The following is a 482,500-nucleotide window of genomic DNA, read 5'->3' as shown; positions in this document are numbered from 1 at the left end:
TAGATGACCCCTGGGAGCCCCCTTCACATGCATTACGGGCTGCCTGGGAGGTCAATGGCCATCTTCCAGGAGTGCTTTAGTTTGTTTACATTGGAGGTCCGTCTAGATGACCCTTGGGAACCCTCTTCACATGAATGAGAGGCTGCCTGGGAGGTCAATGGCCATCTTCTAGGAGTGCTTTAGTCTATTCATAATGGTGGCCAGTCTAGATGACCCTTGGGTGCCCCCTTCACGTGCATTACGGGCTGCCTTGGAGCTCAATGGCCATCTTCAAGGAGTGCTTTAGTTTGTTTACATTGGAGGTCAGTCTAGATGCCCCTGGGGAGCCCCCTTCACGTGCATTATGGGCTGCCTGGGAGGTCAGTGGTCATCTTCCAGGCAGGAGTGCTTTAGTCTATTTCTAATGGAGGTCAGTCCAGATGACCTTTGGAGGTCCCTCTTCTATAGTAGATATTGGGAAATGGAGATCAGTCTAGATGACCCTTGGGAGCCCCCTTCACATGCATGAGAGGCTGCCTGGGAGGTCAATGGCCATCTTCCAGGAGCGTTTTAGTCCATTTACAATGGAGTTCGGTCTAGATGACCCTTGGGGTCTACTAGATAATCTACTAGAGACAGAAGAGGGAACCCCAAGGGTCATCTAGACTGACCTCCATTATAAATAGACTGATGAGATCAGTCTAGATGACCCTTGGGAGCCCCCTTCACGTGCATTACAGGCTGCCTGGGAGATGAGTGGCCATCTTCTAGGAGTGCTTTGATTTGTTTACATTGCAGGTTCGTCCAGATGACCCTTGGGAACCCCCTTCAAGTGCATTACGGGCTGCCTGGGAGGTCAGTGGCCATCTTCTAGGAGTGCTTTAGTTTGTTTACCTTGGAGGTCAGTCTAGATGAACCTTGGGAGCCCCTTTCATGTGGATTACAGGCTTAATTGGAGGTCAATGGCCATCTTCCAAGAGCCATTTATTATGGTCAGTCTAGATGACCCTTGGGGGTCCCCTCAAGTGGATTATGTGCTGCCTTGGAGGTGCCATCTTTTCCAAGAGTGCTTCAGTTTGTTTACATTGGAGGTCAGTCTAGATGACCCTTGGGAACCCCCTTCACGTGCATTACGGGCTGCCTTGGAGCTCAATGGTAATCTTCCAGGAGCGCTTTAGTCCATTTCATAAATGTCGGTCAGTCTAGATGACCTTTGGTGGTCCCTCCTCTATAGTAGATATTGGGGAATGGAGATTGGTCTAGATGACCCTTGGGGTCTACTAGATAATCTACTAGAGACAGAAGAGGGAACCCCAAGGGTCATCTAGACGGACCTCCATTATAGATAGACTAACGAGATCAGTCTAGATGACCCTTGGGAGCCCCCTTCACGTGCATTATGGGCTGCCTGGGAGGTCAATGGCCATCTTCCAAGAGCGCTTTAGTCCATTTATTATGAAGATCAGTCTAGATGACCTTTTGGGGTCCCTCCTGTATAGTAGATATTGGGGAATGAAGGTTGGTCTAGATGACCTTTGGTGGTCCCTCCTCCATCTCTATTGGATTATGGGCTGCCTTGGAGGTCAATAGACTCTTCTTCCTTTAGTTCGTTTACATTGTTTACATTGGAGGTCAGTCTAGATGACCTTTGGGGGTATCCCCAAAATGATAATGGAAGAGATGGAAGAGGAGAAAGAAAGAGAAGAAGGTGAAGAGAAGGAAGACTTGCCTCCTGCATGATGGGGTCCAGGGGGTCCTTGGTCTGCAGGACGCAGGGCTGGACGAAGAATCCCACGGAGTCGTCGCACTGTCCGCCAGCCAGGACAGAGATGTTTGGCGAGGTCTTGGCGTGGTCCAGCCACTTCCGGATGCGCTCAAAAGCCTGCCGGGCGGACAGAGAAGGAGGAGAGCGACTCAATTCGAGGCGGGGACAAGCCCACTCCGGATGGGAAGCGTCCCAAACGTCCTTAGCGTTCGTCCCGAAGCGAGACCGGGATTAAGCCAGACTTCAAAGCGGGTCGGAGGGAAGAAGAGCCACGTTATCGGGATTGGCAGGCGCCGAGGAGGCTTAAGAAGAAGAAGAAGAAGGGAGACTGCGCGTGTGGGATGAGCCAGCCCTCCATCCACGCAGCAGGGAGCCTTCCACGAAGGAGGGGAAGAAGAAGGATGAGAAGGAGGAGGAGAAGAAAAAGGGGAAAGGCGGAAAGAAGGAGGAAGAGAAGGACGAGGAGGAGAAGAAAAAGGGGAAGAGGAGGGATGCAGGAGGAAGGGGAAGGAGAAGAGGAAGAAGGGGAAGATGGAAGGGGGTGGAATAGAGGAAGGAGAATAAAAAGGAGAAGAAATAGGGGAAAGGGAGAGACACAGAGGAGGAAGGAGGAGAGGAAGAAGAGAAAGAAGAGGAATAGGAGGAAAAGAGGGTGAAACGGAGGAATGCAGGAGAAGGAAGGAGAAGAAGATGAAGAGAGAGGGGGAAAAGGGAGAGGCAGAGGAAGAACAGAAGGAGGAAGGAAAAGAGGAAGGGAATGAGAGGAGGAAGAGGAGAAAGGAAAGAGGAGTGAGATGAAGGAATAGAGAAGGAGGCAGGAGAAGAAGAGGAAGAGAAAGAGAGAAAAGAGAGAGAGAGACAGGAGGAAGAAGGAGAAGAAGAGAAAGAAGAGGAAAAGGAGGAAAAGAGGGTGAACCGGAGGAATGTAGGAGAACGAAAGAGAAGATGAAGAAAGAAGGAAAAGAGGGAGAGGCGGAAGAAGAAGAGGATGGAGAACAGGAAGAGAATGAGAGGAAGAAGAGAAAGTGAAGGAGGGATGGAGGAGGAGGAGGAAGGAAAAGAAGAAGGAGAGGACAAATAGGACGAGGAGGTAGGAAGAGAAGGAGGAAGAAGTGGACGAGGAGGAAGAGGAAAAAAAGAGGAGTGAGATGAAGGAATAGAGAAGGAGGCAGGAGAAGAAGAAAGAGAAAAGGGAGAGAGACAGGGGGAAGAAGGAGAAGAAGAAGAGAAAGAAAAGGAAAAGGAGGAGGAAAAGAGGGTGAAACGGAGGAATGTAGGAGAACGAAGGAGAAGAAGATGAAGAGAGAGGGAAAAGAGGTAGAGGCGGAAGAAGAGGCAGAGGAAGGAGAAGAGGAAGAGAATGAGAGGAAGGAGAGATGGAGGAGAAGGAAGGAAAAGAAGGAAAGGAAGAAGAGAAAGAAGAGGAAAAGGAGGAGGAAAAGGAGGAGGAAAAGAGGGTGAAACTGAGGAATGTAGAAGAAGGAAGGAGAAGAAGATGAAGAGAGAAGAATAGAGGGAGAGCCAGAAGAAGAAGAGGAAGAGGATGAGAGGAAGAAGAGAAAGAGAAGGAGGCACGGAGGAGGAGGAAGGAAAAGAAGAAGGAGAGGAAGAATAGGACGAGGAGGGAGGAGAAGAAGAGAAAGAGGAAAAGGAGGAGGAAAAGAGAGTGAGATGGGGAATGCAGGAGAAGGAAGAAGATGAAGAGAGAAGGAAAGAGGGAGAGGCAGAGGAAGGAGAGGAAGAGGAAGGAGAACAGGAAGAGAATGAGAGGAAGGAGAGAAAGAGAAGGAGGGATGGAGGAGGAGGAGGAAGGAAAAGAAGAAGGAAAGGACGAATAGGACGAGGAGGAAGGAAGAGAAGGAGGAAGAAGAGGAAGAGGAGGAAGAGGAAGGAAAGAGGAGTGAGATGGAGGAATAGGGAAGGAGGCAGGAGAAGAAGAGGAAGAGAAAGAGGGAAGAGGGAGAAAGGAGGAAGAAGGAGAAGAAGAAGGAGAGGAAGGAGAGGAAAAGGAGGAGGAAAAGAGGGTGAAACGGAGGAATGTAGGAGAACGAAGGAGAAGAAGATGAAGAGAGAAGAAAAGAGGGAGAGGCAGAGGAAGAAGAGGAAGAGGATGAGAGAAAAAGAGAAAGAGAAGGAGGAACAGAGGATGGGAAGGAAAAGAAGGAGAGGAAGAATAGGACGAGGAGGAAGGAAGAGAAGGAGGAAGAAGAGGAAGAGGAAGGAAAGAGGAGTGAGATGGAGGAATAGGGAAGGAGGCAGGAGAAGAAGAGGAAGAGAAAGAGGGAAAAGGGAGAAAGGAGGAAGAAGAAGGAGAAGAAGGAGAGGAAGGAGAGGAAAAGGAGGAGGAAAAGAGGGTGAAACGGAGGAATGTAGGAGAACGAAGGAGAAGAAGATGAAGAGAGAAGAAAAGAGGGAGAGGCAGAGGAAGAAAAGGAAGAGGATGAGAGAAGAAGAGAAAGAGAAGGAGGAACAGAGGAGGGGAAGGAAAAGAAGGAGAGGAAGAATAGGATGAGGAAGAAGGAAGAGAAGGAGGAAGAAGAGGAAGAGGAGGAAATGGAAGGAAAGAAGAGTGAGATGGAGGAATAGAGGGTGAAACGGAGGAATGTAGGAGAACGAAGGAGAAGAAGATGAAGAGAGAAGAAAAGAGGGAGAGGCAGAGGAAGAAGAGGAAGAGGATGAGAGAAGAAGAGAAAGAGAAGGAGGAACAGAGGAGGGGAAGGAAAAGAAGGAGAGGAAGAATAGGACGAGGAAGAAGGAAGAGAAGGAGGAAGAAGAGGAAGAGGAGGAAATGGAAGGAAAGAAGAGTGAGATGGAGGAATAGAGAAGGAGGCAGGAGAAGAAGAGGAAGAGAAAGAGGGAAAAGGGAGAGAGACAGAGGAGGAAGAAGAAGGAGGAAGAAGAGAAAGAAAAGGAAATGGAGGAAAAGAGGGTGAGATGGAGGAGGGAAAAGACAAAGGAAGAGGAGGAGGAAGGATGAGAAGAAGGAGGAAGAAGGAGAGGAAGAAGAGGAAGAAGAGCAAGAGAAGGAGGGGAAGGGGGGGGAGAAAGGAGAACAAGATCTGGCGGGTAATGAGTGAGGCTCATTATTACCTTGTGGTCAATGACTGCCGAGAAGAAGGTCCCAAAGTCTTCCGTTGGCTGGAAAGAAAGAAGAGAAGAAAGAAAGAGAAACAAATTGGCGACCACACAAATTGGCGACCACGAAGGGACCCTAGGGAGCCATACACACAAATTGGCAACCACATAAATATAAGGATAACAATTGAAAAACATAATAATAAACAATATATTATAATATAATAATATATAAAATAATGAAATAATATATAATATAATAATATATAATATTAATAATGTATAATAATATATAATGATAATATATAGAATAATATGTAATATGTAAAAATTACAGAATAATAACCTATAAAAGTAGCATAGAATATAACAATAATAATATATATTATAATACTATATATAATACTAATAATACAGAATAATAACCAAATTATATAAAATAAAATATATAACAATAATAATAAATAATATTAGATTAGTATATAATAATAATATAGAATAACCGAATAACATACAATAATATAAAATATATAACAAGAGTAATAGATAATATTATAATACTATATATAGTAATAATATAGAGTAATAATATAGAATAATATGCAATAATTACAGAATAATATCATATAATAATATAAATATATAGCAACAATAATAGATAATATTATACTATATAATAATATTATAATTATTATACTATATAATACAATTATAATTATAATATAGAATAATAACCAAATAATAACATACAATAATATAAAATATATAATAATAATAATATATAATAATAGTATATAATAATAATATAGAATAATATGCAATAATTACCAAATAATAACATATAATAATAATTTAAATGTATAGCAACAATAATACAAAATAATATACTATATATAAAATAATAATATAGAATAATGATATGGAATAATTACAGAATAATAATATATTATAATAATATTATTAAATATATAACAACAATAATAGATAATATTATAATACTATATAATAACAATAATATAGAATAATTACAGAACAATAGCACATAGTAATATAAAATATATAATAATAATAATAATTAATATAATACTATATAATAACAATAATATAGAATAATAATATAGAATAATTACAGAATAAAAACACATAATAATAATATAAAATATATTATAATAATAATTGATAATATAATACTATATAATAACAATAATAATATAGAATAATTTCAGAATAACATATTATTAAATATATAACAATAATAATAGATAATAATATTATAATACTATATAATAACAACAATAATATAGAATAATATAGAATAATTACAGAATAACACATAATAATAATAATAATAATAATAAATATATAACAATAATAACAAATAATATAATACTATATAATAACAATAATAATATAGAATAATAATATAGAATAATTACAGAATAATAACACATAATAATAATATAAAATATATAACAACAATAATAGATAATATAATACTATATAATAACAATAATAATATAGAATAATTACAGAATAATAACACATAATAATATTATTAAATATATAACCATAATAATAGATAATATTATAATACTATATAATAATATATAATAATAATAAATAATAATTACAGAATAACACATAGTAATATTAAACATATAACAACAATAATAAATAATAATATTATAATACTATATAATAACAATAATAATCTAGAGTAATAATATAGAATAATTACAGAATAACGCATAATAATAATAACTATATAACAATAATAAGAGATAATATTATAATACTATATAATAATAATAATAATAATATAGAATATCGGTTATATTGATTTGTTTTAAAGCTGCTTTGAGAGAAAAGTAAGAAGGTAAAGGTTTCCCAGGAGTATTTAATGCATTTTAAATATTTTTAATATACGTCTTTATATATATTAAAGCACTGAGCTGCTGAGCTTGTTGATCGAAAGGTCGCAGGTTCGATTCCGGGGAGCGGCGTGAGCTTCCGCCGTCAGCCCTAGCTTCTGCCAACCTAGCAGTTCGAAAACATGCAAATATGAGTAGATCAATAGGTACCGCTCCGGCGGGAAGGTAAGGGCGCTCCATGCAGTCATGCTGGCCACATGACCTTGGAGGTGTCTACGGACAACGCTGGCTCTTCGGCTTAGAAATGGAGATGAGCACCACACCCCGGAGTCAGACATGACTGGACTTACCTTTACCTTAAAGGTTTCCCCTTGACACTGGGTGTAGTCGTGTCTGACTCTGGGGGTTGGTGCTCATTTCCGTTTCTGGGCTGAGGAGCCGGCGTTGTCCTTGGACACCTACTGGGTCATGTGGCCGGCATGACTGCATGGATCGCCGTTACTATCCCTACTGATCTACTCACATTTGTACGTTTTTGAACTGCTGGGGCTAGCAGCGGAGGCTCATCCCGCTTCCCGGATCTGAACCACCAACCTTTCGGTCAGTAAGTTCAGCAGCTCAGCAGTTTAACCCACTGCCACCAGTGGGCCAGACTGGTGGCGCAGTGGGTTAAACCCCTGTGCTGGCAGGACTGAAGACCGACAGGTCGCAGGTTCAAATCCGGGGAGAGGCGGAGGAGCTCCCTCTATCAGCTCCAGCTCCTCGTGCGGGGACATGAGAGAAGCCTCCCAAGGATGATAAAAAAAGACATCAAATCATCCGGGCGTCCCCTGGGCAACGTCCTTGCAGACGGCCAATTCTCTCACACCAGAAGCGACTTGCAGTTTCTCAAGTCGCTCCTGACACGACAAAATATATATATATATAGAATATTAATGAATTTCTTTGGAGGCGCACTCACGTCTCCGACGCGGATCTTGGGGTGCTCCTCGAGGAGTCCGTCCTTGATGCGCGGCCAGAGGGACTCCGGGGCGTAGAGGCGGGAGCAGGCCGAGCACTTCTGGCCCCCGAACTCAAAGGCCGAGCGCAGCGTCCCGCTGACCACGCTGGACACGTCCGCCGACGCGTGCACAAAGTGGAAGTTCTTCCCGCCGCACTCTAATGGAGAAGGACACACAGAGAGGAAGGAAAGGAGCAAGGAAGGAAATCCTGCGGGGGTCCCCAAAGGCCATCTAGTCCAACCCCCTCTAGATCCCTCTGACTAGGGCTCACCTCCGGCCAGGCGGGGAAAAGTCCGGTACCGGTCAAGGTTTTCGGACACCTGCTTCCAAAGGCGCTTGAAGGTCCTGCGGAGAGAAGGAAGAAGGTCCAAAAAGCCCGTCTGCAATGGACCCCAAAACATTGGCCATGTTGGGGGACTTCCGCAAGATATACAGGGTTAGTCAAAATGAATAGGCCAATAAGAAAATTAATTGTATATCTTATTGGCCTATTCATTTTGACTAACCCTGTATAATATTACTATTATCAATAGTATTATTATCAATAGTATTACTAATATCAATTATATTTCTTCTATTTATTATAACAGAATTATAATATATATAAAATATAATAATACTAAAATGTAATAATAATATAATAAATATAAAATATAATTATAAATATGTAATAAAATATATTAATTATATTTATCATAATAATCATCATATAATAAAATATAATAAAATAATATATACAATATAATAATCAAATAATATATTTATTGTTTATAATAATAAAATATAAAATAAATATAAAATATAGTAATATAATAAAATAATATACTATATTAATTATATTTATTATAATCATCATATAATATAATATAATATATACATACAATCATCAAATAATATATTTATTATGTTTATAATAATACTAATAAAATATAACAAAATAAGAAATATAAAAATAGTAATATAATAAAATAAAATACTATATTAATTATATTTATTATAATAATCATATAATATAATATATAAAAATATATAATAAAATATAATAAAATATATACAATATAATAATCAAATAATATATTTATTATGTTTATAATAATACTAATAAAATATAACAAAATAAGAAATATAAAAATAGTAATATAATAAAATAAAATACTATATTAATTATATTTATTATAATCATCATATAATATAACATATAAAAATATATACATACAATCATCAAATAATATATTTATTATTTTTATAATAATACTAATATAATATAACAAAATAAATATAAAAATAGCAATATAATAAAATATAATCAAATAATATATATATACATACAATATTATAATCAAATAATATATTTATTATGTATATAACAATACTAATAAAATATAACAAATTAATAAATATAGAAATAGTAATATAATAAAATAATATAGACATACAACATAATAATCAAATAATCAAATAAGATAAATAATATTACTATTATCCCAAAACCATGCAATAAATTGTATTTATTCTATTAAAATAGTATTATAATATATGTAAAATATAATAATAATAAAATAATAAATATAAAATATAATCATACATATATAATATATTTATTATAATAATAATACAGGGTTAGTCAAAATGCATAGGCCAATAAGCTATTCAATTGAATGGCTTATTGGCCTATGCATTTTGACTAACCCTGTATAATAAAATATAATCATTTATATAGACAATATAATAATCAAATATAACAATCTAATAATAAAGTAATATATTTATTATATTTATAATGATATAATACTAATAAAATAATAAATATAAAATGTAATAATGAAATATAATAAAATATAATAATCAAATAATATATTTATTATATTCATAATATAATACTAATAAAATATAATGAAATAATAAATATAATAATGAAATATAATTAAATATAATAATCAAATAGTATATTTATTATATTCATAATAATATAGTATTAATAAAATATAACAAAATGATAAATATAAATTATATTAATAAAATATAATAAAATAATAAATATAATAATGAAATATAATAAAATATAATAAACATATAGTATAATATATTTATTCATAATAATGATATAATACTAATAAAATAAAATAATGTATAAGATATCGTAATATATAATCAAATAATATGGTATGTATTATATGTATAATAATATGATAAATTATAACAAAATAATAAATATAAAATATAATAATCAAATATGTTTATTATATTCATAATATAATACTAATAAAATATAACAAAATAAAAAATATAAATTATATTAATAATATATAACAAAATAATAAATATAATAATGAAATATAATAAAATATAATAACCAAATTGTATAATATATTTATTATATTCATAATAATAATATAATACTAATAAAATAAAATAGTATATAAAATATCGTAATAATATATAATAAAATAAAATAATATACTATTTTTATAATAGTATAATACTAATAAAATATAATGAAATAATGAATATAATATACTATATTATTTTATTATTATATTTTATTATATATTATTACGATATTTTATATACTATTTTATTTTATTAGTATTATATTATTATTATGAATATAATAAATATACAACTTGGTTATTATATTTTATTATATTTCATTATTATATTTATTATTTTGTTATATATTATTAATATAATTTATATTTTTTATTTTGTTATATTTTATTAGTATTATATTATAATACTATATTATAATAATATATAATAAAATATAATAAAATAATATACTATTTTTATAACAGTATAATACTAATAAAATATAATGAAATAATGAATATAATCTACTATATTATTTTATTATTCTATTTTATTATATATTATTACAATATTTTATTTCATTTTATTAGTATTATATTATTATTATGAATATAATAAAGCTAATATATGTTATTATACATTATATTTATAATAGTATAATAATAAAATATAATGAAATAATAAAGATAATATATAATAACATATAATATTGTCTCTATTATATTCATAATAATACAATAGTAATAAAATGGAATAAAATAATAAATATAAAATGTAATAAAAATATTATAAAATATAATAATCTAACAATATAATGTTATATTTATTGTAATAATATTTTCCAAAATGTGCCTTCTTTTCTGACTTATGGAGAAGAGCATTTGCCCTTCAGCATAATGGCCCAAAAAGGTAGGAACGTGTTTGGCTGCGTCAGCGAGAAAGTCGGCGTCTCAGCGGGGCTGCTGCTGCGCATTAAGCATGCGATGGCAACGGCGCTTCTGCCTCTTCTTCTTCTTCCTCCTCCTGTTCTTCTTCGCCTCCGTTTCCCAAGAAGCCGGGCGATTAAAAATGCGCCGAGTTGGGCCTTTCTTTCCGCTCCGGTGCGCCAAAGGCAGGCGGGAAGCCCATCAAGGAGCGCACGGCACCGCATTAGCATTTTGATTGTTTCGAGAGAGTTGGTCACACTCCAAAATCGAGAAGGAGGAGGAAGAGAAAGAAGAGGAGGAGGAGGAAGAAGAAGAAGGAAGGAGAATGAAGAAGAAGAGGAAGAAAGAAATAGGAAGAAAGAGGAAGAAGGCAGAGGAGAAGAAGAAAAGAAATAGAAGAAGGGAATAGAAAAAAAGGAGGATGAGAAAGAAGAATAAGAAAGAAGTAAGAAGGAGGAGGAGAAAGAAGAGGAAGAAAGGAATTAAAAGAAGGAGGAGGAAGAAGAAGAAAGGAGCAGGAAAAGGAAGAAGAGGAAGAAAGGAATAGCAGAAGAAAGAAGAAGGTAAAAAAGAGGGGGGAAAGGAGGAGAAAGAAGAGAAGAAAGAAGAAGAAAGGAGGAAGAAAAGAAAAAGGAGGAAGGAGGGGAAGAAGAGGAGGAGGAGGAAGAAAAAGGAGCAGGAAAAGGAAGAAGAAAGGAATAGAAGGAGAAGAAGAAGAACAAAGGAAGAGGAAGAAAGAAAAAAGAGTAAGAAGGAGGAGAAGCAGAAGAGGAAGAGGAGGAAGAAAGGAGCAAGAAAAGGAAGAAGAGGAAGAAAGAAATAAAAGGAGAAGAAAGACAAACAAAGGAAGAGGAAGAAAGTAAAAGAAGAAGAGTAAGAAGGAGGAGAAGCAGTAGAAAAAATAAGGAAAAGAATAGGAAGGTAAAAAAAAGAAGGAGGAGAAAGAAGAAAGAAGAAAGGAGGAAGAAAAGTAGAAGAAAGAAGAGGAAGAAAGGAACAGAAGGAGAAGAAAGAAGAACAATGGAAGAGGAAGAAAGAAAAAGAAGAGGAAGAAGGAGAAAAAGTAGAAGAAAAAGAATAGAAAGGTAAAAAAGAAAGGAGGGGGAGGAGAAAGAAGAGAAGAAGAAAGAAGAAAGTTGTAAGAAAAGAAAAAGGAGGAAGAAAGAAGAAGGAAGAGGAAAAAGAAGAGGAAGAAAGGAATTAAAAGAAGGAGGAGGAGGAAGGAGGGGAAGAAGAAGAGAACGAGGAAAAAGAAAAGAGCAGGAAAAGAAAGAAGGGGAAGAAAGGAATAGGAGAAGAAAGACAAACAAAGGAAGAGGAAGAAAGAAAAAGAAGAGTAAGGAGGAGAAGTAGAAAAAAGAAGAAGGGAAAGAATAGGAAGGTAAAAAAGAGAAAGAAGGAGGAGAAAGAAGAGGAGAAGAAAAAAGAACAAAGTAAGAGGAAGAAAGAAAAGAAGAAGAGTAAGAAGGAGGAGAAGTAGAAGAAAAAGAAGGAAAAGAATAGGAAGGTAAAAAGTGGAAGAAAAAGGAGGAAGAAAGAAAGAGGAAGAAAGGAATTAGAAGGAGGAGGAGGAGGAAGGAGGGGAAGAAGAAGAAGAAGAAGAAGAAGAAGAAGAAAGGAGCAGGAAAAGGAAGTAGAGGAAGAAAGGAATAGAAGAAGAAAGAAGAAGGACAAAGGAAGAGGAAGGAAGAAAGAAAAGAAGGATGATAAACAGAAGAAAGAAGAATAGGAAGGTAAAAAGAGAAAGAAGGAGGAGGAGAAAGAAGAGAAGAAAGAAGAAGAAAGGAGGAAGAAAGGAGAAAGAAGAGGAAAAAGAAGAGGAAGAAAGGAGGGGGAGGAGAAAGAAGAACGGAAAAGGATAAGGGGGAAGGAGGAGAAGAAAGAAGAAGAAAGGAGGAAAAAGGAGAAGTCACTCACGGGACGCTTCCGGTGAAGTTGATGCCGCAGAGGTGCTCCGAGGCCGTGACAGTGTCGCCAAAGACGGGGCCATCCGACGGGACGAACTGGATCACGTCGGGAGGAAGTCCCGCCTCCAGTAGCACGCGGTACACGGCCGCACTCGACAGGATCGCCGTGTCGCTGGGCTTCCATAACACCACGTTCCCCTGAAAACAGGGGAGAATATGATGATGATGATGATGATATTCCATGTCATATAGTGACCACTTGTATATCACCATTATCATATATATTATTATTATACTAAATATACTAAATATAACATTAAATATAAGTATTATACTAAATAAATATAATACTATATTAATACTAAATATAATAAATATTAAATATTATATTTATTATTATATTTAGTATTACTATTATATTTAGTATTATTATATTTATTATTATTATATTTAGTATATTTATTATATTTAGTATTATTGTTATTATATTTAGCATTATCAATACTGTATTTTTATATTTATTATTATTATATTTAGTATTACTGTTATATTTGGCATTATTATATTTAATATTATTATTGTTATATTTATTATATTTAGTATTGTTATTATATTTAGTATTATCAATACTGTATTTTTATATTTATTATTATATTTAACATTATTGTTATATTTATTATTATTATTTTAGTATATTTATTAGATTTAATGTTATTGTTATTATATTTAGTATTATCAATACTATATCATTATATTTATTATTATTATATTTAATATTTTTTATTATTATATTTAGTATATTTATTATGTTTAGTATTATTGTTATTATATTTAGTATTATCAATATTGTATTTTTATTATTATATTTAATATTATTGTTATATTTATTATTATTATTTTAGTATATTTCTTATATTTAGTATTAATGTTATAGTTGGCATTATTTTACATTTATTATTATTATTATATTTATTATATTTAGTATTGTTATTATATTTATCAATTCTGTATTTTATATGTATTATTGTTATATTTATTATTATTATTTTAGTATATTTCTTATATTTAGTTATTGTTATTATATTTAGTATTAATACTATATTATTATATTTATTATTATATTTAATATTATTGTTTTTAATTATTATTATATTTAGTATATTTATTATGTTTAGTATTATTGTTATTATATTTAGTATTATCAATACTGTATTATTATATTTAGTATACTTGTTATATTTAGTATTATTATATTTAGTATTATCAATACTATATTATTATATTTAATATTATTGTTTAATATTATTATATTTAATATATTTATTATGTTTAGTATTATTGTTATTATATTAAGTATTATCAATACTGTATTTTTATATTTATTATTATATTTAATATTATTGTTTTTAATTATTATTATATTTAGTATATTTATTATGTTTAGTGTTGTTATTATATTTAGTATTATCAATACTGTATTTCTATATTTATTATTACTATTATATTTAGTATATTTGTTATATTTAGTATTATTGTTATATTTAGTATTATCAATACTGTACTATTAAATTTATTATTATTATATTAAATATTATTATTGTTACTTTTATTATTATCATCATATCCCATGGGGATATTGGGGATCATGAGCCCCCAGTGACGCAGTGGGTTAAGCCCCTGTGCCGGAAGTACTGAAGACTGACAGATCACATTTTTTAATCTGGGGAGAGACGGATGAGCTCCCTCTATCAGCTCCAGCTCCTCATACGGGGACATGAGAGAAGCCTCCCACAAGGATGATAAAAACATCAAATCATCCGGGCGTCCCCTGGGCAACGTCCTTGCAGACGGCCAATTCTCTCACACCAGAAGCGACTTGCAGTTTCTCAAACACGAAAAAAAAATTGGGGATCATTCACAGCTGTGATTCTACATCAAGGCATTGAGTTCTGGGACCATTAGAAATGCATTTGTGCCAAATCCTCTGAACTTTGCAGAAACTTTCCTAATTTCTCCTGGGGTTTTTCCGCCCCAGCGGTGGGCTAACGGCTCCCTGGGAAGAGGCTTTTTGGGGGGAATGAATGGGCTGCGTACCATCAAAGCGGGGGCCCCTGCCAGGTTCCCCCCAATGGCAGTGAAGTTGAAGGGAGACACGGCCGCCACGAAGCCCTAAAGCAGCGGAGAGAAATGGCACGTTTAGCAGCCCGAAAGGCATAACTGTAAATTAGTATCATACACACACACACACACACACACACACCACACCACACCACACCACACACACACCACACACACACACACACACACACACACACATATCTTTCCATATTTCAAACCTCGGCTTTGAAAGCAGAAAAGGACACACTATAACGTGAAAATAATAATCCAAATAATATCTGAAAATCATATTAGAAATAATATGACGTGAAAATAATAAACTAAATAATATGCAAAAATAATAATCCAAATAATATGTGAAAATAATAAAATGTAAACATAATTGAAATATGTGAAAATATAATGTGAAAATAATAATTATAATAATATAATACTAATCAAAATAATATGATATGAATATAATATGTGCGAATAATAGCCGAAATAATATGAAATAAAAATAACAAAATAAGAGTAGAAATAATATAATGTGAAAATAATAATCAAAATAATACATGAAAAATAATAATCCAAAAATAATATGATAAATTAAATAATATGAGAAAATAATAAACTAAATAATATGATGAGAAAATAATAAATTAAATAATATGCAAAAATAATTGAAAAAATGTGAAAATAATAGTCCAAATAATATGATGTGAAAATAATACACTAAATAAAATGCAAAAATAATAACACAATAATAAACTAAATAATCTAATGTGGAAATAATTAAAATACATGAAAATAATAATGAAAATAATATCATAATAATCCAAAAAATATGATGTGATAATAATAAATTAAATAATATGCAAAAATTGAAAGATATGTGAAATTAATAATCCAAATAATGTGATGTGAAAATAATAAACTAAATAATATGCAAAGATAATCCAAATAATAATTGAAATAATATAATGTGAAAATAATTAAAATAAGTGAATAATTATAATAATATCATAATAATCCAAATAATATGATGTGAAAATAAGAAACTAAATAATATGTGAGAATAATAATCCAAATAATATGATGTGAAAATAATAATCCAAATAATATGTGAAAATAATAGAAATAATATAATGTGAAAATAATAATTTAAATAATATAATAATAATAATGATGACCCAAATAATAAATGGATATAATACATGCAAATAATAACCAAAATAATATGAAGTAAATAATATGTTATGGGGCGCCCACGTGGCCCCTTACCTCCAGGCCCCGGTAGACCATGCGGTTGGTGCTGGGGGCCACGCTGAGGGGCTGCTCCCCTTCCAACTCTAAGGCATATTTGGCGTTGAAGCGGAAGAAGTCGATCAGTTCGGCCGCGGCATCGATCTCCGCCTGGATGACCGTCTTCCCCTGTAGGTAGGAAGGCAGAGGGTGGACTAGATGATCTTTGGGGACCCCTTCCAATTTGGGGGTTGGACTAGATGACCTTTGGGGACCCCCTTCCAATTTGGGGCTGGACTAGATGACCTCTGGGGATCCCCTTCCAATCTGGGGATGGACTAGATGACCTTTGGGGGTCCCTTTCCAATTTGGGGCTGGACTAGATGACCTTTGGGGTCCCCCTTCCAATTTGGGGCTGGACTATATGACCTTTGGGGGCCCCCTTCCAATTTGGGGCTGGACTAGATGACCTTTGGGGGTCTCCTTCCAATTTGGGGGTTGGACTAAATGACCTTTGGGGTCTCCTTCCAGTTTGGGGGTTGGACTAGATGACCTTTGAGGGTCTACTTCCAATTTGGGGCTGGACTAGATGACCTTTGGGGGTCTCCTTCCAATTTGGGGGTTGGACTAGATGACCTTTGGGGGTCTCCTTCCAATTTGGGGATGGACTAGATGACCTTTGGGGTCCCCGTTGCAATTTGGGGCTAGACTAGATGACCTTTGGGGATCACCTTCCAATTTGGGGCTGGACTAGATGACCTTTGGGGTCCCCCTTCCAATTTGGGACTGGACTAGATGACCTTTGGGTGACGCTTCCAATTTGGGGCTGGACTAGATGACCTTTGGGGACCCCTTCCAATTTGGGGGTTGGACTAGATGACCTTTGGGGACCCCCTCCCAATTTGGGGCTGGACTAGATGACCTCTGGGGATCCCCTTCCAATCTGGGGACGGACTAGATGACCTCTGGGGATCCCCTTCCAATCTGGGGACGGACTAGATGACCTTTGGGGGTCCCTTTCCAATTTGGGGATGGACTAGATGACCTTTGGGGTCCCCCTTCCAATTTGGGGCTGGACTATATGACCTTTGGGGGTCTCCTTCCAATTTGGGGATGGACTAGATGACCTTTGGGGGTCTCCTTCCAATTTGGGGCTGGACTACATGACCTTTGGGGGGCCCCTTCCAATTTGGGGCTGGACTAGATGACCTTTGGGGGTCTCCTTCCAATTTGGGGATGGACTAGATGACCTTTGGGGTCCCCGTTGCAATTTGGGGCTAGACTAGATGACCTTTGGGGACCACCTTCCAATTTGGGGCTGGACTAGATGACCTTTGGGGTCCCCCTTCCAATTTGGGGCTGGACTAGATGACCCCTTCCAATTTGGCGGTTGGACTAGATGACCTTTGGGGTCCCCCTTCCAATTTGGGGCTGGACCATATGACCTTTGGGGGCCTCACCTGCCCGAGCATGGTCTTGGCCAGGAGTTCCATCCTTCGGGGTCCACTCAGGAGGTCGGCGGCCTTGAAGAAGACCTGTGCGCGGTCCTGGGGGGGACGCAGGTCCCAGTCCCGCCGGGCGGCCAGAGCAGCCTGGATGGCCCTGTCCAGCAGCGCCTGTTTCGGGAAAGGAAAATGAGACCAAGAACTAGAACTCCCAAAGTGGGGGTGAGGGCCCAGCTCGGGGCCGAGAGAGACTCACCTGGTCCGCGTAGCAGTACTTGGCCACCTTGTGAGCGTGGTTGAAAGGCTGCGGAGAGAGGACACCAAAAATATCGGTATTGATATAGCCTTGGAAGGGAATTACATTATTCGTGGACCTGGGGAACTCACCGAGACTTGATACCGAACGTCCTTGGTCCAGACCTCCTCACCCCCGACGACACAAGGGATGGCTTCCGTTCGGCCTTTCAGGTCCGCCAAAGCCTAAGGATAGGAAACGATAGAAGGGAGATTCAGGCCAGGAGCAAGATGGCCATCTGTTGGGAGGGATCGGATGGTGCCAAATGGGGTGTGACTAGATGGCTCTTGGGGTTCCCCTCCAAATCTAGGATATTATTATCATTATATTCATGTAATATTATAGTATAGATTGTATATTATATATTATATTGTATTATATTATATTATATTATATTATATTATATTATATTATATTATATTATATTATATTATATTATATTATATTATATTATATTATAGCTTGGATGGCCGTCTGTTGGGAGGGATCAGATTATCATTATATTAATGTAATATTATAGTATTATAGTATAGATCATATATTATATTATATTATATTATATTATATTATATTATATTATATTATATCTTGGGTGGCCATCTTTTGGGAGGGATCGGATTGTGTCTTCCTTTATGGCAAATGAACTTGGATGGTCCTTGAAGTTCCCTTCCAATTCTAAGATATTATTATTATTATTATTATTATTATTATTATTATTATGGTAATATCATATAATATATATTATAGCATTATAGTATAGATAGTGTAATAGTATTAATTATTATATATCTATTATATTACACTAGACCTTGGATGGCCATCCAATATACTATATTATATTATATTAATTATATTATATTGTATTTATTATATTATATTGTATTTATTATATTATATTGTATTATATTATATTGATTATATTATATTACATTACAGCTTGGATGGCCATCCAATATATTATATTATATTATATTAGACCTTGGATGGCCCTCCAATATATTGTATTAATTATATTATATTATATTATATTATATTATATTATATTATATTACAGCTTGGATGGCCATCCAATATATTATATTATATTATATTATATCATATTATATTATATTAGACCTTGGATGGCCATCCAAAATATTGTATTAATTATATTATATTATATTACAGCTTGGATGACCATCCAATATATTGTATTAATTATATTATATTATATTATAGCTTGGATGGCCATCCAATATATATTATATTATATTATATTATATTATATTATATTATATTATATTATATTATATTATATTATATTATATTATATTACATTACATTACATTACATTATAGCTTGGATGGTCATCCAATATATCCTATCCTATCCTATCATATCATATGATATTATAGCTTGGGTGGCAATACAATATATTATTTTACATCATGTTACGTTATGTTATGTTATAATAGCTTAGATGGCCATCCAATATATTGTATTAATCATATTATATTATATTACATTATTATAGCTTGGATGGCCAACCACTATATTTTTATATATTTTATTCTATTCTATTTTATTTGAGCTTGGATGGCCCTCTGTCGGGAGGGATTGGATGGTGCTTTCCTTTAAGGCAGACTGGATGGCCCTTGGGGTTCCCTTCCAACGCTAGCATTCTATGCTTCTATGATGATGATGATGGATTATGGATGGCCCTCTGTCGGGAAGGATCGGGTGTTGCCTCGCTATGTTCCGCAAGGGAGGTCCGTACCTTCTGCAGAGCGTCTCTCTCGGGGCTTCCGCGCGCAAAGCCCAAAACGGGCTCGTTGGCCACCTCGACGGCGGCAGAACGGTGTTGCCATCGCAGCCTGGAAGGGAAACAGAGCATCACGATGCCTGCCGGACTCCCATCCAAAGGCCATCCCTTACCAACCCTGCTTAGCATCCAAGACCCATTGGGGTTTCAGAGGCCTTGTATTTCCCAGTCCTTCCTCTTTACAACAATAATACAGTAAGACCCTGTTATTATTGTTATTATTATTAGTAGTAGTAGTATTATTATTATTAATATTATACAGGAAGTTGTATGATTAATGTTGTCATCTTCGCTGTTATGGGTGAGTGTAACTGTAGTTAGAGAGGCGCCGCTGAAGCGAGCGTTTGCTTTCCCGAAGGCCTTTTTATGGTCGGCTCTCTCTCTCTATCTCGGTCTGATAAGAAGCCGGCCTGAACTTTCATTACTTCTGATTGCATGGCTGGGACTCATTTGGCTGATAAGGGCCGATAAGGCAGATCGTTAGGGGAAGTCCATTAGGAGTTAATTCCCCCCAAAGAGATAGGGCTACCTGGAAACAGTACACACATACGTACATATCGAAGAACAGTGAACCCAATTGGAATTTTATAAATGTCTTTTAATGGTTTCAATAATAATAATAATAATAATAATAATAATAATAATAATAATAATAATGTTTCTATTATTATTATTATTATTGGTTTCAATAATAATAATAATAATAATAATGGTTTCAATAATAATAATAATAATAATAATAATAATGGTTTCAATAATAATAATAATGGTTTCAATTATTATTATTATTATTATTAATGGTTTCAATAATAATAATAATAATAATGGTTTCAATAATAATAATAATAATAATGGTTTCAATAATAATAATAATAATAATAATAATGGTTTCAATAATAATAATAATAATAATAATGGTTTCAATAATAATAATAATAATAGTTTCAATAATAATAATAATAATGGTTTCAATTATTATTATTATTATTATTATTATTATTATTATTAATGGTTTCAATAATAATAATAATAATAATGGTTTCAATAATAATAATAATAATAATAAATGGTTTCAATACTAATAGTAATAAATGGTTTGAATAATAATAATTATTAATGGATTCAATAAGAATAATAATAAATAATAAATGGTTTCAATAATAAAATAATACATGGTTTGAATAATAATAATAATAATAATAATAATAATAATAAATGGTTTGAATAATAATAATAATAATAGATGGTTTCAATACTAATAGTAATAAATGGTTTGAATATTAATAATAATGATTTCAATAATAATAACAATACATGGTTAGACTAATAATAATAATAAATACTTTCAATAATAAAAAATAATAAATGGTTTGAATAACAATAATAATAATAAATGGTTTCAATACTAATAATAATAAATGGTTTCAATAACAATAATGGTTTCAATAATAATAATTCGTGGTTCCAATAATAATAATAAATGGTTTCAATAATAATAATAATAATAATAATAATAATAATAATAAATGTTTTCAATAATAATAATAATACAGGGTTTCAATAATAATCATAATTAATGGTTTCAATAATAAGTCCAGTCGTATCCAACTCTGGGAATCTGGTGCTCGTCTTGAATTCTAAGCCGAAGAGCCGGCACTGTCCTTAGACACCTCCAAGGTCATGTGGCCTGCATGGAGCGCCGTTACCGTTATTTATTGATCTACCCACATTTGCGTGTTTTTGAACGGCTCGGTTGGCAGGAGCTGGGGCCAACAGCGGGAGCTCACCCCACTCCCTGGATTCGAACCGCCAACTTTTCGGTCAGCAAGTTCAGCGGCTCAGTGGTATGTGCCACCTGGGGGTCCATACAGCATAAAATAACAAGCTTTAGATATTATTATTATTATTATTATTATTATTATTATTATTATTAATAATAATAATAATAATAAGGGTTTAAATTGCATAATAATAATGGAAATAAAATAAATGGAAAAATCCAGCATCTCTGTTGAAAGCAAACCGGACGCAACGGCGCTTCCAAGCAGGTCAACTTCCCACCAAAAGTTTTGCAAAGTTGGGCAAAACTTTCCGCTGCGCGACCGCATTCCAAGCACGACTCTCTTTCTCTCTCTCTCTCGCCTACATTTCCGACCCGGAGAGAAATCCGCATTCTCAAAAAGTTTTTGTTTCTTTCCTCCCAAAGGATTTGGAACTAATCCAGAGAAGCAAGAAGGCGGTTTGGGGAAATTCCAGAGAGCCGGGTTCGAATCCCCTTTGGAGTCGTCACACTGTCTCAGCCTCGGAGCGAGACGCTTTGGGTTCAGCCACGCCTGGAGACTCCGAGGTCACCATAATATAATGCTAAATATAATAATGTGATTTAAATATACTAATAATATAATCATAAATAAAATAATAATACAAATACTAAATCTAATAATAATAATATAATAATACAAATACTAAATCTAATAATAATAATATAATAATACAAACACTAAATAATATTATAATAATACAAATACTAAATCTAATAATACTGTAATACAAACACTAAATGTAATAATAAAAATAATAATGCAAACACTAAATAATATTATAATAATACAAATACTAAATGTAATACCAAATATAAAAATACAAATATTAAATATAATATAATAATACAAATACTAAATCTAATAATATAATAATACAAATACTAAATGTAATACCAAATATAATAATACAAGTACTAAATCTAATAATAATATAATAATACAAGTACTAAATCTAATATAATAATAATACAAACACTAAATAATATAATAATAGAAATACTAAATCTAATAATAATAATAATATAATAACACAAATACTAAATAATATAATAATAGAAATACTAAATCTAATAATAATAATATAATAATACAAACACTAAATAATATAATAATAGAAATACTAAATCTAATAATAATAATAATATAATAACACAAATACTAAATCTAATAATAATAATATAATAATACAAATACTAAATCTAATAATAATATAATAATAGAAATACTAAATCTAATAATAATAATATAATAATACAAATACTGAATCTAATAATAATAATATAATAATACAAATACTAAATCTAATAATAATATAATAATAGAAATACTAAATCTAATAATAATATAATAATACAAATACTGAATCTAATAATAATAATATAATAATAGAAATACTAAATCTAATAATAATATAATAGAAATACTAAATCTAATAATAATAATAATATAACACAAATACTAAATAATATAATAATAGAAATACTAAATCTAATAATAATAATAATAATAATTCAAACACTAATATAATAATAGAAATACTAAATCTAATAATAATATAATAATACAAATACAAATACTAAACCTAATAATAATAATAATAATACAAACACTAATATAATAATACAAATACTAAATCTAATAATAATATAACAATACAAATACAAATACTAAATCTAATAATACTACAAATACTAAATCTAATAATCATATAGCACAAACACTAAATTTGATATAATGATAATACTAAATATAATTATAATAGTATTTTTGTAATGTAAAATTAGTATGTATTGCAATATAAAACTATATATACACACACATACATATATAATATATATTTATATATAATATATAATTTACAAATTGTGTATGTGTGTGTATGTATATATATATATATATATATATATATATATATATATAGCTATGTATATATTGTAATATAAAATTAATTGCATAATTTGGCAGAGTGGATCCTTGGCAGAGTGGATCCCAGAGTGGATCCCTCTCGATTTCCTTCTGCAAGCTGATATCTCTCTCTCAATCATATATATATATTGTAATATAAAATTAATTGCATAAATCAATTTGGCAGAGTGGATCCTTGGCAGAGTGGATCCCAGAGTGGATCCCTCTCGATTTCCTTCTGCAAGCTGAGATATATATATATAATTTGTCAGAGTGGATCCTTGGCAGAGTGGATCCCAGAGTGGATCCCTCTCGATTTCCTTCTGCAAGCTGAGATATATATATATAATTTGTCAGAGTGGATCCTTGGCAGAGTGGATCCCAGAGTGGATCCCTCTCGATTTCCTTCTGCAAGCTGATATCTCTCTCTCAATCATATATATATATTGTAATATAAAATTAATTGCATAAATCAATTTGGCAGAGTGGATCCTTGGCAGAGTGGATCCCAGAGTGGATCCCTCTCGATTTCCTTCTGCAAGCTGAGATATATATATATAATTTGTCAGAGTGGATCCTTGGCAGAGTGGATCCCAGAGTGGATCCCTCTCGATTTCCTTCTGCAAGCTGAGATATATATATATAATTTGTCAGAGTGGATCCTTGGCAGAGTGGATCCCAGAGTGGATCCCTCTCGATTTCCTTCTGCAAGCTGAGATATATATATATATATATATATATATATATATATATATATATATATATCAGCTTGCAGAAGGAAATCGAGAGGGATCCACTCTGGGATCCACTCTGCCAAGGATCCACTCTGACAAATTATGCAATTAATTTTATATTACAATATATATATGATTGAGAGAGAGAGAGAGATATCAGCTTGCAGAAGGAAATCGAGAGGGATCCACTCTGGGATCCACTCTGCCTGCCAAGGGATCTCCTCCTCTCTGCAAAGTCTCTGGGCAAGGAAGGGCCAGGCTGCTCACCCCACTTTGGGGAGACTCCTCCGCAGGAAAGGCTGCCACATTCTTCCTCTTCTTTGCTTTCCTTTCCTTGGAGTTGCTCTAAAAGGAAACCTGCAAAAGCACGCCTCTCCCTCTGAACTTGGGACGTACCATCTCGCAGGGAAAAAAAGGGGGGAAAGAGAATCATTTCCTTTTGCAGCCTACTAATTATATAATAATAGACTAAATATACTAAACATAATATATAATTCTAAATATAATAATATATATAATAATAATATAAAATACTACATATAATAATATATAATTCTAAATATAATAATATATATAATAATAATATAAAATACTACATATAATAATAATATATAATTCTAAATATAATAATATATAATAATATATAATAGTAAATATAATAATAATATATAATAATAATATATAAAACTAAATATAATAATATATAATAATTATAATATAAAATACTAAATATAATAATATATAATAATAATAATATAATGCTAAATATAATAATATATAATAATAATAATATATAATAGTAAATATAATAATATATAATACTAATATATAATAGTAAATATAATAATATATAATAATAATATATAATAGTAAATATAATAATATATTACTAATATATAATACTAAATATATATAATAATATATAATAATATATAATAGTAAATATAACAATATATAATAATAATATATAATACTAAATGTAATAATATATAATAATAATATATAATACTAAATATAATAATATATAATAATATATAATGCTAAATATAATAATATGTTCATTCGTTCAGTCGTTCAGACTAAATATAATAATTCGTTCAGACTAAATAATATGTAATAATAATATATAATACTAAATTTAATAATATATAATAATAATAATATATAATACTAATACTAACTATAATAATATATACTAATAATAATATATAATACTAAATATAATAATATATAGTAATAATATAATACTAAATATAATATTATATAATAATATATAATAATAATACTAATTCTAAATATAATAATATATAATAATTATAATAATATATAATACTAAATATAATAATATATAATAATAATATAATACTAGATATAATAATATATAATAATATATAATAATAATATTTAATTCTAAATATAATAATATATAATAATAATATAATATAATAATAATATATATAATAATAATAATATTTAATTCTAAATATAATAATATATAATAATTATATATAATACTATAATTTGGCAATAATACAAATAGTAAATATTATAATAATAGACTAAATATACTGATAAGATAACAATATATATATAATATAATATAACAATAAATATAATAATATATAATAGTATAATATTGTAATACAAATAGTAAATAATACAATAATAGACTAAATATACTGATAATATAACATTAAATATACTATATAATAATATAATAATATATAATACTATAATATATAATATAATAATAAATATAATAGTATAATATGGTAATAATATAAATACTAAATATTATAATAGACTAAATATACTGATAATATAACAATAAATTGAATAATATATAATATAATAATATATAATGCTATGATATATAATATAATCAATATAAATATAATAATATATAAAAATACAATAATATAATAAACATAATATAATAGTAGAATATGGTAATAATAAAAATAGTAAATATTATAATATATAAACTATATTATAATAATATAGTAATAGTACAGATAGTAAATATAATAATAGACTAAATATACTGATAATACAATAAATATATTTAATACAATAATATAATACCCTAATTCAAATATTATAATAATAGACTGAAATACTAATAATATAATATAATGATATCTATCTATCTATCTATCTATCTATCTATCTATCTATCTATCTATCTATCTATCTATCTATCTATCTATCTATCTATCTAGTCTTCCAGACTCCCCCCAAAATAGGGCGCCACTTGGTCTCGCCCTCGTTGCTTCTTCCAGGGAAGGGGCGGGACCTGCCTCAGCCAATGGACGCGCTCCTCGCCCCTGCTCCCGTCCAATCAGACGCCGCCTCCTGCCCTGGCGCGCCAAGGGAAGGCATTTAAAGAGACAGGCTCCTTTTAAGCCCCTGCCTAGCAGAATGCCAGAGAATGCAGGAATGGAGCCCTCCTCCCAGGAAAACCAGGGCCAGCTTACCAAGAATCCTGGTTGAGAGAGAGGCAATGGGGGGCAGAAGCTGGCAGAGCTTGGCCCACCCCTCCCCTCCATTTTTGTCCTTGGCAGGATTTGAATTCCCTCTTTTGTGGTTTCAACCATCCCTTTGCAAAAGAGATGAAGCCACTGGGAGGACGGTGACCGATATATGCAGATGACACCCAACTCTATGCCCCCTTCCCACCAAAAGATAAAGGAAAAAAAATTGGAGGACAGTGACCTATATATGCAGATGACACCCAACTCTATGCCCCCTTCCCACCAAAAGCCAAAGAAAAAAATTGGAGGACGGTGACCTATATATGCAGATGACACCCAACCCTACGCCCCCTTCCCATCAAAGCGAAGGAAAAAAATTGGAGGACAGTGACCTATATATGCAGATGACACCCAACTCTATGCCCCCTTCCCACCAAAAGACAAGGAAAAAATTGAATCTGAATCCAGACAAGATGGAGGTAGTTCTGGTCATTCGCAGGGCAGGTCAGGGTATCTTCCAAAATTTTGGAGGACAGTGACCTGTATATGCAGATGACACCCAACTCTACGCCTCCTTCCCACCAAAAGCCAAGGAAAAAAATTGGAGGATGGTGACCTATATATGCAGGTGACACCCAACCCTACGCCTCCTTCCCACCAAAAGCAAAGGAAAATTTTGAATCTGAATCCAGACAAGATGGAGGTGCTTCTGGTCATTCGCAGGACAGATCAGGGTATCATCCAGAATTTTGGAGGACAGTGACCTATATATGCAGATGACACCCAACTCTACGCCTCCTTCCCACCAAAGGCCAAAGAAAACAATTGGAGGACGTATATATGCAGATGACACCCAATTCTATGCCTCCTTCCCACCAAAAGCCAAGGGGAAAAAAATTGAAACTGAATCCAGACAAGATGGAGGTGCTTTTGGTCATTGGTAGGGCAGATCAGGGTATCATCCAGAGTTTTGGAGGACAGTGACTTATATATGCAGATGACACCCAACCCTACGCCTCCTTCCCACCAAAAGCCAAGGAAAACAAATTGAAACTGAATCCAGACAAGATGGAGGTGCTTTTGGGCATTCTCAGGCCAGATCAGGGTATCATCCAGAATTTTGGAGGACGGTGACCTATATATGCAGATGACACCCAACCCTACGCCTCCTTCTCACCAAAAGCCAAGGAAAACAAATTGAAACTGAATCCAGACAAGATGGAGGTCCTCCTGGTCATTGGTAGGGCAGATCAGGGTATCACCCAGAATTTTGGAGGACGGTGACCTATATATGCAGATGACACCCAACTCTACACCTCCTTCCCACCAAAAGCCAAAGAAAAAAAATCGAGGATAGTGACCTATATCACGCTATATCAGGGTATATATCAGATCAGGGTATCATCCGCAATTTTGGAGGATGGTGATTTATATATGCAGATGACACCCAACTCTATGCCTCCTTCCCACCAAAAGCAAAGGGAAACAAATTAAAACTGGATCCAGACAAGATGGAGGTCCTCCTGATCATTTGTAGGGCAGATCAGGGTATCCTCCAGAGTTTCTGAGGATGGTGACACATATATGCAGATGACACCCAACTCCGTTACTTGTTCCCACCTGATGCCAAGGATGTCATCCCAATCTTGAACTAGTGCCTGTTGGTTAGGGTGGACTGGATGAGAATGAGCAAATTGAAGACAGAGAAGATGGAAGTACTTCTGCTCCCTTGCAAGGCAAGATCAGAGTGTCATCCTGAAATTTGGAGGACGGTGACACATATATGCAGATGACACCCAACTCTACTACTCTTTTCCACCAAAAGTCAAGGAAACAGGCCAGACTCTATTGGTTCAATATTACCCACCATGTTTAACATCTACATGAAGCCATTGAGTTTTGGAGTATATGCAGATGACACCCAACTCGATTAAGTACTTCTGCTCCCTCGCAAGGCAACATCAGAGTGTCATCCTGAAATTTGGAGGACGGTGACACATATATGCAGATGACACCCAACTCTACTACTCTTTTGCACCAAAAGTCAAGGAAACAGCCCAGACTCTACTGGTTCAGTATTGCCCACCATGTTGTTTAACATCTACATGAAGCCATTGAGTTTTGGAGTATATGCAGATGACACCCAACTCGATTAAGTACTTCTGCTCCCTTGCAAGGCAACATCAGAGTGTCATCCTGAAATTTGGAGGACGGTGACACATATATGCAGATGACACCCAACTCTACTACTCTTTTACACCAAAAGTCAAGGAAACAGGCCAGACTCTACTGGTTCAATATTACCCACCATGTTGTTTAACATCTACATGAGTTTTGGAGCATATGCAGATGACACCCAACTCGATTACTTGTTTCCATCTGAGGCCAACTGCAAGTCGCTTCTGGTGTGGGAGAATTGGTCGTACGCAAAGATGTTGCCCAGGGATGTTTCAGTGTTTTACCATCCTCGTGGGAGACTTCTCTCATGTCCCGACATGGCGAGCTGGAGCTGACAGAGGGAGCTCATCAGCGCTAAGATCTTTTTTATGGAATACGACAACATCAGAGTTCTTTGGACGGTTTTTATTAGGCTTCGCTTCCAAACATGCACCCACAAAGCCGGCCCCGTTCTTTTTTCCCCCCTTTTTATTCCCTTCCATACGAACGCCCCGTTTCTTTTCCCGCCCAACACCATTATTTTCCCCCCCGCTTCGATAAAACCCCGCCGGGAAACCCGTCCCTCCCTTGTTTTGTTTTTTCTCAGTGTGTTTACTTTCTTGTAAAAAGTGTCAATATGACACCGCGGCAGGAATAAACAAAGTATGTACAAGCTTTGCGGGGATCTGCCCCGCGAAAGAAAGAGGTCGGGCGCACAACGGGACCCCGATTACGGCCGGAGCAGCTTCGACGGGAAAACGGACCGTGTACAAAAAGCCCGCAAAGCAAAACCAACCCTGCGCCTGTTTCCCTTTTTGTACAAAACCCAGGGAACCCCCGTCTCCCAAAACGTCGAAAGGCATAAATACGGGATTATATTAAAAATAATAATAAAAAAGGACACCAACCACCATCTACTTTGATTCCTACGCCGAGAACGGCCTTCTACAGGGAAACAACCTCCATCCCTACGCACTAAATATATAAATAGAGGAGGAACCTACCGAAATTCCAACCGGAATTTCCCCTTTCACCCTTATTAACATGCTGGCCTCTCAAAGCAAATACTCGGACCATGCAAGGAATGGGAACGCGATCCCTCCGTTTCCCGAGAAACCGGGACTGAACGTGAACCTTTTTGCTTCGTTTTTCGCCTCGAAAAGGAACAAACGGAAGAAGAAGGGTCAGCAACAATGGACGGGAGCCTCAAGCACGGGCGCGGGCAAACTTGGGCCCTCCGGGTGTTTTGGACTTCAACTCACACGATTCCTAACTAGGAACTAGAACCGTGCGTCAACGTGTTTTGGCATCTGAACAGGGACTCTGAAACCGCTCGGAAACCATTTGGAAACTACTCGGAAACTGATTGGAAACCGCTCGGAAACCTCTCAGAAACTGCCGGGAAACCGCTCAGAAACTGTTTGGAAACCACTCAGAAACTGTTTGGAAACCACTCAGAAACTGTTTGGAAACCACTCAGAAACTGTTTGGAAACCTCTCAGAAACTGCTGGGAAACCTCTCAGAAACTGCTGGGAAACTGTTCAGAAACTGCTGGGAAACCTCTCAGAAACTGCTGGGAAACCTCTCAGAAACTGCTGGGAAACCGTTCAGAAACTGCTGGGAAACCTCTCAGAAACCTCTCAGAAACTGTTGGGAAACCTCTCAGAAACTGCTGGGAAACCTCTCAGAAATTGCTGGGAAACCTCTCAGAAACTGCTGGGAAACCTCTCAGAAACTGTTGGGAAACCTCTCAGAAACTGCTGGGAAACCTCTCAGAAACTGTTGGGAAACCTCTCGGAAACTGTTGGGAAACCTCTCAGAAACTGCTGGGAAACCTCTCAGAAACTGCTGGGAAACCTCTCAGAAACTGTTGGGAAACCTCTCAGAAACTGTTGGGAAACCTCTCAGAAACTGCTGGGAAACCTCTCAGAAACCTCTCAGAAACTGTTGGGAAACCTCTCAGAAACTGCTGGGAAACCTCTCAGAAACTGTTCAGAAACCTCTCAGAAACTGTTCGGAAACCACTCAGAAACTACTCGGAACCCCCTCAGAAACTGCTCAGAAACCCCTCAGAAACTGCTCAGAAACTGTCCGGAAACCTCTCAGAAACTGTTAGGAAACCACTCAGAAACTGCTCGGAAACTGCTTGGAAACTGTTCAGAAACTACTCGGAAACTGTTTGGAAACCGCTCAGAAACCAATCGGAAACTGTTCGGAAACCGCTCAGAAACCGTTCAGAAACTGCTCGGAAAACCACTCAGAAACCGTTCGGAAACTGCTCGGAAACCGGAAACCGCTCAAAAACCGTTCGGAAACCGCTCAGAAACTGTTAGGAAATCACTCAGAAACACCTGGAGGGAGGGCCCAAGTTGGCCCATGCCTGCTTTAAAAGGAACCACCGAGCAGTTTCCGAGTCCCTATTTGGGCGCCAAAACATGCTGACGCACGGTTCTTGGGTCCCTGTTGTGGGAGTTGGGAGTCCCGGAGGGACGAGGTTTGCCCACTGGATATGGCGTTTGCTTGATGTGGAAAATGGGAGGCCTCCCATGGACTAACCCCAAAAGACGGCCCAGAAACAGCAAAGCAAGGCGTCAAGGAGGAGTCCAAGCCAGCGACCCTTGGAAAGCCTTTTGGATGGGAGAGAAGCGGGTCAGAAGCAATGGACTTTTAAGTCGTCAGGGTTCAATGCCTTTGCTGAGAGGACGCTTTTCTCCCAAGGGAAAGAGGGACAAGGTCCCGACGCTCGGGGCTTAAACATTAAGGTCCTCTCTCTGCAGGATCCGGTTAAAGATCAGCCCAAAGGAGGGACAAGAACTGTGGGAATGGGAAAGATCACCGAGGACATCGGAAAAAACATTGGATGGAGTATCGAGAATATTTACGACTATATTTCCCATTTCGGTGCTGAAGTCAGGTTCCCATGAGCCTTTACGGCTAGATTTGGAACGAGGCTGCGGCAACGTTCTTCGTAGCGCTTGCTTGTTTGCAAACATTGGCCCAAAAGACCTTAAGAGTACCAAGAAAAAATTCTTATGGCGACTTTTCTGCAATTTCTGATATAAGCCAGAGAGAAAGCTTGGAATCCAAGGAAGGAATCCATGTTTGCCTTCACATCAGAGAATATATGCCAGAAAATTGAGGGGAAGGGAGTAAGAATATTTGCAAAAAATGAGAGAAAACATTAAAGAAAATTTAGAAAATTGAAAAGACAGAAAAGTGAGGATACTTACAAGAAAATAGAGAGTATTTGGAAGAAAAACTGGAAAGAAAAGTGAGAATATTTGCAAGACAAGTGAGAAAACTAGAAAGAAAATTGGAAAAAAATGGAGGATACTTGCAAGAAAATAAAAAAAAAATGCTTGCAAGAAAAATGAGAAAGAAATTTGAGAATATCTGCAAAAAAATTGGGAAGTTTGGAACGAAACACCAAAAAGAAAAATTGAGAATATTACAAAGAAAATTACAGAGGTTATTCGCGACAAAATTTGAGAAAATCTGAAAGAAAATTTGCCAAGAAAATTGAGCAGATTGGGAATACTTGCTAGAAAATAAAAGAATATTTGCAAGAAAACTGGAAAAGAAGATCGGAAAGTAGATTGGGAATAGTCACATGAAAACGGAGAACATTTGCAAAAAAACCCAGAAAGGTGGGAAAATTTGCCAAAAAGAAAAAAAAAACCAGAAAGAAAGGTGGGAAAATTTGCAAAAAAATTGGAAAGAAAAGTGGGAAAATTTGCAAAAAAAATAAACAGAAAGAAAAGAGAAAATTTGCAAAAACAAAACTGGAAAAAGTGAGAAAGTTTGCAAAAAAAAACCCCCGGAAAGTGAGAAAATTTGCACCCAAAAAACAGAAAGAAACGTGAGAAAATTTGCACCAAAAAAACGGAAAGAAAAGTGAGAAAATTTGCAAAAAAATAAATAAAATAAACGGAAAGAAAAGTGAGAAAATTTGCCAAAAAAAAAAAAAACGGAAAGGGAGAAAATATGCAAAACAAAAACCTGAAAATATTCTCTGTTCTCTTCAAATACTCTCATTTTTTTCCATTTTTTTGGCAAACATTCTCAATTTTCTCATATGTATCCTCAATTTTTCCCAGTTTTCTCAAACTGGAATAAAACTGGGAGGAAATTGGAAAATATTTGCGAGAAAATGGAGAAATACCGAGCCATCTCTGCATGCTGTAAATGTGAGCCACGGGATGCCCCCAAAGTTGTGCAACTCTCCCGTTGTAGTTTGTATATATTTGTGTCGAAAAGGAAGGAAGTAGCTGGAAGCGAAGGATCTGCAGGAAGCAAAAGGGTTGCCAAAGGCCTCCTGTGCAAAGCAACAGAGACCACGAAGGAGAAATAAGGCCAGCTCTATTCTTCCCCTTCCCCCTTCTTTGTTTGCATAGTAATTTTTTAATAAACAGACCTCCCCCCAACTGCCCCCTTGCACCCCGACATTTACTTTGTTGTGTTTCCTTGCTTTGCCAACCAAGCTTTTGAGGATTTCTGTACAGAAAAGGAACGCCGGGTACAAAACATCCCCGTAAAACGGCCACGGATCGAGAGGCGGGACCCACCCCGGAGAAGAAGGGCTGCCAATGTTTACATTCTCCCCGACCCCAATATTGATCATCATTGCTTTTCAAAATATGGACGGAGGCCACTCTGTCGAGTCCGTAAGTCTCTCAGGAACGAAAAAATTCATTATTATTGTATATAGAAAAAGCACAATTGTTTTTTTTGTCTCTTTTCTTCCGGTGGAGCTTGGGGCAAAGGCACAATGATCCTCCAAGAACGTTAACGTTTTGTCCTCCGTCGAATGGCAGAGCGATTCCGCGTCTCTTTTTTGTCATCCGCGACTCCGTCGGCTTCCTCTTTTGCGCTTTTTCTGTTTTCTCTCTCCTTTTTTTTTTTCCTTTTCTGCCTTCCTTTTCCCCCTTGGTCGTTCATCAGCTGACCATGGGCTCCACGTCTGCTTCCCGGTCGAACTCGTCTTGGATCTCGTCCGTGTTTCCTGAGTCGCTGCTGGCCACCGAACTGGGCGACGGGGTGTTTCTGCGCAGAATGGAGAAAACAATTACAATAATGATAACAACGCCAACAATTTATTTATTTCTATCTTGCTTTTCTCCTGGATCGGATCAAAAACCAGTGAACAGGTAAACAGGGTTGCTGTGAGTTTTCTGGGCTGTTCTGGCCGTTTTCCAGAAGCATTCTCTCCTGACATTTTGCCCACATCTATGGCAGGCACCCCCAGAGGTTGTGAGGTCTGTTGGAAACAAGGCAAGTGGACTGTATATATATATATTGCTATGGCCCAGTGTGTGTATATTAATGTGTGTATATATATTTGTGTATATTAATGTGTGTATATATTTGTGTATATGTGGTTTTGCACATGTATTGTAATGTATTTTTTATTTCTTGGCTTTTTAAGTCCCTTGCGCTGTGTTTTTCAACGTTTTTATGAGTGATGGTCACTTGTTGGCCTGATAAGTGCATTGTGTCCAAATTGGGTGTTTTTGAGTTATGTTAATCCCACAAACGAACATTACATTATTATTTATAAAATTATAATTATTTATATTGATATTATTATATTATAATTATTTACATTATAGTATTATTATAATATATTATTATTATTATATTTATTTATAATCATATTATATATTTATATTTATATTATTCTATATCTGTGGAAAGATGCCCAGGTTTGGAGAAAGAACTCTTGTCTGTTGGAGACAAGTGTGAATGTTGCCATTGGCCAGCTTGGTTAGCACTGAATGACCTTGCAGCTTCAAAGCCTGGCTGCTTCCTGTCTCGGGGAATCCTTTGTTGGGAGACCCTTGATTGCTTCCTGACTGGAATTCCCCTGTTTTCTGAGTTTTGCTCTTTATTTACTGTCCTGATTTTGGAGTTTTGTGTTCACTGTCATGGTTTCCTCCTTTCTGTTGACATTATCCCCGCCCACTCTCCCCTTGAGAGTATATATAGCCAGTGGGAGGGGCTACTGCCTCAGTTCCTTTCATCCGCCTCTATCGCAGCAGCTAGGAATTTTATTATTGCAGGACACAGTAATGCCGGACCATTCTCAGAACCACCTTGTCAGGTTACACACATGCCACGTCCCTATGAACCCTGACAAGGTGGTTCTGAGAATGGTCGGATATTTCTGTGTCCTCCAATAATAAAATTCCTAGCTGCTGCAAAAGCGGCGGATGAAAGGAACTGAGGCAGTAGTCCCTCCCACTGGCTATATATGAGGCAGTAGCCCCTCCCACTTTTAGGAGGTAGCCCCGCCCACTCTCCCCTTGAGAGTATATATATAAGTTATATATTAGGGCTGGGCGGTTTCGTTTCGTAATTTCGTAATTCGTTAAAAATTCGTTATTTTTTTTTATAACGAAGCGATATTGAACCATTCAGGAGCAACTAAAAAACGAAACGAATTTTTCCAATTCGTTTCGTAATTCTTTCGTAATTGTTTCGTTATTGATTCGTTATTATTTCCGCATGTCTGGTGCAAGTTTTAGGGTTGCTGTTTGTTTTCTCAGTGAAAAAAAAATATAATTATCACACCAACAGTCAACAACAAAGGGAGAGGGAAGCTTCAGAAGTTTTTTTAGCGTATTGCGCGATCGCGGCCGCCATTAACGAATCGATTCGTAATTGTTTCGTAATTGTTTTATTATTTCCGAAATTTCGTAAATATCGGACTTTTTTAAAGGAAAATTTCGGAATTCTTTTAAATAACGAAATGCAAAAAACCCCTAAAAACGAATCGAGTTTAGAAACAAATTTTTCCGTGTTTGGACAGCCCTATTTTATATATATATATATATATATATATATATATATATATATATATATGTGTGTGTGTGTGTGTGTGTGTGTGTGTGTGTGTTTTCTAGAAGATTCCAAACTGTCTGCGCAGGCGCAGGAAATATGTGCGATTCACAGGGACCATGATGGGGAAATAATAATGATAATAACATACCTTTCGGCCGAGCCTTTGATGAGGCGCCGGCAGGTCTCCATCTGGACATCGAGGCCCCGCTTCATGCTGCACATCTCCATGTATTCGTGGAGGTGGCGGTTCATGTCGCTCTTGGCCGTCGCCAGCTCCAGCTGCACCAAAACCAGGGGGAGAAAGACAGTCAGAGGGGGGAATCCTCTCGATTAAGAGGGGACCCTTGGACAGCAAGGTGGTTCAATGGAGTCTCATGCCATCCCCGGGCAGGGCTGGGGAATCCTTGGCCTACACCTCCTCCCAACCTTTCCCCCGTTGGCAAGCGTTTGGGACTTGAAATCCCAGATAAATAGAGGACCAAATGTCTGCCCTCTCTCAGGTTCCTCTGCCTTTCCCTCTCTGCTCACCTCAATCTGCCCGATGGTTTCCTGGTATTCTTTGTCTCTTGTCTTGAAGAAGGACTCAGTTTCATGGATCAGGTTGCCCAGGTTCTCCTCTTGCTGAAAGGGAGGGAAAGAGAACGCGCAATTGGAGGAGGAGGAGGAGGAGTGTGTCTTGAGACACACCATCAGGCACAGGGGATCCCCCCAAAGAAGTCCCATATCCCCATGTTGACTTGAGTCTAATGCACCATCGAATCCATTTGCAAAATCCTGAAACCCACTGTTATATTTATATTACTATTAATAAAAAATATAGATTATAGATTATTTATATTAATATTATTATATTATATGTAATATAATATTACATATAATATAATATTAATATAATATATATCATTGTTTGAGTCCAGAGTGATCTCTGGATGTAGGTGAACTCCAACTCCAAAACCAAAGGGCACTGTCCACCAAACCCTTCTAGTATTTTCTAATGGTCATGGGAGTTCTGTGTGCCAAGTTGGGTTCAATTCCATCATTGGTGGAATTCAGAATACTCTTTGATTGTAGGTGAACTACAATCTCAACGGTCAAGGTCTATATTCCCCAAACTCCACCAGCGTTCACATTTTGGCATATTGAGTATTTGTGCCAAATTTGGTCCAGATCCATCATTGTTTGAGTCCACAGTGCTCTCTGGATGTAGGTGAACTACAACTCCAAAACTCAAGGTCAATGCCCACCAAACCCTTCTAGTATTTTCTGATGGTCATGGGAGAACTGTGTGCCAAGTTTGGTTCAATTCCATCCTTTGTGGAATTCAGAATGCTCTTTGATTGTAGGTGAACTATAAATCCAGCAACTACAACTCCCAAATGACAAAATCATCCCCCCCCCCCATCCCACCAGTATTCAAATTTGGGCGTATAGGTTGAGAAACACTGGAATAGAGTGAAGACCACCCTTCGTAAACAGGTCCATGTTGCATCGGGACGAATATTCAAGCCCTGATTAGCAGAGCGGAGAGTCTTCCTTGAAGAGGCCTAACGAGAGCGAGGGAGCTGCCTGGAGTCAACGAGCCTCCGTTCCTGATCTCCGCCGACAAGGCAAATCTACCCTTTTCCTTGTGTAATTTTCAGTTAGAAGGGACTTAAGCCTCTTAAAACCGCCGGAGTGACAGCTCGCTAGGCCTCAAGCGCATAATGCGCCACTGTAATGCCGCACTTCTCTCTCTCTCCCTTATAGATACAGAGGGCTGTATGCAAATCGTCTCTCACTAATGCCAGTCCCGTAATCTCTCGCCATTTCGGGGAAAAAGTCCCATAATCTTTCGCCATTTCAGGCAACGCTAACCTTGCGGTGCTGGCGAAACATTTCCTTCCTGTCGCCATGCGCACACACCTAGGTCAAGGCTTTTGTGACCCCACGAAACATGCACAAACCACCCAACTTTGTGTCTCAAAACACTCAGAAGGTGAAAGCGTAACACAAGAGGGGCACATCCGTTCAACACAATATTCCAAAAGTTGTTGATGATGATAATAATAATGAGGATATGAATAATGAGTATATAGTGCTTGTAGTAAGAATACGACGACGACTACTACTACTACTACTACTACTAATAATAATAATAATAATAATAATATGATGATGATGGTGATCATCATATTAATCAAAAAGATAATATAATTCAAAAAGAATTCAAAAAGATAATATAACAACAACGACAACAATGACGACAACAGGGTGTTGGGAATGTGTGGGACGGGTGGGTGGAGAGTCACCCTAAAGACTTCTTTTTCCCCTCCCCTCCTCAAAATAATTCTAAAAGATAATTACGACGTGGAGCTATCCTACCCTGGGCTTCCTTAAAAAAGCCCTCTCTTTTCTCTTTGCGTATTATTATTAATGGTAGTAATCGCAGCAAACAAAAATAAAAGCCTTGTTCTCAGAAAATGACTACCGCCTATTTACCTCTCCTCTAGAATAGAAACAACTTTAAGGAAACATTAAACCCATAGCAGAAAGGTATGAGGGGGGAAAGGGCACCAAATCAAGAGAAAAGAGAGGGCTTTTTTAAGGAAGCCCAGGGAGATAGTGCCAGGTCGATCGCTCTTTCTACCCTGGGAAGTGGGAAGCCTCCTTAAATGCCTTCGAAAGCTGTGTGCAGGGAGAGAGCACACACTTGTAGTGCCTGTCTCCTCTAGAGTAGAAACAGCTGTAACGAAACACTAAACCCAGTCTCCTCTACAGACAGAAGGGAAACAATTGCAGAAAGAGTAGTGTCTTAACTCTGATGCTTTTAATCCAGGTCTTAAGGAAGGATATAAGAACAAACAATGCCTAAAACGATGAGAAGGAGAGCCTAGAAAGTCCCACCCCCCTATAGGGTGCTTCCTTAACTCCACTGCTGAAACCCAGGCTCCCTTGAAGAGAAGGAAAGGAAAGGGTCCCAGGAACGCCAGCTGGTCAGATCTAGCCGTATTTTTTGGCAAAACACCAAAAACGGCTATCCGGATTCCCGTTCGTTTTCGGGAGAGCGCAAAAACAGATACTGGAATCCGGCCAGCAGAAATGGATCAGGATTCAGCCGAAATGCACAAGCCTAAGTGGTGCCTCGAAGGGTCCGGGCCCATGCCTCACCTCTCCTCCTTGGAGCTCAATGCTGGGGTTGCAGTTCGTGAAGTCCTCCCAGAGCAGAAGCGTGTCCTCGTTCTCCTCCCACGTCAGGCTGTCGCAGTCGTCATCAAAGTCAAAGGTCTCCCGCCTGGAGGAAAGAGAGGAGATTGCGTTACCTTGGAGCGGGGTGGACGTTACATTCACCCATTTACTAGAAGTGTGCATTTTTGCGTTTGCCTCGTAATTCGTATCAAACTCGTCAAATTTTGTACTTACGAGGCGATACCCGACACGCGAGCATGGCCCACGCCAAAAATTTACGAATCGAAACTGACTCCAAACTGATCCCCAGTTTTGTAATGACTTATTAATAACTTTTTAATGGATTGCATGGCCTGAACGTTTACATTTAAAACCGAAGGTTCCACCGCTTCCCTCCAGGTGGCGCTGTGCATTAAGCCAAAGAGGAAGAAGAAAAAAGGACAGAATGGAGAATGAGAGAAAGAAGGGAGGGAGGGAGGGAGGGAGGGAAAAAAGTGGCCCTCCTGAAATAGCCACATGAAATATGACAGGTATGGGCAAATCAAGGTCCGGGGGCCAGATGCAGCCCCTTGGGCACTCCTCTCCCACACATTCCTATCCTTTCTTTCTTCCCTTCCTCTTTCTCCCTCCTTCCTTCCCTTCCACCCTTTCATTCTTCCCTCCCTTTTGTCTTTCCTTCCTTCTCTTTCCTTCCTCCTTACCTCCCTCTTTCTCTTTCCTTCACTTCCTTCTTTTCGTCTTTTGTTCCTTGCCTCTTTCCTCCCTCCTTCCCTTCCCTTTTGTCTTTCCTTCCTTCTCTCTTTCCTACCTCCTTACCTCCCTTTTTCTCTTTCCATCCTTCACTTCCTCCTTTTCGTCCTTTGTTCCTTCTCTCTTTCCTCCCTCCTTCCCTTCCTTTTGGTCATTTCTTCCTCCTCTCTTTCCTTCCTCCTTCCCATCCTTCCCTTCTGCCCTTCCCTCCCTTTTGTCTTTCCTTCCTTTCTCTCTTTTCATCCTTCACTTCCACCTTTTCGTCCTTTGTTCCTTGCCTCTTTCCTCCCTCCTTCCCTTCCCTTTTGTCTTTCCTTCCTTCTCTCTTTCCTTCCTCCCTCCCTCCATTCCCTACCACCCCTTCGTCCTGCCTTCCTTCTCTCTTTCCTTCCTCCTTCCCATCCTTCCCTTCCGCCCTTCCCTCCCTTTTGTCTTTGCTTCCTTCTCTCTTTTCTTCCTCCTTCCATCCCTCCCTCCTCTTCCTCCTTCCATCCTTCCCTTCCTCCTTTTTGTCCTTCCTTCTTCTTCCTTCCTTTTCTTCTGTCTTTCCGTTCTTCTCTCTTTCCTTTTTCCTTCAGTTCCTTCCTTCTCTTTTTCCTTCCTCCTTCCCTTTCTTCCATCCTTTTTTCCTTTTCTTTTGTCCTTCCTTCCCTCTTCCTTCCCTCTCTCCCTCTTTCTCCTTCTTTCCTTCTCTTTCCCTCCCTCCCTTCCACCCTTTTGTTCTTCCCTCCCCTTTGTCTTTCCTTCCTTCTCTCTTTCCTTCCTCCTTACTTCCCTCTTGCTCTTTCCATCCTTCACTTCCACCTTTTCGTCCTTTGTTGTTTGCCTCTTTCCTCCCTCCTTCCCTTCCCTTTTGTCTTTCCTTCCTTCTCTTTCCTCCCTCCCTCCATTCCCTTCCACCCTTTCGTCCTGCCTTCCTTCTTGCTTTCCTTCCTCCTTCCCATCCTTCCCTTCCACCCTTTCCGTCCTTCTCTCTTTCCTTTTTCCTTCCCTTTCTTCCTTCTTTTTCCTTCCTCCTTCCCTTCCATCCTTTTTTTCCTTTTCTTTTGTCCTTCCTTCCCTCTTCCTTCCCTCTCTCCCTCTTTTTCCTTCTATCATTCTTTCTTTCTCTCTTTCCCTTCCTTCCTTCTTTCCGTCACCGGGAAGGTCCTCCTAGCAGGGAGTCCTAGTGTGTGGCCCCCAAGTTAGAAAGTTTGCCCAGGCCTGAAATATCACTATATTTATAATATATATATATATATAGAGAGAGAGAGAGAGAGAGAGAGAGAGAGTAATATATGATATATAATATTAATAATTATTTATGATATTTAACATTAATATATTTATAATAATATATATTATATATTATATGTATAAAAATATAATATTATATATATGATATATAATATTAAGATATTTATAATATATATAGAGAGAGAAATATATGATATATAATATTAATAATTATTTATGATATTTAATATTAATATATTTATTATATATATATAATATATATATAATAAATATATTAATATTAAATATCATAAATATCAAATAATATTTGATATTTATTTGATATTAATATTAATATCAATATTAATAATATTTGATATTTATTTGATATTAATATTAAATATCATAAATATCAAAAATATTATAAATATATTAATAATATATTTATAATATTTTTACTGAGGCATTGATGACCACGTTGTTTTGTCTTGTATTGTCTGTCGTGTATGTTGTGTTTTAACTAATTGTTATTGTTATATAAATTGCATTGTAAACCGCATTGAGTCGCCGAGTTAGGCTGAAAAATGTGGTATAAAAATAAAGCAAATAAATAAATAAATAAATAATATTAATATTTATTTATGATATTTAATATTAATATAATATATATATATAATGATATATAATATTAATAATTATTTATATATAATATTAATATCTTTATAATAATATATATTATATTATATATATAACAAATATATTAGGTTCTTGTGGGTTTTTTCGGGCTATAGAGCCATGTTCTAGAGGCATTTCTCTGGATGCTTGCCATAGATGCAGGCGAAATGTCAGGAGAAATGCCTCTAGAACATGGCCCTATAGCCCGAAAAAACCCACAAGAACCTAGTGATTCCAGCCATGAAAGCCTTCGACAATACAACAAATATATTAATATTATATATATGGTATTTAATATATGATATATAATATTAATAATTACAATAATGTTGTAATATAATATATTAAACGTTTTATATTATTATTATTATTGTTCTGACTGCCGTGACTTGAGGCCCAGACTCACAACGGAAGGCATTCTTGCCCCCTGAGCTCATTTCCTTCCCTGCAGACGGGGCAGGAAGTCGGGGTCAATGCTCGATACGGCTTGACCGCGCAATGAATAGGGCCGAGACTTGGCCGGACGCCCCACGGAGGCAGCAGCAACAGCAGCGTGGGAGCGCACAGGAAGCCTGGCTAACGTTGCATAGCCATGCTGTATCTCTGCAGCAAGTGGGAAGGATGCATGACACATCGGTGGCTCACTCCCAATGCAAGCTGATGACATCACTGACTATGATGTACTCAGCATTCCTCTGGCTCTCTCTCAGGAAGGTGGTCTTGCCTGCATTATTATTATTATTATTATTATTATTATTATTAATACCCCACTGCTTCACCAGGGGAAGAATATAGGACTTAGTGGTATAGTACAATATAATAATGTATAATACTAACATTGTGCTATGCTAATAACATATAATATTAATAATAATATAAGAAAATTATATATTATTATTATTATTATTATATATTATTATACCTATGGTCTTATTTCATAATATATTTTATTACACTATTAATAGTATATATTATATATTATTATTATATTACACTACCTATGGTTTTATTTCATAATATATTATATTCATTATTAATATAGTATAATAATTATTATATATTACTATACTTATGGCCTTATTTCATAATATATTTTATTACACTAATAATATATATTATTTTTATGTATATTACTATACTTATGGTCTTATTTCATAATATATTATATTATATTATTAATAGTATATATTATATAGTATTATTATATTATTATACCTATGTTATTATTTCATAATATATATTACATTCTTAATATATTATATTATATTATATTATATTATATTATAATTATTATATATTACTATACCTATGGTCTTATTTCACAATATATTATATTACATTATTAATATTACATATTATAATATTATTATTAGTTATTATAAACCTATGGTCTAATTTCATAATATATTAAATTACAACAGCAGCTGTTCCCTGCCACGTGTTGCTGTGGCCCAGTCTGCATATATGTGCTTTGTGTGTTTATCTGTGTGTGTATATATATTTGTGTATATGTGTTTATATTTGTGTTTGTGTGAATATATATATATGTGTGTGTATGTGTGTATATATATGTATGGGGGGTTGCACATGCGTAATAATATATTTTTTATTTTTTAGTTTTTTAAGTGTGTATGTGTGTGTATATATATGTATGGGGGGGGGGTTGTGCATGCGTCGTAATGTATTTTTTATTTTTTGGTTTTTTAAGTGTGTGTGTGTATGTGCGTATGTATATATATGTACGAGGGGTTGCGCATGCGTCGTAATGTATTTTTAATTTTTTTGGTTTTTTAAGTGTGTGTGTGTGTATATATATATGTACGAGGGGTTGCGCATGCGTCGTAATGTATTTTTAATTTTTTTGGTTTTTTAAGTGTGTGTGTGTGTGTATATATATGTACGAGGGGTTGCGCATGCGTCGTAATGTATTTTTTATTTTTTGGTTTTTTAAGTGTGTGTGTGTGTGTGTATATATATGTACGAGGGGTTGCGCATACGTCGTAATGTATTTTTAATTTTTTTGGTTTTTTAAGTGTGTGTGTGTGTGTGTATATATATATGTACGAGGGGTTGCGCATGCGTCGTAATGTATTTTTTATTTTTTGGTTTTTTAAGTGTGTGTGTGTGTATGTGTGTGTGTATATATATATGTATGGGGGGTTGCGCATGCATCATAATGTATTTTTTTATCTTTTGATTTTTTAAGTGTGTGTGTGTGTATATATATATATGTATGGGGGGGTTGCACATGCGTCGTAATGTATTTTTTCTTTTTTGGTTTTTTAAGTGTGTATGTGTATATATATATATATGTGTGTGTGTGTGTGTGTGTGTATGGGGGTTGCGCATGCGTCGTAATGTATTTTTTTCTTTTTTGGTATTTTAAGTCTCTTCCGCTGTGATTTTATGAGTGATGGTCATTATTGTGAGGTGTTATTGTGTCCAAATTTGGTTCTAAACTTGTTTTGTATCTAGGGGGCGCCCGCGTTTCTAATCTGAAAGGATTTCCAAAATTTCAGATTTCAAATTTTCGATATTTACAAAATTTCGTAAATATACAAATTGATTTGTTAATGGCGGACGCGATTGCGCAATACGCGAAAAAAAAACCTAAAAAAAATAACTTTCGTAATTATTTTTCAAAAATAATTACGAAAAATGGGGAAATTGTTTCGATTCTTCATTACTCCTCACACTATTCCTGCATGGCTCGATATTGGATCAAAGCTAATTTAAATATGAATTCATAACGACTTTAGAAACTAACGAACACGATCCACCAAGCCTAATGTGTATGCGTGTGTGTGTATTCGCTATGGGTGGCATAGGGAGTGGATTTCCCTTCCGAAGATTGTTTGTAACTTCTGCCCAATGCCAACGTCGGGACATTGGATGGAAGCCACGGCCTCTCTCTTGCTTTGATGCCTTTCTTTCAGCTCAATTTGGGCCAAATTTCAACACAAGAGATCCGGGCGCGAGGTCGATGCCGCGGGCCACCCACTCTGCCCGCACGGAAACGGGAACCATCCAAAGCAAGCAAATCTAGCGGAGGCCCGTTTGGTCTGTGCCCACTCTGCTCGCACGGAAAGTGCAAATTTAGCGGAGGCCCGTTTGGTCTGCGGAGCTTGGCAGCACTCTTGCCCGAGAACCCCATCCCGGTCTCCCGTTCCCCGAAGACTCACAGCTGATTGAACATCCTCTTCATCTCGTCGGTGATGTTGAGCGAGGCGACTTCCTCGTCCGAGAAGCGGGCGTTGTCGGCGGCGGCGTCCCGCTCGGAGAGGTCGTCGTCCGAGAGGAGCTTCCGCTCCTTCTTCTTGGAGGCCACCTTGGGGTCAGAACAAGGGGGGTTTAGGCTGGAAAGGGTTCAAGGGGGGGGTCCCACCTGGATGTCACAAAGAGGGGGGAGATGGGGGAGCAAACTGGGATTGGCACAAACCATCAAAAGCAAGCGTTGGGCGCTTTGAGGCTGGGAGATGCCGCCGGGACTACAGCCGGCCATGCGAAGGATAGGAGACACAAGCAGCTAGGGGCAACAAGCTCTTGGCTTTCCTGGCTTAGAACCACATGAAATCGTGCCGTCTCCCTGAAACTCTGGGATGAAACTACAAAGCTAGGGACAACAAGCTCTTGGCTTTATGGCTTAGAACCACATGAAATCGTGCCGTCTCCCTGAAACTCTGGGATGAAACTACAAAAGCTAAGGACAGCAAGCTCTTGGCTTTACTGGCTTAGAACCACATGAAATCGTGCCGTCTCCCTGAAACTCTGGGATGAAACTACAAAAGTTAGGGACAACAAGCTCTTAGCTTTACTGGTTTAGAACCACATGAAATCATGCCGTCTCCCTGAAACTCTGGGATGAAACTACAAAAGCTAAGGACAGCAAGCTCTTGGCTTTACTGGCTTAGAACCACATGAAATCGTGCCGTCTCCCTGAAACTCTGGGATGAAACTACAAAAGCTAAGGACAGCAAGCTCTTGGCTTTACTGGCTTAGAACCACATGAAATCGTGCCGTCTCCCTGAAACTCTGGGATGAAGCTACAAAAGCTAGGGGCAACAAGCTCTTGGCCTTATTGGTTTAGAACCACATGAAATCGTGCCGTCTCCCTGAAACTCTGGGATGAAACTACAAAAGCTAAGGACAGCAAGCTCTTGGCCTTACTGGTTTAGAACCACATGAAATCGTGCCGTCTCCCTGAAACTCTGGGATGAAACTACAAAAGCTAAGGACAACAAGCTCTTGGCTTTACTGGCTTAGAACCACATGAAATCGTGCCGTCTCCCTGAAACTCTGGGATGAAACTACAAAAGCTAAGGACAGCAAGCTCTTGGCTTTACTGGTTTAGAACCACATGAAATCGTGCCGTCTCCCTGAAACTCTGGGATGAAACTACAAAAGCTAAGGACAGCAAGCTCTTGGCTTTACTGGCTTAGAACCACATGAAATCGTGCCGTCTCCCTGAAACTCTGGGGTGAAACTACAAAAGCTAGGGACAACAAGGTCTTGGCTTTACTGGCTTAGAACCACATGAAATCGTGCCGTCTCCCTGAAACTCTGGGGTGAAACTACAAAAGCTAGGGACAACAAGGTCTTGGCTTTACTGGCTTAGAACCACATGAAATCGTGCCGTCTCCCTGAAACTCTGGGGTGAAACTACAAAAGCTAGGGACAACAAGGTCTTGGCTTTACTGGCTTAGAACCACATGAAATCGTGCCGTCTCCCTGAAACTCTGGGGTGAAACTACAAAAGCTAGGGACAACAAGGTCTTGGCTTTCCTGGCTTAGAACCACATGAAATCGTGCCGTCTCCCTGAAACTCTGGGATGAAACTACAAAAGCTAAGGACAACAAGCTCTTGGCTTTACTGGTTTAGAACCACATGAAATCGTGCCGTCTCCCTGAAACTCTGGGATGAAACTACAAAAGCTAAGGACAGCAAGCTCTTGGCTTTACTGGCTTAGAACCACATGAAATCGTGCCGTCTCCCTGAAACTCTGGGATGAAACTACAAAAGCTAAGGACAGCAAGCTCTTGGCTTTACTGGTTTAGAACCACATGAAATCGTGCCGTCTCCCTGAAACTCTGGGATGAAACTACAAAAGCTAAGGACAGCAAGCTCTTGGCTTTACTGGCTTAGAACCACATGAAATCGTGCCGTCTCCCTGAAACTCTGGGGTGAAACTACAAAAGCTAGGGACAACAAGGTCTTGGCTTTACTGGCTTAGAACCACATGAAATCGTGCCGTCTCCCTGAAACTCTGGGGTGAAACTACAAAAGCTAGGGACAACAAGGTCTTGGCTTTACTGGCTTAGAACCACATGAAATCGTGCCGTCTCCCTGAAACTCTGGGGTGAAACTACAAAAGCTAGGGACAACAAGGTCTTGGCTTTACTGGCTTAGAACCACATGAAATCGTGCCGTCTCCCTGAAACTCTGGGGTGAAACTACAAAAGCTAGGGACAACAAGGTCTTGGCTTTCCTGGCTTAGAACCACATGAAATCGTGCCGTCTCCCTGAAACTCTGGGATGAAACTACAAAAGCTAAGGACAACAAGCTCTTGGCTTTACTGGTTTAGAACCACATGAAATCGTGCCGTCTCCCTGAAACTCTGGGATGAAACTACAAAAGCTAAGGACAGCAAGCTCTTGGCTTTACTGGCTTAGAACCACATGAAATCGTGCCGTCTCCCTGAAACTCTGGGATGAAACTACAAAGCTAGGGACAACAAGCTCTTGGCTTTACTGGTTTAGAACCACATGAAATCGTGCCGTCTCCCTGAAACTCTGGGATGAAACTACAAAAGCTAAGGACAACAAGGTCTTGGCTTTACTGGTTTAGAACCACATGAAATCGTGCCGTCTCCCTGAAACTCTGGGATGAAACTACAAAAGCTAAGGACAGCAAGCTCTTGGCTTTACTGGCTTAGAACCACATGAAATCGTGCCGTCTCCCTGAAACTCTGGGATGAAACTACAAAAGCTAAGGACAGCAAGCTCTTGGCTTTACTGGTTTAGAACCACATGAAATCGTGCCGTCTCCCTGAAACTCTGGGATGAAACTACAAAAGCTAAGGACAGCAAGCTCTTGGCTGTACTGGCTTAGAACCACATGAAATCGTGCCGTCTCCCTGAAACTCTGGGATGAAACTACAAAAGCTAGGGACAACAAGCTCTTGGCTTTACTGGCTTAAAACCACATGAAATCGTGCCGTCTCCCTGAAACTCTGGAATGAAACTACAAATGGTAAGACAACTTAGGCCGATACGTCCAACCTGCGGCCCTTCTGGTGTTTTGGACTTCGATTCCCCAAATTCCTGGCCATTCAGCAAGCTGGAGCTGGAGTCCCAAACACACCAAGGGCCGCAAGTTGGACACCTCGGCCTAAGTTGTCTTACCGTTTGTAGTTTCATCCCGGAGACTCGTTTAGTTTCAGGGAGACGGCACGATTTCATGTGGTTCTACGCCACTGACCTCCTGACTCCTTGAACGTCATCCTGGCCTATCGATGGAAGGAGATTTGAGCAGCAGCGGTCTCCTCAATGTCGGTTACATTTTACCTCACTGTTCCCCAAATCAGAGATCTGGAGGATTCGAACCAAATGGGCCCTGATGATACTCTGGTGAAATCACCATCATCATGTTTATTTATATGGGCTGCAGTGACACAATGGGTTAAACCCTTGTGCTGCTGAACTGCTGACCTGGAGGTTGGCAGTTTGAATCCGCGAGACGGGGTAAGCTCCTGCCGTTACCCTAGCTCCTGCCTACCTAGTAGTTCGAAAACAATGTGAGCGGATCAATAGATAGTGACACAATGGGTCAAACCCTTGTGCTACTAAACTGCTGACCTAGAAGTTGGCAGTTCGAATCCGCAGGACGGGGTAAGCTCCTGCCGTTACCCTAACTCCTGCCTACCTAGTAGTTCGAAAACAATGTGAGCGGATCAATAGATAGTGACACAATGGGTCACTTGTGCTACTGAACTGCTGACCTAGAAGTTGGTAGTTCGAATCCACAGGACGGGGAAATTCCTGCTATTACCCTACCTCCTTGCCTACCTAGTAGTTTGAAAACAATGTGAGCGGATCAATAGATAGTGACACAATGGGTCAAACCCTTGTGCTACTGAACTGCTGACCTAGAAGTTGGCAGTTTGAATCCGCAGGACAGGATAAGCTCCTGCCGTTAACCTAGCTCCTGCCTACCTAGTAGTTCGAAAACAATGTGAGCGGATCAATAGATAGTGACACAATGGGTCAAACCCTTCTGGTACTGAACTGCTGACCTAGAAGTTGGCAGTTTGAATCCGCAGGACGGGATAAGCTCCTGCCGTTACCCTAGCTCCTGCCTACCTAGTAGTTCGAAAACAATGTGAGCGGATCAATAGATAGTGACACAATGGGTCAAACCCTTGTGCTACTGAACTGCTGACCTAGAAGTTGGTAGTTCGAATCCAGAGGACGGGATAAGCTCCTGCCGTTACTCTAGCTCCTGCCTACCTAGTAGTTCAAAAACAATGTGAGCGGATCAATAGGTACAGGTACTAAAAGCCACCCATGAGGACATGCCAACAATTTGACAACAGACAACAGGCTCCTCGGCATGGAAAATGAGCACCTCCCCATAGTTGGAAGTTGAGCAAAGTCTCCAGATGCCGGAGATGAAAAGGGGGAAGCCTTTGCCTCTGTCTGTGTAATGTCTGTCCTTGTTGTTGATTATATGTGTTCTGTAATCCGCTCAGGGAGATAGACTCGCACTCAACGAGCGGACATCCTGAAACTGGAAATCCAAAACAGCGGTTTTCCCTTTCTCTCTATCTCCGTATTCCCTTCCCTAACACAGGACCGGACGGAGGGGGACCTAATCACCTGGAAGATCTTGGAAACGTCTTCGGAGTTGCGCTGCTGCGCTACATCGCACAGCTTGGCTGTGATATCGATTCGCCGGCAGATGTCCATGTCCACCTTCATGGCTTTCTCTTGGATCTTTGTGTCCAGGTCTGTCATGGGCTGCGGGAAGGACAGCAGGGGGTTATCTCCCATTCATACAGTCGGAGCAGGAAGAGGAGAAGAGGGAAAGGAGAAGAGATACCCGACAGTATCCCCGTCAAGGCTTTCCGGGGACAGGTGCTCACATCCCTGCAAGCCGAGGGATCGGGACAGAACGACCGCTCGAGAAACTGCCAATCCAAAGTCTCATGCCAATCATAATCCTATCACCAGGACTGTGGTGCCCCTGGCTGGGAGTCAGCTGCATTAAGATCACTACTGACTGAAATGTCATGAATTCGAAGCCAGCCCAGGTCGGAGTGAGCTTCCAACCAATTTGTGTAGCTTGCTGTTGACCTTTGCAGTCCCACTGTCAAGTAGGAAATTTAAGTACCACTTACGCGGGGAGGCAAATTTAACTAATTTACGAGGCCATAAAAATCTGGATGTGATAGAATACTATGAGACCTATCATCAAAAAGAAGTAGACGCCGAGAAGGCATTTGACAATTTGAATTGGGATTTTATGAAAACACTATTCAAAGAAATAGGTATCAGTCACCACTTTATGAATGCCATAGAAGCAATCTACAGCAGTCAAACAGCCACTATTTGGATCAACGGCCAACCATCAGAAGAAATAAGCATCAACAAAGGCACAAAAATCTCCAGGAAGTATGCAAAGAATGAGGAAGTACTTCATCAGTGTCACAAATGGACAGTGAAGTGATAGCTCCCCTGGTGGCCAGAAGCTGGAATGTTAAATGGCCTCTGTCTCTGTCTATGTATGTTGCGTGTCTATGGCACTGAATGTTTGCCATGTATATGTACATTGTAATCCGCCCCGAGTCCCCTGCGGGGTGAGAAGGGCGGGATATAAATACTGTAAATAAATAAACAAATAATAAATAAATTATCCTGTCTGTAAAAGACCTGAGAAGAGTTACAAACTAGGTTGAGTCAACCTTTACTAATAATATAATATAGTATATTGTATATACATAGAATATTTATAATACAGGGTTAGTCAAAATGCATAGGCCAATAAGCCATTCAATTGAATGGCTTATTGGCCTATGCATTTTGACTAACCCTGTATTATAATGTAATACAATATAATACTAGTAATAATAATTCAATATTATAATTATATATTTACGCGCGTGTAGGCCGCGCGGGGCTGCTCCCCCCTTGGCAGGCTCACGCTGCCTATCGGGCTCGATATATATTTACATTACGTGTAATATTACTAATAATATTACAATATAATTGTATAGTGCAATATAGTAATATATACTGATATTGTACTATGCTAATAATATAATATATTGTATGAAAATATATATTGTAAGCCGCTCTGAGTCCCCTTCGGGGTGAGAAGGGCGGCACATAAATGCTGTAAATAAATAAATAAATAAACCTTCTCATCAGTGGTAAATATCCACCAGCATTCGTGCAAGGCCATTAGGTTTCTCAGTTGTTAAACTGATATACCTAGATATGTCTTTGAACTGTCAGGGACAAAGATATGCCAGCACACAAACAACATACATATATAGAGAGCAGAGTTTCAGAAGAGTTCTTTCAGTTGCCCAAGGAACCTCTACTCTCCCTTCAAAACATATTGGTTTATATCAGGGGTCCTCAAACTACGACCCGCGGGCCACTTCCGGCCCACCAAGGGCACTTATCCGGCCCGTGGAGGAGGAGCGCCCCCCCCCCCACAGTGCCGTGAGCCAGTCAAGGGCAGCAGCTCCGCATGGCCTACTCGCGCGTAAAGCACCTCGCAAGGTGCTTTACGTGTGAGTAGGCCGCGTGGGGCTACTCCTCCCTTGGCAGGCTCACGCTGCCCATCGAGCCCGATGGGCAGTGTGAGCCAGCCAAGGGCAGCTGCTCTGCGTGGCCTACTCACACGTAAAGCACCTCGCGAGGTGCTTTACGCGCGTGTAGGCCGCGCGGGGCTGTTCCTCCCTTGGCAGGCTCCCTTGGAGGCTGCCCCGGCGCTCCATGCAGTCATGCCGGCCACATGACCTTGGAGGTGTCTACGGACAACGCCGGCTCTTCAACTTAGAACTGCAGATGAGCACCACACCCCAGAGTCAGACACGACTGGACTTCATGTCAGAGGAAAACCTTTAACTAGGAAAATTGTGGAAGATCCAGGGTGGGAGGAAAGAACTCTTGCCTGTCGGAGGTAGGTATGAATGTTTCAATTGGCCACCTTGATTACCATATCATAGCGTGACAGTTTTTAGGGAGAATCCTTTGTTGAGAGGTGGTTAGCTGGCCCTGATTGTTTCTTGTCTGGAGTTCCCCTGTGTTTGAGTGTTGTTCTTTATTTACAGTTATAATACAGGGTTAGTCAAAATGCATAGGCCAATAAGCCATTCAATCGAATGGCTTATTGGCCTATGCATTTTGACTAACCCTGTATACAGTTTTTGTAATACTGGTAGCCAGATTTTGTTCAGACTAGAAATAGGAAGATTTCCCCTTCTCTGCTCCTGGAATTACTGCCTAAAGAGGGCTAGAAATAACCCCATCTAAGGGCCCTTCCACACAGCAAAATAAGATATGTGCAATGCGCATAGGGATTTTTTAATTGATTTTTTTTTAAAAAAAACTATAGTCCGGCTGGCCCTCCAACGGTCTGAGGGACAGTGAACTGGCCCCTGGTTTAAAAAGTTTGAGGACCCCTGGTTTATATCCTGCTCTCAAGAGACCCAAAATAAGCAGACTTCGTCAAATGTAACATAGTTGGTTTACTCACAAACTTCATGTATTCGGCCTATATAGGTACATTGCTTATCAGTCCAGTTACAGATAGGATTTGAAGGACTTTGTGTAGGTAACACAGGACATCTTTCTCATAATCAACAGTCCATAGTCTAAAGCAGTGGTCCCCAACCTTGTTTTGATCAAGACCACCAAGAAGGGGGAGGACGACGGAAAGAAATGGATAGAAAAGAGAAGGAGAAAGGAAGGGAAAGAGGGAAAGACAGAGAAGCGAAGGGGAAGAAAGAAGGGAAGAGAAAGACGGAAGGATATAAAAAGGAGAAGAGGAGAAAGGGAGAGAAAAAAAGAGGGAGAAAGAGAGAAAAGAAAAAGAAAGGGATAGAACACCTCGTAATCTAAGGCCCTGCTCTCGCTCCCATCAACTAGCGGGGACGAGAGACACGGCCTTCTCAGCTGTGGCCCCCCGCCTATGGAACACACTCCCAAATGAGGTAAGATCCACTTCCTCCCTCCTAGCTTTTAGAAAAAAATAATAATCATGGTTCTGGGGCCAGGCCTTCGGACAGTAGATGTATGTAGCATTTTAGAGCAGTGTTTCTCAATTTGGATGTCGGGACCCCTTTGGGGGTCGCGAGGGGCTGCAAAGGGGTCGCCAAAGACCATAAGAAAACATTGTATTTTCTGTATTGTCGAAGGCTTTCATGGCTGGAATCACTAGGTTCTTGTGGGTTTTTTCGGGCTATAGGACCATGTTCTAGAGGCATTTCTCCTGATGTTTCGCCTGCATCTATGGCAAGCATCCTCAGAGGTGTGAGGTCTGTTGGAAGTAGGACAATGGGTTTATATATCTGTGGAATGGCTGGGGTGGGGCAAGGAGCTCTTCTCTGCTGCAGTTAGGTGTGAATGTTTAGCTGATCACCTTCATTAGCATTTGAAGGCCTACCTGAGCCTGGGAAAATCTGTTGCTGGGAGGTGTTAATCTGTGCCTGGTTTTTTCCTCTCTGCTGTTTAGCTGTTGTTTAGCTGACTACTTCAACCAGAGAAGTCAGCCATAGCAGAGCACCTGATGAACCAGCCTGGACACAGCATATTATTTGAGAACACAGAAATGCTGGACCACACCAACAACCACCATGTCAGACTACACAGAGAAGCCATTGAAAATCCACAAGCATGTGGACAATTTCAACAGAAAGGAGGAGACCATGAAAATGAACAATATCTGGCTACCAGTATTAAAAAAACTCTAAAATCACAACAGCAAAACAACAAAGAGGAAAAAACCAGGCACAGATTAACACCTCCCAGCAACAGATTTTCCCAGGCTCAGGCAGGCCTTCAAATGCTAATGAAGGTGATCAGCTAAACATTCACACCTAACTGCAGCAGGGAAGAGCTCTTTGCCCCACCCCAGCCATTCCACAGATATATAAACCCATTGTCCTAATTCCAACAGACCTCTGAGGATGCTTGCCATAGATGCAGGCGAAACGTCAGGAGAAATGCCTCTAGAACATGGCTCTATAGCCCGAAAAAACCCACAAGAACCTATTGTATTTTCTGTTGGTCATGGGGGTTCTGTGTGGGAAGTTTGGTCCAATTCTATCGTTGGAGAGGTTCGGAATGTTATTTCATTGTGGGTGAACTATAAATCCCTCTCAAATGTTAAGGTCTATTTTCCTCAAACTCTTCCAGTGTTCACACTTTGGCATATTAAGTATTTGTATCAAGTTTGGTCCAGATCCACCAATGTTTGAGTCCACAGTGCTCTCTGGATGTAGGTGAACTACAACTCCTAAACTCAAAGTCAATGCCCACCAAACCCTCCCAGTATTTTCTCTTGGTCATGGGAGTTCGGTGTGCCAAGTTTGGTTCAATTTCATCATTGGTGGAGTTCAGAATGCTCTTTGATTGTAGGTGAACTATAAATCCCAGCAACTACAGCTCCCAAATGACAAAATCAATCCCTTCCCAACCCATATATTGGGTATTTGGGATTTGAAAATACATCCTGCCTATAAGATATTTACATTATGATTCATAACAGTAGCAAAATTACAGTTATGAAGTAGCAACGAGTCTCCCTAGGGGTGAGAAAGGCGGTATATAAATACTGTAAATAATAATAATAATAATAATAATAATAATAGTAATAATAATAATAGTAATAATAATAGTAATAATAATAATAATAGTAATAATAATAATAGTAATAATAATAATAGTAATAATAATAATAATAGTAATAATAATAATAATAATAATAGTAATAATAATAATAATAGTAATAATAATAATAATAATAGTAATAATAGTAATAATAATAATAATAGTAATAATAATAATAGTAATAATAATAGTAATAATAATAATAATAGTAATAATAATAATAGTAATAATAGTAATAATAATAATAATAATAATAGTAATAATAAAATAATAGTAATAATAATAATAATAATAGTAATAATAATAATAGTAATAATAATAATAATAGTAATAATAATAATAATAGTAATAATAATAATAATAATAATAGTAATAATAATAGTAATAGTAATAATAATAATAATAGTAATAATAATAATAGTAATAATAATAATAATAATAATAGTAATAATAAAAATAATAATAATAGTAATAATAATAATAATAGAAAAAGAGAGGGGAGAAAGAGCGAAAAAGAAAAATAGAGGGACCCCTGTCAAAGGGTCGTTTGACCCCCAAAGTGGTCGCGACCCACCGGTTGAGATCCGCTGCTTTAAAGACACAAGACAAAAATCCCCTTCCGGATTGGTGGTCTGCCCCGTGTATTCCTTCCAGGGGTGCAGCAAGGCTAGCTGGTGAGAAAAGCATTGTGGGATGGTGGAAAGCGGCCATTGAATGCATCGACACAGACCAAACAGGGAGCAGGAGGCAGGAGGGAATGGGCCCGATGCATTGGGTCGCTGGACCAGGCAGCCGCCAGACTTTCTGCAAAGCAGCGCTCGCTGGCATCGCGACGTTTTCATTCAGGAAGCTGTGGAGATGGCTTTGAAAGAGAAGATCGTGACACGTGTGGGGTACTTACGTCACTCATCAGGCCCTTGAAGACCACCAGCTCCGCTTTGAGCCTCTCGATCTTCTCGTTGAGCTCCTCCTGGAGAGCTTCGGCCTCCTGCGCTTCCTACGGAGGGAGAACGGCAACGAAAAGGTTGGAATGGGGCTGAGACAGGAATGGGATGGAGATCATCTGGGAATGTATCGGAGTCTCCTCCTATGGATGGATGGGCATCTGTCGGGAGGGATCGAATGGTGCCTGAATGATAGAAAGGGTCGGACTGTATGACTTTTGTGAGCTCCGTTGTAACCACATTGGAATATAGAGTGCCAGGTAATGCATTGGAGTCTTCTCATATGGAGGTTTTCCAAGCAGAGGCTATCTGTCAGGAGGGATCGAATGGTGCCTGAATGACAGAAAGGGGTCAGACTCTATGTCTTTTGCAGGTTCCTTTGCAAACACATTGGAATATAGACTGCCAGGGAATGCATTGAAGTCTCCTCATATGGAGGTTTTCCAAGCAGAGGCTATCTGTCAGGAGGGATCGAATGGTGCCTGAATGACAGAAAGGGGTCAGACTCTATGTCTTTTGCAGGTTCCTTTGCAAACACATTGTAATATAGACTGCCAGGGAATGCATTGAAGTCTCCTCATATGGAGGTTTTCCAAGCAGAGGCTATCTGTCGGGAGGGATCGAATGGTGCCTGAATTACAGAAACGGGTCAGATTGTATGACTTTTGTGAGCTCCGTTGCAACAGCATTGGATTATGGTGTGCCAGGGAATGCACTGGAGTCTCCTCATATGGAGGTTTTCCAAGCAGAGGCTGGGTGGACATCTGTCGGGAAGGATCGAAGAGTGTGTGAGTGGTAGAAAGAGGTCAGTCTAGATGACCTTTGGGAGTGGCTTTCCTTTTTAATGGATTGTAGTCTCCTTCTTTGGATATTTTGAAACAGAGGCTGGAGGGCCAAGGAATGCATTGGAGTCTCCTCATATGGAGGTTTTCCAAGCAGAGGCTGGGTGGACATCTGTCAGGAGGGATCGAATGGTGTCTGAACAATAAAAAGGCTATATGACTTTTGTGGGTTCCTTTGCCAGTTTCAATGGCATTGGAATATAGACTACGGAGGTTTACAAGCAAAGGCTGGATGGACATCTGTCGGGAAGGATCGAAAAGTGTGTGAGTGGTAGAAAGAGGTCAGTCTAGATAACCTTTGGGAGTGCCTTTCCTTTTTAATGGAATGTAGTCTCCTTCTTTGGATATTTTGAAACAGAGGCTGGGGGGCCATCTGTCAGGAGACATCAAATGGTGCCTGAGTGATAGAAAGAAGTCAGTTTAGATGAACTTTTTTAGTGGAACTTTTTGGGAGTCTCCTTCTTGGGTTATTTTGAAGCAGAGGCTGGATGGCCGTCTGTCAGGAGAGATTGAGTGGTGCCTGTGATATAGAAAGAGGTCAGTCTAGATGACCTTTAGGAGCACCTTCTTTAGTGGAACTTCTCGGGAGTCTCCTCTAGTTATTTTGAAACAGGTTGGGTGGCCATTTGTCAGGAGAGATCAAATGGTGTCGAAAGATATCAGTCTAGATCACCTTTAGTGGAATTTTTTGGGTGCCTCCTTCTTTGGTTATTTTGAAACAGAGACTGGATGGCCATCTGTCGGGAGGTCACAGAGACTCTGTGAGAAATCCTTGAAATACAGGCAATGTCAAAGGCATGACTTCATGGCTTGTGGATCTTAATTAAAGTGTTCTGTACTGAAAGGTTCAGAACAGGCAACACTGCATTATAGTGAACACCTTGGGTCTCGTTCCACGTAAAGGTCTATACTTATGTTTTTTGGGGAAGTTCTGTGCTCATGTTCATGGATTCATGCTTTGGAAGAAGTCCCTGTGTTCCTGGTTATGGATTAATGCCTATGTTTTGTTTCCTGGGTTTTTCATGTACCCATAGTACTTCTGGACTCTTGTGTGACACAAAGGTGAATCCATACCGGAGTATGGGGGAATGTGTCCCTGTTGGTTCTCCTGGATCTCTCAGCAGCTTTTGATACCTTTGACCATGGTATCCATCTGGGTTGTCTCACCAGGATGGGACTGGGAAGCCCTGTCTTACAGTGGCTCCGCTCCTTCCTGGAGGGCCATACCCAAGTTTTCTAGAAGATTCTAGAAGATTCAAACTGTTGATTCAAGTGCTGGGGGGACTCCTGTTCGGACCCCCGGCCATTAAACTGTGGGGTTCCTCAGGGTTCCATTTTGTCCCCCATCATGCTGTTTAATATAGACATGAAACCGGTGGGAGAGTCCATCCAGAGTTTTGGAGAAATATAGGTTGCTTACCTGTAACCATAGTTCCCCGAGTGGTCACTTGTGAATTCGCACATATGGTATTTCCTGCGCCTGCGCAAACAGTTTGGAATCTTCTAGACACTTTTAGGCGGTAGCCCCGCCCACTCTCCTGAGAGTATATATAGCCAGTGGGAATCTTTCTCTCATTTCTCTTCATCTTTGACTAGCGTTTCTGGACTGTGTGAGTACTTACTATTTTATTTTACTTTAATTGCGAACTGTCTGCACAGGCGCAGGAAATACCATATGTGCGATTCACAGGGACCACGATGGGGAACGGTGACACAGATATGCAGATGACATCCAGCTCTATACTCATTCCCACCTAAAACCGAGGAAGCTGTCCTGACTCTAAACCAATTCCTGTCATCAGTAATGAACGGGATGAAGGCAAAAACACTGAAACTTGGTCCAGACAAGACAGAGGTGCTCCTGGTCGGTTGGAAGGTAGATCAGGGAATAGGGTCTTAGTTTGAGGACCCCTAGTCTAAAGAGCTACAGCGAGGTTGCTTACTGCGGCTGGTTGTAGTTCTTTCGACCCCCCAGTTGCAGCAGCTCCATCGGCCAACCCTAACCCGAGCACAATTCAAAAAACTTGTGATGACCTTTGAAGCCCTAGAACAGTGTTTCTCAACCTGGGGGTCGGGGTCGCAATGGGGTGTCAGAGGGGTCACCAAAGACCACCAGAAAACAGTATTTTCTGTTGGTCATGGGGTTCTGTGTGGAAACTTTCGCCCAACCCTATAGTTGGTGGGGTTCAGAATGCTCTTGGATTGTACGTGAACTATAAATCCCAGCAACCGAAACTCCCAAATGTCAAGGTCTATTTTCCACAGATTCCACCAGTATTCACATTTGGACATATTGAGTATTCGTGCCAAGTTTGGTCCAGATCTATCACTGCCCAGTTTGGTCCAGATCTATCCCATCCTGGCGAGACAACCCAGATGAATACCATGGTCAAAGGTATCAAAAGTTGCTGAGATCCAGGAGAACCAACAGGGACACATTCCCCCGTACTCTGGTATGGATTCACCTTTGTGTCACACAAGAGTCCAGAAGTACTATGGGTACATGAAAAACCCAGGAAACAAAACATAGGCATAAATCCATAACCAGGAACACAGGGACTTCTTCCAAATCATGAATCCATGAACATGAACACAGAACTTCCCCAAAAAACTTAAGTGTAGACTTGTACGTGGAACGAGACCCAAGGTGTTCACGATAACGTAGCGTTGCCTGTTCTGACCCTTTCAATACACAACACTTTAGTTAAGATCCACAAGCCATGAAGTCATGCCTTCGACATCGCCTCTATTTCAAGAGTCTCTGTGACCTCCCGACAGATGGCCACAATGGTCTCTGGATGTAGGTGAACTACAACTCCCAAACTCAAGGCCAATGCCCATCAGACCCTTCCAGTATTTTCTGTTAGTCATGGGAGTTCTGTGTGCCAAGTTTGGAATTGTATTAAGGGGTCGCGGCATTAGGAAGGTTGAGAAACACAGCCCTAGAAGGTTCAGGTCGAGGCTATTTGGTTGACGGCCTCCCCTTGTACAAACCTCGGGCTCCGAGATCTTCAGGAGAGTCAAACTTACTACAGGTGAGACTCAAGCTTACCTCTTGCAGCGTCTCCACCATGGACTCCAAACTCATCCGCTTGGCCAGCTCCTCCTCCCATCTAGAAAAACAGAAGGATAGGAATGACGATTCGTTGGCAGAGAAAAAGTAGGAGCAGATAACCCAGAAAAGCTTGGACTACATGACGCTATCTCGAGCAAACGTCAACCCGCCAGGTGTTTTGGACTTCAATAACGTGGGTATCCTGATGATCCCTTGTTTGCCTTGCCTGCTAGAGCAGTGTTTCTCAACCTGGGGGTCGGGACCCCTAGAGGGGTCACGAGGGGGTGTCAGAGGGGTCGCCAAAGATCATCTGAAAACACAGTATTTTCTGTTGGTCATGGGGTTTCCGTGTGGGAACTTTGGTCCAATTCTGTCATTGGTGGGGTTCAGAATGCTCTTCGATTGTAGGTGAACTATAAATCCCAGTAACTACAACTCACAAGTGTCAATGTTTATCTTCCCCAAACTCCACCAGTGTCCACATTTGGGTATATTCAGTATCTGTGCCAAGTTTGGTCCAGAGCCATCCTTGTTTGAGGCCACAGTGCTCTCTGGATGGAGGTGAACCACAACTCCCAAACTCAAGGTCAATGCCCACCAAGGCCTTCCAGAATTTTCTGTTGGTCATGGGATTTCTGTGTGCCAAGACTGGTTCAATTCCATCGTTGGTGGAGTTCAGAAGGCTCTTTGTAGGTGAACTATAAATCCCAGTAACTACAACTCACAAGTGTCAATGTTTATCTTCCCCAAACTCCACCAGTGTCCACATTTGGGTATATTCAGTATCTGTGCCAAGTTTGGTCCAGAGCCATCCTTGTTTGAGGCCACAGTGCTCTCTGGATGGAGGTGAACCACAACTCCCAAACTCAAGGTCAATGCCCACCAAGGCCTTCCAGAATTTTCTGTTGGTCATGGGATTTCTGTGTGCCAAGACTGGTTCAATTCCATCGTTGGTGGAGTTCAGAAGGCTCTTTGTAGGTGAACTATAAATCCCAGCAACTACAACTCCCAAATGACAAAATCAATCCCCCCAACCCCACCAGTATTCAAACTTGGGTGTATTGAGTATTTGTGCCAAATTTGGTCCAGTAAATGAAAATACATCAGATATTTACATTACAATTCATATCAGTAGCAAAATGACAGTTATGAAGTAGCAATGAAAATGACTTTATGGTTGGGGGTCACCACAACATGAGGAACTCTACTAAGGGGTCGTGGCAATAGGAAGGTTGAGAACCACTGTGCTAGAGCACACCTTCCAAAATCGAGAGCTGCAAATATCCCTCATCCAAGAGGCTTCTGTGTGGACTTAAGGATGAAAACAACACAAGGTTATGGACCCGGTTGCAGGTTTTTATGGGACTTTTGCCGTCTTTCGCAAGGAATTGCAGACTTCAGCAGAAAAGGGTCCAAGGAGAGATTATTTTGGACCGTGCTTTTGATTGGCAGCCTTTTACAGGGCCTGGAATCCATTGGAGGCATCCACCCCACGTTTTTAGACTTCAACTCTAGTGACCCTCCTGAGTTGAGGTCGGTGGCCAAAGAAGTATTTATGTTCTTGCAGACTCTCCCACCTTCTAATCCAGAGAAACACAGGTGAAATACAGGGTTAGTCAAAATGAATAGGCCAATAAGAAAATTAATTGTACCCGAATGTATGTTTACTGTAACCAAACCACAGCTACGTAGCGACAGATAAACTATCAAAGTTTTTTTTGAGCAACACACATGTACGTTAATGCCGCTAGGCGTCGCTAGGAGTCGCTGTTTTCAAAATGGTGGAATCAGGCAAAGAGAAGGCGTTTTGTGTGATGACATTTGCTAAAACAATGTCAGTAATTACGGTCCAGCGAGAATTTCGAGCCAAGTATGGCAAGGAACCACCTCATCGACACTCCATTGCGAGGTGGGTAAAGCAATTTGAGGAGACGGGCTGCTTATGCAAGGGTAAAACCACAGGACCACCGCGTGTCTCCGAAGACACAGTGGAATCCATTCGTGCATCCTTTCAACGAAGTCCCCAGAAGTCGACAAATCGTGTTTCCATGGAATTGAACGTTCCGCAAAAAACTGTGTGGCGCGTGTTACGCAAACGTTTGCAGTTCAAGCCGTATAAATTGCAAATGGTGCAGGCTTTGAAAAAAGGTGACTATTCGAAACGACACGATTTTTGCGAATCAATGCAGCGAAGACTAGAGGAGGAAGGCTTTGCCAACAGACTGGTCTTCAGTGACGAGGCAACGTTTCACCTGTGCGGGAAGGTCAATAGGCATAATCTCCGCTTTTGGGGATCTGAAAATCCTCATGCCGTATTGGAACATGTAAGGGATTCGCCGAAGGTAAACGTTTTCTGTGCAATAACCAACCGTCACGTGTTTGGCCCATTCTTTTTCGCGGAGAAAACCGTAACAGGCATAGTGTACGCTGACATGTTGTCTGAATGGTTGATGCCACAGTTAGAAGAGAAAGTGCCCGATTTCGTATTCCAACAGGACGGTGCCCCTCCGCATTGGCACAACAGTGTACGCGAGTACCTCAACGAACACCTTCCCAGACGTTGGATTGGCCGTGCTGGGGTGACTGATCTTCCATTCCTCCTGTGGCCCCCCAGGTCCCCCGACCTCACACCATGCGACTTTTCTCTCTGGGGGTATGTGAAAGACACTGTGTTCCGACCTCCATTACCGCTGACCTTGGACGACTTAAAACAGCGCATATGTGCTGCATTCGATGCCATTACGTCGGATGTGCTGCAACGGATGTGGAATGAACTGGACTATCGCTTGGACGTCTGCCGTGTCACACGGGGCGCCCATATCGAACATCTCTGAAGGTGAGACAAAACTTTGATAATTTATCTGTCGATACGTAGCTGTAGTTTGGTTACAATAAACATACATTCGTCTAAAATTAATTTTCTTATTGGCCTATTCATTTTGACTAACCCTGTACACCTTCTTAGCCTTGCCACAAAAGAAACACTATTCCCCAGCCTTGCATAAATGAATATATACTCCACTTGATCATTCTGGCCACTGCCAGAAGGGACAGAAAGTTTCAACTATGCTGACGATCCTGCCATCACCGCCCAAACAGGGAGTTTGGAGATGGTTGCAAAGAAGCTCTCCAAAGCTTTAGGTGCTTTTACTGCCTATGACAGCTTGCTCCATCAATGTTTAACATCTACACAAATGGCCAGCCACTGCCAGCCAAGACAGAGAGTTTCATCTATGCTGACGACCGTGCCATCACTGCTCAAGTAGAGAGCTTTGAAATAATTCCACACCAACTGAGGGAGTAATGAACACTGGGATGTCTGTGGTGGAAGAAATACATCAAATCTAGGATGGAATTGTCCCCGAATGAAACAGTCTTTGGTGATGGGCAGTGTAGTGTTGTGGAGGACATTGGCAAAACTCTTGGACATGTTCATGCAAATTCCACATCAATGGAGATAGTCAGGAACACTGGGATATCTGTGGTGGAAGGAAACACATCAAATCTAGGATGGAATTGTCCCCAATGAAAGCATTCCTTGGCAGTGAGGTGTTTGTGGAGGACATTACATGTTCATGCAAATTCCACACCAATGGAGAAAGTCAGGAACACTGGGATGTCTGGTGGAAGAAACACATCACATCTAGGATGGAATTGTCCCCGAATGAAAGCATTCCTTGGCAATGTGGTAGTTATGGAGGACATTGGCAGGACTCTGGGACATGTTCATGCAAATTCCACACCAATGGAGATAGTCAGGAACACTGGGATGTCTGGTGGAAGAAACACATTAAATCTAGGATGGAATTGTCCCCGAATGAAAGCATTCCTTGGTGGTGGGCAGTGTAGTGTTGTGGAGGACATTGGCAAAACTCTTGGACATGTTCATGCAAATTCCACACCAATGGAGAGAGTAAGGAACACTGGGATGTCTGGTGGAAGAAACACATTAAATCTAGGATGGAATTGTCCCCGAATGAAAGCATTCCTTGGTGGTGGGCAGTGTAGTGTTGTGGAGGACATTGGCAAAACTCTTGGACATGTTCATGCAAATTCCACACCAGTGGAGAGAGTCAGGAACACTGGGGTGTCTGGTGGAAGAAACACATCACATCTAGGATGGAATTGTCCCCGAATGAAAGCATTCCTTGGCAATGTGGTAGTTATGGAGGACATTGGCAGGACTCTGGGACATGTTAATGCAAATTCCACACCAATGGAGAGAGTCAGGAACACTGGGATGTCTGGTGGAAGAAACACATCACATCTAGGATGGAATTGTCCCTGAATGAAAGCATTCCTTGGCAGTGTGGTGTATGTGAAGGACATTGGCAGGACTCTGGGACATGTTAATGCAAATTCCACACCAGTGGAGAGATCCAGGAACACTGGGATGCCTGGTGGAAGAAACACATCACATCTAGGATGGAATTGTCCCCGAATGAAAGCATTCCTTGGCAGTGTGGTGTATGTGAAGGACATTGGCAGGACTCTGGGACATGTTAATGCAAATTCCACACCAGTGGAGAGATCCAGGAACACTGGGATGTCTGGTGGAAGAAACACATCAAATCTAGGATGGAATTGTCCCCGAATGAAAGCATTCCTTTGCAATGTGGTAGTTGTGGAGGACATTGGCAGGGCTCTGGGACATGTTCATGTAAATTCCACATCAGTGGAGAGAGTAAGGAACACTGGGATGTCTGGTGGAAGAAACACATCAAATCTAGGATGGAATTGTCCCCAATGAAAGCATTCCTTGGCAGTGTGGTGGTTGTGGAGGACACTGGCAGGGCTCTGGGACATGTTCATGCAAGGTCATTGGAGGGAGGGCTTTGGAGTCTCCTGAGTGGTGGGAGCTTGCCTGTTTAAGTGGACACCCCAGCCACTTTATTATGCATCTATCTATCTATCTATCTATCTATCTATCTATCTATCTATCTATCAATATGTGGCTGGGATGTGCAGCTAATACAATAAGAAGGAAGAAGAGGAACCAAACAAAGAGACGTGAGGATGCCTCTGTTTACTTTGCATCCCTCGCCAAGAGGGCTGCCGAGGATGTGAGATGTCCTATAGCAACGCTTGACTTTGAAGCAGCCCTGCTGGGAGAAAGAGAGATGCTGAGGCAGCGGTTTGGCCACGGCATCGCCTTCCTTTCCCTCCTGGCACAAAGGAAAGAGGGAAAAGATGGGCTGGGAAGGGAGGCCTGCCAAGAAAAGGGGCCCAAGGCGGGCCCTCCGTCTTGCTGCGGCAGGCAGCTGCTTTCTCCAACCTTCTTGGCTCGGACCTTCATTCCCACCAAGGCGGGAGAGGAGAGCGCCGCCGGAGCACAGAAAACGCTGCCAAAGCAGGCTTTACGGACAGGAAAAGCAAAAAGCCATTAGCAGCAGAGTGGCCGACCACTGGGATTACACTGTGTCACACCATTTCGGTTCCTGGGTTAGACATGCCATTTCCTGGTTGGTTCGATCACAAAAACATGGGGAAAGTTTATTAAACTTTTGCTTCTGCAGGAGGAACATCCTGCTCTTACACAGATTCGAATATCTGCATTTTCCGGCCAGAACCGGAATATTCCCACGACTGAAAATCTCATATTTTTAGCACTTTGTAGCACTTCCTCCCGCGTCATTATATTATATTACTAGCTTGGGGACCTGGGTAATTTGAGAAAGTGGGTCATGGGGGCTCTGTGTGTCAAGTTTGGTCTTTATCGGTCATTGGATGAGGTTCGCAGTCGTCTCAGGAAGTGAGTGAAGGTACTGCAAATCCCATCATCCATGGCCCACCCCCCTTAGAACTGCACCAGGATGTAGAGTGGGTCATGAGTACTCTGTGTGTCAAGTTTGGTCTTTATTGGTCATTGGATAGGTTCGCAGTTGTCTCAGGAAGGGAGTGAAGGTACTGCAAATCCCATCATCCATGGCCCACCCCCCTTAGAACTGCACCAGGATGTAGAGTGGGTCATGAGTACTCTGTGTGTCAAGTTTGGTCTTTATCAGTCATTGGATGAGGTTTGCAGTTGTCTCAGGAAGCGAGTGAAGGTACTGCAAATCCCATCATCCATGGTTCACCCCCCCTTAAAACTGCACCCACGCATGATGGATCCAGACCAAGATTGGTGCACAGACTCTCCTTGTGGTGGACTTTCAGGTCCTGGTGCACTTTGGTACACCATGGGGTGGGGGGTCATGTGCGTCAAGCTTGGTCCAGGTCCATCATGCGTGGGGGTTGCAGTGGTCTCTGGAAGTGAGTGAAGGTACTGTATATCCCATCATCCATGGCCCATCCTCTACCAAAGTGCGCCAGGACTTAAAAGTCCACCATGGGGTGGGGTGGGGGTCATGTGCGTCAAGCTTGGTCCAGGTCCATCATGCGTTGCGGTTGCAGTGGTCTCTGGAAGTGAGTGAAGGTACTGTATATCCCATCATCCATGGTCCATCCTCCACCAAAATGCACCAGGACTTGAAAGTTCACCATGGGGTGGGGTGGGGGGTCATGTGCATCAAGCTTGATCCAGGTCCATCATGCGTGGGGGTTGCAGTGGTCTCTGGAAGTGAGTGAAAGTACTGTATATCCCATCATCCAGGGTCCATCCTCCACCAAAGTGCACCAGGACTTGAAAGTCCACCATGGGGTGGGGTGGGGGGTCATGTGCATCAAGCTTGATCCAGGTCCATCATGCGTGGGGGTTGCAGTGGTCTCTGGAAGTGAGTGAAAGTACTGTATATCCCATCATCCAGGGTCCATCCTCCACCAAAGTGCACCAGGACTTGAAAGTCCACCATGGGGTGGGTGGGGGGTCATGTGCGTCAAGCTTGGTCCAGGTCCATCATGCGTTGGGGTTGCAGTGGTCTCTGGAAGTGAGTGAAGGTACTGTATATCAATCATCCAGGGTCCATCCTCCACCAAAGTGCACCAGGACTTGAAAGTCCACCATGGGGTGGGGGTCATGTGCGTCAAGCTTGGTCCAGGTCCATCATGCGTTGGGGTTGCAGTGGTCTCTGGAAGTGAGTGAAGGTACTGTATATCCCATCATCCAGGTCCATCCTCCACCAAAGTGCACCAGGAGTTGAAAGTCCACCATGGGGTGGGTGGGGGGTCATGTGCGTCAAGCTTGGTCCAGGTCCATCATGCGTGGGTGTCGCAGTGGTCTCTGGAAGTGAGTGAAGGTACTGCAAATCCCATCATTCATGGTCTGTCATCCCCCCAAACTGTGCCAGAATACTGTATAAAGTGGGTCATGGGTGCTCTGTGTCTCATCAAGTTTGGTCTTGATCTGAGGAGCAAAAAATCCCGGAAGCCGACAGTAGGTCCGCACAACCAGATTTTTTGCTCTTTGTGGAAAACCCGCAATTTGGTGCTGCCCAGAAGCGCCCTAAGAAACTTCTCCAAAACCAGGATACATCTTAAAATCAGGGGTGGTTTTACATACATAAATACATACATACATATACCCATCTTACACTAGATTCCTCTCGCACAGGGCAAATGTTCCGAAGTGTTTTGGCAACCGGCAAACCTTTGTCTGCTCATTGTTATAGTGACGGGAAACGGACGGGCCGAGGCAAGCAAGCCATCCCATGCGCAGCCCTGCATTCCAACCCTCTCCCGTCACGACGACCTTCAACGGCATGAGTCTTCTCCTAAAATTGCTTCGAAGGAGGAAAGGAAGGCAGGGCATCTGTGCGGACACTTCCCAGAAGTCACAGAACAGTTACACATCACTCAACTAAGCCAGAGGATTGATGGAAGCCCGGTTGACTCTCCCGGTGAGTCAGAGGCGGAGCTCTGCCTTCCAGAGAAAGCCCAACGCATTTTTGAGAGTCTACGTCAATGTTTACCTGGATCTGGATGATCCCGAAACCTTCCCTTCCCTTTGAACTAGTCTGAACCGTCCTTTGTTTGGACTAGACGGTGACAGTAGCGGATTCCCGTGTCGGGTGGGGACGCCCCGCCTTTGGCAATCCCAATGGCTTAATCGTTTGTTGTTTTTTGAGCAGGTGAGTAGTGTTAATTGAATTTGGACGGGCGGATGATACCCTTTCAAGACCAAACGTCCCAAAGCTTACGTCAGCTGTACCACTCTTTGCCGATTCCTCAGAACGTAGGACAACTCCTTTGGATTCTGTGAAAACCATGGGCCCATCCGGACAGTACCGTTGTCCCAGGAACTTCCACAGCAAACAAGAGGGTGGTCAGACGCCATATTATTATTATTATTATTATTATTATTGACACAAAAGCACAGTGTGTCACAGCAAACGAGATCTATCTGCTGGATTTCGTATCACAAAATCACAAGTCGAACACTTCCCAAGCGTCTAGGACTGTGTGATATATTATTATTATTATTATTATTATTATTGACACAAAAGCACAGTATGTCACAGCAAACGAGATCTATCTGCTGGATTTCGTATCACAAAATCACAAGTCGAACACTTCCCAAGTGTCTGGGACTGTGTGATGTATTATTATTATTATTATTATTCTTGACACAAAAGCACCGTATGTCACAGCAAACGAGATCTATCTGCTGGATTTCGTATCACAAAATCACAAGTCAAACACTTCCCAAGTGTCTAGGACTGTGTGATGTATTATTATTATTATTATTCTTGACACAAAAGCACCGTATGTCACAGCAAACGAGATCTATCTGCTGGATTTCGTATCACAAAATCACAAGTCGAACACTTCCCAAGCGTCTAGGACTGTGTGATATATTATTATTATTATTATTATTGACACAAAAGCACAGTATGTCACAGCAAACGAGATCTATCTGCTGGATTTCGTATCACAAAATCACAAGTCGAACACTTCCCAAGTGTCTAGGACTGTGTGATATATTATTATTATTATTATTATTATTATTATTATTATTTTACTGATACAAAAGCACCGTATGTCACAGCAAACGAGATCTATCTGCTGGATTTCGTATCACAAAATCACAAGTCGAACACTTCCCAAGCATCTAGGACTGTGTGATATATTATTATTATTATTATTATTATTATTATTATTGACACAAAAGCAGAGTATGTCACAGCAAACGAGATCTATATGCTGGATTTCGTATCACAAAATCACAAGTCGAACACTTCCCAAGTGTCTAGGACTGTGTGATGTATTATTATTATTATTATTATTATTATTATTGACACAAAAGCAGAGTATGTCACAGCAAACGAGATCTATTTGCTGGATTTCATATCACAAAATCACAAGTCAAACACTTCCCAAGTGTCTAGGACTGTGTGATATATTATTATTATTATTATTATTATTATTATTATTATTATTATTTTACTGATACAAAAGCACAGTATGTCACAGCAAACGAGATCTATCTGCTGGATTTCGTATCACAAAATCACAAGTCGAACACTTCCCAAGTGTCTAGGACTGTGTGATGTATTATTATTATTATTATTATTATTATTATTATTATTATTCTTGACACAAAAGCACAGTATGTCACAGCAAACGAGATCTATCTGCTGGATTTCGTATCACAAAATCACAAGTCAAACACTTCCCAAGTGTCTAGGACTGTGTGATTTTATTATTATTATTATTATTATTATTATTATTATTATTATTATTATTTTGAGGAAAGAGCTTCCAAAAACATTTTCTCTGTAATAGAAAGAGCTACAGAACATGTGGAAGAGAAGAAAGGGAAGGGAGAAGGGAAGGAGGAGGGAAAGGGGGAAGGGAAAGTAAGGAAAGGGAAAAAGAAGAGGGAAGGAAAAGGTTAAGGAAGAAGAGAAAGGAGAAGAAAGAAGGTAAGGAAGAAATGAAGGGAGAAGGGAAAGGAGAAGGGAAGGAAGAACAGAAAGGAGAAGGGAAAGAAGAACGGAAGAAGGAAGAAGGGAAAAGAGAAGTGAAGGAAGAAAGGAAATGAGAAGGGAAGGAAGAAGGGAAAGGAGAAGGAAAGGAAGAACAGAAAGAAGAACGGAAGAAGTGAAAGAAGGGAAAGGAAAAATGAAGGAAAATGGGAAAGGAGAAGTGAAGGAAGAAGGGAAAGGAGAAGGGAAGGACGAAGGGAAATATGAAGGGAAAGGAGAAGGGAAGAAAGAAGGGAAATGAGAAGGGAAGGAAGAACAGAATGGAGAACAGAAAGAAGAACAGAAGAAGTGAAAGAAGGGAAAGGAAAATGAAGGAAGAAGGAAAATGAGAAGCAAAAGAAGAAGGGAAGTGTTGAGGGAAAGGAGAAGGGAAGAAAGAAGAGAAGAAAGAAGGGAAAAGAAGTGAAAGGAGAAGAAGGCAAAGGAGAAGGGAAAGGAGAAGGGAAGAAGGCAAAGGAGAAGGGAAAGGAGAAAGGAAGAAAGAAGGGAAGAGAGAAGGGGAAATTAGTGAAAGGAGAAGAAGCCAAAGGAGAAGGGAAAGGAGAAGGGAAGAAGGAAGAAGGGAAAGGAGAAGGGAAGAAAGAAGGGAAGAGAAAAGGGAAGGAGAAACAGAAAGGAGAACAGAAAGACGAACGGGAGAAGTGAAAGAAGGGAAAGGAAAAATGAAGGAAGAAGGGAAAGGAGAAGGGAAGAAATGAAAAGGGAAATGTGAAGGGAAAGGAGAAGGGAAGGAAGAAATGAAGGAAGAAGGAAAGAAAGAGAAGGAAGAAGGGAAAGGAGAAGGAGAAGGGAAGGAAGAACAGAAAGGAGAACAGAAGAAGTGAAAGAAGGGAAAGGAAAAATGAAGGAAGAAAGGAAAGGAGAACTGAAGGAAGAAGGGAAATGTGAACGGAAAGGAGAAGGGAAGAAAGAAGGGAAAGGAGAAGAAAGCAAATGAGAAAGGAAAGGAGAAAGGAAGGAAGGAGGATAAGGAGAAAGGAAGGAAGAACAGAAAGGAGAATGGAAAGAAGAATGGAAGAAGTGAAAGAAAAGAGGAAAAGTGAAGGAAGAAGGGAAAGGAGAAGGGAAGGAAGAAGGGAAATGTGAAGGGAAAGGAGAAGTGAAGGAAGACGGGAAAGAAGAAGAGAGGGGAGAGAAAGGGGGAAAGGATGAAGGGAAAGAGAAAGGGGAAAGAGGAAGGAGAAAAGGAAAGAAGGGAAAGAGGAAGGGGACAGACTGACACAAGGTTGGACTATGTGACCTCCAGCAGAGACCTCTTAAGCCACCGACCATGAACCACCAGACCACCTCATGGGGGACCCCACACTTCCTCTCCACTACCATGGGGACACTCCTGAGTTTCCCGAGTGGGATCCACCGTCCCAGTCTAGGACTTCTGAGAAGAACATCGTTTGTTGTTTTCCACGCAAGCATCCCTCCAGTGAAAAGCCCCCTGGGCGTCAGGTGCCACGTACAAGGAGCCCCACCCGGGGCGGGCCCTTCCCGAGTCACGGGCCGGAGACACGTTTCCCCGCTTGCCGCCCCACGGCAGCAGCCCTGCTGGCCCTATCTACCTCTCTGCCGATCCTCTGACGCCAATGCTCTTCCTTGAGGTGTGCCCACCCCGCAGGGTGCGGCCCGCTGTGTGCCAACATTGGCCACATGCTCTGACACAGCGCTTTGATGTTACTCATGCGCCGGTCGGTCTGTAGAAACATGTCCATTAACACCTCTCCCAAAGCCGCTTTTGCCTTAAATACCTTTGAGCACGGCACACACAAAGCCAGGGAAGCCCGGACGTGTCTCAACTATGAGATCCTGACAAATAGCATCCACAGCATGGGAAACATTTCTTGCAGAGACCCTCAACCGGCACAGAACGGGAAATACTGTCGTATCTCTCTCTGTACACACACACACTAGCCAAACCGAAATGTGGTCCAGGCCCATCATTCGTGGGGATCCAAAGAAGGATCCAAAGCCATCATCCATGGTCCATCCTCCACCGAAGTGCACCAGGACCTGAAAATCCATCATGGGGAGGGGGGGGGGGTGTCTGTGTGCCAAGGTTGGTCCAGGTCCGTCATGCGTGGGGGCTGCAGTGGTCTCTGGAAGTGAGTGAAGGTACTGTATATCCCATCATCCATGGTCTATCCTACACCAAAGTGCACCAGGACCTGAAAGACCACCATGAGGGGGAGTCTGTGCACCAATCTTGGTCTGGGTCCGTCATGCATGGGGGTTGCTGTGGTCTCTGGAAGTGAGTGAAGGTACTGTATATCCCATCCATGGTCCATCCTCCACCAAAGTGCACCAGAACCTGAAAGTCCACCATGAGTGGCAGTCTGTGCGCCAATCTTGCTCTGGGTCTGTCATGCTTGGCGGTTGCAGTGGTCTCTGGAAGTGAGTGAAAGTTCTGTATATCCCATCATCCGTGGTCCATCCTACACCAAAGTGCACCAGGACCTGAAAGTCCACCATGAGGGGGAGCCTGTGCACCAATCTTGGTCTGGGTCCGTCATGCATTGGGGTTGGAGTGGTCTCTGGAAGTGAGTGAAGGTACTGTATATCCCATCATTTATGGTCCATCCTCCACCAAAGTGCACCAGAACCTGAAAGTCCACCATGAGTGGCAGTCTGTGCGCCAATCTTGCTCTGGGTCTGTCATGCTTGGGGGTTGCAGTGGTATCTGGAAGTGAGTGAAGTTACTGTATGTCCCATCATTCATGGTCCATCCTCCACCAAAGTGCACCAGGATCTGAAAGTCCACCACGAGGGGGAGTCTGTACACCAATCTTGGTCTGGCTCCGTCATGCATGGGGGTTGCAGTGGTCTCTGGAAGTGAGTGAAAGTACTGTATATCCCATCATCCGTGGTCCATCCTACACCAAAATGCACCAGGACCTGAAAGTCCAGCATGAGGGGCTGTCTGTGCGCCAATCTTGATCTGGGTCCATCATGCGTGAGGGTTGCAGTGGTCTTTGGAAGTGAGTGAAGGTACTGCAAATCCCATCATTCATGGTCTGTCCTCCCCCCAAACTGCACCAGAATATAAAGTGGGTCATGGGTGCTCTGTGTGTCATCAAGTTGGGTCTTGATCCGCCATTGGAGTGGTTCGCACTGGTCTCAGGAATTGAGTGAAGGCACTACAAGTCCCATCATCAATTGAAGCGAATTAAAACACGTACGTATCGAAACACAATCAAAATGTCAAGTCAACTGACTGACTATTTTTTGAGTTCTGCGATCGCAAACATATGCAGGCTGTGTTGTGTGTGTGTGTGTGTGTATATATATGTGGATTTGTTTCCGGGCTCTGGCAACAGCTGTATTCTATATCTGCAGAAAATGGGGAATCAGCCACGGTTGGCTTCTTCCTGTGGCCTGTGGTCACAGAGACAACCTGAAATTATCCCGTCATTTGACAGATGGCAATCGGAGCGTCTTATTTCTCTCAAGCCTTTGACGGTGCAGAAATCATGCCCGCCCGCCATTGTGTTGGCCTCCTCCCATCTCCTCCACCCAACGACGGTGACCTTTGAGGTGTCCTAATCCGAGTATTAATTACACAAGGTGGCTTTTAAGATAATTACAAGGCGGAGACGCCTGTTTACTCCGTCAGCCGTTGCGTCTGGGGCTCCCGTTGAAGCACCAAATTAAATGGCGAGGGAAAGGCGATGCTTTTGTTTTAGTGGCAACGCTCGATTCCATTAAGATCTGGCTCGAACGCAAGCAACCGTCTGATGGAGCAAAAATCCTCGCAGCTGGGAAACAGCGTTGCTGTCGTTTTCCCCATCCGACGGGGATGCATCCTTACGCCCGAGCAGGCCTTTGCTCCATCTCGCCCAGTAGGGTTGTGCATAATTTTTTTTTAATTCGTATTTTGGAACAATTTCTTAAAAACGATATTAGAAACATGGAGAAATGGTGAGGATTGAAGAATGAAAACACTCCACTAATTTTCATTAAGATTCTGTAACATTCGGATGCCTCCCAAGGTTGCTTTCATTTTCACTACAGTAGAGTCTCGCTTATCCGACATAAACAGACCGGCGGAACATCAGTTAAATGAAAATGTCGGATAACACAGAACATCCTGCTGTTACCCGTCCAACACAGTGCTAGACACCTAGAATACCAACAAGGGGAACTCAAAGAGTTAAGGCAAGGCAACGCCTCAGGTTTAGAGGGGAAGAGAAGCGTGGAAATCAGAGGGAAGGAGGGAGGACGTTTCCGCTTCCAGTCCTGTCTCTTTTCCCCCTTTCCTCCCTCCTCCTCCTCGTCTTACCCTTTTCACTTATTGGGAATAGAGAGAGAGTTGGGGAGTGTTTCTTTAAGTGAAGGGGAAATGCTGGAGGAAAAAGCAGGCCTCAGGTAAGAGGAAAATGGGGGTGTCGGATAAGATGGAAGTCGGATAGGCAAAGGTCGGATAAGCGAGATTCTACTTTATTGGGAATGGAGAAAGAGATGGGGAGCGGTCTTTTAATTGAAAGGGGAAACGCTGAAGGAAAAGGGGGTGTCGGATAAGACGGAAGTCGGATAAGTGAAGGTTGGATAAGCAAGACTCTACTGTATTGGGAATGGAGAGAGACTTGGGGAACGGTCTTTTCATTGAAGGGGAAATGCTGGAGGAAAAAGCAGGCATCGGATAAGACGGGAAGTCAGATAAGCGAAGGTCGGATAAGCAAGAATCTACTGTATTGGGAATGGAGAATGAGTTGGGGAGCGGTCCTTTCATTGAAGGGGAAATGCTGGAGGAAAAGGCGTCGTCGGATAAGACAGAAGTCGGATAAGGAAAGGTTGGATAAGTGAGACTCTACTGAATTGGGAACGGGGAGTTGGGGAATGGTCCTTTCATTGAAGGGGAAATGCTGGAGGAAAAGGGGGGCATCGGATAAGATGGAAGTCGGATAAGCGAGACTCTATTGGGAATGGAGAGAGAGTTGGGGAGCGGTCCTTTCATTGAAGGGGAAACGCTGGAGGAAAAGGGAGCATCGGATAAGACGGAAGTCGGATAAGCGCAAATCAGATAAGCAACTCTACTGTACTTGGAGATGCTCCACCATCTCCTCCTCTTGATAGATCTCATTCTCAATATTACCCTGCCAAGCGAGTCCTATATCTGGTACTTCTTGAAGAAAATTTGGATATAATAATTCAGTCTTATGTAATAACTAAGAATTGGCTTCCAACTATGATATAATATTCCTAGATTTAGCTGCTGGTGACTGGGTAGTCCCTCCGTTCTACACAGCAACTGTTCTCCCTAATTCCGCCCAGAAATGGAAATACGATTTCTCCTAAAGGAGGGAAGGGTTAGGGAGAGATTTCACGGGCATGGTACGCACACATCCAAACAATGCTAATGCCTCGGAGGTGAGCAAGTACCTTGTAAGCGCTGGAACGCGAGGAGCGGTAATTACGCGCGCCTCGAGGGGGGAAAATCCCAACAACAACTTGCTGTTGGATCCACAATAAACAAGAAAGTCAAAGCTGTCTCTGTTTCCAAGTTTTGTAAGAGCAAAACTCCTCGCTGCTGAAGTTTACAGAAGCTCGGAAACAGAACCGTCAGGCGCACGCCGAGGTTGTGGTTCTTGGCTGCGTTTCCCCCGGTTCTGCTTTGAAATCGAATAGGGACACACCCCACAATAACGCTCCGGTGCAGGATTTGCAATTCATTACTGCCTGTTGCCGTCCTATTTGTATGCACGTTGTGCTCCAGCTACCTTAAGAGAGGCAGCTTTGCAAAGCAAACAACCCAAAGGAACAGTTCTGGGTTGATTTCTGCAACTCGGAAGTCGGACTGAGATGTCGGAGGAGGCCTCGGAAGGGCGAATCGCCCCAAGAGCACGCTACAAATGGCATACATGTTTTCCCAAACATTGCAAGCGAGGCAACGGCAATGCTCCCTATCATGAGTTCACTCCAAGAGTTGCCAAGAGGGAACACAACGTATGCATCCAAAACTCCTTCCTGACGTCGTCCGCTGAAGGGCAAACTAGCCCGCCGCTTCCAAACTGGGAGGAAAGCCACCCAAAGCCTTTGTTCTGCCTGGCCTCCACCTTCAATGGAGTGGAACCAAACCCTGAAGGGAACAGAGAAGAGCAACAGAGGAGAGCGGCTCCACGGCGGCTGCTTGTCTGGGGGAACTGTTCTGAAACCACATCCTGTCACAGAACTTGGTTATTGTGGGTGGCTACTACCAGTAAGTCATGATTTGCGGAGGGAGGAGAGAAGGGAACAGTTGAAGGAAGGACTAAATGGACTTTAGGAACATCTTTTCACCCAGCACCATACCAGAGTCCAATAGTATCTTACTACAGCACTTTATTTACAAAAGGATGTACAAAAGGGGGAAATGGCATTTAGTAAAAAGGAGAAGATGCTATAAAATAGAAGTATACAAAGTTCAGTCGTCCAAAACAGCAAAGTACATGGAATTCAAGAAGTCAAGATCATAGGGACAGGAACTTTTCCAAGGTAAACACAGGAGACTTAAATCGTGAGCTTGAGAGATGAAAGGGGGACTTGAATCTATGGCAATGTTGTCTGCCCTGAAGATACCAGGTAAACAACACTTAATTTAAGCTCAGGCCCCATGAAGAAGACATGACGTCATGCATTTGACACCTGGGTCTCAATGACTTCTTTCAGAGTCTTTCTGAATGCCGAATTAATCTATCCTTCACTCCCTCCATGCAGAGGTCTAATCTGATATCATGGGAAAACTCCCAATCTTCTGCTGAAGAGAAACAGATTTTTCCCCCGGTTGCTAAGGAATGAGCATTGGAATCCCAACCTTCTTCTGTCTGAACTGCAACTGCCGGCACTTCTCTCTGATCTAACGTCTGCAATTCACTCTGGTCACATACTGTCTCCTCGGTGAGAAACCCAACATATGTAGAGGTTGCTCAACCTTCTCATGCACAAGAAAGAGCAGGATTGAAGTCCAAAATTATGGATTTTGATGTGAACCATGGACAAGGTGGGGTTCATTCTACCAAAAACAGAAAGCACCATTAATAATAATAATAATAATAATAATAATAATAATAATAAATCTTTATTTATCGGTGCTTTTTAAAAAATCCTTATGGGATGGACATGGGACATGATTTACATAAATGACCAGCCACTGCCAGAAGGGACAAATAGTTTCATTTATGCTGATGATCATGCCATGACCGCTCAAGCAGGGAGCTTTGAAATGGTTGAACAGAAGCTTTAGGCGCTCTTACTGTCTATTATAGGGAAAACCAGCTTGCTCCATCAATGTTTAACATTTACAGAAATGATCAGCCACTGCTAGGACAGAGAGTTTCACCTATGCTGATACTGAGGCCTATGAACACTGAGGGCTCTCTCAGACTGACAATTTCACCCACACTGAGGCAAACTAACATTGAGGCCTTCTCATACTGAGGCCTACTAACACACTGAGACGAAATAACATTGAGGCCTACTAACACTGAGGCCTTCTCATACTGAGCCCTACTAACACACTGAGGTGAACTAACATTGAGGCCTACTAGCACTGAGGCCTACTAACACACTGAGGCGAAATAACATTGAGGCCTAGTAACACTGAGGTCTTCTCATACTGAGGCCTACTAACACACTGAGGCGAACTAACATTGAGGCCTACTAGCACTGAGGCCTTCTCATACTGAAGCCTACTAACACACTGAGGCGAAATAACATTGAGGCCTAGTAACACTGAGGTCTTCTCATACTGAGGCCTACTAACACACTGAGGCGAACTAACATTGAGGCCTACTAGCACTGAGGCCTTCTCATACTGAAGCCTACTAACACACTGAGGCGAAATAACATTGAGGCCTACTAACACTGAGGCCTACTAACACACTGAGGCGAACTAACATTGAGGCCTACTAGCACTGAGGCCTTCTCATACTGAGGCCTACTAACACACTGAGGCAAACTAACATTGAGGCCTACTAACACTGAGGCCTTCTCATACTATGGCCTACTAACACACTGAGGCGAACTAACATTGAGGCCTACTAACACTGAGGCCTTCTCATACTGAGGCCTCCTAACACACTGAGGCGAACTAACATTGAGGCCTACTAGCACTGAGGCCTTCTCATACTGAGGCCTACTAACACACTGAGGTGAACTAACATTGAGGCCTACTAACACTGAGGCCTTCTCAGACTGAGGCCGACTAACACACTGAGGCAAACTAACACTGAAGTTTGTTTGTGGTTTTTTGATACATTATAACTGTAGTCTCAATTAGTTTCTGACATGATAAATCAATTTCATTGATTTCCATTTGTTTTTTAACTAAAGGGATTGATATATCTTGGTGGTCCGTGACAGTAACGTGCGCCCTTGCCCACCACTGCAAAGCATCAGTAACTAAATTGAGCCGATATCCTGAAACCTAAGACTATGCACAAGTCTGGCATCGTGTGCCAACTCTATATGGGTATGGTCAAAACAAGTGACGTCAGACCACAACGAATGCAAATGTTGCAGGGGGTTCTCCTTCCTACCGCCGATATGGGCAATGTCTGCTCCAAAAGAGAGACACAGAGAGAGAGAATCGCTTTGCAAAGCGAATGTCAACAGCTTTCATACGATCCAAGTCCTCCTGGAAAAAACAATTAGCAGCAAAGCTTATGAACCCTCTGCGGTGGAGAAAGAAAAGAAAAAGAAAGCCATTCTTTGGCTTTTCTGTAGCAAACCGGAGTTATTATAACTGGAGGTAAAAAACAGGATTCTTTTGGCTTCCCTTTTTTGAAAGAGGTAATTATTTTGGCAATCTGCAGAGCAGAGGATTAAGCTTGCTGAAAAGAGCTCCGGGGCGCAAGATAATTAAATACAGCACTCATGTTTTAAAGAGCATTTCCTCGCCAGAGCAATATCTATATCGCCACATTGTAAACTACCTGTCAGACGAGCGGCATTACATTAATACGCAAATGTCTGCGGAATGTTAAGCAACGTTTCAATATGTTAGAAAGAAAGTCCGATAAGAGATGGGAGCGCGCCGTGCGCAGCTTTGGCCATTTCAAAGAAGTGGGTTCCTTCCGCGCGACGTGGAAAGAAGAAACATTCCGGGCTGAGGGTAAACAAACCCTGAAACTAAAGGCACACCTACATCTACATCGCTGGGTTGGTGCAGTCTGGCATCACTGTCACTCCTATGGTTCAATACTATGGATTCACGGAGCTGTAGTCGCCAGGCTTTAGCACAGCAGGTTAATCACCAACTGCAGGAAATCTTGCCAACTGAAAGCTTGACAGTTTGAAACTCAGGTCAGGGTGAGCTCCTACCCTTCAGCCCAGCTTCTACCTACCTAGCAGTTTTGAAAACAGAAATGTGAGTAGATAAATAGGTACCGCTTAAGCAGGGAGGTATTTAAGGGAGCCATAAAGAAATACAGTAGAGTCTCGCTTATCCAACCTTCGCTTATCCGACGCCCCCTTTTCCCCTTCGATGAAAGGACAGCTCCTCAAGTCTCTCTCCATTCCCAATATAGTAGTCTCGCTTATCCAACCTTCGCTTATCCGACTTCCGCTTTATCCGACATTCCGTCTTATCCAACACCCCCTTTTCCTCCAGCGTTTCCCCTTCAATGAAAGGACCGGTCCCTAACTCTCTCTCCATTCCCAATTCAATAGAGTCTCATTTATCCAACCTTCGCTTACCCGGCTTCTGCTTTATCTGACATTCCGTCTTATCCGACAGGCCCCCTTTTCCTCCAGCGTTTCCCCTTCAATGAAAAGACTGCTCCCCAACTCTCTCTCCATTCCCAATATAGTAGAGTCTCGTTTATCCGACTTCCACTTTATCCGACATTCAGTCTTATCCAACGCTTCCCTTTTCCTCCAGCGTTTCGCCTTCAATGAAAGGAGGGCTCCCCAAGTCTCTCTCCATTCCAATACAGCAGAATCTTGCTTATCCGACCTTCGCTTATCCAACCTTCCGTCTTATCCAACCTTCCATCTTATCCGACGCACCCTTTTCCTCCAGCGTTTCCCCTTCAATGAAAGGAGCGCTCCCCAAGTCTCTCTCCATTCCAATACAGTAGAGTCTTGCTTATCCGACCTTCCATCTTATCCAAACTTCCGTCTTATCCAATGCACCCTTTTCCTCCAGTGTTTCCCCTTCAATTAAAGGACTGCTCCCCAACTCTCTCTCCATTCCCAATACAGTAGAGTCTCACTTATCCAACCTTTGCTTATCCGACTTTCACTTTATCCGACATTGTCTTACCCGGCGCCCCCTTTTCCTCCAGCGTTTCCCCTTCAATGAAAAGACTGCTCCCCAACTCTCTCTCCATTCCCAATATAATAGAGTCTCGCTTATCCGACCTTCGCTTATCCAATCTTCTGTCTTATCTGACACCCCCCCTTTCCTCCAATTTTCCCCTTCGATGAAAGGAGTGCTCCCCAACTCATTCTCCATTCCCAATATAGTAGAGTCTCACTTATCCGACCATCGTTTATCCGACATTCCATCTTATCTGACACCCCCTTTTCCTCCAGCGTTTCCCCTTCAATGAAAGGAGTGATCCCCAACTCTCACTCCATTCCCAATACAGTAGAATCTCGCTTAGCCGATCTTCGCATTTTGCCTTGGCTTGTATGATGCGAATAGAGTTTTTTTCACAATCACACAGATACGGAACAAATTCGTAACTTGGGGTCTGTCTGTATATGGAAAGACTTTGCTGAGAATCTCTGGGTATAAAGGGATTGGGAAGAGATAGCTCTTTGTTAGCCGTTAACGTTGTATTTGGGCCTCTTGTCAAACCTACAGAGCCTCTCTTGCTCGTAACTTGGCGACTCTCTGTACAGAGGAAGGGCTCACCTGGCTATCAATGTTAACTCCAACATGGTTTTGTCTCGGCATGTATGATGAGAATAGAGTTCTTTCACAATCATACAAATACTGAACAAAGCTTATAACGCAAGAGAAAAAAAGAAACGGGCTAAAGCTAAACCTCCTCCCAGCTTTGGCGTTACATCCATCATAGAATCATAGAATCAAAGAGTTGGAAGAGACCTCCTGGGCCATCCAGTCCAACCCCATTCTGCCAAGAAGCAGGAATATTGCATTCAAATCACCCCTGACAGATGGCCATCCAGCCTCTGTTTAAAAGCTTCCAAAGAAGGAGCCTCCACCACACTCCGGGGCAGAGAGTTCCACTGCTGAACAGCTCTCACAGTCAGGAAGTTCTTCCTCGTGTTCAGATGGAAATGGGAGCCTTGCAAAGGCACAAGGGTAAAACATCGAAATAAGATCAAACACTGAAAGCACTGCAGCCATTTTGAATGCAGAGGAATTTGCTGGCAGACACCATGACCTCATTCCCTTGTTTTTGGGGAGACTTTCCCAGGTCAGGAGTCGGCATCCTCCATAAATCACAAGGGAAAGCCAAGCAAAGGGAGAGCGGGAATAAATCAAGGGAGAGGAGGGAAAGAAAGGGGGAGGGAAGCCATTTGTGTATACTCTTCTTGGAAACGAAGCAACCCCGATGAGAATGGAGCCAAAAGGAGTTAGCTAGTTAAGATTTACAACACAACTGCTGCCACACAGTAGATAAAGAGAAGAAAGACAGGCATGTGTGATATACGTACCAGAAACCCTCAAGCAATTCCTTCCTTCCCAGAGATCTTTCAATACAAACAAGGCTTAGAAGTCGGTATCCATCTTTTCATTCATGCGACAGAAGGGACAGCTGGAACGGCATTGTACCACCAATGATTCGCATATGTTTTGAACATTGGGTTGGAAAGGCAGAGAAAGAGGAATGGGAGCTAGGCCCGAAGAAACAACACTCTCTGGTTTTGATATTCAGCGTGATCACAAAAGACTCCAGCTGACAAGATGTCAAAACCAGAAAGAGGTCTCAATACTTGTGTTGTATGTCAGCCTGTGATTGTGTCTGATGTTCACACTGATGCTCATAATGGGAGTGTTCCTGATGGGACTGGGGATGAGCTAAAATCAGAAGAGAGGACTCAAGATTCACAAGGCCACATTCCTGAGAGAGGCCTCTCACCGCTTTTCTCAGAGCAACTGTCTGAAAATGATGCTAAGACTGATTTGCCAGTGTAAGGAGGCCACCAATTTGTAAAGATGGCACCCAGTTTGTAACGATGCCACCAATTTGTAACGGTTTGTAAAGGAGCCACCACTTTGTAAGGACTTATTAAATTGATAACACAACTAATAGCTTGTAACGTTGATTTGGTCTTTCTTCAATGTTTAGCGTGGCTTAACTTGAAAGTATTTGTAACAGAGACTTGGCTTTAGAAGAAACTGTAACAAGTTTATTGAAGTATAGAAGAAGCTTGATGGTTTCAATGTTTCTTGACTCTTAGAGGCACATATCTTCAGAGGTTACATTTATAACATTTCATAAACCAACTCTTAAGAGGACTATTCCTTCCACTAAACAGATTTCAAACTTATTTTCCTTCAAAATGTGTTTCTTTCTTTAACAGATTACTTCAGGTACGAGCTTATCTTTTCCTTATGTTATTTCTGTTGCAGTAAAGATTCTTATTAGGGTTCTCTCTCCCTTTTACTCATACACTGACTAATAATATAAACAAGTCAACTCAACCTATCTTAAACTACACAGGCTAAAAGTCAAAACCTTCCCGATTCTCAACACAGTAGAATCAGCTTTTCCCTGTAGTTCGCTGACTACAGACTACCTTACTGGTTCTCAACACACAACAGAACCAGCCTTCTCTGTAGTTCGCTGACTACAGACTGTTTTAAAATGGCTGCCCTGCCAAGTGGCCCCTTTTCCCATGGCAACCCAGCTCAGAGTGAGCTAAGCTTGCTACAATTCCCGCAGTTATGTTATTCTATATACTTACCCTTTTAAACACCTGTTTATTATTATACGTAACTGTAGATTAAAATTCACACTTCACCACAGCCAGGTACTGGAGTTAATGAGGGAGAAGATAGTGAAACCTTGGACAGAAAGCCAAGTTTTAGTAAACAAAGGCAGAACTTTCCAACAGTCTGGCTACAGCAAGAGAGAGATAACAAATCTTTATCTGGTAGGAAGGTCAAGAAAAATGCTTTCCTTTCAGTTTTGGAATCTGGAAAGTGTGTATAATGATTCATGGGAGACAGTCGCCTCAGTTGAGTCAACAGTGTTGTTTTATCATGGTTTTGCTTTCAAGTGCTCTGAGTTTCATGTACCAAATTTTTGCCAAGCTTAAGTTTTGCCTATGGGATTTTCCTGCTATTTTGTTTCATGCTATTTTTTACTGCTTTGCCTACATATATTCTACAATAAACTGCTTACTGATTTTACCAAGCTGGTGTTTTAAGGTCAGAGGGGTTCCTACTCTGGTGTACAACAACTTCAACACAATCTTGAGCTCAATTTGGACACGGAATGGATCCCTCCATGTCTTGCGTAGCAGTTGAAATGCACCGAAGCAATACAATGAGCCTGGTTTCCTAACCACGTTGCAAAATTAGATTAGACTTAATTACAGGGAAGCGTTAAGCCTGAGTTTAATTTGTTTTAATTACAACTACCAGGTGGAGATGTTATTGGAAAACTTCAATAGTTTTCTTCCCCCCAGGAATACGCGCTGTAACTGTGAAGGACGATGACGTCCAGGAATGAGAAGGTTTCTATCAACGCCGATCTGTAATGAAGGGAAGAGTCATGCATTCAGCCCCGGGCCCTCAAATGGACACAACCTGCTTTGTCTCTCTCAAACCGAAAAGAAAGACAACCTTTCACACATGTGAAAGGCCGACTTCCTTCCGAAATGAATCACCCAGCCCAGGGGGAAACGAAGGAAAGTTGCACAGAAGCAAGGACAAGGCCAAAACCGCTGGCAGTGTCCCCACGCAGCCTAAGATGTAAAGCAGCTGCTCTGCTTCGGTCTTATTTTGGCTGCAAGGCACACCAGCGCTCCGGCTTCTCCGTTTTCTGTCTATTTCAGCCTATGATTACGCATAATGAGGAGCCAGAAATATCTGGGCCAAGGTTTCTATTTTGACCAAAGTCTCAGGATCCTCTTTGAAAGGGGGTGGATTGAAGAGCCGGTTTGACCTCAGGGACAAAAGCAGGGCTCCCTTGAAGATCGGGGAGCAAAACATTCAAGGGACAGAAAGAAAGGGAGAAAGAGGGGAGAATGGGAGCAGGGGAGGGAGGAGGAAAGGGAAGAGGAGGAAGGGAAGAAGAGGAAGGGAAGAATTGGAGGAAGGAGAAGAGGGGAGCAGGGAAGAAAGGGAGGAAGAAAGGGGAGAAGGGAAGGAGCAGGGAGGAGGCAAAGACAAGGAGGAGGGGAGGAGGGGCGGAAGGAGAGAATAAGAGAGAAAGGGAGAACGGGATAGGAGAAGGGGAGAAAAGGAAAAGGAGAGGAAAGTGAGAAAGGCAGGAAGGAGAAGAGGGGATCAGGGGAGGAAGGAAGAAAGGAGAGAAAGGGGAGAAGGAAAGAAGGGGAGGAGGGAAGAATAACAGAGAAAGAAAGTGAGAAGGGGATAGGAGAAGAGGAGAAAGGGAGGAAGTGGAGAAAGGCAGGAAGGGGAAGAAAGCAGGGAAGAAAGGGAGGGAGGAAGAAAGGTGAGAAGGAAAGAAGGGGAGGAGAGGGGAGGAGGCAAAGATAAGGAGGAAGGAGAGAATAAGGAAGTGAGAAGGGGATAGGAGAAGGGGAGAGAGGGAGAAGGGGAGGAAAGTGAGAAAGGCAGGAAGGAGAAGAGGGGATCAGGGGAGGAAGGAAGAAAGGAGAGAAACAGTGAAGGAAAGAAGGGGCAGGAGGCAAAGATATGCAGGAAGGGGAGGAGAGCAGAATAAGAGAGAGAGAGAAAGTGAGAAGGTGATAGGAGAAGGGGAGAAAGAGAGAAGGAGAGGAAGTGGAGAAAGGCAGGAAGGGGAAGAGGGGAGCAGGGAAGAAAGGGAGGAAGAAAGGGGAGAAGAAGGGAAGGAGGGGGAAGAGGCAAAGATAAGGAGGAAGGGGAGGAAAGAGAGAATAAGAGAGAAAATGAGAAGGAGATAGGAGCAGGGGAGAAAGAGAGAAGGGAAGGAAGGGGAAGAGGGGAGCAGGGGAGAAAGCAAAGGGTGAAAGAGGAGAGAAGAGAGGAAGAAATGGGAGAAAGGGAGAAAGGGGAGGAAGAGGAGAATAAGAGAGAGGGAGAAAGAGAGAAAAGGATGGAAGAAGGAGAGAAGGGAAGAAAGGGAGAACGAAAAAAGGGAGAAGGGGATGTGGGGAGGAAGGGGAGGGAACAAGGGGAGGAATGAGAGAAGGAGAGAAAAAGGGGAGAGAGGAAGGGGAGAAAGGGAGGAAAGAAGTGGAGAAGAGCAGGAAGGCGGAGGAAGGAAAGGAAGGAAGGAAGGGGACAAGAGGAGGAGAGGAGAAGGGGTGGGAGGAGGGGAGAAAGGGGAGGAGGAGGAGAAAGGGGAGAAAGTGAGAATAAGAGAAAGAGAGAAAGGAAAAGGGGAGAAAGGAAGGAGCAAGGGAAGGAACGGAGGGAGGGAGCAAGGAAGGAAAGGAAAGAATGAAGGAAGGAGGGTGCCAAATTAAACCATGGCTTTTTGAAGTGACTACATCTCTTTAATGTTTTTTTCCCTTTGGGTCCACAGAGACAACCTTCACTGTAAAAAAAACACGCCAAGGATTATGGTCTGTGTCTAGTCTTCCCATGTTCCTTTGGAAAGCCTTGGTGGGCACTCCGGGAGCATATCGGTAGCACAGGCTGACATCATAAGCAAGGATATCTTTGCAACTGCCAATACCGGAAGATAAGCCCGAGAATGTCAGATAAGGAGGAAAACGGGAGAAAGTTCCACTGAAACAGGGAGGAGATCAGAAGCAATTCTCCGGAATAGCTCTCTTTATTGCCAGGTCGTTGTTTATCTTTGAATGAGCCCGGCTCCCCCTTTGCAACCTCACTTGTGGTGGGAACAAAGCAAGCAAAGGCAGCCATCCCTCTAGATGACAATTAAATAACTGAGAACAACCAAAAAAGAGAAACCTTCTCTATGAATTTCTAGGTCCTCCGGCATGACTCTATCGTGGACTTCATGGAAAACAGGCCACCAAATTCTACAAATCCTAGCATTAAAATAAACAGTTTTGTTTTCATAGAGCGTCTTCTTACACCAAAGTTACACATGAGCTTTTTACACACAGCAGCCTTCACACTGGAGCTTCCTCTCACACTGAGGTGTTCTCATACTGAGGCCTACAAACACTGAGGGTTCTCTCAGACTGCCACTTTCACCCACACTGAGACAAACTAACATTGAGGCCTTCTCATACTAACACACTGAGGCAAACTAACATTGAGGCCTACCAACACTGAAGTCTACAAACACAGAGCTCTCTGAGTGACACTTTCACCCACACTGAGGCAAACTAACACAAGGGCCTTCTCATACTGAGGCCTACAAACACTGAGGGCTCTCTCAGACTGACACTTTCACCCACACTGAGGCAAACTAACACTGAGGCCTTCTCATACTGAGGTCTACTAACACTGAAATCTATTAACACTGAGGGCTCTCTCAGACTGACACTTTCACCCACACTGAGGCAAACTAACACTGAGGCCTTCCCATACTGAGGCCTATGAATACTGAGGGCTCTCTCGGACTGACACTTTCACCAACACTGAGGCAAACTATCACTGAGGCCTGCCCATACTGAGGCCTACTAACACTAAGATCTACTAACACTGAGGGCTCTTTCAGACTGACACTTTCACCCATACTGAGGGAAACTAACACCGTACTTCCCATACTGAGGCCTACTAACACTGAGATCTAGTAAAACTAAGAGCTCTCTCAGACTGCCACTTTCACCCACACTGAGGTAAACTAACACTGAGGCCTTCCCATACTGAGGCCTATGAATACTGAAGGCTCTTTCAGACAGACACTTTCACCCATACTGAGGGAAACTAACACCGTACTTCCCATACTGAGGCCTACTAACACTGAGATCTACTAACACTGAGGGCTCTCTCAGGCTGCCACTTTCTCCCACACTGAGGCAAACTAACACTGAGGCCTACGAACACTGAGATCTACTAACACCGAGGGCTCTCTCAGACTGACACTTTCACCCACACTGAGGCAAACTAACACTGAGGCCTTCCCATACTGAGGCCTACGAACACTGAGGGCTCTTTCAGACTGACACTTTCACCCACACTGAGGCAAACTAACACTGAGGCCTTCTCATACTGAGGCCTACGAACACTGATGGCTCTCTCAAACTGACACTTTCACCCACACTGAGGCAAACTAACACTGAGGATGGTTTGTGGTTGTTCTGTACATTATAACTGCATTCTCAATTTGCTTATGACATGATAAACAACTAAATGACAGTCTCTTGCATCACAACACACTGTGTCAAAACACATGCCAGTCTGTTCTTATTTCTGTTGCAATGAGACGTTTCTTGCTTCGATATTTTTAGAAAAACCCCCCAACAAGGGCTACCCGGTGACGGGCAGGGAGCCGCTCAACCCAAATCCCAGTCAGGAAAGAGTTATAACTTTGCTGGAATTCCTTCCCAGATCCAGAATCATTTGTTTTTGATTGGCCTCCGCCGGGAGAACATTTGCATCTTGTTAAGGGTGATATTTTAACTTAAGAGTTGATTTAGACATTCCTCCCAGATTGCTTTTAAGCACATTTTTATTAAGTTCCTTATTTTGGGAAAACACGGCGCTTGTTAGCTTTGTCACGCTTTCCCTTTGGCAGCGATAACCTTTCCCCCCGTCCCCAGCTGGAGCAAATTTGGAGTAAGCCGGCTCCTCAACTGGACTTTATTAATCTGCCAAATCAAAGGGCAACCTGAGGAAAAGCAATTATTTCCAGCTCAACTGTTATTAACAAGTTAGTTTCTCCTCCGACGGTCGCAAGGAAGGGCCCGCCCGCCCGAGAAAACACTCAACGTCTGGGCCAATTAAACGCAATTCTGGAACCATAATATACAAATCCACTCAAGCGCTGGAACGAAAGCGCCAGACAGAGAGAGCCATCAATGGGCGCTCGGCAGAAACGGGGAGAAAGCCGCGCAAGAAATGCGACTACAGAACACTCAATAAGGGATTTTCACTAACTAAGCAGACTTTAAACCGGCCACACAGAGGCTTAATTCAAACCACACACCGGGCCCGGACGGTAAAATTGGTCGACGTCACAAAAGATGGGGATCGGAGCAGGCTTCGACACACGTCACCTTCGTCTTTACTTGTACCCCACCTTTTTCTCTTGAGCACTATTGACATTTAGGAGTTGTAGTTTTGGGGATTTATAGTTCACCTACAACCAAAGACCATTCTTAACCCCACCAACAATAGAACTTGTCCAAATTTCCCACACAAAACCCTCATGCCATGAAGGGACTGGCTGGCACGAGCCTCCCTCCAGCCTTGCATGCTCTCCCTCTGCCATGTGCTCTCCCCTCCCCGCTTGTAGTCTCAGAAACAGCCCTCCCCTTGGCTGAGAGGCTGGCCAATCATAGCTGCCATGTGTCGAGCACGCCTGCTCTCCCCTCCCCACTTGGAGTCTCAGAAACATCCCTCCCCACGGCTGAGAGGCTGGCCAATCATAGCTCTCATGCGCCGAGCATGCCTGCTCTCCTCTTCGCACTTGGAGTCTCAGAAACAGCTCTCCCCTGACTGAGAGGCCAGCCAATCATAGCTGCCATGGGCCTTGGACACCTGCTCTCCCCTCCCCACTTGGAGTCTCAGAAACATCGCTCCCCTTGGCTGAGAGTCCGGCCAATCATAGATGCCATGTGCCAAGCATGCCTGCTCTCCTGTCCCCACTTGGGAGTCTCAGAAACATCCCTCCCCTTGGCTGAGAGGCCGGCCAATCATAGCTGTCATGCGCCGAGCATGCCTGCTCTCCCCTCCCCATTTGGAGTCTCAGAAACATCCATCCCCTTGGCTGAGAGGCTGGCCAATCATAGCTGCTATGTGCCGAGCACGCCTGCTCTCCCCTCCCCGCTTGGAGTCTCAGAAACAGCCCTCCCCTTGGCTGAGAGTCCGGCCAATCATAGATGCCATGTGCCAAGCATGCCTGCTCTCCCCTCCCCACTTGGAGTCTCAGAAACATCCCTCCCCTTGGCTGAGAGGCCGGCCAATCATAGCTGCCATGCACCGAGCACACCTGCTCTCCCCTCCCCACTTGGAGTCTCAGAAACAACCCTGCCCTTGGCTGAAAGGCCAGCCAATAATAGCTGTCATGCGCCAAGCATGCCTGCTCTCCCCTCCCCATCTGTAGCCTCAGAAACATCCCTCCCTTGGCTGAGAGGTTGGCCAACCATAGATTCCATGTGCCAAGCACACCTGCTCTCCTCTCTGCACTTGGGAGTCTCAGAAACAGCTCTCTCTTTGCTGAGAGGCCAGTCAATCATAGCTGCCATGCACCGAGCACGCCTGCTTTCCCATCCCCGCTTGGAGTCTCAGAAACAGCCCTCCCCTTGGCTGAGAGGCTGGCCAATCATACCTGCCATGTGCCAAGCATGCCTGCTCTCCTCTCTGCACTTGTAGTCTCAGAAACAGCCCTCCCCTTGGCTGAGAGGCTGGCCAATCATAGCTGCCATGTGCCAAGCATGCCTGCTCTCCCCTCCCCACTTGGAGTCTCAGAAACATCCCTTCCCTTGGCTGAGAGGCCAGCCAATCATAGCTGCCATGGGCCTTGGACACCTGCTCCCCCCTCCCCACTTGGAGTCTCAGAAACAGCCCTACCCTTGGCTGAGAGGCTGGCCAATCATAGCTGCCATGTGCCAAGCACGCCTGCTCTCCCCTCCCCACTTGGCGTCTCAGAAACAGCCCTACCCTTGGCTGAGAGGCTGGCCAATAAAAGCTGCCATGCACCTTGCACACGTGCTCTCCCATCCCCACTTGGAGCCTCAGAAATATCCCTCCCTTGGCTGAGAGGTCGGCCAACCATAGACTCCATGTGCCAAGCACACCTGCGCTCCAATCTGCACTTGGGAGTCTCAGAAACAGCTCTCTCTTTGCTGAGAGGCCAGTCAATCATAGCTGCCATGCACCAAGCACGCCTGCTCTCCCATCCCCGCTTGGAGTCTCAGAAACAGCCCTCCCCTTGGCTGAGAGGCCGGCCAATCATAGCTGTCCTGCGCCGAGCACGCCTGCTCTCCCCTCCCAATTTGGAGCCTCAGAAACAGCCCTCCCCTTGGCTGAGAGGCTGGTTAATCACAGCTGCCATGTGCCTCGCACACCTGCTCTCCCCTCCCCACTTGGAGTCTCAGAAACAGTCCTCCCCTTGGCTGAGAGGCTGGCCAATCATAGATGCCATGTGCCAAGCACGCCTGCTCTCCTCTGCACTTGGAGTGTCAGAAACAGCCCTCCCCTTGGCTGAGAGGGTGACCAATTATAGCTGCCATGTGCCGAGCATGCCGAGCACGCCTGCTCTCCCCTCCCCACTCAGAAAGAGATAACTCTTTGGTAGCAGTTGAAGTCATATTTGGGGCTCTTGTTAAACCCACAGAACCATTCTTGCTCGTAACTTGGGGTCGGGAAGAGACAGCTCTTTGGTAGCAGTTAATGTCGTATTTGGGCCTCTTGTTAAACCTACAGAACGAATCTTGTTTGTAACTTGGGGACTGTCTGTATCTGGAAAGACTTGCGTACAATCTCTGGGTAAAAAGGGGTCAGGAAGAGATAGCTCTTTAGTAGCAGTTCACGTCATATTTGGGGGTCCTGTTAAACCCACAGAACCTCTCTTGCTCGTAACTTGGGGTCAGGAAGAGATAACTCTTTGTTAAGAGTTAACGTCGTATTTGGGCCTCTTGTCAAACCTACAGGACTTCTCTTGCTCGTAACTCGGGGTCGGGAAGAGATAACTCTTTGTCAGGAGTTAACGTCGTATTTGGGCCTCTCGTAAAACCTACAGAACCTCTCTTGGTCGTAACTCGGGGTCGGGAAGAGATAGCTCTTTGGTAGCAGTTATGGTCGTATTTGGGCCTCTTGTTAAACCCACAGAACCTCTTTTGCTCATAACTTGGGGTCGGGAAGAGACAGCTCTTTGGTAGCAGTTAACGTCATATTTGGGGCTCTTGTTAAACCCACAAAACGTCACTTGCTCGTAACTTGCCGTCAGGAAGAGACAGCTCTTTGGTAGAAGTTAACGTCATATTTGGGGCTCTTGTTAAACCCACAGAACCTCTCTTGCTCGTAACTTGGTGTCGGGAAGAGATAACTGTTAGCAGTTAACGTCATATTTGGGGCTCTTGTTAAACCCACAGAACCTCTTTTGCTCGTAACTTGGAGTCGGGAAGAGATAACTCTTTGTTAGCAGTTAACATCATATTTGGGGCTCTTGTTAAACCCACAGAACCTCTCTTGCTCGTAACTTGGCGTCAGGAGGAGACAGCTCTTTGGTAGCAGTTAACGTCATATTTGGGGCTCTTGTTAAACCCACAGAACCTCTCTTGCTCGTAACTTGGTGTCGGGAAGAGATAGCGCTTTGGTAGCAGTTAGCGTCGTATTTGGGGCTCTTGTTAAACCCACAAAACGTCACTTGCTCGTAACTTGGCATCAAGAAGAGACAGCTCTTTGGTAGCAGTTAATGTTGTATTTGGGCCTCTTGTTAAACCCACAGAACCTCTCTTGTTCATAACTTGGGGACTGTCTGTACACCATGGGACCAAATGAATGTCAAAGACACAGAACAGAAGCAAGAAAAAAGAACTTTCATGCTTGAAGCTTCCTCGAAATCATGCCAGAAAGTGCTTCGGAAACCTCCATGTGATCTGATTTAATTACATCCTTGTCTTCTGACCGCTCAGCCTGCCAGAATTCCCGAGGGGATGTACGAGAAGAGGGAAACAACGCTCGACAAAACGAACAAACCGGTTTAAACGAGCCTGGGAATCCAACCTGAGCCTTGAAGGCTTCCAATGTGGCCATTACAAATGCGGGTCTCCAAAGAGCGCGTTTAGAAACGTATGACGGGCAATGTTAATTACCCGTTCCGAAAAACGCTCGGCATGATATGATTTTCCTCCCAGCGGTAGGCAAAAAAAAAAAGCTCATTGAGGCAGGAATTCCACCAAAAAAGAAAGGCTGGGTTTCCAGAAGCCTCTTCTCTCCCTGCCAGGGTCTTTGTGTTCTGCCGTGAACAGACTTGTATGAGGAGGCTAATGAAGCCTTGGCAAGACACATCTGTGAACAGGCCGCTTCAAAAAAGAGCCACGCGGAATTCGGGTTGACGCATCCAAGCGATTGCACTTCCCGGAGAAGAAAGAAAGAAGAGTTTAGAACTTTCCTCCCTTTTACAAAAACGGAGTGATCCCTGCATACTTCCATGTCGCAACTTCTCAGGCATCGTGTTTTCAGGACCACCAAGCGCTGAAATACATCTGACACTAATCTACGGAAACCATAATGAACCCTTTGCGTTATTCACAGTGGCATTCACTTGGAGGGTAAAAGAGAAGAGTTTTAAGCCTCCCACAAAATAAACCACTTCAGAGTAAAGGATGTAAACAGCGAGAAAAACACTACCCTCTGTTACAAACAGTGAGGAAGCGAACGAGCAGTGCCAGCTGTCAGTAGCTCATCAACCAGTGTTGTGGTGAAGGTTAGATATGAGTGTCCTCATTTGGTTTCCCGTCAAGTGCGAAGTTCGCACTGTACGAGGGATATCTGGGAGAGAACGAGCTGTGCCAGTCGTCAGTAGCTCATCAACCAGTGTTGTGGTGAAGTTGAGAGATGAGTGTCCTCATTCGGTTTCCTGTCAAGTGCAAAGTTCGCACTGTACGAGGGATATCTGGGAGGGAATGAGGGAACGAGCAGTGCCAGTCGTCAGTAGCTCATCAACCGGTGTTGTGGTGAAGGTTAGAGATGAGTGTCCTCATTTGGTTTCCCGTCAAGTGCGAAGTTCGCACTGTACGAGGGATATCTGGGAGGGAACGAGCTGTGCCAGTCGTCAGTAGCTCATCAACCAGTGTTGTGGTGAAGTTGAGAGATGAGTGTCCTCATTCGGTTTCCCTTCAAGTGTGAAGTTCACACTGTACGAGGGATATCTGGGAGAAAACGAGGGAACGAGCAGTGCCAGTCATCAGTAGCTCATCAACCGGTGTTGTGGTGAAGGTTAGAGATGAGTGTCCTCATTCGGTTTCCCTTCAAGTGCAAATTTTGTGCTATACGAGAGATATCTGGGAGGGAATGAGCAGTGCCGGTTGTCAGTAGCTCATCAACTGGTGTGGTGGTGGTTAGAGATGAGCATCCTCATTCAGTTTCCCGCCAAGTGCAAAGTTCGTGCTGTACGAGAGATATCCAGAAAGTAAGGTTACAACATACGTTGCTCTTGCGGAGAATTTTCACAGGGGAAGTTGGTATCACTGTCCTGTAGCTGGAAGCCAGTGGAAGTGAACGAGCAGTGCCAGTCGTCAGAAGCTCATTGACTGGTGTTGTGGTGAAGGTTAGAAATGAGTGTCCTCATTCAGTTTCCTGCCAAGTGAAAAGTTCGCGCTGTACGAGGTATATCCGGAAAGTAAGGTTACAAGGCATATTACTCTCGTGGGGTAAGTTGGTCTCACTGCCGTGTAGCTGGAAGCCAGTGGATGCGAACGAGCAGTGCCAGCTGTCAGTAGCTCATCGACTGGTGTTGTGGTGAAGGTTAGAAATAAGCGTCCACATTCAGTTTCCTGCCAAGTGGAAAGTTCGCGCGTACGAGGTATATCCGGAAAGTAAGGTTACAAGGCACGTTGCTCTCGCGGGGAATTTTTGCAGGGGGAATTTGTAGTTCACCTACACCCAAAGAGCACTGTGGACTCAAACAATGATGGATCTAGACCCAACTTGGCATGGATGCTCAATATGCCCAAATGTGAACACTGATGACCTTGAGATTTGGGAGTTGTAGTTGCTGGGATTTATAGTACTTACTTAGGCGATCCCTCGTTGGACGAGTAAGATGGTCTTCCTTGATGACTATTTTTGTGGGTTTGTAGGTGGCTGTGGAGCCTAATTCTTGACCCGCATCTTCTCCCACAGTGAAGGCATTGGTTTCCAGGTGGAAGGTGGTCCCGGTCGGGGTTGGCTTGACACGCCTTCCTCTTGGCACGTTTCTCTCTTTCACCCTCCACTCGTGCCTCCTCGAATTCTGCAGCACTGCTGGTCACAGCTGACCTCCAGCTGGAGTGCTCAGGGGCCAGGGCTTCCCAGTTCTCAGTGTCTATGCCAGAGATGTTAAGGTTGGCTTTGAGCCCATCTTTCACTCTCTTTTCCTGTCCACCAACGTTCCATTTTCCGTTCTTAAGTTCAGAGTAGAGCAACTGCTTTGGGAGACGGTGGTCAGGCATCCAGACAACGTGGCCGGCCCAGCAGAGTTGATGGCAGAGGACCATCGCTTCAATGCTGGTGGTCTTTGCTTCTTCCAGCATGCTGACGTTTGTCCGCTTGTCTTCCCAAGATATTTGCAGGATTTTCCGGAGGCAGCGCTGATGGAATCGTTCCAGGAGTTGCATGTGATGCCTGTAGACAGTCCACGTTTCACAGAGTTAGGAGGACAATAGCTTTGTAAGCAAGCACCTTGGTATCCCTACGAATGTCCCGGTCCTCAAACACTCTCTGCTTCATTCGGGAAAATGTTGCACTCGCAGAGCTCAGGCGGTGTTGTATTTCGGTGTCGATGTTGACTTTGGGAGTTGTAGTGTCGATGCTGACTTTGGGAGTTGTAGTTGCTGGGATTTATAGTACACCTACAATCAAAGAGCATTCTGAACTCCACCAATGATGGAATTGGGGCAAACTTAGCACACAGGGCTCCCATGACTAACAGAAAAAACTGGAAGGGTTTGGTGGGGATTGACCTTGAGTTTGGGATTTATAGTTCACCTACAATCAAAGAGCATTCCGAACCCTACCAACGACAAAATTGGGCCAAGTTTCCCATACAGAATCACCATGCCTTGAAGGGACTCGCTGGAACGAGCCTCCCTCCAGCCTCACATGCTCTCCCTTGCCCAGGTTGCCATGCGCCGAGCAAACCTGAGCTCCCCTCCCCTCTTGGACTCTCAGAAACAGCCCTCCCCTTGGGTGAGAGACCGGCCAATCACAGCAGAGGAGGTCCTTTGGTGGTAGGATTCACCCTCTGTTTCCAAAAAGGAAGAGAAGGGCAGGCGGAGAGATCTTCAGCTTCAGAAAACAGCTTCAGATCTGGATGCCACTCTTCCGCTGCAGTGCTTGCAGGCCAAATACTGCACCACTGAGCTCATTCGCGGGAGACAGAGAGCAGACTCTTCCGACACCGAATGTGAAAACACGGAGCAGAAAAGCAACATATGGACGCCCTTGTGAACAGGACATTCAATGCCTCGCCACTAAATGCTCCTGGACGGCAAACGTGTCTGGATTTCCCAGCAAAGAGGACAGATGGCGTTTGCAAAGCTTCGCCTCTCCTCCCGTTCAATTCCACCTTGAAATCTTAATGTTATGATGAATCACCCAAATCCTCCGACATTTTGCACAAGGCGGAAGATACCTTGGCATTCCAAATCATCCATGTCTTCCCACTCGCTCTCCTTCTCTCAATCCCAAGCCCCCCACAAGCTCCAGGCTTTGACTCTCCATATTGTTCCCAGGCACGCCAGGAGCACCACAGGATGTAAGCTTTCCCCCATCAGCTCCGGATCATCCCGCACGCCCCCCGCGAAGCCACACAATCCGATTGAGGAGACCAGTCAAGGCCCGCACTTGCATAAATCCGCCCGAATTGATTAACCTGCTGTTTCGACAGCTCAGCATTAATTCCTGCTCAATACAGCATCACGTCTTTTGCAGCAAAAGGGACAAGGCTGCAAAGTCAAAGGCAGTCAGCAGAAGCGATGCAACTCACAAGAAGGTAGACATGTTGTATGTCAGCCTGTGATTGTGTCTGATGTTCAAGATGGGGATGATGTTCCTGAGAGTGAGCCTGGGCCTGAGTTAAACTCAGAGGAGAGCCCCAAGCTGTTTTAAGAATATTCCCAAGGCCACATTCCTGGGAGAGGCCCTTCGCAGTCTTTCTCAGAGCAACTGTCTGAAGATGATTTGCAAGCTGCAGGAATCTGACCGTGGGAATTTACAGGAGAAGCACTCTGTTCGGGCTTTTCAACAAAGCCAGGACTTGAATGCTCAGGCCCAGGCAAACCATCATTCCCACTGACATCAGACACAGGCCCACGAAAACCATCATTCCCATTGATGTGTTTCCTCCACCACAGACATCCCAGTTTTCCTTTCTCTCTCCACTGGTGAATTTGCATGAACGTGCCCAAGAGTCCTGCCAATGTCCTCCACCAACATCACACTGCCCACTCCCAAGGAATGCTTTCATTTGGGGACAATTCCATCCCAGATTTGATATGTTTCCTCCACCACAGGCATCCCAGTTTTCCTTTCTCTCTCCACTGGTGAATTTGCATGAACATGCCCAAGAGTCCTGCCAATGTCCTCCACCAACAACATACTGCCCGTCACCCAAGGAATGCTTTCATTTGGGGACAATTCCATCCTAGATTTGATATGTTTCCTCCACCACAGGCATCCTAGTGTTCCTGACTCTCTCCATTGCTGTGGAATTTGCATGAACTGTCCAAGAGTCCTGCCAATGCCCTCCACCAACATCATACTGCCCGTCACCCAAGGAATGCTTTCATTTGGGGACAATTCCATCCTAGATTTGATGTGGCATTGGGGATGAGGGCTTGCCTGGGCCTGAGTTAGGCTCAGACGAGAGGCCTAAGCTGTTTTAAGAATATTCCCAAGGCCACATTCCTGGGAGAGGCCCTCTGCAGTCTTTCTCAGAGCAACTGTCTGAAGATGATTTGCCAGCTGCAGGAATCTGACCTTGAGAATCTACAGGAGAAGCACTCCATTCATTAGAAAACTCGGGCCTTTCAACAAGGCTAGGACTTGAATGCTCAGACCCAAGCAAACCATCATTTCCATTGACATCAGATACAGGCCAACAAAAGCCATCATTCCCATTGACATCAGATACAGGCCCACGGAAACCATCATTCCCACTGACATCAGATACAGGCCCACGAAAACCATCATTCCCATTGACATCAGACACAGGCCCACAAAAACCATCATTCCCATTGACATCAGATACAGGCCCACGAAAACCATCATTCCCATTGACATCAGATACAGGCCCACGAAAACCATCATTCCCATTGACATCAGATACAGGCCCACAAAAACCATAATTCCCATTGACATCAGATACAGGCCAACGAAAACCATCATTCCCATTGACATCAGATACAGGCCCACGAAAACCATCATTCCCATTGACATCAGATACAGGCACACGAAAACCATCATTCCCATTGACATCAGATACAGGCCCACGAAAACCATCATTCCCATTGACATCAGATACAGGCCCACGAAAACCATCATTCCAATTGACATCAGACACAGGCCCACGAAAACCATCATTCCCATTGACATCAGATACATGCCCACGAAAACCATCATTCCCACTGACATCAGATACAGGCCCACGAAATCCATCATTCCCATTCACATCAGACACAGGCCCACGAAAACCATCATTCCCATTGACATCAGATACAGGCCCACGAAAACCATCATTCCCATTGACATCAGATACAGGCCCACGAAAACCATCATTCCCATTGACATCACACACAGGCCCACGAAAACCATCATTCCCATTGACATCAGATACATGCCCACGAAAACCATCATTCCCACTGACATCAGACACAGGCCCACGAAAACCATCATTCCCATTGACATCAGATACATGCCCACGAAAATCATTCCCACTGACATCAGATACAGGCCCATGAAAACCATCATTCCCATTGACATCAGATACATGCCCACGAAAACCATCATTCCCACTGACATCAGATACAGGCCCACGAAAACCATCATTCCCATTGACATCAGATACATGCCCACGAAAACCATCATTCCCACTGACATCAGATACAGGCCCACGAAAACCATCATTCCCATTGACATCAGATACATGCCCACGAAAACCATCATTCCCACTGACATCAGACACAGGCCCATGAAAACCATCATTCCCATTGACATCAGATACATGCCCACGAAAACCATCATTCCCACTGACATCAGACACAGGCCCATGAAAACCATCATTCCCATTGACATCAGATACATGCCCACGAAAACCATCATTCCCACTGACATCAGATACAGGCCCACGAAAACCATCATTCCCATTGACATCAGACACAGGCCCACGAAAACCATCATTCCCACTGACATCAGATACAGGCCCACGAAAACCATCATTCCCACTGACATCAGATACAGGCCCACGAAAACCATCATTCTCATTGACATCAGATACATGCCCACGAAAATCATTCCCACTGACATCAGACACAACCACTCTAACAACCTGACCACCCCAGCAACCACCACGTCAGACTACACAGAGAAGCCATTGAAATTCACAAGAAGCACGTGGACAATTTCAACACAACGGAGGAAAAGGAACAAACTCTGACTCCCAGTATTGAAAAACTTTAAAACCAAGACAGTAAGTAAAGAGCAACAGGTAGCAATCAGGGCTAGCTAATCACCGCCCAACAAAGGATTCCCCAGGCAGGTCTTCAAGCTGCAAGGCTTTACAATGCTAACCAATAATAATAATAATAATAATAATAATAATAATAATAATCCTTTATTTGTACCACGCTACCATCTCCCGAAGTACTCAGTGCGGCTTACACAAGGCCGACCCCCCCCCCAAAAAAACCAATAATACAGCAAAATAAAGCAAAAACAAGCAATAACATTAACAACACGCAATTAACAACAATTGCCGGGCCAAATGTAATAATTAAATTTGAAATTAAAAGTGCTGAACCAAGGTGATTAATTGCAACATTCCCACTTGCCCTCAACAGAGAAGAGCTCTTCCTCCCACCCTGGACCTTCCACAGATATATAAACCTCCTTGCTTTATTTCCAGCAGACCTCACAATCTGCCATGGATGTGGGCGAAATGTCAGGAGGGAATGCTGCTGGAACGTGGACATCGCAACAAACCCAGTGATCCCGACCATGAAAGCCTTTGACAACGCATCTTTCTTCATACTAATTACGGATGTTCCGTTCCTGGAAAATCCAGGAAAATCCGTGAAGTAGGAACGCTCTGCCCTACTTCGTGGTGGCCTCCTCCTCGCCACCTCCTCTGCTTCCCGCCCCATTTTCGTCAGGTTGGCAAGGAAGGAAGGGGGAGCAGCTAGACCAGTGGTTCTCAACCTTCCTAATGCCGTGACCCCTTAATACAGTCCCTCGTGTTATGGTGACCCCCAACCATAACATTGTTTTTGTTGCTACTTCATAATAGTAATTTTACCACTGTTGTAAATCATAATGTAAATATTAGATATGCAAGATGTATTTTCATTCACTGGACCAAACTGGGCACAAATACCCAATGCACTCACATGTAAATGCTAGTGGGGTTGGGGGAGGATTGATTTTGTAATTTGGGAGTTGTAGTTGCTGGGATTTATAGTTCACATATAACCAAAGAGCATTCTGAACTCCACCAGTGATGGATTTGAACCTAATTTGCCACATAGAACTCCCATGACCAACGGAAAACCCTGGAAGGTCAGTTCTTGTGGGTTTTTTTCGGGCTATATGGCCATGTTCTAGAGGCATTTCTCCTGACGTTTTGCCTGCATCTATGGCAAGCATCCTCAGAGGTCACCTCTGAGGATGCTTGCCATAGATGCAGGCAAAATGTCAGGAGAAATGCCTCTAGAACATGGCCATATAGCCCGAAAAAACCCCACAAGAACTCAGTGATTCCAGCCATGAAAGCCTTCGACAAAACCCTGGAAGAGTTTGGTGGGTATTGACCTTGAGTTTGGGAGTTGTAGTTCACCTATATCCAGAGAGCACTGTGGACTCACGCAATGGTGGATCTGGACCAAACTTGGCATAAATACTCAATATGTGCAAATGTGAACACTGGTGGAGCCTGGGGAAAATAGACCTTGACTTTTGGGAGTTGTAGTTGCTGGGATTTATAGTTCATTATAATCAAAGAACATTCTGAACTCCACCGACGATAGATTTGGCTCAAACTTCTCACATGGAATCCCCATGACCATCAGAAAATACTGTGTTTTCTGATGGTCTTTGGCGACCCCTCTGACACCCCTTTGCGACCCCCTCAGGGGTCCCGACCCCCAGGTTGAGAAACACTGAGCTAGACAGTGTTCCCTCGCTGCTCCCCGCGAAACAGCGAGTCCGCAATAAATGAACCGCGAAGTAGCGAGGGAACACTGTATTCCTATTTACTAATTACATTAAATTGTCCCCTTCGCTGTGACGGATTGCAGAACCCCTCCAGTAAGTGGGCTTTTCGCTCCGGGATTTCACACTGCAATGTGCTCCTGAATAAGAAATGCACAGCATCACCTTGCCGTGAGATCATCCCAGACGCTGGGCACTTGAGGACAGAGACATACGGAATGAAAGCTGGTGCAGCTCCTTATCCCGGACGCAACCCCATAATTATCCTGCATTTATGCCTTTCTCCTCCAGCCTGGCTCAATATCCCCTTGCGGGTTGCACATGCTTATTTAATGACCACCCCCTCCATTCTCTCCAGTCTATACTTCACTCACTTCCTCTCTGCAATCCTATCCTTCCTCCCATTGATTCCTTTCCTTCCTTGCCCTTCCCCACTCACTCCCGGGAGCCATCTTTTCCTCCAAGCATTCCTCTCCACTTTCCACATTTCGTTCATTCCATTCCTCGAATGTGTTTATATGTGCCTTCAAGCTGCTCGTTTGATGTATAGGCCTCCCATGATATCCGTGGGGTCTTATTAGGCAAGGGAAGGGGGACAAGGAGCTGGTTGAATGTATCTAAACACATAATAAAACATAATAAGACATCCCAGTGTTCCTGACTCTCTCCAATGGTGTGGAATTTGCATGAACGTGCCCAAGAATCCTGCCAATGTTCTCCACCAACATCACACTGCCCACTCCCAAGGAATACTTTCATTTGGGGACAATTCCATCCTACATTTGATGTTTTTCCTCCACCTCTGACACCCCAGTGTTCCTGACTCTCCCCATTGGTGTAAAATTTATTAACTGCATCTCTATACTGCTTTTCTCACCCCTGGCGGGACTCAAAGCGGTTTAGAACATAATAAATGGCAAATTCAATGCCTCAACATATATACAAAAATATCACATATCCAAATCAATAACATATAACTGTAGAAAATAACCATTAAAACTATAAACACATCAAGCATATTACATATTATTGCTGCATGATATTTGCATGAACATGCCCAAGAGTCCTGCCAATGCCCTCCACCAACACCACACTGCCCACCACCCAAGGAATGCTTTCATTTGGGGACAATTCCATTCCAGATTTGATATTTTTCCTCCACCACAGACATCACAGTGTTCCTGACTCTCTCCATTAGTGTGGAATTTGCATGAACGTGCCCAAGAGTCCTGCCAATGTTCTCCACCAACACTATACTGCCCACCACCAAAGTGAAGGTTTTCATACGGGGACAATTCCATCCCAGATTTGATGTGATTCCTCCACCACAGACATCCCAGTGTTCCTGACACTCTCAATTGGTGTGGAATTTGCATGAACGTGCCCAAGAGTCCTGGTTGAATGTATCTAAACACATAATAAAAAGGAAAATATAAATATGTATGAGTGCATGTGGATGGGGGGGTTCACTTAGATACACGCTCCCACCACTCAGGAGACGCCAAAGGCCCACCCTCCAATGACATTGCAGGTCATAGTGAGCACTATGAACATGTCCAAGAGCCCTGCCAATGCCCTCCACCGACAACATACTGCCCACCACCCAAGGGATCCTAGATTTGATGAGTTTCCTCCACCACAGACATCACAGTGTTCCTGACTCTCTCCATTGGTGTGGAGTTTGCATGAACATGTTCAAGAGTCCTGCCAATGCCCTCCACCGACAACATACTGCCTACCACCCAACAGATCCTAGATTTGATGAGTTTCCTCCACCACAGACATCATAGTGTTCCTGACTCTCTCCATTGGTGTGGAGTTTGCATGAACATGTTCAAGAGCCCTGCCAATGCCCTCCACCAACACCATACTGCCCACCACCCAAGGGATCCTAGATTTGATGAGTTTCCTCCACCACAGTGTTCCTGACTCTCTCCATTGGTGTGGAATTTGCGCAAACATGTCCAAGAGTCCTGCCAATGTCCTCCACCAACATCACAATGCCCACTCCCAAGGAATGTTTTCATTTGGGGACAATTCTGTCCTAGATTAGATATGTTTCCTCCACCACAGACATCCCAGTGTTCCTGGCTCTCTCAGTTTATGTGGAATTTGCCTGACCCCCGCCCACTGCTTCTCCCTTAACCCTTTCCTATGGCAAACAGAGGGATTGATCAGCAACTAAATATACTAGAGAGGTTTGGGGAGAATTCACCATGAATTAGAGGAGTTGTAAGTCCTGGGATGCATAGTTCACCTGAAATCTAAGAACTGCACTCTGAACCCCACCAATGATGGAACTGGGGCTAACTTGGCGCACAGAATCCCTATGACCAACTAAACATACTGGAGGTCTTTGGAGGGATTCAGGGGAGTTGTAGTTCACCTACACCCAGAGGGCACTATGAAGCCAAGCAATGATGGATCTGGGCCAAACTTGGCACACATACCCGATGTGCCCAAATTTTAATACTGGTGGGTTCTGGGGGGAATTGGCCTGGACTTTTTGGAGCTGTGGGTATTGGGATATATAGTTCACCTCCAATTAATGAACAACCTGAACTCCACCAAAGATAGAATGGGACCAAACTTGGCACACAGAGGCCCCATGACCAGCAAAGCATACTGGAGTTCTTTGGGCAAAATTCACCTTGATTTGGGGGAGTTGTAGTTCACCTACATGCAAAGAGAGCACTGTGACCCCAAATAATGATGGATTTGGACCAAACTCGGCACACATGCCTGATATGCAAAATTTGATTACTGGAAAAGTTTGGGGGGGGGGGGGGGACTGGGCTTCCTTCCTGGGAGTTGTAGTTCACTCACAACCAAAGGAATGCTGACCTCCACCAATGATGGACCTGGACCAAACTTGGCACACAGAACCCCAATGACGAACTCAACCTACTGGAGGGGTTGGAGTGGGAGTTGTAGTTTACCCTGCAGCCAGAGCACACTGAAGGGTCGACTCTTAAAGGGGCCGCACCCCCTCCTTTCGAAATGGCCTCTCCCACCCCTCCATCGTATTCCCATTCCCAATGGAGTGTCCCATCACCAAAGGGTGACTCCCCCCATTCCAATTCCAAATGGTCTCATCCTCCCACCTTCCCCTTTACCATAGACTCCCAATGAGGCTCTGCACCCCAATATTCCTATTCCCAACGGCTCCCCCCATTCCCTATGTTAATGGACCCGTCCTCCCAATAGGGTTCGCTTTCCCTTACGCTGTGGGTTTGTCCCATCCCTCTGCACCCCAATATTCCTACTCCCCCCCTTCTAATTCCCAAATGGACTCATCCTCTGCATCTTCCCCTTTATCATAGACTCCCAACAGGGGTCGGTTCTTAAAGGGGCCGCATCCCAATTCCCATTGGCTCGTCCCATCCCTCTGCACCCCCCCCCCACATATTCCTATTCCCACCCCAAGGGGTGGCTCCCCCCATTCCCTATTCCCAATGGACTCGTCCTCCCCATCTTCCCTATTAGAATAGACTCCTAAGAGGGGTCGGCCCTTAAAGGGGCCACGTCCCAATTCCCATTATTTAGTTATTTATTTACTATATTTGTATATTGCCTTTCTCAGCCCATTGGCTTGTCCTATCCCTCTGCACCCCAATATTCCTATTCCCAGTGGCTCCCCAATGTCAATGGACCCACCCGCCTTCCCAATGACACCCCATATTCCCGTTCCTCTGCACACCCGCACACAGAGGCTGGCTCTTAAAGGGGCCACATCCAAATTCCCATCCCTTGGCACCCCTATATTCCCATTCCCAATGGAGCATCCCATACAAAGGGCTGTCTCCCCCCATTCCAATTCCCAAATGGACTCGTCCTCTGCATCTTCCCCTTTACCATAGACTCCCAAGAGGGGTTGACTCTTAAAGGGGCCACATCCCACTTTCCATTGGTTCTTGCCACCCCTCTGCACCCCAATATTTATATTCCCAATGGATCCTTCCATCCCAAGGGGTGGTTCCCCCCATTACCTATCCTAATGGAGCACTCCTACGTTCCCATTGGCTCGTCCCATCCCTCTGCACCCAAATATTCCTATACCCAATAAAATAGGAATATTTGGCTCCCCCCTTTCCTTATTCCCAATGGACTCATCCTCCCCATCTTCTCCTTTATCATAGACTCCTAAGAGGGGCCGGCTCTTAAAGGGGCCATATCCCAATTTCCACGGAGTGTCCCATGCCAAGGGGTGCCTCCCCCCCCTTTCTAATCACCAAATGGACTCATCCTCTGCATCTTTCCCTTTACCATGGGCTTCCAACAGGGGGTTGACTCTTAAAGGGGCCGAATCCCAATGGGTTGCGCAATACGTCTGCACCCTAATATTCCCAATCCCAAGGGGCGGCTCCCCCCATTCCAATTCCAAATGGGCTCTTCCTCCCCATCTTCTCCTTTACCACAGAGTCCCAATAGGGGTTGACTCTTAAAGGGGCCGTACCCCAATTCCCATTGGATTGTCCCATCCCTCTGCACCCCCATATTCCTATTCCCCCCATCCCCTATGTCAATGGACCCGGCCTCCCAATAGGGGTCACCTTCCCCCTTCCCAATGACACCCCCATATTCCCATTCCTCTGCACACCCACACACACCCATTGCCAATCAGACTTCCAATGGGGGTCGGCTCTTAAAGGGGCCACACCTCCCTGCATTATAATATTATTATTATTATTATTATTATTATTATTATTATTATTATTATGACAAAGTTTGTAAAGGCAGAGTGACTTCTTAAAGGGCGTGCACCCCAAGTTTGGCAACAGAGGGATGCTTCTTAAAGGGCATGCACCCCAAGTTTGTAAACAGAGGGCTGCTTCTTAAAGGGCCTGCACCCCAAGTTTGTCAACAGAGGAGCGATTCTTAAAGGGCCTGCACCCCAAGTTTGTCAACAGAGGAGTGCTTCTTAAAGGGCCTGCACCCCAAGTTTGTCAACAGAGGGGTGCTTCTTAAAGGGCCTGCACCCCAAGTTTGTCAACAGAGGAGTGCTTCTTAAAGGGCCTGCACCCCAAGTTTGTCAACAGAGGGGTGCTTCTTAAAGGGCCTGCACCCCAAGTTTGTCAACACAAGGCTACTTCTTAAAGGAGGATAGTGTCTAGATCTAGGGAAGTCATGCCACCCCTCTATTCTGCTCTGGTTAGACCACACCTGGAATATTGTGTCCAATTCTGGGCACAACAATTGAAGAGAGATGTTGACAAGGTGGGATGTGTCCAGCGGAGGGCGACTCAAATGATCAAGGGTCTGGAGAAAAAGCCCTATGAGGAGCGGCTTAAGGAGCTGGGCATGTTTAGCCTGAAGAAGAGAAGGCTGAGAGGAGATATGATAGCCATGTATAAATATGTGAGAGGAAGCCACAGGGAGGAGGGAGCAAGCTTGTTTTCTGCTTCCCTGGAGACTAGGACACGGAACTATGGCTTCAAACTACAAGAGAGGAGATTCCATCTGAACACGAGTAAGAACTTCCTGACTGTGAGAGCTGTTCAGCAGTGGAACTCTCTGCCCTGTTGTGTGGTGGAGGCTTCTTCTTTGGGAGCTTTTAAACAGAGGCTGGATGGCCATCTGTCAGGGGTGCTTTGAATGCAATATTCCTGCTTCTTGGCAGAATGGGGTTGGACTAGATGACCCATGAGGTCTCTTCCAACTAACTCTATGATTCTATGAAAGGGCCCGCACCCCAAGATTGTAAACAGAGGACCACTTCTTAAACGACCCGCACCACAAGTGTGTAAACAGAAGGGTGCTTCTTAAAGGGCCTGCACCCCAAGTTCGTAAACACAGAGCCACTTCTTAAATGGCCTGCATCCCAAGTTTGTCAACAGAGGGTCTCTTCTTAAAGGGCCCGCACCCCAAGTTTGTCAACAGAGGGTCTCTTCTTAAAGGGCCCGCACCCCAAGTTTGTCAATAGAGGGTCTCTTCTTAAAGGGCCCGCACCCCAAGTTTGTCAATAGAGGGTCTCTTCTTAAAGGGCCCGCACCCCAAGTTTGTCAATAGAGAGTCTCTTCTTAAAGGGCCCGCACCCCAAGTTTGTCAATAGAGGGTCTCTTCTTAAAGGGCCCGCACCCCAAGTTTGTCAACAGAGGGTCTCTTCTTAAAGGGCCCGCACCCCAAGTTTGTCAACAGAGGGTCTCTTCTTAAAGGGCCCGCACCCCAAGTTTGTCAATAGAGGGTCTCTTCTTAAAGGGCCCGCATCCCAAGTTTGTCAACACAGGGCTACTTCTTAAAGGGTCCACACCCCAACTTTGTCAACAGAGGGGTGCTTTTTAAAGGGCCCGCACCCCAAGTTTGTCAACAGAGGGTCTCTTCTTAAAGGGCCCGCACCCCAAGTTTGTCAACAGAGGGTCTCTTCTTAAAGGGCCCGCACCCCAAGTTTGTCAACAGAGGGTCTCTTCTTAAAGGGCCCGCATCCCAAGTTTGTCAACACAGGGCTACTTCTTAAAGGGTCCACACCCCAACTTTGTCAACAGAGGGGTGCTTTTTAAAGGGCCCGCACCCCAAGTTTGTCAACACAGGGCCACTTCTTAAAGGGCCTGCACCCCAAGTTTGTCAACATAGCGTCTCTTCTTAAAGGGCCCGCACCCCAATTTTGTTAACAGAGGACCACTTCTTAAAAGGCTTGCACCCCAATTTTGTCAACATAGGGGTGCTTCTTAAAAGGCTTGTCAACACAGAGACACTTCTTAAAGGGCCCGCACCCCAAGTTTGTCAACATAGCGGCTCTTCTTTAAGGGCCCGCACCCCAATTTTGTCAACACAGGGCCAGTTCTTAAAGGGCCCGCACTCTATTTCCTCACCTCCTCTTGTAGTCGTCCCTCTCTCTCTTGACTTTGCCGAGGACGTTGTAGAGGGCGCGGATCTCGGGCGTGATGGTGTCGATCTGGACGCCAACCCCGTCCGGGTGGAGCCAGGACACGCCGGGCCCTTGCAGCGTCTCCCCGGAGCGGCGGACCTGCCTGTGGTAGCTCCAGATGGTGCCCGGGAGCCTCGAGGAGGAGGAAGAAGAGGGCGGCGGGTGGGAGTGGGAGTGGGGCAGCGAGGGGGAAGGCAGGCTGGGCGGGAGGGGCGCCGGGGAGGCCGGCTGGGGCTCGGTCTGGACGGCCTGGTGCCGGGGGAAGCGCCGGTAGCGCAGCCGCCTCTCGCCCAAGTCCTGCGCCGCCGCCAGCTGCTTCTCCAGCAGCCGGTTCCGCCTCTCCAGCTCGTGCACCTTCGCCAGGAAGCAGCGGAAGCGCACATTGAGGCCTTTCAGCAGGTACAGGTTGGAGCCCAGGTCGTTCCGGAGCGCCGAGGTGGTCGCCCCGTCCTCCGCCTCGGCCACGCCGCCGCCTCGTCCCGCGTGGAGCATCCTCAGGCCTTCCTCCAGCGCCTCAGGCCCATCCTGTGGGAAACCCACACTCTCACACAGCAAGAGATGCTTCCCCCTCGGCGGCCGGCGGCAGAATGAAGCCGCTTCCGCTGCGAAGGCGGATGTTGTCTCTCTCGCGCGAAGGGGCGGGGTTTGTACAAGCCGCGCCCCTCCTGAAAGGCTGCGCCGTCCGTCCGTCAAAGGAGGGGGCGTGGCTTAGCAAAACCACGCCTCCTTCTCCTCTCACTTCAAAGGCGAGGGGCGGGGCTTCTCAAAACCACGCCTCCTGCTTCTTCCTCTCACTTCAAAGGCAAAACCACGCCTCCTTCTCCTTCCTCTCGCTTCAAAGGCGAGAGGCGGGGCTTCGCAAAACCACGCCTCCTTCTGCTGGAAAGGATGCAAAGGCGAGGGGCGGGGCTTTTAGAAACCACGCCCCTAAAAGGAGGGTATTGACATTCAAATGAAAGGATGCGCGCTCTCTCTCCAATCAAAGGAGAGGGGCGGGGATTCTTAGAAACCACGCCTCCTCGTGAGGGAAAGGCTGCTCCCGCTCTTCAAAGGAGAGGGGCGGGGCTTCTTCAAAACCACGCCCCTCCCTGGAAAGGAGGATGCTCTTCATGCAAAGGAGAGGGGCGGGGCTTCGCAAAACCACGCCTTCTTCTCCTTTCCTCTCACTTCAAAGGCGAGGGGCGGGGCTTCGCAAAAACTTCAAAAGCGAGGGGCGGGGCTTCGCAAAACCACGCCTCCTTCTCACTTCAAAGGAGAGGGGCGGGGCTTCTCAAAGCCACGCCTCCTTCCTTTAACTTCAAAGGAGAGGGGCGGGGCTTCGCAAAACCACGCCTCCTTCTCCTTCCTCTAACTTCAAAGGCGGGGGCGGGGCTTCGCAAAACCACGCCTCCTTCTCCTTCCTCTCACTTCAAAGGCAGGGGCGGGGCTTCGCAAAACCACGCCTCCTTCTCCTTCCTCTCACTTCAAAGGCGGGGGCGGGGCTTCGCAAAACCACGCCTCCTTCTCCATCCTCTCACTTCAAAGGCGAGGGGCGGGGCTTTTTAGAAACCACGCCCCCCAAAGAAGGTTATTTAGTTACATTCAAATAGAAACCACGCCCCCTAGAAAGGCTGTGCCCGCTCTTCAAAGGAGAGGGGCGGGACTTCTTCAAAACCACGCCCCTTCTGGAAAGGAGGATGCTCTTCATTCACAGGAGAGAGGCGGGGCTTCGCAAAACCACGCCTTCTTCTCCTTTCCTCTCACTTCAAAGGCGAGGGGCGGGGCTTCGCAAAACCACGCCTCCTCCTTCCTCTAACTTCAAAGGCGGGGGCGGGGCTTCGCAAAACCACGCCTCCTCCTTCCTCTAACTTCAAAGGAGAGGGGCGGGGCTTCGCAAAACCACGCCTCCTTCTCGTCCTCTCACTTCAAAGGCTAGGGGCGGGGCTTTTTAGAAACCACGCCCCCCAAAGAAGGGTATTTACATTCAAATGAAACCACGCCTCCTAGAAAGGCTGTGCCCGCTCTTCAAAGGAGAGGGGCGGGGCTTCTTCAAAACCACGCCCCTCCTGGAAAGGAGGATGCTCTTCATTCAAACGAGAGAGGCGGGGCTTCTTAGAAACCACGCCCCCTGGAAAGGAAGAGGGTGTTTCCATTCAAATGAAAGGGGCGGGGCGTACTAAAACCACGCCCCTGGAAAGGAAGATGCTCTTCATTTAAAGGAGAGGGGCGGGGCTTCTTATAAACCACGCCCCCTCTAAAGGCGGTATTATTTCCATTCAAATAAAAGGGGCGGGGCGTATGAAAACCACGCCCCTTCGAAAGCCGGATGCTCTCTTTCTCCATTCAAAGAAAAGGGCGGGGCTTTCCCTTTCCCTTCTTTCCTTCCTCTCCTCTCCTCTCCTTTCCTGCCTCTCTTCCTCTCCTTCTCCTTTCCCTTCTTTCCTTTCTATTTCCTTGCTCTCCTTCTTTCTTTCCTGTTTCCTTCCCTTTCCCTTCCTCTTCCCACTGTTCCTGTCCTTCCTTCCTTCCTTGTTCTTCCATCTCTTTGTTCCCTTGCTTTTCTTCCTTCTTTCTTTCCTTCCTCTTCTTTCTCCTCTCCTTTCCCTTCCTTCCTTCTTGTCCTTCCTTTCCTTGCCCTCCTTCTCTCCTTCCTGTTTCTTTTCTTCCCTTTTCCCTTCATTCCCTCTTCCCATTGTTCCTGTCTTTCTTTCTTTCCTTCTTCTTTGTTCCCTTTCTTTTCCTTCCTTCCTACCGTCTTTCTTTCTTTCCTTCCTCTTCTTCCCCCTCTCCTTTCCCTTCCTTCCTTCCTTCCGCAATTTCTTTCCTTCTAACACTCTCTCCCTCTCCTTCTCCTCTCCTTGCCTTCTTTCTTTCTTCCCTCCTTTATTCCTACTGTCTTTCTTTCCTTTCTCTCCTTCTTCTTTCCCTTCCTTCCTTCTTTCCCTTCCTTCCGTCTTTATTTTGTTTCCTTCCCTTTCCCTTCCTGCCCTCCCTTCTTTCCTGTTTCCTTTCCTTCCCTCTTCTTTCCCTCCCTGCCTCCCTCCCTTCTTTTCCTTCCTTTCCTTTCCTTCCTGCCTCTCTCCCTCTCCTTCCCCTTCCTTCTTATCCTTTCTCTTTCCTTACTCTCCTTCTCTCTTTCCTGTTTCCTTTCTCTTCCCTTTTCTTTCGCTCCCTGCCTCCCTCCCTTCTTTTCCTTCCTCTCCTTTCCTTCTTCCTTCTCTTCCTCTCCTTCCCCTTTCTTCTTTCCTTGTTGTCCTTTCTTTTTCCTGTTTCCTTTCCTTTCTCTCCCTGCCTCCCTCCCTTCTTTTCCTTCCTTCCTTCCCTTCCTCCCTCTCCTTCCCCTTCCTTCTTTCCTTCTTGTCCTTTCTCTTTCCTTACTCTCCTTCTCTCTTTCCTGTTTCCTTTTTCTTCCCTTTTCTTTCGCTCCCTGCCTCCCTCCCTTCTTTTCCTTCCTTCCTTTCCTTCCTCTCCTTTCCTTCCTCCTTCTCTTCCTCTCCTTCCCCTTTCTTCTTTCCTTGTTGTCCTTTCTTTTTCCTGTTTCCTTTCCTTTCTCTCCCTGCCTCCCTCCCTTCTTTTCCTTCCTTCCTTCCCTTCCTCCCTCTCCTTCCCCTTCCTTCTTTCCTTCTTGTCCTTTCTCTTTCCTTACACTTCTTCTCTCTTTCCTGTTTCCTTTCTCTTCCCTTTTCTTTCGCTCCCTGCCTCCCTCCCTTCTTTTCCTTCCTCTCCTTTCCTTCCTCCTTCTCTTCCTCTCCTTCCCCTTTCTTCTTTCCTTGTTGTCCTTTCTTTTTCCTGTTTCCTTTCTCTCCCTGCCTCCCTCCCTTCTTTTCCTTCCTTCCTTCCCTTCCTCCTTCTCCTTCCCCTTCCTTCTTTCCTTCTTGTCCTTTCTCTTTCCTTACACTTCTTCTCTCTTTCCTGTTTCCTTTCTCTTCCCTTTCCTTTCGCTCCCTGCCTCCCTCCCTTCTTTTCCTTCCTTCCTTTCCTTCCTCTCCTTTCCTTCCTCCTTCTCTTCCTCTCCTTCCCCTTTCTTCTTTCCTTGTTGTCCTTTCTTTTTCCTGTTTCCTTTCCTTTCTCTCCCTGCCTCCCTCCCTTCTTTTCCTTCCTTCCTTCCCTTCCTCCCTCTCCTTCCCCTTCCTTCTTTCCTTCTTGTCCTTTCTCTTTCCTTACTCTCCTTCTCTCTTTCCTGTTTCCTTTCTCTTCCCTTTTCTTTCACTCCCTGCCTCCCTCCCTTCTTTTCCTTCCTCTCCTTTCCTTCCTCCTTCTCTTCCTCTCCTTCCCCTTTCTTCTTTCCTTGTTGTCCTTTCTTTTTCCTGTTTCCTTTCCTTTCTCTCCCTGCCTCCCTCCCTTCTTTTCCTTCCTTCCTTCCCTTCCTCCCTCTCCTTCCCCTTCCTTCTTTCCTTCTTGTCCTTTCTCTTTCCTTACTCTCCTTCTCTCTTTCCTGTTTCCTTTCTCTTCCCTTTTCTTTCGCTCCCTGCCTCCCTCCCTTCTTTTCCTTCCTCTCCTTTCCTTCCTCCTTCTCTTCCTCTCCTTCCCCTTTCTTCTTTCCTTGTTGTCCTTTCTTTTTCCTGTTTCCTTTCCTTTCTCTCCCTGCCTCCCTCCCTTCTTTTCCTTCCTTCCTTCCTTCCCTTCCTCCCTCTCCTTCCCCTTCCTTCTTTCCTTCTTGTCCTTTCTCTTTCCTTACTCTCCTTCTCTCTTTCCTGTTTCCTTTCTCTTCCCTTTTCTTTCACTCCCTGCCTCCCTCCCTTCTTTTCCTTCCTCTCCTTTCCTTCCTCCTTCTCTTCCTCTCCTTCCCCTTTCTTCTTTCCTTGTTGTCCTTTCTTTTTCCTGTTTCCTTTCCTTTCTCTCCCTGCCTCCCTCCCTTCTTTTCCTTCCTTCCTTCCTTCCCTTCCTCCCTCTCCTTCCCCTTCCTTCTTTCCTTCTTGTCCTTTCTCTTTCCTTACTCTCCTTCTCTCTTTCCTGTTTCCTTTCTCTTCCCTTTTCTTTCACTCCCTGCCTCCCTCCCTTCTTTTCCTTCCTCTCCTTTCCTTCCTCCTTCTCTTCCTCTCCTTCCCCTTTCTTCTTTCCTTGTTGTCCTTTCTTTTTCCTGTTTCCTTTCCTTTCTCTCCCTGCCTCCCTCCCTTCTTTTCCTTCCTTCCTTCCTTCCCTTCCTCCCTCTCCTTCCCCTTCCTTCTTTCCTTCTTGTCCTTTCTCTTTCCTTACTCTCCTTCTCTCTTTCCTGTTTCCTTTCTCTTCCCTTTTCTTTCGCTCCCTGCCTCCCTCCCTTCTTTTCCTTCCTCTCCTTTCCTTCCTCCTTCTCTTCCTCTCCTTCCCCTTTCTTCTTTCCTTGTTGTCCTTTCTTTTTCCTGTTTCCTTTCCTTTCTCTCCCTGCCTCCCTCCCTTCTTTTCCTTCCTTCCTTCCTTCCCTTCCTCCCTCTCCTTCCCCTTCCTTCTTTCCTTCTTGTCCTTTCTCTTTCCTTACTCTCCTTCTCTCTTTCCTGTTTCCTTTCTCTTCCCTTTTCTTTCACTCCCTGCCTCCCTCCCTTCTTTTCCTTCCTCTCCTTTCCTTCCTCCTTCTCTTCCTCTCCTTCTCCTTCCTTCTTTCCTTCTTGTCCTTTCTCTTTCCTTCTTCTCTTTCCTGTTTCCTTTCCTTTCTCTCCCTGCCTCCCTCCTTTTCCTTCCTTCCTTCCTTCCTTCCCCTTCCTTCTTTCCTTCTTGTCCTTTCTCTTTCCTTCTTTCCGGTTTCCTTTCTCTCCCTGCCTCCCTCCTTTTCCTTCCTTCCTTCCTTCCTTCCTTCCTTCCTTCCTTCCTCTTCCTTCTTTCCTTCTTGTCCTTTCTCTTTCCTTCTTCTCTTTCCTGTTTCCTTTCCTTTCTCTCCCTGCCTCCCTCCTTTTCCTTCCTTCCTTCCTTCCTTCCTTCCCCTTCCTTCTTTCCTTCTTGTCCTTTCTCTTTCCTTCTTCTCTTTCCTGTTTCCTTTCCTTTCTCTCCCTGCCTCCCTCCTTTTACTTCCTTCCTTCCTTCCCCTTCCTTCTTTCCTTCTTGTCCTTTCTCTTTCCTTCTTTCCTGTTTCCTTTCTCTCCCTGCCTCCCTCCTTTTCCTTCCTTTCCTTCCTCCCTTTCTTCCTCTCCTTCCCCTTCCTTCTTTCCTTCTTGTCCTTTCTCTTTCCTTACTCTCCTTCTCTCTTTCCTGTTTCCTTCCCTTCCCTTTTCTTTCGCTCCCTCCCTTCTTTTCCTTCCTTCCTTTCTTCCTCCCTCTCTCCCTCTCCTTCTCCTTCCTTCTTATCCTTTCTCTTTCCTTACTTTCCTTCTCTCTTTCCTGTTTCCTTTCCTTTTCTTTCTTTCCTTGCCTCCCTCCCTTCTTTTCCTTCCTTCCTTCTTGCGATGCCCTTGCCCGCCTCCCTTTGCCCCACAACAAGCAGGTGTGTCGATTACTCTGCAGTCTTGGTCCCTCCTTGCCACCTTGACACCCTTTGTTATGAACCCGCACAATGGCTTGGCACAAGGACAGGGTTTCCCAACCGCGCATTGCCACAACGCCCTGTGTCTTGAGTCGGCCATTAAGGGCCATTTGCTTTGCCAAAAGTCCTGACTCAGGCAGAGATGCTTTAGCGATAGCATCGAAACACCTTCCTGCATTCCAGAGTGACAAGGACGTGTCAACGTGAGCCCTTCCTATGCAGGTTTCAACACCTTTTCTTAGTTTCCAAAGTCTCTATCACTAAGTGAATGGCCATCTGTCAGGAGGGCTTTGATTGTGCATCTATATATATATAAATGCTCTGTGCATAATGAGTTCCTTAAAAACAAAAGAACCAATGAAGGAAATCACACAAAATTCAGCAACAAAACGTCTCACAACACAAGGAGTGACCATCACTTAAAAAATTATGATTTTGTCATTTGGGAGTTGTAGTTGCTGGGATTTATAGTTCACCTACAATCAAAGAGCATTCTGAACTCCATCAAGGCGGGAACTGAATCAAACTTGGCACACAGAACTCCCATGACCGACAGACAACACTAGAAGGGTTTGGTGGGCATTGACATTGAGTTTGGGAGTTGTAGTTCACCTACATCCAGAGAGCACTTGGACTCAAACAATGATGGACGTGGACCAAACTTGGCACAAGCACACAATACGCCCAAATATGAACACAGATGGAGTTTGGGGGAAATAGACCTTGACATTTGGGAGTTGTAGTTATTGGGATTTATAGTTCACCTACAATCAAAGAGCATTCTGAACTCCATCAAGGCGGGAACTGAATCAAACTTGGCACACAGAACTCCCATGACCGACAGACAACACTAGAAGGGTTTGGTGGGCATTGACCTTGAGTTTGGGAGTTATAGTCCACCTACATCCAGAGAGCACTTGGACTCAAACAATGATGGATCTGGACCAAACTTGGCACAAGCACTCAATACGCCCAAATATGAACACAGATGGAGTTTGGGGGAAATAGACCTTGACATTTGAGAGTTGTAGTCACTGGGATTTATAGTTCACCTACAATCAAACAGCATTCCGAACCCCACAAACGAAAGAATTGGGGCAAACTTCCCACACTGAACCCCCATGACCAGCAAAAAATACTCAAGGCCATCCAGTCCAACTCCCTTCACCAGGGTGAGAAAACGTAAACAAAGCCCTCCTGACAGAGAGCCATCCACCCATAGATATAGATATATATGATTCACACACAGAGAGATATAGTATCATAGATTTGAAAGGGACCCCTAAAGAAGGACAATTATATGTCGCATGTTCCAGGGTGGGCAAACCAGACACTCTCCACATCAACACTGACAAAGAAACAACAAGGAATACTGTTTACCCACAAGCATCAAGACATTACATATATTAGAAACCAGGACTTGATTTTCCAGATCACCAGACTGGGCCACAGCAACGCGTGGCAGGGGACAGCTAGTTTTCCTATATAACAGGAGGCTGGACTAGATGGCTTTTGGGGGTCTCTTCCAAATCGATTATTCTGTGGCTGGACCAGGATCCGAACCCACACCCAATCCTCAAAGCAACACACAATGATGATGTTGGGAACACGTTGGCTTTCCTTTCCCCGTTCTGCAAACACATGAAACAAGCCCATGCGGCTCCCTTGGCACCGACGAGCCCGACTTTAAGCCTCTCTGGAAGGGTGTGTTAAAACAAATCTCCAGTCCTCACTTGCGAGAAAAGCCCAACGAAGCCGAGGTCTTAATTACTTATTTGCCGGGATCAAAGGGAGGCCTTTGGAAGCGGCCCAGAGAAGTCCAAACACAAGGTGTGGAGACAGAAGGGAACATAATATCCCACAACAAGGTCGAGCCACAGGTCTGAAGGCAATTACGGTTGAGTTCGAATCGGAGAAAATAGCTCAGGTTGCATTGCAGCAGGTGGTCAGTGGTTTGCTCTTCTCCGCACTCGCATGTCGAGGATTCCACTTTGTGGCCCCATTTCTGAAGTGGTGCCAGAGCGCAGTCTGTTCAGCGCCTTCCAAGTCGCCCACTCTTCTGTCTGCCCAGGCGGGAGTCTCTCATTTGGTATCAGCCATTGATTGAGGTGCTGCCACTTTTGGACTCTCGCTTGCTGAGGTGTTCCAGCAAGTGTCTCTATAGATCTGTCACTCCTTCCCACCTGCTACTAAGGAGGCTGTCGAGGTCCTGAACCGGTGCCTGGCCGCTGTAACGGTCTGGATGAGGGCGAACAAACTGAAACTAAATCCAGACAAGACAGAGGTACTCCTGGTCAGTCGCAAGGCCGAACGGGGTATAGGGTTACAGCCTGTGCTGGACGGGGTCGCACTCCCCTTGAAGGCGCAGGTTCGCAGTCTGTGTGTGACCCTGGACTCATCGTTGAGCCTGGATCCCCAGGTTTCAGCGGTGACCAGGGGAGCATTTGCACAGCTTAGGCTCGTGCGCCAGCTGCGCCCGTATCTCGGGAAGTCTGACTTGGCCACGGTGGTACACGCTCTTGTCACATCCCGCCTTGACTACTGCAACGCTCTCTACGTGGGGCTGCCCTTGAAGACGGCCCGGAAGCTTCAGCTGGTCCAGCGTGCGGCAGCCATGTTACTAACTGGAGCGGGTAGCAGGGAGCACACAACGCCCTTGTTGTCCCAGCTCCACTGGCTGCCGATTTGCTACCGGACCCAATTCAAGGTGCTGGTCTTGGCCTACAAAGCCCTAAACGGTTCCGGCCCAAAATACCTTTCTGACCGCATCTTGGCCTACGAGCCCACGAGGACCTTGAGATCGTCTGGGGAGGCCCTTCTCTCGATCCCGCCTGCCTCACAGGCATGGCTGGCGGGGACGAGGGAGAGGGCCTTCTCGGTGGTGGCCCCCCGGCTGTGGAACACTCTCCCGGCACACATCAGACAGGCGCCCTCCCTCATGTCCTTCCGAAAAAGCCTTAAGACATGGCTGTTCGAGAGGGCATTTAATTAAGTGCTAAGCAACAACATTACGGTAATGAGAACTGGAATGGTATAAGGAAGATGAGACTGGCTATGATTCTACTAAGAGACGAAGCGGATTTTTATGTAGTTTGTATTTGTTGTATAGTCATATGTTGTTGATACTGGCCTCTGTAACTGTCTTTTTATGTGTACTGTACACCGCCATGAGTTGCCCGTAAGGGCTGAGAATGGCGGTCAATAAGTGCATCTAATAATAATAATAATAAATAATAATAATATTTCTTGATTTAAGTCGTTGACGTGCTGGCTGATACCCAAACAGGGGATGAGCTGGAGATGTCTCTGCCTTGGTCCTTTCACTATTGGCTGCCACTTCCCGACGGATGTCAGGTGGTGCAATACCGGCTAAGCAGTGTAATTTCTCCAGTGGTGTAGGGCGCAGACACCCCGTGATAATGCGGCATGTCTCATTAAGAGCCACATCCACTGTTTTAGTGTGGTGAGATGTGTTCTACACTGGGCATGCGTACTCAGCAGCAGAGTAGCACAGCGCAAGGGTGGATGTCTTCACTGTATCTGGTTGTGATCCCCAGGTTGTGCTAGTCAGCTTTTGTATGATGTTGTTTCTAGCGCCCACTTTTTGCTTGATGTTCAGGCAGTGCTTCTTGTAGGTAAGAGCACGGTCCATGGTGACTCCCAGGTATTTGGGTGCGCTGCAATGCTCCAGTGGGATTCCTTCCCAGGTAATAATCCTCAGAGCTCAGGATGCTTGTCTGTTCTTAAGATGAAAGGCGCATGTCTGTGTTTTAGATGGGTTGGGGATCAGTTGGTTTTCCCTGTAGTAGGCAGTGAGAGCACCTAGAGCTTCAGAGAGCTTCTGTTCAGCCATCTCAAAACTCCCTGTTTGAGTGGTGATGGCACGATCATCAGCATAGATGAAACTCTCTGTCCCTTCTGGCAGTGGCTGGTCATTTGTGTAGATGTTGAACATGGATGGAGCAAGCACGCTCCTCTGAGGCAGGCCGTTCTTCTGTTTCCGCCATCTGCTTCTCTGGCCCTGGAACTCAACAAAGAAGCTCCTGTTTTGTAGCAGGTTTCCTATGAGGCGGGTGAGGTGGTCGTCCTTTGTGATACTATACATTTTTCTCAGGAGAGATCGAATCACCCCGCAGAGTGATTCGATCAAATAAACCTGTTGAACGATCTCCTTGCTTCCAGCGTTCGATTGGATTAAAGGACTCTGGATGTTTTGGGGCCATTAGTGGAATAAAGGGACATAGCAGCACATCTTTTAAATCTATATCTATATCTACCAATCAATCATCAATATTATACAGGGTTAGTCAAAATGTATAGGCCAATAAGCCATTCAATTGAATGGCTTATTGGCCTATGCATTTTGACTAACCCTGTATAATATAGGTGGAGTCTATATGTCGTCGACCATGTTTTTCTGGCTGGGGTTCCGACTTTGGTCCAGGTCCATCATTCAGGGGGGTCACGAAACTTGGGACACAGACCACTCATGATACAATTTACATCCTGGTGTGGATTAGTGGATGATGGATCCTGGATGACGGGATTTGTAGTACCTCCACCCAATTCGGCTCTCACAGATCACTGTGACCCCCACGAATGATGGACCTGGACCAAACTTGGGACACAGACCACTCATGATACAATTTACATTCTGGTGTGGATTAGTGGAGGATGGATCCTGGATGACGGGATTTGTAGTACCTCCACCCAATTCGGCTCTCACAGGTCACTGTGACCCCCACGAATGATGGACCTGGACCAAACTTGGGATGCAGACCACTCATGATACAATTTACATTCTGGTGTGGATTGGGGGAGGATGGATCCTGCATGATGGGATTTGTAGTACCTCCACCCAATTCGGCTCTCACAGATCACTGTGACCCCCACAAATGACGGACCTGGACCAAACTTGGGATGCAGACCACTCATGATACAATTTACATTCTGGTGTGGATTTGGGGAGGATGGATCCTGGATGATGAGATTTGTAGTACCTCCACCCAATTCGGCTCTCACAGGTCACTGTGACCCCCACAAATGATGGACCTGGACCAAACTTGGGATGCAGACCACTCATGATACAGTTTACATTCTGGTGTGGATTGGGGGAGGATGGATCCTGGATGATGGGATTTGTAGTACCTCCGCCCAATTCAGCTCTCACAGATCATTGTGACCCCCACAAATGATGGACCTGGACCAACTTGCGACACAAACCACTCATGATACAATTTATATTCTGGTGTGGATTGGGGGAGGATGGATCCTGGATGACGGGATTTGTAGTACCTCTACCCAATTCTGCTCTCACAGATCACTGTGACCCCCACGAATGACGGACCTGGACCAAACTTGGGACACAGACCCCTCATGACACAATTTACATTCTGGCTTGGATTGGGGGAGGATGGATGACGGAATTTGTAGTACCTCCACCCAATTTGGCTCTCACAAATCACTGTGACCCCCATGAATGACAGACTTGGACCAAACTTGGGACACAGACCCCTCATGACACAATTTACATTCTGTGTGTGGATTGAGGGACGATGGATCCTGGATGATGGGATTTGCAGTACCTTCACCCACATCCAGAGACTACTGCTAACCCCATCAGCCATGGATCTGGACCAGACTTGACAGATTCCCCATAACTCACTTTACATCCTGGTGTAGATTGGATGAGGATGTACCATGGACGCTGGGATTTGCAGACTTGACAGATTCCCCATAACTCACTGTACATCTTGGTGTAGATTGGATGAGGATGTACCATGGACGATGGGATTTGTAGTACCTTCACCCACTTCTGCAGACCACTCCGACCCCCATGAATGATGGACTGGGACCAAACTTGGCACACAGAGACCTTAGGACCCACTTTACATCCTGGTGAGGATTGGGGAAGGATGGACCCTGGAAGATGGGATTTGCAGTACCTCCACCCACATCTAGAGACTACTGCAAACGCCACTGGCCATGGATCTGCAGCCATTTCTAATGGGTCCATTCATAACATCCAAAAAGAAAAAATAACCTGGGCATCGCTGGGTACCCAAGCTAATAATAATAATAATAATAATAATAATAATAATAATAATAATAGAAAGCAAAGCCACTATACCAACGTCACATAGGTAGAACATTTCCAATTTATTCCAATATAACAGAGCACAGTCATGGAAACCAAAGCTTGGCTATGGAAAGCCACTAACGTTGGGTGAATCGCACTCTCTCGGCCTCAAAAGCAAACCCTCTGGAGGAATACAGCCATCAAAGCCTGATTGCAGCCTCTTTCGCAGGTTTCCCATCAGAAGGCCATCGACGGAATCCGACTTGAAAAGAGTTTAGGAACCCAAATTAAAGGGGGAAAAGCTTCAGGGAACGGCCCGCAAGAGGAAATCCCAGAACGAGGAGAAGGCTTCAACTTGCCTTATCCGCTGGGCATCTTGGCACCAGAGAAGGGATGAGAGAGAGACCTATAAACGGCTTTTACGATGTTCCCTTTTGGCAGGAAAATGGGGAACTTCAGGGACAGAGCCTCCCCAAGTGATAAAACCTCTTGTATATCTTTTACGAGAGAGACGGCGATGAGGAGATGTTCTGAACAGAAGGCAACCCAGATGGCACTGCTTTGCCAAGACCAAAATGGCAGGCTGAGTCTGGTGTTTCAATGCTGAACCAAACCATAAACTATAAACCATAGCAAAAAACAGTGTAGATGCAATGTAAGTATCTACTGGTTTGTGGAAGCTTCCTATGATTATTATCATCTGTTGTGGTTCAGCCAGAAGCTGAAGATGAGGGGATTGTTCAGTTGGAGATTATGGGGAACGATAGGCTTTCCAGTGTGGGAAAGCCCATCATGGGTCTGTGTCTGGTCCGAGAGAAATGGCCTTAGAGCAGGGAGATTTATATATATATATAGAGAGAGAGTTTTTATACCCCGGTCTTCTCAACCTCTGAGGACGGACTCAGGCCGGCTAACAACATAAGATTCAACACAATAAGAAAAACAATATAAATCATTAATATAAAAACATTAAAATACAATTATACAATTCATAAGGTTACAGCAAACATCGGTTCGTCCAAAAGAATCACAAATTCATCGCCATCCGCCAAAAAGGTCAACAGTTATTGACTCAGTCATCACTCTGCGAATGCAGTATCCCAAAGCCATGTTTTTACCAGCTTTCTAAACGTCAGGAGGGAGGAGGCAGATCTAATCTCCATTGGAAGGGAGTTCCAAAGGCGAGGGGCCACCACCGAAAAGGCCCTGTCCCTCGTCCCCACCAAATGCGATTGCGAAGGCTGTGGGACCGAGAGCAAGGCCTCTCCAGAAGATCTTAACAACCTTGATGGTTCATAGGAGAGAATCTGTTCAGACAGGTAAATAGAGCCAGAGCCGTTTAGGGATTTATAGGTCAACACCAGGACTTTGAATTGTGCTTGGAAGCTGATTGGCAGCCAGTGGAGCTGGCGCAACAGAGGAGTCGTATGCTCCTTGTACACCGCTCCCGTTAGCAATCTGGCTGCCGCTCGTTGTACTAGTTGTAGCTTCCGGGCAGTCTTCAGAGGCAACCCCATGTAGAGAGCGTTGCAGTAGTCTAAACGGGATGTAACCAGAGCGTGGACCACCGTGGCCAAGTCAGACTTCCCAAGGTACGGGCGCAGCTGGCGCACAAGCTTTAGTTGTGCAAATGCTCCCCTGACCACCGCTGAAACCTGGGGTTCCAGGCTCAGCGATGAGTCCAGGATCATACCCAAACTGCGAACCTGCGTCTTCGGGGGGAGTGCGACCCCATCCAACACAGGCTGTAACCCTATGCCCTGCTCGGCCTTTCGACTGACCAGGAGGACCTCTGTCTTGTCTGGATTCAGTTTCAATCTGTTGTCCCTCATCCAGTCCGTTACAGCGGCCAAGCACCGGTTCAGGACTTGAACAGCCTCCTTGGTAGCAGGTGGAAAGGAGTAACAGAGTTGGACATCATCTGCGTACAGATGACACCGAACCCCCAACGGCTTCATGTATATGCGGATGATCTCTCCCAACGGCTTCATGTATATGTTAAACAACATAGGGGACAGCACTGAGCCCTGCGGGACCCCACAAGACAATGGCCGAGGAGTCGAGCAGGAGTCCCCTAGTGACACCTTCTGGGAGCGACCCTCGAGGAAGGACCGGAGCTACTGCAAAGCAGTACCCCCAAGGCTCATTCCCGCGAGGCGTCCCAGAAGGATACCGTGGTCAACGGTATCGAAGGCCGAAGAGAGCTCCAGCAGAACCAACAGGGACACACTCCCCCTGTCCAGTTCCCGGCGAAGATCATCCACCAAGGCTGTCTCAGTACCATGTCCCGACTTAAAGCCAGACTGCACTGAATCCAGATAATCAGTGTCTACCAAGAAATCCTGGACTTGCGAGGCCACCACACCTTCCAGGACTTTGCTCAAATAGGGGACATTGGAAACTGGCCAATAGTTGACGAATTGAGTGGGGTCCAGTGATGGTTTTTTCAACAGCGGTTTTATAACAGCTTGTTTTAGGCTGGCTGGAATGATGCCTTCCCGAAGGGAGGCATTAACCACCACCTTTACCCACTCTGCCAATCCCCCTCTGGCTTCCTTTACCAGCCAGGATGGGCAGGGGTCTAAGATACATGTGATTGGCCTCGCTTCCCCAAGAATCCTGTCGACTTGATGGAGATGGAGATGCTTTGGCACTGGAAGATAGGAAAGATCTTTCTCCTGGTCGTTCCTTGGCAACGAAAGATAAGGAGCCGGAAGGGAAAGATCTTTCCCCTGAGAAAGCACTCAATAGGAGTCTGAGACTCGATCTCTGGGAGGAGAGAGTCAGATTATGGAGGTCACAGAGACTCCGTGAGAAATCCTTGAAATAATAATAATAATAATAATAATAATAATTTATTTATGAAACAGACCAGATGTCAAAGGCATGACTTCATGGCTTGTGGGCATTAAATTAAAGTGTCGTTTACTGAAAGGGTCAGAACAGGCAACACTGCATTGCAGTGTACACTTTGGGTCTTGTCCTTTTTCCACATTCAAGTCTATGCCTAAAATCTTTAGGAAAGTCTTGTTCTCATGTTCATTGATTCGTGTTTTCGAAGACATTTCTATGTTCCTGGTTATGGGTTTATGTCACTTTGTTTCTGCCAGACATTATCATTTTGCCTCGTCCATTCGGCCCGCCCATTCTGTTCGATTTTATCGTGTGTTAACTTGCGTTATTTATTTTATTTTGCTGCTGTACCTATTTTATTCTTATGTAATTTTGTTGTATTTTATTTTGCTGTATTGTACTTTTGGGCTTGGCCTTTTGTTAGCCACCCCGAGTCCCCTTTGACTGATAAAGATTATTATTATTATTATTATTATTATTATTATTATTATTAATCTGCTATAGCACGTTTTGTGATAGTTTTGCAATGAATACCTTGTCATTGAGACCCAACCCTGCTATAGCACAATATATCCTGCTATTGCACATTTTGTGATAGTTTTGCAATGAATACCTCGTCCTTGAGTCCCAACCCTGCTATAGCACAATATATCCTGCTATTGCACATTTTGTGATAGTTTTGCAATCAATACCTCGTCCTTGAGTCCCAACCCTGCTATAGCACAATATATCCTGCTATTGCACATTTTGTGATAGTTTTACAATGAATACCTCGTCCTTGAGTCCCAACCCCGCTATAGCACAATATATCTGCTATTGCACATTTTGTGATAGTTTTGCAATCAATACCTCGTCCTTGAGTCCCAACCCTGCTATAGCAGAATATATCCTGCTATTGCACATTTTGTGATAGCTTTGCAATCAATACCTCGTCCTTGAGTCCCAACCCTGCTATAGCACAATATATCCTGCTATTGTACATTTTGTGATAGTTTTGCAATCAATACCTCGTCCTTGAGTCCCAACCCTGCTATAGCACAATATATCCTGCTATTGCACATTTTGTGATAGTTTTGCAATCAATACCTCGTCCTTGAGTCCCAACCCTGCTATAGCAGAATATATCCTGCTATTGCACATTTTGTGATAGTTTTGCAATGAATATCTCGTCCTTGAGTCCCAACCCTGCTATAGCACAATATATCCTGCTATTGCACATTTTGTGATAGTTTTACAATGAATACTTCGTCCTTGAGTCCCAAGCCTGCTATAGCACAATATATCTGCTATTGCACATTTTGTGATAGCTTTGCAATCAATACCTCGTCCTTGAGTCCCAACCCTGCTATAGCACAATATATATTGCTATTGCACATTTTGTGATAGTTTTGCAATGAATACCTCGTCTTTGAGTCCCAACCCTGCTATAGCACAATATATCCTGCTATTGCACATTTTGTGATAGTTTTGCAATGAATCTCCCATGATCGAGTCTCAACCCGGTAACAAGAAGCATTGAATAAAGCCGGAGACGCGTTGTCGGAGAGGAGCCGAGCCTTTCCCCTCCCTTGACCACAAAGGCTGGCACAAACAAAGCCTCGTTCACACGCTTCTGAAGGTAAATACAGGTGAGCAACACCTGTTTGGCCTCCCCTCCAGGGCTCTTTTCTGCCAGGCAAGCAGAATGGTGGAAGGAGCTGTTCTCACATCTCAAGGCGGGGAACTCGTTTGGCAAACGGAGCCAACATCAGCATCTTTCTAACCCAAAGCTGGGCAAACCTCAGAGGCTGTTTCCTCCTCAGTGTGTATCTAAAGTCATCTGCGGTCACAATGACCTCGAGGGTGTCCTCATCGCACTTGGGCACAAGCACCGGTTTCACAAGCCTTTCGGGTCAACACCACTTGATAGGGCTTGAGTTGTGGCCTTCCTTGAGGCTGAGAGAGTGCAACCAGCCCAGTGGGTGGCAAAAACAAAGCCTCTTCAAAACACAGATGGTTGGATGGCCATCTCTTGAGGATGCTTTGATTGTGCTCTTCCTGCATGAAGGTAGAAGGGGGTTAGAGTAGATAGAATCATAGAGTTGGAAGAGACCTCATGGGCCATCCAGTCCAACCCCCTGCTAAGAAGCAGAAATATTGCATTCAAATCACCCCTGACAGATGGCCATCCAGCCTCTGTTTAAAAGCTTCCAAAGAAGGAGCCTCCACCACACTCCGGGGCAGAGAGTTCCACTGCTGAACGGCTCTCACAGTCAGGAAGTTCTTCCTCACGTTCAGATGGAATCTCCTCTCTTGTAGTTTGAAGCCACTGCTCCATTGCATCCTAGTCTCCAGGGAAGCAGAAAACAAGCTTGCTCCCTCCTCCTTGTGGCTTCCTCTCACATATTTATACATGTCTATCATATCCCCTCTCAGCCTTCTCTTCTTCAGGCTAAACATGCCCAGCTCCTTAAGCTGCTCCTCATAGGGCTTGTTCTCCAGACCCTTGATCATTTTAGTAACCCTTCTCTGGACACATTCCAGCTTCTCAACATCTCTCTTCAATTGTGGTGCCCAGAATTGGACACAATATTCCAGGTGTGGTCTAACCAGAGCAGAATAGAGGGGTAGCATGACTTCCTTAGATCTAGACACTATGCTCCTATTAATGCAGGCCAAAATCCCATTGGCTTTTTTTGCCGCCACATCACATTGTTGGCTCATGTTTAACTTGTTGTCCATGAGGACTCCAAGATCTTTTTCACACGTACTGCTCTCGAGCCAGGCATCGTCCCCCATTCTGTATCTTTGCATTTCGTTTTTCCTACCAAAGTGGAGTATCTTGCATTTGTCACTGTTGAACTTCATTTTGTTAGTTTTGGCCAATCATCTCTCTAATCTGTCAAGATCGTTTTGAATTCTGCTCCTGTCCTCTGGACTATTGGCTATCCCTCCCAATTTGGTGTCGTCTGCAAACTTGATGATCCTGCCTTCTAGCCCTTCATCTAAGTCATTAATAAAGATGTTGAACAGGACGGAACCCTGCGGCACTCCACTTGTCACTTCTTTCCAAGATGAAGAGGAAGCATTAGTGAGCACCCTCTGGGTTCGTCCACTTAACCAATTCCAGATCCACCTCACCGTAGTTTTGCCTAGCCCACATTGGACTAGTTTCCTTGCCAGAAGGTCATGGGGGACCTTGTCAAAGAAGGCCTTCCTGAAATCCAGGTACGCTCCATCCACGGCATTCCCCGCATCTACCCAGCTTGTAACTCTATCGAAAAAAGAGATCCGATGAGTCTGGCATGACTTGTTTTTGATCAATCCATGTTGACTATTAGCGATGACTGCATTAGTTTCTAAGTGTTTGCAGACCACTTCCTTAACAATCTTTTCCAGAATCTTGCCTGGTATCGACGTAGATGGCCTATGCAATCTATTTGGATTTGAACCCAATGCCTCCTCTTTGAAATATCCGAAAAAATGCCTTCACGGCAAAAGGAATGAGTTTGCAATACGATTTTCCTTTTCTATATCGACTTGACGAGGCCCAGGACAGGGCTAGACTCAACATTGATCTCCATTAACGAACAAGCTCGCAAAACCTTCCATTCGAACTCTCGCCTTGACGACAGGAAGTGGCTTCTTCCCTCTGACTCTCCCGGTTTTCCACGAAACCACCCAGAAATCCCGGCCGGGCAGGTCTGTATGTGTGGGCCATAGGAAGACGAGGCCCAACAAGCCTGCAGAACGCTCCACAAAACGTGACCCAAAAAGATGCTTCCAGGCCTCGATACGGGCCAAGACACGCGGGACGAGGAGAGGCAGCCGCCTCGCTCTTTGGGAAAGTCGCCGCTTCGAAGTTGTGAAAGATCTCTTCCTTCTAGTTGTCGGCGGTGCGGCAAAAACCTCAAAAAGGCCACCTTGCAATCCCACACAAACCCTGTAAATACTAATTAAAGCCTCGCAACCCTGATTTTGTTTACAGCCCCGTTTTTTGAAGGACAAGCAATCCCCAAGTTACGAGCAAGGTTTGTTCTTAAGTTGAATTTGTTTGTAAGTCGAAATAGGTACATTTTTAAAGGGTAACTCCAGCTGTCCTTATGTACGTGTGGATGTATGTACAGGAAATACCATATGTGCAATTTTACAGAGACCACAATGAAGAAAAAATTCACAGAACCTTTGGAGAGCATAGTGCCCTGGTGCAGAAGATTTCACCTCACTTTCTCTCCTTGTGACAACTGGATTTTGGGAAATGTGACTTGTTGGGATGTAGGGAAATGATTTCCATCTTTCCTTCTTTTTCCCCCTTCTTTTTCCCCTTCCTTCCTTCCCTCCCTTTTTTCTTTCCTTCTCTCCTTCCTTCCCCCCTTTTTCTTTTCCTTCTCCTTTCTCTCCTTTCTTCTCTACCTCTTATCTTCTTTCACTCTTTGTTTCCAACTTTCTTTCTCTCTTTCCTTCTTTCTTCCCTTCCTTCCTTCCCTCTTTAATTTCCTTCTCTCCTTCCTTTCTACACTACCTCTTTCCTTCCTTCTTTCACTTTGCTTCCATCTTTCCTTCTTTCTTTCCCTCTTTCTTTCTTTCCCCTCTCCTTTTTCTTCTCTCCTTCCTTCCTTCGCTACCTTTCCTTCCTTCCTTTTTTCTTTTCCTTCTCCTTTCTTCCTTCTCTACCTCTTTCCTTCCTTCCTTCACTTTTTGCTTTCACCCTTCCTTTTCACTTTCCTTCTTTCCTTCCCTATTTTTGCTGCCTCTTTCCTTCGCTCCATTTTTTCTTTTCTTCTCTCCTTCCTTCGCTACCTCCTTCCTTTCCCCTTTTCTTTTCCTTCTCCTTTCTCTCCTTTCTTCCTTCTCTACCTCTTTCCTTCCTTCTTTTGCTCTTTGCTTCCATCTTTCATTCTCTTTCCCTCTTTCTTTCTCTTTCTTTCTCCCCTTCCTTCCCTCCCTTTTTCTTTCCTTCTCTGCTTCCATTGCTACCTCTTTCCTTCCTTCCCCCTTTTTCTTTTCCTTCTCCTTTCTCTCCTTTCTTCCTTCTCTACCTCTTTCCTTCCTTCCTTCACTTTTTGCTTTCACCCTCCTTCTCACTTTCCTTCTTTCCTTCCCTATTTTTGCTGCCTCTTTCCTTCGCTCCATTTTTTCTTTTCTTCTCTCCTTCCTTCGCTACCTCCTTCCTTTCCCCTTTTCTTTTCCTTCTCCTTTCTCTCCTTTCTTCCTTCTCTACCTCTTTCCTTCCTTCTTTTGCTCTTTGCTTCCATCTTTCATTCTCTTTCCCTCTTTCTTTCTCCCCTTCCTTCCCTCCCTTTTTCTTTCCTTCTCTCTTTGCTTCCATTGCTACCTCTTTCCTTCCTTCCCCTTTTCTTTTCCTTCTCCTTTCTCTCCTTTCTTCCTTCTCTAACTCTTTCCTTCTTTCACTCTTTGCCTCCATCTTTCCTTTTCTCTTTCCTTCTTTCTTTCCCTCTTTCTTTCTCCTCTTCCTTCCCTTTTTTCCTGTATCGTCATTTAGCTTTTTGTCATGTAGCTTTTGGGGTTTTTAAGTAATTTCCACTGTTTTTTTGGGGGGGGGGGGGGTTATGAGTGATGGTCACTTGTTGGTCTATTAGGGGTATAGTGTCCAAATTTTGTGTCAATTCATCCAACGTTTTTTGAGTTATGTTAATCCCACAAACGAACATTACCTTTTTATTTATATAGATGGTCACTCGTCGGCCTAAGAGGTGTCTTGTGTCCAAATTTGGTCTCAATTCTTCCAGTGGTTTTTGAGTTATGTTAATCCCACAAACAAACATTACATTTTTATGTATATAGTTATTATCATCAGAATGTTCTTAAGTTGAATCTGTATGTAAGTCAGAGCAGGGATAAAGGTTCAGCCGAGACCCCTTTCCCCCATGATAATAACTCCTCCAGGATGGGATTTCCCTTCCGAGGGGGAGATACATCTCACTTCTTGTTGTCTTGGCCTTGTTCTTAACTAGGACTCGTTAAGTTGGATGTTTGTATCGCGAGGAATGCCAAATTCGGACAGAGGAGAGGCCTCCATGAGGCTCGTTGTTCAATGCCATTCCTTGGCCTTTTTCAAGAAAGGAGCCGCAAGGTCTAGGCTGATTTGTCACCAAGTCAAAGGCAACGTTTGCCAGGATTGCAGAATACGGCAGCCCTGGCATCCAGATGGCCCAAAAGACAAAGAGGGAGAAAATCACGAGAAAAACAAGCCAACTCCGTAGTTTGTCCCTTGCGGTTTCAATGGGAAGATGTGTGCCGAAAGCAACCATGTTTCTATTAAGACTCCTGGGTTAAGCTTGGAAATCTCCGCAGTCGAGACCAACAGAACCAAAGCAGAACTATGCCCGACTCCGGGTATCAGCTCGTGAAGGTACGCGTCTTTTAGATCTAGTGTCAGGCTCCTGAATCAGGAGGGCCTCGTGTGGAAGAAAGAAAGCCATATGCTTTGCCAAGCCACATCAAAGGACATTTCAGGAGGCGAGGGATGCTCCAGGCCCTCACGTTTCAGCCCGGCTCCAAGTTCCTGGAAGAAGGAGAACATCCTCAGGCACAAGAACAAGGGTTACGGGAGAGCAAAAAGGACCCATGTGCAGTAGTTAGGCCTCAAAGCCATGGGTTGGAAGAGCCGTGTGGATTCCTCTGGTGAAGTCAGATCAATGCCACATGTGGAAGATGGGTGTCAGGGACTGAAGGGAGCCAGCGTAGATAGGTAGGCCTTGGTCTTCAGAACGAGGCCTTGGTCTTCAGAACGAGGTGGGAATTGCCCAAAGGATAGGACTTCGCATACGGCTCAAAAGAGATTTCACTTCAACTCTGCCTATCCTCATTCCTCCGCTTTGATTCTGGAAATCTCTCCCCAATCCACTTGTCTTCCCAGCTCTTTCCTTTCCCATCAATCTCTCCACACTCTCCTTTCCTTCCTTTCCTTTCTCTTCAATCTCCACAATCCTCTTCTCTCCTACCTTTTCTTTCCACTCACTCTCTGGAATGGTATTCTCTCCTCCTACCTTTCCTTTCCCTTCAGTCTCTACACAATCCTCTTCTCCATATCTTTCCCTTCCCTTCAAACTTTCCACAATTCTCTTCTTCTACCTTTCCTTTCAATCTCTCCACTAACCTCTTCTCTCCTACCTTTAAACTCTCCACAATCCTCTTCTCTACCTTTCCTTTCTTTTCAATCTCTTCACTAATAACCTCTACCTTACCTTTCCCTTCAATCTCTCCTCAATCCTCTTCTCTACCTTTCCTTTCAATCTCTCCACAATCCTCTTCTCTCCTACCTTTCCTTTCCCTTAATCTCTCCACAATCCTCTTCTCTCCTACCTTTCCTTTCCCTTAATCTCTCCACAATCCTCTTCTCTCCTACCTTTTCTTTCCCTTCAATCTCTCCTACCTTTCCTTTCCTTTCAATCTCTCCACAATCCTTTTCTCTCTTGCCTTTCCTATCTCTTGTCTCTCCACAATCCTCTTCTCTCCTACATTTAATCTCTCCACAATCCTCTTCTATCCTACCTTTCCTTTCCCTTCAATCTCTCCTCAATGCTCTTCTCTCCTACCTTTCCTTTCAATCTCTCCACAATCCTCTTCTCTCCTACCTTTCCTTTCCCTTAATCTCTCCACAATCCTCTTCTCTCCTACCTTTAATCTCTCTACAATCCTCTTCTATCCTACCTTTCCTTTCCCTTCAATCTCTCCACAATCCTCTACTATCCTACCTTTCCCTTCCCTTCATCTCTCCATTAACCTCTTCTCTCCTATCTTTCCTATCCCATGTCTCTCCACAGTCCTCTTCTCTCCTACCTTTCATTTCTCTCTGTAATCCTAATCTCTGTCCATGTTTTTCCTTTCTGCTCAATCTCTCCACAATCCTCTTCTCTCCTTTCCCCCCATTCAATCTCTTGCAATCCTAATCTCTCCCCCATCTCTTGCTTTTCCCTGCAATCCCCTTCCCTCCGTTTCCCTTCAATCTCCCTACAGTCCTCGTCTTCCTTTCCCTTTCCTTCAATCTCTCCACAACCCTCTTGCCCCCAATATCTTTCCTTTCCTCCTAATCTCCCTGCAATTCCTTTCCTTCAACCCAGGGCAGGTAATCGCTTGCCTGGAAAGCGTTCTGGACTATAACTACCACCATCCACAGCTGTCCTAACCCAAAACTATCTGGCGGGTGACCTATTCTTGTCGCCTGGGGCCTCCTTCGTGCTTGACGTCGCTCCATAAAACATGAACAAAGGCTGCTGACGGCAGAAGAAAAGTATAAGGGAGTGTAAGAGGTTCAAAGCGACCTCCTCCAGCCAAGATGAAGTCACTTTGGCGGCCTTCCTACTACACCGTATCGTAATCCCAAACATACAAGACGGGCCAGATTCTGCAGGAGATTTCTTATCAGGTTCAAGGAACCTCCCAAGGGAGCAGCCGGGCATCAAGGAAGGGCACCTCCGCCTCTCTCTAATCGGTCCGCGCCCAAAGCGGCCCCATTACGAGACCTGGCATCTCCCAAACCCGAAAGCCCGGGTCCTATTTGGAAAACACACCCGTCAAGCTCTGTACTATTCCGCTCGCCCTTGCCAAGCGGAGGACTCCCGTTGAAGCCAACTAGGCCGGAGAGGAGAGAGACAAACAAAGTATTGTGAGTGCCGGGAAAGTAGGTCGACGTGGGGCACAAAACAAAACAAAGGGCTCCGGAGGGTGTTCCTTGCCAAGGAGAGGGGCTCGAAGGAGACGTGACGCCAAGGAAAGCGCTCACCTGGGGAAATGTGAATACATATCGTATTTAAGGAGATGCCGTGTGGCGATCAATGGCTAACTCTGAGTATTAGAGACAACCAGAACATGCAACGTTGATACCGGCCAATCCTTCATTGGCGGCCTGTGTCATACTGGTTTGAGACCAAATACCAACTCAATACTGCAAAGGAAGCAAAGACAAGAAAACATGGAGAGGAAAACTCCATTATTGGAATTATATACTTAAGACTTTCCTTCGCACTTGGGGTAAGATGAACAATGCAAAACGAGGAAAGCAACACATCAATTTCGGGCCTGTTTTGAAATGTGCCGTTTCTGCCTTGAAAGTGTTTCCTGTTTCATTGCACGGCCCTGACTTTGAAAGAAGTTGGCCTGACTTTGGAAGCACTCTTTGGATTCTTACGGATGTGGAAGCCCACAAGTCAATCATAATCTTGACTCTTAGCAGCAAACACAACTTGTTCCCCTCCCACGTCATTAATTCTGTGCAATAGTGGAGACCTCATGGATGCTTATCTCCACATTTTGATTCAACTCACCCAGAGGAGAGCTTCTCCATCTTGGGCCTGTTCTGAGCCAAGCAAGGAGTGCATTACACTATGTAACCTTTCAAAAATGTTCTCTTCCTGATTTGAAAGCTTTATTTCTTATTTAACTGTGTGCCTCTCGCTTTGAAAGAAGTTAGCCTGTCTTTGGAAGCACTCTTATGAATGTGGAAGCCTGCAAGTCTTTGGGATCTTGACTTTCATAATCTTGGCTCTAGCAGCAAAGACGACTTGTTCCCCTACCACGTCATTAATTCCGTGCAGTTGTGGAGACCTCATGGATGCTTATCTCCACATTTTGATTCAACCCACCCAAAGGACAGCTTCTCCATCTTGGGGCTGTTCTGAGCCAAGCAAGGAGTGCATTACACTATGTAACCTTTCAAAAATGTTCTCTTCCTGGTTTGAAAGCATTATTTCCTATTTAATGGTGTCCCCCTCGCTTTGAAAGAAGTTGGCCTGTCTTTGGAAGCACTCTTACGAATGTGGAAGCCTGCAAGTCTTTGGGATATTGACTTTCATAATCTTGGCTCTAGCAGCAAAGACCACTTGTTCCCCTCCCACGTCATTAATTCCGTGCAGTTGTGGAGACCTCATGGATGCTTATCTCCACATTTTGATTCAACCCACCCAAAGGACAGCTTCTCCATCTTGGGCCTGTTCTGAGCCAAGCAAGGAGTGCATTACACTATGTAACCTTTCAAAAATGTTCTCTTCCTGGTTTGAAAGCATTATTTCCTATTTAATGGTGTCCCCCTCGCTTTGAAAGAAGTTGGCCTGTCTTTGGAAGCACTCTTACGAATGTGGAAGCCTGCAAGTCTTTGGGATCTTGACTTTCATAATCTTGGCTCTAGCAGCAAAGACGACTTGTTCCCCTCCCACGTCATTAATTCCGTGCAGTTGTGGAGACCTCATGGATGCTTATCTCCACATTTTGATTCAACCCACCCAAAGGACAGCTTCTCCATCTTGGGGCTGTTCTGAGCCAAGCAAGGAGTGCATTACACTATGTAACCTTTCAAAAATGTTCTCTTCCTGGTTTGAAAGCATTATTTCCTATTTAATGGTGTCCCCCTCGCTTTGAAAGAAGTTGGCCTGTCTTTGGAAGCACTCTTACGAATATGGAAGCCTGCAAGTCTTTGGGATATTGACTTTCATAATCTTGGCTCTAGCAGCAAAGAACACTTGTTCCCCTACCATGTCATTAATGCTGTGCAGTCGTGGAGACCTCATGGATGCTTATCTCCACGTTTTGATTCAACCCACCCAGAGGAGAGCTTCTCCAACTTGGCCCTGTTTTGAGCCAAGCAAGGAGCGCATTATGAATCTCGGAATGAACAAGAATCGTACCAACCTCCTCCTGAACTGGTCGCAAAACTCTGTTGTTTCCATTGTATTTAACTTATTTATTGACAGGGAAAATGGCCACACGGGAAAACAGGGCAGTCAACCTGGCTCTGGGGTGGGAGGGGTGGGCTGAGACTCCAGAGAGGAGGGAAGCCCAACGTCAAGAACTCGGAAGGGGAGAAGAAGGGGGAAAGGAAGGAAGGGAGGAAGAAAGTAACAGCAACGCTCGCTCCTCAGCAGGAGACAGAAGGAGTCAGATGGGAACGAAGCTTGTCTCAGGTCTCTCCGGCTCAAGGGATGGAGTTGAAGAGGTCCCTGAGGAAGCCCTCGGGGTCACTGATGTCCGACAGCAGACCTGAAAGGAGAGGAGAAGAAGGCGGCTCAGTCGGGCCTGGAAGTATGGTCGGAAAGCCCCTTCCTTTGCTTCCCAGATGGAAGGCCTTCCGCTCGTCCCCAACAGGGAGAACAGAGCCGCCTGCATCACGTTATGCTCCAAATGTCTTGCAAAATAACATGTTCTTCTTTACATCTTTCAAAGAAAATTATAGTCAAAGCTAGCCTTGAATAATGTGATGGACCAGTAAAGAAAACCAGCCATAAGGAAAAGGAAAGAGGAGGAGAAGGGAACAAGGGGGAGGAGAAGAAGGAGAAGAGGAAGCGGAAGGGGAAGGAAAAAATGGAGAAAAGGAGGGGAGGAGGAGGAGAAGGAGAAAATGGAGGAGGAGGAGAAAGAAAAGATAAGGAGAAAAAGAAGAAGAAAGAGAAGGAGGAAGAGGAGGAGGAGAAAATGGGAGGAAGAGAAAGAAAAGGAGAAGAAAGAGAAGAAGAAAGAGTAGGAGGAGGAGAGAATTAGAAGAATGAGAAGGAAAATGAGAAGGAAGAGAAGGAGGAGGAGGAGAATGAAGAGAAGGAGAAGGGGAAGGAGGAAAAGGAGAAGGAGGAGAAAAATGAGAATAGGAAGAAGAAGGAGAAAAAGAAGGAGAAGGAGAAAAGGAGGAGAGGAGGAGGGGGAGGAGAAATTGGAGGAGGAGAAGAAAGAAAAGGAGAAGAAGAAAGAGAAGAAGAAAGAGAAGGAAAATGAGAAGGAAGAGAAGGAGGACGAGGAGAAGAGAAGAACGAAGAGAAGGAGAAGGGGAAGGAGGAAAAGGAGAAGGAGGAGAAAGAGAAGGAGAAGAAAAATGAGAAGGGGAAGGAGAAAGAGAAGAAGGAGAAGAGGAGGAGGAGAAAAAATGAGAAGGGGAAGAAGAAAGAGAAGAAGAGGAGGAGACGTAGGAAAAGAGGAGGAGAAAAATGGGAAGGAGAAAGAGAAGAAGGAGAAAGAAAGAAGAGGAGGAGGAGAAGGAGAAGGGGAGGAGCAACAGCAGCAACCGCTGGAAGGAGCCTATCCTCACTCACCGGCCACGTCCAGAAATTCGGAGAAGGTCTCGACGGGCATGAACTCCTCCTGGAAGGTCTTGAGGGCCTTGTCGGCCGCCTCGTGGATGGGCATGTCGCTGTGGCGGATGTACTCGGCCAGCGAGTAGGACCAGCCCCCCTCCGTGTTGCTCGTAGGCACCTTCTGGAAGGAGAAGCGTCTTGGGGATCAGGGCCCGCTGGGAAGCGTTGGCTACGAGGGCTAAGAGGAATCCCCTCTTCCTCCCTGAATCCCCCTGCGCACTTACTTTGAACATGTTGTAGATGAGGTCCACCAGGGCCCAGAAGAGGAGGCCGGAGCGGTAGGCCGAGTAGTCCTTCACCGCTTTATCGGTCAGCCTGGAAGAAGAGGGGGGAGAGATGGAAAATTGAGCCTCGCAGGGTGCTGTTAATGGCTTCCTTTTGCTGCTGATGAATAGCCGGAGGGCAAGGACCACCCCCAGGAGGACATCAATAATCCAGAGGGAAAAAGAGAGGAACCAGCCAAGAACGCATCAGAAGAGAAGAAAGCTGGTTTCCAGGCCTGAGTGGAGATTCGAACCCCGAACTTGCATTCCACAAACTCTCTGTGACCCCCGTTTTCGTGGTCCTAGAGCCCCCAGAGCCTCTTCCCAACTCTCTTGTCTTGGACCCTCTGAGGAAGAGCGGGCCCACCTGCTGGCTCCGGCCGGGGAAGCCACCCTGGCCTGGGCAACCACCAGTAGGCGTTTGAGGACGTCGATGCGGATGGCCTTCCACCGCTCGGGCGGGAGGACGTGGAGGGCCAGGAGGGTGTGGTAGTGGGGGCCGTCCACCTCAAAGGCACTCTCCACCCACTTCTCCTTCGGCTGCTCCAGGAAGCTCTGCAGGCTCTTCTCTTCGCGGGAGGTGGCACGCGTCCTGCAAGAGCCAAGGCAAGACAGGGAAAAAACGTTGGTCAAAAATATTAAGAATTAACTGGGTATCTTTGATTACAAAAGTGGGAGTCAAGCACTGAAAGAGTGAGTAGGCCAAAGCCTGTTAATCAGTGGGCCAAAGATAGTGTTGTCCTGAGGAGTGTGAGGTAAACCTCAGTGTGAGAGAAGCCTTGTGTGAAAAAGCTCCAGTGTGAGAGAAACCTCATGTGAGAAGGCTCCAGTGTGAGAGAAGCTTCGTGTGAAAAAGCTCCATGGTGAGAAGCTTCGTGTGAAAAAGCTCCATGGTGAGAAGCCTCATGTGAGAAAGCTCCATTGCAAGAGAAGCCTCGTGTGAGAAAGCTCCATTGCAAGAGAAGCCTCGTGTGAGAAAGCTCCAGTGTGAGAGAAGTCTCGTGTGAGAAGGCTCCAGTGTGAGAGAAACCTCATGTGAGAAAGCTCCATTGCGAGAGAAGCCTCATGTGAGAAAACTCCAGTATGTGAGAAGCCTCATGTGAGAAAGCGCCAGTGTGAGAGAAGCCTCATGTGAGAAGGCTCCAGTGTGAGAGAAGCCTTGTGTGAGACGGCTCCAGGGTGAGAGAAGCCTCATGTGAAAAACCTCCAGTGTGAGAGAAGCCTCGTGTGAGAAAGCTCCAGTATGTGAGAATCCTCATGTGAGAAAGCTCCAGCGTGAGAGAAGCCTCATGTGAGAAACCTCCAGTGTGAGAGAAGCCTCATGTGAGAAGACTCCAGGGTGAGAGAAGCCTTGTGTGAGAAAGCTCCAGTGTGAGATGGCTCCAGGGTGAGAGAAGCCTCATGTGAGAAACCTCCAGTGTGAGAGAAGCCTCACGTGAGAAGACTCCAGGGTGAGAGAAGCCTTGTGTGAGAAAGCTCCAGTGTGAGAAAAGCGTCGTGTGAGACGGCTCCAGGGTGAGAGAAGCCTCATGTGAGAAGCCTCCAGTGTGAGAGAAGCCTCATGTGAGAAAGCTCCAGTGTGAGAGAAGCCTCATGTGAGAAAGCTCCAGTGTGAGAGAAGCCTCGTGTGAGAAGGCTCCAGTGTGAAGGCTGCTGCGTGTAAAGCTACTGTGTATTTGTTTAACCCACTCCTGGAAGAATTACACACAAGTAACTCCAGCCACACACACGCTCGCACACACACAAGTAGCGCCATCCATCCATATATATATGGTTCCTCCACACAACTGCTACATTGTGATAAAGTAAAGAGTGTGTGATACTGACGTGTTGAGGACGTAAAGCACGGTGTGGATGATGTAGGGGATGAGGTGGATGTTGCTCTCCCGCCCGCCGCCCCCGGTGTCCACGCTGAAGGACTGCTCCATGGCGAAGCGGAGGAAGAGCAGCTTGGTGTCGTGGATGTTGAGCTGGTAGGTGGGCTCCCGCTGCCCGGTGCATTCCTGCAGGTAGGTGTTGTGCCTAAAGATAGAGGGAAATCAGGGGAGTCACATACACACTGCTTTTATTGCCAGCACGGGCAAACTTCGGCCCTCCGGGTGTTTTGGACACCAACTCCCACAATTCCTAACAGCCTACCGGCTGTTAGGAATTGTGGGAGTTGAAGTCCAAAACATCCGGAGGGCCAAAGTTTGCCCACGGCTGCTACAAACCCAAAGAAACAGCAGCTAGTTGTGGTGTCATCTACGTCCCGCATTACACTATGAATATGACATCTACGAACCGCATTACACTATGAATATGTCATCTACGTACCAGATTACACTATGTAACACAATTTGTGTTCCTGGGTTATCAATGTCATTTCCTAATGGGGTCGATCATAAAAACATAGGGGAAGTTTGTGAAATTTCAAATGCTTTGCTTTGGCAGGAAGGACATTATCCCGCTCTAGCGTATTTTGCTCCAGTTTTTCGATGACGGTGTAGACTCGAGATAGTTTGTTATGATATTTACTTTATCTCTCAAAGCGGCTTCTCTCCCATCCCAAAGAGCTGATGGCAACACACGACATCTTCCGGTCGCCAAAGCTCTCCTCTGGGTGGGATGGATCAAAATAAGTGAAGATAAGCCAACATGACAAGTCCACAATTGCATGGAATTAATGACGTGGTAGGGGAACAAGCCGTGTTTGCTGCAAGAGTGAGATTAGGAAAGTCAAGATCCAAAAGTCTGCTCTTGACCGCCATGTTTGTCAGCATTCCAAAGACAGGCCAACGGCTTCGATCTTTCCGAGTATCACAGAATACTATACGGGAATAGGATCTGATAACAAGAGGGGGAATATAGCAGTGGAGTCGATGGTGCCCGGGAAGGCCGCGGACTCACCTGGCTAAGCAGGTAGCGAAGGCTGACTCCGGGACGTGGGGGCCCCAAACGGGCAGGAGGCCATTGCACTTGGTGTTGGCGTTCTGCAAGGCCGCGCTCTCCCACTCCTCACGACCACGAGCCAATCTGCAAAAAGGGGGGGAAATAGGGCCACATCCACCCGTCAACGGGACCCCCCACAACGGCAATCCCTCAACCCACTTCTGCATCCAAAAAAGAGTAATAATAATAACAATAAAAAAATTATTTATACCCCACCCTTTGAAACCAGTCTTTGGGCCGCCACTTCGGACACAAACGAGCATTTTAGAAATTGCACAAACCGGCATTTATTTATTTATTTATGGCATTTCTATGCCACCCTTTTCACCCCGAAGGGGACCCAGAGCGGCTTACAAGATATATTTTCATACAATATATTATATTATTAGCATAGTACAATAACAGTATTATATATTACTATATTGCACTATACCATTATATTGTAATATTATTAGTAATATTACATGTAATGTAAATATATAATTATAATATTGTATTAGTATTACTAGTATTATATTGTATTACATTATAATTTATAAACATTATATGTAAATACAAGATACTATATTATATTATTAGTAAAGACAAGATGGAACTGTCTTCTGCAGTTTATTTATTTATTATTTATTTACGACACTTATATGCTGCCATTCTCACCCCGAAGGGGACCAAGAGCAGCTTACAAGATATATAAATAAATAAATAGATATATAAATAAATACATACAATAAGTTATATTATTAGCATAGCACAATATCAGTATTATTTATTTATTTACGAGATTTATATGGCGCCCTTCTCGCCTCGAAGGCGACTCAGAACGGCTTATAAGTAAAAAGTAAGTACAATATATTATATTATTACCATAGCACAATATTAATATTATTTATTGCATTATACTGTAATATTAGTAATATTACATTTAATATAAAATATATAATTATAATATATTATTATTATTAGTAGCATTATATTGTATTACATTATATAAAACTATTATATATTATTACTAGCCATCCCCTGCCACACGTTGCTGTGGCCCATTCTGTGTATATGTATTTTGTGTGTATATATATGTGTTTGCATATATATGTGGTTTTGCGCCGGGATTGTAATGTATTTTTTGCTTTTTTTTTTGGCTTTTTAAGTCCCTTCTGCTGCATTTTCCAGTGTTTTTATGAATGATGGTCACTTGTTGGCCTGATCGGTGTCTTGATTCCAAATTTGGTGTCAATTCATCCAGTGGTTTTGAGTTATGTTAATCCCACAAACATTACATTTTTATTTACATAGATATTGTACTGTACCATTATATTGTAATATTATTAGTAATATTACATGTAATATAAAATATATAATTATATCATATTATTAGTACTAGTATTATATTGTATTATATTATAATATTATAAATACTATATACATATACATGTAATATAAAATATATAACTATAATATCATATTAGTAGTAGTATTATATTGTATTACATTCTAATATTATAAATATTATATATATATATATATATATACATGTAAAATATATAATTATAATATCATATTATTAGTACTAGTATTATATTGTATTACATTCTAATATTATAAATATTATAAATATATGTAATATAAAATATATAATTATAATATCATATTAGTAGTAGTAGTATTATATTGTATTACATTCTAATATAAATATTATATATATATATATATATATATATATATATATATACACACACACACATGTAATATAAAATATATAATTATGTTTGTTGTTGTTCATTCGTTCAGTCGTCTCCGACCCTTCGTGACCTCATGGACCAGCCCACGCCAGAGCTCCCTGTCGGCCGTTACCACCCCCAGCTCCCTCAAGGTCAATCCAGTCACTTCAAGGATGCCATCCATCCATCTTGTCCTTGGTCGGCCCCTCTTCCTTTTGCCTTCCACTTTCCCCAGCATAATTGTATAATTATAATATTATTATTAGTAGTATTATTTTGTATTACATTCTAATATTATAAATACTATATATACATGTAATATAAAATATATAATTATAATATCATATTATTAGTACTAGTATTATATTGCATTACATTCTAATATTATAAATATTATATATATACACACACATGTAATATAAAATATATAATTATTATATATTATTAGTACTAGTATTATATTGTATTACATTATAATATTATAAATATTATATATATAATTTTATTTTAGTTGAAAACATTTATATTCCGCCCTTCTCACCCCGAAGGGGACTCAGGGCGGAGCACAGCATATCTACGGCAAACATCCAATGCTGTGACACAAATTCATATACACATACATAAACATTAAAACATTTATCTCAAAGTTAAAATACACCATTTGAAACCGTCCTAGTCATCAGCGTCAAATCTAATTGGCCTGCGAATAATATATAATACATAAATAATATATGCTAATAATATAATGTAATATATCTACAATATATTACATTATATTATTAGCATAATATACAATTTACTGCTATACTAGCTTGTGTACGCAGCATTGCCCAGGTTATTTGAAAATGTCCATTTTTAATTGTCCAAAATGCATAAGGTTGTGGGTGAACGACAACTCCCATCATGCCAGGTTCACCCCCCTGAAACGCCATCAGTACTTAAAGTTATATTAAGCAAGTTTGCTCTAGATGCAGTTGAGTTATGCACAAAGTGTTCAGCAATTCCAAAAAAGGCTCGATCTTTCAAGTAGGGATTCGGACCCAAACAAAACAGTCCCTGATTCTGAAATGGGTTTAAGACCCCACTGGCTGTTAATAAGCACTCATGAAATCGTATCATTTCCCATGAATTTTCTCTATCTTGCCCACGTAATTGTTCTGACCTATGAACCACAGGACCCTCCCTTTCTTTGGCTGGTCTTACCGGACGGCCGCCAAGTGGCAGTCGTAGTGGACGATGTTGAAGTGGGAGACGGTGCTGTAGCCCTGCTGCTTCCGAGGCTTGTTCTCAAACTCTTCGAGGGCCACCCGCTTCGTGAAGGTGTAGATGCCCAGCACCTTCGTTGGCTGGAGTGAGGAACACAAGCTGGAGTTATGGGAGGCCCCCCAAGCTTACAAGAACAACCTAAAAATTAGCCGGACGTCCTCCAGACAATGCGAGACTCCGATTCCCATCACGCCTCGGATAACGAAGACTTGGCGCATACATACCTGGAACTTGTATCCTTCTCGGCAGATGCAGCAGGTCAGGCCCGGCTCCTCGATCAGCTCCTCCATCTGCTTCAAGAGTGCCGTCTTGGTCACCACTTGCCCCTTCTCGTTCGTCTGAAAGACCCGGAAGAGCGAGAACAGCGACGAGGGATGAAGAGTTAAAACTCCCACAACAAAACCCAGAATGCAGTCCCACGTGGACCTGTTCCGAGTCTCCCAGGAACGGAGAAGGCAGGATAGTCTAACAGTCCGAGTCAGCGCAAAAGGAGAAGACCAAATAGCGTACGTATGTACGTCAAGGCAGTCCGGATCAAAAAAAAAAAGCTAAGCTAGTCAGAGTGAAGGTTCTCATGTGCTGCTTAGGCGGCGGATGAAGAGAACTGGAGGCAGTAGCCCCTCCCACTGGCTATATGTACTCTCAAGGGAAGAGTGGGCGGGGCTACTGCCAAAAAGACGGAGATCCTATGGCTGGGTCAACTGGGCAGTGGGGATATCCAGCTGCCTACCCTGGATGGCAAGGCGCTATGCCCGTCATCGTTGGTCAAGAGTCTGGGAGTCCTTTTGGACCCTCTGCTGACGATGGAGGCCCAGGTCTCCGCCGTTAGCAGAACCGCTTTTTTTCATCTGCAGAAGGCTAGACGGCTGGCCCCCTCCCTGTCCAGGGACGACCTAGCTATGGTGATCCAGGCTACGGTCATCTCAAGACTGGACTACTGTAACGCCCTCTACATTGGCCTTCCTCTGTCGGTGATCCGGAAGCTCAAGTTGGTACAAAACGCAGCTGCTCGGCTTCTTGCGGGAATTCCGATGAGATGCCACATAACCCCAATCTTACTACAGCTGCATTGGTTACCAATTGAGCACCGGATCACTTTCAAAGTGATGGTACTCACCTTTAAGGCCTTGCATGGTCTGGGGCCGATGTACCTCACCCCCTACCAACCTCAGAGATCCCTCCGTTCTGAGGACCAAATCTATTGGAAATTCCCAGTGTCAAGACCTTGCATCTAAAAGCAACCAGACGCAGAGCCTTCACAGCAGTGGCACCATCACTCTGGAATAGTCTGCCACCCGAAGTCCATGCCTTGCGGGACTTATCAGCTTTCCGCAGGGCTTGTAAGACATACCTGTTTCGACAGGCCTTTGATTTTTGATATTGCTGTTTTTAAATTGTGTTAGATTTTAGCCATTCTTGTAAGCCGCTCCGAGCCCCATAAATAAAATTAAAATGTTTAATAATCTGTCTAGAAGGTTCCGAAGCTGTTCTGGGCAGGCGCAGGAATTACCAAATGTGCGATTCACAGGGACCATGGTGGGGAACTATCGATATCAACAAAGATCCCTACTTCATAAAAATACGACAGAAGGCCTTCTTCTCACTAAAATGGGTTCTGTCGTATTTTCTTCTCACTAAAATGGGTTCTGACCATTACTGGTCGTTGTTTTTGCTGCTCTGTCATTAGCAGGATTCCTAAAACCAACCTGTCTACACTGTAGGATTGAACAATAATGGTAATAATAACAATAACACTTTATTTCTAGACTGCCCTCTCTTCCCACAGGGACTCCTATAGGTCCTATAATAATTTTCTTCGGTCAGCACCTTAATCACTCTGACTTGGACACCACCTCAGCCCTTTTTACTTTTAATGTTTTGAGTGTTTTTCTATCATTAGATCTAGTAGTAAACATGTTCTAAATGTTTGATTTATATATTTAAATGTCTAAGTTTGTGATTTTTGAGTTGTTCTATAAGTACACCTGATGTTGTTTATTTTATTGTTTATAATTTGATTTGTTTACTAGGTTCTTGTGGGGTTTTTCGGGCTATATGGCCATGTTCTAGAGCAGTGTTTCTCAACCTGGGGGTCGGGACCCCTGAGGGGGTCGCGAGGGGGTGTCAGAGGGGTCGCCAAAGACCATAAGAAAACACAGTATTTTCTGATGGTTATAGGGATTCCATGTGGGAAGTTTGAGCCAATTCTATTGTTGGTGGAGTCCAAAATTCAAGGTCAATGCCTATCAAACCTTTCCAGTATTTACTGTTGGTCATAGGAGTTCTGTGTGCCACGACTGGTTCAATTCAGTCATTGGTGGAGTTCAGAATGCTCTTTGATTGTAATGAAATATAAATCCCAGCAACTACAACTCCCAAATGTCAAGATCTATTTTCCCCAGACTCCACCAGTGTTCACATTTGGGCATATTGAGTATTCATGCCAAGTTTGGTCCAGATCCATCATTGCATGAATCTGGATATAGGTGAACTACAACTCCCAGACTCAAGGTCAATGCCCATCAAACCCTTCCAGTGTCCTTCATTGGTCATAGGAGCCAAGTTTGGTTCAAATCTATCACTGGTGGAGTCCAGAATGCTCTTTGATTATAAGTGAACTATAAATCCCAGCAACTACAACTCCCAAATTACAAAATTAATACTCCCCAACCCCACTAGCATTCACATTTGGGTGTATTGGGTATTTGTGCCCAGTTTGGTCCAGTGAATGAAAATGCATCCTGCATATCAGATATTTACATTATGATTTATAACAGTAGTAGAATGACTATTATGAAGTAGCAATGGAAACAATATTATGGTTGGGGGTCACCACAACATGAGGGACTGTATTAAGGGGTCACGCCATTAGGAAGGTTGAGAAACACTGTTCTAGAGGCATTTTCTCCTGACATTTCGCCTGCACCTATGGCAAGCATCCTCAGAGGTAGTGAGGACCTCACTACCTCTGAGGATGCTTGCCATAGGTGCAGGCGAAATGTCAGGAGAAAATGCCTCTAGAACATGGCCATACAGCCCAAAAAACCCCACAAGAACCTAGCGATTCCAGCCATGAAAGCCTTCGACAATACTTTGATTTGTTTGTTATGTTATGCTGGCATTGAATGTTTGCTAGTTTTCTGTTGTAAACCGCCTTGAGTCCCCTCGGGGAGATAGGACGGTATAGAAATAAAGTGTATTATTATTATTATTATTATTATTATTATTATTATTATTATTACTGGACTATGCAATTGGACAAACAGCCTGGACCCAAACCGGATGAAGAGTTAAAACCCCGAATGCGGTCCCACTTGGACCCGTTCCGAGTCTCCCAGGACTCAAAAAGAGAAACCATAGATATCAACAAGGATCCGTATTTTATGAAAAATCTCCCTACCGTCATGCCCAGCGTGCCCAGGGCCTTCTGCCGCATTGCCATGGCCATGCGCTTCTTCTCTGCTCGCGTCTCCCTCCGGGCCGCGTCGATCTTCTTGTTGACGTCGGGGTGTTCCCGCAAGGCTTCCAGCAGGTTCTCGGCCAGCGTCCCGATCCCCTCGTCGCTGGAGACTTGCTCCAGCTTGTGCAGGTTAGTGATGGAGTCCGTCCCGATCAGCACCTACAGAAAGGCCCAAAAGGAATCCATGGTTGCCGAAAGCAATCCCAGGGCAGTTTTGCATCCAACATAGAGGCCATTCCCCCGGGTGAGGGCTCCTCCTCCCACAGACTTCATAGGTCAGAAAATTTACGGAGGAAAGAGATAGAGAAAATTCATGGGAAACGGCATGATTTCATGAGTGCTTATTAACAGCCAGTTGTTTACCTTATTTATTGTTTATTTATTTACAGTATTTATATGCCACCTTTCTCACCCCTGGGTGAGAACTATTTACACATAAATAATGGCAAAATTCAGTGCCTTACATTGGGCGCCAATACGATGCCAATACAAACAATGACAATAGTAAAACCACAAACAATGACAATACAGACAATGACAATAGTAAAACCACAATTGAATTTTGCCATTATTTACACATAGATAATAGCAAAATTCAATGCCTTACACTGGGCGCCGATACGATGCCAATACAAACAATGACAATAGTAAAACCACAATTAAACACAAATCACAATTAAAACAATAAAACAGTCTCGTCAGTCGAATCGCCATTCCAGTCAATGTCCCTCTAAAATGCTACATACACCTACTTGTTGAAAGCCTGGTTTAGTTTTTTTCTAAAAGCCAGGAAGAAGGGAGCAGATCTTACCTCATTTGGGAGTGTGTTCCACAGGTGGGGGGCCACAGCCAAGAAGGCCCTGTCTCTCGTCCCCGCCAAACGCATTTGTGCTGTTTACGGGAGCGAGAGCAGGGCCTCCCCGGATGATCTTAGATTACGAGGTGGGTTAGTTCAGTTAAAGTTTAACTAGTTAAAGTTAGTTCAGGCAACATTGGCTTTCGAGTAAGAAGCTAGGCCAGAGTTCTCTAGTCACTGTGTCAAGTCAAGTCTTGGTTTTGGATTCAAGTATCCTGGATAATTTCTATATTCTTGTTCTATGATTCCTGCCAAGTTTTATTAAGTAGACCTTTTACTTATAGATTTATTATTTATTTATTTACAATGTTTATATTCCACCCTTCTCACCTCGCACGGGACTCAGGGCGGATTACAATGTACGTATACATGGCAAACATTCAATGCCATAGACACACAACATATATAGACAGACTCAGAGGCCATTTAACATTCCAACTTCTGACCACCAGGGGAGTCCATTTGTGACACTGATGAAGTACTTCCTCATTCTTTGCATACTTCCTGGAGATTTTTATGGTCTCATAAATTAGTTAAATTTCCCTCCCCGTATAAGCGGTACCTAAATTTCCTACTTGACAGATGCAACTGTCTTTCGGGTTGCAAAGGTCGACAGCAAGCTACACAAATTGGTCGGAAGATCACTCCGACCTGGCTGGCTTCGAACTCATGACCTTTCGGTCAGTAGTGATCTTAATGCAGCTGAGGGAAAAGTCTTAAAGAAACTGGTGGTCAACAAACTATAACCACGACAAAATAAAAAATGAAATTAAAGTAAAATAAAAATAAAATAGTAAAAATTCACAGTCCAGAAACGCTAGTCAAAGATGAAGAAAAATGAGAGAAAGATTCCTAGCTGCTGTAATGGCGGCGGATGAAAGGATCTGAGGCAGTAGCCCCTCCCACTGGCTATATATACTCTCAGGAGAGTAGGCGGGGCTACCGCCTAAAAGTGTCTTAATAAGTTTTCTAGCAGATTCCGAACTGTCTGCGCAGGTACAGGAAATACCATATGTGCGATTCACAGGCACCACAATGGGGAACTTTCGGTCAGCAGTGCTCTTAATGCAGCTGACTCCCAGTCAGCTGCGCCACAGTCTCGGTGCTGAACTTTTGATTTTTGGCTATTCCTGGACTCTGTTACCTTTGGATTTTTATGTGACACACTAGTTGCTATCCACCACTGGGCCTTCCCCTAAACCAATAGGAGCTGTGAATGGTTTCGGCAAAGATTTTACTTGGGAACGAAAGAAGCCGGGTAATGCTCACCTGGGTGGCCGGATGCTGCGTGGCGAGGCCTCGGAGGAGGCGGAGGATGAACGGAAGTGCCGGCCGAGATAGGAACTTCTTCCAGACATCAGCATCCAGGCTGTAGAGAGAGAGAGAGAGAGAGAGAGAGATGAAAGGATCTGAGGCAGTAGCCCCTCCCACTGGCTATATACTCTATGGGGAGAGAGGGCGTGGCCACCGCCTAAAAGTGCCTGATAGGTTTTCTAGAAGATTCCGAACTGTCTGCACAGGCACAGGAAATACCATATATGCCAGTGTTTCTCAACCTGGAGGTCAGGACCCCTGAGGGGGTCGCGAAGGGGTGTCAGAGGGGTCGCCAAAGACCATCAGAAAACACAAAATTTTCTGATGGTCATGGGGATTCCATGTGGGAAATTTGAGCCAATTCTATCGTTGGTGGACTTCAGAACGTTATTTGATTGTAGGTGAACTATAAATCCCAGCAACTACAACTCCCAAAAGTCAAGGTCTATTTTCCCCAAGCTCCACCAAGTGTTCACATTTGCACATATTGAGTATTTGTGCCAAGTTTGGTCCAGATCCACCATTGCACGAGTCCACAGTGCTCTCTGGATATAGGTGAACTACAACTCCCAAACCCACCAAACCTTTCCAGTGTTTCCCCTTGGTCATGGGAGTTCTGTGTGGCAAATAAAGTTCAAATCCATCGCTGGTGGAGTTCAGAATGCTCTTTGATTCTAGGTGAACTATAAATCCCAGCAACTACAACTCCCAAATTACAAAATCAATCCTCCCCCAATGCCAGTAGCATTTACATGTGGTTGCATTGGGTATTTGTGCCCAGGTTGGTCCAGTGAATGAAAATATTTATTTATTTATTTATTTATTTATTTATTTGCTTTATTTCTATACCGCGTTTCTCAACCTATAATAGGTGACTCAATGCGGTTTACACAATATTAATTACCACAACAATAACAATTAAAACACAGCATACCCAATAGCAAACACACAAACATTCATACAATGCCTCGATCGCAAACAAGATCCAGTCTCATATCCTTATGCCGTTCCTATGTTCAGTTTACCGTCATTCTGTGTACAATTGCGCTGATTAGCCAAACGCTTGCTCAAAAAGCCAGGTTTTGAGCTTCTTCCTAAATGCCAGCAACGAAGGGGCCTGTCTGATGTCGTTTGGTAGGGCATTCCATAACCGAGGGGCCACCACCGAGAAGGCCCTGTCTCTCGTTCCCGCCAGCCGTGCCTGTGACGCAGGCGGAACCGAGAGCAGGGCCTCCCCGGACGATCTTAATGTCCGTGTCGGTTCATAGGAGGAGATGCGTTCGGAGAGGTAGGTGGGGCCGGAACCGTTTAGGGCTTTGTAGGCTAATGCCAGCACCTTGAATTGTGCCCGGTAGGGAATTGGCAGCCAGTGGAGCTGGCTCAACAGATATCTGATATTTACATTATGATTTATAACAGTAGTAAAAAGACTGTTATGAATATTATGGTTGGGGGTCAGCACCACATGAGGGATTGTATTAAGGGGTCACGGCATTAGGAAGGTTGAGAACCACTGATATATGCAATTCACAGTTGACCACAATGGGAAACCCGAAGTCTTTGGGGGAAGGCCTTCTCTTATTAAACAACCGACAATCTGAAAAGTCCCCACGTTGGGATGGAACCTGTTGTTTTGCTTTCGCGACTCACTTCTTGGCGCTGGGGATGTGCTTCTTCATGTAGTCGAGGGCGTTCTGGGTGATGCCCCTCTGCAGGATGAGGTCCTTCAGCAGGTGCCCGTTGCTGTTGTTCTTGATGCCGGCGGCAATCTTGCAGAAGCAGTCCAGGAAGACCTTGTCATCCCCACTGTGCTCCTCGTCATACCTTGGAGAGAAGAAGGAGGAGAAGAACAGGCCTAAGAGCGGCTCTGAGGGCTCTGTCGTCGGCCGTACCACTCTCTCGGCCCCGGGAGCCAATCCCTTACTTGTCAAAGCAGCAGTAGGGCCGGAAGCGGTCCACCAGCGTCTGCATCTTCTCCGTCTCGCCGAAGGAGAGGTAGGGGATGATGCGCAGGAGGCCCTGCAGGACGCTGGGGTTGGAGCGCACAAAGGTGCTGTTGATCTGGTCCAGGAGCATCACCAGCTGGTCCTTGTCGCCCGTCAGGAGAAGGTTGCCCTGCAGACAAAGGGGAATGTCGCACACAAGGTCAGGAACACCTTTCCACACAGCATTAAACAGAGTCTAGTAGTGGCTAACGGCAGAAGTTTATTTACAAATTAATTGGGTATTTTTTTATTACAAAAGCGTCTGTCAAGCACAAAAAGAGTAGGCCGAAGCCTGTTAGAATCAGTGGGCTGAAGCTAGCATCGTCCTGAGGAGTGTGAGATAAACCTCTGTGTGAGAGAAGCCTCGTGTGAGAAAGCTCCATTGTGAAGGCTGCTGTGTGTAAAGCGACTGTGTTTCTATAACACAAACAAAGTTCTTTATACTTCCTTCGTTACTTCCATACTGGGCTTCTTTCTAATGCACATTAACAGCTTCGCTCTCACAGAGCCTCCTCTCACAAACAAAGTTACACAGTAGCTTTTTACTCACAGCTTTACACAGAAGGCCTTCAACCTGGGGCTTCTCTCACTGAAGCTTCTCATGACTGGCCTTCTCACACTCTAAGGCCTTCTCAGAGACTAAGGTCTACTTCACACTGAAGCTTCTCTTGAAGACTAAGGCCTACCTCACACTGAAGCTTCTCTCACAGACTAAGGCCTACTTCACACTGAAGCTTCTCTCACAGACTAAGGTCTACTTCACACTGTGAGGCCTTCTCTCACAGACTAAGGCCTACCTCATACTGAAGCTTCTCTCACAGACTAAGGTCTCCTTCACACTGAAGCTTCTCTCAGAGACTAAGGCTTACCTCACACTGTGAGACCTTCTCTCACAGACTAAGGCCTACCTCACACTGAAGCTTCTCTCACAGACTAAGGTCTATTTCACACTGAAGCTTCTCTTGGAGACTAAGGCTTACCTCACACTGTGAGGCCTTCTCTCACAGACTAAGGCCTACTTCACACTGAAGCTTCTCTCGGAGATGAAGGCCTACTTTACACTGTGAGGCCTTCTCTCACAGACTAAGGCTTACTTCACACTGAAGCTTCTCTCACAGACTAAGGCCTACCTCACATTGTGAGGCCTTCTCTCACAGACAAAGGCTTACTTCACATTGAAGCTTCTCTTACAGACTAAGGCCTACCTCACATTGTGAGGCCTTCTCTCACAGACTAAGGCCTACCTCACCCTGGGAGGACTTTTCACAGACTGAGACCTTTCTCCCACTGAGGATTACCTCAGACTGAGGGATATTAGGCTACAGGCTTTTGCCGAGTCAATGCATCCATTTAACCCTTTCAGTGCTTGACTCACATTTTTGTAGTTAAAATATCTAGTTAATTTTTAACATTTCTGACATTTCAACCTTTCCTTAGCCCTAATCACGGGGCAACTCCCTATCTTCTGAAGGCTGAGAAACCTGGACAGGCCCATTCTATGTCAACCCTGACCTGTCTCTGTGATCTACTGCCTACCTTTCTGTCTGTGTTTCAACCTGAGGAACGGACACAGACTCTGAATCAGAATCCCCAACACTCCCAACACGGAAGTAACGACAACCCGGCGAGGTTGCACCCCAGTCTCCCCTCCCAATCCAGCTTGCATCAAGACACACTCAAAGGCAGGTTCTGTAAGGCTTCGGAAAGTGGCTCTATGAATCCGTCTGCGGAACTGAAGCTGCGGCCGCCATTAAAAACCTCTTGGGGTCAGACCTGCCTTGACCCCAGACGTTCATCTACGCTGACGATCCTGCCATCACCACCCAAGTAAAGTAAGCTTTGAAATAGTTGAACAGAAACTCACCAAAGCTTGAGGTTCTCTTACTGCCTATTACAGGGAAAACCAGCTTGTACCATCAGTGTTTAACATTGACACAAATGACCAGCCACCACCAGGAGGGGCAGTGAGTTTCATCTATGCTGATGATCGTGCCATCACCGCCCAAGCAGGGAGCTTTGAAATGGTTGAACAGAAACTCTCTGAAGCTTTAGGTGCTCTTACTGCCTATTACAGCTTGCACCATCAGTGTTTAACATTTACACAAACGACCAGCCACTGACAGTTTCATCTATGCTGACAATCACGCCATCAAGTAGTAGGACCAAGGCAGTGACATCTCCAGCCCATCCTCTGTTTGAATATCAGCCAGCATGCCAATGATTTAAATCAAGAAATAGATTCCTAATATCTGCAGATACTCGTAGGAACACCTCAGCAAGCAAGAGTCCAAAAGTGGCAGGCGAAAACTCAGAACCTCAAATTAAAAGGGACTCAGAGGAGTTCCTGTCCTCCTTTGTGCAAAGGGAAGTTTCAGGATTGCATTCAAAATGTCGGTGGGATGAAGCAACCCAATTACGAGGAGAGAGGACACGGAACTGGCTTTGAAAGAGGCTCAAAGTCTGAAGCAATGCCGAGGCCATCTCTCTCTTGGCTATTGATGCTCCTTGAAGAGCAATCGAGGAGGGGAACATAATAATAACATCAGGAAAGCGAACGGCTGCAATCTGAATGCAACCACGCTGCTGCGGACAATGAGAGGCACCCCTCAAAGGTGAAGCCAAAGGTGAAGGCCCTCAAGTGGTGCTCCCAGGTCCCTCTCACCTTGTCTTCGCTGAGCGGCTCTGCGTTGGACTCGTCTAGGATGATCTCCATGATGCTGAGGACCTGCTCGGCCACCGCCGCCCCGCCGCTGTCCTTGCTCTCTTGCTCGGCCACCAAGGCCTGCAGGAAGGAAGGGATGATGGTCTGGCTGGTGCTTCTGCCTCCCTTCCCTTTCCAGGCTCAGAATCCCCCACATGAAGGAAGGATCTGACTGCTCTCCGTCATAGAACGAAGCCAGAAGCACCCGTCCATCCCCATGAGGCCCCTTAAGGCAGTGTTTCTCAACCTTCCTAATGCTGCGACCCCTTAGTACACTTCCTCATGTTGTGGTGACCCCCAACCATAAAATTATTTTTGTTGCTACAGAGTAAACAACCAATATCAATAAAAACATGTATCAGATTACAGTTTCACAGGCCCTAGAGTTATTCGCAAAGCCATGGCAAAAGCATTCCATTTCCCTTGGGAAACCTCTCTCTGACCCCTCTTCTCTCTCAATCTTTTGGATCGCCTCTTCCCTATTTCCAGGTGGCGATGTTGATTTCCCCAACGTGGTCCCTGTGAATCACACATATGGTATTTACGGCACCTGCGCAAACAGTTCTTCTAGAAAACTTATTAGACCCGCAACCTTCCGAATGCTGTGACCCCTTAATATAGTTCCTCATGTTGTGGTGACCCCCAACCATAAAATTACTTTCATTACTACTTCATAACTGTAATTTTGCTATTGTTATGAATCGTAATGTAAATATCTGATCTGCAGGATGTATTTTCATTCATAGGACCAAATTTGGCACAAATACCCTATACGCCCAAATCTGAATACTGGTGGGATGGAGGGGGGTTGACTTTCTCATTTGGGAGTTGTATTTGCTGGGATTTATAGTTCACTTACATTCAAAGAGCATTCTGAATTCCACCAATGATGGAACTGAACCCAACTTGGCACACAGAACTCCCACGACCAACAGAAAATACTAGAAGGGTTTGGTGGGCATTGACCTTGAGTTTGGGAGTTGTAGTTCACCTACATCCAGAGAGCACTGTGGACTCAAACAATGATGAATCTGGACCAAACTTGGCACGAATACTCAATATGCCCAAATGTGAACACTGGTGGAGTTTGGGGAAAATAGACCTTGACTTTTGAGAGTTATAGTTACTGGGATTTATAGTTCACCTACAATCAAAGAGTATTCTGAACTCCACCAATGATAGAATTGTGCCAAACCTCCCACACAGAACCCCCATGTGGGCTACAGCAACACGTGGCAGGGGACGGCTAGTTAAATATAAAATCAGATTGTTGTTGTTCATTCGTTCAGTCGTCTCCGACTCTTCGTGACCTCATGGACCAGCCCACGCCAGAGCTCCCTGTCGGTCGTTACCACCCCCAGCTCCCTCAAGGTCAGTCCAAAATCAGATTGAACAACCAATATCAATAAAAACATGTATCAGATTATAGTTTCACAGGCCCTCTATTTATTCACAAAGCCATGGCAAAAGCATTCCGTTTCCCTTGGGAAACCTCTCCCTGACCCCAATAGAATTGGGCCAAACTTCCCACTTAGAAACCCCATGATCAACAGAAATTATGGTGGGTTGTTGTAGGTTTTTCAGGCTGCATGGCCATGTTCTAGAAGCATTCTTTCCTGATGTTTTCCCTGCATCTGTGGCAGGCCATCTTCAGAGGCCCTCACAACCTCTAAGGATGCCTGCCGTAGATGCAGGCGAAATGTCAGGAGAGAATGCTTCTAGAACATGGCCAGAAAACCTACAACAACCCAGTGATTCCGACCATGAAAGCCTTCGACAATACTGTGTTTTCTGATGGTCTCTGGCGACCCCCCAGAGGTCCAGACCCCCAGGTTGAGAAACACTGCCTTAAGGGTTTGTTTTGTAATTCAATTCTATTTTCCTGTAACGATAATAATTACCAGGTTGAGGGTCCCCAGCATGACATTGAGGGTGTTCATCTCCAGCTTGACCAGCTGCTGGCGGTTGATCTTGACTTTAACACAATAGCTGAAGAGCTTCAGGAGGACCTGCATAAAAATAATAACAACAACAACCAATCTCAATCTGACCTCAAGGCCCTTCCTACATTTTTTTTGGTTGTACAATGATTAGTATTAACTTTATTCACACCCTGCCTTTCTTCCCATTGGGGACTCAAAGCCGCTAACAACCACACCATCAAACACAAAAAAGGAACAATAAAAGCAATAATAATAATAATAATAATAATAATAATAATAATATCCCTTTTGTGGCATGCAGGAAAAGCACAATCAAAGGAAGGATGGAGAAGGAAAGGAATGGAGGGAGGGAAGGAAGGGAGAAAAAGGAAAGAAGGAAAGAGAAGGAAGGGAGGGAAGGAAGGAAGGAAGGGAGGGGAAGGGAGGGACAAAAGAAGGAAGGAAAGAGAAAGAAGGGAGGAAGAAAGGGAGGGAGGGAGGGAAGGGAGGAAGGGGAAGGGAGGGACGAAAGAAGGGAAGAAGGAGAAAGAAGGAAAGGAATGAAGGGAGGGAAGAGAAGGGAGGAAGAGAGGGAGGGAGGGAGGAAGAAGAAGGAAGGGAGGAAGAGAGGAAGGGGGGAGGGAAGGGAGGGAGGGAGAGGAAGGAAGGAAGGAAGAGAGGGAGAAGAAGGAAGGAAAGAGAAGGAAGAAAAGGAAGGGAGGGAGGGAGAAGGGAGGAAGAGAGAGGGGAGGAAGAGAGGAAGAGAGGAAGGGAAAGGAGGGAGGGAGAAGAAGGAAGGAAAGAGAAGGAAGGGAAGAAAGGAAGGAAGGAAGGGAAGGGAGGGAGAAAGGAAGGAACGGAGAAAGAAGGGAAGGAAGGAAGGAAGGAAGGAAGGAAGAGAGGGAGTAGAAGGAAGGAAGGAAAGAGAAGGAAGGGAAGGAAGGGAGGAGAATGAAGGAAAAGGAGGGAGGGAGAAGGGAGGAAGAGAGGGAGGGAGGAAGGAAGAAAGAAGAAAGGAAGGAAAGGAGGGAGGGAGAAGAAGGAAGGAAGGAAAGTGAAGGAAAGAAAGGAAGGAAGGAAGGGAAAGGGAGGGAGAGAGGAAGGAAAGAGAAGGAAGGGAAGGAAGGAAGGAGAATAAAGGAAAGTAAGGACGGAAGGGCAGAAGAGAAAAAGAGAAAGGGAATGCGCAACCAGCCGAGCAGTGCCTCCTTCCCCACTGCCGTGCACAGACCCCAGATGGTGCTTCGTGGAACCCTAAGGGCTCCAGGGAGCAGTTTGAGAACCACTGCCCTAACCCAATCCCTCTAGAACTCGACGTCTCCCAAGACCCCAGAGGCTTAGGAGGGCTCCTCAAAGGAAGGTCTTCCTCTGGATCCCCCCGGCCAGAGAGTCGGAGCCTGCGAGGGGCCGCTCACCGTCAGGAGGTGCCGCCCTTGCTTGAAGTCCTTGATGCCGGAGAGGCGGTTCAGCATGCAGCCCAGGCCGCTGCACTGGGCCATGACGCCGGCCATCTTGTAGACCTCCTCCTCGTCCTCCTCCTCGTCTGCGGAGAAGAGAGAGGCTGACAGGGGGAGAGAGAGGCGGCCGCCTCAAGAAGCCACTGCGCCAAATGATACCGGCGATGGGGAATCGGCCCCAGGGTGGGCCGGTCCCTCTCACTCGCTGAGAATGCCCATATCTCCAGACCTTTGGGACGACAGCTCCCAGAATCCCCTGCCTCCCCCCAAAAGGAGAACCGACCATCGTACCTGTTGTGGAGTCCAGCGACTCGATGAACTCCTCTGTCGCGTCCCCCAGCAGCCCGCGCATGCGGTAGATGATCCTCATTGGCTCTCCCTGAAACAAAGGGAGGAAGAGTCAAGAAGAGAGAGGAGACTCAAATGTTAGGAAACATTACTTAAGGATTTCATAGCTCCCTTTCCACTGCTTTTTTTGGGAAATTGGGTGAAAAAGGCGTTCCGCAGCTAGAGGTCAACACTTGTTGTCATTACTATTATTATTATTATTATTATTATTATTATTATTCAGATTTCCTCCCATAAAAGAGACTCAAATGTTAGGGAACATTACTTAAGGATTTCATGGCTCCCTTTCTACTGCTTTTTTGGGAAATGGGTGAAAAAGGCGTTCCACAGCTAGAGGTCAACAGTTGTTGTCGTTACTATTATTACTATAATTATTATTCAGATTTCCTCCCATAAAAGAGACTCAAATGTTAGGAAACATTACTTAAGGATTTCATGGCTCCCTTTCTACTGCGTTTTGGGAAATGGGTGAAAAAGGCGTTCCACAGCTACGGGTCAACAGTTGTTGTAATTACTATTATTATTATTATTATTATTATTCAGATTTCCTCCCATAAAAGAGACTCAAATGTTAGGAAACATTACTTAAGGATTTCATACTCCCTTTCTACTGCGTTTTGGGAAATGGGTAATAAAGGCGTTCCATATCTAGAGGTCAACAGTTGTTGTTGTTATATTATTATTATTATTATTATTATTCAGATTTCCTCCCATAAAAGAGACTCAAATGTTAGGAAACATTACTTAAGGATTTCATGGCTCCCTTTCTACTGCATTTTGGGAAATGGGTGATAAAGGCGTTTCACAGCTAGAGGTCAACACTTGTTGTCATTACTATTATTATTATTATTATTATTCAGATTTCCTCCCATAAAAGAGACTCAAATGTTAGGGAACATTACTTGAGGATTTCATACTCCCTTTCTACTGCATTTTGGGAAATGGGTGATAAAGGCGTTCCACAGCTAGAGGTCAACACTTCTTGTTGTTGTTGTTGTTGTTGTTATTATTATTATTCAGATTTCTTCCCATAAAAAAGACTCAAATGTTAGGAAACATTACTTAAGGATTTCATGGCTCCCTTTCTACTGCGTTTTGGGAAATGGGTGATAAAGGCGTTCCATAGCTAGAGGTCAACAGTTGTTGTTGTTGTTGTTGTTGTTGTTATTATTATTATTATTATTATTATTATTATTATTCAGATTTCCTCCCATATAAAAAAGACTCAAATGTTAGGGAACATTACTTGAGGATTTCATACTCCCTTTCTACTGCGTTTTGGGAAATGGGTAATAAAGGCGTTCCATATCTAGAGGTCAACATTTGTTGTTGTTACCATTATTATTATTATTATTATTATTATTATTATTATTCAGATTTCCTCCTATAAAAGAGACTCAAATGTTAGGGAACATTACTTAAGGATTTCATGGCTCCCTTTCTACTGCGTTTTGGGAAATGGGTGATAAAGGCGTTCCATAGCTAGAGGTCAACAGTTGTTGTTGTTGTTGTTGTTGTTGTTATTATTATTCAGATTTCCTCCCAAAAAAGAGACTCAAATGTTAGTGAACATTACTTAAGGGTGTATATGTATACATTCATTTATCTCTCCAAAAATAAGTGTTATTTTGGGTAGAATTAGGAAGCAAACCAAACGACTTTGGAGAAGATCTTCTGAAAACGACGACGTGGGAGATTGAGGAAGGAAAAAGAGGAGGAAGAAATGCAAAACGCCGGGGGACATCGTTGACGGAAAGAAAGCAAAGAGAAGAAAGGGACGTTTTGGAGAAGCACGGAATTAAATATCTGACGTCTCTGAGGAGCGAGTGCCAAACTTTGGGTATTATCCGCAGGGATGAATCTGTCTCTCCGCCTTGTCGTCGCCGGAGTTCAAAAGGAATCCGCGGAGAAAGCAGGAGGAGATTAAGGCTCCGAATGGCCTGACAGGCCTTGAATGGGGGGCTTTCCATACTCGGAAAAACATTTGGACGTTAAACGTTGAATTTGAAAGGAAACCTGAACTCTCTCCGCTTGGGATGTTAGACGATCAACTCGACAGGAAATGCGGAAGGTGATTGCTGTATATGACAACGGCAGCCAGAATGATCTCTGCTCAACGCAATTTATACTATCACAAAGGAGTACCACCTCACCTGCTTCATAGGAAACCTGCTACAAAACAGGAGCTTTTTTGTTGAGTTCCAGAGCCAGAGAAGAAGGTGGCGAAGACAACAATCTGCCTCAGGGGAGAATGCGTACTCCATCAATATTTAACATTTACACAAATGACCAGCCATTGCCAAAAGAGACAGAGAGTTTGATCTATGCTGACGATCGTGCCATCACCACCCAAGCAGGGAGCTTTGAAATGCTTGAATAGATGCTCTCTGAAGCTTTAGCTGCTCTTCCTGCCTACTACAGGGATAACCAGCTTGCTCCATTAAGGTGTAATATTTACACAAATGACCAGCCATTGTCAAAAGGGACAGAGAGTTTGATCTATGCTGACGATCATGCCATCACCACCCAAGCAGGGAGCTTTGAAATGCTTGAATAGATGCTCTCTGAAGCTTTAGGTGCCCTTACTGCCTACTACAGGGAAAACCAGCTTGCTCCATTAAGGTGTAACATTTACACAAGTGACCAGCCATTGTCAAAAGGGACAGAGAGTTTGATCTATGCTGACGATCGTGCCATCACCGCCCAAGCAGGGAGCTTTGAAATGCTTGAATAGATGCTCTCTGAAGCTTTAGGTGCCCTTACTGCCTACTACAGGGAAAACCAGCTTGCTCCATTAAGGTGTAACATTTACACAAGTGACCAGCCATTGTCAAAAGGGACAGAGAGTTTGATCTATGCTGACGATTGTGTCATCACCACCCAACAGGGAGCTTTGAAATAGTTGAATAGAAGCTCTCTGAAGCTTTAGGTGCCCTTATTGCCTATTACAGGGGAAACTAGCTTGCCAGCTTTTGCCAAAAGGGACAGAGAGTTGCTTCTATGCTGACGATCGTGCCATCACCACCCAAGCAGGGAGCTTTGAAATGCTTGAATAGATGCTCTCTGAAGCTTTAGCTGCTCTTCCTGCCTACTACAGGGAAAACCAGCTTGCTCTATCAAGGTGTAACATTTACACAAATGACCAGCCATTGCCAAAAGGGACAGAGAGTTTGATCTATGCTGACGATCATGCCATCACCACCCAAGCAGGGAGCTTTGAAATGCTTGAATAGATGCTCTCTGAAGCTTTAGCTGCTCTTCCTGCCTACTACAGGGAAAACCAGCTTGCTCCATTAAGGTGTAATATTTACACAAACGACCAGCCATTGCCAAAAGTGACAGAGAGTTTGATCTATGCTGACGATCGTGCCATCACCACCCAAGCAGGGAGCTTTGAAATGCTTGAATAGATGCTCTCTGAAACTTTAAGTGCCCTTACTGCCTACTACAGGGAAAACCAGCTTGCTCCATTAAGGTGTAACATTTACACAAATGACCAGCCATTGCCAAAAGGGACAGAGAGTTTGATCTATGATGACGATCGTGCCATCACCACCCAAGCAGGGAGCTTTGAAATGCTTGAATAGATGCTCTCTGAAGCTTTAGGTGCCCTTACTGCCTATTACAGGGAAAACTAGCTTGCTCCACCAAGGTGTAACATTTACACAAATGACCAGCCATTGCCAAAAGGGACAGGGAGTTTGATCTATGATGACGATCGTGCCATCGCCACCCAAGCAGGGAGCTTTGAAATTGTTGAATAGAAGCTCCTTGAAGCTTTAGGTGCCCTTACTGCCTACTACAGGGAAAACCAGCTTGCTCCATTAAGGTGTAACATTTACACAAGTGACCAGCCATTGTCAAAAGGGACAGAGAGTTTGATCTATGCTGATGATTGTGTCATCACCACCCAACAGGGAGCTTTGAAATAGTTGAATAGAAGCTCTCTGAAGCTTTAGGTGCCCTTACTGCCTATTACAGGGGAAACTAGCTTGCCAGCTTTTGCCAAAAGGGACAGAGAGTTGCTTCTATGCTGACGATCGTGCCATCACCACCCAAGAAGGGAGCTTTGAAATGGTTAAACAGAAGCTCTCTGAAGCTTTAGCCGCTCTTCCTGCCTACTACAGGGAAAAACAGCTTGCTCCATTAAGGTGTAACATTTACACAAACGACCAGCCATTGTCAAAAGGGAGAGTTTGATCTATGCTGACGATCGTGCCATCACCACCCAAGCAGGGAGCTTTGAAATGCTGGAATAGATGCTCTCTGAAGCTTTAGGTGCCCTTACTGCCTACTACAGGGAAAACCAGCTTGCTCCACCAAGGTGTAACATTTACACAAATGACCAGCCATTGCCAAAAGGAACAGAGAGTTAGACCTATGCTGACGATTGTACCATCACCACCCAAGCAGGGAGCTTTGAAATGCTGGAATAGATGCTCTCTGAAGCTTTAGGTGCCCTTACTGCAGCTTGTTCCATCAAGGTGTAACTTTTACACAAATGACCAGCCATTGCCAAAAGGGACAGAGAGTTTGATCTATGCTGATGATCGTGCCATCACCACCCAAGCAAGGAGCTTTGAAATGCTTGAATAAATGCTCTCTGAAGCTTTAGCTGCTCTTCCTGCCTATTACAGGGAAAACCAGCTTGCCTGCTTTTGCCAAAAGGGACAGAGAGTTGCTTCTATGCTGACGATCGTGCCATCACCACCCAAGCAGGGAGCTTTGAAATGCTTGAATAGATGCTCTCTGAAGCTTTAAGTGCCCTTACTGCCTACTACAGGGAAAACCAGCTTGCTCCATTAAGGTGTAACATTTACACAAATGACCAGCCATTGCCAAAAGGGGCAGGGAGTTTGACCTATGCTGACGATTGTGCCATCACCACCCAAGCAAGGAGCTTTGAAATGCTTGAATAGATGCTCTCTGAAGCTTTAGGTGCCCTTACTGCCTACTACAGGGAAGCCCAGCTTGCTCCATCAAGGTGTAACATTTACACAAGTGACCAGCCATTGCCAAACGGGACAGAGAGTTTGATCTGTGCTGACGATTGTGCCATCACCACCCAAGCAGGGAGCTTTGAAATGCTTGAATAGATGCTCTCTGAAGCTTTAGCTGCTCTTTCTGCCTACTACAGGGAAAGCCAGCTTGCTCCACCAAGGTGTAACATTTACACAAATGACCAGCCATTGCCAAAAGGGACAGAAAGTTTGATCTATGCTGACGATTGTGCCATCACCACCCAAGCAGGGAGCTTTGAAATGCTTGAATAGATGCTCTCTGAAGCTTTAGCTGCTCTTTCTGCCTACTACAGGGAAAACCAGCTTGCTCCACCAAGGTGTAATATTTACACAAATGACCAGCCATTGCCAAAAGGGACAGAAAGTTTGATCTATGCTGACGATCATGCCATCACCACCCAAGCAGGTAGCTTTGAAATGGTTGAATAGATGCTCTCTGAAGCTTAAGGTGCCCTTACTGCCTATTACAGGGAAAACCAACTTGCTCCATCAAGGTGTAACATTTACACAAATGACCAGCCATTGTCAAAAGGGACAGAGAGGTTGATCTATGCTGATGATCGTGCCATCACCACCCAAGCAGGGAACTTTGAAATGGTTGAATAGTAGCTCTCTGAAGCCTATTACAGGGGAAACCAGCTTGCTCCACATTGGCCATAGAATCACATTGGCCTTTTCTGCCGCTGCATCAAACTCTGTGACTCATGTTCGGCTTGGGGCCTAGTAAAGCTCCGAGATCCCTTTCACATGCTATATCTGTATACAATGTTCCCTCACTTATTACAAGTGTCATGATGCAGACCCACCCGCAAAAAGTGAAAATCCGTGAAGTAGGGACACTTTATATGTACAGTGTTCCCTCTCTTATCACAAATGCTACATTCGAGGCCTACCCGTGAAAAGTGAGAATTCGCGAAGTAGGGGTGCTATATATGTACAGTGTTCCCTCACTTATCGCAAATGTTAAGTTCCAGGCTACCTGCGAAAAGAGAAAATTCGCGAAGTAGGGAGTCTAATATATTTAGTGTTCCCTCTCTTATCGCAAATGTTATGTTCCAGGCCCACCCGCGAAAAGTGAAAATCCGCAAAGTAGGGACGCTGTATATGTACAGTGTTCCCTCTCATTGCAAATGTTGCGTTCCAGGCCCACCCGCAAAAAGTGAAAATCCGCGAAGTAGGGATGCTATATATGTAGTGTTCCCTCGCTTATCACGAGTGTTACGATGCAGGCCTACCCGCAAAAAGTGAAAATCTGTGAGGTAGGGACGCTATATATGTACAGTGTTCCCTCTCTTATCGTGAATGTTACGTTCCAGGACGACCCGTGAAAAGTGAACATCTGTGAAGTAGGGACGCTATATATGTACAGTGTTCCCTCTCTTATTGCGGGTGTTACGATCCAGGCCCACCCGTGAAAAGTGAAAATCCGCAAAGCAGGGATGCTATATATGTACAGTGTTCCCTCACTTATCACGAGTGTTACGTTCCAGGCCCACCCACGAAAAGTGAAAATCCGCAAAGTAGGGACGCTATGTATGTACAGTGTTCCCTCTCATTGCGAATGTTGCGTTTCAGGCCCACCCGTGAAAAGTGAAAATCCGCAAAGTAGGGACGCTATATATGTACAGTGTTCCCTCTCTTATTGCGGGTGTTACAATCCAGGCCCACCCACGAAAAGTGAAAATCCGCAAAGTAGGGATGCTATATATGTACAGTGTTCCCTCTCATCGCAAACGTTACGTTCCAGGCCCACCTGCGAAAAGTGAAAATCCGCGAAGTAGGGACGCTATATATGTACAGTGTTCCCTCTCTTATTGCAGGTGTTACGATCCAGGCCCACCCGCAAAAAGTGAAAATCCATGAAGTAGGGATGCTATATACGTACAGTGTTCCCTCACTTATCACGAGTCTTACGATCCAGTCCCACCCGCAAAAAGTGAAAATCTGTGAAGTAGGGATGCTATCTATGTACAGTGTTCCCTCACTTATCACGAGTGTTACGTTCCAGGCCCACCCGCGAAAAGTGAAAATCCGTGAAGTAGGGATGCTATATATGTACAGTGTTCCCTCACTTATCACAAGTGTTACGATCCAGGCCCACCCGTGAAAAGTGAAAATCTGCAAAGTAGGGATGCTATATATGTACAGTGTTCCCTCACTTATCACAAGTGTTACGATCCAGGCCCACCCGTGAAAAGTGAAAATCCGCAAAGTAGGGATGCTATATATGTACAGTGTTCCCTCTCTTATTGCGGGTGTTACGATCCAGGCCCGCCCGTGAAAAGTGAAAATCCGCAAAGCAGGGATGCTATATATGTACAGTGTTCCCTCACTTATCACGAGTGTTACGTTCCAGGCCCACCCACGAAAAGTGAAAATCCGCAAAGTAGGGACGCTATATATGTACAGTGTTCCCTCTCATTGCAAATGTTGCGTTTCAGGCCCACCCGTGAAAAGTGAAAATCCGCAAAGTAGGGATGCTATATATGTACAGTGTTCCCTCTCTTATTGCGGGTGTTACAATCCAGGCCCACCCACGAAAAGTGAACATCCGCAAAGTAGGGATGCTATATATGTACAGTGTTCCCTCTCATCGCAAACGTTACGTTCCAGGCCCACCTGCGAAAAGTGAAAATCCGCGAAGTAGGGACGCTATATATGTACAGTGTTCCCTCACTTATCACGAGTCTTACGATCCAGTCCCACCCGCAAAAAGTGAAAATCTGTGAAGTAGGGATGCTATCTATGTACAGTGTTCCCTCACTTATCACGAGTGTTACGATCCAGGACACCCGTGAAAAGTGAAAATCCGCAAAGTAGGGATGCTATATATGTACAGTGTTCCCTCACTTATCACGAGTGTTACGTTCCAGGCCCACCCGCGAAAAGTGAAAATCCGTGAAGTAGGGATGCTATATATGTACAGTGTTGCCTCACTTTTCACGAGTGTTATGATCCAGGCTCACTCGCGAAAAGTGAAAATCCGCGAAGTAGGGATGCTATATAAGTACAGTGTTCCCTCTCTTATGGCAAATGTTACGATCCAGGCCCACCCGCGAAAAGTGAAAATCCACAAAGTAGGGATGCTATATATGTACAGTGTTCCCTCACATATCACGAGTGTTACGATCCAGGACACCCGTGAAAAGTGAAAATCCGCAAAGTAGGGATGCTATATATGTACAGTGTTCCCTCACTTATCACGAGTGTTACGTTCCAGACCCACCCACTAAAAGTGAAAATCCGCAAAGTAGGGATGCTATATATGTACAGTGTTCCCTCACTTTTCACGAGTGTTACAATCCAGGCTCACTCGCAAAAAGTGAATATCCGCAAAGTAGGGATGCTATATAAGTACAGTGTTCCCTCACTTTTCACGAGTGTTACAATCCAGGCTCACTCGCAAAAAGTGAAAATCCGCAAAGTAGGGATGCTATATAAGTACAGTGTTCCCTCTTTTATCGCAAATGTTACGATCCAGGCCCACCCGCGAAAAGTGGACATCCGCGAAGTAGGGATGCTATATATGTATATCGTATTCCGAGGGTGAGGCAGAAACGAAGAGAGATATAAAGGCACTAGCTACTTCTACTTTGTTTTGCAATCTCTCTTGATTGGCTGCCTCTCTCCCGAGGGGACGGGTGAACCCCCCCTCCACACTCCATTGTTGCCAGGACGCCGTTCTGGGCAACGGTGGCCATTCAAAAAACCGCGAAACAGCGAGTCCGCGAAAAGCAAACCGCAAAGTATACTGTATATACTTCTACAGAATCGCGTTGGCCTTTTTGGCTGCCGCATGACACTCTCGACTCTCATTCATTCGTTAAGACTCCTAAATCCTTCCTGAGCAGGGCGAGGATCCCACCATTGGGAACCACAACGTCTCTCGTTGCTTCAATCCGCTTTGTCTTTCCGCAATGGCCCCCCGCGGCGCCGATGGCAGGGTGCGCATGTGTTTTTCGGCGCCTCCTTTGAGCCGACCGGGCCCCGAGGGCTTCCCCCGCATCCCCTGCTGACGTTAAGCGCCGCTGATGCCACATTGAGGGCTTAGCCGAAGACGGCGGCATCTTGACAGCCACCGGCTTCTTTTCCTTCTCCCAAAGCGGGGATTTCCCCCCTGGCCCTCCATTCTTCTGCGCTCCGCGTCCGGGGCTTTCAAGCGGCGATTAGGACGGGAACTTCGGGGAGAAGCGGCGCCCGACGCGGCCTCTCCCCGCGGAGAAAGCGGCATCTTTCCGCTGAGCCGCTCTCCTAATTCCCTGTTTTGGGTTGGAAAGCTTATTAAGCTGTCACTCTTCCCTCTCCCGCTTTCTTCCCGCCGGTGGGAGATTTGCCTCCTTCTCCCTCTTTAAAATGCCAATCTCCCGCGTGCGTTTCTCCTTCTCCAAAATGATCATAATAGATCCTGCCTATCCCGCTCGCAAAGTTCGGAAATCGGAAATATTCGGGAGGGAAAGTCACATAGACATCCCTTGTGTAGTGTGGAGCGCTAGCCGCCGAGTCCCCGCAGAGAAAAAGGTAGGTCATAAATAATATAGCTAAATAATAAAATTAATAACAATAAATAAATATTAATAAATAATTAAATAACTAAATAATAAAATAAATAATAATAATAATGTATTAATAAGAAATTAAATAATAACTAAAAAAACCTAAAAAATTAAAATAAAAGTAATAAAATGCACTAATAAATAATTAAATAACTAAATAATAAAATAAATAATAATAATAATGCATTAATAAGAAATTAAATAATAACTAAAAATAACTAAAAAATTAAAATAAAAGTAATAAAATGCACTAATAAATAATTAAATAACTAAATAAAATAAATAATAATAATGCATAAATAAATAATAATGCATTAATAAGAAATTAAATAACAAAATAAAATAAATAATAATAATAATGCATTAATAAATAATAATAATGCATTAATAAGAAATTAAATAATAACTAAAAATAACTAAAAAATTAAAATAAAAGTAATAGAATGCAGTAATAAATAATTAAATAACTAAATAATAAAATAAATAATAATAATAATGCATTAATAAATAATAATAATGCAATAAGAAATTAAATAATAACTAAAAAATAACTAAAAAATTAATATAAAAGTAATAGAATGCAGTAATAAATAATTAAATAACTAAATAATAAAATAAATAATAATAATAATGCATTAATAAATAATAATAATGCATTAATAAGAAATTAAATAATAACTAAAAAAATAACTAAAAAATTAAAATAAAGTAATAAAATGCACTAATAAATAATTAAATAACTAAATAACAAAATAAATAATAATAATAATGCATTAATAAATAATAATAATGCATTAATAAGAAATTAAAAATAACTAAAAAAAACTAAAAAATTAAAATAAAAGTAATAAAATGCACTAATAAATAATTAAATAACTAAATAATACAATAAATAATAATAACTAAATAACTAAACAATAAAATAAATAATAAAAATAAATAAAAATAAATAATAAAATAATAAAATACATAACAATAAATAAATACTAATAAATAATTAAATAACAAAATAATAAAATAAATAAAAATAAAAATAATGCACTAATAAATAATTAAATAACTATAACTAAATAAATTGAAAATGTAGGTCGTAAAGAAAAATAAAAAAATAAAAAATAATGCATTAATAAGTAATTAAATAATAACTAAATAATAACTAAAAAAATAAAAATAAAAATAATTAAAAACGCACTCATAAATAATTAACTAAATAAATAATAAAATAAATAACAATAAATAATAATAATAAATAATTAAATAGCTAAATAATAAAACAAATAATAATAATATAAATAACTCATTAGTAAATAATTAAATAACTAAATAAATAATGTAGTTTGTAAATAAAAATAAAATTAAATAATAATGCATTAATAAGTCATTAAACAATAACTAAAAAATAACTAAAAAAATAAAATAATGCATCAATAAATAATTAAATAACTAACTAAATAAATAGATATTGGGGAATGGAGGTCGGTCTAGATGACCTTTGGGGGTCCATCTTCTATCGTAGATATTGGGGAATGGAGGTCGGCCTAGATGACTAATAAAAAAATAATGCATTAATAAATAATTAAATAACTAAATAATAAAATAAATAGTAATAATAAATAATGCATTAATAAATAATTAAATAACTAATAATAATAATAATAATAATAATAATAATAAATAATGCCAGAAGGGACGGAGAGTTCCATCTATGCTGACGATCGTGCCATCACCACTCAAGCAGGGAGCTTTGAGATGTTAGAACAGAATCTCTCCAGAGCTTTAGGTCCTCTTACTGCATATTTCAGGGAATACCAGCTTGCTCCATCAATGTTTAACATTGACACAAATGACCAGCCACCACCAGGAGGGACAGAGAGTTTCATCTATGCTGACGATCCTGCCATCACCGCCCAAGCAGAGAGCTTTGAAATGGTTGAACAGAAGCTCTCTGAAGCTTTATGTGCTCTTACTGCCTATTACAGCTTGCACCATCAATGCTTAACATTTACACAAATGACCAGCCACTGCCAGAAGGGACAGAGAGTTTCATCTATGCTGACGATCATGCCATCACCGCTCAAGGAGTAAGCTTTAAAATAATTGAACAGAAGCTCGCACTTCCAAATACCTGGGAGTCACTCTGAGTTACAAGAAGCACTGCTTGACTATCAAGCAAAAAGTGGGTCATACGAAATCTGACTGGCACAACTTGGGAATCACAACCAGACACAGCGAAGACACCTCCCCTTGCGCTTTGCTACTCTGCTGTTGAGTACGCACACCCAGTGTGGAGCACATCCCACCTTGTTAAAACAGTGGGTGTGGCTCTTAATGAGACATGCGGCATTCTAAGATCTGCAGATACTCGTAGGAACACCTCAGCAAGCAAGAGTCCAAAAGTGGCAGGCGAAAACCCAGAACCTCAAATTAAAAGGGGAATAAACCCTCTGATCGCATTCGAAACGTCGGCGGGATGAAGCAACCCAATTACGAGGAGAGAAGACACGGAATTGGCTCTGAAAAAGGCTCAAAGCAATGCCGAGGCCTCGGGAGGCCGGCGAAAGGGATCCCGTGACGTCGGCATCCCATGACGCCCGGCATTGAGAGGCGACGGAGCGGAAAGCGCTGACAATAGCCAGCCGGGTGCCAGGGAGCGCGTCACCGGCATCGTCAGCATCGTCGTAGCCGTGCTCTTACCTCGTTGGTGGGGCACCAGACCTTCTTGTAGACTTCGGCCACGGGGAGGTCGAGGCTGATGATCTTGTTGTTCACCAGGAGCTGGAACAGCGGGGAGAGAGGGTGAGTGCCGTGCGAAAAGACGAGCCAAAGCAAAACAAGAGCTCGGAGCGTACTCGCTCGTTCGGGACCAAAGGGCCAAAAGGGCACGAAACCACCTCCCGCTGAGCCGCGTGTTTGGAAACCTCCCGTTATGCGTCACGGACACCGCGATGGCTTCAAGGCAATGGAAAATTACAACTCCCAGAATCCCCTTCCAATGCGGGAGAGGTAGTACTCGTCGACGTGGAAATTCAGGAAGGGAGCGTCAAACTCAAGGACCTTCCAGGAGACAAATCAACTACCGAAGACCACAGGTTGGCTTCCGGGTTGAAAATAAACACCTCCCAATCAGAAGGTGCCTCCAGGCAACAGAGGCCAGGCTACTTCTATGCAGAGACCCTCCCTGATTGACTTTGCAAGCTTCGTGGCTACTCATTGCTAATTAAGCTTGCTCACTGCAAGTGTGAGTGTTGCAATTGACACCTCCCAAACAGAGGGTGCCTCCAGGCAACAGTGGCCAGGCTACTTCTATGCAGAGACCCTCCCTGATTGACTTTGAAAACTTCATGGCTACTCATTACTAATTAAGCTTACTCACTGCAAGTGTGAGTGTTGCAATTGACACCTCCCAAACAGAGGGTGCCTCCAGGCAACAGTGGCCAGGCTACTTCTATGCAGAGACCCTCCCTGATTGTCTTTGTAAACTTCCTGATTGACTTTGCAAACTTCATGGCTACTCATTGCTAATTAAGCTTGCTCACTGCAAGTGTGAGTGTTGCAATTGACACCTCCCAAACAGAGGGTGCCTCCAGGCAACAGTGGCCAGGCTACTTCTATGCAGAGACCCTCCCTGATTGTCTTTCTAAACTCCCTGATTGACGTTGCAAACTTCATGGCTACTCATTACTAATTAAGCTTGCTCACTGCAAGTGTGAGCGTTGCAATTGACATCTCCGAAACAGAGGGTGCCTCCAGGCTACCTCTATGCAGAGACCCTCCCTGATTGACTTTGCAAGCTTCGTGGCTACTCATTGCTAATTAAGCTTGCTCACTGCAAGTGTGAGCGTTGCAATTGAAACCTCCCAAACAGAGGGTGCCTCCAGGCTACCTCTATGCAGAGACCCTCCCTGATTGAATTTGCAAACTTCATGGCTACTCATTGCTTATTAAGCTTGCTCACTGCAAGTGTGAGCGTTGCAATTGATACCTCCTAAACAGAGGGTGCCTCCAAGCAAAAACAGCCGGGCTACCTCCATGCAGGGACCCCCCCTGATTGAGTTTGCAACTCCAAGACGATACTCAATGCTAATCAAGTTCACTCACTGCAAGTCTGAATGTTGCAAATGACACCTCCAAAACAGAGGGTGCCTGAGGCCACAGAGGTCAAACTACCTCTATGCAAAGACCCTCCCTGACTGACTTTGACTCTATGCAGAGGCCCTTCCTGATTGACTTTGACTCTGCAGAGACCCTTCCTAATTGACTTTGCAGCTTCGTGGCTACTCAATGCTAATCAAGCTTGCTCACTGCAAGTGTGAATGTGGCAGTTAACATCTCCCAAACAGAAGATGCCTCCAGGCCACAGAGGCCAGGCTACCTCTATGCAGAGACCCTCCCTGATTGACTTTGCAGCTGCAAGACGATACTCAATGCTAATCAAGTTCACTCATTGCAAGTGTGAGCGTTGCAATTGACACCTCCCAATTAGAGGGTGCCTCCAGGCAACAGAGGCCAGGCTACCTCTATGCAGAGACCCTCCCTGATTGACTTTGCAAACTTCATGGCTACTCATTGCTAATCAAGATTGCTCACTGCAAGTGTGAATGTGGCAATTAATACCTCGCAAATAGAGGGTGTCTCCAGGCAAAAACAGCCAGGCTACCTCCCTGATTGAGTCTATGCAGTGATTCTCCCTGATTGATTTTGACTCTATGTAGAGATCCTCCCTGATTGACTCTGTAGCTTCATGGCTACTCAATGCTAATCAAGCTTGCTCACTGCAAGTGTGAATGTGGCAATTAACACCTCCCAAACACAAGGTGCCTCCAGGCAACAGAGGCCAGGCTACCTCTATGCAGAGACCCTCCCTGATTGACATTGCTGCTGCAAGACAATACTCAATGCTAATCAAGTTCACTCACTGCAAGTCTGAATGTTGCAATTGACACCTCTGAAACAGAGGGTGCCTCCAGGCAACAACTGCCAGGCTACCTATTTATGCAGATACCCTTCCTGATTGACTTTCTAAGCTTCGTGGCTCCTCAATGCCGTTCCAGCTCGCTCATCGCCACATTCAGGGTTCTTTCTCCTGCCCTGGACATTATTCCACAAATACATAAACACTCCACTTGGTTCGCTGTCAACAGAACCTCTGCAGATGCCATTAGCCACAAATGCAGGTGAAATGTCAGGAGAGAATGCTGCTAGAACACATTGGAAATACAGCCTGAAAACCACACAACATGCCACTGATTCCAACAGGGAAAGCCTTCAGCAATACAATAATAATAATAATAATAATAATAATAATAATAATAGGAATGAGGGGGTGCTGACCTCCATGCCACTGTCGTCCTCGAGCAGGGCCACCAGGTCGCAGTCCTGGCAGATCTTGTTCTTGATGTCACGCATGAGGGGCCCGATCCCGGGCTCGTTGCTGCTGTAGGGGTTCCCGGGCATGCGGCCCTGGAGGAAGTCCTCCTGCTGGGGGTCCTTCTCCAGCGTCACAAAGAACTCCGTCACCTCGTTCTCCTCCTGAAAGGGTCAAGGGGTCATTTAGTCTGACCCCCTCTTTCTATCATTCGATCCCTCCCGTCACAATCAAAACCACCAAAGCAGACTCTCCAGAAGTTCCACTAAAGAAGGTCATCTAGGCTGACCTCTTTCTATCACGGGCACCATTCGATCGCTACCGACAGATGGCCACCCAGCCTCGGTTTCCAAATATCCAAAGGAGACTAAAAAAGAAAGGTCATCTAGACTGACCTCTTTCTATCACTCACACGCCATTCGATCCTTCCCAACCGATGGCCACCCAGCCGCCATTTCAAAATCACCAAAGGTCCTCCCAAAGGTCATCTAGACTGACCTCTTTCTATCACTCACACGCCATTCGATCCTTCCCGACAGAGGGCCACCCAGCCACCATTTCAAAATCACCAAAGGACCTCCCAAAGGTCATCTAGACTGACCTCTTTCTATCAGTCACACACCACTCGTTCCTTCCCAACAGATGGCCACCCAGCCGCCATTTCAAAATCACCAAAGGTCATCTAAACTGCCCTATTTCTATCACTCCCATGCCATTCGATCCTTCCCAATAGATGGCCAGCCAGCCGCCATTTCAAAATCACCAAAAGCCCTCCCAAAGGTAATCTAGACCGACCTCTTTCTATCACTCCCATGCCATTCGATCCTTCCCAACAGATGGCCACCCAGCCGCCATTTCAAAATCACCAAAGGTCATCTAGACTGACCTCTTTCTATCACTCACACACCATTCGATCCTTCCCAATAGATGGCCACCCAGCCGCCATTTCAAAATCACCAAAGGTCATCTAGACTGACCTCTTTCTATCACTCACACGCCATTCGATCCTTCCCGACAGAGGGCCACCCAGCCGCCATTTCAAAATCACCAAAGGTCATCTAGACTGACTTCTTACTATCACTCACACACCATTCGATCCTTCCCAATAGATGGCCACCCAGCTGCCATTTCAAAATCACCAAAAGCCCTCCCAAAGGTCATCTAGACTGACCTCTTTCTATCACTTACACACTATTTGATCCTTCCCAACAGATGGCCACCCAACCGCCATTTCAAAATCACCCAAGGAGACACCCAAGAAGTTCCACTAAAAAAAGGCCATCCAGACTGACCCTTCCCGACAGATGGCCATCCAATCTCTCTTTCAAAATAGCCAAAGATGGAGGCACCCCAAAAATATGCCACTGGAGGTCATCTAGACTGACCTCTTTCAATATCACAGACACCATTTGATCTCTCCCGACAGATGGCCATCCAGCCTGTTTCAAAATAACGAGAGGAGACTCCCGAGAAGTTCCACTAAAGAAGGTGCTCCTAAAGGTCAACTAGACTGACCTCTTTCTATACCGCAAGCACCATTCAATCCCTCCTGACAGACGGCCCTCCTGCCTCCGTTTCAAAAATATCCAAAGGAGGAGACTACAATCCACTAAAAAAGAAAGGCACTCCCAAAGATAATTTAGACCGACCTCTTTCTACCACTCACACACCCTTCAATCCCTCCTGACAGACGTTCATCCAGCCTCTGCTTGAAAACCTCCATAGGAGGAGACCCCAGTGCATTCCCTGGCAGTCTGTATCCCAACGCCATTGCAACAGAGCCCACAAAAGTCATATATAGCCTGACACTTTTCTATTATTCAGACACCATTCGATCCCTCCCGACAGATGTCCATCCAGCCTCCGTTTGAAAACGTCCATATGAGGAGACTTGCTTTCCCTGGAAGTCTAAATTCCTATATGATTGCAACAGAGCTCACAAAAGTCACATAGTCTGATCCCTTTCTGTCATTCAGACACCATTCAATCCCTCCTGATAGATGTCCATCCAGCCTCTACTTGACAACATCCATGGGAGGAGACTCCAATACATTCCCTGGCAATATATATTCCAATGCGACCGCAACGGAGCCTGCAAAAGTCATACAGTCTGACCTCTTCTGTCACTGAGGCACCATTTGATCCCTCCTGATAGATGTCCATTCAGCCTCTGTTTGAAAACCTCCATAAGGGAAAACTCCGATGCATTCCCTGGCAATCTCTATTCCAATGTGATTGCAACAGAGCCCGCTAAAGTCATATTAATCTGGCCCTTTTCTGTCATTCAGACACCATTCGATCCCTCCCGACAGATGTCCATCCAACCTTTACTTAACGACCCCCATAGGAGACTCTGATGCATTCCCTGGCAGTGACTGCAATGGAGCCCGCAAAAGTCCTACAGTCCGACCCCTTTCTCTCATTGAGACACCATTTGATCCCTCCCAACAGATGTCAATCCAGCCTCTACTTGACAACATCCATGGGAGGAGACTCCCAATGTATTCCCTGGCAATCTATACTCCAATGTGATTGAAATGGAGTCCATAAAAGTCATACAGTCCAACCCCTTTCTGTCATTGAGACACCATTCGATCCCTCCCAACAGATGTCAATCCAGCCTCTGCTTGACAACATCCATGGGAGGAGACTCCGATGCATTCCCTGACAATCTATATTCCAATGTGATTGCCAGGAAGCTCGCAAAATACATAGTCTGACCCTTTTCTATCGTTCAGGCACCATTCGATCTGTCCCGAAAGACTTTGATCTATTCCCATATCCCATTCCTGTCCCCAAGTCCCCTTCGACGAGTCCTGTGGGGAGCTGGGAGAAAGCCGGCGCCCCTCACCGGGTAGATAATGCTGCAGAGGCGCTCAAAGATGAAGACGGGCGTCCGGTAGTCATCCAGGCTGTAGCGCTTGGCCGTCTCGATGCACACGGCCATGAAGGCCTTGGTCTCCGACTCGGTGCCTGGGCAGAGAGGGAAGGGAAGAGCATGAGGAGGCCTCGGGATCCTGAGGGAAACAAGGTTCTGCAGAGGTTTCAAGGCCTGAGTTAAATGATCAAGTTCCTGCTGACTCTCCGGGGTTTCGAAATTTGGATGTTAGTGCTATTCACCACAATGAGACTAAGGATTCTGGGATAGTTAGCCAGAAGGCCAAAGATGCTTTTGTGCAGGCGGACAAGGAGGTTGAGGGAACTTTTGAGCAGTCAAGGTCGGAAAGTAGCCCCTCCCACTCTCAAAGGGAGAGTGGGCGGGGCTATTGCCGAAATATATACTCTCAAGGGGAGAGTGGGCGGGGCTACCGCCTAAATATATATTCTCAAGGAGAGAGTGGGCGGGGCTACCACCTAAATATATACTCTCAAGGGGAGCATATATTTATACTCTCAAGGGGAGAGTGGGCGGGGTTACCACCTAAGTATATACTCTCAAGGGGAGAGTGGGCGGGGCAACCACCTAAGTATATACTCTCAAGGGGAGAGTGGGCGGGGCAACCACCTAAGTATATACTCTCAAGGAGAGAGTGGGTGGGGCTACCGCCTAAGTATATACTCTCAAGAGGAGAGTGGGCGGGGCTACTGCCTAAATATATACTCTCAAGGGGAGAGTGGGCGGGGCTACTGCCTAAATATATACTCTCAAGAGGAGAGTGGGCGGGACTACTGCCTAAATATATACTCTCAAGGGGAGAGTGGGCGGGGCTACTGCCTAAGTATATACTCTCAAGGGGAGAGTGGGCGGGGCTACCGCCTAAATATATACTCTCAAGAGGAGAATGGGCGGGGCTACTGCCTAAATATATACTCTCAAGGGGAGCATATTTTTATACTTTCAAGAGGAGAATGGGTGGGGCTCCCGCCTAAATATATACTCTCAAGGGGAGAGTGGGCGGGGCTGCCCCCTAAAAGTGTCTAATAATGTCCTACCAGTGGTCATGTCCTCCAGCATCTCGAGCAGCATGTCCTGGGTCTCGTCGATCAGCTTAGTCCGCTGGACCACCAGCTTGCGGAGGCAGAGGTAGCCGTTGAGGACGGTCCCCACCAGCCGGCTCTTGAAGTGGCGCTTGATGGACTCCACCTCCACGAAGGAGGAGAGCAGCCCTGCGCAGGAGACACCCAAGGAGGGGCGGCCTCAGTCGGGTCACTATTCGATCCCTCCCAACAGATGTCCACCCAGCTTCTGTTTCCAAACGCAAGGAAGGGTGTCGGGACGCACCTGTGATGCTCTTCAAGGCGTAGCCCTGCTGCAGGTCGGTGCTGAGCGTGGCCTCCTCCAGGGCCAGCAGGCGTGCAATCTCCTACACAAAGAAAGGCCGTGAAGGAGAAGAGCACAAGGCAAGGAAGCGCAACGAAAGAGCTCCCAGAATCCCTCACCCTTGGACAAGCTGGGAGTTGGAGGCCCAAACACCTGGAAGGCCACCGGTTTGACACCTCTGCTTATTGCAGAGTCAAGACAACAGCAAGTGAGAGGAACATTATATTATATATTATTATATTATCATTATATTACTATTGTTATATATTTTATATGATTCACATTATTATTACATATTCTTCAATTACTATTATTATATCATTATATTACACTGTACATTATACTATTATATATTATAATATTATATTACAATTTGTTATTATGTTACTATTATATATTAAATATCCTTAGCATATATAATATAATATAATTGTATTGCTATTATATATTAAATATTATTATATTATTATATTATTCTTCAATTAGTATTATTATATTATTATAGCATTATATTACACTATACATTATAGTATATTATACTATATTATATTATAAAGTGTTATTATGTAACTTATATATAAAATATTCTTAATATATATAATATGTTATAATATAATTGTATTGCTATTATATATTAAATATTACGTTATTATATATTCAATTACTATTATATTATTATATCATTATATTATACTATACACTATTATATATTATAATTTGTTATTATGTTACTATTATTATATATTAAATATCCTTAGCATATACTATTATTATTATATCATTATATTATTCTATTATTATATATTATATTATGAGGTGTTATATTCCTTTTACATGTTATTAATTGTTGTATTACTATTATTATACTTTATGTTATTATATTATTATTATATATTAAATATTATTAGTAGTATGATATTATATATAATATAAATATAATATTATGTTATATTCCTATTATTATATGTTAAATATTATTAGTATTATATATTATACTATTGTATTGCTATTATATATTAAATATTATATTATTATATATTCTTTAATTACTATTATTATATTATTATATCATTATATTATACTATACATTATACTATTATATAGTATAATATTATATTATAATTTGTTATTGTTACTATTATTATATATTAAATATCCTCAGTATATATAATATAATATAATATAATATAATATAATATAATTGTATTGCTATTATATATTAAATATTATTATATTATTATATATCCTTCAATACTATTATTACATATTATATCATAATGTGTTGTTATATTTCTATTACATGTTAATTATTATTATTGTATTACTATTATTATATATTAAATATTATTAGTAGTATGATATTGTATATAATATTATATGTTATACTACTATTATATGTCAAATATTATTAGTATTATATATTATATTATACTATTGTATTGCTATTATATATTAAATATTATTATATTATTATTATATTGTTATTGTATTAGAATTATATAACATTATTATATAATAATATTATATAATAATATAATATAATAATATAATATGTCCGTATTTGTTGTGAACTGCTGTGAGTCGCCTTCGGGCTGAGAACAGCCGTATATAAGTAAGGTAAATAAATAAATAAATAAATAGGTAAAAAAGGTAGTCCCCTGACATTAAGTCCAGTCATGTCTGACTCTGGGGTGTGGCGCTCATCTCCATTTCTAAGCCGAAGAGCCGGCGCTGTCCGTAGACACCTCCAAGGTCATGTGGCCGGCATGACTGCATGGAGTGCCCTTACCTTCCCGCCGGAGCGGTACCTATTCATCTACTCACATTTGCATGTTTTCGAACTGCTAGGTTGGCAGAAGCTAGGGCTGACAGCGGAAGCTCACGCCGCTCCCCGGAATCGAACCTGCGACCTTTCGATCAACAAGCTCAGCAGCTCAGCGCTTTAACCCACTGCGCCACCGGGGGGCCTCATAACATTATTACATATTATTATAAAATTATTTTGTATATAATACATATTAATATATATATTTATGGCTGCAGTTAAACTTTCAAAATGTCCCTGTTCCAACTTACATACAAATCCAACGTACAGAACCGATCATGTTCATAACTTGGGGGAACGGCCTTGTATTCATATCTCCATCGCTATTGGACCGGGATGGGGAACCTGTGGCCTTCCAGACGTTTGTGGACTGTCACCTACAGCATCCCACCCCACTGTTAATAGGGGACGATGGTTCCTGCGTCCACCTTGATCCCAGGGAGCCAATACCTACCTTGGTGATGAGGTTTCCGACATAGGGCAGGACCCCTCGGGCGGCCAGGTAGACCTTCCAGCGGGCCGGCTTGATCAGCTTCTGGTAGAGAGCCAGGTACTCAGCCGCGCACTCGCCTGCTACGCTCAGCTCGTCCAGGTAACTGCCAGGTAGAATAGAATATGATCCGTTTATTGTCACTGTACATTGCGCAACACAATTCAATGCGTTTCCCAGCACACATCGGCAACACCGTCAGAGCAGAAGTCACGGAGAAGGCCAGACATGTGGGATCCATGCCTATCTCTGGTATGATAACAAAGCCCGAGGGAACGCTGCTCACCTGGTCAGGAGGTCGAGGACTTGCTGCTTGCGGCTGGGGAGGGTGGCCAGGGCTTCCACGATGGTGCAGGCCGCCTGCCGGGCCGCCTGGGTCGCCGGGGTAAACAAGACCTGTTTTGGGGGCCGGGAAGAGAGAGGAACACATCAGCTGCGCCCGTATCTCGGGAAGTCTGACTTGGCCACGGTGGTACACGCTCTTGTCACATCCTGCCTGGACTACTGCAACGCTCTCTACGTGGGGCTGCCCTTGAAGACGGCCCGGAAGCTTCAGCTGGTTCAGCGCGCGGCAGCCATGTTACTAACTGGAGCGGGTGGCAGGGAGCACACAACGCCCTTGTTGTCCCAGCTCCACTGGCTGCCGATTTGCTACCGGACCCAATTCAAGGTGCTGGTTTTGGCCTACAAAGCCCTAAACGGTTCCGGCCCAAAATACCTTTCTGACCGCATCTTGGCCTACGAGCCCACGAGGACCTTGAGATCGTCTGGGGAGGCCCTTCTCTCAATCCCGCCTGCCTCACAGGCACGGCTGGCGGGGACGAGGGAGAGGGCCTTCTCGGTGGTGGCCCCCCGGCTGTGGAACACTCTCCCTGCACACATCAGACAGGCGCCTTCCCTCATGTCCTTTCGAAAAAGCCTTAAGACATGGCTGTTCGAGAGGGCATTTAATTGAGTGCTAAACAATACGGTAATGAGAACTGGAATGGAACAAGGAATATGAGACTGGCTATGATTCCACTAAGAGACGAAGCGGATGTTTAGTGTAGTCTGTAATTGTTGTATAGTTTATATGTTGTTGAAACTGGCTTTTTTGTAATTGTCTTTTATGTGTACTGTACACCGCCATGAGTCGCCCTTATGGGCTGAGAATGGCGGTTAATAAGTGCATCAAATAAATAAATAAATAAATAAATAGGGAAGGACAACACAAGGAAGTGAGTTACGTCATTTGGGACAAGGCGAGACCTGAGAAATAAAATCATTATTATATTATATAATTATTATATTGTTATATATTTTAATTTATATTATCATCATCAATTTCTCCTTCACATTATTATAATATATATTTCATTTTTATTATAATTATAATGTTACGATTATCATTTCTTCTGCACATTACTTTCTCCTTTATGTTATTATATTTTACTTATTTATTTATTATATTATCATCATGATTATCATTTCTTCTGCATATTACTATTTTTCTGCATACAACGCGTGGCGGTCCACTGCCATGCATTGCTGTGGCCCAATCTGTGTATATGTATATATGTCTGTATATATGTCTGTTTGCATGTATATATGTGGTTTTGCACATGTGTTGTATTTTTTTTATTTTTTGGCTTTTCAAGTCCCTTCTGATGTGTTTTTCAATGTTTTTATGAGTGATGGTCACTCCTTGTCCTGATAGGTGTCCAAATTTGGTGTCAATTCAGGGGTTTTTGAGTTCTGTTGATCCCATAAATGAACATTACATTTATGTAGGTAAACCCTTTCGACCAATCCGCCACAGCTCTTATTTTTCAGGGTTGAACGCTGTAAACATATTGTGCAGTTTTCCTTTCTTTCCTGAAACATTTTGACATTAAGTCCAGTCGTGTCTGACTCTGGGGTGTGGTGCTCATCTCCAGTTCTAAGCCGAAGAGCCAGCGTTGTCTGTAGACACCTCCAAGGTCATGTGGCCGGCATGACTGCATAGAGCACTGTTACCTTCCCGCCGAAGCAGTACCAATTGATCTACTCACATTTGCATGTTTTCGAACTGCTAGGTTGGCAGAAGCTAGGGCTGACAGCGGAAGCTCATGCCGCTCCCCGGAATCGAACCTGCGACCTTTCGATCAACAAGCTCAGCAGCTCAGTGCTTTAACCCACTGCGCCACCGGGGTCCCTTACATTTATGTACGTATATATACACACACACACACACATATATACATATACATATAATATTATGTTTATCATTTCGTCTACACATTATTTTCTACTTTGCACTATTATTATAATATATATTTATTATTATTATACTATGATTATGATTATTTCTGCATATTATTACTATATTTTCCTTTGCATTATTATTTATTATATTTTATGTATTGGTTATATTATGTTTTTATGCTTATCATTTCTTCTGGATATTATTTTCTCCTTCAGATTATTATTATTATTATTATTATTATTATTATTATTATTATAGTATTATTACCATTTCTTCTGGATATTATTTTTTCCTTTGCATCATCATGATTATGATTATGATTATGATTATTTTCACATTGTTATTATTATTACATTATTATTGTTGTTGCTGTTATTTTCATACTATTATTATTGCATTATTGTTGTTGTTTTGTTATTGTTTTTATTATTATTATTATTATTATTATTATTATCATCATTATTATTATTATTATTATTATAGTATTATTACCATTTCTTCTGGATATTATTTTTTCCTTTGCATCATCATGATTATAATTATGATTATGATTATGATTATTTTCACATTGTTATTATTATTACATTATTATTGTTGCTGTTATTTTCATACTATTATTATTGCATTATTGTTGTTGTTTTGTTATTGTTTTTTTTATTATTATTATTATTATTATTATCATTATTATTATTATTATTTTCCCCTTCATCCTAAGTCAACCACCTTTGGTTAGTTCACATTCCCACTCCTTCCCCAAGCTTCAGCCAGCAGATGGAATCCATGAGAGGCTCTCCCTTCCTCCAAACCCACTCTCCCCACTCGCCCTCACCTGTCCCACCTCCCGTCCAACACCTGGGGCACATCTGGGTGCGCTTTACCTGCCGCAGCCAGTTGTTGTGGCCCAGTTTGAGGTCCAGAGGACAGGTACGCTTCCCCCGGCGGCTCATGAACTGCTTCCACTTCCAGGTGTACTTCTCCGTCAGGTAAAGGTGGCGGAGCTCGGCCCGGGTGGGCGACTTCCCGTTGGCCTCGATGCCTATCAGGAAGCAGAGAGGAAGAGTTCACTCAGCACCCGGGGGGGGGGGGTGTATTATATCCAAAAGTAGCCGTCAGGATATAAACAGTGACATACAAAAGCAGAGTGTAATAAAAGTCTGTAAGAAATGCAAGAAAACTTCACAGGAACTAGAAATCCCAAGAACGTAGCAATAATGCGAGGTCAAATGCAGGAACATGAACACAGAAAAACTCTTCCAAGGCGCATAGGCAAAGGCATGAACATGAAACAGGAATCTTGACATACAAAAACCATGACAGACGGGACCGGGAGCAGCGCCGACACCCTGGCGCAAAATGACAGCCCCGCAAAGGGGAATACAAACAAACAAACAAAGGCTCTCAGCTGCTGACAGAGCGGCGGATGAAGAGAACTGAGGCAGTTGTCCCATCCACGAACTACTTATACTCACAAGCGGAGAGTGGGCAGAAATGCCATATGTGCGATTCACAGTTTTGCCTGCCACAGATGCAGGCAAAACATCAGGAGAGAATGCTTCTAGAACATGGCCATACAGCCTGAAAAACCTACAACAACCCACCATATTTTCTGTTGGTCATGGGGTTTTCGAGTGGGAAGTTTGGCCCAATTCTATTGGGGTCAGGGAGAGGTTTCCCAAGGGAAATGGAATGCTTTTGCCATGGCTCTGTGAATAAACAGAGGGCCTGTGAAACTGTAATCTGATACATGTTTTTATTGATATTGGGTGTTTAATCTGGTTTTATATTTAACTAGCCGTCCTCTACCAAGCATTGCTGTGGCCCACATGGGGGTTCTGCGTGGGAGGTTCTAGCGTTGGTGGAGTTCAAAATACTCTTTGATTGTAGGTGAACTATAAATCCCAACAACTACAACTCCCAAATGTCAAGGTCTATTTTCCCCAGACTCCACCAGTGCTCACATTTGGGCATGTTGAGTATTCATGCCAAGTTTGGTGCAGATTCATCATTACATGAATCCACAGCACTCCTCTGGATATAGGTGAACTACAACTCCCAAACTCAAGGTCAATGCCCACCAAACCCTTCCAAGGGTTTTCTAATAGTCATGGGAGTTCTGTGTGCCAAGTTCGGTTTAAATCCATCGCTGGTGGAGTTTAGAATGCTCTTTGATTATAGGTGAACTATAAATCCCAGCAAGTACAACTCCCAAATTACAAAATCAATCCTCTCCCCAACCCCACTAGCATTCACATTTGGGCATATTGCGTATTTGTGCTCAATTTAGTCAAGTGAATGAAAATACATCCTGCGTATCGAATATTTACATTACGATTTATAACAGTAGTAAAATGACAGGTATCAAGTAGCAACGAAAACAATATTATGGTTGGGGGTCATCACAACTGCATTAAGGGGTCACGGCATTAGCAAGTAGCACAGTCCAAGTCAAAACCAACGTAAGAGCAGTCCAAACAACTATACAAGCTCGCAAGCGAAGGTTCTCTAGCTGAAGCCTAAGCGGCGGATCAAGAGAACTGGAGGCTAGCCCCGCCCACAGACTATATATACTCGAGAGGGTGGGCGGGGCAAGACGGGGAGTAAAAATGTCTCTTTTTATCTTCTAGAAGGTTCCGAAGCTGGCCTGCGCAGGCGCAGAAATACCATATGTGCGATTCACAGTTGACTACGACAGGGATCCACTGATCTAGAAGGTTCCGAAGCCATCTGCTCAGGCGCAGAAACTACCATATGTGCGATTTACAGTTGACCATGATGGGAAAAAAACTCTTCTAAGGCACATAGGCAAAGACATGAACATGAAACAAGAATCTCGACATACAAAAACCATGGCTACACGAGCAGAAGATTGTTTCTCTACGGCAAAGTTGTCCCCTCTGAAATGCCAAGAGTCAACAACTAATTTAAACCCACCAAGGCACTCATGACATCGTATTTACCACACCTGGACCTCAAAACTCTTTTCTCTAATTCTCTGGGAATATCTTAATTGCCTGCTTTTCACACCTTGAGTCCTGAGATCTAATCTACACTCTCTCGAGATCCTCCGCGTCTCCCAAAGGCCTATTCTCCGAGAAAGATCTCTTTTGCTTTCCCCGGTATGCACAACTATGAAAAGAGAGAGCAGGAACAACTTCTCAAAGGGTACAACAGCAATCGAGCCAAGCGAATGGAAGAAACGACTCCTGTTCTTCAGAAGCACCCTACCTCTGGCAGGCAGGCACTTCTTCCAGGCTTCGTAGGAGGCCTTGGGGTCCCGCTTGAGCCACAGCTGGGCCTGCGCATGGATCTCGTTGCTGTAGGGCTTGACGGTGGTCAGGGAGTCGACGGGGATGTCCTACAAAATGCAGAAAGGAGGGATCACGACACAGGCCTAAGCCAACGGGAGACCCTTTGCCCCAATCCCTCATAAAACATGGGGTGGACTTTCCTCCCCGAAGGAGAATGAGGCCAGGGAAGGAGGCACCTTGTTCTTCTTGCTGGTGGGCGCCGGGGGCTTGATGAGCTTCTGCAGGATGCGCAGGCACATCAGGGTGATGTTCTCCACCACCACAGGAGTCTTGATGTTCACGGCCATCAGGAAGAGGCTCAGGGCTGGAGGAAGAGGAGAGAAGAAGGGGGAACGGGTCAGGAAAGAGCCACCCACGGGGGAAGGGATCCATCCATCCATTTTAGGACTGGACTGGGTGGTCCTTGGGATCTCTACTAACTGAGGAGTCTATGATTCAATCAACCTATCTATCTGTCTGTCTGTCCATCAGTCCGTCCGTCCATCTTAGGGCTGGACTGGAAGGCCAATGGAGTTTCTACCTCTAGGATTCTATAATCTCTATCTCTCTCTGTCTATCTATCTACCTTAGAGTTGGACTGGATGGCCTTTGGACTCTCTACCTCTAGAATTCTATGATCTATCCATCCATCTTAGGGCTAGACTGGATGGTCTTTGGAGTCTCTACCTCTAAGATTCTATGATCTACCTACCTACCTACCAAAGAGTTGGACTGGATGGCCTTTGGACTCTCTACCTCTAGAATTCTATGATTGATCTATCTATCCATCCATCCATCCATCCATCCACCCATCCATCTATCCACCCATCCATTCATCTATCCACCCATCCATCTATCCGTCCATCTTACGGCTAGATCGGATGACCCTTGGAGTCTCTACTTCTAGAATTCTATGATCTATCTATCTATCTATCTATCTATCTATCTATCTATCTATCTATCTATCTATCCATCCATCCATCCATCCATCCATCCATCCATCCACCCACCCACCCACCCACCCACCCACGCATCCATCCATCCATCCATCCATCCATCCATCCATCCATCCATCCATCTTAGGGCTGGACTGGACGGGCCTTGGAGTCTCTACCTCTTGAATTCTACGATCGATCGATCCATCAATCTATCCATCCAACAATCCACCCACCCACCCACCCATCCATCCATCCATCTTAGGGCTGGACTGGATGGCCCTTGGTGTCTCTACCTCTTGAATTCTATGATCTATTTATCCATCTATCCATCCGTTCAACCATTCATCTATCCACCCACCCCCCCATCCACCCACCCACACATCCAAAAACCCACCCACACATCCAAAAACCCACCCACCCACCCACCCACCTATCCAAAAACCCACCCACCCACCCACCCATCCGTCTTAGGACTAGACTATGGCCCTTGGAGTCTCTACCTCTAGAATTCTATGATCTATCCATCCATCTTAGGGCTAGACTGGATGGTCCTTGGAGTCTCTACCTCTAAGATTCTATGATCTACCTACCTACCTACCAAAGAGTTGGACTGGATGGCCTTTGGACTCTCTACCTCTAGAATTCTATGATTGATCTATCTATCCATCCATCCATCCATCCATCCACCCATCCATCCATCTATCCACCCATCCATTCATCTATCCACCCATCCATCTATCCATCCATCTTACGGCTAGATCGGATGACCCTTGGAGTCTCTACTTCTAGAATTCTATGATCTATCTATCTATCTATCTATCTATCTATCTATCTATCTATCCATCCATCCATCCATCCATCCATCCATCCATCCATCCATCCATCCACCCACCCACCCACCCACCTACCCACCCACCCACCCACCCACCCATCCATCCATCTTAGGGCTGGACTGGACGGGCCTTGGAGTCTCTACCTCTTGAATTCTACGATCGATCGATCCATCAATCTATCCATCCAACAATCCACCCACCCACCCATCCATCCATCCATCCATCCATCCATCTTAGGGCTGGACTGGATGGCCCTTGGTGTCTCTACCTCTTGAATTCTATGATCTATTTATCCATCTATCCATCCGTTCAACCATTCATCTATCCACCCACCCCCCATCCACCCACCCACACATCCAAAAGCCCACCCACACATCCAAAAACCCACCCACCCACCCATCCACCCACCTATCCAAAAACCCACCCACCCATCCGTCTTAGGACTAGACTATGGCCCTTGGAGTCTCTACCTCTTGAATTCTATGATCTATCTATCTGTCTGTCTGTCCGTCTGTCCACCCACCCACCCATCCACCAACCCGCCCACCCACCCATCTATCTTAGGGCTGGACTGGATGGCCCTTGGTGTCTCTACCTCTAGAATTCTATGATCTATCTATCTATCCATCCATCCACCCACCCACCCACCCACCCATCCATCTTACGGCTGGACTCGATGGCCCTTGGTGTCTCTACCTCTAGGATTCTATGATCTATCTTAGGGTTGGACTGGATAGCCCTTGGGGTCTGTACCAAGTCTAGGATACTATTATTCCATCATCTGTCTATCTATCTATCTATCTATCTATCTATCTATCTATCTATCTATCTATTTATTGATGACCCTTGTCGTCTCCATTGCTGGGCATACGAACTCACCGCAGCGCAGCCTCAGCTCCCAGCAGCTGTCCTCCTTGGAGATGGAGTCCGTCAGGAGGAGCATCTCATACTGGAGGCTGCTGGCCTAAAAGGAGAGAAGGGGAGCTGGTGAGGGCGCTGGGCCCATAACCCTAGTCGGGGTCGGCCAAATACCGACGTGTTTCCCAAGACGACAATGAAGGCAAGGCAAAGATAACTACCAGGTCGGGGTTGGCCCAGTGTCCCTTCAAGGCGGCCGAGACCTTGCTGATGATGAGGTCGTTCATCTGCTGGGTGGCTTCCGGGTTGTCTCTGGTTTCCAGGCACAAATTGAAAGCAGAAACACGGTGTTAAAAGCTTCCTGATGAGCCCGAGACCCAAACGTGGCTCATGTCAGCGTCTGGCTCATGAAATATTTATACCCTCCATCTTAGCCAGCACTTGGCGGCAGCAGGAGACAACTCCCTCCCGTACAAAATGCACAACCTGACACATTGAATGAATGGAAGGAAGGAAGAAGAGGGAGGAAGGTGTATGAGGGAATGTAAAGGAAGAAAGAGAAAGGAAAGAGAGAGATAAATAGATGGATAGTTAACCCCTGAGTGAGAAGGTTTCGATGAGAGAAGCCCCAGTGTGAGAAGGCCTGGTGTGAAAAGCTTCGGTGAGAGAAGCCCCAGTGTGAGATGACATGGTGTGAGAGAAGCTCCAGTGTGAAAAAGCCTGGTGTGAAAAGCTGTTGTGAGAGAAGCCCCAGTGTGAGAAGCTTTTGTGAGAGAAGCCTCAGTGTGAGAAGGCCTGGTGTGAGAAGCCTTTGTGAGAAGGCCTGGTGTGAGAAGCTTTCATTAAAGTAGACCCAGTCTGAGAAGGCCTGGTGTGAGAAGCTTTGGTGAGACTAACCCCAGTGTGAGAAATCCTGGTGTGAGAGAAGCTCCGGTGTGAAAAGGCCTGGTGTGAGAAGCTTTGGTGAGAGAAGCCCCAGTGTGAGAAAGCCTGGTGTGGGAAGTTTTTGTGAGAGAAGCCTCAGTGTGAGAAGGCCTGGTGTGAGAAGCTTTCGTGAAAGCAGCCCCAGTCTGAGAAGGCCTGGTGTGAGAAGCTTTGGTGAGAGTAGCCTCAGTGTGAGAAGGCCTGGTGTGAGAGAAGCTCCAGTGTAAAAAGGCCTGGTGTGAAAAGCTTTGGTGAGAGAAGCCTCAGTGTGAGAAGGCCTGGTGTGAGAAGCTTTCACGAAAGCAGCCCCAGTGTGAGAAAGCCTGGTGTGAAAAGATTGGCGAAAGAAGCCCCAGTGTGAGAAGGCCTGGTGTGAGAAGCTTTTGTGAGAGAAGCCTCGGTGTGATGAACTTTTGTGTGAGAGAAACCCCAGTGTGAAAAGGAAGGAAAAGAGGAAAAAAGGAAGAAAGGAAAGAAGGGGGTAAGATGTATGAGGGAAAGCAAAGGAAGAAATAGAAACTGAAAGGAAAGACAGAGAGATATAGAAGGAGAGATAAAAAGAAAGAAGAGGAGAAAAGAAAAAGAAAGAAGAAGAAAGAAAAGAGAGACAGATATAGAGAGAGCAAAAGAGAGAAGAGGGGAGAAGGTGTATGAGAGAAGAAAGAGAAAGGAAGGAGAAAGGAAAAGAGGACAGGAAGAAGGAAGGAAAGAAGGGGGAAGATGTGTGAAGGAAAACAAAGGAAGAAGAAAGGAAGGTAAGAGAGAGGGAAAAAGCAGAAAAGAAGGAGAGTGCCACAAATGGGCAACGCTGCGCCCATGTACGCTCCTAGGGCCGAGGCCTGCCCACCTGGTGAGGAGGCACATGAGCTGTCGGACCTCATCACGCATGGAGGCGGCCCCCCGGCGCAGATTGTAGTCAAAGAGCTCTCGGATGAGCCCCTGGGAGACCAGGATGTGCCGGATGGGGCCGTTGGTGGCCAGGGCCCGGAGGAGGGTGATGCAGTGCTCGGTGACGGCGGAGGCGCAGCCGTAGCACTTGGTGGAGGAGGTGTGCCCGCAGCCCAGGACGGAGAGCGCCCGGTACTGGCTGGCCGTGAAGGTGGGCTGCGCAGGCGCCGCCGCCGAGGAGGATGAGGACGAGGAAGACGAGGAGCGCGAGGACTTGCTGGCCGCCTCTCGCTGCTGCAGGTCGTACTCCAGCAGCTCCTTCCGAGAAGCAAACACCTTCTGGAGATGGAAAGCGGGACAAAGTCAGCCATTGTGCGGTGCAAGAACCCACCCAGTGGTGCCACGCTGCAACAGCAGCTGCATCTCGGCAACATTGAAATATATTCCAGAGTGGAGTATGGCCTGGTGTGAGAAGCTTCTGTGAGAGAAGGCCCTGTGTGAGAAGGCCTGGTGTGAGAAGCTTCTGTGAGAGAATCCCCAGTGTGAGAAGGCCTGGTGTGAGAAACTTCTGTGAAAGCAGCCCATGTGAGAAGGCCTGATGTGAGAAGCTTCTGTGAGAGAAGCCCCAGAGTGAGAAGGCTTGGTGTGAGAAGCTTCAGTGTGAGAAGGCTTGATGTGAGAAGCTTCTATGAGAAAAGCCCCAGTGTGAGAAGGCCTGGTGTGGGAAGCTTCTGTGAGAGAATCCCCAGTGTGAGAAGGCCTGGTGTGAGAAACTTCTGTGAGAGAAGCCCATGTGAGAAGGCCTGGTGTGAGAAGCTTCTGTGAAAGCAGCCCATGTGAGAAGGCCTGGTGTGAGAAGCTTCTGTGAGAGAAGCCCCAGAGTGAGAAGGCTTGGTGTGAGAAGCTTCAGTGTGAGAAGCTTTTCTGAGAGAAGCCCCAGTGTGAGAAGGCTTGATGTGAGACGCTTCTGTGAGAGAAGCACCCGTGTGAGAAGGCCTGGTGTGGGAAGCTTCTGTGAGAGAAGCTCTAGTGTGAGAAGGCTTGATGTGAGAAGCTTCTGTGAGAGAAGCCACAGTGTGAGAAGGCTTCATGTGAGAAGCTTCTGTGAGAGAAGCCCCTGCGCTGACCTGGATGATCTTGGAGAGTTCATCGAAGGAGTTCTTGCAGTCGCCGCAGTACTCCTGGGCCAGCTGCAGGATGTACCGGTTGACGCTGGCTGAGGCCGAACTGATCCCTCCGCCAGAGCCGGCGTCGTCCTGAAAACACCGAGGAGGAAACTGAGGCAGAGGGGCCAAGGGAGGCGGCGGTGAGGCCCAGCAGGAGACAGCAACCCCCAAGACCATCCAGGTTGCCACTCCCACCGTCCCCGGCGGACGGGTTCAGAGACGGGGCCCTGGCGGGGGATCCCAATGCCTCACCTGTGGCTTTTCGGGCGCCGCCTCATTGACTTTGCAGAGGAGGTTCTCCAGCTGCGGTCGGTGGCCCATCAGCTGGTGGTAAACGCGGTCGGCTTTGTCCAGGAGGGTGTTGATGTTGGTCACGGCCTGAAAAGAAAAGCCAGGCACCCTTCAAGGGGGTGGACACAAAAAAAAAAAAAAAAACCCAAGGAGATTCAACCCCACATTGCCCAAGTCAAAAGTCCTCAATGAGGACCAGTATTTCTGACACTCTTGAGTCCCAAGAAAATCCTACGGAGGAGCGAGGCAACCGCAAGGCTTCCCCTTCGTCCTGACCTTCTTGCGGTCCTCTTCGTTCTCAATGGGGTCCACAGCGCAGCAGGGCTTGGCGTAGAGCATGAAGTCGAAGCGGGCGTATTTGCAGAAGCCGCAGGCGTTGCAGAGGAAGGGGTCCTTCTCGTCATAATTGATCGACCTGAGAAGCAAGGAACACGCAGGCGGTGGAGCTCTGTGAGTATCTCCAAGAAAGATGGGGACCAAAACTATTCATGATGGCGGCATCGTCTGCATAAAGCAGTAGGAAAATTCTACATAGCCTGAGAACTGAGGAGGGCAAACCAACACCAGGCTTTGGGCGCTAACTCTTCTGGGCTTCCATGTGTGTCTCTCACCTGCACTTGTGGCACTGATAGACGTTCTCTCCGCAGTTCCCGCACACGCCGGGGTTGGCCGGGACAGAGGCGCTGCACCGAGGGCACTGGAGGGTCTCGGTCGAGGCCTGGTAGTTCTCGTAGAAGTCGGCAAACTCGATCATGAGGTTGGAGGCCACAATGGGCAGCGGCAGGTCGATCTTCACCTCTGTCTGCCCCGGGGTCAGCTGGACCTTCTTGGCCTTGTGCCATCGGGCCGGCCTGTGAACGAAGGAAACAGGGAAAGAAGGGGAAACATCAGCCCGTGCCCCAATATAACATATGGTTATTTTTGTCTTCTAATCTACCTCTCTTTGGGATGTCACAATACAGACCCCCCAGGCCAAGCTCCTTATATCACTACCATCATCAATTATTATTATTATTATTATTATTATTATTATTATTATTATTTCCCATCATGGTCAACTGTGAATCGCACATATGGTAAACTACAGTTAGCAACCTATATTTACTAGATCTCCCCGGCCATACGTTGCTGTGACCTCAGTCTGGTATGGTCAGCTCTTTCCCTCGAGCAGGAGGGGGCGGGGACAGGGAAGTTGTTTCTTCACATGCACTGTATCATCATTTAGGTTTTGGGGGGTTTTCAGTCCCTTCCACTGTGTTTTTCTGAGTGATGGTCACTCATTGGTCCATTGAAATGCAAAGATACAGAATGGGGGACGCCTGGCTCAAGAGCAGTACGTGTGAAAAAGATCTTGGAGTCCTCGTGGACAACAAGTTAAACATGAGCCAACAATGTGATGTGGCGGCAAAAAAAGCCAATGGGATTTTGGCCTGCATCAATAGGAGCATAGTGTCTACGTCCAGGGAAGTAATGCTACCCCTCTATTCTGCTTTGGTTAGACCACATCTGGAATATTGTGTCCAATTCTGGGCACCACAATTCAAGAGAGATATTGACAAGCTGGAATGTGTCCAGAGGAGGGCGACTAAAATGATCAAGGGTCTGGAGAACAAGCCCTATGAGGAGCGGCTTAGGGAACTGGGCATGTTTAGCCTGAAGAAGAGAAGGCTGAGAGGAGATATGATAGCCATGTATAAATAAGTGAGAGGAAGCCACAGGGAGGAGGAGGGAGCAAGCTTGTTTTCTGCTTCCTTGGAGACTAGGACACGGAACAATGGCTTCAAACTACAAGAGAGGAGATTCCATCTGAACATGAGGAAGAACTTCCTGACTGTGAGAGCCGTTCAGCAGTGGAACTCTCTGCCCCGGAGTGTGGTGGAGGCTCCTTCTTTGGTAGCTTTTAAGCAGAGGCTGGATGGCCATTTGTCAGGGGTGATTTGAATGCAATATTCCGGCTTCTTGGCAGAATGGGGTTGGACTGGATGGCCCATGAGGTCTCTTCCAACTCTTTGATTCTATGATTCTATGATTCATTAGGTGTCTTCTGGCCAAATTTCGTGTCTACCGCCTAAAAGTGTCTAGTAAGTTTTCTAGAAGATTCCGAACTATCTGCCCAGACGCAGGAAGTACCATATGTGCAATTCACAGTTGACCACGATGGGAACGTGTTTTGTGTGTGTATATATGTGCATATGTATGTGTGTGTATATATATGTGTGTTTGTGTATACATGTGGTTTTGCGCATGTGTTGTAATATTTTTTGTTTTTTTGGCTTTTTAAGTCCGTTCTGCTGTGTTTTTCTATATTTATTTATTTATTTATTTATTTTATTTTATTTCTGTTTTTTCCTATCCCGTTCCTTCTCAACCCCCCGAAAGGGGACTCAGGATGGCTTACATTTGGCAGCAATTCAATGCCACTACATATAACAAGGCAATTTTGTTGTTCATTTGTTCAGTCGTTTCCGACTCTTCGCGACGTCATGGACCAACCCATGCCAGAGCTCCCTGTTGGCTGTCACCACCCCCAGCTCCTTCAAGGTTAATCCAGTCACTTCAAGGATGCCATCCATCCATCTTGCCCTTGGTCGACCCCTCTTCCCTTTTCCTTCAATCCCCCCCCATACACACACAGAGCAATATAATAACAATAAAAACAATAAAAAACAGTATTAATAGCCGTAACATCATTCCAGTCAATTCCATATCCAATTCCACGTCCAAAGTGCTATCGTACAAAAACCACAACTTCAATGTCTATGTTTTTTGTATTTCTGTATTTTTTGGGTTTTTTTTTTTTTTTGGCTTTTTGAGTCCCTTCTGCTGTGTTTTTCTGTGTTTTCTGAGAAATGGTCACTCATTGGTCCGTTAGGTGTCCTCTGGCCAAATTTCGTGTCATTTCGTCCAGTGTTTTTTGAGTTATATTAATCCCACAAACGAACATTACATTTTTATTTGTATAGGCTAGACATCCCCTGTCACGCGTTGCTGTGGCCCAGTCTGTGTATATGTGTTTTGTGATCATATATATGTGTATATATATGTGTTTGCGTATATATATATGTGGTTTTGTGCATACACTGTAGTGTCTTGCTTTTTTTGGCTTTTGAAGTCCCTTCTGTGTTTTCAGTGTTTTTATGAGTGATGGTCACTCGTTGGCCTGAGAGCTGTCTTGTGTCCAAATTTGGTGTCAATTCATGCAGTGCTTTTTGAGTTATGTTAATCCCACAAACGAACATTGCATTTTTATCTGTATAGACTAGCCGTCCCCTGCCACGCGTTGCTGTGGCCCACATGGGGGTTCTATGTGGGAGGTTTGGCCCAATTCTATCATTGGTGGGGTTCAGAATGCTCTGTGATTGTAGGTGAACTATAAATCCCAGCAACTACAACTCCCCAATGTCCAGATTCTATTTTCCCCAAACTCCACCAGTGTTCACATTTGGGCATATTGAGGATTTGTACCAAGTTTGGTCCAGATCCATCACTGTTTGAGTACAAAGTGCTCTCTGGATGTAGGTGAACTACAACTCCCAAATTCAAGGTCTATGCCCACTAAACCCTTCCAGTATTTTCTGTTGCTCATGGGAATTGTGTGTGCTAAGTTTGGTTCAATTCCATCATTGGTGGAGTTCAGAATGGTCTTTGATTGTAGGTGAACTATAAATCCCAGCAAGTACAACTCCCAAATGACAAAATCAAATTTTTTTTAGTGAAGGACATACATTGGATCGTTAGATGTCTTGTGTCCAAATCTGGTGTCAATTCGTCCAGTGGTTTTTGAGTTCTGTTAATCCCACAAACTAACATTACATTTTTATTTATATAGATTACTAGCTTTACCCGCCACGCGTTGCTGTGGCCAACCTTCTCTCCCTCTTTCTCTCCTTCTTTCACTCCTTCCTTCCTTCATTCCCTTTTCTTCTTTCCTTTCTTCCTTCTCTACCTGTTTACTTCCTTCCTTAGCTTTTTGCTCCCATGCCTCCTTCTCTTTGTTTCTTTCCTTCCCTCCCTCTTTCTCTCCTTCTTTCTCTTCTTCCTTTGCTCCGTCTTTCCTCCCTTCCCTTTTTCTTTCCTTCTCTCCTCCTTCCTTCTCTTCCTCTTTCCTTCCTCCTCCCTTTTTTCCCTTCCTCTTTCTCTCCTTTCTTCCCTCTCTATCTCTTTCCTTCCTTCCTTCACTCTTGACTTCCAGTCTTCTTTTTCTTTCTTTCTTTTCTTCCCTCCCTTTCTCTTCTTCCTTTGCTTTTCCCCCTCTCTTCCCCTTCCCAAATTCCCCTTCCTTCCTTCCTTTTGACACCTTTCCTTCCCCTTCCCTTTCTTCTTTTTTTCTATCTTTCTTTCCTTTCCTCCTTCCTTCCTTTCTCTCCTTTCCCATCCTCCTTCTCTCTCTGTATTCTTTCTTTCCTACCTTTTCTTCTTTCATATACCTTCTCAACTTCTCCTTCCTTCCTTCATACACCTTCCCTCCCTCCCTCCCTCCCTCCCTCCCTCCCTCCCTTTTCCTTCCTTCCTTTCTCCGTTCTTTCCCATCCCCCTTCTCTCCCTTTCTTCTTTCTTTCCTGCTTTTCTTCTTTCATATACCTTCTCAACTTCTCCTTCCTTACTTCCTTCATACACCTTCCCTTCCCTCCTTTCTTCTTCCTTCTTTCCTTCCTTTCTCCTTTCTTTCCCATCCTCTTTCTCTCCCTTTCTTCTTTCTTTTCTTCCTTTCTTTTTTCATATAGCTTCTCAACTTCTCCTTCCTTCCTTCCTTCCCGTTTAGGGGCGGGGCGGGGGAGGGTGGGGGCGTGGCTTGAACTTGGGGGGCGTGGGCAGGGGAAGAAGAAGGAAGGGGAGGAGGTAAGGTTGGTGTATGGGTGTTGCACGCGCTGGAGGACTTCGGGGAAGAGCCTTTGTGCGGCGACGGAGGATGGGGCGTGGCTTGCGCAGAGGGTGCGTTGGCCGGCCATGTGCGCGTGCCGGGGGACTTCGGGGAAGAGCCTTTGCACACGCTCAGTTGCTTTTTGTAATTGTGAGTGTATTGAAATGTTGTTTGGAATTTTGATTCGCGTTGTGCATACCTTGTGGGTTGAGGTATGTGCACGGCAAATTTTGTGTGTTTTTGTCGGGGGGTTTTCGCGTTTTGCTGTCCTGTTGAACGCCCTTTCCATTTTTATATATATAGATCATGATTATTACTTGTTCTTGAGCTCCACGATGGCCTGCACCGTCCGGTTGTTGTAGTAGAGGTTGATGGTCCGGACCATCTTGGTGCGCTTGAGGTCCCCGACCTTGACGGTGACCTTGCTGATGGTGTGGCTGCCGATGAGCTTGACTACCTGCTGGGTGGTGGTGTAGCGGGTGTCCACCTTGATGGAGGAGAGCTTGATGTACTGCGGGAGAAGGGAATCGGGAAGAAGAGGCATTCATTAGTCTCGGATTTCGGATACCAGCTCTATCCCTGCCTTGGAAAGGACTCAAGGAGGACTCACACAGAACGGCACTTCGGGGTTGTTGCAGACGAGGCACGGGTCACTTTCCAGGTAGTATCCGTCAAATTCCACCAGACCGGAAAGAGTACTGGGATGGAGATAAAAGACCACATCAAACCACAAGTTTACACTAATTTGGTTTTTCAGCTCACCTCGTTGTGTACTGACCTATAATACTTATTTTGCCCATGCCTCATATAAACAATGTTTTCCTTTGCCTTGGATTGGAGTTGTTTTGATTATTGCAAATATCGGTTCGAAAGGGTCTCGAGAGGGGAAGGACACTCACTTGTAAATGTTGGAATTGGGGTGGTTGGTGAGGATGTGGTTCTGCATCCGGAGAATCTCCACGGCCTTCTGGGAATACTCCTTCAGCTGGAAAGAAGGCCATACATGGATCATACATGTGGTACTTGAGGAGGGACCAGAGGCCATAAAACACCCAAGTGTCTAGGCATTGTGTTATAATGGCGGGCTTTGCTCTCACAGAGCCTCCTCTCACAACAAACGTATACTGGAGCTTCATAGAGTAGCTTTTTACACACAGCAGCCTTCACGCAGGAGCTTCACACAGTAGCTCTGCACATGAGGCCATCAACCTGGGGCTTCCTCTCACCAAAGTTTCTCACACCAGGCTTTCCCACACATAGCCTTTTCATAGACTAAGGCCTATCTCACACAGAGGCTTCTCTCACAGACTATGAGTCCTTCTCTCATAGACTAAGGCCTACCTCACACTGTGAAGCCTTTTTTCATAGACTAAGGCCTATCTCACACAGAGGCTTCTCTCACAGACTATGTCCTTTTCTCACAGACTAAGGCCTATCTCACATTGTGAGGCCTTCTCTCATAGACTAAGGCCTACCTCACACTGTGAAGCCTTTTTTCATAGACTAAGGCCTATCTCACACAGAGGCTTCTCTCACAGACTATGTCCTTTTCTCACAGACTAAGGCCTATCTCACATTGTGAGGCCTTCTCTCATAAACTAAGGCCTACCTCACACTGTGAAGCCTTTTCTCATAGACTAAGGCCTATCTCACACAGAGGCTTCTCTCACAGACTATGTCCTTTTCTCACAGACTAAGGCCTACCTCACACTGTGAGGCCTTCTCTCACAGACTAAGGCCTACCTCACATTATGAGGCCTTCTCTCACAAACTAAGGCCTACCTCACACTGTGAAGCCTTTTCTCATAGACTAAGGCCTATCTCACACAGAGGCTTCTCTCACAGACTATGAGTCCTTTTCTCACAGACTAAGGCCTACCTCACACTGTGAAGCCTTCTTTCACAGACTAAGGCCTACCTCACACTGTGAGGCCTTCTCTCACAAACTAAGACCTACCTCACACTGTGAAGCCTTCTCTCACAAACTTAAGGTCTACCTCACACTGTGAAGCCTTTTCTCACAGAATAAGGCCCTCCTCACACTGTGAAGCCTTCTCTCACAGACTAAGGCCTACCTCACATTGTGAAGTCTCTCACAGACTAAGGCCTACCTCACACTGTCAGGCTTCATAGACTGAGACATTTCTCCCACTGAGGTCTACCTCATACTTGACTAACAGTTTTGTAATCAAAACTACCTAGTTAATTTGTAATATTTCTGAAAAATATGGCCTGGCTTGTCCTGCCTTCAGCCAAAAGTAACTTTTTACACACAGCAGCCTTCACGCTGGAGCTTCATGCATTAGCTTTACACATGAGGCCATCAATCTGGGGCTTCCTCTCACTGAAGCTTCTCACACCAGGCTTTCTCACACATGGCCTTCTCATAGCCTATCTCACACAGAGGCTTCTCTCACAGACTAAAGCCTACCTCACATTGTGAGGCCTTCTCTCACAAACTAAGGCCTACCTCACACTGTGAAGCCTTCTCTCACAGACTAAAGCCTAACTCACACTATGAGGCCTTCTCTCATAGACTATGGCCTCCCTCACACTGTGAAGCCTTCTCACAGACTGAGACCTTTCTCCCACTGAGGTTTACCTCATACACAGTTTTGTAATATTTCTGACAAATATAGCCTGGCTTGTCCTGATTTCAGCCAAAAGTAGCTTTTTACACACAGCAGCCTTCACGCTGGAGCTTCACGCATTAGCTTCTCTCACAAACTCAGGCCTCCTCACACTGTGAGGCCTTCTCATAGACCGAGACCTTTCTCCCACTGAGGTTTACCTCATACTTGACTCACAGTTTTGTAATTAAAAATACCCAGTTAATTTTTAATATTTCTGACAAATATGGCCTGGCTTGTCCTGCTTTCAGCCCAAAGCAAGACCAGGTGGCCCCCGAAGCCCTGCGTCTTACCTTCTTCTCTGTCTGCTGTGTTTTCAGTGAGAAATAGCCCAGCAGGTCCACAAACTGGGCCGCCTTCCGCCCGTAAGCTGGCAACTCCGGCCAGATGGACCACATCAGGTCCAGCAGCAGCTCCTGCTGGGATTTGTTGGAGTTCCTACGTGGAAAAAGGCCAAAGGGGAGCGGGTTAGTGAAGAGAACGACATGTAGCTAAGGCCCTACCTCTGTGATGGCAAACCTATGACACGCGTGTCAGTACTGACACGCGTAGCCATTTCTGCTGACACGTGCCCGCCGGATATTATTTGTTTATTTATTTTATGCCATTTTAAAAAATAAATAGGAAAGAAATTATTATTTTGCAATGTTACCTAAATAGTAAGGACTTTCATATTTAAACTGAATGATAAATACTATTACTTTGCTATATTATTCAAATATTAAAATGCATTAAATTAAATGTCAAATTTAAAAAATATTTAATTATTATTAATATTTAGGTAACATTGCAAAATAATATTGGTTTATTTAATTATTAAGTAAACAAATATTATTTTGCATTGTTTCCTAAACATTAAGGAGTTACATATTTAAATTAAATTAAATGATTAATACTTTGCTATATTACTCAAACATTTCAGACTACCTTAAATGAAATGGTAAATTGAATTTTAATTTGACATTTAATTTAATGCATTTTAATTTAATGCATTTTAAATATTTTTAATATATGCCTATATATATATATATATATATATATATATATACACACACACACACACACACACACACACACACACACACACACATACATACATACATACACACACATATATATGCCTTAAATGAAATGGTAAATAAAATATCAAAATATTATTTTGCAATGTTACTTTATTGTTATTGCATTATTATTATTAGAAATACATTAAATAGCATATTAAATGCTAGAAATACATTTAAATTAAATTAAAAATAAATAATATTTTGTTGGGTTTTTAAAATTATATTTTTATTAAACACTCCAAAAAGGATATTATTTACATAAAGAGAAGTAGAACAACATGATAAGAGAGAAAGTGGGAATTACAATTATATATTTTTGTTATTTAAGCTAAATATTGCGAAATTATGGGTTTTTTTCTTGAAGTGACACACCACCTGAATTATGCTCAGTTTTTTGGCGAATTTTGACACACCACGCTCAAAAGGTTGCCCATCACTGCCCTACCTATATAGGTGGACTGAGGTGCGAGACTTTTGTACTTCAAACAATAAAGATGGCTGGTCTCTTCAGCCCCTGTATGTATTCTATCAAGGGAAGTCTAGACCCATAGCAACACAGTTGGAGCAAAGAACCTTTGTGCTGACCTGTAGATGTGGAGGGCCAGGCAGTGGGCCTGCCACCGGACCGAGGAGGAGTTGGACTCCAGGAGGAAGCAGCGCAGGAACTGGATCAGAGTCTCCTTGTCGGCAAACTTGTTCAGCTGGCTCACCAGTGCCGTGCAGAGCTGGTCCTCCTGGCTGCCGGAAGCACCGTCCCCTGGAAGGGACAAGTATGCCCTCTAAACCATCACATCTATGGCTAGATGGCTATCTGTCAGGAGGGCTTTGACTGTGTATCCCTGAATGACGCAATAGTGTTGGCACAGGATGGCCCTGGGGTCTCTTCCAACTCTAAGATTCTATGATAAGCCTATCATATATTTATCACAATCATATCTATGGCTGGATGGCCATCTGTTGGGAGGGTTCAGATTGTGTATCACAGAATGGGGTTGGACTGGATGTCCCTTTGAATCTCTTCCAACTCTAAAATAGCATTATAACCCTATGACATAACTCTCTTAATCATTTCTGTCACATCTATGGCCGCACGGCCATCTGTTGGGAAGGTTTTGATTGTGTACGGCAGAATGGGGTTGGACTGGATGGCCCCATGGGGTCTCTTCCAACTCCTAAGATTCTATGATAAACTTATCATCTATCAATCACAATCATATCTATGGCTGGATGGCCATCTGTTGGGAGGGTTCAGATTGTGTATCACAGAATGGGGTTGGACTGGATGTCCCTTTGAGTCTCTTCCAACTCTAAAATAGCATTATAACCCTATTACGTAACTCTCTCAATCATTTCTGTCACATCTATGGCTGCACGGCCAACTGTTGGGAAGGTTTTGATTGTGTATGGCAGAATGGGGTTGGACTGGATGGCCCCATGGGGTCTCTTCCAACTCCTAAGATTCTATGATAAACTTATCATGTATCAATCACAATCATATCTATGGCTGGATGGCCATCTGTTGGGAGGGTTCAGATTGTGTATCACAGAATGGGGTTGGACTGGCTGGCCCTCGGGGTCTCTTCCAAACCCATCATGTATCTATATAAATCATATCTAGTGTATCTTTGCTGGATGGCCATCTGTCGGGAGGGTTTTGATTGTGTATCCCTGAATTACGAAATGAAGTTGGACTGGATGGCCCTTGGGGTCTCTTGCAAACCTATCATGTATCTATGTCAATCATATCTATCACTTCTATGGCTGGATGGACATCTGTCGGGAGGGCTTTGATTGTGTATCCCTGAATTACAAAATGGGGTTGGACTGGATGGCCCATGGGGTCTCTTCCAAACCCATCATGTATTTATGTCAATCATATCTATCACTATGGCTGGATGGACATCTATCAGGATGGTTCAGATTGTGTATCACAGAATGGGGTTGAACTGGGTGGCCCTTGGAGTCTCTTCCAAACCTATCATATATCTATCTCTATCATATCTACAGCTTGATGGACATCTGTTGGGAGGGCTTTGATTGTGTATCACAGAATGGATTAGACTGGGTGGCCCTTGGGGTCTATTCCAAACTTATGTGTCTATCTCAGTCATATCTATCACATCTGTCGGAAGGGCTTTGATTGTGTATCCCTGAATGGTGCAATGGAGTTGGTCTGGATGTCCTCACGGGACCCCTCCTCCGCCTCTACAACCCCACAGAAGGACACCCAGCTCACCCTCTCGCTCCTTCTCCTTCTCCTCCTTCTTGCTCTTCTTGCTGGACGACTTGCTCTGCCCGGCGGGCTGTCCCGATCCCGCTGTCGCCGAACCAGACGTTCCGGAGGACGATCCCGAGGAGGCGCCCGACGCCGAGAGGACTTTGCTCCCGCACAAAGCGCAGGAGAGGAGCTGCAGCAGGACCGGGGAGACCCCCTCGTCCACCAGGAAGCTGACTTGGAGGAGGAAGTAGAGGACCGCTGCGGAGGAAGAAGAGGAGGAGAACTCCATCTATCCATCTTTTCATACACAACGAGCACGTTCCCACCACGACAATACCCTCCCCACCAATACGATGCTTTGGAGGAAGGAAGTCAGTGACGGCAACGACTCACAATCGTCCTTGATGCAGAACTTCTGCCAGTTGACGGTCCTCTGCGTGGCAATTTCGGCGCAAGCCTTCAAGTGCTCCATCTGAAAGGTGCAGACGGAAGACAAAGACTCACTGGGACTCGGGCAGAACGGGGTCCAAACCCCACGTCCAGCTCCAGAATCAGATGATATGGATTTTTAGCAGAGGCTGGATGGCTCTCTGTACCAATCTACCTACCTACTCATCCACCCATCCATCCATCTACCCACTCACCCAATCAATCAACCTACCTACCTACATACCCATCCATCTGTTCTATCTACCTACCTACCTATCTTATCTACCTACCTACCCATCCATCCATCTGTCCTATCTACCAACTACCTACCCATCCAATCTACCTACCCACCCACTCATCCATCCATCTACCCACCCACCCAATCAATCAACTTACCTACCTACCTATTTACATACCCATCCATCCATCTGTCCTATCTACTAACTACCTAACTACCCATCTTATCTACCTACCTACCCATCCATCCATCTGTCCTATCTACCAACTACCTACCCATCCAATCTACCTACCCACCCACTCATCCATCCATCTACCCACCCACCCAATCAATCAACTTACCTACCTACCTATCTATCTACATACCCTTCCATCCATCTGTCCTATCTACTACCTACCTATCCATCCAATCTACCTACCTACCTATCCATCCAATCTATCCAATCTACCTACCTACTTACCATCCACTCATCCATTCATCCATCCAATCAACCTACCTATCTACCTACATACCCACCCATCTGTCCTACCTAAATACCTACCTATCCATCCTATCCATCTGCCTACCTACCTACATACCCATCCACCCATCTGTCCTTTCTATCAATCTACCTACCTACCCGTCCATCCAATCAACCTATCTACCCATCTACTCATCCATCCATCTACCCACATAATCAATCCACCCACCTACCTATCTATCTACATACTCATCCACCCATCTGCCCTACCTACCTATCCATACAATCTAACTACCTACTTACCTATCCACTCATCCATCTACCCACCCACCCAATCAAACAACCTATCTACCCATCCATCAAATCTATCTACCTACCCATACATCTACCCACCCACCCAATCTACCTACCTACCTACCTACCCATCCATCCAATCTATCTACCTACCCACCATTCCATCTATCCACCCACACAATCAATCAGTCAACCTACATACCCATCCATCCATCTGTCCTACCTACCTACCCATCCATCCAATCTAGCTATCTACCCATCCATCCATCCATCTACCCACCCACCCACCCACACAATCTACCTACCTACCTACCTATCCATCCATCCATCCAATCTATTTATCTTCCCATCCATCCATCTACCTACCCACCCACCCAATCAACCTACCTACCCATCCATCTGTCCTACCTAACTACCTACCCATCCTTCCAATCTATCTATCTACCCGTCACTCCATCCATCCATCCATTCATCCACCAATTCACCCAATAAATCAATCAATCAACCTACCTACCTACCTACCCACCCATCCAATCTATTTATCTTCCCATCCATCCATCCATCTACCCACCCACCCACCCAATCAATTAATCAATCAATCAACGTACCTGCCTGCCTGCCTACCTACCTACCTACTTCTCTATCTACCTATATACGCATTCACCCATCTGTCCTATCTATCTGTCTATCTATCGATCTATCGATCCTTCCCTGAATACCCTTGCAGTCCGGGGGAGGCTCCTTCTTTGGAGGTCTTTCAAGCTGGATGTCCATGTGGCACAAGGGGGATGGACTGGCTGGCCTTTGGGGGTCTTTCCCAACCCTCCACCCCCAGAGAGAGAGAGAGAGAGACGCACCAGGTTGATGAGGGTGTCATATTGGAGGGCGGATCCGGAGCTGGCGGTGACCACGCTGGCCCGGAGGAAGATGCCCTGCTCCTCCAGGAGCCGCTTGATGCCCCGCACGTGGGAGTCCAGCGTGTGCAGGTCCCGCAGCTGGCGGTACTTCTCCTTGGAGCCACAGATGAAGAGCAGCAGTTTGCGCACCTGCCGCCGCACAAAGGGCGTCTGCTGGATCATCAGGTACTGCGGCGGGAGAGAGAGAGAAGTGGCAGCGGTCAGGCTCGAGACCTCCATCGAGAGCGTGGCCACCCTGACTTATTCCATCGATCTGGATGCATGTCCCGCTCTCACCTCAGAAAGGAAATAGAACCAGGAGTGGTCAAAGACCGGGGGTGGGATGCGGGCGTTGGTGTCGGCGATCTTCTTGATCTGGTAAGGAAGGCGCAGCACCATCTCCGTCAGCAGCTGCGTGTACGCCTCAAAGACGTCAGCCGCATGGCCCTGGGAGGGAAGGAAACCCACAATGGAAAAAAACTTCCACCAACACCACACTGCCCACCACCCAAGGAATACTTTCATTCCGGGACAATTCGGTCCTAGATTTGATGTGTTTCTTCCACCACAGACACCCCAGTGTTCCTGACTCTCTCCGTTGGTGTGCAATTTGCATGAACATGTCCAAGAGTTCTGCCAATGTCCCTCACAACACCACACTGCCCACCACTCAGGGAATGCTTTCATTCGGAGACAATTCCATCCTAGATTTGATGCATTTCCTCCATCACAGACACCCAGTGTTCCTGACTCTCTCCATTGGTGTGGAATTTGCATGAACATGTCCAAGAGTCTTGCCAATGTCCTCCACCTACACCACACTGCCCACCACCCAAGGAATGCTTTTTTTGGGGACAATTCCATCCTAGATTTGAGGTGTTTCCTTCACCACAGACACCCATTGTTCCTGACTCTCTCCACTGGTGTTCAATCTGCATGGACATGTCAAAGAGTCCTGCCCATGTTCTCCACCAACACCATACTGCCCACAACCCAAGTGAAGGCTTTCATACGGGGGCAATTCCATCCTAGATTTGATGTGTTTCCTTCACCAAAGACACCCAGTGTCCCTGACTCTCTCCATTGGTGTGCAATTTGCATGAACATGTCCAAGAGTCCTGCCACTGTCCTCCACCAGCACCACACTGTCCACCACCCAAGGAATGCTTTCATTCGGGGACAATTCCATCCTAGATTTCAGGTGTTTCCTTCACCACAGACACCCATTGTTCCTGACTCTCTCCATTGGTGTGCAATCTGCATGGACATGTCCAAGAGTCCTGCCAATGTCCTTCACCAATACCACACAACCCACCACCCAAGGAATGCTTTCATTCAGGGACAATTCCATCCTAGATTTGAGGTGTTTCCTTCACCACAGACACCCAGTGTTCCTGACTCTCTCCATTGGTGTGCAATCTGCATGAACATGTTCAAGAGTCCTGCCAATGTCCTCCACCAATACCACACAACCCACCACCCAAGGAATGCTTTCATTCGGGGACAATTCGATCCTAGATTTGAGTCAGGAACACATCCCAGTGTTCCTGACTCTCTCCATTGGTGTGCAATCTGCATGAACATGTTCAAGAGTCCTGCCAATGTCCTCCACCAACACCACACTGCCCACTACCTAAGTGAAGGCTTTCAGACGGACAATTCCACCCTAGAGTCTAAGCTTTTCCACCGGACATCCCAGTGTTCCTTTCTCTCTCCACTGGTGTGGAATTTTCATGATCCCACCCACTGCCTCTCCCTTAACCCTTTCCTACCCTACAGAGGAAATGGATCAGCAACTGAACGTGTATCCTGCCATAGACCATCAACCGACTCGACCTGGCCACCCTCCTTCCTCCTGGGCGTGCTGCTCACCTTGACGTACTGCCGCAGGAAGAAGGGGCTCATGTCGGGCGGGGAGGCGGAGGTGTGTGGCTTGAGGAGCTGGCTGCTGGCCACGGGCTCCTCGTCGCTCTGCTGGCCCTTCCAGAACTCCAGCAGGGACTTCAGCACGTGGAGGCAGTAGTCCACCGCCCCGGAGCTCAGCAGGGCTGCCGCTGTGGCGCTCGAGATCAGCGAGGACGACTGCAAAGCAAACAGAGAGAGGCAACCCAGGCTTAGTCGGCTCCGAGAGCAGTGCGATTGTGGCCATGGAGACATTGTGAGGCAGGCCTTCTCAGAGTTGGAGAAGGGAGAAAGAAGGACTCAGAACTCAAGAAGGTAAAAAGTTGGTCTCTTTCTCAGAATTGGAGAAGGAAGAAAGTAGGCCTCTTTCTCAGAGCTGGAGAAGGGAGAAAGTCAGCCTCCTTTTCAGAGCTATAGAAGGGAGAAAGTAGACCAGGGGTCCTCAAACTTTTTAAACGGGGGGCCGGATTACTGTCCACCAGACCGTTGGAGGGCCGGACTATAGTTTTTTTAAAAAAATGATGACCAAATTGCATATGTCCTATTTTGCTACTGTTATGAATTGTAATGTAAATATCTGATATGCATGATGTATTTTTATTGTTACAATCTGAACATAAAGCATGGTTTTAGCATTTCTGGAGATAAAATAGTTCCAATTAAAATGAGGAAAGCATTCTATTTTCTGTCTTTTTGAAAGTGGTTTTTGGAATATGTAAGCATGAGTCCCCTTTCAGGGGGAGAAGGGCGGGGTATAAATATAGGAAATAAATCTATATAAATAAAAATGTAATGTTCGTTTGTGGGATTAACAGAACTCAAAAACCACTGGATACCTAACAACCTAATGTATGTCCTCCACTCAAAAAAATTGATTTCGTTATTTGGGAGTTGTAGTTGCTGGGATTTATAGTTTACCTATAATCAAAGAACATTCTGAACCCCATCAACGATGGAATTGAACCAAACTTAGCACACAGTTCTCCCATGACCAACAGAAAATACTGGAAGGGTTTGGTAGGCAGTGTCCTTTGGTTTTAGAGTTGTAGTTCACCTGCATCCAGAGATCACTGTGGACTCAAACAAGGATGGATCTGGACCAAACTTGGCACTGATACTCAATATGCCCAAATGTGAACACTGGTGGCATTTGGGGGTTGTATTTGCTGGGATTTATAGTTCACCTGCAATCAAAGAGCATTCTAAACTCCACCAATGATGGAATTGAACCAGTCTTGGTACACAGAACTCCCAAGAACAACAGAAAATACTGGAAGGGTTTGGTGGGCATTGACCTTGAGTTTTGGAGTTGTAGTTCACCTGCCTCCATAAATCACTGTGGATTCAATGAAAGATCTGGCCCAAACTTGGCACGAATATTCCATATGCCCAAATGTGAACACTGGTGGAGTATGGGGGAAATAGAATATTGACATTTGCGAGTTGTAGTTGCTGGGATTTGTAGTTCACCTACAATCACAGAGCATTCTGAACCTCATCAACAATAGAATTGGGCCAAACCTTTCCAGAGCAGCGCGGGATGGAGAAGCCTGTGGAGGGAGAAGCGCTCTCTGCTCTCCCACGGAGAACAGAGAGCGCAGCAGAGTGGGCGCCATTCATTCCTCTGTAACAGACGATCCCTGGTGGCAAGGAAGGTGTGCGCAAATGGTGGAGGCGGCGCCGGGTGGGCGTGGCCAGGCTTCCAGGCCAGGGATGCCAGCATCGCTTGGCCACGCCCACCCGGCGCCGCCTCCACCATTCGCGCACGCCTTCCTTGCCACCAGGGACCGTCTGTTATAGAGGAATGAATGGCGTCCGCTCTGCTGCGCTTCTCCCTCCACAGGCTTCTCCTTCCACACGGGATGGAGAAGCCTGTGGAGGGAGAAGCGCAGCAGAGCGGGCGCCATTCCTCTGTAACAGACGATCCCTGGTGGCGCGAATGGTGGAGGCGGCGCCGGGTGGGCGTGGCCAAGCGATGCTGGCTTCCCTGGCCACGCCCACCCGGCGCCGCCTCCACCATTCGCGCCACCAGGGATTTTCTGTTACAGAGGAATGGCGCCCGCTCTGCTGCGCTCTCTGTTCTCCGCGGGAGAGCAGAGAGCGCTTCTCCCTCCACAGGCTTCTCCATCCCGTGTGGAAGGAGAAGTCTGTGGAGGGAGAATCGCAGCAGAGCAGACGCCATTGGCGGCGAGGGGCTTTGGACAGGCCAGGACAGGCCGCGCGGGCCGGATAAAGGCCCTTGGCGGGCCGCATACGGCCCGCGGGCCGTAGTTTGGGGACCCCTGAAGTAGACCTTCTCTGAGCTGGGGAAGGAAGAAAGCAGGCCTCCTTCTCAGACCTGAAGAAGGGAGAAAGGAGACCTTAGAGCTGAAGGGAGAAAGCAGGCTTCCTTCTCAGACCTGAAGAAGTTAGAATGCAGACCTAAGAGCTGAGGAAGGGAGAAATCAGGCCTCTTTCTCAGAGCTGGAGGAGGGAGAGCATAGGTCTCTTTCTTACTGCTGGAGAAGGGAAAAAGTAGGCCTTCCTCTCAGAGCTGGAGAAGGGAGAAAGTCGGCCTCCTTTTCAGAGCTAGAGAAGGGAAAAAGTAGACCTTCTCAGAGCCGAAGAAAGGGAAAAGTAGGCCTCTTTCTCAGAGCTGGAGAAGGGAGAAAGTAGGCCTTCTCTGAGCTGGGGAAGGGAGGAAGCAGGCCTCCTTCTCAGACCTGAAGGGAGAAAGGAGACCTTAGAGATGAAGAAGGGAGAAACCAGGCCTACTTCTCCGACCTGAAGAAGGGAGAAAGGAGACCTTAGAGAGGAAGAAGGGAGAAAGCAGTCCTCCTCAGACCTGAAGAAGGGAGAAAAGAAACCTTAGAGCTGAGGAAGGAAGGAAATCAGGCCTCTTTCTCAGAGCTGGGGGAGGGAGAAAGTAGGCCTTCCTCTCAGAGCTGGAGAAGGGAGAAATTAGGCCTTCTTTTCAGAGCTAGAAAAGGGAGAAATCAGACCTCCGTCTCAGAGCTGAAGAAGGGGAAAAGTAGGCCTCTTTCTCAGAGCTGGAAAAGGTAGAAAGTAGGCCTTCTCTGAGCTGGGGAAGGGAGAAAGCAGGCCTCCTTCTCAGACCTGAAGGGAGAAAGGAGACCTTAGAGCTGAAGAAGAGAGAAAGCAGGCCTACTTCTCAGACCTAAAGAAGGGAGAGACCTTAGAGCTGAAGAAGGGAGAAAGGCATTTTTCTCAGAGCTGTGAAGGAAGAAAGTTGGCCTCCTTAGAGTTCAACTTTTCACAGTTGAAGAAAGGCGAAAGCAGCCCTCTTTCTCAGAGCTGGAGAAGGGAGAAAGTAGACCTTCTTGGAGCCAAAGAAGGGAGATAGGAGGCCCTCTTATTAAATAATAATAAACAGGGCCATCCTTTTTCGAGGCTCATCTCTCCAACTTCAAGAAGGTCAACAACTCTTCCAGAAGCCGACAAGCACATTCCGGAGGGCGGATCTCCGCGTGCGGCGGGTTATTGACAGACTTATTTCCTCTCCCCTTTTTTTGAAAGCCGTGTTTACCAAGAGAGAGAGAGAGAGGGAGAACGAGAGAGCGAGATCCTTTTGAACCGGCTCTTAGTGAAGGCTTCGGAGGCGGAGAGGCAAGAGACAAAAAACGGCCCGCCATCGTCGGTTCTTAAGTCTATAATCTCCCCGCGACACACTTGCCGGTGGGCAACTCAGCCGGGGATTAGGAGGAGGAGGAAGAAGGACTTTCTTCGCCCTGTTCCAAGTCAAAATTCCCATTCATCCCTTTGGAGCGGGGCCAGGAAGAAGAAGAACAAGAAGGAGAACCTCCCAAAAACAGAAGCCTCGATTTCGGCGGAGAAACGCAACGTCATGAGCTTTTCCAGCAAATGTGTGGACGGATGCAGGATGTATATATACTTTCACAAACTTACCGAAAGAGGCCAAAAGTGTAAATAGAAACTATTAAAAGAAAAATCCCAGTTAAATCCAAACAAACCCCAGAGCTCATAAGCTCATTAAAACCCAAGTCTCCTCGTTTCCTAACCTCTGCGCTTTTGTTATTAATCTGCTTCCCTTTTTTTTGGACTTATTATCGCACCTTTTAGCGACAAAACGGCAATCCTCTTACCGACTTTGAAACGTGGTGGGTAAATCGAGGCCGCAAATCCCAGTATGAAGGGCAAAAAGGGGGGAATGCGGGCACCACCCTTCGGAAGGGTGCCTTTGGCTTCCCAAAACAAGGGTCTGCTAATATTGCAAAAAAGGAGGGAATGCGGGGAACGCCCTTCGGAAGTGTGCTTTCGTGTTGGAGTTCAGCCTGTCATTGTGTCTAATAATCAGGGTACTCTGGACGTTGGGAATTACAATGAGGTGCATGTTGCTTAAGTCCCATTGACCGAACGTCTGAGCAAGGTTCCATATTTTGCACTTTAACAACACAACCGTTCAATGCTAAGGCTTCCCGCCAAAATGGAACTGTAGAGGAGAGCCTGCTGAACAAGCCAGTCCCTGCCGCATACCAGTACTGCCATCTGTTGAGGAATTACGAAGGTGGAAGCATTACTTTTCACTTTAACAACACAAGCATTCAATACTCAGGCTTCCCGCCAAAATGGAACTGTAGAGGAGAGTCTGCTGAACAAGCCAGTCCCTGCCGCATACCAGTACTGCCATCTGTTGAGGAGTTACGAAGGTGGAGGCATTATTTTTCATTCAACCCTCAATGGTATTTCTAATATCATTATTCTGCGAGCTGCAGAAATTAATGTGCCGGAAGGTAGAAGGTGTATTTTCAGCAAAAACAGGCAAACAAACCAATTTCTCAGGCGCTCTGCCAGATTGGAAGAGAGATTGATAACAGAGTCAAGGCTGAAACGAAATCCGTTCCTGGCTGCTTGGGACATAGATTAGATTAGGCAGTGGTTCTCAAACTTTCTAATGCCGCGGCCCCTTTTATGGTTGGGTGACCCCCAACCATAAAATTATTTTTGTTGCTACTTCACAACTACAATTTTGCTCCTGTTATGAATCATAATATAAATATCTGATATGCAGGATGTATTTTCATTCACTGGACCAAATTTGGCACAAATGCATGATAAGCCCCAATTTGAATACTGGTGAGGTTGGCAGGGGATTGATGTTGTCATTTGGGAGTTGTAGTTGCTGGGATTTATAGTTTGCCTACAATCAAAGAGAATTATAAACTCCAACAATGGAATTGAACCAATCTTACCAAACAGAACTCCCTTGACTAACAGAAAATACTGGAAGGGTTTGGTGGGTTGTGTGAGTCCATAGTGCTCTCTGGATGTAGGTGAACTACAACTCCAAACCTCAAGGTCAATGCCCACCAAACCCTTCCAGTATTTTCTGTTAGTCAAGGGAGTTCTGTTTTGCCAGAATTTTACTAGCTTTCTGAAGGTCAGGAGGGAAGGGGCAGATCTAATCTCCATCGGGAGGGAGTTCCACAACTGAGGGGCTGCCACCGAGAAGGCCCTGTCTCTCGTCCACACCAGACGTGTTTGCAAAAATGGTGGAACCGAGAGCAGGGCCCCTCCAGAAGATCTTAACAACCTTGATGGTTCATAGGGGAGAATCCGTTCGGACAGGTAAACTGGGCCGGAACCGTTTAGGATTTTGTAGGTCAACACCAGCACTTTGAATTGTACTCGGAAGCTAATTGGCAGCCAGCGGAGCTGGTGTAACAGAGGAGTTGTATGCTCCCTGTACATCGCTCCTGTTAGTAATCTTGCTGCCCCACGTTGGACTAGTTGCAGCTTCCGGGCAGTCTTCAGAGGTAACCCCACGTAGAGAGCGTTGCAGTAGTCTATACGGGATGTAACCAGATGTGAATGAACACTGGTGGAGTTTGGGGAAAATAGACCTTGGCATTTAGAAGTTGTAGTTGCTGGGATTTATAGTTCACCTACAATAAAAAATCATTCTGATCCCCACCAATGATAGAATTAGGTCAAACTTCCCACAGAGAACCCCTATGACCAACAGAAAATACCATGTTTTCGGATGGTCTTTGGTGACCCCTCTGACACCCCCTTGTGACCTCCCCCCCAGGGGTCCCGACCCCCAGGTTGAGAAATACTGGATTAGGGGATAAAAGTGCCAAGAACAGAATCTGTAGTTAGACGAAGCAACGTTGGAACTGAGTCAAGACATCTTTCCTGATCCTTGCTTTGGATAGATTCATGTGTTAAGGGCCTTGTTTGATTCGTGATTCAAAATCTGGGGTTTTACTTTGGAACTTTCTGCATTTGTGTTTCCGATGGACTAATTTCATAGAATCATAGAATCATAGAATCATAGAGTTGGAAGAGACCTCAAGGGCCATCCAGTCCAACCCCCTGCCAAGAAGCAGGAATATTGCATTCAAATCACCCCTGACAAATGGCCATCCAGCCTCTGCTTAAAAGCTTCCAAAGAAGGAGCCTCCACCACACTCCGGGGCAGAGAGTTCCACTGCTGAACGGCTCTCACAGTCAGGAAGTTCTTCCTCATGTTCAGATGGAATCTCCTCTCTTGTAGTTTGAAGCCATTGTTCCATTGCGTCCTAGTCTCCAAGGAAGCAGAAAACAAGCTTGCTCCCTCCTCCCTGTGGCTTCCTCTCACATATTTATACATGGCTATCATATCTCCTCTCAGCCTTCTCTTCTTCAGGCTAAACATGCCCAGTTCCCTAAGCCGCTCCTCATAGGGCTTGTTCTCCAGACCCTTGATCATTTTAGTCGCCCTCCTCTGGACACATTCCAGCTTGTCAATATCTCTCTTGAATTGTGGTGCCCAGAATTGGACACAATATTCCAGATGTGGTCTAACCAAAGCAGAATAGAGGGGTAGCATTACTTCCTTAGATCTAGACACTAGGCTCCTCTTGATGCAGGCCAAAATCCCATTGGCTTTTTTTGCCGCCACATCACATTCCTGGCTCATGTTTAACTTGTTGTCCACGAGGACTCCAAGATCTTTTTCACACGTACTGCTCTCGAGCCAGGCGTCCCCCATTCTGTATCTTTGCATTTCATTTTTTCTGCCAAAGTGGAGTATCTTGCATTTGTCACTGTTGAACTTCATTTTGTTAGTTTTGGCCCATCTCTCTAATCTGTCAAGATCGTTTTGAATTCTGCTCCTGTCCTCTGGACTATTGGCTATCCCTCCCAATTTGGTGTCGTCTGCAAACTTGATGATCAGGACTATCCCTGCTTATCTTTCTACCTAATTGGATTTACCAATTTTTATGCTTTTACTGCTAAGGCTTTTCAAATCTCTTCAATAAACTGCTTGCATTTCTACTCAGCTGTGTGGTATTTAAAGTCAGAGGGCTTTCCCAGCCTGGAGTGCAACACTTTGGCTTCCCAAAACAAGAGACTATTAAAATCGAAAGGTCGGCAAATATTTGTGAGTTCGGTCTGGTAATAAACAGTTGCGCAGATAAGACTTTCATGCTTTGTTGTACAGCATCTGAAGCCACAAGGAGATACAGACAAATTACTATTATTATTATTATTATTATTATTATTATTACCTCGCAAATGGACGACTTAGATCCCGACTTGGTCCGGGACATGAAGACGCTCAGCAGCCTCATGATCACCAAGTGGACCTCGTTCAGGGCAGAGCGTTCGTTCTTCTTGGAGACGTCCTAAAAGGTCCGAAGAAAGAAATCAGAAATCAGGGGAAGATTTGTTTTCTGGGCCAGGATTTGGGGATGTGAGGCCTGAGTTGCTGCAAGAGAATTCTCAAGGTCTCGAACTTGGAAGACAGACAGGTCAACAATTAAGAAGCTCGGACAGAATTCAACCTAAGTTGGAAGTGAAACCAAAATTAAGAAAGAATCCTTTTCTAGCTGTTTGGGAATCCGGGCAGGGTTTAGAAGTGCCTAATATGAAATCTTGTTTCAGTCGAAGCAATGCTGGATTCACGTCAAGTTCCTAGTGGCAAGATAATAATAATACGAGGGGTATTTTTTAAGTAAGGTCCGTTTTGTTGTATACACTAGTAGTTCGCGGGCATATCGCAACGAGCGCGTGCGTCGTGTACCGGCGTGCCTCGGGAACAACTGTGCTCAGTTTCCGCTTTGTAGCTAACCTGTACGGTTCTGTTCTGTGCTTTCAAAATGTTTAAGACTATCAACTCTATCCCTCCGCATGTGAGGTTCGCTTAGAGATACGGTTTTTGGTCAGCAAGGAACCTGCCTGCTGCAGAAATTCATCGACAGAGTGTATGGTGATACTGTTATGAGTGAAAGCAAAGTGTGTAAGTGGGTACGACAATTCAAAGATGGCCGTGACAACGTCCATGATGAGGACCGCTCCGGTCGCCCTTCTTTGATTACAGTGAACTCTTGGTTATCGGAGCAGGCGGCAAGTTTTTATGAAGAGGGTATTTTACAATTGGTTCAGAGGTATGATAAGTGTTTGAACAACCTTGGCAACTATGTCGAAAAATAGAGTGAAGTATGTACTTTCTGAAAATAAATTTACTTTTTTGAAATAAACTTTCGTTGTGTACTTATGTTCAAACAGACCTTACTTAAAAAATACCCCTCGTAATAAAAATAAAAATAATAATAATAATAATAATAATCAACTTTATTTATACCCCGCCACCATCTCCCCAGTGGGGACTCGGAGCGGCTTACATGGGGCCAAGCCCGGACAACATTACAATGAAATAAAACAAAAACATACACGACAATCAACATCATCAAAATTACATAGGAGGAAAGAAAAAAACCAACAAAAACATTCTAATACACACAATCACGATAACAGTGGGCGGGCCGCATGTACAGGATAAAACAATTAAAAAGCTCTAATGAGAAAAATAGAAGCAAATTATTTGAAGGGAGCTCATAAAAAACAGACAGAGTTATAGAACTAAACTTATCATGTAGAGGGCGTATACTCCAGTGGCAGAAGCGTTGAGGGGAGCAGTAGTACCATGTTATGCACCTATTCACCAAAGGCGCAGCAGAAGAACCGGGTTTTAAGGTTCTTTTTTAATGTTTCTAGTGAAGGGGCTTTCCTGATCTCTCCAGGTAATGAGTTCCAGAGTCGGGGGGGGCACAGAGAAGGTTCTTATTATTATTGTTGTTGTTGTTATTAACTTTATTTGTACTCGGCTAGCATCTCCCGAAGGACTCGATGCGGCTTACAAAGGCCAAGGCCACGATAAAACAACAATATAACAATTACATATAAACCAAAAGCAAATCAAAAACATTAAAGCAATAACAGTAAACAAAACAACACACCGTGATACAATAAAAACTAGGCCGGGCAAATGTAATGGGTACAGATTGAAAAGTGCTGAGTATGTTGAGTGATATATAAGGATTTTTGGATAGGTGCAATGTGCAGACAATCTTAATCTCTAATAAAGTGCTATTGGGACGTGTTGATGGGGTTTTCTTATTCTGGAAAGGCACACCGGAATAGCCAGGTCTTCTAGCTCTTCCTAAAGACTGCCAATGTAGGGGCATGTCTGATGTCCTTGGGGAGGGAGTTCCAAAGTCGGGGGGCTACCACAGGGAAGGCCCTGTCCCTTGTCCCCACCAGCCGCCCTTGCGACGCAAATGGGATCGTGAGCAGGGTCTCTCCGGATGAACGAAGAGAGCGTGCGGGTTCATAGACGGAGATGCAGTCACACAGGTAGGCAGGTCCCAAACCATTAAGGGCTTTGTAGGTGAGCACCTGCATCTTGAATTGGGACAGGAAAATGAACGGCAGCCAATGGATCTCCTTGAACAGGAGGGTTGACCTCTCTCTGTAAGGAGCACCAGTTAAAATCCTGGCTGCCACCCATCGGACTAGTTGAAATTTCTGAGCTGTTTTCAAGAGCAGCCCCACGTAGAGCACATTACAGTAGTCCAATCTAGAGGTGACCAAGGCATGGACCACCCCGGCCAGATCAGCCTTTACGAGGTAAGGTCGCAGTTGGCGCATGAGTCTCAATTGTGCAAAAGCCCTCCCGGACACCGCCGACACCTGAGCCTCAAGCGTAAGTGATGAATCCAAGAGGACTCCCAAACTACGGTTCTCTCCCTTGTGCCCACAAGACAAGCTTATGAGATTGGTAGGGGCAAAAGGAGGGCCTCCCCCGAAGATCGAAGGGCCTGGGTTGGTATGTGGAGAGAGATACGGTCACGAACTTGTACCTTGAATTGGGACCGGAAAATAAACGGCAGCCAGTGGAGCTCCTTAAACATGGGAGTCGACCGTTCCTTATAACTAGCCCCACTTATTAATCTGGCTGCCGAACGTTGGACAAGTTGTAGTTTCCGGGCCGTTTTCAAGGGTAGCCCCACATAGCGATTTTGGTGATTCTATCGATTATGCCTTGGTTCTCTTCATAGATTTAAGTGCCTTTGCTGTTAGTTTGCCTATGAAGTCAAGTACCTAATTTCATGGAATTCTTTGGACTCTTTGTTCCCGTTTTCCTTTTCAATCAATTGGATTAGCTTTTAGTGTGGACTGCTTTTTATTGCTTTGGCTTTTTATAATCCTTAATAAATAAACGGCTTGCTAGTTTTACCCATCTGTGTGGTGTTTGAAGTCAGAGGTGATTCTGCTCTGGAGTACAACAGGTGTTGGGGTTCAGCCTGGGTCTGAACCTGAACCTGAACCTGATTCTCTGATTGTATTTCCTGATGCTACTGAAAACGTATTTCCTGATGCTAATGAAAATGTATTTCCTGCTGCTAATGAAAATGTGGATTCTGCGGTCAGTGTAGAAGAAACTCCTGCAGGCTTGGAAAGTGAAAGTACACATTCTCATGAGAATGTTTCAGAGCCAAGCAGTGATAGCTCTCCAGAGCGGCTAACACCTGGGATCCTTAATGAGGATAGAAGAGGACAGATTTGGCAAAACAGGGGTGAATCGCAGAGTCTGCGAAGGTCAGCCAGATTGAAAGAAAAAGAAACAAGGGCTTCAAAGCCTGGAGGCGTGTCACGAAACAGATTCCTCGGCTTTAAGTGCCTCTCGCCGGGATGGCTCTTTAGATCAGGCATTGTTTTAGACTGAGGCATTACTTTGGCAGATCTCCCGTTTCCCGTGACCTTCATCCCAAGAGGCTTCTAGTGCTCCAAGTACGGTTAGTGGATTACTAACAGGTTCCAGGATTTTACAGTGTTGCTTTTGGTTTTTTGATCTAGTTCATGGATATTTCTGATTGCTGATTTTTACTGTGGCTTTTTGACTTTGCATTTTCTTCTATTTTGTAACCATTTTTCATCAATAAAAAGGGATCGATTTTTCCCACAGTCAAGTGTGGAGGATTGTTGTCTTAGGGTCTCGTTCCCTGCTCTGGGTTGCAACAACAGGAATGGCATCTAAATGGCCTCTAATCACTGCAACTGCTTCAGCACACCGACTACCAAGCTTTGCTCAGAAGGGGCTTGCCTGCCTCACTTTCTCTTGTCTCACTAGGAATCGTTTGTAACTCAGAGACTTCCTATAATTTGAACCCTGGCCTCACCGAACCCTAGAAGTGTAACACCATGCCAACTCCATATTCTTGCTATTTACGCACTTGTTTAGCACATTCCATACACCAGACTTCACCGCACGTATCTCAGAGGCAATGACGCCAAATAAAATTGTCAGGGGGGGGGGGGGACTGAATGCAACCAGATTCATGGAGACACACACAAGAGGATCTTTCCGACTGCCTATGTACCTTCTTGTCCATGCAGAGCTCGGCAATGAGCTGGGCGAGGAGATTGTCCAGGGCGCCCTTGTCCTTCTCGTCCTCGCCGTCTAAGTCTGTCGTCAGCATCAGGATCACCTGGGCAAAGGGAAGAGGCGAGGGAGGGAGGTCAAGTGACGGTGGAGCGATGGCTTTGCTGTTGTCTAGGGCTGAGCTTCCTCGATCGAACCCCCAAAGCGAGAGGATTGGAGCCTGCCTTGGCCACCGGCCTACCTGCATGTACGGGATGGCGCGGACCCCGCCGACGTTCCTGAGCTGAGGTAGGGTTTGCAGCAGGCGCTCTAGCAGCATCAGCCGGACCATGTGCAGCCTAGGGAATCAGAAAAAAGAGGGACTTTCCCACCACATCTTAAATAAAGTGGTGGTCAGGTGGTCAACATACCATAACCATGACAAAATAAAAAAATAAATTAAAGTAAAATAAAAATAAAATAGTAGAAATTCACACAGTTCAGAAACGCTAGTCAAAGATGAAGAAAAATGAGAGAAAGATTCCTAGCAGATGCACTGGCGGCGAATGAAAGGATCTGAAGCAGTAGCCTCTCCCACTGGCTATATATACTCTCAAGGGGAGAGTGGGCGGAGCTACCACCTAAAAGTGTCTAATAAGTTTTCTAGAAGATTCCAAACTGTCTGCGCAGGTGCAGGAAATACCATATGTGCAATCAGAGATGGCCCTAGGTAATTTTCAAAGGTAAGCAAACGGTATTTTGCCCCCCCCCCCAACCAATCACTGATATATATTTTCTGTTTGTCGTGGGAGTTCTGTGTGCCATATTTGGTTCAATTCCATCATTGGTGGACTTCAGAATGCTCTTTGATTGTAGGTGAACTATACCATCCCAGTAACTACACTTGCCGCACTTGCTCCCTTGCCTGGTCCACTTTGGGTCCGGAGGCATGCCTGAAGACCCCGGCGTGTGCACCAAAAGTCACCTGACTTTCTTCTCCTGACTTTCTCCTCAGCCATTGGGACCAAGAGAGAGAGAGAGAGAGAGAGAGGTGGAGATGCCCAGCTTTCCTGAAGATAGGCGCAAAAACAAAGGAGGGAGCGGAGGTGGGGGATACCTCCAGCCAGAGGGGCTCTCTCTCTCTCTCTCTCTTGGTCCCAATGGCTGAAGAGAAAGTCAGGAGAAGAGGCAACTTTTGGTGCGCATGCTGGGGTCTTCAGACACATCTCCTTTGTTGGTGGCCGGGCCCCTGGGCTGCTTCCCGCGCTGCTCAGGCCGCTCTCCTTCTTCCTGTCCAGGCCTCGCGCGAAGTGTTTCTTCTCCCGCGAGACAACGTTGTCTCGCGGGAGAAGAGGCACTTCTCGCGAGACATGGACAGGAAGAAGGAGAGCGGCCTGAGCAGCGCGGGAAGCAGCCCAGGGGCCCGGCCACCAACAAAGGAGAGGCCTGGGCCTCTGCAAGGAAGGCAGCCAGGAAGGACAGGGAGCCTGCCCGGGAGGCCACCATGAACCAAGGCAGAGGAGGAGGGGAGCCTGAGGCCAAGGCAGCCATATTAAGTAATTTTATTATTATTTTAATTTTATACCCGGCGTACTAGACGACCCCCAAAATTTTATAAGGTTTTACATGCCTAAAAAGTCGTCTAGTACCCCGGAATATACGGTAAATGTCGCAAATAAATAAATGGTGACATCACTGTTTTCCTGGGCTCTGACTCCAATCACCTCCTTGTCTGACATATGTGGAATAATAATAATAATAATAATAATAATAATAATAATGTTTTCCATAAATAAACATAATTAAGCATCGTAAACTTTCCACTTTAACCATAATATGTTCATAAAACAATACTTTTCTTCTCCATCAAGTATTGTCTCAAAGGAAGCCAATCAATCCTCTTTTTTTTGCTGGTATCATAAACAATGCTTGCCAGAGAGTCTAGTTCCATGAAGTCTCTGATTTTTAGTGTCCATGCTTCTGTCATAGGGAGCTCCTTTGTTTTCCATTTGCTGGCAAATACAGTTCTAGCCGCTGCCGTGAAGTGGTACAATAGCATCTCCTTGTTACGATCTAATTTAAAGTCAATCAGGTGCAGAAGGTAGTATTCCGCTTTCAGCTCAAACCTAACTTGGAGTATGCCCTGCACTTCGCGGTGGATTTCCCTCCAAAAAGCCCTGACTCTTCTGCAGTCCCACCATATGTGTAGGTATGTGCCCAGGTGTTTCCCGCATTTCCAACATAGGTTGTTGACTCCTTTCTGAAATTTCGCTAACCTTTGGGGGGTTAGATGCCACCGCACAAACATTTTGTACCAGCTTTCCAAAATACTTACAGATTTAGCAAATGTAGTTTTAAATCTCCATATATCCTCCCATTCCTTAAGAAGAATGGAATGCCCTAGATCTATAGCCCAGGAGATCATGTTCTCTTTTATTAAATCGGTTTCTGTGAACCATTCCAGCAATTTCTGATATTTATTTATGGAAAATATATCCAACATATTTACAAAGTTGACATGGCTTCGCGGAAGGTTGAGGAAGTTCATTAGATGTACTGTGTGCACTGTATTGTATTGTAATTGTAACTGTTCCCCACTACCCCACCCCACTCCCAATCAACCCTCCCCCTCAACACACCATGCTCCATCCCCATGCTTCCCAATCCTTGGCTATTGTTCAACCCCCTTTCTACCAGCAAGGTCTCGGGCATGAAGGCGAGAATTGGGAAATCTAGGTGTTTCGAGGTCTGGCAGATATGTTTTATGTTTTAGTGGTGTTTATATTGTATTATGTGGTCGGTGTACATTACTAGATTGTTTGGAAAAACCCCAATAAAAATTTATAATATATAATAATAATAATAATAATAATAATAATAATAATAATAATGTTCATTTATACCCCACCACCATCTCCCCCAACGGGGACTCGGGGTGGCTTACATGAGGCCAAGCCCAAACAACAAAGAACTCCCTGGGCCGTGTGAAACAAATGAAACAAATACTGTGCACTAGTCTGGTAGAAACCCTAAAGAAGGCCTGCCAAAAGGATTCGGGGTAAGGCAGCTTCCAACGTCCTTGGGATCTCCAAGTCCAACCTGAGCCCTGCAAAGCTTTCACTGCTCAGCTGGGAGTCAGCAATACTGATAGAAAGCAAGCCTCTCCTACCTGTTGCTGGCGTGGACGTCGCCCTCGGCCTCTCCGTCTCCCTCACCCTCGGACCCCTCGCCCTCCTGCTGCCCAGTCGTGGTGCTGATGGCCCCAGTGCTGGAGCTCACGCTGCCCGGTCCGGCTGGATGGCCCTCGGCCGCCGTGTCCCCGTAGGCGCTGCTGCGGCCGGAGACTGCAAGAGAAGCCAAAGGGACATAGAGGAGTCAGGGCTTATTGTTTGGTTCTGACCACTTGCTAAACCTTTTTGGATTATACCGTATATACATATATACGTATATAATTTTACCACAAAAAACTGGGAAAACGTATTGACTCGAGTATAAGCCGAGGGTGGGAAATGCAGCACCTACTAGTAAATTTCAAAATTATATTAATTTAGGCATCAGTAGGTTAAATGTTTTTGAATATTTACATAAAACTATAATTCAAGATAAGGGAAATTTCAAAATAAAAATAGGTACCAATAAAATTATATTAATTTAGGCATCAGTAGGTTAAATGTTTTTGAATTTACATAAAACTGTAATTCAAGATAAGACTGTCCAACTCTGATAAAGCCATTATTCTAACCTTCTTCATTGTAAACATGCTTACATATACTTCCAATAATAATAAATATGCTTACACATCCTTCCAATAATAATAAATATGTTTACATATCCTTCCAATAATAATAAATATGTTTACGTATCCTTCCAATAATAATAAATATGCTTACGTATCCTTCCAATAATAATAAATAGAATATAATAATAATAATAATAATAATAATAATAATAATAACAACAATAGAGTAAAATAATAAATAACCTTGACTCGAGTATAAGGCAAGGGAGACTTTTTCAGCCTAAAAAAAGGACTGAAAAACTAGGCTTAAACTCAAGTATATACAGTATATCTTTCTTATTTTTGGTTTTTTAAAATCCTTTTACAATAAACCGATTGCTTATAGAATCCTAGAGTTGGAAGAGACCTCCTGGGCCATCCAGTCCACCCCCATTCTGCCAAGAAGCAGGAATATTGCATTCAAAGCACCCCCAACAGATGGCCATGCAGCCTCTGTTTAAAAGCCTCCAAAGAAGGAGCCTCTACCACACTCAAGGGCAGGGAGTTCCACTGCTGAACGGCTCTCACAGTCAGGAAGTTCTTCCTCATGTTCAGATGGAATCTCCTCTCTTGTAGTTTGAAGCCATTGTTTCCTTGCGTCCTAGTCTCCAGAGAAGCAGAAAACAAGCTTGCTCCCTCCTCTCTGTGGCTTCCTCTCACATATTTATACAAGGCTATCATATCTCCTCTCAGCCTTCTCTTCTTCGGGCTAAACATGCCCAGCTCATTAAGCCGCTCCTCATAGGGCTTGTTCTCCAGACCCTTGATCATGTTAGTATTATATTATATTATATTATATTATATTATATTATATTATATCCTTGGGCTCTTGTGTGTTGCGATGGTCATAAGGTGTTGCTAGGCCTGGTGTGCAACAAAAGGCTTGCAACCCCAATGGGTGTCGTGCCGTACCGCTGTGTTCCCCGGCCACGGAGTCCACGGCACTGCCGCCGCTCTCGGAACCCACACTGCCGCCATGGTCGGCCGGAGAGGTGCGCAGAGTGGAGCCGTCGGTGGCGGCGGTGCTGCCCTCGTCGTCGGAGGCTGGAGCTAAGAGAATAAGGAGGGCTGTTACAAGTAAAAACACCGCCTTTGAGCGACTCGGACATGAAAGTGTCAGAGAATTTGCAAATGACAGCACTTCCAATCATCCAAACACACTGATTATTCAAGGCAGTTGCTCTCTCACTGAAAATGCAATAAAAAGCACCTTGGTTTGAAACAGTGTTTCTCAACCAAGGAGGCCGTCAGGGGGTGGCCAAAGACCATCAGAAAACACAGTATTTTCTGTTGGTCATGGGGGTTCTGTGACCCAATTCCATAGTTGGTGGAGTTCAGAATTCTCTCTGGTTGCAAATGAACTATAAATCCCAGCAACTACAACTCCCAAATGTCAAGGTCTATTTCCCCCAAATTCCACCAGTGTTCACATTTGGGCATACTGAGTACCCATGACAATTTTGGTCCAGATCCATCATAGTACTCTCTGTATGTAGGTGAACTACAACTCCCAAACTCAAGGTCAATCACCACCAAACCCTTCCAGTATTTTCTGTAAGTCATTGGAGTTCTGTGTGTCAAGTGTGGTTCAATTGTTGGCAGAGCTCAGAATTCTCTTTGATTGTAGGTGAACTATAAATCCCAGCAACTACAACTCCCAAATGACAAGGTCTATTTCCCCCAAACTCCACCAGTGTTCACATTTGGGCATACTGAGTATCCATGACCATTTTGGTCCAGATCCCTCATAGTGCTCTCTGGATGTAGGTGAACTACAACTCCCAAACTCAAGGTCAATCACCACCAAACCCTTTCAGTATTTTCTGTAAGTCATGAGAGTTCTGTGTGTCAAGTGTTTTTCAATTGTTGGCAGAGCTCAGAATTCTCTTTGATTGTAGGTGAACTATAAATCCCAGCAACTACAACTCCCAAATGACAAGGTCTATTTCCCCCAAACTCCACCAGTGTTCACATTTGGGCATACTGAGTATCCATGACAATTTTGGTCCAGATCCCTCATAGTGCTCTCTGGATGTAGGTGAACTACAACTCCCAAACTCAAGGTCAATCCCCATCCAAACCCTTCCAGTATTTTCTGTAAGTCATGGGAGTTCTGTGTGTCAAGTGTTTTTCAATTGTTGGCAGAGCTCAGAATTCTCTTTGATTGTAGGTGAACTATAAATCCCAGCAACTACAACTCCCAAATGACAAAATCAACCCCCCCCCCCCCCCCCCGACAGAGAAGGCAACTAGAGAAGAAAGAGAGGCCACTCTCCATCGGAAGAAGTGATTCTTAGATGGGGATGACACAGATTGAGGTTTCCAGCAGCGGCCAGTTACCTGATGCCGTGGTGTCCGACAAGGTCCCGGCGTCCAGAGAGGAAGAGCTGGGGGCTTGGCCCGAGAGCCCCAGGCTTTGCAAGCCGAGCGCACTGCTGCTGCTCCCTGAACAGAAAGGGAAGAATACAAAAGCCATCACAACCCCTCTGCCCCGTCTTCCAAATATCAACATCCAAGAGCATACAGAGCCATTGCGGACAAAAAGAAGAGCCGCTCGTTGAAGCAGAAACAACTGTCTGAAGTCAGTTAAGCAGATGATAAGAAGCAAGTTGGCCAGCAAACTGCACTGATACTTTATGTGACTCAAGATGTTTTGCTTCCTGTCTCCATGCAGAGGTCACTTCCTGCTTCTTCTGAAAGGTCTGATAATGTTTGATGACCCTTTGGTTTGAGAAGGAAGCTTCAAGAGGCCTCTCTCTTAGAGAAAGACACAAGAGTCACCATTAGGGACCCCTCAATCAAAGTTTGGTAGGTAACTTTATGGGCTATCTGTTATTAGAATCATAATGCACCGGGATTGTGGCGCAGCTGCATTAAGATCACTCTGACCAAAAGGTCATGAGTTCGAAGCCAGCCTGGGTTGGAGTGGGTTTCCAACCAATTGTGTAGCCTGTTGTCGACCTTTGCAACCCGAAAGACAGTTGCATCTGTCAAATAGGAAAATTAGGTACCACCTTAAAAGTGCGGGGAGGCTAAATTAACTGATTTATGAGGCCATAAAGAAGCACTCCAGCAAAGCACTCCAGCGGGGAAGCATGCGGGGAATGCGGAAGTGCTTCATCAGCGTCGCAGATGGATGATGAAAGCGACAGCTCCCCTGGTGGCCAGAAAAAGTTAAATAGCCTCTGTGTATGTCCGTGTATGTTTGTATGTCAAAAATTGGCATTGAATGTTTGCCATATATGTGTACACTGTAATCCGCCCTGAGTCCCCTGCGGGGTGAGGAGAAGGGCGGAATATAAAAGCTGCAAATAAATAAATAAATAAATAAATAAAATAACAGAGTTGGAAGAGACCACATGGGTCATCTAGTCCAACCCTTTCTGCCATTCAGTAAAACACAATCAAATTACCATCCAGCCTCTGATGATCATTATTATTATTATTAATAATAATTATTATTATGCAACAGTGTTGTTCCTATTGTTACTGTTGTTATTGTTCTAAGCCTGACCAAAGCATCATCCAAGGGATTTTTGGTATTACTGTGTTTGATTTATTGGGAAATTTCAAAATGTATGTTTTTAAAGCTGTAATCATGTGTTTGTAAAAACTGCCTCTCATGTGTAGAGGTAACAGACCACAGAGGTTTGAGTATTTCCTAGAACATTGTTTCTCAACCTGGGGGTCGGGACCCCTGAGGGGGTCGCGAGGGAGTGTCAGAGGGGTCACCAAAGACCATAAGAGAACACAGTCATGGGGATTCCATGTGGGAAGTTTGGGCCAATTCTATCATTGGTGGATTTCAGAATGTTCTTTGATTGTAAACTATAAATTCCAGCAACTACAACTCCCAAATGTCAAGATCTATTTTCCCCAGACTCCACCGGTGTTCACATTTGGGCATAATGAGTATTTGTGCCAAGTTTGGTCCAGATCCACCATTGCATGAGTCCACGGTGTTCTCTGGATATAGGTGAACTACAACTCCCAAACTCAAGGTCAATGCCCATCAAACCCTTCCAGTGTTTTCCATTGGTCATGGGAGCCAAGTTTGGTTCAAATCCATCGCTGGTGGAGTGCAGAATGCTCTTTGATTAAAAGTGAACTATAAATCCCAGCAACTACAACTCCCAAATTGCAAAATCAGTCTTCCCCCAACCCCACTAGAATTCACATTTGGGTGTATTGGATATTTGTGCCCAGTTTGGTCCAGTGAATGGAAATGCATCTTGCATATCAGATATTTACATTATGATTTATAACAGTAGTAAAATGACTGTTATGAAGTAGCAACGAAAACAATATTATGGTTGGGGGTCACCACTACATAAGGGATCAATGACTTCCTACTTCCTCTGAGTGAGACCGGATGTCTGAATGGAATTTTAGAGGTGTGTCTATTACTGTGGATAATAATAATAATAATAATAATAATAATAATAATAATCTTTATTTGTACCCCGCTACCATCTCCCCAAGGGACTCAGTGCGGCTTACATGAGGCCAAGCCCGAAGTACATCAAACAAAACATCAATCAACACAACATCAATAAACAATCAATAAAATACAAATCATATAAATCACATAAACAAAAAACAATCAATAGTGACATAAACAATTTTAAAAATGGCCGGGACAAATGTAATAGATTAAAATGGAAAATATGCTGATGTGAACAAGGATAGGATAGGATTTTTCGGAGAGAAATGAGGGAGCACAGTACATCCTAAGTCAGTATTAAAGTGCATCGTGCGGACATATTGCTGAGAGTTCTCCTTATTCTGGGAAGGCACACTGGAACAACCACATTTTCAGGCTCCTCCTAAAGACTGCCAACGTTGGGGCATGTCTAATGTCCCTGGGAAGTGAGTTCCAGAGTCGTGGGGCCACCACCGAAAAGGCCCTCTCCCTTGTTCCCACTAATTGAGCCTGTGAGGGAGGTGGGAGCGTGAACAGGGCCTCTCCAGATGATCAAAGAGATCGTGTGGGTTCGTACACAGAAATGTGGTCACGCAGGTAGGCGGGTCCCAAACCATTCAGGGCTTTGTAGGTACCTTGAATTGGGACTAGAAGATGAACGGCAGCCAATGAAGCGCCTTAAACAGAAGGGTTGACCACTCCCTGTAAGGAGCGCCGGTTAACAACTTGGCCGCTGCCCGTTGTACTAATTGAAATTTCCGGGCCGTTTTCAAGGGCCGCCCCACGTAGAGTGCAATGCAGTAATCCAATCTGGAGGTGTCTAAGGCATGGACCACCCTGGCCAGATCCGACCTCACTAGGTTCGGTCTCAGCTGGTGCATGAGAATTGTGCAAAGGCCCTCCCGGCCACCGCTGACGCCTGAGCTTCAAGCGTAAGTGATGAGTCCAGGAGGACACCCAGACTGTGGACCTGTGACTTCAGTGGAGTGCAACCCCATCCAGCACAGGTTGCCACCCTATACCGCGATCCGGCTTACGATCAACCAGGAGGACCTCTGTCTTGTCAGGATTAATCTTCAGCTTATTCCTCCCCATCCAGACAGCCACAGCGGCCAGGCACTCGCCCAGCACCCGAGGAGCTTCCTTGGAATTGGGTGGAAAAGAGTAGTAGAGTTGTGTGTCATCTGCATAGAGATGGCACCCAACTCCAAAACTCTGGATGACCTCTCCCAGTGGTTTCATGTAGATGTTGAAAAGCATGAGAGACAGAATAGAGCCTTGTGGGACCTCACAGGTCAAAGGCCAGGCGTCCGAGCAGGTGTCTCCCAGCTTCACCAACTGGGAACGACCCTCCAGTAAGGACCAGAGCCATGACAGAGCCCATCCCGGAGAGCCGTCCCAGAAGGATACCATGATTGATGGTATCGAAAGCTGCTGAGATATCCAAGAGAACCAGAAGGGTCACACTCCCCCTGTCCAGTTCCCTGCGGAGGTCATCCACCAAGGCGGCCAAAGCTGTCTCAGTGCCGTGATCAGGCCTGAAACCAGACTGTGACTGGTCCAGGAAGGCTGAGAATCGACATCTTGATGCAATGCTTTTGCCGGAGCAGACAGACTCGTCCTGAGCTGCGTTGAGTCTTTGTAAATAATGGAAATAAAGCGAATTGATTTATGGCTGCTCTCCGTCCAAGTTTTATTACCGCACTGTCAATTTTCTCTCCCCCGTTTCCTACCATAAGCTCTAATTGAAGATCCTACTATGAGAGAGGTCTGTATGCCTCACCTTGCTGGTCCTGCTGGAGGCTGAGGGCGATGGCCAGCTCCACCATAGTCTCGTCGTCGGCGTCCGGCGGGATGTCCAGCATTGGGGGGAAGCCCTCGGCCCCTGCCAGCAGCGCTTCCAGTGGAGAGGGGTTCCCGTTGTTCACGTTCTCTGCCGTCTCCAGCACCATCGACTCGGACTGGGAAAGAGGAGGAGGGAGATACAATCGCATTGGCTTCGGAAGCTGCTGCAGCATCACACAATTGGCTCATGTTCACACCTAACTGCAACAGGGAAGAGCTCCTTGCCCCACCCCAGCCATTCCACAGATATATAAAACCATTGTCCTAATTCCAACAGACCTCACTACCTCTGAGGATGCTTGCCATAGATGCAGGCGAAACGTCAGGAGAAATGCCTCTAGAACATGGCCCTATAGCCCGAAAACACCCACAAGAACCTACTGGCTCATGTTCAGCTTGCAAGATAATCACAGACACCTGGAGTTGGACGAGACCCAGTCCAACCCCCTTCGACCAGGCAGGAAGACTCAATCAAATCAAATCATAAAATAATAATAGCAAAAATAATCACAACACAATCCTAGAGTTGGAAGAGACCCCAGGGGTCATCCAGTCCAGTCCCCTTTCGTCAGGTAGGAAGATAATCAAATAGTAGTAGTAGTAGTAGTAGTAGTAGTACAATCCTATAATTGGAAAGGACCCCATGGGCCATTCAGTTCGACCTCCTTCTGCCAGGAAGGGAGACACAATCAAAGCCCTCCCAACAGATGGCCATCTAGATTATGCATTATTATTATTATTATTATTATTATTATTATTATTATGCAATCCTAGAGTTGGAAGGGACCCCAAAGGTCATTGAGTCCAACCACCATCAGCCAGGCAGGAAGACACAATCAAATAATAATAGTATTAGTAATAATAATAATACAGTCCTAGAATTGGAAAGGACCCCATGGGCCATTCAGTTCGACCTCCTTCTGCCAGGAAGGAAGACACAATCAAACCTTCCCAACATATGGCCATTCAGATTCTGCATTATTATTATTATTATTATTATTATTATTATTATGCAATCCTAGAGTTGGAAGGAACCCCAAAGGTCATTGAGTCCAACCACCTCAGCCAGGCAGGAAGACACAATCAAATAATAATAGTATTAGTAATAATAATAATACAGTCCTAGAATTGGAAAGGACCCCATGGGCCATTCAGTCCGACCTCCTTCTGCCAGGAAGGGAGACACAATCAAACCCTCCCAACAGATGGCCATCTAGATTATGCTTTATTATTATTATTATTATTATTATTATTATTATTATTATTATGCAATCCTAGAGTTGGAAGGAACCCCAAAGGTCATTGAGTCCAACCACCATCAGCCAGGCAGGAAGACACAATCAAATAATACTAGTATTAGTAATAATAATAATACAATCCTAGAATTGGAGAGGACTCCATGGGCCATTCATTCGACCTCATTCTGCCAGGAAAGAAGACACAATCAAAGCCCTCCCAACAGATGGCCATCCAGATTCTGCTTTATTATTATTATTATGCAATCCTAGAGTTGGAAGGAACCCCAAAGTTCATTGAGTCCAACCACCGTCAGCCTGGCAGGAAGACACAATCAAATAAAAGTATCAATAATAATAATAATAATATTACAGTCCTAGAATTGGAAAGGACCCTATGGGCCATTCAGTCCGACCTCGTTCTGCCAGGAAGGAAGACACAATCAAAGCCCTCCCAACAGATGGCCATCCAGATTCTGCTTTATTATTATTATTATTGTTATTATTATGCAATCCTAGAGTTGGAAGGGACCCCAAAGGTCATTGAGTCCAACCACCGTCAGCCAGGCAGGAAGACACAATCAAATCCCTCCTGACAGATGGTCACCCAGGCTCTGCTTAATAATAATAATAATAATAATAATAATAATAATAATAGAGTCCTTGAGTTGGTAGAGACCTCCAAAGGCAAATCAGTCCAACCCTCTTCTTCTAGAAGAAACAATCAAAACCCTCCTGACAGATGTCATCCAGGCTCTGCTTAATAATAATAATAATAATAAAAATAATAGAGTACTAGAGTTGGTAGAGACCTCCAAACACAAATCAGTCCAACCCTCTTCTGCTAGGCAGGAAGAAACAATCAAAACCCTCCTGACAGATGTCATCCAGGCTCTGCTTAATAATAATAATAATAATAATAATAATAATAATAATAATAATAATAGAGTCCTAGAGTTGGTAGAGACCTCCAAAGGCACTCCAGTCCAACCGTCTTCTGCCAGGCAGGAAGAAACAATCAAAACCATCCCGACAGATGTAATCCAGCCTCTGCTTAATAATAATAATAATAATAATAATAATAATAATAATAATAGAGTCCCAGAGTTGGAAGCGACCCCAAGGGCCATCCAGTCCAACCCCCTTCTGCCAGGCAGGAAGACACAATCAAATAGTAGTAACAGTATTAATAATAATACAAACTTAAAGTTGGACAGGACCCCAAAGGACATCTAGTCCAACCCCCTTCTGCCACGAAGGACGACACAATCAAAGCCCTTCCAACAAATGGTCATCCAGCCTCTGCTTAAGAAAACAATACACAATCCTAGAGTTGGAAGAGGCCCCATCTAGTCCAACCCCCTTCCACCATATACAATCCTAGGCTGAGAACGGCAGCGTAGAAATACAGCAAATAAATAAATAAATAATATAATATACAATCCTAGAGTCCAAAGAGACCCCATCCAGTCCAACCCCCTCTGCTTAATAATATTAGTAATAATAATAATAGTAATAGTAATAATAATAATAATACAGTCCAACTCCCTCTGCTTAATAATATTACTAATAATAACAATAGTAATAATAATAATACAGTTCAACCCCCTCTGTTTAATAATATTAGTAATAATAACAACAACAACAATAATAATACAGTCCAACCCCCTCTGCTTAATAATATTAGTAATAATAATAATAATAATAATACAGTCCAACCCCTTCTGCTTAATAATATTAGTAATAATAATAATAATAATAATAGTAATAGTAATAATACAGTCCAACCCCCTCTGCTTAATAATAATAATAATAATAATAATAGTAATAATAATAATAATACAGTCCAACCCCCTCTGCTTAATAATAATAGTAATAGTAATAATAATAATACAGTCCAACCCCCTTCCGTCAGGCAGGAAGACACAAACAAAGCTGACCCAACAGATGGCTATCCAGCCTCTGTTGAAAGACCTCCAGAAATGGAGACTCCACCACATCGTCCTGGGTGGTGGTCAAATCAACTCAGCTGGTGTTGTTGTTGTGGTTCTATTTTGTGCATCTCAGGGGAAGCCCAGGGCACTCACCACCATCTCAAAGTCCCCGTGGTCCACCTCGCTCTGCTCCTGGCTCTCTTGCCGGATATCCTCGCCGTTGGGGATCCCAGAGCCCTGCATTTTGTCGTCTGCATCGTCATCGTCGTAATCGTCCTTATCTCCTGGAAACAAACGGAGGCCATATTGCAAAGGTGGGCCACAGAGAGGAGGAACCCACCCAAGTATGCGCTTATCCTTTCTCCTTCCTTCCCTCCCTTCGCCGAGGCCTCCTCTCAACAACCCAGATTGCTTATAGGGATGGACAGACACACAACAGTCATAGGGATATGTCTAACGGTCATAAGGATGGTTTACCCATTGGGGTGTTGCTCCGAGGCGAAGAAGGCAGCGTCACGTGCCTGCGCTTGTTCCTGGGCCTCAGCACCCGGATCAAGGCCTGTTTGCAGGAGAAGCTGACCGCAGGGTCCTAGAAGGAGGAACACGGGGTCAAGGGTTGGACTTGTTGTCCCAAATGGAAGGAGGCCTTGCGACCGAAGAACACTCCAGAGCCAAATATTATGCCTGACAGGAACATCTAGACCCTTTAGTGGCCATAATGATGGGAATGACGATCCAACGGTAAGCTGAGGACCACATTCTCATCATTCCTGGTGTCCTACTCCATCAAATATAATAATAACAATAATAATAACAACAACAACAATAATAATAATAATAATAATCCTATCTATGGGAATAGAAAGCTTGTCTAGGAATCCCTCAGTCCTCCAGTACAGCTGCATCATGATGATGATGATAACAATGATGGGATAGAAGACCTCTGTTGATCTCTCTTGGTCCTCCAGTATGACTCTAGGCTGATGGAATGCCTCCCTTGGGATTCTTAGTTCCTCCAGTGCATCATCATCATAATCATAACCATCATTATCATTCTATCAATGGAGTTAGAAGGCTTCTCTAGGAATCCCTCAGTCCTCCAGTACAGCTGCATTATGATGATAATGATGATGATGATATCCTAACTATGGAATGGAAGACCTCTTTGGATCTCTCTATGTCCTCCAGTACAACTCTATGCTGATGGAATGTCTCCCTTGGGATTCTTAGTTCCTCCAGTACATCATCATCATCATCATCATCATCATCATCATCATTCTATCAATGGAGTTAGAAGGCTTCTCTAGGAATCCCTCAGTCCTCCAGTACAGCTGCATTATGATGATGATAATGATGATATCCTAACTATGGGATGGAAGACCTCTTTGGATCTCTCTAGGTCCTCCAGTATGACTATGCTGATGGAATGTATCCCTTGGAACTCTTAGTTTCTCCAGTGCATCATCATCATCATCATCATCATCATTCTATCAATGGGGTTAGAAGGCTTCTCTAGGAAACCCTCAGTCCTCCAGTACAGCTGCATCATGATGATGATAACAATGATGAGATAGAAGGGATAGAAGACCTCTGTGGATCTCGCTAGGTCCTCCAGTATGACTCTATGCTGATGGAATGCCTCCCTTGGGAGTCTTAGTTCCTCCAGTGTATCATCATCATCATCATCATAATCATCATCATCATCATCATCATCATCATCATCCTATCAATGGAGTTAGAAGGCTTCTCTAGGAATCCCCCAGTCCTTCAGTACAGCTGCATCATGATGATGATGATAACAATGATGGGATAGAAGACCTCTGTTGATCTCTCTTGGTCCTCCGGTATGACTCTAGGCTGATGGAATGCCTCCCTTGGGATTCTTAGTTCCTCCAGTGCATCATCATCATGATCATCACCATTCTATCAATGGGGTTAGAAGGCTTCTCTAGGAATCCCTCAGTCCTCTAGTACAGCTGCATCATGATAATGATAACAATGATGGGATAGAAGGGATGGAAGACCTCTGTGGATCTCTCTAGGTCCTCCAGTACAACTCTATGCTGATGGAATGCCTCCCTTGGGATTCTTAGTTCCTCCAGTACAGCTGCATCATCATCATCATCATCATCATCATCATCATCATCATCATCATCTTGATACTATACCTGTTTTGACAAAAATAAGACCTAACCCAGTGTTTCTCAATCTTCCTAATTCCGAGACCCTTTAATACAGTTCTTCATATATGTTGTGGTGACCCTCAAGAATAACATTATTTTTGTTGCTACTTCATAACTGTCATTTTGTTACTGTTATGAACCAAAATGTAAATATCTGATATACAGGATTTATTTTTATTGTTTCTGATGGTCTTAGGCAAACCCCATGAAAGGGTTGTTCGACCTCCAAAGGGGACGCGACCCACAGGTTGAGAACCGCTGACCTAACCGGAAAGTAAGCCCTAGCACATAAGCCCTCCTACCCCAAAATTAAGCCTCAGTTAATATCACCAGCTAGAGGGACCCGTTTATCATTGCAACACACGTTGGACACCCTTAATTACAAAATAATAATAATAATAATAATAATAATATAATTAAATATAAATATTATTTACACAAAACGATGATATTCCACAAAAAGGAGACATGGTCACATTGGAATAAATGTAGATACAACAACAACAACAACAACAACAACAACAACATGGCCAAGAATGTCAACGTTACTGGGCAGAACAACAACAACGACAAGGCCAAAATGTCAATGTTATTAGGCAGAACAACAACAACATGGCCAAGAATGTCAACGTTACTGGGCAGAACAACAGCAATGACAAGGCCAAAATGTCAATGTTACTAGGCAGAACAACAACAACAACAGGGCCAAGAATGTCAATGTCAGTGGGCAGAACAACAACAACAAGACCAAGAATGTCAATGTTAGTGGGCAGAACAACAACAACAAGACCAAGAATGTTAATGTTAGTGGGCAGAACAACAACAAGGCCAAGAATGTTAATGTTAGTGGGCAGAACAACAACAAGGCCAAGAATGTCAACGTTACTGGGCACAACAACAAGACCAAGGATGTCAACATTACTGGGCACAACAACAAGGCTAAGAATGTCAACGTTACTGGGCAGAACAACAACAACGACAAGGCCAAAATGTCAATGTTACTAGGCAGAACAACAACAACATGGCCAAGAATGTCAACGTTACTGGGCAGAACAACAACGACAAGGCCAAAATGTCAATGTTACTAGGCAGAACAACAACAACATGGCCAAGAATGTCAATGTTACTGGGCAATACAACAACAACATGGCCAAGAATGTCAACGTTACTGGGCACAACAACAAGGCCAAGAATGTCAACGTTACTGGGCACAACAACAAGGCCAAGAATGTCAACGTTACTGGGCACAACAACAAGGCCAAGAATGTCAATGTTACTGGGCAATACAACAACAACATGGCCAAGAATGTCAACGTTACTGGGCACAACAACAAGGCCAAGAATGTCAATGTTACTGGGCAATACAACAACAACATGGCCAAGAATGTCAACGTTACTGGGCACAACAACAAGGCCAAGGATGTCAACGTTACTGGGCACAACAACAAGGCCAAGGATGTCAACGTTACTGGGCACAACAACAAGGCCAAGAATGTCAACGTTACTGGGCACAACAACAAGGCCAAGAATGTCAACGTTACTGGGCACAACAACAAGGCCAAGAATGTCAACGTTACTGGGCACAACAACAACAACGACAAGGCCAAGAATGTCAACATTACTGGGCAGAACAACAAGGCCAAGAATGTCAACGTTACCGGGCAGAGCAGCATCTGCATGTAAATCTTGGAGGCCGTGTTGATGCAATCCAGCTCGCAGGTGCAATATCCATGGATGATGTCCACCAGAGCGTTGACGGTGGCTTCGACGTGGGTCAGGCCTGAGAGAGGAGAAAGCTCAAGGATCATAAATGGACCCAAACAGAACACAGATCCTTTTTTAAGAATGAAAGGGAGTCTGATTTTGGGTCACGGTTCCACCACAAAGGGAAGACCGAAGCCCACTTTCGTACCTGGCAAACACGCTGGCGCCAGGAAGGCGTTCTTGGGCTTGGAGGCGTGCAGCTTCCAGAAATGGTTGACCAACTGGGTGATGAAGCTACAGCCTTCGCCGTCCGTGCTCTTCGGGGCCTCGAGACCTTCATCGCTGCTGCCTTCTGGAAGGCGAGAAAGGCCAGATCATGGTAAGCCATGGAACCCGCAAACCAAGGAGAAGACAGTGCTCTTGGGTACGTCTTTATGTCACCCAAAAGCCATGAAGGCCTCACCTGTGTCGGCCGGGGTCAACTTGGCCTCGGTGAAGTGGACCAGGTTGTTAGGCCGCATGATGGCGATGGAGCGGGCCGTGATGACCAGCCGTTGGAAGACCTCTGGGTCGAGGTCCTTGCCTTCCTTGCTGGAGGCCGTCAGGTACTGGATGGCTTTACTTAGCAAGGCCTGGTCCTGGGGAGAAGAAATGGAGGCTCTTTCAACCCAAGACACTAGAGGCATGGTTCTTCTTGACAGGGATGGGCCAACTTCAACCCTCCACCTCCCACAACTCCTACCTTGTGGTTGTGGTAGGCCGAGCGGCTGGCGTGGAGGCTGGCCAGGAGGCTCTTGGTCTGCTGCTGGACACTGGAAGGGGCCGGCGTGGACAGGAGGAGCGTGGCCAGGTCTTGAGCGGCCGCCTTGCTCTTCTCCTGAGGGACACCAAGAGGGAATGTTTACCATATACGCTCGGCAACTTTGGGCATGGGGCATCCCCATCACCTCCCCAAAATATTTGAGATCTATATTATGTTATAGATCCCAAATATTCCTATAGGTCAAGGGCCCAGAATACTTCCATTGCACTATGTTATACATATGCCATATTATGTTATAGATATCAAATATTATGTTATAGATCCCAAATATTCCTATATGTTAAGGGCCCAGAATACTTCGATTGCACTATGTTATATATATGGCATATTATGTTATAGGTATCAAATATTATGCTATAGATCCCAAATATTCCTATAGGTCAAGGGCCCAGAATGCTTCCATTGCACTCTGTTATACATATGCAATATTCCTGCTTCTTGGCAGAATGGGGTTGGACTGGATGGCCCATGAGGTCTCTTCCAACTCTTTGATTCTATGATTCTATGATTCTATGGCATATTATGTTATAGATACAAAATATTATGTTATAGATTCCAAATATTCCTTTAGGTTAAGGGCCCAGAATGCTTCCATTTCACTCTATCATACATATTGCATATTAGATACCAAATAATATGTTATCGACACCAAATATTCCTATAGATTAAGGGCCCAGAACGCTTCCATTGAGCTCTATTGTTATAGATACCAGATATTATGTTATGGATACCAAATATTATGTTATAGTCACCAAATATTCCTATAGATTATGGGCCCAGAAAGCTTCTATTGCGCACTGCTGTTATAGATCCCAAATATTACAGGTACTTAATATTCCTTTAGGCAATGGGCCCAGTATGCTTCCATTGCACTCTATTGGAATAGATATTAGATATTATGTTATAGATACCAAATATTATGTTATAGATCCCAAATACTCCCATAGATTAAGGGTACAGAATGCTTTCATTGCATTCCATTGTTATCGATACCAAATATTATGTTATAGATACCGAATATTCCTATAGGTTATGGGCCCAGAACGCCTCCATTATACTCTATTGTTATAGATATCATATATTATAGATACCAAATACTATGTTATAGATACCCAATATTACTATGTATTATGGGCCCAGAAGGCTTCCATTACACTCTATTGTTATAGATATTAAATATTATTGATACCAAATACTATGTTATAGATACCCAATATTACTATGGGTTATGGGCCCAGAAGGCTTCCATTGCACTCTATTGTTATAGATATCATATATTATAGATACCAAATACTATGTTATAGATACCCAATATTACTATGTATTATGGGCCCAGAAGGCTTCCATTACACTCTATTGTTATAGATATTAAATATTATTGATACCAAATACTATGTTATAGATACCCAATATTACTATGGGTTATGGGCCCAGAAGGCTTCCATTGCACTCTATTGTTATAGATATAAGATATTATTGATACCAAATATTATGTTATAGATACCAAATATTCCTATAGGTTATGGGCCCAGAAGGCTTCCATTGCACTCTATTGTTATAGATATCATATATTATAGATACCAAATACTATGTTATAGATACCGAATATTACTATGGGTTATGGGCCCAGAAGGCTTCCATTACACTCTATTGTTATAGATATCAGATATTATTGATACCAAATATAATAGCTACCCAATATTACTATGGGTTATGGGCCCAAAAGGCTTCCATTGCACTCTATTGTTATAGATATCAGATATTATTGATACCAAATAGTATAGATACCCAATATTACTATGGATTATGGGCCCAAAAGGCTTCCATTGCACTCTATGGCTTATGGGCCCAGAACACTTCCATTGCACTCTGCTGTTATAGATACCAGATATTATCGATACCAAATATTATATTATAGATCTCAAATATTCCTATAGGTTATGGGCCCAGAATGCTTCCATTCCACTCTACTGTTATAGATATAATATATTATAGATACCAATTATGTTATAGATACTCAATATTACTATTGCTTATGGGCCCAGAAGGCTTCCATTGCACTCTATTGTTATAGATATTAGATATTATTGATACCAAATACTATGTTATAGATACCCAATATTACTATGGCTTATGGGCCCAGAAGGCTTCCATGATTGCACTCTACTGTTATAGATACCAGATATTATCGATACCAAATATTATATTATAGATCCCAAATATTCCTATAGGTTATGGGCCCAGAATGCTTCCATTCCACTCTACTGTTATAGATATAATATATTATAGATACCAATTATGTTATAGATACCCAATATTACTATGGCTTATGGGCCCAGAACGCTTCCATTGAACTCTACTGTTATAGATATCAGATATTTTTGATACCAAATATTATGTTATAGATATCCAATATTACTATGGCTTATGGGTCCAGAAGGCTATTGTTATAGATATCAGATATTATGTTATAGATCCCAAATACGTATATAGTTTAATGAGCCCAGTACACTTCCATTGTGCCCTATTGTACCAAACTCCCCTTAGACCCGAAACTCTCTTTAGGAGGAAGCCCGGACATTGTTTGCCCCCAAAGGCAAGCGAAGGCCTCCCTTCTGAGTCCCACCCCCACCTAAAGCTCAAAAGGGAGCCGCGAAATCCCTCCTTTCGGGGATCGGGGCAGCAGGCAGGGCTTCAAAGGCGGCTCCTGATCCCTCTATTCTCTCCTCCCTTCAAAAGATGTCCCCAAAACCTCAAGGAGCGTTACTTGCCTTCTCGTTGACTGCTCCGACGGCAAAGCAGCTTTCCAGCGCTTCTAAAGAACTCACGACTAGCCTGGAGGAAGAGAAGGGAACGAGAAGAAGGAGGCAAAGTTAAACAAGACGGATATATTCGGAAGTCGGAGAAAGAGCGGAAAGATGCCAAGCTGCCCCAAAAAGAAAAGGAATCAAAGCAAGAGGATGAAAAGAGGGGGGGGGGAGAAGCCCGCCGTCGCCGCGGGCGCTGCGTGCGCCTATCTCGCGCATTGTGCGCCCGACCCAAAGAGCATTGAGAATCCTGGCTCGCGCTCAGAGGAACTTCTGCGGGGAGACAAATCCACCGCTGAGAGGCAGGGAGAAAGGAGGCGTTGGGCTCCCTTCCTTTCCCCAGCAAAGAATAAGACGAGAGAGCGGATCAAGCCGGAGCTGCTTTTGCGCAGCCCGCAGGAGGGATAAAGAAATCCGGGATTTGGCAGCCCCTCATCCGCCGGAGATCAAGGGGCGGCTTTGCGGAGCGAGGAGGAGGAGGAGGATAGCAAAGCGGCTTCGGCTCTGACTGAAGGAGGTCACTCTCCCGGCCCTCCTTCTTGCAAAACTCTGCAAAGAGAACGCAACTTCGGAGCTGTTGAAACGCACCGCAGAATCAACGGAAGCAAATGGAGAGTGCTTCTTTCTCCCCAAAAGTAAACCAAGTCATTACAAAACCTGCTTTTTCTTATACAGGCCGTCCCCAAGTGACAAACAGAATTGGTTCTGTAGGTTTGTTCTTAAGTTGGCTTTGAATGCCAGCCTGGGATTCACAAGGCCACATTCCTGGGAGAGGCCCCTCGCAGTCTTTCTCAGAGCAACTGTCTGAAGATGATTTCAGACAGTTGCTCTTCCACTGTGCCTTTGATGAGTAGGTATACAATTTCACATGACTGTTTAGCTTAAAGTTCTGTCATTGAAGTAGATGTTCGCCCCCCCCCCCCCTTTGTGGGAAAGCTTGACTCCACAACCCCTGCCATAATGAGTACTACTCCGCATATTATCTGCTTCTCTCTTTTATCTCGTCTGAGTTTTCAATTAGTTTTAATTAGGATTTTTTAATCATTACATGCAGCCCGCCCATTGTTTCTGTGCCTGTGTCTATTGTAATTCTTATAGTTATGTATTCATATGTTTTATGTAATTATAATGTTTAATGTATTGTCGAAGGCTTTCATGGCCAGAATCACTGGGTTGTTATAGGTTTTCTGGGCTATATGGCCATGTTCTAGAGGCATTTTCTCCTGACGTTTCGCCTGCATCTATGGCAAGCATCCTCAGAGGTTGCTTGCCATAGATGCAGGCGAAACGTCAGGAGAAAATGCTCTAGAACATGGCCATATAGCCCGGAAAACCTACAACAACCCAATTATGATGTTGTTTATTGTTTGCATTTTTGGTTTTATTTTGGTTTTCCTTTATTGCAATTGTTGTTGGGACCTGGCCCCATGTAAGCCGCTCCGAGTCCCCATTGGGGAGATAGTGGCGGGGTACAAATAACGTTTATTATTATTATTATTATTATTATTATTATTATTATTATTTCTCAGGTGCAGAAGGTGAGTCAAGTTAATGAGAGTGTAGATAGAAAGTGAGGCTTTTGTAAACAGAGACAGAGGCTCAGATGCAAAGAAGATCAGCTCGTTTACAGGAAAAGAAAGATAAGAAACCATTATCTGGTGGTAAGTTCAAAAGAAATGCTTTCCTTTCGGTTTCGGGATCTGGAAAAGCGTTATATTCATTAGACGGAATGAGCTGCCTCAGTCGGGTCAACATGGGAATTTCGTAACGGTTTTGCTTTCAAGTGTTCTTAGTTTCATGTACATAGTTTTTTTCCAAGCTCCTGATTTTTTATGCTGCCTTGTTTCATGGATTCTGTTGCCTGGGTCGGGGTGAGCTCTAGCCATCAGTCCAGCTTCTGCTGACCTAGCAGTTCGAAAACAGCAATGTGAGTAGATAAATAGGGACAGTTTTAAGCGGGGAGGTAATAAAAGGCACCCATAAGGACATGCCAGCAATTCGATCAGGAGATCGACGGACAACAAAGCTCCACAGCATGGAAGATGGAGCAACAGCCCACCCTGTGGCTGAGTCGAGCATAGCCTCCAGATGCCGGAGCTGGAAAAAGATGGGAAGCCTATACCTCTGTTTGTGTACTGTCTGTCCTTGTTAATTGCAGAATGGCATTGAATGTTTGCCATATATGTGTTCTGTAATCCGCCCTGAGTCCCCTTGGGGAGATAGAGCAGAATATAAATAAAATATATTATTATTATTATATAATATATTATGTAATTACGTTATTATTGTTCATTATTTGCGTTTTCGGTTTTATTTTATGTAATTGTTTGGGCTTGGCCTCATGTAAGCTGCAACGAGTCCCCATCGGGGAGATGGTGGCGGGGTACAAATAAAGATTATTATTATTATTATTATTATTATTATTATTATTATTATTATTATTATATTTTGGAAAGCAATAGATTTGCGTGAAGCCCAAAGGAGTGGATCAACGACGGATAGGATAGGAATAACTTTCCCAGGAATCTTCCCTTCCGAGGGGTAGATTTCTCTCACTTCCTGTTGTCTAAGACATGTTCTTAACTCGGAGATGTTTGTAACTCAGGGACGGCCTGTATCTGGCTCTGCCTATGGGATTTTCCTATCATCCCAAGGCTGGGAAAGACCCATTTATGTTCTTCAGGACACAGCCAGGCAAACGCATGCACAGGTGCACGGCAGGGCGACCATGTTTGGGACCAAACAAGATATGCCAGTCCATCATCCTCACCATCATCATCATCATCCAAAGCAGCTCACAGCATTAATAAACAATGCAACTCCAAACCCATAACACACGTATGTTAAAAACCCCATCCAAGAGGGAAGCGTCTTGGTGTCATCATGCTTCTGTAGGTCTGTTCTTAAGTGGAATTTGTATGTAAGTCAGAGCAGGGACATTTTGAGGGTATAACTCCAGCCAAACATGTATGGACTGGAGCTTTATCGCCATAGTAACAATAACAATAACAATGCCATTGCTTCCTGAACCTGTCTCTCCCATTCCCTCAATAATACTAATAATAATAATAATAATAATAATAATAATACAGTAGACTCTTGCTTATCTGACCTTCGCTCATCTGACATTCTGTATTATCCAACCCAGTTTGCTTCCTGCCCGGATCCATAGCTGTTTCAATACACTGCAATGTTTTGGTGCTAAATTCGTAAATACAGTGGTTGCAATAAAGCGTTACCGTGTATTGACGAACTACTTGTGAACTACAACTCCCAAACTCAAGGTCAATGCCCATCAAACGTTGCTAGTATTTTCTATTGGTCATGGGAGAACTGTGTGCCAAGTTTGGTTCAATTCCATAGTTGGTGGGGTTCAGAATGCTCTCTGATTGAATATGGACTATAAATCCCAGAAACTACAACTCCCAAATGTCAAGATTCTATTTTCCCCAAACTCCACCAGTGTTCACATTTGGGTGTATTGAGTATTTGTGTAGAGTTTGGTCCAGATCCATCATTGTTTGAGTCAACGGTGCTCTACCTGGATGTAGGTGAACTACAACTCCAAAACCAACGGACACTGCCCACCAAACCCTCCCAGTATTTTCTATTGGTCATGGGAGAACTGTGTGCCAAGTTTGGTTCAATTCCATCGTTGGTGGAGTTCAGAATGCTCTTTGATTTAATATGAACTATAAATCCCAGCAACTACAACTCCCAAATGTCAAGGTCTATTTCCCTTAAACTCCATCTGTGTTCATATGGAATATTGGCATATGGGCATATGGAATATTCGTGCCAAGTTTGGTCCAGACCCATCATTGTTTGAGTCCACAGTGCTCTCTGGATGTGGTGAACTATAATTCCCAAACTCAAGGTCAATGTCCACCAACAGTTTTTTCTGTTCGTCATGGGAGTCCTGTGTGCCAAGTGTGCTTCAATTCCATTGTTGGTGGAGTTCAGAATGCTCTTTGATTGTAGGTGAACTATAAATCCCAGCAACTACAACTCCCAAATGACAAAATCATAATTTTTTGAGTGATGGTCACTCCTTGTGTAGTGAGAGGTTTTGTTGCCTAATTTGGTGTGATTTCGTTCATTGGTTCTTTTGTTTTTAAGGTACTCGTTACACACAGATCATTTTTATATATATAGATAGTAGTATAATATATTATAATTATATATTTTATAGGTTCTTGTAGGTTTTTTCGGGCTATAGGGCCATGTTCTAGAGGCACTATAAATCCCAGCAACTACAACTCCCAAATGTCAAGGTCTATTTCCCTTAAACTCCGTCTGTGTTCATATTTGGGCATATGGAATATTCGTGCCAAGTTTGGTCCAGATCCATCATTGTTTGAATCCACAGTGCTCTCTGGATGTGGGTGAACTATAATTCCCAAACTCAAGGTCAATGTCCACCAACAGAACATGCCTCTAGAACATGGCCCTATAGCCCGAAAAAACCTACAAGAACCTAGTGATTCCAGCCATGAAAGCCTTCGACAATACATTATATATTTTACTAGCTGTGCCCTGCCACGCGTTGCTGTGGCCTATAGTAAAACTTATCAAAGTTGAGGTAGATATCTGGACTATTATGAAAGAGAGGTACCTACCTATTCCTTCCCCCTTTCCCCCCCCTTTCTCTCCTTTCTTCCTTCTCTACCTCTTTCTTTCTTTCTTTCTTTCTTTCTTTCCTTCTTTCGCTACTTGGTTTCATCCTTCTCTCTTTCCTTCATTCCCTCCCCCTTTCTTCCTTTGCCTTTCTTTCCTTCCTTGTTTGCTTCCTTCTTTCTCTTTTTATTTCCTTTTATTTCACCACCATCATAACAATAATGCAATGCATTGCCTCTGGGACCTGACACCTCTCCCATTCCCCCTAAAAGGGTCTCAGAGGAAGAATAGCATCATCATCATAGAAATAACAACCTTTACCTGCCACGTGTTGCTGTGGCCAACCTTCCCTCTTTGTCTCCTTCTTTCCCTCCTTCCTTCCTTCCCATCTTTCCTTCTCCTCTTCCTTCTCTATCTCTTTCCTTCCTTCCCCCTTTTTCTTTCTCTTCTGGTCTCTTTTCTTCCTTCTCTCTTTCCTTCTTTCCTTCCCTCCCTCTTTCTCTACATCTTCGCCCTTCCTTCACTCCCTCTTTCCTTCCTTCATTCCCTTTTTTCTTTCCTTCTCTCCTTCCTTCCTTCCCCCTTTTTCTTTCTCTTCTGGTCTCTTTTCTTCCTTCTCTCTTTCCTTCTTTCCTTCCCTCCCTCTTTCTCTACATCTTCCCCCTTCCTTCACTCCCTCTTTCCTTCCTTCATTCCCTTATTTCTTCTCTCCTTCCTTCCTTCCCCCTTTTTCTTTCTTTTGCCGTTTTGTGAATGTGTTGTTGTGTTGTTTTTCATTTTGAGTAGATATGTTTGTACCTTGTGGCTTGTGTTATGGGCATGGGAATTTTGGTTAAGTTTTGTGGGGGGTTTCTTGAGTTTTGTTGTTTTGCCGTTTTGTGAGTGTGTTGTTGTGTTGTTTTTCATTTTGAGTAGATACGTTTGTACCTTGTGGGTTGTGTTATGGGCATGGGAATTTTGGTTAAGTTTCATTCGGGGGGTTGAGTTTTGTTGTTTTGCCGTTTTGTGAGTGTGTTGTTGTGTTGTTTTTCATTTTGAGTAGATACGTTTGTACCTTGTGGGTTGTGTTATGGGCATGGGAATTTTGGTTAAGTTTCATTCAGGGGGTTGAGTTTTGTTGTTTTGCCGTTTTGTGAGTGTGTTGTTGTGTTGTTTTTCATTTTGAGTAGATACGTTTGTACCTTGTGGGTTGTGTTATGGGCATGGGAATTTTGGTTAAGTTTCATTGGGGGTTTCTTGAGTTATGTTGTTTTGCCGTTTTGTGAGTGTGTTGTTGTGTTGTTTTTTATTTTGAGTAGATATGTTTGTACCTTGTGGCTTGTGTTATGGGCATGGGAATTTTGGTTAAGTTTCATTGGGGGTTTCTTGAGTTTTGTTGTTTTGCTGTTTTGTGAGTGTGTTGTTGTGTTGTTTTTCATTTTGAGTAGATATGTTTGTACCTTGTGGGTTGTGTTATGGGCATGGGAATTTTGGTTAAGTTTCGTGGGGGGGGGGTTGAGTTTTGTTGTTTTGCCGTTTTGTGAGTGTGTTGTTGTGTTGTTTTTCATTTTGAGTAGATATGTTTGTACCTTGTGGGTTGTGTTATGGGCATGGGAATTTTGGTTAAGTTTCGTTGGGGGGGTTGAGTTTTGTTGTTTTGCCGTTTTGTGAGTGTGTTGTTGTGTTGTTTTTCATTTTGAGTAGATATGTTTGTACCTTGTGGGTTGTGTTATGGGCATGGGAATTTTGGTTAAGTTTCGTTGGGGGGGTTGAGTTTTGTTGTTTTGCCGTTTTGTGAGTGTGTTGTTGTGTTGTTTTTCATTTTAAGTAGATATGTTTGTACCTTGTGGGTTGTGTTATGGGCATGGGAATTTTGGTTAAGTTTCGTTGGGGGTTTCTTGAGTTTTGTTGTTTTGCTGTTTTGTGAGTGTGTTGTTGTGTTGTTTTTCATTTTGAGTAGATATGTTTGTACCTTGTGGGTTGTGTTATGGGCATGGGAATTTTGGTTAAGTTTTGTGGGGGGTTTCTTGAGTTATGTTGTTTTGCCGTTTTGTGAGTGTGTTGTTGTGTTGTTTTTCATTTTGAGTAGATATGTTTGTACCTTGTGGGTTGTGTTATGGGCATGGGAATTTTGGTTAAGTTTCATTCGGGGGGGTTGAGTTTTGTTGTTTTGCCGTTTTGTGAGTGTGTTGTTGTATTGTTTTTCATTTTGAGTAGATATGTTTGTACCTTGTGGCTTGTGTTATGGGCATGGGAATTTTGGTTAAGTTTCGTTGGGGGTTTCTTGAGTTTTGTTGTTTTGCCGTTTTGTGAGTGTGTTGTTGTGTTGTTTTTCATTTTGAGTAGATATGTTTGTACCTTGTGGGTTGTGTTATGGGCATGGGAATTTTGGTTAAGTTTCATTCGGGGGGGTTGAGTTTTGTTGTTTTGCCGTTTTGTGAGTGTGTTGTTGTGTTGTTTTTTATTTTGAGTAATATGTTTGTACCTTGTAGCTTGTGTTATGGGCATGGGAATTTTGGTTAAGTTTTGTTGGGGGTTTCTTGAGTTTTGTTGTTTTGCCGTTTTGTGAGTGTGTTGTTGTGTTGTTTTTCATTTTGAGTAGATATGTTTGTACCTTGTGGCTTGTGTTATGGGCATGGGAATTTTGGTTAAGTTTCGTTGGGGGCTTCTTGAGTTTTGTTGTTTTGCCGTTTTGTGAGTGTGTTGTTGTGTTGTTTTTCATTTTGAGTAGATATGTTTGTACCTTGTGGCTTGTGTTATGGGCATGGGAATTTTGGTTAAGTTTCGTTGGGGGCTTCTTGAGTTTTGTTGTTTTGCCGTTTTGTGAGTGTGTTGTTGTGTTGTTTTTCATTTTGAGTAGATATGTTTGTACCTTGTGGGTTGTGTTATGGGCATGGGAATTTTGGTTAAGTTTTGTGGGGGGTTTCTTGAGTTTTGTTGTTTTGCCGTTTTGTGAGTGTGTTGTTGTGTTGTTTTTCATTTTAAGTAGATATGTTTGTACCTTGTGGGTTGTGTTATGGGCATGGGAATGTTGGTTAAGTTTCGTTGGGTTTTTTTAGTTTTGTTTTGCCGTTTTGTGAGTGTGTTGTGTTGTTTTTCATTTTAAGTAGATATGTTTGTACCTTGTGGGATGTGTTATGGGCATGGGAATTTTGGTTAAGTTTCGTTGGGTTTTTTTAGTTTTGTTTTGATGTTTTGTGAGTGTGTTGTTGTGTTGTTTTTCATTTTGAGTAGATATGTTTGTACCTTGTGGGATGTGTTATGGGCATGGGAATTTTGGTTAAGTTTCGTTGGGGGGTTTTAGAGTTTTGCTGTCCCGTTGAACCAACCTAACAGATTTATATATATAGATATAGATAGATAGATAGATAGATAGATAAGGTGCCTCGGCTTATATTTGGGTCGGCTTATACTCGAGTATATATGGTATATATTTTATGTTCTAATGTGGCATTGAATTATTGCCAATTTGGAAGCTGCTTCGGGGTTGAGACAGAGCGGGGCAAAAATACAGTAAATACGTAAACAATGTTATAATTGTTATTATTATTATTATTACTTTAATAATGATTATATTGACATCCTACTCTCCTCTCTGAAACGAGACTCAGAGTCATCCAAACACCGGAAGCTCACTTATCCAACGAGGGATATTTAATTTAGCTAAATACGGATAAACCAGATTCCCGAAAGAAGACAAGCAAAAGCAGCCCCGTTTTCTCTCATTTTAGTTCTTCATTTGCCAACCGGGTGCCATGCAATGGATCCCTCCGCAATATATTACGTGTGTTTGCAAACCGCAGGCAAACATAAAACCAAAGCCTTGTGCTGTTTGATTTTCTGGCATACACAATAATAATAATAATAATAATAATAATAGTCATCACGATCATCGTGCAGAGAGAGGAGAAGAAGAGTGTATACTAACCGGTCCAGAGTGGTTAAGGACTCAGTTTCAGAACTTTGGAGGGTGGAAACGGGAAACAAAAGAAATAGATACAGACACGTGTGTAAATGAAAAAGGATTATGAAGCTCACCGGAACAAAAAAGCTCAACCGACAAATGAAAAGGAGGATGGGAAACGGATGTCAACAATGCACACAAAGGCGGAGCCAGAGCTGCGATTTCACAGAGACCACGCTGAAGAAAAGGGATTTCAAAGAGCTCCTTGACTTGGAAAAGACTTCGGGAAAAGTCCCTCGTCTTCAGCAAAGTCAACTGCTGCATTTGGGACAAATGGATGGGACAGAGAGTTTCATCTATGCTGACGATTGTGCCATCACCACTCAAGCAGGGAGCTTTGAAATGGTTGAACAGAACCTCTCCGAAGCTTTGGGTGCCCTTACTGCCTATTATAGTTTGTACCATCAATGTTTCTCATCTATACAAATGATTAGCCACTGCCAGAAGGGACAGAGAGTTTCATCTACGCTGACGATCATGCCATCAACGCTCAAAGAGAGAGCTTTGAAATGGTTGAACAGAAGCTCTCCGAAGCCTTAGATGCTCTTACTGCCTATCACAGGGAAAACCATCAATGTTTAACATTGACACAAATGACCAGCCACTGCTGGAAGGGACAGAGAGTTTCCTCTATGCTGACGATCATGCCATCACCACCCAAGCAAGGAGCTTTGAAATGGTTGAACAGAACCTCTCCGAAGCTTTGGGTGCCCTTACTGCCTATTATACTTTGTACCATCAATGTTTCTCATCTATACAAATGATCAGCCACTGCCAGAAGGGACAGAGAGTTTCATCTATGCTGACGATCATGCCATCAACGCTCAAGAAGGGAGCTCTGAAATGGTTGAAGAGAAGTTCTCCAAAGCTGTAGATACTCTTACTGTCTATTACAGGGAAAAACAGATTGCACCATCAATGTTTAACATTGACACAAATGATCAGCCACTTCCAGAAGGGACAGAGCGTTTCATCTACGCTGACGATCATGCCATCAATGCTCAAACAGAGAGTTTTGAAATGGTTGAACAGAAGCTCTCCGAAGCCTCAGATGCTCTTACTGCCTATTACAGGGAAAACCATCAATGTTTAACATTGACACAAATGACTAGCCACTACTAGAAGGGAAAGAGTTTCATCTATGCTGACGATCCTGCCATCACCGCCCAAGCAGGGAGCTCTGAAATGGTTGAACAGAAACTTTCCAAAGCTTTAGGTGCTCTTACTGCCTATTACTGGGAAAATCAGATTGCACCATCAATGTTCAACATTTACACAAATGGCCAGCCAGTGCCAGAAGGGACAGAGAGTTTCCTCTATGCTGATGATCGTGACATCACTGTCCAATCAAGGAGCTTTGAAAGGGTGGAACAGAAGCTCTCCAAAGCTTTAAATACTCTTTCTGCCTATTATAGGGAAAACAAGCTTGCACCATCAATGTTTAACATTTACACAAATGGCCAGCCACTGCCAGAAGGGACAGAGAGTTTCACCTATGCTGACGATCATGCCATCAATGCTCAAACAGAGAGTTTTGAAACGGTTGAACAGAAGCTCTCCGAAGCTTTAGATGCTCTTACTGCCTATTACAGGGAAAACCATCAATGTTTAACATTGACACAAATGACCAGCCACTACCAGAAGGGAAAGAGAGTTTCATCTATGCTGACGGTCCTGCCATCACCACCCAAGTATAGTAAGCTTTGAAATAGTTGAACAGAAACTTTCTGAAGCTCTAGGTGCTCTTACTGTCTATTACTGGGAAAATCAGATTGCACCATCAATGTTTATCATCTACACAAAATGATCAGCCACTGCCAGAAGGGACAGAGAGTTTCCTCTATGCTGATGACCGTGCCATCACTGCCCAATCAAGAACCTTTGAAAGGGTAGAACAGAAGCTCTCCAAAGCTTTAGATACTCTTACTGCCTATTACAGGGAAAACAAGCTTGCACCATCAATGTTTAACATTTACACAAACAACCAGCCACTGCCAGAAGGGACAGGGAGTTTCATCTATGCTGACAATCCTGCCATCACCACCCAAGTATAGTAAGCTTTGAAATAGTTGAACAGAAGCTCACAGAAGCTTTAGGTGCCCTTACTGCCTATTATAGGGAAAACCAGATTATTCCTAATCCATCTAAAACACAGATCTTTGTTTCACCTTAAGAACAGACAAGCATCTCAAGTCCCGAGCATGACCTGGGAAGGAATCCCACTGGAGCATTGCAGCACACCCAAACACCTGGGAGTAACTCTGGACTGTGCTCTGACTTACAAGAAGCACTGCTTGACTATCACGCAAAAAGTGGCTGCCAGAAATAATATCATATGAAAGCAGTGTGGCACAACCTGGGGATCACAACCAGACACAGTTAAGGCATCTGCCCTTCCACTTTGCTACTCTGCTGAATACGCACACCCAGTGTGGAATACATCTCAAAACATGGATGTGGCTCTTAATGAGACATGCTGCAATATCAGAGGATGTCTAGCCCAACACCACTGGAGAAATTAATACTAATTAGGCAGTATTTCACTCCCTGACATCTGTTGGAAAGTAGCAGCCAATAATGAAAGGTCCACGGCAGTGACATCTCCGGCCCATCCTCTGTTCAGATATTATCAGGAGTCAATTTTTGACGGCATGAAGACATCACAAATTCCTTCCATGACATCCTGACTGAATCATCTTGGTTGAATCAATTCTCTCTCTGTGACATTTTGAAGCCAGAAGACTACGTTGGAAACCTTGTATTGGAACTAGTGAAGCAACAAGTTCTAATAAGGAAACTGAGAAGAGGGGGAGATGGGCAGGAAAGGGGTATAAAAGGAAGTGGTGGTGAGAAAAAGTCAGTAGTATCTTTGTTTGCTGCAGAAATACAAGCAATATATCCACTTCAAAGCAAAACGGCTTGTGAGTGGTTATTTAATTGGAGTGGTTATTTAATATTGCTATATAGATCCTACAGTTTGACAGATATCAGCCACTTCGCCAATGCCTTGAATCAAGAAACAGCTTCCTAAGAGCGAAGGAGATACTCGCAGGAACACTTCAGCAAGCAAGAGTCCAAAAGTGGCAGGCTAAAACCCTGAACCTCAATCCATGGCTGATACCGGACTGGGACGGAGCTGAACAGACTGCGCTCTGGCATCACAAGATGCAGAGCCAACCTTAAGAAAAGGGGCCAGAAAGTGGAATCTAGGACATCTGAGTAAAATGAAGAGCAAACCACAGACTATGTACTACAATGCAGCCTGAACCTTGCAACATGCACAGTGGAGGACTGTCTCACAGCCACACCAGAGGCACTCCAAGCGCCAAGATACTCAAATGGAGTATCATGCTAAGTTTTGGTTTGATTTGAGGATTTCCCATGGAATTGTTTACCCACTTAGTCTGATTCAGGACCAATGCCGAACCGACAAGGGGAGGACGGGAAGCAGAAGAAAGCGTACCTTTCCAGAACGGTGCCGCTGGCGACGGCAGGAGCGGCGGCTTCAGTGTCTCCGGCGCCGTTCCCTTGGTTCAAGTTGGGCGGGCAGACGCTGCTGACCGAGGCGGAGGGGAAGTCCTCCGGAGGTTCGTCCGGCCATCCAAACTGCTCCTTGGTCTTGCCGTAGATCTTGACGGCGTCCAGCATGGTGACCCCGGCCGGATCCACCGAAGCGCCAACTGCAGCGAGGTACAGAGAGATGGAGATGAACGGGGACGTTTACGCGAGACGGACCGAGAAAGCGTTCCAGGTCTCCAAAGTCTTACCAAAGATGGTGAGCTTCTTGTCGGCCTGCAGGGCCTCCTCCCGGGTGAAGGGAAAGTCGAACCATCGCGGGCGGCTGAGGTTGAGCTGCATGGTGCGGCCAAAGATCTCCAGGTAGGAAGGGGCGCGCTCAATGGCCTGGGTCCCGATCTGGACCCTCATGCCGGTCATCACCATGGTGCTGTTGTTGTTGGTCACCTCGATGGTGAAGCCGCCCGGCTGCCGGAAGGAGAGGGAGGAGAATGACCCACTTCCCTCAGTGACAGGAACAGAGAGCCGTAGGCATGGGGAATGGGCCAACTTCGGCCTTCCTCCAGGTGTTTTGGACTTCAACTCCCACAATTCCTAACAGCAAGCACAGTCCTGCTATAGCACCTAATACTGGTTTTCACCTTTGACATGTTTATATTATTATTATTATTATTATTATTATTACTATTATTATTATTATTACTATTATTATTATTATTATTATTCCAAGGGGGATTCCAAACTCTTGAGAGTCAAATCTTGCCAAAGCCAATATGTATTATTATTATTAATATTATTATTATGTTATTTATTACATTATTATACATTATTTATTACATGGAGCCCCCTTGGCACAGTGGGTTAAACCCCTGTGCCGGCAGGACTGAAGACCGACAGGTCACAGGTTTGAATCCAGGGAGAGGCGGATGAGCTCCCTCTATCAGCTCCAGCTCCTCATGCGGGGACATGAGAGAAGCCTCCCACAAGGATGATAAAAACATCAAATCATCCGGGCATCACCTGGGCAACGTCCTTGCAGATGGCCAATTCTCTCACACCAGAAGTGACTTGCAGTTTCTCAAGTCCTGACATGATTTAAAAAAATTATTACATGTTTATATTATTATTATTATTATTATTATTATTATTCCAAGGTAGATTTCCAAATTCTTGAGAGTCAAATCTTGCCAAGATCAATATGTATTATTATAATAATTATTATTTATTACATTATTATACATTATTTATTACATGTTTATATTATTATTATTATTATTATTATTATTATTATTATTCCAATAGGGATTCCCAAACTCTTGAGAGTCAAATCTTGCCAAGGACAATATGTATTATTATTACTTTTATTATACATTATTTATAACATGTTTATATTATTATTATTATTATTATTATTATTATTATTATTATTATTCCAAGGGGGATTCCCAAATTCTTGAGAGTCCAATCTTGCCAAGGTCACTATGTATTATTATTAATATTATTACTGAAATCATTATGTTACTTATTACATGATTATACATTATTTATTACATGTTTATATTATCACTATTATTATTATTATTATTATTATTATTATTATTATTCTTCCAAGGGGGATTCCCAAACTCTTGAGAGTCAAATTTTGTTGTTGTTGTTGTTGTTATTATTATTATTATTATTATTATTATTATTATTATTATTATGTTATTTATTACATTATTATAGATTATTTATTAAAGGTTTATATTATTATTATTATTATTATTATTATTATTATTATGTTATTATTCCAAGTTGGATTCCCATGCATTCACAAATTCTTAAGGGAATACCCTACAAGTCAAATCTTGCCAAGGTCAATATGCATTATTACTAGTATTGCAGTTTCTCAAGTCGTTTCTGACATAAAAATTATTATTATTATTATTATTATTATTATTATTGCAGTTTCTCAAGTCGCTCCTGACACGAAAATTATTATTATTATTATTATTACATTATTATACATTACCACATGTTGTTGGTGGTGGTATTATTATTATTACTTGAAATACAACAAGACTAGTACACAGCAAACAAGATAACTATGCTGGCTGTTGTATTTGAACACACACTGGACACTTCCCAAGGTTCTAGGTATTATTATTATTATTATTATTATTATTATTATTATATGTCATTATTATTCCAAGATGGATTTTCCAAACTGTAAGGGCATTATTGGACAAATCTTGCCACGGTCAATATGTATTATTATTATTATTATTATTGCAGTTTCTCAAGTCGCTCCTGACACAAAAAATATTATTATTATTACATTATTATACATTACCACGTGTTGTTATTATTATTACTTGAAATACAACAAGATTAGTACACAGCAGACAAGATAATTATACTGGCTGTTGTATTTGAACACACACTGGACACTTCCCAAGGTTCTAGGTATTATTATTATTATTACATTATTATACATTACCACATGGATTTTCCAAACTGTAAGGGCATTATTGGACAAATCTTGCCATGGTCACTATGTATTATTATTGTTGTTATCATAATTATTACTATTTAGGCCACTGTTTACTATCATTGTGTCATTATGTGACATTATTATGATCGTGTTCCATATTGGGAGAGAGGCCCGGAATGATGTCTCTTTCTTTTGGGCCTGGGCTCACCTTGGTGTTGGCGACGTACATCCCGGTGGAGTTGAGGCGGTGCTTGATCTGCTGGGCGTTGTAGACCTGGAGGAGGTCGTTGCCGCCAAACTCGACGTCCGTCAGTTGCTGGTTGTGCTCAAAGAAGTCGATGGGGAAGTTGACTTGGGCCGAAGTGCGGGTGGCTGCAAGGAAGGGCGGGAGGGCGGGGGGAACCGTGAGAGCCCGGCTTGCTCCCTTGCCTTGCCAAAATGCAGGAATTCCTTATTTTATGAGTCCACCCTCCACATTATTCCCCCCCAGGAGGACCCACAAGTGTGGCAAGAGCAAGCAAAGTCCGCGCAAAGCAGGGGGAGATGGTGCGGTGTCTCCACCGCGGAAGGGTCCCTATCCGCTCTGACCTTGGGCCGACTTACTGATGGCGGCGGCCTTGCGCTTGCGGACGGGCTTCATGATGCTGATGACGCTGGAGGGCTGGAGGGACGGCTGGAGCCAGAAGGAGGTGTTCTCCACGTTGGCCATGTAGATGCGCAGGCTCCCGTCCTCGCACAGAAGGATCATGGTGGTGCGCTGCTGCTCGTTGCAGGCCGTGTGGCGGATGGCCACCATGTCCTGGATCTGGCACCAAAGAGGAGGCGGAGGGTGGACATTAGATCTCCGTATCGACTGGGGAGCAAGAGGCGCCCCATCGCCATCCTTCCCTCCACCTTCGGGATCACAGGGTACCTCCCATACTGAACTGGATGGACCTTCTTAAAGACAGATCTACTCCAAGGATGGGAAACCCTCCCAGATATGGTCCTTCAACCAAAATGGATCCAAGCTACTGATCTGGATGGACCTCCTTAAAGACAGATCTACCCCAAGGATGGGAAACCCTCCCAGATATTGTCCTTCAACCAAAATGGATCCAAGCTACCGATCTGGATGGACCTCCTTAAAGACAGATCTACTCCAAGGATGGGAAACCCTTCCAGATATTGTCCTTCATCCAAAATGGGTCCAATACTGAACTGGATGGACTTTTTGAAAGAGAGGTCTACTTCAAGGATGGGAAACCCTCCCAGAAATGGTCCTTCAACCAAAATGGGTCCAAGCTACTGAACTGGATGGACCTTTTGAAACACAGACCTTCTCCAGGGGTGGGAAACCCCTCCCAGATATGGTCCTTCTTCCAAAAGGACTCCAAGAAACTGATCTAGACAGACCTCTTGAAAGACAGATCTAATCCAAGGATGGGAAACCCTTCCAGATCTGGTCCTTCTTCCAAAATTGAACGGGATGGACCTTTTGAAAGACAGATCTTCAACAAGGATGGGAAACCCTTCCAGATATTGTCCTTCATCCAAAATGGGTCCAACTACCGAACTGGATGGACTTTTTGAAAGAGAGGTCTACTCTCTTTCAAGAGTGGGTCCAAGCTACTGAACTGGAAAGGATGGGAAAACTTTCCAGATATGGTCCTTCATCCAAAATGGGCCCAAGCTAATGAACTGGATGGACCTTTTGAAAGACAGATCTACTCCAAGGATGGGAAACCCTTCCAGATATTGTCCTTCACCCAATATGGGTCTAACTACTGAACTGGATGGACTTTTTGAAAGTCAGCTCTACTCCAAGGAGGGGAAACCCTTCCAGATATGGTCCTTCTTCCAAAATTAAACCGGATGGATCTTTGTAAAGACAGAACTATTTCAAGGATGGGAAATCCCTTCTTGATAGTGTCCTTATTCCAAAATGTGTCCAACTACTGAACTGGACCTTTTTAAAGACAGGTGTTAAATCCCCTACAGATATGGTCCTCCTTCCAAAACGGGTCCAAGCTACTGAACTGGATGGACTTTTTTATAGACAGCCCTACTCCAAGGATGGAAACCCTTCCAGATATGGTTCATCTTTCAAAATTGAACTGGATGGACATTTTGAAAGACAGCTCTACTCCAAGGATGGGAAACCCTTCCAGATATTGTCCTTCAACCAAAATGGGTCCAAACTACTGATCTGGATGGACCTTCTTAAAGACAGATCTATTCCAAGAAAGGGAAACTCTTCCAGGTACTGTCCTTCAACCAAAATGGGTCCAAGCTACTGAACTGGAAAGACCTTTTGAAAGAAAGATCTACTCCAAGGGTGGGAAACCCTTCCAGATATGGTCCTTCTTCCAAAATTGAACTGGATGGACCTTTGTAAAGACAGAACTATTTCAAGGATGGTAAACCTCTTCCAGATATTGTCCTTCCAAAATGGGTCCAAGCTACTGAACTGGAAGGATCTTTTGAAAGAAAGATCTACTCCAAGGATGGGAAACCCTTCCAGATATTGTCCTTCATAGAACTGGATGGACCTTTTGAAAGACAGATCTACTCCAAGGATGGCTTCCTACCAAACTACTTATGATGATTCCTCTAGACAAAGGGAGAAAGGACTGGCCAGCCATACCTTGGCTTTTGCCGGCAAGGTCTTGATTTCCTGGATGAGGAAGGTGTCCGGCTTGACCATCACCACCAAGGGGACGCCGGTGGTCTGTTGCACGCAGCACACCAGGCCCGGGTGGTTCATGACCTCTGACCATTGGCAAAGGGCTGGAGAGGTCTTGCTGCCGCCGTTGGAGCTGCGAGAAAGAGAGGCCGATATCTCACTACTCCTCCTCTTCAAAAAGGTCCCATTCTGACCTCTTGTGGGGATCTCATAGCAACCTCTTCAGGAAGCACAAGGATGCTGGGAGTGGTGATTGGACACAAAGATCTCTCACCTCTTGATGTTGATGGGGAAGAGGCGGAGGACCTCCAGCGTGGCCCGGCTGATGGTGGCCGCAAAGGACTTGCCCTGGCAGTAGCTGAAGAAGAGCATCTGCAGGACGTGGGAGTAGTAGACCGACACACCACCTCCGGCCACCTGACCATTGCTGTCCTGGAAGTTATAGTTGTTATTATTACTATTATATTATTATTGTATGTGTATACATATATGTGTGTGTGTGTACATATATATACACACACACACACACACACACACATATACATAGTTCCACCTTGTTTCCTGTGCTATGCTAACAATATAATATAATATATTGTATATACATATATTTATAATATTATAATGTAATACAATATAACACTAATAATAATATATTACAAATATGTATTTTATATTACATGTAATATTACCAATAATATTACACTACTAACAATATAATATACATATACATATATAGTATAATATATATACATATAATATTTATAATATTATACTACTAATAATACAATATAATAATAATAATAATTTTAGTTATAAAATACTTTATATTGCACGTAATATTACTAATAATATTACAATATAATGGTGAAGTACAATATAGTAACATTTAATACTGATATACCACTATGTTAATAATATAATATATTGTATGTATATATATCTCATAAGCTGCTCTGAGTCCCCTTCGGGGCGAGAAAGGCGGCATATGACTGTATTTTTGTATTTTAATGTTTTAGTGTATTATGGGATGTGGTGTTTTTAAACGATTGTTTGTGATACTGTTGTTGGAAACCGGCCTGAGTCCCTCTACGGAGGTGAGAAGACCGGTATATAAAAGTTCTAAATAAATAATAAATAATAAAAAATACATATAAATATTGTAAATAAATAAATACACATATCTTTTACCTTCAACACTGGAAATATATGCTAGTTATATTATTATATTGTATTCATATTGTGTGTGTGTGTGTGTGTATGTGTATGTATTATTTATTTATCTATTTACCTTCAACACAGGAAATATATGCTAGTTATAATATTATTATATTGTATTAATATTTTGTGTGTGTGTGTGTATGTGTGTATTTATTTATCTATTTACCTTCAACACCGGAAATATAAGCTAGTTATAATATTATTATTATATTGTATTAATATTGTGTGTGTGTGTGTATGTGTGTATTTATTTATTTACCTTCAACGCTGGAAATATATGCTAGTTATATTATTATTATTGTATTAATATTTTGTGTGTGTGTGTGTATGTGTGTATTTCTCTATTTACCTTCAACACAGGAAATATATGCTAGTTATAATATTTTATTATATTGTATTCATATTTTGTGTGTGTGTGTGTGTGTGTGTATTTATTTATTTACCTTCAACACAGGAAATATATGCTAGTTATAATATTATTATATTGTATTAATATTGTGTGTGTGTGTGTATCTGTATGTGTGTATTATCTATTTATTTATTTTTACCTTCAACACTGGAAATATATGCTAGTTATAATATTATTATTAGCATTATATTGTATTAATATTTTGTGTGCGTATGTGTGTGTATATATGTGTGTATTATTTATTTATTTGCCTTCAGCACTGGAAATACATGCTAGTTATAATATTATTATATTGTATCAATATTTATATGCTAGTTATAATAACATTATTATATTATGGAATAATAATAATAATAATAATAATAATAATAATTTTAATAATTATAATAACAATAACATTGGAAGGCCAGATGACAACCCTTGGACTCTCGAGGCATGTGGCAGCACACAGAAGAAAGTCACATTAAATTGAAATCCAGTTTTGAAATAGCTTCCCCTTAAGTATAAATATGTGGCCCTGGAGAGGGACTCCAACTCCCAGCATCGCCCAAAAGCTGGGGCTGCTGGGGGGGGGGGGCAGCCTGGGAACATCAGGAAGAGTACCTTGAGGTCTTCGTGGGTGACCTCCAGGACGTTGGTGACGTAGAAGGGCCCCTGCTGGGCGCTGCTGGCCTCCTCCATGAGCTGGGTGTAGATGTAGCCAGCCGAGGACATGATGACCACGATGTTCTTGCCCTCCTCGTTGAACAAGAAGGTGATGTCTCGGATCTTGGAGCTGGGCAGCAAGAAGTAGAAGGTCGGGCTCAATGCGTCCGCTGAGAGGTCATAGATCTGTCCGGGAAGAAGGAAGAGTACTTCAGTGCCAGAAGAGGCCGAGAAATAAGCCGTAGTCAGGCATGGGCTAACTTCGACCCTCCGGGTGTTTTGGACTTCAACTCCCACAATTCCTAACAGCCTACCGGCTGTTAGGAATTGTGGGAGTTGAAGTCCAAAACACCCGGAGGGCCGAAGTTGGCCCATGCCTGACTGATAGGTTTCCTTCCGCACCTTCACAAAGTCGGCCGTGACGATGGCCAGCTCTGTCTGGGACCCCGGGAGCCAGACGGCTTTGATGATGAAGTTGCCGGTGGCCAGCTGCGGATGGAGGACCAAGTGGTCCGAGACAGAGCCCGAGCTGCTGAAGGTCAAAACGTGGCAATCCTAAAGATGAAGAAAAGAGATGCTTAGGAAGAGGAAGGAATGGTTGCTTATCTGGAACCATATTTCTTCGAGCAGTCATCTGTGAAATTCACACTTAACAAGAACAAGACCCAAGGTGTACACCATCACACAGCGTTGCCTGCTCTGACCCTTTCAGTAAACAACATAAGCCATGAAGTCATGGCTTTGACATCTCCTCTGTTTCAAGGATTTCTCACTGAATCTCTGTGACCTCCGTAATCAGATTCTCTCCTCCCGGAGATCAAGACTCTTACTTTTTTTTTTCTTGTTGTGTCAGGAGCGACCTGAGAAACTGCAAGTCGCTTCTGGTGTAAGAGAATTGGTGTAAGAGAATCTGCAAGGACGTTGCCCAGGGGACACCCGGATGATTTGATGTCTTTATCATCCTTGTGGGAAGCTTCTCTCATGTCCCCGTATGAGGAGCTGGAGCTGATAGAGGGAGCTCATCCGCCTCTCCCCAGATTCGAACCTGCAACCTGTCGGTCTTCAGTCCTGCCGGCACAGGGGTTTAACCCACTGTGCCACCGTGGGCTCCTAGAGACTCCTACTGACCTCAGGGGGAAAATCTTTCCCTTTCAGCTCCTTATCTTCTATTGCCGAGGAACAACTAGCGGAAAGATCTTCTGACGCTCAAGCATCTACATCTCCTTCCTGCTCTGACCAAACACAGACCCATCTTCCCAGACAGAATCATGACCCAAAATCCCCTCATTTCCCACACTGGAAAGCCCATCATTCCTCACAACCTCTGACTGATCAACCCTCTCATCTTCAGACTCTGGCTGAACCACAACAGGGACAGTGTTGCATTCCAGGTCAGGAAAAAAGCCCTCTGACTTTAAAACACACCACACAATGAGTGAAGAAACAAACCCAAACAACAGCCAGGCCATCAAATGCTAATCAAGGTGGTCAGTCGAAACATTCGCACCTAGCTCCAGCAGACAAGAGTCCTTTGTCCCACCCTGGTCATTCCACAGATATATAAAAAGAACCCCAAATAAATAAATATATAATCCCTTTTTCCTAGTTCCAACAGACCTCACTACCTCTGAGGATGCTTGCCATAGATGCAGGCGAAACGTCAGGAGAGAATGCCTCTAGAACATGGCCGTACAGCCCGAAAAAGCCTACAATAACCCAAACAAATTCTCTTTTATTGAAGCTTAGTAATTAGCCAGTAAAATAAATGCTTGTAAGGAAATAAGAAGGTTCCAAAAAGGAATAAGTCAGTAAAATGCAGTAACACAAAGCAATATCCACACAAGTTATAAAAACAGTTCCAAGGCAGTGTTTATCCAGGCAGGAATCAACAGGAAGCAAAGACAATCCAAAAGGCTAAAATTCTCTAAATGAACAAGACCCCATGAACTTGATTTCCAAACGATGCCTGATCTAACAGGTTTTCCCTTGAAGCAAACCTTATATCCCAAACCCCAGAAACTGATTTTGTTTCCCCCCACATTTGCCCCTTATCTGACGAAGCCTTTCAGAGCAACGTAAACACTGAGTTTGCTATCGATCTTGGCTGATCTCCAGCCACCTATCCTTCAACTCCCTATCTGGCTGCTCATTAAAATCCCCAGGTGTCAGATTGTTTTCCAAACCCAAATCTTGAGAGCTCACAGAAAGAGGGAGTAAACCATCACCCCTAGGCTCAACAGGAATATTCTCTTGAGAAACTGCCCTTTGCACTGGGGCCTCTCTGTCATTGCCTGTATGAAAATCATTGACCAAACCATCTCCAGCTTGCACCTCAGCCTCAGCCTCGGCACCATCATTACTCCCATCATAAGCATCATGATCCTGGAACACAAACACGGGCTGATTCTCAACAAGACAGCCTGTATCTAGCTTTGAACTGAATTTTATATAGCTATGGACATTGATCAAGAATTTCGGCAGCATTTGGGGCAGCCCCACCTTGAGTCCGCACACGGCCAGGTAGTCCTCCTTGCAAGGGTTTCCCGTGAGGCTGAGGACTGTGAAGGGTACCGGGGCCGAAGCCAGGCGGGTCAGGGTCAGCTTCCGCTTGCTGGAGTCAGCTTGTTTGAGCAGAGCAGAGAGCTGTAGGACCGTGATCTGCATCAACAAAAAGAGAAGTAGTACAACCTGACATTAAAGATACTTCCAAGAATCTCTGGTGAGTGCTTCTGACTGTTATGAAGGTTTTGCCACCCTGGCCCTTTAAATTAAATTGATAACAAGGGCCAAGGTGTACACACTCACGCAGCGTTGCCTGCTCTGACCCTTTTAGTAAACAACATCTTAATTTAAGGTCCACAAGCCATGAAGTCATGCCTTTGACATCTCCACAGAGACTCACGGAGTCTCTGTGATCTCCGTAATCTGACTCCTTCCTCCCGGAGATCGAGTCTCAGACTCCTACTGATCTCAGGGGAAGGTTCTTTCCCTTCCGGCTCCTTATCTTCTGTTGCTAAGGAACGACCAGGGGAAAGATCTTCCCTATTTTCCAATGCCAAAGCATCTCCATCTCCTTCTTTCTGACCAGACACAGACCCATCCTCACAAGCAGAATCACAATTCCTTGCCTCTCTGGTTGGCTCACCTTGCCCTTCTCGTGGCTGACGGCCAGGTGCTGCCGCCGCCCGTGCGGGGAGGAGAGAACACACATGGCCACGCGGCGCAGGACGTGGGCACTGATCAGCTGCCGGATGGTCTGGCCCTGGTCCCCGCTGTAGTTCATGCGCACGTTCTCAAAGGCCCCTTCCTGGGAGCCCAGCGTCGGCACCTGCGCAGAAGAAGCAAAGCCGGTGAGAAGCAGGAAAAGGCAGGCCCTCACCATTCAAAAACCGAAAGGTGAGAATGAAGTCTGTGCCCTTGCTCACCATAAGCTGGTCGGTCATCTCCACCGTCTTGTCCAAAGTGTGCAACTCGTTGAGGGCCTGCTGGGCCCGGCTGCTGCTGCCCATGGCCGAAGCCTGCTGGAAGTTGACCTGAATGGCGTCCATGAGGAAATTCAGCATGTCCAGCACCAGCGGCGCAAAGGAGAAGTTGGCCTGCAGCAAGTAAAGCATGTCGTAAGAAAGCAAGGGGCTCCTTCTTCAGAGGCTCCTAAACAGAAGGGGGTTGGACTGGATGGTCCTTTGGGGTCCCTTCTTACTTTATCATGCTATCAACCCATTTATTTTTCTACCTATCCATCATCTGTCTTATCTATTGATCCATGCACCAGTCATATGTCCTCTTCATCCATCCATCTTATTTATCTACCTAATTTCCTTCTATCTATCCATCCATCCATCCAATTTTATCTACCATCTCCATCTATCCGTCGCCTTCTCTCTCCCTGTCCAAACTTCTTCTCTATCCATCCATCCATCCATCCACTTATCTACCATCTCCATCAATCCATCACCTTCTCTCTTCCTGTCCAAACTTCTTATCCATCCATCCATCCATCCATCCCATCTGTTTTGTCATTCTACCTTTCATCTATCTATCCATTATATATCCTATCTGTCTTTCTTACCTACTGACTTACCCAACCTTTTATCTCCACACTTCCTATCTATATAATCATCCTTCTATTTACTCATTCTATCTACCCGTCTCCTAATTCATCCTATTTATCTACCGATTCATCTCTCTCCCAATTAATACTTCTATTTATTTATCTATCTTTCTATCGATTCATTCTTCTATCGACTTATCATTCTACCTACCTATCCACCCATCATCCATCACCTATCTACCTACCATTTCGTCCTTCTATCTACCTATTAATTCTATCTATCTACCTACCTACCAATCCATTCATCCATCCATCCATCGATTCATCTACCTATCTACCTGCTGATTCATCCTTCTATCTATCTATCTATCTATCTATCTATCTATCTATCTATCATTTGTCTATCTGTCTATTTATTTATCTATCTCTCTATCGAACGATTGATTCATCTATCTACCAATTCATCCTTCTGTCTAGCCATCTATCTCTCTCTCTCTCTCTCTCGACTCATCTATCTACCAATTCATCCATCTATCTATCTATCTATCCATCCATCCATCTATCTATCTATCCATTTCTCTATCTATCAATCGATTCATCTCTCTATCGACTCATCTCTCTATCAATTCATCTATCTATTTCTCTTTCCATCGATTGATTCATCTATCTCTCTTTCTCGACTCATCTATTTCTCTTTCCATCGATTGATTCGTCTATCTCTCTTTCTCGACTCATCTATTTCTCTTTCCATCGATTGATTCGTCTCTCTCTCTCTCTCGACTCATCTATTTCTCTTTCCATCGATTGATTCGTCTATCTATCTATCTCTCTATCTCCCTCTCTATCGACTCATCTATCTACCAATTCATCTATCTATCTATCTATCTATCTATTTCTCTATCTATCAATCGATTCATCTCTCTATCAACTCATCTATCTACCAATTCATCTATCTATTTCTCTTTCCATCGATTGATTTGTCTATCTCTCTCTCTCTCTTGACTCATCTATTTCTCTTTCCATCGATTGATTTGTCTATCTATCTATCTATCTATCTATCTATGTATCTATCTCTCCCTATCGACTCATCTATCTACCAATTCATCTATCTATCTATCTATCTATCTACCTATCTATCTATCTACCTCTCTATCAATCGATTCATCTCTCTATCGACTCATCTATCTACCAATTCATCTATCTTCCAATGTAACTATTTCTCTTTCCATCGATTGATTCATCTCTCTCTCTCTCTCTCTCTCTCTCAACTCATCTATTTCTCTTTCCATCGATTGATTCGTCTATCTATCTATCTATCTATCTATCTACTCATCTATCTACCAATTTATCTATCTTCCAATTCATCTATCTATTTCTCTTTTCATTGATTGATTCATCTATCTCTCTCTCTCTCTTGACTCATCTATCTACCAATTCATCTTTCTATTTCTCTATCGATCGATTGATTTGTCTATCTATCTATTCATCTATCAATGGATTCATCCTTTTATGTGTCTATCTATCAATCAAAATATAAATCTATACCTCTATCTGTACCTCTATCTATCAATCTATCAATCTATCAGTCTATCTATCTATCTATCTATCTATCTATCTACTGATTCATCCTACCAAGCTATTCATTCATTTTTATCTAACTACCTACCTATTCATTTATAATCTATTACTATCTAATTACCTATCCATCCTGACACGATAAATAAATAAAATAAATAAATAACCTATCCATCCATCAATCCTATATCTATCTATCCATCCATTCACCAGTGGAACTCTACACTTTGGTGTCCAGAGGAGGCACCTTCTTTGGAGGCTTTTATGCAATGGTTATCTGTTGGGAGGGATTGAATGAAGTCCTCGTGCCAGACAGGTGGGGACTTGACTGGATAGCTTTCTATAAGGAAGGTCTCCACAACTGATTTCTGAGGCCCAGAGACCACATACCTGGGCCTGGAGCTGCTCCCGGCAGCCCTCCACGTTGCGGCAGAGGCTGCTCTTCTTGGGCTTCTCCTCGTCGGCTCCTCCGCCTCCGCGCCCGTCGCTGGGGCCGGCCTTGGCTTTGTCGGTCGGGGAGGTGCCGGCGTGGCGGGGGACACTCTCGGGGGCCCGGGGTTCGCTCTGGAAGGCCGACTCCTTCAGTGTGGAGCCTAGTCCACTACTGGGCGTCCGCTTCACCAGGGCCTGCGATGTACCAAAGAGTGGGAGGCTCAACGGGACGCCAAAGAGACCAACCCAAGACCACCAAAGGCCAAAGAAGAAGAATAGAATGCCTTAGGGGAGCAACAATATTTAACATTAATACGAATGACCAGTCAGTGCTAGAAGGGACAGAGAGTTTCATCTATGCTGACGATCATGCCATCACCACCCAAACAGGGAGCTTTGAAAGGGTGGAACAGAAGCTCGCCGAAGCTCTTGTTACATCCCGTATAGACTACTGCAACACACTCTATGTGGGGTTGCCCTTGAAGACTGTTCGGAAACTTCAACTGGTCCAGCGAGCAGCAGCCAGATTGCTCACCGGAGCGACATACAGGGAGCACACAACCCCCCTGTTGTGTCAGCTCCACTGGCTTCCGATTCAATTCTGAGCACAATTCAAGGTGCTGGTTTTGACCTACAAAACCCTTTACAGTTCCGGTCCAGTGTATCTGTCCGAACGTATCTCCCTCTACGTCCCACCCCGGAATTTGAGATCATCTGGGGAGGCCCTGCTCTCGACCCTACCGCTATCACAAGTGAGGCTGGTGGGGACGAGGAGCAGGGCCTTCTCAGTGGTTGCCTCTCACCTGTGGAACTCACTCCCGGGGGAAATCAGGGCATCAGCATCCCTCCTCACCTTCAGGAGGAAGGTAAAGACGTGGTTGTGGGACCAGGCCTTTGGACAACCTGACAATTAGATATGGAAACCAGATGGATAGGACTAAAAAGGACTGACAATTGTGGTTAATGAGGTTTGTATTGATTTTATTGCTTTTATTGTTTATTGGTTTTATGGTTGTTTTTGCCTATAATAATTATTGTTTTCTGTTAATTGTTGTTACTGTTAGAATTGCTGTTTTGTTAACTGATGTTATTGTCTTTCGCTGTTATGTGATGCGGGCATCGAATTGTGCCTTGCTTTTGTAAGCCGCCCTGAGTCCCCCCCGGGGTGAGAAGGGCAGGGTAGAAGCAACCGAAATAAATAAATAAATAAATAATAAGCTTTAGGTGCTCCTACTGCCAATTACAGGGAAAACCAGCTTGCTCCATCCATGTGTAACATTGACACAAATGACCAGCCATTGCCAGAAGAGGCAGAGAATTTTCATCTATGCTGACGATCGTGCCATCACCACCCAAACAGGGAGCGTTCAAATGGCTGGCATAAGCTCTCTGAAGCTTTAGGTCAGTGCTTCTCAATCTGGGGTCTCCAGATGTTTCTGGCCTTCAACTCCCAGAAATCCTAACAGCTGGTAAACTGGCTGAGATTTCTGAGAGTTGTAGGCCAAAAACATCTGGGGACCCCAGGTTGAGAACCAAAGCTTTAGGTGCTTTTACTGCCTCATACCGGGAAAACCAGCTGATTCCTAATCCATCTAAAATGCAGACATGTGTTTTCCATCTTAAGAACAGACAAGGATCTCGAGCTCTGAGGATGACCTGGGAAGGAATCCCACTGGAGTACTGTAGCACATCCAAATAGCTGGAAGACACTCTGGGCCATGCTCTGAGCTACAAGAAGCACTGCTTGAATATCAAGCGTGGGCGCTAGAAATAACATCGTACAAAAGCTGACTGGCACAACCTCGGGATCACAACCAGACACAGTTACGGCATCTGCCCTTGCGCTGTGCTACTCTGCTGCTGAGTATGCATACCTAGTGTGGAATACATCTCACCACGTTGAAACGGTGGATGTGGCTCTTAATGAGACATGCCACATTATTTATTATGATTTATTTATGTATTTATTATTTATTTATTTAATATATTTATATTCCGCCCTTCTCACCCCGAAGGGGACTCAGGGCAGAGCACAGCATATACACGGCAAACATTCAATGCCGGGACACAAATTCACATACAATACAGAACCATTAAAAAACATTTATCAAAATATTATTGTGTATTATTGTTTATATGTGATTTATATTAACTGTATTGTATTGTTTTTGTTTATTGCTTTCTTGTTTATATTGATGTATTGTTGGGCTTGGCCTCATGTAAGCCGCTCCGAGTCCCTTGGGGAGATGGTGGCGGGGTATAAATAAAGTATTATTATTATTATATTGTTATTGTAATAATATGTGGGTCACATTATTTCTTTGCTTGGCTATTGGAAGATCTGTGCACAATGGGTACCCAGGATGAGAGAGCAGTGAGACACTGGTGGCAGAAACAGAGTGGCGACTTCTTCCGTGACGGCTTCAGGAAAGTTATTATTATTATTATTATTATTATTAAGTAACAGCCAACAGGAAGGTGCGTTAAACCAACCCCGACCGGGACCGCCTTCCACCTGGAAACCAATGCCCTCACTGCGGGAGACGATGCAGATCAAGAATAGGGCTCCATAGTCACCTAAAGACTCAACCTGGAGGATTATCTTACTCGGACAATGAGGGATCGCCTAAGTAAGTAAGCAAGTAACAGCCAACAATGAAAGGACCAAGGCAGTGACATCTCTAGCCCATCCTCTGTTCGATTATCAGCCAGCACGCCAATGCCTTAAATCAAGAAATGGTTTCCAAAGATCTACTCAGCAAACAAGAGTCCAAAAGTGGCAGGCTAGAACCCAAAACTTCAATCAGTGGCTGAGACCAGATGAGAGGACTGGAAGACTTGGAAGGTACCGCGCCATGAGGGTCAGAGCCTACTTTAAGAAACGGGGCCACAAAGTGGAGTCCATGACATGCGAGTACAGAGAAGAGCAAACCAAAGACCACCGACTACAATGCAACCTGAGCCCTGCAACATGCACAATGCACAGTGGAGGACCTGAGGCACTTCCAAGTGGCCAGCTTCTGCTCAAAGGACATTCAGTACAATGCCAGAACGCTTCCCTACCAGGCAGCTGCCGTCCTCTTTGGCCCCGCAGTCGCAGAAGAAGGAGCCGTACTTGGCGTAGGAAATCTCGTGGTCCTTGTGGCAGACTTTGGCGCAGACGGTGCAGACGCCCACGCCGTCCACCATCTTGCAGGTGTGGCAGTGGTACCTGCGGCGGGCAAAAGGAAGGAGTCAGCATTGATTGCCATACTCACATAACGACCAACCCGCAGGGCCGGGGACTAACTCACCAGTGTTGGTTCATGAACTCCTTCTGGGTGATGGTAAAGGTGCAGAGCTTGTTGCAGAGCGAGTCCTCATCCTACGCACACAACAAAGGTACGTTTACCTTGACAGCTCAAAGTCTGATTTTGTGTCTTCCTGTGTACATGTGTGCATTTGGGTCAATCTGAGACTGCCAAAGTCCTCCCCAAACACCACACTGCCCACCACTCAAGGAATGCTTTCATTCAGGGACCATTTCCTCCTAGAATTAATGTGTTTCTTCCACCACAGGCATCTCAGTGTTCCTTACTCTCTCCATTGGTGTGGAATTTGCGTGAACATGTCCAAGAGTCTTGCCAATGGCCTCCACCAACACCATACTGCTCACCACCCAAGGAATGCTTTCATTCAGGGACCATATCCTCCTATAATTAATGTGTTTCCTCCACCACAGGCATCTAAGTGTTCCTGACTCTCTCCATTGGTGTGGAATTTGCATGAACATGCCCAAGAGTCCTACAAATGGCCTCCACCAACACCATATTGCCCACCACCCAAGGAATGCTTTCATTCAGGGACAATTTTCTTCTAGAATTAATGTGTTTCCTCCACCACAGGCATCTCAGTGTACCTGAATCTCTCCATTGGTGTGGAATTTGCGTGAACATGTCAAAGAGTCCTGCCAATGGCCTCCACCAACACCATACTGCTCACCACCCAAGGAATGCTTTCATTCAGGGACCATTTCCTCCTAGAATTAATGTGTTTCTTCCACCACAGGCATCTCAGTGTTCCTTACTCTCTCCATTGGTGTGGAATTTGCGTGAACATGTCCAAGAGTCCTGCCAATGGCCTCCATCAACACCATACTGCTCACCACCCAAGGAATGCTTTCATTCAGGGACCATTTCCTCCTAGAATTAATGTGTTTCCTCCACCACAGGCATCTCAGTGTTCCTGACTCTCTCCATTGGTGTGGAATTTGCGTGAACATGTCAAAGAGTCCTGCCAATGGCCTCCACCAACACCATACTGCTCACCACTCAAGGAATGCTTTCATTCAGGGACCATTTCCTCCTAGAATTAATGTGTTTCTTCCACCACAAGCATCTAAGTGTTCCTGACTCTCTCCATTGGTGTGGAATTTGCGTGAACATGCCCAAGAGTCCTGCAAATGGCCTCCACCAACACCATACTGCCCACCACTCAAGGAATGCTTTCATTCAGGGACCATTTCCTCCTAGAATTAATGTGTTTCCTCCACCACAGGCATCCCAGTGTTCCTGACTCTCTCCATTAGTGTGGAATTTGCATGACACCCCTCCGCCTCTCCCTTAACCTTTTCCTACTCTTTACAACTCTGTCTGCACAACAAACAGAGTAGAACGAATCAGCAACTTCACATACTGGGGGAGTTTGGGAAATTGACTCCACAGGATGGAAGTTGTAGTTCACCCTGCATCCAATCGGAGCACTGACAATGGACTTGGACCATATTTTGGCACACAGAACCTCCACGACCGAGGACAAATACTGGAAAGGTTTGAGAGGGCATTCACTTTGATTTATAGCCATTGCAGGTGCTGGGATTTATAGTTCAAATGCTATTGAAGAGCACTCTGGACCCCACCAACGATGGCCCTGGACCTCACCTGGCACACAGAACCCAATTACCAAAGAAAAATACTCGAGAGGTTTGGGGGAAATTCACCTTGATCTATAGCCCTTGTAGGTACTGGGATTTATAGTTCACCTGCAATTAAAGAGCGCTCTTGACCCCACCAGTGATGGCCCTGGGCCTCACCTGGCACACAGAACCCAATGACCGAGGACAAATACTGGAGAGGTTTGAGAGGGCATTCACCTTGATTCATAGCCCTTGTAGGTACTGGGATTTATAGTTCACCTGCAATTAAAGAGCAGTCTGGACCCCACCAACGATGGCCCTGGGCCTCATCTGGCACACAGAACCCAATGACCAAAGAAATATACTCGAGAAGTTTGGGGGGAATTCACCTTGATCTATAGCCCTTGTAGGCACTGGGATTTATAGTTCGCCTGCTATTGAAGAGCACTCTGGACCACACCAATGACGGATCTGGACCAAATGTGGCACACAGAACCCCCCTGACCAACTGAACCTACTGTAGGGATTTGAGGGGACTGACCCACCATGGTGGGAGTTGTAGTTCATCCTGCAACCTGCGATCACACAGAACCCCACCAATGATGCATTCAGAGCAAATATGCCCAACATAACCAACATTCGAGTACTGATGGAGTTTCAGGGGGTTAAGCTGGCATGAGGTGAGTTGTAGTTCACCCACAATCCTATGCATTTTGCAAAATTAAGCAAATCACTTAAATTAAACAACGCCGAGGACCCAAGATAGTTAGGAAATAAAAAAGACTAGAGGTATATCGGGGGACACTGCATCAACCTCACGTAAGGCCTCACGTCCACTTACGGAGTCCTCGGCCTGCGAGTCCTCCTCCTCGACGGCCAGTTCCTCCACCCAGTCGGAGTCCACCTCGATGGCTCGCTCCTCGCCATCGACAGAGAGGTGGCTGGGGCCCTGACCGCCACTCTGGCTGAGGGCATTGGTGACGTCGGCCAGGTAGGACACGATGTGGCAGGTACACTCCAGGATGGTCACGTGCTGCGAGACGCAACGGAAGGGCACCCACTTAGAAAGCCAATACCACGTGACCCCTCATTTCCCACAGATTAGGGATGAACCGCAAACACATTTCCACCCTCCGGTCCTGACCTTCCCGTGCATGACGTTGGCGTTCATCTTCTCAATGACGTTCTTCTGAGACAAGTACTTCTTGCTAGAAAGGGGGAAAAGAGGTGGTTGGCATTGTATGTCAGTCTGTTCAGCCTGTGATTGTGTCCGATGTTCCTGATGATGGGCCTGGGGATGAGGGTTTGCTTGCAAAACCTTCACAACAAAGGTGTTGTTTACCGAAAGAGCTAGAGCAGGCAACACTGCGTGAGTGTGTACACCTTGCCCCTCGTTATCAATTTAATTTAAAGTGTCAGGGTGGCAAAACCTTCACAACAAAGGTATTGTTTACTGAAAGAGCTAGAGCAGGCAACACTGCGTGAGTGTGTACACCTTGGGACTTGTTCCTGTTCCACGTTCAAGTCTACGTCTAAGATCTTTGGGAAAGTCTTGTGCTCATATTCATGGAGTCATGTTTTGGAAGAAGTTCCTGTGTTCCTGGTTATGAATTTATGCCTATGTTTTCATTCCTGGTTTTCTCACTTTTGAACACAACTGTGTTGTTTGGACTAGTGCCTTTTGAAAGCCTTTTTCTCATACACACACATACACACACTCCACTTGCTTCACTCTTAACAGACCTCTGAAGATGCCAGTCACAAATTCAGGCGAAACATTAGGAGAAAATACTGCCATAAAACTCACAGCAACCCAACACTACTACGTTTTGCGGTTGACCTCAGACTCCATCATAGAACAATGATGGGAGGTTTTAAAATAATAATAATAATAATAATAATAATAATAAAGATGATGATGATGATGATGATTATTATTATTATTATTATTATTAGGAGCTCTGTTTTGGCCAAAACCCAGTTTTGTCACATCAGGGGAAGAAAGGAAGAGAGATGTATGATTATCCCGTATTTCTCACCATCTTCCCAGCCATTCAACGGCGGCCGAGTGAAGCTGGAGGTGGCCTGCTCCTTGCCCGGCACCTGCTAAAGTGGCCATGACCACCATGAGCTCCGGGAAGCCGGTTCCGTCACCGTTCGCCAACATCTCAGTGGCCATCGGGATCAAGGTGCTGAGGAGGACGGTGCAGGCGCCTTCCCCGACTTGACTGCAGGGTGAAGACAATGGTTAGACAGAGGGCAACAGCATAAGAAACTGGGTCAGCTCATACAAGGAGATTCAGCCTGCCAGATCAGGCTTTATGGGTCTAGGAGCTAACTGGGGATGGAGACCAACCCCAAACTTTGCTCCCCCGTTCCTTTTCTTTTACCCATTTTGCTCCCATCTATTCCAGGACACAACTCATCTGCCATGGTAGCTCTGGGTGTGAAAGCACGCCAACCTGTTCTCGCGGACGATGTAAGTGGTGAGGAGCTGGAGCAGCTGCCGGTTCTCCTGGACCACCTCCAGCTGGTCAGACTCCTTGGGGGGCGAGGTGGTCATGCGGGTCAGCCAGGCCTGCAGGCGGGCCGGCTCCACACAGGCCAGCTGGGCCAGCGAGCCACACAGGCGCAGGAGGCTGGCGTTGGGGCTCTTCTCCGCTGAGGAAGAGGGGAAGAGCAGGGTTATCCAGGGACTCCAAAGAGAGGGACTAACACCCACAAGATCGAGACTCTGGAACACTCACTCAGTTGGAAGAGCTTGGTGAAGAACTTCAGGACCCGGTTGCAGAACTTGGCCGAGAGGCTTTCATTGGCGGTGGCCATCATGATCTGGACCAGCTCTCCGCTGGAGGGAAGAAAGTTTAGAAGGGAAGCATCAGCGTCAAGTGTTAATACCTTCGCCTGTTAGATGTTATCTACCATTTCAGTTTTTGTTGTGGTTCAGACAGAGCCTGGAGATGAGGGGATTGTTCAGTCAGAGGTTGTGAGGAATGATGGGCTTTCCAGTGTGGGAAATGAGGGGATTTTGGATCATGATTCTGTCTGGGAGGATGGGTTTGTGTCTGGTCAGAGCAGGGAGGAAATGGAGATGCTGTGGCATCGGAAGATAGGGAAGACCTTTCCCCTATCACGCAGTCCAGAAACGCTAGTCAAGGATGAAGAAAAATGAGAGAAAGATTCCTAGCTTCTGCAATGGCGGTGGATGAAAGGATCTGAGGCAGTAGCCCCTCCCACTGGCTATATATATACTCAAGAGGAAAGTTGGCGGGGCTACTGCCTAAACGTGTCTAATAAGTTTTCTAGAAGATTCCGAACTGTCTGCGCAGGCGCAGAAAATACTATATGTGCAAATTCACAGGGACCACGATGGGGAAAGATCTTTCCCAGGAAAGACCTGCAGTCAGTAGGAGTCTTGAGGAAATCACAGACTCCGGGAAAAATCCTTGAAACAGAGATGTTGAAGACATGACTTCATGGCCTGTGGACCTTAAATTAAAATGTTGTTTACTGAAATGGTCAGAACAGGCAATGCTACGTTACCGTGTACTAGGTGTACACGGTAATGCAGCATTGCCTGCTCTGATCCTAGGTGGGTCTTCTTCCACATTCAAGTCTAAGCTTAAGTGTTTTGGGAACATCTTGTGCTCATGTTCATGGATTCATGTTTTGGAAGAAGTTCATGCATTCCTGGTTATGGATTTATGACTATGTCTTGATTCCTGTGTTTTTCATGTACCTTGTCACATCTGAACAGAACTTTGATGTGTGTACTATCGCCTTTTTCCTATTGCTTTCTGGACACTGGTATTATTATTATTATTACTATACAAGGTGAGGCACGCCATTCAGGGTAAAATGCGCGCCATTCAGTCGGTTGAAGACGTAGAGGAGCGCTAGTGGTCTAGTTCGAGAGGCAGGAGTATAAAGTTTTGTCCTGACACAGTTCAGTCTCCAGCACGCGTTGCAACAGTGAGGAGCGTGCTTTTGCTGTTGAGGCCTACTTTTCGAGCGGATTTGGAGCGGCCGGCCCGCTCTCCAGATTTGGCCCCTTTTGATTTTTTTCTATGGGGTTTTTTGAAATCTTGTGTTTATGTGAACCATCCAAGGACCCGACAAGATTAGAAGACCAACATCCAGGAAGAAATTGCCAACATAACACCTGCTATGCTGGCAAGAGTCATGACAAACGCCAGAAATCGGTTTACTCAGTTTATGGAGAATGGGGGACATCACCTACCTAATTTGATCTTCAAAACTAAGTAAAACAAAACTTTAGGTATGCACCTACATTATAAAAAAAATAAAAAAATTCTGATTCATACAATGGATTTTATTAACTTTTGAAAAAAGGAAGTTATGCTGCCTCACCCTGTATTATCATTATTATTATTATTATTATTATTCTGACACAAAAGCACAGTATGTCACAGCAAATGAGATCTATATGCTGGATTTTGTATTATTATTACTATTATTATTGACACAAAAACACAGTATGTCACAGCAAATGAGATCTATATGCTGGATTTCGTATTATTATTACTATTATTATTGACACAAAAACACAGTATGTCACAGCAAACGGGATCTATATGCTGGATTTCATATTATTATTATTATTATTATTATTGACACAAAAGCACAGTATGTCACAGCAAACAAGATCTATATGCTGGATTTCGTATTATTATTATTATTATTATTATTATTGACACAAAAGCACAGTATGTCACAGCAAACGAGATCTATATGCTGGATTTCGTATTATTATTATTATTATTATTATTATTGACACAAAAGCACAGGATGTCACAGCAAACGAGATCTATATGCTGGATTTCGTATTATTATTACTATTATTATTGACACAAAAGCACAGTATGTCACAGCAAACGAGATCTACATGCTGGATTTCATATTATTATTATTATTGACACAAAAGCACATTATGTCACAGCAAATGAGATCTATATGCTGGATTTCGTATTATTATTATTATTGACACAAAAGCACATTATGTCACAGCAAACGAGATCTATATGCTGGATTTCATATTATTATTATTATTATTGACACAAAAGCACATTATGTCACAGCAAACGAGATCTATATGCTGGATTTCGTATTATTATTATTATTGAACAAAAGCACATTATGTCACAGCAAACGAGATCTATATGCTGGATTTCATATTATTATTATTATTATTGACACAAAAGCACATTATGTCACAGCAAACGAGATCTATATGCTGGATTTCGTATTATTATTATTTTTATTATTATTATTACTGTCACAAAAGCACAGTATGTCACAGTAAACGAGAGCTATATGCTGGATTTCGTATTATTATTATTTTTATTATTATTACTGTCACAAAAGCACAGTATGTCACAGTAAACGAGAGCTATATGCTGGATTTCGTATCACAAAATCACAAGTCGAACACTTCCCAAGCGTCTAGGACTGTGTGATGTATTATTATTATTATTATTATTATTATTATTATTTACCCTCAATTGGGGTGTTTGGCCATGTCCTAGCAGTATTTTCTCCTCTCCGAGTGTAAGACTGTAGGATTTATATAGCAATATTAAATAACCACTCACAAGCCGGTTTTGCTTTGAAATGGATATATTGCTTGTATCTCTGCAGCAAAGAAAGACACGACTGACTTTTTCCCACCACCACTTCCTTTTATACACCTTTCCTGCCCATCTCCCCCTCTTCTCCGTTTCCTCATTAGAGCTTGTTGCTTCACAAGTTCCAATACAAGGTTTCCAGCGCTCTCTGCTGGCTTCAAAATGTCACAGAGAGAGAATTGAGGCAGCCAGGATGATTCAGTCAGATTGTCATGGAGGAAATTTGTGATGTCTTCATGCCGTCAGAAATTGACTCCTGACACCGTGGTTCCGAATAATGAACCCATGAAAGCTTTCGATGGGTGAATAACTCGGGACTTTGTCTGTTCTTGTTTTCATTGTATTTTAAAGTTAGTTGTATTGTTTTAATCTACTGCTGTAAACCGCTCCGAGCCAAACTGGGAGTAGCGATATACAAGTCAAATAAATAAACAAACAAACAAACATGTCATCCATATAACAGCACCATACTGTGGGCTTTTTTGGGGGTGCTATTTTCAGGGCTTGTTTCTCAGTGTTCCATATAAATAATCACTATTACAGGGCTATCCCTTTATTCTGTTCATAGAATTCATTATCTCACTGGAAGTAGCTTGTAGTGTGGCAATGTTATTATTATTATTATTGACACAAAAACACAGTATGTCACAGCAAACGAGATCAACATGCTGGATTTCGTATCACAAAATCACAAGTTGAACACTTCCCAAGCGTCTAGGACTGTGTGATGTATTATTATTATTATTATTATTATTATTATTATTATTATTATTATTGGAGTCCCCGGTGGCGCAGGGGGTTAAACCCCTGTGCCGGCAGGACTGAAGACCGACAGGTCGCAGGTTCAAATCCAGGGAGAGGCGGATGAGCTCCCTCTATCAACTCCAGCTCCTTATGCGGGAACATGAGAGAAGCCTCCCACAAGGATGATAAAAACATCAAATTATCCGGGCATCCCCTGGGCAACGTCCTTGCAAACGGCCAATTCTCTCACACCTTAAGCGACTTGCAGTTTCTCAAGTCGCTCCTGACACAACAAAAAAAATATTATTATTATTGTATTGTCGAAGGCTTTCATGATTGGAATCACTCAGTTCTTGTGGGTTTTTTCGGGCTATATGGCCATGTTCTAGAGGCATTTCTCCTGACGTTTCACCTGCATCTATGGCAAGCATCCTCAGAGGTGAGGTCTGACCTCAGAGAGACCTCACCTATGAGGATGCTTGCCATTGATGCAGGTGAAACGTCAGGAGAAATGTCTCTAGAACATGGCCATATAGCCCGAAAAAACCCACAAGAACTGGATGATGATGATGATGATGATTATTATTATTATTATATACCCTCAATTGGGGTTTTGTGTGGTTCCCGGGCTGTATAGCCATGTCCTAGCAGTATTTTCTCCTCTCCGTGGCTCTGAATAATGTATTTAATACAAGCTGGAAACCACACAGCACCCAAAATGCCAAAACGTGATCAGAGAGAGAGCTCACCTCTCGGAGAAAAACTCCTCCATGGACTTCCGGGCCTGGGGGCTTTCCAGCTGCTTCTCCAGGTGCTGCAGGCATTCTTCCAAGATGGATTCGTCCAGGCCACTGAAAGCATTATCATTATTATTATTTTAGTAAATCCAATTTTCCCAGAAAGCGGTCTCAATGGTGTAAGATTGGCAGAAGGAGGCGCCCACCTGTTTGGGTCGGAGTGGTTGGCCAGGATGTTGTAGCAGCCCATGATCAGCTTCTCGTAGAGGCGGGAGAGGAACTCGTCCGACTCGGCCGGGCCCAGGATCCTCTCCAAGGAGTTGCTGCTGATCTCGGCCACGCTCTCGGTGCTGGCCTCCAGGAGGAGTGGGAGCAGCGTCCGGATCACTTGCGGAGCATTCAGCTCGTCCGACCAGCTGGGATGAAAAAGGAAACAACACATCAAAGTTCAATAAAAGTATTTCAGAAAAGCCAAAGAAACATCACAGGAACTAGAAATGCACAAAACATAGAAAAATCCAAGGTTAATCCAGGAACATGAACACGAGAAAGTGTCAGGAGTCAATTTCTGATGGCATGAAGACATAAGGAAATAATAAATGTAATAACAATAATACTACAGTAAAATTATAAATGTAATAATAATAATAAGTAGAGTAAAATAAATGTAATAAAATAATAATACAGTAAAATAAATAAAATAAAATAATTATAGAGTAAAATAATGCAAATGTACTAATGCCAATAATAGAGGAAAATAATAAATGTAAAAACAATAATAATAATAATAAATAGAGTAAAATAAAAGTAATAAAATAATAACAGAGGAAAATAATGCAAATGTACTTATGCCAATAATAGATTAAAATAATAAATGTAATAACACTAATACAGTAAAATAATAAATAGAGTAAAATAAATGTAATAAAAAATAATAGAGGAAAATAATGCAAATGTAATAATGCCAATAATAGAGTAAAAAATAAATGTAATAATAATAACAATGTAAAATAATAAATGTAATAATAATAATAGAGTAAAATAAATGTAATAAAATAATAATAGAGTAAAATAATGCAAATGTAATAATGCCAATAATAGAGTAAAAAATAAATGTAATAATAATAACAATGTAAAATAATAAATGTAATAATAATAATAATAATAGAGTAAAATAAATGTAATAAAATAATAATAGAGTAAAATAATGCAAATGTAATAATACCAATAACATAGTAAAATAATAAATGTAATAACAATAATTCTACAGTAAAATAATAAATGTAATAATAATAATAGAGTAAAATAAATGTAATAAAATAATAATAGAGTGAAATAATATAAAATAATAACAGAGGAAAATAATGCAAATGTACTAATGCCAATAATAGAGTAAAATAATAAATGTAAAAATAATAATAATAATAATAATAATAAATAGAGTAAAATAAATGTAATAAAATAATAATAGAGTAAAATAATGCAAATGTACTAATGCCAATAATAGAGTAAAATAATAAATGTAATAACAATAATTCTACAGTAAAATAATAAATGTAATAATAATAATAAATAGAGTAAAATAAAAGTAATAAAATAATAATAGAGTAAAATAATGCTAATGTAATAAAATAATACTACAGTAAAATAATAAACGTAATAATAATAATAAATAGAGTAAAATAAATGTAATAAAATAATAGAGTAAAATAAAGCAAATGTAATAATGCCTACAATAGAGGAAAATAATAAATGTAATAAAAATAATAGTAGTAACAGAGTAAGATAAATAACTTTGACTCGAGTATAAGCCGAGGGCAGCTTTTTCAGCCTAAAAAAGGGGCTGAAAAACTAGGCTTATACTCGAGTATATACAGTAAATAAAGAGTAAGAGGAAAGACTCACACGACGAGATCCCCGGTGAGGCGGACCAAGGAGAGGAGGCTGCGCTTCAAGGAGGCGGCCAAAGGCAGGCTCTGGCTGCAGAGGGTCCCCAAGTGGGCCGCCTGCACCGCCCCAATGTAGCTCTCCGCCGGGATGGTGTCGTTGGCAAAGGCATTGCGCTGTGGCAGAGGAGGAGAGAAAATGGAAAATAGGTCACCAAAATTGATTTATTTCGGCCAGGTACATTGCCACCAACAACAGTTTCGAATTAAACTCACCCAGGAGCCAATGTTTGGGAATTCGTTGGTGTGGATGCCGTTCCACGACTCGCACAAGGCCTGCACCGCGGAAGGCAGGTTCTGGACAAGGGTTGGCCCTGCATTTGAAAGGGGAAGAGAGAAAACGTGAAGGAAACGTCCCTCTACGAAAAGGAAACATTACTGTGTCTGGGTTGCCGAGAAAGGGGGAAACAACGGTCAATCTTCTGAAGATGCCAGCCACAGATACAGGTGAAACGTCAGGAGGAAGTGCTGCTAGAACACGGCCATGCAACCACACAACCCCAGAGATTCCAGTTGTGAAAGCCTTTGATAATACAACGGTCAAAAAACTTTGGAAGATGCGACAAGGCGGTTGCTAAGACTTTTGGGAACCAAAGGTGCACTTAAAATAATGTTTATAAATAAATAAATAAATAACAATGTAATGTTCGTTTGTGGGATTAACGTAACTCAAAAACCACTGGATGAATTGACACCAAATTTGGACACAAGACACCAATCGGGCCAATAAGTGACCATCACTCATAAAAACACTGAAAAACACAGCAGAAGGGACTTAAAAGGCCAAAAAACACCCCAAAAATACATTACAACACATGCACAAAACCACATATATATACACAAACACACATATATACCAACATATATGCATATACACACACAAAACACATACACAGAAAGAGGGAAGGAAGGAAGGAAGGAGAGAAGGAGGGAGGGAAGGAGGGAGGGAAAGAGGGAAAGAAGAAGGAGGAAAGAAGAGAAAGAAGGAACGAAAGAAGGATAGAGAAGGAAGGAGGTAGAGAAGGAGGGAAAGAAGAAGGGAAAGGAGGAGGGAAGGTGAGGAAGAAGGGGAGAAAGAAGGGAAGAGAAGGAAGGAAGGAGAGAGAGAAGGAAAGAAAGAAGGGAAAGGAGGAGTGAAGGAGCGCAAGAAGGAAAGAACGAGTGGTAGAGAAGGAAGGAAGGAGAGAAGGAGGGAGAGAAAAAGAGAGAGAAGAAAGGAAAGGAGGAGGGAAGGAGAGCAAGAAGGAAAGAAAGAAGGGTAGATAAGGAAGGAAGGAGAGAAGGTTGGAGAGAAGGAGGGAGAGAAGAAGGGAAGGAGAGCAAGAAGAAAGAAGGGTAAATAAGGAAGGACGGAGAGAAGGAGGGAGAGAAAAAGAGAGAGAAGAAGGGAAAGGAGGAGGGAAGGAGAGCAAGAAGGAAAGAAAGAAGGGTAGATAAGGAAGGAAGGAGAGAAGGTTGGAGAGAAGGAGGGAGAGAAAGAGGGAGGGAAGGAGAGAAGGAAGGAAGGAAGGAAAAAGAAAGAAAGGTAGAGAAAGGAAGGCAGGAGAGAAGGAAATAAAAAATGAAAGAGGGAAGGAAGGAAGGAGAGAAGGACTGAAAAAGAGACAGAGAGAGGAAGGGAGGGAGGGAAGGAAGGAAAGAGACAAGGCAGGGTGGTACCAAAGAGCAAAGGAAGCTAGAAAAGAAACAGGTAGAGAAGGAAGAAAGAAGGGAAAGAAAAAGAGAGAAGGAGGGAAGGTTGGCCACAGCAACACATGGCGGGTACAGCTAGTGTGTATGTGTGTGTGTGTGTGTATATGTGTGTGTGTATATATATATATATATCGCCCATATACATAATGCAAGGGAGGCAAGGGCTTACCCAAAGTGTTGGCCTTGCAGCGCCCGGAGCCAATGGCCAGGACGGCGGCGTAGCCTTGGAGCTTCTCCTCCGTCGGCTTGTTCTCGGCTGAGCCTTCTTCGGAGAGGCTCTGCAGCAAGTAAGACCTGCGTTGATACGGAGAGAGGTCATTTGGGAAGCTTCCTGCCTCAAATGCTCCACGACCACAAGCCAGCCTTGACGGACGGCCTCACCTGGTGAAGGTGGCATAAGTGTCGATCAGCTGCAAGGTGGCCGGCAGCAGGTTCTTGGTGATTTCGGAGGATTTGTGGGGGTCGGTCTCGGCGGCCAGTTTGGAGAAGTGCTCGTCCAGGGAGACCTGGACCTTGGAGATGGCAGCATCCAAGGTGTAGATGGACTGCAGGCTGGGGATCTCGTGGAGCTTCAGGAGGGTGGTGCAGTCCACCCCGCAGAAGGAGGAGATCTGGGCAGGAGAGTGGGACAGCAAGGGTCACTTCCTGATCATCGGTTGACCCTTTCAAAACTCAGCGAGACCAGGAAAGAGATCCCTCAAAACTATCTAGTCCAACCCTGGCAAGGGTGGCTTCCTTCCTGGTGGTAAAGGTGACTTCCTGATTGCCCGAGAACATCACTCCAAGAAGTGCAAGATGTCATTATCCACAGATAATATTAAAAGCAACCGAAGGATCTTCAGCCACCAAAATATGGATTTATTATTGTTGTTGTTGTTATTGTTATTATTATTATTATTATTAGCAGCAGCAGCAGCAACCAAGGGATCCCTAGCCTCCAAGACAGGTAGTTGTTGTTGTTATTATTATTATTAGCAACCAAAGGATCTTCAGCCACTAAAAGGTGGTTTTTTAATCATTATTATTAGCAACCAAAGTATTATTATTGCTACTATTATTACTACTATCATCATCATCATCACCAACCAAAGGATCCTCAGACACCAAGATAGGTCCACCCTTATTATTATTAGCAATCAAATGACATTATTATAATATTATTATTATAATCATCATCATTATTAGCAACCAGAGGAATCTCAGACACCAAAATAGGTCAACCTTTATTATCATTATTATTATTAGCAACCGAATGATATTATTATTGTACCTGCTGGGCGCAGGATGCAAACCAGACCCTGGCCAATGCCAGGTCCTGGGTGGGGCTGGCCGCTGGTTGGCCAGCTGATCCAGTGGCGGGAAACTTCCCGCCACACAGGGGCTTCTGGGAAAGAGAAGCCCCTGCTAACCACATGGCCAGAGGGAAGGGCACCCCCCACCGCAACAGGCCTTGCCCGGTAAGTCGGGCAATGAATTTATTATTATTATTATTATTATTATTATTATTATTATTATTATTACTAATTATTACGACTACTACTACTACTACTACTATTATCAGAAGGTCCATATTATCATTATCATTATTACTATTATTATTATTATTAGGTCTCTAGAAGGTTCTGAAGCTGTCTGCGCAGGCGCAGAAATTACCATATGTGCGATTCACAGGGACCACGATGGGAAACCAAAGGATCTTCAGCCACCAAGAGAGGTCCACCCTTACTATCATTACTCTCATCAGCAGCAACCAATGGATGTGAGGCCTCTGCCTGCACTCACCTGCCGGGCAAAGTACTCCTCAGCGATCTCCACGTCATATTTGACGGAGCTGCACTTGGCGGAGGTGAGCTCCACCAGGGAGGCGGCGTGCTCCGGCTTCATGCCTTGCTTGACCAGGTGCTCCTGCAGCAAAGAAGGACGGGGTCTGGGTGAGAGAACTCCAAGGCTATCTTCGGTAGGCTGTTAGGAATTGTGGGAGCTGCAGTCCAAAGTTGGCCCATGCCTTCTCAAGAGGCTTCAGTAGTTCAAAGACTACATGAGAAAGAGGCCATCTCTTCTCTATCCACACAATAGGTAAGAAGAACCCACCTTGATCCAGGTGACGTAGGAGGGGATGTGGAGGCGGGAGGACCAGCGCAAGGTGTGCAGGATGTCGCACTCGCTCATCTCGGGGCTGTTCATGGCCAGCTGGTTGATGTACCTCTTGGAGGGTGGCAAGAGGCCAAGGATCCTCCACAGGATCAGGAAGTAGTACTGAAGGGCACAGGCCTCCTGAGCAAAGCCAAAGGCAGGCACATTGGTGTGGACTCAAAAATATGGAACTGTTACTGTTATTTATTGTTCATGTTGTGACTCCATATGTTTTGATGTTGTTGCTTGGAAACCGCCCTGAGTCTCCTTGGAGAGATAGAGCGGTATATAAATAAAACCTTTCAATGAAAGGACCGCTCCCCAACTCTCTTTCCCTTCCCAGTAGAGTCTTGCTTATCCGACCTTTGCATATCCGACATTATGTCTTATCCGACGCTTTCCCTTTTCCTCCAGCATTTCCCCTTCAATGAAAAGAGCACTCCCCAACTCTCTCTCCATTCCCAGTAGAGTCTCGCTTATCTGACCCTCCATCTTATCCGATGCCCCTTTTCCTCCAGCATTTTCCTTTCAATGAAAGGAGCGGTCCCCAACTCTATCTCCCTTCCCAGTAAAGTCTCGCTTATCCGACCTTCGCATATCCGACATTTGTCTTATCCGACACCCCCTTTTCCTCCAGCATTTCCCCTTCAATGAAAGGACCGCTCCTCAATTCTCTCTCCCTTCCTAGGAGAGTCTCGCTTATCCAACATTCGCATACCCGACATTCCGTCTTATCCGACGCCCCCTTTTCCTCCAGCATTTCCCTTTCAATGAAAGGAGCACTCCCCAACTCTATCTCCCTTCCCAGTAGAGTCTCATTTATCCGACCTTCACACATCCAACATTTTGTCTTATCCGACACCCCCTTTTCCTCCAGCATTTCCCTTTCAATGAAAGGAGCACTCCCCAACTCTATCTCCATTCCCAGTAGAGTCTCGTTTATCCGACCTTCACACATCCAACATTTTGTCTTATCCGACACCCCCTTTTCCTCCAGAATTTCCCCTTCAATGAAAGGAGCGCTCCCCAACTCTCTCTCCCGTCCCAATAGAGTCTCACTTATCCGACCTTTGCTTATCCAAAATTTCATCTTATCCGATGCCCCCTTTTCCTCCAGCATTTCCCTTTTAATGAAAGGAGCGCTCCCCAACTCTCTCGCCCTTCCCAGTAGAGTCTCGCTTATCCGACCTTCGCGTATCCGACATTCCGTCTTATCCGACGCCCCCTTTTCCTCCAGCATTTTCCCTTCAATAAAAGGAGTGCTCCCCAACTCTCTCTCCACTCCCAATAAGTGTTAAAGGTAAGACAAGGAGGAGGAGGAGGAAGGAGGAAATGGGGGAAAGAGGCAGGACGGGAAGAGGGAGTGTCCTCCCTCCTTCCCTCTGGGATTTCCACACTCCTCTTCCTCATCCGGGCACTTCCTGCTGGGCCTCTCTAGCCCCGGGGCGTTGCCTTGCCCTAACTCTTTGAGTCCCTGTTGTCAGTATTTTTGATGTCTAGCGCCACGTCAGATGGGTAACAGGAGACTCCATATTATCCAACGTTTCCATTGATCCATTAATGTCATATAAGCGAGACTCGACTGCAATACCTTACCACAGGCCCCCAACACAAGCAACACACCACAGCTGTGCCCAAATGAAAGGCGCAAACCCACTCCATCCACAAAGGAGGGTTGCTTACCAAGGCAGTGACGTTCTTGCTCTCCTTCCTGCGGTGCGTGTCGAACTGGGAGCCGGCGGCCAGCAAGGACGTGAGCGCCGAATAGAGGTCGTCGTATTTGGCGGACTTGGAGAATAAGACCTCGCAGACCTGGGTGGGAGAGAAGGGTTGAATGGATACGCTTTTTCTCGCCCATCCACCTTCTCAGCCTGACCAGGACCAAGGATGTTGTTGTTACCGTGCCATCCAGGCGGTTCAGGTCGTCTTCTGATGCTTCGGGCGACAAAATGCAGTAGAATCGGGGCTGAGGAGCTGCGTCTAGAGAGAAAGGGACCACGGTTAAACCCTTGTGCTGTTAAACTGTTGACCTGAAGGTCGGTGGTTCACAGCCTCAGGTCAGGGTGAGCTCCTGCTGTTAGCTCTAGCTCCTGCCAACCTAGTAGTTCGAAAACATACACATATGAGTAAAGCAATAGGGACTACTTCGGTGGGAAGGTAATAAAGGCTCCCATGCAGGCAATGCAACCAGGTGGTGGACAACAGCTTGGAAATGGAACAAGAGCGCCTCCCCATGTCCGGAGTTGAGCACCACATCCAGAAAGCCGGAGATGGAAGGGGAAGCCTTTATAATTGTTCTCTGTATCCGTGTGTCATTGTTATTTCACTGTATTAAAGGCATTGTGGATCTGTGGATGTTGTAATCCACTCTGGGAGATAGAACAGAATATAAATAAAGTGATGTTGTTATTAACTAGCTGTAGAACAGCTAGTTAGTAGCCAGCAGCATTAAATCACCACTGACCGAGAGGTCATGAGTTCGAAACCAGCCCGGGTCAGAGTGAGCTCCCAACCATTAATAGTCTAGCTTGCTGTGGACCTATGCAGCCCGAAAAACAGTAGGAAATTTTGGTTCCGCTTTATGCGGAGAGGCTGATTTAATTAATTTATGACACCATAAAAATCTCGAAAGAATGAGGAAGTACTCCATCAAAGGACTCAGTGTCACAAGTGGACGGTGAAACAACAGCTCCCCCGGTGGCCGGAATTGGGCATACCCTCATGAAGCCAGAAAGCTGGAATGTTAAATAGCCCCTGTGTGTCTGTCTATATATGTTGTGTGTTGTGACTCAGCTTGACTCTGAGTCTGAAGCTGAGCTCTGTAGGCCTTCTGAGCCAGAATTCCTACAGGATGATTAGGAGGCTGATGGGTTACTGATTTCTGTACATGCTTCAGAGAGGGCTGACAGAGGGGCTGCTGAAGGGGAAACAGCAAGTCAGTTCCCAGGGGAAAAGAATGTTAAGTGAGACTGAAAACGAAAGTGAAATCCCACACGGCCAGGTGGAGACGTCTTTGCCTTCCCACAGTGATCCGGTCCAGCTAGACCAAGATAAGGGGTTGCATAGCCTTGAAGATAATGAATTAATGAGCAGACAAGATCGTCTGCAATTAAGGCTCCGGAGAAGCACTCGTTTGGCTAGCAAGCGAGAAGCTAAGGGTGCCAAAGGTCAACGCAATGTGTTCATGTCTACAAAGGGTATTTAGCCTTGTAGCTGACAAGCAGGGGTTGTCAGTCCAACGTCGCTCTTCCCATGCAAACTTCTGTGGATGAACTTTGGCTTTTAGCAGCACGTTACTGGTTTCCTGAGTCTGGGATTTGGGCCTTGTTTTCAACTGTTTACCATGGACTCTTGTTTGACTATTACTAAGGGATTAAGCTTCATGTTTTTGCCTTTGGATCCTGAGAACTTTGTCTTTGCATTCAAGCCTTTGTATTGCCTATGGAACTTTTGCATTTCTTTTACTTTGTTTTGATTTTGCCTTTTCCTCAATAAACTACAAAACCTACAGCTGTGATGTGGTGGTGTCTGGAGCGAGGTGAAAACTACCCTGAGTTGCAACATTGTGTGTCTAACGGCATTGAATGTTTGCCATGTTTGCCATGTATCTGTGCATTGTGATCTGCCCTGAGTCCCATGCCGGGTGAGAAGGGCGGAATATAAATACTGTAAATAAATAAATAAATAAAATATTATTAAAGACCCCAAGTAAAGAAACAAAAGCTTTAAAAATAAGGTCAAAAGGAAAACTATTTTTTCAAAAAAGTATTCCACGCCATTGAGCCACAGCAGGTCAAAATACATCAATTCCGCCGTACCTGAGGAGCAGTGCTTGGTCCAGTTTTCCTCCACTTCCTTGAATCCGTGGTAAAGGGGTGAAGTCGCCCGCCGCCCGCCATCTTGGGATCCGCCGGCCCAAACAATGGGAGGCGTGAGCAGGTTGTACTGGACCTAAAGGGCGATCGAGAGAAGTAAATCGATTGTTGCTGTTGATTATTGTGTCTGATGTTCATGTTGATATTCATGATGAGAATGGGGGGAATGGAGATGTTGATTAGGTTCCTGGGCCAGGGTCTGGTGTATTTGGGGATGAGGGGTCGGGCTTCTGAAAGGCCTTTTGCCACAATTCCCTGGTCAGTGTAGCGAAATTGCTACTCTATGTTAAATTTTTGGTGTATAGCTCTATGTTTACATATGGCAGATAGGGAAGAATAGGCACAGACAGGGTAGCAACAGCAGAGATAGGATTCATTTGCATATGGAAGCTGAGTGGTCATATGCAGATTAGCGTAGGCCCAAGATTTGAAAAGGTTGCTAGGCCAAAATGACAGTTGGGAAGAGAAAACCTAACATTCCAAAGAGGCGGAGCCAAGGTTTTAAAATAGGCAGTCAATAGAGAGTCAAAATAGTGAGTTAGGATTTTGCTGTTTGTGAGAAGAGTAGGGATTCCTGTTTGTGAGAGACAGTTAGGAACTTCTGTGAGAGAAAAGAGTTAGGAACTCCTGTTAGAAATAAGCAGTTAAGAAGATGTGTTAAAGACTTCTGATATATATAGAAGCAGTTAGTTAAACAGAGCTCAAGTTTTAGGAACATAAAGAAAGCCAGTGGTGCTTTAGTCAGAAAATAATTTCAGTCAAGAGTGTGTAAAGCAAGTAACATGTTTCTGAATGTGAAACATTGAAAGTCTATTCCAGAAAAGTAAACCAAGTATATTATACTGACTGTAAGCCTCAAGATTGGAACAAAACACAAATGTAACCACAAGCGTTGGAGGCAGAATTTATAAAAAAAAACTGTGTTACTTTGTTATACAGAAGTGTGTCTCAGTGCCTGTACTAAGACTAAACAGTACACAGAAAGTCCCAACTAATGTAGAAAAAGAAACTGAATCATTATCAGAGCAAAGAGGTTTTTCTTAAATAAAGAAATAGGCTCCCTCCCTCGCTACAATCAGTTATCTGAGAACGAAGCTGATTTTGATGTACCAGATGCAGGAGTTAATGATGGGAGTGCAACCTTAAACAGGAAAGTTTTAGTAAACAGGCAGTCCGGGCAGCAATTAAGACACTCGGCTCAGATTCAACGGACGATATGTAAGAAAGAATCCATTCCTGGCAGTTCTGAAGTCAGGGAAAAGTTTATAATGATTTGTGAGAGATGATTGCTTCAGTTGAGGTAAAGTCGGAATAACACCAAGGTTTATGCCTTTCACCGCAGTTCCTTGGTCAGTTATCTGAGAACGAAGCTGATTTTGATGTACCAGGTGCAGGAGTTAATGATGGGAGTGCAAACTTAAACAGGAAAGTTTTAGTAAACGGAGGCAGTCCGGGCAGCAATTAAGACACTCGGCTCAGATTCAACCGACGATAAGAAAGAATCCGTTCCTGGCAGTTCTGAAGTCAGGGAAAAGTTTATAATGATTTGTGAGACGATTGCTTCAGTTGAGGCAACGTCGGAATAACACCAAGGTTTATGCACCAAGGTCTACCCAGCTCATGTTCTAGCTATGGGAGACGCTTCTGTATTGTTCATGGATTCAAGCGGCTAGTTTCAAGAATTTCCTTGGACTCTTTCTTCCTGTCTTCCTTTGTATCTGATGAACTAAACAGGGTTACTTTTACTGTGGATTACTTTTTACTGCTTTGGCTACATATATTGTTAAATAACCCAGGAACAAAAATCATGCTACATCGTACAACCAAAGACCATTCCTTGTTTCCCTTGGACCACTCCAGATGGAAATAGAACACAGGATGGAGGGCATGGGCTGAGGAAAGATGGAGAGGGACACATTATCTATCCTTGAAGGAACGTAGAGACACACCAAAGCTGTACCTGTTCAAAGAGGTAGACGGGGGCCTTGGCGTACTGGTGGAGCAGGTAGTCCAAGACCAGGAGGAGGCGGCCCAGGAGGAGTGGGACGCAGCGCAGTTGCGAGTCCAGGTTGGCAGCCAGCTCCAGGACGGTCTGGACACAGAGGTTCAGCACACAGCGTCGGCCCTTCTCTGAGAAGCTGTGGAAGATCAGCAGCAGAAGCTGCAGGTGCTCTACATTCAGGTCCTCCGCGTCGCCAGGTAAGGTCCCCTGCAAGGCATTTTGCTTCAAAGTGCCCACAAACCTGGCAGCAAAGGGAGAGGAGATGGTCAAGATCAGGCCAGGAAAGATGAGATCCGTTCCTAGGCCGCTGTTCCATAATGCAAGACCCCAACTTTGTCTTTGTGAAACTCACCTTAAACAGCTTGACATAATAATAATATAAAAATAAATAAAAATAAATAAATACAATTTGCCAATTAGGCAATGACATTTATAACCCAGGAACAAAAATCATGTTACATTGTGTAATTATATTATTGTTGTTTTGTTGTTGTTGTTGTTGTTATTATTATTATTATGCAGAGTCATTATTATTATTATTATTATTATTATTATTTGTTACCCATGTCTCCTAATGGCATAAGGCGGGAAAGTCAAAACGTATCAACATACACCACATACCATAACAGACATGCACAATTGTCAAAGCAGTATAAACAAAGATTAGGATTAAGTGTGTTCCAGGAAGATCATTCCAGAAGCGTGTTTAACAACTGGTCCTTCCTTCTGATTCTTTCGGATTGTACCTTCAATGCTGCCTCCCCATGTTACTGCTGATGGAAGCGGCAGTACGACAGGTGGAGGTCTCACTGATAAATGCGACGACTGGGACGTTCAGAGGCCAAGTGAAGGCAAGGGTCTCACCTTTCCCAGACCTTGAGGCACTCAGGGACGTCGGGGTCGCCCTGGGAGCTGGCCTTGTGCTGCCAGAGGAGAAGGAGCCGCGAGAGGACGGAGAGGCCCTGCGGGTGAATGAAGAGTGGCCAGGGACCCTCCGAGAACGGGGCCACCCCCAGCTGCTGCAGGAGCGTATTCTGCAGAGAGAGAAGGGGGTACCATGCCATAAATCTACACACATATGTGGGAAGAAATTCATACTTTACTGCATATTTGCCTTCAACTCCCAGAAATCCTAACAGCTGGTAAACTGGCAGGGATTTCTGCGGGTTGTAAGCCAAAACACCCAGGGACACACAGGATGAGAACTGCCTTAAGGGCATTACAGTGTACCCATACATTGACGACTGGTTGTTGGTGGCCAAGTCACGACCACAACTAACAGGCAACACAGAGAAGTAACATGGCGATAACCTACAGGACGCCAAAAAATTTCACAATCAACTGCCCTACATATTATTATTTATTTGCAGTATTTGTATACCGTTTTTCTCACCCCGAGGGGGACTCGGGGTGAGAAGACACTCTGCATCCATAAGGAATGAAAGATGGATGGATTCACCTTCACTGTGGAACATTTATGATCTATTTTAAAAGGAAAGGGTGCTTTTTGTTGGAAATAGCAACCTTCCAAGCCTCCACTAAAGGCTTGTTAATGTATATAATTGTTAAACTGCATTTTATGTCTATATTCCATCTTGTCACCTGCCTATATCATCAGTTGGAAGCCCCCCCCCCTTTCCAAGACCAACAGTTGTTCTGGCTAGAGTGAAGAGGGGGGGGGGGGCAGAAGACAGATCCATCTCGTCTCCTGTGCTTTACTAATAATATAATATAAAATAATGTATATACATATAATATTTATAATACTATAATGTAATACAATATAATACTACTAATATGTGATTATAATCATATATACATATGTTACTAATATTATAGTAATATATATATATATATATATATATATATATATATATATATATATATAATATCTGTATCTTCTATATAAATAAAAATGTAATGTTCGTTTGTGGGATTAGCAGAACTCAAAAACCACTGGACGAATTGACACCAAATTTGGACAGCATACACCTAACAACCCAATGTATGTCCTTCACTCAAAAAAATGAATTTGTTATTTAGGAGTTGTAGTTCCTGGGATTTATAATTTACCTACAATCAAAAAGCATTCTGAACCCTACCAATGATGGAATTGAACCAATCTTGGCAGATAGGACTCCCATGACCAACAGAAAACACTAGAAGGGTTTGGTGGGCATTGACCTTGAGTTTGAGAGTTGTAGTTCACCGACATCTAGAGAACACTGTGAACTCAAACAATGATGGATCTGGACCAAACTTGGCACGAATATTCCAAATGCCCAAATATGAACACAGATGGAGTTTGGGGGAAATAGACCTTGACATTTGGGAGCTGTAGTTATTGAGATTTATAGTTCACCTACAATCAAAGAGCATTCCGAACCCCACAAACAACAGAATCGGGGCAAACTTCCCACACAGAACCCCCATGACCAACAGAAAATACTTAAGGCCATCCAATTCAACTCCCTTCATCAGGGCAAGAAAACGTAACCAAAGCCCTCCTGACAGAGAGCCATCCAGCCATAGGTATAGATATATATGATTCACACACACACACACACACAGAGATATAGTATCACAGATTTTAAGGGACCCCCAAAGAAGGACAATTCAATGTTGCATGTTTCAGAGGAGGCAAACCAGACAATTTCCATATCAACACTGACAAAGAAACAGCAAGAAATACTGTTTACCCACAGCAAAAAGAAATAAGAGCGGAATATAAATGTCGTAAATAAATAAGTAGCCAAATACAGCAGAGAGTTCCACCGCTGAACAGCTCTCCTAACGGTCAGGAAGTTCTTCCTAATGTCTAATAGAATCTCCTTTCCTGTAATTTGAACCCATTGCTCCTAGTCCTTGTCTCCGGGGTAGCAGAAAACAACCTTGCTCCCTCTTTGTTATGACACCCTTTCACATATTTATACTTTTTTTTTCGTGTCAGGAGCAACTTGAGAAAATACAAGTCGATTATGGTGTGAGAGAATTGCAGTAACGAGGGGAACCTCTGTGCTACCATTTGCGGGGATGGTTCACAGAATGGAGTCACAGTATATTTGGACATGATTAAAAAGCAAGAAATGTTTGGAAACGAACAGAAGCTCACCTGCAAGGTTGGGGACTGGAGGTCAGAGGTCACTAAAGAGTGGTTGAAGTGATAGAGGGCAGAGGCAAATTCCTCCTCCTCTGCGGTACCTGAGACACGATGAAGAGAAAAGGGCATTAGTGCAGGATCCTGGCAAGAAAGAAATCGTATTTGCCCCGAGATTTGCCTCGAGCGGGGAATCGGGAGCTAGACCTTTGCCCCCTGACCTTTGAGCCCGTCCTTGTCCACTTCCTTGATGATGCTGGCCAGGGTGGCCATGTGCTGCTCCGACAAGGAGACGCTCAGGTAGTTGCGGATGAAGTTGTTGCGCGAGTCCAACATGGAGGACGTCACAAAGTTGAGGATGTTGGACGCCAGGCTTAAGAACTGGGGGAAAACAGAAACAGATACTGAATTACTAAATTCAAAAATGGAAATCAGGAAAAACAACCATGACTTGAAGAGCTGCCTTACAAGGAAAAAAATAGGATGGGGGGAATCCTTTGTTGGGAGGTGATTAGCTGGCCCTAGTGGCACAGTGAGTTAAACCCCTGTGCCGACAGGACTGAAGACCGACAGGTCGCAGGTTCAAATCTGGGGAGAGGCGGATGAGCTCCCTCTACCAGCTCCAGCTCCTCATGCGGGGACATGAGAGAAACCTCCCACAAGGATGATAAAACATCAAATCATCCGGGCATCCCCTGGGCAACGTCCTTGCAGACGGCCAATTCTCTCACACCAGAAGCGACTTGCAGATTCTCAAGTCTCTCCTGACACAACAACAACAACAACAACAAAAGCTGGCCCTCATTGTTTCTCGTCTGGAATTCCCCTGTTTTGGAGCGCTGTTCTTCATTTACTATTATGATTTTAAAGTTTTTCAATACTGGTTTTAAAAAAGCTGACTGTCTAACCCCAAGCAGGAAGCAGCCAATCTTTGAAGCTGCAAAGCTATTCAAGCAGGCTAATGGCAACATTCACCCTTTCTCCCACCCTGGACATCATTCCACAGATCTATAAACCCCACTCGCTTAGTTTCCAGCAGACCTCCCAACTTCAGAGGAAGCCCATCATAGATGGAGGCAAAACGTCAGGAGAGAATGCTGCTGGAATATGGCCAGGCAGCCCGGAAAACTTACAATAACCCAATGGCGGCAGATGAAGAGAACTGAGGGCAGGCTACTTATACCGAGAGGGGAAGGTGGGCGGAGCTTCTGCCAATTTTTTTTTTATAAAATGTCTAGAAGATTCCGAAAGCTGCTCTTAACAGGTGCAGAGATTACCATATGTGCAATTCACAGTTGACCACGATGGGAAAATGACACTTACAACCCAGGAACACAAATCGTATTACATAGTGTTGTTGTTATGATCTCCAACTCACCAATTCGGGGTCCTTGCGGCTGGCCAGGATATTCCCGTTCTCCCCGACGGCCTGTTTGTTGGGGCTTTTGACTCGGGGGGAGCTTTCCAAGGGAGGCGGCGGTGGAGGCGGCGGAGGGGCCACCTTCTCCTTGCTCGGGGAGATGGTCTCCTCAAACCACTGGCCCAGGATGGGCTCGCTGTCGTCATCTGGAAACCAAAGGAGGAAACAACACTCTTGAAGGGCTGAGTGCGTACAGGAGAGGGAAAGAGAGGCACAGCTGTTGTATCCCAGAGCAGGAAGACCTCTGTTCCTAAACACCACACCAGTATAGTAAAATCAGCAAGGAGATTATTGAAGGATATGCTGTATATACTCAAATATAAGCCAAGTTTTTCAGTCCTTTTCGGGAGCTGAAAAATCCCCTCTCGGCTTATATTTGAGTTAAGGCGAGGCCCCGTCCTGAAGCCAGGAGAAGGCAGGCTCGGCTCATAGAGGCGGCAGGTGCCGCGGTCCTAAAGCTGCTTCTCCTGCCGCCTCCCCTGCCTTCTCCTGGCATAGTGTTGTTGTTATGACCTCCAACTCCTTCACCTTCCCCCACCTTCATTTTGAGTAGCTGCTGTATTTCCCACCCTCGGCTTCTACTCGAGTCAATATTCAGGTCGGCTTATACTCGAGTATATACGGTATGTAAGCAAAGCAATAAAAATGATAGAAACAGTCCAGTGTTTTTCAACCTGGGGATCGGGACCCCTGGAGGGTGTCAGAGGGGTCGCCAAAAACCATCAGAAAAACAAGTATTTTCTGTTGGTCATGGGGATTCTGTGTGAGAAGTCTGGCCCAATCATTGGTGGGGTTCAGAAGGCTCTATGATTGCAGGTGAACTATAAATCCCAGCAACTACAACTCCCAAATGTCAAAGTCTATTTTCCCCAAACTCCACCAGTGTTTACATTTGGACATATTGACATTCATGCCAAGTTTGATCCAGATCCATCATTGTTTGAGTCCACAGTACTCTCTAGATGTAGGTGAACTACAACTCCAAAACTCAAGGTCAATGCCCACCAATCCCTTCTAGTATTTTCTGTTGTTCATGGGAGTTCTGTGCCCCAAATTTGGTCAATTCCATCATTGGTGGAGTTCTGAATGCTCCTTGATTGTAGGTGAACTATAAATCCCAGCTATTTGGGAGTTACATTACAACTCCCAAATGACAAAATCAATCCCTCCCCCCCAATCCCACCAGATTTCAAATTTGGGCATATCGGGTATTTGTGCCAAATTTGGTCCAGTGAATGAAAATACATTCTGCATATCAGATATGTACATTACACTTCATAACAGTAGCAAAATTACAGTTGTGAAGTAGCAATGAAAATAATTTTATGGTTGGGGATCACCACAACATGAGAAATTGTATTAAGGGGTCACAGCATTAGAAAGGTTGAGAACCACTGGTCTAGTCCAAAAGAGTATTTTCCAAAGAGTACAGATAGTCCATGAGCTTAAATGTATACAAAGATTACAAGCACAAGATCCAAAGATGCAAAACCCAAAAGAACAAGGCAGCATGGAGATCCAACGCCCAGAACAGGAATCTGGCAAAACTTGAAACTAGAAATTCACTTAGAAACAAGACTTTCATGAAGTTCCAACATTGACGAGACTGATCTACAATCCTTTCCTCGTATCATATAAAGCAGGGGTTCTCAAACTATGGCCCGCGGGCCGGATACGGCCCTACAAGGTCATTTACCTGGCCCTAGCTCAGGGTCAATCTAAGTCTGAAACTACTTGAAAACACACAACAACAACAACAACAACAACAACAACAACCTTTATTTCTACCCCGCCACCATCTCCCCGATGGGAACTCGGAGTGGCTTACATGGGGCCAAGCCCGGACAACATTATACAGCAATAAAATCAAAACATAATACAGAAATAAAATCAAAACATATACAACAAACAACAACAACATCATCAAAGTGACATTATAATAAAACATTCCAGTAAACACAATCACGGTAATAAAGACAACAATCCTATCTCATCAGCCAAAAGCAGGTCCACACTTCCCATTGAAATACTAATGTTTATATTTGTTAAATTTGTACTTCATTTTAATTATTGTATTGTTTTAAAGTGAGGGGGGTTGCACTATAAATAAGATATGTGCAGTGTGCATAAGAATTCATTCATGCTTTTTTCAAATTATAATCCGGCCCTCCAACAGTTTGAGGGACTGTGACCTGGCCCTCTGTTTAAAACGTTTGTGGATCCCTGATATAAAGCTTTTCCTGTCCCATGCACCGAAAGGAAAACATTCCGCGTGCCTTTACAACTGAATAAGGATTTTATATCTCTCTTTTATAGCAGACGGGCTGACCTCTGCCGATCTTGAAAACTTTGCCTTGTTTCTTATCTTCAAACACATTAAATCCACTGCTGTTTTTTTTAAATTCGCTGCTTAGGTGTATAGTAAGCTGGGCTGAAAGGTCGGGTGCTCACCCTGACCCGGGCTTTGAACTGCCAACCTTTCGATATACATCTATTGCTGCTGGTGTTAACCAGCTGGCCTAAAACATGGCCCACAGATATATATATAAGCTTTGGATCCCACAGGGAAGGGTTAACATTCCTGTGGTGCTTGCTCAGCCCCTGTTCAAATTTCTCATCACGTTCTGCCCCTGTGATCACTGGATTTTATAAATACAAAACTTCAATGAAGACCCCTTTTCCCCATGATAATAACTCTTTCAGGAGTGAATTTCCCTTCTGAGGGTAGATTCCTCTCCCCCTTGTTTCGGCCCCGTTCTTAAGTGTGAGTCATGTGCAGGTCGGATATTTGTAACTCAGGGACGGCCTGTACACACACACACATACACATGGCTTGCGCTACCTTGGCTGCTGTCTTCGGTGCTGCTGAAGTCGTCTTCGTAGTAAGTGTTGGAGTCGGTGGAGGCGCTGACGTCGCTGCTCATGGAGCCCTTCCTCTGCCGTTGTAGGACACAAGCCTGGAGCAGCAAGGGGAAAGAAACATTCCTCACACTTTGGAAAACTGGAATCGTAGAAAACCAAGTTTCCATGTGGCCGAAGAGGTTCTCTCAGAAATCCCACAACAACAAACCAGGGATGAGCTTGCAGCTCTGCCTAGTTTGGAAGAAGTCAGCAATGCCATCAGCCAACAAAAAAAAACAAAGCCAGCGGACCTGATGGGATCCCATGGCTACGGCAGCGAGGATTGTCCTTGCAAGGAAATGGAAGGATAAAGAAATGCCAACCACAAAGGAATGGACACTTAAACTACTAGATATTATTACTTTAATAATGATTATTAACCTTTAATACAACTTTTAATAAAGATTATTTTTTTAAAAACCAAGTTTCTATGTGGCCGAAGAGGTTCTCTCAGAAATCCCACAACAACAAACCAGGGATGCGCTTGCAGCACTGCCTAGTTTGGAAGAAGTCAGCAATGCCATCAGCCAACAAAAAAATAACAAAGCCAGCGGACCTGATGGGATCCCATGGTTATGGCAGCGACGATTATCCTTGCAAGGAAATGGAAGGATAAAGAAATGCCAACCACAAAGGAATGGACACTTAAAACTACTAGATATTATTACTTTAATAAAGATTATTTTTTTAAAAAAAACAAGTTTCTAGTCCCGAAGGTCTGGAAACTCGGCTCGGAAGGTGATGCCGGCTCCCAGGTCTCTGGGAAGAGCTCACCTTGCGGTAAGAGGTGGAGAGCAGCGTCAGTAGCAGGTTTGTGAGGGGCACCGACTCGATCAGCCGCTGGATGCGCTGGATGGAGGTGCTCTGGGCCATGATGCTCAGCACGGCCGGGGGCCCGTCCGTCTCCCAGCCCTGCAAAGGGGAAAGCGGCATCGCACAGCGTTGAGCCCTGGCCACTCAAGTAGAGACGCCATCCATCAAAGAGGAGCTCCTGAAAACAGCTTCCCCTTTGGCTCAGCACTAAGTTGACTGTATGATGCAAATCTAGTGCGCACCCTCAGCTTGGGAAGGTCAATTAAGCCTCAAAAGAGTGAGCATTAGATTCGAGTCAATGCAGGACAATTCCCTTGCTTTCTGACCTTATGAAGCGCCTCGACTTGCAGGTCTTGGAAGAGCGAAGTCAGCAGCTTGATGGCATGGTTGGCCAGCACCACCGACAGCACCCCAAAGCCCTGGTGCCTGGAAAAACACAGAGAAGGAGGCTCTGAAAACCCTGACGTTCTGACCCATACTCGATATCCCAAAATTTGAATACTGGAAGGCTTTGGGGAGAACTGGCCTTCCTTTCTGGGAATTGCAGTTCACTCACAACCGCAGAAATGGTGACCTCCACCGATGACTTGGACCAACCTGGCACCCAGAACCCCCAGGACTAACTGAACCTACTGGACAGGTTTGAGGGGAATGGCTCACCACAGTGGGAGTTAAAGTTTCCTTACAGCCAGAAAGCACACTGAACCCCAAGCATCCAGAGCAAACTTGCCCGACACGACAAACTGTAACTATTGATGGAGTTCCTCGGGGTGTGATGGGGGTTCTAGTTCGCCCACAACCTTATGCATTTGGTACAATTTTTAAAAAATGATTTTTTAAAATAACCCAGGCAACACCAGGGACCCAAGCTAGTAACAACAACAACAACAACAACAACAACAACCAGCCAAAGCGGGCAACACCAGGGACCCAAGCTAGTAACAACAACAACAACAACAACAACAACCAGCCAAAGTGGGCAACACCAGAGACCCAAGCTAGTAATAACAACAACAACAATGAACAGCCAGAGCGGGCAACACCAGGGACCCAAGCTAGTAATAATAATAACAACTACTACTACTACAACAACAAACAGCCAGAGCGGGCAACACCAGGGACTCAAGCTAGTAATAACAACAACGAACAGCCAGAGTGGGCAACACCAGGGACACAAACTAGTAATATTAACAATAATAATAATAATAACAACAACAATAACAACCAGCCAGAGTGGGCAGCACCAGGGACCAAAGCTAGTAATAATAACAATAATAACAACAACAACAATAACAACCAGTCAGAGTGGGCAACACTAGGGACCCAAACTAGTAATAATAGTAACAACAATAATAATAACAACAACAACAATAACCAGCCAGAGTGGGCAACACCAGGAGACCCAAACTAGTAATAACAACAATAATAATAATAACAATAACAACAACAACCAGCCAGAGCGGGCAACACCAGGGACCCACGCTAGTAATAATAACAACAATGAACAGCCCGAGCGGGCAACACCATGGACTCAAACTAGTAACAACAACAACAACAACAAACAGCCAGAGTGTGGAACACCAGGGACCCAAGCTAGTAATAATAACTACTACTACTACCAGCCAGAGCGAGCAACACCAGGGACTCAAGCTAGTAACAACAACTACAAACAGCTAGAGCGGGCAACACCAGGGACTGAAGCTAGTAATAATAATAATAATAAAAACAACAACAACAACAAACAGCCAGAGGGTGCAACACCAGGGACCCAAGCTAGTAATAACAACAACAATGAACAGCCAGAGCGGGCAACACCAGGGACCCAAGGTAGTAACAACAACAACAACAACAAACAGCGAGACTGTGGAACGCCAGGGACCCAAGCTAGTAATAATAACTACTACTACTACTACTACTACTACTACCACCAGCCAGAGCGAGCAACACCAGGGACACAAGCTAGTAACAACAACTACAAACAGCTAGAGCGGGCAACACCAGGGACTGAAGCTAGTAATAATAATAATAATAATAATAAAAACAACAACAACAAACAGCCAGAGCGTGCAACACCAGGGACCCAAACTAGTAATAACAACAACAACATCAACAAACAGCCAGAGCGCGCAACACCAGGGACCCAAGGTAGTAATAATAACAACAACTACTAGTAGTAGTAGCAGTAGTAGTAATAAAAACAACAACAAGAAACAGCCAGAGCGGGCAACACCAGGGACTCAAGCTAGTAATAACTACTACTACTACTACTACTACTACTACTACTACAAACAGCTGGAGCGGGCAACACCAGGGCCTCAAACTAGTAACAACAACAACAACAATGAACAGCCAGAGCGGGCAACACCAGGGACAAAAACTAGTAATAACAACAACAACAACAATGAACAGCCTGAGAATGAAACTGCAGCATCACCCTTGTGGCCCGCGTGGACTCACCCTTTTCCGGGCCCCAGTTTGGGGGAGCCCACCCCTTCCTTGGAGCGGGCGATGATATCCCGCACCCGGAGGGCGGCCAGGGGGTCCTTCTCCTTCCCTTTGTCGGCCAATGCCGTGGGGCTCAGGTTCAGGATGAGGAAGAGGCTGTTCAGCAGGCACCAGGCCCCTAGGAGTTGGAAGTTCTGGTAGTGCTGAGAAGGAAAGAGGAAGGGGAGGGACACAGCATTGATTGCCATGTTCATGCGCAACGTACACCCAAGAAAGGCTTCCCTCAAGAGCGGGCTCTTTCCTTACCTCCCCTCCGGCGCGGCGGGAGCTGCTGATGGCCTGGCCAATCATGTCATAGATCTCCAGCTGCGGAAGAAAGGAAGGGATTGCTTCGATTCTGAACAAAAAGAAACTCTGTCCAATCTAACATTGCTAATCGTCTGTCTTTTAATATACGGGTCTAAAGATTAAGGCCTGTAATTACTAAAACGTTAACTACATTTCACTTCTCATTAAAACCTGCTAATGAGAACTGAAATGGTTGATCAGCCCTAGTAAACTGTGTTAAGAACTGTGACAGTGTTAAGAGAAATATTTATATCTGTTTACAACCGTAACTTTTGGAAGGAAAACAAAAAGATTACGCTATCAGAGACAATGGCTCTTTAAATTAAGTTAATGTTTACAAGGTTCCTTACGTTAAGAAGGAAGTCAACACAAGGCTCCTTACATTTACACCAATTAAGGAGACTCAGCATCTGTCAGGAACCGAGATGAAGCCAGGATGTTTCAGGCTGTTTACAGTATCAGACACAATGGCTCTTTAAGTTAAGGAAATGTTTACAAGGTTCCTTACATTAAGAAGGAAGTCAACACAAGGTTCCTTACATTTACACCAATTAAGGAGAGTCAACATCTGCCAGGAACCGAGATGAAGACAGGATGTTTCAGGCTGTTTACGGTATCAGAGACAATGGCTCTTTTAAGTTAGGAAAATGTTTACAAGGTTCCTTATGTTAAGAAGGAAGTCAATCCAAGGCTCCTTACGTTTACACCAATTAAGGAGACTCAACATCTGCCAGGAATTGAGATGAAGACAGGATGTTTCAGGCTGTTTACAATATCAGAGACAATGGCTCTTTAAATTAAGTAAATGTTTACAAGGTCCCTTACGTTAAGAAGGAAGTCAACACAAGGCTCCTTACATTTACACCAATTAAGGAGAGTCAACATCTGCCAGGAACCGAGATGAAGCCAGGATGTTTCAGGCTGTTTACAGTATCAGATACAATGGCTCTTTAAGTTAAGGAAATGTTTACAAGGTTCCTTACGTTAAGAAGGAAGTCAAAACGACACTCCTTATGTTTACACCAATTAAGGAGACTCAATATCTGCCAGGAACTGAGATGAACCCAGGATGTTTCAGGCTGTTTACAGTATCAGAGACAATGGCTCTTTAAGTTAAGGAAATGTTTACAAGGTTCCTTACGTTAAGAAGGAAGTCAACCCAAGGCTCCTTACATTTACATCAATTAAGGAAACTCAACATCTGTCAGGAACCGAGATGAAGCCAGGATGTTTCAGGCTGTTTACAGTATCAGAGACAATGGCTCTTTAAGTTAAGGAAATGTTTACAAGGTTCCTTACGTTAAGAAGGAAGTCAACCCAAGGCTCCTTACGTTTACACCAATTAAGGAGACTCAACATCTGCCAGGAACTGAGATGAAGCCAGGATGTTTCAAGTGTTTTACATTATCAGTTAAAACCCCCAAAGGGGCAGGATGGGAATGGAGAGACATCACATGGCAAGCTCTGGCCTGCCATCAACAGGCAGAGAAAATACCCCACAGCCACCCGACTTACGCATTTCTGCACAATGGTGGCCGCATCGTTTTCATAATCCTCCTCTTTGGAGCTGGTGGAGCCGGTGCGGACTTGCTGAGTGGTGCCAACGTGGAGGATGGCCATGCAAGTGGCCACACTCACCCCTGAGAAGGGAAAGGGACACAGGCCTCAGAGAGGGCAGACTAGAAGCAGTTGAAGGAAGGCCGCAACATGTTGGATAGCTCTAACCAGAGAGTCTCACTCCGTTTGCCTTTGAAGCACAGCCAAAAGGTTCTATTGTTACTATGAGTCCTCACCTGCGTACAGGCAGCTGAGGGCCAGGACAGTGACATCCTGGAGCCTTGTCGGCGTGAGCGGTTCCAAGACAGGCAAGGAAAGTGTGTCCAAAGCCATAGTGACATCAATGACCAACGAGTGGAACCTACAGCAGGAAAGGCAGAGTTAGCAGCTCCATCCCAGGCATCACGAACACAAAAGGGATTGGTCTAGAGCTTGAGAGCGCAACTGTCTTCAAACTCCAGGGATTCATGATCGACCCAAGCTCTGGGCTAGATATGTCAAACAGGAGGACAAACTTGAAGTGATTTTCAGACACCACGATGGAGGAGGAGATCTCGCTCACCCGTTTCGGACAGCGGTAGCGTCGGCGACGGTGGCCGGCATGATGAAGAAGGAGTTGGCTGAGACGGCGTCCTGGAAGCGGTTGATGTAGCGCAGGAAGTAAGGGAGGTTGAGGCAGACCCGCAGCAGCTTCTCAGAGCCGCCTGTGAAAGGAAGGGTCAGGAACGAAGGACAGACTCAAGTGACTGGCATTTAGCAGCACAAAGCTATCTCCATTTGTGCTGGTACAGCTGTACCAGAAGCCTAAATTTCCTTTCTATGCATGTGTTTGTTTTGGCCATGCATTTTGCAGTTGGGTGGTTCCTTCCAGGCTGCAACCATAGGGCCAGCCACCTGCCTATCATTGTTAAGTTCTTTAGTTCTGCCCCTTTCCCCAGGGTTCTGGGAGGGGAAAGAAAGTTTTGAGTTCAGTCTTACAGTTTAGAAGCTCAGTTACAGGACGTGAGAGCTTTTCCCACCTGTAGAGAAGCTCCGTTTCTTACAAAGTTCCGGAGGGAAAATAGCTCCAAAGCTTCTGGGGAAGACAGTTCTCAAAGCTCTGGCGGAGGAACTTACAGCCTCACAGCTCTACAAGCTTCTGGAGAAGACAGCCCTAAAGATTCTGAAGAAAACAGTTTTACAGATCCAAAGGTCTCCAGCTGGAAAATCTCTAAAGTTTTGGTCGGTAAGGTTTACTCGGATACCCAAAAGGCAAATTGGAACCCACGCCAGCCAGCCTAAAGACAGATTGCCCAGGGAGGGGTCGGAGGGTTTTCCTTGTAAAAGAAAGAAATAGTTCACGAAGTAAGCTGCCTGTCTTTTGTGGGCAAGTTAAGAAGAATTTGTGTGTTTTGTTGAAGATCTAAGCAATAATAAAGAACTTTGTTAAATTTTCCAAGTTTCTAAAGACTTTGTTTAGGAAAATCCATAGGGCCTCTCAGCCGAGGCACCCCGGTGTCCCGCTGGGCAGAAAGAGCACGTCCTGTTTTAAAAGACAATTGCTATAGGCCCAGCGCATGTCAGCACACCATTGCTATATTGCAGAAACAGAAGTAGAAAAGTATCAAATTCGATGGCCCAGATGACCCCTAACACCCTTCTTACCCAGTTCCTGCAAGCTGGCCACATTCTGGGCAATGAAAATGCTCTTGGTTTTGGCCGCAGAGGCCTGTTCGGTGGAGGTCTGATCGTCACTCTCTCCTTCACCCTAGAAACAAATACGGTTGCATGAGGAGGAGGGTGGAACCTATCACTGCCAGCTTGGTCTCTCCTAATTTCTGTTACAGGAAAACTACCCTAAAATATACAGCAGAGCATCCAAAAACAAACAGGATACTAACAATAGAGTATCAGCTCATTAGCGAGCAAAGCGTGAAGTGCTATTAGATGTGGCTGTGAAAAATTCAGAGCTTAGGAGGCAAATATGCAGAGTCCAATCTTAAAATATATCACAAAATTGTCTGAGTGACTCTGACACTCATCCCTTCTAAGGTTTCAAGAGAGGGAAAAATTCAATCACTCTTCTGACACACAAGCGGAGAGAGACCTCAAAGCACACAGCACATTTTAAACAACCAATCAGAATGACAGCAGGAACAGAGAGAAGAAATTAGACACATTCCCAACTGTCATACAGGAGACATGCGAGATTCCTTTAGTCTATGCTAAGCTAACTAAACCCTTCCTCACTGAGGACTTGAGACTTGGGCAGTATGGGGTTGAATCCCAACAATTTCCATTTTGCACACCTGGCTCTGCGGCGCCATCGAAGACGTCGCCACTCGTGGGTTGAAGACGGAGGTCAGCTGGTTGAGGAAGTTCATCTGCACCTCCTTCTGCCGCAGTTCGGGGCTGACGGGCGAGGCCAGCTCTTTCTGATCCTCCACTGGAGAAGGGAAGATGGGGCAGGCAGTCACTCGCAGAACAGGAAGCGGGGCACCCTCTGAGTTGCAAGCGGGAGACAACAGCTCCCATGGAAAAGGGGTGGAAGACCGGCGCTTACCATCCGAGAGAGTCTTCACCGTCTGGGGCAGCTTGGCCGACTTCATCATGGCCGTGAAAGTGATGATTTCGGTCCTGTCCAGGCGGCTGCAGCCGGTGCACAGGCCCTTGATCAGCAGGATCAGGTGTTTCTGAATTGGGAATGGTGGCAAGAATTATTATTTATTTATAGTACTGGAAGAATACTAAGCGCTCCAAAGTAAGAGGGACCACTGCCCTCCATTCTGCTTTGGAACCATCTCCCAATACTTGCCGACCTCTTTCCAGACACTCAATGCGAGGGAAGCCCAGCTGAGAAATCCTTAATAATAATAATAATAATAATAATAATAATAGTAATAATAATAATAAACAACTTTATTTCTACCCCGCCACCATCTCCCCAATGGGGGTGTGGAGCGGCTTACATGGGGCCAAGCCCGGACAACATAATACAGCAATAAAATCAAAGCATATACATCAGACAACAACAACATTATCAAAATGACATTAAAATAATAATAGTAATAATAAAATTAAAATAAAATAAAAATTCCAATAGACACAATCACTATAGAGATGACAATGGGCGGGCCACATATTCCGAATAAACGATTAACAGACTATGATGAGATAAAATAGGAGCAGGAAGTTTAAATGGTACTCATAAAACACACAGAGTTGTGGGGCAGAACATCCTGTTTGGAGGGCACGAATTCCATTAGCCAAAAACATTGAGGGGGTATAAAATATCATGCTGTGCACCTACTCGCCAAAGGCGCAGCGGAAAAGCCAAGTTTTGAGGTTCTTTTGAAACGTTTCCACATTTCCAGTGAAGGGGCTTTCCTGATCTCCCCAGGTGAAGAGTTCCAAAGTCGGGGGGCCACAGAAGAGAAGGCTCTCTCCCTTGTGCCCACAAGACGAGCTTGCGAGATTGGTAGGGGCGAAAGGAGGACCTCCTCGAGGTTGGTACATGAAGCGAGATACGGTCATGAAGGTAGGCGGGTCCCAAACCGTTTAGGACTTTGTAGGCGATAACCTGCACCTTGAATTGGGACCAGAAAATAAACGGCAGCCAGTGGAGCTCCTTAGGTTGCCCCAGTTATTAATCTGGCTGCCGAACATTGGACAAGTTGTAGTTTCCGGGCCATCTTCAAGAGTAGCCCCACGTAGAGAGCATTACAGTAATCCAGTCTAGAGGTAACTAAGGTATGGACCACTATGGTCAAGTCAGACTTCACGAGGTATTAAGTGGGCCAATCCAAACATGCATTCCTCACCTGTGAAACGGCACACGCTTCATCTGGGTTCTCAAGTCGCAGTAAGGAGAATTCAATGAGGACTTTGCAGGCAGCCGCCACGGACTGCAACTGGTTCCTGGGGACTGTGGAAACCAAAGATGTGAGATAAAGACTGGAAATACCAGGACAAAAACAAAGATAAGAGAGAGCACAATCCTCCCTGCCTTCCTCCTTCCCATCCTTTGGGACCCTGCCATGCTATTCACAACTCTGCCATCTATATACTGTATATACTCGAGTATAAGCCTAGTTTTTTAGCCCCTTTTTTAGGCTGAAGTAGTCCCTCTCGGTTTATACTCTGTTGTTGTTGTTGTTGCTATATTTATTATTTTACTCTATTAATTATTATTATTGTCATTACACTTATTATTTTACTCTGATATTAGTACATTTATCATCCACTGGCTGCCGGTTCAGTTCCGAGCACAATTCAAGGTGCTGGTTTTGACCTACAAAACCCTGTACGGTTCCGGTCCAGTGTATCTGTCCGAACGTATCTCCCTCTACGTCCCACCCCAGAATTTGAGATCATCTGGGGGGGCCCTGCTCTCGACCCCACCACTATCACAAGTGAGGTTGGTGGGGACGAGGAGCAGGGCCTTCTCAGTGGTGGCCCCTCACCTGTGGAACTCACTCCCGGGGGAAATCAGGGCATCAACATCCCTCCTCGCCTTCAGGAGGAAGGCAAAGACATGGTTGTGGGACTAGGCATTTGGGCAATCTGACAACTAGGTAAGGACAACCAGACGAATAGGACTGACAGGACTGACAATTGTGGAATTGGAATTTGAACTATGAGATAGCGAACGCTGACCGTCAATGAGGAGAAATTGGTTTGTATTGGTTTTATTGGTTTTATGGTTGTAATGCAAGAATTGTTAATTGTTAATTGATGTTATTTTGTTTTATTGCTGTTATGTGATGCGGGCATCGAATTGTGCCTTGCTTTTGTAAGCCGCCCTGAGTCCCCTTCGGGGTGAGAAGGGCGGGGTAGAAGCAACCGAAATAAATAAATAAATAAATTTACTTTACTATTGTTATTACATTTATTATTTTACTCTATTGTTATTACATTTCCGTTATTTTACTTATTATTACATTTATTATTTTATTCTATTTATTTTTATTATTACACTTATTATTTTACTCTGATATTATTACATGTACTATTTTACTTTATTATTATTACATGTATTATTTTACTCTGTTATTATCAGAAGGATACGTAAACACATTTACATTGAAGAAAGTTAGAATAAGGATTTAATCAGAGTTGGACAGGCTTATCTTAAATTACAGTTTTGTGTAAATATCCAGAAACATTTGACCTACTGATCCCTCAATTAATATAATTTTATTGGTACCTATTTATTTTGAAATTTACCAGTAGCTGCTACATTTCCCACCCTCGGCTTATACTCGGGTCAATACGTTTTCCGGTAAAATTAGATTTTTGCGGTAAAATTAGGTTCTCAGCTTATATTCGGGTTGGCTTATACTCAAGTATATATGGTAAATAAAAAATGTAATGTTAGTTTGTGGGATTAACATAACTGAAAAACCACTGGACGAATTGACACCAAATTTGGACACAACACACCTACTAGGCCAATGAGTAACCATCACTCTTAAAAACACTAGAAAACACAGAAGAGAAGACTTTAAAGGCCAAAAATAAAAAATACATTACAACGCCACATATATATACAACAATATATTATATAATTAAAAACGTAATGCCCATTTGTGGGATTAACAGAACTCAAAAACCACTGGACGAATTGACACCAAATTTGGGCACAAGACACCTAACAACCCAATCTATGTCCTTCACACACAAAAAATCAATTTTTTTTTCATTTGGGAGTTGTAGTTGCTGGGATTTATAGTTCATCTACAATCAAAGAGCATTCTGAACCCCACCGACAATAGAATTGGACCAAACTTGGCACACAGTTCTCCCATGAGCAACAGAAAATACTGGACGGGTTTGGTGGGCAGTGTCCTTTGGTTTTGGAGTTGTAGTTCACCTACATCCAGAGATCACTGCGAACTCAAACAATGATGGATCTGGACCAAACTCTACACTAATCTATATAAATAAAAATGTAAAGTTTGTTTGTGGGATTAGCATAACTCAAAAAACACTGGACGAAATGACACCAAATTTGGACACAATACACATATCAGGCCAATGAGTGACCATCACTCATAAAAATACGGAAAAACACAGCAAAAGATACTCTAAAAGCCAAAAAACAAAAAATACATTACAACACATGTACAAAACCGCATATATATAGACAAACACACATATACACAAATATATACACACATATATATACACACAAAACACATATACGCAGACTGAGCCACAGCAACACATGGCAGGGGACGGCTAGTACTCAATATGCCCAAATGTGAACACTGTTAGAGTTTGGGGACAATAGAATCTTGACATTTGGGAGTTTTAGTTGCTGGGATTTATAGTTCACCTACAATCACAGAGCATCCTGAACCTCACCAACGATAGAATTGGGCCAAACCTCCCACACAGAACCCCTATGTGGGCCACAGCAACGTGTGGCAGGGGACGCCTAGTACACAAATATATATACACATACAAAACACATAAACACAGACTGGGCCACAGCAACATGTTGCAGGGATGGCTAGTCCATTACAAAACATCTCTTTCTTCCTTCCTCATTGGACTTACTAGTATCTTGCCCAAACATGGCAACCTCCAGATGCCTACAACCACAACTCCTATCATCTATAGCAGGGGTTCTCAAACTAAGGCTCGAAGGCCGGACACGGCCCTCCAGGGTCATTTACCTGGCCCTCGCTCAGGGTCAACTTAAGTCTGAAATGACTTGAAAGCACACAACAACAACAACAATCCTATCTCACCAGCCAAAAGTAGGCCCACACTTCCCATTGAAATACGAATGTTTATATTTGTTAAAATCGTTCTTCATTTTAATTGTTGTATTGTTTTTAAGTGTTTTTGCACTACAAATAAAATACATGCAGCGGGCAAAGGAATTAATTCATGCTTTTTTCAAATTATAATCCGGCCCTCCAACAGTTTGAAGGACTATGACCTGGCCCTCTGTTCAAAAAGTTTGTGGACCTCTGATCTACAGGATGTAGGAAAACGACTTAATAGACCGAGGTGAAGAAAAGACCGTACTGAGATCCCAGACACTTACCCAGTCCGCACACGGTTGTGATATAATGCGTCGCAAGCGCGACAAAAGACGAGTAGAAGGGTTCATACTGCTTGTCATGGTGTAAGATTTCAGATTCACTAAAGGAAAGGGGGAAAAATCAAGTTAGATCATAACAAAGCCAGATTGAAGACCACTTTCATAATGATATGTAGACAATTAGAACTTTTTCCTCGATTCCAACACACCTCCCAACCCCTCATAGCCAGGCTTTGAAGCTGCAAGGCTATTCAAAGTTGATCATTTGCAACATTCCCACTTGCTTCCATCAGACAAGAGTTCTTTCTCCCACCCTGGACATCATTCCAGATACAGAAACCTCACTTGCCTAGTTTCCAACAGATCTCACAACTTATCTAGTTCATGGCTGTCACGGTCTGGATAAGTGCAAGTAAATTGAAGTTGAATCCAACAAGACAGAGGTCCTCCTGGTCAGTCGCAAGACCAAACAGGGTATAGGGTCGCAACCTGTGCTGGATGGGGTCACACTCCCCTTATTATTTATCGTGTCATCAGCAACCATTGTATTACAATTCTAACAGAGCAAAACAAACACAGAGATTAAAAAGAAAAGGAAAAAGAAGAAAGAAAGAAAAAAAACCATACAGATTTTGCAAGTTTGGTATTTGGTTAAATGTCCTTGAAGGCCCAGGTTCTGAGCCTGGAATCCCAAGTTGCAGCGGTGGCCAGGTGAGCATTCCCACAATTAAAACTTGTGCGCCAGCTGCGCCCGTACCTTGGGAAGTCAGACTTGGCCACGGTGATCCACGCTCTCGTTACATCTAGGATAGACTACTGCAACACACTCTACGTGGGGTTGCCTTTGAAGACTGCTCGGAAGCTTCAAATAGTCCAACGAGAGGCAACCAGGTTAATAACTGGGGCGGTATACAGGGAGTATACAACTCCCTTGTTACGCCAGCTCCACTGGCTGCCAGTCTGCTACCGGACACAAGTCAAAGTGCTGGCCTTAAACGGCCCCGGCCCAAATTACCTGTCCGAACACACCTCCCCTTATAAACCATCGCGGAGAATAAGATTCTCCGGGGAGGCCCTGCTTTCCGTCCCGCCAATGTCACAGGCGTGATTGGGGGGGGGGGGGGGGGACGAGAGACAGAGCCTTCTTGGTGATTGCTCCCCGGCTATGGAACTCCCTTCCTGTTGAGATCAGGTCGCCCCCCTCTCTCCTGTCCTTTAGAAGGATGGTCAAAACTTGGCTGTGTTACCAAGTTTTTGGGACAGGGCAATAAAGTGCCAATAGGAAAGATGACCAGGTCAATTAGATTTGACGCGGATAACTAGGATGGTTTTAAATGGTGTATTTTAATATTTTGATAAATGTTTTTTAATGGTTATGTATTGTATGTGAATTTGTGTCCCGGCATTGAATGTTTGCCGTGTATATGCTGTGCTCCGCCCTGAGTCCCCTTCGGGGTGAGAAGGGCGGAATAGAAATGTTTTAAATAAATAAATAAGGCAGAGAAAGAGCAAAGTAAGCCACACCAATCTTTTACAGGAGCTGTTCGGAGCTTGTTTTTAAGCTCTTTCAAGCTTGTGTTGTATGCACAGAGTTCACCAGAGCTTTGGAAACACGAGGATCCATTATCCCATGCAGCGAAGCACAAGCCGTTTGTGCAACTTTGCAGAACACGGGATCCGGAGCCGGCAACGGCACAATAGCACTGGATAAACACAGACTAACACACAGAGAGGAGGCCAACACAGATCCCTTCACACAATTAATCTGGTTCCTGCTAGTCCTGTGTGTCATCTAGGTAAACAGTCCACATCTATATAAATGTGTTCATAGGTCTAAAGAAGAGAGAGGTTCTAAAATGGTGCTAAAATAAACATTCAAACAAGGTAAACATTACTTAGTATAATGGCTGTTTGTATATGAGCTCAAACAGTTTTTTAATACTGGTAGCCTGATTTTGTGATTATTATTATTATTATTATTATTATAAATAATAATATTATTAATAATAAAATACTATTATAAATGCTATACATAATAATAATAATAATAATAATAATGACTGTATATGAGCTCAAACAGTTTTTAATACTGGTAGCCTGATTTTGTGATTATTATTATAAATATTAATATTAATAATAATAAAATATTATTATAAATGCTGTAAATAATAATAATAATGGCTGTTTGTATATGAGCTCAAACAGTTTTTAATACTGGTAGCCTGATTTTGTGATTATTATTATAAATGTTAATATTAATAATAAAATATTATTATAAATGCTGTAAATAATAATAATAATGGCTGTTTGTATATGAGCTCAAACAGTTTTTTAATACTGGTAGCCTGCTTTTGTGATTATTATTATTATTATTATTATTATAAATAATAATATTATTATTAATAAAATATTATTATAAATGCTATAAATAATAATAATAGTAAAGGTAAAGGTAGTCCCCTGACATTAAGTCCAGTCATGTCTGACTCTGGGGTGTGGTGCTCATCTCCATTTCTAAGCCGAAGAGCCAGCGTTGTCCGTAGACACCTCCAAGGTCATGTGGCCGGCATGACTGCATGGAGCGCCGTTACCTCCCCGCCAGAGCGGTACCTATTGATCTACTCATATTTGCATGTTTTCGAACTGCTAGGTTGGCAGAAGCTAGGGCTGACAGAGGAAGCTCACGCCCCTCCCCGGAATCGAACCTGCGACCTTTCAATCAACAAGCTCAGCAGCTCAGTGCTTTAAACCACTGCGCCACAATAATGGCTGTTTGTATATGAGGTCAAACAGTTTTTTAATACTGGTAGCCTGGTTTTGTGATTATTATTATTATAAATAATATTATTAATAATAAAAAATATTATAAATGCTGTAAATAATAATAATAATAATAATAATAATAATAATAATAATGGCTGTTTGTATATGAGGTCAAACAGTTTTTTAATACTGGCAGCCTGGTTTTGTGATTATTATTATTATAAATAATATTATTAATAATAAAAATATTGTTATAAATGCTGTAAATAACAACAATAATAATAATAATGGCTGTTTGTATATGAGGTCAAACAGTTTTTTAATACTGGTAGCCTGTTTTTGTGATGATTATTATAAATAATAATAATATTAATAATAAAAATATTATTATAAATGCTGTAAATAATAATAATAATAATAATAATAATAATAATAATAATAATAATGGCTGTTTGTATATGAGCTCAAACAGTTTTTTAATACTGGTAGCCTGATTTTGTTGTTTCCTCCTTTCTGAAAATGTAAACAAAGAAAATGAACACAATCTGGAGTATTTTTTAAAAAAACTCTAAAATCAGGGAAGTAAACAGGAATTCCTGACATGAATCAATCAGGGCCAGCTAACACCTCCCAACAAAGGATTCCCCCAGGCAGTAAACAGACAGACCTTGAAGCTGAAAAGCTATTCAATGCTATTCAAGCTTGCTAATTGCAACGTTCACACTTGCCTCCAACAGCCAAGACTTCTTTTTCCCACCCTGGACATTATTCAACAGGTATATTAATCCCACTTGCCTTGTTTCCAACAGACCTCTATGCAGATACCTTCACTGACTGACTTTGCAGCTGTAAGGCTACTCAATGCTAATCAAGCACACAGTCCACTTATACACAGTCCACTTGCCTCCTTTCCAACAGACTGCTATGCAGGGACCCTCACTGATTGACTTTGCAGCTGCAAGGCTAATCAAGTCGGCCAATTGCAACATTCACACTTGCCTCAAGGAGACAAGAGTTCTTTCTCCCACCCTGCACATCATTCCACACATATATATACACCCCGCGACCACTGAGGATGCCTGCCATAGATGTGGGCAAAACGTCAGGGGAGAATGCTGCTGGAACATGGCCAGCATGGAAAACACAGCAACCCAGTGATTCCGGCCATGAAAGCCGCCGACAACACATTTATTTTAACTTTGTGTTCTTTTATAGACACATTATAACTGTACCCTTATGCTGCTTTTGACACAATACATAAATAATAACAACAATAATAAAAATAATAATAATGTTTTCTGGCCTTGAATTAAAGGAAACCCTTGAAATAAGGGATAGGATTTCTGCTCCTTGAATAACAGACACGCTTCCAAACACAGGAAAACCCTTTAAATGTATGGCAATAATAAGCTTTTAGGCTTTGAAATACTGTCATTGCCATTGGACCCTTTAAAACAAGCCTGGGTAAACTTCGGAATTGTGGGAGTTGTAGTCCAAAACATCTGGAGGAAGGCTGAAGTTGGCCCAGGCCTGCTTGAAAACATTGCAAGCCCCACAAAAGGAAAGGAATCCTTTGAAATGCACGACAATCATAAGCTTTTAGGCGTCCAAATACTGTCCTTGCCATTGGATCCCCTTATCTATAATGCTCCTTTAAAACAGGTCTGGGAAAATTTGGGCCCTCCAGGTGCTTTGGAATCTAACTCCCACAATTCCTAACAGGGAATTGTGGGAGTTGGAGTCTAAAACATCGGGAGGAAGGGCCAAAGCTGGCCCAGGCCTCCTTGAAAACATAGCAAACCGCACAAAAGGAAATGTATGACAACAATAAGCTTTTAGGCCTCCAAATACTGTCCTTGCCATTGGATCCCATTATCTGTAATGACAGGCCTGGGCAAACTTGAGGAATGGTGGGAGTTGGAGTCGAAAACACGTGGAGGAAGGCCCAAATTGGCCCAGGCCTGCTTGAAAACATAGCAAACCACACAAAAGGAAGGAAACCCTTAAAACATACGACAACAACAAGCTTTTAGGCCTCCAAATACTGTCATTGCCATTGGATCCCCTTCAAGCAGGTTTCGGCCTTCCTCCAGATGCTTTGGACTACAACTCCCACAATTCCCAAGTTGGCCCAGGCTTGTTTTAATGGATCATTATAGATAAGGGGAATTGAATTTATTTATTTATTTATTTATTTATTTGATGCATTTATTAACCGCCATTCTCAGCCCTTTAGGGCGACTCATGGCGGTGTACAACACATATAAAAAGGCAATTTACAAAGAGGCAATTACAACAACATATTAACAATACAACAATTACAAAATTACACTAAAAATCCGCTTCGTCTCATAGTGGAATCATAACCAATCTCATATTCCTTGTTCCTTTCCAGTCGTCTTTACCACATTTTTATAGCACTTAGTTAAATGCCTTCTCGAATAGCCATGTCTTAAGGCTTTTTCGGAAGGACATAAGGGAGAGCGCCTGTCTGATGTCTGCAGGGAGAGTGTTCCACAGCCGGGGGGCCACCACCGAGAAGGCCCTCTCCCTCGTCCCCGCCAGACGTGCCTGTGAGGCAGGCGGGATCGAGAGAAGGGCCTCCCCAGACGATCTCAAGGTCCTCGTGGGCTCGTAGGCCAAGATGCGGTCCGAAAGGTATTTTGGGCCGGAGCCGTTTAGGGCTTTGTAGGTCAAAACCAGCACCTTAAATTGGGTCCGGTAGCAAATCGGCAGCCAGTGGAGCTGGGACAACAAGGGCGTTGTGTGCTCCCTGCCTCCCGCTCCAGTTAGTAACATGGCTGCCGCGCGCTGAACCAGCTGAAGCTTCCGGGCCGTCTTCAAGGGCAGCCCCACGTAATGGTAATGACAGTACTTTGAGGCCTAAAGCCTTGTGATTGTCATACATTTTGTGGGGTTTTTAAGCAGGCTTCGGCCTTCCTCCATGTGTTTTGGACTACAACTCCAACCATTCCCAAGTTTACCCAGGCTTGTTCAGAGGTTTTAGCCCTCGAAATACTATACTTGCCATTGGATCCCGTTATCTGTAATGACAGGCCTGGGCAAACTTGGGGAATGGTGGGAGTTGTAGTCCAAAACATATGGAGGAAGGCCCAAGTTGGCTCAGGTCTGCTTGAAAACATAGCAAACCACATAAAAGGAAGGAAGCCCTTGAAACATACGACAACAATAAGCTTTTAGGCCTCCAAATACTGTCCTTGCCATATTTATTTATTTATTTATTTATTTATCGAGTCATCAGCAACCAGTCAATTATATTACATTTCTAACAGAACAAAGCAAACAAACAGACAAAACACAAAAATACAAAATACAGAATACAAAATTTGCGAGTTTGGTAGTTGATTAAATGTCCTTTGACCAGTATCTGGCCACTTGGAGTGCTTCTGGTGTTGCTGCAAGAAGGTCCTCCATGGTGCATGCGGCAGGGCTCAGGTTGCATTGCAGCAGGTGGTCAGTGGTTTGCTCTTCTCCGCACTCGCATGTCGAGGATTCCACTTTGTAGCCCCATTTCTGAAGGTTGGCTCTGCATCTCGTGGTGCCAGAGCGCAGTCTGTTCAGCGCCGTCCAAGTCGCCCAGTCTTCTGTGTGCCCAGGGGGGAGTCTCTCATTTGGTATCAGCCATTGATTCAGGTTCTGGGTTTGAGCCTGCCACTTTTGGACTCTCGCTTGCTGAGGTGTTCCAGTGAGTGTCTCTGTAGATCTTAGAAAACTATTTCTAGATTTAAGTTGTTGACGGGCTGGCTGATACCCAAACAGGGGATGAGCTGGAGATGTCTCTGCCTTGGTCCTTTCACTATTGGCTGCCACTTCCTGGCAGATGTCAGGTGGTGCAATACCGGCTAAGCAGTGTAATTTCTCCAGTGGTGTAGGGCACAGACACCCTGTGATATTGCGGCATGTCTCATTAAGAGCCACATGCACTGTTTTAGCGTGGTGAGATGTGTTCCACACTGGGCATGCATACTCAGCACCAGAGTAGCATAGCGCAAGGGCAGATGTCTTCACTGTGTCTGGTTGTGATCCCCAGGTTGTGCCAGTCAGCTTTTGTATGATATTGTTTCTAGCACCCACTTTTTTCTTGATATTCAGGCAGTGCTTCTTGTAGGTCAGAGCATGGTCCAAAGTGACTCCCAGGTATTTGGGTGCGCTGCAATGCTCCCGTGGGATTCCTTCCCAGGTCATCCTCAGAGCTCAGGATGCTTGTCTGTTCTTAAGGTTACAGGCTTTTTGAGGTTATTTTCAGCAGTCTCCTTCAGTTTAGTCAATAGCATAGCTGTTATCTGCTCGACGCTGAATAAATGCTCATCGTCCATATATGTTACTTTTATTCCAACATTTCCATTTTTCACAGTAGCTCACGTGTTCTTTCTCCTTTTGGACAAAAGGGTCACTAAATGCACGCCCATGGAATCTCTTGAAATTAAATACTGTGTTGTTGGCATGTGTAATTAGTTGATTCTTAGCAGCTACTCCAATTGCTCTGTTTTTGGACCCAAAAGACACCACTGACGGGGTGCAGCGATCGCTGAACTCGTTGGCCACCATCTCGATGCCTCCGGCCCTGGCAACCGCGATGTAGCAGCTCTGGGAGCCCAGATTGAAGCCCACCACCGCCATGGCCACCTTGCGCCGTTCTTAAGGTGAAAGGCACATGTCTGTGTTTTAGATGGATTAGGGATCAGTTGGTTTTCCCTGTAATAGGCAGTGAGAGCACCTACAGCTTCGGAGAGCTTCTGTTCAACCCTCTCAAAGCTCCTACTTAAGCGGTGATGGCACGATCATCAGCATAGATGAAACTCTCTGTCCCTTCTGGCAGTGGCTGGTCATTTGTCCTTGCCATTGGATCCCCTTATCTATAATGACAGGCCTGGGCAAACTTGGGGAATGGTGGGAGTTGGAGTCCAAAACACCTGGAGGAAGGCCCAAGTTGGCCCAGGCCATAGAAAAGCCCACAACAGGAAGGGAATCGCTTGAAATCCACCACAACCATAGGCTTTGTCATAACGGCTAGGCCTCAAATCCCCTCAGAGTAAGGCAGGGGCGTGGCCTAGCCAAGCCCCGCCCCCCCGCGCAAGCCCCGCCCCCTTTGAGGCCTAGCTTACCTCTCGATCACGGAGGCGAGGAGTTGCGGGAGCTCGCGCCTCTCGAAGGCCGAGTAGGAGGCGGAGAGCAAGGGCCGCACCGCCGTCTCCCACCGGGTGGGCTCCCGCTCCGGGGAAGCCGGCGACGACGAAGAGGGCCCCGCCGAGGCCGACATCTTGCCGCCTCACAGCCACTTCCGGTCTGGCTCTCCCTCACCGGAAGTGGCGTCAACACCTCCTTCCCCCCCACTGTTTACTCCATAGAGGTAAGGCTTTTGTAGAGACACTTCCGGCTCCCAGTCGAATATCCACTCTCTCTTATACCATTCTTTCCACTCTCCCCGCTTTGGCTAGGCAGCCGAATGAGCACCGGAAGTGTTAAATGCTTCGTCATTCCCTCACCTATTCAGTTTCGTTTCTTCGAAGCCGTGAGAAGGCGCATGCGCAGCCGAGTGAGTCAGCGACTTTGCCTCCCTTTAGGAGGGTCTGCGCATGCGTCCTGTGCACATGTCAATATCAAAGCTTTCCCAGGCTGATTTTGGATGGCTTTTGGTCCCAAATCGATATTTCTGAGCCCAAGCTTGAGCTCTGCCACACTTAGAGACATGGAAGAATCCTTTCCAAAACCAAAAATCGAATATATTTTATAACATAATATATTGTGATATATATCATATGCTATATATTAATATATTAGAGTAATATATTAATATATAGTATAGGATATATATCACAATATATTATGTTATATTAATATATTAACGTAATGGTATTTTAATATAGTATTAGTAATATATTAATATATAGTATATGATATATGTACCAATATATTATGTTTTATTAATATATTAAAATACCATTACATAAATATAATATTAATGTGATGTCTCGTCCTAGTATTATTTCCTTGTTGCATGTTGGACTGTTCCATTTTGCCAAGTTTAGAGTAGGAGTTTAGGATTCCCCTAGAGGCCGAGCTCAGTTGGTTCAGCCCATTCTGGCTCAGAGCTTGGCAGAAAGACTTTTTGGCTCCATTCCTTTAGATCAGAAGTGTGTCTGGTCTGGCTTGCAGTCCGTACAGGCCATCCTTATCACGTATTTGCCAAAGCTTATAGATAGATAGTTATAGATAGATAGTTCATAGATAATATATATTTGCCTTAGAGTATTTGTATATTAAAATACCATTACATAAATATAATATAATATTAATATAACATATTGTTAATATATAATATGATATATATCACAATATATTGTTATATTACATAAATATAATATTAATATAACATAATATATTGTGATATATATCATATACTATATATTAATATATTATTCTAATATTATATTAAAATACCATTACATTGATAATGTATATTATAATAATATATTACATAGTATATATTATATAACAAAATATATTGTTATATATTACATAGTAGACAATATATTAATATTAATATATAATGTATTAGTATGTTAGTATATTATAATTAGTATATATTAATATATTGTTATATTAATTAGAATATTATATATTAATATATTAATATATATACTAATAATATACTAATATAACATACTAATACATTATATATTAATATTAATATATTGTCTACTATGTAATATATATATTATATTAAAAAGTATATTATAATGAGCACATTACATTATATTAATTTATTAGTAGTAGTAATATATATTATATTAATATTATATTAGTATGTTATATTCATTAATATATTGTGATTATTATATATTATATATTTATTAGTATATTGTATTGAGCACATTATATTACATTAATAATTTATTATTATATATTACTATACTGAAATATATGTTTGTATATTATATCAATTCATGTATTATAAATAGTATATTAATAACCTATTATTATAATATATTAATATACTAATATACTATAATGTCACAATGGAGGACCTTCTTGCAGCAACACCGGAAGCACTCCAAGTGGCCAGATACTGGTCAAAGGACATTTAACTAGCTAACAAACTCGCAAGTTGTGTATTTTTCTGTTTGTTTGCTTTGTTCTGTTAGAAATGTAATATAATGGACTGGCTGCTCTGACACGACAAATAAATAAATAAATAATGTCACAGAATCAAAAGAAAGAATTAAATATTATATTATTATAACATATTAAATTAATTATATTATATTAATAACATATTATATGTTGATTTTTTCCCCCAATCTGATGGCCATTCTTGTGTTCTCCTTATTTTCTGGCGTATGACATGCATCACCTTGATGTGACTTATTATTATTATTATTATTATTATTATTATGCCGCAGAATCAAAACAAAGCAAGAAGGCAAAACTGATTTCGTTAAGGATCGTTGTTTTAAGGCGGGCTTCCCATGTTCCCCCAATTACAAAGTTAACAAGACAGTTCACTATCTCATTTAAAGAGCAGGATATCGAAAACGACGACGAGGAATTCTCGATCCGAACCGTTTCAGTGCAGCCGAAAGAAATAAATATCCAAAAGTCAGTGTTGCTTCCCTTGGGAAAAGTAGTCCGAATGGCGAGACCCATGTGCCATATTTCTCCATAGTTATCGTAACATTCATTGTTTCTTATGAATCGTTTGGACCAACTCTGCCCCTTCAGGTGTTTTGGACTCCAACTCCCACCATTCTTAACTGCCTCCTTTACCCCCCTCGCCCGTTTAAGCCAAGCGCTGGGCCCATAACCAATGTTAGGCTCTGCTTAAGTGGCTGTGGGGGAAAAGGAAAGGGCCTGAGGCTGTTAGGAATTGTGGGGATTGGAGTCCAAAACATCCAGAAGGGCCGAAGTTGGCCCAGGTCTGCCCTAAAGGCACCTGATCCTGAACAGACAAGGACGGAGGCTCTCAATGCCGAATTCGCCTGTGCTTCTGAGACTGTCAAGTAACCGGATGCAGCTTCCTTCCCACAAGCGAGGAGCCTTTCTTTGCGCCTCTCCGGGGCTCATGGCCAAATTGGTGAGTTAGCGCCAGGCCCGGTTGAGCAGCTTGACCTGGGCCAGCCGCTTGGTGATCATGGTGGCAAAGACCAGGCCAAAGAGGACACTGCTGATCAGGACGTAGTCATAGTCGTCCTTCAGGACGTCGAACTGCTTGGAAGGGTAGACCCGGGTCTGGTAGAGGTCCAGCCCGTATGCCACCACCTGCGGGACGAAAAAACCATAGAGAGATAGAGCTGTTAGTCCATATTATTACTAGCCGGGGAGAAATAATAATAATAATAATAATAATAATAATATACTAGATTTGTACGAGACTCAAAGGGCATTTAGTTGAACCCCCTTCTGCCTGGAAGGAAATCTCAAAGCTCCCCCAAAAGATGACCATCCAGCCCCTGCTTAACAACAACCACAACAATAGTAACATGTCAGGAGTCAATTTCTGACTCACAAATTCCCTCCGTGACATCCTGACTGAATCATCCTGGCTGAATCAGTTCTCTCTCTGTGACATTTTAAAGCCAGCAGAGTGCGTTGGAAACCTTGTACTGGAACTTGTGAAGCAACAAGTTCTAATAAGGAAACTGAGAAGAGGGGAGATGGACAGGAAATGTGTATAAAAGGAAGTGGTGGTGGGAAAAAGTCAGCAGAGTCTTTCTTTGCTGAAGAGATACAAGCAATATATCCATTTCAAAGCAAAAACGGCTTGTGAGTGGTTATTTAATATTTCCATATAGATCCTACAGTCTTACAGAAAGGCAAAAACTCCTCCAAGATATATAGGCAAAGGCAGGAACGTGGAACAAGAATCTTAGTGATACAAAAGACAGCCCGGAAGCTCCAATTAGTCCAACGGGCGGCAGCCATGATACTAACAGGAGCGGGGCACAGGGAGCGCACAACTCCTCTGCTGTACCAGCTCCACTGGCTGCCGATCTGCTACCGGGCTCAATTCAAAGTGCTGGCATTGGCCTTTAAAGCCCTAAACGGTTCTGGCCCAACTTATCTATCCGAACGTATCTCAGCCTATCAGCCCGCCAGGACCCTAAGATCTTCTGGGGAGGCCCTGCTCTCTATCCCGCCGGCTTCACAGGTGCGGCTGGCGGGAACGAGAGATAGGGCCTTTTCTGTGGTGGCCCCCCGGCTTTGGAACACCCTCCCTATAGAGATAAGGTCAGCCCCTTCGCTGATGGCGTTTCGGAAAAAACTTAAGACATGGATGTTTGAACAAGCATTCGGATAATCCGACGAAACGAACCTTGACGATTAAGGACTGGTAATTACGGACGACGAATTTGGATTGTGATCCCAGTTACGAGATGCACTTGGATTGTTATTGGTGGCCCAATAATTCTGTATTTTATATGTGTTTTTATGTTTTTAAATTGAATATTGTTGTTTTTAGATGTTGTAAACCGCAATGAGTCGCCGACTTAGGCTGAGATATTAGCGGTATACAAGTGTAATAATAAATAAATAATAAATAAATAAAACCCATGGAGTTGAGAACTTGGTAACATGAACAGACGGTTTCCCCTTTAGCAAAGTTGTCTCCTCTGAAAGGCTTGGAACTGAACAGCTAATTTCAACCTGTCCAAGCTCCCATGGTCATATAATAATAATAATAATGTCCGAACGTATCTCCTTCTACGTCCCACCTTGGAATTTAAGATCTGCGGGGGAGGCCCTGCTCTCAGCCCCACCTTTATCACAAACGAGATTGGTGGGGACGAGGGACAGGGCCTTCTCGGTGGTGGCCCCTCGCCTGTGGAATGCACTCCTGGGGGAGATTAGGACAGCAACATCCCTCCTTGCTTTCAGAAGGAAGCTAAAAACCTGGATGTGGGACCAGGCCTTCGGGTAAGCTGGCAGATGGACAAAGACAACCAATAATGACCAGAGTAGGAAAGGATAATGACGATGCTAGATGGATTAGGGACTACGAATTGGCGAACACTGACCACAAGATACAGCCATAACTGGGATATTGCTGCTAGTATACTGTTTGACTGTTTTAATTAGTTATAATTATAATTATTGATATTATATGGTAAATTTGTGTATTGCATATTGTATTTTGTGAATTGTTAGGCATCGAATTGGGCCTTTTTGTAAGCCGCCCTGAGTCCCCGCTAGTGGGTTGAGAAGGGCGGGGTAGAAGCACTCCAAATAAATAAATAAATAAATAAATAAACTTTATTTTTACACCCTGCCAACCATCTCCCCAGGGGACTCAGGGCGGCTTACAAGGGACAAGCCCAAAAATTACAATTAAAACATAGAAATAAAACATTTCCATTAAAACCATCAATAAAAACAATAACAACACAATTATGAATCACATAAAAGCAATATGGCTGGGAAAGAGAACATAAATGGGGAACATTCAATGAGTACAATACATTTTACTGGAGCGTGAGAAAAGTGCAACCAGCTAGTAGATTGGGCGGGAATTATTATCATAAAGCATGTTGAGATAGAGCATTTGAGTGTCAAACAAAGTGCAGAGCTCAATGGGGACAAGGAATTACTGGTGAGCACATCGGAACATCAAGGTTTTTAGTTGACTCCAAAAGGAGGACAAAGTTGGAGCCTGTCTGATCTCCCAGTAGTGTCTTTCTTTGCTGAAGGGATACAAGCAATATATCCATTTCAAAGTAAAGCGGCTTGTGAGTGGTTATTTCATATTGCTACATAGATCCTACAGTCTGACATAACAACAAAATCCCAGAGTTGGAAGAGACCACATTGGCCACCTAGTTCAACCACCTTCTATGCAGGCAAAGCACAATCTAAGTATCCCAGACAGATGGACATCTAACCTCTGTATAAGCCTCCAAGGAAGGAGCTTCCACCAGACTCCAAGGCAGAGAGTTCCACTGCTGAACAGCTCTTCTTACAGTCAGGAAGTTCTTCCTAAGGTTCAATTGGAATCTCGTTTCCAAGGTCATGGGTGTTGTGGTTCAGCCTGTGATTGTTGCACTGTCTGAGATTTCAGAAACAGTGAACAAGCTCCTGCAGACCCACAGGGGTCTGAAAATGGGGGCTTTGGGCAGGAGAGTGGTGTTATTCATGATGAGGCTGAGGATTCTGCGATTGCCAGGCCAACAGTGGCTGTTCCATTGCAGACAGAGCAAGAGGCTGAAAAGGCCTGAGTTGGCTTTCCCAAGAGAAACAAGGTCGGAATTTGAGAAGAAAGTGTTAATTGGGGATGCAGAGAAGAATAACGCCTCCGAGGTAGATAGAAAAAAATCTGTCAACAAAGACAGGTGGCCGAGGGGAGACGTCGCTCCCTCAGACTGTTAGATAAGAAGAAGAAAAAAACCTTCTCAGCCTTCCCAAGGGAAAAGGCGTAGGAATCCACTGGGATCAGAGACTCTTGTAACATTTTCGATCTTTGTCACGCTTTTCGTTTATTTTCATTTCTCTGGATTGTTTTGTATGCCAAGTTTTCAGTTTAAAGGTTTTGCCTGTATCTTGGTCCTTGGATTATTATCTAAAATAATAATCTAAATAATCTAAAAGATTATTGCTTCTTTTTATGGCCAATATTTTATGTTTTTATTCTTTTGCTGAAGCTACATTTAAGGTAAAGGTTTTCCCCGGACATTAAGTCTAGTCGTGTCCGACTCTAGGGTGTGGTGCTCATCTCCATTTCTAAGCTGAAGAGCCGGCGTTGTACGTAGACATCTCCAAGGTCATGTGGCCAGCATGACTGCATGGAGCGCCGTTACCTTCCCGCCAGAGTGGTACCTATTGATCTACTCACATTTGCATGTTTTTGAACTGTTAGTTTGGCAGAAACTGGGGCTGACAGTGGGAGCTCACGCCGCTCCCCGGATTCGAACCTGCGACCTTTTGGTCGACAAGTTTAGCAGCTCAGTGGTTTAACCCACTGCACCACCGGGGGCTCCTAAGCTACATTTATTCTTCAGTAAATGGCTTTGTTTATATACTGGACTCTGGAGTGTGAGATTGACAGATTAGAGAGATGGGCCAAAACTAACAAAATGAACTTCAACAGTGACAGATTCAAGATACTCCACTTTGGCAGGAAAAACGAAATGCAAAGATACAGAATGGGGGACAATGCCTGGCTCGAGAGCAGTACGTGTGAAAAAGATCTTGGAGTCCTCGTGGACAACAAGTTAAACATGAGCCAGGAATGTGATGTGGCGGCAAAAAAAGCCAATGGGATTTTGGCCTGCATCAATAGGAGCATAGTGTCTAGATCTAGGGAAGTCATGCTACCCCTCTATTCCGCTTTGGTTAGACCACACCTGGAATATTGTGTCCAATTCTGGGCACCACAATTCAAGAGAGATATTGACAAGCTGGAATGTGTCCAGAGGAGAGCGACTAAAATGATAGAAGGTCTGTAGAACAAGCCCTATGAGGAGCGGCTTAAGGAGCTGGGCATGTTTAGCCTGAAGAAGAGAAGGCTGAGAGGAGATATGATAGCCATGTATAAATATGTGAGAGGAAGCCACAGGGAGGAGGGAGCAAGCTTGTTTTCTGCTTCCCTGGAGACTAGGACATGAAACAATGGCTTCAAACTACAAGAGAGGAAATTCCATCTGAACATGAGGAAGAACTTCCTGACTGTGAGAGCCGTTCAGCAGTGGAACTCTCTGCCCCGGAGTGTGGTGGAGGCTCCTTCTTTGGAAGCTTTTAAACAGAGGCTGGATGGCCATCTGTCAGGGGTGATTTGAATGCAATATTCCTGCTTCTTGGCAGAATGGGGTTGGACTGGATGGCCCATGAGGTCTCTTCCAACTCTTTGATTCTATGATTCTATGATTGCTTCAAAGGTGCCTTTCCAGCGCTGGTGTGTGACGATGGGGGACTTTGTGGTTTCTCTTTGTCTCAAACGACATGCGCCTCAGCATCCCAAAGTTTGACCTCTCTTATAGAATGGGAACTCTGGTTGGTCACCACCTAGCCAACCCGTGGGTCATTCTCCACCATTGTTTTCGGGGCCAAAGGCTTCAAAGCGCTCACCAGGCAAGTGGACTCGAGGCCCGAGGGAGCAGTGTAGATGCCCCTCATCCGGGAAATGGTCTGGTTGTAGTTGATGAAGCGCTCGGCGTGAATCTGGACGTCGGGCGAATACGGGATCAGGTTCTCCTCCCTACAAGAAAGGAAGTCAATGCAGCAAACTATTCAGCGAAGACTTTCCCCACCGCAAAATCCATCACGACTGGATCCAACGGCTTACAATAAAAGGAGATCCAGCTCTCCTTAGTTTCCTTATAGTGATTGGAGCAAGATGCCATGGTTCTGTGACCTTTCATAGAATCTGCTCTTTCTTACCTCGTCTGTTCCGTCGGGATTTCCGGCCTCCGAGGGTCCAACAAGGCCTTTGGGAGGGACAGGATGGCACCGGATGGGAGCCCAACTGCATGTCGAAGAAGGAGAAGAATGGCGCAGAATGGTTAGCCTAAGTCAACCAGTTTCTTGTTTCATGTTTCGTGTGTGTATGTATGTATGTATATATATATATATATATATATATATATATATATATATATAAATGGTCTGTGCGTAATGAGTACCTTAAAAATAAGGTACTTGTTACGCTAGTGTGTGTGTGCGCGTGTGCGTGTGCGTGTGCGTGTGTGTGTGTGTGTATATATATATATATATATATATATATATATATATATATATATATATATAAATAATGTCAGGAGCAACTTGAAAATGATGAAAGATTCAAGTCAGGGGAATGATGCTTCTCTCTGTCAAAAAATCTGACTCGGAAAGTGCAGGGCTTCCAGGTCGGTCAGAGGAGCCGGAAACTGCAACATTAGATAAGGAGTTGGGCAAAGAGGCTGATGGGTTCACTGATGAGTTAGAGAGGATTGCAGGATTGCCTGTGGGATTTCCTGGGGCACAAAATGATGAAGATTCAAGCCAGAGGAATGATGCTTCTCTCTGTGAGAAATCTGACTCAGAAAGTGTAGAGCTTCCAGGTCATTCAGAGGAGCCAGAAACTGAACATTAGATAAGGAGTCGGGCAAAGAGGCTGATGAGTTCACTGATGAGTTAGAGAGGATTGTGGGATTGCCTGTGGGTTTTCCTGGGGCACAAAATGATGGAAGATTCAAGCCAGGGGAATGATGCTTCTCTCTGTAAAAAAATTTGACTTGGAAAGTGCAGGGCTTCCAGGTCGGTCAGAGGAGCCAGAAACTGCAACATTAGATAAGGAGTTGGGCAAAGAGGCTGATGGGTTCACTGATGAGTTAGAGGGGATTGTGGGATTCCCTGTGGGCTTTCCTGGGGCACAAAATGATGGAAGATTCAAGCCAGGGGAATGATGCTTCTCTCTTACTCGGAAAGTGCAGGGCTTTCAGGTTGGTCAGCAGAGCCAGAAACTGCAACATTAGATAAGGAGTCAGCCAAAGAACTAAGTGATATACAAGGCTCCCAGCAAAAAATACCTGGAGCAACAGAAATCAACACAAGGTCTTTGTTTACAGAGGGATCGCTTAAGTGCGTAAGTAAGTAAGGTCTTAACTGAGCAAGTGGCGGCTGGTGATGCCCCTCTCGGTGATGGTGACCTCCATGGCGCAGATGGCGGAAGGGAAGATGTAGGACTGCTGCAGGACCTGAGGCAAGAGCGGCCGGTCCAGGGAGCTGAAGGCGGTGGCGTTGTGCTGCTCCGTCCCTTCGTACAGCTCCAGCACCGTGAACTCGTTGCGCCGGGCCTTGGCGTTCCAGTACTGGTACTACAGGGAAAGCGAGGGAGGGTCAGCCTCTGAGGAGGGCTGGTATCATATATCGGATTGTCCCAGGCCCCTCTTCCTCACCACAACCCAGTTCTCCGAGTGGACAATGTGGACGGGGCCCTTGGCCTTCTTCTGGACGGAGGAGTGGATGATGCGCCCCGTGACCCCGTCGATCAGGTAGATCCCAATGAAGGTGCGCTCCTGGTGCGAGTCCACGCTCTCCGTCACCACCGCCAGCAGGTTCGGGTTCAAGGACTGCAAGGGGACAAAGCCCGGCACTTTGGGATTGGCAATCCTCCCACCACAACTCCCTCCACAACCCTCAAAAACCCAACAAAGCATTGTTGATTACATTTTATATTGTTGTTATTGTTTATATGGACTCATATCATAACTGTTATTCTTGTTCCTCGTCGTTCTGTTACCTTGTACAGCACACTGCGGTCCCCCATGACGCGTCCCTGCGAGTGGACGTGCTCATTGGCCTTCTTCCCTTTCACCGTCACAATGCGCTGCAGATCGGGAGGAATGCTGATCTCCCAGGTCTCCTCCGTCGTCAGGTCCTGAAAGGCACCAAAAACACAAAACTATTTACCTCGTGACATCACTTCCAGGGCAGCACAGCCTTCATTGCCCAGGTATCCCATCCCCAGCCACAGAATAGATAGATCATGGAATCCTAGAGTTGGGAGGGACCCCAAGGACCATCCAGTCTGACCCCAGTCCGATCCCTCTGGATAGATAACCATCCAGCCAGACTGATAGTTGTAATTGATATATTGATATTCATATATATATCCTAGAGTTGGGAGGGAATCCTAGAGTTGGCAGGGAATCCTAGAGTTGGGAGGGAATCCTAGAGTTGGGAGGGAATCCTAGAGTTGGGAGGGAATCCTAGAGATGGGAGGGAATCCTAGAGTTGAGAGAGAATCCTAGAGTTGGGAGGGAATCCTAGGGATGGGAGGGAATCCTAGAGTTGGGAGGGAATCCTAGAGTTGGGAGGGAATCCTAGAGATGGGAGGGAATCCTAGAGTTGAGAGAGAATCCTAGAGTTGGGAGGGAATCCTAGGGATGGGAGGGAATCCTAGAGTTGGGAGGGAATCCTAGAGTTGGGAGGGAATCCTAGAGATGGGAGGGAATCCTAGAGTTGGGAGGGAAGCCTAGAGTTGGGAGGGAATCCTAGAGTTGGGAGGGAATCCTAGAGTTGGGAGGGATCCCCAAAGGCCATCTAGTCTGACCAACTTTGGCATGGCACCATCCAACCCCTCCAGACAGAATCATAGAATCAGAGTTGGAAGAGACCTCATGGGCCATCCAGTCCAACCCTGTGCCAAGAAGCAGGAATATTGCATTCAAATTCAGCCTCTATTTAAAAGCTTCCAAAGAAGGAGCCTCCACCACACTCCAGGGCAGAGAATTCCACTGCTGAACGGCTCTCACAGTCAGGAAGTTCTTCCTCATTCAGCCACAGATTGATAGTTGTTATACACACACACACACACATATGGTAGAGAGATATCATAGAATCCTAGAGTTGGGAGGAATCCCCAAAGGCCATCCAGTCTGACCATCTTTTTCATGGCACTATCCAACCCCTCCAGACAGATGGTCATTCAGCCACAGATTGATAGTTCCTATATCACATATATGGTAGAGAGATATCATAAAATCCTAGATTTGGGAGGAATCCCCAAAGGCCATCCAGTCTGACCAACTTTGGCATGGGACCATCCAACCCCTCCAGACAGATGGTCATTCAGCCACAGATTGATAGTTCTTATACACACACACACAAACACATGGCAGAGAGATATAATAGAATCTTAGAGTTGGGAGGGATCCCCAAAGGCCATCCAGTCTGACCAACTTCTTAATGGCACCATCCAACCCCTCTGGACTTATGGTCATTCAGCCACAGATTGATAGCCGTTATATATATATATACGCACACACATGGCAGAGAGATATCATAGAATCCTAGAGTTGGGATCCCCAAAGGCCATCTAGTCTGACCATCTTCTTAAAGGCACCATCCAACCCCTCCAGACAGATAGTCAGCCAGCCACAGATTAATATATATGCATGTGTGTTTCTGTGTATGAAAGAGATAGTATAGATTCCTAGTGTTGGGAGGGACCCCAAAGGCCAGCCAGTCTGACCCCCCCCCCCCCTTATATTTATAGATCTAACAACCCTATTGGGAAAGGAGAGGCTGTACCTTCCTCAGCCGGCGCCCCATCAGCTTTCCCCTTTCTGCGTCGGCCAAGTAAAACGAGACGGAGGGCGCCATCTCCTCCAGTTGCCGGAGGACGTTCCTGGTGGCTGGGAAGACCGTCACCTGACAGGCAGGGAGTCAAAGGCCAGTTAATGGGAAGAAAGGGTCTTGCAGGGCCCTTTCTTCCCCCCCAAAAGTGACCCTGCCATCCCACCTTGTACTCGTCGTCGATGAGGAGCAGGACCTTGGCGTAGTCCTGGTCCATGATGGGGAGCAGGAGGGACTGGAGGACGGGGCGCGGGAGGGCCGGCGGGGCCACCTGGCTCCACCTCCCAAAGATGGGGTTGAAGACAAAGAGGGAGCTCAGGCCGCTCTCCTGTGGAAGGAAATACAGGCTGTCCCTGAGTTACAAACACCCAGATTTACAAACAACTCAGAGGTGTAGAGGCCTGTGAAGCCTCTGAGGATGAGGCCGAGGATGTTTTGGTTGAGCCTGATGTTTATGTAGGGGGAAGCGGAAGTGTTTTTCGAGGTGATGGGAATGTTTTGGGTCGATCTGGGAAACCGAGTCAGGGCGCCCACCTTGTCCTTGACCAGGAGGGTGCACTGCGGGGGGTGCGGGAAGTGGGCCGTCGTCCTCTGGACCATCAGCTTGAAAGAGGAGCCTGGCTTCACGTCCTGCAGGTACTGCTTCCAGAGAATGGTCCCCGAGCTGCTCTCGATGCCAAAGAGCTAGAGGAAAGAAGGAAGAAGGGAGAGAGAGAGAGAGAGAGAGAGAGAGGAAGGAAGGGAGGGAGGGAGGGAGGGAGGGAGAGAGAGAGGAAGTAAGAGAGAGAGGGAAAGTAACAGAGAAAGAAAAAAGCAATAAAGAATGGAAGAGAGGAAGGAAGAGAGGAAGAAAGAAAGAGAGAAAGAGAAAGAGGAAGGAAGGAGGAAAAGAAGGAAGAGAGAAAGGGATAGAGAGAGAGTAAGAGAGAGGAAGTAAGAGAGAGAGAGAGAGAGAGAGGAAATAACAGAGAAAAGAAAAGGAATAAAGAAAGAGGAAGAGAGGAAGGAAGTGACAGAGAGAAAGTAATACAGAGTAAGAAGAGAAGGCAGAAAGGAAGAGAGAGAAAGACAAAGACAGAGAAAAGGAAAGAAAAAAGACAGAAAGGGAGAGACAGGAAGAAGCAAAGGAAGGAAGGAAGAGAAAGAAAGTAACAGAGAAAGAGAGAGAGAGAAAGGGATAAAGAGAGAGGAAGAGAAAGATAGAGGAAGTAAGAGAATGAGAAAAAGAAAGGAATAAAGAAAGAGGCAGAGAGACGAAGGAAAGAAGGAATTGATAGAAAGAGAAAGAAAGAGAGAGGAGTAAGAGAGAGAGAGAGAGAGAGACAGAAATAACAGAGAAAGAAAAGAATAAAGAAAGAGGAAGAGAGGAAGAGGAAGAGGAAGTAACAGAGAGAAAGTAATGCAGAGAAAGAAGAGAAGGCAGGAAGGAAGGGAGAGGAAAAACAAAGACAGAGAAAAGGAAAGAAAAAAGACAGAAAGGTAGAAAGGGAGAGACAGGAAGAGGCGAAGGAAGGGAAAGAAAGTAACAGAAAGAGAGAGAGGGAAAGGGATAAAGAGAGAGAAAGTAGGAGAGAGAGAGAAAGAAAAAGAAAGGAATAAAGAAAGAGGCAGAGAGACAAAGGAAGGAAGAGAAGGGAAGGAATAAAGAGAGGAGAAAGAAGAGAAGGAAGCAAGGGAGAGAAAGAAAGGGAAAGACAGAGAGAAAGAAAAAGGTAGCGAAGGAGAGAGAGAAGGCAAGGAAAGAAGGACGGATGGACGGAAGGAAGGAAGGAAGGAAGGAAAAGAGAGGGGAAGAAAGAGAGGGAGAGAAAGAAAAAGAAAGGAATAAAGAAAGAGGCAGAGAGACAAACGATTGAAGGAAGAGAGAGAGAGGGAAAGGAATAAAGAAAGAGGAGAAAGAAGAGAAGGAAGCAAGGGAGAGAAAGAAAGAGAAAGACAGAGAAAGAAAAAGGTAGCAAGGTAGAGAGATAAGCAAAGGAAGGAAGGATGGGGAAAAAAGAGAAAGAGATAAAGAGAGGAAGAGAAGAGAGGGAGGAAATAAGAAAAGAGAGGGAGGTAGAGAGGAAGAAAAAGAAAGGGATAAAGAAAGAGGAAGACAAAGAGAGATGAGGGAAGGAAGGAAGGAAAAGAGAGGAAGAAAGAGAAGGAGAGAAAGAAAAAGAAAGGAATAAAGAGAGAGGCAGAGAGACGAAGGAAGGAAGGGAGAGAAGGAAAGGAATAAAGAAAGAGGAGAAAGAAGAGAAGGAAGCAAGGGAGAGAAAGTAAAAGGTAGAGAGGGAGAGAGAGAAGCAAAGGAAGGAAGAAAGAAAGAAAGAAAGAAAGAAAGAAAGAAAGGGAGGGGGAAAAAGAGAGAGATAAAGAGAGAAAGAGAAGAGAAAATAAGAGAGGGAGGAAATAAGAGGAAGAAAAAGAAAGGGATAAAGAAAGAGGAAGAAAAAGAGAGATGAAGGAAGAAAGAGAGGCAGTAACAGAGAGGGAGGGAGAGAAAGAGAAAGAGAGAGGAGAAAGAAAGAAAGAAGGGAAAGAAAGAAAAAGAATGGAAGAAAGGGATATATATGTGTTAAGAGAGAAAGGAAGAGAGAAAGAGAGGACAAAGTAAGAGAGAAAGAAGAGGGATATATGTAGAGAGACAGAGAAAGAGAAGCGAAGGAAGGAGAAAGAGAAAGATAGAAAGAGATAAAGGAAGGGAGTGAGAGAGAAGACATACACACAAAACAGTCATTTCTCTTTTTGAAAATCAGAGTATTTGAAAATAGTACATGTAATTTTCATGAGTGTATAATACAAATAATAATAATAATAATAATAATAATAATAATAATAATACATTATTTGTACCCCGCTACCATCTCCCCAAGGGACTCGGTGCGGCAAGTGTGTGTGTGTGTATAAAATACATACATACATACATACATACATACATACATACATATATATATATATATATAAAAATACAAAAAAGTCATTTCTCAAAGTGATCAAAAAGGAGAAGGAGGGAAGCAGGCTCTCAGGATGGAGGTGCCCGTGCCCGTGACCACCCTTCCGCACCTTCCCGGATGCGGTGACAACCACGATCATCTTCTGCAGATTGAATTCGTCCCGGGCCAAATTGTCGATGTTGACCTCGTTCTTGATCTGGCTGCGGGGCTTCCGGGCGTCGTAGAACATCTTCCAGAGGTGAGCGGTCCAGGCCTGGAGCAGGATAAGCTGCGAGGACAGGCGCTTGAGAAACATCCCCAGCAAACCGTCTGCGGGAAGGGAAGAACGCCAAAAGAGAGGAAAATAAATTGACGGGAGAAGCGTGGCGATTGATGGACGCAAACGGGGTTTACAGCACATACAACAAACGGGGTTTACACACATACAACATACGGGGCCAAAGACATCCAAGAGTGTCAACAAGAAGGAGGAAGGCACCCCAAAATGATCTTACCTTGAATCGCTGTTTCCGTGGCAGCGTTTGGAGAAGAATAAGCAATCATAATTTACTATTTCAAGCATCAAAAGCAAGGGAGAAACAGCATTCCACTCAAATATCTCCCTTGGTTTCCGATCAAGCTTGGAAATTATTTTGAAAACACACCTGCGGTCAGTAGGAATCTCAGGCTTCCTCTTAGGGAAGAAGCAAGCAAACGAAGGTCACAGAGACTCCGCGAAAAGCCACAGTGTGAGAAATCTCACAGGCAAGGGAGTCAAGGTCACAGACATGACTTCATGGCTTGTGGGCCTTAAATCAGAGAATTGCTTCCTTTAGAGTTCAGATCAGGCAACGCTGCATTACAGTGAGGATCTAGAGCGGTGTTTCTCAACCTGGGGGTCGGGACCCCTGCGGGGGTTGCGAGGGGTTTCGGAGGAGTCGCCAAAGACTATCAGAAAATATATATTTCTGATTGTCTGAGGAACTCCTTTGGCAGAGGAGGCTGAAGATCTCTCTGCCTGTCCTTCTCTTCCTTTTTGGAAACAGAGGGCGAATCCTCCCACCAAAAGCCCTCCTCCGCTGTGATTGGTCGGCCTCTCAGGGCTGTTTCTGAGAGCAAGCATGCTCGGGGCATGGCCGTGTGGTGCACATGTACAGGCGAGGGAGAGCGTGAGGCTGGAGGGAGGCTCATGCCAGCAAGTCCCTTCAAGGCATGAGGGTTCTGTGTGGGAAACTTGGCCCAATTCAATCACTGGTGTGGCTCAGAATGCTCTTTGATTGTAGGTGAACTATAAATCCCACCAACTACAACTCCCAAATGTCAGGGTCTATTTTCCCCAAACTCCACCACTGTTCACATTTGGGCATATTGAGGATTTGTGCCAAGTTTGGTCCAGATCTATCTTTCTTTGAGTCCACAGTGCTCTCTGGATGTAAGTGAACTCAAGGTCAATGCCCACCAAACACTTCCAGCATCTCGTCGGAGCAAGCAAACAAAGCAGGTCACAGAGACTCTGCGAGAAGCAACAGTTTGAGAAATCTCACAGGCAAGGGAGTCAAGGTCACAGACATGACTTCATGGCTTGTAGTCCTTAAATCAGAGAATTGCTTCCTTTAGAATTCAGATCAGGCAACGCTGCATTACAGTGAGGATCGTGTATCCAGTTCACATTTTAGTTTAAGATCTTGCGAGTTTGGATTCAGATTTTTAAAGAAGTTCTTATAGCCTTGGTTTTGGATTCATGTTCCTGTTTTGGTTCCTATTTCCTGGATTTATGCTCATGTTTTGATTCTGATTTTTGCTGTATTTTGTTTTATGGAACAGATTTGCTTTTGGAATGCTTTTGGATTCCTGGTTGGTGTTGAGTGCAAGGTGAATTCTGGCTGGGGTGCAACAGATTTTTTGGGTGGCAATTCCCACAAAGTGCAATGGCTGGGGGATTCTGGGAGTTGGCAGCCCCCAAATTTACTCTTCCAAGCTCCAGAGAGTCTCTCTCCAAGCTTTGCAAAGGCAGGCAGCATCTAATCAGAGGGCGCCTTCCCTGTTCGGTACCTGCTTTCTTTCCGAATTCGCCTTCCAGCTCAGCCTGGGCTCCAGTAAGCGGCAGGTCCACCATTTCCAGGCTGACGACTTCAGCCAAGGATTCCTCCCGGCTCCAGAGGACTTTTCCTACAGAGAATCAATCAGAAACAATCAGAAACAAAATATATATTGTTGTTGTTCATTCGTTCAGTCGTCTCCGACTCTTCGTGACCTCATGGACCAGCCCACGCCAGAGCTCCCTGTCGGCCGTCACCACCTCCAGCTCCTTCAAGGTCCGTCCAGTCACTTCAAGGATGCCATCCATCCATCTTGCCCTTGGTTGCCCCCCCCCCTCTATATATATATATAGTTTTGAATATAAATACGTAGATAACAAGTTGTAACATGAATGGCTCCAATTTGGGTAAGCAACACCCGAAAAGGCTCACCCGGCTGCTGGAGGAAGAGGAGCATGTGGTCCTCCGTTTGCACCAGGGCCCGGTATCCCACCGAGTCGTCTTTCTTCAAAAATACCTGGATGTAAAGCTGAAAAAGAAAGTGAAACAGTCAGAGAAGACAGAGTATATCGTCCACTTGCGAAGAGAGAAACCCTTCACAGCTTGGCCTGGTGGGAGGCCCTCCTTCCACATTCCAGCCATTCCCTTTCCTTCTTATCCTATTTAGATTGGAATTCTGAGGCTAGGGAAAGAGCTCTTGAGGCTCAGCAGCAAGATGGTGGGGATGCTGGGGATTCTGCCTCAGAGGATGAGAGGAATGATGGATTTTTCACTGAGGCTGAATCACAGAAATACAGGCCATAGATCAGAGAGAAGGGCCGACAGCTACAGAAGAAACTGAAGTTGTTTGCAATTCCATTTCTCTTGCGAATCGGCCTTCACGGCCTTCAGAGGATGGGGAGTTGTCCCGAGATATGAGATTAGGTCTCAGCTCAGAGAGAGCAAAGGAAAGGTTAATTAGAAAGTCTGAAATACTCTGTGAAAAACAGCCCTTGATCTCATGTCTGTTTGGTTAGGTTTGAGCATAAATTAAGTGATGCTTTTCTGGTTTCTTCAGAGCAGACAACATTGCCTTAAAATCAAGTTCATGTTCAGCTCTCAAGTTTGCCTGATGCTGGGGAGTCTGTCTCAGAGGATGAGGGGAATGATGGATTTTTCACAGTCTGTGTGTGATCAGACTGAAACACAGGCAGAATTGCAGGCCGTAGATCAGAGAGAAGGGCCAACAGCTTCAGAAGACAGAGAGGACGTCTGGGATTCCATTTCTCTTGGAAAGCAGCCAAGGCCAGGATTCACCAAGCTCTCTCCGTGCAGAGGCTTAAGATCATATCACGGGAAAACTCCCCATCTTCTGAAGACCAAGAAGGCCGAAGATGGGGAGTTTTCCCATTATATGAGATTAGGCCTCTGCATGGAGAGAGCAAATGAAAGGTTAATTAGAAGGTCAGAAAGACTCCGTAAGAATCCTGGAATAGTTTTTACTTGGACAAGTTCCTATTATTATTATTATTATTATTATTATTATTATTATTATTATTATGTTCCTGTTTCATGCTTATGGATTTATGCTTTTGGATATTATTATTATTATTATTATTATTATTATGTTCCGCTTTCATGCTTATAGATTTATGCCTGTGCTCTTGACTTCATGGATTTCCTGTACCTTGCACCCGTGGATTACTTGTACTTTGCTACCTTGGACTATTGTGTCAGAAATATTTAAAACTGACTAGGTATTGTTAATTACAAAAATGTGATTGAAGCACTGGAAGGGTTCGATGGATGCGGTGACTTAGCAAAAGCTGCAGTTCTATATAAGCAAGTGTGCCTGTAGTCTTGAGGTACAAGAGTCTCATCCTCCCGCAGTCTTGAGGTAAACCTCAGTGGGAGAAAGGTCTCGGTCTGTGAGAAGGCCTAACAGTGTGAGGTAGGCCTTAGTCTGTGAGAGAAGCTTCAGTGTGAGGTAGGCCTTAGTCTGTGAGAAGCTTCAGTGTGAGGTACGCCTTAGTCTGTGAAAGAAGTTTCAGTGTGAGGAAGGCCTTAGTCTGTGAGAGAAGCTTCAGTGTGAGGTATGCCTTAGTCTGTGAAAGAAGTTTCAGTGTGAGCCAGGCCTTAGTCTGTGAGAGAAGCTTCAGTGCGAGATACGTCTCAGTCTGTGAGAGAAGCTTCAGTGTGAGGTACGCCTTAGTCTGTGAAAGAAGTTTCAGTGTGAGGCAGGCCTTAGTCTGTGAGAGAAGTTTCAGTGTGAGATATGTCTTAGTCTGTGAGAGAAGCTTCAATGTGAGGTAGGCCTTAGTCTGTGACAGTTAGACAGTAGAAGAGACTGCCTTAGAGAATTAAGAAATCCCCTTCTTTGGAGGCCTTTGGACAAAAAAGCTGGATGGGCCTCTCTTGGGAGGGCTTTAGCTGGTCCTTCAAAATCTAGGATTCTACGCACAGAATCAACTGAATTAATGGCTCAGGATTGTACTGAGCAAAAGCTGCCGTTCTATATAAGAAGCTGTGCCTGTAGCTTAGTATCCTTCAGTCTTGAGGTAAACCTTAGTGGGAGAAAGGTCTCGGTCTCTGAGAAGGCCTAACAGTGTGAGATAGGCCTTAAGTCTGTGAGAGCATCGCCGCTTTGGCAAAGCAGGTAAAGGAAGGACGCCTCACCTGTTCCGGCCGGGAGCTGCTTTTCTCCAAGGTGAACCCAATGGTTGTGTCCAGCAGCCTCTGCCCGGTTTCAGCCAAGTATAAGTTGACCGCATAGGACTGGTTGAAGCAGTTTAGGGGCTCCTGCAGTAGAGAGGGACAAAGGGGGGACCCTTACAAAGCAGGCCCTCTCTCAGTCTCTCCAACGGGGAACGACAAACATCTCGACTACTGTCGATGGGGATGCTGCACTGAGTCGAGGGTTGGACTAGATGCCCTCAAGGGCTCCCTCAATGGTTCAGAATTACACCGTGTTTGTCCTGGGTGATCAATATCATTTCCGAATTGGCTCAATCATAAAAATATGGGGAAATCCTGAGATTACCTGCGTCGGAGTCTCTCCAACCGAACCGGAGGCCTCAGCGTGCCCAGCTTTCTGGAAATAATGAAAGACGGAATTTGAGCTCCGAACGGTCAGGACAAGATCAAGAATCAGGGCAAGACGAGCCGCCGTTTATTTATTTGCGGACCCCACGGCCTGACTGTGGCGTCCAGGTTGCCAAGGAAAAAACCACAGCCTTATCTGAAGGAAGCCATTAGGATTTCACGATCGGCAGAATGAGATTTCGACTCACCGCTTCGCCTTTACAGGTGAGGACCGCGGCCACAGTCTTCTCGCTGGTGGTGGCGAAGGTGGCAAGGGCAGCCTGGGGAAAAACAAGATGGAGGTTATCCTTTAGTATTATTGTTATTGTTGTTATTATTATTATTATTATTATTATTATTATTTTACCCTACTTGATCTCTCCCTATCTATGAATTATTATTATTATTATTAGTAGTAGTAGTAGTAGTAGTAGTAGTATTTCCCTTTATCTCTCCTGAAGGAGACTCAAAGCGGCTATGCATCTATTATTATATTATATTATATTATAATTATTATATTTATTTATGTCCCTCTTTAACTCTCCTGATGGGGACTCAAAGCAACTATGTATCTATATTATTATTATTATTATTATTATATTTATACCCTGCTTGATCTCTCTATGAATTATGAATTATTATTATTATTTATACCTCTCTTTATCTCTCTTGAAGGAGACTCAAAGCAGCTATGTATCTATTATTATATTATATTATTATATTTATGCCCCTCTTTATCTCTCCTGAAGGAGATTCAAAGTGACTATGCATCTATATTAATATTATTATTATATTTATATCCTGCTTGATCTCTCTCTATGAATAATAATAATAATTATTATTATTATTATTATTATTATTTATACCTCTCTTTATCTCTCTTGAAGGAGGCTCAAAGCAGCTATGTATTTATTTTTATTATTATTATTATATTATTATTATTATTATTATTATTATTATTATGCCCCTCTTTATCTCTCCTGAAGGGGACTCAAAGCAACTATGTATCTATATTATTGTTATTATTATTATTATTATTATTATTATTATTATACCCCGCTTGATCTCTCCCTATCTATGAATTATTATTATTATTATTTATACCTCTCTTTATCTCTCCTGAAGGAGACTCAAAGTGGCTATGTATCTATGATTATATTATATTATAATTATTATATTTATTTATGCCCCTCTTTATCTCTGCTGAAGGGGACTCAAAGCGACTATGTATCATTATTATTATTATATTTATACCCCACTTGATCTCTCCCTATGAATAATAATAATAATTATTATTATTATTATTATTATTATTATTATTATTATATGTATGCATACCCTACTTTATCTCTCCTGAAGGAGACTCAAAACAGCTATGAATCTATTATTTATTTATTTATTTATTTATTTCTGCCTTGCCTTATCTCTCCCGACGGAGACTCAAAACAGCTATGTATGTATGTATGTATGTATATATTATTATTATTATTATTATTACTATTTGAAACACAACAAGATGCTGGCTGTTATATTGGATCACACGTTGGACACTTCCCAAGTTGTTGTCGTTGTTGTTGTTATTATTATTATTATTGTTATTATTGTTATTATTGTTGTTGTTATTGTTGTTATTATTATTATTATTATTATTATATTTATACTCCACTTTATCTCCCCCAAAGGAGACTTAAAGCAACTATGTATCTATTATTATTATTATATTTATTTATACCCCACTTTGTCTCCCCAAAGGAGATTTAAAGCAACTATGTATCTATAATAATAATAATAATAATTATTATTATTATTATTATTATTTATACCTTACTTTATCTCTCCTGAAGGAGACTCAAATCGACTATGTATCTATTATATTATTATAATAATAATTTATACCCCACTTTATCTCCCCAAAGGAGATTTAAAGCAGCTATGTATCTATTATTATTATTATTATTATTATTATTTAAACCCCACTTTATCTCCCCCAAAGGAGACTTAAAGCAGCTATGTATCTTCTATTATTATTATTATTATTATTATTATTATTATATTTATTTATACCCCACTTTATCTCTCCTGAAGGAGACTCAAATCAACTATATCTATTATATAATAATAGTAATAATTATTATTATTTATACCTCACTTTATCTCTCTGGTGGTGCAGCGAGTTAAACTGCTGAGCTGCAGAACTTGCTGACCAAAAGGTCGGCGGTTCAAATCCAGAGAGCGGAGTGAGCTCATGTTGCTAGCCCCAGCTCCTGCCAACCTCGCAGTTTGAAAACATGCCAATTCTGTAGTGGAATCACGGCCTCGGAGCCCAGTAGAGACTCCTTCGTGGCAGATCCTTACCTGCGGGAAATCCCGGAGGAGGCTCAGCACGCCATCCTTGTACTGCAGCAAGGCCAAGTGGCTCGGGGACAAGCGCAGGAAGAACTGGGCCTTGGAAGAGCCGGATGGATTGGGCTGTGAGGGCAGGAGACTGGGCTGGAAGCCCTCCGCAAACTCCAGGCCAAGCGACTGCAAAGAGAGAGTGTCGTCAGACAAGGATTCTTTCTCCCACCCTGGACATTATTCAGTGTTAGCTCGCCTCAGTGTGAGTGAGGTGTCAGTCTGAGAGAGTCCTTGGTGTGAGAAGGCCTCAGTGGGAGAAAGGCCTCAGTGTTAGTTCACCTCAATGTGAGAGAGGCGTCAGTCTGAGAGAGCCCTTGGTGTGAGAAGGCCTCAGTGTTAGTTCGCCTCAATGTGAGAGAGGCATCGGTCTGAGAGAGCCCTCAGTGTGAGATGGTCTCAGTAGGAGAAAGGCCTCAGTGTTAGTTCGCCTCAATGTTAGTGAGACGTCAGTCTGAGAGAGCTCTCGGTGTGAGAAGGCCTCAGTGGGAAAAAGCCCTCAGTGTGAGGTAGGGGTCAGTGTTAGTTTGCCTCAGTGTGAGAGAGGTGTCAGTCTGAGAGAGCCCTTGGTGTGAGAAGGCTTCAGTGGGAGAAAGGCCTTAGTGTGAGGTAGGCCTCAGTGTTAGTGCGCCTCAGTGTGAGAGAGGCACCAGTCTGAGAAAGCCCTTAGTGTAAGAAGGCCTCAGTGGGAGAGAGGCCTCAGTGTGAGGTAGGACTCAGTGTTAGTTTGCCTCAGTGTAAGAGAGGCGTCAGTCTGAGAGAGCCCTCGGTGTGAGAAAGCCTCAGTGGGAGAAATGCCTCAGTGTTAGTTCGCCTCAGTGTGAGAGAGGCGTCAGTCTGAAAGAGCCCCCAGTGTGAGAAAGCCTCAGTGGGAGAAAGGTCTCAGTGTTACTTCACCTCAGTGTGAGAGAGGTGTCAGTCTGAGAGAGCCCTCGGTGTGAGAAGGCCTCAGTTTGATGTAGGCCTCAGTGTTACTTCACCTCAGTCTGAGAGAGCCCTCATTGTGAGAAGGCCTCAGTAGGAGAAAGGCCTCAGTGTGAGGTAGGCCTCAGTGTTAGTTTGCCTCGGTGTAAAAGAGGCATTGGTCTGAGAGCCCTCGGTGTGAGAAGAACTCAGTAGGAGAAAGGCCTCAGTGTGAGGTAGGACTCAATGTTAGTTTGCATCAGTATGAGAAGGCTTCAGTGTTAGTAGGCCTCAGTGTGAGTAGGCCTGGTGTGAGAAGCTTCTGGGAGAATGCTACTGGAATATGGCCAGACAGTCCGGAAAACTCACAGCAATGATGGAGGGCCTTCTTGGGACATAAAACAAACCCCGATCCTTTGGGCCCTGGACTCACCTGCAACAGGACCGGATCCATCTCTCCTTCGGCCCCCAAAGGCATGAAGTGGAGCGTGTTCGTGGTGGGATCCACACACGCCAAGGAAGCCTCCCCGACCACACTACACGTCCCGCTCAGGCTGCTCAGCCAAGGGGCCGGCACCTGGACCTGCCGAGGGAGGAGGAGATTGATAAACAAGTTGCCTTCAAAGCTTCCGAAAAATGGGCATCTGAATTTACAGCATCTTGCCATAAGATCTGTTACTTTATTATTGAAATATTGACATAGAATACAAACACTTTGTGCGCTCCTTATTGGTTGCCCTCTCCTCACTTTGGAAGAATTATTTAATTCCCGCTGCCTTCAGAAAACTCAGAATATTCTTCAGTATCCATCTCATTGGGATGTACACTTATACATATATTTGTATGCCAACGCTTGCAACTGGGAGTCAATAGGCTCGGTCCTGACATCATAGCAAACCCTATATGTGGATGATTGGCGAGTAGCAGCCACAAACCCTTCCAAGGGAATTTTTATAGCGTTATATTTCCTCTCCCACCTGCTTTGTGATTTCTCCGTCCTCAACACTGAAGGTGACGACGTTGAGGTGGCTCCGGGGGGCGACTCCGAGGACGTGCACGGACCCCGTCCCATGCGAGTAGACCACCTGGTACTGGGCAAAGTCACTGCGGAGCAGAACCAGGCGCCAAGTCATACAAACCACCCCAAACTGGCTGAGTTCAGGCTAAAGGTTCTTTCTGCACCACTGAGTATTCAAATCTCTAACACTGGCGTGGGCAAAGGGATGAAAATGGAGTGCTGTGTTCAATTCTAGTTTAATATTTGTATCTGGTGGGTTTAGCATGGCATTTGTGGAATGTTGCCCACTGCCTTGCGCCTCAATCGAGGTTGCAGTGGGAAGTAATAATAGTAATGATAGCAAGTGATATATATTAGAGAGGAAGGGGAAGAAGAAGAGGAAAAAGAAGAGAAAGGAGAAGGGGAAGGGGAAGAAAAAGAAGAGGAGGAAGGGGAAGGAGAAAAAGAAGAAGAGAAAAGGAGAGGAAGGGGAAGGGGAAGAGGAAAAAGAAGAAGAAGAAAAGGAAGAGGAGGAAGGGGAAGAGGAAAAAGAAGAGAAAGGAGAAGAGGAAGAAGAGGAAGAGAGGGGAAGAGGAAAGGGAAGGAGAAGAAGAAAAAGGAAAGGGAGAAGATGAAGAGAAAAAAAGAGAAAGCAGAAGAGGAAGAAGAAGAGGAAAAGGAGAGGAAATTGGGAAGAAGAGGAAGAGGAAAAAGAAGAGGCAAGGAAGGGAAAGAGGAAAGGGAAAAAGAAGAGGAAAAAGGAAAAGAAGAGGAAGAAAAAGAAGAAGGGAAAGAGGAAAAGGAAGGAGCAGAAGAAGAAGATGAAAAAGGAAAAGGAGACGATGAAGAGAAAAAAGGGGAAGCAGAAGAGGAAGAAGAAGAGGAAGAAGGGGAAGAGGAAGGAAAAGAAGAGGATGAAGGGGAAGGAGAAGAAGAACAGGAAAGGGAGATGAAATGGAAGAAGAAGAGGAAAAGGAGAGAAAATGGGGGAAGAAGAAGGGGAAGAGGAAAAAGAAGAGGCAGGAAAAGGGGAAGAAGAAGAAGAAAAAGGAGAGAAAGGAGAAGAAGAGGAAGAAAAAGAAAAGGAAGAAGAAGAAGAGGAAGGGGAAGTGAAAGAGGAAAGGGAAGGAGAAGAAGAGGAAAAAGGAAAGGGAGAAGAAAATGAAGAGGAAGAAGAGGAAGGAGAAGAGGAAGAAGAGGCAGAGGAAAAAGAAGAGGAAGGGGAAGAGGAAAAAGAAAAGGAGAAAAATATGCAGCCCAGAATAAATGTTTCCCATGTTTCTGTGATAGCCCCCATTAGGAAATGGCCTTTCCAACCCAGGAACAAACAGCGTGTTGCCTTGTGTTGTTCTTAAACATGCTTCTAGCCAGGTGGGGTCCCCCCGTGAAAGGTGAGAAGGGCCTACCTTTCTGGCAAGGGTTCCACCCACTTCTGGTGTCCGTTGGAGAGGTAATGGAGGGAGAGCGCGCCCTTCTTTAGAACCGCCACGTACTTGACGGCCTCCTGCAGCCCCACCAGTGCCGCTGCCTGGAAACTGAACATTGGGCACACGTTAAGCCCGAATGTAACCTGGCCTCACCCTCTTCCGCGTCCTGAATGGCCTCACCTGCCCGCATCCAGGGAAATCTCCCAGTTCAGGCCTCCGATGTTGGTCTCCCAGGAGCGTAGGATGCGGCCTCCGTTGGAAACGGTGATGGCATCTGCAACCGAGGAACGCAGCCATGACGATACTTTCTATTACTATTATTATTATTATTATTATTATTAAACATACACAACAATAATAGAAACTATACATAATCATAATAATGGAAACTTGATTACAAAAATATAAATAATAATTTAAATGGGAAATACATATGTTAACAACCATGAAAATGTACACATACATAATTATGATGTATATTTTCTGCGATGATGTATATTTTCCATTATTATTATGTATATATTCTGTTTGGGATTATGTATATTTTTGATTATTATTATTATTATTAATAATAATATCTTCTGTGATTGTGATCATGTATATTTTCCATTATAATATATTCTGTAATTGTGATTGTGTATATTTTCCATCATCATCATCATCATCATCATTATTAATATTTTCTGTGATTGTAATTATGTATATTTTCTATTATTACTATTATTATTATATTCTGTGATTGTGGTTATGTATGTTTTCTATTATTATTATTATTATTATTACTATTATTACTATTATTATTTTTATATTATGTGATTGTGATTATGTATATTTTCCATTATTATTGTTGTTGTTGTTAATAATATATTCTGTGATTGTGATTATGTTTATTTTCTATTATTATTATTATTATTATTATATTTTGTGATTGTGATTATGTATATTTTCTATTATTATTATTATTATTATTATTATTATATTCTGTGATTGTGATTATGTATATTTTACATTATTATTAGTATTATTAATAATAATAATATATTCTGTGATTGTGATTATGTATATTTTCCATTATTATTATTATTATTATTATTATTATATTCTGTGATTGTGATTATGCATATTTTCCATTATTAGTATTATTATTATTAGTGATTGTGATTATGCATATTTTCCATTATTATTATTGTTGTTGTTAATAATATATTCTGTGATTGTGATTATGTATATTTTCTATTATTATTATTATTATTATATTTTATGATTGTGGTTATGTATATTTTCTATTATTATTATTATTATTATTATTATTATTATCATTATATTCTGTGACTGTGATTATGTATATTTTCCATTATTATTATTATTATTAATAATAATTATTATTATTATTATTATATATTCTGTGATTGTGATTATGAATATTTTCCATTATTATTATTATTATTATTATTATTATTATTATTATTATATTCTGTGATTGTGATTATGCATATTTTCTATTATTATTATTATTATTGTTGTTGTTGTTAATAATATATTCTGTGATTGTGGTTATGTATATTTTCCATTATTATTATTATTATCATCATTATTTATATATTTTTTGTAATATAATATTTTCTATTGTTATTATTAGAAAATGAACACTGATGGAGTTTGGGGAAAACAGACCTTGACATTTGGGAGTTGCAGTTGCTGGGATTTATAGTTCACCTACAATCAAAGAGCATTCTGAACCCCACCAACGATAGAATCGGGCCAAATTTCCCACACAGAACACCCATGAGCAACAGAAAATGTTGGAAGGGTTTGGTGGGCATTGACCTTGAGTTTGGGAGTTGTAGTTCGCCTACATCCAGAGAGCACTGCAGACTCAAACAATGATGGATCTGGACCAAACTTGGCAGGGATATGCAATATGCCCAAATGTGAATATTGGTAGAGTTTGGGGGAAACAGACCTTAACATTTGGGAGTTGTAGTTGCTGAGATTTATAGTTTACCTACAAACAAAGAGCATTCTGAACCTCACCAATGATGGAATTGAACAAAACTTGGCACACAGAACTCCCATGACCAACAGAAAATATGGGAAGGGTTTGCTAGGCATCAACCTTGAGTTTGAGAGTTGTAGTTCCAAGGATAGGACTGGGCCAATCTTCCCTACCTTGACCATGAATCAGCATGGCATCCACTGCCCCTTCTGGGCTGCCTTTGTCCACATGGCGCCACACTGAAAAAGAAGCAGAGATCACATGATTATTACTATGATGGCGTCAAACCGGATTAATTCCGCAGTGCGGATGCGCTTTGGGCTGCTGATACTGACGGATGTCTCCGGTCCTGGAGTTGAGGGCGGCCACCACGTTCTTCTCTGTGGCCACGATGAGCTTCTTCGACCCCGGGGAGGATTCCAAGGAGGCGAACCGCAGCTTCCCCACATACTGCTGCCGCCTGAGGGAAAAAGAGAAACCCCACTTTGGAAGCATTTGAATCAGGCAGGAAAAGGCTCCCAAGAGAACAAAATCTATATCTATCTATATAATAAAAACCAATGTTTGTATGCGGTGGGAGGGCGGTTTATGTATGTATGTATGTGGCAGCTTTCTGATTGCCTCCCACTTCCACAGGGCACTGCAACCAGCACGGGTGACAGACCTGGGCCAAACCTGGCACACGTAACCCCCATGAAACTCTTTACGTCCTGGTGCAATTTGGGGGAGGATGGACGACGGATGATGGGATTAGCAGTACTTTCAAATGTTTTGGTTCCCACAGACCACTGTGGCCCTCTACCAATGACAAATCAGGACCAAACTTCGCACACAACCCCCCCCCCCCCCATGACCCACTTTACATCCTGTTGCGGTTTGGGAGAGGATGGACCATGGATGATGGGATTTTAATTTTACTAGAAGGTTCCAAAGCTACTCTGTGCAGGCGCAGGAATAACCATATGTGTAAGTCACAGTTGACCACGAAGGGAAACTTTCACATAAAGCCCCCATGACCCACTCTACGTCAGGGTGGGGTTTGTGGGCCAATAGACCCTGGATAATGGGCCTTGCAGTATCTTCACTCACTTCCTGAGCCCACAGCAACCCACACCAATGACTGATCAAGGGCAAACTTGGCACACAGAGCCCCCATGACCCACTCTATGTCTGGGTAGGGTTTGTGAGCCAATGGATCATGGACGATGGAATTTGCAGTACATTCTCTCCGCTCCTGAGACCACTGCGGCCCACACCAATGACTGATCAAGAGCAAACTAGGCACCCAGAGCCCCCAGAGCCAACTCAACATTCAGATACTGTTTGAGGGAGGATAGACTATGGATGATGGGACTTGCAGTACTTTCTCTCCCTTCCTGAGCCCACTGCAACCCACAGCAATGACTGATCAAGTCATAATTTGACACCCAGAGCCCCCATGGCCCATTCTACATTTTGGTGCAGCTTGGAGGAAGATGGAACATGAACGATGGGACTTGCAGATGGGAGCTATAGTTCACCTGCACCCAATGGATTCAACTTGGAGCACAGACAAACAATGCCTTTCTCACACCGTTTACAGAAAACTCACACACACAGATAGATATCTACATAAAAACTCCAACCATCACCCAAGTCAAAAAGATGCACCATTAAAGTCCTAGCAGACCGTGCAAAAAGAATTTGCGAAGCCCACCTCCTCCAAGATGAACTGAACTCAACTGGGCTCTACAGCCCAATGGAGACTACACCTCAGACCTCAGAAGAGCTGCAAGACCAAGAACAAGCCACGAGAGTAAAGACAAAGATCCACCCAGAGGAAAAGTGTTCTTGCCAGACATCAAGGGAACCACTGACCGCAAAGGGAAGCTGATGTGGAAACACAACATACAAACCACTTACAGACCCACCAAGAAAATCCAACCAATGCTACGTTCAGCAAAGGACAAGAGGGATCCTCTCACCTCTGCAGGAGTCTACCGTGTACCATACAGCCGTGGACAAGTCTACATAGGGACCACCAAACGCAGCATTGCCCAAGCACGAATCAAGGAACATGAAAGGCACTGCAGACTACTTCAAACAGAGAAGTCAGCCATAGCAGAGCACCTGATGAACCAACCTGGACACAGCATATTATTCGAGAACACTACCCCTCTTTTCTGCTCTGGTTAGACCACACCTGGAATATTGTATCCAATTCTGGGCACCACAGTTCAAGAGAGATATTGACAAGCTGGAATGTGTCCAGAGGAGGGCCACTAAAATGATCAAGGGTCTGGAGAACAAGCCCTATGAGGAGCGGCTTAAGGAGTTGGGCATGTTTAGCCTGAAGAAGAGAAGGCTGAGAGGAGATATGATAGCCATGTATAAATATGTGAGAGGAAGCCACAGGGAGGAGGGAGCAAGCTTGTTTTCTGCTTCCCTGGAGACTAGGACGCAATCGAACAATGGCTTCAAACAACAGGAAAGGAGATTCCATCTGAACATGAGGAAGAACTTCCTGACTGTGAAAGCCGTTCAGCATTGGAACTCTCTACCCCGGAGTGTGGTGGAAGCTCCTTCTTTGGAGGCTTTTAAACAGAGGCTGGATAGCCATCTGTCAGGGGTGATTTGAATGCAATATTCCTGCTTCTTGGTGGAATGGGGTTGAACTGGATGGCCCATGAGGTCTCTTCCAACTCTTTGATTCTATGATTCTATGAACACTGAAATGTTGGACTACTCTCACAACCACCATGTCAGACTACACAGAGAAGCCATTGAATCATAGAATCAAAGAGTTGGAAGAGACCTCATGGGCCATCCAGTCCAGCCCCCTGCCAAGAAGCAGGAATATTGCATTCAAATCACCCCTGACAGATGGCTATCCAGCCTCTGTTGGATGGCTATCATATCTCCTCTCAGCCTTCTCTTCTTCAGGCTAAACATGCCCATCTCCTTACGCCGCTCCTCATAGGGCTTGTTCTCCAGACTCTTGATCATTTTAGTCGCCCTCCTCTGGACACATTCCAGCTTGTCAATCTCTCTGGAATTGTGGTGCCCAGAATTGGACACAATATTCCAGAGCATGGGGAGCATGACTTCCCTAGATCTAGACACTAAGCATGTGGACAATTCCAACAGAAAGGAGGAAACCATGAAAATGAACAAAATTACAACAGCAAGACAGCAGGTGGAAGACAATCAGGGGCATCTAATCACCTCTCAACAAAAGATTGCCCCAGGCACTGCCAAGCCATCAAATGCGAATCAAAGTGGTCAGTTGAAACATTCACACCTAGCTCCAATAGACAAGAGTTCTTTGTCCCACCCTGGTCATGCCACAGATATATAAACTCTTTTTCCCAGTTCCAAGAGACCTCACAACCTTTGAGGATGCTTGCCAGAGATGCAGGCGAAACGTCAGGAGAGAATGCCTCTAGAACGTGGCCATATAGCCCGAAAAAATCTACAACAACCCAGTGATTCCGGCCATGAAAGCATTCGACAATACAGGGAAATATAATTATAATTCAGGAAAATGCTGCACTCGCAGAGCTCAGGCAGTGTTGTATTTCGGTGTCAATGTTGACTTTGGTGGAGAGGTGGCTGCCAAGGGAGCAGAAATGGTCAACATTTTCTAATGTGACACCATTAAGCTGTATCTCTGGCCTTGGAGAGGGATTGGCCGGCGACTCCTGGAAGAGGACCTTGGTTTTCTTGATGTTCAATGACAGGCCAAGCTTCTCGTATGCTTCTACGAAGGTGCTTAGAGTGGCTTGTGGGTCTTCTTCTGAATGTGCACAGATGACGTTGTCATCAGCATACTGGAGTTCTATAACTCCTGTATAAATCTATAACTTCGAATATCTTTCACTGAATGGCTATTTCCCATTCTTATTTTCCACAGTTTCCCTCACAAAAACCAGCAAGAAAGGCCTGGAAGTGAAGCAGAACTTGATCGGAGAGGTAAGGCCTAACTGGGAGCATCTGCACTGGGGAATTAACCCACTTTAGTACCGCTTTAACTGTATGGAATCCTGGCGAGGCAGAGAAGGCTCTATATATTATTATTATTATTTCCCTATTATTATGATAATTATTACCATAATAATAGAGAAATAGTATTATTATAATAATAATATTTCCCTAATTTTAAGATAATAATAATAATAATATTAATAGGGATATAATAATAATAATAATAATAATAATAATAATTTAATATATAAGGACTAAACTAGCCTTGAATGTGGAGGCCGTGACAGACTTTGTATTTCTAGGTGCAAAGATGAGTGCAGATGCAGATTGTGGCCAGGAAATCAAAAGACGCTTCCTTCTTGGGAGGAGAGCAATGTCCAGTCTCGATAAAATAGTGAAGAGTAGAGACATCAGACTGGCAACAAAGATCCATTGCCTAGTCCAAGCCATGGTCTTCCCTGTAGTCACCTACGGATGTGAGAGCTGGACCTTAGGGAAGGCCGAGCGAAGGAAGAGAGAGGCTTTTGAACTGTGGTGTTGGAGGAAAGTTCTGAGTGTGACTTGGACTGCGAGAAGATCCAACCAGTCCATCCTCCAGGAAATAAAGCCCGGCTGCTCACTGGAGGGAAGGAAACTAGAGACAAAGTTGAAGTACTTTGAATGCCACATCATGAGGAGACAGCAAAGCCTGGAGAAGGGAATGATGCTGGGGAAAGTGGAAGGCAAAAGGAAGAGGGGCCGACCAAGGGCAAGATGGAGGGATGGCATCCTTGAAGTGACTGGACTGACCTTGAAGGAGCTGGGGGTGGTGACGGCCGACAGGGAGCTCTGGCGTGGGCTGGTCCATGAGGTCACGAAGAGTTGGAGACGACTGAACGAATGAACAACAACATTATTATAATATTATTATTTCCCTAATTTTAAGATAATAATAATAATAATAATCTTAATAGGTATATTATTATTATTATTATTATTTAATATATAAGGACTAAACTAGCCTTGAATGCCATTGTTCTTATTGATTTGATTGATGGTTTGGGAATGAAATCCAGTTAGAATGAATACATTTCGCAAAAGGAAGATACAATGCAATGGGAAAGGCTGTGAGCAATGGAGGGAGTTGGGGAGGAAGGCCCAGGCCTGCTCTCAGAGACAGCCCTTCTCTCTTCTTCCCTGGAAGGAAGGAAGGAGGGAGGGAGGGCGAGGCCTAGCCAGAGAGAGGCCCCTTCCCAAGCCCCGCTCTCACCAGTCGAACTTGCCCACTTGGTCCTCGTAGACAGCGCCGGAAGGGAGGACGAGGAGGAAGGCCGCCCAGAAGGAAGCCCACAGGGGAAGCCGCCCGGGAGACGCCATGACAGCCGCAGCAGCAAGGACTTCCGGCACAGACAGGAAGGAAGGAAGCCGAAAAAGGACCCCGCGCTGCCCTCAGCCAATCAGGACGCATCTTGGGGCTGGCTATCTAGACCGCCTGAATGGAATATATATGTGTGTGTATATTAAATAATATATATTCATCTATATTACCTACAAGAAGCACTGCCTGAACATCAAGCAAAAAGTGGGTGCTAGAAACAATATCATACGAAAGCTGACTGGCACAACCTGGGGATCACGACCAGATACAGTGAAGACATCTGCCCTTGCGCTGTGCTACTCTGCTGCTGAGTATGCATGCCCAGTATGGAACACATCTCACCACGCTAAAACAGTGGATGTGGCTCTTAATGAGACATGCCGCATTATCACGGGGTGCCTGCGCCCTACACCACTGGAGAAATTACACTGTCTAGCCGGTATTGTACCACCTGACATCCGCCGGGAAGTAGCAGCCAATAGTGAAAGGACCAAGGCAGAGACATCTCCAGCTCATCCCCTGTTTGGGTATCAGCCAGCACATCAACGACTTAAATCTAGAAATAGTTTTCTAAGATCTACAGAGACACTCACTGGAACACCTCAGCAAGCGAGAGTCCAAAAGTGGCAGGCTCAAACTCAGCACCTCAATCCGTGGGTGATACCAAATGAGAGACCCCTCCCCCCCCCCCCCCGGGCACACAGAGGACTGGGCGACCTGGAAGGCGCTGAACAGACTGCGCTCTGGCACCACGAGATGCAGAGCCAACCTTCAGAAATGGGGCTACAAAGTGGAATCCTCGACATGCGAGTGTGGAGAGGAGCAAACCACTGTCCACCTGCTGCAATGCAACCTGAGCCCTGCCACATGCACAAGGGAGGACCTTCTTGCAGCAACACCGGAAGCACTCCAAGTGGCCAGATACTGGTCAAAGGACATTTAATCAACTCTCATACTCACAAATTTTGTAATCTGCTTATTTGCTTTGTTCTGTTAGAAAGTAATATAATTTGACTGGTTGTTCTGACATGACAAATAAATAAATAAATCTATATAACAATAATAATACAATATTATGATATAATACTATAGCATCATATAATATATAATGGTAATATAAGATACATTAATGTATATATGTATACTATCTAATAATACCATACAATATTATTATAATAATGCAACATATAATACTATAAGATATATAGCATATTAATAAATGTAATATTTATTTATTATTATTATTTATTTCGGTCATTTATACCCCGCCTTTCTCACCCCCTAGAGGGGACTCAAGGCGGCTTAAATCTGGCACAATTCGATGCCCACAATTACAATAAAATGCAATAGCAAAACACAATAGATTAAAAACAGACAATTAATACAATACAATATAACACAATACAATATCAACTAAAAACTGCTCTAAAGCCTGCGTTCATCGTGTTCTAAAATCCGTCAATCCGTTTAGCATTGCCATAGTCCTTTCCAGCTCTAGTCATCATTACCTTGTTACCCTGCCAGATGCCTGGTCCCATATCCATGTCTTCAGCTTTCTCCTGAAGGAGGGGAGGGATGTTGACAACCTAATTTCCCCAGGGAGTGAATTCCACAGGCGAGGGGCCACCACTGAGATATAATGTATAGTATACAATACATATAATATAATATCACATCATGAGGAGACAGGAAAGCCTAGAGAAGGGAATGATGCTGGGGAAGGTGGAAAGTAAAAGGAAGAGGGGCCGACCAAGGGCAAGATGGATGGATGGCATCCTTGAAGTGACTGGACTGACCTTGAGGGAGCTGGGGGTGGTAACGGCCGACAGGGAGCTCTGGCGTGGGATGGTCCATGAGGTCACGAAGAGTCGGAGACGACTGAACGAATGAACAACAACATATTATACATTATATTACATTTATATATCTTATAGTATTAAATGTTGCATTATTATAATATTATAAATGATATAATATATATTGTAATATGTCATTAATTATATAGTATCATATGTACTATAACATATATATGATATGAAAATAATGTAATATATAATAATATAATATAGTATATTAACATATGTAATATAATGTATAATATATGCTATATATAACAGATTATAATTATAATGTAATACTATATATCTATATCTATATATCTATGTATCTATATAGTATTATATATAATATTATTTTTTTATTTATTTATTAATGCGCTTGTATACCACTAATATCTCAGCCTAAATCGGCGACTCATTGCGGTTTACAACACTAAAAACAAAAATATTCAGTTTAAAAGCATAAAACACATATACAATACAAATTATTGGGCCACCAATAACCATCCAATGCATCCCGTAACTGGAGTCGCAATCCAAATAGCATATATATGTAATATTATATATAATACTATATAGATATATAGATATAGATATATAGTATTACATTATAATTATAATCTGTTATATATAGCATATATTATACATTATATTACATATGTTAATATACTATATTATATTAAATATATTATATATTACATAATTATAATCTACTATATATAATATATATATTATACATTATATTATATATGTTATTATACTATATTTGTTATTATTATTATAGTATATATTATATGTTACATGTTATTATTATATTATATAGTATATTAATATATGTATTATAATGTATATGATGTAATAATATATTAATATAATAATGTATTCATGTTGTTGTTCATTCGTTCAGTCGTCTCCCGACTCTTCGTGACCTCATGGACCAGCCCACGCCAGAGCTCCCTGTCGGCCATCACCACCCCCAGCTCCCTCAAGGTCAGTCCAGTCACTTCAAGGATGCCATCCATCCATCTTGCCCTTGGTCGGCCCCTCTTCCTTTTGCCTTCCACCTTCCCCAGCATCATTGTCTTCTCTATATATTATTATGCAATATGTAATAATATAATCTATATAGTATATTAATATGAGTAATATAATGTATAATATAATATATAATATATAATATTTATAATTGAAATTATATGTGTAATATATATTCTACTATATAATTATATTATTATAAATTGTATTATAATATAATTTATAATGATATAATTGTATAGTATAATATATATTACATATATGTATAATATTATATAATATATATAGTATAATATAATATATATATATGATAATATAATATATAGTATATTAATATATGTAATATAATGTATAATATATATAATAGATTATAATTATAATGTAATATATAATAATATCATATATAGTATATTAACATTTGTATTATAATGTATAATATATATAATATATATAATAGATTATAATTATAATATAATATATAGTATATTAATATTTGTATTATCTTGTATAATATATATAATAGACTATAATTATAATGTAATATATAATAATATCATATATAGTATACTAATATATATAATATATATAATAGATTATAATTGTAATATATAATAATATAACTCTATAGTATAATATATGTTACATATCTATAGTAAGAATGCAATATATAATATATATAGTATATTAATACATGTATTATAATGTATATGGTGTAATAATATATTAATATAACAATGTATTCATAATATAATATTATAATATAGAATGCTGGCATTTGGATCAGGCACTTGCTTAGCCGCCTAAACCCTTTCCGGTTGGGCTCTTCCGGCTCAGCCTCCTCCACCCACGTGGGCAGGAAGGAAGGTAGAGCAGCCATGCCGAAGTCCAGGCGGGACAAGAAGAGTAAGGCTCAAACTAGTCTCTATTATTATTACTTTTATCCATTATTATTGATCTTGCCTCTTTTATGGGTCGATTCTCATGAATCTATTTATCTATAGCATACATTAGCCTTCGAATACTTACTTTACTTAGGCGACCCCTTGTCACTTTTCTGTCTTTCGCTCTCTATTCGTGCCTCTTCAAATTCTGCAGCACTGCTGGTCACAGCTGACCTCCAGCTGGAGCACTCACAAGCCAGGGCTTCCCAGTTCTCAGTGTCTATGCCAGAGTTTTTAAGGTTGGCTTTGAGCCCATCTTTAAATCTCTTTTTCTGTCCACCAACATTCCTTTTTATCCCTCAGTTCTTGTGGGTTTTTTTCGGGCTATATGGCCATGTTCTAGAGGCATTTCTCCTGACGTTTCGCCTGCATCTATGGCAAGCATCCTGTTGGAATTGGGATAATGGGTTTATATATCTGTGGAATGGCTGGGGTGAGGCAAGGAGCTCTTCCCTGCTGCAATTAGGTGTGAATGTTTGGCTAATCACCTTCATTAGCATTTGAAGGCCTGCCTGAACCTGGGAAAATCTGTTGCTGGGAGGTGTTAATCTGTGCCTGGTTTCTTCCTCTCTGTTGTTTAGCTGTTATAATTTTGGAGTTTTTTAATACTGGTAGCCAGATTTTGTTCATTTTCATGGTCTCTTCCTTTCTGTTGAAATTGTCCACATGCTTGTGGATTTCAATGGCTTCTCTGTGTAGTCTGACATGGTGGTTGTTGGTGTGGTCCAGCATTTCTGTGTTTTCAAATAATATGCTGTGTCCAGGCTGGTTCATCAGGTGAACCAACCACCTCCCAGCAACAGATTTTCCCAGGTTCAGGCAGGCCTTCAAATGCTAATGAAGGTGATTAGCTAAACATTCACACCTAATTGCAGCAGGGAAGAGCTCCTTGCCCCACCCCAGCCATTCCACAGATATATAAACACATTATCCCAATTCCAACAGACCTCTACCTCTGAGGATGCTTGCCATAGATGCAGGCGAAACGTCAGGAGAAATGCCTCTAGAACATGGCCATATAGCCCGAAGAAACCCACAAGAACTGAGTGATTCCGGCCATGAAAGCCTTCGACAATACATTCCTTTTTATGTTCTTGAGTTTCGAGTAGAGCAGCTGCTTTCGGAGACGGTGGTTGGGCATCCGGACAATGTGGTCGGTCCAGCAGAGTTGATGGCGGAGGACCATCGCTTCAATGCTGGTGGTCTTTGCTTCTTAGCACGTTGATGTTTGTCCGCTCGTCTTCCCAAGAGATTTGCAGGATTTTTCTGAGGCAACAGACAACGTGTTGATGGTGGAGGACCATCACAGAATCATAGAATCAAAGAGTTGGAAGAGACCTCCTGGGCCATCCAGTCCAACCCCATTCTGCCAAGAAGCAGGAATATTGCATTCAAATCACCCCTGACAGATGACCATCCAGCCTCTGTTTCAAAGGTTCCAAAGAAGGAGCCTCCACCACACTCCGGGGCAGAGAGTTCCACTGCTGAACGGCTCTCACAGTCAGGAAGTTCTTCCTCATGTTCAGATGGAATCTCCTTTCTTGTAGTTTGAAGCCATTGTTCCATTGCGTCCTAGTCTCCAAGGAAGCAGAAAACAAGCTTGCTCCCTCCTCCCTGTGGCTTCCTCTCACATATTTATACATGGCTCTCATATCCCCTCTCAGCTGTCTCTTCTTCAGGCTAAACATGGCCAGCTCCTTAAGCCGCTCCTCATAGGGCTTGTTCTCCAGACCCTTGATCATTTTAGTCGCCCTCCTCTGGACACATTCCAGCTTGTCAATATCTCTCTGTAATTGTGGTGCCCAGAATTGGACACAATATTCCAGGTGTGGTCTAACCAACGCGGAATAGAGCATGGGGAGCATGACTTCCCTAGATCTAGGCACTATGCTCCTATTGATGCAGGCCAAAATCAGGCTTCCATGCTGGTGGTCTTTGCTTCTTCCAGCATGCTGACGTTTCCCCGCCTGTCTTCCCAAGACATTTGCAGGATTTTCCAGAGGCAGCGTTGATGGAATCGTTCCAGGATTTGAGTGTAACGTCTGTAGACAGTCCACGTCTCGCAGGCATATAGCAGGGTTGGGAGGACAATAGCTTTAGAGACAAGTGTCTTGGTCTCCCTATGGATGTCCTGGTCCTCAAACACACTCTGCTTCATTCGGGAAAATGCTGCACTCGCAGAGCTCAGGCGGTGTTGTATTTCGGTGTTGATGTTGACTTTGGGGGAGAGGTGGCTGCCAAGGGAGCGGAAATGGTCAACATTTCCTAATGTGACACCATTAAGCTGTATTTCTGGCACTGGAGAGGGATTGGCCGGCGACTCCTGGAAGAGCACTTTGGTTTTCCCGATGTTCAATGACAGGCCAAGCTTCTCGTATGCTTCTGTGAAGGTGTTTAGAGTGGCCTGTAGATCTTCTTCTGAATGTGCACAGATGACGTTGTCATCAGCATACTGGAGTTCTATAACTCCAGTATAAATCTATAACTTCGAATATCTTTCCCGGAATGGCTATTTCCCATTGTTTCCCATTCTTATTTTCCACAGTTTCCCTCACAAAAACCAGCAAGAAAGGCCTGGAAGTGAAGCAGAACTTGATTGGAGAGGTAAGGCCTAACTGGGAGCATCTGCACTGGGGAATTAACCCATTTTAGTACCGCTTTAACTATATGGAATCCTGCTAAGGCAGAGAAGGCACTGTATGTGTGTATATTATTTTATTTCCCTATTATTAAGACAATTATTATCATAATAATATTGAAATAGTAATATTATATTATTATTTCCCTATTATTAAGAAAATAATAATAATAATGTAATAATGTAATTATAATGTAATTATATTAAAGTAATGTAATATAATTGACTGGCTGCCCTGACACGAGAAATAAAAATAATTAAGAAAATAATAATAATAATCTTAATAATAGGGAAATCTATAATAATTTAATATATTAGGACTAAACTGGCATTGAATGCCATTGTTCTTATTGATTGATTGATTATTTTTCTTATTTATACTTATTTATCTATTTTATTATTTTTAATTTCTTCTTGATTTATGTTATTTATTTGTTCTTATTTTTTATCCTTATTGATTTACTTTACTTATAATAATTATTCTTCTTGATTCACTTTATTTTTATGTATTTTTCTTATTTATTTGTCTGCTTTATTATTTAATCAATTCATTCTTATTTATTTACATTATTTTTATTTATCCTTATTGATTTCTTTGATTTATTATTATTTATAATATATTATAAAGTAATACAATATAATACTAGTAATAATAATACAATATTATAATTATAATTATATATTTACATTACATGTAATATTACAATATAATGGTATACTGCAATATAGTAATACAGAATACTGATATTGTACTATGCTAATAATATAATATATTGTATGAAAATATATATTGTAAGCTGCTCTGAATGCCGTAAATAAATAATAAATAAAATAAATTATTAATCTTGATTCATTTTTATATTTTTTCTTATTTATACTTATCTATTTTATTTTTAATTTTTCTTCTTATTGATTTACATTGTGTATTCTTTTTATTTATTCTTAATTATTTACTTTATAATTATTTTATGTATTTAATTTAGTGATTTTCTTATTTATTCTTATTTATCTATTATTATTATTTTAATTCTTATTAATCTTATTTATTTACTCTTTATTATTTTAATTTATTGGTTCTTATTCTTACTGATCAATCTTTTATTTATTCATATTTGTTTTATTTTTTATTTATTGATTCTTATGATTTTTATTTATCTACTCATTTATTCTTATTTACTTGCTTTTTTATTTACTGATTGTTTCTATTGATCTACTTCAATATTTTTTCATATCCTGCCTTTCTCCCAATACAAGGATCAAAGGCAGGGACTTCTTGTTTCCTTCCCCCTTTTCCTTCATGCTAATTCTCCAAAATCCCTTCTCCTTCAGTTGCGGAAATGCGTGGAGACCTACAAGCGCCTTTTCCTCTTCTCTGTGGCCAACATGAGGAACAACAAGCTCAAGGACGTCCGCAACGCCTGGAAGCACAGCAGGTAAAGACGGGCATCGTTCTGGGTTTCTAGCTTGCCTGTCGTCCGCTTGATTCTCCCTACAACTCTTAAAGGTAGACCATTGGTCTTGATCTTCCATTGGTCTTCAATTGATATTCCATTGGTATTGAGCTTCCACTGGTCTTGGCCTTCCATTGGTCTTGATGTTCCTTTGGTTTTCCATTGGTCTTGGCCTTCCATTGGTTTTGGCCTTCCATTGGTCTTCACTTGGTATTCCATTGGTCTTGATGTTCCTTGGGTTTTCCATTGGTCTTAGCCTTCTGTTGGTCTTCCATTGGTCTTGGCCTTCCATTGGTCTTGATGTTCCTTTGGTTTTCCATTGGTCTTGGCCTTCCATTGGTTTTGGCCTTCCATTGGTCTTCACTTGGTATTCCATTGGTCTTGATGTTCCTTGGGTTTTCCATTGGTCTTAGCCTTCTGTTGGTCTTCCATTGGTCTTGGCCTTCCATTGGTCTTGATGTTCCTTTGGTTTTCCATTGGTCTTGGCCTTCCATTGGTTTTGGCCTTCCATTGGTCTTCACTTGGTATTCCATTGGTCTTGATGTTCCTTGGGTTTTCCATTGGTCTTAGCCTTCTGTTGGTCTTCCATTGGTCTTGGCCTTCCATTGGTCTTGATGTTCTTTTGGTTTTCCATTGGTCTTGGCCTTCCATTGGTTTTGGCCTTCCATTGGTCTTCACTTGGTATTCCATTGGTCTTGATGTTCCTTGGGTTTTCCATTGGTCTTAGCCTTCTGTTGGTCTTCCATTGGTCTTGGCCTTCCATTGGTCTTGATGTTCCTTTGGTTTTCCATTGGTCTTGGCCTTCCATTGGTTTTGGCCTTCCATTGGTCTTCACTTGGTATTCCATTGGTCTTGATGTTCCTTGGGTTTTCCATTGGTCTTAGCCTTCTGTTGGTCTTCCATTGGTCTTGGCCTTCCATTGGTCTTGATGTTCCTTTGGTTTTCCATTGGTCTTGGCCTTCCATTGGTTTTGGCCTTCCATTGGTCTTCACTTGGTATTCCATTGGTCTTGATGTTCCTTGGGTTTTCCATTGGTCTTAGCCTTCTGTTGGTCTTCCATTGGTCTTGGCCTTCCATTGGTCTTGATGTTCCTTTGGTTTTCCATTGGTCTTGGCCTTCCATTGGTTTTGGCCTTCCATTGGTCTTCACTTGGTATTCCATTGGTCTTGATGTTCCTTGGGTTTTCCATTGGTCTTAGCCTTCTGTTGGTCTTCCATTGGTCTTGGCCTTCCATTGGTCTTGATGTTCCTTTGGTTTTCCATTGGTCTTGGCCTTCCATTGGTTTTGGCCTTCCATTGGTCTTCACTTGGTATTCCATTGGTCTTGATGTTCCTTGGGTTTTCCATTGGTCTTAGCCTTCTGTTGGTCTTCCATTGGTCTTGGCCTTCCATTGGTCTTGAGCTTCCATTGGTCTTGATGTTCCTTTGGTTTTCCATTGGTCTTGGCCTTCCATTGGTCTTCCATTTGTTTTGGCCTTCCATTGGTCTTCACTCGGTATTCCATTGGTCTTGAGCTTACATTGGTCTTGACGTTCCTTGGGTTTTCCATTGGTCTTAGCCTTCGTTGGTCTTCCATTGGTTGTCCATTGGTCTTGGCCTTCCGTCCGTCTTCACTCGGTATTCCATTGGTCTTGAGCTTCCACTGATGTTCCTTGGGTTTTCCATTGGTCTTAGCCTTCCACTGGCCTTCCATTGGTCTTCACTTGGTATTCCAATGGTCTTGATGTTCCTTTGGTTTTCCATTGGTCTTAGCCTTCCGTTGGTCTTCCATTGGTTCTCCATTGGTCTTGGCCTTCCATTGGTCTTGATGTTCCATTGGTCTTCAATTGGTATTCCATTGGTCTTGAGCTTCCACTGGTCTTGGCCTTCCATTGGTCTTGATGTTCATTTGTTTTTTCATTGGTCTTGGCCTTCTGTTGGTCTTCCATTGGTTCTCCATTGGTCTTGGCCTTCCATAGGTCTTGGCCTTCCATTGGTCTTGATGTTCCATTGGTCTTCAATTGGTATTCCATTGGTCTTGAGCTTCCACTGGTCTTGGCCTTCCATTGGTCTTGATGTTCCTTTGGTTTTCCATTGGTTTTAGCCTTCCGTTGGTATTCCATTGATTTTGGCCTTCCATTGGTCTTAACCTTCCATTGATCTTGATGTTCCATTGGTCTTCAATTGGCATTCTATTGGTCTTGGCCTTCCACTGGGCTTGATCTTCCATTGGCCTAGATGTTCCTTTGGTTTTCCATTGGTCTTGAGTTTCCACTAGTCTTGGCCTTCCATTGGTCTTGATGTTCCTTTTTTCCATTGGTCTTAGCCTTCCGTTGGTATTCCATTGATCTTGGCCTTCCATTGGTCTTGATGTTCCTTTGGTTTTCCATTGGTCTGTTGGTCTTCAATTGGTATTCCATTGGGCTTGATCTTCCATCTGGTCTTGATTTTCCATTGGCCTTGGCCTTCCATTGGTCTTGAGCTCCCACTGGTCTTGGCCTTCCATTGGTCTGGCTGTCCATTGGTCTTGCTTTTCCATTGGTGTTCCATTGGTCTTGGCCTTTCATTGGTTTTCCTATTGGTCTTGGCCTTCTATTGAGCTTGATCTCCCATTGGTCTTGATCTTTCATGGATCTTGACCTTTCATAGGTCTTAACCTTTCATTGGTTTTCCATTGGTCTTGATCTTCCACCTTCTTTGTTCCAGGATCTTCTTTGGGAAAAACAAAGTGATGATGGTGGCGTTGGGACGGAGCCCAGCGGACGAATACAGAGATAACCTGCACCAGGTGAGGCCTGCCTTTCTCCCCCCTGGACGTAGAGGGACCCCCCCCCCCCCCCCCCGCTTTCCATCCACCTTCCATTGGCTCTCCCTCTTTTCCAGGTCAGCAAACACCTTCGGGGAGAAGTGGGCCTCCTCTTCACCAACCGCACCAAAGAGGAAGTCATCGAGTGAGTTTCCCTCTTTTGTCTCCTTCTTAGGCCTGATTTGGGTTGACTCGGGACTCGTCGACTTTTAGCAGCGCCTTCCCAGGGGTGGACTAGATGGCCTTTAGGGGTCCCATGCATAACCCTGGGCCCATATGTACTAGAGAATGAATGCAATAATAATAATAATAATAATAATAATAATAATAATAATAATAATAGAGTGTGCCTGGCGTTGCTGGGCATTGCAGTCCATTGTGTTTAATGGCCACCTTCCTTCCCTCCACAGCTGGTTCTCGAAATTCCAGGAGTCGGACTTTGCCCGTTCAGGGAACCGGGCCACCTTCGCGGTCAGCCTGGACCAGGGCCCCTTGGAGACCTTCCCGCACTCCATGGAGCCCCAGCTGCGCCAACTGGGCCTCCCCACCGCCCTCAAGAAAGGTGCGTGGCCCCTTTAAGAGGCCGAGCCCTCCTCCCAAAGGAGGCCCACCTCCCTTCTCACGTTTCCCCGTCTTCCACTTGCAGGAGTGGTGACCCTCCTCGCTGACCACGACATCTGCAAAGAAGGGGACGTCTTGACCCCGGAACAGGCACGGATCCTGGTGAGCAGCCCCCCCCCCCAAAAAAAGACCCATCATTTGGGATCCGGGGACGCCCCAAAACACAAGGCTATCTATTTCTGGAGTGTCAACCCATTGAAACTCAGGCAGAGAAAGCTCTATTTATTATATTATATTATTTATTTATAACAGTAATATATTTTTATTTGTTTATAATATATTTATTTGTTATATTACTTATTATTTTATTTAATATATTATTATTTTTTTACTTATAATCATATATTTTACTTATAATCATATATTTATAAATCTGGCTACCAGTATTAAAAAACTCTAAAATTACAACAGCGCAGCAACAGAGAGGAAACAAACAAGGACATCTCATCACCTCTCAACAAAAGTTTGCTCTAGGCACTGTCAGGTCATTATATGCTAATCAAGGTGGTCAGTTGAAACATTCACACCTAGCTCCAGCAGGCAAGAGTCCTTTGTCTCACTCTGGTCATTCCACAGATATATAAACCCTTTTTCCTAGTTCCAACAGACCTCTGAGGTTGCTTGCTATAGATGCAGGCGAAATGTCAGGAGAGAATGCCTCTAGACCATGGCCATATAGCCCGAAAAAACCTACAACCATCCAATCATATATTTATTATTCATTATATTATTTATTATTATGTTTATTTATTTATAATAATATATGTTTATTATTTATTATATTATTTATTGGTATACTAGCTTGGGGCATTTGTCAGCTGGGCTATTTGTTGGCTGGGTTCAGTGCTCTCTGGAGAACGGTGAACTACAACTCTCATATGTCAAGGTCAATCACCCCCACACCCCACCCATATGCGCAGTTGGCCATGTTGGGTTTGTGTGCCAAGTTTGGTCCAGATCTGACTTCAGCTGGGTTCAGTGTTCTCTGGATAAAGGTGAACTACAACTCCCAAAATCAAGGTCAATTCCCAGAAACCCCTGCAGTACGTTCAGTTGGGTCACAGGGCTTCTCTGTACCATGTTTGTTCCCGGTCTGTTGTCGGTTCTCTGGATGCAGGTGAATGATAACTCCCATAAATCAAGGTCAATTTCCCTCAAACATCTTCAGTATGTTCTGACATGGGGAGTTTGCGTTCCAAGTTTGGTCCAGATCCATCATTCATGGGGGTTGCAGTGGTCTGTGGGAGCTGAATGGGGTGAAGATACTACTTATCCCATCATCGGTGGTCCCCCCTAAAGGACCCCAGGATGTGAAGTGGGTCGCGGGGGGGTCTGTGTGCGAAATTTGGTCCAGATCCATCATTTGTGAGGGTCGCAGAGGTCTGTGGAAGTTGGAACTGAATTTGGTGAAAGTACTGCAAATCCCATCATCGGTGGTCCATCCAGCCCAAACCACACTAGGATGTGAAGTGGGTTATTGGGGGGGGGGGGGGGTCTGTACGCCAAGTTTGGTCCCGATCCGTCATTCATGGGGGTTGCAGTGGTCTGGAAGTTGGAGCTGAATTTGGTGAATGTACTGAAAATCCCATCATCCATGGTCCATCTTCCCCCAAACCACTCTAGGATGTGAAGTGGGTTATGGGGGGTGGGGTGGGGGTCTGTATGCCAAGTTTTGTCCAGATCCGTCATTCATAGGGGTCGCAGTGGTCTGGAAGTTGGAGTGGAATTGGGTCAATGTACTGCAAATCCCATAATCTGTGGTCCATCCTTCCCCAAACCACATCAGCATGTGAAGTGGGTCATTGAGGAAGGGGGAGTCTGTGTGACTAGTTTGGTCCAGATCCGTCATTTGTGGGGGTCGCAGTGGTCTGTGGAAGTTGGAGCTGAATTGGGTGAATGTACTGCAAATCCCATAATCCGTGGTCCATCCTCCCCTGAACCACACTAGGATTGAAGTGGGTCATTGGGGAGGGGGGGGTCTGTGTGACTAGTTTGGTCCAGATCCGTCATTTGTGGGGGTCGCAGTGGTCTGTGGAAGTTGGAACTGAATTGGGCGAATGTACTGCAAATCCCATCATTCCCTGAACCAGACCAGGATGTGAAGTGGATCATGGGGGGGGGGGTGTCTGTGTGCCTAGTTTGACCCAGATCCGTCATTTGTGGGGGTCGCAGTGGGAGCCAATCAGAAAGTGGGATATTTATTATTATTATTAGCAGTTATTAGGCTTCCCTGGCGGCGAAAGTGGCGTCAAACTGCATTCATTCTGCAGTGTAGACGCACCCACTGACGCTCCTTTTTTCCTTGGTCCCAGAAACTCTTTGGCTACAAAATGGCGGACTTCCGAGTGACGATTCGGAGCGTCTGGAGCGCCGAGACGGGAGAGTTCGAAGTCTTAGTTGAAGGTGATGAAGACGCAGCGGAAGAGATGGAGGAGGAAGAGGAGGAGGTGGAGGAGGAAGAAGAAGGCGAGTGACCCCAAAAAAGAGGGGGACAGGCATCCCATGGACTCTTCGCTTCCCCAAAAGGACCATCCACAACAAGGGGAAACTTTCCTTTCTGTGTGAATCCGGGACTGAGCTGGTCGTATTTCTCAGAGGAGATGGATTATTGTATAGCTATACATGCCACTGTATATGTAAAAAGTTTATAAAACTCTGGACTTGCCGTCTTGTGGGTGGTTATTAGGGTGTATGTATGTATGTGTGTGTGTATATATATATATATATATATATATATATATATATATATATACACACACATACATACATATACACACACACACACACATATATACAGACAAGTGTATATATGTATACAGCATATATATGAAGATGTATATATATATATATATGAATACAGCACGTACATAAAGATGCATATATACATATTATGAATATAGCATGTACATAAAATGTATATATACATAATATGAATACAGCCCGTATATAAAGATGGGTGTGTGTGTATGTGTATATATAGAGAGAGAGAGGGTGGGGGAGAAAATGGTCACACATACACACATGTATATACATATATATATATATATATACACATACAGACACACACACATATGTGTGTGTATGTATACACATTTATATACATACACACACATATATACATACACATTTATACATATATTTACACACATATATCCATACACATATATATATGTACATACACATATATACAGATGCACACATATATATACACACACATTTATATACATATATATAGACACACACACATATATACATTTATATACACACACACATATACAGTATATACACACTTTTATATACATACTAGTTTGGGGACCCGGCGCTGCCCGGGTTATTAGAGAAAGTGGGTAATGGCGGTTCTGTATGCCAAGTTTGGTCTTTATTGGTCATTGGATGACGGTTGCAGTGTTTTCAGGAAGTGTGTGAAGGTACTTGAAGTCCCATCATCCATGGTCCACCCTCCTCCAAACAGCAGCAGGATGTAGAGTGGGTCATGGGGGCTCTGTGTGCCAATTTGGTCATGATCAGTCATTGGATGAGGGTGGCGGTGGTTTCAGTGAGTGAGTGAAGGTACTGCAAATCCCATCATCCATAGTCCACCCTCCTCCAAACAGCAGCAGGATGTAGAGTGGGTCATGGGGGCTCTATGTGCCAAGTTTGGTCTTGATTGGTCATTGGATGAGGGTCGCAGTGGTTTCAGTAAGTGAGTGAAGATACTGCAAGTCCCATCATCCATGGTCCATCCCCCTTAGAACTGCATCAGGATGTAGAGTGGGCCATGAGTACTCTGTGTGCCAAATTTGGGCCTGGCCTGTGATTTGTAGGGGCTACAATATTCTGTGGGAAGTGAATTGGGTGAAGGTACTGCAAATCCCATCATTCGTGGCCCATCCTGCCCTAAACCGCACCAGGTTTTTAAGTGGGCCATTGTGCCTCTGTGTGCCAAGTTTGGTCCTGATTCATCATTGGTGTGGACCACAGTGCTCTAAGGTAGTGAGTTCAAGTACTGCAAGTCCCATCATCCATGGTTCATCCTCGCTCAAACTGCACCAGGATGTTGAGTGGGTCTTGCGGATTGGGGGGGGGGGGTGTCCGTGTGCCAAGTTTGGTCTTGTTCTGTCATTATTTGGGGGCCAAAAGGTGTTTTGGACTTCAACTCCCACCATTCCTGACAGCTTCAGGCCCCTTTCCTATTCCTTATGCTACCTCGGAATGTTGAGGTTGGCCAATCAGAGACCATATGCAAATTGTACCACAGTGGCAACCAATCAGAAAGCTGCCACATACCCCTCCTGCCGCACACATACAAACACTGACCTTTATTATATAGATATATGCACACATACTCAGGAAAACACTGCTTTTTTCAAACATTAAACATTTGAGACGTCATTTTATTCCTATTTGCAATCTCTGTTTCGACATAAACTATTTAGTATTTGATCAAAGGAGGACAAAATTTAAATCTCAGCCCAGTGCGGGGCCTTGATTCCCTTTCCCATCATCCCCAGTACAGAAAAAGCGCATGATGCTAAGACCACCACCGCTCATTGATTTAAGGCAAAACTGGTGCAGGATCTGGAAGCTCAAAGGGAGGGCAATCGGAGAGTGTGTGGCTCATGGGACCTGCGGTCAGCGGAAGTAGTTGGGGCAGTCGTGGGCGGAGAGGCGCCAGGCTTGCTCAAAGGCCGGCACCACTTTGGGCTCCAGGGGCCCTTCCTCGGCGTATTGTAGGTTCTGCTGCAGCTGCTCCAGGCTGGACGCCCCCAGGATCACCGCGTCCCCCAGGCTGCCCTAAAAGCAAGAGGAGCCAGTACAAATCCCATCATCCTTGGGTGCATGGCCATCCGTTAGGAGGGCTTCAGTTGTGTATCACGGCATATGGGGTTGGACTGGATGGCTTTTGGGGGTCCCTTCCAACTCTAGGATTCTATTATTATTATTATTATTATTACTACTACTACTACTACTACTACTAGCAGAACTTGGGTGGCCATCCGTCGGGAGGGCTTCAATTGTGTATCACAGCCTATGGGGTTGGTCTGGATGGCCTTTGGAGTTCTCCAACTCTAGGATTCTAATATTAGTACTACTACTACTACTAGCAGAGCTTGGGTGGCCATTTGTTCGGGGGGCTTCGATTGTGGTTCATGGCATGTGGGGTTTGACTGGATGGCCTTTGGGGGTCCCTTCCAACTCTAGGATTCTATTATCATTATTATAATTATTATTATTACTACTACTACTACTACTAGCAGAGCTTGGGTGGCCATCTGTCAGGAGGGCTTCGATTGTGGATCACGGAATATGAGGTTGGACTGGATGGCCTTTGGGTTCTCCAACTCTAGGATTCTATTATTATTATTATTATTACTACTACTACTACTACTACTAGCAGAGCTTGGGTGGCTATCTGTTGGGAGGGCTTCAATTGTGTATCACGGCATATGGGGTTGGACTGGATGGCCTTTGGGGTTCTCCAATTCTAGGATTCTATTATTTCTGCTACTACTACTACTACTACTACTACTAGCAGAGCTTGGGTGTCCATCTGTCAGAAGGGCTCTAGGATTCTATTATTATTATTATTATTACTACAACAACTACTACTAGCAGAGCTTGGGTGGCCATCTGTCAGGAGGGCTTCGATTGTGGATCACGGCATATGGGGTTGGACTGGATGGCCTTTGGGGTTCTCTTCCAACTAGGATTTTTATTATTATTACCACCACTACTACTAGCAGAGCTTGGATGGAAGTCTGTTGGGAGGGCTTTGATTGTGTATCACGGCATATGGGGATGGACTGGATGGCCTTTGGGGTTCCCTTCCAACTCTAGGATTCCATTATTATTATTATTATTATTATTACTACTACTACTACTACTACTAGCAGAGCTTGGGTGGCCGTCTGTCGGAAGGGCTTCAATTGTGCATCACGGCATATGGGGTTGGACTGGATGGTCTTTAGGTATCCCAACTCTAGGATTCTATTATTATTATTACTACTACTACTACTACTAGCAGAACTTGGGTGGCCATTTGTTGGGGGGGCTTCGATTGTGGATCATGGCATGTGGGGTTTGACTGGATGGCCTTTGGGGGTCCCTTCCAACTCTAGGATTCTATTATAATTATTATTATTACTACTACTACTACTACTAGCAGAGCTTGGGTGGCCATCTGTCAGGAGGGCTTCGATTGTGGATCACGGCATATGAGGTTGGACTGGATGGCCTTTGGGTTCTCCAACTCTAGGATTCTATTATTATTACTACTACTACTACTACTACTACTAGCAGAGCTGGGTGGCTATCTGTTGGGAGGGCTTCAATTGTGTATCACGGCATATGGGGTTGGACTGGATGGCCTTTGGGGTTCTCCAATTCTAGGATTCTATTATTTCTGCTACTACTACTACTACTACTACTACTAGCAGAGCTTGGGTGGCCATCTGTCAGGAGGGCTTCGATTGTGGATCACGGCATATGGGGTTGGACTGGATGGCCTTTGGGGTTCTCTTCCAACTCTAGGATTTTTATTATTATTACCACCACTACTACTAGCAGAGCTTGGATGGAAGTCTGTTGGGAGGACTTTGATTGTGTATCACGGCATATGGGGATGGACTGGATGGCCTTTGGGGTTCCCTTCCAACTCTAGGATTCCATTATTATTATTATTATTATTATTATTATTATTACTACTACTACTACTACTACTACTAGCAGAGCTTGGGTGGCCATCTGTCGGGAGGGTTTCTATTGTGGATCACGGCATATGGGGTTGGACTGGATGGCTTTTGGGGTTCTCTTCCAACTCTAGGATTCTATTATTATTATTACTACTACTACTACTAGCAGAGCTTGGGTGACCATCTGTTGGGAGGGCTTTGATTGTGCATTATGGCATATGAGGTTGGACTGGATGGCCTTTAGGTATCCCAACTCTAGGATTCTATTATTATTATTATTATTATTACTACTACTACTACTACTACTACTAGCAGAGCATGGGTGGCCATCTGTCGGGAGGGCTTCGATTGTGTATCACTGCATATGGGGTTGGACTGGATGTTCTTTGGGGTTCTCTTCCAACTCTAGGATTCTATTATTATTATTATTATTACTACTACTACTACTAGCAGAGCTTGGGTGACCATCTGTCAGGAGGGCTTCAATTGTGTATCACGGCAAATGGGGATGGACTGGATGGCCTTTGGGGTTCCTTCCAACTCTAGGATTCTAATATTACTACTACTACTACTACTACTACTATTAGCAGAGCTTGGGTGGCCATCTGTCGGGAGGGCTTCGATTGTGTATCATGGCATATGGGGTTGGACTGGATGGCCTTTGGGGTTCTCCTCCAACTCTAGGATTCTATTATTATTACTACTACTACTACTACTACTACTACTACTAGCAGAGCTTGGTTGGCCATCTGTCGGGAGGGCTTCGATGGTGTATCATGGCCTATGGGATGGACTGGATGGCCTCTGGGGGCCTCACCTGCAGCTGGGAGTGGTGGTAGATCCAGCGGAGGGCAGCCGAGGTGAGGCTGGGGGTCTCCTCCGAGGCGTAGGCTTCACGGAGGGCGCCTTCCACCAGGGCGATCCCCTCAAAGTGGTGCTTCTTCCAATACCTGGAGGGAGGAAGGCTAGTTCTCTCAGGCCGCTCCCTCGGCCTCGTCCGCCCACGCCACCCGCCCGAAACTGACCACGGACCCACCTGTCCCGGTAGGCCTGGGCCCAGTCGTTGCCAAAGAAGCGCCCTTCCGGCTGCAGAGACAAGTCCTCATACTTGTACTTCCCGGTCAAGAGACCTCCTGCGGTGGGAAACGAGGAAGGGTTGCAATCAGGCCAAATCCCTCTGGCCATTTCCCAAACCAAGACGTCATGAGCTCCCATCTGAACTGCTGCGTGTGGGTATCCCACATCAAGAAAGCCTCCTCCATTGGCCTTGATTATAATTATGTCATTTATTACATTATTATTATTACACATTTATTACATTGTTTACATTATTATTATGTTATTCTTTGCATTGATTATAATTGTTATTTATTACATTATTATTACACATTTATTACACTGTTTACATTATTATTATTATTATTATGTTATTCTTCGCATTGATTATAATTGTCATTTATTACACATTTATTACATTGTTTATATTATGTTATTCTTTGCATTGATTATAAATATTTATTACATTATTATTACACATTATGTATTTCATTGTTTATATTATTATTATTATTATATGTTATTCTTTGCATTGATTATAATTATATCATTAATTTCATTATTATTACATATTTATTACATTGTTTACATTATGTTATATGTTATTCTTTACATTGATTATAGTTGTCATTTATTACATTATTATTACACATTTATTAAATTGTTAATATTATTATTTTTGCAATGTTATTCCTTGCATTGATTGTAGTTATATTTATTACATTATTATTACACATTTATTACATTGTTTATATTATTATTTTTATATGTTATTCTTTGCATAGATTATAAATATTTATTACATGATTACACATTATATTATTATTATATGTTATTATTATTATTACATTATTTATTATACTGTTAGATTATATGTTATTATTATTACACATTATTTATTATACTGTTATATTATTATTATATCTTATATTATTATTATTACACATTATTTATTATACTGTTATATTATTATGTTATATTATTATTATTATTACATATTATTTATTATACTGTTGTATTATAATATGTTATTATTATTACACATTATTTATTATACTGTTATATTGTTATTATATATTATTATTATTGCACATTATTTATAAAACTCTTATATTATTATATGTTATTTATTATATTGTTATATTATTATTATATGATATTATTATCACACATTATTTATTATACTGTTATATTATTATTATATATTATTATTATTATTACACATTATTTATTATACTGTTATATTGTTATTTATTATTATTTTACACGTTATTTATTATACTGTTGTATTATATGTTATTATTATTATTACACATTATTTATTATACTGTTGTATTATTATATCTTATTATTATTACACATTATTTATTATACTGTTATATTATTATTATATATTATTATTACATGTTATTTATTATACTATTGTATTATTATATGTTATTATTATTATTATTACACATTATATTGTTATATTATTATTATATATTATTATTATTACACATTATTATACTGTTATATTCTTATTATATGTTGTTGTTGTTGTTGTTGTTATCATCATCATCATCATCATTTCAAGATGGGTTCCCAAACTCCGAAGGTATCATAGGTCAAACGGACATCCCCCAATGCGTTATGCGGCCATAGAGGTCGCATGACAGCCGCCAAGGGGTCCTTGAGGGCATCTAGACGGTCCCACGGTCCCCTTGCGTTGGGAGGCTGCCGGCCTACCTGCCAGGGGGTTGTAGGCGTAGAAGCGGATCCCAAAGTGCCGGAGGCAGGGCAGCAGCTCGGTCTCGACTTGGCGGGTGGTGGCGTTGTACATGCCCTTGCGGGGAAAAGAAGGAAGGAGGAAGGGAGGAAAGAAAGGAGGTTGCCAACTGACCGGCCCCAAGGGCAGCCCCACCGGCCAGCTCTCTTTCCGGGTTTACTCTCTCTCTCACCTGATAGACGGAAGGAAGGACCCAGTGGTTGGCTTTGCAAAGCGTGTAGATCTCGGCCACTTGCCAAGCAGCGTAGTTGGAGAGGCCCAGCTCCTGGAACTTGCCCTGAAGGAAGGAAGGAAGGAAGGAAAAGAAAGAGTGGGAGGGAGGAAGAGAAGGGAAGGAAAAGGATGACGACAATGCTATTTCCCATTCCCTATGGGTGCCATGGGTTCACTGAGTCTACAGTATTGTTGATGTTGTTGTTATGACATCTACCAATCCTTATTATTATTATTATTATTATTATTATTATTATTATTATTATGCCCTCTTATGGGTTCACCAAGAGTCTACTGGATTGTGGTTGTTATGGATCTTCCATTCCTATTATTATTATTATTATTATTATTATTATTATTATCTATGACTTATGGATTCACTGAGTCTACTGTGTTGTTGTTGTTGTCGCTATGACATCTACCATTCCTATTATTGATTATTATTATGCCATCTACCATTACTCATGAGTTCACTGGGAGTCTACAGTGTTGTCGTTGTCGTCATTATGACATCTACCATTCCTATTATTATTATTATTGATTATTATGATGCCATCTACCATTACTTATGAGTTCACTGAGTCTACAGTGTTGTTGTGTTGTTGTTGTCATTATGACATCTACCATTCCTATTATTATTATTATTGATTATTATGATGCCATCTACCATTACTCATGAGTTCTCTGAGTCTACAGTGTTGTTGTTGTGTTGTTGTCATTATGACATCTACCTTTCCTATTATTATTATGATGCCATCTACCATTACTCATGAGTTCACTGAGAGTCTACAGTGTTGTTGTTGTTATTGTTATTATGACATCTCCCATTCCTATTATTATTGATTACTATGATGCCATCTACCATGATTTATGGGTTCACTGAGAGTCTACTGTGTTGTTGTCACTGTCATCATGACATCTACCATTCCTATTATTATTATTATTGATTATTATGATGCCATCTACCATGACTTATGAGTTCACTGAGAGACTACAGTGTTGTTGTTGTTATTGTTATTATGACATCTACCATTCCTATTATTATTATTATTATTATTATTATTATGCCATCTACCATTACTTATGAGTTCACTGATAGTCTAGTGTTGTTGTGTTGTTGTCATTATGACATCTACCATTCCTATATTATTATTATTATTATTATTATTATTATTATTATTATTATTATTATTATGCCATCTACCATTACTTATGGGTTCACTTAGAGTCTACTGTGTTGTTGTTGTTGTTGTTATGACATCTATCATTCCTATTATTATTATTATTATTATTGATTGTTATGCCATCTACCATGACTTATGAGTTCACTGAGTCTACAGTGTTGTTGTTGTTGTCATTATGACATCTACCATTCCTATTATTATTATTATTATTATTATTATTATTATTATTATTATGCCATCTACCATTACTTATGGGTTCACTTAGAGTCTACTGTTGTTGTTGTTGTTATGACATCTATCATTCCTATTATTATTATTATTATTATTATTATTATTATTATTATTATTATGCCATCTACCATGACTTATGAGTTCACTGAGAGTCTACAGTGTTGTTGGTGTTGTTGTCATTATGACATCTACCATTCCTATTATTATTATTATTATTATTATTATGCCATCTACCATGGCTTATGGGTTCACTGAGAGACTACAGTGTTGTTGTTGTGTTATTGTTGTTGTCGTTATGACATCTACCATTCCTATTATTATTATTGATTATGATGCCATCTACCATGACTCATGAGTTCACTGAGTCTAGTGTTGTTGTCGTTATGACATCTACAATTCCTATTATTATTATTATTATTATTATTATTATTATTATTATGCCCTCTGCCTTTACTCATGAGTTCACTGGGAGTCTACACTGTTGTTGTTGTCATGACATCTACCATTTCTATTATTATTGATTACTATGATGCCATCTACCATGACTTATGAGTTCGCTGAGAGTCTACACTGTTGTTGTTGTTATGACATCTACCATTTGTATTATTATTATTGATTACCATGACTTATGGATTCACTGGGAGTCTACTGCGTTGTTGTTGTGTTGTGATTGTTGTCATTATGACATTACAATTCCTATTATTATTATGACACCATCTACCATTACTCATGAGTTCACAGAGAGTCTACACTGTTGTTTGTTGTCATTATGACATCTACCATTTCTATTATTATTGATTATTATGATGCCTTCTACCATTACTTGTGAGTTCACTGAGAGTCTACTGTGTTGTTGTTGTTGTTGTCATTAAGACATCTACCATTCCTATTATTATTATTGATTACCATTACTCATGGGTTCACTGAGAAGTCTACTGTGTTGTTGTTGTGTTGTTGTTGTTGTCATTAAGACATCTACCATTCCTATTATTATTATTGATAACCATTACTCATGGGTTCACTGAGAAGTCTACTGTGTTGTTGTTGTGTTGTTGTTGTCATTAAGACATCTACCATTCCTATTATTATTATTGATTACCATTTACTAATGGGTTCACTGAGAAGTCTACTGTGTTGTTGTTGTTGTGTTGTTGTTGTCGTCATTAAGACATCTACCATTCCTATTATGGTGATGCCATCTACCATTTGTTTACAGTGTTGTTGTTGTTGTTGTTGTTATGACATCTACCATTCCTATTATTATTATTTATTATTATGATGCCATCTACCATGACTCATGAGTTCACTGAGAGTCTACAGTGTTGTTGCTGTTGTTGTTGACTGACCTCTTTGTGGAGTTGGTTGCAGGTGGCGAGGGTCTCCAGGAGTGGGGCCTGGTGGTCCGGGGCGTGGAGGTAGAAGAGGGCCACGCTGGGGGTCTTCAGCCGCGCCAGGGAGGCCTCCAGCTGGGAGCGAAGACCCTCCGCCGTCAGCCGCTGGCCCTGCCACGGGTTGGCCTTGGTGGCCACCAACACTGCAAGTGGCAAGGAGACGGAGAAGAAGAAGACCTCTCGATGCAAGGCCACATCGCCCACCCAGCCACCCACCGCCCCCAGGAGTTCCCCAAAGAGGGGCCAATCAATGCACTCTGCACATGCTCAGAGGACATTCTTAGGTGCAGATCAGGAGAAATGCACTCCGTACATGCCCAGAGGTTACTCTCCAGTGATGATAAGGAGAAATGCACTCTTGATATGTTCAGAGGGTGCATTGTAAGTGAAAATCAGGAGAGGTGTACTCTGCACATGCTCAGAGGATACACTGTGCTTGCAAATAATGAGGGGTGCACTCTGCACATGCTCAGTCGGCTTTGCATGCTCATAAGATCCTCTAATTGCAAAGATGGAGAGATGCACTCTGCACATGCTCAGACAATACTCTGTACTTGCAAAGGAGAAATGCACTCTGCACATGCTCAGAGGATATGCTGTGCTTGCAAATAAGGAAGGGTACACTCTGCACATGCTCAGAGTCGGGTTTGCACTTTGGCACTCTGTGCATGCTCAGAGGGCGCACTGCAAGTGCCAATAAGGAGAGAGACACTCTGCACATGCTCATAAGATCCTCTAATTGCAAAAATGGAGAGATGCACTCTGCACATGCTCAGAAGATAATCAGTACTTGCAAAGGAGAAATGCACTCTGTACATGTTTAGAGGGCTCGTAAATGCAGATAAGAAGAAATGCACTCTGCACATGCTCAGATGATACTCTATACTTGCAAATATGGGGAGATGCACTCTGCACATGCTCAGGAGATACATTGTAATTGCAAATAATTGCAAATAAGGAGAGAAGCACTTTGCACATGCTCAAGAGTCGGCTTTGCACTTTAGCACACAGGGAAATGCACTCTGTGCATGTCCAGGAGCATTTGGTCTCCACTGTTGACCATTTGCACACTGCCCATGCCCTGGAGACCTTTCAGCAAGGCAGCTGCCCTTTGCACATGCTCAGAGGACACTCTGTAATTTCAAATAAGGAGAAATGCACTCTGCACATGCCCAGGAGCACAGCATATGGCACTCAAGGACTGCACTCTGTGCATGCGCAGAGGGCGTGTTGTGAGTGCAGATAAGCTCAGAGGACACTCTGTACTTGCAGATAAGGAGAAATGCACTCTGCACATGCTCAGAGGATATTCTGTAATTGCAAATATGGAGAAATGCACTCTGCACATGCTCAGAGGATACTCTGTAATTGCAAATATGGAGAAATGCACTCTGCACATGCTCAGAGGATACTCTGTAATTGCAAATATGGAGAAATGCACTCTGCACATGCTCAGAGGATACTCTGTAATTGCAAATAGGGAGAAATGCACTCTGCACATGCTCAGAGGACTCTCTGCACTTGCAGATAAGGAGAAGTGCACTCTGCACATGCTCAGAGGACACTGTAATTGCAAATAAGGAGAGAAGCACTCTGCGCATGCTCAGAGGATACTCTGTAATTGCAGATAAGGAGAAATGCACTCTGCACATGCTCAGAGGATACTCTGTAATTGCAAATAAGGAGAAATGCACTCTGCACATGCTCAGAAGATACTCTGCACTTGCAAATATGGAAAAATGCACTCTGCACGTGCTCAGAAGATACTCTGTAATTGCAGATAAGGAGAAATGCACTCTCTGTACGTGCAAATAAGAAGACAAGCACTCTGCACAAGCTCAGAGGATACCCTTTGTACTTTGACGCTCAAGGACAACACTCTGTGCATGCTCAGAGGACGCATTGTAAATGCAGATAGGAACAAATGCACTCCGCACATGCTCAGAGGATACTCTGCACTTGCAAATATGGAGAAATGCACTCTGTACATGCTCAGAGGATACTCTGCAATTGCAAATAAGGAGAGATGCACTCTGCACGTGCTCAGTCCGTGTTGTACTTTGGCACTCAAGGGCAGCACTCTGTGCATGCTCAGAGGGCTCACTGTCTGTGCAGATAAGGAGAGAAGCACTCTGCACATGCTCAGAAGATACTCTGTAAGTGCAAATAGGGAGAGAAGCACTCTGCACATGCTCAGAGGATTCTCTGCACTTCAGATAAGGAGAAGTGCACTCTGCACATGCTCAGAGTCGGCTTTGTACTTTGTCACTCAAGGAGATGCACTCTGCCCATGCCCAGGAGCTCAGCCTGTGTCCCTGAAGGGCAGCCCTCTGCACATGCTCAGAGGATACTCTGCACTTGCAAATAAGGAGAAATGCACTCTGCACATGCTCAGAGGATACCCTGTAATTGCAAAGAAAGAGAAATGCACTCTGTACATGCCCAGGAGCTTAGCATATGGCACTCAAGGGCAGAACTCTGTGCATGCTCAGAGGGCTCACTGTCAGTGCAGATAAGGAGAGAAGCACTCTGCACATGCTCAGAAGATACTCTGTAAGTGCAAATAGGGAGAGAAGCACTCTGCACATGCTCAGAGGATTCTCTGCACTTCAGATAAGGAGAAGTGCACTCTGCACATGCTCAGAGTCGGCTTTGTACTTTGTCACTCAAGGAGATGCACTCTGCCCATGCCCAGGAGCTCAGCCTGTGTCCCTGAAGGGCAGCCCTCTGCACATGCTCAGAGGATACTCTGCACTTGCAAATAAGGAGAAATGCACTCTGCACATGCTCAGAGGATACCCTGTAATTGCAAAGAAAGAGAAATGCACTCTGTACATGCCCAGGAGCTTAGCATATGGCACTCAAGGGCAAAACTCTGTGCATGCTCAGAGGGCTCACTGTCAGTGCAGATAAGGAGAGAAGCACTCTGCACATGCTCAGAAGATACTCTGTAATTGCAAATATGGAGAAGTGCACTCTGCACATGCTCAGAGGATACTCTGCTCTTGCAAATACTGAGGAATGCAGTCTGCACATGCTCAGAGAACACTCCATACTTGCAAATACAGGGAAATGCACTCTGTACATGCTCAGAGGATACTCTGCACTTGCAAATATAGAAAAATGCACTCTGCACATGCTCAGGAGATACTCTGCACTTGCAAATATAGAAAAATGCACTCTGCACATGCTCAGGAGATACTCTGCACTTGCAAATATAGAAAAATGCACTCTGCACATGCTCAGAGGATACTCTGCTCTTGCAAATATAGAAAAATGCACTCTGCACATGCTCAGAGGATACTCTGCACTTGCAAATATAGAAAAATGCACTCTGCACATGCTCAGAGGATACTCTGCACTTGCAAATATAGAAAAATGCACTCTGCACATGCTCAGAGGATACTCTGCACTTGCAAATATAGAAAAATGCACTCTGCACATGCTCAGAGGATACTCTGCACTTGCAAATATAGAAAAATGCACTCTGCACATGCTCAGAGGATACTCTGCTCTTGCAAATAAGGAGAGATGCACTCTGCACATGCTCAGGAGATACTCTAATTGCAAATAAGGAGAAATGCACTCTGCACATGCTCAGAGGCCACTTTGCAAGTGCAAATAAGGAGAGGTGCACTCTGCGCATGCTCAGAGGCGACTCACCCTCCTTCTCTGTGCCCAGGAGGGCTCCCAGGATGCTCTCTGTCTGGCCCTGGGCATACATGGCGGCGGAGTCGAGCTCCCGGTGCCCGCGGGCGAGGAAGGCCCTCAGCATCTCGGCGCTGGCCTCCTTGCTGGCCCTCCTCCCGAACTCCATCGTGCCCAGCACCGTCCGCACCCCCGAGCCCGCCATCACCCCTTCCTGCCGAGCGCGGGCCTCGAACCCGGTTCCCTGGAGCAGAAGGGCAGCTCTGCGCATGCGCCGAAGGTCGGCCAAGCTCCAAAGTCCCCAGGAGTCAACACCTCCTTCTGCGCATGCGCCTCCTCTCCTGCTCCAAAGTCCTTCCCAGGGAAAGGAGGGACCGTCGCGAAATTCCTCACCCGGGACACAGCCGAAAACAAGTGTTTATTCTGTAAGGGATGCTTTTGAAAGTTTGAACTACAACTCCCAGCCTCCCCAGCGTTGATTTTCTCCTCCTCTTTCGGGGCGGGTCCGGGTCTCAGCTGATTCGGAGCCAAACCCGAACCGGCGCCGGAGGGAAAGGAAAGCAAACCGGGACGGTGCCTGGCTTCCAGTTCCTAGGCTTGCAAACAAAAGAACCCAGAAAGGGAACATTGGCTTTGTCCCTTTAAGGTAAATATGCATCATTATTATTATTTATTATTATATTTAGTACACAGCAAACAAGATCACCATATTGGCTTTTGCATTGTGTTGTTGTTGTTGTTGTTGTTGTTGTTGTTGTTGTTGTTGTTAGGGTTTGCTTTGTCTGCAATGGGATTTTTGGGGAGGCTTTTGCAAAAGCAAACCCATTGAATGCTATTGGATTGAGCTTTGCAGCCACTCAATGGTCAACTGAATGGAGAGGCCTGTTTTTGAGCCTCTCCCACAAACCCCAAATGCACTCTGTTCATGCTCAGAGGTGCTCTTGGAGGATTAAGAATTGATTTATCCTTATCTGCACTTGCCTAATAGCCTCTGAGCATGTGTAGAGTGCATTGAGCAGAGTGCATTTCTCCTTATCTGCACTTATTAAGCAGCCTCTGAGCATGTGCAGAGTGCATTTCTGCTTATTTGCGCTTCCACCGTAGCCTCTGAGCACGTACAGACCACATTTACCCTTATTTCCACTTTCAAAGTAGATTTTGAGCACATATAGAGCGCATTTCACCTTATCGGCCCTTGCTAAATAGCCTCTGAGCATGTGCAGAGTGCATTCCTCCTTTCTTTGCACTTGGAAAGCAGCCTCTGAGCATATGCAGAAAGCATTTACCCTTCTATGCACTTACAAAGCGACCTCTGAGCATGTGCAGGGTGCATTTACTCTATGCACTTACAAAGCAGCCTCTGAGCATGTGTTGAGTGCATTTACCTTTCTGTGCACTTACAAAGCAGTCTCTGAGCATGTGCAGAGTGCATTTACCCTTCTGTGCACTTACAAAGTGGCCTCTGAGCTTGTGCAGGGTGCATTTACTCTTCTATACACTTACAAAGCGGCCTCTGAGCATGTTCAGAATGCATTTACCTTTCTGTGCACTTACAAAGCAGCCTCTGAGCATGTTCAGAGTGCATTTACCTTTCTGTGCACTTACAAAGCAGTCTCTGAGCATGTGCAGAGTGCATTTACCCTTCTGTGCACTTACAAAGTGGCCTCTGAGCTTGTGCAGGGTGCATTTACTCTTCTATACACTTACAAAGCGGCCTCTGAGCATGTTCAGAATGCATTTACCTTTCTGTGCACTTACAAAGCAGCCTCTGAGCATGTTCAGAGTGCATTTACCTTTCTGTGCACTTACAAAGCAGCCTCTGAGCATGTTCAGAGTGCATTTACCTTTCTGTGCACTTACAAAGCGGCCTCTGAGCATGTGCTGAGTGCATTTACCTTTCTGTGCACTTACAAAGCGGCCCCTGAGCATGTGCTGAGTGCATTTACTCTTCTATGCACTTACAAAGCGGCCTCTGAGCATGTGCAGAGAGCACTGTGCAGAGCATTTCTCCTTACCTGCACTTACAGATTAGCATCTGAGCATGTGTAGAGTGTATTTCTCCTTATCTGCATTTACTAAATAGCCTCCGAGCATGTGCAGAGTCATTAATCCTAATTGTAAGCTGCAAGGTGGCCACTGAGTATGTGCAGAGCGCATTAAGGCTTATCTTCACTTGCAAATCAGAATCTGAGCACGTACAGAGTGCATTTTCCATATTCGCACATAGGAGAAAACTCTGAGCATATATTGAGTGCATTTATCCGCACTTTCAAAGCGGCCTCTGAGCATGTGTCGAGTGCATTTCTCATATCTGCATTTACTAAATAATTCAGATAAGGAGCATGAGTGTAGTGCATTTGTCCTTACTTGCACTTACAAAGCGACCTCTGAGCATGTCCAGAGTGCATTTCTCATATCTGTGCCTCAGAGTGACCTCTGAGCATGTCCAGAGTGCATTTATTCACACCTCTTTGGGGAATGGCTTCCCTAGCATTGCAAAATAACTTGGTATGTTACCCTATTATTATTATTACAATCTGATTTCCCGGCAGGAAACTGAGTCATACATACATAGGGTTTGGGGAACTATTGGTATTTACGTCCCACTTCTCTGCTCCGCATCCTCCCAACGGCCCTTTGTTTACGCCGGGGTCCCCTAAAGGTCATCTAGACCCACCCCATCCCGCCCGTGACGGGGTTGTTTGCTCTCTCCGAAATGAAGAATGCTGTCTCGTCTTGTCCGGAGGCGCAAACATGTTGGTGACGACGGGATTTCGACATTCCTGACCCGAAAGACCTGACGCATCATTTCCTGGGAGGCCACATTGCAAAAGCATTGTCCTCAAATTGAAGTCTAAAGCCCAGGAAAAGCGCTGATGAGGCTGGATTGCCCTCCGATCAGCTGACTTGGATCCCATAACCCCTTTGACCCTTGGCCTGGTGGTCAGCAACACTTCCCCTCTGCTGCCCTTCTGATCTAAAGACTCTTACTAGATTGCTATCGTTCCAATAGATCAGGCTCAACTTGACTCCTCCCTCCAGGTGTTTTGGACTCCCAACTCCCGCCAGGACTTGGTTGGCCTCATTCATAAGTGAGGGTTGAAGAAAACACCTTCCTGGATGCGATCCTGTACAACGTTTCTCTCTGGAAACAGCAGTAACCTGGAGGCCCAGGTGCATGCTGCATGACATCATGGGTCGCTATAACCACTATTCCTGGCAAAAGGCAAATCAATAGAAATCAATACCATTCCAATTCTATTTTTCAGCTTGGCGTCGCGATGCCTCTCCCGAGTAACGTCTCCGTCCTCTGCCCCAACGGGTCCCGGTGGGTGATGGAGGTTTTCAACGAGTGCGCCCAGGACGGGTGGGACCTGGCCAGCGTCGTCCTGGGACTCGTCTCCATCCTTTGCTTCGCCGGCGCTTCTTTCCCGTAAGTCGCACCTGACTCCTCCTACTCGATTGGCTATTCTAGGGGACGGGGCCAGGAGCAAAGTGGGTGGGACTTCGAGCACAGGGGGTATGACTTGGGTGTAGGGTTAAAAGCACCATGGGTGAGGCCAACAATACAGTGGGCCAGTTTAGCCCAGTGGGCGGGGCTTAACCTTGAAGCCACTCCCCTTTGTGCCCACTCCCAGGCAGTTCTACCTGTCCTGCAAGACGGGGATGATGGACCAGGCGCTGTCACTCTACTTCCTGCTGGGCTGGCTGGGAGGAGACTCCTTGAACCTCATTGGCTCCTTCTTGGCCGACCAGCTGCCACTCCAGGTAAGGGTCTGCCTCCTTTCCCAAGGCCGCGCATGACGGGAACCCGTGTCCCACTTGGCCGTGGATGACGGGACCCCTTGCCCCGCTTGGCCGCGGATGACAGGAACCCGTGCCCCGCTTGGCCACGGATGACGGGAACCCGTGCCCCGCTTGGCCACGGATGACGGGAACCCGTGCCCCGCCTGGCCGCGGATGACGGGAACCCGTGCCCCGCTTGGCCGCGGATGACGGGACCCCGTGCCCCGCTTGGCCGCGGATGACGGGAACCCGTGCCCCACTTGGCCGCGGATGACGGGAACCCGTGCCCCGCCTGGCCGCGGATGACGGGAACCCGTGCCCCACTTGGCAGCGTATGATGGGAACCCGTGCCCCACTTGGCCGCAGATGACAGGAACCCGTGCCCCGCTTGGCCGCAGATGACAGGAACCCGTGCCCCGCTTGGCCGCGGATGACAGGAACCCGTGCCCCGCTTGGCAGCGTATGATGGGAACCCGTGCCCCACTTGGCCGCAGATGACAGGAACCCGTGCCCCGCTTGGCCGCGGATGACAGGAACCCGTGCCCAGCCTGGCCGCGGATGACAGGAACCCGTGCCCCGCCTGGCCGCGGATGACGGGAACCCGTGCCCCGCTTGGCCGCGGATGACGGGAACCCGTGCCCCGCTTGGCCGCGGATGACGGGAACCCGTGCCCCGCCTGGCCGCGGATGACGGGAACCCGTGCCCCGCTTGGCCGCGGATGACGGGAACCCGTGCCCTGCTTGGCCCTGTATGACGGGAACCCGTGCCCCGCTTGGCCACGGATAACCGGAACCCGTGCCCCGCTTGGCTGCGGATAACCGGAACCCGTGCCCCGCTTGGCTGCGGATGACGGGAACCCGTGCCCAGCTTGGCCGCGGATAACGGGACCCCATGTCTCCCCGTGGCCTTTCCGGCGCTGACCCTTTTCCTCGTCCCCTTTGCCAGGTCTACACGGCCATCTACTACGTCCTGGCGGACCTGCTTATGATCTCCCTCTACGTTTACTACAAGGTCAAAAACCAGAACAGGACCTGTAAGTTGGCGTCTATCCTTCTTCTTTGGTCCTCTGGGTATTTTGGACTCCTGACACCCGGTAGGAGTTGGGAGTCTGGTATGAGTTTTCATGCTCACGTTACCCTTTTCCTTCGTCTTTCCAGTATCGGCCTCCATCAACGCGGTCTTCGCTTCCATCCTCCTCTTCGGATCCGTCTCGGCCTTTTCCTCCCTGGACCGTTTGGATGCTCCTCTGGGCGATGGGGCCCCCGTGGCCTTCAAAGGGAGGGCCCTCCTGGCCTTGCCCGAAGCCCCCCCAGGGTGGGAGGTGAGGCCAAGAGAGTGTGACCCTCCTTTTCAAAAGCAAGGCTGGGATTCGAACCCAGGCCAAGAGAGTCACAGCCTTACTTACGAATGCTTCTCCCGCAGCCGTTCACCCGGAAGGAAATCATTGGCTTCGCCGTCGGGTCGGTCTCCTCGGTGCTGTACTTGAGCTCCCGCATCCCCCAGATCTACACCAATGTAAGATGCCCTTTGGGATGAGTAGTGCGCCTCGAGAGGCGTCATAAACAAACCCTCCCCATTTGATCCTCGGTGCTTGATAATCACGACTCCGTTGGACTACATCTCCCAGCATTCCTTGCCGCTGGCTGCTGGGATTTGCAGTCCAACCTCATGAGTAGCCAATTATTTGGGTGTGTGTGTGTATGTATATATGCATGTGTGTGTATACATATGTATGTGTTTATACAGTATGTGTGTGTATGTATATATATGTGTGCGTATATGTGTGTATGTATATATGCATGTATATATGTGTGCGTATGTGTGTATGTATATATGCATGTGTGTATGTGTATATATATATATGTACATATATATGCATGTGTGTGTGATATGTGTATATATGTCTGTATTTATGTATGTGTCTGTATGTATATATATATCTACCTGTGTATGTGTCTGCATATATATATATGTGTGTGTGTGTGTGTGTGTGTGTATGTACATATGTATATGTATGTGTGTGTATATATATATATGAATGTACTTCAGGTCCCATCAGCCCCACCATAATGGGAGCTAGCCTTCCAAATCTGATTCTGGAGTCTCCAGGTTTAGGTTAAGGGCAATGGGAGATGTAGTCCAAGCATGGGGTTCTTCCTAGGTTTCATTCAGAGCTGGGCTTGGAATTGCCCAGTTTGGACTACAACTCCCATCTTTTTCGAGTTCCTTTTGAAACATTAATTCACAGCTAGGCTTAGAGTTGACCCACTTTGGACTACAACTCCCATCTCTTTCAAGTTCCTTCCTAGCATTCATTCAATGCTAGGCTTGGAGTGGCCCAGTTCGGACTACAACTCCCATCTCTTTCGGGTTGTGACACTCCAGCGTGCTTCCAGTCCTCAATAAACCCACATTGTCCCCTTCCTGCTTCCAGTTCAGGAGGAAATCCACCACCGGGATCTCTTACTCGCTCTTTGCTCTGGTGATGCTGGGAAACACTCTGTACGGGCTCAGTGTCCTGATGAAGAACCCGAACCCGGGGCAGTCAGAGGGGAACTACGTAATCCATCACCTCCCCTGGCTGGTCGGGAGCCTGGGCGTCCTCTCCCTCGACATCGTCGTATCCTTTATTCCTTTGGGGGCAGAAAGACTGCTTCAGGATGATGGGAGTCGCAGTCCGATCCCTATAGAAGGATTGGGTAAAGGGTGGCTCTCAAAATGGCAGCAGGAAGTGGACACTTCCTCTGCAGCCATCAAAAGGCGAGCAGGAAGTAGGCGTTCTTCTGCAGCTCTTCTCAAAATGGCTGTTTCCTCTGCATTTCCTCCCCAAATATGTTTCCTCTGCATTTCCTCCCAAAATATATGTTTCCTCTGCATTTCCTCCCAAAATAGTAGCAGGAAGCAAAGTTTTTCCTCCTCAAAACGAGGACAGGAAGTCGTTTCCTCGAAAGGATGGAAGTAAAGCAATCCCTCTCAAAATGGAGGCAGGAAGTTATATTCCCGTGCCTTCCCTTTCCAAATGGGAAGAGGAAGGAAACTTCCCTCTATCATCCCTCTCGAAATGGAAAGCTTCCTCTCCAGTTCTTCTCAAATTTGGAGCAGGAAGTGACATTCCTTCTGCAGTCCCTCTCAAAATGGTGGCAGGAAGTGATATGTCTTTTGCAGTCCCTCTCGGAATAGGAACAGGAAGTTATACTGTGCTTTTCCAAATGGGAAAAGGAAGGAAACTTCCTTCTGCTATTCCTCTCAAAGAGAAGGGAAGCTTCCCCTAAAGTTCTTCCCAAAATGGGGACAGGAAGTTGTTGTTATATAATAATTATATAATCTTCTGCAGTCCGCTCTCAAAATGGAGGCAGGAAGTGATGCTTCCTCTGCAGTCCTTCCCAAAATGGGAGCAGGAAGTTATTATTATATGTCTTCCTCTGCAGTCCCTCTCAAAATGGTGGCAGGAAGTGATGTCTTTTGCAATCCCTCTCTGAATGGGAACAGGAAGTTACTATACCTGTGCCTTCCCTTTCCAAATGGGAAAAGGAAGGAAACTTCCTTCTGCTATCCCTCTCAAAGAGATGGAAAGCTTCCCCTAAAGTTCTTCCCAAAATGGATGCAGGAAGTTGTAATTATTATATGTCTTCTTCTGCAATCCCTCTCAAAATGGGGACAGGAAGTGGTGTTCCTTCCGCAGTACTTCCCAAAATGGAGGCAGGAAGTAGTCGTTGGTGTTATATAATCTTCTGCATTTCCTTTCAAAATGGTGGCAGGAAGTAATGTGTCTTATCTGAATAGGAAGTCAATACTCCTGTGCCTTCCCTTTCCAAATGGGAAGAGGAAGGAAATTTCCTCTGCTATCCCTCTCCAAGAGGAAAGTTTCCTCTCAAAATGGCTTCCAGAAGTGGCCCTTGACACCGCGATGCAGATTTCCTTCCAGTTCCTGGCCTACCGCCAAGGGAGGGCGTTGGTGCAAATGGAAGAGGAGGAAGCGCTGCTCCGAGAGGAAGATCCCATAGAAAGCGGGCGGACGTGACCCGGACCCAAGATCCTTCTTCCTCTTCCTCCTTTGGGAATGGACACAGCTTCGCCTTGGGAGACATAGTCGTCCGAACGGAAAAAAATGGTGCTTTCTAGATCCCAAAAAATAAGGTCAAAAGAAGGGAATGAATTCCCAGAAATGGGCATTCGTTGCACGTTTTGCACGCTCCGCTTCCTTTCACAAATCCGGCCGTGTTTCCCTTCCTTCGCACACGGCTTAAAGGGACGGAGACACAATTATTCCGTGAAGGGAGCATCATGTTTGGCTCGGAAGGGACAAACGATCACGACAAACTCTCGGGTCGGTGTAAAAAAAATATTCAATAAATAGGGAAAACATGTTTTTTTGTGATTTATTTCCTTTTTTTGTCCTTTTTTTTTCACGTTACGGAGGCTCAAGGAGAAGACGGAGGTTTCCAATCGAAGCGTTATTACAGAATATATTTTGTTGTCAAAACAAAAGGAAAAAAGAACAACCAACCAACCAAATAAAATGGGAAAAGAAAAAAAATTAAAATCGAAATAATAATAATAAGAATAATAATAACCAATGCTTTTGCATTCCATAGAAAATACAAAGAAAGCATTCCGGTTCGGAAGCGAGCCGAACGCCTGACCTGGTTTCCGAGGGGGGTGTTGTTGTTATTCCGTCCCGTGATACAGAGCGCAGAGTAAATAAAAGGGGGTTATTTCCCCCCCTGTTTGCAAAGGAAAAAGGGGTCGGAAACAAACGCCGCAATCAACGCGAAAAAAAGGGAAAAATGGAAGGGGGAAAAAAAGTTTATACAGCTTTATTCGTCGGTCGTGATTCGGAAGGAATACCGTATGACGGAGGACAAAAAATGGCAGGCAGATGGCGAGGAAGAGGGAGGGAAACCCAATGTTTTCTAAGGGAGGAAGTAAACAAACAAAAAGGAGAAAGAGAGAAAGAGAGGAAGAGGAAATCTATAAGGAACCGCATGGCGTGGTTTTGCGTGAGCGCCGAGTCGCCGACCAAGGTCTCGTTGGCCTGATTTTTCCTCTCCTCCTCCTCCTCCTAACTTTGCTGCTTCCTCTTCAGAGCCTCCACCAGGTCGTTCTTCAGTGCTTCCTGCTTCGATTTGTCCGCAAGAGTCTGCACAGTCCTGGGTGGGTGAGGAAGAGGAAGGAAGGAAATGAATAAATACATGCATTTTGTGGGAGCATGCAAGGAATTCAGTTAGTGTGTGTCAACTGTAAAATAAGATGCACAAAGCTGATTGGTTGAGAGATGGCTGAGCCTAGGACTTTTGGTTACTGTTACATTTTTGTTCAGGCTTGAGCTATGCAAGTGCTCAGGGAGAGAAAAGAGAGAAGCGGAGGAAGAGAAGCAGAAAGAGACAGAGTTCAGAGTGTACATTATGCCACACATTTAATATAGGGCCTTGTGCCGGAAGATGACTGAGCCTGGGACTTTTGGTTACTGTTACATTTTTGTTCAGGCTCGAGCTATGCAGGTGCTCAGGGAGAGAAAAGAGAGAAGCAGAGGAAGAGAAGCAGAAAGAAACAGAGTTCAGAGTGTGCTCTCACTTGGTTTATTTTACATTATGCCACACATGTAATATAGGGCCTTGTGCCAGGAGATGACTGAGCCTGGGACTTTTGGTTACTGTTACATTTTTGTTCAGGCTCGAGCTGCGCAGGTGTCAGAGAGAAAAAACAGTGAAGCAGAAAGAGACAGAGTTTGGAGTGTGCTCTTGCTCCATGAGCTGCTGAAAGAGTTTATCTGCATGGACTTTTGGTTACTGTTACATTTTTGTTCAGGCTCGAGTTATGCAGGTGCTAGGAGAGAGAAAAGAGTGAAGCAGAGTGTGTGTGTGTCAACTCTAAAATAAGGTAGATAAAGCTGATTGGTTGAGCTTTGTGCGGGGAGATGGCCGAGCCTGGGACTTTTGGTTACGGTTACATTTTTGTTCAGGCTCGAGTTATGCAGGTGCTTGGAGATAGAAAAGAGTGAAACAGAGAGAGACTATGTGTGTGTGTGTGTGTGTGCGTGAACTGTAAAATAAGGTGTGTGTGTGTCAACTTGGTGCACACAGCTGATTGGCTGAGCTTCGTGCGGGGAGAAGGCTGAGCCTGGGACTTCTGGTTACTGTAACGTTTTTGTTCAGGCTTGAGCTGTGCAGGTGCTTGGAGAGAGAAAAGAGTGAAGCAGAGACCTGCGCAGCTCGAACCTGAACAAAACTCTGCACTGACAAATCTCTCGTAAAAGGATTTTATATGAGTTGATGCATCTGATCACATTGTACATATATTGTTCTGAACTACAAAGAGTAAACTACTTGTTCTTTACTTTTCATCTGCGAAGCATATTTTCTCTGGCAAGGTAGTGTGTGGGCTGATCAAACGAGAATTACACATGGTTTATTTTACATTACACCACACATTTAATATAGGGCCTCATGTAAGGAGAAGACTGAGCCTGGGACTTTTGCTTAGTGTTACATTTTTGTTCAGTCTTGAGCTGCGCAGGTGCTTGGAGAGAGAAGAGAGTGAAACAGAGAGAAGAGTGTATATGTTTCAACTGTAAAATAAGGTGTGTGTCAACTGTAAAATAAGGTGCACACAGCTGATTGGTTGAGCTTTGTGCGGGGAAATGGCTGAGCCTGGGACTTTTGGTTACTGTTACATTTTTGTTTGGGCTCGAGCTGTGCAGGTGCTTGGAGAGAGAAGAGAGAGAGACAGAGTGTGTATGTGTCAACTGTAAAATAAGGTGCACACAGCTGATTGGTTGACCGTGTGGGGAAATGGCTGAGCCTGGGACTTCTGGTTACTGTTACATTTTTGTTCAGGCTCGAGTCGTGCAGGTTTCTTGGAGAGAGAAAAGAATGAAACAGAAAGAGACACGAGTGTGTATGTGTCAACTGTAAAATAAGGTGCACACAGCTGATTGGTTGAGCTTTGTGCGGGGAAATGGCTGAGCCTGGGGCTTTCGGTTAATGTTACATTTTTGTTCAGGCTTGAGCTGTGCAGGTGCTTGGAGAGAGAATAGAGTGAAACAGAGAGAAACAGAGTGTGTATGTGTCAACTGTAAAATAAGGTGCACACAGCTGATTGGTTGACCTTCGTGCGGGGAAATGGCTGAGCCTGGGGCTTTTGGTTACTGTTACATTTTTGTTCGGGCTTGAGTTGCGCAGGTTCTTGGAGAGAGAAGAGAGTGAAACAGAGAGAAGAGTGTGTATGTGTCAACTGTAAAATAAGGTGCACTCAGCTGATTGGTTGAGCTTTGTGCGGGGAAATGGCTGAGCCTGGGACTTTCGGTTACTGTTACATTTTTGTTCAGGCCCGAGTTGCGCAGGTTCTTGGAGCAAGAAAAGAGTGAAGCAGAGAGCAAGGCAGAAAGAGGCAGAGTTTAGTGTGTGCTCTCGCTTCATAAGCTGCTGAAGGTGTTTATTTACATGGACAAAGAAATACCATTTAAAATCCCTCACAAAAGGACATTATGTGAGTTGATGCATCTGATCACATTGTACATATGTTGTTCTGAACTACGAAGAGTAAACTCCTCGTTCTTTCCTGATTTGGGGAGCTGCCGTCCAAAATAATCACAAAAGATCCAGGAAAGACGGAACCCAAAGAGGCGCCCAACAGGACTGCAAAACACAGCAAACCGACTCTCTTGTGAACACACTTCCATGCCTCAAACCCATTCGCTTCCGGCCACCTCCATCAGGGCTGTGCGTAGGCCAGCGGGATTCGGATTCGAGAGAGAAGCGTAAAAAACGTCATAAAGACAGTGGGAAATGAAAGGTTTCTGAATCTTATGGCTTTCTTTGGGCCTTGGTTTGAAGAAACCCTATATATACACACACACATACATACATACTAAATAATAATGATGATGATAATAATAATAATAATAATAATAATAATAAAGTATATTCTTGAATAATATATAATACTAAATAATAATAATAATAATAATATATATAATATTAAACAATAATAAAGATAATAATAATACAGTAGATTCTCAAATAATATAGAATACTAAATAATTGTAATAATGCAGTAGATTCTTAATATATAATACTAAATAATTATATATATACATTATACTAAATGATGATGATGATTATGGTAATGCAGTAGATTCCCAAATAATATATAATACTAAATATAATTATATACATTATACTAAATGATGATAATACAGTAGATTCTCAATATATAATACTAAATAATTATATATATATATATATACATTATACTAAATGATGATACAGTAGATTCTCAAATAATATATAATACTAAATAATTATATATATATATATATACACATTATACTAAATAATGATAATACAGTAGATTCTCAAATATTATATAATACTAAATAATTATATACATTATACTAAATGATGATAATAATACAGTAGATTCTCAAATAATATATAACACTAAATAATTATAATATATATATGCATTTTACTAAATGATGATAATACAGTATATTCTCAAATAATATATAATACTAAATAATTATAATATATATATGCATTATACTAAATAATGATGATGATAATGCAGTAGATTCTCAAATAATATATAATGCTAAATATAATTATATACATTATACTAAATGATGAAAATAATACAGTAGATTCTCAATATATAATACTAAATAATTATATATATATATACATTATACTAAATGGTGATACAGTAGATTCTCAAATAATATATAATACTAAATCATTATTATATATACATTATACTAAATGATGATGATAATACAGTAGATTCTCAAATAATATATAATACTAAATTATTATATATATATATATACATACACACATATACATATTCATTATACTAAATGATGATAATACAGTAGATTCTCAAATAATATAATACTAAATTATTATATATATACACATACTAAATGATGATAATACAGTAGATTCTCAAATATTATATAATACTAAATCATTACAATATATATACACATTATACTAAATGATGGTGATGATAATACAGTAGATTCTCAAATATTATATAATACTAAATCATTATATACATTATACTAAATGATGATGATAATACAGTAGATTCTCAAATAATATATAACACTAAATAATTATAATATATATATACATTTTACTAAATGATGATAATACAGTATATTCTCAAATAATATATAATCTAAATAATAATAATTATATATGTGTGTGTGTGTATATATATATATATAATACTAAACAATAATAAAGATAATAATACAGTATATTCTCAAATAATATATAATACTAAATAATAATGATGATACATAAACTAAATAATAAAGATTATACATAATAATATTAATGATTATATATATGCGCACTCATACATAATACTAAATGATATATAACACTAAATAATAATATATACGCGCACACATACATAATACTAAATAATAATGATGCTGATAATGTAATAGTAATAATAATAATAAAGCACTTCGGACACTGAGAGCTTTTTTGGGCCCGATTCCTGGGGGAACGTGGGGTAATAGTACTAATCCGAATACGGCCTACGCACAGCCCTGGTTGCGGTGGGTCCTTACCTGTCCGAAGCGTGTACAAACCAGGAGCCAAACCACACGCAAGGCTCCACATGTCAAATGCAAGGGCCTGCCTGAGGGTGAAGGACAGGCCTCGTATGCAAGCGGGTCAGAGAGTTAGGGGTTAGTGGTGGGTGCGCAAGGCATGCTGCGTCCCCTGGGCCGCCAGCGTTAGGGGTCGAGTGCGTGGGTGGGTGGGTTTAGTCCCCGCTTGGCTCCTGCGGGAGGGGTACCTGGGGCGGCCCTTAGTTATCGTCCGGCTGAATGTACATCTGGCGCTGGGTCAGGACCTGGGAGAGCTCCCGCTGCAACTGCTTATACTTTTGGTTGTCGGGGAGGGCGTCAATAGATCTAGAGAAGGCCGAGTGCGAGGGAAGACGGACAAAGGGAGGAGAAGGGGGAAAGGAGAGTCAGAAGAGGACAGAGGAGGCACCCAAGCCAACTCGGAGGAAGGAAAAAAGGAAGGAAGGAAGTAAGTCACAAAAAGGCGAGTTTGCATCCACACATGAGGATCCACATCCTCTTTCTCTGAGCTGGGGAAAGGAAAAAGCTGGCCTCCTCAGAAATGGAGAAGGAAGAAAGCAGGCCTCATCGCTGGAAAAAGGAGAAAGCAGGCCTCTTTCTCAGAGCTGGAGAAAAGAGAAAGCTGTCCTCAGAGCTGGAGAAGGGAGAAAACAGGTTCTCGGAGCTGGAGAACGGAGAGAGCAGGCCTCCTCATCTGCAGAAGGCAGAATGTAGGGCTGCTTCTCAGAGCTGGAGAAGGGAGAAACCAGCCCTCCTACACTGGAGAAAGCAGGTCTCTTCACAGCTGGAGAAGGTAGGGCTCCTTCTCAGGGCTGTAGAAGGGAGAAAACAGGTTCTCAGAGCTGGAGAAGGGAGAGAGCACGCCTCCTCATCTGCAGAAGGCAGAATGTAGGGTTCCTTCTCAGAGCTGGAGAAGGGAGAAACCAGCCCTCCTACACTGGAGAAATCAGCTCTCCTCACAGCTGGAGAAGGGAGAAGGTAGGGCTCTTTCTCAGAGCTGGAGAAGGGAGAAAACAGGTTCTCAGAGCTAGAGAAGGGGGAGCAGGCCTCCTCAGCAGCATAAAGAGGGATGTAGGGCTCCCTCCTCAAAGCTGGAGAAGGGAGAAAACAGCCCTCCTACACTGGAGAAAGCAGGCCTCCTCACAGCTGGAGAAGGGAGAAAGCAGGTCTCCTTCTCAGAGCTGGAAAAGGGAGAATATAGGGCTCCTTCTCATGAGCTGGAGAAGGGAGAAAACAGGTTCTCAGCTGAAGGGAGAGAGGGGATGTAGGGCCCCTTCTCAAAGCTGGAGAAAGCAGGCCTCAATTGGAGAAAACAGGCTTCTTCGGAGCTGGAGAAGGGAGAAAGTTCACGTACTGTATTTCTACGATTCAAAGACCCATATGAACATCTCTAAAAATGGGATGTGTCTTAAGTATTTTTGGTTGGTGTTGGCATCTTAGAATCAGGAGAAATACAGTAGTTGCAGTGTCAACATTGTTAAGATTTCCGATCAATTTGGACGTTGGGGAGCCAAGTTTCTCAAAAGGGAAAGAGACTCCGCGGAGGTGGTTCTTCTTCTCTTCTGGGGTTTGGGGGGAAAGGGGAAAGGAGGGCGTTCCGGTCATTACCTCAGCCCATTGACGATGTCCTTCGTTTTCCCAAAATAGATCTCATTCAGCGTACTCCTGATTTTGTTCTCCATGTCCTACAAATGGGAGAAAGAGGGAAGGTGAAGGCTCTGCTCCAAAGACCTTTAACCCAGGTGTTCATACTCATACTGAGGCCTCTCTCATACCGAGATTTCTCTCATACTGAGGCACACTGACACTGGAGCCTTCTCATACTTCTCATTTGAACCTTGCTGATAGAAATTTTCCTTGATTTTAATGTTATTTATTACGTGTGTATATTGTGAAGCGCTTCGAGCCCTCGGGGAGTGGCGGTATATAAAATTGATTAATAAATAAAATTAAAAATACTGAGGCCTCCTCATACTGAGATTTCTCTCATACTGAGGCACACTGACACTGGAGCCTTCTCATACTGAGGCCTTCTCATACTGAGATTTCTCTCATACTGAGGCACACTAACACTAGAGCCTTCTCATACTTTTCAATGAACCTTGCTGATCGAAATTTTCCTTGATTTTAATGTTATGTATTACGTGTGTATATTGTGAACCGCTCCGAGCCCTCGGGGAGTGGCGGTATATAAAATTGATTAATAAATAAAATTAAAAATACTGAGGCCTTCTCATACTGAGATTTCTCTCATACTGAGGCACACTGACACTGGAGCCTTCTCATATTGAGATTTCTCTCATACTGAGGCAAACTAACACTGGAGCCTTCTCATACTGAGATTTCTCTCATACTGAGGCACACTGACACTGGAGCTTTCTCATACTGAGGCCTTCTCATGCTGAGATTTCTCTCATACTGAGGCAAACTAATACTGGAGCCTTCTCATAGTGAGGCCTTCTCATACTGAGATTTCTCTCATACTGAGGCAAACTAACACTGGAGCCTTCTCATACTGAGATTTCTCTCATACTGAGGCAAACTAACACTGGAGCCTTCTCATAGTGAGGCCTTCTCATACTGAGATTTCTCTCATACTGAGGCAAACTAACACTGGAGCCTTCTCATACTGAGATTTCTCTCATACTGAGGCACACTGACACTGAAGCCTTCTCATACTGAGGCCTTCTCATACTGAGATTTCTCTCATACCGAGGCAAACTAACACTGGAGCCTTCTCATACTGAGATTTCTCTCATACTGAGGCACACTGACACTGAAGCCTTCTCATACTGAGACCTTCTCATACTGAGATTTCTCTCATACTGAGGCACACTGACCCCGGAGCCTTCTCATACTGAGACCTTCTCATACTGAGATTTCTCTCATACTGAGGCAAACTAACACTGGAGCCTTCTCATACTGAGATTTCTCTCATACTGAGGCACACTGGCCTTCTCATGCTGAGGCTTCTCTCAAACTGAGAGCAACTAACACTGAGGTGTACTAAGCTACAGGCACAACTATTTATATTGAACTGCAGATCTTGCTGAGTCATTGCATCCATTTAACAGTGTTTGACTCACATTTTTTGTAATTAAAAATACCTAGATAATTGTTTTTCTATTTCTGACAAACCAGGCCACGGAAGCATTATAAGAACTGATCCTGACCAGAAGAGGGCAGCATTCGCCCATCAAATGGAAACCAGCCGCACAAACAGAGCGAAGTTGGGCAATTGGGATGGTGAGCATGAAGGTCGAGAGAGGCCTACCTCTACCAAGCGCCCGATGTTGGCTATGTGCGGGGAAGAGTCGCTCACGGTCTCGTCTTTCTCCATCTGCGGAAAAGGAAACCAAGAGGTTAAGAGGAGTATGCCGACTATGGCGGGGAAACGAGGAAACACACCTTTCTTGACCTGTTGAGTCCAGAAAGAGCATTATTATTATTATTATTATTATTATCATTTCTTATATATTTCTATTATTATTATTATTATTATTATTATTATTATTTCTTATTATATATTTTGTCCTATCTCCCTTTATGGCAGAACGGGGTTGGACTGGATGGCTGCCGAGGCTCTGAAGTCTGGCAGGGGCTGCATGGCTATCTGCTAGGAGGGCTTTGATGGGGTCTCCCTGGCAGAATGGGTTGGACCAGGTGGCCTTTGGAGGTCCCCTCTGACTCTAGAGGAATACAAACTGCCTTCAAGGCCAGTGGAGTGTCCTTCTCCAGAGGCCTATAATCAGGGGCTGCATGGCCATCTGCCAGGAGGGCTTTGATGGGTTCTTCTTGGCAGAAGAGTTGGGACTAGATGGCCTTTGGGGGTCCCTTCTGACTCTAGTGGGAAACAGATTGCGTTAAAGTCCGGTGGGGTCTCCTTTTTTGAAGGTTTATAAGCAGGGACTACATGGTCATCTGCCAGGAGGGCTTTGATGGTGTCTTCCTGGCACAATGGGGTTGGGACTGGATGGCCTTTGGGGATCCCTTCCTGCTCTAGTGGGATATGAATTGCCATGAAGTTCAGGTGAGTCTCCTTTTCTGGAGGGTTGTAAGCAGGGGCTGCATGGCCATCTGCTAGGAGGGCTTTGGTGGTGTCTTTCTGGCTCAATGGAGTTGGGACTGAGTGGGCTTTGGGGGTCTCTTCAGACTCTAGTGCAGTGGTTCTCAACCTTCCTAATGCCGTGACCCCCAGCCACAACATTAACAGTAATTTTGCTACTGTTATTAATTGTAATGTAAATATCAGATATCCAGGATGTATTTTCATTCACTGGACCAAATTCGGCACAAATACCCAATACGCCCAAATTGGAATACTGGTGGGGTTTGGGGAGGGGTTGATTTTGTCATTTGGGAGTTGTAGTTGCTGGAATTTATAGTTCACCTACAAGCAAAGAACATTCTGAACTCCACCAATGATGGAACTGAACCATGCTTGGCACCCTGAACTCCCATGACCAACAGAAATTACTGAAAGGGTTTGGTGGGCATTGACCTTAAGTTTGGGAGTTATAGTTCACCTACATCCAGAGAGCACTCTGGACTAAAACAATGATGGATCTGGACCAAACTTGGCATGAATACTCAATATGCCCAAATGTGAATACTGGTGGAGTTTGGGGAAAAGTAGTCTTATATTTGGAAGTTGTAGCTGCTGGGATTTATAGTTCATCTACAATCAAAGGTCATTCTGAACTCCACCAATGATAACATTGGACCAAAATTCCCACACAGAACCCCCATGATCAAAAGAAAATACTGTATTTTCTGATGGTCTTCGGCGACCCCTCTGACACTCCCTCGCGACCCCCATGGGGGTCCCAACCCCCAGGTTGAGAAACACTGCTCTAGTGGGATATGGATTGCCTTGAAGTTCAGTGAGGTCTCCTTTTCTGGAGGCTTACAAGAAGGGACTACACGATCATCTGCCAGGAGGGCTTTGATGGTGTCTTCCTAGCACAATGGGGTTGGGACTGGATGGTCTTTGGGGGTCCCTTTTGACTCCAGTGGGAAACAGATTGCCTTGAATTCTGATGGAATCTCTTTTTTTGGAGGCTTATTAGAAGGGACTACATGGCCATCTGCCAGGAGGGCTTTGATGGGGTCTTCCTGGCTCAATGGGGTTGGGACTGGAGGCCTTTGGGGGTCCCTTCAGACTCTAGTGGGAAACAGATTGCCTTGAAGTCCAGTGGAGTCTCATTTTTGGAAGCTTATAAGCAGGGACTACATGGCCATCTGCTAGAAGGGTTTTGGTGGTGTCTTCCTGGCACAATGGGGTTAGGACTGGATGGGCTTTGGGGGCCCCTTCAGACAATAGTGGGATATGGATTGCCTTGAAGGTCAGTGGAGTCTCCTTTTCTGGAGGGTTATAAGCAGGGGCTGCATGGCCATCTGCTAGGAGGGTTTTGGTGGTGTCTTCCGAGCACAATGGGGTTGGACCGGATGGCCTTTGGGGGTCCCTTCTGACTCTCGGATCCCATTTTCTCTTCCCCGCAAACCCTCCATGCTGCCAAGGGGGGTTTTCTCTGGATCGCTCTTCCCTGGGAAAGGGGAAGGAAGGGAGGATTCGAGCCCTGGCCCCATTTCCAACCGAGCCAAACAATTCCGAGAGGGAGCGCCTGGGAAGCAAAGCGGCCCCTTTCTCTGGCCAGAGCACCTGGCACTCGCCTGCAAGCCATTGGCTGCCCCAAATCCCCCTCTTTGTTCGTCTCCCCGCAAGCGCTGCGGCCGCTTCACGAATCCGTCACACTCTCAGGCGCTTTGTTTTGGTCCGCCCTGCACCCCTGGCCTTGGTCAATTTCATGGGAGACGGTCGCGAGGATTGTGGGCAAAGCATTCCAGCACCAAATTGGGATCCTTTCTCAAAGCCGAGGAGGCCCGTGTTGGACTCCAAATTCCATTCCGCACATGTTACCAGATTTGAGAAATGCTCTGTTCTGGGTTTGAATGAGTAATTCCCTGTTTAATGGTGCGGCCCTGACTTTGAAAAGAGTTTTTATTTATATATTTACGACATTTATACGCCCCCTTTCTCACCCCGAAGGGGACTCAGAGCGGCTTACAAGTAAAATGTAAATACAATATATTATATTATTATCATAGCACAATATTAATATTATATATTACTATATTGTACTATACAATTATATTTATTTTATTTATTTACGACATTTATATGCTTCCCTTCTCACCCCGAAGGGGACTCAGAGCGGCTTACAAGTAAAATGTAAATGCAATATATTATATTATTACCATAGCACAATATTAATATTATATATTACTATATTGTACTATAAAGTTATATTTCTTTTATTTATTTACGACACAGGCGGCACAGAAATCATTTCTTGCCGCTAATATTGCATCTGCAAAGAACCGTCCAGCTGAACTATTTCGAGTTGTCAGAGGACTGTTAAACCCGCCAAAGAGCGAGATTCCTGATAACTCACCCCGAAGGGGACTCAGAGCAGCTTACAAGTAAAATGTAAATACAATATATTATATTATTACCATAGCACAATAATAATATTATAAATTACACTGTACTATAACATTATACTGTAATATTATTAGTAATATAATAATATATTAATAATAATTATTAGTATTATATTGTATTACATTATAATATTATCAATATTATATGTATATACAATATATTATATTATTATATTACATTACATTACATTACATTACATTACATTACATTACATTACATTACATTATATTATAAGCACAATGCAGGAGACAAGATGGAACTGCCTTCCTGGTCCCTCTCTTCACTCTGATCCTTCACTCTGACCATTTCCGCTACCCTGGCAGCCACCTCAACATTGACACTGAAATACAACACTGCCTGAGCTCTGCGAGTGCAGCTTTTTTCGGAATGAAGCACAGAGTGTTTGAGGACCGGGACATCCGTAGGGATACCAAGGTGCTTGTTTATCAAGCTATTGTCCTCCCAACCCTGCTGTGGCAGCCACCTCTCCACCAAAGTCAACATAGACACTGAAATAAACACCACCTGAGCTCTGCAAGTGCAGCATTCTTCCAAATGAAGCATACAGTGTTTGAGGACCAGGGCATCCGTAAGGAGACCAAAGTGCTTGTTTAGAAAGCTATTGTCCTTCCAACCCTGTTGTGGTAGCCACCTCTCCACCAAAGTCAACACTGACACTGAAATACATCACCGTCTGAGCTCTGCAAGTGCAGCATTCTTCCGAATGAAGCACAGAGTTTTTGAGGACATCCATAGGGATACCAAGCCGCTTGTTTATACAGCTATCCTTCCAACCCTGCTGTGGCAGCCATCTCTCCACCAAATTCATCATTGACACTGAAAGACAACACCACCTGAGCTCTGCGAGTGCAGCACTCTTCCGAATGAAGCATACAGTGTTTGAGGACCGGGGCATCCGTAGGGAGACCAAAGTGTTTGCTTATAAAGCTATTGTCCTCCCAACCTTGCTGTGGCAGCCACCTCTCCACCGAAGTCAACACTGACACTGAAAGACAACACCACCTGAGCTCTGCAAGTGCAGCATTCTTCCCAATGAAGCAAAGAGTGTTTGAGGACCAGGGCATCCGTAGGGATTCCAAGATGCTTGTTTATAAAGCTATTGTCCTCCCAACCTTGCTGTGGCAGCCACTTCTCCACCAAAGTCAACACTGACACTGAAATACAACAGCACCTGAGCTCCGCAAGTGCAGCATTCTTCCGAATGAAGCACAGAGTGTTTGAGGACCGGGGCATCCAAACTCAAGAACGGAAAACAGAATGTTGGTGGGCAGGAAAAGATATTCAAAGATGGACTCAAAGCCAACCTTAAAAACTCTGGCATATACACTGAGAACTGGGAAGTCCTGGCCCTCGAACGCTCCAGCTGGAGGTCAGCTGTGACCAGCAGTGCTGTAGAATTTGAAGAGTCACGAATGGAGGGTGAAAGAGAGAAACGTGCTAAGGGAAAGAAGGTGCATCAAGCCAATCCCGACTCGGACCAACTAAGTAAGTAAGGGTTTGGAAATAGACGTCGAATGGCCCCAGGTCTCGTACCTGTCTGGTGAGGCTGCCCCCGAGGTTCATGGTGCCGGAGCCGGTTTTGTTCGTCTGCAGCCACAGCATCACCGTGGAGGTCAGCTTGTAATGGGCGGTGCGGCCGCTGGACTTCTCCTGGAGGAAGGGAGCAGAGTCAGGGACCATCGCAATCAATGTGGACACACGCTGACCCTATGGAGGAGCGGCCCCCAAGTCTCCCGACTGTCAGCTCCTAGTGTGGACTCCCTCAAAGAATTATCGTCCCTCCCAGCAAGCTCTGCCTTCCAGTATCTCCCAGTAACATGGGTCCCAAGGGTGGTGGTGGTGGTGGGGGTATACAAGCCAAGATCTGCCAATGCATGAAAGGAGCCTGTATATATATATATGATGACGATCGTGCCATCACCACTCAAGCAGGGAGCTTTGAAATGGCTGATGTAGTTTCATCTATGCTGACGATCATGCCATCACCGCTCAAGCAGGGAGCTTTGAAATGGCTGATGTAGAGTTTCATCTATGCTGACGATCATGCCATCACTGCTCAAGCTGAGAGCTTTGAAATGGCTGATGTAGTTTCATCTATGCTGACGATCATGCCATCACTACTCAAGCAGAGAGCTTTGAAATGGCTGATGTAGAGTTTCATCTATGCTGACGATCATGCCATCACTGCTCAAGCAGGGAGCTTTGAAATGGCTGATGTAGAGTTTCATCTATGCTGACGATCATGCCATCACTGCTCAAGCTGAGAGCTTTGAAATGGCTGATGTAGAGTTTCATCTATGCTGACGACCATGCCATCACTGCTCAAGCAGGGAGCTTTGAAATGGCTGATGTAGTTTCATCTACGCTGACGATTATGCCATCACTGCTCAAGAAGGGAGCTTTGAAATGGCTGATGTAGAGTTTCATCTACGCTGATGATTGTGCCATCACCACTCAAAAAGGGAGCTTTGGAATGGCTGATGTAGTTTGTTTATTTATTTATTTACATTATTTCTATCCTGCCCATATCAGCCCGAAGGCAACTCATCTATGCTGACAATCGTGCCATCACTACTCAAGCAGAGAGTTTTGAAATGGCTGATGTAGATTTTTCATCTATGCTGATGATCATGCCATCACCGCTCAAGCAGGGAGCTTTCAAATGGCTGATGTCGTTTCATCTATGCTGACGATCATGCCATCTCCACTCAAGCAGGGAGCTTTGAAATGGCTGATGTAGAGGTTCATCTATGCTGATGACATGCTATCACTGCTCAAGCAGGGAGCTTTGAATGGCTGATGTAGTTTCATCTATGCTGATGATCATGCCATCACTGCTCAAGCAGGCAGCTTTGAAATAACTAACATAGTTTTATCTATGCTGACAATCATGCCATCTCCACCCAAGCAAGGAGCTTTGAAATGGCTGAACAGAAGGTCTCTGAAGCTTCAGATGCTCTTACTGCCTATTACAGGGAAAACCAGGTGATTCCTCATCCACCTAAAATGCATGCCAATGTCTTAAATCAAGAAATAGCTTCCTAAGATCTGCAGGGATACTTGCAGGAACGCCTCAGCAAGCAAGAGTCCAAAAGTGGCAGGCTAAAACCTCCTCCTGGGCACACAGAAGAGTATCGACTTGGAAGGTGCTGAATAGACTGCACTCTGACACCACAAGATGCAGAGCCAACCTTAAGAAATGGGGCCACAAAGTAGAATCCACAACATGCGAGGAAAACAAACCACAGACCACGTACTACAATGCGGTCTGAGCCCTGCCAGACCGCATTTGAGGCACTCCAAGTGGTCAAAGGAAACGAAGCATTAACGCCAAGATTTTAACTTTGTGGTTTTTCCTACTTTATAACTGTATTCTCAACTCTCTTATGACACGATAAATAAATATTATTTTTACTATTACTGTTCGGATATCATCTTGTGTCTATCTCGATTCCCAGCTTGACAAACAGAACATGGGATGGAGAAGTCAAGCGTTGCGAAAGGCCGAGGACAGCCCTGCCTTGTTTGCCTGAGCACCTGCGCTCATTAGCTTCCTGGAATGTAACTGGGGCAGAAGGGGAGCGGGGTTGAGTTTCCTCCCCACAGAGAAGAGGAGGAGGAGGAGGAGGAGGCACCCTACCTGCACTTCCACCACGTGGATGGAGTCCCAGCAGCCCTTGATCTTCTTTGATCCGTCGCCAGCTTTCTTAATGAGAATCACGCCGGCAAATCCGTGATCCAAGTCCCAGAGGTAGACGGAGGAGACGCCCCCTTCAAAATACCTGCAGACCAAACAAGGGGAAGGAAGAAAGGAAAGAGAGAACGATCACCCCAAGGGAGGGGAAGGCAGCAAGGCCAGCCACTGCTTAGAGAGCTCATTGGTTGCGTCCATGAGACAAAAGGTCCAAGGATAGGGAGATTCAAGACGTATTGTGTGCCTTCAAGGCAAAGAAGACTCTTATCATGGCATTTTCATAGCGAGAGCTGTTCAGGGAGGGGTTGCCATAGCCGTCCTTTGAGGATGAGGGTCACCCAATTGCCCAAGGGACCCCCATTAATGTCACCCAACAGACCTTCATTAATGTTACTCAATGGATCTTCTTTGAGGTCAGCCAATAGATCTTTATTGAAGTCGTCCAATGGACCTCTATTAATGTCACCCAACAGACCTCCATTAATGTCACCCAGTAGACCCCCACTGAAGTTGCCCAATGGACCTCCATTAATGTCATTCAATGGACCACCACTGAGGTCACCCAACAGACCTCCAATATCACCCAATGGACCCCCTTTGAAGTTGCCCAATGGACTTCCATTAATATCATTCAACGGACCTCCATTGATGTCACCCAATAGACCTCCATTAATATCACCCAGTGGACCTCCATTGAAGTCACCCAATGGACCTCCATCAATGGTGTGCAATGGACCTTCATTAATGCCACCCAACAGACCTCCATTAATATTACCCAATGGACCCCCATTGAAGTCGCCCAATGGACCCCCATTAATGTCACCCAGTAGATCCCCATTGAAGTTGCCCAATGGACCTCCATTAATGTCATTCAATGGACCTCCATTGATATCACCAAATAGACCTCCATTAATATCACCCAGTGGACCTCCATTGAAGTCACCCAATGGACCTCCATTAATGTTGCCCAATGGACCTCTATTAATGTCATCCAGTGGACCTTTACTGAAGTTGCCCAAGGGACTTCTATTGAAGTTGCCCAATGGATCTCCAATAATGACACTCAATGGACCTCCGTTAATATCACCCAACAGACCTTCATTTATATCACCCAATGGACCACCATTGAAGTCGCCCAATGGACCTCCATTAATGTCCCCCAGTGGACCTCCATTGAAGTTGTCCAAGGGGCTGCCATTGAAGTTGCCCAATGGACCTCCATTAATGATATTCAATGGACCACCACTGATGTCACCTAACAGACCTCCAATATCACCCAATGGACCTCCACTGAAGTTGCCCAATGGACCTCCATTTATGATGCCCAGTGGACCTCCATTGAAGTTGCCCAAGGGGCTTCTATTGAAGTTGACCAATGGACATCCATTTATACCCCCCAACTGGATCTCCATTAAAGTCACCCAATGGATGTCTATTAATGTCACCCAATTGATCTCCATTAATGTCCCCAATTGGACCTCAATTAATGTCATCCAATGGACCTCCATTGAAGTCACCCAATCAATCTCCATTTATGTTGCCCAATGGATGTCCTTTGAAGTCACCAAACGGACCTCCATTAGCATCACCCAATGGACCTCCAATTATGTTGTCCAATGGACCTCCATTGGAGTCACCCAATCAATATCCACCGAGGCCAGCTTTGTAGCTCTCTGTCTTTCTATGATCCAAGCCCAGAAAATTGTATTATCATTATTATTTTTGGATCACAATAGCTATGGCTGGGGAGAAACTTGGGATCAGAACAAGCCAGTTTCCGTAACTCTTCCACCCGGTCTCTTTGTATGGCGTTTCTGATGATCCCGCCATGTCACATTAAATCCATCAAGCGAGCGTGAGGCCGAAACTACGAGCTTTGGATGGCTCCCTGGTGACTCCTTTGCATTTTCTAGCCCGACGGTAAGGATTGTGGGTTTGATGGGAGGAGGACAACAGCTGAAATCATAGGTCAAACATCTGAAAAAGGCGACGCAACTCAACTTGGGCAACCCCACGGACTCCCATCAATGGCAATGAGCTGTGAAAAAGCACACTGAAACCTAAAACCGGCATTTCGCAGCTGGCTTCCTCTCCCGTTCTCCGAGAAGAAAGATATCCCGTTCCCCAAAAGGAGAAGGAGGGAAAAACCTAATGAAGACAAGAGGGAACCCAAGTCATGGGGCCTCCAGCTGGTTGGAAGGGTGTTGTGATTGATGGTGGGACCAACTCCAACATCTGCACGAAAACAAGGGCAAAAGAGAAGGCCTGGAAGCTTCTCCAAGGGAGGAGATGTCTTGCAGGGATTCAGGAGTAGCAAATATACAAGGGTTGAATGAAAAGCAATGCCTCCACCTTCATTACTTAGGGTTTGGATGGGAATATTTTAATAAATCAAACGCTATTTAACTCCCAATATTCACTTTTCCACATAATCACCAGACAATTGGATACTTTTCTGCCAACGATGAACAAGTTTTCTGAAGCCGTCACAGAAGAAGTCGACACTCCGTTTCCGCAACCAGGGATGCTGGGATTTATAGTTCACCTCCAATCAAAGAGTATTTTGAACTCCACCGACGATGGAATTGAAGTAAACTTGGCACACAGAACTCCTACGACCAACAGAGTTTGGTGGGCATTGACCTTGAATTTGGGAGTTGTAGTTTACCTCCACCCAGAGAGCACTGTGGACTCAAACAATGATGGATCTGAACGAAACTTGGCATGAATACTCAACATGCCCAAATGTAAACACTGGTGGAGTTTGGGGGGGGGGGGGGGGATAGACCTTGACATTTGGGAGTTGTAGTGGCTGGGATTTGTATTTCAGCTACAATCAAAGAGCATTTTGAACTCCACCAACGATAGAATTGAAGTAAACTTGGCACACAGAACTCCCACAACCATCAGAGTTTGGTGGGCATTGACCTTGCACTTGGGAGTTGTAGTTTACCTCCATCCAGAGAGCACTGTGGACTCAAACAATGATGGATCTGAACGAAACTTGGCATGAATACTCACTATGCCCAAATGTAAACACTGGTGGAGTCGGGGGGGAAATAGACCTTGACATTTGGGAGTTGTAGTGGCTGTAGTCAGCTACAATCAACCGAGCCCACACTAAACATGACCAGTATTGAATACTGGTTGGGTTGAGGGGGGGGGGGGGCTGCTTTTGAATTCTAGGAGTTATAGTTCACTAATACCAAAAACGAAGAGGACGGAAGGAGAGATCTTCAGTTTTCTCTGCCAAAAGGGCTCCTTTGTGTTTTCTGATTATCTTTGGTGACCCCTCAAACCACCTCGCGACCTCACTGCAATTGCAATAGACAACGGAAAACTGGAATAACTCCGCAGCTCAAGCGAATCCGGCCTTTGCGCAGGTATGTGGCCGGCGGGGCTTTGCAGCACAGGCATTCAAAGTCGCCCAGGTGTGCGCAGCCCTTGAGCAAACATACCAATCCGGTTGGGTATGCTCCTGCACATCTGGAGGGCAGCTGGGAGGACAAAGGCGGGATTCAGAGCAGGAGAGGGACGCTCCGCGGTGAAGAAGAAACAGGAAGCGCTCCGAAACCTTTGCCCTGTTCCCTCTGATCCTTCCATCTCTCCTTGCAGTGAAGGAATACAGGAAAGCATGCGCGGTTTCCGGGCTGTATGGCCAGTGGGTTCTAGCAGAATTTTCTCCTGACGTTTTGCCTGCATCTGTGGCTACTGGCATCTTCGGAAGTTCTGAAGTTGCCCAAGGGACTTCCATTAACATCACCCAAGGGACCTCCATTAATGTCACCCAAGGGACTTCCAGTAACATCACCCAATGGATCTCCATGAACGTCAACAGACATCCATTAACATCACTCAATAGACCTCTATTAACGTCACCCAACGGACCTCCATTAACATCACCCAACGGACCTCCATTAACATAACCCAACAAACCTCCATTAATGTCGCCAACGGATCTCCATTAGCATCACACAATGGATGTCCATGAACATCACCCAAGGGACCTCCATTACTGTCACCCAGTGGACCTCCATTAACACCACCCAACGGACCTCCATTACCATCACCCAACGGACCTCCATTAACATCATCCAACAAACCTTCATTAATGTCACCAGCGGATCTCCATTAACATCACCCAAAAACCTCCATTAATGTCACACAACATTACTCTCCATTAACACCACCCAAAAGACCTCCATTAATGTTACCCAAGATACCTCCGTTAACGTTACTCAACAGACCTCCATTAATGTCAACCAATTGACCCTGTAACGTCACCCAGTGGACCTCCATTAACATCACCCAACGGACCTTCATTAACATCACCCAAGGGATCTTTATTAACTTCACTCAACATTACTCTCCATTAACACCACCCAACAGACCTCCATTAACATCATCCAACGGACCTCCATTAACATCACCCAACGGACTTCCATTAACGGCACCCAACGAACCTCCATTAACGTCACCCAACAGACCTCCATTAACGTCACCCAACAGACCTCCATTAACGTCACCCAACAGGCCTCCATTAATGTCACTCAACGGACCTCCATTAACATCACTCAACGGACCTCCGTTGAAGTTGCTCAACAGATCCTCTGAAGATGCCTTTAGCCACAGATGCAGGTGAAACATCAGGAGAAAATGCTACTAGAACACGGCCATACAGCCCGGAAACCACACAACACCCCTACTTCTGTATTGTTTTATATTGTATGAGGAGAGCCTACAAGTCTAGGACAAGGTGAGGGCAAACATGGGCCCTCGGGGTGTTTTGTACTCCAACTCCCACCATCCCTAACACTGTTAGGAATGGTGGGAGTTGGGAGTCCAAAACACCCCGAGGGCCCATATTTGCCCATGCCTGGTCTAGGGCCAGTAATAGTAGTTATAGTGACCAATGATGTCATACAGCATGCACCTGGGCCTCAAGGCTACTGCTGTTTCCAGATAGAAACATTGAACACGATTGTTTCCTCAAACCCTCCCTTCTGAATGAAGTAAAAAGCCTGGCGAGAAGAGGAGAACGAGCAGCCGTTCTCGGTGCCGAAAGACAGCTGGGTCCAATCTGCAGAAAGAGGGAGGGAGACCCCTGGCAGCCCAAGCTGTGGCGAATTATTGCGCCCGTCCTTTCCTTCCGAGGAGGGGGTCTTACGCCTGAGCCAAGGGCAATAAAGGCACTTCAAAGGCCTTCCGAACCCCCTCCTCCTCAGAGTCAGAGTCGCAGGTCGGCCTGCACCAGGGCTGAATCCAGATCCAGATGGGGAGAACAGACGGGGAAGGAGGGGGGGAGTGAGGAGGGGGCTCCAAAGGAACAGGACACACATATGGCTCGCTCTCCTTTGTTTCAAGCAATGGAGGGGAAAACCATCGAAGAATTTCATGTCTGGAATCGCTGGGTTGCTGTGTGTTTTCCATGTTCCGGAAGCATTCTCTCCTGACGTTTCGCCCACATCTATGACAAACATCCTCAAAGGTTGTGAGGTCTGTTGGAAGCATACAGACATATATATGTATGTGTGTGTGTGTGTACGAAATGTTGAGCCAAGCAAGCACAAGGATATGAAGGGAGGCCATTTTATTTTGGGCCTTCCCAGTTTTTGAAGGTTTCCGATGTAGTCCGAAAGGCATCTCCGGACGGGACCTTATCATTCCCTCGAAACGGACCCTCCCGAACGGAGGAGGACCTTCAAAGCAAGGCACGAAAAGGGGGAAACCATGCACCCCGCGGAGGCCTGGAGCCAAAAGGACATTCTTTCCAAACAAAGGCTGACGAAGACAATGAGAATGCAACGGAGGGGCCTGTCTCGCATTACTTCGCAGGAGGAACTAATCAAAGCCCAACAGAAGGGGTCCTTCAATTGAAACCAGGGGAAGGAGCGCGGTGGCCTTGATGATGATGGAATTCCCCCCTTGGTTGCCCATCTGGCCAATGGCCGTCACGCTTCGTCGTCACGCATCGGCTTCAGGGCGGCCTTCCTGCTTTCGCTTCGCTCCCTTCCAAACAATCCGGCATCCCACAATTGCATCCTTTTCAAGGGACGGACTGCATGTTAAGTGGGTTGCTGTGAGTTTTCCGGGATGTCTGGCCATGTTCCAGACATGAAAACATCAGGACCAGATTACACCTCCCAACAAAGGATTCCCCCCAGGAAGGAAGCAGCCAGACTTTGCAGTTGCAAGACCATTCAATGCTAATCAAGGGTTATTTCTCCCACCCTGGACAATATACATATAAACTTCACTTTCCCAGTTTCCAACAGACCTCACAACCTCTGCCATAGATGTGGGCAAAATGTCAGGAGAGAATGCTTCTAGAACATGGCCCAGAAAACTCACAGCAACCCAGGGATTCTGACCACGAAAGCCTTCGACAGCACAGTAGATAAGCGTGTTCAGTGCAACAGCTTTTGCTGGGCTTTTGCTGAGCATTCATCAAGCTAAAGGAAAGATATTCGCAATTGTGGGCCTGAAATCATCTCCCAACCACCTTCTCAAGACATATCAACCTCTTACTGCTTTTGTAAACCAGTAAATAAAGTAAATAAGTACACTATAAAATTATGAAAATGTGAGTCAAGCACTGAAAGGGTTAAATAATGCAACGACTCAACAAAAGCTGAATATCTATATAAGCAGGTGTGCCTGTAGATTAGTAGCAATCAGTTTGAGGTAAACCTCAGTGGGAGAAAGGTCTTAGGCTGTGAGAAGGCATCACAGTGTGAGGTAGATCTTAGTCTGTGAGAAGGCCTCACACTATGACGTAGGCCTTAATCTACGAGAAGTGTAAGTAGGCCTTAGTCTGTGAGGAGGCCTCACAGTGTGAGGTAGGCCTTTGTCTGTGAGAAGCCCTCACAGTGTGAGTAGGTCTTAGTCTGTGAGAAGGCTCACAGTGTGAAGTAGTCTGTGAGAAGCCCTCACAGTGTGAGTAGGCCTTAGTTTGTGAGAAGGCCTCACAGATAGACCTTTGTCTGTGAGGAGGTCTCACAGTGTGAGGTAGGCCTTAGTCTGTGAGAAGCCCTCACAGTATGAGTAGGCCTTAGTCTGTGAGAAGGCCTCACAGTGTGAGGTAGACCTTAGTCTGAGAGGAGGTCTCGCAATGTGAGGCAGGTCTTGGTCTGTGAGAAGAATGACCACCTTCCCAACCCAGAGAGAGAGAAAGCATAAGAGACGTGGACCTACAAGTCTCTGTACTGGTCGAAGGCGTTGTTCGCTTCCACTTCCAGCTTCCGCAGGCGGGCCGAGGGCATGGCGCCGTCTTCCAGGGGCGGGTCGTATTTGTTGCTCCATGGGGATCTGCAAAAGAGGGAAGCATCCGGACGCTAAGCATTGCACGACATCAGACCTAGGCCAACTTCGGCCTTCAATTCCCACCATTCCTAACATGCCTGATCTATAGCCGTCCATCTGGATCTCCTGACTTGTATCTATTTTTCTCCATCTCTGGATCACTTTTTTCACTGGATTTCACACTTTCTCTGCCTCCCCCCCCCCCCAAAAAAAAAGGACTCCATTTGGCACATATTGGTGCCTCGGCCCTTTAAGAAGCAGAATAAAAACGGGTAATTTAACCTGTGGAGAGAAAAAATACATCTTTCTATGGAGACAGGTACTGGTAACCTGTTGAAGGGATCACTTTTTTCACTGGATTTCACACTTTCTCTGCCCCCCCCCCCCTCAAAAGGACCCCATTTGGCACATATTGGTGCCTTAGCCCTTTAAGAAGCAGAATACAAATGGGTAATTTAACCCTTGGAGAGAAAAAAATACATCTTTATGTGCAGACAGGTACTGGAAACCCGTTGAAGGGCTTTGGGAGAAGAAAGGCAGCTGGGTTGGGGTCCTCGCTGGCCCATTTCGGCTGTAACGTCACGGGTTTCAAAGCGTTGCTGGCACCAACTTCACCCCATAAGGATCCCATTTAAGGAACGGCAAAGAGAGGAGCGCTGGGGGGGGGGGTCCTAAATGGATGCTGGTGTGTGTGTTTTAAAGGCTCTCCAGATGTCCCGGCTATTGACGTCTCCCAGATGTTGAGCGCTAATTGGCCCCCTCCTCCTCCTCCTCCTCCGCCAGCTGTTGGGGCGCTCCTCACCCCAAAGGCAGGCTTTGTTCCCAGATGGCCAGAAAGGGAAGGGATGGCTGGCTGAGATCAAGGGCAAGATAAGGGAACCAAACGTCTCCCTGGCCCCTCAAGGGGATGAGATAGAAAAAGGAAGGAAAGGAAAGAGGAAGGAAGGGAAAAGAAAAGGGAGGGAGGGAGGGAGGGAGGGAGGGAGGGAAGAAAGGAAGGGAGATTGAAAGGAAGAAAAACAAAAGGAAGAGAAAGGAAAGAAAAGGAGGAAGGGAGAGAGGGAGGAAGAAGGAAAGGAAGGGAAGGAAATGAAAAGAAAGGCAAGGTGAAGGAAGGAAGGAAAAAAATGAAGGAAAAGAAGAAAGACGGGGAAGGGAGGGACGGAGGGAAGGAAAGGAAAGAGGGATGTTGGGAGGAAGAGAAAAGGAAGGGAAGGGAAGAGGGAGAAAGAAAGGGAGGGAGGTAAAGGCAAGAGGGAGATTGGAAGGGAGAAAGGAAGGAAAGTGAAGGGAAAGAAAAGGGAAATAAAAGGAGGAAGGAAGGAGGATTGAAACAGAGGAAAGAAAGAAGAGGAAGAGGAAGGGAAAGGAAAGGGGGCGAAGGAAGAGAAATGAAGGAAGGGAAAGGAAAAGAAAAAAGAAGGGGAAGGGAGGGAGGAAAGGAAAGAGGGAGGTTAGAAGGAAGAGAAAAGGAAGGGAAGGAAAGGGGGAGGAAGGAAGAAAAATGAAGGAGGGGAAAGGAAAAGAAAGAAGGGGTAGGGAGGGAAGGGAAGGAAAGAGGGAGGTTAGAAGGAAGAGAAAAGGGAAGGGAAGGAGGGAAAGTGAAGTGAAAGAAAAGGAAAATAAGAGGAGGAAGGAAGGCAGATTGAAAGAAGGGGAAGGAGGATTGAAAAAGAGAAAGGAAGGAAGGGGAAGGAAAGGAAAGGAAAGGGGGAGGAAGGGATATGAAGGAAGGAAAGGAAAAGAAAAAAAGAAGGGGAAGGGAAGGAAGGAGGGAAGGAAAGGAAAGAGGGGGGTTAGAAGGAAGAGAAAAGGAAGGGAAGGGAAGAGGGAGGACGAAAGGGAGGGAGGTAAAGGTAAGAGGGAGATTGGAAGGTAGAGAAAGGAAGGAAGGAAAGTGAAGGGAAATAAAAGGGAAATAAAAGGAGGGAAGGAGACAGATAGGAGGGGAAAGAGGATTGAAAAGGAGGGGGAAGGGGAAGGAAAGGAAAGGGGGAGGAAGGGAGAGAAATGAAGGAAGGGAAAGGAAAAGAAAAAAGAAGGGGAAGGGAAGGAGGGAGGGAAGGAAAGGAAAGGAAAGAGGGAAGTTAGAAGGAAGAGAAAAGGAAGGGAAGAGGGAGGGAGGTAAAGGAAAGAGGGAGGTTGGAAGGAAGAGTAAAGGAAGGGAAGGGAAAGGAAGGAAGGAAAGTGAAGGGAAAGAAAAGGGAAATAAAAGGAGGGAGGGAGACAGATAGGAGGGGAAGGAGGATTGAAAAGGAGGGGGAAGGGGAAGGAAAGGAAAGGGGGAGGAAGGGAGAGAAATGAAGGAAGGGAAAGGAAAAGAAAAAAGAAGGGGAAGGGAAGGAGGGAGGGAAGGAAAGAGGGAGGTTAGAAGGAAGAGAAAAGGAAGGAAAGAGGGAGGGAGGTAAAGGAAAGAGGGAGGTTGGAAGGAAGAGTAAAGGAAGGGAAGGGAAAGGAAGGAAGGAAAGTGAAGGGAAAGAAAAGGGAAATAAAAAGAGGAAGGAAAGAAGGAAGGAGGATTGAAAGAGAGGAAAGAAGGATGGGGAAGGGGAAGAGGAAGGGAAAGGAAAGGGGGAGGAAGGAAGAGAAATGAAGGAAGGGAAAGGAAAAGAAAAAGGAGGGAGGGGATAGAGGGAAGGGAGGGAAAGAAAGCCAAGCAGGAGGTTAGAAGGAAGAGAAAGGGAAGTTTAAGGGAAGGAGGGAAAGGAGGAAGGGAGGGAAGGAAGGATGTAGAAAAAAGTGATGGAGGTTGAAAGGAAGAGAAAGAGGGAGGGGGAGAAAGGCAAGGAAAGGGGAAGTCAGGATGGGAGGGCGGGCAGGTGAGTCACCTGTACGAGTCTCCATCTCTGTTGTAGTCGCAGAGCAAGTAGTCCTTCCCCACTACTTTGTCGCGGGCGATCTTCAAGGGCTGGTCGACGGAGGACAGGAGATCTTCGCAGAGGCTGGGGACCTGAGGGAGAGGGAAAAAGACACAGGCGGAGGTCAGGCCAAAGGGGCTCCCCCACTTTTGGAAACGCACCCCAGCTTAGAGTCAATGGCGGGGCCCAGAACGGGACACAGTGTGATTCCAGGTGTGGTTGACCAAGGCAGAATAGTTTGTGTTTGAGCAGACGCTCAAGAGGTCAATAAATCCACCTTGGTTATGGGCCCAGCAGCGTGTGCCTGCGCTCTTAAGCCAATTCGGGCCCCATTATCGCGGCCGCGAGTGTGGTCTCGTAAAGCGAAACGCACGCACGAGAGGGAGGAACGCAGCCAAACCGAGGCCTGTAAAGCAATGGCTGGGGGCAGGAAGAAAAAAAAGAGTTTGAGAAAGCGGTAAATATTTATAATGGAGTGGAAATCCAAGAGAATAAGCCGCCCGCGAACGGCAGCTTAATTTTTTCCACTCGCTCATGCTCTGGGTGGGGTTTCATATACTTTCCAGGAAAGCGGCCAAGCATTACCATGCTAGTTAACTTTGAGAAAATACATTTCCGGGACACGTGTCGGGTTTCTGAAAACAAAAGGTGGGGCGAGGAACACCATTTTGGCCACACGTTGGGCGCTTGCGGCCCCCAAAATCCAAGTCCCATTGCAGTAAAGCGTCTCTTAGGTAAAAGTTTAGTATTTTTCGGATTTCGAAAGATACTGGGTTGTTGTAGGTTTTTCCGGGCTGTCTGGCCATGTTCTAGAAGCATTCTCTCCTGATGTTTCACCCACATCCATGGCAGGCATCCTCAGAGGTTGTGAGCCTGCTGGAAACTAGGAAAATTGTTTGTTACTGCCTGGAGGAATCCTTTGTTGAGTGGGGATTACCTGTCCCTGATTGTTTCTTGTCCAGGCGTCCCAGGGAGGCCAAATCTGCATTTCTTCAAACCGCGGATATGGAACCCCCTCGGGAACATTACATTTTTCTTTATATTTATATAGATATAATAACATCTAGTCCAGTGTCCAAGCAATGCCAGGGCTTCAGTTTTGCCCTCTTCCGGCCCGCAGAAAGTGCCCTAATTTACTCAATTATGTTGAAAGCCCTCCTCTGCGGCCTGTTCCCACCGCAATGTTCTCCGCCCCCCCCCTTCCATGCGGCTGCCCGCCGAGCCTTCCCAATAATTGGTAATTAGAGTCCGTGCCAAGGCCGATTGCCGGCACCCGCGGCCGGGCGCCTTTCAGGGAGGCCCCTGACTGACAAGGGCTGTAATGAGCGGTAATTACGGCCCCCGAAAAAGCGGCCGCAGATGTGGCGAGGCACGCCACCCCTCTGCTAATGAATGACCGAGGAAGCGCTCAGTGACCCCGAAAGGGTCTCCCCCCCCACTCATCGGGAATGTTGGAGACTCGCTTCCACGTTCAAGTTGGGCATGGGTGCAGGGGCGGCGCAACCATTACGCAAAGTAAGCACTTGCGGTATAGTTGCTTTTGCCCAGGGGTGCTCTTGAGGTGCTCTTGGGGGGAAATAGACCTTGACATATGCGAGTTGTAGTTACTGGGATGTATAGTTCACCTACAATGATCCAAATATGGTACACAGAACTCCCACGACGAACAGAAAATATATATCAGTGAATGGTTGGGGGGGGGCACCAAAATACTGTTTGCTTACCGTCGAAAATTACCTAGGGCCTCCTCTGCCCACAGGACAATGAGGGGCCTTCTCCCGATAGTGCTCGAGGGGGGATCGGGTGTTAAGCGGCTTAGAAGAGGCCTCCGCCTTTAGGTTCAACAAGTTCAGGCCCAGCTGCAGGATTTGCGGGGAGAAAACAGCCCTCGAGGGGCCTTCCTTCACCGGCTTCCTCTTCCGCTTCATTTGCCTCCTGTCCACTTTGTCAGGAGCCACGGGCACAATATGCCATCCGTTCCCAATTTAATTGACAAGGGTCCTCAACCTAGCAACATACCCAGCCTTTCATGGTGGCAACAACCTGCCGGGATGCAATGGTGCAAAGCTAAACCATCTCTGTGTCATTGGACCCACCAAATCTGTACTCACCAAATCAATCAGGTCACTGAGGTTTTTCTCAATCTGTTGGGGAGGCAGACGCCTCATCAAATCCAAGGCACAATCCAGCTGTTGGTCACTCTGAAAGAGAAACATAAAAAAAAAAAAACAGTTACTCCCATGCAACACAGAATGTTTAACATTGAGACCAATGATCAGCCACTGCCAGAAGGGATAGAGAGTTTCACCTACACTGATGATCCTGCCATCACCACCCAACGTTCGGCAGCCAGATTAATAACGGGCTAGTTATAGGGAACAGTCGATTCCTATGTTTTAGGAGCTCCACTGGCTGCCATTTATTTTCCAGTCCCAATTCAAGGTACAGGTTATCACCTACAAAGCCCTAAAAGGTTTGGGACCCGCCTACACTCGTGATCATATCTCTCTCCATGTACCAACCCGGGCCCTTCAATCTTCGGGGGGGGGGGGGCTCCTTTCGCCCCTACCAATCTCACAAGCCCGTCTTGTGGGCACAAGGGAGAGAGCCTTCTCCTCTGTGGCCCCCTGACTCTGGAACTCGTTACCTGGAGAGATCAGGAAAGCCCCTTCACTAGAAATGTTCAAAAAGGACCTTAAAACCTGGCTCTTCCACTGCACCTTTGGCGAGTAGGTGTACAACATGATACTATTGCTCCCCTCAACGCTTCTGCCACTAAACTTCCTCAAAATGGGAAGTTTAGTTTCACAATTCTTATGAGCTCCCTGCAAATAACCTGCTCCTATTTGTATCTCATTAGGGTCTTTTAATTGTTTTATCCTGTACATGTGGCCCACACACAGTTATCGTGACTGTGTTTATTGGAATGTTTTTTTTCTTCTATGTAATTTTGATGATGTTGTTTGTTGTTTATGTTTTTGGTTTGGTTTTATTCTACTGTAATATGTTGTCCGGGCTTGGCTCCATGTAAGCCGTTCCGAGTCCCCACTGAGGAGATGGTGGCAGGGTATAAATAAAGTTTTTTATTATTATTTATTATTTGAAATGGTGGAACAGAAGCTCTCTGAAGCTTTAGGTGCTCTTACTCCTTATTACAGGGAAAACAAGCTTGCTCCATCAATGTTTAACATTTACACAAATGACCAGCCACGGCCAGAAGGGACAGAGAGTTTCATCTACGCTGATGATCATGCCATCACTGCCCAAAGGGAGGTTTGAAATGCTTGAACAGAAGCTATCCAAAGCTTTAGGTGCTTTTACTGCCTATCACAGGGGAAAAAAGCTTGCTCCATCAATGTTTTAACATTTACACAAATGACCAGCCACTGCCAGAAGGGACAGACAGTTTCCTCTATGCTGACGATTCTGCCATCACCACCCAAGCAGAGAGCTTTGAAATGGTTGAACAGAAGCTCTCCAAAGCTCTAGGTTCTGTCACTGCCATTACAGGGAAAATCAACTGATTCCTACCCAATCCATCTAAAACACAGATATATGCTTTCCATCTTAAGACCCACAGACCACCTACTACAATGCAGCCTCAGCCCAGCCACATTCACAATGGAGGACCTTCCCACAGCCACACCAGAGGTACTCCAAGGGGCCAAATACTGGTCAAAGGACATTTAGCATAAGGCCGAGTTTTAAACTTTGTGTTTTCAAATACATTACAACCTTGGTTTGCCTCTGATACGATAAATAAACAAACACAGAATGGGATCGGCACATTGGAAGGGGCTCACACGAGAGAGACACATAGACACCATTGTCAGGCTTAGAGATGGAAATTGTGAAGGTCTTCCATTCTTGATGTAAATGGTTTAGGTGATAAACGAATGCAGTAATTATATGTAAATCGATGGCAATTAAATGGGGAATCATTTTTAATCATCCATATATGCATGATTGTGTTTAATCATGATTGAGATGCAGATTTGTGTGGTGATACATTTACCGTATATACTCGAGTATAAGCCGAGTTTCTGGGCCCTTTTCTAGGTTGAAGAAGCCCCCCTTGTCTTATACTCAAAGTTATTTATTATTTTATTCTGTTGCTGTTGTTATTATTAAAACTGTTATTATTTTACACTATTCATTATTGTTATTATTACATTTATATTACTTTATTCAATTAACTATTATTATTAATACATTCATTGCTTTACTATTATTATTACATTTATTATTTTATTCTTTTTATTATTGTTATTATTACATTTATATTACTTTATTCAATTAACTATTATTATTAAGACATTCATTGCTTTACTACTATTATTGCATTTATTATTTTGCTCTATTATTACTGTTATTATTACATTTATATTACTTTCTTCAATTAACTGTTATTATTAAGACATTCATTGCTTTACTACTATTATTACATTTATTATTTTATTCTATTCATTATTGTTATTATTACATTTATATTACTTTATTCAATTACCTATTACTATTAATACAATCATTGCTTTACTACTATTACATTTATTATTTTACTCTATTATTACTGTTATTATTATTGTTATGACTACATTTATTATTTTACCCTATTTATTATTGTTATTATTACATTTATATTACTTTATTCAATTAACTATTATTATTAATACATTCATTGCTTTACTATTATTATTACTATTACTATTATTATTATTACTATTAATATTACATTTATTATTTTACTCTATTACTACTGTTATTATTACATTTATATTATTTTACTTTACTTAAGATCCACCGGGGAGGCCCTGCTCTCAGTCCCACCGGCCTCGCAAACGCGTCTGGTGGGGACGAGGGACAGGGCCTTCTCGGTGGTTACCCCCACTTATGGAATTTGCTCCCTCCTTTCCTTTAGGAAAAAAACTGAAATTGTGGTTTTGGAACCAGATATTATTTTATCTATTATTACTGTTGTTATTATCTCCATTTTACTCTATTATTTTTATTACATTTATTATTTTACCTTATTATTATTATTATTATTATTATTATTATTATTAAAGGGACATAGTGTTATTGATAAGACCACGACACTTTCCTCTCTTATACGAGTCTCAAAGTAGCCCCCAATACTCAAAATAATACAACTCGCAACTCAAAATCTACCACATATTAACATCAGAATGCATTTAAGCACAGAATTGTCAAAAATAATTAATTATAATCATATGATGTTGGAAAAACATTAGCTTTGGCCCAGAAGAGGCAGAGCGCACTGCGGGGAGTCAGAATGGAATTTGTGTGTGTTTTGCTCTCTCAGAGTACATACAGCCGCCAAAGAAGAGACTTTTCCCCTCTAAGTAAGGAAACGGCACACGATCCAAGGCCAGGGCAGGCGCCGAGCACTCCCAATGCGAGCCCCGAGCAAACGGCGTCAGTGCTTCCTTCTCCAAAAATGCCAGCCACGCAGGGAGCCTGGGAACCGATGCTTCGGTGTGAATTCCTCCCCGGTCAATGCAAGCAAAAGGCACAGAGAAGGTGCCAATGCAGCAGAGACAGCGACCCTTAAATTAAGACAGTACCTTTCTACACACAGTTCACACAGTACCTTTCTACACACAACAGACTTCACACACGAGGCCTTCAACCTGGAGCTTCTCTCACCAGGACTTCTCAAACCAAGGCCTACTAACACACTGAGGCCTCTCTCAAATTGAGACCTTTCTCCCGCTGAGACCTCTCTCACTGAGGTCTGCTAACACCGAGGGCTTTCTCAGACTGACACCTCTCATACACTCAGGCGAACTAACACAGAAACCTACCTCATATTGAGGCTTCTCTCACTGAGGTCTGCTAACACTGCAGGCTTTCTCAGACTGACACCTCTCATACACTGAGGCTAAGTAACACTGAGGCCTCTCTCACTGAGGTCTGCTAACACCGAGGGCTTTCTCAGACTGACACCTGTCATACACTGAGGCTAACTAACACAGGGACCTGCATCATATTGAGGCCTCTCTCACTGAGGTCTGCTAACACCGAGGGCTTTCTCAGACTGACACCACTCATACACTGAGGCTAACTAACACTGAGACCTCTCTCACTGAGGTCTGCTAACACTGAGGGCTTTCTCAGACTGACACCTGTCATACACTGAGGCTAACTAACACAGGGACCTGCATCATATTGAGGCCTCTCTCACTGAGGTCTGCTAACACCGAGGGCTTTCTCATACTGACACCACTCATACACTGAGGCTAACTAACACTGAGACCTCTCTCACTGAGGTCTGCTAACACTGAGGGCTTTCTCAGACTGACACCTCTCATACACTCAGGCGAACTAACACAGAAACCTACCTCATATTGAGGCTTCTCTCACTGAGGTCTGTTAAAACCGAGGGCTTTCTCAGACTGACACCACTCATACACTGAGGTTAACTAACACTGAGACTTCTCTCACTGAGGTCTGCTAACACTGAGGGCTTTCTCAGACTGACACCTCTCATGCCCAGCTTACTTCCACCTCGTCGCTTAAGATCCACCGGGGAGGCCCTGCTCTCGGTCCCACCGGCCTCGCAAACACGTCTGGTGGGGACGAGGGACAGGGTCTTCTCGGTGGTTACCCCCCCCCCCCCCCCCCGCTTATGGAATTCGCTCCCCAGCGAGATTAGATCGGCGTCCTCCCTCCTTTCCTTTAGGAAAAAAACTGAAATTGTGGTTTTGGAACCAGGCTTTGACTAGCACTTTGTACACTGAACTGGACCATGTCATTGTTCTGATAATGGAAACGGCTATGTGATTGTATAATTAATGTGATTGTTTTTAATCTATTGTGCATTTACGCTTTTATATTGTTGTTATATTGTGATATTGCAGCATCGAATTGTTGCCAGTGTTAGCCGCTCTCAGTCCCCCCTCGGGGGTTGAGAAGGGCAGGGTAGAAATGTTGTAAATAAATAAATACAGTGAGGCAAACAAACACCGAGGCCTACCTCATACTGAGGCCTCTCTTACTAAGGTTTGAAAACATTGAGGGCTTTCTCAGACTGACACCTCTCATACACTGAGGTGAACTAACACAGAGACCTACCTCATATTGAGGCCTCTCTCACTGAGGTCTGCTAACACTGGGGGCTTTCTCAGACTGACACCTCTCATACACTGAGGCTAAGTAACACTGAGGCCTTTCTCACTGAGGTCTGCTAACACCAAAGATTCTCTCAGACTGACACCTCTCATACACTGAGGCTAACTAACACTGAGACCTCTCTCACTGAGGTCTGCTAACACCAAGGGCTTTCTCAGACTGACATCTCTCATACACAGAGGCGAACTAACACAGAGACCTACCTCATATTGAGGCCTCTCTCACTGAGGTCTGCTAACACCGAGGGCTTTCTCAGACTGACACCTCTCATACACTGAGGCGAACTAACACAGAAACCTACCTGATATTGAGGCCTCTCTCACTGAGCTCTGCTAACACCAAGGACTTTCTCAGACTGACACCTCTCATACACTGAGGCTAACTAACACTGAGACTTCTCTCACTGAGGTCTGCTAACACCGAGGACTCTCTCAGAGTGACACCTCTCATACACAAAGGCGAACTAACACAGAGACTTACCTCATATTGAGGCCTCTCTCACTGAGGTCTGCTAACACTGGGGGCTTCCTCAGACTGACACTTCTCATACACTGAGGCTAAGTAACACTGAGGCCTCTCTCACTGAGGTCTGCTAACACCAAGGATTCTCTCAGACTGTCACCTCTCATACGCTGAGACTCACTAACACTGAGACCTCTCTCACTGAGATCTGCTAACACTGAGGGCTTTCTCAGACTGACACCTCTCATACACTGAGATGAACTAACACAGAGACCTACCTCATATTGAGGCCTCTCTCACTGAGGTCTGCTAACACTGGGGGCTTTCTCAGACTGGCACCTCTCATACACTGAGGCTAACTAACACTGAGACCTCTCTCACTGAGGTCTGCTAACACCGAGGACTCTCTCAGAGTGACACCTAGCATACACTGAGGCAAATTAATACTGAGACCTACCTCATACTGAGGCCTTTCTCACTGAGGTCTGCTAACACTGAGGGCTTTCTTAGACTGACATCTCTCATACACTGAGGGTAACTAACACTGAGGCCTCTCTCACTGAGGTCTGCTAACACCAAGGATTCTCTCAGAGTGACACCTAGCATACACTGAGGCAAGCTAATACTGAGACCTACCTCATACTGAGGCGTTTCTCACTGAGATCTGCTAACACTGGGGACTTTCTCAGACTGACACCTCTCATACACTGAGGCTAACTAACACTGAGGCCTCTCTCACTGTCTGCTAACACCGAGGACTCTCTCAGAGTGACACCTAGCATACACTGAGGCAAAATAATACTGAGACCTACCTCATACTGAGGCCTTTCTCACTGTGGTCTTCTAACACCGAGGGCTTTCTCAGACTGACACCTCTCATACACTGAGGCTAAGTAACACTGAGGCCTCTCTCACTGAGGTCTGCTAACACCAAGGATTCTCTCAGACTGACACCTCTCATACACTGAGGCTCACTAACACTGAGACCTCTCTCACTGAGGTCTGCTAACACCGTGGACTCTCTCAAAGTGACACCTAGCATACACTGAGGCAAACTAATACTGAGACCTACCTCATACTGAGGCCTTTCTCACTGAAGTCTGCTAACACCGAGGGCTTTCTCAGACTCACACCTCTCATACATTGAGGCTAATTAACACTGAGACCTCTCTCACTGAGATCTGCTAACAGGACTCTCTCAGACTGACACCTCTCATACACTGAGGCTAACTAACACTGAGACCTCTCTCACTGAGGTCTGCTAACACTGAGGGTTTTCTCAGACTAACACCTCCCATATTCAGAGCCAAACTAATACTGAGGCCTACCTCATACTGAGGCCTATCAATGCAGTGATGCCCTTCTCCCACAGAGACCTTTCACAGACTGAGACTACTAAGCTACAGGCACAACTGCTTACTCATTGCAACCATTTAACCCTTTCAGTGCTTGACTCACATTTTTGCTAATATTTTGTTAATACTTCTGACACACAATGGAGGAGGAAAGGCACGCTGGCATGGTCAGGGTCTCAAACGCCGCCAAGATCGTGGGAACTCCAAGCGCCAGCTGGAATGGCTTCGTGGGAGCAGAGATGGAATATGAGAGAAACCTCCCTGTAATTCTCAATCTGTACTCTGAGTTGTTTCCTTGATGACGCAGGCTTTGGACCCCGAGGGCCAGGATGCTGCAAAATCTTCCAGGTTTCGGGGCTTCAGGGTGGATGGCAATGCGCCACCAAACTCGCCTCTCCACTGCGGGAGCAAAGAACTCCAAATTGGACGTCTTTTGGGGGGACAAATGACGATTCTGGCCACTCCGGGATTTGGAGATCTGAGAGCCAGGAAGTTAACAGTGAGCTGTGGCCAAGGTAAACAAGGCCCCTTTCATGCTTTCCCTGCAAAGAGATTTTGCTCCACGGGAAGCTTCAGGTCAGCATCTGTTTGGTTACAGCTTTCTCTACCCTTTCATTCTCTCATCCCCTGCCTTTAGCTTAGTAGTCTCAGTCTGTGAAAGGCCTCAGTGGGAGAAGGGCCTCAATGTGCGTTAGTAGGCTTCAGTATGAGTACAGATCCCCGGTGGCGCAATGGGTCAAACCCTTGTGCCAGCAGGACTGACAGGTTGGAGGTTCAAATCTGGGGAAAGCACGGATAAGCTTCTCCTGTCAGTTTCAGCTCCCCATGCGGGGACATGAGAGAAGCCTCCCACAAAGATGGTAAAACATCAAAGCATCCAGGCCTCCCCTCAGCAACGTCCTTACGGACAGCCAATTCTGTGACACCAGAAGTGACTTGCGGTTTCTCAAGTCGCTCCTGACACGGAAAAATAACGTATGAGTAGGCCTCAGTGTTAGTTCACCTCAGTGTGAGAGTCGTCATTCTGAGAGAACCCTCCGTGGGAGAAAGGCCTCAGTGTGAGGTTTTTTTACTTGTTTGTTTTGTTTTGTCGTGTCAGGAGCAACTTGAGAAACTGCAAGTCGCTTCTGGTGTGAGAGAATTGGCTGTCCGCAAGGACGTTGCCCAGGGGATGCCCACATGATTTGATGTTTTTATCATCCTTGTGGGAGGCTTCTCTCATGTCCCCGCATGAGGAGCTGGAGTTGATAGAGGGAGCTCATCCGCCTCTCCCCGAATTCAAACCTGCAACCTGTCAGTCTTCAGTCCTGCCGGCACAGGGGTTTAACCCACTGCGGCACAGGGGGCACAGTGTGAGGTAGGCCTAAGTATGAGAAAGCCTGGTGTGAGAAGCTTCGGTGAGAGGAAGCCCCAGGTTGAAGGCCATTTTGTGTGAAGCTTCAGTGTGAAGGCTGCCGAGTGTAAAAAGCTACTGTGTGAAGCTCCTGTGTAATTTGAGTGTGAGGAGAGGCTCTGTGAGAGCGAAGATGTTTATCTGCATTAGAAAAAAGCCCAGCATGGAAGTAAAGAAGGAAGTAAAAAAGTCTCAGTGTGAGGTAGGCCTCAGTGTTAGTAGGCCTCAATATTAGAACACTTCAGTGTGTGAGATAAGCCTCCTTATGAGAAGGCCTCATGTGTAAAACTTGACTGTGAAGCTAGAACTTTATTTGTGTTATGGAAATCTTGTTCTTGTCAATAATCAAAAGATAACATTGGTCTGTATGTTTTTGTTCCTTTTATTACTTTGGGTTACAGGTGGTGGGCCACACTGCTGCTAAGTTACTCTGCTGTGCATTTATGAGGAGGATCTTTTATTAGAAGCCCACTCACCCAACAAGGCTAAGGGCGATCTATGATGGCACCACATTTGGTGGGTCCTAAGGCTCCCAATCGGTCCCTGAAAGCCTCCCATAAAAATCCAGCTCTTCCTCAGTCCCCTTCCTCCTCTTAGCTGGCTTGAGGGCGGGGCAGCGGGGGGGGAGCAGCAGGATTTCCTCCTCCTCCTCCTGAGATGGCAGGCAGATGTAGTAAGCGACAGCCAGGAGACAGGTGTTTTTAAAGTCTCTTCCTCAGTCCCCTTCCTCCTCTTAGCTGGTTTGAGAGTGGGGCGGGGGGGGGGGGAGCAGCGGGATTTCCTCCTTCTCCTCCTGAGGTGGCAGGCAGATGTAGTAATCGACAACCAGGAGACAGGTGTTTTTAAAGTCTCTTCCTCAGTCCCCTTCCTCCTCTTAGCTGGCTTGTGGGGGGAGAGAGTAGCTGCAGGATTTCCTCTTTCTCCTCCTGAGGTGGCAGGCAGATGTAGTAAGCGACAGCCAGGAGACAGGTGTTTTTAAAGTCTCCTCCTCAGTCCCCTTCCTCCTCTTAGCTGGCGTATGGAGGGGAGAGAGTAGCTGCAGGATTTCCTCTTTCTCCTCCTGAGGTGGCAGGCAGATGTAGTAAGCGACAGCCAGGATACAGGTGTTTTTAAAGTCTCCTCCTCAGTCCCCTTTCCTCCTCTTACCTGGCGTGTGGAGGGGAGAGAGTAGCTGCAGGATTTCCTCTTTCTCCTCCTGAGGTGGCAGGCAGATGTAGTAAGTGACAGCCAGGAGACAGGTGTTTTTAAAGTCTCCTCCTCAGTCCCCTTCCTCCTCTTAGTTGGTTTGGGAGGGGGGAGAAGCAGCAGTATTTCCTCTATCTCCTCCTGAGGTGGCAGGAAGATGTAGTAAGCGACAGCCAGGAGACAGGTGTTTTTAAAGTCTCTTCCTCAGTCCCCTTCCTCCTCTTAGCTGGCTTGGGGGGGGGGAGAGAGTAGCAGAAGGATTTCTTCCTTCTCCTCCTGAGGTGGCAGGCAGATGTAGTAAGCGACAGCCAGGAGACAGGTGTTTTTAAAGTCACCTCCTCAGTCCCTCCTCTTAGCTGGTTTGGGAGGGGGGGAGAAGCAGCAGGATTTCCTCTTTCTCCTCCTGAGGTGGCAGGAAGATGTAGTAAGCGACAGCCAGGGGACAGGTGTTTTTAAAGTCTCCTCCTCAGTCCCCTTCCTCCTCTTAGCTGGCTTGGGGGGGGGGAGGGGAAGAGAAGCTACCTTAGACCTACAGCTCTACTCACCGAAACAGAACAGAGGAGTCAATTTTATGCCCACAAAAAAGAACAAAGAGGAAATGCATCCTCCCTTTTGGACAAGCAAACGTCTTCCAGTGTTTACCTTCTGGAGAACAGCAGGGACGCTGATTATTTGCACAACTTTGTCATCGACCAGAACCCTGCAATTTGACCGCCTGCTTTCATCCGCTGCCAGGCCGGCCCACGGACCATAACCCTGACCCCAAAACAAAGACGTCGCCCAATAAGCTTGGCGTCCTCAGGAGAAGGCCCCAAAGGGACACCAATTAGCTTAAGACCGGGGGGGGGGGGGGGACACGCAGCTTTGCATGACTAAGACACACGCACACCCATGCGCTCCAATTTTCAGAGAAGGGCAGCTAATGGGACTCAACAGGAGAACATTTGCTTCTGACCCTGCAAATGGGGTAAACACAGGAATATTCTCTGAGGGACACGCTCAGATGCAAGAACCAGTCACTGCTGAAATGAAGGGCATTAACCTAAGTTTGGGAGTTGTAGTTCACCTACATCTAGAGAGCACTGTAGACTCAAACATTGATGGATCTGGACCAAAATTGCCACGGATATTCCATATGCCCATATATGTACACAGATGGAATTTTAGGAAAACAGACCTTGACATTTGGGAGTTGTAGTTACTGGGATTTATAGTTCACCTACAATCAAATAGCATTCTGAACCTCAACAACGATGGAATGGGACCAAACTTTCCACACAGAACCCCCATGACCAACCAAAAATACTGTGTTTTTTGGTGGTCTCTGACAAACCTTCTGACACCCCCTCACGACAACCCCCCCACGGGGTCCCAACCCCCAGAATGAGAAAGGCCAGCCAGTCCATCTCCCTTCACCAGGGCAAGAAAACATAAGCAAACCTCTCTGTTACTTTTCCAAATCACCAGACTCGGCCAAAGCAACGCGTAGCAGGGAACGGCTAGTAAATAAATAAATTTGGTCCAGTGAATATTGGATATTTACATGACGATTCATAACAGGAGCAAAATGAGAGTTATGGAAGTAGCAACGGAAATGATGTTATGTTTGGGGGTCACCACCACATGAGGAACTGTATTAAGGGGTCACGGCATGAGGAAGGTTGAGAAACACCGTGCTAGGGCTTACTTTCCAGTTAGGTCAATGGTTCTCAACCTGTGGGTCGCGTCCCCTTAGGGGTTCGAACAACCCTTTCGCAGGGGTCGCCTAAGACCATCAGAAACAATGGAAATACATCCTGCTTATCAGATGTTTACACTACGATTCAAGAACAGGAGCAAAACTACAGTTACGAAGTAGCAACGAAAACAATGTTATGGTTGGGGGTCACCACAACAGGAGGAACTGCATTTGGAAGGTTGCGCATCCAAGCAGCAAAAGGTACAGAGGACACTATCACCATTTTTATGGAAGGTTACCAAGTGTCCTTGGAATATACAAGAAGGCAGAAAGGAGTCAAGTGGGATTTGGAAAATACAAAGAGTAACTGCTTGGCCCGCTTAGCCTCAAAAACATTCAAACCTCACAAAGGAAGCGAACAGTGCGTCCAGAATGCGCAAGAAGAAACCACATCCATTTTTTGCAGACTATGCCAACAACATTATGAATCTCATGCAGGAAGGAAGGGAGGAAGGAAGTAAAAGCAACTGCTAAGGCATAACCTTCAACTGTCCCCATTTGGCAGGGACAGTTCAAGCCCATCTAACTTTGAAAAGATCCTAATTTATTTCTCCACTAGCCGTCCCCTGCCACGCGTTGCTGTGGCCCACTCTGGTGGTCATGGGGGTTCTATGTGGGAGGTTTGGCCCAATTCTATCGTTGGTGGGGTTCAGAATGCTCTGTGATTGTAGGTGAACTATAAATCCCAGCAACTGCAACTCCCAAATGTCAAGATTCTATTTTCCCCAAACTCCACCAGTGCTCACATTTGGGCATATTGAGTATTCGTGTAGAGTTTGGTCCAGATCCATCATTGTTTGAGTCCACAGTGCTCTCTGGATGTAGGTGAACTACAACTCCCAAACTCAACATCAATGCCCACCAAACCCTCCCAGTGTTTTCTGTTGGTCATGGGAGTCCTGTGTGCCAAGTTTGATTCAATTCCATCATTGGTTGAGTTTAGAATGCTCTTTGATTGTAGGTGAACTATAAATCCCAGCAACTACAACTCCCAAATGACAAAATCAATTTTTTTGAGTGAAGGACATAGATTGGGTTTTTAGGAGTCTTGTGTCCAAATTTGGTATCGATTTGTCCAGTAGTTTTTGAGTTCTGTTAATCCCACAAACTGACATTACATTTTTATTTATATAGATTTTCTCCCTTTGTCCTCAGCTCACTTCAATTGCTGCAAATCATGTTCGAAAACAGAAGAACGGCCTGCCTCTGGGGAGCGTCCTTGCTCCATCAATGTTTAACATTGACACGAATTATCAGTCACGGCCAGAAGGGACATAGAGTTTCATCTATGCTGATGATCCTGCCATCACCGCCCAAACAGGGAGGTTTGAAATGGTGGAACGGAAGCTCTTTGAAGCTTTAGGTGCTCTTACTGCCTATTACAGGGAAAACCAGCTTGCTCCATTCAATGTTTAACATTTACACAAATGATCTGCCACTGCCAGAAAGTACAGAGAGTTTCATCTATGCTGACGATGCCGCCATCACCGCCCAAACAGGGAGGTTTGAATTGGTTGAACAGAAGATCTCAGAAGCGTTAGGTGCTCTTACTGCCTATTCCAGGGAAAACCAGCTTGCTTCATCAATGTTTAACATTGATACAAATCATCAGCCACTGCCAGATTAGTTTCATCTATGCTGATGATCATGCCATCACTGCTCAAGCTTTGAGATGATTGAACAGAAGCTTTCCAATCCTTTAGGTGCTCTTACTGCCTTTTTCAGGGAAAACCAGCTTGCTCCATCAATGTTTAACATTGATACAAATCATCAGCCACTGCCAGAAGGGACGAAGAGTTTCATCTATGCTGATGATCATGGCATCACCGCTCAAGCTTTGAGATGGTTGAACAGAAGCTTTCCAATCCTTTAGGTGCTCTTACTGCCTTTTTCAGGGAAAACCAGCTTGCTCCATCAATGTTTAACATTGATACAAATCATCAGCCACTGCCAGAAGGGACAAAGAGTTTCATCTATGCTGATGATCATGGCATCACCGCTCAAGCTTTGAGATGGTTGAACAGAAGCTTTCCAATGCTTTAGGTCAGTGGTTCTCAACCTTGCTAATGCTGTGACCCCTTAATGCAGTTCCCTATGTTGTGGTGACCTCCAACCAAAATATTGTTTTTGTTGCTACTTGATACTTGTCATTTTACTACTGTCATAAATCATAATGTAAATATCCGATATGCAGGATGGATTTTCATTCACTGGACTAAATTGAGCACAAATACCCAATATGCCCAAATGTGAATGCTAGTGGGGTTGGGGGGAGGATTGATTTTGTAATTTGGGAGTTGTAGTTGCTGGGATTTATAGTACACCTATAATCAAAGAGCATTCTGAACTTCATCAGCGATGGATTTAAACCGAACTTGGCACACAGAACTCCCATGACCAACAGAAAACACTGGAAGGGTTTGGTTGGCATTGACTTTGAGTTTGGGAGTTGTAGTTCATCTATATCCAGAGGAGTGCTGTGTATTCATGCAATGATGGATCTGGACCAAACTTGGCATGAATACTCAATATGCCCATATGTGAACACTGGTGGAGTCTGGGGAAAATAGGCCTTGACATTTGGGATTTGTAGTTGTTGGGATTTATCAAAGAGCATTCTGAACTTGACCAACAATAGAATTGGGTCAAACTTCCCACACAGAATCCCAATGACCAACAGAAAATACTGTTTTCTGATGGTCTTTGGTGACCCCTTTGACACTCCCTCACGATCCCCTCAGGGGTCCTGACCCCCAGGTTGAGAAACACTGCCTTAGGTGCTCTTACTGCCTATTTCAGAGAGAACCAGCTTGCTCCATCAATGTTTAATATTGATACAAATGATCAGCCACTGCCAGGAGGGACAAAGTATTTCATCTATGCTGATGATCATGCCATCACCGCTCAAGCTTTGAGATGGTTGAACAGAAGCTCCCAATGTTTTAGCTGCTCTTACTGAATATAACAGGGAAAACCAGATGATTCATCATGCATCTAAAATACAGGCGTGTTCTTTTCACCTTAAGAAGAGACAAGCACCTCGAGCTCTGAGGATTATTACCTGGGAAGGAGCATTGCAGCGCACCCAAACACCTGGGAGTCACTCTGGACTTACAAGAAGCACTGCTTCAATACCAAGCAAAAAGTGGGCTGCATGGGATGGGATCAAATCCGCACGCATTTGAGCCTCAGCTGATGCCTCCAGGCTGCCTTCTCCACCAACTTACTCATTTTTTCCTTGTCCTGCATGACAAGGCGAGCTGTAAACAAGGCTTTCTTCTGGGAAGCAGCCCAGAGGTTTATCGCAAAGCTATTCTCGCTGCCCCACCCTCCCAAAGCACACAGCAAACAGAGGAATTGATCAGCAACTGAACATACTAGAGAGATTTGGCATGCATACCCAATATGTCCACATCTGAATACTGGTGGGTTTTGGCCTGGACATTTTGGAGTTGTAGATACTGGGATGTATAGTTCACCTACAATCAATGAGCACTCTGAACTCCACCATAGATGGAATTGAACCAAACTTGGCGTACACAGCCCACAGGACCAGCAAAAAATACTGGAGGTCTTTGGAGAAAAGCCACCTTGATTTGGGGGAGTTGTAGTTCACCTACATCCAGAGAGCGCTGTGAATCCAAACTCTCATGGATCTGTATCAAATTAGGCACACATACCCAATATGCCGAAATTTGGCGGGAGGGGGGTACTGACCTTTCTTTTCTGGGAGTTGCAGTTCACCCACAACTAGAGAAAGTGTGACTTCCACTGACAATGGACCTGGACCAAACGTGGCACACAGAACCCCCACGAACTCAACCTACTGGAGGCGTTTGAGGGCACCGGCTCACCATGGTGGGAGTTGTAGTTTACCCTACAGCCAGAGAGCACACTGAACACCACCCATGATGCATTCAGTGCAAACTCACCCAACATCACAAACTTTGCAGTACTGATGGAGTTTATCTGGGTTAACCTGGCATGATGGGAGTTGTAGTTCACCCACAACCTTATGCATTTCGGGCCAATAGAAATTATTTTTTCATATAACCTGGCCAACTCCGAATACCCAGGCTAGTATACATGTATGTATGTTTGTGTGTGTATGTATGTATATGTGTGTGTTCCCACTTATATATATATATGCGTGTGTGTGTGTGTGTTCCCACTTATATATATATATATATATATATATATATATATATATATATATATATATATATAGAACAGAAGCTCTCAGAGGTCCCCATGTAAGCCATCCCAAGTCCCCTCAGGAAATGGAGGCAGGGTAGAAAAATAAACTACTACTACTTCTTCTTCTTCTTCTTCTTCTTCTAATGCATGTGTTTATGTATGTTTATGTGTGTACGTATGTATATGCATATGTGTGTGTGTTCCAACTTGATATATAGATAGATAGCATTTGTGTATGTATATGTGTGTATTCTGACTATATATATATATATAGTATGTATGTGTGTATGTATATGTGTGTGTGTTCCAACTATATAAATATATAGATATTATGTATGTATGTATGTGTGTGTGTTCCGACTACAAATATATATATGTATATATGTGTGTTCCGACTATATATATAGTATGTATGTGTGTATGTATATGTGTGTGTTCCGACTATATATATAGTATGTATGTATATGTATGTGTGTTCTGACTACATACTAGCTGTCCCCTGCCATGCGTTGCTGTGGCCCAGTCTGTGTAGATGTGTTTTGAGTGTGTATATATTTGTGTGTACGCATCTAAATGTGTGTTTGCATATATATGTGTGTGTGTGTGTGTGTGGTTTTAAGCATGTGTTGTTTTTCTGGCTTTTTAAGTCTCTTATGTGGTGTTTTTAAGTGTTTTTATGAGTGATGGTCACTCGTTGGCCTGAGAGGTGTATTGTGTCCAAATTTGGTGTCAATACATCCAGTGGTTTTTGAGTTATGTTAACTATAACTCTCAAGAACTACAACTCCCACATGACAAAATAAAAAAAATTGAGTGAAGGACATACATTGGGTTGTTAGGTGTCTTGTGTCCAAATTTGTTAATCCCACAAACAAACATTACATTTTTATTTATATAAATATTGTATGTATGTTTGTGTGTATGTATGTATATGTGTGTGTGTGTGTTCCGACTTCATACACACACACACACACACACACACACACAGATACATATATATATTTTCCTTATGCTATCAAAGGCTATGATATATGTAACTGGAGTTCCCCTTACAAATGTGCCTGTTCTGACTTAAATACAAATCCAACCTACAGAACCAGTCTTGTTTGTAACTTGGGGACTGCCTGTAAACAAAGGGATGAGTGCGTGGGAAACGCGACTGGCAGAGAGCAGAGGATCCCAAGGGGTCACATTCGAACACAGGCCCCGAGAGTCCCTTATCAGCAGCTGGGAATCTGCAGACACTGAAAAGGAAGGTAAAGGCAAGCCTCGGGGCGGTGATAAGCGGCAGATCTTCTCCGGGGACAAAGCCACGGAGAGAGGAAGGGAAGTGTGTGGCCAAGTGCCAGCCCCAAACAGGTTCGATATCAGATGCTTTACAGTAAGAGCGTTCGGTTTCGCCAAATTTCATGATGAGGGCAAGGCTCTCCGGCTCCAGCAGCCCCGTTGACGTCGTGCTTTTCTCAACTTCCATTAGCGCCCTGGGTTAGGTTTCCATTGCAGCAAATGCGGAGAGCAAGCCTGCAAGCGGAGGGGTCCTCCGGAGGGCTATTTCGGGCATGCGCCGGGGCAAAAAATAAACCGGGCAAGGGGTCGGCAGCTTGGGATCAGTTACAAAGTCAGGTCAGCTTAAGGAAGGAGGAGAGGGGCCCAAAATCCAGCAGCGGATACTCAACAGAGAAACGTTAGGGGAGGTTGGTTCACTGCCCCACTTCAAGTTGCTCGTCGAACGGTTTCTTAAGCGTAAGGGACAGACACCACAACAAGGTCCCCCACAATTCAAGTTGGAAAGGAAAACCAGAGCCAATTTAGAAAGATAGCAGACTGAAAGCCAAAACCAAGATCACAATAACATCTGTTATACAACTCCAATTTTCTGATGATAACATAATATGTGCACATTCAGAATAAGACCTATTATAGAACTTCAATATGCTAATAATAAAATAGTCTGTGTGCATTTAGAACAAGACCCACAACATGTTATACAACTCCAGTATGCTAATGATAACGTAATCTGTGCGCATTCATAACAAGACCTATTATAGAACTTCAATATGCTGATAATAAAATAGGCTGTGTGCATTCAGAACAAGACCTACAACATGCTATAGAACACTAATATGCTGACAATAATGTAGTCTGTGCTTTTTCAGAACAAGACCTCAACATGTTATAGAACTCCAATATGCTGGTGATAATGTACACATTATCTGTGTGTACATTCAGAAAAAGTCTGTGCACATTCAGAAAAAGATCTACATCTATTATAGATCTCCAATATCCTGTTTATAACATAGTCTGTGAACATTCAGAACAAGACCTACAACATGATATAGAACTCCAATATGCTAATGATAACATAGTCTATGCTCATTCAGAACATGTAATAGAACTCCAATATGCTGACAATAACATAGTTTGTGCACATTCAGAAAAGACCTACATCTTATAGAACTCCAATATGCTGATGATAACATAGTCTGTGCACATTCAGAAGATCTAAATCTGTTACAGATCTCCAATATCTTGTTGATAACATAGTCTGTGAACATTCTGAAGATCTACATCATGTTATAGAACTCCAATATGCTGATGATAACATAGTCTGTGTTCTTTCAGAACAAAACCTCAACATGTTATGGAACTCCAATATCCTGATAATAACCGAGTCTTTGTGTACTCAGAAGAAGACCTACAAGCCACTCTAAACACCTTTGCAGAAGCGTACGAGAAGCTCGGCCTCTCATTGAACATTGAGAAAACCCAAGTGCTCTTCCAGCAGGGGCGGCCAATCCCTCTCCAATGCCAGAAATACAGCTTAATGGTGTTACATAAGGAAATGTAGACCCTTTCTGCTCCCTTAGCAGCCACATCTCCACAAAAGTCAACATTGACACTGAAATACAACACGGCCTGAGCTCTGTGAGTGCAGCATTCTTTTGAGTGTTTGAGGATCAGACAATGCTTCGACGCCATCAACTCAGCTGAACCGAAGGCCCCGTTGTCCGAATGCCCGATCACCATATCCCAAAGCAGTTACAGTACTAAACTCATGCTGGTGGACAGGAAAAGAGATTTCAAGATGGGCTTAAAGCCAAGCATAAAAACTGTGGCACAGACACCAAGAACTGGGAAGCCCTGGCCCTTGAGCGCTCTAACTGGAGGTCAGCTGTGACCAGCAGTGCTGTGGAATTTGAAGAGGCACATATGGAGGGCGAAAGGAAGATGCGCCAAGCCAACCCTGACCGGGACCACCTTCCACCTGGAAACCGATGTCCTCACTGCAGGAGAACATGCGGATCAATAATAGCTACCTATGGACCCACTGCCAAGATACTGTATATACTCAAGTATAAGCCTAGTTTTTCAGCCCCTTTTTTAGGCTAAAAAAGTTCTCCTAGGTTTATACTCGAATCAAGGTTATTTATTATTTTACTGTGTTATTAGTATTATTTTTATTACATTTATTATTTTACTCTATTTATTATTATTATTATTATAATTATTATTATATTACCTTTATATTATTTTACTGCACTATTATTTTATTGCGTTTATTATTTTACTCTTATTATTACATTTATTATTTTACTCTATTGTTATTAAATTTCCATTATTTACTCTATTATTATTATATTTATTATTTTACTCTTTATTATTATTATTATTACCTTTACATTATTTTACTGTACTATTATTTTATTACGTTTATTATTTTACTCTATTTTACTCTTATTACATTTATTATTTTACTCTATTGCTGTTATTAAATTTCCATTATTTACTCTATTATTATTATTATATTTATTGTTTTACTCTATTTATTATGATTATTACCTTTACATTTTACTGTACTATTATTTTATTACGTTTATTGTTTTACTCTATGTATTATTATTACATTTATTATTTTACTCTATTGCTGTTATTAAATTTCCATTATTTACTCTACTATTATTATTATTACATTTATTATTTTACTCTATTTATTATTATTATTACCTTTACATTTTACTGTATTATTTTATTACATTTATTATTTTACTCTATGTATTATTATTACATTTATTATTTTATTCTATTACTGTTACTAAATTTCCATTATTTATTCTATTATTATATTTATTATTTTACTCTATTTATTATTATTACCTTTACATTATTTTACTGTACTATTATTTTAATACGTTTATTATTTTACTCTATGTATTATTCTTACACTTATTATTTTACTCTGTTATTATTGGAAGGATACGAAAGCACATTGACACTAAAGAAGATTAGAATAATGGTTTCATCAGAGTTGGATAGTCTTATCTTAAATTACAGTTTTATGTAAATACACAAAATATTGAAGTTCTATAATAGGTCTTGTTCTGAATGTGCACAGACTACGTTATCATCAGCATACTGATGATTTTCAGTAGCAGCTGCATTTTTCACCCTCGGCATATACTCGAGTCAATACATTTTCCAAGTTTCTTGTCATAAAATTAGGTGCCTCGGCTTATATTCGGGTCGGCTTATACTCGAGTATATACGATATTTGGAGGACCATCATCCTCAGCTACGAGGGATCGCCTAATTAAATAAGGGAAGATCTCCAGGCAATTTGGGGAAGATCGAAACACTGGAGAAAGCAGTGGATTTGTGTAGGAAACACTGTGGGTTGAGTTCCAACGCTGAAAGCAAACTCCTAGGAAACCAAGCATCCGCTCAGAAGCTTTCTGTTCCTGAATTGAAAGGGAACCCACTTCTGGTGGAACACGCAGTCGAGTTTACTGAACATGACAATCCTAGACCAGGACCACAACCTTCTGGCAATACAGAATAGGTCAGAGCTTGTAAACAGTCCTAGCCGTAATTGGCACCCTCGAGTCCTCCTCCCTTCAATTTCAGGACAATTTGGTGGCCGAGACCACCCTTCAAGGAGGAAGAAAGGCCACACAGCAGCCTTTTGATTGTGTTTTGAACAGCCACCCACTTTTTTACCAAAACGTTGCTCCGCTTACCAATTTGGGAGAGACACGCAAGCCTCAGTTTGGGACTTTGGAGTTGACTTGCCAATTATTCTAGCAGCCAGTGGTTGAGAAAGATTCATTTTTTTCATTTGGGAGTTGTAGTTGCTGGGATTTATAGCTCACCTACAATCAAAGAGCACTCTGAACTCCACCAACGATGGAACTGAACCAAATTTGGCACACAGGACTCCCATGCCATGAAGGGACTCACTGGTATGAGCCTCCCTCCAGCTTGCGCACTCTCCCTCGTCCGCACAGGGGAGCGCAGGTGTGCTCACCACTCTCCTGGAAGGGTTTGGTGGGCATTGACCTTGAGTTTGGGAGTTGTAGTTCATCTACATCCAGAGAGCACTGTCGACTCAAACAATGATAGCTCTAGACCAAACTTGGCACAAATACTCAATATGCCCAAATGTGAAAACTGGTGGAGTTTGGGGAAAATAGACCTTGCCATTTGGGAGTTGCTGGAATTTATAGTTCACCTACAATCAAAGAGCATTCTGAACCCCACCAATGAGAGAACTGAGTGAAACCTCCCACACAGAACTCCCATGCCTTGAAGGAACTTACTGGAATATGGATCTGGACCAAACTTGGCACAAGCACTCAATACACCTAAATATGAACACAGATGGAGTTTGGGGGAAATAAACCTTGACATTTGGGAGTTGTAGTCACTGGGATTCACAGTTCACCTACAATCAAAGAGCATTCTGAACCCCACGAATGACAGCATTGGGACAAACTTCCCACACAGAACCCCCATGACCAACAGAAAATACTTAAGGCCATCCAGTCCAACTCCCTTCTTCATCGGGGCAAGAAAATGTAATCAAAGCCCTCCTGACAAAGAGCCATCCAGTCATAGATATAGAGCAGTGATTCTCAACCTTCCTGATGCCGCGACCCCTTAATACAGTTCCTCATGTTGTGGTGACCCCCCCAACCATAAACTTATGTCCATTGCTACTTCCCAACTGTGATTTTGTACTGATATTATAATTATATCTTTTATATTACATGTAATATTACTAATAATATTACAATATAGCAATATTTAATACTGATACTGTACTATGCTAATAATATAATATATTGTATGTATATATATCTCATAAGCTACTCTGAGTCCCTTTCGGGGTGAAAAGGGCAGCATATGAATGTCGTAAATAATTAAATAAATAATGTAAATATCTGATAAGTGGGATGTATCTTCATTCACTGGACCAAATTTGGCAGAAATACCCGATACGCCCAAATTTGATTACTGGTAGGGTTGGATTGATTTTGTCATTTGGGAGTTGTAGTTGCTGGGATTGATAGTTCAGCTACAATCAAAGAGCATTCTGAACTACACCAACAATGGAATTGAACCAAAGTTGGCACACAGAACTCCCATGTTTGTTTTGGTGGGAACTGACCTTGAGTTTTGGAGTTGTAGTTCACCTACGTGGACTCGAGCAATGATGGATCTGGATCAAACTTGGCACAAATACTCAATACACCCAAATGTGAACACTGGTGAATTTTTGAGAAAACAGACTTTGATATTTGGGAGTTGTAGTTGCTGTTGTTGAGGGGCCCCCGGTGGCGCAGTGGGTTAATGCACTAAGCTGCTGAGCTTGTTGATCAAAAGGTCGCAGGTTCAATTCCGGGGAGCGGCGTGAGCTTCCGCTGTCAGCCCTAGCTTCTGCCAACCTAGCAGTTCGAAAACATGCAAATGTGAGTAGATCAATAGGTACCACTCCGGCGGGAAGGTAACAGCGCTCCATGCAGTCATGCCGGCCACATGACCTTGGAGGTGTCTACGGACAACGCTGGCTCTTCGGCCTAGAAATGGAGATGAGCACCACACCCCAGAGTCAGAGATGACTGGACTTAATGTCAGGGGACTACCTTTACCTTTTTTAGTTGCTGGGATTTATAGTTCACCTACAAAATACTGTGTTTTCTGATGGTCTGTGGCGACCCCTCTGACACCCCCTCACGACCCCCCCAGGTTGAGAAACGCTGATATAGAGAGAGATATATGATTCACACACACAGTATCATAGATTTGAAAGGGACCCCTAAAGAAGGACAATGCTATGTTGCATGTTCCAGGGTGGGCAAACCAGACAATCTCCACATCAACACTGGCAAAGAAACAGCAAGAAGTACTGTTTACCATAAACATAAAGAAATTACATATATTAGATACCAACACTTTCTCAGTAATTTATTTTCCAGATCACCAGACTGGGCCACAGCAACGTGTGGCAGGGGACAGCTAGTAATAAATAAATGTCTGAAAGTAAACAAAAACAGTGCATAGAGGAAAGCAGATCCATGTTCGTGAACAGGAATGGTTAGCCCAGGCACCTGTAGCAGGCATGCGCTCTCTCTGTGTGCAAGCGCCATGGAGGCATGCGCCCTCTCCACTTCTGGTTTCAGATGCCTGTGCTAAGTCAGCTTTGAAGCAAAGGGGCGGGGAGGAAGGAGAGAAAGGCAACTTGGCCCCAGCCCTTTGCTTCCTCTAAAAGGAGCCATTTCTATGGGCGAGTACAGTATCAAACGCTCTAAAAATAGCCGCGCGCCACACTATACTGTATGCTTCGATTTTGACGACCGAGCGGCGCATACCATATTACAAGGACTAAAAACGCACACCAAATCATGAGTGGTGGAACGGGTTAGGTAAAAACAGCAAAATCAGTAAAGGTCCAACATATGAAACAGTCCATAAGCTTCAAGGGAAAACAAGATCCATAGGTAACATAAAAATCCATGAAACTAGGCACCTAAATCCACGACACTAGACAGCAGGTAAAATCTCATACACAAATCTGGAGCTTGACAAAAACTTAGTACATGAAACTAAGAGCACTTGAAAGCAAATCCGTGATGAAATTCCAACATTGACCTGACTGAGGCAAATCCTCTCCATGAATCAATATAAGGCTTTTCCAGATCCCAAAATGGCAAGGAAAGCATTTCTCTTGACCTTTCCACCAGATAATGGTTTGTTATCTCTGCTTTCCTGTAAATGATGAAATTCCAACATTGACCTGACTGAGGCAACTCTTGCCCATGAATCAATATAAGGCTTTTCTGGAACCCAAAATGGCAAGGAAAGCACTTCTCTTGACCTTTCCACCACATAATGGTTTATCTCTGCTTTCCTGTAAATGATGAAATTCCAACGTTAACCTGACTGAGGCAACTCTTGCCCATGAATCAATATAAGGCTTTTCCGGAACCCAAAATGGCAAGGAAAGCATTTCTCTTGACCTTTCCACCAGAAAATGGTTTGTTATCTCTGGTTTCCTGTAAATGATGAAATTCCAACGTTGACCCGACTGAGGCAACTCTTGCCCATGAATCAATATAAGGCTTTTCCAGATCCCAAAATTGCAAGGAAAGCATTTCTCTTGACCTTCCCACCCGATGAAGGTTTGTTATCTCTGTTTTCCTGTAAATTAACTGATCGTCTAAGTCAGGGGTCCTCAAACTAAGGCCCGGGGGCCGGATACGGCCCTCCAAGGTCATTTACCGGGCCCTCGCTCAGGGTCAACCTAAGTTTGAAATAACTTGAAAATACACAACAACAACAACACTATCTCATCAGCCAAAAGCAGGCCCACACTTCCCATTGAAACACTAGTACGTTTATATTGCTTAAAATTGTTCTTCATTTTAATCATCACATTGTTTTTAAGCATTTTTTTGTACTACAAATAAGATGTGTGCAGTGTGCATAGGAATTCATTCATGTTTTTTTCAAATTATAATCTGGCCCTCCAACAGTTTGAGGGACTGTGACCTGCCCCTCTGCTTAAAACATTTGTCTATGTTTACAAAAACTTTGCTTTCTATCTAAGCTTTCATTATCTTCTCTCTCATTAGCTTCTGCACCTGACAAATCATCTTCAGACAGTTGTTCTGAGAAAAGCTGTGAAGGGCCTCTCCCAAGAATGTGGCCTTGTGAATCTTCCAAAGACAGCTCGGGCATCTTGTCTGAGCTTAACTCAGGCCCAAGCAAACCCTCATCCCCAATGCCAAAAGACCCAGGCCCACCATGAGGAACATCATCCCCATTCCCATCACAAACATCATGCAAGTGCTGAACCTGACTCAGTACATAGAAGATGGCTTTGAAAGGCAGCAGATCACAGGAGCTGTCTTCATAGACCTGTCAGCAGCCTATGATACTATGAACCACTGCCTCCTCCTGAGAAAAATGTATAATATCACAAAGGACTACATCTCACCCGCCTCATAGGAAACCTGCTACAAAACAGGAGCTTCTTGGTTGAGTTCCAGGGCCAGAGAAGCAGATGGCAGAAACAGAAGAACGGCCTGCCTCAGGGGAGTGTGCTTGCTCCATCCATGTTCAACATCGACACAAATGACCAGCCACTGCCAGAAGGGACAGCAAATTTCATCTATGCTGATGAGTTCATCCCTTGTTTGGGTATCAACCAGCACGTCAACGACTTAACTCAAGAAATAGTTTTCTAAGATCTACAGAGACACTCGCTGGAACACCTCAGCAAGCAAGAGTCCAAAAGTGGCAGGCTCAAACCCAGAACCTCAATCAATGGCTGATACCAAATGGGCACACAGAAGACTGGGCGACTTGGAAGGTGCTGAACAGACTGTGCTCTGGCACCACGAGATGCAGAGCCAACCTTAAGAAATGGGGCTACAAAGTGGAATCCACGACATGTGAGTGTGGAGAAGAGCAAACCACTGACCACCTGCTGCAATGCAACCTGAGCCCTGCCACATGCACAATGGAGGACCTCCTTGCGGCAACACCAGAGGCACTCCAACTGGCCAGATACTGGTCAAAGGACATTTAATCAACTACCAAGCTTGCAAACTTTGTGTTTTGTCTGTTTGTTGTTTGCTTTGTTAAAAATGTAATACAAATGTCTGGTTGCTCCTGACACGATAAATAAATAAAGTTGTTCTGAGAAAAGCTGTGAAGGGCCTCTCCCAGGAATGTGGCCTTGTGAATCTTCCTGCTGCGATCATCTGAGCTTAACTCAGGCCCAAGCAAACCCTCATCCCCAGTGCCAAAAGACACAGGCCCACCATAAGGAACATCATCCCCATTCCCATCTTGAACATCAGCATGAGCATCAGACACAATCACAGGCTGACACACAACAACTATTGGGTATCCTTTACTCTTCAATAAGGAAATGTTTCTGCAAATAAATGCAGAATGGGAAGATGGTAGGAAGAGAGCTGGCACAAAGCAAGGCTTTAAATTGAAGCAGGAGAGAGAGTACACAAGGGAGATGTGCCCGCTCCTGTGCCAGAGCACGCCCCAACTACATAGAATTGTACAATAGGACGAGGCTTTCCAGATTTTGCTTTCCCGTTCTCTTCTCATCTCCAGCATGAAAAACACTTTGCAGCTATCAGACTTCTCTCAAGTGCAAACTACCAGAAAACAGCGTAAACAGGGTACGTCCTTGAAACGAAAACAACACAGGTCTTCCTTCTTCTGCACTTAAAACTTGGCACACAGAACTCCCACAACCAACAGAAAATACTGGAAGGATTTGGTGGACATTGAGTTTTGGAGTTGTAGTTCACCTACATCCAGAGAGCACTGTGAACTCAATAATAATAATAATAATAATAATAATAATAATAATAATAATGTTTATTTATACCCCTCCACCATCTCCCCAATGGGGACTCGGAGCGGCTTACAGCAATAAAATCAAAGCATAAACAACAAACAACAACATCAGCAAAATTACATAAGCAAAAAAAAGGCAGTCATAAAATAACATTCTAATAAACACAATCACAGTAACAATAACAATGGGCGGGCCACATGTAAAGGATAAAACAATTAAAAGACTGTAATGAGATAAAATAGGAGGAGCACATTTACGGGGAACTCATAAAACACAGAGTTGTGAGGCTAAACTTCCCATTTGTAGGGCGCGAGCTACAGTAGAAAAAACGCTGAAGGGTGCAAAATGTCATGGTGTGTACCTACTCGCCAAAGGCGCAGCGGAAGAGCCAGGTTTTAAGGTCCTTTTTTAACGTTTCTAGTGAAGGGGCTTTCCTGATCTCTCCAGGTAAACTGATGGATCTGGACCAAACTTGGCACGAATACTCAATATGCCCACATGTGAACATTTGAGGAGTTTGTGGAAAATAGGCCTTGACGTTTGGGAGTTGCAGGTGGTGGGATTTATAGTTCACCTATAATCAAAGAGCATTCTGAACCCCACTAATGATGGAAATGGGCCAAACTTCGCACACAGAAGGGACTCGCTGCAGCGAGACTCCCTCCAGCCTCGCATGCTCCCCCTCACCCCACACATGCACACCACGCTGCCATGCGCAGAGCATGCCTAATCTCCCCTCCCTGCTTGAAGTCTCAGAAACAGCCTTCCCCTTGGCTGAAAGACTGGTCAATCGCAGCAGGAAGAGTGCTCTTAGTGGGAGGATTTGCGGTCCGTTTCACAAAGGAAGAGAAGGACAGGCATAGAGATCTTCGGGGTTCCTTATACCCTCAGAAATCTATGTTTTTTTATGGTCTTTGGCGACCCCTCCAAAACCCCTCGTGACCCCCTCAGGGGTCCCGACCCCTAGGTTGAGAAACTCTGCTCTGAGGAAGCCTTACCTGGGAATAGCCCTTGAAACTCATTGTGCTGCTTTTAAGTTGTTAGGCCACTTAAAGGCACACACACACATATTTCAACCATTATTCTAGTCACAATGGCCAGAAAGGCTTTAGTAAGTGGCTAACCTAGGGGCCAGGACCCCTGGGGGGGGGGGTCGTGAGGGGGTGTTAGAGGGGTCACCAAAGACCATCAGAAAACACAGTATTTTTTGTTGGTCATGGTGGTTTTGTGTGCCAAGTTTGGCCCAATTTTACCATTGGTGGGGTTCAGAATGCTCTTTGATTGGAGGTGAACTATAAATCCCAGGAACTACAACTCCCAAATCTCTTGGTCTCTTTCCCCCAAACACCACCAGTGTTCACATTATTGAGTATTCATGCCAAGTTTGGTCCAGATCAATCACTGTTTCAGTCCACAGTGTTCTTTGGATGTATGTGAACTACAACTCCAAAACTCAAGGTCAATGTTCACCAAACCCTTCCAGTATTTTCTCTTGGTCATAGGAGCTCTGTGTGCCAAGTTTGGTTCAACTCTATCGTTTGTGGAGTTCAGAATGCTGCTTGATTGTAGGTGAACTATAAATCCCAGCAACAACAAGTCCCAAATGACAAAATCAATACCGCCCCCCCCCCCAAGTATTCAAATTTGGGCGTATCGGGGATTTGTGCCAAATTTGGTCCAGGGACTGAAAATACATCCTGCATATCAGATATAAACATTACGATTCATAACAGTAGCAAAATTACAGTTATGAAGTAGCAAGAAAAATAATTTTATGGTTGGGGGTCACCACAACATGAGGAACTGTATTCAGGGGTCGCGGCATTAGGAAGGTTGAGAACAACTGGGTTAAATAATGTGTGCTGATCTATCCAGACCTTTCATCTCCCATTTCACAGTCTCGGCAAAGAATGGACAGCATTGGGTTGTAGGTTTTTTTGGGTCATATGGCCATGTTCTTGAGGCATTTTCTCCTGATGTTTCGCCTGCATCTATGGCAAGCATCCTCAGAGGTAGTGAGGTCTATTGGAACTAGGAAACTGGGTTTATATATCTGTGGAATGACCAGGGTGGGACAAAGAACTCTTGTCTATTGGAGTTAGATATGAATGTTTTAACTGACCACCTTGATTAGCATTTGATGGCCTGGAAGTGCCTGGGGCAATCTTTTGTTGAGAGGTGATTAGATGTGCCTGATTGTTTCCCCTCTGTTCCCTCTCTGTTTGACACAATGGACAGCATTGTGTCAAACAGAACAGATCACCTTTCTGGCTCAACCTGAGGGCACACCATCAACAGCGGAACAAGAAGCAGGGTAAGCATGATCTGTTCGCCATACCAATCCGGGCATCTGCCTGTGGGAAGAAGTCATTAATTCTGGGTGAAAGATAGTTGCCACAGGGGTTGCCCTGTGAGCCATTAGTGGGTGTGGGGAAGCTGGTCCATTTCTCCCAAGGTGGAGCTAAACTTCCTGTTTCGCTCCAAAAAGTCACACAAGCTTTGCTGGATGCTAGAAGGTGTGGCCCACAACACAGGGGCTTCCCATCGTTATGTTGCTGGCACGGCAGGTCCCAAACCACAATGCAACCGTCATGGCAGAAGGGGCCTACCTTTGTGACTCAAGGGGACACACCCATGTATTGTGCCTCCTGCCTACATACACAGAGAGATATGAGATGGTGAAAGGCATTTTACCTTCCCACAAGAGCAATGTGTTCCAATTTCCTACAGCCAAAGCAAACTTCCACTCAGACAGGAACCTGGAAGCATCTGTTGTTATTATTATTATTGATAATCCTCTGTTTCTCTCATGTCCAGGCCATGAAACATCCAATAATCCAAACACCCAAGGAGATGCCATGCTCTACCCACATAAGACCTTGCAGTGCATGCCCATATTTGCAAACTAAAGGGCACCCAAGAGCCAACAGGTATATTACGGTCTGGGTGTGTGACTAGAGCCCAAACAGACCACAATTCCAATCCCCTCTCAGCCTCACTCTCTCAGCCTCTGAAGAAAACAAAGCCAAACACATTGACATGTTCACTTTAAGCACGTGAGACATGAAGATAGACAAAAATGAGATGGCACACAGCCTTGGAAGCATTCCCTTCCCTTGGAAACTCTAGATATTCTCTATAAAAAACCCCACACTTTGAGGATTACACCGATTAGAAATTGTTCCACATGAATATGTCATAGTCCACATCTATTCCTTAGTGCAGGCTGGGGCAAACCTTATAACTTGGGGACTGCATGCTAGAACTCCCTGCTAGGAGGACTGGCTGCATGGTGATGGATGGATGGAAGGAAGGGAGGAAAGAGGGAGAGAGGAAAGGAGGAACGAAAAGGGAAGGAAGGAACGATAAAAGAGAAGGAAGGATGGAGAGGCTATGGTGGCCACCTGTCAGGACTGCTTTGGTTGTGCTTCTCCTGCCTGGCAGAAAGAAAAAGCAGAATCCAGGCCCAAACGCTGGGGAGGAAACATTGACAGGAAGGACTATAGAAGGAAGGAAGGAAGGTTGGTTGACGGGAAGGCTTAGAGAAGGAAGGAAGGGATGGAGAAAAGAAGGAAGGAAGGCAGACAGGCAGGAAGGCCTATGGAAGAAAAGAAGGAAGGAAAGCTGACAGGAAGACCTGTAGAAGGAAGGAAGACTTATAGGAGGAAAGAAGGAATGGAGGAAAGAAAGAAGGGCTATGGAAGGAAGGGTGGCCTAGAGAAGGAAGGGATGGAGGAAAGAAGGAAGGTAGGCAGGCAGGCTGACAGGAAGGCCTAAAGAAGGAAGGAAGGCTGGCTGACAGGAAGGCCTATGGAAGGAAGGATGTTGACAGGAAGACCTGTGGAAGGAAGGAAGGCCTAAAGAAGGAAGGAAGACATGCTGACAGGAAGGCCTATGAAAGGAACGAAGGAAGGAAAGAAAGAAGGAAGGCCGGCCTGTGGAAGGAAGGAAAGTTGACAGGAAGGCCTATGGAAGGAAGGGAGGGAGGCTGACAGGAAGACCTGTGGAAGGAAGGAAGGCCTAAAGAAGGAAGGAAGGAAGACAGGCTGACAGGAAGGTCTATGGAAGGAAGGAAGGAAGGAAGGAAGGAAGGAAGGAAGGAAAGAGGGAAGGAAGGAAGGAAGGCCTGTAGAAGGAAGGAAAGTTGACAGGAAGACCTGTGGAAGGAAGGCCTAAAGAAGGAAGGAAGGAAGGCTGACAGGAAGGCCTATGGAAGGAAGGAAGGAACGAAGGAAAGAAAGAAGGAAGGCTGGCCTGTGGAAGGAAGGGAAGTTGACAGGAAGGCCTATGGGAAGAAGGAAGGGATGGAGAAATGAAGGAAGAGATGGAGGGAGGAAAGAAGGATGGCAGGCAGGCTGGCTGACAGGAAGGCCTATGGAAGGAAGGAAGGCCTAAAGAAAGAAGGAAGGCTGGCTGACAGGAAGGCCTATGGAAGGAAGGAAGGCCTAAAGAAGGAAGGAAGGAGGGAAGACTGGACTGTGGAAGGAAGGAAAGTTGGCAGGAAGGCCTATGGAAGGAAGGGGGGGGGGTAAGCAGGCTGACAGGAAGACCTGTGGAAGGAAGGAAGGCCTAAAGAAGGAAGGAAGGGGGGAAGACTGAACTGTGGAAGGAAGGAAAGTTGGCAGGAAGGCCTATGGAAGGAAGGGGGGGGGGGGGTAAGCAGGCTGACAGGAAGACCTGTGGAAGGAAGGAAGGCCTAAAGAAGGAAGGAAGGAAGGTCTGTGGAAGAAAGGAAAGTTGACAGGAAGGCCTAAAGAAGGAAGGAAGGTTGACAGGAAGGAAAGGAAGGAAGGAAAGAAGGAAGGCCGGGAAGTTGACAGGAAGACCTATGGGAGGGAGGGAGGGAAGGAGGGAGGGAGGAAGGAAACCTGACAGGAAGACCTGTGGAAGGAAGGAAAGTTGACAGGAAGGCCTATGGGAGGAAGGAAAGAAGGCCAGCCTGTGGAAGGAAGGGAAGTTGACAGGAAGGCCTATGGAAGGAAGGGAGGGAAGGAGGCAAGCTGACAGGAAGACCTGTGGAAGGAAGGAAGGCCTAAAGAAGGAAGGCTGGACTGTAGAAGGAAGGTTGACAGGAAGGAAAGGAAGGAAGGAAAGAAGGAAGGCCAGCTTGTGGAAGGAAGGGATAGAGAAAAGAAGAGATGAAGAGAGGGAGGAAGTGAGGCAGGCTGACAGGAAGACCTATGGAAAAAAGGAAGGCAGACGGGCCTATGGATGGATGGAAAGAGAGAAAGGATGGAAGGAAATAAGGAAGGGGAAATAAAGGAAAGAAGGAGGAAAGGAAGGATGGCTGAGAGGAAGACCTACCGAAGTTAGCAAGGAAGGAAGGAAGGGAAGCTTACAGGAAGACCTATAGAAGGATGGAAAGAAGGCTGAGAGGAAGGCCTATGGAAAGAAGGAAAGAAGGAAGTGCGGCCTATGGCAGGAAGGCGGAGAGGAAGGCCTTTCCTCTGGGAAGGGAGGCGCCCTGACTGACAGGAAGGCCTAGGGATCCGGCTCCGGAAGCGCGCCCCGGCTCGAGTGCGGGGAAGGGTCCGGCTTACCATGGCTGCAGCGGGACGGGCGGAAGGAAGGAAGGCCGGGCAGGCGGGCGGGGGGCAACTCTCCTCCTCCTTCCTCGTCGCCGTCCGCCGCCTCCTGCTCCTCCTCAGGCCACTTCCGCCGTTGCCTAGGAGTTCCACATCCGGGTCACAGCGCCAGCCAGAGCCCTACTTCCCCCACCCCGCAGGCCACGCCCCCCGCGCCTCACCCAGCCAATCAGGAGGCGGCTCGCCGGCTATCGCCAAGTATGGAGCGGGGAGGCCTGCTCGGGAGGAACCATTCGGGCACCAGAAGCGGGGGGAGAGGGGGGAAGAGGCAGGGGTGGGAGGAACCATTCGGAGAGGGAGGGAAACAAGGCGGGAAAGAGCTCTCTGGATCAAGACTAACCCATGCCAAAATGAAAAAGGGAAATAATAAAAGATTATAGAAATATATTATAATAATAATAGTATATTTTCAATTGTATACTAATACTTTTATATTAAGCTGTTTTCAGTCCCTTTCAGGAGAGATAAAGCAGGGTATAAATAAAATAATATAATAATACAGAATAATATAATATAAATATAAATAATATAATATAAATACATAATATGATATATAATACAATAATAATAAATATATATGATATAATGCTTTGATATTAAGCTAATATCTAATAATAGTCCCTTTCAGGAGAGAAAGCAGGGTATAAATAAATATGATAATAATAATATAATAGTGATAAATATATGTAATATAATATTATATAATAATAATAAGACATTGTAATACCAATACTGGATATATAGCCGCTTTGAATCTCCTTGAGAAGAGATAAAGCAGGATATAAATATTATAATATATATATATATATATATATATATATATAAAATACAGAATATAATTAATAATAATAATAATAATAAATATATATGATAATACAGAATATAATATATAATATAATAATAATAATACATTGTAATACCAATACTGGATACATAGCTGCTTTGAATCTTGAGGAGAGATAAAGTGGGATATAAATATAATAATAATAAATATATATAATGTAATAATACAGAATATAATATGTAATATAATAATAATAAATATATATGATATAATACAGAATATAATATATAATATTATAATTATAATAATATTAATACATTGTAATACTAATACTAGATACACAGCCGCTTTGAATCTCCTTGAGGAGAGATAAAGTGGGACATAAATATAATAATAAAAATAAATACATATAATAATACAGAATATAATATATATATATATATATATATAATAAAACAGAATATAATATATAATATAATAATAATAATAATACATTGTAATACCAATACTGGATACATAGCTGCTTTGAATCTTGAGGAGAGATAAAGTGGGATATAAATATAATAATAAAAATAAATACATATAATATAATAATACAGAATATTATATATAGTAATAATAATAATAATAATAATACATTGTATTAATAATACATTGTAATACCAATACTGGATATATAGCCGCTTTGAATGTCCTTGAGAAGAAATAAAGCGGGATATAAATATAACAATAATAATACATATATACAATATAATAATACAGAATATAATATATAATTATAATAATAATACATTGTAATACTAATACTGGATACATAGCCGCTCTGAATCTTGAGGAGAGATAAAGTAGGATGTAAATATAATAAGAATAAAATAATAAGAATAATATATATATAATATAATAATACAGAATATAATATATAATAATATATTGTAATACCAATAAAGGATACATAGATGTTCTTGTGGGTTTTTTCGGGCTATATGGCCATGTTCTAGAGGCATTTCTCCTGACGATTCGCCTGCATCTATGGCAAGCATCCTCTGAGGAGACATCACCTCTAATTCCAACAGACCTCACTACCTCTGAGGATGCTTGCCATAGATGCAAGCGAAAAAACCCACAAGAACTGAGTGATTCCAGCCATGAAAGCCTTCGACAATACATTGATACATAGATGCTTTGAATCTCCTTGAGGAGAGATAAAGCGGTGTATAAATAAATAGCATAATAATAATAATATTATAATATTAATAATAATATTAATAATAATAATAGCATAATAATAGAATAATAAACATAAATAGAATAATAATAGAATGATGATAATAATTGAAATTGTTATGCTGATGCTTTTATGTTAAGCTGCTTTGAGTCTCCTTCGGGGAAAATTAATTGGGATATAAATAAATATTTGATTATTATAATAATAATAAATATAATATAATAATAGATAATGTAATAATAATAATAATATAAAAACAGCTACATATCCATTATTGGTATCACAATACAATAATAATAATAATAATAATAATAATAATAATAATAATAATGGTAATAATGGTAATAATGGTAATGATAATAATAAATATAATATATTAATAGATAATGTAATAATATTTATTATTATTATTATTATTATTATTATTATTATTATTATATTATATCCCGCAGCAGACTGATGTATAACTAATAATATACTATGTGTTAAGTGTTTTTAAATAGTGTATGTTGTTAGCATTGAATCTTTCCTCTTATTGTTAACCGCGTTGAGTCGCCTACGGGCTGAGAAACTGCGGTATACAAATAAAGTAATAAATAAATAAATAACTATATATCTGGGTTGTTGTAGGTTTTTCTGGGCTATATGGCCATGTTTTGGAGGCAATTTTTTCTCCTGACGTTTCGCCTGCATCTATGGCAAGCATCCTCAGAGGTATTGAGGTCTGTTGGAAGTAGGAAAAATGGGTTTATATATCTGTGGGTTCCACAGACCTCACTACCTCTGAGGCAGGCGAAACGTCAGGAGAAAAAAATGCCTCCAAAACATGGCCATATCGCCCGGAAAAACCTACAACAACCCATGGATTCCGGCCATGAAAGCCTTGGACAATACATTAACTATATATCCATTATAGGTATCACGATATACAATAATAATATATATTATTAGATATATTATATTATTACATTATCTATTATTATATTATATTTATTATTAATAATAATATTAATTATTATTATATATTGTGATACCAATAATGGATATATAGCTGCTTTCAGTCTCCTGCGGGATATAATAATATATATTATTATTATTACATATATTAGGTTCTTGTGGGTTTTTTCGGGCTATAGAGCCATGTTCTAGAGGCATTTCTCCTGACGTTTCGCCTGCATCTATGGTAAGCATCCTCAGAGGTAGTGAGGTCTGTTGGAATTAGGACAATGGGTTTATATATCTGTGGAATGGCTGGGGTGGGGCAAAGAGCTCTTCTCTGCTGGAGCTAGGTGTGAATGTTTCAACTGATCACCTTCATTAGCATTTGAAGGCCTGGCTGAGCCTGGGAAAATCTTTTGTTGAGAGGTGTTAAGATGTGCCTGGTTGTTTCCTCTCTGCTGTTTTGCTGTTGTAATTTTAGAGTTTTTTAATACTGGTAGCCAGATTTTGTTCATTTTCATGGTCTCTTCCTTTCTGTTGAAATTGTCCACATGCTTGTGGATTTCAGTGACTTCTCTGTGTAGTCTGACAATTAGTCTGCACTAATTTTTGGAACGCCTGCTCAAACAGCCAGGTCTTCACTTTTTTTGCGGGATACCATTAGAGATGGTGCTAGTCTAATGTCCGTAGAAGGGCGTTCCACAGCCGAGGAGCTACCACCGAGAAGGCCCTATCTCTCGTCCCCGCCAGCCGTGCTTGAGAAGCAGGCGGGATCGAGAGCAGGGTCTCCCCGGAAGATCTCAAAGTCCTGGTGGGTTCATAGGCAGAGATGCGGTCAGATAGGTAGCTTGGGCCAGAACAAAGCTTTGCATTCGTCCAGCCCCGCACATCCCATTTTCCTATTTCCAACAGACCTCACTACCTCTGAGGATGCTTGCCATAGATGCAGGCAAAACGTCAGGAGAAATGCCTCTAGAACATGGCCCTATAGCCCGAAAAAACCCACAAGAACTTAGTGATTCCAGCCATGAAAGCCTTCGACAATACATTCCATATATTATTACATTATTACCAATAATGGATATATAGCTGCTTTCAGTCTCCTGCGGGATTAATAATAATAAATAGTAATAATAGTATATTTCACAGTGGTGGCCTTTCTGCTTTCGGGCCTAGCCTGCAAGGTCAAGCCTGGCTGGAGTTACCTCGGTTGCCCTTGGCAACGGGAGGGGGGCAGAGGAAGCGGAGCGCTCTGAGGTCTCGCGAGAGGGGCTTCGGCCCAGCTGGGCGGGCGGCGACTCTCGCGAGACGTGGGCGGGCGGAAGGCTTGAGTGGCAGGCGGGAGAGGGAGCAAGATGGCGTCGGAAGGCGACTTGGGGAGGAAGTGGGACCGGTGCCTGGCTGACTCCGCCGTCAAGCTGGGTGAATACCCCCCTCTCTTTTGGAAACCTGCATGGCCTCGCCTTCCCCCTGCAGACTGTCATTATCATATATTCGTATTATTAGGCTATTCCTGCCCCACTTTCTCCTCCACACATTGCCATGGCCTTGGAGTATGAGCTCTGTTTTCGAGAAGGCCCCATTGCCTGGCCTTGAATCTATTCAGTACTATTATCATTATTATTATAATATTTATACTCTATTATTATTATATGTATATTATGCATCAGCATACAATTATTCTTAATATTAAAATTATTATATTATCTAATATTATGTTATCTATTATGAAATCACATATTTACTATTATATTTCTTTACACCCCACATGTGTATATGCATGTATGAGTGTATATGTATGTGTGCATGTGTATATGTATATTGTGTAAATATGTGTGCTCGTGTATATGCATATGTGTATGTGTATATGTATATATATATATATGTGTGTGTGTGTGTGTGTGCATGTATGTGTGTTTATGTATATTTGTGTGTGCTTATGTGTATATATGTGTGCGTGTATGTATGTGCATGTGTATATGTATATTGTGTATATATGTCTGCTCGTGTATATGCATATGTGTGTATATATGTGTATATTTGTGTGTGCTTATGTGTATATGTGTGCTCGTTTGTATGCATATGTGTATGTGTATATGCATATATGTATGTGTGTATGTATGTGTGTTTATGTATATTTGTGTGTGCTTATGTGTATATATGTGTGTGTATGTATGTGCATGTGTATATGTATATTGTGTATATGTGTGTGCTCGTGTATATGCATATATGTATGTGTGTATGTATGTGTGTTTATGTATATTTGTGCTTATGTGTATATATGTGTGCGTGTATGTATGTGCACATGTGTATATGCATATATGTATGTGTGAATGTGTATGTATGCATGTATATGTGTATGTTTCTGTGTCCTTATGTGTATATGTGTGTGTATGTGTGCATGTGTATATGTGTATATGTATATTGTGTATATTGTATGATGCTTTTGTTAGACCACCCTGAATCCCCCTTCGGGGGGGGGAGGGACGGGGTATAAATATAGGAAATAAAATAAAATAAAAATGTGTGTGTGCTCGTGTATATGTTATTATTATATGTGTGTATGTCTATATGCATATATGTGTGCATGTATATGTGTGTATGTATGAGTGCATGTGTATATGTATATTGTGTATATGTGTGTGCTCATGTATATGCATATATGTGTGTATGTGTATATATATTTGTATATATGTATGTGTGCATGTATATGTATGTGTATATTTGTGTGTGCTTGTGTGTATATATGTGTGTGTGCATGAGTATATGTATATGTGTGTATGTCTATATGGTGTATTTTGGGGGGTTTTAAGTCCGTTCCGCTGGGGGTTTTGTGTGTGTGTTTTTAGGGGTGATGGACACATGTTGGACTATTAGGTTATTATGTCAAAATTTTGTGTCGGTTCATCCAGCGGTTTCTGAGTTATGTTTCCCCCATAAACAAACAAACAAGCAAACATTACATTTCTATCTATATATAGAGAGAGAGAGAGAGAGATTATTTGATTTGATACACAACAGGATTAGTACACAACAATCAAGATCCCTATGGTGGCCAGGGTGGGAGAAAGCTTTTGTCTGTTGGAGGCACGTGTAAATGTTGCAACTGGCCACCTTGATCAGCATTTAATGGCCTTGCAGTTTCAAGGTCTGGCTGCTTCCTGCCTGGGGGGCCCTTTCTTGGGAGGTGTTAGCTGGCCCTGATTGATTCTTGTTTGGAATCCCCCTAATTTTTGAGATGTGGGTGAAACGTTAGGAGAGAACACTTCTGGAACATGGCCATACAGCCCAAAAATGCATAGCAACCCAGTGATTCCAGCCGGGAAAGACTTCAACAACACATTAAGACGGGCTCTGTAGGGCTGTTCTTAGTTGAACTTGTTAGTAAGTTGGAAAAGGTACATTTTTAAAGTGGAAGTACCCTCAAATATATATATTTCTTAGCTTTGGATTGCATAGGGAAGGGTCTTTATTTATTTATCGTGTCAGGAGCAACCAGAAAGTTGTATTACATTTTAAACAAAACAAACAGACAGACAAAACACAAAGTTTGCAGGCTTGGTAGTTGATTAAATGTCCTTTGACCAGTATCTGGCCACTTGGAGTGCCTCTAGTGTTGCCGCAAGAAGGTCCTCCCTTGTGCATGTGGCAGGGCTCAGGTTGCATTGCAGCAAGTGGTCAGTGGTTTGCTCTTTTCCACACTCGCATGTTGTGGAATCCACTTTGTGGCCCCATTTCTTAAGATTGGCTCTGCATCCCGTGGTGCCAGAGCGCAGTCTGTTCAGCTCCTTCCAAGTCGCCCAGTTTTCTGTGTGCCCAGGGGGGGAGTCTCTCATTTGGTATCAGCCATGGATTGAGGTTCTGGGTTTGTGCCTGCCACTTTTGGACTCTCGCTTGCTGAGGTGTTCCAGCAAGTGTTTCTGTAGATCTTAGAAAACTATGTCTTGATTTAAGTCATTGACGTGCTGGCTGATATCCAGACAGGGGATGAGCTAGAGATGTCACTGCCTTGGTCCTTTCACTATTGGCTGCTACTTCTCGGCGGATGTCAGGTGGTGCAATACCAGCTAGACAGTGTAGTTTCTCCAGTGGTGTAGGGTGCAGACACCCCGTAATGATGCGGCATGTCTCATTAAGAGCCACATCCACTGTTTTAGTATGGTGAGATGTGTTCCACACTGGGCATGCATACTCAGCAGCAGAGTAGCATAGCACAAGGGCAGATGTATTGTTTATTGTTGGTTGTTCATACTGCTTAACTGTTTTTAATTTGCTTTAGGTATGGTATTGTTGTATTGTGTTTTGAGGCCTTGGTCTATGTAAGCCGCATCGAGTCCTTCGGGAGATGCTAGCGGGGTACAAATAAAGTTATAATAATAATAATAATAATAATAATAATAATAATGTCTTCACTGTGTCTGGTTGTGATCCCCAGGCTGTGCCAGTCAGCTTTCGTATGATATTGTTTCTAGCACCCACCGTTTGCTTGATATTCAGGCAGTGCCTCTTGTAGGTCAGAGCACGGTCCAGAGTGACTCCCAGATTTTTGGGTGCGCTGCAATGCTCCAATGGGATTCCTTCCCAGGTCATCCTCAGAGCTCGGGATGCTTGTCTGTTCTTTAGGTGAAAAGCACATGTCTGTGTTTTAAATGGATCAGGGATCAGCAGGTTTTCCCCTTAATAGGCAGTAAGGGCACCTAGAGCTTCGGAGAGCTTCTCTTCAACCATCTCAAAGCTCCCTGCTTGAGCGGTGATGGCACGATCATCAGCATAGATGAAACTCTCTGTCCCTTCTGGCAGTGGCTAGTCATTTGTGTAGATGTTGAACATGGATGGAGCAAGCACGCTCCCCTGAGGCAGGCCGTTCTTCTGTTTCCGCCATCTGCTTCTCTGGCCCTGGAACTCAACAAAAAAGCTCCTGTTTTGTAGCAGGTTTCCTATGAGGCGGGTGAGGTGGTCGTCCTTTGTGATATTATACATTTTTCTCAGGAGGAGGCGGTGGTTCACAGTATCATAAGCCGCTGACAGGTCTATGAAAGCCTTTCAAAGCCATCTTCGATGTGCTGAGTCAGGTTCAGCACTTGCGATGTGCAGCTTTTGCCTTTCCTGAAGCCAGCTTGCTGTGGAATCAGACAGGGGTCTATTTTTTCCATAATTCCATCGAATTAGGGAAGGATCTACACCCCTGCAAGGTTTCCTTTGCTTCTCCGTGCCTCTGTTCAAAAGATTTCCCCATGATAGTAACTCTTTCAGGAGCGATTTTCCCTTTCTAGAGGCAATTTCTTTCACTTCCCGTTGTCTCATCCTTAAGAGTAAGTCAAATGTTTGTAACTTGGAGACGGCCTGTAGATGGCAGTGTAGACAGGGCACAAATATTGCTTTTCCTAGTAGGTTCAGGCCAAAGCAAACTGCTGCAGCCTCGCCTTGCTTTGTCTGTTCTTTGTTGCTAAGGTTGTTGTTGTTGTTGTCTAATGTTTTAACCATTTCTAGTGTGTCTCGGCCTTGCATCTCCTTGGAATATTGACAACCGTGGGCTCATTGAAGTTGCAACGAAGCCACGCACGACTGGAGTGCGTACGCTTAGCATCTGTAGTCTTCCTTTTAAAGTTTCATTCTTACCAAACCTGTTTACCTCCGGCAGGCGAGGAGAAAAAGAACAACACGGCTCGCCATTTGAATTGCAAAGGAGTTCCTATCTGATTTGTGCTGCTTGGTGCAACTTTGGTTGGCGCAGGGAATAATTTGATCTTAATTGAACAGGGCGCGGCAAAAGGACAGCGTGAGAAAATATTGGTTTCTGAGTAGGATTATCGGCGTGGCAAGTTGTCTGGTGGATCAAAAGAAGCTTTCCTGGATCGGGGCCAAAGAAGCTCCTTAATGTTGCCAAATCCTTACTCATTGCATTCCCAGTTTACCTTTCTCCCAGGAAAGGGGACCCACTGTAGGTCAACAAGGAATATATTTACTGTATATACTCGAGTATAAGCCCCTTTTTAGGCTGAAAAAGTTCCCCTCGGCTTATACTCGAGTCAAGGTTATTTATTATTTTACTTTGTTATTAGTATCATTTTATTACATGAATTATTATTATTATATTTACATTACATTATTATTATTTTATTACATTTATTATTTTACTCTATTTATTATTAGTATTATTCTGGAGCCCCCGGTGGCGCAGTGGGTTAAAGCCCTGTGCCGGCAGGACTGAAGACCGACAGGTCGCAGGTTCAAATCCGGGGAGAGGCGGATGAGCTCCCTCTATCAGCTCCAGCTCCTCATACGGGGACATGAGAGAAGCCTCCCACAAGGATGATAAAAACATCAAATCATCCAGGCATCCCCTGGGCAACGTCCTTGCAGACGGCCAATTTTCTCACACTAGGAGTCGCTCCTGACACGACAAAAAAAATAATTAGTATTATTATTTATTTACTCTTTATTATTATTACATTTATTATTTTACTTTATTTTTATTGTTACTGCATTTATAATTTTACTCTGTTATCACTGTTATTACATTTTCATTATTTTACTCTATTATTATTATCCTGACACAAAAACACAGTATGACACAGCAAACGAGGTACCGTATATACTCGAGTATAAGCTGACCCGAATATAAGCCGAGGCACCTAATTTTACCACAAAAAACTGGGAAAATGTATTGATTAGAGTATAAGCCGAGGGTGGGAAATGCAGCAGCTACAGGTAAATTTCAAAATAAAAATTGATACCAATAAAATTATATTAATTTAGGCATTAGTAGGTTGATTTGTTTGTCTCTGCTGGCTAAAAGCTCTTCGTCTGTCCAAGGCTTCATTAAAATCTGCACGTGGAGATAACTGACCCTGCGTCTGCAGCTCAGAGCTTCTCCCAGGCTGAAGACCTTGATATTCCCTTTGCAGCAACACAGGCCTGTCTAATTATTTATTTTTATTTATTTTGGGCCTTTTTACCCTGCCCTTCTCAACCCCCCCCCCCCCGGGGGGGTACTCAGGGCAGCTTCCAACCGGCACATATTCGATGGCTACAATTCAACATAGTAAAATATACAACAACAGCAGTCATCAATAGTTAAAACATTAAGTTAATACAATAAAATCTAATAGAAAAAAGCCAGCCTGGTGGCCATCGTTTCGCAGAGTTCTGTAAATAGTGAGTCCATTCCGCTTATCATAATCCGTTCCAAAGCTCTTGTTATTGTCCTTGTCAGTCTGCCAGATTACCCAAAGCCCTGGTCCCATATCCATGTTTTTAATTTCCTTCTAAAAGAGAGGAGAGATGACGATGATCTAATTTCCATGGGGAGTGAATTCCACAGGCGGGGGGCCACCACCGAGAAGGCACTGTCCCTTATCCCCACCAGTCTCATTTGTGACAAGAGCAAGATTCAGGCCCCACATCCCTAAAACAAGGTCCAGGAAACAGACCATCATCCCTATTCCCTTCAGGAACATCTTCATGTGAAATGAACCACGCTGGCCAGGTAAGGGTGGTAGAAACGTGCCAGTACAGGTGGGACATGAATCCATTGGTGTTGCAACTCAGGGTAGTTTTCACCTTGCTCCCAAAGAGAAAGAAAAGGCAAAGTCAAAACATAGTATAAGAGATACAACGTTCCATAAGACTTAAATACAAAGACACAGTTCCCAAGATCCAAAGGCAAAAACATGAAGTATAATCCTTTAAGCAATGGTCAAACAATAGTCCGTGGAAAACAGTTGAATACAAGACCCAAAATCCCAGACTCAGGAAGCCAGAAGCATGCTGCTTAAAGCCAAGGTTAATCCATAGAAGTTTGCATGGAAAGAGCAACGTTGAACTGACAATCCCTGTGTGTCAGTGAGAAGGCTAAATACCCTTTACAGACATGAACACATTGCGATGACCTTTGGCAGACTTGGCTTCTCGCTTGCTAGCCAAGCGAGAGCTTCTCCGGACCCTTAATTGCAGATGATCTTGCGTACTCATTAATTCATTATCTTCAAGGCTCTCTAACCCCTTATCTTGGTCCGTGGGAAGGCAAAGGAGGCAAAGACATCTCCACCTGGCCGTGTGGGAATTCACTCTCGTTATCAGTCTCACTAACTTTCCTTTCCTCCGAGAACTGACTTGCTGTTTCCCCTTCAGCAGCCTCACGGTCAACCCTGTCTGAAGCTTGTACAGAAATCTGTAACCCATCATCCTTCACATCATCTCGTAGGAACTCTGGCTCACAAAACCCACAGGGCTCAGCTTCAGAGTCAAATTGAGTCACAACTGGCTTCCTTCGACGCAGGCCTTTCTCTTATGCCAACAAGCGGACTTAGCTGAAGCAGAAGGAACAAGTTGGGGCAGCTTTTCCCCATTGTTCCCTGGGTGCACGTCCCTCTTTTGAAAGGGTCTTAAGGACAGATCGGAGGAACGCAGGAAGGAAATCGTCGTAAGCGCCTTAATCCGCCTCGTTGAGAAAACATGGGCTTTTCTTGGCATTCTCGACGGGATCTTGCCATCCGGAGATGCGCCCGGACATGAGCAGGCCCGTAAATCAGCCAAACGGCGAATGGGCTTTCTCTTCTAATGCCTCGTTTGTTTTGACACCGGGAAAAGCAAAAACATTTCTAATTATACGTGTGGGAGAAATGAAGTCATCCTTTGAATCGGGTTGACTTGAGCTCTTGCAAAATGGGGTGCCGTTGGGAGGTTTGGGACTGTCGCTCCCATTTGGCCCAGCGATTGCTCCTTGGAAGCAAAGAAAGCACTTCCTTCCTTGTGTTGTCGAAGGCTTCTTCCATGGCCGGAATCACTGGGTTGCTGTTGAGTTTCCCGGGCTGTATGGCCATGTTCCAGAAGCATTCTCTCCTGATGTTTTGCCCACATCTATGGCAGGCATCCTCAGAGGTTGGGAGGTCTGTTAGAAACTAGGGTGGAAGAAAAAACTCTTGTCTGCTTGAGGCAAGTGGGAATGTTGCCATTGGCCACCTTGATCAGCATTGCAAAGCCTTGCAGCTTCAAGCCCTAGCTGCTTCCTGCCTGTGGGCATCCTTTGTTGGGAAGTGTTAGCTAACAACTCCCAACAAAGGATTCCCTCAGGCAGTAAACAGCCAAGCTTGCTATTGGTAGGTGGGAGAATGTAGTCTTGTATGTTGGAGGCAAGTGGGAATGTTGGAATTGATCACTTTCATCAGCATTGCAAAGCTTTGCAGCTTCAAGCCCTGGCTGCTTCCTGCCTGTGGGCATCCTTTGTTGGGAAGTATTAGCTAACAACTCCCAACAAAGGATTCTCTCAGGCAGTAAACAGCCAGGCTTCCTATTGGTAGGTAGGAGAAAGTACTCTTGTCTGTTGGAGGCAAGTGGGAATGTTGCCATTGGCCACCTTGATCAGCATTGCAAAGCCTTGCAGCTTCAAGCCCTGGCTGCTTCCTGCCTGGAGGAATCCTTTGTTGGGAGGTGTTCGCTATATGTCGCAACAAAGGCTTCCCCCAGGCAGTGAACAGCCAGGCATGCTATTGGTAGGTGGGAGAAAGTACTCTTGTCTGTTGGAGGCAAGTGGGAATGTTGGAATTGATCACCTTGATCAGCATTGCAAAGTCTTGCAGCTTCAAGGCCTGGCTGCTTCCTGCCTGGGGCAATCCTTTGTTGGTAGGTGTTAGATTGTTTCATGTCTGGAATTCCTCTGGGGTTTTTTTTTTCAGTGTTGCTCTTTATTTACTGTCCTCATTTTAGAGTTTTTAAGATTGTGTTCATTTTCATGGCCTCCCTCTGTTGAAATTGTCAGGAATCAGCCAGGTCTTGGAGCTGTAAGGCTTTGCAACGCTAATCAGGGTGATGAATGGCAACATTCGCCCTTGCCTCCAACAGAGAAGAGTTCTTTCTCCCGCCCTGTGATTGGGGAGAGCGAGAGCCCTGGTGCAGACCCATCCTTCCTTTTGAATGCCTCCTCGTTTGTGTTTGTTTTCCTTGTAAGCGAGACCTTTCATGTTTTATTGTGATGGCCTGGAGGTGCCTGGCTTGAGCAGAAACAGCTGTGGACGTGGTCAGGTGCTGGTGGTGCTGAGAGAGTGGTGGAGGAGGGGGGGGGACTGCCTTCTGAAAAGGAAATTGAGCATTTAAGGAGGCCACGGCACTGCGGAAACCATCCTTTGGTCGAGCCGGCTTTGGATTCTCCATCTGTGTATTGTTGAAGGCTTTCATGGTCGGAATCAACTGGGTTGTGTGGTTGTACGGCCGTGTTCTAGCAGCATTTTCTCCTGACATTTTGCCTGCACCTATAGTTGGCATCTTCTACTGTCGGATCCTCTGAAGATGCCACTAGCCATAGATGCAGACGAAACGTCAGGAGAAAATGCCGCTCAAATGCATTGGCTATACAGCTTGGAAACCACATAGCATGCCAGTTATGACTTCAACTGAAGCATTGACTAGCCAGTTTGTAATGTTGTATGCCGGAACAGCAACACCTCTGTCTTTAAACACCACACCAGTGTAGTCCAATCAGCAAGTGGTTTATTGAAGGACTAGCCATCCCCTGCCATGCATTGCTGTGGCCCAGTCTGTGTATATGTGTTTTGTGTGTGTATATATATGTGTTTATGTGTGTGTGTATATTTGTGTGTGTGTATGGGTGTATAGATGTGTGTATGTATATATATGTGTGTGTGTATGTATATACGTGTGTGTATATATTTTTATATTTGTGTATATGCATATATGTGTATGTAGGTGTACCTGTGTATATGTATATTTGTGTATATGTATGTGCATGTGTATATACATATATGTGTGTGTAGATGTGCATGTGCATGTGTATATATGTGTGTATGTAGGTGTGCATGTGTATGTATACATATATGTGTGTATGTGTGCATGTGTATATGCATATATGAGTATGTAGGTGTGCGAGCATGTGCATATGCATATATGTGTGTATGTAGATGTGTATATGTATATGTGTGTGCATGTGTATAACTATATGTGTGTGTAGGTGTGCATGTGTATATGTATATGTGTGAGCATGTGTATATGCATATGTGTGTATGTAGGTGTGTATATGTATATGTGTGTATATGTGTGTGCATGTATATAACTATATGTGTGTGTAGATGTGCATGTGTATATGTATATGTGTGAGCATGTGTATATGCATATATGTGTATGTATATGCATATATGTGTATATGTATGTGTGCATGTGTATATGTATATGTGTGAGCATGTGTATATGCATATATGTGTGTATGTAGGTATGTATATGTATATGTGTGTGTATGTGTGTGTATGTGTATAACTATATGTGTGTGTAGATGTGCATGTGTATATGTATATGTGTGAGCATGTGTATATGCATATATGTGTATGTATATGCATATATGTGTATATGTATGTGTGCATGTGTATATGTATATGTGTGAGCATGTGTATATGCATATGTGTGTATGTAGGTGTGTATATGTATATGTGTGTATATGTGTGTGCATGTGTATAACTATATGTGTGTGTAGATGTGCATGTGTATATGTATATGTGTGAGCATGTGTATATGTATATGTGTGAGCATGTGTATATGCATATATGTGTGTATGTAGGTGTGTGTGTGTATATGTATATTTTTGTATATGTGTGTGTAGATGTGCATATGTGTGCATGTGTATAGGTATGTGTGTGTATGTAAATGTGTATATTTTGTCCTAGTTAAGCTTTCTGAGGGAATTCTAGTTCCATGTCTTTGCTCCTGTTTCATGCTTCCAAGGCTCAAATCATTTCCCAAAAGACTAGGAAACGAGAAGTTTTTCTCTGGTCAAGAGGCAACGGTTGGTTCCTTCTTCCTTCCCAGAAAAAAGGATGGAAAAAGCGCTCGAGGAAGCAACGTCTTGAGCGACGCACGAGCTCCGTTTCCCTTGTAAATCATTTTTCATGGGTTAGCTAACATGTTTGGGTTGGCAGCAGGAGACCCCCAAAACCGGACTTTACTAAAGCCGGGCAGTTTGCGTGAACACTCTTCTTTCTTTTTTCCCTCGCTGCTGAAATAATTATTTTCCATTCCGCCGCTTGGCATTCCTGCTTCCCAAGGACGACGCAAAAGGAGGGCTGTGTTTGAACCCCGGGGTCAAGGGGCCAAATGTTTTTTGAACCGTTTGATGGATCCCTCCAGATGGGAATTTGCTTTTAAATAGAATAAACACCCGGGATGTATTTCCCCTCGAGCTTCACCAAATATATACACACAGAGAGATATTTCCAGCTGACCAGCTGTTGCTCAAGGAAAGCGCAGGGAGACATTGGTTATTCTTAATGGGCAGCATTTCCCGTTTTCAGGCCGCCTTCCTCCAAATCTAGCCTGTATTGCATACAATTAGTGTGTCCCAGATATCTGAAGGTGCAAAACTTGACTGTGAGATCTCTCCGTGGCCCTATGCATGCAAAAAACACGCCATCGTAGATTGATACTGTTTGTTTTCAAAATAATGACCAGTCCACACACTGCCTTGCCAGAGAAAGAAAATATGCCATGCAGAATAACAATGGAGTACAGACTTTCCTGCTCAGCGCTTTCCAGAATTTGTGCTACAATACCCATCAGCCCCAACAAGGATAGTGTGTGACAAAATGAAAATCATATGTAGTTCACATTTGACCAGTCCACACACTGCCTTGCCAGAGAAAGAAAATATGCCATGCATAATAACATTAATGGAGTACAGACTCTCCTACTCAGCACTTTCCAGATCTTTGTACTACAATACCCATCAGCCCCAACGAGGATGGTGTATGACAAAATGAAAGTCATATGTAGTTCACGTTTGATCAGTCCATGCACTGCCTTGCCAGAGAAAGAAAATATGCCATGCAGAATAACATTAATGGGGTACAGACTCTCCTACTCAGCACTTTCAAGCTCTTTCTACTACAATACCCATCAGCCCCCACAAGGATGGTGTATGACAAAATGAAAATCATATGTAGTTCATGTTTGATCAGTCCTTGCACTGCCTCGCTAGAGAAAGAAAATATGCCACGCAGAATAACATTAATGAAGTACAGACTCTTCTACTCAGCACTTTTCAGATCTTTGTACTACAATACCCATCAGCCCCCACAAGGATGGTGTGTGACAAAATGAAAATCATGTGTAGTTCACGTTTGACCAGTCCACACATGCCTTGCCAGAGAAAGAAAATATACCACGCAGATGAACAGTAAAGAATGCAGAAAGTCGGGTGTATGTAAAAGCTCACTGGTTTGAAGTTGGGTATTGAAGGGTATACGTGCCAAGTTTGATCCAGATCCATCGAGCCACGGAGGAGCCTTTGTAGTGGCTCCAAAGATGTCTGTTATCCAGACTTAACTTCTTTGTAGTCTTGTGAGATACGGGTCTCGTCCTCCGAGAAAGAGCCCGCTGCCGTGGCCTTTTTGCTCGTTTTTTTTCCATCTCAACGGGAGAGGCCTCCCACCTGACAGCTGTTTCTACTAAAAGACCTTCGGGGCCGGGGCCGAGGCCGCCCTTTCACTCCATAACAATAAAACATGAAAGGTCTCGCTTCCAAAGCAAATAAACAGAGGACGGGAATGAAAGCCCAACGGCGGCTCTGTGTGCCTTATGCGCCGCGCTCTTTATCCCTCTGCCAGGCCTCTTTGGTCCTTCTTTGAATGACGGATCCAGATTAAATCCTGGTCTGATGAAACCCTCAATCCGTCCTACAATCACAGTTAGATGGGATCCCAAGAGGTCATCAAGTAGCCTGACATGGTGGTAGTTAGCATTTCCATGTTCTCAGATCATATGTTGTGTCACCAAGTGCTCTGCTATGGCTGACTTCTCTGGTTGACTTAGTCTGCAGTGCCTTTTGTGTTCCTGGATTCGTGTCTGGCCAATGTTGCATTTGCCGATCCCTGTGTCTACCATATACCATGCAGCTGTGGACAAGTTTGGGACCACCAAACACGTTATATAGTGGGAAAGTCAAGAAGAATGCTTTCTTGTCAGTTTTGGATTCTGGGGAAAGTTTATAATGATTCATGGGAGTGAATTGTCTCAGTCGAGGCAACATCGTTATTTGATCACGGTCTTGGTTTCAAGGGCTCTGAGTTTCATGTACCAAGTTTTTGCCAAGGTTAAGTTTGGACTATGGGATTTTCCTGCTGTTTTGTTTCATGGATTCAAGTGCCTTGTTTCATGGATTCCTATGTACTCATGGATCTTGCTTCCTTTTAAAGCTGATGGACTATTTTGGATTGTGAACCTTTACTGTTTTGCTACTTTTTACTGCTTTGCCTACTTATATTCTTCAATAAACTGCTTGCTGATTTTACCAAGCTGGTGTGGTGTTGAAGGTCAGAGGTGTTCGTGCTCTGGTGTACGACAAGTGGTAGGGAAAAGTTTATAATGATTCATGGGAGTGAATTGCTGCAGTCGAGGCAACGTTGTTATTTGATCACGGCCTTGGTTTCAAGTGCTCTGAGTTTCATGTACCAAGTTTTTGCCAAGGTTAACTTTGGACTATGGAATTTTCATGCTGTTTTGTTTCATGGATTCCTATGTACTCATGGATCTTGCTTCCTTTTAAAACTGATGGACTATTTTGGATTGTGAACCTTTACTGTTCGGCTAATTTTTACTGCTTTGCCTACTTATATTCTTCAATAAACTGCTTGCTGGTTTTATCAAGCTGGTGTGGTGTTGAAGGTCAGAGGTGTTCCTGCTCCGGTGTACGACAAGTGGTAGGGAAAGGTTTATAATGATTCATGGGAGTGAATTGTCTAAGTCGAGGCAACATCGTTATTTGATCACGGTCTTGGTTTCAAGTGCTCTGAGTTTTATGTACCAAGTTTTTGCCAAGGTTAAGTTTGGACTATGGAATTTTCATGCTGTTTTGTTTCATGGTTTCAAGTGCCTTGTTTCATGGATTCCTATGTACTCATGGATCTTGCTTCCTTTTAAAGCTGATGGACTATTTTGGATTGTGAACCTTTACTGTTTTGCTACTTTTTACTGCTTTGCCTACTTATATTCTTCAATAAACTGCTTGCTGACTTTACCAAGCTGGTGTGGTGTTGAAGGTCAGAGCTGTTCCTACTCAGAGCTGTTTCAAGTGCTCTGAGTTTCATGCAGCAAGTTTCTGCCAAGCTTAAGAGGTGTACGACAGATGATGATAGTGATTATTATTATTATACTACGACAAGTGGTAGGGAAAAGTTTATAATGATTCATGGGAGTGAATTGCTGCAGTCGAGGCAATGTTGTTATTTGATCACGGTCTTGGTTTCAAGTGCTCTGAGTTTCATGCAGCAAGTTTTTGCCAAGCTTAAGAGGTGTACGACAGATGATGATAGTGATTATTATTATTATACTACTATCCCACTAGACGGTGGCTCCCCAGCCCTGGTTTCTTTTCATGTTCTTCTCTTTCTCTGTCTTGCAGGTGCTGGTTTTGGCCTGGGCATTGTCTTCTCAGTCATCTTCTTCAAAAGTAAGTCTGCTTTTGAGTCTTCCAACTCGTTTATTCTTATGCTGTTGATAGACTCGAGGCCACCTTCTCCTGGCTTTGGATTCGGAGTCCGCAGCCAAGCCTTTGCTTCCAACTCCTCCCTAGTTCTGTTATCTGACACCTTCATCGATCAGTGTGTATTAATCAGCCACCAATACACCTCCGCTGGGCTAATGGCAGCCTGGGCTCCGTTGCACCCTCTCCCTCTGATTCATCGCAGAGAACAAAAGGGAGATGCGTTTGATTCAACTGGCTGAGCAAGAAAGCTTTCCCAACTCCCTGGGAAAGTCAACACGGAGCAGACACTGAGGCATGGAGGCGGGCTCCAAACAGGGAAGGAAAAGGTCAATACCGACGAGGAGGAGATTATTGTCCCTTTTGCCTTTGGCTCCTTCGCTCGCTCGCTCTTTCCCCAAACAGGGCCATTTGTTTGCTCTGGGCTTCGGAGAAGAAAAGCAGCGCAACCTCCCGCAGATAAACATCTTTAATGTGTGTTTACACGGCCCTGTCTTTCTGTTTAGAGTCAGGGCAGCTCTTGGGGCTTTCGCAACTTGGATTTCCTCCACCATGCCATTGTACGGGATGCAAAAAGGAGGAGGAAGGTAGACACACACAGAACTGGGATTGTTTGCATATCAGTGGTCAGAACATCTCCTGCCTCTTTCCCAGAGGTAGCGCTTTGCTGCCTTGATCCTCATCCTTATTGTTGTTTTGGGATGACAATAATCTTTTCCTATAGGGATTTCCAGGGTCCGGAATGCGTTATCCCGGGCCTGGGGACACTTCCTAACTTTGGGGCCACATGCTAGCACTCCCTGCTAGGAGGACTGGCAAGAGAGGAAAGGAAGAAGGAAGGAAAGAGAGAGAGAAGGGAGGAAGGGAAGGCTGGAAGCAGAGAGAGGAGGAGGGAAGGAAAGAAAGACAAAAGGGAAGGATGGAAGGAGAAAGAGGAAGAGAGAGAAGGAAGGACGGATGGACAGACAGATGAAAGGGAGGAAGGGAAGGATGGAAGGAGAAAGAGGAAAGGAAGAAAGGAGAGAGGGAAAGATGGATGGAAGGAAGGAAGGAAAAAGAGGAGGAAGGGAAGGATGGAAGGAGAAGAAGGGAGGAAAGGGAAGGAAAGAAAGATGGAAAGAAGGAAGGGATGGAAGGAGAAAGAGGATGAAAAGGAAGGGAAGACAATGGAAGGAGGGAAGGATGGAAGGAGAAAGAGGAAGAGAGGGAAGGAAAGAATGACGCACAGACGAAAGGGAGGAAGGGAAAGATGGAAGGAGAAAGAAGGAAGGAGAGGGAAAGACGGATGGAAGGAAGGAAGGAAAAAGAAAAGGAAGGGAAGGATGGAGGGAGAAGAAGGGAGGAAAGAGGGAAGGAAAGAAAGATGGAAAGAAGGAAGGGAAGGATGGAAGGAAGGAGAAAGAGGAAGGGAAGAGGGAAAGAATGGATGGAAGGAAGTGAGAGATGGAAGGAGAAAGAGAGAGAAAGGGAGGAAAGAGGGAAGGAAAGAGATGGAAAGAAGGAAGGAAAAAGAAGGAAGGGAAGGATGGAAGGAGAAAGGAAGAGAGAAGAAGGGAGGAAAGAGGGAAGGAAGGAAAGATGGAAGGACAAAAGGATAGAAGGGGAAAGGATAAAGAGAAGGAAAGAAGGGTGGAAGGGAATGGAGGGGAGCGAGAAGGAGGGAAGGAAGGAAAGACAAAAGGGAAGGTAGATGGAAAAAGGGAACTACCTGTTGGATTAGGCCTTCCTTATCCCTTTTGGTGATTTCCCACTTTTCATATGTACTTTTTTCTGCTGCTTTTGGGTTCCTGGTTGGTGCTAAGGGTAAGGTTTGGAGAAGTTACATAGGGACCACCAAACACATTATGCAAGGAAAGTCAAGAAGAATGCTTTCTTGTCAGTTTTGGGTTCTGGGAAAGGTTTATAATGATGCTCAGGAGTGAATTGCCTCAGTTGAGGCAATGTGATTTTATCACGGCCTTGCTTTCAAGTGCTCTGAGTTTCATGTACCAAGTTTTTGCCAAGCTTAAGTTTGGACTATGGGATTTTCCTGCTGTTTTGTTTCATGGTTTCAAGCGTCTTGTTTCATGACATGGGGGGCAACACAGATCCTGCTGAAGTTTCCTTCCCAACCTTGTCTTCCTCCTCCTCTTCTCCTCCCTCCAGGGAAGACCTGGCCCATTGCGTTTGGCTCCGGGACGGGCCTGGGCATGGCTTATTCCAACTGCCAGCATGACTTCCAGTCCCCGCACCTCCTCCACGGGAGATTCGTCAAGGTGGGTCTGCCTTCTCCAAAGCGTGGAAAGATTGGGAAGCTCTGAAACAGGCCCATTCCTCTACAGAGGAAGACACAACCTGAGCCTCACTGACAGATGGCCTTCCAGCCCGTAAACTGTCCTAGGGTTAGGCGACCCGGAATCCTTCCACCAGCGTAGTCCAAGCCAAAAATGTCTCTCAACTCTGGAGACATTTTTGGCTTGGAAAACAGATCGGGAACCAGAGGTGTTGCTTTCTCACCCGGGATCCTCTTTCTTTCTCTTCCAGGAGCAATGACAGAGAGGAAGAAAGCAAGGCTCGGAGTCTCCTCGTCATCGTTGTCATCTTCCCGAAAAGGTCCAAGCGGCCCACTGACCACTGCCTTGGGGACCGCCCACCCGCTCTCGGGAACACAATCACGTTTTGTATCCAAAGCCGGGGAAAGGTGCTGCTCTTTCGGGAAATAAAGCAAAAAGATGTTGACGCACAATAGTATCTCTAGTCCAGTGTTTCTCAACCTGGGGGTCGGGACCCCTGGGGGGATCACGAGGGGGTTTCAGAGGGGTCGCCAAAGACCATCAGAAAACACAGTATGTTCTGTTGTTCATGGGGGTTCTGTGTGGGAGGTTTGACCCAATTCTATCATTGGTGGGGTTCAGAATGCTTTTTGATTGTAGGCGAACTATAAATCCCAATAACTACAACTCCCAAATATCAAGGTTGATTTCCCCCAAACTCCATCTGTGTTCACATTTGGGCATATTGAGTATTCGTGCCGGGTTTGGTCCAGATCCATCATTGTTTGAGACCACAGTGCTCTTTGGATGTAAGTGAACTACAACTCCCAAACTTAAGGTCAATGCCCACACACCCTTCCAGTATTTTCTTTTGGTCATGGGAGTTCTGAGATAGATAGATAGATAGATAGATGATAGATAGATAAGATAGATATCCATTCCATCGTTGGTGGAGTTCAGAATACTCTTAGATTGTAGGTGAACTATAAATCCCAGCAACTACAACTCCCAAATGACAAAATAAACCTCCCCAACCCCACTAGTACACAACCCCTGGGCCCAGCGAGAGGCCAAGAATGCCCCCTCCAGCCGACCCACAGAGAGAGAAAACACAACATTCCAGCGGCATCCATGCTGTTATCCCTTTTCCTGCGCTATTTATTCAAATCCAGCCCAAAAGGAGGAATGATGTTTCCCCATCTTGGCTCAGGGAAGCTCCTTCCCTTCCCTGGACTGCAGATCCCAGCATCCCTGGGAGCGAGAGTCCCCCTGGTTTTTGTTCCAAAGTGCCCAATTCCTCTGGAAAGTCCTTCCTTTCCAATGGTTCTTTGTTTGTTTCGGGAGGGGAGAGATTCCTGACCGTGATAAAAACCTCCGCCGAGAAAGAAAAATCCAAGCAACGGAAAGGGAAACGTTTTTGTGCGCTTTGACACAAAACAGGCACAGCCGCCGACAAGCCCCACATCCACAGAAGGAGTCCCATGAAAGAGCCCCACAGCGTGTTTTCCAATGGGTGCTTCAAGTCAGGCCAAAAGAGAGATAGACAGGTAGTAGGTAGGAAGACGGACGGACGGACGGACAGACAGACAGACAGACAGATAGATAGATAGGTGATGGATAGCTGGATGGATGGATGGAAAGGTAAGGTAGGTAGGTAGGTAGATAGTAGAGATAATGGATGGATGGATGGATGGATGGATGGATGGATGGATGGATGGATGGATAGATAGATGAATGATAGATAGTAAGTAGAGATGATGGATTGATAGCTGGATGGATGGATGGATAGATAGCTAGATAGATAGATAGATGAGATGATGGATGGATGGATGGATAGGTAGGTAGGTAGGTAGATAGATAGATAGATAGATAGATAGATAGATAGATAGATAGATAGTAGAGATGATGGATGGATAGCTGGATGGATAGATGATAGATAGTAAGTAGAGATGATGGATGGATAGCTGGATGGATGGATGGATAGATAGATAGATAGATAGATAGATAGATAGATAGATAGATAGATAGATAGAAATATGAGATGATGGATAGATAGATAGATAGATAGATAGATGGATGGATGGATGGATGGATGGATGGATGGATGGATGGATGGGCGGGCGGGCGGGCGGGCGGGCAGGCAGATAGATAGATAGATAGATAGATAGATAGATAGATAGATAGATAGATAGTAAGTAGAGATGATGGATGGATGGATGGGTAAGTAGGTAGGTAGGTAGGTAGATAGATAGATAGATAGATAGATAGATAGATAGATAGATAGATAGATGAGATGATGGATAGATAGATAGATGGATGGATAGGTAGGTAGGTAGGTAGGTAGGCAGATAGGTAGGTAGGTAGGTAGGTAGTAAGTAGAGATGATGGATGGATGGGTAAGTAGGTAGGTAGGTAGGTAGATAGATAGATAGATAGATAGATAGATAGATAGATAGATAGATAGTAGAGATGATGGATGGATAGCTGGACGGACGGACAGACAGTCAGTCAGTAGAGATGATGGATGGATAGCTGGCCGGCTGGCCAGATAGATGAAAGATAGATAGATAGATATATGGTTAATTAGATGGATGGATAGATGGATATATAGATAGATAGCAATTATTATCTGTGTACTTTCCCCCCATCCAGTCACTTCTCATATATCTATATTTGTGTGTGTGTAATCAAGCAATTGTTATCTGTATTTTCCCCATCCACTCACTTCTCATATATGTGTGTGTATATATATGTGTGTCTGTGTGTGTATGCAAGCAAATGTTATCTGTACTTTCCCTGATCCACTCACTTCTCATATGTGTGTGTGTGTATACACACACACACACACACACACATATATATATATGAGAGAATAATAAAATGGAAGGAAAGGTGGTTTCAAGGCAAATGGGGGAGGAGGAGGGTGATGACTTCCAGATGAGTGTTTAGCTCCTTTTAACATTCCTTTGGAGACTTAAAAGGGTCTTTCCCCCCCTTTTTCGACCCCAAATACAGCTCTTCGGAGAGGAAAAAAAATCAGATTCTCTGCCCCATTTCCTCCCTTGGAGATACTTTGGAGTGTTTGGAGCAGTGGAAACATCGGATGAATCCTGTATTCTGTCCAATTGACTGTGATTATTAATAATAGTTTTATAATAATATTATTAATAAATAGAGTATTAATATTATTAATAAATACTCTATTTATTTATTAATAATATAATGTATATTATTTATAGTTAATAATATATTGTTCTAAAATTAATAATTATAATATTCATTATATATATAAAATGAATATTATTTATTGTTATAACAATATTATATATATATATACTCTATTAATAACAATAAATAATATTCATTATTTATTGTTATTAATAGAGTATATATAATATTGTTATAAAATTATTAATAACAATAAATAATATTCATTATATATATAATGAATATTATTTATTGTTATTGTGTATATATATATAAAATGAATATTATTTATTGTTATAACAATATTATATATATATACCTTATTAATAACAATAAATAATATTCATTATATATAAATATTCATTATTTATTGTTATTAATAGAGTATATATAATATTGTTATAAAATTATTAATACCAATAAATAATATTCATTACATATATAAAATGAATATTATTTATTGTTATTGAGTATATATATATATATATATATATATATATATAATGAATATTATTTATTGTTATAACATTATATATATATACTTTATTAATAACAATAAATAATATTCACTATATATATACTCTATTAATAACAACAAATAATATTCATTATATATATATTGAATATTATGTATTGTTATTAATAAAGTATATATATATAATATTTTTCTAAAGTTATAACAATAAATAATATTCATTATATATATATATATTGAATATTATGTATTGTTATTAATAAAGTATATATATATATAATATTTTTCTAAAGTTATAACAATAAATAATATTCATTATATATATAAAATGAATATTATTTATTGTGATTAATAAAGTATGTATATATATTCTTCTAAAATTATTAATCACAATAAATAATATTCATTTTATATATATAATGAATATTATTTATTGCTATTAATATATATATAAAATGAATATTATTTATTGTTATTCATAATTTTATAACAATATTATTAATAACTACATATATAATATTATAAATATATATAATATTAAAATAGATTTATTAAAACAAATATATAATAATACTATTATTATTAAAATAGAAATAAATATTACATGGGGGAACTAAATGGAAATAATTAGGGCAAAACGTTTATATTTACACTCCAAGCTCCAGAATCCCCCAAACTGAATGGTTGGGGGGGGGGGGGAAGATGGGCATTGTAGTCCCAAGGGGCCAACTCCACCAGCACGCCAGCCAATTGCGGCACGAAATGGGTGTTGTTTGGTCCCTGGCCTGGCGCCTGGGGTCAGCCCTCGATCTGGGTCCGTTCCGCAATCAAGTCCGAACAAGCACCCTCTTCTTTCTTTCGCACCCATCCCTTTCGGCTCTCACGCCTACGTGGGTTCTGCACCCATGCCAGGACATGTTCTCCGCACCTTGGCAGCATCGGGACCCAAGAACCGAGTGTGAGAGACGCTGCGAGCCCTGCCCTTCGCTCCGGGACTTCTGTTGGCATGGACCAACGTACTTTTCTTCCAGGGCAGCTCAAGGGACTGCGCTCCTTCCTAGCGACCCAGCGAGGCAGGCGTGGAGGGGGACCCTAGGGGTCATCTAGTCTGACCTCCACCCTATAAGGACATTATTTAGGGTCCAGAAAGAGGCCCTAGGGGGTCATCTAGTCTGACCGCAGACCTGCATGGACATTACTTAGGGTTATAGAACCTGGAAGGGGTCCCAAGGGGTCATCTAGTCTGACCTCAGCCCCCCTAGGGACATTACTTAGGGTCATAGACTGTGGAAAGGACCCCAAGGGGTCATCTAGTCTGACCTCAGCCCTCAAGGGAAAACTTTGGAAGGGACCCCAAGGGCCATCTAGTCCAAGATCCAGTCTTCTAAGGAGAACCTCAAAGGACATTAGTCCAGTTATAGACCTCATGGGACATCTTCAGCTTTAGAGGACATCAAGCTAGTCATAAGACTCTGGAAGGAACCTCAAGGGCTACCTAGCCCAAGGTCCAGTCTTCTAGAGAGGACCCCAAAGGCCATCTAGCCCAACTTCAGCCTTAGAGGACAACAAGCTACTCATAAGACTCTGGTAAGGGACCCCAAGCGCCACCTAGTTCAAGGTCCAGTCTTCTAGGGAGGACCTCAAGGGCCATCTAGCCCAACTTCAGCCTTAGAGGACATCAATCTACTCATAAGACTCTGGAAGGGACCCCAAGGGCCACCTAATCCAAGGTCCAGTCTTCTAGAAAGGACCTCAAGGGTCATCTAGCCCAACTTCAGCCTTATACGACATCAAGCTACTCATAAGACTCTGGAAGGAACCTCAAGGGCCACCTAATCCAAGGTCCAGTCTTCTAGAGAGGACCTCAAGGGCCATCTAGCCCAACTTCAGCCTTAGAGGACATCAATCTACTCATAAGACTCTGGAAGGAACCTCAAGGGCCACCTAATCCAAGGTCCAGTCTTCTAGAGAGGACCTCAAGGGTCATCTAGCCCAACTTCAGCCTTAGATGACATCAAGCTACTCATAAGACTCTGGAAGGAACCTCAAGGGACATCTAGTCCAAGGTTCAGTCTTCCAGGGAGGACCTCAAGGGCCATCTAGCCCAACTTCAGCCTTAGAGGACATCAAGCTGCCCATAAGTCTCTTGAAGGAACCTCAAGGGACATCTAGTCCATGGTCCAGTCTTCTAGGGAGGACCTCAAGGGCCATCTTGCCCAACTTCAGCCTTAGACGGCATCAAGCTACTCATAAGACTCTGGAAGGGACCCCAAGGGACATCTAGTCCAACCCTACAGGGAAACAACAGGGGCTCAAAGACCTTGGGAGGGACCTCAAAGGTCATCTAGTCTACCTTTAGGCCTGCAGAGAAACTACTTCAGATCCTAAGTGTGCCATTTCAGGCCCATCTGCAAGGTTTTCTTGGCCAGCTCTGAGGCCGAGAGAGTGCGACTCGCCCAGAGGAGCCGGACGGGCGGGTTTGGGCCCATTCTGTGGCCCGGCATTCCAATGTAAATACCCCCTCCAGCCTCTCATCAAGTGGTGGCACCAGTTTGGGTGGAGGAGGCCTCCCAAATGTAGGTCAGGTCAATTATTGGAGCCAGGCCCTAACATACATCCATATATAATAGGTTGCATACACTCTAAGCTAGACTGCTCCTATCCGGGGAGGCTCGTTTACGATCATCTGGATGGGCAAACTGCAAAATAAATGCATGATATGAACTCTGAGATAGACTGTTCTGAGCCAAGGAGGTTCAACAAGCCATCGGGTACCATTTGGTACCAGAAAGTGGTGAAACAACAAGAAACACAAACTGAGATAGACTGCTCCTATCCAAGGAGGCTCAATCATCCATATCTTATCATTTGGGTGGGAAAATGGGGAATAATCTTCCAAAATAATGTACAATATGGACTCTGAGATAGACTGCTCCTATCCAAGGAGGCTCGTTTACCATTATTTGAATGGGGGAAAGTGTAAACGAATGTACAATATGGACTCAGATAGACTGCTCCTATCCAAGGAGGCTCATTTCCCATTATCTGAATGGGGAAAAGTGTAAACGAATGTACAATATGGACTCAGACAGACTGCTCCTATCCAAGGAGGCTCATTTCCCATTATCTGAATGGGGAAAAGTGTAAACGAATGTACAATATGGACTCAGACAGACTGCTCCTATCCAAGGAGGCTCGTTTCCCATTATCTGAATGGGGAAAAGTTTAAACGAATGTACAGTGTGGACTCAGATAGACTGCTCCTATCCAAGGAGGCTCGTTTCCCATTATCTGAATGGGGAAAAGTGTAAACCAATGTACAATGTGGACTCAGATAGACTGCTCCTATCCAAGGAAGCTCATTTCCCATTATCTGAATGGGGAAAAAGTGTAAACGAATGTACAATGTGGACTCAGATAGACTGCTCCTATCCAAGGAGGCTCGTTTACCATTATCTGAATGGGGAAAAGTGTAAACGAATGTACAGTGTGGACTCAGATAGACTGCTCCTATCCAAGGAGGCTCGTTTCCCATTATCTGAATGGGGAAAAGTGTAAACGAATGTACAATGTGGACTCAGATAGACTGCTCCTATCCAAGGAGGCTCGTTTCCCATTATCTGAATGGGGAAAAAGTGTAAACGAATGTACAATGTGGACTCAGATAGACTGCTCCTATCCAAGGAGGCTCGTTTACCATTATTTGCATGGGGAATTAGTAAAATAATGTACAGTATGGACTCAGATAGACTGCTCTTATCCAAGGAGGCTCGTTTCCCATCATTTGGGTGGGAAATTATGTTAAGAATGGACTCAGATAGACTGCTCCTCTTTAAGGAGGCTCGTTTCCCATCATTTGGGTGGGAAAGGATGTTAAGAATGGACTCAGATAGACTGCTCCTCTTTAAGGAGGCTCGTTTCCCATTATTTGGGTGGGAAATCATGTTCAGAATGGACTCAGATAGACTGCTCCTACCCAAGGAGGCTCGTTTCCCATTATTTGGGTGAGAAATCATGTTCAAAATGGACTCAGATAGACTGCTCCTCTTTTAGGAGGCTTATTTCCCATTATTTGGGTGGGAAATAATATCCAGAATGGACTCAGATAGGCTGCTCCTCTTTAAGGAGGCTCGTTTCCCATTATTTGGGTGGGAAATCATGTCCAGAATGGACTCAGATAGACTGCTTCTATTTAAGGAGGCTCGTTTCCTATTATTTATGTGGAAAAATTGTAAAATATTGTCCAAATGGGTTCCGATTTGCGGCAAAGGCACCCCTTCTCTTTGTCTCTCAAAAGGAAAGATCGAAACAGGGCCGAGGGCTCTTTAATTCCCTTTCTTTTCTTTCTCCTCCTCTTTTCCGCTCCCTTCTTCTCCTTCTTTTACAATATTCTCCCCAAAAGAGGGAAAAGTTTGCGAAAACTCTTCCAAAGCTGGGAAAAGAGAGAGAGGAGGAGGAGAAAAGAAAGAGAGAAAGAAAGAAAGAGAAAAGAAGGAGGAGGAGGAGTAAAAGGAAAAGGAGGAGGAGGAAGAAGAAGAGGAGGAGGAGGAATTGGTTCCCAAGCCATTGGTCTGGCAGCCTCCAAGTGCGAAAGATGCATCACGGATTCGGAAGACTTTGAGAGCATTGTTTTGAAACTTTGGGAACTTTTGATTATTTTCTCCTACCTTTTTTGATCAATTCCTTTGATAACCAATAGCCGGATTTTTCCCCATCTTCCACTGTTTTGGATTATCTATTTTTTTGGACCTGAATTCCTTGGATCTTTGTTCTTTCCTCGGAGCGATTCTCATCCTTTCGGATGGTGGAAGACATTGTCCATCCAAGCACGTCGCCTTTCCTTCCCGTCTTCATTAATTCCATGGTAAGTCATCAGATTGAATTCCATTTTTGGAGAAGGCTTCGCTTGGCGAGTTGTTTTTTTCCTGACCCAAAAACTTGGGCAAAAACAATGGCTTGAAACGTCCTCAAAAGGCACAAGTACTGGAAATAGAAATAGAAGAAAACAACAGATATTAATAATCAATAATTAATAATCAATAATAATATTGATTGCTTTTGTGCTAGTTGAGGCAAACATTCTAAATAGATCAGAATGTGTTTTCCAAAAAGGCATTCGAATAGAAATAGAAGGAATGACCGATACTAATAATAATCAATAAATAATCAATAATAATCAATAATAGTATTGATGGCTTTTGTGCTAGTTGAGGCAAACATTCTAAATAGATCAGAATGTACTTTCCAAAAAGGCATCCGAATAGAAATAGAAGGAATGACCAATACTAATAATAATAAATACGGCAGATAATAATAATCAATAATTAATAGATACTAATAATAAATAATCAATAATAATATTGATTGCTTTTGTGCTAGTCGAGGCAAACGTTCCAAATATATCCGAATGTACTTTCCAAAGACATATCCAAATAGAAATAGAAGGAATGACCGATACTAATAATAATCAATAAATAATCAATAATAGTATTGATTGCTTTTGTGCTAGTTGAGGCAAACATTCTAAATAGATCAGAATGTACTTTCCAAAAAGGCATCCGAATAGAAATAGAAGGAATGACCAATACTAATAATAATAAATACGGCAGATAATAATAATCAATAATTAATAGATAATAATAATCAATAATAATATTGATTGCTTTTGTGCTAGTCGAGACAAACGTTCCAAATATATCCGAATGTACTTTCCAAAGACATATCCAAATAGAAATAGAAGGAATGACCGATACTAATAATAATCAATAAATAATAAATAATAATCAATAATAATATTGATTGCTTTTGTGCTAGTCAAGGCAAATATTTCAAATAGATCAGAATGTACTTTTCAAAAAGGCATCCGAATAGAAATAGAAGGAATGACCGATACTAATAATAATCAATAATTAATAATCAATAATAATATTGATTGCTTTTGTGCTAATCGAGGTAAACATTCCAAATATATCCGAATGTACTTTCCAAAGAAATATCTGAATAGAAATAGAAGGAATGACCAATAATAATAAATATGACAGATAATAATAATAATAATAATAATAAATAAATAGATAATAATATTGATTGCTTTTGTGCCAATTGAGGCAAACGTTCCAAATATATCCGAATGTACTTTCCAAAGAAATATCCGAATAGAAATAGAAGGAATGACCAATACTACTAATAATTAATAGTTAATAGATAATAATAATAAATAATCAATAATAATGTTGATTGCTTTTGTGCTAGTTGAGGCAAACATTCTAAATAGATCAGAATGTACTTTCCAAAAAGGCATCCGAATAGAAATAGAAGGAATTACCGGTACTAATAATAATCAATACAGCAGATAATAATAATCAATAGATAATAATAATAATCATCAATAATTAATAATATTAATATTGATTGCTTTTTGTGCTAGTTGAGGCAAACGTTCCAAATATATCTGAATGTACTTTCCAAATAAATATCCGAATAGAAATAGAAGGAATGACCAATACTAATAATAATCAATACAGAAGATAATAATAATCAATAGATAATAATAATAATAATAATAATAATAAATAATAATCAATAATAATATTGATTGCTTTTTGTGCTAGTTGAGGCAAACTTTCTAAATAGATCAGAATGTGCTTTCCAAAAAGGCATCCGAATAGAAATAGAAGGAATGACCAATAATAATAATAATCAATAATTAATAGATGATAATAATAAATAATCAATAATAATATTGATTGCTTTTGTGCTAGTCGAGGCAAATATTTCAAATAGATCAGAATGTACTTTCCAAAAAGGCATCTATAGAAATAGAAGGAATGACCGATAATAATAATAATAATAAATACGGCAGGTAATAATAATCAATAATTAATCAATCATAATAATCATAATAATCAAAAATAATATTGATTGCTTTTGTGCTAGTCAAGGCAATATTTCAAATAGATCAGAATGTACTTTCCAAAAAGGCATCTGAATAGAAATAGAAGAAATGACCGATAATAATAAATATGACAAATAATAATAATAATCAATAATTAATAATATTAATATTGATTGATTTTGTGCTAGTTGAAGCAAACATTCTAAATATATCAGAATGTGCTTTCCAAAAAGGCATTTGTATAGAAATAGGAGGAATGACTGATAATAATAATCAATACGACAGATAATAATAATCAATAATTAATAATATCAATAGTAATATTGATTGCTTTTGTGCTAGTTGAGGCAAATATTTCAAATATACCCGAACGTGCTTTCCAAAAAGGCATCCGATGTGCTCCGATTTGGAAGCTAAGGAGGGCCGGCCCTGGTTGGGACTTTGATGGGAGGGATCCTTTGCCTATTTATTAAGCCACCCCGAGTCCCTTCCGCGAGATGGGGGTGGGACACCAAAAAAAAGGTATTGTAAGTTTTTTGGGCTGTTTGGCCATGTCTCCGTAGCATTCTCTCCTGATGTTTCGCCTGCATCTATGGCCAGACAGCCCAGAAAACACACCACAACCCAGTGATTCCGGCCATGAAAGCCTTCGACAATACAAAAAAGTTGTTGTTATTATTATTATTAGTAGTAGTAGTAATGGGCTGTCACGAATGGATAGAGTCCTCTGTGCATGTGCAGAGTGCAGATCCATCCCAACTTCAAGCCAAAACATTGGTCCAAGGCGACCTTTCGCAACCGTGCTTTGAGGAGAGGAAAAAGCAAAATATTATAAACACACCTACAACAACAACAATAATAATGGAATATAATAATAATAATAATAATAATAATATAATAATAATAACATATTATATGATAGTCTTATATCATGTATCGATCATGAAATATTAATATAATAATATAACATTATTATATTATCATAGAATAATAATTATATCATCTGAACATGAGGAAAAATTTCCTGACTGTGAGAGCCGTTCAGCAGTGGAACTCTCTGCCCCGGAGCGTGGTGGAGGCTCCTTCTTTGGAAGCTTTTAAACAGAGGCTGGATGGCCATCTGTCGGGGGTGATTTGAATGCAATATTCCTGCTTCTTGGCAAAATGGGGTTGGACTGAATGGCCCATGAGGTCTCTTCCAACTCTTTGATTCTATGATTCTATATAATTATTTTGATAATATTCTAACAATATTATGATATTATAATAATATAACGATAATATTTTATCATATTATATTATAATATTGATAACGAAATGTTAATATAATATAATAATATAACATTATTATACTATCATATAATGATATTATACTAATAATGTTGATAATATTATAATAATAGAATGATATAATAATATAATGATAATATTATAATAATATAATAAAATGATAATAACATTATATATTTTATTATAATATCTATCTATCTATCTATCTGCATCTCTATCTATTTTCATATCTATCTATCTATTTGCATATCTATCTATATATTTATTTGCATATCTGTCTATCGATCTATCTGTATATCTATCTGCATATTTATCTATCTATCTGCATATGTATCTATCTGCATATCTATCTATCTATTTGCATATCTATCTATCTATCTATCTATCTGCCTGCATATCAATCAATCAATCTATCTATCCATCTGCCTGCATATCTATCTATCTATCTATCTATCTATCTATCTATCTATCTATCCATCTGCCTGCATATCTATCTATCTATCTATCTATCTATCTATCTATCTATCTATCTATCATCTATCTATCTATTTGACTGCATATCAATCAATAAATCTATCCATCCATCTGCCTGCATATCTATCTATCTATCTATCTATCTATCTATCTATCTATCTATCTATCCATCTGCCTGCATATCTATCTATCTATCTATCTATCTATCTATCTATCCATCTGCCTGCATATCTATCTATCTATCTATCTATCTATCTATCTATCTATCTATCTATCATCTATCTATCTATTTGCCTGCATATCAATCAATAAATCTATCTATCTATCCATCTGCCTGCATATCTATCTATCTATCTATCTATCTATCTATCTATCTGCATATCTATCTATCTATCTATCTATCTACCTACCTATCTATCTGCCTGCATATCTATCTATCTATCTATCTATCTATCTATCTATCTATCCATCCATCCATCTGCCTGCATATCTATCTATCATCTATCTATCTATATCTATATCTATCTATCTATCTATCTATCTATTTATCTATCTATCCATCTGCCTGCATATCTACCTATCTATCTATATGCCTGCATATCTATCTATATCTATCTATCTATCTATCTATCTATCTATCTATCTATCTATCTGCATATCAATCTATCTATCCATCCATCCTCTTCACCCACCAATTTGATTTCTTAAGCTATTGCCATCCTTGTACACCTGTATATTAAATTAAAGCACGGCACGTTGCATTAATTAATACAATTAAAATTAAATGAAAGCATGGGTAAATTAAAGCACGGCATGTGGATTTAAATCTATGTAAAGTGGTGTGAAATGCGTACATGGAAGGAACCCTGTCCAAGAGCGCCACCTGCTGTGTGGACTCCAACTCCCACCATTCCTAACAGCCGGTAGGTTGTTAGGAACGGTGGGAGTTGGAGTCCAAAACACCTGGAGGGAGGGCCGAAGTTAGCCCATGCCTTTGTCCTCTTGGAACTGGATACTTAAGTCAATCAAGGGATCATCTGCATACCCATGTTATAGGAGTCCAAGTCCAAAACACATGGAACACATCTTTCAGGAGTGCTTGGCATGGTGGAACCACACATCCCAATGTTTTTCTCCCATCTTTCTTTACCTCCCCAGTTGTAGGTCATTGTTGGAGCGGGACACAATGCTGGGCGTCCTGCTGGGGGTCCTCTCTGTCTCGGTGGTCCTCGGGGCGCCTCCGCCACCAATCAACAAGCTGGCCCTCTTCCCGGACAAGAGCGCCTGGTGCGAGGCCAAGAACATCACCCAGATCGTGGGGCACAGCGGCTGCGAGGCCAAGTCCATCCAGAACAGGTGCGAGGCCCAGCAGAACACCTACGGGGTGGTAGGAGGTCTCTCCAGGGAAATAGATGAGGTCCTCCAGCACGGCTCTATAGGGATAGAAAGCCTCTCTGGAATTGCTGTGTCCTCCAGCACTGCATCAGCATCATATCTATGGGGATTGAAGGCCCCTCGAAGAAGCACTAGGTCCTCCAGAATAGCTATCATCATCATTATCATAAATGGGGGTATTAGGCCTCTCTAAGAAGCACTAGGTTCTCCAGAATAGCTATCATCATCAATGAGGGTAGAAGGCTTCTCTTGGAATCCCTAGGTCCTCCAGCCCATCATCATAATCTTGAAGACCTCTCTAAATAGCGCTAGGTCCTCCAGAATAGCTATCATCATCATCATCATCATCATCATCATCAATGGGGGTAGAAGGCCTCTCTAAGAACCACTAGGTTCTCCAGAATAGCTATCATCATCAATGAGGTTAGAAGGCTTCTCTTGGAATCCCTAGGTCCTCCAGCCCATCATCATAATCTTGAAGACCTCTCTAAATAGCGCTAGGTCCTCCAGAATAGCTATCATCATCATCATCATCATCATCAATGGGGGTAGAAGGCTTTTCTTGGAATCCCTAGGTCCTCCAGCTCATCGTCATCATATCTATGGGGATTGAAGGCCCCTCTAAGAAGCACTAGGTCTTCCAGAATAGCTATCGTCATTATCATCAATGGGGGTAGAAGGCTTTTCTTGGAATCCCTAGGTCCTCCAGCCCATCATCTCATATCTATGGGGATTGAAGACCTCCCAAAGAAGCACTAGGTCCTCCAGAATAGCTATCATCATCACCATCATCAATGGGGGTAGAAGGCTTTTCTTGGAATCCCTAGGTCCTCCAGCCCATTGTCATCATATCTATGGGGATTGAAGGCCCCTCTAAGAAGCACTAGGTCCTCCAGAATAGCTATCATCATCAATGAGGGTAGAAGGCTTCTCTTGGTATCCCTAGGTCCTCCAGCCCATCATCATCATCTTGAAGGCCTTTCTAAGTAGTGCTAGGTCCTCCAGAATAGCTATCATCATCATCATCATCATCATCATCATCACTGGGGGTAGGCTTTTCTTGGAATCCCTAGGTCCTCCAGCCCATCATCATTAAATCTATGGGGATTGAAGGCCCCTCTAAGAAGCACTAGGTCCTCCAGAATAGCTATCATCATCATCAATGAGGGTAGAAGGCTTCGCTTGGAATCCCTAGGTCCTCCAACCCATCATCATATCTATGGGGATTGAAGACCTCTCAAAGAAGCACTGGGTCCCCCAGATTAGCTATCATCATCATCAATGAGGGTAGAAGGCTTCTCTTGGAATCCCTAGGTCCTCCAACCCATCATCATATCTTTGGGGATTGAAGGCCCTTCTAAGTTGTGCTAGGTTCTCCAGAATAGCTATCATCATCATCATCATCAGTAGTAGTAGTATGAGTATTATCATACCACAGCTATGTGGATAGAAGATCTCTGTGAGACTTGCTAGGTCCTCCAATACAACTCTGTGCTGATGGAATGCCTCTCTTGGGATCCCTAGGTCCTCCAGTACAGTTGCATTGTTGTTGTTGTTGTTGTGATGATGATGATGATATCCCATTCCCTCCACAGGGCCTGCCTGGGCCAATGCTTCAGCTACAGCGTCCCCAACACCTTCCCGCAGTCCACCGAGTCACTGGTCCATTGCGACTCCTGCATGCCGGCCCAGTCCCTCTGGGAAATTGTGAGTGGTTCCTCCTTTCCAGGGACATGGGGGTTGGGAGGCATATGTGGGGTTGGGATTCATTGGGGATCGCAACGAGGGGAAGTCCAAAACTGTGTGGGGAATACACAAAAGCGAGTTCCTGGAATAGAGTGGCTTCCTCATCCGGCCTCTCCATTCCATCGGCACCCATCACTGCTCCCTCCGACCGTTCACCTACTTTCCTTCCTCGCAGGTGACGCTGGACTGTCCATCCAACGAGGAGATCCCCCGAGTGGACAAGCTGGTGGAGAAGATCCTCCATTGCAGCTGCCAGGCCTGTGGCAAGGAGCAGAGCCAAGAAGGGGCCCTCTTCAATGTCTACCTGAATCCCGATGACAACCTGCCCGCCGAGAACCCCAATCCGCACCCGTACGGCGGTCATCATCACAACAACCACCACCCTTCGGAGGAGGCCTCCAACCACCACCACCAGCGCCATCACGATGAGGAGACCACTGACTGACTCTCTAACACTCGCCCTCCGATCCCGGGGTTTTCTAGGACTTCTGATCATACATTGTTTTGAGAATTGCGAGACTCTGCAGTCTGCCATATCTAACTAGGAAGTATGAGACTCTTATTTATCCCACCTTCAATTGAGTACCGGCTCTCCAATCCCTGGGATTTTTTTTATAGGAATTCTGGGACTCCTTGTTTTAGGATTCTGGGTCATCTTCCACCAGTTCGAAAATTACGATCCACCGCAGTTTGTTTTTGATGTATACAACCGGGAAGTACGAGACTCCTATTTATCCTATCTCCTCCACGAATTGGGTGCTGACTCTCCAATCCCTAAAGATTCTGGGACTCCCAATTTGGAGATTCTGGGAATCCTAATTTGGAGATTCCGGGACTTCTTCTCTCCCGTTATTCTGAAAATTACGAGACCCCGCAGTTTGCTTTAACTGGATCCAACTGGGAAGTACCAAACTCATCATTAATGATCCCGTCTTCTCAATTAATAGAGTGGCAGACCTTCAATCCCAGGGGATTCTGGGACGTCTCATGCTGGGATAATGGGAATTCTTATCCTCCGCTATTTTGTAGATATGGAGAAAATCACATTGCCTTTGCCGCATCCAATTGGGAAGCCAAGACAACCCTTGATCCCAACTTCTCAGTGCTGAACCTCTGATCCCAAAGGATTCTGGGACTTCTTCTCTTGGGAGTTTTGGGACTTCTTCTCTTATGCCGTTTTCTAGATGTCAAACAAGGCAAAAATTACGGGTGCTTTGTTTTGGATGCATCACAGAGGGAAGCACAAGACTCACTTCTATTTGTATCTTCCCAGTTACTATACTGGGTGAACTGGGGGAGAACTGAAGGGCTTAAGGGAGGGATATATTCCAAAATGAAGTCTTGACTGAGTCTCATTGGCTGGGGTAGACTTCTCAAAATCCCAAAGGCTCTGCAAAGCAAACTGAAGAGAGAAATAAATAAATATCAGAAAAATACTACAGTAGAGTCTCACTTATCCGACCTTCGCTTATCCGACATTCCATCTCTCTTCTTCCGTATCCAGGCATTTGCTGCTGGGCCTCTCCGGCCCCGGGGTGTTGCCTTGCCTTAACTCTTTGAGTCCCTGTTGTTAGTATTCTAGGCGTCTAGCACCAAGTTGGACGGGTAACAGCCGGAGACTCCGTATTATCCGACATTTTCGCTTATCCGACGTTCTGCCGGCCCAGTTTATGTCGGATCGGCGAGACTCTACTGTACGTCCACAAAGGATGGAGCACTTAACGGCAATCTCTATGGGACCCATCCAGGGAAATGCGACGGGATGGAGTTCAAATAGGTTTTGTAGTTTCTTAAAGGAGGCTTTTCTTTGGTTTTCTGAATCGAAAATACCCATAGAAATTATCACTAGTTTGTTTTGATTTTTTTCCCCCTCCAGATTCACAAAAGCTATTAGTTTCACCTTTGTAGTTAAATAAATTAGATTTTAAACTCTGTGACGGTGGTCATTCCTTTTGGGTTCGTCAGGAAATAAATAAATATACATATATACACACTTTAATTAGGCGATCCCTCGTAGCCCAAGGATGATGGTCCTCCAAGTGCAGTGTCTTGGCGGTGGGTCCGTAGGTGGCTGTGGAGCCCTCATCTTGATCCGCATGTTCTCCCGTAGTGAGGATACATACAGAGGCGGCTCAACCATTATGCAAAGTAAGCATTCGCAGTATAGTTGATTTTGCCCAGGGGCGCTCTTGAGGCGCTCTTGGGGGAAAATAGACCTTGACATATGTGAGTTGTAGTTACTGGGATGTATAGTTCACCTACAGTCAAAGAGCATTCTGAACTCCAGCAGTGATGGAATTGAACCAAATATGGCACACAAACAGTGATTGATTGGGGGGAGGCGCCAAAATACTGTTTGCTTACCGTTGAAAATTACCTAGGGCCGCCTCTGGATACATACATACATATATACATATATATATATATACACACACACACACACACATATATATATAATAGGAAACATGATACTGTATGATGTTGGAGACCGGGGTTCGAATCCCCCTTTCGGCTATGAAACCCACTGGTTGAGTCGGACTCCATTAAAACCCATTAAATGTGATGCTTTCCCCTCCATGGCCAGTAGGTGGTGGTATGATACTTCCTCAATGTCCATGTATACATACTATATATACATACATATACATATATATATATACACACATACATATACAAACACACACATATATACATACACACATATATACATATGTGTGTGTAGATCTTTTGATGTCCTTGTTCATATCTGCACCCTTCCTTTATGTCCATATCTATATTTTTCATTGTTTGATGTCTTTGCACATGCATGTACACACATACACACACATATAATCATCTTGGATGCCCTTGTTCATATCTTCATCCTTCTTCAATGTCCATGTATTTATATTTCTCATTCTTCGATGCCTTTGTACATATATATGTGTGTGTGTGTGTGTGCATAATATACATACACATACGTGTGTGTATATATCTTCTGATGCTCTTGTTCATATCTCCACCCTTCCTTTATGTCCATATATTTCTCATTGTTTGATGTCTTTGCATGCGCACACACACATACATGTATCACTTGCGATGCCCTTGTTCATATCTTCATCCTTCCTCAATGTCCATGTTCATCTATTTCTCATTGTTTGATGTCTTTGCGTGCGCACATGCACACATACATGTATCACTTGGGGTGCCCTTGTTCATATCTTCATCCTTCCTCAATGTCCATGTCCATATATTTCGCATTCTTTGATGCCTTTGCGTGCACACACACACATATATGTACATGTATCACTTGGGATGCCCTTGTTCATATCTTCCTCAATGTCCATGTCCATATATTTCACATTCTTTGATGCCTTTGCATGCACACACACATATATGTACATTTATCACTTGGGATGCCCTTGTTCATATCTTCCTCAATGTCCATGTCCATATATTTCGCATCCTTTGATGCCTTTACATGCACGCACATGCATATTTGTACATGTATCACTTGAGATGCCTTTGTTCATATCTTCATCCGTCCTCAATGTCAATGTCCATATATTTCGCATTCTTTGATGCCTTTGCGTGCACACACACACATATATGTACATGTATCACTTGGGATGCCCTTGTTCATATCTTCCTCAATGTCCATGTCCATATATTTCACATTCTTTGATGCCTTTGCATGCACACACACATATATGTACATTTATCACTTGGGATGCCCTTGTTCATATCTTCCTCAATGTCCATGTCCATATATTTCGCATTCTTTGATGCCTCTGCGTGCACACACACACACATATATGTACATGTATCACTTGGGATGCCCTTGTTCATATCTTCATCCTTTCTCAATGTCCATGTCCATATATTTCACATTCTTTGATACCTTTGCGTGCACACACACACACATATATGTACATGTATCACTTGGGATACCCTTGTTCATATCTTCATCCTTCCTCAATGTCCATGTCCATATATTTCGCATTCTGTGATGCCTTTGTGTGCACACACATATACATATATGTACATGTATCACTTGGGATGCCCTTGTTCATACCGTCCTCCTTCCTCGACGTCCATGCACATGGCATCTACCATTCTTTGATGCCCTTGTACATATTTTTGTATCATTCTTGCACGTCTATTCGTCCTTCTTCGATGGCCAGCTTATCATTCTTTCTTCCGCCGTACTTTTCGGACAGATGCAGCGCATCGTGCGCCGTGCTGCCTTTCAGATGAAGGGTAAACAGAGAGCGGCTGGGATGCGTTTGAATGCCCATCGTCCACCGGAACCACTGCTTCCCCCACCAACGCAACACACGCTCCGGCAGCATGATGTCGCTCCCAAGAACACCAGCTGCCCCTTTTGTACCAAAGACGAGAGAGAAGAGGAGGAGGAGAAAGAAAGGAACGAAGGAAGGAAGGAAGGACGGGAAAATCCTTCAAGCCGGCACTTTCTGGGGAGATGCAGGAGAGGCGAGAGAGAGCACAGCAGGAAGGAGGCCGGCTGCATTTTCGGCATTTTGGTCTCATTCTCTTCCTGGCTTCGGATGTGATTGATGGAGCTCGGCAAGGGGAAGATGGAGCCACAGTTCGATTAGGAAGCGGAGGGCTCAAAGAAGTGATGCTCACTCACCTGGCTCTGGCATCAGAGTGAATTGGAATCGTCTTCCGAACCTGATTCGACTCCATCATTTGGGTTCCTACATTATCAATGGAAGGAGGATTCAGGAACACATCCTGTGTCGTCCACATCATCCAACCATCACCTGTCTCTGACGTTGGGGTGAACCTGTGAACACTTGGACCCTCTTTGACTCCACAGTTTGGGTCCTCGAATGTGGAGTATTTAGATCCAACTGAAGGAGGGAGGAGATAACCAGAACCATCAACGGAAGGAGGATTTGGGTTCCAACCGAAGTAGGGAGGAGATAACCAGAACCCTCGACAGAAGGAGGATTTGGTTTCCAACCAAAGCGTGGAGGAGATAACCAGAACCCTCGACAGAAGGAGGATTTGGGTTCCAACCAAAGTGGGGAGGAGATAACCAGAACCCTCGACGGAAGGAAGATTTGGTTCCCAACCAAAGTGAGGAGGAGATAACCAGAACCTTCGACGGAAGGAGGATTTGGTTTCCAACCAAAGTGGGGAGGAGATAACCAGAACCCTTGACGGAAGGAGGATTTGGGTTCCAACCAAATCGTGGAGGAGATAACCAGAACCCTTGACGGAAGGAGGATTTGGGTTCCAACCAAATTGTGGAGGAGATAACCAGAACCCTCGACAGAAGGAGGATTTAGGTTCCAACCAAAGTGGGGAGGAGATAACCAGAACCCTCAACGGAAGGATTTGGGTTCCAACCAAAGTGTGGAGGAGATAACCAGAACCTTGGACGGAAGGAGGATTTGGGTTCCAACCAAAGTGAGGAGGAGATAACCAGAACCCTCGACGGAAGGAGGATTTGGGGTCCAACCAAATTGGAAAGGAGATAACCAAGGTACCTTGGTGGCCCACCTTATTTGAGGGTCACCTCTCCAATGAATACTTGGACTTGATTCGACTCTGTAAATGGCTTTCCAACTTCTCGACGGAAGGACAACAGCTTTCCACATCAACACACACAGGCATTACATCTCCAGTAATGGTCCCCTCGCTCCAGTGCCCTGGTGGCCCACCTTAGTCAACCTTTCCTGGTGTTCACCTGGTTCTGGTGTCATTTGGTGAGCATTTGGACCTGACCTGACTCCTTAATTCAGGTTTCCAACTCCTTGATAGAAGAAGAATGTGGGCACAACCAAAATGGGAACAATGGACCATCCTTGCTCATGCCTTGGTTGCCCACCTTAGTTAACCTCTTCTGATGTTCACCTGGCTTTGGGATCGTTTGGTGAGCATTTGGACCCTATCTGACTCCTTAATTTAGATTTCCAACTCTTTGATAAAAGACAATTGTGGGCACGACCAAAATGAGTAGAGAACAATGGACCACCCTTGGTCACCAGCCCTATCCCTTGATGGTCACCTACGCTTCCTTGGTTGCCTGCCATATATCTGACTTGATCCTAGTGCCAGTGTTGGGGTGAATAGGATAGTCCTTGTATCAGGACACAACTTCATCTTTGACATCCCAATTACTCAATGGAAGGAGAATTTGGGCATAGGATAACCAAGTGTCCTTGGTTGCCCACTTCATTCAGGCTTGGTTGCCCACCTCACCCGATGGCCATCTGAGTAGGGTGTCAGGGCGAATCAGTGAGAGCTTGGAGCTCCTTGATTTGGGTTGCTAACTCCTCAATGGAAGGAGAATCTGGGTGCAACCAAAGTGGGCAGAGGATAACCAACCATTCTTGGTTGCCCATCTTATTTGGTCTTGGTTGCCCACCTTGTCCCACCTCACCCAATGGCCATTTAACTCCAATGTTGTGGTGAATTGATGCACATTTGGACCTGATACTTTGGGTCCCCAATGTCTCAATGGAAGAAGGCTCTGGAGCATGACAAAAGCAGACAGAGAAGAACCCATAATCCTTGGCTGCCCACCTTATCTCGCCTCATCCTCCAACAGTACCTAGGTCTGGGGTTGGGGTGAATCGGTGAGCATTTGGACTTGATCTGACTCCACAACAGAAGTCTGCAGCCTTGGTTGCCCACCTTATCCATCCCTGGTTGCCATCTTATCCTGCCTTCTCCTATGGCCATCTAGCTCCAGCGTCAAGGTGAACAGGTGAACGCTTGGGCCAGACATCTCCAATAATTTGGGTTGAGCACTTGGACATGACTAGATTTCTCCATTATTTAGGTTCTCAACTTCTTGATGGAAGGAGAATGTGGGCACAGGATACCTGACCATCATTTGTGGCATCCTACTCCTATGGGCACCTAGCTCCAGCATCAAGGCGAACAAGTGAGCACTTAGGCCAGACTTGGCTCCGTCGCGTGGGCTCGTGCCTCCTAGATGGAAGGGGACCTTGGCCGTGGCAACGCCAGCCTGGTGGGCGAGCGGGCGGCCCCTTTCCCGGGCGGCAACGCCTGGGTGGCGGCCTTCCTCAGCTTCGTGATCCTGCTGACCATGGTGGGCAACTCCTCCCTGATCCTGCTCATCTTCACCCAGCGCTCACTGCGCAACACCTCCAACTACTTCCTGGTCTCGCTCTTCATGTCGGACCTGCTGGTGGGCTCGGTGGTGATGCCGCCGGCCATGCTGAACCGCCTCTACGGCCGCTGGGTGCTGGAGGGGGCCTTCTGCTCCGTCTGGTTCTCCTTCGACGTCATGTCCACCAGCGCCTCCATCCTCAACCTCTGCGTCATCAGCCTCGACCGCTACCTCCTCATCATCTCCCCGCTCAAGTACAAGCTCCGCATGACCTCCGGGCGGGCCGTGATCCTCATCCTGGCCACCTGGACCCTGGCCGCCTTGGTCTCCTTCCTGCCCATCAAGATGGGGTGGCACAAGATGGAGTTCGACTTCTGGATGTCGGGGAACGCCACTGCTCTGGATGAAGAGGAGGAGGACGAATGCC

General features: G+C 43.7%; 11 protein-coding genes across 20 annotated transcripts in view; 5 read left to right on the top strand and 6 right to left on the bottom strand.

Annotated features, from left to right (window-relative positions):
- ALDH4A1 (aldehyde dehydrogenase 4 family member A1) overlaps positions 1-24,567 on the bottom strand; it is a 28,083-nt gene extending 3,516 nt beyond the window's left edge. Inside the window, exons 1-12 of the mRNA XM_067472730.1 lie at positions 24,447-24,567; positions 19,673-19,769; positions 18,009-18,101; positions 17,878-17,925; positions 17,637-17,792; positions 16,216-16,365; positions 14,929-15,003; positions 12,845-13,032; positions 7,963-8,036; positions 7,652-7,848; positions 4,835-4,882; positions 1,709-1,861 (exon numbers count right to left, since the gene is read on the bottom strand). Of these exons, the coding sequence (XP_067328831.1) occupies positions 1,709-1,861; positions 4,835-4,882; positions 7,652-7,848; positions 7,963-8,036; positions 12,845-13,032; positions 14,929-15,003; positions 16,216-16,365; positions 17,637-17,792; positions 17,878-17,925; positions 18,009-18,101; positions 19,673-19,769; positions 24,447-24,487 (1,320 nt within the window). The 5' untranslated portion in view covers positions 24,488-24,567. The remainder of the gene's footprint in view (positions 1-1,708; positions 1,862-4,834; positions 4,883-7,651; positions 7,849-7,962; positions 8,037-12,844; positions 13,033-14,928; positions 15,004-16,215; positions 16,366-17,636; positions 17,793-17,877; positions 17,926-18,008; positions 18,102-19,672; positions 19,770-24,446) is intronic.
- Positions 24,568-33,530: 8,963 nt separating this feature from the next.
- On the bottom strand, positions 33,531-106,793 carry IFFO2 (intermediate filament family orphan 2). The gene is made up of 9 exons (XM_067472729.1): positions 106,139-106,793; positions 59,196-59,256; positions 55,259-55,354; positions 49,333-49,473; positions 44,639-44,784; positions 38,799-38,922; positions 36,180-36,272; positions 35,800-35,930; positions 33,531-33,854 (listed from the first exon to the last, which is right to left on the bottom strand). The coding sequence occupies exons 1-9, from the start codon at positions 106,684-106,686 to the stop codon at positions 33,749-33,751; spliced, it is 1,446 nt and encodes a 481-aa protein (XP_067328830.1). The 5' UTR covers positions 106,687-106,793; the 3' UTR covers positions 33,531-33,748.
- Positions 106,794-132,189: 25,396 nt separating this feature from the next.
- On the bottom strand, positions 132,190-311,029 carry UBR4 (ubiquitin protein ligase E3 component n-recognin 4). Of its 8 annotated transcripts, none has more exons than XM_060758814.2 (107): positions 310,826-311,029; positions 302,940-303,037; positions 299,704-299,807; positions 298,446-298,575; positions 298,192-298,328; positions 297,548-297,650; positions 296,466-296,607; positions 296,140-296,264; positions 295,862-295,986; positions 294,305-294,364; positions 294,011-294,201; positions 291,880-291,979; positions 291,515-291,652; positions 290,682-290,796; positions 287,798-287,985; positions 286,641-286,800; positions 286,435-286,523; positions 284,187-284,356; positions 283,281-283,563; positions 281,264-281,396; positions 279,346-279,425; positions 279,129-279,257; positions 277,404-277,586; positions 277,095-277,217; positions 275,694-275,923; positions 275,482-275,606; positions 273,837-273,934; positions 273,580-273,737; positions 271,881-272,090; positions 271,687-271,788; positions 267,296-267,396; positions 267,011-267,209; positions 266,588-266,776; positions 265,693-265,756; positions 265,390-265,581; positions 262,948-263,018; positions 262,718-262,865; positions 259,613-259,849; positions 257,022-257,192; positions 256,742-256,924; positions 256,096-256,254; positions 253,999-254,151; positions 253,555-253,782; positions 251,599-251,756; positions 251,286-251,457; positions 249,248-249,464; positions 248,868-249,031; positions 246,438-246,654; positions 246,134-246,350; positions 242,635-242,667; positions 234,075-234,138; positions 231,223-231,357; positions 230,944-231,118; positions 230,689-230,832; positions 230,435-230,556; positions 227,071-227,182; positions 226,747-226,877; positions 223,363-223,540; positions 219,497-219,601; positions 218,069-218,224; positions 216,548-216,722; positions 213,641-213,737; positions 213,398-213,505; positions 209,243-209,359; positions 201,699-201,908; positions 200,124-200,273; positions 199,788-200,015; positions 197,903-197,981; positions 197,528-197,767; positions 195,877-196,048; positions 194,521-194,665; positions 192,497-192,582; positions 192,208-192,295; positions 191,915-192,108; positions 187,348-187,587; positions 187,013-187,151; positions 186,698-186,823; positions 186,407-186,556; positions 185,239-185,618; positions 183,689-183,779; positions 183,489-183,573; positions 181,036-181,163; positions 180,777-180,906; positions 178,430-178,587; positions 175,614-175,723; positions 175,292-175,433; positions 172,974-173,055; positions 172,685-172,858; positions 171,603-171,724; positions 168,718-168,915; positions 166,081-166,161; positions 153,756-153,843; positions 153,423-153,550; positions 151,987-152,094; positions 150,047-150,166; positions 147,324-147,514; positions 147,050-147,223; positions 145,355-145,454; positions 143,170-143,388; positions 139,994-140,107; positions 139,707-139,849; positions 136,744-136,869; positions 135,682-135,876; positions 134,222-134,446; positions 133,816-133,906; positions 133,550-133,712; positions 132,190-132,509 (listed from the first exon to the last, which is right to left on the bottom strand). In XM_060758814.2, exons 1-107 carry the CDS (start codon positions 310,978-310,980, stop codon positions 132,445-132,447), a joined length of 15,654 nt encoding a protein of 5,217 aa, XP_060614797.2. In that variant the 5' UTR covers positions 310,981-311,029; the 3' UTR covers positions 132,190-132,444. The 8 variants fall into 8 exon arrangements, with proteins under 8 accessions (XP_060614797.2, XP_060614799.2, XP_067328824.1 ...); XM_060758816.2 differs by having other exon boundaries at positions 186,407-186,535; XM_067472723.1 differs by having other exon boundaries at positions 153,423-153,568; positions 218,069-218,206.
- Positions 311,030-313,150: 2,121 nt separating this feature from the next.
- On the bottom strand, positions 313,151-343,848 carry EMC1 (ER membrane protein complex subunit 1). The gene is made up of 23 exons (XM_060758817.2): positions 343,716-343,848; positions 338,839-338,963; positions 338,677-338,742; positions 336,688-336,781; positions 336,487-336,615; positions 335,061-335,187; positions 334,517-334,666; positions 333,142-333,309; positions 330,996-331,067; positions 330,746-330,796; positions 330,382-330,504; positions 328,159-328,255; positions 327,740-327,856; positions 325,818-326,017; positions 323,304-323,453; positions 322,936-323,097; positions 322,725-322,844; positions 320,932-321,069; positions 320,588-320,761; positions 320,296-320,506; positions 319,089-319,173; positions 318,777-318,906; positions 313,151-313,979 (listed from the first exon to the last, which is right to left on the bottom strand). Exons 1-23 carry the CDS (start codon positions 343,820-343,822, stop codon positions 313,800-313,802), a joined length of 2,976 nt encoding a protein of 991 aa, XP_060614800.2. The 5' UTR covers positions 343,823-343,848; the 3' UTR covers positions 313,151-313,799.
- A 3,664-nt stretch (positions 343,849-347,512) lies between these two features.
- Positions 347,513-357,796, top strand: MRTO4 (MRT4 homolog, ribosome maturation factor). The gene is made up of 8 exons (XM_067472722.1): positions 347,513-347,599; positions 350,183-350,241; positions 351,605-351,708; positions 354,411-354,492; positions 354,588-354,655; positions 354,921-355,072; positions 355,157-355,233; positions 357,444-357,796. The coding sequence occupies exons 1-8, from the start codon at positions 347,572-347,574 to the stop codon at positions 357,603-357,605; spliced, it is 732 nt and encodes a 243-aa protein (XP_067328823.1). The 5' UTR covers positions 347,513-347,571; the 3' UTR covers positions 357,606-357,796.
- Positions 357,797-359,504: 1,708 nt separating this feature from the next.
- Positions 359,505-371,617, bottom strand: LOC132764762 (aflatoxin B1 aldehyde reductase member 4-like). Its single transcript, XM_060758819.2, has 7 exons — positions 371,330-371,617; positions 367,622-367,809; positions 364,820-364,924; positions 364,608-364,704; positions 362,860-362,956; positions 362,641-362,773; positions 359,505-359,925 (listed from the first exon to the last, which is right to left on the bottom strand). The coding sequence occupies exons 1-7, from the start codon at positions 371,583-371,585 to the stop codon at positions 359,764-359,766; spliced, it is 1,038 nt and encodes a 345-aa protein (XP_060614802.2). The 5' UTR covers positions 371,586-371,617; the 3' UTR covers positions 359,505-359,763.
- A 37-nt stretch (positions 371,618-371,654) lies between these two features.
- SLC66A1 (solute carrier family 66 member 1) lies at positions 371,655-379,467 on the top strand. Of its 2 annotated transcripts, none has more exons than XM_060758820.2 (8): positions 371,655-371,960; positions 374,584-374,747; positions 374,953-375,082; positions 376,046-376,133; positions 376,258-376,421; positions 376,523-376,615; positions 377,535-377,720; positions 379,014-379,467. In XM_060758820.2, the coding sequence occupies exons 2-8, from the start codon at positions 374,596-374,598 to the stop codon at positions 379,119-379,121; spliced, it is 921 nt and encodes a 306-aa protein (XP_060614803.2). In that variant the 5' UTR covers positions 371,655-371,960; positions 374,584-374,595; the 3' UTR covers positions 379,122-379,467. The 2 variants fall into 2 exon arrangements, with proteins under 2 accessions (XP_060614803.2, XP_067328821.1); XM_067472720.1 differs by lacking the exon at positions 371,655-371,960 and adding an exon at positions 374,334-374,488.
- CAPZB (capping actin protein of muscle Z-line subunit beta) lies at positions 379,466-438,926 on the bottom strand. 2 transcript variants are annotated; one of them, XM_060758821.2, is made up of 10 exons: positions 438,776-438,926; positions 407,202-407,291; positions 405,061-405,182; positions 402,125-402,238; positions 394,877-395,018; positions 392,770-392,886; positions 387,985-388,050; positions 386,319-386,395; positions 384,920-385,037; positions 380,121-380,250 (listed from the first exon to the last, which is right to left on the bottom strand). In XM_060758821.2, the coding sequence occupies exons 1-9, from the start codon at positions 438,776-438,778 to the stop codon at positions 384,932-384,934; spliced, it is 837 nt and encodes a 278-aa protein (XP_060614804.1). In that variant the 5' UTR covers positions 438,779-438,926; the 3' UTR covers positions 380,121-380,250; positions 384,920-384,931. The 2 variants fall into 2 exon arrangements, with proteins under 2 accessions (XP_060614805.1, XP_060614804.1); XM_060758822.2 differs by lacking the exon at positions 384,920-385,037 and having other exon boundaries at positions 379,466-380,250.
- Positions 438,927-443,081: 4,155 nt separating this feature from the next.
- MICOS10 (mitochondrial contact site and cristae organizing system subunit 10) lies at positions 443,082-459,974 on the top strand. The gene is made up of 4 exons (XM_060758823.2): positions 443,082-443,190; positions 457,169-457,216; positions 459,395-459,504; positions 459,773-459,974. The coding sequence occupies exons 1-4, from the start codon at positions 443,124-443,126 to the stop codon at positions 459,779-459,781; spliced, it is 234 nt and encodes a 77-aa protein (XP_060614806.2). The 5' UTR covers positions 443,082-443,123; the 3' UTR covers positions 459,782-459,974.
- Positions 459,975-467,965: 7,991 nt separating this feature from the next.
- Positions 467,966-476,917, top strand: NBL1 (NBL1, DAN family BMP antagonist). The gene is made up of 4 exons (XM_060758824.2): positions 467,966-468,047; positions 473,001-473,198; positions 474,833-474,944; positions 475,159-476,917. Exons 2-4 carry the CDS (start codon positions 473,029-473,031, stop codon positions 475,426-475,428), a joined length of 552 nt encoding a protein of 183 aa, XP_060614807.1. The 5' UTR covers positions 467,966-468,047; positions 473,001-473,028; the 3' UTR covers positions 475,429-476,917.
- A 1,983-nt stretch (positions 476,918-478,900) lies between these two features.
- The window catches only part of HTR6 (5-hydroxytryptamine receptor 6), a 10,206-nt gene continuing 6,606 nt past the window's right edge, over positions 478,901-482,500 (top strand). Inside the window, exon 1 of the mRNA XM_060758826.2 lies at positions 478,901-482,500. This exon is cut by the window's right edge and continues 179 nt beyond it. Within this exon, the coding sequence (XP_060614809.2) occupies positions 481,936-482,500 (565 nt within the window). The 5' untranslated portion in view covers positions 478,901-481,935.

The sequence above is a fragment of the Anolis sagrei genome, chromosome 13 (assembly GCF_037176765.1).
Source record: "Anolis sagrei isolate rAnoSag1 chromosome 13, rAnoSag1.mat, whole genome shotgun sequence".
In the NCBI taxonomy this organism is placed as follows: domain Eukaryota; kingdom Metazoa; phylum Chordata; class Lepidosauria; order Squamata; family Dactyloidae; genus Anolis; species Anolis sagrei.
The sequence above is the reverse complement of the archived record's forward strand: the minus strand, read 5'-3'. Positions and strand labels throughout refer to the sequence as shown.

What these genes read in the sequence shown, in the direction of transcription:
- IFFO2 (XM_067472729.1), bottom strand. Translation starts at nt 106,686, where the DNA reads ATGCTCCACGCGGGACGAGGCGGCGGCGTGGCCGAGGCGGAGGACGGG. An exon ending in TTGAGCTCCAAGGAGGAGAG is followed by an intron (nt 36,273 to 38,798) that starts GTGAGGCATGGG and finishes CCTCCCTTTCAG; the next exon opens with CAAGAGGAGAACCTGGGCAA. An exon ending in ATCAAAGGCTCGGCCGAAAG is followed by an intron (nt 33,855 to 35,799) that starts GTATGTTATTAT and finishes CATTCTGCGCAG; the next exon opens with AAACACCCCGTCGCCCAGTT.
- UBR4 (XM_060758814.2), bottom strand. Translation starts at nt 310,980, where the DNA reads ATGTCGGCCTCGGCGGGGCCCTCTTCGTCGTCGCCGGCTTCCCCGGAG. An exon ending in TATCAGTGCCACAAGTGCAG is followed by an intron (nt 187,152 to 187,347) that starts GTGAGAGACACA and finishes CTTGCTTCTCAG; the next exon opens with GTCGATCAATTATGACGAGA. An exon ending in CGGCGCCCGAAAAGCCACAG is followed by an intron (nt 186,557 to 186,697) that starts GTGAGGCATTGG and finishes CCTCTGCCTCAG; the next exon opens with TTTCCTCCTCGGTGTTTTCA.
- EMC1 (XM_060758817.2), bottom strand. Translation starts at nt 343,822, where the DNA reads ATGGCGTCTCCCGGGCGGCTTCCCCTGTGGGCTTCCTTCTGGGCGGCC. An exon ending in TCCTCCGGGATTTCCCGCAG is followed by an intron (nt 331,068 to 333,141) that starts GTAAGGATCTGC and finishes GTTTTTCCCCAG; the next exon opens with GCTGCCCTTGCCACCTTCGC. An exon ending in CCTCTTCCTCCAGCAGCCGG is followed by an intron (nt 327,857 to 328,158) that starts GTGAGCCTTTTC and finishes GATTCTCTGTAG; the next exon opens with GAAAAGTCCTCTGGAGCCGG.
- MRTO4 (XM_067472722.1), top strand. Translation starts at nt 347,572, where the DNA reads ATGCCGAAGTCCAGGCGGGACAAGAAGA. An exon ending in AGCAGAACTTGATTGGAGAG is followed by an intron (nt 350,242 to 351,604) that starts GTAAGGCCTAAC and finishes CTTCTCCTTCAG; the next exon opens with TTGCGGAAATGCGTGGAGAC. An exon ending in CGGAACAGGCACGGATCCTG is followed by an intron (nt 355,234 to 357,443) that starts GTGAGCAGCCCC and finishes CCTTGGTCCCAG; the next exon opens with AAACTCTTTGGCTACAAAAT.
- LOC132764762 (XM_060758819.2), bottom strand. Translation starts at nt 371,585, where the DNA reads ATGCGCAGAGCTGCCCTTCTGCTCCAGGGAACCGGGTTCGAGGCCCGC. An exon ending in CGCCTACAACCCCCTGGCAG is followed by an intron (nt 362,957 to 364,607) that starts GTAGGCCGGCAG and finishes TTCCCACCGCAG; the next exon opens with GAGGTCTCTTGACCGGGAAG. An exon ending in ACCACCACTCCCAGCTGCAG is followed by an intron (nt 359,926 to 362,640) that starts GTGAGGCCCCCA and finishes TCTTGCTTTTAG; the next exon opens with GGCAGCCTGGGGGACGCGGT.
- SLC66A1 (XM_067472720.1), top strand. Translation starts at nt 374,435, where the DNA reads ATGCGATCCTGTACAACGTTTCTCTCTGGAAACAGCAGTAACCTGGAG. An exon ending in GCAGTAACCTGGAGGCCCAG is followed by an intron (nt 374,489 to 374,583) that starts GTGCATGCTGCA and finishes TCTATTTTTCAG; the next exon opens with CTTGGCGTCGCGATGCCTCT. An exon ending in TCCTCTCCCTCGACATCGTC is followed by an intron (nt 377,721 to 379,013) that starts GTATCCTTTATT and finishes ACCGCGATGCAG; the next exon opens with ATTTCCTTCCAGTTCCTGGC.
- CAPZB (XM_060758821.2), bottom strand. An exon ending in TCCACGTGGTGGAAGTGCAG is followed by an intron (nt 392,887 to 394,876) that starts GTAGGGTGCCTC and finishes CCCTTCCTCCAG; the next exon opens with GAGAAGTCCAGCGGCCGCAC. An exon ending in ACATCGGGCGCTTGGTAGAG is followed by an intron (nt 386,396 to 387,984) that starts GTAGGCCTCTCT and finishes TCCCATTTGTAG; the next exon opens with GACATGGAGAACAAAATCAG.
- MICOS10 (XM_060758823.2), top strand. Translation starts at nt 443,124, where the DNA reads ATGGCGTCGGAAGGCGACTTGGGGAGGAAGTGGGACCGGTGCCTGGCT. An exon ending in TGACTCCGCCGTCAAGCTGG is followed by an intron (nt 443,191 to 457,168) that starts GTGAATACCCCC and finishes TCTGTCTTGCAG; the next exon opens with GTGCTGGTTTTGGCCTGGGC. An exon ending in CTCAGTCATCTTCTTCAAAA is followed by an intron (nt 457,217 to 459,394) that starts GTAAGTCTGCTT and finishes TCCTCCCTCCAG; the next exon opens with GGAAGACCTGGCCCATTGCG.
- NBL1 (XM_060758824.2), top strand. Translation starts at nt 473,029, where the DNA reads ATGCTGGGCGTCCTGCTGGGGGTCCTCTCTGTCTCGGTGGTCCTCGGG. An exon ending in GCCAAGTCCATCCAGAACAG is followed by an intron (nt 473,199 to 474,832) that starts GTGCGAGGCCCA and finishes TTCCCTCCACAG; the next exon opens with GGCCTGCCTGGGCCAATGCT. An exon ending in CCCAGTCCCTCTGGGAAATT is followed by an intron (nt 474,945 to 475,158) that starts GTGAGTGGTTCC and finishes CCTTCCTCGCAG; the next exon opens with GTGACGCTGGACTGTCCATC.